At 38.0% G+C, this 480,134-nt stretch overlaps 3 protein-coding genes across 13 annotated transcripts; all 3 read right to left on the minus strand.

Annotated features, from left to right (window-relative positions):
- Window positions 1–15,050: 15,050 nt before the first annotated feature.
- On the minus strand, window positions 15,051–78,327 carry LOC131689062 (uncharacterized). Of its 6 annotated transcripts, none has more exons than XM_058973836.1 (5): window positions 78,237–78,327; window positions 28,299–28,888; window positions 27,588–27,711; window positions 15,895–16,209; window positions 15,051–15,836 (listed from the first exon to the last, which is right to left on the minus strand). In XM_058973836.1, exons 2-5 carry the CDS (start codon window positions 28,757–28,759, stop codon window positions 15,168–15,170), a joined length of 1,569 nt encoding a protein of 522 aa, XP_058829819.1. In that variant the 5' UTR covers window positions 28,760–28,888; window positions 78,237–78,327; the 3' UTR covers window positions 15,051–15,167. The 6 variants fall into 6 exon arrangements, with proteins under 6 accessions (XP_058829819.1, XP_058829822.1, XP_058829823.1 ...); XM_058973839.1 differs by lacking the exon at window positions 78,237–78,327 and adding an exon at window positions 78,080–78,213; XM_058973840.1 differs by lacking the exon at window positions 78,237–78,327 and adding an exon at window positions 78,045–78,213.
- Window positions 78,328–88,512: 10,185 nt separating this feature from the next.
- Window positions 88,513–117,694, minus strand: LOC131690052 (uncharacterized). The gene is made up of 8 exons (XM_058975517.1): window positions 117,447–117,694; window positions 106,785–107,194; window positions 106,539–106,727; window positions 102,648–106,485; window positions 102,378–102,584; window positions 89,494–90,616; window positions 89,052–89,434; window positions 88,513–88,843 (listed from the first exon to the last, which is right to left on the minus strand). The coding sequence occupies exons 1-8, from the start codon at window positions 117,568–117,570 to the stop codon at window positions 88,611–88,613; spliced, it is 6,507 nt and encodes a 2,168-aa protein (XP_058831500.1). The 5' UTR covers window positions 117,571–117,694; the 3' UTR covers window positions 88,513–88,610.
- A 23,127-nt stretch (window positions 117,695–140,821) lies between these two features.
- On the minus strand, window positions 140,822–479,672 carry LOC131688948 (protein GDAP2 homolog). Of its 6 annotated transcripts, none has more exons than XM_058973595.1 (15): window positions 479,298–479,672; window positions 384,456–384,566; window positions 383,936–384,105; window positions 357,437–357,579; window positions 357,229–357,361; window positions 332,507–332,616; window positions 332,195–332,434; window positions 319,746–319,870; window positions 286,903–287,000; window positions 245,066–245,089; window positions 172,189–172,344; window positions 153,502–153,655; window positions 153,282–153,421; window positions 141,578–141,776; window positions 140,822–141,511 (listed from the first exon to the last, which is right to left on the minus strand). In XM_058973595.1, the coding sequence occupies exons 2-15, from the start codon at window positions 384,528–384,530 to the stop codon at window positions 141,455–141,457; spliced, it is 1,824 nt and encodes a 607-aa protein (XP_058829578.1). In that variant the 5' UTR covers window positions 384,531–384,566; window positions 479,298–479,672; the 3' UTR covers window positions 140,822–141,454. The 6 variants fall into 6 exon arrangements, with proteins under 6 accessions (XP_058829578.1, XP_058829579.1, XP_058829580.1 ...); XM_058973596.1 differs by lacking the exon at window positions 479,298–479,672 and adding an exon at window positions 393,003–393,294; XM_058973597.1 differs by lacking the exon at window positions 479,298–479,672 and adding an exon at window positions 384,900–384,918.
- Between the last annotated feature and the right edge of the window lie 462 nt (window positions 479,673–480,134).

The raw sequence follows: 480,134 nt of genomic DNA on the forward strand, positions 1-480,134 counted from the left end.
GACAGGCAAGAGCACAATACTACTGTTTTATTAAAGTTATAGTCTTCTATACAACTATACTAATGAAGATACAGACTATAGTATTATTAGTAGAAGCAAATCCAATAGAACTCAATAGAACTTTACGGAATGTCAAATGAAAATTTGGTGTAGTCAATGTTTATCAAAAATTCTGATAAACATTGACTACACCAAATTTTTAGAAAATGAAATTTTCAGATTTAGTGCAGTTTATATTCGTAAATGTTGAATTTTCAAACCACACTAATTGCCAAAAACTTTGCGGCAAAAAATTAAAAATTCGCATTCAATATGAATTCAGCGCCACAAATTAGCCCAATGTGAAGTTTTCGTGAAATTCGGCCCATTTTTGAGGTTTGAGGTGTGGTATGGATTACTGAACGTCCGTATGGCTTCGCTCTCCCGCTGAATGAAGTCGTGTTGGAACAGTCTACTGTAGTTCGGTCAGTTCTGCTCGTCTGAATAAGCAAGTATTTACAAAATTTCCGTAAACAAAAAGGTCGTAGTGTGCGACGATAGAAAGTTTTTCTCTGCATTTGTTTTGAGGTAATCAACAAAATTGTTTCCAAGGCAGCTGAAAACTTTTTTTGGTAACTATGACACCATCAGTTTTTTCCAAGTTCTTCTAACTTGTCTTATAAGGCCTTGCGGGTTGGAATAAATGCGGAGGCCAACAATTTGTAATCTTCAAACAATCAAAACCGAAGGGTTTGAGTTTTTTAAATTAAAGTGAAACTCAATAGGTTTGGGTAGAAAATTTAAAATATTTAATGTACAGTGTAGACCCGGTTTTATCAGCCCCCGATTTTTATCGGCTTTTTGACCCGATTTTAACAGCTTTTTATGAAAATTGATAGTTGGTAGTTTTATGGGCTCTAGCAGACGAACCAACTTGAATTCGAGTAAATCCTTCCTTGAGCATATTTTTCTTGTCTTAAAGATCCGAAATATGTAAAAATAAAAATTTTAATTTTTTATGAATTTTGCACTGTTAGACCCCCTTAAGGAAAATTTAAACAAAACAATCAGAAAGGGTTATGAAGCTATATCTAGGGACTAAAGAAGAATACTTTAAGAGCTTGGATTTCTTAAAAAGAAAGCAAAATATATGTCCCGATTTCATCAATGGCCCTGTTTTATCAACCTAAAATTCACCAATGGACTGATAAAAACGGGTTTTCACTGTATATACAAAACTTATCGCTCTATTGTGAGGCCGCACCGGCGTACCAGCATCCGAAACCGGTGTTGGATAATACGGTGAACTATGGGCGCCGCATACGATCTTGAACCTGATGAAGGCGGCACTCATGCCCCGAATACTACTGGCTCGATAAATCTATGGGGCGTAAGAGAAATTCGGTGTGCACTTCTCAAATGCCATTTGCCCTTCCCTCCAGCAAATAGAAGCTACCTTTTTAGCGAGCAGCACGCTAAAATTATTCCGATAACTTTCGACCAGAAAGTCACTGTATTGCATTTAGTATTTCACTACCGGGAATATGTCGGAAATGGCCCAACCAACAAAACTGTGGAAAGTGCAACAAAATGTTGCGGAGAAAAAACTGGCAGAAGAAAAAAAACGAACTGTCCTAACCCTAAAAACGAGCTTAAGATTAATAAAATCTATTATAAAAACTGAGGCTTTTTGTAAGTTATGCCTATTTTCCATTATGCCTAACGTATTTATGCCTAACGTATGTGTGCCAAACGTACCTACTTATGTCAAACGTATTTATGCCTAACGTCGCACAGAGGAGTAACTGGGGTCGAATCCTGACCAAAATTATTTATTTCTGCTATTGCTGTTAGTTAGTATGCCTTAATATGAACGAAAAATAGCCAATAACTAGTTTTTGGAACAAGTTGGCATCTATCCACCTACCAGTGCAGAGCTCAATTTTCTGTATCTTCTGAAATACTAATGATTTCGAGATGATCTTTGTGAATGCATTTATTTTTCCAGTACCTATCAAGAACAGATGATCAGTGGAAAAGGGAGAAGGGAAGGGACGACTGTGCACATATTCATAGAGGCACCTTTTGCCAAACATAGTATTTGGCCCTACAGCATATCGGCGTATTTCAAATTAGCAAAAAGACCAATATTTTCAAATCGCTTTGAATTGGTGGATAGGACAATATTGGAAGAATTTAAATATTTTTTTGGATAGCTGTTACAACAGCTTTGGCGGATCACGTCGTATAATGTAACTTTTTTATCATTCAGATTTGAAATAAAATGTTTAGAAAAATGTATTTTTAAAGCAATACCCAGCAACACAACTATTTTAAATTAGTTTCAAACTGAGGTTATACAAATGGTTGTGTTCAACTACATTTGTGTTGTCTTATTTAATTCAGTCATCACCACTAGAAAGAAACATTGTAGGATATATAATGAATAATGATTAAAAACTCCTTAAAGTATCACCATTTTGGATCCATGCAAAAATTCTTCAACAATTTTTTGACATATCCATAATCTTGTCACATTATTCAATAGGCTTTGTTTAAAAAATCGAAAAAAATTGTTTATTAGCCAAGAATTTGTTCTAGGTACTCTCGTGTGCATCGTGTACCCCGAAATTGAACAATGTTAGAGCTTGAAGTCTCATATGAGAAGTACATATACTTTTTTGAATATATTTTATTTAAAAATTTACTTTTTCAAAATATTCGCAAGATTTTGAAATTTATTAAAATTCTAGCATATGAAGGTAAAAAATTTTTTTCTGAAAAATATGAAAGAATTCAAAAACAAATTTGTTTAGAGAAACCCAAATCTTTGTATTTAAAAAGCAATAGTTTCAAAAATTTATTTTTAAAAAATTCGTAAAAAATAATGTTGGCAACGTTGCATCTTGTACTCAAACTTTACTAAGTTTCAACAATTTTCAAACACCTTGAAAAAAGTTGTGGCTTTTCCATTAAAAAATACGGAAATATACATGTATTTCCCATATAAAATTTCAAGCCATAGATATCTGCCTATTTGTTAAGTGTTAGGTTTGAAGTTATATAATCATGAAATTTGCAACCCCCAGTTTGGTTCGTAACTGGAGTTTCCAATGTACACATTAGAAATTAGAGCTCCTGTTACTAATCGCAGAAGGCCGTGATGTCGAAGGCATTTCATGGCGACATTCTTTGTATATTAATCATCAAGTTGGATCACGCCTAGTACTGCCCGTACAGTGATCAGGGTCCCATTAGGAAAATCACGTACCTCTGAAAATGGTGACTGATTGTGTGCAGGAAATACCGTCGCATACCATTGCATTGCGGTCGTTCTGTACTAACAATATGAGCCTATTTTTGCACTGTTACCACCCTACGTTGTTATTCGAGATTTTGTTGCGCTCAAACACAAGCATTTAACCGTTTTCAGGTTGCATATTAGAATATAAGAACGAGCAAAGATGTTGATATCAACTAACACATATTATATCAATGGTAGACTAAGTAATTATTGTAATACTGTATTTACTATACACGGAAAAAAATTCCGTTGGTATTTCAGTATCCCGAGTAGCTAAAACAGGTCCCTAGGTGGAATTAGGCCATACACCATTGTAGAACACAAAAATAGGCATCTTGGCGCATCAAAAATGTGAATCTTAATCTGGTAAAAAGGGTTTATAATTCTAATTATTCAAATAATTTTGTCAGAAACTGGCGACTATGCAACATTTTCCCGCATAGATTTCAATAAACAGTGGTGATCTTGCGTGGCTTAATTTTTGTTGGTTGTCACGTCTACCTTTATCATGACACATGTTAGTGAACTCGGGTGATTCGTAGTTATACTGCCTAAGCTCGACCCTCATTAACAGAAGACAAAGATTAAGCCTGTAAGATATTAAGCCTGTTCTAATGACCCTGCCACTTCTAGTTTTTCCGATCTGTTTACTTCACATCCTTGCTCTCACTTGAGTACTATGGCTTTAGTTTTCATAACTTTCCCTACCCAGTAATCTCTAGCTAATTGAATGTCGTTAAAATGTAAAAAATTAATATTTATTTTATACTCGTGGCATTTCCGAGAGCAACTGTATTTTTTAGCCCTAGAATGTTGCACTGGGGTACAAATGTACCCCACGTCTTCTTTGGAGCCGTGTAAAGACAAGAATTCGGTAATTATCGACCTATGACCCTAACCTTACTTCAATTTAGAGTTCCCAGTAAGCGAAGAAAAAGGTAGAAAAGCCAGTTTGCTTATAGCCTTCCTCGAAGCAGGTGTCAAAGTTGGCGTGGGGTACATTTGTACCCCAGTGTACGGTTGCCCGTTAGCGTTTCTTCAGATTTCGTGCTGTCAGGGCAAATGTGACTCGTTGTAATGCCAGTTTAAATACTGGTTATTTTAATACGTAAGTAACAATTAGTATTATATAATCGTTTTGAATCATTCATTCAATTAATTTTATTTAATTAAATTTAAAGTAGAAAAACCATTCTCATTTTTGCTGTTCTTTTGTTGTTTTATTGTTTATTTTTTATAGTTCGGCAAAACAATTGCTCGCAAGTAGAATTTACGAACAGTAACTGCTGTAACAGTAACGTTGCGTGTTACCAATATATTACTGGTCAGAAGTATCTTTTTGATTTCAATTTCCATCCCATTTCGTGGTATTTTCCAAAAATCGCTTTTTAAACTTTCACTCTTCCAAATAATTGCACTTTTTCAAAAACATCGAAATTTCATTTCAACTTTCAGAATCATTTGATTTTTTTTTCAAATCGGTTGAAAATTCGCAAAGGTATAGTAAAGGGCGAACACGAAATTATTGCGACACCGAAAATGTCATGCCAATTTTCTTATAATGTTTAAAATCAAACCAAAATTTTAAGGTAGTTTTATACATATATTTACTTCAAAAATCAAAAGAAAAGTTAATCGATGGAGCCTTGAGTGTAAAATTGAACGCATTTTCGCTTGATGCTCTCCATCAAAGTCTTTTCAGTGTCATCCGGTATCAGTTTCTCAGTTTTTTTTTCCATTTTCTTAACATGTCCTTCTCGTCTTTGACTGTCTTCTTTCTCTTCCGAAGTTCCTGCTTCATCATTGCCCAATACTGCTCCACCGGACGCAGCTCCGTACAGTTTAGCGGATTCATGTCCTTTGGAACAAAATGGACAGAATTGGCCTCATACCATTCCAGGACACTTTTAGAATAGTGAAAATAGCCAAAATAGCGGAGCTTCGTCGTGCTGCTGCAAGGACGGCAAAAGGCGCTTCTCGGGGCACTCAGATTTGTAGATCTCGCCATTTACTGTGCCCTTTGTCACGAAAGGCTCACTCCTCAGTCCGCAAGAGCAGATGACCTGCCAAATGAGATATTTGGAGGCGAACTTCGACATTTTCTTCTTCTTAAATTTGTCGTCCACATAGAACTTGCTCTTGCCGGTGAAAAACTCCAACCCCGGAATTTTCTTAAAATCGGCTTTTATGTACATTTCGTCGTCCATCACACAGCAGCCATATTTTGTCAGCATCTTCTCGTAGAGCTTCCGTGCCCTAGTTTTAACCGTCGATTGTTGCCGCTCATCGCGGTTTGGGAAGTTCTGTACCTTGTATGTATGTAGTCCAGCTCTCTTCTTTGCATTTTGGACGTAGCTCTGCGACATGCCGATCTTTTTAGCCAAATCACGGCTTGAGACGTTGGGATTTGCTTTAATCATCCGCTTCACCTTTCCCTCCGTCTTTTTGTTCTCCGGTCCCGATTTTCTTCCAGCTCCTTTGCCGTGGTCCAACGTCAACCGCTCCTGGAACCGCTTCAACACTCTGGAGACGGTTGAATGGTGAATGTTCAACATTTTTCCCAACTGCCGGTGTGACAGGTCAGGAAATTCCAGGTGTTTGGAAAGAATGTGTTCTCTCGACTCGCGTTGGTTCACCTCCATTTTTGTTGAATCGAAAAACACGACTTCGAGTTTGACAGCATGTAAACAATACATATCAATGAGAAAGTGTGCAAAATTTGGTTGATGGTAAAATGGTAAAAAAGTTATGCCCTGTTGAATGTGTCGCAATAATTTCGTGTTCGCCCTTTATTTTTGTGAAAAAATACTTTCACTTTTATTAAACCGATTTATGTATCATTGATTCAATAAATTCCGTACTTTCACTTACAGAGCTGTTTTCGCAATTAAGAAACGAAGACAATGATGTATTCTACACATCTTTTGTTTGCATTTGTACGTGCGTAAATTGCGATCAAACGCGTGGGGTACGTTTGTACCCAAGTGCAACGTTCTAGGCTGGAAAACGCAAGTGCAACGTACTAGGGTTAAAACCCAAACTTCTAATGAAAATTTGATTTCGTTTGCAAGATTTAGGTTATACTGGTCATGGTGTCAAAGTTGCAGTATTTATAATAAGGATGTAAGGAATCAAAATATCGTGATTTCGAAAAATCTACATTTTCGAAATTCTACTGCGGCATGCTGACCAGGGTTTTAACTGGCCAATGCATACTCAATTATCACATGGCAACAGCGCGCTGAGTCTTTTTCACGTGATCTTTGTGAATCCGACTAAGAAACCTCATATCATCTAATATGCAACTGTCCACCAGTAGCGATTTCGAGTTTTCGGCCGTCCTTACATAGAAGACACTATTTTGGACGACTGAAACTCAGAGACGTACTAAAGTTTCTTATCCAATGTGGTGAAGCGCTTTAGGCTTTCTTGCAGGCGAGTTGAACTACGTGTGAGGCTGTTTGTTTTTGTTTTTGTGCTGTTATTTTTCCCTCCCTTCCAATTCTACTTCCGCCCTCCTCCTTCGCCTTTTCTTCCGCTCGAGAAATGAGAAAAACACATGACAAGGCACAAATCCCCGACTACATATCGTCGCTGTTGTGCTATCTTATGACAAACGTCATTTTGGGGTAAACTGAGTTAGATATGCCACATTACTCGTCTAACGAATCTCTACAAGATGGCGTTTCCAGAATTTTGGAATTTTGCTTGGTTACTGAAATAAAGCGAGAAAAGTGATAAGAAATTGTGAGTTTTTTGCTTCAAATCATAATATCTTAGGATTGGCTCAAGTTATAATAAAGTTTTAGTTGCTTTTATGTGTAAAAATGTCATCAGAACACAATGGCATAATAAATTTCAAAAGAGAAATGCATGTATTGGGAGAAAAACGCAGTTTTATCTTTAAACTGGAAATATTGCCTATTTGGCAACACTGTAACTAAAAATAACTATTTTTTCTAGATTCCCTGACTTATTTCCTTCAAAATGCATCTAACCGATTGTTTATAGGACAAATGAAGCCAAAGATATGAATAAAAGTTTATAATTGGTGATTTTTTTCTATGGAAAATTTTTCATGCACGATTATGACACGTCATACAAATTTTTTCATCAATACACACCTATGACACGTGTGAGTGCGACTTTTGTTTACATTTTTAGTGAAAACTCGCAACAAAGTCAACCGATTTTCGTAATATTTGAGAGATTAGTACAGAATAGGTACAAGCATCAATTGTCTTCTCTGAATTGTTTCTATTATTTATAAGTTTCATGATATTCAATCTTAAACTTTAAAAATCGTTTTTCTCGAAATGTGCAAAATGGCGCTTGTCATAAGATAGCACAACAGCGACGAAATGGGGAACGTGCCATTTATATTCTGATTGCAGATTCTCCACATATGAAAATGGTATATTCTGTGAAAAAGTGTTATTGTATTCAGGGATGAATTCAAGGGAAAAGTCTTAAGGGTCTCGACCCCCCTCCACCAAAAAAAAAAAAAAAATAAAAAAAAAAAAATTGTTAGCATGTTGAGAAATTTTAAATCAAATCATTAAAAACCTATTTTTTTACAAGTTGTCGTTACATGGACGGGGTTTGGTGCTTAAAAATCTGTATATGAGACGTATAGAGACATCAAGAACAGCTAGCACATCTTGGAGTGGAACGAGGCTGCAAGGATTCGTTTAACGGAGACCTGGTGCTAGAGCACTAGGCGCACGACCAGACAACATGTTTAATATTGCGATAATCGTCACCATAAGCGCAGAGACCGCTCTCCACGATCCCACGGTGATGCTCATCCAACGTATAATGACTAGACTTGACCCAAGATATCATCCGAATGAAGTCGCGAAGCTTATCCATCTCCTTGAACCAAGGTTTGTTTGTGCCTTTCCGATTCCGAAACTTCCATTGTTCCACGAAATTTGCCAATTTTTGAGCGTCTTCTGACAAGAAATACTGAAAAACTCGGTAAAACTACGCGATCTTTCACGAATGTCTCTTTCTAATGCCTAATGCCTTTTCTCATTGCCATTCTAATCTTAGTGTCCACCTTTTCATTGCTCGAAATGGAGCAATGCAAATTAATTCAAGCTAAGGTAATCTGATATGAATTTTCAGATAAAGAACTAAGGAACTCCCATGTTTTCTCTAGATAATGCAAGGAATGCTTTCCATGCTCCATCGAATGGAGAGCATCCTTGGAACTGTAACGATGTGGACATGGTCATTGATGGGTAAATATCAGTTTTGTGGGGATAATGTATGCAGCACAGCCTCTTTTATGATCACCCTCACCATTAAGCATAGAATCAATGTATATCTGTCATCATCTAACGAACGCTACAGTGATATGCAAACTCCAATGCTTACGTTTAAATAAAGTATTATCATTTCATCGCGAAACATCAATTGTTTGAGTGTAAATCTATATGGAATGCTGTTGTCGCCGAAAAAGAATTCTTGGTGCCGTGTATTCCGATCAACAGTTGAATAGAATATACAACGTAGGACCTAGCCACCAGATGAAACATTATTTCTCTCGTTAATCCGTCAACAAACCGGTGCCAATAACTGCGTTTTCAGCGTGCATTAAGTTTTTCATTTGCGTTTCTAACTTGGCGTATATTCGGAAAAAAATTGGTGGATATAACATTCAAAAAGCCCTTATATAACCTTTTCGCGTACAATTCTGAGTGCTCTCTGCCCATCACGAAGTGGGAGACCGTCCACCGCTGTTTGCGCTGCACTTCGTTTCGTTTGACCTTTATTCACAGTGTCGATAATCAAGCCAGTTAAAACCTTGTATGCTTCCACCGGGGGAATTTATTATTTTGATTCGATTGTTTCGGATATAGTGGACGCGTAACTATTCCAATCAATAGGCACACTTACTGAATTGAAATTGTCGCGATGATCATACAGGAAGATAGATCGGTTAACAACGTGAAGATAACCCTATGCCATACCGTGGGAGTTCAAGTCTTCTTGAGCCAGCTGAAGTGCGAAGTGTGGGGGAATAATATCTGCCTTTGATTCGGACTTGACAACCGACAACTTCAACATCTGGTACCGAGGATTAACTCGGCCCTGGCGAATAATGTTAAAATTGTGGAAGATCTACGTCGGAAGTTAACCAAATACATCGTGTTAAACTAAGAAAAATCATGGGAATGAAATATAGGTACACTTGGGGTTTTTGATGACCCATTAAGAAATTTCTGTTAGTTTCTAAGATTTCCGAGACGAAGAACCGCTTACTTCAGTTTTGTAATCGCACCCATCAAAAGACACTCTCAGGCCTTTACTAGGAAGGAAATGATTTACTTTTTTCGAAAATGTATAGGCACAAGAACATGTTCCGTCACGGACTGAAGCAAAGGGTTCTGGAAGGAGCCAACCTCATATTTCGCAATTAAGGCCCCTGTCGGAGACTATACCATCAATCTCTAATTCCCAGGCGGGTACGTAGACAAGATACTTACGGCCGAGTGTTATTTAGTTAGTTTACGCGATATATAGATTATGTTAAATGGGTTATCTTCGGTCTGGAAATAGATGTTCAAGGGGCCTGTTGTATTAGAAGAATATAATTTATATCTAAAAAGAAATTTATCGACATTATTTTGCCATCGACCTCCATTGAGCCAGAGGGGCTGTTCATTGTCGGAGATACCTTCCCATTAGTCAACACTATCATGCGGGCTTCAGTACACCCAAAACAATTTCCCAATGCAAAAAAGGCATTACATCCTTTCGTGCATATTCCGAATTAGAATCATGCCTTTTTCGCATTGTAGACCAAGCATAGCTACGGTATTATACCAACACAGTTTGATTCATGATGACATAAACTGATTGAGAATACACGGTACCATATTATCTGGCCGCATGTCAAAGTATTAGTTGGTTTTGCTTGCTAAGTCTGCCAAAAAGGTGGTGTATTCTATACATGAATACCTCTGTAGTGTTTGTAAGAACTTCTGTCTTCATACACAGCTAAGCTTTTTTGTCTGCGAACAGATCAATTCCAACCACACTAAACGCGTCCACGAGAGTGTGCGATATACGCGTTGTTATTTTCCCATAGCGAATGGTTTTTGCAGTAAAATCATCGCTCTCTCATTCTACGCTTCAGAGAAGAGTGGAAGAAAATGATTAAATCATTTTAAAATTAAAAAAAAAATTGTGCTCAGATTGATTTGTGTCGTTGACCAGGGCGATGTTGTGGGCGAAATGAGTAACTGCCACTGCTGCTCAAAAGTGCAAAACCATGTCATCACTGCCTTTATAGTTTATGATACTTTAAACTTAGATACTTTTACTGCGAAATACTGATATAATATCACCTGAAAGTACTGTTGATATGAGGAATGTCAGAAATGATTGGCGGACGGCTTCTATCAGACAAATATTGAATTAACTTGTTAGCCCAATGTTCCCATATATGGTAAAGTGCCTATTTTTATCATACTAAGCAGAGTACCTTACTAATTCATTAATTTTTCGGCCTACAGTCAATGGAATGCGTAAAAATTGACATCAACAGCTGTGCTTCTTTGTTAAGAACCAATATAATAACACAAATGCGATGAAACAGTGAAAATCTCGTGTTTGAGCGCAACAAAAACATGAATTGAGTGCCCCTTTTGTTGCGCTCAGGGATGCCATTATGCCAGATTTATCTGGCACAGCAAAAGTTTTTTGCAGCTTCCAGACAAAAAGACAAACCTCTCATTCTGCCAGATTTTTAAATCAAAGAAGTGTTTGCACTCACATTTTGGAAATCTGGGGCATATTTTCCAAAATTTATCAAAAATCGGTTGATGACTTTGGGTCGCTTTTAAGTGACAGATTTTGCCAGACATTTTTAGTTGATCTGCCAGACATTCTCTGAAAAATAGTGGCAAATGGCTTCAAATGGTTAGGGCGATAATAGAAATATGGCGAAAATGGGCTCATCACCCTAGGTAACTTTCTCCTGTGTATAGTGCGCTTAAATAATCATTTATCATTATTAACATTTATGAACCGTATATCTCTGGTAAATTTAGGGTTGAGAGAACGCCGAAAGCTCAACATAATATCAACACATAATCATCACCCACACCCCACCAATTTGATGATGCTATAAACTGTTCTCTCCAGTATGCAGCATGTGATCAGTAGAAAAGCGAAATGGAAACAGGTCCTTGAGCGTGTATTAGTATTTTCGGAGCGCACATGTATCCGAGTGGCGATGTCCTTTACATGTGTATTAGTGAGGAGTATTTTAATACTAATACTCCGATATCGTTAAATTCACTAATACATTCCCAACTGTGGGTTTGTGTAAGTTTCTGTGGTGTAATCGCCATTTAATGCATTTTTGTCACGGACCAATATCGCTTTCTATGCATTATACCAGTTACAATGCAAAATTCTCATTAGAATCATGCTTATTCGCATGTAATTCATACGGTTCGCGTTTTGGGTGTACTCGCGCAAAGAACGTTTTATCGGAGGAAACAGAAAAATAATGCAACGAAATTTAAAAGGATAGAATACTTGGTACTTAGCTGTGGAACATTTTTAGTATCAGTAATCAACAAACACCCCTTTCCCTGAGCCGTCGGTCACACAAAGAGTGTTTCCAAATATCCACCTGGTATTATCCGTAAATTTTCACTTTCACTTATACACACCATGTCTGAACTTTCGTCACTACGAGTAGAAGTCACTCCGAACCATAGTAAGTCGGGAAAAAGTGTTTCGCCGTCCCTGTACATGATGTTAGTACTTATCCCGTATTGTACACTGTTCATTTCAAAATCAAAATTTCAGATGACCCCCCCCCCCCCCCCCCCCCCCGCTGTACTAGCTTTTCGGGATTCGTCACTGGTTGTGGTTGGCTGTGTTAGTCGTGCGTTTGATATGGAAGTGGAGTGTATTCTAAAAGAGATTAAGCTACCAGAAGAATACTACTGTATTAGTTCTATTGTAGAAATGAAAGTTCACATTACGCTTCAGGACTTCAGGACTTCAGGACTCCTCTATAATATCCATAGAGGAGTCTTGGAATATTAAACACTTTGTACTAAATGTATAATTGGATCGTGAAGCAACCGAAACTATAGATCTGTAGCACCCGTAGACCAATTTCTAGGTTATGCAATTGTTGATGTTACATATTCAGACAAGTTTATTAAAATTTCACCTGAGCATACACAGATCTTAAAGACAAATTGTTCTTATTATGCTTCGCTTGTAAATTTTGGCTGCAAGCCAAAATTTACAATATGAAATGAGTTTGGGAACACCTTGTGGTAAAATAACTGGTGCTTTTCATAATTACATAAACAGCTGTAAAACTTTCTCCTACAAATTCCGTTTCTCTCTCCGCAACATATTTCATAATTTGATTTGCCAGCGATTCCTAAATCTGGCAAGTTTGTTACTCTACCGGCAATTAATGTAACTTAATTAAAACCACAATTATAGCTACCACACCAATTTGACCTTAAATAAACTGCCGTTTTTTCGGCAGTAATAAAACAACGTCGGCCCTTGTGCAATACTCGTTCCGTTTTGCTCATATTAACTTCGCTGCGTTAGGTTCCTCCGGAAGAAAAAGCAGAACGTCTGGTAGATCTACAACAGCTACAACTTTTGTTCCGGTGCGGTGTCTGATCACATTAAAACTCTTACTAACTTTATGTTTCAACCAATCTGTGTTTGTATCTGTGTCGAACCAACTTACCGGCGTACAGATTTGCGAAAACTATAATAAACCCATTTTTACAATAGAAAATACCGTCGTCTTGGAAAAGCGAATTGTTTAAATACTTTTACTTTTAATTCGTTTCGTTTAGCTTTTTCTTTCGTCGTCCATGTGTCTGTCGGTTTCAATGTTACTTTTTATGAGTCAATCTATTTGTTAGCTACTCAACGACGCACTATGGGGTAACTAGGCCGAAAACCTGGACAAAATTATATTCTGCTGTTCTATATATTATTTTGCAATTATAATTCAAGAGAAGCTTAAATATTTGATCTTGAGAGCACATTTTTCATGAAAAATCCACCTAACAGTGTGAAATTTGATTTCTTCTAATATTTCTTCAAAACCCAATCTAAATGAAACCATTGTGAATGGTGGCTATAGTATCATTCGAAGGACGATTTTCTAACAAATATAATTTTCTAGATTATATTTGTTCATTGGAGACAATACATAAATTACCTTGTTTTATTGATGATCATTCCATTGTTATGTTATTTTTCTCAAAGCAAAAAGTAATATTTTGAAAGGAGACGATATTTAACTGATTACTACAGAAACTACTGCTTTGTATGCATGCATTCAATATTACAGACACAATAATGCTGTTCGTCATTGTGTATGTATGTTTTGTTCAAAGATTGAGGTGTAGATGTAAATGACCGCCCAAAGAAAATATTTGTGTCGACATAGATGAAAAATTACTAGGAGAATCTCATTCTCTTGGTAAATAGTAAATTCAAGAAAAAAAAAACACTTTCAGTTTATCAACTATGAACAAAAGCAATAACAAACTTTTTTCGGAAGTGCTACTGTATACTGAAGAAAAATGTGTAACGTTAACATTCCTCGATCACTCTTTGTTCCTCATCTACAAGTTCTACCGCTGGTTTCAAAAGGTGAGGAGGGAGGGAGGTAAGGGTTTGTCATCGAAAATTTATGACTCTTATAAACGTGAAACAATTCACGAAACTGATAAGAAATCTTAGCAGGCGATTCAGTTAAATAAGACTTATAGTTGCTTATGTTTGATAAAAAGCACAAAAATTATGTAAAAACTACAATTTTCAAATTGCTCTCAAACCAACGGTCGGACGCGGTCGGATGAGTATCCACTTGCGATGGACTGACAATAGCCGATAGTTTCGAATGCTTTCAACCTTTTATCTTAATTTGACTTAATTTGCTAACTTTTTCAATTGCGAAATAGTACTAAAATCACAAAACAAACAATTACCTTTTTTGTCAAAACAAATTAGTTTGACTGTTTTATTTCGATATATCCAGTATTAGAGTAGTTAGAATAGGTCATTAGGAACGTTTCCTGGTATATTAATACTACATTGAATGTATTGTTCAATTTCAGTAGAAAGTGTTTCCTATTGCCTGATTCAGTAGAAAAAAACGTGTTTATTTTTAATAATGTTTGACCGTGTGTCACAAATTTAGACCAAAGTTTTTAGTCATCATTTCAATGGTACACGATGTAGAAAATATTGAAGAATGTTTAAAAAATATAGTTTGATTAAAAAGATAGAAAAAAAAAATTCCCTATTTTGTCCAACTTTTTGTTCTAGCCACCCCATAGTGCGACGTGCAACTAAATCCGCTAATAGGTGGAACATTGCTTTTAAATACATCTCTTTCAACTTAAAGCCACGTGATCTTGGTTCAATCAAGAAGAAATTGTTGTTAATTGATCGGTGAAGTCTGCCTGCCTACGATAGACTCGTTCGATATTAGTTTTTTGTTCAAATTGATACCGCTGTGATTGCCTGCAACGGGTGCAGGTTTATGACGCAATGATTGTCTGTTTGAAAATAGTACCGACTCAATCAGACCTAACAGATTTGCCTGCAAGCCTTTTCGGGAAGTCGGTAATGACTTATGGAATTCCGTTATCTATAAAGCAGAAAAATATTGAGTAATCCCCATACAAACGTACTTCCTAGGAACGTGATATTTCAGTGACGCTCACCACTGTATTGATGTACTTTGTAAATGCATATGTATTTATAAGTAAATTTAATTTAAATTTTAGAGTAGAAACTATATGACACTGATCATTCATTCAAACCTTACCTGTTTAAAGCGTTTCGAACATCATTGGCGCAATTACTCAAAACTGTGCCACACATCAATGGGCGACCCCTTATAGGCAATCATCTTCCGCCATTGATCCTGCTTCACTGAATTAGTACTGGCCGCATTAGGACCCAAAAACAATTGCCCTAGGTAAACCTTCTTACCCATTCGATTTTTCGCAGCCAACACCACCCGAATGGAGATGTGGTTTAAACTGCTCTCGCTGCTTAACGGAATCACTATAGTACAGTCCTCCTGATTCCAACGGGTCGATAGTGTCGGCCGGAACGGTTCCGACTTCCAGGTGGCAGACAGTATCTCATGCTCCAGTACCGTCGTCTTCAGGTAGATCTTCTCGTTGACTGCCTCGAATTCCTCCTTCGCTTTGATACCGCAGCGAATCTTTGACGTGGAAATTTTCAAACAAAGTCCATTTTGATTTTTGTCCTTGTTTTTGACACTTTTCACCATCTTTTTGAAACTGAATCGATTCTTTTGCGAGCTTGGGCTTGGAATGGGAGATCCACAGGACGATTGTTTCATGAACCGTCGTATGGGACTGGTAGAAGGGGAAGGTGAGTACGGACCGTCAATGTTGAACGAGAGGTCCTCGTCGGACGGTTTTCGGTCGAAGTTGACGTCGGTGTAGTCGCAAAGTTGTAACGTTACCTCGACCTGACCTTTGGGGCTTTGGAAGACCTGAGATGAGACGATGTATTGTAATTGTGTGACAATCAAATACATGTTTATAACTTACCGCTACTCTAGATTCAGCCGGTTGAGTGACCGTGTTATCTTTTATGGGTAACCACATTTCTTCGGTCGTAAATAGTCGACCCTTGCACTGCTCTTTGAACTCTCTCGGCTCCAAGAAGTACGTTACCGAGCCGATGTTTCGTTGACTTTCGCTGGTGGTCAGCTTTTTAAGGTTCCGCTTCTGGTCGAAGTCGACATTTTTTGCATCCGGTGGATCCACATCCTTGACTAGTTTTCCGATGACCGGTTTGTCCTTCAATCGCTGGCTACCCTGGCGGATGAAGGTCATCGTTTTGTGCTTGAAGGTGGCGGTGTACTAGACAAAGTAGAGATACGTGTCAATAAGGTTGTAGTTCATAATACAAATTTGATTTTACTACTCATAGCGATTTCAATTTAAGGGTGTAGTTTTCAACACAATGCATCAGAATAACCAACTCAGGTATATTTCTTTTTGATGTCATTTGTGAATGTTCCCAATATATTTTGTAGGATGATGTTCAACAAAAACTATCCCAAATATATAAAATTTTCTGATAGTAATCATTTTTGTTTTTCTTTATATCTTCTTAAACAGCACTATCTTCATGCATAGGAATATTTGGGCCATTAGTTCTACCTCAGCCCGCAGGATGAATAAAAGCTTCCCATAAAAAATTGTAATTCAAACCTTTTACGCAACATGCCGAACTTGTCAGAATGATATTTAAAAATTATATTAATGGATTGGCTTTAAAGGGATCATCCACAATCAACCAGCAATAATGTTGAATATATTAAAGATAAAGACTTTGTCTTCGGCAAAGTTGTTCGCAAAAGCTTGCTCTACCACTTTACCGAAGACAAAATTTTAATATAAGCACTTGTAATAAAGTTGGTAAATATATCTCACTTTCAGGAAGATTAATTATTAAAATAACAACACCATAAGAAAGGGCTAGTAATGTCCACAAATTTCTCCGAAGACGTCAATAACCCAAATTTAACTACAAGGGGAACTGTAGAATTGTAGACGTAGGACTATACTACTTACTGTAAAATATTTATTTTCTTAGTACATTTAGAATAATAAATCAAATTTATTTCTTACCTATAGTTTAAGCACAACCCCAAGCCCAAGATCAGCCTTTAAAAATTGAAAAAAAAATTCGATTCGGACCGGTGAATAAAAATCAAATTTTAGAGAATGTTATCACATTTTATGTATAGATCAAGTTTTCTTAATCATATATCGAAACTATAAATATACAAGACTCCAAAGCAATTTTATATATGGACTTGATGCGTTTTTGCAACAGTTTTTTGAGTGGCAGGGTAAATAGGCTTTGTAGTATGTACCTATTAGCAGAATCAAAATAGGATAGGCTGAGTGGTAATGAATCAATGAATTGATCGAACGTAAATAATAAACTTTCGTTGTGCTTTCCATCGATCCGCGTAAATTTGTTGCTAAGAAAGTGCAGATTTAATTTGTTGCTAAATTTCCGACAAATCTGTGAAAAATTACAATATTTTCGAAAATCTGTGAAATTTTCATCAAAATGCCAGAAGTCTGACATCTGTGAAAAAGAATCTGTGATCAAATATTGTGAAAACAGGGAAAAATTTGAGAATATGGTAATCCTGCTAAAAATTATATATACCTACCTACACATTCGCCTCAAACATTGAACCCAAGCGCACAAAGCAAAATGAGTCAACGCTGATGATGATGGGTAGAGCGAAAGAGACAAATAGTACCACGACACTATGTTAACCGCGTTTGCAAATGGAGCTCGAATGTACACGCGGTTTTGTGTACGAATAATTGTGTTCGAGATTGTATATAAAAGTATGCTGGAAACGAGCGCAACACAAAGGAAATCATAGTGTTTGAACGGACAAACTCAGTCGCGTGTTGGATGGAACTGGGTAGCGTACCTTCATATCCAGTGTAACGGACTTCTAACTCAGCTACACTGGCTGTGAAAACACACAGCGCAGTGATCTGCTCCGCCTTCTGTTCAACAGGCAACTGAGCTTGTCCGGCCAAATCCGTTCTTTAAATAGTCGATGATGACGTCATCCATAGAAGCGTACCACGCTAGGTACACAAATCGGTCGTGCCGGATTTGGGAACCGCTATCTTCTGTGTGAAATGTGCGATATTTTGACTAGGTTGTACATTATTAAAATTTTTAATGCCATGCTATCAAAAATATGTGGGTGTATCTATTGGAATCTGTTCTTAGAAGTATTCCGGGGCGATATGCGCAAAACAGTTGAAAATTTATCGAGAGATGGCTGAATTATTTGCGTTTAAAATGTCCACACTTTTCGTTACATATCATTTTTGTAGAATTTGCAAAGTGCACCCCCATATCGAAAACAAAGGCGTAGTCCTACGTCAAAAACGACTCTGGCCAGGCGGGAACCCCATATCGCAGTATCGATGACGAAAAATTAGCTAGCAGGCGTCTCGTGCTGCTTATCGGACCACCGACGTTTAGCATGATCCTCCCTATTGCGTTGGTTGCCTTCGACGACTTTCCGCAGACATTTTCGACGTGATTATTGAAGCGCAACTGGTCGGTCCCAGTTGCTACCGTGCACGATTCGAGGCAATCACTTTTCCTCCGACGTCGATCTGCATCCGCTGCATTGCTTTGCAGTTGCTAACCAACAACACTTCCGTCTTGTGGTGAGCTATTTGCAGCTTGATCCCGTTACTCTAGCACTCAATCGCGTCTATTGTCTCCGTCACCGACAACGGTGTCTCACCTATCATCGTTAGTGACACGTCATCCGAGAAACCCACTATTTTCACTTTCCTGGGTAGCCGCAGTGTCAAGACCCTTACATCCCGTTCCAAAGAGTTGGACTAGGAATGGAGCCCTGAGGAACGCCCGAAGTGACTCGCATTGACTTCTGCCTTTCGTTCGTCTCGTACAGCAGCACTCTGCTCTGGAAACAGCTCTTTTGGATCTGGCATAGATAGTTGGTGACCCTAGTTCTGTGCAGTGCTGCGGCTCCTGTTAAAAATGAGCCTTTCCGGGAGTTTTCCGAGTGTAAACAGCAGACATACGAGGCCGGATCGCCCGGTGGCTTCCCTGGCTTTGGTAGCAACACCAGCTTCTGTACCTTCCACACTTCGGGGAAGTTGCCATCACCTAGACACTTCTGCAGTGCCAGGATCGCAACTTTCAGCATCACGTTTGGTATTCAATTCGGACCGGGAGCTTTCATTGATTTCAGGCGCTTCCATGCTTCTGCAAGCTCATTGTTAGTCACTTGCCGATCATCCGTGTTTGCTCCTTCTTTTTCGCCATACGGCGTCAGTGGCCAGGTAGTTGAATCGTGCTTCGGGAAGAGACCCTCGAAGATTATCGTCAGCTTATCCGGGCACATTTCGGCTGGCTTTGATGGTCCCTTCACTTTCGCCAGCCATCACGACGCGGTATTCGTCGCCCCAGGGATTGGTGGGTACTGCTCGGCACACTTCTGTGTGGCGATCTGACTTACTAAGTCTGATCTTCCGTTTTGAAGCGACCCTAGCTTCCCGAAACGCTGCCTTGCGCTCTTCTCTATCTGGCCCCAACATTGCTCTTTGAGCCCGCCTTCTGGCTCTGAGAAAAGCAGCGCGTACCTTACTAAGCGTCTAGTTCCACCAGTAAGCTGGACGCCGTTTTGTGCGTGGTTCCAGTTTTCGCGGTATTGTGGCGTCACAAACCGCCACAATCCTTCTTCTTTGGTCAGTCGCATCCACCTTCTCAGTCCCACCGTACACCGAAGTGCCTCAACGAAGAACCTTTCATCTTCCGCATCCGCTCGCCGGTCATCTTTCTCTGGGTTGCAGCTGGGATCTGATGACCGATTCAATAGTGAATTGCCTGGTGGTCGCTATGGGTATACTTCTCGCATACTGTCCAGTCCATGCTCGCCGTCAGTGAAGGTGATGTCGATGAAAGACTCTCTCCTGTCTTTCCGAAATGAGTTAACAGAATCTTCATTGCACAACCTCGTGTTTAAGTGCTTTATCAAAACTGTTCGAGCTGGTTGTGTTAGATCCTATTTTTTTCACTGCAAACACTACATTGCAGATGACCATCCGACTCAGTTTAACTACCATTTCTTCGGCTCGAGCATTTCAAGACACTCTCACATCAAAGATCTCGAAGTCATCATGGATTCGGCACTAACATTCAAACCACACACGTGATACATCGTGGATAAGGCATCACGACAGCTTGGGTTCATCTTCCGAATAGCGAAAAACTTCAGGGACGTATATTGTCTTAAATCACTTTACTGCGCGTTGGTCCGCTCAACGATAGAATATTGTTTAGCTGTTTGGAATCCGTACTACCAGAACGGGATTGACAGAATCGATGCTATCCAACGCAGGTTCATACGCTTCGCCCTTCGTCATCTCCCATGACGAAACAGATTTCAGCTGCCGAGCTATGAAAACCGTTGCCAGTAATACACCTCGATACACTCAGCATTCTGAGGGACTGCTCTCGAGCCCCTCGGACTTACTCTCTGCCAGAGTGGATTGCCCTACAATCCTCGGACGTCTGGATCTTCAAGCCCGCATTCGAGCTCTACGTAATAACTCCCTTCTGCGAGTTCCGTTCAGGAGAACCAACTATGGTTGCCAGAGCGCTGGTACCGGACTCCAACGAATTTTTAACAGTGTGGTGACGGCCTTTGACTTCAACCGGAGGCGGAATGCGATAAAAGCGAAAATGTTGGCAATTTTAAAATGTAATTAGTTTAAGCAACCACCATTGGGGCCAAGGGGCCTGTTGGTGAAGGTAATAAACATAAACAAACATAAACAATCATAACTCTAACTTCGATAGAGCTTCCTGCAGGATACATCCTCTTGTGTTGGTTACTCTATTACCCCCATTCCACAGCCCAGGCGTTAAAGTCACCACCAATGACTACCGGCTTCCGACCGATCAACTGATCGGTTAACTGCTCCAGCATTAGGCTAAACTGTTCCACTGCCCACCTTGGAGGAGCGAAAAAGCTACACACGAAGGCGCCGTTGATTTTGGCGATCACGAAGCTCTCGTATGAGCGTTCAACCACTTCTTGAATGGGAAATCTGGCCATAACTTGTATCGCAGCCGTTCCCGGTCTTTCCGTCACCCAGTTACCGTTTTCAGAGGGACTTGATACGGCTCTGCAATCAAAATGACATCACACATTGTTTTTGTTGTAGACTGCCACAACAGTTGCTGTGCGGCGTCACAGTCATTCAGATATATCTGGGTTATCTCCATTACCGTTGGGCTGCAATCGCCTTCTTATAGGCAGGGCATTTACGGCCACCCGTCTGATGGTCAAGCAAGCACTTCGGCCTCTGCGTGCAGTCTTTGGCAAGATAGCTCGGCTCCCCGCATTTCCAGCACATCCCGGATTTGTCCGGGCCTTTGCAAGCCCCTGCCAAATGTCCAAAGCCCAACTACTTGAAGCATTTCTCTGCTTGTTTATTCACTTGTGGCTCTTAATCGGCATCTCGACCATCCGACCGTAACTTTCCCTATCTTCAGTGCCTTATCGGCAGCGGTTACCGGTACACGAATCATCGCTGTCTGCGTTCCTCCATATCCCTTCTTAAGCCGGATCGTCATGTGCACCTCGCCCCGATTACACTGCTGCTTCAGTGCGCCTTCCGTCGTGACTTCATCAAGGTCCTTGTACGTGATTGTGCCATCTCCGGGTTTGGGGCTTTAACTTCTGCCTTTTCACCTATCGATGTGGTAATAGTCTCCTGCAAGGTCGAGCTACTAGTCGTGGGATTCTTCTTCAACTCGAAGAGCATCTCCAGGTCCTCTCTGACCTTCTTGAGTAGCGCTGAATACGTCGTCGCGTCGTTGGCTTTGGCGGACACGGTTTCTCTCTTCAACGCCTTCTGTCGAGCCCGAGGTTCTACCTTTCTCTTCTGTTCTACATTTTGCTCTTCCTTCTGCTTTTGCTGTTTCCCGTGTTTCGCCTTCTGACCTACAACGGTATTCCAGCTTTTTCCCTGTTGGGTGACGTTCTTTCCGTCGGCAACAACAGCGTCTTCGAATGTCTGCCTCTTGGGCCCACCTGGTCTTCCGTCTCCTGGCGAGGTTCTTGTCCTTTTTGTAGTCGCGGAAACTGGCGTGTTCTCCACACCAATCTGCCCCTCTTTCCCCTGATTCGAGGGTAGGGGGAGGGGGTGATACGAAGATAGTAGACAAATTTCGCGCAAAATCGTATTTAGAGTTGGCAACACCCTCTCAGATTTTAATGAAACTCTGTACGTGAGAACTTTGTCACTAAAAGCCACTTTGCATACTTCGTTTTTTCAAAAATTATATTGACTGTCTTTATAAAAGGGTCAAACTTTTTAACCATTTTTTTCCAAATGGCTATTGTCCAAAAATGACAAATTCTACAAAAAATGCTGTAGAAATGATTCTCACAAAATCAGTTAAATTTTTGAATAAAAATATCGAAAAAATTCTTCTTCGACTCCTACACTTAAAAAAATCGATTTCAAAAATATAAAGTCGATTTACAAAAAAAAACATTTTTGATTTGGACGAAATTTTGTTCTAAGATAGGTAATTATGTTCTTTACCTACCGTCAAAAATTCAAGGTGGGCACTTTTAAGGAAAAAAAAGTTATTGAAAAAAAGTTTTTCCTTGTCCAAACTGATTTTATCTTGTCAGTGTACTTTTATCGAAAACTAAACCAATGAAAGTCATAATCATCTCAGAATCCAATTTCCCAACTGCTAGTTGCCTGATACATGCAAAAAGTATCAGTAACGAATTTGGTATATATTCATAACAAACTTGAGTGAGGGCAAAGATGAGCCACTTGGCCGTGTACGAAGTAGTATCTTGTCTATGTACCCGCCTGGGAAGTAGAGATTGACGCTGTAGTCTCCTTAATTGCGAAGTATGGGGTTCGCTCCTTCAGGAACCCTTTGTTTCAGCCAGTGAAAATTCTGGTTCGCAGGCCTCATGTCGAACCTTTCGCCGAATCTGCTCTTCCAAACTTTCATCTTTTGAGCGGGGCTAGTCTACCTGTTCGCCTTTTTGTGCCGCGAGGCATGAACTTATTGTAGAAACAAGGCACGCTGTGGAAAATGCATATAAATTATGTGGGTACAAAATGAAACATTCTTTTAAGAAACACTCCGATAATGCAACAAGCGCTACGCCACCGACAACGACTAATTTCTACGTTTCCTCGTACACCAAAGAGAGAGAGAGAGAGAGAGAGAGAGAGAAGAGAGAGAGAGAGAGAGAGAGAGAGAGAGAGAGAGAGAGAGAGAGAGAGAGAGAGAGAGAGAGAGAGAGAGAGAGAGAGAGAGAGAGAGAGAGAGAGAGAGAGAGAGAGAGAGAGAGAGAGAGAGAGAGCTGACTATACATCTTCTAATGAGCCTATAAATTTCCGAAAGAGAAAAATCAGTTATCTCCTAAGCTTCCTCGTAAAGGTCGGAGAGTGTCCGTTGAAGGGTGCTGTTACAAAACAGAAGTAAGTGGTTCCTGGCCTCAGTAATCTTAGAAACTAGTAGGAATTTCCACATGGGACATAAAAACCCCAAGTGTCCTTATATTTCAGTCCCTTCATTTTCCCCCAGGTTTTACACAATGCATTTGCATTACGATTAAAGGACAGACGAAATGAGTACACGACGCGAACAACCGTGAACAGTCTCCTACCTCGTGGTGGGTAGAGATTGCTTAGAATTATACGCGAAAGGGACTTTTGAACGTCGATCGCCCGAATTTTTCCCAATGTACGCGACGCTACAAATGCAAATGAAAAACTTGGTGAAAGCTGAAAAACGCGATTACTGGCACCGGTCCGTCGACGGATTAACGGACAGATCGTCATAGAAACAATGGTTCGTGTGGTGGCTACGGCCTACGTTGTGTATTCGATTTATCCTGTGATTATTATGACAGTAGTGGTGGGTGCAATCATAAAAGAGGCTGTGCTGCCAACATTCTTCCCACAAAATTGATGGTTTTATATTTACCTATCAATGACCATGCCCACATCGTTACAGGCTCTCCATTTAATAGAGCATGGAAAGCACTCTTTGTATTCCCTGGGGAAAACATGGCAGTTTTTGAGTACTTTATCTGAAAAATCATTGCAGATTACCTTAGTTTGATTTTTTTCGCAGTGATTCATTCCGGGTAATGAGAAGGCGGACACTTGGATTAGAATGATAATGAGAAGGTGAAATTTGCAAACATTTCTTCTCATGGGACGGAATCTCAAAGGTATCCTTGATCCAAGAGAATAGATGTTGGCAAGGCCCATTTCCGGCATATTGAGGTCGTGAAGAGCGATCTCAGCGCTTGTGGTGGCGGTTATCGCGATATTAAACATGTTGTCTGGTCGTGCACTAAGTGTTCTAGTACCAGATCTCCGTTAAACGAATCCCTTCGGCTTCGTTCAGTCCAGTGCGAGATGCTATACCAAATTTGTTACTGATACTTTTTGCATGTATCAGGTAACTAGCAGTTGGAAAATTGGTTTCTGAGATGAATATGACTTCAATTGGTTTAATTTTCCATAAAAATACACTGAAAAAATAAATTCAGTTTGGACAAGGAAAAGTTTTTTCTCAATAACTTTTTTTCCTTAAAAGTGTACAACTTGACGGTAGGTAGGGAACATAATTACCTATCTTGGAACAAAATTTCATCCAAATCAAATATGTTTTTTTGTAAATCGACTTTAAATTTTTAAAATCGATTTTTTCCGTATAGAAGTCGATGAAGATTTTTTTTTCAATATTGTTGTTCAAAAATTTGACTAATTATGTGGAAATCACTCCTACAACATTTTTTGTAGGATTTGTCATTTTTAGACTAAAGCCATTTGAAAAAAATTGGTGAAAAAAGTTGGACCCTTTTTAAAAGACAGTCTAGATCATTTTTGGAAAAACAAAGTACACGGTTAAATAAAACAACCTGCAGAATAAGTTCTTTTAACTTACTTTTGAGTTGTGCGTCGCATTCGCACTTATTAGTGTTGTCAAAAACAAAAAGAGAGATTCGACTCAGTCAAGGTCTTCCGTGGAGGAAGGTACTTTTGAGTTGTTTGGGGTGAACTCAAAATTAGGTAAATTCAACCTAAATTTGAGTATAAAAAACCTATCAATGAGTTTAATTTTTGCCGTGGTTAAATGGAAACTACCTTCAACACGGTTTACCTAATTTTAAGTTCCCCCACGATACCACGAGATTGAGTCAAAGGAACTCAATTTTAGGTAGTCTTTCGTTTCCGTGTATGCAGAGTTGTTTTATTGTGACAAAGTTTTCATGTACAGAAAGTTTCATTAAAATCCGAGAGGGTGCTGCCAACATTTGTTGTAGGTGGCGCGAAATTCGTCAGTAGCCTTAACCGACGCCAATGCTTGCGCAGCTACTCATTGACCCCCCCCCCCCCCTCTTTCTTACGCATATGTAACAACATGCTTCATACTTCCTCTTTTTACTCTTAAATGTGGGATGTAATCTTTAAATGGCCTTATATAAGAGCATTATAGTCGTTTTTTGAATACATGTCTTCGCATGCAAGAGACAGCATTCGACAAATGGTTATCCCTGGATTTGAAAGCGTTTACTTTATAGATTCGAATGAATACGGCTTTGTCTGTTGAAATTTGCGCATTGAAGAACTATTTCATACCAAATGTTGCTTTTTTGACACTAAAACTTTCGATAACTCAGCAGATATAAGAGATAGAAATAAGCTTGCATAACAAATATAGTGTATTTTCTTATTCCAGATAAAATCTCAGAACATTTTTAAATTCTAAACAATTTCCAGAAAAGTCATTTCGAAAAAAAAATGATATTTAAGGGTGTATCATAGAAAACTTCACAAATGTAGTCTCTTCATCGAAATTGTTTTTATATTACTTTATACAACTTTGCTGGATACAGTTTTTTATTATTTTCATAAAAGACCAAACAAAAACTTGCTTCTCAATTTTTGGGGGGATTAATCACTAAACTAATACTTTCGTAAGATGGGTAATATTTTATAGACAAACTTTGCTGAAGACACTATAGCTCGAAAATCATTTTTTCGTGGTCCAATCAATTTCGATCACGTTTTTGCCTATTTGGAAACACTGTGCGTCGGGATGTTTCTAAAGCAACTTTTATCGCCCATCTGCTTCAATCACGAATCGACTGCCCTGATTTTCAACAGTTATCGAGTTTCGATATCCGTCGTCATAGCTTTCGATCTCATCCATTTTTCCGACTTCATATTGTCAGAAATAATGACATGATATAATGAGCCATTCGTCATATATGTCGTCTATTCAACCGATGTTTCTGACTTTGTCTTTGACTTTCATCATTCCCGTAACGCCACCTAGCGATTGTTTGTTAATTCCTTGTCAAGCTAGTTTTTGTCATACGGTAGCAAAATTATAGTGTTAGTGTTGGTTGTAGAAATGAGTTGTTTAATGCATCATTTGGTTGTTTGTAATCTGTTTGTACAAAAGATGGGGAGGTTTTATGCCCGCTGGAGAGAGAATTTGAATGTCTAGTTCCAGGCGGCTTTTCTCTGCTCTAAAAAATGAATAAATAAAGCAATACTTTTGAATAAATAAAACAATACTTTTGAGGCACTTGGCTTTCAATGGCTGTAACTCAAATTGGACCACTCCAATAGTTTGAGGAAATTTTCATAATAAAATTTGTAATGATTTGGATCACCCCAACGAAACCACGTAGTCCAGTAAAGGGCAAAATCACTTGAAACAAAACATCCACCCATTTAGCCACCCTAATTTATACAAACGTATTTAGTAAAACTATATGCCGGGCGAATGAACATCTGATTAAAGCATCCCAATAAACATTTTTTATCCCTTTGGGGGCAGCTAGGGTGGTGGCTAGTGGATTTCATACATCCTTGATCTGACGGACGAAATTGAACACATTCAACGCAGATCCAAGGCCATCATTGCAAAGAATAATTCTGCGTTTGGGATCCACTTCCCCCGGTTGCCAGACGAACGTGCTAGGTGCTAAAATGTGCACTTAATTACCGGGGTGTTTTAATGTTGGTGAAATTGCAGGCGTGGTTATGTGTAGATGATTGAAATTGTAAGTTCGCGTTTGTGACAAGGTTTGTAATATCGCGAAGGCTAGGGGCGTTTGTGCGTTTTGGATGATAGTTTATAAGTGTATATGAGAGAATATGCAATTGATTGTGTTAGTATGAATCTAGCTAAAGATGTAGTAATAAAAGGAAAAATAACATGCCGAATTAAAAAAAAAAATAAGAAAAAAGATTAAGTAGAAGCGTATAAATTGACTCATATTTTTGGTATACATTAGTAGTGGAAAAGTAACCTAATAGAAGTAAACCCAAAATAGACCAATGAAGTTGAAAAATAAACTATATTCACGCATTAATAATTTCAGGTTTACATTCCGTATTAGAAATAACTTACAATTTATATTAAGAGTGTTAAAGTCGGTATTAACTATGTAGCAAAGTTGGAACCCTCACAATAGAGACCACACATAACCCAATTCTGGTTTTAATTACTCTGGAGATAACAAAAATAAGCAATTTGGCTCTATTTTCTGAACTATCAAATCAATTATATTTTCTTATAAAATTAAGCTTTAAGAAAAAAAAATATTTGTCAAAATTTAAAGTAATTTTGCACTTACGCCAGGCGGTAACTCCAGCAGAGCGAAAACAGTGAAAACAACAAAGTTTCCGTTGAATAGTTTCTCTGGTATAGTCTGTTCTGGTTTTTGATTGGATTCGTTCTTCTTTACTCGAAATGAAGACCTAAAATATCGCAGATGTAGTAAAAAAAATGATTTTGCGCAAAAATTTTTGAAATCAACGTAACTGTAATTGAGTCTTTCTCTTCCACTAATAACCCGGTCGATTTTTGCTTGCACCTTAGTATCACTGAGAACTGACATACAAGTAAAGTTTTCAACTTGTGTAAGAAATTAAACTGTCGCTTTAAAATGACAACAACAAGTAGCAACTTGCCACTGGTCGGCGCTTCGATCGGCCAGCTATCGCTATACGAGACTTGTATGCAAACCTGGATACAATGGTGACTCACGCATGCAAACCTGCATGCGGTGGTGATTTTCAACGTATTTTCATTTAAATGTTTACACAGGTTTTTCGGGAAAGTTTGTTCTAGCTTTTATGTCTGTTCTCTGTGTTAGTACCTTGTTTTAATCAAAATCATCGTCTTTAGAAATGTATTTCAAAATAACAAAATAAATATAATAGCACCGTTATTTTTCAAAGAGAAAGTGAACGAAAAAGACGATCTCATTTGCAGTTCCGTTGTTTTCAAAACTAATGCTAGAATTGTTAACTCATTCAACACTATCAGCTCTTAGTACACTCACTTATGACTAGCCGCCAACGGAAAGTGAAATGTTTCATCGAACATCGGCCACGATGTCGTCTGGATCGACGAATCGAACTTCATCGCGCCGGGAAACAGCTTTACCTTTATCATGTACCCCTCGACACTTTTCAGTCCAAAGCTTCCCGGTAGATGGCGAGCGCCGACTAGTTGTACTTTCAGTTCCGGAACGGTGACATGCGATGATGAGCTTTCATCGTTAGCCGCCGCCGCCACCGCCGCAGCCGTTGATGATTCATTGTTGTTGCTGTTGTTTGAATCAACCACTCTATCGTTACCGTTACTGCTGTGACGACCGCTTGGACCTGGATCGAGTATCAGCTTAAAGCCCACCTCCGGGGCAAGCCGGTCGTTGTTGTTGGCCCGGTTTGCTTTGCGCTGCTTTGAGGTGATGCCACTATCGACTGATGTCGAGTGGAGCAAAGTTTTTATCTTGTTCATCGAGAACGGTTAATCGCTGCACTGGAAGTCACGTGCCGGCAGGTGCTTACCGATGATCGCTGATCTCACGCAATTTGGGATCGAAGGTGAGTCATGTTATTGTGATGGGACTCTCAGGTGTGGTGGGGTCTATAATGAGATCATTTATATGTGAAACTAGTTAGCAGGGTAGGGACTTTTTTCAATACTTGAATGCTGTTTGCTGGTACTTTTTTTAAGTTAAAGAAACACGAGTAAATTTGCAATTATTTCGAGGCGTGTCTTTAATTCTTTAGAGACATCGAACGAAGTAATTGTGCTTTCAAGAAATGAAAATTATTATTCGTGGCCGATTGCTGCACGAAACGAACGTGCAACAACGAATTAATGTAGACACTGACACAATGCAAGCAACAATAATTATTGATTTAGATGTTTGTCCAATATGTGAAAACGTTCTTCTAGATATTTAGTGAACTGAACATTATTGTATGATATTCAATTGAACGATTCTTTTTAGTTTCATTTATAAAACAAAATAATATTGAAATGTGTAACCCCCTAGTTTTAAGAAATTCAAAATGTAAAACAATGAAAAAAATGGCACCTTTAAGCTAACGCATACGTGCCTTATCAAATAAACAAATTGAAAAAAAAATTGAACGATTCGCACGGACTATTGAATGAATATTTATTCTAAACGATACGATTCCCATTAGCTTCATTCCCAGCAGTCCAGATTTTTTAAAATGGTGCTCAAAAGGTGTAATTTTTCGTTCCAGACTTCAATTGGGTCGTTAAGCTATATATAGTTTTCAGTTTCATTCGATAAATTTTAGGTCCAATATACATAACATTATTTAAAAAAAAAAATCGTTGTAATACGTAAACACGATTTTTTTTTGTTTTTTTTTTAAATAAATCTTTGTAAACATGGCAACCATACATAGGAAAACTGCGGTTATTTACATCTCCTATCAGGACAATACCCAAAATGAAAAAAAAACTATATGCAATGGATGGTGTTTATGTCAAATAAAAGTAACTCTCCGGGAAAACCGACAAAACATGCTCTAATTTTTTCTGACAGGGCATCATTTGTCGTGAAAATCGATATGTCAAATCCTTCCTATAGTGTCAAATCCAGACTGTCAACATATTTCTTTATTTTAAATTTTAATATTATTTTCACGTTTCCTGAGTTGGAAAAAAAACATTGTTGCAATCACGAAAATCAGCTTTATCGATGTAAATAATAAAAAACGACTTTTCTCTCATTTAATGACCCAATTTAGACATCGCTAATAATAAAACAAGAGTAGCGACACCTATAACCGCAAAAGTCTCTAGTTGCTATAGTGTGATATTTCATAGCACTACTCGTTGACATTTGGCAATAAGATGACAATTTTTTGTCCGCTCAATCAATTGTATCACTTTGATGTTTTTTCCAGTTGATCAGATTTTAGTACTTAGCTTACTGACTTTTGGCAAATATGATGACAATCACACTCATCCACAGATAATATTGTTACATGTGATCGGATACTAAAATTTAAATTAAAACGCACTAGCCCCAGCTTTAGCTAACAAACTCGCAAAGAATATTGCAGAATCACGCGTCTGCCTGTATACTACAGTGTATAGGCAAATATGATGTCTCAAGAAGAAAAGTTCATCTTGATCACGATCTTAGTGACCAATAATTAATTCAAATTTTATTTGATTGCATTGTCAGTTTATATTACACAACGAATTTGAGTTATTGAATTGTTTACAACAAATTAATGCATTGCCGTACTACTCCTTATAACACTGTCCCTATAAATAATTTACTTCCAGAATTGCCCGATTTTAAGTGTAGGGAAAACATCTAAATTATATATCGATTATTTATCAAAATGTTGTCTTTCAGTGAAATATCCTTGAGTAATTCAGGGCAAATCAAAGTACACACAATTCATACCGTGAAAAGGGAGAACATTGATCACGTTTTCTAAAGTTTTTCGAATAACTCCTTTGAAATCAACTAGATTAAATCGTGTGTATTTCTGAAGCAAGTACTGGTACCTATAGATTAAATTAGTTCCTTTTATTGCATTTTTTGTTTGTTTTGATTATAAAAATAAACCAATTCTAATTTGAATTGTCAATTTTTACTATGGGGGTAATTTTGAACAGCAGTCATTGGATCGTCATAACGTTCGAAAGGTTGTGTAGATTGCATACCTTCAGGCAATTTCAAACCCAATATTAATACGTCGTATAAGAATAAATCACCTGCTTAGGATAGAAAGTGCATTACCGAACTTTTCTGGAAAATTGTCGAAATTAAATAGCGAACAACGAAAATCACACATTTTGGAGTAATCGCATTATGCGGTAGAATTTTGAATAAATCGATTGTTTTTATTGGTCTAAAATGAGGCCTGAAAATGACATAGCAAAAACTGGACGGCGACAAATGTTAAATTTTAATTGCATTTCTCTCGAATCCACATTTTTTAGCTGGCCGGACACGTAACTCGAACAAACCATTGTTTATTGCTTTGAAATTTTCTCAGTGAATTCAAAATTGATTTCTCCAGCGACGTATGTAAAAAACAATTTTTTATTGCTTAATTCTTTTTAATAAACAATTTTGTGTCGATTTTTTGACCCAACGTTTTATTTTCAAGTGTGCCTTTCGTGAAAAATCAAACCATCGACAAAAAACCCTCCGTACGTCACTTGCTATTGTTAACCCTTTATATGGCAGTGGCAACTATAGTTCCACCACAATTATTATTTTATTCTCTTCAATAACTACACGGCAACAATTTATTTTGCCTCCACTGCAATTATATTCTTATTAAAAGGACTTCATAATTTATTGGACCTTAACCAAAATGACGATTTGAGAGCAGTTTGTACCTCTAAAGATGGCAAATATTGACCAATTACAGAATATAAACATAAACTTTATGTAAAACCTACAATTCACCAAATATTTTAAGATAAATATGATTGTTATGATAACTTGCTAGATTATGCAGCTTTTTACATGAATCTATAGAAGAAGAGCCTTTTCGATTGCTTCACAAATATATCAAATATGTTTTTATAGTTCTAAGGCAAACATATTTCCACCAATGTTTTTGGGCCTCGTGGACAGTGGCAACTACATTGCCATCTACAAATTATATTGATTCAGCTTTATTATTTTGCTTATTTTGGTTGACAACAAGCTCATGATCATTGACAACACTTCCTATTTTTTTCTGAACCAATTATTCACACGACACTTCTACGTTAATATTTCCATATTAAATTTGCAAAAGAGCGAATACGACTTGTAAACAAACTTTTATTTTGATGGTTTCTCTTAATTTACTATAATTTCAAAGCAGAAAACAATTGAAATTACTTCTACATAGGGTAAAAATTTACATTAACGCATATTTTTCATGAAATTACACTCTGCAGCAGACTAATGAGCGAAACAAGTTTACAAAAAACACTTTCGCCCTTTTGACGAATTAATATTGATTTGTCACTATGATACAACATCCTTTGACGTTTCCCTGTACTTACCTCTGTGAAAATGAATAACAAAATAAACCATTTCATTAATTTTACTCGACATTTCTTCACATTGAGAAAACAATAGATACTAAATAATTTTGTCATACTGATTACAGTGGCACTTTATGTAATCAATGTTTTCAAAAATCCATGCGAAATATTAAATATCACAAAATCTAATCGATGAGAATGTGCTTAAAAGGGTAAATTTTTGGGTGCCATAATTAATGGACATTCTCTAATCTGTTACGAAGCAATTATGCATAACGATGCACTACTAGCAAAGGCAAAAATAATGTATACAATGTTTGTCTAAGACGGCGGCAACTATATTGCCACTAAGATTTATTATTATTTTCTAAAGAAAAAAATACGTACGTATTGGACCGGCAACAATTTTGAGTTTTTTTTCGGAACACTGTTAAATCAAACGGTAATTAGCTTCACATCCCATTTGTCAAATATGAGCTTTTTCCGATAACTCTAGTTTACTCACAAGAGTTTTCAAGTTTATATGTAATATATGAAAAATTGGCAATAGAAACAATAAATTCAGTAAAAAAACGACAGTATCATCTTGTGCATCCCAAAATCTGTAAAAATATAGCTTAAGGTGTAAGGATCAACATTGCAGAAGACTGCCAATTGATCCTATTTTGCAGTAAAAAGATATTCTCATATAAAGTTATGTGTTGCCTCTCTTTCTCGCACATGCTTAGAATAGAAAATTTAAAAAAATTCCGTTTGTCTTCAAAATTAAATAATTTTGTCGGGGAACCTCCAATCAATATGCATTCTTCAACAAAGCTGTTCGTTATAAAATAAGCTACGCCACTGTAAGTTTTGAGGTATGCAGAATTACTGTGCAATTTTTTATTGGAATTTGATTTTTAATTTCTGATTTTCCATATATTTCACCAAACTTCTAAACTCTTTTGAGTGAACTAGAGCTATAGGAAAAATCTCATATTTGGCAGATGGTTTGTAGAGCTAAATACCAATTGATTTAGGAGTGTTCCGAAAAAAGTTCAAAAAAGTTGCCGGTCTAGTACGTATAGTAAATGATGTAAACGTTGATTCCTATTATTGTGTGTAGTGATTCCTTATTCAATTTTCACGGCCTTATAAAGGTTTATGGCCCAAACAAAATGATAGCGGCATAGTGACAAAACGGTATGCGCAAATTACCAATATATTGAAACACGTATGGTAATCCACAATGATTGCGTTGCGGCAAAAGTGTTCTAAAACGCAATTTTTTTCAAAATTTTGAAAAACGCGACGCGGCAATGCAACCTGTTATTTATGAGTTTTAAGCGGTTTTTTTAATACTTTGCAGTTCTTTGTTTGAAAAATTAGGCTTTCGTCAATAAAGTAGGGAAAATAAAAAAAGCTTGAATTATAATTGGTATTATTTGATAGTTTGTTAAAACCAATAAAATTCTCTTTGTATGAAAATTATGATATGGATAGCAAGATTCTTTGTATCAATTTTTCAAACCGTTTCTATTAATTAGTATTTTTTCTAGAGCTTGTTCCATTGAACATTCGCAAGCTTTTGTGTTATAGTATATAAGTACACGGTGTCTTGTAGAACGTTATTTTCACAAAAAAATTTTTTTACATTTTGACGATCAATTTTAATGATAGTTTTTCAATGAATAGTTCATCATATATGGCACTTTAATATGGATGAATTAGTAAACTTGCTGTATCATACAATCCTCCGAAGACACCACAGACCTTAATTTAGCGGATTTGATAATGAAACGTCTTGAAATTCGCAAAATAAAGCCATATTTCAAATTTTAATTTGGATTTTTCATTTTGCTCGGGGTTATTTTATCGCTGTCAGAACAACACTATCACAAACAAATCAATGTCCCTGAAATACTCACTAAACGGAAGCTTGTTCTTCTTTTAATTAAGAATTTTTTTTAAATGTTCTCTATAGGTCTAAGAACATTTGTATTCTGGATAGATATCTACAGTTAACTCTCTCTATGTCGATATTCTCTATGTCGATATTTTTCTCTATCTCGATTATTTCGTAGGTCCCTTCAGATCGCACGTATAAAAACTCCTCTATGTCGATATTTTCTCTATCTCGATATCTCCCTATATCGATGTATCTAGCTTTATATTTGCCTGCATTATTCTCTTTCTATGTCGATGTGTTTTTTTCTCTCAGGACATCACAAAGCATATACATAATGAAACGAAAATTGGCGATCAGGACGCTAAGTCCTATATCAATATTCTGAATGTAGGGACAGTAAAGACATGATTTGGGATAAAGTGGATATTCAATGTTTTCCTTAGACCTGTGCGCCGCCGCGCCACGCCGCCGCCGCCGGTAAATTTTAACAAACGCCGACGCCGAACGTAAACCGGTGGCGCGCCGCCGACGCATTTTTCTCACGCCGACAAATCGCGAACTCGAAAATCATTGACTCATAATTTTATCTACAAATCTAGGAACATTGTCTATGGTCCAAATATACGACATTAACTGATTCATGATTTATCACATATTGATCTTTATTTGGTATTAGTGGTTGTGAATTAGATCGCAAAATTAACAAATTCTTGATATTTTATCGAAAATCATTACACGACATTCGGAATATAATTCATGGATCCATTCTTGCTTCGCAAACAATTATAAGGAACTCAGACTATTATTCATGGATTATTCGCTCTGCTCTTTGGTTTTGAAATTTCTATGTGAGCTATTGTGCACAATTGCTAGCAACCAGTCTCATAGGCGCGAGCATTAGATACAAGGAAACTACTAGGATCTGTAACCCTGTTATTTTTTTGCTAAGATTCAGTGTAATGTTTGAAATCAAATGAAACTGCACTGAGGAACAAAAATACATTACATTGCCACAATTCATGTCCGTGAAATAATTAAGAAGACTATAAGACACGTGACTCTGTGTAAAAAATCCGGTAAGCTCAAGACTAAAATATCACGATAACACGAAGAGAATTTACGAAAATCGTTGCACATCGTTCAATTCTTGACTTTTTTAGTCAATAAAGTTAATACAAATTAATGTATCATCAAGTTATCATAAACATATTAAACATATTCAGACACAACCACCGACTAAACATTTGAGTATAATGCCATCTTTTTTGCGTGAACTAGTTTTGTGAAAACACAAAAAATATTTTCAATACGAGGTTTATTTATCATTGATTGACTAGTGGCCTATTTTGAATTTTTTTTTCTCGAAGAATAGTTGGGCAGTGATCTTGACTTTTCGCGATGCTGGTGTACTGATGTGGCGATGCAGAGGGTAAGAGGCCCTTAACAAGGCCTTTAAAAGCAGCAAGAGAGCGTGTTTCTTCAACCTGTGTGAGAGTGCCAATGCGAATCCGTGGGGTGACGCCTACAGAATCGTGATGACCAAGACCAAAGGGGGATCTTCACCCCCAGAACGGTCTCCGGACCGGTTGGTGACGATTGTCAAAGCACTCTTCCCGTCTCGAGCCACAAGCCCCTGGCCACCTGCACCAGGAGACAGTGCGAGCGCGGTCGAAATGGTGGCTCCGGTGACGAATGAAGAACTACTCGCAGTTGGTCATTCCCTAGCAATGAACAAAGTTCCAGGGCCGGATGGAGTTCCAAACAGCGCTCTCAAGGCAGCGATCATAGCGAACCTGAACATGTTCAGGCTAGCTATGCTGAGATGCCTTGACGAATACCGCTTCCGCGATAGATGGAAAAGGCAGAAATTGGTGTTGTTGCCGAAGCCCGGGAAGCCGCCAGGCGACCCATCGGCGTACAGACCAATCTGTCTGATCGACACGACTGGCAAACTGCTTGAGAGGATCATCCTCAACAGGCTAACCCCGTACGCGGAAGGTACGGACGGTCTGTCAAGCAACCAGTTTGGCTTTCGGAAGGGTAAGTCCACAGTGGACGCTATCAACTCAGTGATAAAGACTGCCGAGATAGCGATCCAACGAAAAAGGGGAGGCATTCGATACTGTGCGTTAGTGACACTTGACGTGAAAAACGCATTCAACAGCGCAAGAAGGGATACCATCGCGCTCTCGCTACACCGGCTTAACCTACCGGTGGGTCTGTACCGGATCCTGGAAAGCTACTTCCAGAGCCGCGTACTGTTATACTGTTCTGAGACTGAAGTTCCCTCCTGGGGTCAAGATCGTCGGCTTTGCCGAAGACGTAACCTTGGAAGTCTACGGGGAGTCAATCCCTGAGGTAGAACTAACTGCAGAACACGCGATCAACACGGTGGAGGAATGGATGAGCGCAAGAACCCTGGAGCTCGTTCAGCATAAGACGGAGGTAGTTATCGTCAACAACCGCAAGTCGGCACAACATCCATGTTGGAGAAGTCGTGATCACCTCACAGCGGAGTCTGAATTCTCTCCGAGTCATTATAGACGATAAGCTGACCTTCGGCAGCCACGTCGACTATACATGCAAGAAAGCGTCGACTACTGTTGCGGCACTATCGAGGATGATATCCAACAGCTCAAAGGTGTGCGCCAGTAGACGTAGGTTACTGGCAGGCGTTGCCGTATCTATCCGCAGGTACGGCGGCCCGTCATGATGAAGAGCACTGAGGGTAACCAGTTACCTATAGAAACTGGAGAGCACCTACCGCGTGATGTGCCTCAGAGTGATATCTGCTTACCGCACGGTATCACACGATGCATCCTGCGTGATAGCGAGCATGATGCCAGTCGGGCTGGTCATCCGGGAAGATGGGGAGTGCTTCGAACTACGTGAAAATAGAGGAGCCCGCGAGCGCACCAGGGTGACCTTGGTCGTCAGATGGCAGTGTGAGTGGGATAACTCCTCGAAAGGTAGGTGGACCCACCGGCTGATACCTAACATATCGAGCTGGGTGGGCAGACCCCATGGGGAAGTTCACTTCCATCTGACACAATTCCTGTCAGAAAAATAAAAAAAATAGATCTGGTTGCAACAATTACATTTTGTGCAATGTGTTCAACAGATGTCGGTAGTACAGCGTGGGCGATGATTTTTTTTAGAATTTTCTTCAAGTTGTAACGTCTGTTTGTATGTGCTGCGAAGTCTGTTACAAGAGAAACCGACAATTTGGGAAAGGAATTGTACTGCAGGATTTTTTTAGGTACATTGGCGTCAATATTCGCGACGCCGACACACGCCGGCGCGCCGCCGCCGTTAGGGTCCAACGGCGTGACGCCGCCAACGCCGCCGGCCAAATATCTCGCTTACACCGCCGCCGATTAAAAATGCATCGGCGCACACCTCTAGTTTTCCTACGAGACTTTGTAAAATGAATTCATCTTAATCTGCATATATCGAGGTTTTCTAGAAATTATGCACTTTTAGGTTCAAAATTTTAACTTTAGCGTGCTATAAAAAATATTTAAAATGCAGCCATCTGTAGCACGGAAATCATTGTTTCGTGGTCAAAACAATTTTTAAATTAGGCGAACATGGAGAGACTTGACGAAGCGCAGAATTCTATTATTGGCTATGACGTGTTCTATTAGGTTCTTAAAAAAAAATCAAAAATATTTTTATACTAGTTTCGGTCCGTCAAGGTAATTTTAAAAGTTTGGAATGAAAAATGCTTTCCTTATAGAAAAGATTCCCTATTTAATACATTTGCGTTAAATTATGTAATTTTGTATCAAACTTTGTATGGACATATCTACTCGCCTAATAATTACTTCTAAAGTAATCATACATTATTTTATACTTTATGAATTAGTGAAATGATTTTACATAAATCGGAACATTGAAATAGTTATTACTAAAATTTGCACGAGATTGAACGAAATTGTTGTAATGTTGGGGAGACTTGACCAAGATTTTATGGGAGACATGACGAAGTGGCAATAAGCCGAACAAAGATAAAAAATTTCTGATATTTACTATGCTGTCGTACCTATTGTTAGTTAATCACGTCACAAAAAAATCCTACATCAAACATCAGTCTATATCTTTTTGTACTAGTAAACAAAGTTAGTAGTAATATGGCTGATTTCGTGACGTGTTAATATGCAATATAAGCAGTACAGTTAATCCTTAAAAGGAAATGCATTAAACACAGTCGAAATTTATGAAATGCAACCCTTTTATATTTTTTACTGCTACCTAATGACCTCGACAATATGGAAAAAAGATTACAGTATTATTTATGTCATTATTTTTTGTTCTGATTTTTCAAAATTCTCTTGGTCAAGTCTCCCCAGGCCTTGGTCAAGTCTCCCCACAGTGGGGAGACTTTACAAAAAAAAAACGATCTCAGACAGATCTTTTGAAAAAGTAAGTTAAAAACTCCGCAAAAAATTATGAACACGAATAATACCTTTATACATTATATCTCAATGACTTTGAAAGAATTGAAAACTTTTTTAGAGATTTGTGCAGGTTTATCTGAAAACCTGGTAAAGTCTACCCATGTTCCCCTACATGTGGGGTAGAATGATAAACTGAAAATAAGGGATTCCTTCTCAAACAGCAAACTTGATATTTTACAGTGCGAGTGCACTTTACCTCGTCGTCTACTACCCAACTCCCCTCAATACGAACATCTATATTCATTTCCCGGTATGTATTATGATGTCCTGAAGGAAAAGTTGTCTCAAAGAAAATCATTGTGTTCTATATGTCGATCTCTCCCTATGTCGATGGTCCCTTCAATATCGACATAGAGAGAGTTAACTGTAATACTATAACCATGTGGATTAGACTGGTTCAATTTTTGACTTTTAGCTCCACCAGGCTTTTCTGATTCCTTTCATGGTCCTTAGCAATTGTGCAAATTTTGGTACCGATTGGTTGTGTCTACGGACGCTCCGAAAATTTCAAAGTTTATATGGAAGTTTGTATGGAAAATCTGTTAACATTGAAAATAAAATCTTAAAAAATCACTTTATCAATCAATTAATCAGAAAACTATATATTTCTAAAGGTAATCTTCTACTGAACACATTCGTGGAACATTAAAAGTTTATGAAAATTCGCTGAGAAAAGTTATTAACTAAAGAAGCAGCATGACTTCAAAACAAGTGGATTTTATTATTAATCATAGCAACCCTGTTTGAATAGCTGTATCTGTCTTACGCGAGCGGTGGGTGGCAAGTCTAGTTTACTCTGGTATAACGGTGTAGCTATTCAAAGAGGGTTGCTATGGTTACTAATAAAATCCACTTGTTTTGAAGTCAAACTGCTTCTTTTGTTAATAACTTTTTTCAACGAATTTTCATAAACTTGCAATGTTCCCCGAATGTGTTCAGTAGAAGAATACCTTTAGAAATATATAGTGTTCTGATTAATTGAATGATGAGGCGATTTTTTAAGAATTTATTTTCAATGTTAACCGATTTTTCATAAAAACTTCCATATAAACTTGAAAATTTTTGAAGGGTCCGTAGACACAACCAATCGGTACCAAAATTTGCACAATTACTAAGGACCATGAAAGGAATCAGAAAAGCCTGGTGGAGTCAAAACTTGAACCAGTCTAATGTGGATACTTTGTTAGGGGAGGCTGAGGAGACTTGGACTTCTTTTTTATATTTTAATCCAACTCCGTGAAATGATAAAAAAAACTTAGCATTTTTTTAGTTTTATAAAGTTTCTAGCGATGACTGACAATCATAAAAAATACATGGACATATTACACTGGACAAGAACATTGATCATTTCTGGAAACACTTGATTCCCCTTCAAAAATATTTTTAAAAGAGCATTTAGAGTAATGAGCCTATTTTTTACATTTTTCTATTTTTATCCTACCCATGTGAAACCTTTGGTTAAAGCCACGTCTGCTATCTTTGCTGAACGCATTGGCTCAAATGGTAGAGTGATGATGGGGGCAATCGATCTCAGTGTTCGCTGCGTTCAAAAGAAAAAAATCACCATTCTCAAGCCCTTTTTGTTATTATATTGGTTCTTAAGAACAAAGCAAAGACGCTTAATTCATAAAATTAATAATTAATGAAATAGTGTGGTACCCTTCCTAATAGGGTCAAAATAGGTACTTTACCCTATTCAATGTTAAAAATGGGTTGCGGAATTGATTGGCTTTCTGTGATTATATATTGTTATTTTTGTTACTAAATGTTACGCATCTCTCACCTGACTTTTTATACGAATTCCCCAAAAATCAATTATTTGAAAGCTGTCTGTTGTTATGGCTGAGCAACTTCAAATGTGGAATACATTATTACTACTCATACTGTAGTAAACAATTACAGTTAAGTTTCTGTACGATGAAGCGTTTATTTTTGACAAATGACTTTTGTTATTTTCTGGCAACAAATACTTCAATTCTTATGGTGTGAATTTTGTTATGTTTTAACCCTAGAACGTTGCACTGGGGTATAAATGTACCACACGCCTTCTTTAGAACCGTGTGAAGACGAGACTTCGGCATTTCTCGACCTGGGACCCTAACCATAATTTAATTAAGATTTCCTAGTAAGAGTAGGAAAAGGTGGTATAGCAAGTTTGCTTACAGTCTTCGTGGAATCAGGTGTCAAAGTTGGCGTGGGGTACATTTGTACCCCAGTGTACGGTTGCCGTTATCGTTTCGTCAGGTTTCGTGCTGTCAGTGGAAATGTGATTCGTGACAATACCAGTATAAAGACTGGTTGTTTTGCTACGTGAGTAACAATTAGTATTATAAAATCGTTTTTAATTATTTATTCAATTAATTTAATTTAATTTTGAAGTACAAAAAAAATCGTTATCATTTTTGCATATTTTTATTGTTTATTTTTTACAGTTTTTCAAAACAATGGCTCGCAAGTATAATTTGCGCACAGTAACTGCTGTAACAGTAACGTTTCTTTTTACCAATGTATTACTGGTCAGACATATTTTTTCATTTCAATTTCCACCCCATTTCGTGGTATTTTCCAAAACCCGACTTTTAAACTATCACTCTTCGAAATAATTGCACTTTTTAAAAAATATCGAAATTCCATTTTATATCGTTTCTATATACCATTCTTTCAACTTTTAGAATCATTTGATTTTTTTCAAATCGGTTGAAAATTCGTCAGAACAGCGATTTTGTTCACTTTTGTTTTTGTTCAATCCAATTTATGTATTATTGATTCAACAAATTACACTCACACAGCTGCTTTCGCAATTAAAAAGCGAAGAAAATGATGTACTATACATTTCCTTTGCTTGCATTTCTACCTACGAAAATTGCGATCAAACGCGTGCATTTGTACCCCAGTGCAACGTTCTAGGGGGGAAAACGCAAGTGCAACGTTCTAGGGTTAATGGTGAATCATGAGGGATCAAATCTTATATAATTGACATTCCCCTGTAATTCTTTACGTAAAAGTAAGTATAGTATGTCGCGGGTGATTTTTTCTTAATTTGTGAAAATTTGGTTACAAATTATTAATTTCGTTTTTTGCCTTAAAGAAATTTATGTTTAGGTAAAACTGCGCAACTTTCTAGTATATTCGATTCATGTTTTCTGATCCGCCTTTGAGTTACGATGAAGGGATCAAGTCTCCCCGGGGATAAAGTCTATAAAGTCTTCTCAGTCTCCCCTACTAATTTCTACGGAGATCTAGTAAACTAACACGTTTTTTGAAAATTGATGAATAAATGGTAATAGAAAATAGAGGCGGTTTTTCACAAAGTAGCATACAATCTTATCAGAAATCATTTTTATGTGTACCGATTCTAATGATTACAACGTCTGTTGGTGCATACGTTATAAGGACATTGGTTTAATATCAGCTTCCTGGCAAATGAGGTGAAACGGTTTTGTAAATTAAGCTGCTGGAAGTAGTCGAATATTTAATTGTGAGTTTTGTGTTCACAAGGGCAGTTATATCTGCGACCTGCGTATAAGATCTGCGAACTACATGGACTTTTTTTGTACTTTGGAGAGATGCCTGTAGGAAGATCTCCAAAATTCAAGAAAGTTTCAGGGAAATTCTGCAAACTTGACAAAATTTCTGCTATTTCTAGTGAAGTTCTGAGTAGAATTTTGGCAACTTTTAAGAAGCTTTAGGAATTCAGAAGAATTTCTACGAAATTCTAGGAAGCTTCGAGAGGTTCTGTGAGATTCGGGCCAATTTGAAATAACTCTGTAAACCGCACTCTACATTTCAGGGAACTTCTACGAGCTGTATGGGAAATTTTCGAACTATAAGATACTGTTATATTCTTTCGCGAAACACAACACCGGAATTTTCCTTGACACTACATAAAGATTAATTGAGATCTTGTAAAACGGTAATTATAATACTATTTTTTTAAACTTTGATTATAGAAGTTTTAACCCTCATTCGCCTCTTTTCGGATTAGAGAAATCTCTTTTGGAAAAATCTCTAACACTATGTGCAGGGTTGGGAATCGAATCCAGGAGAGCTGCGTACAAGGCAATTGATTTATCAACTACGCTATGCCCGTCCCCTTTATAATACTAATTGTGAAATATTTATTCAACTAATTTCATAAAAAAAATCTGAAAATGACATTAAAATCGGCACTTTTTTAAATGGTCAACACACGGGGGGATGGATGTGGGTCGAGATTTCATACGTGTAATGTCATGGCTTATGTTCAACCACTACACATTGGATACGCATTTGCGGCGTATTGGGCTTGCAGAAAGTAGTCTGTGCGCTTGTGACGAGGGCTATCACGACATCGAGCACGTTGTCTGGGTATGCGCCGGGTATTTGGATGCCAGGTCTCAGTTAAAGAATTCCCTTCGGGCCCGGCAATTCACGATTTCCCCTATATGTCCCTTATTTATACTTTCATAATAACCATAAATATCCCAATTTAGCCCCTCTCTTTTATTTCTCGTTTATAGAAGTTTCCTCCTGCCTTGTGGAACCGATCAGCTCCAGAGTGCCACTATGTAACCGCCGTCGCCCTTACCACTACGGAAACTGAAGCGAGAGCGACTCGAGGTCCGATGACTTTTCAAGGATTACCCGCGGGTCCGAAGAATACCATCCGTCAATCCGACCTACTAGACAGAGGCGCTAATTTGTTTCGCTGATCTCCCGGTTGCCCGAAAGTTGCAAGTTTTGCTCTTCTCACCCGGTCACCATCTACGCCTTCTCCTCCCTGTCCTTGATACAACTGCTGCTACACTGATGTGGAAATAAGCCACCCTCTGAATATCTTGACCAAGCATAAGTCTTCGTTAAAAAAAAATCAAATTTGTATTCTGTATTCCTAGTTTTAAGATAGCTGTAATTTTTACTCTTTGTTAAAACTATTGTCCTCCATCTTGTAAATGGAATTGTATCCGTAGTTTTAAGACATCTGTGAAATTTCTCATAAATATTTGTTCTCCCTTTTGTGTACCAAACTATATTGTTAGTTTTAAGATAACTGTCAAATATTTCGTAAAAAACTATTCTCCCTCTTGTATATCAAACTGAATTCCTTGTTTGAAAATTTTTCATAAAAGAAAATCTTTTGCCCCCTCTCTTGTATATAGAATCTTATTTCTAAACTTAAGATAGCTTTAAAATTTTTATTTATTTATTTATATTGGTCTTCGATTTTCTCGTACAGACAGTTCCTTAATTAATAATAATTCTATGTTTAAAGGTAGTCTTAGTAATGTTAATATCATACTTGTCAGCTACATCATTAAAATTACGACAACATACATTGAACGGATTGTTTTGTGAAAAAAGTGTACGATACATCGGTAACCGAAAGAAATCAGTTCGTCTGGTAGGTCTAGGTGGTACGTTGAATCGGAGCTGGCTCAGCAACTCCGGGCTATCTATATCTCTTTTATAAAAAAAAATATTTCGACTTTGTAACCTCCTAGTTTTAAGATATCCAAAATGTAAAAACAAAAGAATTTGGCACCGCCAAGCTAACGCATGTGTGCCTATCAAATAAACGAAATGAATAAAAAAAATGTCATGCTATTGAATACGAAAACTTCCCTAAGATGAACGAAAGGAATTCGTGCGATTAACGAAATCGTTCGTAATATATACAAACATTTATTAAAATAAACAAATCATTTCGTTTCATTCACGAAAAATAATGTCGTTAACAACGACAACATTCGTGCTATGTACACTAAATATGTGAAATTTACGAAAACTTTCGTTCACAAGCGGCCAATCAGTTCATAAAATGAACGAAACCTACTACAGTAATAACCCATTTTTATAAACCAACCGAAAAATTTTGGTTGATAAAACAGGGAAGTTGATAAAATCGGGAATTTTTTTTAACTTCCTTTTTCCATCCTACATAATTAGAAGCAACTTGAGAATTGTCTCAAGTTGTTAGTTTGCAGAAAAATTAAACCTAATGCCGTATCAGTGCAAAAAATCGTATTCAACCGAACCGCTCGACAGTTATCTAATCCAACTTCCAAGCAAAGGATCGATCTGAAATTAGAATGACAATGCAGTCTGTCAACGAAGTTTAAGAGTTAATCTCCTTAACAATGAGATGCAGAAATTCTTCTTTGATAAATTAGACACAGAGCGTTGGTAGTTTACTGCCATTCTATGCCTATGTTCTAAAACTGATAACTAAGAAAAGCGCGATGGACGATGAAAATTAAATTAGTGATCTGGAGAGAAAACGGTGCACAGTGGCACGACGAGTGACAAAACCCCAAAAATCAATGTCTTGTAATTCTTTTGTAAATATTTATTTTATTTTTCTCTCAGTTTGAATAAAGGTATTTCAAAATTTTACTATAATCGGATGAAAAATGAATTTTTAACATGTCGTTGAAGCAAGTGATGTCGAGGATTTTTGTTCAATTCAATTCATTAGAATTGTCAGTACCTTAGAATTTCACATGGCGATATCTCAAGAACTGCACAACCGATTGGAGCAATTTTACGTTCACTAGAAAGAAGAATGAATATGCTAAATTATGGACGTGAGATTTTGACGTAGGACTACGTCTTTGTTTTCGATATGGGGGTGCACTCTGCAAATTCTACAAAAATGGTATGTAACGAAAAGTGGTCCAATTTTAAACGCATATAATTCAGCCATCTCACGATAAATTTTCAAATTTTTTGCGCAAATCGCCCCGAAATACTTCTAAGAATAGATTCCAGTAGATAAACCCAAAGATTTTTGATATCATAGCATTAAAAAATTAAATAATATACAACCTTGTCAAAATATCGCGTATTAACACACAGAAGATAGCGCTTCCCAAGCCCTGTACGACGGATTGGTGTACCTAGCGCGCAACGCTTCTATGAATGACGACATCATCGACTATTAAAAGAACGGACTTGGCCAGACACGCTCAGTTCCCTGTTGAACGGCTGGCGAAGCAGATCACTGCGCTGTGTTTTCACAGCCAGTGTAGCTGAGCTAGAAGTCCGTTACACTGGCTGTGGAGTGACGCTACCCTGTGTCGTCCAACAGGAGACCGCTCCAACTGCTTCCTAAATGCCGCTGTAATGTTGCCAGTAAATTTTTGGTTTAACTAGCACATGTATTTGCTATTTGCGCTTGAAATTATGTAATGTAGTGGTAGTAATAAGCTTCCCATTTTGGTTTAAACGCAAGGACTGTTTTTAAAACAGGATTTGATTAATTAGTTTAGCTCAGCTAAGCAATTTTATCAATTCTGTAATTTAAAAGGAATTTTACGGAACTTGGTGAATTTGGCCCCACTTGCAACTGGTATAATCAACCTGCACAAAGTGTTGCATAACGCAGGGCTGTTTTTTGGAACAAAATGTGTTATCATTCAGCTCTTCGCTATGCAAAATCACGATATTATGACAGATGGGCTAAGCGCGACCGTTCCTTTCAATCGGGAAAGGCCGCGTGGAATTTTGGTGAAATGCGCTAATAGTGACGTGGTGGTACTAGTTGTCTCTTTCGCTCTACCCATCATCATCAGCGTTGGCTCATTTTGCATTGTACGGTTGGGTTCAATGTTTGGGGCGAATGTAATGTGGCGGTAAAATGAACACGTTAAGCAAAGTCATTATTTTCTAACTAATAAGTGAATGAGATATTACAATCACCTTATGTTTCTTGTTAGACATGTTTTGTACATATCTGGTAAAAATACTTTGTCATAAACACATTTTTTCAAACATGATTCTTGATTTCCAAACATGTCCGTAAATGAGACATGTTTATAGCGAGTGGGTAAAATGAACATGTGGCGGTGGTAAAATGAACAGCTTCTGGTGACCTGCAAAATGTTCTGTATGTATGCAATGCGCAGCGTTGGAAAGTATTTTCCGATCAATGCTAATATCCCAACAAATCATGAGCTTTGCATACACACAGGGCATTTTGCAGGCAAAAACAATTGTCACGGAAGAATTGAATTTTCATGACGTAATATTAACCATTTTATAATCCTGTGGCATCGAAACACATCAAACTTGGGGTTATCCATGGGTGTTTGAACTTTTAGGATCTGTTTGAGAGCAACTAGAAAGCTTGTTCTATACATGAGATGTGATTATATTATCTAAAATTTGATTTTTCTTCACCGGTCCGGGTGTTTATTCCCACACACTAAGTACTAAGAAAATAAATATTTTACATTAAGTAGTATAGTCCTACGTCTACAGTTCGTGCAGTGCAACCCCATAGGGCTGCCCCTTGTAGTTTTTTATGCAAAACTGATTTACGTTTGTTCTACATCGAAAAAACCCCATTGAAAAATTTCATATCATATCAGTGATTTAGCTTTATACGTCTTCCAATTTTTGAGATGGTCTCCCATGGGTCACTTATCATGAATCTGACTCAAAATTTAGTCTAGTTTCAAGATATACAGGGCTCATTTTGTGCATTTTTGCGCCGAAGTTGGTATATCTATGTTTTTGAAAATACCCATATGGAGACGCCCTGTAGCTCATAAATCTACTTACAAATTGGTTGCCTAAACAACATCATATTACTGAAAAATTAGTGATTTTTACTAGTTTTGTCAACCATTTCTGCTATCCGATGTGATTGGCTACTATGATTAATGTTCATATTAACTCTTTAACGACCAACGCATTCAAATGGGTTTACATAAAAGTAGTCAAAAAAAATTAAATATGGAATTTTAAAACTGATAGCAGAAATGGATTCAGCGACCCAAACTTAGTTAAAACCACAAGTTTTAGCCACAAAGACCAATGTTTATAATTTTGTCACAACTTTGTATGACGATGTGCCACTGTGCGGTGGATCAAATGAAGCTTTACAGTCTAAAATTACGCTCATAATCAACGTTTCTAGTGTGATTAGTCCAGTTTTTCATTAGAAAAATTTAATTTTGCGGAAGATTTTACGAAAAATGCTCAGTGGGAAAATCTGACAGAAATCGGATAATTCTGAGCATATTGGTCCATCTACCATCCACACAAATTATGTTTTCTATTCATTTTGTTTACGAAAGTTTGCACTGAGAGCTTTCTTGTTAAGCGACTTCAAGTTTTACTAAAATCGGAAATGGATGAGTTCGCCATGTTTTAAGTTTTTGGAAACGATGACAGAGATGAATAGTTGTACAGGATCGATCTCACTATTGCAGTTTTTAATATCGTACCCATCTCTTGGTTGACACACTTAATATTTACTTTTTTGATTATTTTATTTGTGGGAGCTGCGTAGAATTTCAACAGTGGGAAAAACAGGCTTGTTATGTTTTAAGGGTTTTCATCATCAAACAACATTCCGTAACGGATATCAAAGAATTTGGAACCGGCACGCGTATTTATTATGGAGATAGGCGGTTTGAGCCTAGGTCAGTGGCTTTCGGCTGGCATGTCCCATTCTCGTTGGTTCGGACTGGCTGGTTTGTTCCTATTTACAAGTGAATAGATCAATCCGCTTGGATGACATAAGAGATAACAATAGAAAACATGAACAAGAATCAGCTATTGATTCAATTCGAAGTTTGTTTAGTTATAACTCAAGTGCGCTGGCAGGAGATCGTTTTATATGAGTAGATAAACTAAAGAACAGACATCACAGTCTCTGAGACAAATATGCGCTAAATTGTACCCTCGGGACCGGTGTTTACAGATAGTCCGCAAAAAATAGTCTTTGGTTTAAATTTTGTTTGCAGTTTGTCATGAACTACGACAAATTTAAGATATAATATTGCTAAATATACAATTTTTACTACATACGTTACTACAATTGTTATGTTTCCACGGAGAATATACGAAAGTATGTTATTTTATCATGAAAACACACAGCATTAATATTTTTTGAAAATTCAAGCAAAATGTGATTCTAGTTTTCAATTACCTTAAATAGGACCAAAATTGGGTAAACTACCTTACATTTTGACTGCTACCTAACAATGCAAGACTCATTACCTTAATTGAATACAATTGTAAGATTGTAGGCCTGAATTACTGGCATAAAATAATGAATTAACGGGAGGTTCATAAAATCGGGTACAAAAAGTACATAAAATCGGGGGTGCATAAAAACGGGAGTTTATAAAAACGGGTCGAAACTGTATTTACAATGCACGAAAATACTTCATTGTAGAAAACGACGAATGAACTCGATCAGTGCACGGTTAATTTCATTAAATTACAAATTTACATTTTTAGTGGCAAATATGCATCAAATTTAAAGCAAGTTTGTTGAAATTATTTTCGGATAAGTACCTAGAGAAGAAATGAGTCGTTCCCTTCATTACAATGAGAGTAGAAAACGTCCACACTCACTCGAAATTGCCTGTTGCAATTTTTAAACGAGGGTCTTATATTGAAAGGTTAGATGTGTTCTACATCAAAAGCGGAGTTTTCTTTTATTCCTTGCATCAGTCTATTCATATGATATTATGTTCACATAACAAGAAACACATTCTATACACACATATCGGAACACAACCTTGAAGTAGAATTATGCAGTATGCCAACACATTCAAAACAACCTATTGTTGATAAACTTGAATAACGACCATAACTATATTCACCAAGTGGCTCGAATTGATCTACCAAACATTCACTGATTGCTGTACCACTGACCTCGCGTCAGACCAGAGCCGCCGAACGCAATTTAAATGTTATAATATTAATTGACTGCAATCATTCAACAGCAAGTGATCCGAGCAATTGGTTCGCATGCTCTCGCATAATTGAATACACTTTTACAGATGCTTCTAAACTCTCCCTCGCAGCTGATCCACGTGCTGCCCTATTCAAACGAAACCCCGTCGCGCCGCTTCATTCAACCATTGTCAGATTTGACGGCTCTGGCCGTGTTTCAAGCATTTGCTCGTCTCAACTCATTATTATTGTTTTTATTATGTATTAAACTTTGCTCCCGCGTAAAAGCTTATTGCTCTTCCTCGCCGTACAACCGTCCGGCCATGACTATGTGGCGGAGAAGGCGGATGAGGAAACATTTAGCATATATTTTTCAATTCACTCACTCAACTCACAAGGTAGACTGCCGTAAGATGATATTTAAATTCCTTTCCTTTTATGGGGTAGCCAGTCGTCGTTAAGAATCACTTTTCCGGGGTATGTTAGCAACAGCAAAATTCACCGATTTCCGTGGATGAAAAGGTTCCGAATTATCGTTTATCCATGAACCGGTCAGGTTTTAATGCGCGTACATACGGCCTGAAAATGGCGAGTCCACTGAACTGAGCACTCAGTGTCGATTATCCAATTTGGAGCCTTTTCAGTCGTCGCTGGATCGGGAAGCAGTACTTGTACAGTGGTTGAGACAGCTGATTATATACGTGTGTATCTTCTTATAATTTATACGGGTCGGGGCAATGATTGGCTCACACTCACTAACTGGTAGGCACTTACTAGGCGCGCGCCTTAATTTAAACGTTGATTCGCGTCGAGGGTCGGAAATAAACTGATCCGCACCGGTGTGCGCGATGTTTGTTCTTGGAGTGCTTGTGTGAGGCTGCCAACGGGTTTTTAGGGGTGTGACAAAAAACCTGAATTTCGCGAGCTTCCGGCATGTGTTGGATAAATTGCGATTCACAATAAAACTGAAGAAATCTTCTGAGAAGAGTTTGTGGTTTACCTTGAAACGGATTCTTGTCTGGAAGAGCCATTACTGTTATTATTTATTACTGTTTTATTGTTTACCTATCTATCCATTGAGAAATCTGTCGTTTAAACAACGCACACTGAGATGTCGCATTTTTATACTGCAGTCCAAAGAAATTTAATGAATTTCAGTTCAAGAATTTGAGGAGTTGGAATTTTGTTACTTTTTACATATAAACTATTCCAACTGTGTTGCTATTGAGCCGTTTTGATGTTTGGATTTGGAGGCAAACAAACAGCTTCTGGGATTATAGGAGAAGCCGGTCGCTTACTTCGCTTAATTCAAGCACCAAAAAGGATCAACACCAACACAGCTGGATAAGTCCATATGTAGGAGGTAACAATTTTCCAACTCTTCAATCTCTTGAACTAAGATTCATTTATTTTTTAACGATTTTTTTATAAACGAAATTTAAAAGAAAAGTTTGCCCGCCAACTAGTTCATTCGTTCGATTCCGACCATCCCCAGCTCGTGGGGGAAACATTCCCGTACTGAGCTTTCATTGCTGCGAAAAGGAACACTCGACAACGTATCTGACTCATTGCATCGCGCTGTCGTCTTTTCGGTGTTGGTAGTAAAATCATGATATCAGCCCGGCACGATAACGGCGTGATACGAGTGATAAAAATCGCCGACTGTAACTGGTCAAATTCAGCCAGGACATGACATCGTTTGATGTGCGTCTTTTCTTCACTGTTTCACTGTACACGGAGTTCGGAATCCGTTGATTGGGTGCTAATGAAACCGAGTTTGTTTATTTTTAGATATGCAGTTGGGGCCTTTTTGTTGCGGCTAAAGGTGCATGCCTACTTCGACAGTGCCACGTGAGGTAATTATTTACTGTTGATAAAGCCATCATCGTTTGCTCGCAAGGTTCGATGCTGATGGCACTGAAAACGATTTGTCAGATTTCGAATGAAGTCATTGCTGTGTCAATCAACGTGGTAACTGGTTTTTGTTTTGCAGCACCTCTTTGAAAAGATAATCAATTACTGTCTTATGACGAATATGGAATGGCGAGGGGAATTTTCCTTCATTTGTGAATATATTTCAAAATAAATACTCTGGAAAATGCATCCATAATCAATTATGGACACATAGTCAAGTTAGAGAAAAGGCCAATGGAAAAAGCCTTCGATGGAGGATAAAAATAACCACCAGCACTCTGATGCTGGTCTGTGGTATGGTCCATTGCTGAGCTGGTCGCCATCGCTGTATTCGTAGTTAATTAGAACTTTCATGTTGTTGTCGTCATTGGACATTACCCTTCTCCTACGGATGTTCATCACAAACGCCAGTGTTTAGTGCTGCTTTTTTGCAGATGTAAGTCCTCTTCGATGACCACGTTAGTCTATATATTGTACTAATAGGAGACGGTAATTGGAACAAGTGGTCTGCAAATGAAGCGGATGGGTTTAGAAATATGTGAAAACATGGTAATAGTATCAGTCTCTACTGCAATTCAGGGACGACCTATGTACGTCACATGATACAGTACTGAGTGAAATAAATAGGTCACCAATAATGATAATTTCCATGCTATATTGGCATATTAAACTTAAAAAATTGGTTTTTGAGTTTTTCGGGTTCTTCTCATTGTTGTAACTGAACTAATCGTACTCCGCCGTTGACGACGTTTTCCAAAAACTGGTATTTGAATGGCTCTCCTCTACAACAAAGGCCCGCTCGTCTAATATCGTTGGGAATTTTTCCGCAAGGGTGACTTCTTATCCAAATTATTACAGGAAATTTCTTTCTTCTGTTTAGTCAGACAATCATATTTCAGCTTTACTCATGCAAATTTATTACAAAACGTATATTTGTTTTATCGCACTTTTTTGAAAATTTTCCTAAATACGAAATGAACATTTCAATTCAAATTACCATGAAAATGGTTTTGCGGTACAAATAAGTGGCGGAGGCAATTTTGAGAGCGCTATTCATTGTCTACCGATAGCGTTCGTTCTAGAAACTAACACACTGGATCACCGGCGGCAAATTCTAATGGCTTCTACGACGTTCGAACGTAAACTGTAGATTTTCGCTACAGTTAGTTTTACCCAGGGACGGGACATGCAAAGTGAAAAAAAGTAAATGCCACCGCGAACCGGCAATGGCCTGTCATTGCGAACCGGACCTTTCTTGACAATTTTCGTGAGTCCGTGGTTTCTATTGGTCTCCGGTTGACTCATACTGCCACATCCACAGATAGCGTGCCAGACAGGTGAATTTCGACACCTTCATATTCCGTGGTACCCAAGTCGGATATAATGACTATAGCTACGAGTTTTTCAATTTGTGGGTACTCAGGAATCAGGAAGCAGTAGCGTCTAGCTCAAATGGCACGTTCCCCTTGTTGATCGTAGATTTGTGCCTTGCCATGAATCCCCACCCACGCTTCCTCTCTTCCTTTATATGACAAGCCAACTGTTCAAATTGACGAATTAGTGCCTATAGAAATGGGATTCGGTCCGCAGTCGAAAATCTCGTCTCAATTTGGTATACGCATTTTATCACTTCACTGATCTGTGAGAAGATTTGCATGTATACTTGGTTTAATCCAAACTCTACCTAGATGTTGGTTGAAATTACGCAAACGTCTATTGTGGATTATATTTGCAATTGCATTTTTTTTCGAAAAATCGTACAGAATTTGCATTTTGATTTTAAGTTTATTGCATCATCATTTATTACATGAAGGCATACGAGTTTAGGTGACCATTGGAACGCATACGTATATTATTGGATATTGTTCGGTGTCTCAAAGCACTATAAGAAGATTCTATATTAGCACTTAGAGCAGCTTAGCTTCATAGCATTTGTCTTAAAAGCTTTTTAGCACGATGTCTATGTTCTGTATGTCGATATAGTGCTAGATTTAATGATTTACATTTTAGGTGCATTGAAGCATTAAAAATACTTGTATATGGCTAGTTAGCAATGGAAATGCTAACTTATAGCTTATCTAGAATTTTAAATGAGTGCTTATGGTTACTTGGGTAACGACACTAAACAATTAAAGCAGTTGGCACTTCTAAACGAAATGCAGGTGTTACAATAGCAGGAATAATACTTCCAACTCCCGGAGAAATTTGGAATTTTTATTTTAACAGTGAGCGGATATATTTCGTTCCGCGAAACAAACACTTCTGGTTGATTGATGGCCTGGAACATAACCAGCACGCTATGTCTAACATGGTGAAATTGTAGGGTGAGAACATTGGCCATAGTTATTTGGAACACGACATTTTGCTTCTACTGTGCAGACAAAGCGATACACGGATTGATTTATTTGCTGGTAGCAATGGAGCAGTTTTTAGCTTTGCAAAATGAGAAGGTAGCAGATGTAGTTCGAAATTCTCGTTTAAAATTATTACATCAAAAATATTTTCAATTTATATAAGTTTATCTCATATTGAATCCAAGAAAACCGTTTCTAATCCAGGTTTAAATAATAAACAATGTGATATGGCTAACGTAGGAGCCGATTGTTATATGCTGTGGGAATATGTATGATCCGACAACAATATAGACACAGAAAGAAATAAGAAAACGCAAATTAAACAACTTCGAGTACAGTAGGCAACCGAGTACTGCTGCTGTTGGACGAACTGAACTTAACGTGCTATAAAAATACAAAAATAAAAAAAGCTTATCAATTTTAACCATCTGTTAATTAAGTTCAGTCTACCTTCTCATCTCGCAGAAGTAGAAACTAAAAATCGTTCCGCTATAGATACAATTGTGTTGCAATTGATTTTTGGAAATGTCTTGTAAGACCAGCTACTCGGGAAGTGAAATAATTACTAAATGTGCAAATTGTGCTTGTGCACCATATCAAACATAAAGAAACATTCGCAGAACAACGTGCAGCACACCAACGAAAGCTGCCACATTAACAACATTATCCCCGTATACATAGGCAAGGGCTCTAGAGAGATGTGCTTTCACGAATTATCTCCACGCGCCTCTGACATCGTGAATAACAAATTTATATCAAGATATGGAGAAGTGGCTTCCATAAGAGCTGTAGTTTCGCATATTCGCGGCTACCCCTAACTTTGTTCTTGTGGTGAGAATGCTTCCGTACAAACCAACTTTTTCATACGTAACCATTTTATGCGGATCAACCAAAAATGGGACGTTTCATCAGACAATACTGGCTATGCAACCATGGTAAATTCCTATGCGAGAATTCTACAAAAAGACACTGCACCACGGAAAACTTTATGCAAAAGCAGCTAAGAAAAGTACGCCTATCTTATACCAAACCACAAAGGACCACAAAACCATTATCTACGGATCTGACAGTAACAAATATTCACTCAACAACAATCACGCCCAGTGTCTCCAAGCCAACAACCGGCACCACCAGCAAAAAGCGAACGTAGAAGAGGACGGATGCGTTTTTCCGTACGCTTACATTTCTGTTTGGCGCTCTATTGCTTTCTTCAAAATACTTTAAATTGGCTTCTCAATATTTTTTAGTTTATTCCGTCGATTCAAGCAATAAAACTCGTTTTTAAACTTGTACACAAAGTAGACAACTCCATTAGGAACGTTTGTTTTAAGAAATGTCAACTATCAAATAAAGTTTTCATTTTATACACTTTCATCATATAATAATTTATTAAGGCGAATGATTACAAAGAAATTACTATTGCTATTTTTTGATCTTCTATGAATACCGGACATGTTCGCCAATCGTTCGGGTAAGATCGCGGGCCCTCAAATACGATCCGGGCCCCAGGGCAATTGCCTTGGCTGCCTCCCCCTCTCATCGGGCCTGGTCTCGCGCACAAAATTCTTGCATCTGATATTCTCGATGCATTTCAATTTCATATGTTTATTCAGATACAAATTTATTTGTTTTATAATTCAAATTTCTTGAAAATGTGGGATAATAATCAGGATTTGTTTGAGAAAGCTGTTCATAGCTCTCATCATCTGACAAACGTTACGGTGATATGCGCACTACAATGCTCAGTGTGAGCATCTTTGCTGTCAGATAAATTTGTAGGTATAGGAACAATTCTTACGTTTATATACATTGCTATATGTAATTTCATCGCGAAACGTCTGTCGTTTGAATGTGAATCTGTTGTCACCGATAAAGGATTCTTAGTTCCGTGTATTCCGATCAAAAGTTGAATCGAGTACACAACGTATTATTTCTCTCGTTAATACGTCGACGAAGCGATTCCAATAACCGCGTTTTTCAGCTTTCATCAAGTTTTTAGTTTGCGTTTCTAACGTCGCGTATATTCGGAAAAATTTGGGCGATCCTCATAGGATCTTTTCGCTAACAAATCTGAGCACTCTTTACTCACAACGGAGCGGAAAACCGTCTACGGTTGTTTGCGCCGGGTTTTCGTTTCGTCTGATCTTTAATCGCAGTTTAGAAAATCAAGCCAGTCAAAACGTTGTACAATTCCATCGGAGGAATTTATTATTTTGATTCGATTATTTCGGATATAGTGGAAGCGTAGCTCTTTCAAGCAATGGACACACTAATTGTAATGAGGTTGGGTACAACGATAAATTTAGAATCAGAATCAGAATATATTGGCTTAAATGGCACTTTCTTCGTTTGTAATCGGGGATTTGTGCCTTGCATTCGTGTCATTTTCACTGTTTTCAAGATGGTTATATTGAAATTGTTGCGAATATTATGCAGTAAGATAGATCGGTTATCAGAATGAAGACAACCCCATGGCATACCGTGAGAGTTGAAGTATTCTAGAACCAGCAAAGGTGCGATGTATATGGAAGCAAAAGTTAATCTTTGCCTGTGATTGTGTAAAACCTATGCAAATAATAGTACTGAAATATAGAGACACTTGAAATTTAGTATGTCCCATGTGGCCTTTTCGAGGCCAGGAGCCATTTACTTCGGTTTTGTAATAGTACCCATCAAGGGAAACTGTCAGCCCTTACTAGAAAGCTTAGTAGAGGAAAAGTTTCTCCTCTTTCGAAAACTTATAAGCACATTAGATGGGATTGTCAGAATCTCGCTCTTTAGTGAATAAGCTAGCGTAGAAATTAGTCGTGGCCGGTGGCGTAGCCCTCTTTAATATTTCTCCCCAGCGTTTCTCAGTTTTCCCCATATAATTTGTGTGCGGGATATGTCGACAGTTCATTCGGAGTCTCTCCACAGAAGAAAAAGTTTTCTTGATTCTCTCCGCATTTTCCACACCTTGCCTTGTTTCTACAATGTGTAACTCTATGGCCCCATTGTTTTCAACGGCGGTAGTTCATGCCCCGCGGTACAAAAAGGCGAACAAGTAAACGAGCCCGGTTCAAAAGAACAAATTTTGGAAGAACAAATCCGGCTAAAAACTTAAAACGAGGCTGAAGGAATATATGTTGTTCTCTTACACTCCTCGATTTTTGCTAAACGCAATTGCTTGCATATCAAAATTTTCACTGACTGAAGTAAAGGGATCTGGAAGGAGCTAATCCCATATTTCGCAATTAAGGTCCTTCTCGGGGACTACACCATCAACCTCTACTTTCCGGGCGGGTACGTAGACAAAATACTTCTTCGTACACGGTCGAGTGTTGTTTAGTTAGATCACGCGATATATCGATGATGTTAAATGGCTTGTATATGGTCCGGAAGAAGATCATCGAGGGGCCGGGTGTATTAGATGTAATTTGTATCGAAAGCGAGACTTATCGGCATTCTTTTTCCCATCGGATAAATATTCAAATCGGCCTCCACTAAGCCTTAAAGGATGTCGGTCGTCGGAGATACCTTCCCAGTAGTCAACACTATCATGCGGGCTTCAGTACCAGCGAAAGGAAGGTTTAATCGCATAAATCGGAAAACTAATGCAACGAAATTTCAAAGAAAGGAGTAATTGGTACTTAGCTGTGGAACATTTGTAATAGTGATACTACTTCGACAAATACATTTTCACTGAGCCGTTAGACATACAGCCCTGTTAACAAAAAGTGTTTCCAGATAGCCACCAGCTATGGCCAGCAAAGTGTCATTTTCACTAACACACGCCTTGTCTGAACTTTCGTCAGTACGGGTAGAAACCTTCAAGCCCCCTTCATTGAAAAATCATCTCAAAAACTAAACGTAGGTGTTAGGTATTTTTTACATAGAATGTGTATGCAAAGTTGGAAAGAAATCGGTTAAGTAGTTTTTGAATGGCAGGTAATACCGCAAATCATGTTTTTTCCACAGACGTTCTACAAAAAGCTTCATCACCGAGTCGATGGTCGATATTTTTGCATAGAAAAATTACGGAATGTTATTGAAATGATAAATTATAAGGTACCAAAGTTTTGATCCATTCGCTTCACGCAAAGTTCTAAAAAATTGCAAAAAAAGTGTTTTTTTAATTTCACACTGAAACCTTTACACCCCCCCACCCCCCTTAAATGTTCTTGGATTTGATGGCATTCTAAGGAATCCTCCGGTTGATGCCAATCGAGCTGGCATTTCTTAAGTGTGAGCAAACGAATTTCTTTGTTTGTTTAGTGTTTTCTGACCAACTAGGAAACTAATCCACTGGATATTTAATGCGCGTGGGGAATACGCATGGTGTTGTCTGAATGAATGAAGACTTTTGAATGATGTATGAGTGTTGAGAGTTAACAGTTTGCAAGTGGAATACAAAACCAGTTACCATTTTCGGCAGTCATATCAGCATGAAAAACAAAGGTTTTATTGTAATATTCATTGGTCTACTTCTAGTTCATTAAATCATCAATAAATTATATTAATTTTCTGTTATTGTATTGAGTACTTGCATATGCTTTGGAGTAGTACATGTGCTATATTACTGTCATGTTAACCATATTTCTTCCTTAGTATAAAAATATGGTAGCTTGATTATTGACGCAAAAGATGACAAATCAGTTTCTTTTCGTTCTTATTGTTCTCAATCTTGTTCTAGAAATTGAAGTAGGGAAAACATGTACACATCTCATCGGTTGCATATCCGACATACAAAGTTGGTCGTTTGATGTTTTTCGGTAGGACTTATTTTATATCGTTTGAAATATGCCTCAGATAACATAACAACGCTCGCGAATAATTATAGCATAAGAATCAATGAGCCATTACATAATTATGTTTAATAATAAGACCAACATTCATGCACGATAAATAATGCGTGTATTACGAAACCGCAGGCTTGCTGGAGCATCACTCATGATGCTAAAATGAGGTGAGGTATCAACATTCTGAGGAGGACTTCACACACCTCGCCAATAGCAGAAAAAAAACTCTTCTCCCACTCAACAAGCAAACTCATCATCAGAGGTGATGACTTGTTCAATGATTAGAGGATGTTATGTGCATCACACAGGAAAGGCGAGAGCGCAAAACTGATTGAAGATGGGTTGGAATTCCTCTTCAAAAATGCTGAGAGTGTGGAGCGCGAGAGTGATTGTTTCCCTCTCTTGTTTTAATGGGATTTTGTCTGCTGCGTAGGATGCGGATATAAGTATAATTTTCGTGGTGTAGATCAGTGCTTCGTGGAATACGGATATCATCATGTGGTGGGAATCCAAGAGACTGGAGGACCCAGACTTGACTCTACTGTGCCAAACGACCTTGAGGCTTGAGCACTTCTTGTACACAGATTTCAATTGAGCGAGGATTCAGTGGCCTTGGGAAAATACTAACTAACGATCAGATAAAACTCAGCTCGGAAAATTTAAAATCAATCCTATTCGTCAAACTTATTAACACCATAATAGAAGATAAATCTAGAGAAAATTTAGAATACACAGATAAAAATATTTTGTAATTTTAAGATTATTTTCATGCACATATTTGGAGCATGAATATAAATGTAAAATTAAGCTCCACCACAAATACACACGACTTATCGCGCTTTCTTCAACGAATTTTATTATAATTTTACACGTGGGTTGAAAATTACAGTTTCTTTAAACAGAAAACACATGCACTTCAATGTATTTTTACTCGAATACTGTTGTAAAATGAATGACATGTAATATTACACGAATGAAAGTGCAAAATTGTATGCTGTTTGATGCTCCAATTGATGTTAACGTAATTTTCAATTAAATTTTAGATTCAATTGTTGTATGTTTACATTCGTATTGATTTACATGTCGTTTAAATTTCATTATTTTTTGGTGTGTAGGACGTAAATAACAATGAGAGATTCTCCTTGGGGTCTTTTTCATCTGTTCATTACTCGGCCATTTCAACATTTACTACTCTACTCTTTGCATAATATTCTAGTAAAAACCGTCGGCTTTCGATATGTACTGGAAAATTAATGCAAAGTGTTGTAATGACGTCGTAATAAACGAAAGAGAAAGTAAACAAAGAGAGGCTCTCGATGTTACTTACATCCTTTTGAAAATTTTCTCTAGAAATATTTTAATTTTGATATCTAATACAACTTGACATCGCTTCCAAGTAAAATGGGTGCATAATATTCGATTCTATTCTAGTGTTCTTTCTCAATAAAATTTTTAAAAAATGTTGTTATCAAATAGTTTAGTTTCTATCTCTATTATAGATTGATTTGGCTGGTTAGTTTACAAGATATGGACAATGAAGTTTAAAAAAAAAGTTGTTTGTGTTTATTTGTTACTAAATGTCAAAGTAGAAAGTTTATGCGGATAAATTTCCAATGGGCAATACATTTTTAAAATGAGATAATTATCGACAGCGATATTTAAAATTATACATAGTCGAAAATTGTATACTATCCTGATTATCTACTTTCAACGCTAGGGTAATAAGCCTATTTTCGTCTTGTTTCTATTATCACCCTACTAATTGGTAGCCGTTGGTTAGAGCAGCTTTTCCCATCTTTGATCAACGCGTTGGTTTAAAAGGTAAGGCAATAATTGGAACACTCGAATCGAGTTTTCGTTGCGCTTAAATACGAACATTTTACAGCTTTCATACCAACTCAATCAGAAGCACAAATTTTGTTTGCGAACTCGAAACGCATCTCCATAAATACTTTAGTTATACATAGAAAAAAATATTTTGTAATTTTAAGTTTATTTTCATGCACATATTTGGAGCATGAATATAAATGTAAAATTAAGTCCCACCACAAATACACACGACTTGTCGTGCTTTCTTCAACGAATTTTACTATAATTTTACACGTGGATTGAAAATTACAGTTTCTTTAAACAGAAAACCAATGCACTTCAATGTATTTTTACTCGAATACTGCTGTAAAATGAATGACATGTAGTATTACACGAATGAAAGTGTAAAATTGTATGCTGTTTGATGCTCCAATTGATGTTAGCGTAATTTTCAATCAAATTTTTGATTCAATCGTTGTATGTTTACATTCGTATTGATTTACATGTCGTTTAAACTTCATTATTTTTTGGTGTGTAGGTTTTGTGTCCTTTACGCGCAAAGGTGGTTTCAAACCATTTTCTCGTTAGTGAAGGAAAATAGTTTTTAATTAAAATTTTTCTCCACTACGGATAAATATAGCATAATGCCAATTGTGTTATTATATTGGTTCTTAAGAGCAAAGTAAAGCTACTGATGCCAATGTATACGCATTGTATCAATTGTAGGCCTAGAAATTAGTGGTACACCCACCATAATAGGGTTTATTTTATGTAAGGGGCTTACCTCTTTACCCTATATTCGGAGGAGAACACGAAGCTTCTTATTTTGATACTGATTTCACTAAATAATCCCCTACAAGTAAAATAATTTTTTGAACAGATTGTTTAGCAAATATAATGAAAAGATGAGTTCATGAATTATGTAGGATATACGTTAGCCTTTGCCTATTCAATCAATTCCATTACAAGAATCCAACATTTGTACAATATTTTCTTAAATTTTCATTGCAAAATATTAAAATTTTGTGAGTGACATTAAATTTTCAGGAGGAAAATCGAAAAAATGCGGTGTACACACTAACCTAAAACCTCCTATACTAATCGTTTAGAAATTTCGCAGAGTTCTTTCTCACATCATTGCCCAGGTTCCTACGGGAGCGCTTTACAACATCATTATTATTTTTTAAGTAACATTTTAACCGATTTTTTAACGAATGTATTGGCTTCAACGTGCTATAAAAAATTCGAAAAAATGGAGGCTGCTCTCATTACTCCTTATCATCTTCACTTATAGCAAAAACATTTTCTAGGACCTTTGGCACCAAAACTTTAATTACGTTGTCCAGTCTTAGCGCCGATTTCTAGCAAGTTCTAGAAAGAGAAAAAATACACCTTTCCAAAGGTATGCTGTATTATTCTGTTATGAAAGTAATATTGTGCTAAATTGCGACAATAATAAGAAAATTGTCATTTTTTGCATTTTTTTCATGACAAATATGCAAATGGTTCAACATTCTTCCAAGGGCACGTCATGGTTCTATGTAATAATAATTCGGAAGAGCATTTAATTCTGCTATATTGGGGGCATGCAACATTTTTCAAAACTTTTTGTGTTGCACTATAACCTATGCTAGTTCACTTGAAAAGTTAAAAAAAATCACTATAGCGCCGTGAAAAGAATTATGATGTTATCCGGTTATCCACCTGGACACTGTCCAGTGGACAGTGCGTAACGAATAAACGGTTTGCTTCAATATAAACATGTGTGTCACGTTTTAGCTTAGCTATGGGTGCCAAACGTCAAAAAAGGTCGCAATTTTTGATACCTAACTACTTCTTCCTCAACGAGTATTATATTTTAATAACAGATCGCTTGTCAAATTTTGGCCCTTTAAGGAGGGCACTGGACTATTTTATCACTTACAAGGCCTACAATCGATGAAATTTCTATAAATTGGCACCAATACGTTTGCTTCGTTCCTAAGAACCACTAGTAAAATAATAAATGGCCCGAGAATGGTGGAATACTTCTGTTTGAGTGCAACTAAAACTCAAATCGGGTGCCCAAAATATCGCACTACCATTTAAGTCAAAAGATAGTACAAATATATGGCAGACACAACTCTAACTAATGGTTTCAAATGGGTTAAGTGCTAATTGTAATAAGGTGAAAAGGGGCTCATGACTCTATACATATTTGAAAACTATGTATATATTTAGATAGTTGCATTGCTTCTTGCAACGCTTAACTATACATTCATTTCAAATACATAAGAAATAAACTTTACACACGCATCAAACCCATATAACAAAACCTCATAGCAACTAAACATTACCTCCTCACAAGGCATGTGAGGACATCACAAACTCCTCTTGAATCATCATGAGGTGTAGCACACTCTCCTCCACGGAGCAAATATCCCATGCGTAAGAAAATATTTATCTACATCATTTCGTTGAGCAAGAGAGGAACTCTCTCATTTTTCGGGTTCTCACACACAACGGTAGAGATGCTCCCGTTGCTTCATTCTTTTCTACCTCATCCTGAGGGAGGGATATTAGCCCTCATCGTGTGTTGAAGTGTTTATAACAAGTCTGAGTCGAAACCTTTAATTACATAGATATATCGACAAATGTCTCGAGGCACTAAAAGTAATCGCTTTTCATAATATCGTATTGTTTTTGAAATGCCATGTTTCGAGGGAATGAAGGAGTAAGGAATAAAAAATCGTTCATTTGCCGTTTTAATTCAATCATATGCAACATTCCCAGCTATCGATTGTCCGGAGCTAAAGGTACTTTTGTTACAAACCGAGCATTTCAAAATTAATTCAATTATCGATAAATCTATCATAAATTCTCGGAGCCAGCTGCCCAGAGCAATAAACACATGATAACACTTCTGAGAGCTGCATAGATCGTATCACTTATCAATGTGAATCCAGACTTGTGTAACTCTTCACCCCATTCAATTAACAAAAACTCCTTCCCGTGGCAAACGTGGAACTGCAGAGGTATACACGGTTTCCATAACAACATTTGTTACACTAACATTCCTTTCCTTCCCCGATGACTGTCAGCACGTGGTCGGCGCCGAAACGTGCACGATGAGGATGGATAACTACTCTCAAGCCCCTTTTGTTGGTTCTCTGTGCAATTTCGCTTGTACTGATTAATCACGGAGTACAGGCCATATTCGATTATCCGTAGAAAATGACTCGATTATCCGTTGTCCGAAGAAATTGTTTCAAATATCCGCATATTATGTTTTCTAAACCTACATTACACATCTATGATTGATAGCAACTACAGCTTCTGAAATAATAAATATTGTCTAAAAAATTATGAAAACTTCATAGAAGTGCAGAAATTTTACTTAATTAGCATATAATTTTGAATTCGATGCGATGATTTACATATTTTCGTACACCAATCAATTACAATTGATACTAGCTACAGTTTGTGGAAAACCAGAATTTTATGTTCTCACAAAATATTCACAAAAATACGTGGAAATACAGAAATTTCCGCATTTAAAAAAAACTTTTTTTTCTATCCCAATATTTAACCCTTTCATGCCCAACTTTTTTCTAGTACACCTAGGGTTTCAAAACTATTTTTCCTTGAAAACGGTGGTATCAAGAAACACGAAAAGCCTTTTTTCGTAAAAAAAGGTGCTTCCCTCGCAGTGCTAGAAGCTGCTCAATTTTTACATTCCAATGCTTAATACAATTCTCCTAGAATAATTACAATAGTCCAATTAGGTGGAAAACGTAGCCAAAGACAGTCTAAATTGATAAGTTTTATCAGTTTTCAATAATATTGCAACATAACGAAGATATATGAAAAATTCATTTTCTGACGTCAACGCAAACTGTCCCTGGCAGCACTGCTCCATCGGAATCCAATCAGAATAATTGCAATAACTTCAGTTCTAGAGCTGATCCTTCGACCTGTTAATACTCAAATGAAAGGCAATAGTCACATTTATTGGACTTACTTGTTTTTGTGAGCAAATCTTGCCTCATTCAAAAGTTATAGCAGTTTAAAAACGTTGTTGTCCACAAACAACATGGGCATGAATGGGTTAAATACAAAAATCGATAGAAATTGATATCAGCTACATTTTCTGGAAGCATAAAATTTTAAACTCTTGAAAATTACAATAATTTGGGAAAATAAAGAGATTTTATTTAATCAACAAATATTTCAATTCAATGCGGTGTGCTATAAAATTTGATGCACCTAATCGATTGGCTACAAACTGCATTTTCCTGTAGATGCCTGTGATTTTCTCTGTAATTTTTAGAATGAATACAATGACCGATTTTGTCAGCCTCATTATGTACTTAAGACTGACGAAATATGAACATATTGGTTTCAGATTGTTTGAGACTATCGAAGGTATAAAGTAAACCCCTACAATACTCTTTGGAATCAGTCTATTATCGCATCAGTTTGAACAACGATCGAAACTTTTTAAATACACTAAGAGCATCGACATTTTGAATTCTTTACACACTTACGCAAAGGCTTTCGCTTTAATTCCATCGTGTGACATAGGGGAATTAAATCAGATGACTTTTTCCTAAATGTGCCTGGCAAAATCGGGTCAAAAAGCAGACAAAATCTGTTGTAGGAAAATTCGGCAGCAGACAAACACGGGGACTAATAAAATAGGATCTTCACTGTAGTCGGTACTTTGCACCGCTCTGAAAAGAACAGCGCCATTAATTCTTTACGAAGTAGATGCACTGAACAGCCTTACGCGACTCGGTAGAACACCGAACAATGCGCAGTGGTCCAGGAAGTGAAATTAGCGAGAAACAATTGTTAACGCATTCATCTTTAGGTTTAGAGATTTGGTGTCTTAGAAACATTTATTGTGCGTGACAAACTGCATCTTTTGGCTGAAACGGTTTTAGGGTGGTTCTTAAAATGTCAAAGTTGTAGACATTATTTCAAATTATAGTTCAGAGAGAATGATACTTTCTTCTGCAATATTCTAGAACAATCAATTCTGAGCAACTTTGTTGAAGATACTCACTATTTATCTCAAACCGTTTTAATTTTATAGTGAGTTCCAACTCATAACTATCATAAGCAGTTTTCTCCGTATATTTTTTTTAATATGATTTTTCTCACAAAAGTACCCTTCAGTGTACTTTTAGAGCATGATTAGAGGCAACTTTTGCTGAAGAAAGAAATTTTATCTTGTCTGGTTCAAAAGTTATACTTAATTTTCACTTACCTTTTCAAAAGTCGATATCTCAAAAGGGGCAAACAAAAATTGATAATTTTGATTGCATTTGAAAGGCTGTAGTTTTGTCTACAATATATTGAAAAATTGGAGAACGTTTTTTTTGTCTTTCTCAAATAAATCAAATTTAAGTAAAAGCATTTTTGCGTATAACCCTACAGCGCTCATATTAAAAATATTTGTTTTACGCGGATTCTGTGAATTCTTATCAAGACTTCTCAAGGATCACATACATTTGCAGGCTTTTCATATTGCAAATAGGGTGATGACCCTATTTTGGGCTCACTCGTTAGGGTGGCGCACTCTATCACTCAACCTATGTACAATCGTTGAAATGCATATAGATTTTGATCAATGCGTAGTTTTAAGATAGCTGTAATTTTTACTCTTTGTTAAAACTATTGTCCTCCATGTAAATAGAATTGTATACCTAGTTTTAAGACATCTGTGAAATTTCTCATAAATATTTGTTCCCCCTTTTTTGTACCAAACTATATTGTTAGTTTTAAGATAACTGTAAAATATTTCGTAAAAAACTTATCCCCCTCTTGTATATCAAACTGAATTCCTTGTTTTAAAATTTTCATAGAAAAAATCTTTTGCCCCCTTTCTTGTATATAGAATCTTATACTACGTTCACACTACGAGTTAAAACATGTTTTAACGCTATCTTGATGACATTTTTCTTGATGCTAATTATTATAACGTGTTTTAACTCTGTAGTGTGAACATAGTATTATTTCTAGTCTTAAAATAGCTGTAAAATTTCTCTCCCTTATAAAAAAAATTTCAACATTGTAACCTAGTTTTATGATATCCAAAATATAAAAACAAAAGAATTTGGCACCGCCAAGCTAACAAATTTGTGCCTATCAAATAAACGAAATGAATAAAAAAAATTACATACGACGGTGTGTTTCAAGTTGTTCTGTTAATTGACTAGGTAGAATCAATTTTTGCTTTTTGATTTTTGATAAACTTGATCACTTGGTCTGCTATAGAAGCGGAGCGATTTAAAGCTTCTGAACTTAGCAAGATGAGAAACCGAACTGATGTACCATACTGTTAGGTGAACTAAACCGGGTTTTCGATTTTTCAACTACCTTTAGGTAATTCAATAAATTATTTTGGAAAATCCTTTTAAGATTATAAGTCTCTGCGATTAACAAGTTCTGAAATATTTAGGATTGAAACATAGATGTTGTTGGTACATTTGCAGCGGAGTAAAGCCATGTCAAGTGATCCTCGAATTTTTCGCAAAATCACCGATTTTCATGAGGTATATTTTATTGTATAGGGATTATGGTGAATAGCTTTTGGTATAAATATTTCGTTAAAACTCCCTTTTTTCTTTGAGATATTAACCCTTAAACTTTCTTGTATAATAAAATTGTAAATTTTATATCTCAAAAACTACTGAAGATAATTGAATGAATTTTTGTACACTTATAGAATGATATTAACACTATCTCACAAAAATATATTTATTGTATAATTGAGTAAATAACGGTACTTTGCATCTATTTAAAAATTTCGATTGCATTTTTTCTTGTGTTCTTCACGCTAAAAATTTTCAGGAAGTATATCAAATTACGCAGCAATCCTTCACCTTCAATAATCTGTATTGAGAATTTTTCATTTTTGTTCCTATCGAAAGTTATGGATGATTTTGTAACGGTGTGTTCCTTCAACGCATGGCCCACTTTGATGCAGCCCGCGAACACTTACATATTGGCAACGCCGCACGTCGCCACGTCCTAATGCGCATCGCTTTGGAAAAGTGTATCTCATGTCCAAAATTGCCATCTCTGATATTAGAGTAAAAAGACAAGCTTTCCTTTACGGATTATTGAGGGTAAATGTTTTTCGAGTGATTTGCATACTTTTTAGCGTTATTATATTTTTTGCGAGTTATTGAACAGTGAACATTTTTGAACCTGCATGGACACGATTTTTTGCAAAGTGACATATTTCACCACTTTTTTGTTAGTTGGTTCTGTCAGAGTGGTAACACGGTATGTTTGCTCGCATTGTTGTTTATAATGTCGTTTTCGATTGAGAACCTAGACACTAACCCGGGTTAGTTGCTTCAAACAAACGTTTTTAATGGAACTGAGTTGGGTTCTCGCAAAACAGCGGTGGTGTGAGCGAACCCGAAATATTTTTCAGGTTGGAACCCAACTCGGTTTTCAGTTCAGTGACCATTCATAAATTACGTAACTCAAAAATTGCCCAAAATTGACTCTGCCTCCCCCCATGTAACAAATTGTCACAAATTTCTCCACTCCCCCTCTCCTATTACGCAACAAATTCCTAGAATTTTTTTTCTTCTTCGGTGAAAACATGTTACGTAACGATCTAACTGACTCCCCCCTATGTCACAACATGTCACAACTTGTTGTACCCCCTCCCCCTAAAAGCGTTACGTAATTCATGAATGGTCCCTCAGTGGCGCATAACCTAGGTTCGAAACTGGCATCAAACAAACGCTTTAACAGCAATTAGGTCTGAAACTGAGTTAGTTTGCCTCAAGCAAAAACGACATAAGTAAGATCATTCAGTAAACAAAACATGTGAAGTAAAATACTGTTGTCATAAGTTGTTCCACTTTCCTGTATAATATTGTAGACAAATAATGAATTTGAATAAAACATAGACGTACTTTGACTTACAAAAGTGTCTTTGAAGATAACAATAACATAAACTCATTACATAAGTTAAGTTTCGGTTATTTGCGATACAGTTTAATTGTAACGATAAATTATAATAAGAAAGTATTTATTAAACTACTATGATTTTTGTTGTGCACTTCGGTCAAAAAAATATAAAATGATCTCAAAATATCCGGAAAACATTCATCTTCGTTAATCCCTATAGAAAAGTTTGTTCTTTTGCAGCAATCGAGAGATGTAGCTTCTGTTAGTCATGCGATGCACACTTCCAACGCGATGCGCATTAGAACGTCGCGATGTACGGCGTTGCCAATATGTAAGTGTTCGCGGGTTGCATTAAAGTGGGCCATGCGTTGAAGGAACACACCGTTACTAAATCATCCATAACTTTGGATAGGAACAAAAGTGAAAAATTCTCAATACAGATTATTGAAGGTGAAGGATTGCTGCGTAATTTGACATACTTCCTGAAAATTTTTAGCGTGAAGAACACAAGAAAAAATGCAATTGAAAATTTTAAATAGATGCAAAGTACCGTTATTTACTCAATTATACAATAGATATATTTTTGTGAGATAGTGTTAATATCATTCTATAAGTGTACAAAAATTCATTCAATTATCTTCAGTAGTTTTTGAGATATAAAATTTACAATTTTATTATACAAGAAAGTTTAAGGGTTAATATCTCAAAGAAAAAAGGGAGTTTTAACGAAATATTTATACCAAAAGCTATTCACCATAATCCCTATACAATAAAATATACCTCATGAAAATCGGTGATTTTGCGAAAAATTCGAGGATCACTTGACATGGCTTTACTCAGCGCTGACAGAAACAAATTTTTGTGAATAATTTGGGGTGCGCGACGTTCGGCATAAATACTTTAGGCATAAGTATGTTAGGCATGATGGACGTTAGGCATAATATACGTTAGGCATAATGGACGAATGACATAATGGACGTTAGGCATAATGGACGATAGGCATAATTCAAAAAAAAACATAAAATTAATCGCAAGCCTTTATTTATTGCAGATATTTCAACCTTACCCCCGTTTTTCGGGTTAGAAAAAAATTACACTTTACAATACCATACCATCGTATGACTTTATCGAGACACTTTGATATGAAAAGCACAATGCGAGCTATTTATCCCTTACTAGCGTAGATTTTTTTCTATTTTTTACGTAGATTAGCTGGATGCTTTCCTCATTTAAGTCAACAGTTGTGGTTCAAATGCATTTCAAGTTTATTGGATGTATTAATGTATTAATGGATGTATTAATATAATTGTAATAAAGTATTGAAAAATAAGTCAGAATAATTATCAAAAAATATGCTTTGGAGCTATGGAAACTTGCAGTATTATGGACGCATTAGGCTAAGGTTGTTGCGTTTGTGACGATACTTTTTTTTATTTCGGTGACTTTTCACAGTACACGAAAAAAATCTCTCGTATCAGACAGTTTCTGTAGTTCTACCTTTGATGACCTCATGAATATAATCATTGAACTGTATCCCAGATTATACAGTTCAATGAATATATGAATATGGCTGCTTCCATATTATCTCCCATATTGGATATAAAAACAGCAATATGAATATATTCGTTGAATGAATAATAAAATGCATCATTCTTTCTTTCATGAGCTGTTCTTAAAGGCATATATGAAGTCTTTTTTTCCAATAGATGCAATTTGCAAATGAGAGCCCTTTTTTCGCTTTCTCTTTCGCTTATTACTGCAAAACCATAAAACTTTTTAAACATTTATCGGTATGTTTCGAAAGACCAAGGTTTTTACGCAAATACTTGAAGGGAAATCAGAAAGGTGAAATTCGCGGAAGAGAAAGTAAACAAAGAGAGACTCTCTTTTGTAGATTGAACCTATTGAAAAAAAGTCTTCATATTTTCTTCTTGGAAAATTGCACCATGCATGAATAGGAATTTAAGAATTAATCTAAGTTATTATGCATTATTCATGCCTTAATGCAAATGAGATTGTTTTTAAACCATCTCGTCAGTAACTAGCACCATCTGGGTGTCTAGTTAGACGATGTATCTAAACTAGTACCCAAATTAGCACTAGTTAGACACAAAAAAAATTCCAAACAGTTCACATGACACATGTGAACGTTCAAAGCAACTGACTTGTCCCGATTGATGTCCCGGGAAGCAAGCACAGAGGCTCAGATTTGCTGACGAGAAAGCGAAAACGAACTCTTGTTTTTTGGCTCGGGAGCCAAGCGCCTGGCATTATGCAATCTTAAATTCCCATAAGGGAAAATTGGACTGAACCACTTTGTGCATTAAGGGCACAAAACCTAACTTAAATTAAGTTTTATTTTTTGTGTTTCCAATTCATCTCGTCAGTAACTAACACCATCTGGATGTCTTAATGCACAAAGTGGTTCAGTCCAATTTTCCCTTATGGGAATTTAAGATTGCATTTTTAAACCAGTTTTTTTTAGTCATATGCTGTTAATCGGTTGTATGTCGAGAAATTAATGCAATCTGAGGTAGTTTCAACTTTTAATATACCGCAATATCGCTTTTGCCGCAACGCACTCATTATGGGATGCCAAATGTATTCCCATGCACTGTAAATTTTCACATGCCGCTATGCCGCTGTCATTGTATATGGGCTTTTGAATCTTTGCAATTCTATTTTACTTTTCGTATGCCAAGCATTCGATCTGTTTCCTTTAGTTGAGCAAAGATTTCTTCAAACATATACTGCAGAATAAAATATTGATAAAGTTGCATCAGTTTCCAGAGTATTTCTACAACATAAAAAAAGTTCAAATATTCACGCAACTACCCGAGGCCAACACTTTAAAAAATAAGTTTCTTGAAGTGATACTTCGACTAGATAATTTATGCCTAACGCCCATTATGCCAATCGTCCATTATGTCTAACGTCCATTATGCCTAACGTACGTATGCCAAACGTACTTATGCCTAACGTATTTATGCCTAATGGGGGTAAACTCAATAATTTGAAGCTATGGTATGGTTCTCTCACGCCTGGAATCGGTTACACACCACCTGACAATGGTCACAGCCAACGTTCGGTCTTCAATGACATCGGCGAAATGTCGACCGTCCATCAAGACATGATAGATTTCGCCACTTGGGTGTCTCCAGGCATGGTTCCGAATAGTCTTCCGTGCAAAATATGTGCTACAGAATGCATGCCTCTGACTGAGTGCGGTGAGATTTATCAACCTTATGTTGTTATCGTTAGTGGTTAATTGTAAGCTCTCCAGGTCAATAATCGGACAAAAGTATTCTTCTCTCAAGACCTGTGCATTCTTGTACCCGACAAGGTCGAAAACGTTGAATTCCCAGAGTACGATCCAACGAGATGATCAATAAGACCGCACGGAGAGGTAGAGTGGGTTAACACTGAAGTGACACAAGTCTCTAATAAGAAACTCGGTGAAAGGTTTAAGGGTGCAAAAAGCACCAGGACCAATCAATCAGGCACTTTTGGACATGTTCAGAAAGAAGCTCCAACATATTCTAGATGACGGATGCAAGCTACAGAAATGTGTAATTCCGTCGAAACTAGGTAAACCTGCTAATGATGCTTTGTCGGTTTGGATTCCGGAAAGACAAATTTATGGTGGCCGCTATTCGAAAAGTGATCGAGAGAACAGAGACGGTGTTCAAACAGTCCTGAACATGTTGGATAGCGTAAGCTGAATCGCTGCACAAAATGACCGTCTCACGCTACCGTGTAGAATTTTGAGGAGTTATTGCCAGTATCGAGTTCTGGTCTACGTAACAAATAAAGCAACGGAAATCGATTAGAATCACGGCAAGAGTATCACACGGCTCTACCCTAAGTCGAACGCTCTGGAATGTGATGTACAATGGCACACTGTTGAAATCGACGGGTTTACAGACGGCATAATGGTGAAGATGCAAGCGCAGCTTACCGTTATCCCAATTCATCACATACGAAATGTTTTACTGATAAGAATAACATTCAGGACCTTAGCGATAACAAAATGTTTTGATGGCAACAATACGTAGCACATTGTCTAGCATGATATCATTAGAATCAAGATCTTTGTTTATATGGATAATGATAAAACTGAGGTATGACTGACTACTTACACGATCCATTCCCGCGTACTTTCGATAAGTTTGTGGCAACTTTGTTGTCTACGTACAGAAAGGTAAAATCAGATGAGTTTGAAATCTGGGGAGACCTTTTTCCATGAATTTGCAAGGGCGTTCGTGTTGTAAAAATATGGGCGACCAAACCTGTTCCTTTCTACATGATCCTACAAAAGGAAATAGATGGTAATAACAATTCTCTAACCCCTCTGATATATATGAACGACAGACGTGTATGTTTTAAATTTGTCATAAAACAGCACAGCACAGAATACCCTGTACATAAGTCACAAGAGAAACTGCAATCAAATTCAGCATACTGCAACAACATACAATCGTAGCTTCTACTCGCTCAGTAACAATGGTCGTGTGATTAGAAGCTGTACACAATTTTCCCACCGTCCGTGCTGTATCCACTACTTTCCAATCAATATCACCAACGAAGAAGAGAATGACCACGAAGAAGGATACAAGCTTGCGACCCGCAAATTCAACATGCGATCAAGACAGTACAATCTCCTTTTTCAAGAGATATCGGACTAATTGATCCTTGTAACCCGTCAGGTAACTATTTAGCACTGGATGGAAATATACCCTTTTTTCTGTATATACTCCGTAGAATGTATTTGTTTACTTAAAGTTATGCTCATCGCTGTTCGATACCGTTCACATTGAGTTTGTAATTTTGTTTCACTTTCGCGTTTGTGAACGGTTTGTGCGTACACATAGGTGCAGAAAATTTTGTTTCATATTTCTGAATAAATAACATAGGGCTTAGACAGGCCACCGCTCTCCTACTGCTGAAATAAGTTTACTGGCAGGGATGCCATTATGCCAGATTTATCTGGCACAGCAAGATTTTTAAGTTTTAGAAGCTGCTACATACACATTTTGGAAATTTGGGTAATTATGTCCCAAATTTTACAAAAATCGATTGATGCACATTCTATGAAAACTAAAATGTATGCCAAATTTCGATGACTTTGAGGTCGTTGTCAAGTGCCAGATTTTGCAAGACATTTTTAATTGAACTGCCAGATTTTGTTTGAAAAATAGTGGAAACCCTGTGTACTGGCTATGCTGCGCGTAGGTGATGACAACTATTCGGCGGCAGGGTTACCAAAAATACAGAATAATCTATATTTATACAGATTTTTCAGCCATTTTCAGACCAAGAATCTGTATGTGCAGATATACAGATTTTTGCGTGGATGTACAGATATACAGATTTTTGAGAAAGGATGTTACAAAAACTATTTTTAGAAATATTTTTTACAGTTTCAGTAATACTTCCTCTTTGTCTCTCTTAGCTTAGCCCTCTATATTAGACTGTGCACGCTGACGAAGTCACTTTTACTGTGAGCCGTGTTTACAAACATTGCTTCACACGGCTCACAGTAAGTCATTATTTATGTCTACTTCGTCTGCGTGCACAGCCTAATCAAAATATATCTTCACATTCGAGAGTGGTTGCTCATTCTGAAATGTAAAGGTTTGTAGTACACTCAGGTTAGCACCCAGCAAACGCCTGGCTGAAGCCTACTTCCAGAAACGCTCTGTGACTTTGTTAAGTCTTAATTCTTTGTCCGAAAATATGACAGCTACATTGGTTGACTTAATGTATATAACATTATATATCAACAAAAGTCTTTAAATGAAGAAGAAAATTATTTTTCCATTTTGCACATCGGTAAAGTTCAAGTTTCTGGATGTAAAATATCAGAACGATTTGTAGTGTTTTTTTACGAAAATGTAAACAGGTCCTTGCTTGACTGATTTAAACAACAGGAATTAATATCTTTGATAGATAATCCAGCAAAAGGTTAAACGACTCAACTGATTCGATACAGATATCGACACAGATTTTTCGAAGAGTAATCACAGATGAAAAGATTTTTTAGGAGAAAAATACAGATTTAATTTTGGCAACCCTGTTCGGCGGTACGGTTTTTTGGTGTTGGTGTTTGTTTTCGATCGGTGGAGGTGGAAGGCGGCCATCGAGTTGGATAGTTAGAAAGTGAAGGGCAACGAAAAGACGTCCACAAAATTGTTGTTTTTTTCGGGACAATTTCCCGCCACTTTAACCAGCGTTCAGTGCGCGTGTTCGACGGTAGATTTCCGTCGAAAGTGCCGGCCCGTGGTCCGGATGCTCGTTTGTTTAGTGGTGCTGGATCGCCGTCGGAGAAAGCTAATTACCAAGGAGCTTTCGCTTCCTCGGCTAACTGTAAAGGATCCAGACGCACCAAACCGCCCTCGCTGGGAAGGATAAGCCAAACGAGCGTTGCTTTCCTTCCCAGCTAATAGCCAAGGAGGGCGAAGCAGGATGGACAGCGGCGCCCCCTGGGAAGAACACTGCGGTATCTTCCGAGATTCTTTGCGGGGAGCAAGGAATCCGGTGATTCGTCATCATCGTCGCTAGGGAGGTTCTAACAAATGAGCCATACTCACCTCCCTAGCTAATAGACAAGGACCACTGATGGAGCAACCTAAGATACGACCGAAGGAGAACGCGGCCGTCGTTGACCCGGCTGGTCGGAAGATACCACCCGCATTCCCGCCAACAGTAGCAGCATATCAGCGAGATCCACCAGTGCACAGTACAGCAGAGGAAATAAAAGTCGGTAAATTTGTTAATTTATTTTGTTTGTTTACCTTTTTATGTTTATGTGCGAAATTCTGTAGAGGCACCTAGGCCGCCCTGAAAAGAAGGGTTCGCCGGGCAATCAGAACCCGAGTGGTGGGCAAACCGCTACTTACATCCTCAATCAGCAATGTGCCTGCGAATGCCAATCTGTTATATCCAAATTGCATACAGCGTGAGCCAACAGACTACATCTTTATTTTCAGATCTGCGAACCACGAATACTCTAGTTATCACTAGTACGGGAGCCCGGAACTAGTTGACGGAATCCCCTTTTCTCTGCTTCTATTAGACATATAGTGTAGCTCTCGTAGTGTACTTCAAGTAACATTAGCCAATGTGATTTTGTTGCAAAAAATTTTTGTGGAAATTGTGGGAGATAATGTATTCTTCGACATACTAAGCAAATTTTCTTAATTTTGAACATTTTGTGTTATTTAAGGTGATTTTTAATCTACTTCACCAATGATATTTTTCGATAGTTCGTGAAAAGAGCTTTCAGTATCCGTATGGATATAACCTATCCACAAACAAAAGTTACTTTTTAAAAGTTTTTTTATGAAATATGCGGTTGGGGCAAGTTGGCGATACTATTTACAGTGCAAGAAGAATCATGAAATATTTTTATTTCTGGAATTCACTCCAAAGTAAGAAAATCTTTTTCTTGTGTATCTCGTCAATGCAGGAGACATTTACTTCGGTTAATCGACTGAAGAATTTCTAAAATTTTCTGTTGAATGTACTCCTTGAAGTCAAAAGGACAGGGTATTGCGAATGAAATATAATGGCGAATATCAACATACAGTTTTATTGGAATGAATGTACGTTCCATTAGGGGTACTAAAGTAATCGAATCTTCATTTAGTTGCTTATTTTCTGGCTTGCCCATACATACCGCCAACTTACCCTGGCATCGGGGTAAGTTGGCAGGTTTTTCGTGTCACATGTTTTTGTCTAAAAACAGTGACAATATAACAAACACTTCGATAAAATTCCGGGATGTTGCCAACAGTCCCTTTTATACAATGTGTTCTTTTTTCAAGATTTACCTAAATCAAAGCGGTACAAAATGAAAACGGAATACACCGCCAACTAACCCCGGTTTCCCCTAATTACTAAATCCAACAATTTGGGCCAGCCCCACCAACCAGAAACTAAAATAAAAGTTAATTCACAATCGTAACTCAAAATATGATGAAGAAGCAAAGCAAAACAACCTACTGTAAACGCTAAATACGACTTCTTTTTGTTTGATGATGACAGAACTTGGCAATGATGATTTCATTGACACCTATATAGGCAACCTGTTTTCGTAATATCTGATTAGGTACTTCACACGTATAATAAAATTTGAAAGTAATTGTTATGTGTTAATGTCAATAATGCAAATTTTTCATACCCCTCTCTACTTCTTAGTTATTCAGGTGGTATATGACGCCTAATCGCGAAAGTACGTTATTTCTTAACCCTTAAAGGCGCAAATTAATTTTTATCCGAATTTTGTAAAACTTGCCCCATTAGCTTCAATACTTTACGGTAATAATTTTGAGACGATTTTCGCCTTGTTGTTTTAAAAACACCATTGCGCATTTAAAGGTTAGAAAAAAATCAAAGTCGTGCCGATCAATTTGAGTCACAATTTGTGACTAAACGTTGAGTAATTAAAATTCGTTCCATAAAGTATACAGATTGAAGCCCAAACGAACTACGTGATTAATATCAATAATCTATGCAAATAAACACTTAAACCGCGCTCACGGTACCGACCGTCGCTATCGCATTGACAATCCACCGAAGGTGAAGTGTTAAATCAACCTCCTTGGATTCTATCGCGACCTAAAGAATACTGTCATACTGCATGCGAACAAGAAGCTATCGTAATTGCACATTCCGACTCCTGTTGAGTCGTGCTACGGTCGGTACTATGAATAGCATGGCGATCAACCGCTGTATGTAGTCGAAATGTGTTCACTTGGCACAGACGGCATTAGCGCCTATCCGTCAGAAAATATTGTAAGAATAATAAATGCCATAGCTATCCAACTTCATTCACGTACTACTCATCAAATATTTGAACGGCGTATATTGCGAATTAGTATTAAGAAAACAGGAAATCACAACATAAAACATAACAATTTTTCAGAGCAACCTTGTGTGTGATGTTCACGCACCCAATCAGAAGCTGCTTTGAATTGCTCCAAATGTAGATAATTGTTCAACAAAAGACCTCCTCCGGTCATCCCTTACAAGAGAGGTTCAATTGAGTGAACCATTTTATGTGTACTTCAATAATGCAATTTATTATGCTAGAATGATGAGGAAGTAGGAACAATGCGGTGACGTTTTTTAACTTCAATATTGAAAACAAAATTAAAATTTTTGAAATGTTTTATCCATTTGAGCGAATTTTATATATACGTACACAACATAAAAAGACTAAAAGCATCTGTATTGCCTTACCTTACGACTTCAACAAAAAAAAATCCTGTGATAAAAATCACACAATTCGAAAAACATACAAACACTAGTTTAATTCATTAAATATCGCAAAAAAACATTCCTTCATATAGGCGCTGTACGTGCTTTGAAATGATATTATCTTCATGACGTAAAAGCAACCACCTCAACAGGTGCTAGAATTATACATCTTGCAGTGAGTTTTGTGGAATTTTCATCGTGATCATTTATCAAATATTTTAACAAAAATTTCCCATGGTTTGTTTCAAACGGCCAATATATTAGTTCTCCTGGTGAAGCGATAAACTTGTTTACCAGCCAAAGCTTGTACCCTGTGCTTTTATTTCTTAATGTGTTTGCACTTCTTATCAAATGTGCGTTCATTTCCGATGAATCGCGTTGATAAGGTTTTTTCGAACAAATTGCGGTAATGGATGATAATTAAATGTTGATACGTTCCCATTTTCGTATCAGATTGTTCCTGTGCTATCACTAAATGCATTTTATCATTTTAATGCGTCTGATTTAGACTTCTTCAGGGGTTATTTTTGTTTTGTTATTTCATATTTCAACACTTTGAGTACACTAAAATTTGAACGATTATAATTTAGAATCTTCGAAACAATAATGAAACTATTCTAATTTGCTAACAATGCTAAAAGCGTATCACTTACTGTAGTAATTAGTTAGCAAATTCTGCCGCACATTTTCAGTTGTTACCTATAATCTCGTCCAGCGTCACTTCTGTAACTCACTCAGTTTAGGCAATGTAATAAGTACTTGTGCTCTCTTCGACGCAGTAAACTTTATTCGCTGCACATCTTATCCAATATCGATGTTGATTCACTTGTACACATTTGCCAAAATCAACACCGGCGAAAAACGCGCCGATTGTTAAATATTTGCACTAACCTAAAGCTTCGTTGCACAGATAGATACCCCCTAATACATAGAGTGCAATTTGCGCCGTGCCTACTCCGATGAATGGTAGTGCGAAACAAACTTGGCTCGTCCGGTTGACCGCAGTTGATCGCGAGCTTGCTTATTGCTGTTCTGTTATCGAGCGGATTGACGCCATCAACACATACGCTGACTCCACGCGTGCTGGGACAAATCAAACACCTATACGCGGTTACAATCCGTTCGGGCGATGCTTTTTTTGTGCGCTGCTTTGCCGCTGTTTTATCGGTGTTTGTTATTGTATGACACAGTTGTCGTAGCACCTCAGGTAAAGTCGTTCTTGGTATTAAGGGAGAGTGGGGAGTTATGTAGCTAGCTTCGTTTTCGAGGAATGACTAGTAGGGCATTGCAAAAAATTTTTTTTTTTGAATTCTCAAAGGCCCCCCCTCTCATATTGTGACAAATGTCAAAGTAAGCTCAGATGCCAAATTTCACATCATTTGGACAATTTTAGACCCCCGCCCACTTCGCTTGAAATTTTTTGAAATTGGTACTATGGGAAAATATGGAGGAAAAACACATTAAATGCAATAACTTTGGAAATAGCAATCAGAAGATTACAATTTATACCTCTTTTGAAAGGAAATAATTTTAGTATTTGAGTAAAGACATATTTGTTTCTAGAAAAATACGGGAAAGTGGGGTACTGGGTCATTTTGGCCCCAAAACCCCCTATTTTTAATGATTTTTCTGCTCCGTGATGCAAATCATACATATTTTGTAGTTTTTCTAATGTGAAAAAATCTCAGAAATCGAACGGAACCCTTTTGACCTCAGTCCGAATACGAGAAGTTGGGGTTATAGGGCTTTTTGTCAGTCATATTAAATTTTATCATTTTCTCATGCATATATCTCTACTATTCTTCAATCAATTTTCATAAAATGTAACAGGGATGGGCGACACTGCTCTAACCAACGGTTTCAAATAGATATGGTGATAATAGAAACATGGCTAAAAAGGACTCATTACCCTATAGTTCTAATCCACTTTTAAGGTTGTCTTATGTGTTCTCCGCCTCTTCGAGGTTTTGGCATTTTTTCCTCTTTTGTGTGCGCGCATTAACCGTTAGACGACCAGCAGAGCAGTAGAAGTTTTTAGTTTTTTGTGAGCTGCCTGGATACCATTATCCAAGATAAATACACCGCTATTATATTACATTCTACATTGTTGTCTCTTATACTAACGAGCACTGGACAATAGGCCCGTCAAAAATTGACTTTCCCCGACAATGACTCAAGATGAGAGAAATGTCGAAATAAAATCGATCCCACGACTGAAATTGGACCCATCCTCTTCCACCGGTCCATCCAGGATCTTTTTCCTGTCCAAAGATAAAAAAAATATGTTTGATTCCCTTGCAGATCTCTAGAGCTCTGATGGAGCGATATTCGGCAGGGACAAAAATATCAAAAATATTGCTGGCTCAACGAAGGAGTACTGAGTATAGGTACCGGCAAACCAGGTTGAAATAAATGGTGTCGTTATCAACTCGAGTTTGAATTGCGCGGGTTTGCTGACACAAGGTGATTTGGCTGTTTTAAAGAGCCCATGCTTTAGCCAGTGAAAATACTGGAGTACGAATGCATTCAGTATCAGTAGCAGCGGACGGGAAGGGGACATATGTCAACGTATCGGGTGGCTTTCGTCGGGCCTGCTCTGCCTAAGTTTTCTTGGATATTAAGGGGGTTTTTAATTAAGTTTCTACATCAAAATTCTTTCTGAGAAGTTATGGTCTTTCACCGACATCACTAATGAGCTACATGGGCCTTCCCCAGGACCTATAGGGAGTGATTCAATTTCATTAAGATTATGGAGGTGTTAATAAGAGCTATTTTTATAAGTATTAGTACTGTTGGGCATTTCTTTATGAGATTATATATTGGACAACTAAAACTAGAAAAGAGAGACAGGGGAGAGAAGGTGGACAAAGCTGACAGAGAAAAGAAAGATATTAACTTTCAGTTTCCGGCATCGGAAAATCCACGGTAAGGATTATAGACTCGGACGGTTTGCATCATGTATTGCCAGTACATCGCGAACCAGAACATTGGGTGATCTTTCTCGGCCTGAAGGGCAGAATAATACTAGGCGCATGCCCAGACAATATGTTCGTTGTCGTGGTAGCTGTAGCCACAAGTGTAGATTCCGTAGTAGTGTTTGGACATGAGACGAGACATCACAAGAATGAAATCCCAACCCACATCCAGTCCTCTAAACCAAGGTTGAATGTTGCCACCGTTGCTTCAAGATGTTTACCAACTTTCTAGCGTCCTCTGGCGACAAATACTGAAAAATTCGCTGAAGCGATATATTTCATATATGTCACCTTCTAAAGCTCCTTCCTCCTTCGCTAAAGAGTCCGATTCTTCATTACCTGGGATTGGGATGGATCAATGCGAGAGAACCCAAACTAAGGTAATCTTGTACGATCTTACAGACAAAGCACGCAGGTGTTCCAAGATTTTCTCCAGGAAATACGGAAAGTTCTTTCTAGGTGTCATTGAACGGAGAGCTTCTATTGAACTGAGGCTATCCGAGATAAAAAAAAGTAATGACCGGTGGGCAAGGTATCAATAATCCCAAGGGTATACTGAATAGCAGCAAGTTCTGCGACGTAGACTGAAGCAGAATCATTGAGTTTGAATGAGACGGTAAGGTTTTGATTAAACATACCAAAGCCAGTGGAGCCATCGAGGCTTGACCCGTCGGTGTAAAATATCTTGTTGCAGTCGACTTCTCGAAATTTACTATGAAAGATGCTTGGGATCACTTGCGGACGTATGTGATCCGGGGTTCCAAGAATCTCGTCTTTCATGATGGGTTGAAGAATACAGTAGAATCAGAAGCATGAGGGAGATTGACACGGTTGGGTTAATATGAAGAAGGATTGATATTTTGTGCCATGTAATCGAAGTACAAGGACATCAGAACATGAGAATTGAGTATGACAAGCCTCTCGAGATTTGCAATTACTAACTGATTCAAGATATCGCATTGGATCGTATGAGTCGAGTACATGTAACCCAAGGCAATACACAACAACAATATTGGATTCGCTCTAGTTTGATGAAATGTATGTTAGCAACGGAGCGGAAATAGAAACTCCCGTACTCTATCGCCGACAATATCGTTGTTTGGTACAGCCTGATCAGATCTCCTGGGTGGGCATCCCACATTGTTCCAGTTATTGTACGGAGAAAGTTGATCCTTTGCTGGCACTTCTGTTTCAGATACCAAATGTGACATCCCCAAGTTCCTTTAGAGTCGAACCAGACCCCGAGATATTTGAAAGTTGAAATCTGAGCAATAGTAAAGCTGTAGTTGCGCTGGTTCACGCTTCCTTGAAAATACGACTAGCTCAGTTTTCTCCGTGGAGAACTCGATACCCAGCTGGAGGGCCCAAGCAGACAAATTGTCCAAGGTATCTTGCAATGGTCCTTGCAGATCGACGGCTTTGGAACCTGTAACAGAGACCACATCGTCGTCTGCGAGCTACCTTAGCTTGTAGGAATTGACAAGACATTCGTTAATGTCATTCACGTAAAAGTTGTAGAGAAGGGGGCTTAGACATGAGGCCCATGTAGCTAATTCATGATGTCGATAAATCACCATGCAAAAAATGCATGTGTTTTTCAGACATTAAGTTTAGCAAAAAGTTTTTTTTGTAATCAGTGAAAGACCATAGCTTCTCAGAAAGGATGTTGATGTAGAAACTGAATCAAAAACCCCTTTTGTATCCAAGAAAACTGATCCCATCTGCTCTGTTAGCATTTGAATTTCTGTTGAGAGCAACGCAAGACAATCGTTCGTCCCTTTGACTTTGCGGAAGCCAAATTTTGTATATAAGGGACCATTCATAAATTACGTAACGCAAAAATTGCCCAAAATTGACTCCCCCCTCCCCCCATGTAACAAATTGTCACAAATTTCTTTATCCCCCCCTCCCCTATTACGTAACAAATTCCTTGAAAAAAAAATTTTCCTCGGTGATTACCTGTTACGTAACGATCTAGCTTACTCCCCCTCCCCCCTATGTCACAATATGTAACAACTTGTCGGACCCCCTCCTCCCCCTAAAAGCGTTACGTAATTTATGAATGGTCCCTAACAGTAAGCCAATTACTTCGACCCAATTTTTTCAAACAACTTCCGGATGGAAGACAGCATTACGATCGGTCGATACGAATTGTGGTTGGAGGCTGGTTTGCTAGGTTTTTGGAAGACCTTCATTTGCTTCCAATCTTGAGGGACAATGTTACCCTCAAGAAACTTATTAAACAAATTCAAAAAGCACCTCTTTGCAGAGCCTGGCAGACTATAATAAATTAAATTTGATTATGTCTGGCCCTGGCACTTAATTGTTACATGATAAGAGGGCAAGTCCGAACTCCACCATCGAAAAAGGTGTTTCATTCGCGTTATCGTAAAGGGACGCAGCGCGGTAGATCTTCTGTGCCGGGACGGAATCCGGACAAACCTTCTTGGCGAAAACGAATATCCAACGGTTTGTATATTCCACACTCTCGTTAGTACTGTTTCGGTTGGTTTCGAAAGCGCCGGGCCGTGTCCCAAAGAGTGCTCATCGATGTTTCTCTCGTTAGCCCATCGACGAACTGGCGCCAGTAGCTACGGTTTTTGGCTTTCATCAAACTCTTCATTCGCGTTTCCGCCATCAGTCGATACTGTCGGTAGCTACCTGGTAGCCCGTCGTCCCGGAAGGTCTAGTACGCGGCGGCCTTCTCCGCGTACATGTCTGAGCACTCTTTGTCCCACCATTGACTGGGAGGAGCGAGAGTTTGCATCTGGTATGCGTTTAACGGGTGTTCAATAAAAAATGAGAATTTTTTCAGTCATTTAGTTAAAAAAAAATAAAAAAAAGTTTTCATATCATTAAAAAAAATTAAAAACTATGTTTATTCTTCAAAAAACGTCAATGAATATTGGAGAAGGGGCCCTGGTCAGCCGTAAGACGCAACTTAGTTGCGTTGTTCTCACAAGGGCGCTGGACAGCGCTGACGTCTTCCGGATACAATTCCGGATCCTGGTGGTCAACTGTTTCGTATCCTTGGCCCAATGATTTTTGTACACTAGGGCAATCGAAAAAATCCTAAATGGGACGGGACTTGGGCAAGTTGGTCGGGTTCCTTTATTTCGGTACGTACGGTATCTTTTTTTGTTCAAGATACTCCAGCGTCTTCTTGGCGTAATGGGAAGATGCCTTGTCCGGTCAGAAGAAGTACTTCCCATTCGTATGTTGCTCCTTTAAGAACGGCAGAATTTTTTGCGGCCAACTTGTCGCTGGAATAGTAGCTGTCATCTGGAATGTGGGTCCTCGAGAGCGGAAAGTAACTTTCGTCGTCCAGCACGAACGATGTCCCGCGGTAGTTCGTCGTCATCAACCGGCACTGCGATTTCACGATCGCTATCTGCTCGTCCGCGTACTCGGGAGACTGAGTATTCTTACAACAGATGATGTCCTCCATCTTGAGGGTTCGGTGAATCCAGGTATGGGAGCAGTGATATTTTCTGCCGGCGTCACGCAAACTCGTTCCGTCATTGTAATCTCTTCCAACGCTTTCTTCTTCTTCTTCGTCATTGCCTTCGCCGGACGGCCGCTACCGATCTTCGGCTCCACGCTCAAAGATGCCAGAATAGGGCAAACTGTACTCACGGGCACGTTTTCGTCTCGAAAGTGGTCTACCGTAAACTTTTTTCCACGATGATAATGCATTTCGTAAAACCGTACAACACGCTCGCGGAGTGTTTGCTGTTTCGACGCCACCCTGAGCTAAGTCGCAGTGTCGAGAATCAAGCCAGTCAGTAACCCGTACTCTTCCTCCGGAGGAAGCTCTTGTGTGGACTCAATTTTCCGAATATCGCCGACGCGTAACTATTCCAATCAATATTTCGTGTGAGGTTATACAAAACACTGATTGTATTCGCAATATTAATTACGATTAGCAGATGGTCGCTTCCGTGGGGATCAGAGATTACCTTCCACATGCAATCTAACCGCAGCGATGTTGAGCAGAGGGACAGGTCTAAGGCGCTCGGACGCGCTGGAGGGGCAGGAATCCGTGTCATTTCACATTTTGAAATGGTCATATAGAAGTTGTCGTAAAGCTCATGGAGTGAGGTAGATCGATTATCGTCATGAAGTCAACCCTATGCCGCACCGTGGAAGATTAAATCATCTAAAACTAGCCTCGGTGCGGGAATACTTCTTTCCCGAGTGGGTAATAAGATTCTGAATGATTTCTACCCGTAGTAAAGAAAGTTCAGACATGGCGTGCGTAAGTGAAAATGACAATTCCCGAATAAAAGCTGATGGCTATTTAGAAACAGAATTTGTTAACAGGATGTATGACCGACAGCTCAGCAAACTGATAATACAAATGTTCCACAACTAAGTACCAATTACTCCATTTTTTTAAAATTTCGTTGCATTAATTTTCCATTGTCTCCCATAAAACCTTCTTTTCGCGACTACTGAACCCCGCATGATAGTGTAGGCTAATGGGAAGGTATCTCCGACTACCGACATCCCTTTAAGCTCAATGGAGGTCGTTTGAAATATTTCTCCGATGGCAAAAATAATGACAATAACTCAAATTATATCCATCTAATACAACCGGTCCCTGAAGGGTCTAGTTCCGGACCAAAGATAAGCCATTCAGCATCATGCATGATCTAAGTAAACAACACTTAGCCGTGTACGAAGAAGTATCTTGTCTCCGTGCCAGTACGGCAAGTAAAGACTGATGGTGTAGTCTCCGACGGGAGCCTTAATTACGAAATGTGGGGTTGGCTTCTTTATGAACGCTTTGCTTCAGTCAGTTAAAATTCTCGTTTGCAAGCAAAAATCGAGGAGTATAAGAGAACAACTTATTTTCCATCAGCCTCATTTTGAGCCTCTTGCCGGATCTCTTCCCAATTTTGTTCTTTTGAACGGGGCTCGTTTACCTGTTCGCAATTTTGAGCCTCGGGGCATGAACTGCCGTCGTTGCAAACAGTTGGGCCTACAGCTACCTATATTTCTACTGTGTAGATTCCCCGTGATCTCTCGACTGTAGGAACATGATCTCTCGATATATCCCGCATATAAATTATATGGGGAAAAATTTAAGCATTCTTTTAAAGAACGCTCCGATAAGTAATCCGCCAAGGCTGATGAAGGATCGTTTTTGAGAATCAAAATGTGCTGTTTTTTCAATCGGATTAACCATTGCTCGGTAACAGGTATTGAAGCTGTCGCTTGTCAAGTCCAAATCAAAGTCAAAGGCTTATTGGAATTCTTTCCATATTTATCACACATCAGCTGGTTCCAGAAGACTTCAACTCTCGCGGTATGCCATGGGGCATGATAGAACAGCACAGTTATTGGCACCGGCTCGTTGACGGATTAACGAGAGAAACAATGTTTCTTCGTTAATTCGATCGGAATATACGGAACCAAATCCTTTTTCGGCGACAGCAGCATTCCACATTCCTACAATAGGCGCTAAGCATTATAGTCCGCATATCGCTTCAACTTTCGTCAGATGATGAGAGTTATGCATCGCTTCTATGCTAATTATTATGGCAGTAGTGAGAAGGGCAATTATAAAAGAGGCAGCGCTGCAAACATTCTCCCCACCAAAGTGATTATTTTATATTTATCAATCAACGACCATGCCTACATCGTTACAGTTCCAAGGAGGCTCTCCGTTCGATGGGACATGGAAAGCACTCCTTGTTTTTCTGGAGAAAACATGGGAGTTGCTGAGTACTTTATCTAAAAAATTATACCAGACTACCTCAGTTTGAGTTCTTTCGCGTTGTCTACATTCAAGGTTATGAGAATTATGATTAGAATGGTAATGAGAAGTTGAACACTTAGGCATTGGAAGGTGATATTTATAAAAGTTCGCGTAGCTTCAACGAGTTTTCCAGTATTTCTTGTCAGAGGACGCTCACAAATTGGCGAATTTCGTGGAACAATGGAAGTCCATGGTTCAGGGGATGAATGAAGGTCGTGACTTCCTTATAAAAAGCCTAACAGTGTTTCTCCTCGTTTCTATTGTTAATCAAATAAAAAAAATTACAATTTGTATATCTAATCTTTAAAAATTATTTCTAACTGCATCCTTCAGTCTGAATAAAATAACATTAATATTTTTTTGAATATTGAACTGCATTCCTTGTTTTAATATGTAGATGTGTCAATAGGTATTCATCTTAGTGTTAATATAAAGAATAATTCCAAATTTCAATCAAATTTCATTTATTATCCCATACTTTCATGAATTTTGATTTGTAAAGCAAAGAAAATTGCATCCATACCAAAAAAATGTTGATCATCAAGAATTTCAGACGCATGCAATTTGTGAGCGAGACACAGATGTGGTTAATTTCATGTTTAGGTTTGTTAGAAACTTTCAAGTGGGTAATTTCCCTCTCGGTTATTTTCGAGTGGGTAGTACTAGCTATACTACCCCCGTGATCCGTAGGCCCTGACGCTTGAGGTTTTTGATGTCCTAGGAAGTGCTTGGAACATCTTTTCTGAGCCCAGGTTTCTGAAACCTGGACCTACTTGCTTCGGTTTTGCACCAGTACTTCCTCGAGTAGTTATTTTTGGAGGACCCTGAAGGGACACCTTTTGGCCGTTACCACGAATTACATTACTCTGTTGCTTCTAGGCACAGCAGAAGATGGTCACTCAAGGGGCTCATCACAGTCGCCTTCGTCAGTAGACAATTAAGTAATGATGTTCGGAAAGGCCGGTGGCGTAGCTATCTTTAGCATTTCTTTCAAACACTTTTCAACATCCCTTCCACAGGAATCATCCACATAATTCCCACCCCATTTCCCACAACGAGCCTTATCGCTACGGTGGAAAGCTGTGTGTCCCAGTTGTTTGCAGTTTGTGCAGTTCATGACCCGTGGCACTAAAAGTCGAAGAGGTATACGAACCTTGTCAAAAAGGACCTCTTCCCGTCAGCTGCGACTGATGCTGAATGCAAACGTTTGCACTCCAGTATCTTCACTGGCTGGAAAAAAGGGTCTTTAAAATAATCAACCCCATGTGTCAGCAGATCCGCGCAATGCAAACTAGGATCGGAGACTACCCCGGCACATTCAACCCTATTTGATGGTACATATACCCTATACTCCTTCATAAAAGGCTCATAGTCAGCAATATAATTTTCCTGGTTTAAGCTATTTATCACCACCCAAAGCTTATCAGGGCTTCTTTTTAATATTTCTGTCATGGACGAATATCGCTCTGACGGAACTCGAGAGATCTTCAATAAATTCAAACAAGTGTAGAATTATACTAGTACTTAACTTGTGTATATAACGGTATCCAGAGGGCTTACTAGAAAAAACACTTCTTCATTACTCGCTGGCCGGATAAAGGTAAACACGCAGAAACACAAAAGAAGGGGAAAATAGTTAAACCTCGACGAGGCGTAGAATGCGCAAGATAACCTTAGCAGCGGATTAGTATTATTTTTTTTAACGTTACACTGCACGGACTGAAAAGATCGGCCAATCGGTTCGAGAGTCACAGAACGAGTGTGGTTTTCTAATGACTGCCGCCGGCTGATAATAGGATCGCTTACCCGTCTCTTGGAGGCTAACTTTTGATTTCCGGTCCTATACTAATTATTTTTTTACGTTAACCTTCTGTAGGGACTCGCTCTAAGAAAATCTCATACTGGCAGACATCTTGGCGTGTTGTCTTTCCAAGGGAAGTGGTGTATAAACTGCACTCTTGTTCGGGATCGACCCGAACCGGCTACAACATGCATGTCCATACACATCGCAACCGTGTTGGTGTTCTAAAGATCAAAAATCTCAATTGCCAGTGAAATTTACACCACATAAACAATACACATTGGACTAATTTCGCCCAAAATTCTCAATAGAAAATACATAATGGCAAAAAAGTTAAAGCAATTTGAAAACGATGCAATTTCAATCCGTACACCCTTTAGTCATCCAGTGATTACAGGACGGCATCAATTTGAATTTTTTCCACGCTCAGGTAAAACGAAATATCGTCTGATGCCAGGAAATGCGAATACCAACTGTACAAGCTTTTCGAAACTTCCTTCGAACAAAAAGAATGTCAGAACAGAGTCTGCTAATAATAACTGATGTACCTGGTATTGCTAACGAGAAAACCTGTCTCTAAACAGACAATAGTGTCATCACACGATTCTAAGAAAAAGCGAGACTAAATTAAAATATTTAAAATACGTATTTTGTATCAAATTAAAACAAAAGCTTTCATATAAATATTGCTAACAACTAATAAAAATAAATCAGCCACTTCTAAACTACAACCGCTCATTGTAGATCGAATCATCATCGCCATCACCTCGTTCCGGATGATGCTCAACGACCTCTATCCGTTCGACCAGTTCGTTGAATTTTACGTTCTTCGGCTCCTGCAGCGATGTATCCTCGAGTGTTGCCCTCGAGGAGACGGAACCGTATTCGTCCACCTTTTCGAGCCGTCCGTCTAGTGATCGGGCCAATCGTTCCATCGGAATCCTCGAGTCTTCGGATTCTGAAAGATGAGAGAGATTAAATTTCGGGATTCAAGAAAAACGCAAGAACACTATAATACAGGAAGACAGAAAGGGTTCATAGGAGAGAGGAAATGAACGACTAGATCATTTGGTATGTGGTACACTGCTAAACAAAGTGTAGCGGCATGATCCTAAATGAATCACTTAATAAAACTTCCATCAAATTACATTCAAACTCATCCTCACCTTGATCTGTGATACCGGTGATCTGAATCGATATCTTCCGCTCGTTATCGGACCCCAGGCTTTCTGACTCACTAGCCTTCTTTGCACCCAACATCGGTGGCGATGGCGGAGGCGAAATGTCGAAATCGTTTTCCAACTGCACAATATCCGAGGGATCTGCTGCAGCCTTTCTCAGTGGTCGCACGAAGGTCAGATATAAAAACACTGCCAATCCAGCGCTTATTAGAAACAGAGCCCCCAGCACGGAAGTTGCCGCAATGAGACCTATTCTGGTTGGATCGGAATCGAGCCTTGCGTTGCATTCAGCTTCAGAATCGTAGCAAATAAGGTTCTTGTACGCTTCTGAGGATATGCTTTCGGAAAGTTCCGATGATTGGATGATTCTGAAAGAAAATAGTTTACTTTCCACTACATATGATACACAATTACTTAAATAACGAACCGCTTGATCGTGTCTGAATCCTGCAGGACGTTTGCGCCGTTGAACGCATAAACAATCATGCGCAGAACCGTGTTCTCATCGTTTCTTTGACTGGATGATCTACTGTCATTAGCTTGTTCATTTGAGGGAACTCTAGCTTCCATTAGTGCTTTTAAGGTAATACCGTTTGTGTTTCGATTGATTCGATCAATCACACTTGCACCGTCTATTATGCCCACCGTAGTCATCATAACCAAATTATCTTCCTCCAAACGGTGCACATTCAAAGTCAGCTGAGAACTTCTACCACTGGCAGCTCCATCTTGATCCGTTGCGGTTACCACCAAACTAACCGAAGCGCTCGACTTCATAGCATTCTTCGTCGGATAGATCACTCCTTGTTCTGGATCTATTTCGAAATCGTCGTTGCTGTTCAAACTGTACCGGATCTTTGCATTGAGACCTTCATCCAAATCCTCCGCCAAGACGACGATTAAATGCGGAAGCAGTAGATTGGAAGCGATCGAAGATGCTGGAAATCCTAGCAGGAAGTTTTGACCAGAAGTAGGACTAACAAATCGAGGATCGTTATCGTTCACATCGGTCACGATCACATTAATCATTGTCACGTCACGAGCAAAGTTGATGTCGCTTGTTTCGACCAACGATCGCTTAGCCATTCGACTGGACTGTTGTTGATCTGGACAGATGAGCCGTAATCTTAGTTGGAATTGAGGAATGATCATACCTTCGAAGAGGGATGCGTTTTCACGATCGAATCGTTCGGAAGAAAGCCAGTGACGTGTTGTGTCGATCGAGAAGTAATTATATCCCAGGAACGGTTTTTCGTCTATTAGTTCGTACTCGCACTCGGCTAGCTGAGATGGAAAAATGTTTGAGTGAGTAGATTCTTCAGCAAGTGACTCGATAATCAGTAGCTTCTCCACGGTAGTGGCAACCGGAGCACCGGGATCAGTTGGGCATTCCGCGACCTCGGTGACGTCTAGAGTAACGCTAACACTCGTTTGCTTAGCGGAATTTGGGTTCAGCGCGATCACGTGGAAGGTATGCTTGCTTGGCAGTAGAGGCTCCAGTATTCGAAGGATTCCGTCCGACGTGAGAGTAACTTTCGGTTTCAGGTAAGCTGTCAAAAAAGTGGTTTAGGAGAATGGTAAAATGAATATAATTTCTAAAGTAAAATCATTGTACTGTATGACATAAGCAAGTAAACTATGATTTTTGATGAAGCCTTAAAAATATTTGTTCTCAACAAGCGACCAGCAACGCACAGTGGAGCATTCAATACAACAAATCTGATTAAAATTATATTGAAGGTTTTTGCCTTTCTCATATAGAAAGGTTATGGAATCACCCTGAATATGGGTAACCTAATCCCGGCCCGGAGGGCCGTGTGTCATTTACCATTCGACTCATTTCGTCGAGATCGGAAAATGTCTGTGTGTGTGAATGTATGTTTTTTTATAGTAATGTTTAAAAAGCTTCAAAAGCCTGGCCTGTAGTGCATTGGCACTGTGTGGGACTTACGACTCACGTTCGTGCCTAACCACTAAAACACTCCTTACTCTTTTAGGTTACGCCCGGAAGTACGTCAAGGTATTACTTCGTGGAGGGGCTCGTTGTACTTTCGTCGCAGCTCTTTCTTCTGCTCTATCTCGGAGCCTCGCGTGGTTCATGAAATGGCTCGACCTACGAGCTTTGATTTATCTCTCGACTCTTCTCTTGCTTCTTTTCACTCCATGAGCCGTTTAGGAGCTTATTCTTTGAGACATTTAGCTCCGTGAGTCATTCAGCTCTCGGCCTCATCACGATCTACTTGGATAGTCCCCGACGGTGAACCTACCCTACTCCGACCGATAGTTCCTCGACGGAGCCATTTCTCTCGATACCAATACTCGTTTCCTTGAGCCATTTAGCTCCCAGCTTTATCGAGATCAACTCGGATAATAACCTACCCAGGCTGAGAGTTCCCCAGCAACGGAATTTCTCTCGGCACCGGTGTTTGCTTCGTGAGCCAATTAGCTCCCCTTTTCGTCACGATTCTGTTGGGTAGTCCACGGCGATGTTCATTTTTGTGAGCCATTTAGCTCCCCGCTTCATACCGATCTACTCGATCTAATCCATGGCGGTGGACCTACTGATCGGGCCAGCCGTTAGGTGCTGAGGTCCATCCAGCGATTCCGCGTCGAGCATAACTTCCGGTTCACTGGCTCCCCAGCGATCCGCTGCTAGCTATTCGACGCGGTCTACTCTGTCTAATCCCCGGCGGTGAATTTAGCCTACTTACGAGGTACTTGGTAAGGTGTCGAGGTCGGTCCGGCGATTCCGGTGAAGCCTGACGTCCGGTTCCCTGTCGCCCCGACGACCTGAACCCGGTGCTATGTCGCATACAACTCAACTGGTTTCCGGCGGTGGACCTAGTCTACACCGTCGGAGAGTTCCCCAGCGGTGGAATTTCTCTCGAAACCCGATTTGTGGCTTCACAGCGACTTTCTAGCCAACGACGCTACTTTGTTGGTCCCTTCGCCACTTCATCTGCAGCTCGGAGAGTAACCACTCTTTTGACAGCGTCCCAGGTATGCTCACCGTGGCACATCTCCTCAACGATACTGTCAACTCTCTCACCAAGCATACCCCTACGAACTTCTTCGAACCTAGGGCAATCGAAGATCACGTGTTCCGGTGTCTCTTGCACCTTCGCACATTCCGGGCAAAGAGGCGACGAAGCATGTCCAAACCGATGCAAGTACTTCCGGAAGCAACTGCGTCAAATGGAAGTTCACTTCTCCATGCTTCCTATGCACCCAAGCCGACACATTTGGGATGAGTCGGAAGGTCAACCTTCTTTTCTCCGCGTTCTCCAAATCCTGCTGACACTTATCCAACGAGTCCGCTCGGACCAGTCTCCTTGCATTACGTGAATTTCGCCGCAGGTAGTTTTCCACATCCTTGGCCAGAGTAATTCAGATGGAGATCATACCAGCGATATCGCATACTGCCTCCGACGATATTGTTCTGTAAGCCCTCACAACTCGTACAGCCATCAGCCGGAATGTCCTGTTCAGGTTTTCACTATTCCGCTTGGTTTTTAGCGCAGCACCCCAGGCAGGAACCCCACATCGGAGTATCGATGACGAAACAGTAGATAACGCCGAACTGCTTTGCAGTTGCTGACCAACAACACTTCCGTCTTTTTGTAAGCTATTTGAAGCTTGACCCCAAGCATCTAGCTCTCGATCGCGTCTATTGTCTCCATCACCGACACCTCCACTTCTTCAAGTGTCTCACCCATCACCGTTAGTGACACGTCATCCGCAAAACCCATGATTTTCACTTTCCTGGACAGCCGCAGTTTTAAGACCCCATCGCACATCCCGTTCTAAAGAGTTGGACCGACAATGGAGCCCTGGGGAACGCCCGCTGTGATTCGCATTGACTTCTGCCCTTCGCTCTTCTCGTACAGTAGAATTCTCCTCTGTAAGTACCTCTTCAAGATCTACCGCTGTTAAATGCATTCTGACCACAGCGCAGTATCGATCTCCTCTTCGCTTCTGTTTAGATGCCTTCTCAGCACATGATGACATCAAAGGAATCATTTGCGAAGCAGTAATCGGGCTCGAAACTAAACAACAAGAAATCCCCCTGTGCAACTACTGTAGCCGCCAGTAGTTCCACAGAACGTCCCGAATTAAACAAACTTTCATCAGCACAACGAATCGATCCCTCGACTGCTCATCGAAAAAGACATGCTTCCACTGTCACAAACGACACCACACTCTGTTACACGAAGAAAACATTACAAATCCAGAAGAGATGTCAACTGCTAACCCGAAGAAAGAATAAGTCTCCGAGAACCGCTCGGAACCTCAGCGTGTCACCAATTCTGTTGTGGACTGTTAAAACCGTGATGCTTATGACTTCTGTGGTGCGAATCAAGGATCCTCGATGATGAAGGATACCGTGCCGTGTTCTGTTGGATTGCGGTTCCCAAGTAAATTTCCTCCACAAAACAATGACCGAATGCCAAAGAGAAGCTAGTGGTGAATGTCGAATCTAGACATTCCAATTACTCCACTAGTGTTGAAGATCTAGTAGTTCCAAAGATAACGGAAGCTCTTCTAGCGACCAAAATCGATATTTCGGCGTGGACAATCAATGTCGATTTACCTATAGCAGATCCATACTTCAACATTCCTTCTGACATCGACATACTCATTGGCACAAGAAATCCATTTTGGATAAATAGTTGCAGGGGACATCGAAAACGCATCCACCTTCCAACACTGTGTAGTGGCCATGACAGATCCTATTTCCAGCGTTCTTCACCAATTCAGGAAGTTGGAGTCACCATCGCTGCCTTCCGAGCATGATGAGCGAGAAAAAAAATGTTCCAGTCCAATCATCCTCGAGACGAGACCGGCAGATATGTGGTGAATCTACCATTCCGTGAAACAGTACGAGAACTGAGAGACAATCGAGCGAAGGTTTCGGAAAAACCCGGAGCCGACCCAGCAGGACTGTTATAAATAGACAGCAACGATCAATAAATGAATCACTTTACGGATTTGATAGAATGACAGATTATTATATTGATTCTTCAAGGTTGGCGGAACTGCGCTTACTAATTTACCGTTCAGTCTAAAGCCTTGTTTTCTATTGCTGTATGCAGAAGCCGTCTCCATTCCACTCAGTTCAGCAATTGTCGCCAGCCTGGCAGCTTTCGAAGGGTCCGCTGGTCGTCCTCTGTCTGGTCAATCCAACGTGCTTCTTGTTCCTGTAGGGTCACCCTCAAGAACCATCTTCACCGGGTCGTCGTCCGACGTCGTGTCCAGCCCACCGCAAACGTCCTATTTTTGCGGTATGCGCGATGAATGGTTCTTCTAGCAGCTGATGCAACTCATGGTTCATTCGCCTGCGCCACATTCCGTCTTCCATCTGTCCGCCACCATAGATGGTACTCAACACCTTTCGTTCGAAAACTTCAAGGGTGCATTGGTCCTCCACGAGCATAGTCCAGGTCTCGTGGCCGTAGTGGACCACCGATCTAATCAGCGTCTTGTAGATAATCATCTTCTTAATTTCTCTGCTGGTATCATTGTCGGCGGTTACCAGTGAGCCCAAATACACGAATTCGTTGACCATCTCGGTTTCGTCACCGTCAATCCGAACTCGGGATGGGAGGTTCACATTATCGTTTCCAGAACATCTTCCTCTCATGTATTTTGTCGTCGAAACGTTGATGACAAGTCCAATCCTGCTGGCTTCACCTTTTAGTCTGTAGTACGTTTCCTACATCGCCTCAAAGTTCCGTGCCATTATGTCAATCTAGTCGGCGAAGCCAAACTTCGGACTTCCTGAAGATCGTGCCACTCGTGTTGAATAGCAAGCACGATGGACCATCACCCTGCCGTAACCCTCTTCGATATTCAAAGGGATTCGAGAGTGTCCCTGATACTCGAACAACGCACATCACCCTATCCATCGTCGTTTTGACTAATCGTGTTAGCTTATCTGGAAAACTGCACTCATGCGCCATAGCTGATCTCGATCGATTGTGTCATACGCCGATTTTAAATCAATGAACAAATGATGTGTGGACACGTTGTATTCGCGGCACTTCTGCCGAATCGCGAATATTTGGTCCGTGGTGGCGCGAGAACCCATGAATCCCGCTTGGTAGAGCCCCACGAACTCCCTTGCAAATGGTGACACTCGGCGGCAATGAATTTGGGAAAGGACCTTGTAGGCGGCGCTAAGTTGTGTGATCGGACGGTAGCTGCAACAATCCAACTTGTCACCCTTTTTGTAGATTGGGCAAATGACACACTCCATCCACTCCTCCGGAAGAATCTCCTGCTCCCGAATTTTGGCGATTACCCAGTGCAGCGGTCTAGCTAGTGTTTCACCACCGTATTTTAATAGCTCGCTGTGTTGTTGATCTACACCGGCAGCTTTGTTGTTTTTCAGCTGACCGATCTCTTCCTTGACTTCTTGGAGTTCAGGGGCCGGCAGCCTATCGTCTTCTGCGCGTGCTCCAAGATCCGTTGTCATACCGCCTTCGTCCTCTGCTGCTTCACCGTTGAGCGCAAAGTGGGCTGCCGTCGCCAGACGGTTTTCGGGTCGTTTTGGAAGCACAAGCGGTCATTCAAAAACTGCGTTCTCGTCTATGAAACCTAAGGTACAACGGCAATGATGGAGGATGGATAGAGGTGACCAGTGACGTAAAGTACATCTCCCACACGAAGTTCCCAAGAAAAGCCCTCTTGTGGCTCACAATCAGTAAGAAGCGGATGTCAAATCCGGTTATCTTTTCTTCGCCACTTGCGGTCATCGAGAAGGTGTACAGTGCGAAATTCTTACCGGAAGTTACGGCTTTCATAATCAAACACCATCCGAAGACCGATGTGGTATTCTGAGTGGTTTCGGTCTCAGTACTTTTCGATTCCAGTCGTTCCCAAGAACGCCAACTTCCCACTCGTCCCAGCTACACAAAATTGAAAATTTCAGGGCAAAACTGAAACGAGCAATCAAGTCGAACAATTTCGTGGGGGAAAATCGAAATGGACCTGATCTATATGGTGACCGAAGAGTTGTAGAATATACCAACATCTTTCTTTTTTAAAGTTGACTATCGTGCCCCTGATTTCATCTCAATGCTTCTAAGAGTTCGTCTTACAGTTCCCTAATTCGGCTCAATTAATAAAGGTAAAAAAAGAATACAAACCTCCCTGTCAAACTCAACTGGAATTTGAATTGGATTTTCGAATGACTTTCGTCGAATTTCCAACTCAAATGGAACAACCGATTCCAAGTAGGGATCGGTTGTGTGATTTGAGCAGGGTTTCTGACAGAAACACACACATGTAAAAATCATCAGAATAATTTTCGATAGGGCCTAATACAATATTTAGTTCCGCTCAGTGGATAAATCTTGTAATTTTAGAGATTTAGATCCAAAGTCATTAATAAACCAGACGCTGATTCGTTGCTTTGACATTCTTGACATTCACTTCACATATGAGTCGTGATAGCGTTGTTCTTCGTCAGTCACTAGATCAATAAAAATAACATTCAAAATTAAATTCTCTTCTTCAGGTTTATTCCTTAACAAAATAACCTCAACTCTTTAAAATGATAATTAAGCGAACTGTCCAGCTGCTTCCCGGTCAAGCCATTCGGAATTTGATTCGGAATCCTGAATGGAGTCAGTATGGATTCCAAATCAAATGCAACAACCGATTCTGAGTCAGAATCGGTTCATGCATTTGATTTGGAATCCATAATGACTCCATTCAGAAATCCGAACCGGTTCCAGAATGAGTTTAACTGCCCACTGAGAAGTCCAAAAAATTGTTTCAAAATCGTTCAACGCGGGTCCAACGATGGACGTTCGTTGAACGGTTATTTGGACGATGTCCAAATTGGTCCAACGAACGTCCTTCATTGGACGATTTTGAAACCAACCGTTCTTAGAGGGTGGGTTGGTGAATATATTCTCGTAGAAACAGTACAGATCACATCAGTAGTAGTAAAATTTGTAGAAATTATTTCTCATTTGAAAAATTTGTGCTTGAATGTGATGGTTTGAATAAAGAAAGACCGTTTTAATTCATCGAATGCGATAATAACAAAAGCTATGAATAGAACCCCTGATCCGCAGGAGTAGAGTTAAAAATAATTGACGTCCTTTTTGACGGCTGAAAATGAACCTGATGTGACCCGTGGAGAATAGAAAAAATATTCCTCCAAAAATCCATGTGATTCATTCAGTTTAATATCGTACTATAATATTCATTTCACTAATTATCTAGGTAAATGTTTTCAAGTGTTGGTAAAGCATATAAAGTAATAGTTATCATCGCTTACATTGTGCCAGGGCCAACTATGATGTGTTTGATTCGTTGCTGCACGTTCGCTTCGTGTAATAATCGGAAACGAATGAAAATCTGCATGGATGGTTTGTTCATTTGACGTTTTCAGTTGCGTCACAGAATATTGAAAATGAATGCGGCTGAATATGATCAATTTTCATTCAATGAATTTGAATATTTTTAACTATGATTACGAGTATTGTGACCCTCCGTGCGGTAGAAGTCAAATCAAAACAATCATTATGCACTCGATGTATCTTGCTGTTTCATTCATCTGTTGGTGTCTTCAAGATTAATGGTACAGTACGTACTAGCACAGACCTACCAGACATGACACTCGAGGTCACCAACGTGTTGCAAAAATTTAACGGCCTTTTCAAACGATAGATTATTATATCCATAACTTTTCGTGCTCACCGCACGAGGCGCGCACTTCTGACATGATTGACAAAAATTGCCAAACACACACTATTATGCGTTCGTGTTTTGTTATTGTCGTTATTGTTGTTGTGCCAAACGAACTTTGTTAGCAAAAAGAATAAACCAGGGCTTTTTAATTGATTGTAGTAAACGTTCGTCTTGAAATCAAGGCTTTAAGGTGCTTTTTGTGAGTATGAGAAAAACGAGGGTAAATTTTAGAGGAGCAATGTGTGGAGGAAGCAGTGGCCATAAAAATGAACTGCAAAGACGATGATTTTGGCAGAGTTTACAATGAGAAACAAATCGCATTGTGTGGAAACATTCTCCTCAATTTAAATTCAGTTTAAAAAGCACTGTGGTTTGTGCACTTTCCAATATGTATCTTCAGCAATTAACTTGTGGGAAACAGTACTCATTACAACACGGATCAAATCGTCCTCTTAGCTTATTGTGCTAATGATAATCCTTTCTAGGCAACATGAACGACCCACAGCTCAGTTTGCTCACATAGTGCAGTTGCCCGTAAAGAATCCTCTACCTTTCCGTGAATTCGTTTATTCCCAGTAAAGTTCAACCGGAAATGAACTGGAATTCAAGCTGGTTCCATTTCGTACACGGGCTCCAGTGACACAATCGATTTTAACTAGAATCGGTTGTGTCACTGGAGTCGGAATACGAACTGGAACCAGCCAGATTTCCGGTTCATTTCCGGCTGAGCTTGACTGGGTTTTGGAGCACAAATTTAAAGGTCTAGGCTAACTCTTCCGTTCAATTGATGTCATGTCAAATGGACAAATGTGTCAAGCAGATTATGTAGTTAAAAGAATCGCCACGAGGTGGCGATAGTGTGCAAAGCGAATTTAAATTTGAAATGATGATCACGTTTTATTCAGTGGACTGTTCTCAGTGTCATGTCTGGTAGGTCTGTGGTACTAGATATTGGCAAACCGATTCAGTTTGGCGAGTGAACCGTTTCCGATTCTCTAACTAAAATCGACTCTTATGTTTTATGTTTCTCAAATGCAAAGAATGCTGACGTTGAAGGCAAGTATAGGCGTTTTAGCATAATCTCGAAAAGAGTAGGGTAAACTATTTTTTTCCTTCCATCAAACAGTTGGATCATATGTGAATGTGAGAGAAGGTTCTGTTACTATTTGGCAATCTCCAATGTAACTGCAACCGTTGGATTTGATGAGTCTTCCCACTTAGACGCGATTTTTTTAAAAATCTTTTCAAATGCCAGCTTGCCAATTTGGAAACCATGAGTGGGCTTTGCTTCAATTTGGGTTGATTGAAACACACATTTTACCATTATGTTGGATATAATAGTTTTGTTGATGTTTTATATCGTGAAAACAGTGTACAATGTTTGTCATTCATTTCGTTTCATTCGCTCATAGATACATAATCTTGGGAAACTGTCAAATCGACTCATTCAGTTCTTGTTGGATCTCATTGGGCTCATAATAATTAGTCACTTTTGCAGTTAATCACCGTTTTTTTTAAAAAAGAATCGCGGTTCATTCATTCTTTCTGAAGAGTCGATTTTTTTATCGATTCGTGATTCATTCGCCCATCTCTAGCACGCACATATTTTCTTTCCATATTCCTACATGTATGTGCTAACGCTAAATATGAAAATCGCCGACCAAAATTTGACAAGCGCTCCAAAATATCCAAATAGATCCAGCTATCTTTTTTTGGTTGGAAAACTAGTATTTACTATTTAATCGATTATTAATCTTAGTCGATTATCTTGGTCGATTAATCATATCAATTAATCAAGCTTTCGCCGCACAGACGGCGCCGGTGATTGAGTGGTAAGCGTGACCGCCACTCATTCCAGTTGGCCTGGGTTCAATTCCAGCCGAGGTCGTTGAGATTTTTCTGAGGTGAAAAAATCTGTGGTCACGTCTTCCTTCGGAAGAGAAGTAAAGCCCCGGTCCATGAAATTGGTGGATCGATATCTAGTCCAGGTAGTGGAATCACCTCTCTGGCGTCGGTAAAGAAGAAGTATATCCAACTTCTATATTCTTGCTAACAAAAATATCCTCCTCCCGTGATACTTGTGGATTGCGCAGTAGTATATACGGCCTCTAACAAAAGCAAGTATCGGACTAACAATTCCTTCCCTTTCCTTCCGCAATCTACGTTCGGGCCTGGCCGGCGCCGGTATTGATCAGGAACACTTTAGGATTACCAGGAGTTGTTTCGCTAATCCCAAGCATAATTATCTACTGATTCCCTGTGCAACTTCAGCTAGTCCCGATCGATAACAGAGTAGCAGCCAGGGGTGGTCGCACAAGCTCAAGCTCAATTAATCAAGCTTTCGCCACACAATAATAAAACACGAACTACGAAATTCTCATTTTCATATGGATTATGAGTGTGTGTTTGTGTAATGCGAATGGCAACTATCATACACGGAACAATACCTAATAATAGATGGATTAGAGAAGTCGTTTGTTAGATTAGATTGACACTGGCGGATAATCATTGTTCCTTATTTCATAGTTGTCGTCACTCTCCTTACATACACTCTGTAAATTACATAAACAAAGAAAGCAGCTTGCTCTGACTTGAATCCTAGAAAACAAAACAGCGCACTACCAGTAACCAAATTCCCCTAAACTATCGTTTTCATCTGTTGAAAAGTTTAAAATTGCGACTTGCAATCTAAAACTTTTTATCATAGGCCCTTTCATGAATATCATTGCACGGGGAAACGCCCATATGCCACCCACTGATAAATCGACACAGATCTTTCATTAGGACCTAAGTCGCAATGTACTCAAATGGAGAAAAATCAGTTTCAACATTCAGCGATGCTTTTCTAAATGTAGTTTTTATTGTAGGTATAAATTACTTTATGACCATGTTCTTCCGGGAGCATCTTTGGTTAAACCTTACGACAATATAACAAAGAATTTAATTCCTATGTGCTTTTAGTGGGTAAAAACTAAAAAATGCTTACGCCCAATTTGCATCCCAGTCGTGATTTCGCCATTCAGCAACCACCATTTGCGGAAGGGCTAAACTGGGTACATAATTTTCGGAAGGGCGCGGTAAATGGGCTAAACTGACTCTGTCTTGCTGGGTAGGGCTGGGTAAATGGGCGAGCTTGACAGTATACTTTTTAATAGGGCTCAGCAAATGGACGCATAGAAACCCAATGTAAATGAAAGGGCGCGTGCATCTTTTCTTCGAATTACATAAAAATATCGAAATATTCGAATGTTTATGTGCAACAACTATCGAGTAGACATGATCATAGTAGATATTGCTTATCATTTATATAATAGAATCGCCGTTTAAAGAATAATTTTATGAATAATAACCGTACGCCCGGTTCTGTCAAAAAATGTAAGTTTAGCCTTTATATTCCATATGAGAAGAAGGGCCTAAGTCGAAATCTCGAAGAAAATGCATGTTTCGCCGTTTTGTTTTCTTCAATTATAAATCGAACTAAAAACCATTTTAACTAATTTTCACCTCAATCTTGTAGTATTTTTGTCGCAAAATGTCATAATAGCGAAAACGCAGTTTGTTTATATTTGCGATTTAAGCCCTAATGAAAGATCTATGTCGAAATCGCAAACAAGTGCTTGAAAACCGTCCTACACGGGTCTCATACTGGAACGGTTGACCAACAGAAGACCTTCATCAGACAACAATAAAATAGACTATTATAGAGGGAGAACGTAAACCGGTCAAATCAGTGCGGCCAACCATCACGGAAAATGATCAACATTGTAATAGGTTTTCATTTCATGCAACATTTAATAAATTTGGCTTAATAAGTTAAAGTTACCAATCAAAATTCTCTATGCAATTAGTCGTTATGATTAATTAAAATTGGGATGCATATTACTATGTCAATTATCGGCATGCTGTTTGAAATATTTGTCGGAAATCAACAATCGCATATATCGCTTTGGCAACATTGTTCGTGCTTTATAGTGTGTGTAATTAGTATTTTGAGATGAATTTAGGAAAAATCAAATAAAAAAATTAGAAGAAATTCATCTCATAGTTTTCATATCATAAAGAAACTATTTTAAATTTCTGAAGTGAGTGTTTTATTTGGAATTTAGTGAAGAATCGTTCTGTGGAACAGTAGAAGTGAGTAAAGTTCAAATTGTTGTACAATTAAGTGAAATATGACGGTATGTATTGCGAAGATTTAGCTAGTAGCGATGAAGAAAATTGTCTCATCGCTAATTTTAAGGTAATTTTAAGAAATTGGAAAAAAAATAATTAGTGCTTTATTTTCAAATTATTATAAGTTTGCTGTACCTATTTTAGGAAAGTGATAAATGGTAAAATATAAGTTAAGTTCTAAAGATTTTTTTTTTCGTTATTGAAAAAGTTGATTCTATAAAGTCGTGTTGTATAATAAATGTTTAAAGCTGAGTAATCAGGAAATGAGATGAATACAGGGGCTGAGATGAATAAGGGAAGCGATTATATACTTTCAGGCAATGAAACGAACCAAGACGCTGTCAAGCTGACGCAGTGATCAATATAAGATAAACAGATTAAAGAAATTATTACAAGGTTCGAAAAGACTAGAAATAGATTGTATCAAAAACATACCATCACTGATGTCCGCTGTGTGCACCAGATTGAATGAGGGATCCTTCACAGAAGCTCGCACCGTACCAATGACACCAGTGCTGTCAGTTTTCAAATTGAATCTGTAGTTGCCGTACGGGAAGAATGGCACATCATTCAGGGGCTCTCCGGTGGAACAATTGTAGCAATCCGTACAATCGATAACGGGGGGAGTTTCGGTGCAGGGTTCTGTAAATTTATGACAAAATAATTGTTTACAAAATTTAAGCTTGCGGTAGGACAATCTCTTACCAACAACCTCTTTCGGGAGAGTCACAATGAGAAAGCAGGTACTGACGGCAGCCTGTTCGTTCACAGCTTGGATTGTGGCGTGCAAGTTGTCCAAATCCTTCAAATCTTCCGCTGAAATAGTTTTGGAAAGATGCACCACCGCCTCCCGATCATCCTGAACCACACGTAGCAGATCACTATTTGAGTCGATTATTCGCAGTACCACGTCCGCCGAGTAGGTTCCTTCCGTAATTAAAATCGGTGTTTCCAAACTAAGCGTGAAATCATCTTTAATCGTTCCTTGATAAACGGAATGCTCAAACAAAGGAGTATTAATGGGAGTTGTCTCCCGCTTCAAATCAACAACTACAGCTGCTGTGACCGAGTTGCTACCCGGATTGCTCACTGCCACATTAAACCTTAGATACAGTTTGTTCTCTAAGTCTTGCTCGCTGACAGTAGTTTTCAACGTCACAAGCACTTGGTTACGTACCATGACGTGATCAAACAATAGGTAGTCGTTATCGACAAGCACCGATGAGAACCCTTGAAGTAAACTACTTTCCTCCAACTCGATTGATCCATCCTGGGGGAACTTCACTTCCCGGGAACCCTCTTCCAAGAAGCCTTGGAATGTCGAACTCTTGAATATCGGTGCTTTGATTGGGGTTCGTTGAATGTCCAACTGAACAAAGGCACTTGCGGCAGAACTTCCCGGATTCGTCGCCTGCAGTAGAAAACTTAGGTAATTTCGATCGACTATCTGGTCCCACTTGATCGAGTCATCGCTTTTAACCGCTATGCTAACTTTGGACTCGGAATAGATATAGGTAAACCAATCAGAATCGCCATCGGTCAGACCAATCTCTGTTAGAGCGCTGGATGTTCCCTGTCGGAAGGTGATCTCCGTTGGTATGGCTACTTCCGTGGTTCTCTCGCGAATCGATCCCTTGTAAATCGTTTCCGTAAGGACCGGAGGAATGATATCGTCCACCTGGATGCTGATCAGAACGATGGTAGTGTCCATTGCACCGTACGCATTGCTAGCCTCTATCTGGAAGCTCAACAGATCGCGACCATCGTAGTCCTGCTCGGTAACCGAATCATTCAGTGAAACTTTGAATTTGTTTTCCTCGCGCGTAACCTCAAACAAGTCATAATCGTTCTCAACCACTCTGTAGGTTAAAGTGGCAGTAATTGTGGCCGCTTCCAGTGTAATTACTTCAGGAGCCGAGAAAGCAATCTCGCGGATACCCTTCTGAAGCGTTCCCCGATAGAATGTTTTGGTGAATACGGGAGTTGGAACCGGGAGGTTTTCGATGTTGACGTTTATCGCCGTGGACGATGCTGCAGCTCCTGGATTAGTTGCCTGCAGTGTAAAGCTGAGATAGGGGCGGTAACGAATTTGGTTCCAGTTGACGGTGGATTTGAGGTTGAGCTGAATGACACCTTCCGGTTGTAAGGAAGCTTCGAACAAGCCGGAATCGCCATCAGTCGGTGTGAATGAGGTGTCCTCCTGTAGGGTTCCAGCCAGCAGTTCAATTTTATCTGTTCCGAAGTTGACGATCGTTTGACTTTCCGTTAAAGTTCCAGTAAAAGATGATTTAACGAAAACTGCCTGAACTGGTCGTATAATACGAGCTGTGATACTCGCCGATGCTGGTGAGCTATCCGGTTTGGAAGCTTGAACTACAAAATTGATTTGAGCAAGGTCTTTCAACTGATCTACAGTGACTTCGTTTTTTAGGGAAAATTTCAAGCTAAGATCGGTATTAATTGTGTAGGTAACTAAAGCACTATGTTCACCTAAAAGAGCGTAGCTAACGGTTCCCGCAATGGTTTCAGACTTCAACTCAATTTTTCCTGGAAAATTAATTTCCTTTGCGGTCTCAGCGACCGTTCCGGTGTAAGAGACCGCCGTGAATTCCGGAGCTACTCGAACTATATCAATTAGTATAGTGGCAAACCCGGCTCCAACGTCAGGATTGCTAACTTCCACAACAAACTCAAACGCTTTAAAACCCATCACATCTTCGGGGGTTAAATCTTCTTTCAAGCTTATTGTTACGGTTCTTTGATTGGCTAGTGACGCCACAAACAAGTCGGAGTTGTTCAACCGAATTTCTACGAGCAATCCTTCTGCTGAAGTGTCCTCCACTAGCTGGATCGTCTCGAAAGCAACTAAACGAAGATCCGTTCCTATGCTGGACTTGTACAGTTCCTTCTCGAACTTGGGAACTTTAACCAAGGCTTTGTTGATTTGGATCAACACCGGTACGATAGCTTCCAGATTGTTCTGACCAACGGCATGTACATCGAATCGTAGGCTACTTCGATTGATAAAATCATCCTCGGTTATCGTATCATTGAAAGTGATCAACAACTCATCACTGTCTAATTGGGTATAGTTAAACAAAATGGCGTCGTGATCCGACAGACTAAACAGGATCGTGTCATCGTATGTTCCCGGTTTCAGCTTAACCTTCAACTCCTCCAGCTCATTGGCACTGTTGATTTGGCCTTGGTACAACAGTTGTTCGAATTCGGGAGCCACGGGTGCATTGCGAATCACTTCAATCAGGATCAGACAGCTGACCGTGGGTGATTTAGGATTGGTTGCTTCCAGGATCAAGGTTAAATGGGATTCATTTGGAATTTGGACACCACTCCGTAGACTGATCGTGAACTCATTGACGACTGTTGTAGCTTTAGGTTCAAACAGAGTAGAGTCTTGCAATCGTATGGTAGTATCCGTGGAGAATGTTATCGGGTCTACTACGGCCTTGATGGGAGTCAACACGTTCGTTGCTGCTGTGAGTTGACCCTGGATGAAGCTATTTTCAAATTTAGGTGTAATAACTACCGGTCTAACTACCTTTATGATCACTATCGTTTCGGCTACAACCGCCTGATCGAGAGAAGCTCTGATTCTCACCAGTAGATACGACTTGCCGTTCAATTTCTCTTCGGTAATACCATTCGGAGTAAGCGTGAATTTGTTCCGGTTATTCGTTATCGTAAACAGGCTATTATCTCCTGCGTAGGCAAAGGTTAATCCAGTCACATATGTAGCTTCTATAATCTGAATTTCTGGAACATCAGCGACCCCTGCTTCGGTAACTGTTCCTTCGTAGTATAACTGTTCAAACTTGGGAACGATCACATTCGGCTTGAGAACGTCCAAAACAACGAAAGCAACGCCTTTTCCGACGTTCGCTTTAGTTGCCTCAACGGTGAAGTGAAAATAGTATCTCTGTTTCAGAACTTCATCGGTTAACGTGTCCAACGCCCGCAAGGTTATCGAATTGTCTGAATATACATACGAAAAATACTGGGAATCTTCTCCGGCCAAACCAATTGTCACTCCTTCCGTAGTCGTTGTGGCCACCAAACTCATGCCAGTATTCAGTGTAACCACTTTTGCACTGCTTACACTACCGGCGTAGATCGGCTGCTCGAAGGCCGGCAACAATTTAACTTCCGGTTCGACTTCTACCACGATTGCCGTTCGGCCATCCATCTCAGCACCCGGTCTGGTGGCGGTTACGATTGCACTCATAAATGTTTTCGACTCGGGAATACTCGTTCCCGGTTGCAGCGTGACGACAGCTCCGCTGCGATCAGTTTTTTGAGTGATCGCAAGTAATGCCTTGTCATCGCCACTCAGTTCAAAATTGGTACCACTGTCAAACGTATTCGTCTGCAGATTTGCTTCGATCGTCGGAAAAGTTTCCGTACGTTTGTAGGTGTGTTTGTAGAGTACCTGCTGGAACTGAGGCGGTTGTATGTAGGGTATTAAAGGATCACCTGATATTTTCAGTACCGCAGTTCCTGATCTTGATTCCGGTTGACCTGCGTCCTGAAATAAGTTGGGTTACAATCGAAAACTTCAGTAATTCAAATACCACCTACCGTTCCAGTGATCGTCAAGCTGAGTTCACCGTCAATATGCATGACCATATTAGCTGTTTTCAATCGGGCTACGGACTGCTTAACAGTAGCTCCTGTTTCCGATTCGACCAAAAAGTAAGGATTGTCTTCCAATGTAAATGTTATCTGATTCCCGGACAAATCATAATCAACCGCAACGATTCCTCTTCCCTAAGAAATATATTCAATTGTATACACGCTTAACATATCTAAAACGAGTGAACCTACCTCATCAATGTATTGCGTCAGATCGAAACCTTTCGATAGCGGCAACGGTAGTGTGATCGTATACTCCGGCAAACTAAATGCGGGCGCATACAAGTTTTCATCCATGATGGGCACCTGAAGTCTAATGGTTTTCGTAGAACCAGAATTACAGGTAAAAGCCAGTGTAGCGAAAGTAAACGCAATCGTTTCGGTTTTCAGAAAGTCTTCGAACGCTTGCGTCGTACTGATCACCAGGTGGGTCTCGTTGACAGCTGCACCAATGAACAGTGTGAATCCACCGTTTGCTGATACTACCACTCGCTGGACACCGCTGATTTCGTGTACCGCTATTGGGACGTTTACCATGGTGGCCGATATTGGATCGTTTGTTACAGATTGCTCGTTGAACTTGAACGTTTCCGAGAAGCATTCTGTATGGGAAGAAAATCCGGTACATCAATCGAATGAATCTGATTCTTTTAAAATTTCCATATCTTGTTTTCTTTGGAAATGTAAGCCTATTGATGTCCGTATACAGAATTATCAGCAAAAGTTAAAATAAGGGGTTTGAATAACAGAAGGGTGGGCAAGCAGGGGGGTGCATTAGTTTTTGAGATGTTGAAATTCTGTCAAATGTGAAATCATCCAATCAATCAATTTTGGGCGAAATTTAAGCCAAATTGAACCAAGTGCTCGCTTTTTTTTCAAAAAAATAGACGTATTTTTCATGTTTTCTTGAAAAAATCATGTAGTTTCATTCGAATAAATCCGGCAGTCAATGTGCTGCGCGTAGACTTCTTAGGTAAATCTGGCGTACCCACACCGGGAAAATTATCCTAAAATTGAAAAAGGATCCGAAGTCCAACACCTCTGCTTACAAAGAGCTCACCGAAAAAACCAGGGACGACACGGTGGAAGCTCTGAGAGACTTGTGCCCGGCGGAAACCATCCAGTGCAGAGGACGATTTGTACGAGGATGGGACCTTTCTGCACGTAAGCGACTTCGGTAAGGCTTGAAGTCGAAGCAGCAATAAAAGGAATTAAAAATTGAGAATATAGAAGTAGGCTGATCGATGTGTCAACTGAGTTTCTCTCAGCAACCGGAAGAGTGCTTCAAGTGTCAAGAGTTCGATCATTTTGCTAGAAATTTCAGTGGACTTGACAGGAGCAAATACTTGCTACGGCAATCTGTTTTTTTTTTACAATGACTGTTTACGTACTAACCCAGTACACGTGCTATTGGTAGGTGTCCAAGCTACCACACGGGGTGTATTGGGGGCGAGTCGGGCTCGAATGGTGACGCTGCCATTAATACCGACTAAACTCCACTGGGCTCCGCCATCGTTCCCCCCAGGAACTACCTCTCGGTATTACTTCTGGGGGATGGCTGTACTTGATGTACTCATTCACTCTCGCTCACGCGTTCATACGTCCTGTATGAGGCTTACTTGGGTGCTCTCTCTATCGCACCTTGATTCACTCTCTAACACTCCACATGAGGCAGACTTTTGTGCTCACCTTTTTCATTCCTTGCTAGGCTAACTTTTGTACTAGCCTCTACCATACCATGTGAGGCTGACTTTTATGCTCACCCTTAACATACCGTGTGAGACTGACTTGGATGCTTACCCTTTCACTCCAGTCGCTGCGCCAAACCTGCCTCAGCATGGACAGACCATTCACTCATTTTTTTTGCGCTCGGTCTTTTTCGCTCCAACTAACCAATCACTAGTTAGCCGTGCTCGTCGTCTGTTGCTCGGTTCGCCAAATTACCTGAAGCCTACAGGCAATCTGGGTGGTAGCAGCCGAGACTGTGTTCCACTTCTCCACCGATTGACACATCCGCTGAATAAGGGTATCAGGGGTTGTGTCCCAGCCACAGACGTCAAGCATTGCTCTTCTTTTGACGTCGAACCGAGGACATACGAACAGTATGTGTTCGGCAGTTTCGTCTACATCTGGGCAGTCTGGGCAGGCTGGGACCTCCGCGTGCCTGAACATGTGGAGGTTTTGTCGGAAACAGCCATGACCTGACAGGAATTGTGTCAGATGGAAGTGAGCTTCCCCATGGGGTCTTCCCACCCAGCTCGATATGCTAGGTATCACGCTGCCATATGGCGACCGAGGTCACCCTGGTGCGCTCGCGGGCTCCTCTATTTCCACGTAGCTCGAAGCACTCCTTATCTTCCCGAATGACCAGCCCGACTGGAATCATACTCGCTATCACGCAGGATGCATCGTGTGATATCGTGCGGTAGGCAGATATCACTCTGAGGAACATCACGCGGTAGGTGCTCTCCAGTTTCTGTAGGTAACTGGTTACCTTCAGTGCTCTTGACCATGACGGGCTGCCGTACCTGAGGATAGATATGGCATCGCCTGCCAGGAGCCTACGTCTACTGGCGCACACCTTTGAGCTGTTGGACATCATTCTCGATAGTGCCGCAACAGCAGTCGACGCTCTCTTGCATGTATATTCGATGTGGCTACCTAAGGTGAGCTTGTCGTCTACAATGGCTCTAAGAGACTTCAGACTTCGCTGTGAAGTGATCGCGACTTCTCCCACATGGATTACTGCATGTTGTGCCGAGTTCTACCTCGGGGATTGACTCCCCGTAGACCTCCAAGGTTACGTCGTCGGCAAAGCCGACGAACTTGACCCTAGGAGGGAGCCCTGCGGGACTCCGGCGGTGATAGGAACCCTTTTCTGACCGGCATCGGTCTCGTATAGCAGTGCACGGTTCTGGAAGTAGCTTTCCAGGATCCAGTACAGACCCAACGGTAGGCTAAGCCGATGTAACGAGAGCGCGATGGCATCCCAGCTTGCGCTGTTGAATGCGTTCTTCACGTCCAGTGTCACTAACGCACAGTATCGAATGTCTCGCCTTTTTCGTTGGATCGCTATCTCGGCAGTCTTTATCACTGAGTTGATAGCGTCCACTGTGGACTTACCCTTCCGAAAGCCAAACTGGTTGCTTGACCAGGCCCGACGAGAGGGGGGGTCAGGGGGGGGCAACTACCCTGGGGCCCGGGTGTGTTTTGGGGCCCCGCATTTTTAACTGAATTTAATTTGTTTTAATTTAATTCTTGAAGTTTATTGTTTCTGTTGGCACTGCAAATATACCACAATCAACTACGTTCCAGTCGTTCCAGGTTTTCTGGAGTACGTGAACGTAACCCTATTAGATTCATTTAACAGTGCAATTGAACCATTCTTGTTTCATTTATCGCAAGTGTTTTTAAAAGTGTTCGTAAAAAACGGTTGAATACACACAGTACAGTATGAAGTTGTTTACAATTTAACATATTCTTAGCTAACTGTTACTAATAAAAGTTGGATATTTTCGGAATGGGATTGACGAGTAGATAACGAAAATCAATGTATGGAGCCATTTTGAAAACCAAGATGGCGAAATCCAGTTAAGATATCTGTGTAACCTAAAATATTGACATTTTCGAAATAAGATAATCATAGACTAGATATAGATATAGTGATTTGTGATGCGGATGATATGATTATAGAAAACTTTTCCCAACCAGAAGGCACTATCTTGGCCTCCAAAAGGGCATCGCTCATTTATTCGTCAAACCCACCTAAAAATACCCTCATAGTTTATCCAGAAATAACTCCAAGCTACCATTTCTATCATCTACTCGTCATGCCCGTTTCAAAAATTCCCAAATTGTTAGGGTTATCGAGATTATTGTTCAATCGGAAGTCTCCATCCTGGATTTCAAAAAGGTACCAAATATCCATTTTCATCATGCACTTATCAAACCCGTTTCGGAAATAAAAATATGGGAATTTAACTAGATACTTATTCTTCCCATTAGTTTTCACCAAAAGTTGAAACTCTTTCTCTCACAACTCTTTGTCTCAGTCTTTTTAACAGCAGACTTCTCTGTTGGATCGCAGTCATCGCATTCGTAATGTTTTTTTCTCTGAATGTCATCGCAAATGTAACAACTGATTCCAAAACCGATTTTACCATGTTCAGAAACCGATAAAGAAAATTCGTTCAGGTCATTGTGACAACTGCAATAGCTGCATCCAGTACCTCAAAATCAACAGCATGTACCAACAACAAGAAAAACGGCAGCATCAGTAATGCGAAATTTCACATTTAGTTGCTTATTTCTGATTAATTTGCTGAAAACAGTATTCAGTTTCAACGCTTCTCTCATTCATTCACTGACTGAAATTTTATGAAGTACCTATCGAATGGCTGAGTTCAGAGGAAATATAAATTCATTCACCAACCAAAGCATTTATTTGTTATTATGTGGACAGTTTGAGGGCAGAAGTTCTTTTACATTTTCGAGCATAACTGAACTGCGTAATCTATATCTGGTGCACTTTTGCTTGATAATCCCTCTCAGAGCTAGAATAGAATCGAGATTCAGTTTGCTCCTGAAACCAGGGTTGTTAATGCGATACATTTTTCACGATAATTTATCGGCGTTACTCGTTAACGATAATGTATCGTCATCGGAAACTCCGTTAACGATAATGTATCGTCGCCTTCATCGTCATCGTCGATAATTGTATCGTCGCTTTCATCGTCATCGTCGGTTCATCGGTTATCGCGATACATTTTTCGTTACTTTCCCGTTTATTGGAGTTGAAGTTAATGCGGTTAACTTTTAATTGTTTAGAAATAAATACCTATTGAAGGACATGTTGTTGGCAGTTGAAAATCAATAGTTTTGGACATTTTCTATGCAAAGCGGGGTCTGACGATGCGTCAAAATGAAATTATTTCAACTTTTCTGGAAAATGTATTATGTTGAAGGGAAAGTTGTTGGCAATTGAAAATCAATAATTTTGGACATTTCAATACGCAGAAGGGTCCGACGATATGTCAACATTGAATTTTTTCAACTTTTCGAGTAAGTTGGTGCACAGAAGAGTCCCAGGTGCACAGTGTTTCCAAGCGGCAAAAAGGTGATCAATATTGTTTTGACCATGAAGAAAACAAATTTTGAGCTATTGTGCAATTAGTAATTTTTAGCACGCAAAAACATATATTGAAAAAACTACAAAACCACTATTATTAGGCCATTCACAAATTATACTACACATTTAAGATTTTATGATAATTTTAATTTAAACCAGAAGATTTCGAATTTTGAAAAGGAGAATATACATACATATTTCCAATGTTTGATTTCCTTTTCTAGTTAGGAAGCTTTTAGCCCCCTCCTCCGTTTCTTCTCTTCACTATGTAACAAGATGCTTCATGCTTCTTTCTTTTACCCTTAAATATGTAGTGTAATTTATGTACGGCCTCATAATAGAGTTTTAATCGTTTTTTGAATACAGTGAAGACCCGTTTTTATCAGCCCCTTGGCGAATTATAGGCTGATAAAACGATGACATTGACAAAATCGGCACATATTTTTTCTGGTTCTGAAGAGACGAAGTCGAAACGCAAACATCTGGACTAACATATATTTTTTCTTTGTTTTTAATAAACCGGAGCGGTTAAAATATTCTTCTTTAGTTCCTCAACAAAGCCTATTAACCCGTTCTGATCATTTAGTAAAAAAAATTCCCTTAAGGAGGTCTTACAGTACAGTATTATTTTTGTATATTTTGCATCTCTAAGATAGGAAAAATATGCTAAAGAAGGAATTTACTCGAATTTGACTTGAACGTAAGCTAGAGCCCACGAAACGATTTTGATAGTGTTTATTTTACAGATTCGTATTGGTATTCGTCTGCGGCTTCCGTACCAAAATATCGCTTTTTGGGCACTAAACATTCGATAACTTCTAAGTTGTAAGAGATACAAATAAACTTACATTACAAAAATTCTATATTTTCTTATGCTGAACAACATCTTGGAACATTTAGAAATTCTGCAAAATTACCAGGAAAAGTATTTTGAAAAAAGCAATTTTCAGGGGTATATCAAAAAAATCTTCACAAATGTAAATTAAAATCGACAGATAGACACATAGTCTCTTCAGCGAAGTTAATACTTAAGATATTCTCAACAACTTTGCCAAAGAAAGTTTTTTTTATTTTCATAAACATAAGCAATAACTTTCTTCTCAGCTTTAGAGGGATTAATCACCCAACTAATACTTTTTAAATGCAAAAAAAAATATAAATAAACTTTGCTGAAGACACTATAACTAAAAATGTTTTTCGTGGTTCAAAGAATTTCTTTCACCTTTTTGCCAATTTGGATCCTCGAGTGAATTGAAAATATCCAAAACTATCGATTTTCAACTGCCAACAACCTGCCCTTCAATATAAAAAGTTCGCGAAAAGTTGAAAAAAAATTCTATTTTGATGCACCGACGGTACATTGAAAATGCCCAAAACTATTGATTTTCACTTACCAATAACTTCTTCAATATAACAAACTTTCCTCAAAAGTTGAAAAACTCCATTTTGACACATCGTCGAACCCCCTGTGTATTGAAAATGTCCAAAACTATTGATTTTCAACTGCCAACAACATGTCCTTCAATAGTTATTTATTTCTAAACAATTGAAAGTTAACCGCATTAACTTCAACTCCAATAAACGGGAAAGTAACGAAAAATGTATCGCGATAACCGATGAACCGACGATGACGATGAAAACGACGATACATTATCGTTAACGGAGTTTCCGATGACGTTGACGGGTGGTTAACGTTATCGACGATGACGATTAATTATCGATTAACAACCCTGCCTGAAACCGAACATATGCGAACATGAATGCGTTGTACCGAAAAATCGAAGGACGAGGGAAACAAACCAAACATTCGATTCATTGCAGCGGGCATAAATTGAATTTTGTTTCTCTTTGAAGCTCACGCAGGGATGTTAATTTTTCTAAGCTCTGATTCTGCGCAGCATTAACGTACGTCAAGGGAGCATGAACGATGGCGATATGGACTGTATGGCGACGCCGCAAAAAAGGATTCCAATTGCAATGGCAAGTCGGACATAAGTCATTCTGATGGCCAGGCACAAATATTTCTTTATTAATTTTTATTTTTTCCATCTATTACATGTTTAAAATACTGACGACTCTGTTAAGCCAACGCATTGAATCGTGTCAAATAAACAATTTTCATAAAAAAATAGTTTAATTGAAACGGTTGCATCCGTATAATTTCTCTAATCGATAGTGAAATAAGAAGTCATATATGGTAGGGCCCGTCAGTACTTCAAACTCCAGGGCCCGGCGCGGCTCTCGACGGCCCTGTGCTTGACAGACCGTCCGTACCTTCCGCGTACGGGGTTAGCCTGTTGAGGATGATCCTCTCAAGCAGTTTGCCAGTCGTGTCGATCAGACAGATTGGTCTGTACGCCGATGGGTCGCCTGGCGGCTTCCCGGGCTTCGGCAACAACACCAATTTCTGCCTTTTCCATCTATCGGGGAAACGGCACTCGTCAAGGCATCTCTGCATAGCTAGCCTGAACATGTTCGGGTTCGCTATGATCGCTGCCTTGAGAGCGTTGTTTGGAACTCCATCCGGCCCTGGAGCTTTGTTCATTGCTAGGGATTTAGCCACAACGAGTAGTTCTTCATTCGTCACCGGAGCCACCGTTTCGGCCATGCCCGCACTGTATCGTAGTGTAGGTGGCCAGGGGCTTGTGGCTCGAGACGGGAAGAGTACTTCGATAATCGTTGCCAACCGGTCCGGAGACCGTTCTGGGGGTGAAGAACCCCCTTTGGTCTTGGCCATCACGATCCTGTAGGCGTCACCCCACGGATTCGCGTTGGCACTCTCACACAGGTTGTCGAAATACGCTCTCTTGCTGCTTTTAATGGCCTTGTTAAGGGTCAATTTCGCAGCTCGAAACACTTCACGGCGGTTCTCTCTTGCATCCTAGGTGCGAGCTCTTTGCATCCTACGTCTAGCTCTGAGGCAGGCTGATCGTAGAGCTGCAATCTCGGCACTCCACCAGTATACCGGGCATCTGCCGTTTCTTGGCAGGGTTTTTCTCGGCATAGTGGCGTCGCACGCGCGTGATAGAACAGCTACCAGCGCATCCCCGCTTAGACTGTCGGTGTTGGCCTCCAGTCCCATGGCTGCAGTGAAAGCTTCGCTGTCGAAGTGATTGGACTTCCACCCGCGACCTGACAGGGATCTCCCGCCCTCGGATGCTGCACACCATAGTTGATCCTAAAGCGGATTGCTAAATGATCGCTATGGGTGTAGCCTTCGTCTACCCTCCATTCCATGCCTGAAACCAGACTCGACTAGTTAGATTAGTTTTTTTAGACCCACAGCTAGCTTTCCTACTACTATACCGAAATTGCCACGTTGTGTGGATGGTCAAAAACTAGTAGTGTGTTGACGAAGGGTGCTGTAACCCTACTGAAAGAACTAGTTGGATAGGAGTGTGTGCTGTGCACAAAAAAAAAATCTCTTCCCGAAGTAATGCCGTAAGGTAATGCCGCACAGTGGCCGATCTTCGAATAAAAGTCGGACGAAACCAAAAATGTTGCCCAATCTGGCCAAAAATTACATATTAAGGTAATTTTGAGGGGCTGAGCTCATTTTTAATGTCAAAAGTTACAAAAGATAAAATAATGTTTCCCACACAGTGCTATCGAACCTTTCTTATAAGCATAATATCATTTTTATGATAAATCTTTTTTTACTGATTAGATATAACTGAAACTAGATATAGCAACATAATAATTGGATAAAACTTCTTTCAATCACTACAAAAAGTGTTTGTTTACGTTTTATTTAGTTGTTATTTTGCACTAATCACCACGCTCCTCCATGTCAGCAAATATTTTAAAAAGGCCGATTTTAAACCCCTCCGGGCAACAGAGATAGTAGCGTAGAGATGATTTCCCATAAAATGTATAATAAGTGATCGTTCCGAACTGTTTCACCTGATTGCACAGAATTCATTTGTGAAAAAAGAATTTGCAATCAACCCACTTAAAATATATTTGTAATAATATTACATTGTTAGAATCAAAATGTTGAAAAAATCAACAAAATTCTTTAACCCTTAAAGGCGCAAACCAATATTTCCTCAAATTTTCTGAAAATTGTCTCACAGTTTTAATACGTTATTGGAATAATTTTGAGATGGTTTTCGCAATGTTGTTTTAAAACAACATTGCGCATTTAATGCGCTTTAAAATTAAACCAGTTGTGCTCAAATCGGATTAAAATTGAAAGAGTAACAGGTTTTTGAAGTGAACTTAGATACTGTGATTTAAAAAATGAATTTCATTAGAATTGTCGGACACAGCGATGTTTGAATTGCTATTAAAAATCTAATTCTCATTCAGTTCTCTGGATAATTTGGAGAATATGTCATTCAATACATAGGAAACCCAGGAAAAATAAAAAAACATCAATATTTGAAACATAAGTTTTGTCCGGTCTCCGGCCACTGTGTGCCGGGGAGGAATCAGGTTCCGTGCAAGATTAGTTGTATTAGCGGGTCGGGTTGTTGGTTTTTGTACATTTTTTTCTTGCTCAGAATGTTTTTGAAATTTTTTCATATACATACAAAAAAGATTCATATACCTCCCCCCCCCCCCCTCACCCGAAAATTTTTCTTATTACGCCACTGGTCGCATCCAGTGGTTCCGGAGAAATCAAGACACAAAGAAGGGGTAACTGAAGTAAACCAGTCAGGTTGTACTTAGCCGGGTTTTTTAGTGGATCAAGGTTTCTCTGTGGATCTTTGCCCATCTTCCTCTACACACACATTGTTTCAATTCGTCAAGCTGAATGGGTTGGTATATGAGACTCAGGTAAAGTGTCATAAATTCAACAGAATTCCCTTCCAGATTGTGCAAATACTTGTCGAACGACGTAATTACGACCGACGTATTGTATTGTTATTATGAATGAATACCCTTTTCGACTAGACAATAGACGTATCTCCAGATGATATCATCAGATTGATTGCGACAGCACATATATTGCAGATTGTAAGCTTGGACATAAGGCATGCGTGAATAGCATTATTTACAAGTATGCATGCACGAGGCATTTTACGTCGATTAGTCTAACAGTTTTTATTCAATACACCGAAGACGGATTTAAGTAATTTTCTATCGTAGAACTTTACTCAATGATATAGATGTTTTCCTTCCTGCAGTTCGCGGGATAGATTCATAGTGGTTGTATCTTCATACTTCAGATAGATTTGCAATAGTCTAACCATTCTAGATCATAACACTGCCCATATCATATCTTTAACTAGTTGCGCCATACTTAGAAACCGTGTTGGATTGTAATCGACTGCAGCGAACCAATAAAGGTAATAATGATGGTAAATAAACAAATGTCCGTTTTGCCAGAGATGCTCCTTCGTCGACGCCTAACAGCTTTTATTTCTTCCAACCGTTCTACAATCGAATGCGTAACTGAATAATTGAAAAACATTGTTTGCACTGAAAAATCCCTCCACGAAAATATTTCCTTCAAGTGCATCTCTGATTCCAAAAACAATGTACTGGTGGGCGGCGGCGCCATTGTCTTTTTAACATTCCCCCCGCGAAACCATGAGTAACGACGGCGAGTAATCAAGTAAGTGTTCGACCACTGTTTCCGTCAACGTGATAAGATTTCAATCAAACTAGAGTATAATTGACGTTCCGAATTGACATATTTCATGTCACACGGCTATTGAATCATCACGATGGTGAAATGAGAACACATTCCGGTATCCTTCTGAAGTTCGCAAAATTACCTTGCGCTACCGTTGGTTTAATCCAACACAGGCTCAGAACGATAGCTAAACTTAGAATTTTTCGTCGAACTCGCCAAACTCTGTTTTGTAGTCCACCACCTTCGATATTGGCTTTATGTTCCATGTTGCACTCTCCTTCGTTTGAATATCACCTCGTCAGATCACTTCCGGTTCTGAATGTTAACCCACCAACCGGATCGGTAGTTCGTTCGACTTTCCCACTTGTCCGTTTAGGACCGCTCGTCGATGTGCTTCGCAGTATACTGAGTCTAGCGAGTACTGCATCGACATGCCCACTTGGGAGCAATTCAACTTTCGATTATAGATTCGAAGAGCCATCGATATCGATAGCCGGTTGTATTGCTGATAAGAGATATCTTCCCCGGCGTATGAGATGATAACGAAGCGTTGCTCCAGGTGAAATTTATTACTTTGATCATAATAGCAGCGCTCGGTTGTCTGTGTACAAAGGATCAAATCAAAGACCAATCATCGGTAGCTGAAATGTAAATAATGTGGTAAGGGAAGGTTTTGTACAACGGTTTTGCTAACAGGCACGTTGAATGTCGTTTGATTGGAGTTTTTATTCCACTCAAAAAGACAAGAATTTCGGACGGTTTTTGAATTGTAATATGTCAGAGAACAAATGTTAACTGTCAGTTGTTATATCGCATTAATGGTTGTTTATGTTTTACGATTTCTTATCAAAAATGTTGAATGATAATTCATTTGTTTTTTTTATCGAAAGGACCAGAGAGAAAGCACATTCATTTCGTTAAAAAATCATACGTGATACGTGAGCATACGCTTATCATTGATAAATCTTCCAAATCACATTTTTTTCTTCAGCACATTTTTCAGCCCGTCTTCTGGAATGATCTTGTCTTGTCATTGATGCGAATTTTCATTTTCGGATGACAACTTCCAGTTCAATCCACCCGAACCATGATTCAAATTCAAAGGCTCCCTTAATCATTCACTTTCAAGTTGGCAGGATTTTCATGGCTAAATCATACGTCTTCATTTCAAATTGATGCTTTTTCATTCACCAACTAAAGTTGTCCAATGTTGACATGTTGTGCGTTTTCAAGCTTACATGAACGATAAGGAATATGTTCAGAGTAGTTTTGCATGATAAAACTAGTCAATAGTAGAGAGATTTTTTTTATTCAGTTCGTTTATTTAATAGGCACAAATGCGTTAGTTTGGCGATTTTTTTTTTACATTTTAAATCCTTAAAACTAGGAGGTTACAATGTTCAGATATTTTTATTGTATTGAGAATTGTAGAATTCGCTCAAACTTTCAAGATTTTTTCCGAGGCCCGGAGGGCCGAGTCTTATATACCAATCGACTCAGCTCGACGATTTGGGACAATGTCTGTGTGTGTGTGTGTGTGTGTGTGTGTGTGTGTGTGTGTGTGTGTGTGTGTGTGTGTGTGTGTGTGTGTGTGTGTGTGTGTGTATGTAACGGACAAATTCTCATTCGTGTTTCTCAGCAATGGCTTAACCGATCTTATCCAAACCAATTTTAAATGAAAGAACTAAAAAACAGTATGAACGCTATTGATTTGTTTTTGATTCTGATGTTTATTTTCCAAGATATGAATGTTTGAATGCGTGAAAATGGCATTTTTTACAGTTTTTTTAAATTATCTGCCGAAATTGACAATATAGATTAGCAATTTATATGTTTTTAGATAGCTTTAACGAGCACCTTTCGAACAAGCTATAGATTGTTGAAATCGGACTATTATCAAAAGAGATATTAAACATTAAATACGGACGAAAGATTTTTATCATTTCCCATTGCCAGAAATATGACCAAAAACATGTAATCTATTATTAACGCCAAAACGGCTTATTTTAGGTCAATAGTATCTTCGGAGAATTTAATGAAGGTAATATACCCTTTCTTTTGATATTGTGCTTTTGCTAATTAATCCCCCTATGAGTGAGATATTTTCACAAATTTTCTTGGAAGTGATTATATCGAAATGATACCTTCAGCAAATTTGTAGCTCTTACTTACTGAAGATTTCAAATATCTATTTTGAATACTTTAAAAGTTATGGCTTGTTGTTTGTGGATCGCTCTTTGTCGCCTTTTTTGTTCAATATAGTAATAATCCATTGAAATAAGCCAAACATTATTTCGATAAAACGAATTTTATATTTCATTTTTCTATCTACAACCGCTAGAAATAATCACCGAACACTTCCAAGTTGTCTGGAAGGAACTTGATAACTTATCAGTGCAAAAATGTTTATTTGTGCGAACCTTCTGACTGCAATTTTTCTAACTAATGACCATCGGATCGATCTGAAACATATCGGAAAATGAAAAGCGAAATAAACGGCGTAGCCAAGAGAAAGTTTTGGGGTTTAACACGATACAACACCACCCCCCCCCCACCACACGCAACAAAAAAAAATTGGATTGAAGTTGAAAATTTATTGATGCAGACTGATTTAATTCAATATTACAATAACAATTATCTGATCCGTTACTATGTTTTAATTGCCGCAAGGTTCTACTGTATCGTTTTTGTTGGCTATTTTCGGCAAATTTGAGATTAAGAGAAACGAAAGCAATGAAATTGAAAGACGGATAGGTATTCTAGAGCGAATCAGTTATAAACTTAGAACGGAAAACTAGAACTAGGCAGGCTCATATGGACATGATCGAAAGGAAATGTGAAGAATTTTTTTTTGCCTTCTGCAGAGTAGGAGTTGGGCGTTTCACCCAAGTCTACCGCATGGTCTATGGTAGAACATAACTCATCATCATGTTTTACCGCCGGCGTCGAAAAAAATAATGTTTGACAAAAATTGACTTTTTTGGACTTTGGTACATTTTTGCCTTTTTCATATAGAAAGGTTATGCAATCACTCTAAAAATCGTCAATCATACCGGCCCGGTGGGAGTATGCAGTGAGGGGTTGCTACTTTAAAATTAAAACTAGTTTAAAATTTCTTAACAAGTTGAAAATTTTCGGCAGGACCCGGACCTCCCGGATCTTTCTCCATGATCCGCCGCTGGTTTCAAGCGATGTTTCAGTATCACATAGTATGTCAAGATCGTGGCTGTCGATCCATTGTATGTATGTGCAAATCGTACTGAACATGTAATATTCATTTCCACCATTGTATTGAACATAACCAGCCATGGAATCGTAGTCTGGACAAATGAGAAAAGCACAATTGCACCACTAGGTGGATTAAAACTAGTTTTTATTTTGGGAATGCGTCGAGTTGAGACGAAAACGTAATATGATTAATAACGAGGATAACACTTTCCGAATGTAGAGAGAAATTTATGAAAAATGACGATTTCCATTCGACTCTAGCAGGTCCTGATCGATTTTGATGAGCATTTGATTTTTGTTGTATGACCAATTACATGTATAGGTCAAATATTCAAAAACAGTAATTTAAGGTCAAGATAGCATCATTTTGAAACCGCCAATTTCGGAGGTATAGTATCTTCGATGAGCTTTACAAACGTTAAACAGCGCATCATTTGATAAAATAATTTTGACGGTATATCGTCCAAGAAGTGTTTATGGTGAATTTTCTCAGGTTAATATTCATGACTACAATAAAGTCTCAACAAATTCATTAAAGACACGAACTCTGTTACTATTTTCTGAAAAATTAATTCTGCATAATTTTAAAACTTCAAAAATTTCGGTTTCGGAATTATGCCGTTTGAACAGTATGATCGATTTTCACCAAACCCCCACCAATCCGAATTTCTGGCTACGCCGCTGACTTCAAGTAAGTAGAAACAAAGTCGTTCTACACTCGTTCACAAGAAACTTCTTCGAATGGTGAATATCTATTATAATACATTGAAACCCCGATTTTATCAGCCCAATATGAACAGCAGACGAACAAGACTGAATTCGAGTAAATCCTTTCTTGCGCATGTTTTCCTTATCATGAAGATGGAAATATGCAAAAATAATAAGTTCATCATAATCAGAAATAGTTATCAGACTACATCAAGGGACGGGAAAAATATTTTAACAGCTTCAGTTTATTATAAAGAAAAAAATTGCCCGATTTAGTCAATGTCCCCATTTTGTCAGCCTAAAATACACCATGGGATTGATAAAAATGGGTCTTTACTGTATGTATTATTCACTGTGTTTCACATTAATAGGTACATTTGATTTTTGGGGATTTTTTTATTGCATCGAACTACAACAATTTTTAGGTAGCTTTCAAGGGGTTATTTTATAGACTTCTTCCAAAATTTGGCGAACCTATTCCAATTCGTATACCAATTAATTGGTATACTTAAGGGTTTATATGTTGCAGATAGAGAAAATACTGAAATTTTCAGCTTTTTTCCTAAACAATATTACGAAAGCTTACTAAACAATTTGTGCAAATTATAAAATATTTGAAATTTTTTAGTAGTTTTATTTTTTTATTTAACCTTGATTTTTTAATAAATAGTGACCATCGATTCACAACGTAGTCTATTTTTCATGGCTTGCGATGAGCACGATCTCTCGAATTGCTGAACTGAAAATTATGGAATAGAAATAAATTTTAGTATTCTTTACAGATTTAACTCGCCGCGTAGATAGCTCTGAATTAGACCCGCTGGTGCCCTAAGACGATTTCGCTAGATTTTCAGAGCGCTGTGCACCCAGTGCATTAAGGCAAGTGACGGAAGGTTATCGAAAAGCTTCGTGAAAATAAAAATTCCATTAATGATGATGGTTTTCCCAAACGGTTCGTTTTCATGAGGTTTTATTTGTTCTTTGGCATTAGGATTAGCGATAATAATTCAAAACAAGGATACTACTGGGAAGTCACCTTTAAAAAAAGTCGATGTCGAAGTACAATTTGGAACTATGAAAAGGGCGATACTTACAAATGTAAACATATGGCTTTTTTCATACATGCGAATGAGGGCTTTGAAACGCAACAAATTAACCTAAAAATTTTGATTCTACGATATTGCTTTTTTAATCCACAGCAAAAAATACAACGGGCGAAACTGTAGTTTTGTTTGTTTATTTAAAGTTTCGCCCTCCACGCTCCATGTAAACAAACAGGGCGATACTTTTTTTGCTAGCAGTTTAGAGGCGAAACTGTTTTTTTTCGTATTTTTTTAGGATTATCAAGCTGATACCAGCTGTAAATAGTAACAATGTTCGCTATTGAAAAAACCCGGACGAAATCGATGGTGTAAAACGGTAGTTATTGTAAAAAAACGCAAGATACTTCAATGCTGATAGGTGGGACCGAAAAAGTAAACAATCGCCAAAGGGGCGATACTATCATTTTGTCAATTTCAATAGCAAAAACAAATTTTAATTTAATAATTTCAAATACTTTATAAAGTTTTTGGTTTCGATCACTGAATCATGCAATCTAGGATGTAAAAAACACAATCGTTCTTAAATAGGAAATAAAACCAAGTCTGGAAATATTCACTGTTGATTTTCTTTGAATGGTATCACTGCTAGTATCGCCCTTTTCAAGAAATAGCGTTGATTTCTTAGTTCTCAGTCGCGTTGGAAATTTGAGTAAAGTATAAACTTCAAATCGATTCAAAAAAAAAAATTCGATTTTTTTGGCTCAGTACCCTTTAAGAAAATTCAGCTTTCCCACTACAATGCATTGATTGAGGAATTTAGATATTTTATTAATAGAGCATTAATAATTCGTTTGTATGTCAATTTTATGGGCCATTTTTCACTTTCCCATCGATTTCGTTTAAGATTTCTAGCACTGATGTTGTCCTATGCTGATTTGAGCGATTCTCTGAGTCCTGCCACTATCCCATGTAGTATGTGTTATCAAAAACATCGGGAAGCATCAAGTTCTAAATATTCTCAATCGATATAATATCTGAAGAGAGTGATAAGAGTTATAAGAAATGTCTCATCACACTGTTAGGTGGATTAAAAACGTTTTTAAGACTAGAAATACACTTCTATATACAAGAGTGGGGGCAAAAGATTTTTTTATGAAAAAATTTAAAACAAAGAATCCAGTTTGATATTCAAAGGGAAGAAATAGATTTTTTACGAAATATTTTACAGTTATCTTAAAACTAGGAGAATAGTTTGGTATACAATATATACGCGAACGGAGGTCTTAGTAGAATGTACGTAATGTTTCAAAGGTTTTCTTCCATTTAATTCCACTATGTTTTTATAATTAAATGCACTTGCACTTCACTATTTAACAGATACTGGTATTTCGATTACTGCTTGTAATCTTCTTCAGTGTTTGTATCAGTCTATAGGAAATTACGGGATTGTAAAGTCGTTTTATCTAGGGAAGCGGGTAGGCTGTGGTCGGTGGGTACCTAGATGCATGAAGCTGACCGTTTTTTGCATGTAGGTAAAATTTCGAAGAGCAATGAATATCCGTTACCTTGGTCTCGATTTAATAAGAAAGGAGACGAATGTTGGAATTAAATGGAAGAAAACCTTTGAAAAATTAGTTTGGTATATAAAAGCGGAAACCAATATTTATGAGAAATTTCACAGATATCTTAAAACGAGAGATACAATTCTATTTACAAGATGGGGGACAATAGTTTTAATGAAGAATAAAATTAACAGCTCACGGTGTGTTTTGTAGAACAATTTTATTCGAAAAAAATCGGCATCGCTAAAACTTCAGTATGTGATAGAATGAGCGTTTCCCTTTCATTTGAAAGTACAATTTAAATATTCTGTCGGGGGCTCCAGAACAACTTTTTTTAAAGTTTTTTTAAAGTGAGAATCGGATGGACAATTTCATTGGATACAATTTTGTAGAAAACTACATCGCTATCTAAAATCGCCAGAGCAAGCTTTTAAATTTTTATAAATGTTTCTAGATTTGCACGGGGCCTATTGACTAAGAAGCTTTATTACAAAAACATTTTCATTTGTAAAAAAATGGATTGCCTTATTTTAACAGTGTGCTCAGAAGAACCTGAATGCTAGCAAAGTCCCACCTTTAAACATAAAAAACATAATTTAAGATTCCACCGTTTTATGCGCCTCAATGATATTTTAGAAGCATGGAGATATAGGGAAGAGTAGATAAAATTTGAACGAAATTAAGACTCTTTTGAAAGATGCTGGGCAATGCTGCAAAATGAAACAGTTTTTTTTCTGTCACAGATATATTTGTTTCTTCTTTTTTCTTCACATATTCTGGGCTTTACTTGATGTAATCTTGAATCAACCTTTTTGCTCGTTAGCATCTTGTGGGATATATTTGGCCTAAATTTTACCTTTATATTTGATCAAACTCGATTAGTCATTTGAATTGATTTCGATTGAGAATCCTGATTGACAGTCTCATGAAAGAAAAATAATTCGATGAGATTTATGTTCAAGTTTGTTAACTTTTGGGAATCGCTCGAAGAGCAAAATTGCAATAAAAACCGTCGTTTATTACGATGGCTCGAACTGTTTACTTTAGTTCATTCAAACATAAAGCTTTGAATTTAAGCCAATTGTATTTTGCCATGCAGGATAGGATTAGGAAGAAGGGTCATTCTAGTTTACATAAGCTGTTTCCTAGAGCGAGAAAATAAATGAAAAAGGCATGAAAAAATCCGTCACTACATTAATCAACACCTTGAAAAGGTGTTGAGTGAACGAGAGTGAATGGAGATGCGTGATATAAGTTTATGTGAGTTAATTGTAAATTGCGTTTAATTTATGAATGCTAGCTTTGTAATTTTTTGTGAACAAATTGATGTTAATGTTAATGCTAAATAAATGTTTGTAGGCGTCCGACGATGGCTGAAGAGCAGTAAGCCGAAACGTTACGTGTGGTAATGGGAAAATTTGGAGTTTTCATTTTCACCGAGAAAAGTCAACAAGTCCATGAAATAAATACCTTGAAAAGGTGTAAGATTATCGAATAAATTTGGTCAACACCTTTCCACGCCTCCTTGTTCATAAAGTGTCATTTTTGCCCAAGACCCGGAGGATTCTGAAAATATATTTTTTCTGCCGAAAAAGGGACTTTGTATACATTGAAATTTATCTGAATTTACTGTTCATTTAAACCCAACATTTTTTTGTAAGTCCTTGTTAATCGACTTCTTAATCCATAGGCCCCGTGCACACCTAAAAACTGATGAAATTTTAATAACTTTCTCGGGTGATTTTTCATCGATTTATAGCATTCTATGAAGTTTTAGACAATGAGATTGTTCATTAGAGTCTCACTTTTAGTATTTTTTGATTATCTATGGTACTAATTAGTAGCAAAAATGCAAATTAATTTCATTAAAAAACTTAAGTTTTTAGTCAAAAAACTTTAAAATAAAAAGTTGTTCTAGACTCCTCGGCAGAATATTTTAATTTTACTTTCAAATGAAAGGGAAAAGTTCATTCTTTCATATCCCGAAGATTTAGCGATGCCGAATTTTTTTGAATAAAGTTGTTCGACAAAGACACTGTGAGCTATCCTAAAACTAGGAATACAGAATACAAATTAAATTTTTTTGAAGGAGACTTATGGTTGGTTAAGATATTCAAAAGGGGGCTTATTTTCATCATCGGTGTAGCAGCAGTTGTATCAAAGACAGGGGAGAGAAGGCGTATATGATGACATGGAGAGAACAGCAGAACTTATAACTTTCGGGCAGGGTTGTTAATCGATAATTAATCGTCATCGTCGATAACGTTAACCACCCGTCAACGTCATCGGAAACTCCGTTAACGATAATTTATCGTCGCCTTCATCGTCATCGTCGATAATTGTATCGCCGTTTTCATCGTCATCGTCGGTTCATCGGTTATCGCGATACATTTTGCGTTACTTTCCCGTTTATTGGGGTTGAAGTTGATGCGGTTAACTTTCAATTGTTTAGAAATAAATAGCTATTGAAGGACATGTTGTTGGCAGTTGACAATCAATAGTTTTGGACATTTTCAATACACAGGGGGTTCGACGATGTATCAAAATGGATTTTTTCAACTTTTGAGGAAAGTTTGTTATATTGAAGAAGTTATTGGTAAGTGAAAATCAATAGTTTTGGGCATTTTCAATGTACCGTCGGTGCATCAAAATTGAATTTTTTTCAACTTTTTGCGAACTTTTTATATTGAAGGGCAGGTTGTTGGCAGTTGAAAATCGATAGTTTTGGACATTTTCAATTCACACGAGGATCCAAATTGGCAAAAAGGTGAAAGAAATTATTTGAACCACGAAAGACATTTTTAGTTATAGTGTCTTCAGCAAAGTTTATTTATATTTTTTTGCATTTACAAAGTATTAGTTGGGTGATTAATTCCTCTAAAGCTGAGAAGAAAGTTTTTGCTTATGTTTATGAAAATTAAAAAAAACTTTCTTTGGCAAAGTTGTTGAGAATATCTTAAGTATTAACTTCGCTGAAGAGACTATGTGTCTATCTATCGATTTTAATTTACATTTGTGGAGATTTCTTTGATATACCCCTGAAAATTGCTTTTTTCAAAATACTTTTCCTGGTAATTTTGTAGAATTTCAAAATGTGCCAAGATGTTGTTCAGCATAAGAAAGACAGATTTTTTGTAATGTAAGTTTATTTGTAGGGTAAGGTGGGGCAAATCCGACCTAGTAAATGGTTTTGGCTGCAAAATGCTCATTTTACATCGGATCAAGTCGTTTTATATACCAAATTACAGGTTAGACTTCTGAGCAACTTTCCAAGTAAAGCGTTTCATTCGTATCTTGGGAAAATTTTGAGATTCAAGCGTTGTACGAAAACGTTCATTTTTGCTGTTTTCAAAAATGGTGGGGTAAACCCGACCGCCTATGTTTTTGGTTGATTTAGTACAGGTATTACCCAAATTTTATGGTTTTTCAATGATAAATAAATGATTGTTACGTTATTGAATTGTAAAATGAAGAAAATGGAATTTAATGTCAATCTTGGAATGTCAAAATCACGAGCAGTAGCACGTAAAGATGTTCCCATTTACATCGGAGCCATTGCTCGACGAACACTATATTCATCACGTTTTTGTGTCTTTCGTTTGTAATTATGAACCATTGTGCAAAAAAATATTAAATAATAACAATAAAAATATATTTCAATTTGATAATTAAACATTTGCTTAGAAAAAAAGCGGTCGGATTTACCCCACTATTTAGAGGTCGGATTTGCCCCACCGCGTCATTTTTCATTACGATGCAATTAAAAAAAAGAAAAAAAAAGTTGGCCCAAATTCATCTCTGCACTTTTTAGGGCTTTAATCAAAGAATTTAAATCCACTTACAATTTTTATGCTATCACTATAACAATTTCTAATTGTTATAGTGATAGCATAAAACTATCCTGTAGTCAATGATGCACAAAAATCAAATCAAAAGTTTTAAAAACACACTTTTTGTCGTTTGAGTATCTCAATGTAGACTAATAAAATGCTATCGTACCACCATTATGATAATTTTCGATGCTCTACAAGATAACATTGATATTAGTTCGCGTAGTGCTTCCTATTTTCGATAACAGAGGGGAGTCGGGTTTACCCAACGGTCGGATTTACCCCACCTTACCCTATCTCTTACAACTTAGAAGTTATCGAATGTTTTAGTGCCCAAAAAGCAATATTTTGGTACGGAAGCCGCAAATTTTCGCAGACGAATACCAATACGAATCTGTAAAACAAACACTATCAAAATCGTTTGGTGGGCTCTAGCTTACGTTCAAGTCAAATTCGAGTAAATTCCTCCTTTAGCATATTTTTTTTATCTTAGAGATGCAAAATATACAAAAATAATAATACTGTACTGTAAGACCTCCTTAAGGGAATTTTTTGCTAAATGATCAGAACGGGTTATGAGGCTTTGTCGAAGAACTAAAGAAAAATATTTTAACCGCTCCGGTTTATTAAAAAGAAAGAAAAAAAAAAGTTGGTCCAGGTGTTTGCGTTTCGACTTCGTCTCTTCAGAACCAGAAAAAATATGTGCCGATTTTGTCAATGTCATCGTTTTATCATCCTATAATTCGCCAAGGGGCTGATAAAAACGGGTCTTCACTGTATTCAAAAAACGAATAAAACTATTATGACGCCGTACATAAATTACACTACATATTTAAGGGTAAAAGAAGGAAGCATGAAGCATCTTGTTACATAGTGGAGAGAAGAAACGGAGGAGGGGGCTAAAAGCTTCCTAACTAGAAAAGGAAATCAAACGTTGGAAATATGTATGTATATTCTCCTTTTTAAAATCCGAAATCTTCTGGTTTAAATTAAAATTATAATAAAATCTGTTAATCACCACACGATTTAAATGTGTAGTGTAATTTGTGAATGGCCTAATAATAGTGGTTTAGTAGTTTTTTCAATATATGTTTTTGCGTGCTAAAAATTACTAATTGCACAATAGCTTTTCTTCATGGTCAAAACAATTTTGGTCACCTTTTTGCCGCTTGGAAACACTATGCACCTGGGACTCTTCTGTGCACCAAATTACTCGAAAAGTTGAAAAAATTCAATTTTGACACATCGTCGGACCCTTCTGCGTATTGAAATGTACAAAATTATTGATTTTCAACACCCAACAACATGTCCTTCAATAGGTATTTATTTCTAAACAATTGAAAGTTAACCGCATCAACTTCAACTGCAATAAACGGGAAAGTAACGCAAAATGTATCGCGATAACCGATGAACCGACGATGACGATGAAAACGACGATACAATTATCGACGATGACGATGAAGGCGACGATACATTATCGTTAACGGAGTTTCCGATGACGATACATTATCGTTAACGAGTAACGCCGATAAATTATCGTGAAAAATGTATCGCATTAACAACCCTGCTTTCGGGCAAACGGGAGATCAGCGACACAGTGCCTTGTCAGTAGGTCGTCGAGTACCGGGTTGGCGGGTGGTATTCTTCAGATCCGCGGGGAAGTTATCAGACCATCGAGTCGCACTCGCTTCAGCTTCCTTCTATGCACACTGGCACGGGTTGGGTTTACAAGGAAGGACAACGAACTTCTGGAAACGAGAAATAAGAGAGAGGGGCTAAATTGGGATGTTTATCGTTTATAAAGATGTAAATAAGGGACATATAGCGAAGATCTCGATTTGCCAGCATATCCCGAACTGGGACATTGGGTGGTCTGCCTCGGGACCGAAGGGAATTCTTTAACTGAGACCTGGCGTCACAATACCCGGCGCATACCCAGACAACGTGCTCGATGTCGTGATCGCCCTCGTCACAAGCGCACAGACTACTTTCCGCATTTCAATACGCCGCATATGCGCATCCAAGGTGTAGTGGTTGAACATAAGTCGAGACATTACACGAATAAAATCCCGACCCACATCCATCGCCCTGAACCAAGGCTTCTTTGATACCTTTGATCAAATCCGTGACCTCGTTCGATGAGTTAGCCATCGAAGGATACAATCGCTGAAAGGAGGGGCCATTTAGCAGTCAACTGCTTCAAAAATGTTCTCACCGTAGGGAGAAAAGCTAACATAAGACTTTTAATAGGATCAGTTATATTGAAAGTTTTTATTATCCAGTCCACAATGTCCGAGAGTTTGATAATTCCAGTGCCGCGATTATTCTCGAACTGAAATAGAGGAACACTTGGGATTTTTGATGTTCCTGGAAGTGCTGGGAACTCCTTCTCTGAGCTTAATCCTCCGAGACCAGGAGCTATGTGTTTCGGTTTGGTTGCAACACTTCCAATAGATGTCACTTTTGAAGCCCTGTCAAAGGACACCTTCTGGCCTTAAAAAGGAACTTTAGGAGAGGAAATGTTCCTCCTCTTCCTATAACTTCTAGGCACCCTAGTAGATGTTCCTTCTTGTGGGTCACCAGCCTCACCCTCGTTAGGAGGCAAGTGAGCATAGATGGTGGCGTAGCTTTCTTTACCATTTCTGCGAAAGAATGGTTTGATCTTCCCGCAAGGGAACGTTTCAGTTTATCCCCGCGTAGTTTGTACGCGGGAAATGCCGAGATATCATGCAGACTCTCCGCACAGTAAGGACACTTTTCGGTTTTCTTACTGCACGAATCATCTAGATGATTCTCCCCGCATTTTCCACAGCGGGCCTTATTGCTGCAATGGGTGGCTGTGTGACCCAATTGTTTACACTTTGTGCAATAGACCTTTCTCGTCAAAAAAATTTATATGATAGGATGCTTCCTTTTTTATCCCCAATTCGTTACTGCCGACTGCCGCGATGATTTGCTACCTCTAACTATTGAAAAAATCAAAAATAGTGCAAGCTGCTCATTTAACCCCATATTCTGAATACCTATCTTGCCTTGTTTCCCCGTATTTTTACACCATTTGGATGAATTTGCTGTGGGGAATACTAAAAGGATGCCAGATCTGCATATATATTAGTAAATCTGCAGATTTTGCATTTTCACTGCAGATGTTTTGCAGATTACAAATATTTAGCAGAACAAAGCCTATGCCAGCCAATTTATACACCAGCCTTCAACATTTTTGATCATTTAAATTATATACATACTACATTTCTATGTCAAATTTATTGAAGATTTTTGTAGCAATCTGCAGACTTTTATATTTTCACTGCAGGCTATTGTTTAAATAGACCTGGCATCACTGATGCTGAAATGATTCATTCATATACCTGTCAAAAACATAGAGCATTGCATGAAAATGTATAACCTCACTTTTCTGACAGTTCAGTGTGCTTGTTTACCTAAGACTTGTTTACATGGACTTTTAAAATTTACATTACTTGAATACTTTCGATGCTCTTTGAAAGACTATCAACTCAAGAGGGATGAGGATTGGAACAATGGGAACCTGGTGCCACATTATGCAACCAATTCGAATCGACCTTTTCGCACAAGCTTGAATACAATAAACCTTTCGTTTCGAGATGCGTAATGTCACCCCTGGTTCATACATTGACCAATCGGCGCTGGATGCAAAACCCGGTGGAATATGCTGAATCGTAAGATCAAGCATTGGGCTATAAAACGATTGCTATCTGGATGATGGATAAGGATTTGTACACATTTGTTTGTTTGCTCGTGGGTTAAGTCCTAACAAGATGATCCGATTGATTACTCATTTTTAGGTGGTGAAGTTTACCTGAACTTTATAGGTAACGAATTCGGTCGATGATAAGTTGTTGAAATGATCGTTCAATGCCCACACCGAAAAACGTTTCCATTGGTCAGAATGCCTACCAGCGTGTGATAGCTGCAAACATGAGGACAACATCGCTTTCGAATGGAACAATTATTTATTATTCGTGTACAAGTTCCATTACAGCAAAAGTTTCGTCGATTGACGATTATCGCATTGTCGTTGATTTAGCCGGCAAATGCAAAACAGTGCTCGGCACTGACGATAAGGAGTAAGAAGGATTTGATAGGAGTGATAAGAATGCAGAGCATTATACATTCCGGAAGAATATCAGGGAGGAGATATTATATGTAAATTTATATTATATCCCGAGTTGCCATCATTTTTGCACCACAATAAAGCTTTCTGCAACTGCTGTCTTGTTCAAATTGGCAGGAAATAACTAGGCAGCGAAAGATAAATTGCATAGTCAATTTATTTACTTTTTCGGAAGGATAAGTAATTAGTATGTTGTGAATATATATGTGTCGCCGGTGCCGTGTGTTATGGTGGTACCGGACGGAACCGTTGGTCAGCAGACCGTCCTCGTCGTACTGGTCATAGATGCGACGTTTTTTCTCTTCTGATAGCACTTGACATGTTTCGGAGATCTGTCTTAACGCTCTCTACTTAGTGCAGGATACGCGAAACCGCTGCTAGCTTTCGAAAGAAAATTCCTAGCTGCTGCTACTCTATCAGTCTCTCTCTCTCTCTCTCTCTCTCTCTCTCTCTCGACTGAGGACTACAATTTCGGTTGACTAAATTATGCTTTGAAAATTGTACTTCCTGGAATATCAGCTAACGAGATCAATTCATTGTGAGGAATTTCGCTGCGTTCCAATATTGCTTGCCTCTGTAGGTGATGATGTGTGTGGATTCACTTCGGCAGCCAGGTCTTATGTTTTGGGTAATTTTGCTATCTTATTCTGCTGAATAAATCATCTGGCTAAAGCCTCTACGTTATACTATGGTAACTTTGAAAACGCCCTGCTATTTAATCTTGTAGATATTGGCAAGTCAGTCCTGGCACTGTTCTCGACTAATCCTGGCACTATACCGCTGACGTCGCACTTATTACGGTGATCAAACTTGGCGAGAGCGGCAGTCGTTTCGTCGGAATTGTTCACTCGACAAGCAGGAAGTGCAAGGACTCTGCTACTTATTCCTGAGCCCCTCGTTGAAACCTTCGTCCTGTCGGAGTGTTAGCTTCGTCCGATACCGGAGCGTATTGCTGAACCGAAGCAGTCTGCTACTGGCGCTGCTTCCTTCGAATCGGAATCGCTGAATATTCCCGTTAGCCGAATGTCCAACGTGGCCGAAGGCAAACCGATTGCAGCAACACCACCAACCGTAGCTGAAATTTTGGCCTTTAATCCAAGTCCCTGCCACTGACATAGCGACAAACGAGTGCGGCGCAGGTTGGACCATCGGTTGACTCGGTGCCGGACAGGGTGAAACAGCTGCAACAGGAGCGGACCTAGTATGGGGTGTAAAGGTCATCAATTGCCATAGATCACCAAAATGCTCTGCGACTAACATTGTGAACAAAACAAACCAAACGAAATTGATCGCAACAACGATAAAATAATCTAAATTTTACCCAAACATTTGAAAATGAGAAAAAGGCAAAAGAAGTTTTGGTCGAATTCATTATAATTCTATTTAAAAATTGAATACTGTTTTATTTAGTTTGATTGCGCATATTGTTTACATCAGACAAACCCCTTAATTCATTGAGTACGTATTACACTGCCTTTATAACCCTTTTGATATCAGTTACAATAATCCTTTATAATCATTTTATAATAAGTGTATTGCTAGTTAGGACTTTTATATCAGCCGGGCCCTTTTATAATTTGTTATAAAATCATTATCAAAATTCTTCATAATCCATTGTTGCGTTATGTTTATGTACATGGCCACATAGATAGTTTTTAACTGGGACGGAACGTGTGGATACGAAAAAACCTAATTTCAATTGTAGCCAGGGGGAGCTGTCAAATGCAGCCAAAGGGAACCGCCAAATGCAGTCAGGGGGAACTGTCAAATGTAGCCAGTCCATTTAAAATATGTGTGGAAGAAAGAGTGGCTATGCAAGACAAGAGATAAAATGAACAGAAAAAAGAAAAAGAAAACATCTATCCACAGGTTCTGTCCCAGGATTTTAATAGAGAACATCAAAATTCGATTTGTTTGCATTTGGCAGTAGGCCTTTTTCAAATGTTTGGCTAGAAGTTCCTTGCTTCTTCAATGAATCATGTACAAGAAAAGTAAAAATGTTAAATTTAACGGAACAATGTATGATGTCGACATCAATTAAAAAATCAGCTGAGCGACCTTGTTGGGAAAGTGTTAACATTTGGCAGCGAACCAAACCAAGTTTCTCATACTATGATCGAATCAACAAAAATTCCAAGATCATGTAAACAATCTCTTTGAACTGTCAAAAAAGTGAGGTTAAACATTATCATGCAACGTTCTCCACCGAGAGGTTCACTTTAGTTTGTTTACATAACCAATGAACTTTGTACCGCGACTCACCACTTCATTTGCCGCGTTGCCAGGAAGCCAAGCAAAAATATACAAAACAGTGCTGCCTAAACACATATTTTGAGTCCCACCATTCTTGCAAAGGTGAAAAAATACTCAACATTCTTGCATTTTTCAAATTTAAAAAAATCATTAAAAAATCACGATAGCTCTAAAATGTCTCATTTCAGCGGAAATATTCTTAAAAATGTGTAGTCTTTTGAATAAAAATAAGAAAAAAGGGGGTTAGGTCGGACGAGAAAGGTCTATTCATGACCCGCGGTACAAACAGACGCACAGGCAGATGAATCTTGTGTAAGAGGATGTAGTTCGGCAAAACGGTACCAGCGAAGGTCACCCGATAAGAGTTTGATTGGGGATATGTTTTTGAATCATCCACCGCAACTACTATTGAGTGCAAACGCTTGCACTCAAGTATTTTCACTGGCTGAAGTAAGCGGTCTCTAAAACGACCAACCCCGTACTTCAGCAGATCCTCGCACGTCAATCTCTCATCGGTGACAAAACCTTCAGATAGTACCTTTACAGCTGGAATATACACGTTATAATCCCGTGTAAAGTGCTCACAGCAAGCAATATCGTTTGCCTGCTTTAAGTTGGCTAGCAACACCCTTACCTTGTCCGAGCGGACCTTTGAAATTTCGGTCACAGCCGAGAACCGTTCTGTCAGGTCTTTAGAAATCTGAAGAAGATTCAGTGATTTAGTCTTGGGCCGAAAGAAGACCACAAATGGACCAGTTGAAAGTTCTGGATAGCATTTGGGCCGGGGGGAGCCTTAGAAGTTGAACCCGATTCAACTTCCATTTGACCGTCCGGAGAGGGAACCATTTGTCGTTTTCGATAGAGAACCTAGAAACTAACCCGGGTTAGTTGCTTCAAACGAACGTTTTTATTGGAACTGAGTTGGGTTCTCGCCAAACAGCGGTGGTGTGAGCGAACCCGAAATATATTTTAGGTTAGAACCCAACTCGGTTTTCAGTTCAGTGGCGCACAACCTAGGTTCGAAACAAACGGTTTGACAGCAGTTAGGTTCGAAACCGAGTTATTTTCTGCCTCAAGCGAAAACGTCAACGCACGGGGTCAGCGCCCGCGCAGACGGAAGAAAGCAATAAATGTGTTACGAAGGACAAAAACCACTTAGCTTTAAACTGGTGTGAAACGACGAACCGATCAATATACATATACAGCTGGCTATTGTTTAATCCTCACACGCGAACAAAAGACTGAGGACCGAACCGAGCTGGCAAAATAACCTTGAATGCGGATTAGCACTATTCTTTATCGTTATACACAGCCCGGACTCGAAAAAAATAACATCTGTCTCGATAGAGAGCTCGAAAACGAATGAAAATTCTAGTGTTATGCTACAATACAAAAACAATAAACTTTAAAGTTTTTTTTTACTGAACAGTAAATCGGCCTCGTGCGCGTTAAGGTTTAACGAGGCTAGCGCTTAGGGAAACCATTCGGGTCACAATTTCTGCGAATGCAAAATAACTCGTGCGTCTCGTTCAGCGTAATTTGTCTGCCCCACAAATCGTGATTTTCTCCCATCTCCAATCGACTCCCATCAATTTTTTTCCCTCCAAACCCAATTCTCTCCATACATCCGCTTAGGATCAGTTCAGTGAATTGTTTTACAATCCCCACCCACAGCCAGGGTTGCCACTATTTTTTGAAGAAAATCTGGCAGTTCATCTAAAAATGTCTGGCAAAATCTGTCACTTGACAGCGACCTCAAAGTTTGGTCTTCATAGAACGTGTATTAATCGAATATGACCCAGATTTCCAAAATTTGTGTGTAACAACTTTTCTAATTTAAAAATCTGATAGAATAAAAGATTTGACCTTTTGCTGGTAGCTTAAAACAACTTTAGTGTTCCAGATAAATCTAGCATAATAACCTCGCTGGGGTGTAACGTAGAATTCAAAATATCTGAAAAAATCTGGCAAAATGTCAGGTTTGAACGAATGTCTGTTCAGTTGGGAAAAACGAATGTCTGTTCAGTTGGGAAAATAGGCGGACAGGCAAACGAACCTTGTGCAGAAGGATGTAGTTTTGCAACGCGGACCTAGCGAAAGTTTGATTGAGGGTATGATTTATTACCATCCCCCACGATTAATTTTGAATTCAAACTTTACAGACCAGTATTTTTACCGGCTGAAGTAGCCAGCGCTGTGCTCCAAAAGCTGTTCGCATGTCAAACTATCATCGTGGACGACGCCATCTATTTCCACTCAATTAGCAGGCACATAGACAATATTCCTTTGTAAATAGATCGGAAGAAGCAATCTCATTTGCTTGTTTTGAGCTGGCTACCACTACTCTAAGTTTATCACGACGTACTTTTTTTAATTTCAGTCAAGCCGAGAACTGTTTTGTTAGGTGCTGCGAGATTTCTAATGTGTCCAATGGTCTGACCACGTAAGGACCGTTGGTATTGACGGGATATTCTTTCTTTCGGGTAGATTTTGCAGAGCATACCGGTGTCTTTGGAGGCGAATGTTTTTGACATCCATGTTATTATCAGGAGGAGGGGAATTTTGAGGGATCCATCCCAGCGCGGGTTCAACACCACGCGCAGAGAGAAATAGAATAAGGGATATATAACGATAGAGGAAGATATGGGCAATAGAAATAATTAAAAGGTTCATTTACCTTGTCTCACGGATCCAAAAGCCATTCGGCTCTGTCGGTCACAGCTGAACAAAGAAACATGACCTTGAAGAGGCTAAGTCAAAATAGGTTTTTGTTGTCTCACACGGCACTCACACGGCACTCTATACATTTGAACGCTCCGGGTATCACAGCACGAATGTGGTCTAAGCGTTTTTCTTCATTTACTCGATTAAGTTTCACGTGAAAATACGTTTAGACGGAGAGAGCTTATCGATTTTCTGAAGTCACGACACTTGAGATTTTTGAAATTTCAGGAAGTGCTGGAAACTCCATTTCTGAACTCGAAATTCTGAGACCAGGAGCTATTTGCTTCGGGTTTGCACCAATGTACTTCCTCGGTCTGTCATTTTTGGAGGACCTTGAAGGGATACCTTCTGACCTCTGCAATGATGTTTAGAAGAAAAAATGTTCCTCCTTTTGCTATTGGATCAAGGCACATCAGAAAATGTTCCCTTCTGGGGGGTCATCAGAGTCGCATAAGTCAGTAGATAAGTTAGTATTAATATTCGTAGACACCGGTCACGTAACTATCTTTATCATTTCTGCGAAAGATCGCTTAGAGCGTCCCAGAAGGAAAGGCTTCAGTTTCGGCTAACGCGGTTTGTCCGGGGACATTGCCCAGAAAAATAATGAATTTTTGAAAACTCAATCGGCCCACCCCTGATTCGATTCCTAGTCCCACCAGGAGTGCTTGCACCAAATTTGAAGCAAATCGGACTAGTCTAGCTACCGGACCAACGTGCCTGAAGTTTGCATGGGATTTTTCGACAATTTACACGAAGAAAACCCACTAGCTTGCATTTTTGCTGCTAGGTGGCACTGTATGTATCGTATTATCACTGTAAGTAAAAATAAGAAAGATAATTTAATTGTCTACAACTTTGTCGAAGACTGCTAGTGAATCCGGCTTTGCTAAAAGAAGTTATTAAACTTTTAACGAAGTGATGTCTGAGTCAGTTTTGCATGGGGCCTAGCAGGGCGTGGTTGTGTATCAGTACTCGATTCCCACGAAAAATGCATTTTTGTGAAATAATCGACAGGTTTAGCTCAATAGTATGTTCAGAAGAATTATAACACATAATACGAGTTATGTTTTGGTTAGAAAATGTTAGTTCCAACTGTGACCGCATAGAGGGCGCCAACACTAACTTTTCATAGAAGAGAGATGGATATTTTTTTTAAAATTCGTTTATTTAAGAGAGATAGAATTCTAAGATGTTCGGATGAATTATTGCAAAATACCTGTACTACAACTTTGCGGAAGACACCTGATTTCTACCTCTTTCCGTTGAAAAGTTAGTGTTGGCGCCCTCTATGTGGTAAAATATAGAACTAAACTGTTCTAAGCAAAACATGGCTCGTATTATTTACTACAATTGTTCTGAACGTACCATAGAGCTAAATATTACAGTTATTTCACAAAAATGGTTAGTTTGCACGAATCGAGTACTGATACACAACCATGCACTGCTAGGCCCCATGCAAAACTGACTCAGACATCACTTCGTTAAAAGTTCAACAACTTCTTTTAACAAAGCCAGATTTACTAGCAGTCTTCGACAAAGTTGTAGACAATAAAATTATATTTCTTATTTTCACTTACAGTGATAATACGATACATACAGTGCCACCTAGCAGCAAAAATGCAAGCTAGTGGGTTTTCTTCGTGTAAATTGTCGAAAAATCCCATGCAAACTTCAGGCACGTTCGTCCGGTAGCTAGACTAGTCCGATTTGCTTCAAATTTGGTGCAAGCACTCCTGGTGGGACTAGGAATTGAATCAGGGGTGGGCCGATTGGGGTCATTTTTTCCTGTCACTCTAGAGGACATGTTGGGAGATCATGTAGATTTTCCCCACAGTAGAGACACATTTGGACATCCCTTCCACAGATGTCATCCACATTATTTCCACCGAATTTTCCACAACGAACCTTAGCGTTACAATGGGTAGCTGTGTGTCTCAATTATTTGCAATTAGTGCAGACGAACCTTGTTAAAGAGGAGGTAGTTGGATAGAGTAGATCCAGCGAAGATCATCCGATAAGAGTCTGAGTTCAAATATGTCCTCTTCCCGTCATCTGCGACTGATGCTGAATACAAACTGTTACACGCCCGTATACTTACTGGCTGAGCCCATGTGTCAACAGATCCGCGCAATTAAATCTCGAATTGGAAACGACCCCACAGATTTCCACCCGATTTTCTGGTACATATACTCTGTACTCCTTCGCAAAAAGCCCGTAGCCAGCAATATCATTTGCCTGCTTCAAACTATTTTCCACCACTCGAAGCTTATCAGAGAGAATTTTCGATATTTATGCCACGGTCGAATATTATTCCGTTAGAACACGAGAAATCTGCAATAAATTCGAAATCTTTTTGTCTTTGACCCGGAGAAGATCACCTATGGCTCGGTCGAGGAGGCTGGATATATCTTGAGCCGGGGAGTCGATTTTATTTCGACCTCCATCTTAACTTGAGATGAATCATTGTCAGGAGAAGTCGTTTTTGGTTTGCACATTTTAGATACCAATTCTGGATTATATAAGAGACAAGAATTGGTAATGTAATATAATAGCGGTACTTACACGTCGTACTTTTTTTCTTCGGGTAAAATCAATTCTCAATCAGTCAAAATTATCATCAAATGCCAAATGACGACTTTCGGAACGTCAAATCAAAATACATTTTTTTTCGTTTCAAAAAATTACCAACAATTGTTATGTATTTCTTTCATCGTTACTTTGGTTGATTTTCGCGAAATAAGAACATTTCAAAGTACCGCTAATCTATACTTTTTTTGCATTTACTTTTTTGTCCTCCTTTCCTACTTTCCAATATTTTAAATAATTTTTCAACAATACTTTACAATTTCTTAGATCGGTTTCCATTTCCTTTCTCTCCATATACTCTCGCTTCTCTTGCTTGCTTCACCTTCCCGCACTCTCCTATAATTTTGCCCTGTGGTTGCACTAGTAATATATTGTTGTTTTAGTTGTTTTGGGTGTTTAGTTTCTTAAGTAAATATAATATGTATAAGTGTACTGTATAGCAGTAGCGAGAACATATTTGTGTTAACCTATAATCTCTTAAAATTAAAACAAGTCTCTTTTAGATAAACACACCCACGCGGAATAGACGATACAGAATAGGAGAAAACTTACTACTCGTTCGGGGTCAGCGGAGGCGTCAGCGGCTATCAGTTACCGTAACTTGATTAACGGTATTCAACTAGAATATTCTGAATTAGAATCAACATGTTTTAATACCTTCCTGGACTTGAGCTAGAAACAGTCCGCTTTGTTAGTTTAGTTGATAACATCGGCAAAGAGTAATAGTTCTATGAAAGACGAAACGGCATGTGTTCCCTTAGCTTTTCTTTGTGTGTTGCTCGCGCATACATATTTTTCGAGTCAATTCAGAACAAAGCATAATTTATGTTTCAACAGAAGTAACAGTCCATTTGATTCTATCATTCCTTTTTTGGTTTTCTTGACGAAGTTCGGCGATTCGATTCTTTTATTTTCCGCTAATTGGCACTCGCTTTTCGATTTTCAACTTTTGTTTTTATTTACTTCTATTTCGCTACCATTAACAACAAACTTAATGAACGGCTTCCTAAAAAATGGCCTCTCTCTCTCAAGAAATTGCTTCGTAATTTTGGCGGCTTTCCCATTTTCTTTTGCTACTTTGCTCGTTTGACTTGCATCTCGTAAACAATTTTTTACCATCGGATGGCACTTTTGCTCTAATTTTTTTAGTTGTTGTTGTTGTTGATTAAGTAAGCATGCTTTTGCGCATCCAAAAATCGGTTGCTCTCAGATTTGCCTAGGTTGTTTAATCTCTTAGCTGTGAATGTGTGGTTTTGTGTTACGTGGTTCATAAGCGCCGGGAAATGCTGTTATACTGTGCTGTTTTCGACTATTTCAAGCTTCTTCTAAAAAAGCCGCATAGCAGCATAAAGTTTTCTCTAGTTTCTGGTGCCTTTTTCGGGTATTAGGATGGTTTTCTATATAACGATTTACTCCGCCGGCTAAGGCGGTCCTTATTCCTGTGTTGCTTGATTGATGTTGTTATTCTAGCAATCCTACAACAAAGTTGTTTTGTTTTATTCTGCCTTTTCAATCATTTTTTCCTAGCAACTAGTACTTGTTTTGTTGAATGTTTGTATATATTCTTTAACCATAGTCTCGGTAAAGCATTAAGAATAATATTTCTCATTATTTTGTTAGCTACAGATTTGTTGTATCTTCTTCACCTCTCCATCTCGCTTTAAATATATCGACATTTGTTTGTCGTATTTACTTTTTATTAACAGTTTTTTTTCAACGGTGGAAAGGAAGCAAATAGGTTTCATCTTGTTTCGTTTAGAACAGTTGTTTATTTTTGGTTGATTGAACTACACTCTAGATGATGCAAATATCCGTCCCTTGCGACGGGAAACAATGGGAATGAAAGTCGAAATGTTGATTTGTAGTGATTCGATACAAAGTGGGGGGAACGAGTGAAAAAATGTATTACAACTACGACGAGATAAGATTGATCGATGTTTGTTTTGTCTCCGGTTTGGAAACAAATTTGCTTAAAGAATCAAGGAAATTCGAGGATCCGAGTGAGGAGCTTTCCAGTATTAACGTCCTCAATTTGCTCGTCCCGGGTTGGCTACGTTGAGTTCTTAGGACGCTGGTGATGAAGCATTGGTCACAGGCTGGAAGTAGTGAATGCCGTTCGTCTGAGAAGGGAAAAGGAATTCTGATTAGTATACACTAAACAAGGGGGTTAAAGCTCAGAAACTAACCGCCATATCGTACTCGGTGATGTAGGCGGGTATTTCCAGCTGATCCTTGGCGATGGCGGAGTATAAGTGCTCAACACCCGGTAATGAGTGAACTTTCGCTTTGATGGCCGGGGCCATGAACGTTGTGAACCACCAGGTCATCATTTTCGTCCAGAACGTCGGATGGACGATGTAGAATGCTTTCAGGTTTTTCTTGTATCTGGAAATGGGAGAACATTGTTGAAGGAGTGGATAATTATTTAATTTTTTGAAATAAACATTTAATGAAAAGGGAAAAGGATCCATACATGATAGCAGGGTAGTGAAAAAAGGATGGGAAATGGGAGCCTATTGACTGAATTTTATATAGGGTGATGAGCCTATTTTCACCATACTAAGCAAGGTGCCTCACTAATTCGGTAATTTCTTGCCTTACAATCAATGGAATGCGTGAAAATTGACATCAACCGCTTTGCTTCGTTGTTAAGAACCAATATAATAACACAAATGTGTTGAAAACAGTAAAATTCTCGTGTTTGAGCACAATGAAAACTCGAATCGAGTGCCCCTATTGTTGCGCTACCATTTGACTCAATGCGTTGAACAAAGATGGCAGACACTGCTCTAACCAACGGCTTCAAATGGGTAGGGTGATAATAGAAACATGGCGCAAATAGGCTCATCACCCTAATAGTCTTCTAGGAATACTGGAACAACTGATTCGGACGGTTTTTTTTGGAATATTGTTTCATGCTTTTTCAGTTGCAGGCATTAGAGCATCCCTATTATGTTTTGGTTTAGCATTGGTGACTCTCTAAACAATACTCCACATTGCAAAGGTGAGTGAATTGATATCTGGAGATAAAAGAGACCATATTTCCTTGGTTCAAAACTGATAAAAATTTTGGTGGCACCACGTTTGCACACTTTTTGCCCCATGTGCTTGTGCAGAATCTTGAAAGCTTATTTTCGATCCATGGCAAAACTTTCTGCTTTCTGTAGGTAGACGATTTTCACGCCATTCAGAATCCGAAAAACAGAATATTTTTTACCATTTGAAGCTACTGCAACCCAAATCATAACCGATCGAATCCGGTTTTCGCGTTCTATATATACGAATGTTGCAGGAATTGACAAAGTCAAGATTTTTACCGAGTGCCCACTCATTTTAATGCATTTTAATTTCAGAATATCACTAAATTATCGTTACATTAATTACCCCGTAAGGAAATATATCCGTATACACTTGATTTTGATTTGTCCCCAGCAGTTTTGTAATGGAATTTTAACAGATCAAAACAATGGGATTATTTTACAAAGCACCCTGTACAGCTAATACCCATCGCGCGTTGCTGCGACTTTTAACGAAATAAGAGGAAAACACAATTTGTTCCGAAGCGCCATCTGGCGGGCAGACAATCCCCAACCAATAGCACATAAAGACGCCCCATAACAAATGCCTACTATGTACAAATTTTTACGTCAATCAGTTAAGCCGCTTGGGAGTCTATAAATCATATACATACAATCATTGACTTTTATATATCGTCGCTGTTGTGCTATCTTATGACAAACGCCATTTTGGGGTAAACTGAGCTAGATATGCCACATTACTTGTCTAAAAAATCTCTACAAAGTGGCGTTATCAGAATTTTGACATTCTGCTTGGTTACTGAGATATAGCGAAAAACGTCCTGAGAAATTTTTAATTTTTGCTTCAAAGGATTGGCTCAAGTAATCTTCACGTAAAAGATGTTTTTTTCTACCACACGGTGTGTACTGGGGGTGTGTCGGGCTCGAATGGTGACGCAGCCATTAATACCGACCAAACTCCATTGGGCTCCGCCATTGTTCCCCCAGGAACTACCTCTCGGTATTACTTCTGGGGGAATGGCTATACTTAATGTACTCATTCACTCTCGCTCACGCGTTCATACGTCAGGATACGGCTTACTTGGGTGGTCTCTCTGTCACACCTTGATTCACTGTCTAACACTCACATGAGGCTTACTTTTGTGCTCACCTTTTTCGTTCCTTGCGAGGCTGACTTGTATGCTCACCCTATCACCTGGTTTACTCTCAATCGTACCACTCTATTACACCCCTGTCGCTCCCTCTGGCATCCCATGTGGGACATTTGTCTTAGACCCCCCTCCGGAAATCCATGTGAGGCTTACTTGGGTGCTCACCGTTTTCATACCTTGAGAGGCTGACTTTTGTGCTCACCTCTAACATACCATACGAGGCTGACTTGGATGCTCACCCTTTCGCTCCTCTGCCACGCCACGAGGCATCGATAGCTATGTCCCAACATACTACGCTACGACCCTCCCGTCTTGGCATGAAGCAGTCCACTTATACGCCTATACACTCGCTCTTCTGCCTTGCTTCGGGGTGGCTGGGTTTACCCCTTATGCGGTTGCCAGTCGCTGCACCAAACCTGCCTCAGCATGAACAGACCATTCACTCCCTTTTTTGCACTTGGCCTTTTTCGCTCCAGCTAACCAATCACTAGTTAGCCGCGCCCGTCGTCTGTTGCTCGGATCGCCAGATTACCTGTAGCCTACAGCCAATCTGGGTGGTAGCAGCCGAGACTGCGTTCCAGTTCTCCACCGATTGACACATCCGCTGAATAAGGGTATCAGGGGTTGTGTCCCAGCCACAGACATCAAACATTGCTCTCCTTCCAACGTCGAAGCGAGGACATACGAACAGTATGTGTTCGGCAGTTTCGTCAACACCTGGGCAGTCAGGGCAGACGGGGACCTCCGCGTGCCCGAACCTGTGGAGGTACTGTCGGAAGCAGCCATGGCCTGACAAGAATTGTGTCAGATGGAAGTGAACTTCCCCATGGGGTCTGCCCACCCAGGTCGATATGTTAGGTATCAGCCGGTGGGTCCACCTACCTTTCGGGGAGTTATCCCACTCGCGCTGCCATCTGGCGACCGAGGTCACCCTTGTGCGCTCGCGGGCTCCTCTAGTTCCACGTAGTTCGAAACACTCCTCATCTTCCCGAATGACCAGCCCGACTGGCATCATGCTCGCCATCACGCAGGATGCATCATGTGATACCGTGCGGTAGGCAGATATCACTTGGAGGCACATCACGTGTTAGGTGTTCTCCAGTTTCTGCAGGTAACTGGTTACCCTCAGTGCTCTTAACCATGACGGGCCGCCGTACCTGAGGATAGATACGGCAACGCCTGCAGTAACCTACGTCTACTGGCGCACACCTTTGAGCTGTTGGACATCATTCTCGATAGAGCCGCAACAGCAGTCGACGCTCTCTTGCATGTATAGTCGACGTGGCTGCCGAAGGTCAGCTTGTCGTCTATAATGACTCCGAGAGATTTCAGACTCCGCCGTGAGATGATCACGACTTCTCCCACATGGATAATTGCATGTTGTGCCGACTTGCGGTTGTTGACGATAACTACCTCCGTCTTATGCTGAGCGAGCTCCAGGCCTCTCGCGCTCATCCATTCCTCCATCGTGTTGATCGCGTGTTCTGCGGTTAGTTCTACCTCAGGGATTGACTCCCCAAGGTTACGTAATCGGTAAAGCCGACGATTTTGACCCCAGGAGGGAACTTCAGTCTCAGTACCCCGTCATACATGAGGTTCCATAGCACCAGGCCTAGGATCGAGCCCTGTGGGACTCCGGCGGTAATCGGAACCCTTTTCTGACCGGCATCGGTCTCGTATAGCAGTACGCGGTTCTGGAAGTAGCTTTCCAGGATCAGGTACAGACCCACCGGTAGGCTAAGCCGGTGTAACGAGAGCGCGATGGCATCCCAGCTTGCGCTGTTGAATGCGTTCTTCACGCCAAGTGTCACTAACGCACAGTATCGAATGCCTCGCCTTTTTCGTTGGATTGCTATCTCGGCAGTCTTTATCACTGAGTTGATAGCGTCCACTGTGGACTTACCCTTCCGAAAGCCAAACTGGTTGCTTGACAGGCCGTCCGTACCTTCTGCGTACGGGGTTAGCCTGGTGAGGATGATCCTCTCAAGCAATTTGCCAGTCGATCAGACAGATTGGTCTGTACGCCGAAGGGTCGCCTGGCGGCTTCCGGGGCTTCGGCAACAGCACCAATTTCTGCCTTTTCCATCTAACGGGGAAGCGGCACTCGTCAAGGCATCTCTGCATAGCTTGCCTGAACATGTTCGGGTTCGCTATGATCGCTGCCTTAAGAGCGCAGTTTGGAACTCCATCCGGCCCTCGAGCTTTGTTCGTTGCCAGGGAATTAGCCACTGCGAGTAGTTCTTCGTTCGTCACCTGAGCAACCATTTCGGCCGTGCCCGCACTGTCACGTAGTGCAGGTGGCCAGAGGCTTGTGGCACGAGACGGGAAGAGTGCTTCGATAACCGTCGCCAACCGGTACGGTGACCGTTCTGGGGGTGGAGAGCCCCCTTTGGTCTTGGCCATCACGATTCTGTAGGCGTCACCCCACGGATTCGCGTTTGCACTCTCACACAGGTTGTCGAAACACGCTCTCTTGCTGCTTTTAATGGCCTTGTTAAGGGCTAATTTCGCAGCTCGAAACACTTCACGGCGGTTCTCTCTTGCATCCTTGGTGCGGCCTCTTTGCATCCTACGTCTAACTCTGAGGCAGGCTGATCGTAGAGCTGCAATCTCGGCACTCCACCAGGGCATCTGCCGTTTCTTGGCAGGGTTTTTCTCGGCATAGTGGCGTCGCACGCGCGTGATAGAATTGCTACCAGCGCATCCCGCTTAGACTGTCGGTGTTGGCATCCAGTCCCAGGGCCGCGGTGAAAGCTTCGCTGTCGAAGTGATTGGACTTCCACCCGCGTACCTGTCAGGGATCTCCCGCCCTCGGATGCTGCACACCATAGTTGATCCTAAAGCGGATTGCTAAATGATCGCTATGGGTGTAGCCTTCGTCTACCCTCCATTTCATGCCTGGAATCAGACCCAGGCTGGCAAATGTTACGTCAATCCATGCCTCCACCCCGTTTCTACGGAATGTGCTAGCGGAGCCATTATTAGCTAACACAGTATCGAGTTTCGCAAGCGCCTCCATTAGCGCTTGACCCCTGCTATTTGTACAGCGGCTGCCCCACTCTACTGCCCAAGCGTTAAAGTCTCCCGCTATAACTACCGGTTTCCTGCCCACTAGGTCTGACGAGAGCCGATCATCTGGTTGAACTGTTCTATGGGCCACCTTGGTGGAGCGTAGCAGCTACAATAGAACACACCATTGATCTGGGACAATCGCAACACCCTCGGTGGATAACCCTGAATCACTGTGATACCGCTCAGCAACTGTTGTGGCAGTCTACGACAGAAACTATGTGCGATGTCGCTTTGATCGCAGAGCCTTATCAAGTACCCCCTAATAACGGTAACTGGGTGGCAGATAGATCAGGAACCGCTGTGATATAAGTAATGGGAAGATTCCCCATCCAAGAAGTGGTAGAACGTTCATACGAGTGTTTCGTGAGAGCCAAAATCAACGGCATCTTCGTATGTAGCTGCTACGCTCCCCCAAGGTGGACAGTAGAGCAGTTCAGCCTAATGCTGGAGCAGTTAACCGAGCAATTGATCGATTGGAAGCCGGTAGTCATTGGTGGTGACTTCAACGCCTGGGCTGTGGAATGGGGCAGTAGAGTAACCAACACAAGAGGGTGTATCCTGCATGAAGCTCTAGCGAAGTTAGACGTACGATTGTGCAATGAAGGCTCTGTTAGCACATTTCGGAGAGACGGGAGGGAGTCTATCATCGACGTCACATTCTGTAGTCCCTCATTAACGGCGAACATGTATTGGAGAGTATGCGAAACGTATACGCATAGTGACCACCAGGAGATTCGCTACCGTATCGGTCAACGGAACCCCGCGGCAGTACAGAGAAGGGTGACCGGCGAACGAAAGTGGAAGACGAAAGCCTTCAACAAAGACCTCTTTGTTGAGGCACTTCGAGCGAACAGCGGGACCGAGAACATGGATGCGGCTGACCTAACTGCCGCGAAAACTGGAACCACGCAACAAACGGTGTCCAGCTTACTGGTGGAACGAGACGCTTAGTACGTTACGCGCTGCTTGTCTCAGAGCCAGAAGGCGGGCCCAAAGAGCAAGGTCGGAACCAGATAGAGAAGAGCGTAAGGCAGCGTTTCGGGAAGCTAGGGCCGCTTTAAAACGGGAGATCAGATTTAGCAAGTCAGAGTGCCACAAGGAGCTATGCCGAGAAGTAGACGCCAATCCCTGGGGTGACGCATACCGAGTCGTGATGGCGAAAATGAAGGGTCCAACGACGCCAGCCGAAATGATAATCGTCGAGGGTCCTTTCCCGAAGCACGATCCAACTATGTGGCCACCGACACCGTACGGCGAAGAAGAAGGAACAAGCACGGATCGGCAAGTGACTAACGACGAGCTAGCAGAAGCATCGAAACGCCTAAAATCAAAGAAAGCCCCTGGTCCGGATGGAATACCAAACGTGGTACTGAAAGCTGCGATCCTGGCATATCCGGACATGTTCAGGATAGTGATGCAGAAGTGCCTAAATGAAGGCAACTTCCCCGAAATGTGGAAGGTCCAGAAGCTGGTGTTGCTGCCGAAACCAGGGAAGCCACCTGGCGACCCGACCTCGTACAGGCCCATATGCCTGCTGGATACACTCGGAAAACTCCTGGAAAGGATCATTCTTAACAGGTTGACGAAATCCACGGAAGGTGAGCGCGGACTGTCCAAGATGCAGTTCGGTTTCCGCAAAGGAGCATCGACAGTGGATGCAATTCGGATAGTGCTCGAGAGTGCTGAGAAGTCATCTAAACAGAAGCGAAGAGGAGATCGATACTGCGCTGTGGTCACGATAGTTGTGAAGAACGCGTTCAACAGTGCCAGCTGGGAAGCCATCGCTGCAGCGCTGCATAAAATGAGGGTTCCCGACTATCTATGTCAGATCCTGAAGAGCTACTTTCAGAGCAGAGTGCTGCTGTACGAGACGAGCGAAGGACAGAAGTCATTGCGTGTCACAGCGGGCGTCCCTCAGGGCTCCATTCTCGGTCCAACCCTTTGGAACGGGATGTACGATGGGGTCTTAACGCTGCAGCTGCCTAGGAAAGTGAAAATCGTAGGTTTCGCGGACGACGTGTCACTAACGGTGATGGGTGAGACACTTGAAGAAGTGGAGGTGTCGGTGATGGAGACAATAGACGCGATCGAGAGCTGGATGAACAGGGTCAAGCTGCAAATAGCTCACCACAAGACGGAGGTGTTGTTGGTCAGTAACTGCAGATCGGTTCAACGGATGCAGATCGACGTCGGAGGGCACGTGATTGCATCGAAACGTATATTGAAGCAACTGGGAGTTATAATCGACGACCGGTTGAGCTTCAACAACCACGTTGATTACGCCTGTGAAAAGTCGGCGAAGGCAACGAACGCAATAGCGAGAATCATGCCAAACGTCGGCGGTCCGAAAAGCAGCACGAGACGTCTGCTATCTACTGTTTCATCATCGATACTCCGATATGGGGTTCCTGCCTGGAGTTCTGCGCTGAAAACCAAGCGGAACCGTGAAAAGTTAAACAGGACATTCCGACTGATGGCCGTACGAGTCGCGAGTGCCTACAGAACAATATCGTCGGAGGCAGTATGCGTTATCGCCCGGATGATCCCCATCTGCATTACCCTGGCGGAGGACGTGGAATGCTATCAGCGGAGAAATGCACGTAACGCTAGGAGACTGGTTCGAGCGGACTCGTTGGCTAAATGGCAACAGGAGTGGGACAACGCGGAGAAAGGAAGGTGGACCCACCGACTCATCCCAAATGTATCGGCCTGGGTACATATGAAGCATGGAGAGGTGAATTTCCATTTGACGCAGTTTTTGTCCGGGCACGGATGCTTCCGGAAGTACTTGCATCGGTTTGGACATGCTTCGTCACCCCTTTGCCCGGGTTGTGCGACCGTGCAGGAGACACCGGAACACGTGGTCTTCGAATGCCCTAGATTCGAAGAAGTTCGTAGGGGTATATCTGGTATGACAGTGGACAATATCGTCGAAGAGATGTGCCGTGACGAACATACCTGGGACGCTGTCAACAGAGTGGTCTCGAGCATACTCACCGAGCTGCAGAGGAAGTGGCGAAGAGACCAGCAAGAAGCCGCAAATCGGGTTTCGAGAAAAATTCCGCCGCCGGGGAACTCTCCAACTGTGTAGACTAGGTCCACCGCCGGGGACCAGTTGAGTAGTACGTGACGTAGCACCGAGTTGGGTCGTCGGGGCGCCTGGGAACCGGACGTCAAGCTTTACCGGAATCGCTGAACCGACCTCGACATCCTACCGGGTAGCTCGTGAGTAGGCTAGATCCACCGCCGGGGATTAGACCGAGTAGACCGCGTCGCAGAGCTAGCAGTGGGTCGTTGGGACGCTGGTGAACCGGAAGTTACGCTCCAACCGGAATCGCCGGATACCCGAGCAAATACTCATGGGTTCAAACACCACATAGCCCTTTGAAAAGACCTTAAACATGGTCCATGCCAAAATTCACAACCATCAAAACACCATAAAATGGTCTCAATAACCCATAAATACACCAACACATGGTGTTTTATATGGGATCTACCGGACCATGGTGATGGTGTTTTCATGGGTTGAAACCATCGGTATCGGGAGAGCCTCCTTCGCCGGGGAACTCTCCATCGGCGTAAGCTAGAACCACCGCCGGGGACTAGACTGAGTAGACCGCGACGAAATACCACCAGTCGCAGGTCGTCGGGGCATCAGCGAACCGGACGCCCTGCTCCACCGGAATCGCCGAACTGACCTCGACATCTGGTTGGTTGGCTCGGTTTCGGGAGAACTTCTCTCGCCGGGGAATTCTCCGTCGGAGTAGGCTAGGTCCATCGTCGGGGACTAGACCGAGTAGTTCGCGAACAAGTCTGGTGCTCAATGAGTAAACGGCGCTGAATGATGCGAGAAGGGAGTTGCGGTGCTAACTGGCACAAGGAAGCCGAAGGTCTCGGTGAATTAGACAGTCTGAAGTTTGCCGCCCATACTGTATTCGTAGGGGAGGAGTACTAAGCCTCGAGTCACAGCCAGCTTTCCGACTGCCATGCAGAGCTTGCCAGTCTGTGTGGATGGTAGAGAATTGGTGGTGTGTAGAGGAGTGGGGCTGTCACCCTACGGAAGAAACGAACTAGTAAGTAGTTGAATTAGAGTGTGTGCTATGCACATAAAAACCCCTCCCCGAAGTAATGCCGTAAGATAGTGCCGGGGAGGAATCAGGTTCTGGGCAAGAGAAGTGGTTTTTTAGCGGGTCGGGTGATGGCAGCCCAAACCCGTTCCCTGTGACATTGGGGTTTTTGTGCATTTTCCCTCAGGTATCAGGGTTTTCCTGAATTTTTTTTTACTGCTCTCTAAAAAAAAAGAATACCCTCGGTGGAGGAGTGTATTACCTCTTGAGCCAGGAACCGTCCCGTTGTACAGATTGCCACCCTCCCCGACCAGTCCAGTCCAATTGCCGTTGCCGGCAGGGATGTTGTACGGGTCTGATAGGAGGGCGACATCTGTCCTCGACTCCGAGACCGACTGCCACAACAGCTGTTGGGCTGCTGCACAATGGTTAAGATTTAGCTGTGTAACGTTCACGGCTTCTTCTTATTTGCCTCACCGAAGGGACACGAAGGTCCGCCCATAGCATGATTACGGGCTTGCTTCTTAGCGGTGCAGATAAGGCATTTATGCGCCTTACTGCAGCCCCGCTCCTTATGCCCCTCCTTGCTGCAGCGACGACATAGTTTGCTCCTGTCCGTACCCTTATATTCGTACGACTTATGGCCGGACTCAAGGCACCGTAGGCTACTTGCGTGCCGGAGGGTCCCCCTCTCAAGCGCACAGAGGCCCGCTCTATTGTTACGTCGCATTGTCCCTTGACGGCTGCGACGACATCGTCTGCGGTCATGAACTCGTCCAGTTGTTTACACTGGAGAGTCATTTCCGCCCCTAACGACCTCACCTGGGCGCCTTCACCCAGGACCTCTTGGGCCAAGGCCTTATAAACTGCGCTGGATTGTGCGCCTCGTTTCAGCACCAAAAGCATTTCGCCTGTATTGGTGCGTCTCACGATGCGCACGTCTTGCCCGAGGGCCGAGAGGCTTTCGGCCACCCTCATCGACTTTAGGATGTCGGCGTATTTGTCCTTGTCGGTCTTTAACCACAAGGCCTCGCCTCTGTCCTTGGCCTTCTTCGCGGGCCGCGGTGCATCCGGTGTCGACTTCTTTTTGGTGACCAGCGTCCAGGGGATTACGCCCCCCCTGCCCCGGTTGCGCCGAGTTGCTGGTACCTTCTCTCTGGCCGGCGGGGTCATTTTCGCCCCGGTTTACCTCGACCGAACGGCGTTTGGCCGTGACGGTTACACGCCGTATGGTGTTGGTTTTTGCACCCTCGCCTGGTGACTTCCTAGGGCGCTTCGCGTTCGACGTCTTCTTGCGCTTGCCCTTCGAGGGGAACTCAACCGCCGCTTCGAGCGACTTGGCTGCTCCATAGAAGGGGAAAGCCCCTGTCTGGGTAGTTGCTCTTGTTCACAGTAAGATGTAAAAACCATGTATAGGGGGAAACAGCAGGCAAAAATTAGTTTCGTCTTCACAATTACGCTGCGCATATCCAATTAGATTGAATATTAACAAATAGATAGGGAAATACGAAGACAGATGTGAGTCGTGACATTTTTTATGTACATAAAAAGCGTTGGTGCCGTGACACTATTTTTGTATATTATGCGATGTTTTATTTCCATAAATCCTTGATAGAAATATGCAATTGGTAATTTTTGCGCCATAACCAATATAACCTAAATCTCGCCAAAGAAGTCAAATTCTCACTGGAAGTTTTGGATTCATAAATATAATATGAATATAAATTACATGAGAAATGTATTATCACTACTAGGTGGATTCCTTAGTGATCTGTGTATTCATTTACCATCTAACAAATATCTTACGACTGAACGCAATGCTCAATCTAAGGGTAAATACATCATCTGTGAAAAAAATACACTTTGACGTGAACTTACTCATTGCTTTTTGCGAAAAATTGAATTTTTGTTGAATAAATTCACTTAATGTTTATGCAATCGAATTTCAACTGAATTACGTAGATGTGTTTTCATACCGCGATGTTAAAAATCGGTTTATTTTTGCCCCTAAAACTCCAGTAAAGTAATATTCTTTACGCAGTGGTCTCATTTTTAGTTGTGTGAAAATGCGTGAGAAATAAAAAAAGTTTGATATTCGCGCCGGCGATCTACGGCTTGTTACAAAGGCATTTTCATACACTATCTAATAATATGCACAAAGCGACTAAATCGCTTTATATCAAAGTTCTTTTGCAAAAACTAGATCCATTTTATCACTTAATGGGGGCTCTGAAAGACATTTGGGACTAGTTCTTAGTCGTCATGAGCGCCATCCGACCACTAACGGATCCAAGGAGTGGCACAGGGGCAGGGACACACGTACTAGCCCCATATCCAATCAGAAGGGCTTTTAGCAGAACATGTGTTTGTATGTCCCTTCTGCAATGTTTCCGCCATTTCTTGGAAAATAAGCAAATCTTTTACAATTGATCACCAAGCATAAAATCAGTCCCAAACAAATAACCATCCATGGCGACACTCCGATTTACAATGTATGAATCCGATGATCTCAAAGTACCAACTAAACCAAACCATAGTTAGTGAACAACCAACTGTACTCACTTGTACGGCAGTATGCTGTAGACATCCTTCAGCCACTGCAGCGACGGGTAATTGTTCGAGCTGGTCAGGGTGTGGAAATAGGAAATCACGTAATCACCCTTCACAATCGGATCCAGCAGGTATATCAGATAGAGCAGGGCCTACAAGAAAAATACATACGTTGTTCAAAGTACAATTAGTCAAAACTAATTGCGCCCAGTGAAACACCGGCACCACGCACCTTTTCCAAGTCGATATTATGAGCGGGGAACCATTTGCCGCAGAAGACCACCACTGGTCGGCCAAGCCGATCGACACCACTCTGGTACAGGCAACCGATGCCGGACACTTCCGTCAGGTCCTCCGATTTCGCTCGACGCAGCAATCGTTCGTATCTGAAAGGAGACAAGTAAATTTATGCAATTAAAGTGGAGAACAGGAAGGACAATATTCTACCAGTTTGCATATTTTTAACTGGTTGTAATCTGTACTAATTGGCATACATAATGATCCCCCTTATTTTTATTTCCTGAATTGTACAAAAAGTAGAAGCAGTAAGTTCGTTTCAACTATAGTTATGCGTTTCGTAGTTTTAGCTTCAACCAATAAATGAATGTCAAGTTGAAATATTTTAAATCACTATGTACATAGAAGCAACGAGTTTTAAACAAACGGCACTATTTGATACTAATGTAGGTAATATATTCAAAATAACGAAAAATTACTCATTTTATTACGTCAGTCAACGTAAAAAGACGAAATAATACCAGTGAAGCTAAATTTTTCTTTCGTTCTTCGACCGGTCACTTTCCTCCTGTTCTTCTATCTGTTTTGCATAGTTCCGCTTGTTTCACTATCTACCAGCAGGAAACGAAAGGATTTACCATGCTGCACCTCTCCTCAACTCAACTGCCTCACCGATGCCGCCAGTATTGAGCTGAAGCAGCAGAACACTGGCAAACTACCAACCGATGAAAAACGTGCCTCATCTCGGGTGGTATTTTATCGTACGAAACCCGGTTCCGGAGTTAAAATTTTACCTTTTTCCGGCGAAAAGGATGCTAGGCAGGCTTTGTGTAGTACATGGTTGATTATGGCTAGATTGTATCCAGCCAGTTGTTCATCAGCAAATTGCATCATTAGCACTTCCGGTGACGCAACTTTTGGTGTAACTGTTACACCCACCGACATAGAGTGTAATGCAAAGTAGGTACATGGGTAGCTCCAGGAAAGGGAAATATCGAACCGTGCGTTTCCATTAAATTCAAGTAAGTGTATGTATATACCTTATGTTAGCACAAAGTAGGTGTAAAACCAGATTAAGCTGGCATTGTTCGCATTTAGGCGACATTATCTGGTACGAACCAGCTGAGACGGGGAAATATTCAATTACAATACTATTGTTCGATGGGGACAGTCACGGTACTGCGTTTAAATGAGAGTTAATGTCTCTGCGAACGATTGTATAGTCGGAATTAATATCATAAGTATGTATTAATAATAAGGCGGGTAGAATTATTATTGAATAAAATCTACAATCCTGCCTAATTCCTCGGAAAAAGGTGTGTCATAAGACTAGACGAAGCGCGTAACCAAGCTGAATTATAATGAAGAATGAATATGCATGGCAGATTGTAAGAGTAGTTTATGGTTATAAATAGATTAGTTTCTTTTACCGAGTTCCGGAGAACCTCGGGTTGTTGTTTTGTTGTTGCGTTCAATTTTGATGAACAATTTTAACATTTTCGAAAAGAACTACAGCAGTAGTTTTGGTATCGTGGGTGGTCTCAATCGAAATACGAAACAATGTTTTCAACATTAATCTTCCGTTGTAATGTTTATAATTTGTTACGACAAACAATTACTAAGACAATTTTATTATTCTCTTTTGATCAGGATGGGCAGATGAAATATAACCTAGCACGATTAAAGCAAAAACAAATATAACCTAGCACGATTAAAGCGAAAAAACAACGTAATTAAAACGAGTTGCATGATGCAATGTAAGACAGGAACTAGAAATTTACTGTCGAGTATTCAGAGTTGCATAGTGACACAAAGCAACCAGCTAGGGCCGTTGAAAGTCGCACCGGGCTTCAGGGTAAACGTCAGGTAGAATTTTGAATATTTTATTCGAACTATTTTGAACGTAAAATTATGGTTTACTTAAAATTCAGAACTAAGCAATTAGCTCTTTTACGAGAATAATTTGTCGCAAAAAATTAAAAATTTTAGCGTTTATTCTCGGTCCCTTATTTCACACTTTTATTGATCAGCCGACCCTGAGAACGAGATTGTTGCGGCCCGAAATAGAAGGCTGTTACAAAGTGCACCCTCGCTAGATCCCCGTGTCTTGACCAGGGATCGAGGTCCTTGCACGGTAACTCTTCTGGTCCGGAGAGTAACCGAAATTTAACATCATTTTCATATGCACTTTCATGTTAAAAATCAAACCTAATGATTTTCCTTTAAATTTCACATGAAAATCTATTAAAAAAGCAGGTTGTTTCTAATTCTAATATTTATGCAACTTTCACATGAATGCGATACCAGGTGTTTAAGCTAAATTAAATTAAAAATCAATTGCTTTTTGATGCAAACTTTAAGAATTTTTTGGACAGGTTTTTGACTGAACTGCAAATTTTCTTCGCCATCGGTCGTCAAACGGTGGGATAACAAAATTCTCATAAGTTTCCTATCTCATGCCTCCACGCGAGTCTAAGTCTATTGATGACATTTGGTCCTTAGACCGGCGACGACTGGGTGCTATCAGCCTTCTGCCGATAGTAGCAGAATGAGAGGGTGCGAACAGATCTAATCGAGAAAACATTGCCGTAAAAATGAATAGTTGATCGGAAATTAGCCCCAATACGAATAATCTGACTAGTATCTATGATCACGGGTCAATACGTATTGAAAATTCGCCGCGTCTGTTTTTATGAACCTAATTTCAAGCTCCGTTATTGCTAACAAGCCCGTGCATCAGGTTAACAATCCTTTATATTTCCCTTCAGTGTTCGTTATTATCGCTCGTATACTTGTATTCCCCAAATCTGATATGGAAAATAAGAAATATTTTCCTTGATTTATAACATCTCGCGCTATTTTTGCCTGTATAATGTGTCACTCTAGCTTGTCACTCTAGCCTGTATAATGTGTCACTCGGTAGTTTTCAAGCCAATAAATATATCGTAGAGAAGAAGTAGCGAATTCTGTCCAAATACTGTTGCAATAAATAGTAATCCGGCCCATTACGCAGATAAGATTAGCTTTTCTAGGCAATACTCCCACGGTCGGCCGAGTGGAGTTCAAATTGCTTTTGTTTAGGGAACATAGTATACTCTCGGTAGTCGGCTGCCCAGAGTTTAAAAAAAAACCAAGAACTAAACAATATCTCTTTTTCGAGTGATCGTGCACTCGAAGACTAACTAAACAACTACGTAATAAAATATGCTTTACAGGTCGCATCGCTTGCTTGGAGCGAATCCTAGACCTGATACCCTTCCAAACTACCAACTCCGCGACACCTATGGAAGAGTCTGATGAATCGCCGTCCTTCCGTTAAGTAGGTGGAGCATCAACACTTCCTGTCTACCTTATCCTTTATCCTTCCCCGTGAACGATGGAGATGGGGGCGGCCGGCAATGATGGCTATCATGCTGTTGAGGTTTTAATATGGGTCGGATTGGTATGAATTCCTTCTTACCATTTCCTAAGCAACTCTTATTAGATAATCAGCAGTCAAACATGATGAAGTCAGTGTGCAATCCGCCAAAATCATCGTCACAACGCAACGCAACGCAACGCAACTGCAAATTTTCTTCGCCATCTTTTTGTTGTACACGCTGCTTGTCAACCACAGTGCACAGTGGGACGAGCCCAGACTACAGTCCAAATATGTAGATTAGGTGATATTGTTACTAGAATTTTTCTCATATTAGCTGAGCTATCAGGGACTTATTTTTGAAATTTTAAGGAATTTAGACGAAAAATAAATTTTTGAAAGCTTTTTGAAGGCAATAACTCAAATATGTTTCGCATAATTTGGTCACAGGAGCTTCTCATGGTTATTTTCGTTTTTCGAAAAAACTGTTGTTGCCATATATTACTGCAGTAAAATTTTCAATTTGATTAAATTACATCGTAAAATCATCAAAAACACGTCACTATTTGGTCTAATTATTGTTCTGACAACTCGTTGTCCTGAACTTTCAGAACTCGAACTCCCAATGCAATAACAACAATGACGCCCGCAATCACCCAAGACTCAATTGAAAGCTTATGATTTTCTTTAAGCCTAAGCTAGTGTTGCATAAACTTGCGTTAAGCAGTGAAAAATTAACAAAAAAAATTGTCAATGGAGACGCAACGTTATTACTGCTATTAAATTTGAATAAACAGTTTATAGCTAGAACAATTAAGTGAATACAGGCACAACTTTCAAATAACAGTAAAAGCATGGTCTGCGAGGATTTCACTAGTGAACAAGAGAGAGGAATATACTGGAAAGAGTGATTTCTTATATAGTGAAAGTATTCAAATTGTTTAAAATTCAGTAAATATTTTCAACCTATTTAAATGACATTTAATGACATAACATGTTTCTGGAACTATTTCTTGATAACTTACGCAATAATTATCAAATTGAGTGAACACAATTGAGTTCCCGTCATTTGGTAAAACTGTTTCGATCAGAATTTGTATTGTATTCTTTTTAATGGCAAGCTATATTACTCAATGAAATAAGACCATTTTTGAATAACGCAAAATATGAAAATATGTTCTTTCAGAAATTGTAGCCAAAATCAATTACAATCGTTTGGTGTATGAATTGCATAGGTGATAGCTTTGAATACTTGAAGTTATTTGTCAACTAAATGAAATTACTGTAGTTCTACGTACTTTTGTCTATTTTTTGAGAAAATATAAAAATTGTTCTTCCAGAAATTGTAACCAAAATCAATTATAATCGATTGTTATATAAAAAGGTATAGGCCATCGCTTTGAATTCGACGTTATTTGCCAACTAAATGAAATTTCTGTACTTTACGTACTTTTGACTATTTTTTTGAGAAAATATAAAAATGTGTTTTTTCAGAAATTGTAGCCGCCATAAATTACAACCGATTGGTGTATTAAAATGTATAGGTCATCGCTTCAAATTTAAAGGTATATGACGTATATTTTAAAATTCTGAACTTCTTCGTATTTACTGAATCGTCCTAACACACTCTATTATTTTGTAACTTACATACAATATTGTGTTTCTCCACGTTTGTGCAAACATTTTGGTATAATAATATCCATGTATAATATGTAGAACTATTGAGTAAACAGGTAATTTTCAAACCGTAAAACTAACAAGCCGCAAAGAATTTCAATCAACCGTAAGCCACGTACATTGTAAAAATCCTATCTCCTAAAAACTCGAAAAGTATAGTAATTTTTGAAAATCTACTTTTTATTGCATATATTACAAGTTTAGAAGCTCTATGGATTGCATTGGTGTAAGGAAAATTGAAATTGGTTGACAAACGGTCGAGATACGATTGTTTGAACAGGAAAACTCATTTCGTCTGTACTGACTCTCAATTACTGTTTTTACAATTACTTCGGTTATACAAATTTGTTTTCCATCATTCTTTATTCACTGATTTTATAAAAGATTTACCTATCCAATGGTGAAGAAAGAAATAAAATTGGTGAGCAAACAGCCAAGATATGGCAAGTCAAAGAAGCGTTCCCATTTCTTTCTCACTGACTTTGTTTTCCTCTTTTTACTGTAACTTAAGGTAGACAACTCTATTCTTCTATTTTTTTTAATTCGACGTGTTCATAAAAGGCATACCTTTCTATTGGTGAAAACAGATTTAAAATCGATTATGTAACGGCTGAGATATGACCGATCAAAGTAAGCGTTCCCATTTTTTACCCCTTTGGTATTCCGAGTGTTAAAGATTTCACGAATGAAAATAACAAATTTCCAAATTACTTGAAGAAAACTCACACGATTCAAAATCTTGCCAATAAACGTTGCACCAATAAAAATTGCATAATTCAAATTAAAAATTATCACGTGATAAAATCGAGTGATTCAATGGATTTTAATTGAAAAACTCACGATGGAAATCAGCCTAATAAATATTGCACGATTCAAATCCCCGCCAATCAAAATCGCACAATAAAAAATCGTATTTGAGGAATTCCACGAAGATCCGTCTGAAAATAATTAAAATCTTGACCGACCATCTTAGATTCCTATGAAACTTTACACATTTCATCGGCATGGAAACCTGGACATTTTCCACAATCAGTAAAATTATTTTGACTCAAGAGCAATTTTTTAAAAGGGCTCAAACATTTCTACGTGCATTAATTTCAAAATTTATTTGTTCGATTACTGTATTTTATACAGCAAAACTTTCTGAGAACGAGTTTCAGAGAGTGAATATTTATGTACGAAAAAAATATACACTAAAAAAAATGTTGTGTCATTTTTCACAAAAACAAAAATTTGTGTTAAAAATTTTAATTGCAAAAAAGCCCATTTTTTGTATTTTTTTAACTTATCGGTAAAAAAACATATTCTAACAATAACTTTATACATGTTTTTAAATTTTATACTAATTGTCATACAAAACTGTAATTTTATGGCAGAATATAATTCTTAGTCTCATCTTAAATCAAAATGTATTTAATAAAAATCTTCCAAAATGCGATAGTTTTTGAAATATTTGGAATTTTATTCCAACGAAAACAGTTAATTCGGCTGATTATTAGGGTAGGGCTTTGTTATATGGAAAAACGTAATCATACCACATCAACCGAGCACAGCTCTGTTTTGGTTCCATGTGAGGTCCCAAATAACTGTGCAAAATTTTGGTCGATTGGTTTTGACCCGGCGTAGCGCATTGCGTTTGAAATTTGTATGGAAAGTAGTATGGGAAAACCTACTTTTTTGTATTTTTAATTCTACAGACTACAATTCTTCCTGCAGTATGCCAACAAATATATAGAAGTATAGTCCAGGATATGCTGAACAACTTTGCCGAAGGGAGTATGGTGTTAGAATGTCTCTAAACCAAGTTATAGCTGTTCAAAATTCGATATATCGAATCAAATGCCAAAAATCTGTTTTGCCAACACTGCGGGTGTACCAATGATATTTCATACAACATACCAAAATAACATCATATATTTTAGATTTACCACATTGGTATGTTTGGATGAATTATTCAAAAGCCTTAGCTCAATTTCATGAACGTAGGTAGTTGAGCAAAAGGGCGTAGTGAGGGCTGAGGGTGGGGGTCTTTAATATGTAGAAATTCGAACTGAAATATTGTCGAGTTGGAATGTTCTGATGAATTATTTCAAAACATTTACACATGCCCCACACATAATAGTAACGATGAAATAAAGCATACTGTATCCCTTTGCCTTGACTTTTATCAATAGAAGTTACGTTACAGACAGAATCAACTGATGTCGAGTTGATATGTCAGAGGATTGCATTGATTATATTTCGGTTTTATACGCTCTATGATTTGATGGGATGCTCATTTCGATGCTGTTTCGAAGTGACCAGAATTTTGGAAACCCAGACTTTATTATATACCTACCAAAACTAGGTAAAACATTACGTATATGCTAGTTTAATAAACAGTCGCGCATGCTATTGCAATTTTTCAAGAATTAGTCATACTTTCGGATGCGGATTAAATACGATCCCCGATCAACTCGATTGCAAATACGGAAGCTGTTCAATAGTGGCTGGGATAAGTTTTATATTGGTTTGAAATTCAAGTGAATTCATTTTTGCATGCTCCTATAACGCGTGCAAGCTGTCTAAAATAAAGATAAACGCTTTATGACAGCTCGAGTTAACATTTCAAGATTCACATTGGATTCAGGAATTTTTATGGAATCGATATGTACAGGGCCGTCGAGAGTCGCGGCGGGCCCCAAGGATAGATTTACTGCTGGGCCCTTCTAAACTTATTTATTTGAATTTTAGTTAGAGGAATTGTATACATTCAACTGTTCAAATCAAACTGTTTCTGCTAAACTTGCTATGGTTACGGGTACGCGGATACCCTTTCGGCCTGTTAAAAATGTACACAATGGTTAACAACGTTATTAGAGGTACACGGATCTAACTCGTGTATTAGCACTTCTATTGTGTTATCGCTAGAGGTACTGAATTCTTGTTGCCACATTCAACGATATATTTCGTTTCGCGGAACTAACGCTTCTGCTTGGTTAATAGTCTAAAGAATAATCAATATGCTGTCTAACATGGTGAAATTGTAGGGTGTAGATATTGATCATCTTTAGCTACATTTGTAAACTTGATATTTTTTCTACTTCTCCAACACGTGAATTTTAAGGACATATCTCGAAAAGTAAACAGGAATAGAGTTTGACACACTTTCTACTTTGATCGACACTCATTATTGTTCATGTTCAACATAGTAGGTTGGGGCAGGATATTTTGCTTCTGCGGTTTAGACAAAGCGATACACGGGTAGATTTATCTACTGGTAGCGGTTGATCAGTTTTTAGCTTTTGTTGTAAGCAAGATGAGAAGGTAGCAGATATAGCTCGTCATTCTCGTTTAAAACTATAAAATCGAAAAGATTTTATATTTATATAAGTTTGTCGAGAAAATTTTCTAATCAGAATTTTCATTTTATTTTTTTGGAAAGCAATGGATATGTTAGTGTAAGAGCCGGTTTTGATACACTGTTGGAATATGTAGTAACTGACCAAAATAAAGATACAGAACGCAGTAATAAAGAATCAGACACAAATAAAACAAATGCGAGTATATCGGTCAACCGACTGCTGGTGCTGGTGGCTGAATTGAACTGATTTGATTTCTTTATTTCGCACATAACAATTGGGTTCTTATAGATATCATAAACATCTTTAGCAAGGCCCAAAATTATTGTTCTATCTTAACGCAATGCATTTTAAAAAAATACTTTAAAGTGCTATAAAAACACAAATATACAAAAAATATTCATTTCAATTACCGGTTCATTAAGGTCAGTCTACCTTCTCATCTCACTCATAGTCGAAGCTAAAAATCGTTCCGCTATAGATACACGTCAAAAATTAGCCACACTGTAGCCGAGTTGTACTGCTATTGGTTTCTAGACAAGTTGTATAAGACCAGCTATTCGAGAAATTAAACAACTTGCTTAAAGTGCAGAAGGTGCTCAATCTGGCAGGAGCTAATACACTGTAATTAAATCATATCAAACATTAACCAAGAACAGTCATTCGTTCCGCGAAGCACCCGCCAACGATAACTACAGCATCTCCGGATATATATATATATATATATATATATATATATATATATATATATATATATATATATATATATATATATATATATATATATATATATATATATATATATATATATATATATATATATATATATATATATATATATATATATATATATATATATATATATATATATATATATATATATATATATATATATATATATATATATATATATATATATATATATATACAACGGCTCCAGACAGGTGCGCTTACATGATTTATCTCCGCTCACTCCTGACATGGTGATAAAAAAATATGTCAAGATACGAGGAAGTGGATCACTTAACTTTGAGGAACATTTTCCCGGGTATTACCAACTCATTTCCTGTGGTAAGAATGCTTGTCAACAAACAATTTCCTATTTACATAACTATTCTATGCAGATCAACCGATGTTCCTGATAAGATCCCCGCTAGTGTTCTTAAGAGTAACTGTACCACTTTTGCAAACATCCTAACCAAAGCTTTTAATTTAATAATTCAAACCGGCAGGTACCCAGACTGTTTAAAAATAGCCCGAGTAATTCCAATTTTCAAAGCTGGTGATCCAAACCAACCTTGCAACTATAGACCAATTTCAACATTGTGCGTTTTCAATAAAATTCTTGAGAAATTGCTCATCACTCGACTACTCGAGTTTTTGAACAAACACAACATAATTTACAACTACCAGTATGGGTTCAGACAGGGCTGCAGCACTTTAATTGCAATAACCGAACTAATTGACTCCATCATTAGTCAAATTGATAGCAAAAGAATTGTTGGTGCCCTTTTTCTGGACCTAAAAAAAGCATTCGATACTCTGGATCACTCAATCCTGCTTAAAAAGTTAGAATGCTATGGTATCAGGGGATTAGCAAATCATATTATTCGTAGCTATCTGTCGTATAGGAACCAATTCGTATCTATTGGAGACTCGTGTAGCTCTTATAGACCAATAGAAATAGGAGTGCCCCAAGGCAGTAATATTGGGCCACTGTTATTTTTATTGTATATCAATGACCTAGGTAGACTCGGGTTAAAAGGGACTCCTCGTCTTTTCGCGGATGACACAGCGTTGTTCTACCCTAACAACAACTGCCTGGATATTGTACGCGACATTGAATCGGATTTAAAAACACTAACGACGTATTTCAACGAAAACCTTCTTTCCTTGAACCTATCAAAAACTAAATATATGCTGTTTCGTTCATCTAGAAGAGCTATAGGCGTGCATCCAGACCCAAGAATGGGACAGTCTGTAATTCAGGAAACTAACTGCTTCAAATATTTAGGACTTCACTTAGACCCCACACTCTCCTGGATTGAGCATATAACATCTATAGAGAGAAAAGTTGCATCATTATGTGGGGCTATGCGTAAAGTATGGTCTTTTGTTCCCCAGCATGTACTTCTAAAATTTTATTATGCGCACATCCACTCATTGCTGAACTACCTTGTATCTGTGTGGGGTCGTGCCAGTATCTCGAATCTGAAAAAGCTACAAACGCTTCAAAACAGATGTCTTAAAATTATTTATAAAAAACCATTTATGTTCCCTACTATTTTGTTATACAATAATAATGCCCATAACATTTTACCTTTGCTTGGGTTGACTAACTACCAAACAATAATATACATCCACAATGCTTTGCATAATACTATTGCTCATAATAATCTAGAATTTACAACAGGCATTCGAGCTCACAGCACTAGACAAGCCAATCATTTATTATACTCCAGAGTATCCACGAACCTTGGTCAAAGACACATTTCTTTCATCGGACCTAAGTTATTCAACCAGCTTCCTACTGATTTAAAGCAAATAACATATCGCACTCGTTTCCAAGCAAAATTGAAACTAATTTTAAAAAATAAAATAGGAGAATTTTTAATATAAACTTCGTTCACCACCAATCGAGCTTAGTCCTTTAGCTATAATTGGTTAACAATCGATAAATGCATTTTTTCTAGCAATTAGTAATAAATAAATTTAAATTATTATGAGCTTCCTGCAAAGCTACGATGGGACCCTTAAAAGGATTTTTTTCCGCTGGGTACTCCCGTAGCTTCTTGTCAAATTTTGTGTTTTGTCGGTCTCGTATTGTTTTTTTTTTGTTCTCAGCGTTTCCGCGATTCGTAACTTTGTTTTGTTGTGCTGACCTTTTTTTGTACGCTGAGAACTGATGTGTCCACTACCAGGGGGCTCCGTTTGTGAGCTTTTTGTTGTGGGGTAAGAAGCGGGCTATTAATAAAAAAAATGTAACCTCTCATCAAATTCTGCAAAAAGACACTGCACCACGGAAAACATTGCACAGAAGTAGCTTAGAAAAGTCCGCCCACTATAACCGTAAACAATAGATACTTTACTTGTGGCAACCCACAAAAAGCTTCAAAACCAAGATTTACGGGTCTTACAGGAACAAAAATTCATTCAATAAAAATCGTTCTCAGTATCTCCAAATCAACAACCGGTACCACCAACAAAGAATCGAACGCAGAAGAGGACGGATACGTCCGTGCGCTTGCATTCCTGTTCGGCGCGTATTCCGTTGATTCAAACAATAAAACTCGGCTTTTTTGATCTAGTACATAAAGTAGACAACTCCCTTACGAAAGTTTTTTTTTAAACAAAGTCAAATATCAAATAAAATTCTGGTATCCACAACAGGAGTTCGAATTCTCAAGTTATTAAATTAAAATGTCTTTCGATTTTTTTCCGCTTTCATTATATGACTATTTAATAAAATGAATAATTACAAAGAAATCACCATTTTTATTGCTCTTTTGTGAATACGTTTTCGCCCATCTTCCGGGTAAAACCGCGGGCCCCTAAATACGATCCGGGCCCCGGGGCAATCGCCCCGGCTGACCCCCCTCTCATCGGGCCTGGATATGTACAGATATTTAAATTATTGTATACGCAGATATTTGACATTTACAGTTCTCAGGTAACTGATAATATAATGAATCCCACTGCCATTATCCCACAAAATTTTCCTTCCAATTTGTAACCTTTAACCTAACGAAGTGACCTTTTCTTTATCGTTGCTAGCCTAATTATCTCAAAACGTTCAAGCCCTTCCCACCTGATTACAGCGCCATTCAGTCTCAAATCACACATTTTCTACCCACAACGTAGCTGTGAGCCACTCAAAAGTTCAGAAACGTAACCAGAGAGCTCGACAGGTTGTGCTTTTCCATGAACAATGAAAAATTTCCATTTCCTAACAGGAGCAGCATTGAAATGACCGTACACTCCCCTCACACTGATGATGGGAAAAACGATTGCAGAATTCTCACCGATCACAACAACACAAGCATGGATCGTGCTCTACCTTTTAAATGTATTAAAACGATAGACCTTGACGTTCCTACATACTTTCTCCGGCCACATCGGAACGGAACGGAAACCACTTCGCATTACAAACCACAGCACGTACATAACCTATCCTTATCCTGCTCCGAAATCTACCTCGAATGGTTAATTATTACCGAGGTCAACTCCTATCGTGAAATTGGTAGTGTTTTCGTTATATATCTATCCTCAATCATTCACTGCCCGAATCGGGTGCTCTCCCCCCGGGATTGGGTTTTGAAGTGGCGCGGGTGAAACAAAACCGCCGGAAAGGCGCGGTAAATTCAACGAGGATACTACAAGATGACCTTGGTGAAACAATTCCACAAGTTTTCAGCGCGTCCATTTCCCCGCTTGCATCAGCTGCATATGAGATGTCCGTGCTGAAGAGGCGAAACTCACTGCACTGGAACCGAAACGGGGTATTTTTTCCTTCCCTCCGCACAAGTACCATTGGCGACAATGAGCAGAAGGTCGCCTGCCATCTCGTCACAGTCGTTATATGTACTGCTGTAGTACATACCTATCATAGAATGCGCAAGGAATCGTGTTTCATTTCATTCCGGATGCATCTGCCGCAAGCATCCAACTCGAGAGAGTGGGGCGAGAAAGGGTTGAATGTGTCTCCGATGGATTGTCTGGGTATTAGCTCATGAAAAAAGAATTGTTTTATTTCTGTCAGTGGAATTCGGTTTGTATCGGCTCAATCGAGTTAGACTGTCACGGACCATTGCCTCAGAATGTTTCTCATGGGGCACTGGCCGAATCGTAGCCACAGGAAAGTGATTTTGTTAGTCTTCGGTTGAAGGTATCGATTTTATCGTTTTACCAATCAACGTGAAAACATTCTTCGGTAATGAAGGCTTTAAGCCAAATTTACACCATTACGATCCGTTTCAGTGTGAATGCTCGTATTTGATTTGTATGAAAGAATATTGGTGTCCGTGCACGGAACTGAACCGGCGCTGAAGCGGATTGGATAGGTGTAAATAGTGCTTTAATCGCATACCACGTAAGTGTAGAGACTGCCAGTGTTGTCACACGTACACATGTATTTTGAATTGAACAAATAAAGCCTGTTCGCGACAAAATCTGGACACCTGCTTTTAGGCATATATCTCAACATTTCTTTATTCAACCCGTAAATGGGATCGAACTGAAAGATATTTATATATGTCTGTTCTATCTAAAAATATATAATTGATTGATTCTATCAAGCGCTAGCTTAGTCCTGTCACTAAGTTAGTGTCGAATTCTGTTGAGACGAAGTCGAAATATAAGTTTCATCAATTTAAATTTGATAAACCGAACCACAATTGTTAATATGCAGAACCATTATATCTGTATTTACGATTATTGAACGTCGAAATTATAATATTCTGAGAAACTTGCAATTCGTCGGTTTAAAACAGAATAGCAGGTAAAGCGGCTGTGAAGAAACAGGTTAAGGAAGCTTAATCATGATAGTTTCAATCAACCTTACACGTCCTATTCCAACCAAATTTCTTTATTTTTAATCGAAAACTATACCTGCTGTTTTGCATAAATTATTACATGAATTTTTTAGCTTCTGTTTGCAAATGGGTTGAGCTATAAATAAATAGCATACCCATTCGAAGCTTCAAGCTTTTGTTAGTACCTCTTCGACAGTTTGCACGATGATAACCGCATTACAGTATGACCAAACTGTTGCCTAAGAGTGCCAACCAAGAATGTCTAGCGTATTCTTGACTATCGATAGAGTTAGAATGTTCGTCTCCGATATGGTTTAAAGACTGTTCATTTTATAAAGTAGACACCTGTTTTTTGTTGTTTCTGCTCTACAACTTGGTGACAAATGGTAAATTCATAGTTATTGTATAATTTGGAAACACGTTTAAAAACTGTCAAAAAATTCATTTTGCAAGGATAAACCGAAATAGGGGAACATGGGGAGACTTGACCAGGTTTTCAGTTAAAACTGCATAAATCTTTAAAAAAGCCTTCAATCCCCCAAAAATCATTCAGATATAATGCGCAAAGTTATTGCGCGTCTTCATGATTTTTTGCAGAATTTTTATTTTAATTTTTGAAAAGTTACAAAAGTTTTTCTGTGATCGTTTTTTCTGGTCAAGTCTCCCCATCGCGGGGACACTTGACCAAGACGTGGGGAGACTTGACCAAGAGAATATTGAAAAATCATAACAAAAAATAATGACATAAAACATACTGTAATTATTATTTTTTCCCTATTGTCAAGATCCTTAGGTAGCAGTAAAAAATATAAAAGTTTTGATTTTTTTAAATGCATTTCTTTTTAAGGATTAACTGTACTGCTTGCATTGCATGTTCACACGTCACAAAATCAGTCCTACTATTGCTAACTTTGTTTACAAATATTAAAATATAAAGACTTATGTTTGGGGTGGGATTTTTTTATGGCGTGATCAACATTAACAGTAGATACCAAAGCATAATAAATATTAGGAATTTTGTATCTTTCTTCAGCTGATCGCCACTTGGTCAAGTCTCCCCATGAAATCTTGGTCAAGTCTCCCCAACATTAGTTATTGCATTCAATGTCATGCAAATTCTAGTAATAACTATTCCAATGTTCCAGTTTATGTAAAATCATTTCACTGCTTCACAAGGATTAAGATGGTATATTAGTCCTTTAATAGTAATTAGTAGTCGAGTAGATATGTCCATACAAAGTTTGATAAAAAATTACATCATTTAATGCAAATTTATTAATCACGTAATATTTTCTGCAACGAAAGGATTTTTTACTCCAAACTTTCAAAATTACCTTAAGGGATCGAAACGAGTATAAAAATATTTTTGAAAAAAAATTAAGAATCGAATAGAAGACGCCATAGCCGAAAATAGAATTTTGCGCTTGATCAAGTCTCCCCATGTTCCCCTACTACTACTGATCCGGTTAGTAGTGTAATTCTGCACAAGAGGCGCACTAGAAACTAATCGATCATGAATTGGTCAAAATCACGAAGGGTTCGAAGCAAAAGAGCGCACACTACACGGAAAAAAATCCGTTCATAAATTCGTGAACAAAAGGTCACGATTTTGTGAACTGAATGATTTACGAAAACCGTGACCAAGTTCCTGAAATTATGAATAATAAACCTCGTATTCATGAAACTATTTGTGTTTTCTAAAATAATATGGCGTTACATTAGAATGGTTGGTTGGGTTACTGTTGTTGTTCCCTAGACCTGTTTAGTTTTTGTTGTGATTCTTGTTCATGATTTGGGAATACACAGTCGACAGTCAAACGTTATTCATGATTTCAAGAGCTTATTCGCGATTCTTGTGAATACTCATGACGTTAGCGAGATTAAAGTTCATGATTTCAAGATCTTAGTCGTGATGTTCGTAATTTCCATTCACGTTATCGTGATATTTTAGTCATGAGTAGAGTGCTTCATGTTCACGATTTCAGGATCTTTGTCACAATTTTAAATATTTTCGTCACGAGTTGTGTGATTTAAGTTCATGATTTCAGGATCTTAGTCGCGATTTTTGTAATTTCTGTTCATGTTATCATGATATTTTATTTTAGAGTTTACTTTCAAAGAGTAGTGTAACTAATATTCATGATATCAGCAGTTTTATCATGGTATTCGTAAATGCTCTTAGCCTTATCGTGATCTATTACTTTTTGGTTACTAATGGTTTTTTCACTCGGAATAACGTGACAATATGAACTGGATCATTAAATTTGCGATATCTGGTTCTGTGAACTATATCACGCATACTATTTTGGGTTCTCAGTGCAGTTTTCGTTTTCTGTCCGGACATCACAATGAACCTTATCAAATAAATAACGATGTTCAAAGTTCTTAAAGTTTTTTTATATCCACTGCTCCTACCTATTACCGGTCGCTAGCAGCTGGGTATTTCATAAAAAAAGTGCATGGAACAAAATGATTCCACGAATAATATTCCAACTTTTGTGATATAGTTCACGTAAAAATTTCATTTCCATGTTGCATGAAATTGTAAGTGATTAGGGATATCTTCTAAATATGACAAGCACGCCAATAGATACTAGATAGAGCGTAAATCATGTACTAGGAACCATGAACCAGTTCACGAATACATGAATAATATTTTATGATTTCGTGAACTTTTTCACGAAAACGAATAAGTTGTGACTATTAAACTTGGTATCACGAATCAGTTCACGAATATATGAATAATATTTCATGATTTCGTGAACTATTTCACGAGTACGGATATTGGATCGTAACTAATATACTAGGAATCATGAACCAGTTCACGAATACATGAATAATATTTCACGACCTTGTCAAGCGTGATGATCCACAAGAAAAGGAGTTCTATTAAGCTGAAAAGCATTGGTTTGCTGAACCGAACCATGTTTCGACTTCACGACTTCTCATCAGATTAACCAGAACTGCTTTTCTTGCGGGACATCAGGCGTGACTAGGGAACACAATTTGTGTCCCAGTTTTTGGAGGGTCAATTCGGCGCTAGCTTAGTCCTGGCACTAAGTTAGTGTCGGATTCTGATGAGACGAAGTCGAAGCGTAAATTCCATAACTAATTCGACAAATTATCGCTAAACTTTTGTAACCGATTTATCGTGCGAGATATGAATTGTAATTTAAATCAAAGTAATAATAGTTCCACTTTTGCCATTTCATTATATTTCCAACAAGTTATACGAACTATTCAATCAAATGATATTTTCTTAGTGTTGATGTGAAGAGCTTCGTTCGGTGTATTTTATCAAATGGTTGATTCTGAATGCCTTGTAAAAAAATCAAACTAGGTTCGGTGAAATTTTCGCGAAAAAAAAGTAACCATCTCTAATTATTTCAGTCTAACGTTTCAGGCGCATTTTAAACTCATCGACTCCCGTGTACTGCGCGACGACTGAATGACACTAGACAATGTCATGTCATAGTAACAGTAGTATTGTTGTAAGCGACGACCCTGACGATTCATCTTTCCAGATGAATGTTTCAAGGTTTCAAGCTTGCAACGCATTTTATTTTAGGTGCTCTTGAAATACAACCCCATCACCAAAAAAGTGTGTCGAGTGACACCAATTAGGGGCGCTTTTTTGAGAGTTTTTTGTGAAGAAATATTTGGCATCAATCATGTCAAATCTAGTAGAACTGTGCAAACTGTTCTAAGATGAGAGTTTTTTCTTTTCCTTTCGATTATTTGTGCACCATTATAAAACCTTCCAATCGTGTTCCAGTACATATCGAAAGACTATGATTTGATAACGTTTACTTACGCAATGAGCGAAGGAGTAAACGTAACAGCGACAGAGTTATTAAGGGAAGAGGAAGTAAACTAAGAGAGACGGTTATTTCCACATTTTCTAAATCTACAGGATGATCGATTACTCAGTATACTCACAAATCAAACAAATTAAGCACGCATACATTTTATTTTTTCTGATTCTTATTATATTTATTCTTAAAGTTTGAATAATAAGTATGAAATCCTGATCGATTTGGAAGCTGATTGATTGTCTTTAGATGCGGTTTTAATCGCTCATCGTCTGACTGGATACTTATTTCTATCACAATCAAGACGCTGACAAAGATGACACTTGTAGAATGCGCGGTGATGAAACTATTCGAACGCATGATATCATGGACATCGATCAATCGAAAATATCACTAGGTTTGTTTCAGCACTTACTAGTCGTTACTAATTGTTTAAAACCATCTTTGCGCGTGGGAAGCCCAAAACCTAAAACTAAATTAGTTATGGAATTTCGACTTCGTCTCATCAGAATTCGACACTAACTTAGTAACAGGACTGTCACTAAGTTATTGTCTGATTCTGATGAGACGACATCGAAACGCAATTTCCATACATAACTAATTTATATATTCCAGAATCACGCTTGTATTGAATTTATACCTAAGAACTATGGAAAGTTTGCTGTACTCTGGAAAACCTTTAAACTCCAGAGGCAAAACATAAATCAGTACTACGTCGTAAAAAAATGACAAAACGGAAACGAAACATAGAGTCTAATCGGAACGAAACGTAACAAGAAGTTGTATTGAAACAAGCAGTAAAAATCATTCTAGCACAAAAACAACTACTAGCAACTGGGCACCTGTGTCTGTTTTGTTTTCATTCTCATCAGAACAACACAATAATTTAGTAAACAGCAAAATGGCAAGCAAATAACAAAACAACTACTACTCGGGTCGAAACGGCACCCAACCGATACTAACAGGTTCTCCTTGTGCCAGTCCGGATCGTCGAGCGAGGAGCTGTAGTGCTTCATCAGCTCGACGTAGGTAAAGGACCCGTCCAGGATGCGGGTCCGCTTGCCGATGTGCGTCGCCAGGACATGACCGATCGCGTCCGGGCAGTACGTTTCGGTGGTTCTGGCAAACCGCGCAGGGCGGGAGGTATCCAAACGAGAGAGCGCGCGCGAAATGGAAAGAGAAGGAAGAAGAAGAAAAGAAAAATAACAGTTGATAGAATTGGGACGAGAAACGGCCATCCGGGTTGCTTCACGGATTTATGTGCACTGACGCTCGTCGGCATCAGCAACCGGAACCGGTTGGGATGATTTGTTGGTAGTAAACGGCAGTCAAACGGAAACAGGAACGGAAGTCTGCGGGGTGGATCATGCACGTTGAGAAATGATTTCAAAACTAAAGCCGAATGATGTTTGTTGTACATTGCAGAAAACTTGAAATATTGATGAAAAAATTGAACTAACTTCTAACAATTTATCTATTTTGCTATAGATAAACTTCGTCAGCCAATGCACGAACAGGTTCGAGTAGTAAATGAGTGATCCGCTAGTTGTATATGCACAATACACGAACGTATCTTACAGGAGTGTAAGTTCAAATTTCACATTAATTACAAGATAGATTTAGTGGGAGTAATGATGAAAAAGTAATGGATCAAATTATAGTTTGATTCATACTAAAAAGTATGTAATTTATTGAACATATTGATTTAATTTACTGAAAGATTATTACTTGCACAGGACCTCAAATTGGTGTGGATAAAAGAAATATGAAGTGCACTAGCTCGTTATTGGATAATCGGACGACTGCCAAAAAGTGAAATCGGGCACTTCATATTTCACATTCTTCTGTTCAATTTTGAACAGCTTACCAAAACAGTTTATTTGAAACTGAGCCATTCCCTCATACAGAAGATAAGTGCGAAGAGCCTAAAACTGATGTGTTTCTCTAAGAGTTGTACCGAGAATTTTGCTTTCTGTATGACACAAGTGCAAATCGCTTGCTAAACCAAATATTTTTGAAGGCGTCGAAATTATTTCTCGCATATCTTGTATTTTTTCCCGACAGCTAGCTTCCTTGACTCGCATATTACGCTTTTTTAAGGCGGTCCTGATTGAAAATTTTTCATTTTGTTTGAATGCTTAGGCCAGTCACATAACTTTCTTACTGTAAAGATCACAAAACATAAGTAAAAAATTCTTTTTTGCTATAGGAAAGTTGCAGCGTCACGCAAGGCAAAACTTGTTTTTAAATTTCTGACAAAACATTATATAGAGCATTTTCTGGAATTTTAATAAAATGTGGTTAAATATATGGGGTTTTCAGGCGTTTTTGACTTGTATAATATGATTGCATATCTAAACACTTTCTGTGGAAAATTTAAAATGTTGTATACTTTCTGATTATTTATTGATCATTTTAATGCTGGTTTTTTTTTCGTTTTGGATTGAGCATATTGAGATCGCAACAAAAGGTTAAACGGGCTAGCTCGTAGTTTTTTGCGATTAATCTGACCACGCTTTACATAAAGCCAACGTGGGGTATCTATGAGAATCAGGGAACAAGATGCCATCGACAGATTAATTTCATTTGATTGTAGCTATGATGTGAATACCATGCCTTATCAAAGGTTAAAATTTTTTTAGTTCTCTTTTTATTCGATTGGTTGATTAGAGTTAAGTTGAACTGTTCAATAACAAGAAGAGTGAGAAAATTATGCTCCAAGTAACAATAATAATACCTCAGTTGCTTATGACAATTACACATTTTCTGTGAGCACTTATTCAATTTACGGGTTCCATCGATTAAAAGTTACTCTAGTTTCTAATTGTTAGAACGATAAATTTTGTTTGTAAAAAAATTCAATAATGTTCGTGGTAAACATTCACATAAAATTTTTATTCGACAAAAACAGGGTGCACAGACAAAACAAACTTAAATGTTAACAGCGGAAAGACTACTTAGTTATCAAGTGTGTAGTAGAGTAGTCCAGTGTGCACATACAAGTGGAATGGAAAATTCAAGAGTTTTACAGACTCTTACACAATTCAATCTCAAAGCGGTATATCTTGCAGTCTGATTGGATGATTCTTTTAATACATCGTACTTCTCGAAGTTGGAACATGATTTAATAGAGATCGAAATAAATTACGGGACAAACACGCTATTTGAAATATAATTCGAGGGGTGGACATAGCGTAATTGGTAAATCGTTTGCCTTGCACGCAGCTCACCTGGGTTTGATTCTTAACCCCACAACATAGGGTTACAGATTTTTTTAAAGAGATTTTTCTAATCTGAAAAAAGGCGTCCTCTATAAAAATATAATTCAAATTGTTAATCAATCATTCCACTCTGTGTCTAGTTTCCGCTACCGAGGTCAACGGTTATGATATGGATTCTAAAAAAGAACGATAACAGTTATCTGGGGGATTTTGTATACCTCTTTTCAAAATTTGTATACCTCTTTTCAATTTTTTTTTTTTTTGGTACCTCTTTTTAAACATCCTACGTGTTGATTTATGTCTCAATATTTAGAAGTGGTCTCCGTTAATGGCGACGCAACATTGACGAATTTCTATCCTGGAATCCACTACGAATGCAACCATACTGCTGACCTTTTAAACCACGCTATGCACCTAAACCTCTCCCCAAAGTAATGCCATAAGGTAGTGCCGGGGAGGAATCAGGTTCTGTGCAAGAACAATTGTTTTTGGCGGGTCAGATAACGGCAGCCCAAACCCGGTCCCTGAGTCATTTGGGTTTTTGTACATTTTTTCCCGTCTCAGGGTTTTCTTGAAATTTTTTTAATGCTCTCTAAAAAAACAAAAAAAAATGCACCTATGACAATCAGACTGAACCTTATTAATTTTGTAAACAAACTACACACACACACACTGAAAAACTCTACGAAGAAGCCCTCCAAGAAAGAAAAAAAAGACATCTTCAGCATTCCACTTTTATCCAATCAGTCACTAATGTTAAATCAGCAACGGCTACAGCCAAGACATTGGTTACGATTCACAGTGTGCTTCTGCTTTTGCCCGAAACAGCGCAAAGCAAACGACAAAAACAGTAAACCTGTAAATAAGGCGATCAGAGTTGAATAATAGGCCAACATTTTCTTCTCGACGGCTATGGCTAGAGTTCTGCCCAAGTGCTGTAAGACAACCCGACAGGGTGGGGAGCCATTTTTGTGAAATCATGATATTTACTGGAATGAATGAAAAATTGTTTTGTTTTACTATCTGATATCGTTTATTTTTATTTATCCTCTTTTTAATTCAAGCGTTATATCATTTTTTGTGGTGACACTTATTCCATCTTACCTGACAGTACAGTACAAATAACAATGGAGTACTAGCATCACACAGAGAACTATGTACAAATATCATGGACAAATTAATACATGCCATTTCTGTTAATATACGGCACATTACGAACAACCGTGCTCAGAAATCGCTGAGGAAAGTCCATCTATAGGAATAAATTCCAACACACAATCTCCAATACCATTATCTAAACCACAAACGGTTGCAAAAATTGTGGCTGCTGGTCAAGAAATAATTTTTTTGTGTATTTCGATTATAGAGGTTTTAACCTTAAGGTCGTTTCCCTCTTCGGGTTAGAAAAAATTCTTATGAAAAATTTCCAACCCAATGTGCTGGGTCGGGACTCGAACCCAGGTGTGCTGCGTACAAGGCAATCGATTTACCAACTACGCTACGCCCACCCCCAGAAAATAATGATAACTTCAAAATCTGCGTCAAGTATCTCAAATTCAAAAACTAGCACCATCAGCGAGGAAGCCTGTACCAAGGATGGAGGGTGCACACTGTTGACCCGAAAGGACAAGGAACAGCTAACAATACAGTTTTAATTTAATTTAATTTAACTTCATGACTACATTTACCTAACGCCGTACAATAAACGGATTATAAAAAAAAACCTGCGCAATCGTTGGGACTTGATGAGATTACCTAGAGTAAGAAAATCTTATTTTACAAACCTATTGAGCTTTACAGTTTTACAGAATATTTGACAGCAATAATCTTCAGTTCTGAACAATGCAATATATATTTCCAAGTCGGTTCTCATGGTAAAGAAAAACAAGTGAGACATGTTGATAGATTTGAGCGATTCGTTATAACTCTTCCGAAGCTCAACTCCTACTAGCAGAAGACAAAAGATTTGTCCGCAAGATTTTAAACCTGTTCCCAATGACGCTGCCAATACTAGTTTTTCGATTTGTATATTTCACATCTTCGCTCTCACTTGAGTACTATGCTCTAAATTTTCATAACTTTCCCTACTCAGTAATGTCTATTGGATTGGAAAATGCAACCAGTCGTAACATTTTAGTCGCACTCCGGAATTGCCTATTGATGTTGATTATCTCTCTCATCTCATCGTATATATGCTTCTATGAACATAAATTGTCAATCAGATGGAGTGGGAGAGCGGCTTAAATACTGCTGCTGGTTGCAACGTAAGGTTCGTTGTGTTAACATATTCTAAGAGCGAAAATTGATAGTGATTGATTGATAATATGTTATTTAACAACAATCGGTATTCGATTGAAAGAAACGACAGATTCTCGACAATTTGTACTGTGCGGTTTGATGAACATGCGTTTCAGTAAACCGAATTTTTGATCAGTTTTTAACCTGATTATTTTACACGTATTTTATCCGGTTTTTCTTTTACACGTTTTTACTGTCTGCTGTACGGTTGTTTATTGTACAATTCTTAACAATATCACGTTTTTACAGGATTTTCCTAATGAATGCATCCCTCGTATAAAGATGAAATTAGGTGAAAATTATATTGCGTTAAAATAACGCTAAAACGAAAGCTGCCTTCTCGCAAATTAGAAATATTATTTCTGCAGGAGATAAGTGTGTTGTTTGATGTGATTATTGAGAGCACAAGACTGACTTACAACAGAAATACGAATAATATAAATTGCAAAAAATTGTCGTTTAACTAAAAAGCTTTAATCGGGCCAAAATAAAAAAATCGAATGCGCTCATTAGAATGGCTTATTTAATCCATTCATGCCCATGTTGTTTGTGGACAACAACGTTTTTAAACAGCTATAACCTTTGATTAGAGCAAAATTTCCTCACAAAACAAGTGAGGCTAATAAATGTGACTATTGACTTTCATTTGAGTATTAATAGTTTCAATGACCAGCTCTAGAACTGAAACTATTTCAATTAGTCTGATTGGATTCCGATGGAGCAGTGCTGCCAGGAACAGTTTACGTTGACGACCGAAAATGATTTTTTCATATATCTTCGTTATGTTGCAATATTATTGAAAATTGATAAAACTTATCAATATAGACAGTCTTGGCTACATTTTCCACGCAATGGGACTATTGTAAATATTCTAGGAGAATTGTATTGAGCATTGGAAGGTAAAAATTGAGCAGCTTCTAGCACTGCGAGGGAAGTACCTATCTTTATGAAAAAGGCTTTCCGTGTTTCTTGACCCCACCGTTTTCAAGAAAAAATAGTTTTGAAACCATACTTGCACGAGAAAAAAGTTGGACATGAAAGGGTTAAACTATATTGAGCACCTGATACAACATTAACATCTGTTTGGAATGTTTGCAAACAGAATTCAGGCATTTATTCCTCTGCTTAAACTAGCACAAAAATATCAACCAAGGTACTTGTGAAATTTAACTGTACTCCTAATCCAATATTTACCTAAAATTATGTTGTTTTTGTGTGACGTACAAGCTGGATTTACGTATATATGTTATCAATCTGTTTGGACCACTCAGCACAAGACAAGTTCTTCAAGAGTTTAAAAAAAAAAACAGTATCCCGTGCAACTATTTTCAATGCTTTGAAAGTTTGTCATGATTGTAAAAAGCCAGATAGAAAAAATTAATGAAATTCCAGAACAAAGCAAAATGTGCTACCACGTGCCAAAAACAAGGTTGAAAAATCAACAGGCAAATTGGCAATAGCATTTAAAGCTCAACTGTGCACTGTACTTTGAAGAAAAACAGCTTTCATGAACGTAAACATTCAGCGAAAAAACTAAAAAAAAATAGCAATTTGTTGCCATACACTTCACCGTAAACACTTTGCACAACATTTTTGCACAATAAATAAAGTCGATAGCAATTATACATAACATTGAATCAACACCAAACGATGTTAAATACGCCGTCAAATTGAAATTCTAGCCGAAAGTTACTAAGTAGCAATGTTTGATTCAGCAACTATTTCATGACTAGTTGGCAACAAACGATAGGTGCCGTTGCGACTAACATCTAACTTCCTGTGCGACCCTAAAAAGCACAGTTTTGAGCCGATTTTCCACATAATTATGATTGAGCAGAACAGTTTGCGTTTCGTTGCAATAACGATGCGAGAATAGATAAATGGAACCATATTGTTATCAACATGTAGGTCGCAACAAGATTACAAGATCATACCTTTTTGCCGTTAACCTGAACTGTCAATCGCAACTGAAAAGTAACATATTTTCATATACAAATATGTTAAGATTAGGTTACCAGTGGAAATGAAAATGAAGACCAAGTCCAACAGTACGTTGATAATTTAAATATGAACAGTAGTGTAATTCTTCGTACCAAAAATGACCAATGGAGCATCAAATTTTACTGCGTATCAGAGTCTATTAACCTTCAAACTATCAAGCCCTCTTCGATACACCAAAATCGACGTTCAATTGGCCATAACTTTTTTCTGTTTAATCGATTTTGATGCAGTTTTTTGCCAAAGAACCGGAAATTATTCCAATTTTCGAAAATGCTTTAAAAATTGTATTCGGAGCTACGACCCCGGAGTAAATCCAGATTGCAGTGGGGTACCAACTTTTGGCCATTTTCAGTTTTTCATAAATATTTTCAAAACAACGCTAGAATTCAACATTTTTCGACAAGAATTTGTTAGAAATGACCTTCGTATATAATAATTGCACTTCATATATGAGTAATACGAATTGGCCAGTTCCTGGGAGCGGTTCCCAAAAGTGGCCATTAATGAGCTTACATTGCATATGCTTTATTATAACAGAAACACTAATTCATTTCATCAAATCTTATCAGATCGTCTACTTAGTATAACAAGCAATTAATTCAATAAAGGTTTAATATAGATTTGCCACTTTCTGACCAGTTCCGGGAATTCCGGAACACGGTTCCCAGGATGAAATTTATTTTTTATGATAATCATGGCATGCGGCACATCAAAAAACATCAACTCGATGATCTATGAAGAATGCAATCACATTCGAAGGCATTCGGACACATGGAGACACTTGATGACCAGTTCCGAGAATTCCGGAACACGGTTCCCGTGCCAAAAATTTTTTTAAGATAATCTTGGCATGCGGCACATCAAAAAACATAAACTCGATAAACTATGAAGAATGCAATCATATACGAAGGTATCCGGACACATGTAGACACTTGATGACCAGTTCCGGGAATTCCGGAACATGGTTCCCAGGTCAAATTTTATTTTTATGATAATCATAGCATGCGGCACATCAAAAAACATCAACTTAATGAGCTATGAAGAATGCAATCATATACGAAGGCATCCGTACACATGTGGACCATTGATCACCAATTCCGAGAATTCCGGAACACGGTTCCCGTGCCAAATTTTTTTTTATGATGATCATAGCATGCGGCACATCAAAAAACATCAACTCGATGAGCTATGAAGAATGCAATCATATACGAAGGCATCCGTGCATATGTGGACCATTGATGACCCGTTCCGGGAATTCCGGAATACGGTTCCCAGGTCAAATTTTATTTTTATGATAATCATGGCATGCGGCACATCAAAAACATCAACTCGATGAGCTATGAAGGATGCAATCATATACGAAGGCATCCGTACATATGGGGACAATTGATGACCAGTTTCTGGAATTCCGGAATACGGTTCACAGGACAAATTTTATTTTTATGATAATCGTGGCATGCGGCACATCAAAAAACATCAACTCGATGATCTATGAAGAATGCAATCATGTATGAAGACATCCGTACACATGCGGACCCATGATGTCTGGTTCCGAGAATTCCGGAATACGGTTCCCAGGACGAATTTTGTTTTTTATGATAATTATGGCATGAGGAACAACAAAAAACGTCAAGTCGAAGATCTATGAAGAATGCAATTATATACGAAATTATCCTGACACATACGGCCAGTTCCGGAAATTCCGAAATACGGCACATCAAAAAACATCAACTCGATGATCTATGAAGAATACGAAGGCATCGATACAAGCGGACACTTGATGACCGGTTTCAGGAATTCCGGTACACGGTTCCCGGGTCCAATTTTGTTTTCCAAGATGAACATGATAATATATGAAGGCATCCGGATACAAGATTCTCAGTTCCGAGAATTCCGGAACACAGTTCACAGGATGACATTTTTTATTCGTTTTTTTGTTTGTTTTTGAGTTGAGGTATGTGGTTCATCAAAAAACATCTACTCGATGATCTACGAAGAAAGCAGTCATCCAGACACATACGGACATTTGATGGCCGGTTCCGTGAATTCTGGAACACGCTTTATTTTCCTTTCTTTAAGGAACGATTGCTAATGGTCTGTGAAACCGTAGTACACAAAACAAATACTCTGGACCAGAAAAGCATTTGTTTTGTTGTTCTTAAGCTGTTCGGATTATAGCAAATCGCATGTGAGTGTGTCATCGCTCCAAATTTGGGCTCCTATCACAACATGTCCCGTATAAACTGAATGTCACTTCTGAATACCATGTCTACAAACATGTCTAGTATGAATAAGAAAATCGGAGACAAATAACTTTATTGTGGCGACTTGTGGTTACTTATACTGCGACATTTTACTTATGAGTTTCTCATTTGACTTCCCACAAATTTCAGCATTGATTATGATCGCTGAGAAATATTTTCCTAAAAAGGCAAATCTAATTGGCACTAAAATGGGGTAAAGATGAGGTTGAGAAGCTGGTGATGAACGATAATTTTTTTCACCACACCAACGGGGAAAAATTATCGTTCATCACGCATATGAAGTTTACCATTGTATGGTATTGGTGATGCTATAGTAGAAGGAGTAGAGGGTAAAGCCGGCGCAAAACAAAATGTCAATAATGTGGGTTGAGAGAGGGGTGTGGTGGACACAAAAATACTATCCAATTCTATTTTATCTCTTTGTGGTTCGTTGATATTTGCACTCAATCACTGTGTGCGAATTACTGTAAGTACACGAGGATGACTTTTGGACAAGAGAGCGTTAGCTCAAAATCAAAAAATGCGACCGCGCTATTTTGGGTAAAACTTAAAAAAATAAGTTACGTAACGGAGTGTAGTATCAAGGCTTTGCTTTAAATACATTACAGATCTTACAGAAAAATATTTCGGCCAAGGAACCGTGTTCCGGAATCGACGGAACCACAACATCAATAGACCGCATGTGTCCGGATGTCATCATATATGACTGCTTTCCTCGTAAATCATCGAATTGATTTGTTTGGATAGATCATCGAGGTGATGTTTTTTGATGTGCCACATGCCATGATTATCATAAAAAATAAATTTCGTCCTGGGAACCGTGTTCCGGAATTCCCGGAACTGGTCAGAAAGTGGCAAATCTATATTAAACCTTTATTGAATTAATTGCTTGTTATACTAAGTAGACGATCTGATAAGAGTTGTTGAAATAAATTAGTGTTTCTGTTATAATAAAGCATATGCAATGTAAGCTTATGAATGGCCACTTTTGGGAACCGCTCCCAGGAACTGGCCAATTCGTATTACTCATATATGAAGTGCAATTATTATGTACGAAGGTCATTTCTAACAAATTCTTGTCGAAAAATGTTGAATTCTAGCGTTGTTTTGAAAATATTTATGAAAAACTGAAAATGGCCAAAAGTTGGTACCCCACTGCAATCTGGATTTACTCCGGGGTCGTAGCTCCGAATACAATTTTTAAAGCATTTTCGAAAATTGGAATAATTTCCGGTTCTTTGGCAAAAAACTGCATCAAAATCGATTAAACAGAAAAAAAGTTATGGCCAATTGAACGTCGATTTTGGTGTATCGAAGAGGGCTTGGTAGTTTGAAGGTTAAGCGATATTTTATTCTACCTCTTATTATTTCAATGGTTATTAAAAACAATTTTTCATGAGGAAAACCAAAACATATTAGAAATCCTATATTATTGAATGAAAACACGCATTAATTATAAACCAGTGACACAAATCGCCTTAATGGTACACTTTTCTAAAGGTTTGCAAGTCGGTTGAGATTTTATTTCCAATGCATTAGAAAATGATGCATATAAGCAATATGGCTTTCAAGCCATCCAGGGCCGAATTAAGGGTGTATTTTTTGGGGAATACGACCTGCGTTGCTCAAATTTGTTTCAATGAGCAAAGATTTTGATTCGAAATAACTTTTTTTTTTCGAAAAAACAATTTGTCTCCATTGGTCAATTTTCAGTTCACATGAAAATATACTTCTCCTCAATAGACCCTGTGCTATACTATTCTCGCTGAAAACGTTTTAATTATTGCTTGTGGCACTAAAAACTGGATTCTAACCGCACTGTACACTCACTATTCTTCTATTACATTCGTCTCATAGACTGGTTAGTTCGACTGGTCTGTGTCATACATAAGTACCATCTCTATCGCTTGAAATATATGTGTTTTGACAGCTTGCAGTTTTCAGTAGCTGTTTGATCCACGTATATGGCACCCCTATCCCATTTGTATTGAACTGACATAAGTCAGCATCTCAGCGGGCACACAAATGATGGGCCCCACTGACAGTTCATATTGTTCTGCTCGTTTTGTTCGAAGCTCGATTTTCACTAGTCAGATACCGTACGGCATAACTCAATATTTAAACATTTGTTAAAAAGCGAAAATATTGCACAGCTAATTGAAGAAATGTGTTGTTTTGGATATGTTGGCTTGGAAATCATGGTGGCGTAGCAGATACCTGGTTTGATCACTCGCACTTCGAAAGGGCGGAGTCCAGGTTGGTAGGAAGTGCCCAACACAAAGTTGTATTCTTGTTGTACGTATCAGGCACATACAGGAATGCGAACGGTACCGGTAAACTACATATTTTCCGGTGCATTAACATTTGCACAAGCCGTACAGCCCGCTACCGCGACGCATCACTGCTGCTCCTGCCAGAACGGTAGCCAAACCGAGTACACTTTTCCGTACAGCAGTAAAATACATTTTTGTTTTGCTACTGTACTCCAACTGCTCGGTGAGAGTGTGGCGCAGTAAAGATTGCCCGCTCATTTTGTATACTCTTCCCTACATATTCAAAAGAGAGAGAGAGAGAGAGAGAGAGAGAGAGAGAGAGAGAGAGAGAGAGAGCCACACACGAAAGCGTTGATGCCGGTTGTGGTGTAAATAAACTGCATTCATTGTCGTTGTTTGTGGTTAAAAATATTAAATAGATTAAAAATATTAACAAGTGTAAAATAAGGAAAGAGATGCTGCACCACTCGCGTCTGGTGGCTGTACTAGGGACAGTACTTTTTTGTCATGTTACTACTTTGCCCACGGGCTGCCCTTCAGCGCTGGGCATCCTGCAGTAGCGAACTGCAGCAGCGTCGTAGAAGAATGGAGAATGTACGCAAAAATATTACAGCCGTAGAAATGTAGGCATTTTGCATCCTTGGGCATCATTATGTGGCATTCGCACCACTGAATTGACCAATTCATAACTAAAGTTCAACAAAAACAACAATTAAGTTGTATTTTTGTTTCTATTACGTTGCGAAAATTCACCAAAGACATTTCATACGCTACACTTGATATTATACACGTCATAACTGTACGATAGCGCTAACTATAACATGTTGAGTATATCGGAAAAATGTAAACATGTGATATGTGCAATATCAACGAGAAAGTTTTAAAGAAATTATTTCTTTTACCGCAGTAGTAGCAATAATAGGAATAATTGAACTATTGGGTCATATTTCTATGAAAAGCACAGGGAATATTATTACGAAAAACAAAAATAAATAATTTTCACAAAAATTAGAGCCATTTTAAACCAGCTGTTAATCAAATGTATTTATACTTGCGTATCGTACAATAAATCAATGGATAGGAATAAGAACTCAACAAACACACAGTCACGTTTTAGGATACAATGGAGTTTCTAGGATCTGCTCAGGCCGCTCATCGTATCTACAAAACACAGTTTTGTTTGTTTTTCATACCTATTCACCCAAATATGAGCCTCGTCTGAAAAGCTAAGGTCATATTTATGTAAAATATCGAAATTGAAGACATTATTCAAGTGCATATTTTTTCATAAAGGCTGCAAAAATTACCCTTTATATACCCTTTATATCGCTCAAGAACTTGAAAAATGTAGCAGTGGGACTTTTTGAAAGACTTTTGGATGGGAAAAATCTACTTAAGCCTACGAGTCGCGAGGGGGTCCAAAAATGCCGGAATTTTGTCTACGTGCTTTATAAACGGCCCCTTTTTGGGTGGCGTTGTCAAAATTTTTTTGCATTCTTAGACAAAATGTTACTCAGCATGAGTTATTGGAGAATTTATTTATTTATAATTAATTAATATCAACAGACACAGTGTGGTCCTAATAATAATTTCTTAATCTATTTAAAAAGTCAAATTGTAATCTGCTACGTTCATATTTAAATGTGCATATCACAGATGCAACAAGGAATTTGCTAAATAGGAGTACTCCTAAGATCACATTATAGTTTTTTTCGGAAGGTACTATAAGTAAACGATTTGTCTCAAATTCATACTATTCGTTCCGATCTAACTTCTTGTTCTTAGTTCCGAAATTATTTACAAACTTTTCAATAATATATTCTGTACGGAGGAGATTTAATAATATCGTTAAAATAAGCAATAACATACATGCCTTTTGTTTATATTTTTCCGATATACTGAACATGTTTTAGTTGGCGCCACAACTACAACTTGTTTATCATTTTGCTAAGTACCGTAAACCGGGGTGACTTTGATCATCGGGGTGACTTTGATCACTCGAAACTTTTTTCGTAGATCGCTTATTAAACCAAAATAGTCTACCGAATCATTTTAGTTTGAAATTATTTTTACTCTAAACTTATGAAATACTGGTTTGTTATACTTTTTGAGTATTTTGTTCGGTTTTTGGGTACAAAAACCACAAAAAACCGAAATTTGACTTTACCTTATTTTTACGAAGCTTCATAAAGTGTCTATTTTTTATGAAACAAATAAATCTCAGATTTGAGCAAGAGTAATAAATTACAAGCGAGATTTTATTTTCCTTTACAGTGGGATGTACCAAATTTACTTTTAAGAGTTTGTTTATTTTAAATACAATTTTTTGTGAAACCAGTTGGCAATTATTTCAAATTCTTTTAAGCTAAAACTCGCAACTTTTTTTATTGTTCAATATTCCAACGTGTTAAAATGGATGAAACTTTTTGTATATTGATAAAGCACTGAAATAAAACAATTTTAGCAGTTTTAAAGGTTTTCAGAATCTTTTATTCTAGTTGGACACAAATTATACGAATTTTGGTTATTCGAATTTTACAGTACATTGAATACTTTGTATAATATCAATTAACATCTATTTAACAATGAGTATCTTTCCAGAATTAGTTTAAACAAACATTTGAATGAAAAACATTGACATCAATAGCTTAATGTGGGTTAACATGCAGGTTATCAAAGTCACTCCGGAATATGAAAACGGACATCAACTTGAAATCATTTTTTGGAAAAATAGCTGCAAGCGGACAATTTTAGGTAAAACCATCCAATCTTGTTCTCCTTACATCAGTACATGGTTTAAAACTATTAAACTTGAAAAAAATGTCTTGCGTCTAAAAATATGCAATGATTACTTCGAAAAGTGATCAATGTCACCCCGGTTTACGGTATTAGTTGTGAATTTGTTGATGCAATATTGCGAAAGCATTTCATTATTACACGTGAGTTTGTGCTGAAAGGTGTAATGAATATATGTGCCGGATACATACATATAACACGAATACAACTTTGTAAACTAAAATGTTTTCAGTAAGAATTTCGGTGTTTGACAACTGTGTAATTGTCAAAATATATATGACAAAAACAAAATCGCAACTAAATTTCAACAAACTCTGCAACATCAGCAACCAGTTCGAAACATCGATGAACATGTTCTAACTGCCAACATAAATTACAATTTGGTGATAAAAGATGTTATGAAATAACCTTGATGTAATCTATATTCAACAAGTGCAACAAAAACAATTCATCGAAAAATAAAAAATACGTTCTTCCTCATGAAGAAATCATGTCTTGGGAATATGCTGCGATAGACTTCGTTACTTGATCTCAATGTAAAATTTGATAATTAATTGCAGAGCTATTGCCGCGATCCAACTGCCAACTAAGAATTCAATATTAATTCGTCAAAAGGGCGAAAGTGTTTTTTGTAAACAAACTTGTTTCGCTAATTAGTCTGTTGCAGAGTGGAATTTCATGAAAAATATGCGTTATTGTAAATTTTTACGCTTCGTAGAAGTAATTTCAATTGTTTTCTGCTTTGAAATTATAGTAAATTAAGAGAAACCATCAAAATAAAAGTTTGTTTACAAATCTTATTCGCCCTTTTGCAAATTTAGTATGGAATTCTTTTCGAGACTGGGTGTTTAAGAGAACACCACTTTAAACTCTGAACCGTCAAACCAAGTTGCGGCTTATAAAGTTGTCTATAATTTAATGCAAGACTCTCCCAAAGAAAAACTCAAGTTCAAATTTCCTATTTACACCCGAGACTAACCTCTATCGGGGAGACAGCGCCTACAGAGCAGAGCTGCTGCAGCCAAACCCATCGTAATTCGAGTCACCGCAACGGCAGCACTGCAACTTTTCACCTTCCCGTCTAGTGTATACGTATAACAATATAAACGGACCGGTTAACAAAGCCTGTGCTACAAGGTTACATGAATAGGGGAAGCGCGCGGAAGATGAACACTCTTCGGGTGGTAGTATAAAACGAACTTTTATACAAACTTGGCCAATACAGTTTTGTTACTAACAGTACACAAGCTCTTCTTAACCACATATCACATCCTTGTAATGGTAGGTTATAAAAGATATAACAATAATAAAAAAAAATTGATATAAATGCTCGTGTATCTAATTTTTTTAACTTTTTCCATCTCCACTACCAAAAAGATGGTTGAGTACTAACTTTAGTTTAGATAGAAGAATTTTCATCGAAACTAACTGCAAGTCATATCAGTCAATATCATATTAAATAAAATTAAGATTTTAATTTTTTTTACGTTTTAACGACATTCAATTAGCTAGAGATTACTGGGTAGGGAAAGTTATGAAACTTAGAGCCATAGTACTCAAGTGAGAGCAAGGATGTGAAGTATCTATCTTTACCGTGCCGGTTGTCACGGTAAAGATAGATACGTCTGCCTTTATCAGGACGCATCTAGTTTTCCGATCTGTTTACTTCACATCCTTGCTCTCACTTGAGTACTATGGCTCTAAGTTTCATAACTTTCCCTACCCAGTAATCTCTAGCTAATTGAATGTCGTCAAAACGTAAAAAAATGTGACTAACATAGTCGAAATAAAAAAAGGAAAAAATAAGATTTTAATATTATCAATAAGTGCATGGATGTATCAAACTGAGCTCGAGCGGTGAAATCAATGGAATTGATAGTAACATTTCCAGAAATCTATACGACATTTTTGTTTTAAATGATAATTGAAGAATTTCCCGCATTGTTGACGACATGTAAGTCAAATTTCTATCTCGAAAGTATAAATGCAATCTTTAATTTTTAGAGGAGATTTTTTTAAGAAACCTAAATAGAATTATGAGTACAGTCTAAAATGTTGTATTATATCTGGAAAAAAAAACTTTCTATTTTTTAGGTGTCCATCATAGGCACACTTCCCCTACAGACAACACGGCAAAGACGAGTCACGCTAACAGAATCGATGTCGCATTTTTGCGCGGTATACCTTTCAAAAATTCGTACCTCATTCATCAATGGAAAGGAGTGCGCTGCTTCGGTTCGATTGAGTTGCCTGCAGCGGATGACGATGCGACAAGTACATTGTCGCTTGTGTGCTGTTCTGTTCCAATGAGTCGGTAGTAATTTTTGGCATTTCGATGAAAATATGTAGTAAAATTGTTTTATAGTTATATTTTTTTAACTTCAAGAACTCGGCGATAGACTTTATAAGTAAGTATATTTTGTTTGACATTATAGCCAAACAGATTCACTTTTTGCTGTACCGATTTTGTTGGCTATTTTGGATGCACCTTTTGTAATACAATTAAAATTTTTCCAGTTCTGAACGTGCCATTAAATTGTACTATTTTTAAGTAAATCAGGTTTATTGAATAGTTGAAAAACAAAAATAACAATGATTTACCCTTAGAGTATCAAAAACATTACAACCCGAAGTATAATGTAGATTGATACGAATTCATACCAAATGTTATTACAGTTTGTGGTATAAAACTACTTTGAAAAATAAAAAAAAAGTTATTTTTTGGCATCACAACCCATACCATAGACGTCTCGGCCGCCTCGACAGTAGATGCGCTAAAATTTAACTCGTTTACGATCGAGGCAATCGGGCGTAACGTACCTACTCCAAGGTTTCGAACAGAAACTGGAATACCAATGGCCATAAAAAGAATTCGAGCAAGCTTTAACAAACCTAGTGAGAGTTTGGACTATATTTTTAGAAGAAATAAAATAGTTTTGATGTCGCACAACAACGTCAAATTATTTTATAGTAAGACATAACATAACAACATTTAATAAAAACCAATGAGTGGTAGAATCTGGCTATGAATGTTTTAATGATTGGGGCATTATATAAATATATTTTACCAATATCAACAGGAACCATAATTTCGATAGCTTTCGATTATGATCTTCTGATAGGAGCTATTGGTTCAAGATGGCACCTTAACGGCAAAGTCAATGCAGCGCATTCATTTCGTCCGCGTGATAGATTGCTTTTACGCGAAGCACGAGAAGGACCTGTTTACCAGTAACAAATGATGCAGTGCAGTAAAATATCATCGAAGCGTCCCATGAAAGGGAATGCTTCGGTTTTCCATTTATTTATGAATAACTTACAGTTTAACCGATTGGCAAATGAAAAAGTTGTGCTCATTGGTTTGGATCGTGCTCGTACTCGCATAGACGGGGCGCTTCAAAGGCATCATCATTAGAGTGCGCACTAAACCGAAGTTGGCGGAAGCACTGGCAACAAGCGTGATTTACCGCACTGACTGGATTTAGTTACAGCAATTTTTGCACTGTCTCGTTAGTGCTAATGGGTGACCCATCACCGAGGAAGGCAATAATCAGCTGACTCAAAAGGTGCGGAATAAGCAATGCTAATGATGTGGCTGGTATTACTGCGACATTAAAATTATAGACAATATTTTATATATAAAATATATAAATTAGAAACCGAAATTATGAAAAAATTCCAATTCAGTATGTCAAGTATAATCACAATTTGTCAATGTCAACAAATATGTATCTCGTTTGACAACGCTATTGGTTTGAACATATTAATGAGAAAATGTTGAAGAAGATTGCTATTTCCGACCATGACACTCAATGTGCTTTCTGCTTCTGCCCGAGTCAGCGCGAAGCGAACGACAAAAGCAGTTACTTTTATATTGTGTGCCTTGTCTGACGAATAAAATAATTTCACTTTTATTCATGCCATGGTGATTTTGAGATGAGTGAGTTTCAGAAGCAAGAAGTGGTGCTTCGGTCAAATACGGTGGCTTTTGACTTCCGATCATTTCGCTTACGACCGAGCACGAAAATAAATTCCAATCCATAGTCCCCAATACCAATACCTGAAGCACAAATGGTTGTCTATTTTTTGCAATTGTTCCGGTAATATGTAATACTGCAAAAGCTGCGTCGAGTACCTCAAAATTAACAGCCAGCACCAGCAGTGTGGAAGTCCACACTCGTGACCCGTAAGGGCAAGAAGAAAGGAAGAAATTTCATCGCAAACATACAGGAAAACCACGATGAAACGGAAGTATTTCATAGCGAGATAGAACGACCCTCAAGACGCTATTGGCGAGGAAAAAAATATTTTCCCGCATTGTAAACAGGTCCCTATGCACGGTGGCTAGTCGTTCGTGCGAGATCTACCGGAATACCAAGAAAACTCAATAATCAATATTACATACTAAGTAGAAAATTGGTTTTATACCACGTTGTACATAAAGGGCACAAACCCTTCCCTAGTAACAATTTGAGTTTTATGGTAGTTTTATAGCCATTCATAAAGCTTAGACTGAACTTGTAGCGTGCTATAAAACTTAAATTGTTACTTGAGTTAGTTCATTGGTTTGAGTTTCAACTTCGTTTCTTCAAAACCACTTGACGACTGCACCACGCTAATACTGATAGACTTAATTTAATTTTAATGTTAGAAAAATGTTCCGTACGAAAAACACTGTTTATCGGAAAACCCTGACATTTTTAAAAATTGTGCAATGAACAATAAAAATATTTGAAAAAAATCGTGTAAAAGTTAAGCTGTGGAAAGCTGTGGTGAAACATCGGTTTTACTAGCACGTGATTTTATCCTTTCTTTCAAGCGGATGCGAATTTCTGCTAAATTACACATTAGTCAATAACACATGTAAGTATCTATCGATGTTGGCTTTCACTTTAAGCTCTTAGGTTAAGTTCACACGATGAACTTAGGACTGCAATCAGCAGCAGCATTTTAGTCGCTTTCTATGGTTACCATTTAATGCCCATGTAAGATTGAAAACGACGCGAAGAACACTACATCAATAAGCAATCACGGAGAGCGACTAAAATGTTGCGACTGGTTAAATTTCGATTTCATGTCTTAAGTATGCGACAGTTTGTTTGTCGGATGAAATAAAAAACAGCCAAAAACAGCTATCAGTGAGAAAAGAGAGAAAAAAGAATCAATAAATTGAAATATACTCAAGTGGGCTCCTATACCTTTCTCTATATACTCAACACGAGTTTTTTTTCGAAATTGCGCTCTTATCCTCTCATTTCGGATTTAAAGACTAACGCATCAATTAGGTGCAACAACTTTAATTGAAACTGTTTCTCAAATTATGGCAAAACAAACGTGTAATCAAACAAGCTATACAGAAACCAAACAACTCTTCCAATTTTGATGGGAAATGTAAAAAAAAATCAAGAGCTAATTAATTTTATTCACAAAATAAACCAGATAAAACAAATAGAAGAATGCTCCAGAAATGCACTATTTCAAAGTTTATGAACTTATTTAGCTGTTTGTGATTTATTCATAAAAGTTTTAACTGGAGTTGGATAATGTAAGAAATATAACCACAAGATTGACAAGACCGCTCGATTACTCGTTAGTACGGTGACATAAAAAAGCATAAAATTCATGAAAAATTAGGTTCTGTGCAAGGAACTAAATACATTGAAATTTCCATCTACGAACTCTTTTTTTGCGTCATATTTGATTTAGATAACTTTTTTGCGAACTAAGTTCGAAATAACGAACTCTTTTTTTACAAACCAAGTTCGTAAAAAAAGTTTAAATGCGTGCAGTACAGTATAAAGTTGTGTACAATTTAAGAGATTCTTAGACAACTTTTACTAGTGAAAGTTGGGTATTTTCGGAACAGTGTTGACGAGTGTATGACGGAAATCGATGTCTGGAGCCATTTTGAAATTCATGATAGAGACTTCCGGTTTAGATAAATCCTCTAGAACCTCAAAACTGTGGGTGTTTTTGGAATGGGGTTGACGAGTAGATGACGGAAATCGATGTATGAAGCCATTGTGAAATCCAGGATAGCGAATTTGAGATATCTGTGTAACCTCTAACATATAGGCGTTTTCGTAATGGGGCAATTACAAAATGGATATAGGCATAGTGATTAATGATTCTGATGATAGGTTAAAGAAAATTCTTCTCAACCAGTAGACGATATCTTGGCCCTTAAAATGAGGTCACTCATCGATTTCCGTCATCTACTTGTCAAGCCCATTCAAAAATACGCTTATGACTAGGGTTATACAGAATTTTGCTCAACTGAACATCGCAATCTTCTAAATAGCATCAAACTACAATTTCTATCATCTACTTGTCAAGCACGTTTCAAAAATACCCAAGTTGTTAGGGTTATCGAGAATATTGCTTGACCGGAAGCTACCATCTTGGATTTAAAAATGGCGCCAAATGTCCATTCTCATTGTCTACTTGTGAAGCCCGTTCGAAAACTACCCGTATTGATGGGGTTATCGAAAATATTGTTCAACCGGAAGTCGCCATCTTGGAATTCTAAACGGAACCAAACAACCATTTGTATCACCTACTCGTGAAGCCCGTTCCAAAAGTATTCAAATTGTTCAAGTTATCAAGAATATTTCTTAACCGGAAATCGCCACCGTAAATTTCAGAATTGTGTCATGCATCAATTTCTGTCATCTACTTGTCTAGCCCTTTTCAAATATTACCAAGTTGGGGCTATCGAAAATATTGTGCAACCGAAAGTCGCTATCTCGGATTTCGAAAAGGTTACAAATATCTATTTTCATCATCTACTTGTCAAGCTCGTTCCGAAAATACCCATATTGTTAGAGTTATAGCGAATATTGAATAAGAATGTGAGTAAACTAAATCCCAAAAAAGGATGTCTTTTTTTACAAACCAATTACTAAATAACGAACAATTTTTCTACGAACTTAATTAATTTGCGAACCCTCGGTTCGGTTCGTAAATGCAGGTTCCAGTGTATAATCTCACTTGTATGACAATATTCCCGAATACATAGAGTGAAACAACACAGAGGTTTTCAATGTTCAAGTTTCATTTAAATTGGGGATACCATAAAATACACTAAGCACCAAATTCGCGTGATTTCGCAGAACTGATAATAGTAGTAAGATGTCTGGGTATTGTTTACTGTCCCACGTTTCGGTCACTGGTTTTGGCCTTTTTCATATTGCATATGAAGCAAAATTTATGGACCTTCTCAACGTCGATATCCGACAAATAAACATAGAACGATAACATGTTTCCCTTGAAAAAGGCCATAACCAGTGGCCGAAACGTCGGGCAGTGTACAATACCCGTTCTGATTTGAAAGACCGAAAAGCCGAGGAATAAAAAACAAAATTAATAAACATTATCCGATCGTATTTATCTACTTTAAAAATAAGGGTGGCAAGTTTCTCCACATCTACAAATAGCGTGCCAGATCAGAAATTTTATGGCAAATTTCAACTTTCTCTTATTTCGAATCTTATTTGGTACAGAAAATTTGGGTTTTGCCCTGCTATTGTCCATGGAGTTAGCCTTGACGTAAGGAACCATTCCTAAATTACGTAACACAAAAATTACCTAAAGTTGACTCCCGCCTCACCCTATGTAACAAATTGTTCCAATTTTCTTTATCCCTCCTCCTTCCTCTAGTAAAACAAAAATCGTGACAGCATAAATCACGCATTGTCCGGGCATGTCGCAGACTCAGGTGATTCGCATTTAAAGCCAAATATCCAGACTCCTGCGTGTAGAAGACAAAAGGTTAAATCGCCGGGAAACTCTAAGTTTGCTCATGACTATTCCACGCTTTTCTAAACTTTTTTCCTTCAACTCTTTGCTCTTCTTTGAGTACTAGGCGCTTAATATTGAAACATATTTTACACATTCCAATCCCTTGCTAATTAAATGTCGCTACAACATAAAAAATCATTTCTTCAGTACAAGCCTGCTTTAATCCACCTAGTGATGCGATTGTGCCTTTCTCATTTATCCAAACTATGATTCCATGACTGGTAATATTTAAATGTCTGTAAAATTGTTATTACGGTGGACACCTATACGCAAGCGCTCGACTGCCACGAACCTAATGCGGTACGTGTCGGCGCTGAAACACTTGCAACAAAAAAGTTAAATATTTACTTAGCTTATTCAGCGTTGGTTGAATTTTGCCCTCGCTCTAATTTATTTTAGTATGTGAGGGTGAGGATGTAAGGGTAGGGGTATAAAGGTGAATGTGTGGGGTGACCGGGTGAGGAGGGTAATGCACAGCCTTACTCCCTAGCTTATTTTGGTAAACGGGATGGGTGTGTGAGAGCGGAGGAGATGATGTAAGAGAAGTGTTATGAGAGTATGAGGGGGTGAGCCTAAACTGGACCCCCTGACTACACCCCCTGTTTTAGTACATAAATACATCTTAGTCCAAAAAATATTTAGATTCCTGGGTGAATGATCACCAAGGTTAAAACCCAAAATAAACAAAATTACAAATTTAGATTTAGGGATTAGTTTGGCGACCCGTAACACGGGAAGCGGAACTCCGATTAACATGACCTTCATTAGCAGTCAATAGGGATGCTGTAGCTTTCATATGAGATTGTGAAAATTGAGTCAAACATTTCTAAGAAACAGATGTGGATTCAATTCAGGAACTTTGTCACTTTACCGAAGGTCCAGTTGCACCGAAAATGTCCCAAGTGGTCGACGTGGGTGACCGCACTCTTCAATCCGTAACTCCGGAACCATAATTCGGAATTAAATGAAAATCAATAGCATCCTATAGAAACATTGTAGCTTTCATTTGAGGCTAAGCTTTATAAGATCGATTCGGTCAGCTCTGAATAACTGATGTGAGATTGCTGGTAACATATTATGCAGTGAGTCGAATGATATAAGAGACTCAGCCCTCCGGGTCTTGGAAAAAATTGATTTTCAGAGTGATTGCATAACCTTTCTATGCAGGAAAAGCAAAAAGGTTTATATGGGCAATTCACGTGTGACCGGACTCTTTAACTCATAACAACGGAACAAGTATTTCGATACAAATGAAATTTTGTAAATCGAATCAGACATTTCTAAGTGGCAGATTTGAATACAGTTCAGAAACTTAACCACTTCCCCTAAGCTTCCAGTCCCCAGTGAAGGTGTCCAAAGTGGTCAATGTGGATTTGATGGGGTAACAGGGAGCTGAAGCTAAAAATCCAAGCAGTTTGGAATATATTTAATAAAGCTTTGCATACTTTGGAAAACCCGATTCCGATTTATGGGAATTTCATGTGTGACCACAATCTTCAACCCATAACTCCGGAACCGGAAGTCGGAATTTAATAAAATTTAAAATCAACATATAAGTTGACGAACTGATTTGGGGTTGTCCGTTAATACAGTCTCGATCAGTCGCCCTGATAAGTCATTTACAATATGTTTATAGAATAACAGTGAATTCTTCAAAGTACAACTCCATCTCCAACTTGTAACACGCGAATGTTAACGAGTAGAAGCGTTGAGTATGTCTAGTCTTTATTGTTCTAATTGCACTTTTCCTTGACGAAGGACATAGTAGAATTAGTTGAAAACAAGTTCACGGTCTGTTTTATGACCTTTTTAATCCTGTTAACTGTCGAACCACGATCTAGAAGGTAACTGACGTGTTTATGATCCTTAATGAATTGCACCTACTTTTAGAAAAAGGTTATCGATTTTTTAACGTAAATTAGTGAATAGATTTTTTTTCGTGTAGATAGAGTATGTATCTTAAAATTCCCTGAACACGAAAAACTGGCAAATAAACATGCATTGAAACGATTAAGGTATAAAGGTTCACTTACGACAATTTAGTTACGAAATCTCACTCCAGATAGGAAGAAAACCCAATAAAATGCAACACAAACTCGATAACTATCATAGCTTCCTACCAGAGACCGTGTTTTCCTTGCTATGCTACTGGATCTATACTAAACTTAATAATAATTCCAAGTTTTCCATTGTTTGGTCATTTGCTAAACAAGATGTGACTCAAGAAGAATTCCATTCCAAATGCATTCGTGAAAAGGCCGATATTTGGTTATTTTCCAATCGATTGAAACCTGCTAATTTAGAACAGAAAAAATCCGATATTCTGATGACATAGCAACTCGCACCCCCAAGACAGCACACCCCAACGCGTCGATAATTCCCAACGGTAGCACACCGCTATGTGCTAATCAAATCGTCATTTGTGAATTGGTAAGCCCGTTTGGTAGATTCCGTGCCACCGCAGCATTAACCCAATGAAATGACACTTACGAGGTGGGAAGGGTGGGTCGATGAATTATATAGATTCCGGTAAGGCAAACCCCGTCGCAGTTTACGGCGGACCGGTCTGAAACTAGTTCACGTAGAAACTCTTTGATATTGCCGATGATCAAATTGACAGGAATTGTGTGCATTTCGAATTCCGAACCCCCTTCTTTCGCGTTATCGTACTATGCAAGCTCGGCTGTAACAATACCCACTTGAAATGGGTATAGCTATCGATGGGAACGGTGCAAGTCATCAAAGTTTGATAACAACCATGATTAAATAGTTTCCCTAGCTAAATAAAGTCGGTCAAAGTTGCGAGTGAATAATTTATTGCGAACTGCCAAGAGGCTTTTCCATTCACGAACTGAACTAGGACTAGCCGAGCCTTGGTCGACGAATCCGAGAACAGCCTTGCTGCTGGACACTGCCTTCCCTTCTGACCATGGAGTACGTTGTAAGTCTAATAGCCTTGTCCGTCCGATGGCCGGTATATACATAGTTGGTGAAGGGCGAGGCGGGGTGATGGACACGTTCTAAAATGACACACGATACGTTCTTTCGATCATTCGACGGAAACCAGTCCGTAATGTGAAAGCAAACATCCGCTAGAGGCCCGGATGGGTGATAATTTATGATGTGGCGCTGCCAAATGGATTTTTTCGCTGTTTGCTGCTAATTGAGCGGCGTGGTTTGTTTGTCAGTCAAAAAGGCCATCATGTCTATCAGGGTCCATCCATTTGAACATCTTCGGTTTTCCAATTGTTGGAACATATATAATAAAATTTCCACTCATAGTTAAACAAACGCTAACACGCAATGAAATGTCAAGCATCATTATCTAATTTAAAGTGGCCTTCCCATGTGTATACCCACAAATTGTAAAAACGAACCCAACGGGTAACCTTTGCTACGGTCATCGGGCTTTACCGGGTGTTAGAACAAACAATTGAACTCGGCATCATGCCTATGAAATGGTATTATAATGGCGATAATAACCATGACGATGGAGGCATGAAATAATGACAATACTCAACTTACAAATGAGGCTTTCTTCAAGCGAATGCACGCTAGGGCGGTTCGAAATTCGATGCATCAACTTATTGATCTGAGCAAAAAAACAATTATTGAAATGTTGCATGAAACTGTTCGAAAGAGTTTTCTGCAGCTCGCTCGAAAATGCAAAATCGGATTATGAGCCACCCTTTACATCTTAGAACTCTACTCGAGGTCAGCATGAAAATCTACCTAAGTGGTCACCGGTCCCGCCGGCAATCAGAACAGCAGGTAACTGTTCCAGGGTACACTTAACAAAGTACTCACATGGTACAATGCAATGGTTAATGGTACAGCCGGCTTTGTGAAGCCGATAGCAATTTAATACTACTCGTGATATGTGATGCAGCTATTGATTTACAATATGAGCTATGTACTATAAACCTTGTGTATAAACTGCATTCTTAAAAATACTTTAATTCCGACAATTGGTTAGAGGTTAGAAGAAACTACTAATTTCAAAGATAGTTTAAAAGCCTTTACCACGATGATATAAAAAATGCTACAGTTCGCACAAGCGCGGAAAATCCCTTTAGTACATTTATTTTCAGGGAATACACTGTATCTGAATTATCATTGAAAATCAGTGAGCATTATTGGTTTACTTTTGCCATATGAATTATTAACATCAAAACAGCACAATTTTGACTTAAGATACTACAAAGTATTCAGTAAAGTTCTTCAGTAAAGCTGTAGAAGTTGATATTATTAAAATTCATTTATTCTGGAATATCGGAATTATCGAAAGATAAACAATTTCGTGTGAAGCATTGGGCGACCGGTATGACTTAGCAAATTTGTATAGTAAAATAAAGTCGATTTGGGGGGATTACAATTGCACATCGGTTATTCGCAGATGACCAAACCGATTTTATCAAACATAGTCTCAAATAAAAGGTACAACGTTCTTATAGGCTTACATTGAATTTTATTAAATTCCGACTTTCGGTCCAGGAGTTACAGGTTGAAGAGTGCGGTCACGCATGAAATTCCCATATAAATCGAAATTAAGTTTTCTAAAGGATGCAAAACTTCATTAAATATGTTTTAAATTGCTTATATTTATAGCTTCAGCTTACTGTTGCCCATCAAACCTACATTGACCACTTTGGACACCTTCAGCAAGGCTGGAAGCTAAGGGGAAGTTGTCAAGTTACTGAATAGAATTCACAGTTGCCTCTCAGAAATGCCTGATTCGATTTACCGAATTTCATTTGTATCGAAATACTTGTTCCGGAGTTATAAGTTATGAGAGTCCGATCACACGTGAATTGCCCATATAAAACTTTTTGCTTTTTCTCCTATAGAAAGGTTATGCAATCACTCTTAAAATCAACTTCTTTTTCCGAGGCCCGAGGGGCTGAGTCTCTTATATCATTCGACTCACTTCATCATATGTTACCAGCAATCTCACATCGGTTATTCGGAGCTGACCGAATCGATCTTATAAAGCTTAGCCTCAAATGAAAGCTACAATGTTCCTATAGGATGCTATTGATTTTCATTTAGTTCCGACTTTTGGTTCCGGAGTTACGGGTTGAAGAGTGCGGTCACCCACATTGACCGCTTTCGACACTTTCGGTGCAACTGGACCTTTTGGGAAAGTGACAAAATTCCTAAATTGAATCCACATCTGCTTCTCAGAAATGTCTGACTCAATTTTCACAAATATAGTCTTAAATGAAAGATATAGCATCCCTAGTGACTGTTAATGAACGTTATGGTTATCGGAGTTCTGCTTCCCGTGTTACGGGTCGTCAAACTAATCCCTACATCTAAATATATTTTGGACTAAGATGTATTTTCTGAAACTTAAACTATTCCCAAGTGTCCCTGTAAAAGATTCAATTACCCTCCTAGAGGATTGGTTACAACAACAAAATAGCAACAGTTTATGGAAAAGCAAAGTAAGCTCTTATATCAAACTTACGCGCCTTTGCATGGAAGAAAATTATTTCACATTCCGAGATGACTTCTACAAACAAACCAACGGTGCCCCGATGGGTAACTTACTCTCTCGTTTTCTTTGTGAACTATTTATGTCAAACCTAGAAAAATGTTTGAAAGAGAAAGGCGAGTTACCAAAACGCTGCACAGTGGGACCAATCCAAAAAAGATGGGACAAAACCTATTTGAGGCCTTAGATGTCATTTTAGAGCCAGCATTTCTTTGAAGGATATGTTCAAAATATTATCCTGCAACTTTTTAAAAAGAAATTTTTTTGGTTGGACTAAAGTAGAGTACCCGAGCAAAAAAAATTTTTCAAGAAATTTTTTTAGAGGGTCGATGCCTTCGACAAAGTTGTAGAACATTATGTTTTGAATAACTTCTTCTAAGATACCGCAGACATCAGACCTCATTTTTGAGGCAAAATTGTTGTTTTTTTGTAAATATGACTAAAAATTAGTTTTTTGACTTTTTCATGCTAAAAACTTCAACTGATTGATACTTTCTATAAACTTGCTGGTATCACTAAAATACAACTTTTTGTTGAAGGAACTAATAACGTAAAATCAATTTTTTGGCTTCAAAAACTATTTTTCTTATAAATTTGCTGTATTTTCATCAAAGATTTTTGTTTTTTTTTTGTGCAGCCAAACTTTGGCTATTCCGATACTATATTATTCCTAGATTACATTTAATATTACATGGAAACAGGATATAGTTGGACGCTTTGTTTGGGTTACCATTCATGTACGACGGTTTATAACATAAAATGGATTTATATTATTTTTAATTTATGTACATCATTAGCTATTCCCAAAATCTTATAATTTTCGTAGACGATGGAAAATGATTTTTTCAAATATTTTCGTTATGTTGCAATAACATTGAAAATTAATAAAATTTATCAATTTAGAATATTTTTGGCTACCTTTTCCACGCCATTGGATTATTACAAATAATCTAGGAGAATTGTATTGAGCATTAAAAGGTAAAAATTGAGCAGCTTATAGCACTGCGAGGGAAGCACATGTCCTTATGAAAAATGGGTTTTCGTGTTTCTTGAACCCACCATTTGAGAGGAAAAATATTTTTGAAACCCTACATGCATTAGAAAAAGGTTGCGCATGAAAGGGTTAACAACGAAACAAATCAGGAATCAGAATATATTGGCTTAAATGGCACGTTCCCCGTATGTAGTCGGGGATTTGTGCCTTGCCGTGTATTTTCATCATTTCCTGAGCGGAAGGAAAGGACAAGGAGGTGTGGGGAAGTAGAATTGGAAGGGTGGGGAAAATAACAGCACAAAAACAAAAAACACAACAAAATAAACAACAGGTAAGTTAAACTCACAAGTAGTTCAACTTGCCTGCGAATAAGCCTAAAGCTCTTTACCACATTGGATAAGAAACTTTAGTATGTCTCTGAGTTTCAGTCGTCCAAACATGGTTTCGTCTATATAAGGACGGCTGAAGACTCGAAATCGCAATTGCGCTACCGCTGGACAGTTGCATATCAGATGATATGAGGTTCCGTAGTCGGATTCACAAAGATCACATGAAAAAGACTTAGCGCTCTGAATAGTTGCCATGTGATAATTGAGTTTGCAGTGGCCGGTTAAAGCCCTGGTCAGTATGCCGCAGTGGAGCTTCGAAAAATTGGATGGATGGATGGATTTCTCACACTGATATTTCTCCAATAATTGCGGTGCTTGGAGGAAGCCCAGGACCGTATTTTTTCCCTTATCCAACTTGTCGAAATTGGCAGCGCGGGCTCAGGACCAACGAAGTCAATCGCTGAACCTGCCCTGGCCAATTCGTCAGCCCATTCATTTCCAGTAATACCGCAATGTCCGGGCACCCAGACAAGGTAGATAGTGTTGACAATGCTTAGTTCTTCGATTTGGGTTCGGCACGCGATCACTAGCTTGGACTGGGATTTGTCTGAGCTAAGGGCCTTGATTGCAGCCTGACTATCGGAGCAGAAATTTACAACTCTGCCGGACAAACTCAGTTGAAGGGCCGATTGCACCCCGCACATAATCGCAAAGATATCTGCTTGGAATACAGTACAGTATCTACCTAGTGAGTGAGATTGTTCCAGTCTCATTTCACGACAGTAGACACCAGCACCAGCACGTTGCTCCATCAGAGAACCGTCAGTGTAACAGACCACTTGCGTTTGTTGTTGTCTTTCCATATAGCCAGACAACCACTCCTCTCGAGAGGGAATCTTCACGTGAAATGTCCTGCAAGGAAAACTACAAGTGAGTGTAATAAGGCTGGGAGCAAGAATATCTTCACCCCATGTAATCATTTGTGACCACAATCGTGTATGACTGGTAGCCAGATCAACATGATTACTGTTCCAAAGCCCAGTAACCTGCAGTCTGTATGCACATGATAGTGCTTCTTGTTTGAGGTGTATGTGTAATGGTTTGATATTTAGAAGTGCCTCAAGAGCAGCAGTCGGAGTCGTGGTGAAAGCATCAGTCAACGCCATGAGCTCCATTCTTTGCAGATGGTTTAGCTTTGACTGGGCTGTCACCACCTCTCCAATTTAACTCCAACGTATTTGACTTGATCTGCACACAGTAGCTCAGAATCAAAGAACTGCAAGAGACGAACCCCGGTTGTTATTCGCTTCTTTGTGAAATAAACCATTGAAGTTTTGCTTGGGTTAACTAATAATTTAACTTATCGACACCAATTACCAGTATTTGGTAATCGTCAGCAAACCCGTAGGTTGGAAATCCAAGCTCATTGAGTTTCTTCAACAAGCCGTCAGCTACTAAGTTCCATAACAAAGGTGACAGAACGCCGCCTTGAGGACAACCGCAAATACTCAACTTCCGTATCTCAGCCTGTCGCAGTGACGAGCAAAGCATGCGGTTACTAAGCATTGCGTTTATCCAACCTGAGATACATGCAGGTATCCCATGACCGCGCGTCACTTCCAGAATAGACTGGAAGGACACATTGTCAAAAGCACCCTCAATATCTAGGAATACACCCAAGCTAGATTGCTTGAGCGAGAAGGCTTTCTCAATGTTGTAAACAACATCGTGAAGCAGAGTGATCGTGGATTTCCCACACTGATATGCATGTTGCATTTTGTGCAGTGGATATTCAACTAAACTAACGTTCCTGATGTGATGATCGATTATCCGTTCCAAAGATTTCAGAAGAAAAGAACTTAAGCTGATAGGCCTAAAACTCTTGGCTTCTTCATAGCTTGAGCGCCCCCCTTTGGGAATAAATCTAACAGTTATTTCTCGCCATGCTTTCGGGATATACCCGGTAGCAAGACTGGAAAGCAAAATCTTTTTCAAGACATGTTTAAGAATATCAAATCCCTTTTGCAGTAGCACGGGAAGTATCCCATCTTTTCCGGGTGATTTGTATGGAGCAAAGCTGTCAACTGCCGACTTGACCTATTCAGTGGAAACCAATGTGCGTGCTAACGCCCACTAGTCCGACTCACCAGAATGAGATATGTGAACATTGTTCAACTCCGGATCGATACAACCTGGAAAGTGTGTGTGTCGAAGAGACAATTAAGAACATCTTTTTCGTCCGTCACATAAATACAATCTCTGGTTTTTAAGGAGTTCAACTGAAAATCATTCGATTTGGAGAGAATTTTATTTAACCTGTTAGCCTCGTTCAGACTAGAGACATTAGCGCATAAGCTTTGCCAGCCAACCCGTTCTGCAGATCTAAGACATTTCTTATATGCACTACGAGCTGACCTGAAAGCCCTGGAGTCATCACGCTGACGCCGGTTCCAAGCTCTTCTCATAACTTTCTTCATTCTTTCAAGCTCAGCCCTCCACCAATGGGTTCCCCTAGTCGATTTAACAGTACGAAGTGGACAAGCTTCTTCGTAGGATGCTAATATGAATGAGTTTGTCGTATCCACGACGTCATCTAAGTCGTCTAGTTGACTAATTGTTGGAAAATATCCATGAAATTTAGTCGCCAAGTTTTCCAAAAAGAGGTCCCAGTTTGTAGGTTTAGGATTACGATATGTTACCACATTGAAGGTGACATCAAAATGATCGAAAAATATATATTTATGATCGGATAGAGACGGTTTAGTTTCAGTTGGAACCTGCCAATTTCCCAGCTCATTCAAAATTCTATCAGAACAAAGTGTTATGTCTAACACCTCCTCCCTCCCAGACCTCGCAAAAGTTGGTCGGTTTCCTACATTCAGAATATGGAGATTTGTACTACTTATGTACTCCATCAGTTTAGAGCCTCTCAGATTGATGTCTGAGCTGCCCTAAATGATGTGATGAGCATTCGCATCACTGCCGATAATGAGCGGAAGCCCATTGCTGCTACAATATGATACAACGCTTTTGAAATCATCAGAAGGAGATGACTCGTTATGCGGTAGATATGCTGAATAATATATATATATATATATATATATATATATATATATATATATATATATATATATATATATATATATATATATATATATATATATATATATATATATATATATATATATATATATATATATATATATATATATATATATATATATATATATATATATATATATATATATATATATATATATATATATATATATATATATATATATGTATATTGTCTACGTTTCCGACAGTCAGTGTAACTGTGACAACAAAGATATCGCGAGTTGTGAGAGCTCCGATATGAGACACGTGTCAACAGCCTTATTAGCAAGAATGCAAGCACGAGGCATTTCATGTGGGTTAGTCATGCCTGTCTTGTTGTAAGCAATGAAGGCAGTGTTAAGTAACTTTCCAAAATAGAAGTTTCCTTTATGGAAATACGGTTCTTGAACCAATGCTATGGAAGCTTTACCTTCCTGCATGAGTCGAATTCATAGTTGCTGTACGTTTATGCTGGAGATTGATTTGTGCTATTCTAACCATTGTTGATTAGAGAACTGTACATTTCATTTCCAACATAAATTGCACAACAACTAGAGGACACCAAGCGAGTTGGGATGTTAACGCATTTAGCGAGCCATATCAGGTTTAAATGGGACACGATCATCTGATTCCCACGATTTGCGATGAAAATAATGGTCCACTGTGTCAGAGATTCGCATAACACAGTAAGGGCAAAACCCAAAATGCTCCGTACCCGACTGGCATATTTTAGACCCTCTAGTCATCAAGTCTTCGGCACGGAACTACACCTTGACTTAGGGTCTCTTACTTTCAGTCGCCTCCTACGACATGGGAGCAGGACCCCAGTGGCTCAATTCGTGGCCGGATACCACACGGCCTCTGGGCAGGTTCATTTGCCCACTACTCGGGTTCTTGTTTGCCCGGCGAATCCTTCTTTTCAGGGCGGCCTAGGTGCTTCTACAGAATTTCGAATTTTCGTTTCACAATAAAAAGTGGAACACAAATAAATAAATTTAATTTTACCGTGTTTATTGTCCTCCAACTCTCCACTTCACTGCTGCTGCTAGTGGCTCACTGCTGCGGGCGGAAATGCGGGCGGTTTCCTCCGACCGGCCGGGACAACAACGGCCGCGTTCTCCTTTGGTCGTTGGCTGCTCCGGCAGCGGTCCTTGACAATTAGCTAGGGAGGTGAGCTTGGCTCCTTTGTTGGAACCTCCCTAGCGACGTTGGTGACAAATCACCGGATTCACTTGCTCCCCGCAAGGAACCCCGGAAGACACCCCAGTGTTCTTCCCAGGTGGAGCCGTTGTCCTACCTGCTTCCCTCTCCTTGACTGTTAACTGCAGAGGAGAGCAAGGCTCGCTCGACTTATCCTCTGCAGCGAGAGGGGCGGGTGCGTCGGATCCTTAACTGTTAGCCGGGGAAGCGAAAACTCCTTTACAATTAGCTTCCCCCGACGGCGATCCTGCACCACTAAATTCACTTGTGCCCGAACCACGGGCCGGCACTTTTGACGGATTTAATTTGCCGTCACAGACGCGCACTGGAACGTTTTCTAGTGGCGGAAAACTCCCGAGAAAAAACTTCTAAACGGACGTCTGTCTATCGCCGTGGTTCGTCACTTTCTGCTGGTCAAAAACTCGATGGCCGCCTTCCGCACTCGACTATCACAAACACAATCCGCCTCATTGCATAGCTGTCACCCATGAGCAACATAACCAGCGCACTCGTATTTTTGCAAGAGGAGAGCGGTAGCCTAGCTAAACCCTATGCTACTAATTCACAAACATAAAACAAAATTTTCTACACCTATCTGTACGCACAAAACCGTTCACAAACGCGAAACTATACAAAAATTTACAAGAAAAAGTGAACGGTATCGAAACAACGGTGAGCATAAATTTTCGTAAACAATACACTCTACGGACAGAGTACGCACGAAAGGGTATATTTCCACCCAGTGCTAAATTGTTACTCTGACGGGTTACAACATCGAAATTTGATATTCGAAACTCAACGAAACTTCACTGAACTACCATCAGCCGAGAGTCTCAGCAAACCCCCAGCCAACAAAATTGGGCAAAATTAAGCGGATCATCGGTGAAAAAAATATTCGGTACCTAGAGTGAACGTTCCGCTGCCTAATGCAGCATATTGGGGAGTTCGCCCAACTCTTCCCAGGCTCCGTTCGCCATTAAGAATATTTTAAACCCCCTCAACAATTTTACCCATAGCACGGGTCGCATGGCACTCTGGAATTGGGGTTCCCTATTTGGTGGATTTTTACCACTGGAACAGGTAGTCCGTAGTGTAATTCTTAGCCGGTTAAAACAACCACTACCGACACTACACGGCTTATCTAGGCTGTTCGGTGAAAGAAGCTGACATTGAAGGACAGCTTCCATAGATGGCCGAACAGCCTTCCATCGAAAATATAATTTTTCCAAATTTGGGTGACCCGTTTGAGAAATTTTGACTCAAATGCAAAAGCTGCATCTAATACCTCAAAATCAACAGCCAGTATCATCTATGAGGAAGCTGTTATCAAGGACAAACGGTTCACACACGAAAGCTGTAGAGGCAAAAGGCAAGGAAGAACATATGATCGTGAACATCAAGGCAGTAATTACGATAATGACACGTTAGCAATAGTGAGAGATTACTGGACGACCCCAATGACGCAGATAGTGAGCATTGAGCCACGTCGAATAAAGGAATTAAAAAAAATCATTTGTCATAAGAGAACATTGCTCGGAATGAACAAGACCTACACTGGAAGCGGATAAGTACGGGGCTGTCTCAACACGCATTGCAGGCCCCTGACAATCGACCCATGGAAGCACGCAGACAACAACGTCAAAGCTGCGATGACTCGATGTGTTGCTTTACACGTATCGAAAGCGAATGCTTTGGAAATGGCGCTGTGCTCATCCATATTAATAGATTCGTGTGGTCATAATTGACCCGATTAACAAGATTCACGTAAATAACAAATCAGATATCAGCGATTTGTTGTTTTCAATTAGTGAACAATTATAGCAAATAGTTTAACGGAGATCCAATAGATCCAATTAACAAGTTACGCGTAAATTAAAAATCAGCAATAAGTATGTACAAAGTATACATTGTGCCTTTGTGAAAAGGAATACGTAATAAAATATCACAACATTTCATCTTTAAATGCGTTTATAAACTGAATGAAAAGCTTAATTTTTTTTAAAAGGTATGAAAATAGTTTAGCTCGAATGTTATTGAATCATTAAGATCTTGCTAAGCGAATGGTCGCCATTTTATAAGAGCAATATTTGCAGCTAATTCCAAAAACATCAATGCATCAAAGGGCCTATAAATTCGAACAATTATAAATTATTAGCAAATACCAACAGCAAATTGAATCATTGAAATATGAACATTGTATTGTTCAGAATTCTGAGATAAAGATTACTGTAGTTTAATATCCTGTTCTGACTCGGTCCATATAAATTCCTCTCTGTTACTCTCGAGACCCGAAGTTGAGCTGTTTTTGTGGAATAAATTGCAAAGTATCTACTGAATAGGATCGGAATTTTTATTTTAATGTAGAATGCATTCAAAATTTCTCTATAGGGGGCCTGTTTCACAATATCAACTGGCGCGTCAGTTTTTGAATGCCAATATATTTCGCTGTACTGAACAGAATGATTTGATTTTGCCTCTATGAGATCAAAAGTAGATGCAAGATTCTTGTATGTATTAAGTTTTGATACGTGTACAACTTCCAGGGCATGGATTGTGAACCCTCATTCGAGTGAGCAATGCGAGCACGGAATAACAGCGGTATGTTCACTAATTCATTTAAAAAAATATCGAAATCAAACCAATACTTTTATGAAAAGCCGTACTCGGCAGAAGCTTCATTATCAATGTAATCAATGAAGCTTCAAGGTCGTCAATTTATTTTTTCTGGCCTTCAAAATAAAAATTTAGAAGACGAAACATATAGCTTCAAAATAAAAATAAAAATAAAAATTCGTAATCAATTCAGTGTAATTTATTTTCAGAAAACAGCTTAATGTTAGACCTCGAGAGTAGAGGACCCCCTTAATCAGTTAATCTTACCAAGCCGTAGAGCATAAGTAACGAATAACAGTTCGAAGTTAGTTACAAATCGAATGAATTCGAGCCTGCTATTCAGCAACATAGAAGCACTCGATTTGGTTATCCCACAACAAAAGCTAAAAAAACGTAGTGAGTGATCCCGGAGGCGGGTTTAATCCACTTTCTACATAGAGACTCACATCACACCGAACTGTAGTCGCATTCCCTTCCAGCTCCACCAGGGGCCACACGAAGAAAAATAATCGATCAAATTCGCTTGGCAGGATGTACGACCGAGCCGCTATAAATAGAAACTTAATAATCAATTTGTCTGGTGGCCTATTTACCCTCAGGTTGGATGTGGATTTCAATGTATACTTTACAATAGGAACTGAGTCTGATGCAAATGTTAGTACCAAACAAATGTACTAGGATAACGAAGCACCACTTCCAGTCCTACAACATAATCAACCATCCCGCGAAAAGACGCCTTTCGTTGGTCGTTGTAGAATACTCTCATGAAACTCTAATTGTATGCGGGTAAGCCCTTATTCGGTACCGTGCCGACCGAGTCTGAATTATTGTTAATCATCAGTATTTGAAATTGACAAAGAAATTTCAACTTTCCGAAGCTTTGTTCGATGCTGAATGTAATAACAATTATTAGTACCCGCGTTTAATCGATTTACCATGTTGAGCATACCTGAGCTTCGTAGTTTTCAACTGAACACTGAAAAGGTCGCATCGCGTCAGTGCGACCGACGCGACGGAGGGTATGCGGGGTTCGAAACGTAGCAACCGCAAACACGCGATAATTGAACGACGCGACGCGGGCGGTTAATCCGCCCGTCGTACAAAGAAAAGCTACACGTTTGCGGGAGGGGTAACGGCAACACTAAATATGAGGTATTCGATTTTTTCTTGTCTTAGTACAAAGCGATCTAGAAAATAATTAGAACGACAGTAGCTCCGATGGGGTGGTCGGACGTACAACCGCAACAGTAACGTGTTTCAGAATTGATTTACGACTCGAAAATGGTTAGCTATGGCTATAGCTATAGAAGCGCATTCGTTTGACGTACATTATAGAACCGTGTTGCGTCCATAGCGACGCATAATAGGACCGGATTAGTGGTGAAAAGATTCACGCGCTGTTCGTGGCTTTCAACAACAAATAAATACAAACAGACTGCAGGCGCCAACTGGCTATTGGACGGCTCCGATGGGTGGCCTTCCCACGGTCATTGCAGCTACGCTTCTGATTTTTTTTTGCTTTCTAAAGAATAGAAACGGTCCTTGTTGGAACTAAAATTTTCGGACTGACGATAAACAAGAGAAATTAACTAAAATAATGGTGCAAATAATATTTACAATCACCTTTCTTCTGGCGTTTCGATGTGAATTTGGTCCTCCGGTAGTTCCGGCGGAATTGTCACTGCTGTGTCACTTAGATCAATCGATTCCATCGCTACCATCTGTGTCATTTTGATCACTGGCTATCACAATTCAACAAACTTCAGAAAAGCTTTTTGCGGTTTTTCGATGAACGACACAAATATGCACTTTCAAATTTTCACTTCCGCCGGTTTTCGATTCGCAACGATTATGCACACTGGTATGCACTAGTTCAGATTGTATACGGTTTTGATTTGCACAAAACACCACCAACTGGGGCTGCAAATAATTGATTGTCTGTTGTTCAACTGCTGAAAACGAGCGAATTTAAAACATGAACCACTCTGTTATTAGTGATTTTGTACCAGATTGCTAGTTCGATAAGGAGTTTTTCTTCGCTTTTCACGCCTTTCACTACCGGAGCGCTATGCACACGCAACATGCGATCGCCAGCGCACGATTTTTGGGCTGCTTGGATAGGTATAATTTACGCTTGAGAGACGTGGTCGGTAAATTTGGCAATAGAAGTTGGCTTCAATGATTCCAGTTGGTGGTCAGGTTTTCATTATGGTGGGTTGCCATGCCATTTAGGTTCAAATCTCTGGTTACTTCAAATTCCAAATTCTTATTTGAACACCATAAAATGAGTTGTCATGCCATAACAAATATGCTTATATGATGACTCTTTGCCGCCCTTCAAATAGGTGCTTATTTGCAGAGTTCGAATAAACGTAGCCTACTAGGAAATGTGTCATCCGAACGATTACACTGAGAGACACCAAAATAACACCACTACATTTTTGACAATAATTTTCATTTCTGCAATATTACACATTAATTTTATCATTCGGTATAGTTATAGCCCATATTGTATTCTTGGATAGGCACACTACTAATTTCATGGGCCGTTGACATTTAAGGCGAGCTAGAGCCCCTCAACTTTAATTTTTAGGCAAAAATATAGACTACCGCACATCAAATTTTCTTTGCGTATATTTATGAAAATTGACTTTGAAAAACTATCCCATAAAACTTGTAACTCGGTGACTGTTATGTCGTTTTCGCTTGAGGCCGAAACTGACTCAGCTTCGGACCTAAAGTTTGTCAGAAGCCAGTTTCGAAACTAAGTTACGCGCAACTGAACTGAAAAAAACGGGTTGGGTTCTAACCTGAAATATATTTCAGGTTCGCTGACACCATTGCCGAGTACCTTACTCAGTGCAATCAAACACGTTCGTTCGAAACAACCAGCCTGGGTTCGCTTCTAGTTTCTTAAACGAAAACGACATGAACAAGTTTCTGTCTAGTGGTTACTATACAGGGTGTTTGGTTCATGGTTAAGAACCTTTCGAGGGATGATTGATTGTCATATTTGGAGAAAAAAATCGTTCTACATATACCATCAAATCTCAACCGTTACTAAGTTATTGAACTTTTTGTGTTAAAAACTTAGTTGTCTTAAAACAGCTCTAACTCAAAAAATGTACTTTGTATTTTAAATCTTTCAGTTCCATTGGATAGGTGAGAAAATTTCCCATTGAATGATTTCTTCACATGTTTCAGTTATTTAGGTTGAGTAACCTTTTCACAGTAATTTAATTAAAATTTAACAATTTTGATCGATTTTTCGTTCATTTCGCGAAAATCTTAATCATCACCATTTTAATGAACTTGGCTATTTTTATCTCATTTTCACTAATACTAGCTCTTATTGAAAAAGTATGGCACTTATTGTACCTTTTCTTATTTTTATTCGAAAGCCAAGAAAATTTTGCATGTATTAATATCTTTCAGTTAAGTGAATTTAGTATTCTTTTAGAAGTTAAATAGTTTAAAATTAGTGTTATCATTAGCATTTTCGCTTTTTCTTAAAATAGTAAATAATAAACATCACCCTTATTATCATGAAATTAATGCCTCTGCAGGTTCTACAACTTTTTCTTTGACTCCCTGCAATCATCTCTTTTAGTTTGGAAGCAAAATCATTTTTATCATCTCGTTTCATATGCAAAAACAACGATTTCGGACCCATTACATTTGTACTGTGTTGGCTATTAAATTGCAGCGAAATGAAAAGCGATAGGAATAAAGTGTCAAATAACAAGTTATAGAAAATGTTAAGGGACACCAAATGAACAATAGTAACGATAAATTTAGTTGATTAATAATTAGAATAATTACAAGACTCTAAAAAACGCTAATTTTGCGTTATTTTTCTAGTAAAACTCATTTAATACACATAACTAAAAGATATTTGTACATACATCGAAAGGAAATTTTCTCAGCTTTCCAATGAAGCTTTGGAAATAACGATATAAAGCATATTTTTTAGATTAACGTCTTTTAAGCACTTGTAAGTCGATTACAGGAAAAGTTTAGTAATGCAATTTCAAGAAAACGAGAAGAGATAGGAATATGATGTTGAAGAACAAATTATGAATCATCCTAAAACCCAGCTTTTGGATAATAGATATTTCTATAATCTCAATTCATTATTTTGTGAAAATTAACAATATCTCGTAAAAAACACGAACTTTTAAATACTTTGCAACTAAAAGATAATTAAATCTAATTAACTGAAGGATATAAGAACACCATTCAATGGGAAATTTTCTCACCTTTTCAATGAAACTAAACGATTTAAAATACAACGTATACTTTTTGAGCTAGAAGTATTTTACGATAAATAAGTTTTTTACACTAAAAGTTCAATAACTCTGTAACAGTTGAGATTTGATGATATGTGTAGAACGTTTCATTCCTCGAGAGGTTCTTAATCATGAACACCCTGTATACGCTCATTCAAAACTACGCAAATTACGAGTTCCGAGTTCTCAATTTTATAAATAGAGGTTACCTGCCGTAAATTGAGTTTTGCAATGAGTAAAATTAACTCAATTCGTGCGTAACCCTCCGGCAGTCGCACAAACACGAGCACTCGCGCGTTGTACTTTGTACAACACAAATAGTCGTTAGAATACTTCGTGATCCGTATCATTTAGAGCACTACTTTCTTCTGCAAACTTCGGCAGCAGATTATCCCCTTTTGAATGGGCGAATGGATGAGTCGGAATTCTGCCGCCAGGCGGCGATAGTGATCATTATTTTTTTTTCGATCAGCTGTATGTAGTTTCTGATTTTGCAGCAGATATGTGTCTATTGTTGTTCTGAAGATCAACACCTACGATGTGGTATGCAAAATGGTTCGAGATTCTGCCACTAGGCGGAGCTAGTGGGTATGCTATTTTTGGCCTACTGTATCTCGAGTTCCCGATTTATGAGCAGTACGGTGTTTTCGATATAACTGCACAAGATATACAAACCTACGAAGTGATATACCGAATAGTTTAGAATTCAGTCACTGGGTAGCGCAAGCAAACATGCACGTTTATGATTTCCGAATTTCAAGACTGCGGTTATTTAGAAGTGCAGTTTCAGTCCCAGAGCTGTTGATTCAAGAAGTTTAAAATTCTGGAACTATACGAAACCTGTGACAGGATGTGCGATGCGAAAAAAGTAAATGTCACGACGAACCGGACCATTCCTGACAATTATCGTTAGCTACGCAGCCTTAGTATCCTGACTACATCCAAAATATCTTGTGAAAATATTTTGAACATTTCATTCATATGTATTTAGCAACCAAATAGATAAAAGCCACGGATACATGTAAAATTGTTTTATTCTATTGAATAGTTACAATCTATATTCTACATAGTATGATAGTATAATTAATGTCATTAGTGAGCTTTACGATATTCGAATCAAAGTAGTAAGTGAAACAAATTGAAGAATAATTTTATTTGTTTAGTATTATTCAGTATTTTGGAAGGCTGTGTAATTATTTCTGAGCATGTTGTAAGTAGGCCCTTTTACCGATAACCTTTGTGAGTAATGAGTGGTGTTACACATGTTGACAGAAGTTTGACGGCTTCCAAATCTCAATTTTTCTGTTTTCATATTCCAAAATCAAGAATAAATATAATTTCATGAAATAGTCTAATTGAGCAAGACAGAGGAACGTCATCTGACAATTTAGTTTATTTTTGTAATATCGTCCATTTATTCATTCCCTAAGTTACTGTCACTAACGAAAACAATCAAACGAAAACAGCGACCTTCCAAAGAGTCAGATATTTGAGATACAGTAGGACGAAAAAATTACATGCGCAGGTTCACTAAAACCTCCTAGTGGAAGAATCCCATACTATTTGATATATCACCTTAAAGGTTTTGATCTCGTGAGAAATTTTGCCGAAAGCACTGACCTGTTAAAAAATCAGGAAATTGAGATATATTAAGTCAAACAATTTTTAAAATTGTTAGTTTTATTATTGGAAGGTATAGTAGACAAGCCCTTATTCATCTCATTAGTACTAATTTAATTTACTATTGAACGTTGTCCTCTTATCCTTCAGTTAATTAGTTTATGTGGCGTTTTAGTGGTGAAGTAGTCTGAAGTTAGTGTTTTTGATGAGGTTTTAGACAATTTTCTCAAAACAATGGAGTACGAACATAACATCATGTTCACTATCATATTCCTATCACACTAAGCCAACCAAAAGTTGTTCAGTAATTTCTTTCGACGACTTGCACAGTAAAGTGATAGCTTTACGGAGCTGTCAGCAAATTGTTTAAAAAATTGCGGTAAAGTTTTCATTCTTTAGCGATTTTCAGAAATTTTTCGAATAATTTGCTGAAACCCGCAATATTTTTCACTGAATTTATCAGCACTTCCGTGTTTTGTTGGTACATAAACATTATCCAGTAAAATACTGACTGATTGTTCGGCAAAATTGTACCAACATTACCGAACCTTGTCCAAAATTTACAAAACAGGTACAGCAAATCATCTGTCAAGTCGCCATTTTCAGAGTAAACTGCTGACTGACCAGTATTTTTTGACGCTTGGATAGAACGGATTGCGGAGAGTTGAATTGATTACCGAACGGTTTGCTGTTCAAAACCCCAGTAATTCATATTAAGTATGTATCTCTTCTCGTTTCTTTGTAGTTTCATTATAAAACTTTCTGTACTCGACTTGTAAATTCTTAAAACTTTCTATTCATATACGTTTTAAACGTCAGATGTTGTTTCAAACCGTTCGTAACTCATATTCGACAATTTTCACGACGCCACCCGCGCAACAGCTTGGTAAGGCCACACTGGTGTCGAAGAGGGTCAATTGTGGTTGTTTGAGGTATTCTTGATGCTCAAATCGTTAGCAGTTCAGCTAAAAATCGGCAGGCAGTCTCAATTGATTGTTAGAATAGAATATTCTTAGATAATGAAGAAATTAATCTCATTATCTTTTGAGATAGTAGGATACTGCGAAATATGCGGGAAATTTATACCTTTTTTATTACAGTTCTAAATCAAATCTTTGAGGAATTAAAATCATACAACAACTATAGAGAGCACTCGTAAGAAGAAAAAACATTATAAAAGGAATAATAAAAATGATAAACAATCTGGTAAGATCAAATAACTTCACTAAATACGAACATAAATCATCCCACACACTATTTTCCTTCCATAATAACAAAATCTAATAACCGTAATACCTATGGATATTGGTATGGAGATCTCTATATCTACTTAAATAGATATTCAACTATCATTTTCTTCACCTAATTCGCTCGGAGCAAAACAACAAAAGTTGGTTAAACTTTCCAAGCTGTTTAAATTACGAAATCAGCTAATCGTAGTACTCTGGATTCAGTTCTGGTATAAAATTTTTTAAAAAATGATGACGGACTAACTAAGGTGATCCCAACACACAAATATTTATTTTTTCACTAACATGCTTTGGTGTCCGCGGTGCCATTCGGTTAATCGGTATATTACTCAAAACCTATTAATTGGAGACGTGTTTTTAGACATAAGAAAATACTGAAACACATATATTTATTTTAGTTGGGCATAATTATTTTCCAATTCAACAGTTTCGTACTGTCCAATGAGATCCTAATTTTTCACTGATTCGCTCTTGCCTACCATTAATCTAGTAAAAATCTTTTAGTTATGGTTTCTTCAAATGATTCTTCCTATATCTCTAAGCTTCTTAGCTGCAACAGATTTACATCAAACTTCACAAAATCTCTTTGTGGCTAAGAGGAGTTCTACGAACTTCGAATGGGCCTTGATAGCAACAGAGAAGTCTAGGTAGTATCAGAAATATCTTACTAGTTTTAAGGACGTCTTAAGAATTTAAGGAAAATCTTGAAAACTTCAGAGGATTTTTAAAATTCAGTGAATCCTCAGAGCTTTAGAAAATTTAAGACTTTTTTTGGTGGTATCCAATGGGGAAAACAGATCGGAATGGAGAGGTAAACGAAAAAAAAATGTGAAAAAATTCCTCTCAGTCCCGAGAGTTGCAGGTTCGAATTTTGCCTCTGAGGGGAATTTTATCACTATTTTATCTCTAAAATTTAAAAATATTTTTCGGAGTTTCTGTGATTAAAAGACGATGATAGAATATAGGAAAAAGAAGGAATAATTTGCAGCATCAGGAAAAATTCAGTCATTTTGCATGTTTTTGATGCTACAGAATGTGCTGAAATTTTTGGTTTTCATTATATCTAATACTGTGTTGTTCATTTGCGCAATAATCAATTCAAAAAACAATTGTGGAATTTTACACTTTTTACAATTTTTGTTTCAATGATCTCATCTACCACCGACAACCATCTGTTACTGTCGATTGGGATGATTGGGATGATGACCGATAATTTTGACCTAGAATAGATCGTTTGTGAATCCTCTGCATGCTATTGGTTCAATACTCGGCCGTCACTGTTTGCCGCCCTCAAACAAACAGATGGTGTGAAAATGATCATAAAGTCTTCCGGAGTTTCCCATTATGTACAAAAGTACATTTGAATGATAGTTTTAGTAATTGATTGATTGCAAACTTAGGTGAAAAATAAACGCGAAGTCACATTTTTCTCCCTGGCACTTTTGATCAATATTCGGAAGCATAACAATCCGCTTTAATGCTATTTTTGAGCGGGACAGTTTCATGCTCAATTACATGATCCAAACTTTAGGATCAATTTAGGGGAAAAATCCTTTTAGAGATGCTGTCCAATGGATTCTTGAGGCTTGAAAATATGGATCGCTCTATTTTGCTCAATTACTCAATTGGAATCATGGCATTTCTTTTGCAATTTTTTCTCCCAACAAGGAAAAAAAGAAACAAACCAAATTATGCTTAATCGCATGACGCGTAATTCAGAGAGTTGGATTTTCTAGTTGAATTCGAAAAACAAAAAATCCAACGTTTTTACCCAGTGTGCATTGTAAGAAGCTGGGGCGAGCATAGCTTAGTTAGTAAATCGAATCTGGGTTCAATTCCCAACCCCGCACATAGGGTTAGAGATAGATCAAGATAAACCCTTTTTATTTAAACATGAAATGTTTGCTATTTTTGTTAAGAGTGATACGAAGCGTGAAGTTGAAGTTGTTCACAGTAAATACATTTTGGAATAACTACTGAATATGGAAAACCTATTGTTTAAATTCAGTTATAAACAAAAGTCAAGTCAATTAGGTAGGCCAAATTTCTTCACTCTCTCCTACTGACTTTTGCTAACTGACAAATCAAATATTGCTCGTAATACTGAGCAAAACTGTCAATCCCTCAAGTACATATACTTAAAGATAGTAAAACTATTGATTTGTGCACAACCGGATCTGCTTATCTCTCATATCGTCCACTCCAGTACAATTCTGCTATTGTAACTTATATTTATCATCGAATCTACGTCTGGTCGACTATTATACCAAAGGCAATATTACCATCGTTCCACATATGACTATAATAGCATTTTCGTTTTTACCCGGTGCTACACCGCACAAAGTTGTGACAAAATTATAAAAACTGGTTTATGTGGCTGAAAATTGGGTTTTTAACTAATTTTGGGTCGCTGAATCCGTTTCTGCAATCAGTTTTGAAATTCAATAATTCTTTTTTTCGACAATTTTCATGTAAACCCATTTGAAGGCGTTGGTCGTTAAAGGGTTAATATACATGTTAATAATAGTAGTCAATCACATCAGATAGCAGAAATGGTTGCCAAAACTAGTAAGAATTGCTATTTTTCAGTAATATGATGTTGAGTAGGCAACCAGTTTGTAAGAAGATTCACGAGCTACAAGGCGTCTCCATATAGGGGAATTTCAAAAACATAGATATAACAACTTCGGCGCAAAAATGCGCAAGATGAGGCCTATATAACTTGAAACTACGCTAAATTTGGAGTCAGATTCATGATAAGTGGCCCATGGGAAACCATCTCAAAAATTGGAAGACGTATAACGATAAATTACTGATACAACATTGAATTTTTCAATTGCTTTTTCTTGATACAAAACAAAAGCAAATCATTTCTGATCAAAGACTCGTATCTATAGTTTAGTATATTCATTCTTCTTTCCAAAAATCTTAAAACTACTACTTAAAACTAATCTACGACCTTGTAATTATTGATATATCGCCATTTGAAGTTCAGAGGTGCGAACAATTCTATGGAATCGAATTGAATAGAAATCATCGACATCACTTGCTTCAACGACATGTGAAAAATTCATTTTTCATCCGATTATCATAAAAATTAGAGATACTTTTATTCAAAACAAGTGAAAAATAAAAAAAATATTTTCGAAACAATTACAAGACATTGATTTTTGGGTTTTTGTCACTCGTCGTGCCACTGTGCACCGGTGTAGTGCATAAAAGATATCTATATATTATATACTGATTACAGCAAAATTGAAATGAGTAGCACCGACTACAGCGGTGCAGCGAACTGTCAAAAACTAAAAGGCTATAAGTTTGCGATAATTGGTTAAGTCTGCCTTACTCAATTTATGAAATCTTTTGCGAAATCCCCCTGCGCATTGTTTCGTTTGTTTGTTTTTATGACCTCATCTTCAACACTGACCACTACATCACCGCGAAACATCCAAACTCGTGATGCCCTTTCCGAGCACCCAAACAAGTTACGTCGCGATCCAAGCAGCCGCAGCAGAAACAAGCGACGAACGACTGGCACAGCTGGCGGAAAAGCGTGGAAAAACTCTCACACCAATTGGAAATTATTTTATAAATAGATTTTCACTTCTGCTATACTGAGGCAAAAAGCATTCTTCTCACTTTATTTTGTTTCTCTTCGTTGATTTTTTTTTCCGGAAAACTTCTGTATCACACACAGCACAAAACACTTGCACACGAATGGAGGCGTTGACAAATGTCAGCCAATATCCATTCGCTGGTTATTGTCACCGTTAAAAGCTTTGTCGTCCTGTGGCTGGCTCGCACTGCCGAAAAACCAAAGCCAAAGTGCACCACGTTTTATTATAATCTTCTATCACAACAAATTTCCACCGAATGACGTATGGTATTCTTCTTTTGTCAGGCACTCCGTGAACAACGGGCGGGTGAAGAGAAGGTGAAACAATTTTCTCACTTTTTCCAATAGCCGCCACGATACTCAACAATAACAGCAGCGGCAGCAGCAGAAGCAGCAGCAACGATGGAGATTGGTCCCAAAATGGAAAGCTATGGTTGCGCCACAAGCGGGAAGTTCGACCGAAACCGATGAAAGCGTCGCGACGACTGTGGCCAGTGCCGGAGCAAAACTACAGTGCTGGCTGGATGTATGAGTCGATTCGCAGCGCAGCAACTGACGTGTTGTGTGTATGTCGGTGGGATGCCCGGTTTTGCCATCTGATGGGTGGGAATTTGAGCGAGTTGTCGGTCGTGTCGTTGCTGTGCCTGGTCGCAAATCGTGTGAACAATGCTGAGTGCAATAGTGGAAGTGCTGCGATATGGTGAGATTCGGAGAGCAGAATAGTGGTGATGCAAATTTGAACGAGTTGCTCAAATCTCTCGCGGTGTTTGTGACGCAAATGAATGTAAGCAAAAACAAACCCCGGCAGAGTGGAGAAGCCGGCAAGCGGCGTCGGAAAATGGATAGTTATCTGTTGGTGAATTTTTTCCGTCATAATACTTTCGGAAACTTCGTTACACTGCATTTACGTATGTACAGACGAAAAAATACAGCGATCAATTTTTATTTTAGTGTGGACAATTTTCAAAAAAGCAATTGAAGTTTAGAAGAGCAGAACTGAATTTTATGGACAACCTCAACCCACACTACTTTTTACAGTAAACGGCAATTTACGGCGGGTAGCCTTATTATTTAAAACGAACAGAAAGTGAATAGGTGTAACACGAATTAGAGGTCAATGCTCGCGAGCATTTTGTTGTTGTGCAAAAATAACCTAACATGCTCATTGCTTATCCTAACATGCTCATTGGATATGTTTCTTTATATGTTCCAGTATATCAAGAATTAAGATACTGTCTGAGTGTCTTCAGGAACTGGTTTCTAATTGAAAAAGGTATGATAGTCATCCAATAGAAAATTACAGTAAACAATTTCCAGAAAGGGGTACAAAATTGAGATGAATATTGGAAAAGGGGTACATGGAACGAAAAATGTTGAAAACCACTGATCTAAAATCAGCCGAAGAATTTCTTAAACTCCTATCGCGAGGTAGTTTCTGAGTTAATTTGGTGCATGGCGACCGTTCAGAAATCATTTTCCTCTAATTCTTATTGCTGCAGATCATTAGTTCCACATTTTACCAAATAGAGTGCATCAATACTAACTATTTAAGATTGTTTACGTATTCAGATGAAATACTGCAAAGAAGATATAAGTTTGTGAAATACTCCAAATGTCTTTCTCACTTCGTTTAAAAGTTAGTTCTGGTAAAAGTGGTAAACGATAAAATTATCTTTATGAATCTCTATTCTGGTGATATCTAGTGCCCAGAGCGCCACGTAATGGCGAAAAAGTGATTAACTGGGATTTCTACAAATAAACCATCGAAAAGTACATACAAATTTCAAACACGTTGATCCGAACTTGAGCAAATTAGCTCAAAATTGGACCAAATTCTCCTGGAGGGAATCGAAATTAACTCTAGGGTGGGACGGCAGGGATAATTTTCTCTGTTTATTCTGATATAATAAACAATATCTACAATGCTAACTGAACGAAAAGAATTATCCTTTTATAATTCATCATTAAATTTTGAAATACTTTCCAAAAAACCGATTTAATCCACCTAGCAGTGAGATGAGACATTTCTTACACATATCACTGTTGGATCATTCATTAGTTTGCAGAACTCATGCGAAGTAGTAAATCAAAATTATAAAATACACGAATCAAATTATATTAGCTTAATTAATGAAAATTTAGACTATATTTAGAAATAAGTATAAGATTAATAGAATGAATTGACTCAAACTAACAAATTGAATGAAATAAATAAATGGAATGACTGAACCTGAAATGAATAAATTTAAAGATATGAACAAAATGAATTAAATGAATCAAATGAATCGAATAAATCAAATAAATCAAATGAATCAAACGAATAAAATTAATCAAATTAATCAAATGAATCAAATGAAGCAAATGAATCAAATGAATCAAATGAATCAAATGAATTAAATGAATCAATTTAATTTAAGGGCTCAAATTAATAAAATGAATGGAATGAACAAAGAAAATAAAATGAATAAAAAATAAATTAAATGAATAAATGAAACAAACGAACCAAATCAACAAAATGAAGTGAATTGACAAAATGAATAAAAAGAAGAAAATGCATTGATTGAAATGATGAATTAATCGATGTTGTAAGGTTATACATTAATAGAAAAAATAAATTGTGTCAAAAGAATTATTTGGATGAAATTAATAAAACTGAAAAAATAGTCAGGTTAATAAAATGTTCTTCATTTTAAACAAAATGTATGAACTGGAAAAATGAATAGAATGCATTGAATGAAAACAGTGAATAAAATAAGTGAAATGAATGATATGACTAAAATGCACGAAATGAATAAACTGATCAGAGTGAATCCAAATGATGAAACGAATAAAGTAGATTAAATGAACGCAGATGCACAAAATTTCTAGGGCTTCTATCCTTTTTTGTTTTAGTCTTTTCGTTTTCACGCTTCTTTACTTGACGGCGTCGTTTTAAGATTATTTAGTGTTTCAACATTATTGATAGATCTTAATTAGTTATCCGGAACCTGGAACGTACAATTTGCTTTGGAAATCAATTACTTTTTGGTCATATATTCCCGAAAAAATTTTGTGCAGAATAGAATTTGCTGGTCCAGTAATTTAACGCGCAATTGAATATAGTAAAGTGAGACAAGGTCACATGACACATTCTTTCGTGACGTTTACAACGATTTGACGAATCTTCATTCGACAAATATGTCATAACTTTATCAAATGAACGCCTACATCAAAACTTATTACAGATTCGGAAAGTAGACAAAATCTCACTAAAGCCCTTTGGACAGAGAGCAAAAGATGGAGAATGCGATTTGTAAAAGAGACAAGTATTTCAAAGTTTTCATTTGAGTTAAAATAAATAGTGTGAAGTGTCTAGTCTATGTCGATAGCATAAAAGGCGTGCATTCAGTTGATTATAATGCAGTCTCTTTCCAGTCATCCTTATAGTTTGCATATTGTTTCGTTCGGAATTCTCGTTCAGGAAATATGGATAAATAAGCCCTGGAAAATTCATTACTGTGAAAAAGAAATGGTTCAAACTGTCAGGATGGCAACAATGTAGTCAGATCAACTATCTGTCCAATGCATAAACTCTGATGGTAATCCTCGTTAATTTACTTGTACAATATGGAAAACTCGAACGAAACGCTGTGCTGAATTATCCAATGCCTCACTACTAATTGTGACTTCCATTGAAACATCAATTGAAGTGTACTCAGTATAGAGCAGATATGGACGACGATAAGTTAGAAGACACCTTGTACTTGCATCCCCCATTGAGTGTGGGGACTTTGGGAGACTTCTTTTCCCGGATCTAATTCGTGGATATTTTTGGGCTTTGATCCGTTATTTTTCATGAAAGTTCATACCAATATAATGTATGTGCATTTTCAATAATAACATCACAAAAAGGTGTTTTCACATGACATATTTGAGCATATGTTTTATTCAAAATTCAATAGAGATACGAAGAGTTGAAATATCGCACGTGGAATGTCCCACCTCCCAGTTAAGTCACATATTTTTCTGAGATAGCCATGAATTTCCTTTATTATAGTGTTTATACTAGCTTTGAATAGAACTGAATTAAATTTGAGTTGATGTAGTTCTCGATGGTCACCTGTCTACCCATAGTGCAACGTTTCGAAATACCAATTTCACCTTGTAAATAGTTATAGTTTTCCCATAAGGCAAATATTTTGCAAATTTTCTCGGACTACAAATATTTTATTTGACATGTAGGATGTATTATTAAACTTGTTTCCGCGAGTCTCTTTTACACTAAAATGCAAAGAAAATAATAGGGTAACAGACAAAAAATAGTTTTGTTTTCTCAAACCTTCACAATTACATCGCACACATGAAATCAGCTTGAATATTAATAAAGATTAGCAGAGAATCTTATCACACAACTTAGAAATGGATAGAGAAATAGCAAGATAGATGTGAGTCGTGACAGTTGCCACCAACATGAAGAAAGAGAGAGAGAGAGAGAGAGAGAGAGAGAGAGAGAGAGGGAAAGAGAGAGTGAGATAGAGATGGGGAGGGCATGTGAGGCCATGCCAGACCTTATTTTTATAGGTATATTATGCGATATATTGATTCCTTACATCCTTATTATAAATAATGTAAGTAGTAATTTTTGCGCCATAACCAATATAATCTAAATTTTGCAAAGAGCTAAATTTTTGCTAGAGTTTTGGGATTCAAAAATGCAGTTTCTTTCGGTGATGCCACGAGTATAATTGTATGAGAAGTCTTTTCTCACTACTAGGTGAATTACTTGATGAACTGTATAATTATATACCATCCAATATTTACTTTACGATTGAACGCAACGCCTAATCCAAGGGATAAATACATGAACTCTAGAAAAAAAATCACAATGAACGCATTATTTTGTTTTTGAAGTGAACTTACATATTGATTATTGAGAAATAGTTCAATTATTATATAGGTAATTCACAAAATGCTTTCATAATCGAATAATCCTTGAATCACGTAGATGTGTTTTCATACCCCGATGTTCAAAATCGGTTTAGTTTTGCCCCTAAAACACCAGTAAAGCAATACTCTATATGAAACGGTCTCCTTTTAAATTAGTGAAAATTGGTAAGCGAGGAATAGAAATACAAAATGTTTAATATCTCCGTCGCTCGTGAACGGATTTTGACAATATAAAGCTTGATAGAAAGGTATTTTTACAAGGTCTTAAATATGAATTATATGAAAAAGTTATTATAAATTTCTAGGAGAGTTATATGATGATCTGCGTATTCATATACCATCAAAATTCAAACTCGCGATTCATCGAAATGCGTAGTGCAAAGGAAAAACACCTTAACTTTGGAAATAGTTCGCTCTTTATCGTTGTAGTAAACTTACATATTAATTTTCCAGAAACAGTTAATTTATCGTTGAGTAAATTCACAAAATATTTTCGGAATTGTATTCCTTGACTCACGTAGATGTGTTTTCATACCCTGATATTCAAAATCGGTTTAGTTTTACCCCTAAAACACCAGTAAAGAAATACTCTGTACGTAACGATCTCGTTTTTAATTGGTGAAAATTGATAAGCGAGGAATAAAAACACAAAATGTTTAATATCTCCGCCGCTTGTTAACGGATTTTGACAATCTATAGCTTGTTGGAAAGGTATTTTTATAAGCTTTTCGTTTCTGTTTAGTTTGTGCGATATAAATGCCTTGTTCGAAAGTTATTCGCTTCAAACCAGCCCTGTTTTGACAAAATTACCCATATCTCAGAAAGTAAACAACATATCGAAAAACAAAAATAATAGTGTCAAATGGGAGCGTTAGGCCTTTCATTTGAAGCTAGTTTCATTAAGATCGGTTCAGCCATTCCTGAGATAATTACATGACAATTTATACATACATACATACACACATACACACACACACACACACACACACACATACAGACATTGTCTCAATTTGTCGAGCTGAGTCGATTGGTATATGAAACTCGGCCCTCCGGGCCTCGGAAAAAGTTTTCAAAGTTTGAGCGAATCCTATACATTTCTTTTGTAAGAAATGTAAAACAGTGAAAATCTTAAAAAAGAAATTTGAAAAATTAAAAAAAAACTATTGTGGGAAACTTTTTGCTTCCAAGAGCGGAATAAGTATTATTCAATTCAATTTATGACATATATTGGGGTTTGCTATAAGTTTTATGCTTCAATCTGAAGTTAAAAATATGACAGTTGTCTGGGTTTTGGTATAACACGATGGAATATCTCGTTCAAACGATCATTTGACACATGTCACAATGTCGCATTTCGCTATTTCACGTCCCACATCAAATCGCACCACGGAAAAAAAAACGCAGTAGAAAACAACCCATTGTGTATTTTCTCTTGAAAATTTGGATAGAAGTAGTTTAGAGTGTACTATTTACACTCTAGTGGAGTGTACTATTTACATTTATTTTTATCGCTGTCAGTTTTTCGAAAATGGGAAAAAATGGCGGCACCCGAAAAGCAACGTCGCGGATTGATTTTGTACAAGTACCTGGAAACCCTCTAAGCTATCTCATCGGGAAATCGGAAAACAACTTGGAATCGTGCAATCAATGGTGAGTCGTGTGATTAAACGTTACTACTAAACTCTGAGCATCGAACTGAAGGAGAAATGCTACGGTCAGTGATGAGGCCAAAAAGTTGAATCCGTCCAAGACGTTCGTTCAGAGAGCCAAGGACCGGGAGGGACTTCATACGTGCAAAGTGCAGAAGGCTCCAAATCGTAACGAACGGCAAAATGCGGTGGGAAAATCACGGGTCCGGAAACAGTACACCAAGATGCTGCCAAAGCGTCATTGTCTCATCATGGATGATGAGACTTACGTCAAGGCGGATTTCCGGGGCTACTGTTCTTCACCGATCAGCATAAGTTTGATGTTCCGGAGAAAGTAAGGAAGCAGAAACAGTTAAAGTTTACCAATACATACATGATTTGGCAAGCGATCCGTTTATGTGGCAAACGGAGTGCGCTGTTCGTGACTACCGGGACTGTAAACGGGAAGATCTACCTCAAGGAGTGTCTGCAGAAGCGTCTGCTTCCTCTGTTGAAGCAACACGAGGGCCCTACGATCTTCTGGCCGAATCTAGCTTCGTGCCACTATTCAAATGTCCCTGAAGTAGTACGAAGCCAAAGGGCTCACTTTCGTACCCAATGACATGAACCTCCCCAACGCACCAGAACTTAGCCTCATCGAAAAATACTGGGCAATTATGAAACAGTCACTACGGAAGCATCCCCAGGAGGTCAAATCTGAGTTATACCTATATGAAGAAAAAGTTCAGTACAGAAGAAGCTGCAGCCAGATGTTGTAGAGAACGAAATGAGTGGAGGTAAGCGTAAGATGCGAATGTACGGTTATGGCATTGAACTTGATTGAAATAAATATGCCAAATGCTTACTAATAGGTTATATTTTATCGTCTGAAAGTTTGAAAAGGATCGGTTCCCTAGGTAATTTTCTAGTTCTTGTGTCACTGACCAAGACCAATTGGAGCACCCGTAGAATATTCCCTTCAGCAAACCAAATAACTCTTATCAACGCAATCAAACCACTCAGAAGAAATTAAATTTGAAAATTTACACTCATCATGTCAGAATCACATTCATAAACAACAGATGAACTAGAACATAATGGACAGAAGTCAGCAGTATCCAACAATTTTCGAATGCTGCGATTCACTCATCAACACCAACGCCGTAATCAATGCTTCATTTCATGAACACCAAAATTAGCCAAAAGAATAATTCTAACATTTCCCATACAAACCTGATGCCATTCAATATCATATAGAATAGATTTGAATTTTTAACCCGACGTGTAGTCACGACACTCCGGTTATATCACTGACATTACCCATTCATCTTTTAGTCGCTTCATTCGACGTGGGATCAGCAAAAATTGGATCAATTCTTGGGGTCTGTCTGGTAATAGTGATATCAACCGCCTTGACACCTCTAGGATTATTGGATGTCCATAAACGATAAATGATTATCCAAGTATTTATTTCTATTTTGGGACAATGATCAAAATAGAATTGTTTGATGAAAACCCAATCCAAACCACGAGTCATTCGAGAAGAGCCATCCGCGCTATGAAGGGATAGAACAAAAAACAATTGATTTGCTTCTTCATTTTTTATTGCAACTTTTGGTCGAGTGCGTTCGCAGCGCCAAGCTTTTTTTTGCTTTATTTCCAATGTAAGCAAGATTTTATTTACTTTATTTTGTTTTATTTTGGGAGCAGGGAAAACCTCCTGGAGCTGAGTTTCATTCAAACTCGCTCTCCAGAAGGCATAAAACCTCCTCATCTTTTTTGCTAGTAGATGACAAATGATCTGCGTTAAGCCAAAGCGAACTGAGCGCCATAATTTTTTCCGGGTATTTTTAATGAAAAAAATAATTTTTCGTTTATTTACCATTATCATAGAAAGTTTAAGGGTACTTATTTGCTATCGATTACTATTTGAGTTCTCAGAAATAAATTGATGTAGGTGTTAATAGTGGTACATTAGCTGCGATAGCGATTTTTAGGAAGGTACCTCCAAATGGTGCTTGGTCCTCTTTGGCTTAACACAGGCCAAATATGTATCCAAATGATACATTTCATTAAATATAACTAAACAAATTATCATTAACATAAACATAATAAATCACTAGAAACTAATGTTTAAACTAATGCTACTAATACAAGGATTGTTGAATCAATCGTTTTAAGAAATCGCGAAACAGGTGGTAATCGAAAACATTGGAACAACGATTAAATAGACGACACATACTGGTGAATGGTTCAATGTAGGCGTAATTGGTTCTGGCACGAGGGATTCGCAAAAATTGATGAGACCTAAGTCTACGACGGCGGATGTCAAAATGCACAAGCTGAAGGAGAGCTGGGCTATTAATTCTTGATCAAATTAGATCAGCAAAGAAAACTGAATTTGAAATAACTCAACGAACTGACAGTAGATCGGGGTCGATAAGTAGACAGCGGTCCTGATAGCTTGGGAGGTTTAGCGGGCCCTCCAAGGTAAATTTACGCTGAATAGCTGCTATGCTCTGGATGTCAATTTGGTAGTGAGGAAACCAAACAACAGCAGCATATTCGAAAGTAGAGCGAACTAAGGCACAATACAGAGCCTTTCAGCAATGGACATCGAAGAAATGTTTAGCAACGCGAAAAATGAATACTAAAAGCTTTGAGGCCTTGGAAATAACATATTCTATATGATCCTTAAAGCTGGATCTAAAATAACTCCTAAGTCCTCCACAGAAGTTTCTCGCTTGAGAACAGTTTGCGGGTAAAAGAGATGACTGAGCACTTTGAAGCTTCATATGTGAAGAAAGCATTCTTGTGAATGGGGATCAACCATTTCGTGGCGCGATTTTTTTCCATGCTCGCGAGTAAGGTATTTGTTCCGTTCATTCTCGAGAGAGCATGAGAAGACAGCACTGGTTTATTCTAAGTGAACTATGAGTTGATTAAAAAGAAGAGCTCGCGTGACTTTTGGAAATCAAAAATTTCATTTGGATGCCAAATGCCTTCAAAGTGCATGGAAGGTTCAAATCGAATATCAAAGTAAAAATACATGTTTTGAAAAATGTTACCTTGACTGTGATAAATAAAAAAATTGAAAAACTAGATTTTCTTGAGAACAATTTAAAAAAAAAATTAAGGGTTGTGTACAAGACACGACCACGATGACATTAAAAATGCAGCCAGTTTTATGAGCAAGCAATATTATCCGTGGCCAAATTAAAATCTTAATGCCATCGACTGTTTCAGAACTACACACAGGCATGCTTTTCTTCACTAGAGATAATTGTTGAATTTTTAAATTAAAATTGATAATCTGTAGTTTGATAAATTCAAGTTTTAAAAAAGTTTTATTCAAATGCCCGAAATGTGAACATAAATGCTCACAAACAAAACCTTACATCTATCTTTAAATACCTGCTATCAAATTAAATGTTTGCAAGCACGATAGAAAAATAACTGGTCATAAATCAAATTATTCGTAAACGAAGAAAGTTTAACATATGCATCTTTGTATATTCGGTGGTTTAATTAACATTAACTCTGAAATGTTCTATATGTGGGGTCCATTGATGGAATCCTGAAAAGGACTATTTGTGGGATCCACAAACACGCGTGCTATGGAATGAAAAGTACTAAACTAACTAAGGGCATTTGGTTTAACAAAAATAACATGCAGAATGGAACAATTAGTCAGCTGCAAAAAAGGTTTGCCATCTTTTCTAGCCGCACGCTTACATCAGATAAATATTTCGAAATGAAAAGAAATGAAAAGAAACAACCTTTCTCTTCAGCATCTAATATGAAATCTCGAGTACTTTTTCAAATGGACGTAAGTAACAATGAGAGATTCTCTTTGAGGTCTTTCTCTTCTGTTCATTACTCGGCCATTTCAACATTTACTACTCTACTCTTTGCATAATATTGTAGTAAAAACCGTCGGCTTTCGATATGTACTGGAAAATTAGTACAAAGTGTTGTAATGACGTCGTAATAAACGAAAGAGAAAGTAAACAAAGAGAGGCTCTCAATGTTACTTACGTCCATTTGAAAAAGTACTCGAGAAATACTGATAGCTTGAAACGTGACATCGGCTTTTATCATTTTCGCATTGTTGATAGAAGGACTGCCTTCATGCAGAATAACGAAAAAAATATTTGCGGATTCTTTTTAGTATGGCTTTCGCTAGTTAGCAGTGTTGCCACATCCTCCAATTATCTGAAACATTGCAGAATTTTGGATTATGTTTCCGAAAGATTATATTTAATAAATCACAGGTTTTCATAAATTTCAGCCTGGAAATGTACTTTAAGTAGCTTAAATTTAATTTAAACAAATGACAGATTGTTGAAAATTTCAGATTGCCGATATACGCGCAAGCCACAAATAACTTATATAAACTGCGCAATTGGATTATCGCTGTCATTGATTGGAAATATTCCAATTTGTTCTTTATTGTTATAGCCTTTAAAAGGTCTTTTAACAATAATAACATGCAGAATGGAACAATTATTCAGCTTTAACTGAGGTTTGCCAACTCTTCCAGCCGCGCGCTATTTACATCGGATCACTCCCAGCGGCAGCAGTGATCAAATGCAGCACTCATCGCAGCGCATTGTCAACATGCATGACTGCTACTGCTGTTCTTTACGGCCCGACGTTCGAAGGGAGAATGAAGTCGCTCAAGGAATGATATTCTTTAAATAGTCGAGGATGACGTCATTCATAGAAGCGTAGTGTGCTGGGTGCTTCAATCTGTCGTACGAGTCGCTATAGGCACGATGTTACTTGTCTGGCAAAACAGCAACAACTGATTCAAACAGGCACGCGGCACATTTATTTATAACTTTTCGTGCTCGTTTGAATCACCAAGCTGCTCCCTATCGACGGCGCTGCCGGGGATAGTTTGACTGATGTATGGGAATTTTCACGTTTTCGAGATCTGTTCATTTTTGCTTGTTTTTCAATAGCGTGCTATTGAAATACAAAAACACTATAGCAATAAAACATAATTTCAGTTAATTCCGAATTGTTTGGTGATAACCAGACGGAAATCCGTTCATAAATAAGAAAGTTATTAGCGTTCAAAATAGTGACGCAAAAACGTGACATCGTTTGATTTTAGATTTTAGAATGACACCCTGCCCCAGATAGTGCAGTAAGACATTTTCAATGTCAAAATATCTTCCTCTGGACGTCGAACATTTTTTTGATTACCGAATTTTCACACGAACTGAGCTGCACAACATAACAAAACCAAAAATTATCAGGAGTTTAGAGTTTACATGTCCACACTAACTTTAGTTACTAACTGTAAAGCCATCTCCTAACCTCATTTTAATAACTTTACGGGTTTTAGTAGCCCCAAACATTAAGTAGTTCCCATATTTACTCAGCGTCTATTATTTTTAATTTGTCTAAGGGGGAAGCGGTGCTGGACCCTTCGGGTTCTGTGGCTGGCTACTTCTGTTGGCCGATCTTCCAACTCAAATAAAGAGCTTTGGGAAAAGATGAAAGACAGCGTAACCAAAACTCGTGATCTTTATGAAGAATGCGATAATACTAGTAACTAAATGAACACGGCATTTCTTGATTCCACTTCCTAATACAGCAATTCCATGAAAAAAAGTTATACGATCTCTCAGAATTCTGTAATATTTGGTAGAATCGTTCCTTTCCGAAAAATATAAAATACGTATTTTTTATTTCGTCATTAGGGTGAAACTTTCCACGTTAGACTGGTCCAAAAAATCGTGATTTTTTAAAAGTTGAATTTCTTTAAAAATTCATAACTTTTGAACCGCTGCACCGCTTTTTATCGGTTATAGGTCAAATGAAAGGAAACAAACCCAAAATACAGGTAAAAATTCTCTACCTACCCAAAAATTATCTATTTGTCATTAGTCATACCAAACATGTCCTTTGTCTCAGCAAATAGGTTGAAAACTCTTTTTTTTTTTTTCAAATCAGAGCAACAATCCCATTAATATGCTATAGTCTAACTAAAGTGGACACTCGGTAAAAATATTTTGAACTCGAGGGGAGGGCAGGATTTACAATATCTGAATTTTTTTTACGTTGTTAATGGACAGCCCCCAGGTTGAAACGAATGTTGCACCCAGTTTATCATCATAGATTTCTTTATTCACAGCTGCTGTGACTCGCTGGAGGTGTATGGTGAACTACCATGCGGTTTCATCGTTTCCATGCAAGTGGGGTGAATAGATTTTTAGATAGAAAGATTTAGACATAGATAGATAGACATAGATTTTTTATTTTCAAAAAATTTATATCTCCAAAATCTCTAGATCTGACTCAAAAATATGTTTAGAGATGTTATGTAGAATTTCATGATGTTCAAATAAAAACATAAAAGTATGGAGTAGTTAAGAACCCTCGCAGTGAAAATCAAGAAAAACCAATTAATATGTAATTTGTTTATACCAAACCCAATATTTTTCAAAGTTTACCCTTTTTTCTTGAAACCACACCTTTAATTTGACCTACAAACGATAAAAATTGGTGCAGCGGTTCAAAAGTTATGAATTTTTAAAAAATTCAACTTTTAAAAAATCTCGATTTTTGGACCAGTCTAACCTGGAAAGGGACAGTCTAATGACGAAATAAAAAAATGCACATCTAATATTTTTCGGTAAGGAACGATTCTACCAAATATTACAGAATTCTGAGAGATCGTATAACTTTTCTTCATGGAAATGCAGAATATGTACGGAATTAAATTCTCTGAAATGTCATTGCAAATAATTCTATAAAGTTAAATGTTGTTGGGCCTCTTAAGTTTATATGCTATATTTTCAACTTGATTATAACTATTCCAACATGTCAAAAAGCTTGGAATGCAGCGAAGGTAATCTCAGTGAGGAAACCCATGCAACATATTTTGTTATGTAAAACCTTTTTTTAATTTTAATTTTTAATTTAATGATGCAATTGTCCTTTCTCATTTATCTGAACTACGTTTCCAAGGCTAGTCATGTTTAATATAATGATGGGAATGTCTATTACATATTCAGTATGATTTGCACATACATACAATGGATCGACAGCCACGAACTTGAGATGCTATGCGTCGACGTTGAAACACTTGAAACCAGCGGCGAAACCAGAAGGAGGGTTCGAGATGTTCGGACCCCACCAAAAATTTTCGACTGGTTAAGAAATTTTAAATTAGTTTCAATGTTTAAGTAGTTTTAAACTGAAAATCATTTCAAACCAAATTTTTCACTGGTTGTTTAGACCAACTAGGAAAGATTATTCTGGAGGAACTAGGAAATTTTATTCGTGGGGGCGGGGGGAATTGATGAGGGAAGGTGAGGTTTTGGGAAGGGTGGTGGGTGAGATGGGAGGGGGGTGGAGGTTTGTGGTAACCCCACACCGCATATCCGTAACTACGCCCCTGTTAAAATACAGAAATCCTATATTAGTCAAAAAAAATGGACGGGATTAGGTTGACGATGCTAAGAGTGATTGTATAACCTTTCTATATGAGAAAGGCAAAAACATTTGCAACTATTAATAATACCAAATCGCATGTAATAAACCAGTAGCGGTGAACGTTAGAGTGGTCTAAAAAGAAGTTTTTCGTGCGATAAAGCCCAAACCGGATTTTGGAAATATAAGCAAAAACAATAAATTAACGCCGTTACTTTCCTTAAAACCTGTGCCACTGGCACAAGTCACTTGAAAATATTGCCATTTTCACTGTTTCATTTAATTAATGAAGTTTAATTTCGATAAAACAAAAAAGTTGTATTTTTTGTTTTATTTATTTTGGGCCGATTTCTTCACTCTCGCTTTACTCTTAAACCATGTTCACCAGTACGTTTAAACCTGGCTTAAGGGGTTACACCCCCGTAAAATTAAAAAAAATCGATTTTTTTTGGATTTTAGTAGTCTAAAATGTGCTTTAGGATGTTAAACATAAATGTTCAAATTTTCATGCACAGTATATTCAAACTAGCTTTCTCCAGTAACGTACGTAGGATTTTTCTTTTTATTGCTTATTTTTTGATTAACAATTTTATGACATTTTCGGCGTTTTTTGTTCAAAAGTGCGCCATTTTGCGAGAAATCTAAATACGTACCTCGCTTGCTATTGTCATAAAGAATCAGAAAAACTTATGTTTTTGACTCTAAGTCAAAAATTACGGGAGATAGTTTTCCGGCCGTAGATCCCTTCCAAAACAAACGTGCATGGGAGAAAATGCTACACAGTTCATTATGTTCATTACTAAGGTTACAAATTCCATTTAAAAAGATCTCTATTGATGTCTTTATTGCGTCAAGAAAAATTCCCGAGATATGCCTATTTTTTAGTGTTCTACAGTCATAACCCTGTAAGCGTTAAGCGAGGGTGTAGAAATCGGCCATTAAACTTTTTCATGCTAACATAGATTATACCAATCAGTACAATGGTCAAAAAGTGTCAAAAATAGCCATTTGACGGTATTTTTGAGTTCTTATCACAAAAAAAATATTCAAAAATGAAACTATACGCGGGAATACATGTATAATGTCATTGTTGCTGGTGTTTATCTGCTACCTGCTGTTTGTGGGAAGGAAGGAAGATATCTACTAATAATCGAGCTCTCCAAGTAATATCGTTGACTGCTTCTACAGTGGTATTTAGAGAGATATGCATTGCATCTTTATTGGAATCTTTCTAGTGATTGTGGCGGTTATATGTGTTCGCTCGATTTATCCTCCACAGCGAGTATGGCTGGTGCTTTGGAATTCTTTGTGGAAACACAGGAGAAGCGATATTATACACCTTACTAAATCGTCAATACCGTTCACAAACGTGAAAATAAATCAAATGTAAAGTTTAACGGCACAGAACAGCGGAGAGCATTGTACGTTGCTGAAACATTGTACTCTGCATTGAATGGGAGTCCAACCAGTGTTAAATATTTACCCTGAAGGGTTACAGAAGGAATGAAAGAGAACACCATACTTGTGTTTGTTGAACTCATTAGGTAATAAGAAGTACTGAAAGCGATGTAAAATTTGATCGACTTCGCTCTGTTTTAAAATTCTGTCTGGTTTCTCTTGAAGTTTGTTTTCAGACAGTAAAAATCTCAACCTCACAAATGTGAGAAGTTTAGCGCAATTACAATATATTGTCTAACGAGAGTTCGTACTTTAAACTTTCGTACATAATCTCGTTCGATTGGCATGCGTTGGTCAATGCAATACGAAAAAAAAAATTATTTTGGCAAATCGTAAATGTTCAAATTTTCTTTATGAATTGCTTAATATTTAGACGATATCAGATTTAATTAACTTATACTAACCGTACGTAAATAATGCAAAGCTCTTCAAAACCCTCTTCAAAGTTACTTTAAATTCATTTAAACATGAAACCAACAGCCAAATTCCGGATATTGATAAACGCGATGATGCAACACTCTTTCACAGCAAAAAACTTCCGCTCGAGTTACACCAGCTCCCAGCCGATCTCGGAAAATTTGCCCAATGCTCACTTTCACCCTCGCGTTTTCCGAAGTAACAAAAAACATGAAAGCCCAAAAGTTTTCTCTTTCATTCACAAGTTTGAGCAAGAGAAGTAGAAGCGCTCAATTTGCTGCTTGTCTTCGTGCTACACTTTCACATCAGTTGTTGCTTCTCTCACAGCGAACGCATAAATTATGAGCCCCCACAAATCGGTCGACGACGGTCGTACATATTTACCATTTCTCAGCCATTAGTGATACTGGCCATTGACTACAATCAGCGATCTGAGTGATGCCTAGAATGGATAACCTTTTTCGATACATGCCATTCAGTCATTAAATAAATTACGGAACTGTAACATTAACGCTCATTTAGAAAATAAAATCTAAAAAAAAAAACAATAATGTTCTTTGACAGAGTGCGGGGGTATCCTGAGCGCGATCAGAAAATTACTGAGAGCGACAGAAAAAGAGAGTAAAAAGTTTTATATTCTGGCTGGGCATGGGTGCTGATGACGTCATCCGACCGGGTGGCGCGTATATTGTTTGTTGGTACGCCTCGGCCAGGGTGACCGGGCCCTCGGTTGCTACTATCAACTTCTAGCCGGTGAAAAGCAGTTTTATTTGGTGGGAGTTTTCCATTGTCGCTGAAAGGCTGGTTTTATGACGGGGAAATGGGTACATGACGTCATAAGGAATGGTATTTTTGTTCGGAGGTTTTCTATTGGTATATGTTGGTTGAATCACGCAAATATTCATTTTGCTGTGATAGGGAAATATGTTGTAAGTACTGTCAAATGTCCAATTTAGTTTAGCACTTGTTGCATTTACAGGTGTTTTTTTGTATTTCTGTGTATATCCTCCCGAATAAAGTTTTTATTCATTTGAGTTTGCGCACGGAAAACCCCGCAATCACAAAAAATAAATATTGCATTTGTTGATTTTTGTTTTTACTGTTTCAACTAAAATTTGCTAGTACAACTAACTGTATTGTTGATTTTCGCATCACCAGTTTGTTGAAAAAAATTGTTGTTTTTGAAGGCTGTCAGTTAGCTTAAAAGAAACAGCAAAAAGGAAAACAAAAATTTGTAACGCCAATTTAACCATTGCTTTGGTTGAAAAGGATGCGTTGATAAGTTTGCTTCTAAAATTTTGAAGTTAACATAAAAGTTTGTTAGTTTCGAAGAAAGATCTACAAATCAGTTGCAAAAACTTGAAGTGAGTAGCCAAACATTACTATTAAAACTCATTGATGTATATTTGCGTTTAATTCATTTTTATCAAGCAGTGAAAGCAAAATATTTTTTTCGATAACTTTAGCAGATACTCAAACACGTATTAAGTCAAAGAGTGTTATTTGTAAATGTAAATGTGTTTGTTAAACAACCGTATCCTAAATCAATCGATCGCAGTTGCTGGGAAATAAACCCTGTAAAACAGAAGAAGTTTCAGAAAATCGTTGTTTGGCAGTAAATGATAGATCGCTTTCATTTCCATTCACAATAATCGGTTTTAGTACGCAGTAGGCAGTTGGATTGCAATCCGTTTGATTATCCTAAGAAAGAATGTTTCGTGTTCTACAAAACAGGTAACAATGTTGATTTTTAAACAAAAAAATATCCACGTATACCCTATCTTTACTTGTATATCATCATTATAGAAATTCGCGAGGATGAGAAAAACCACGGAGTTCATATAAAATACAATCCGAGATAAAACAAGAAAACGCCAATGTTTAAAAAATTCCTTATATATGATAGATAGCACCAGATACTTGCTATTATCGTGTCACCTGGGCTGTACTCATGCTATAGCGGATAGTCGATATTAGTAGTAACCTTTTGAGTTTCATCAATATTACTTCTAGTTAGTTTACAACAATGGGTCCAAAGATTACAAGGTAATGTACTACCCATGATCGCATAGTTGTCCCGTTTTCTATGGGATTTCCTCTTTATGGGACTGATATGCGATCATATGCAGTGTACCTAATATAAAAAGCATATATTACGAACATTAGAATGACAGAACATCCCCTGGAGGCTAAACAGATTTGCTGTGTCCATACGCGCCTAAAACTATCAGCTACTTGTTTCTTAATTGCGTCAATCTAATAGACGACTGCGACTAACTAGTTTAAACTAATTTTGGCTAAGCAGCCGTGAAAACGGATTTCGTATCAAATTTATAGCACCAATGCTACGAATACGATGTCGATGGGATGGTTCGACACACATTGCAAAAGCAAAGTATTTCAAAAAATGAGTAACCCTTCATCAATGCACGCAGAATCTACGCTTTCAAAAACAAAATACTTTCCTTGATGAACATGTGACGGCGGCGCATAGTATCTATTTCTATTTGAATGCATTTATTCCAACGCGATTTTCTTGGAATTGTGAAGCTAAATACCTTTATCTATCTGCTGATAATTTTCACCTTTCGGACATATGGTACAAAGGGTGTTTGATGAAAGTTGCAAAGAAATAAATAAAACTCAAAACGCTATGTACCTTTTTCACATATCCGTCTTCAATCAAATCTCAGTTTTCAAAGTTTTTTTAATGCCTCGCATACCAATGGTAAAATTTCTACGAAATATCTAAGCAAATAAAATGTAGAGAATGAAAACAATTTTCGCAAGTGCACCAACTTTTTAACAGCTAAATATTCCGTGATATTAAATTTATTTAAACGTTAAACTTCGGATTTGCAATAAAATTTATTATTTTTAAATTAAAGATACTTACAGGGGGAGGTTTGTAAAAGAACAAATTAGAGCTGGCTCTGGAACAAGAGATAAATCAAGGAAGACTACAAACATATTTTCAGCATATACTATGCTAAAAAGCAGCGATGCCAGATGTGAAGACATGTCTTCATTTTGGAGACATTTGAAAGGTCGTGAACAATTTTTCATTTAGAAGGCCTTTTTTTTCGGATGGATGACCGATTTCTGGCAGAATTCTGGATCAAAATCAAAAACCGATTCAGAATTCTAGTAGGAAGAAGACAAATAAAGACATTTTTCATGAAATGTGCAGACATTTAAAAAATATTTCTGGCATCCCTGCTAAGAAGACAAGATGTACGGTCGAGAATTGTCAATAATGCAAAAGGCCTCGAAAGGGCCTGCTTAGTAGAGCGCTCTAGTTAGAGTGTGGCCAAGAGTAGAGCACTCTAGTTAGAGTGTGGCCAAGAGGCCATGACGTATCCAAACGAACATGAAATTTGACGTATCTCTATTGTGTATTCGTCAAATTCCATGTTCGTTTGGATACGTCATGGCCTCTTGGCCACACTCTAACTAGAGCGCTCTAGCCAAGAGGCCATGACGTATCCAAACGAACATGGAATTTGACGTATACACAATAGAGATACGTCAAATTTCATGTTCGTTTGGATACGTCATGGCCTCTTGGCCACACTCTAACTCCCAGTTAAACTCATTCTGGAACCGGTTCGGATTTCTGAATGGAGTCATTATGGATTCCAAATCAAATGCAACAACCGATTCCGACTCAGAATCGGTTGTTGCATTTGATTTGGAATCCATAATGACTCCATTCAGGATTCCAAATCAAATTCCGAATGGTTTGACCGGGCTAGAGTGCTCTACTGCTTAGCAGTAGTAAACCCATGCAACATATTTGCGCAGCTTAATCATCAAGATGGAGAGGTGGCCACATAATTCTTTGCGTGTTTACGCTACGTATTTCTTTAAGCTGTTCATAAGAGGCCCTTATACGTTCAATATTTTTTGTCAATACTGTCTAGCATAATGGCCGTTATAGAGTAAGCAACAAGACACACGCCACATAAAATATGCACTATGGATTTTGTTCTACTTATTCAGTAGATACAGAACACTAGAATAGGATTGTCGCAGGTGTTCCCATTGCTTTCGCCTCGGAACATGTTTGTTTTGCTTCCGGTATATATCTGTCAAAGTATCGAAAGTCTCTCTAGTACAAGTCTTTGGTCCGCACTTTTGGTACACGCAGAAAAATATGGCCTGCTTGTAACCACAAACCGTTTAGTTGAACTTCAAATTAGTAAAATGCAGAGTTTGACCATTTTTTATTTCAGTCTCGTTTATTCTACTGTGATTTTTATTAATTCAAACCGAAATCGTCCAATGCATAAAATTTGCAGCAGAATAAACGAGAGGCAAACAGAAAAATGATGTGATATTTGCCATGAAACAAATTTCTATGTGGCATACTATTATAATTTCATTAATTTTCACATGATATCTATGCGTGACAGGTAATTTTTATGTGCTACTTCAAATTACAAAAAAATATGTGTGAAATCAATATATTCAATATAACGAATTTTCTCGGTGTAAATTTTCAACTGTTATTGTTATAAAAAGAAAGAGTTTGTATATACCGCACAAGGAAATGAAATTTTATCAAAATTTAGTACAAGTTTAGACAATTTGTGCATTCTAATTAGTGAAAATACATTAGCCAAGAATGGCCATTGTTTTGCTGGCTAAAAGAAACAAAAATGATTAGTCGCTATGAAACGACGATAGAGGATTTTTTTGCTATTTTTTTATTTGACCCTTTCGACAGGTATATCCCGGAATCGAAACAATGATGTTCCTACCACTGATGCCAGCGACAATCCTAATCTAGTGTTCTGTATCTACTACTTATTCGCACGCTACGAATATAGAACGAAACCCACAGTGATTTTTGTTTGTGGCGCGGGTTCTGTCGCCTATAATCTGAATGCCAAAACGAAAAACAAATTATGTTGTTCGGTTCACACAACTTATTTGAATTTATTCTGAAGTACCACGTTTTTCATCGATTTTAACCACTTGCAGCTAATGGTTGGTTAATCTAAACTAAAGTTTACCGTCAACTTTTTTCTCCAACACTACATAAGATTGTTGAGCCCGAAAATACTTATGTGAAACCTATGTGTGTAATTTTAACCCTTAAATGAAATAATTCAATTTTTCTTTCGTATTACAGTATGCATTTCAGGGTTAAAAAGATACATCATACCAAATGGCTTTAAAACTACATTAATACTAAACATTTCGTATTTTTTAGTATTCTTTACCTAATTAACATAGACTATATTGGCATAATTATTCTATCAAAACACATACCTTTTGGATAAGTACTCTTGATATAAAATAACATAACCCAGGAAAGTTCAGTTGGAAATGAGTCGGAATTCTGACTAGCTACAAACTAGAACCAGCCAGCATTCCGGCTCATTTTCGAGTTGAACTTAACTGGGAAATAAACATACACAAAATAAACAAACAAAGCGACATCTGTGAGTGGAGAGCATTGGAGCAATGCGCTGCTGCATGGGTTTTTTAAAAGCCTTTTCATGAAATGTCAAAATCATAATTGGTTCGTTCCAGACGTTCCAGCAGAGATGCCAGATTTGCAGACAAGTCTGCAAATTCGCAGACTTTTAATTTAAGCTGTAGATTTTTTCGATGATGCAGATATTTGCAGATTTTTTAGTTTTGTTGCAGATATTTACAGATTTTTGAATTTAAAGGCTTTTGGTTACACTAGCTTTCCTGACATTTTTTGTTCTTCCCAGACTTTTAAAATTATTTTTGCAGACATTAGAAAAAAATACCTGGCATCTCTGCGTTCCAGAGTCCAGTACATGCTCTTGCTCATGATATTCATATTGGCGATTCCCATTTTTTGCTGTATTCAAGTTTTTTTTATTCTAATTTTTAAAGTTCTGGTTAGTAAAATCATTGTTTTATAATAATACTATATCTAAAGATATATAACTTTCATTTTCAGAAATATCAATTGTTGAAATATTGAAGGTATCACCCGATTGCAAATGCCGAATAATGTTCCTTCGGAAGCAGCATCACCCCACAGCTAAATAAATAATAAAGCTAAAATATAGTCGAGAAATTAGCGAAGAAGATATCTGGCCTCGTCGCGGTAGCGGAGAAAACTGTACCTTTGGAAATCTGATGATAGATGGGACCATTTGGGATTTCGAACCATTTAAGCTACTTCTATGGAAGCTTTCTGCTTCTAGTTCATAGGTGCAGACCGGATTCTATAGAATCCAGTGACAACCATCCAATTCATCTGCTTCTTAGTGCTATCGAGTGCAACCATCTACAGAAGCAAGCTACCTTAAGTGACATAGCAAATGTTTCGCCGTGAGCAAATCTTGGAGAGTGCAGAAGATTCTACTGCCAATTGTTACAGAATTTCTACACCTTTGTTTAGAGCAAATGACGTCCATTGTTCAACGCTCAACGGAGTCAACGCTTGCTTTCAGAGGGTATAACAGTCCGTTCGCTTAATTTGGCACAACCATCAGTAGCGGATCGTCGCAGGTACCGAACAAAGGTATTAGGTCATTGGTATCCTTGACTTTATCAGGTTAAACATGGCAATTGAGAGAGCCGGTACAGACAGACTATACCATTACGAGGAAATTCCTTCATTAAGCATCACAATACTCTTTTTGCCCCAAAACACATACTCCCCCTCGTACACAGTCCAAAATACTCATTTGCCTCACTTTCTCTTCCATTAATAACTACGCGCCGCTTTTTCGTTTGCTCCTTATCTCTTAGCATATGAGGCTAGAATCTTTCGATATTTATCGAAACAATGTTGAAAAGTTCCATGGTGACGCCATAATAATGTAAAGAGAAAGTGAGCACAACTCTCATTTGGGTTATGCCCTTTTCACATGGTTATCTAGAAATATCTGGTTGTATTATTGCACCTACGGATTGAAGTTAACATTAGTTTTTTAGTAGGAAAATAGTTTTTTACGAGCCCACCGCTCGAGGGACAGATAACTTGTGATACAATTTTTAAAATCAACAAAATTAAACGAATCTCTCCATTAAAATTTAAATTTCAGTGCATTTTACCTTGCGTGTAAGACGCCAGAGCTCTGCAAGAAACTAGCTCTACATCCAATTAAACATCAAACGCAAAAAAAAATCAAGTGTTTTTTTCGCAAAAAATTGAACAAAAAACAGTCCCAAAGACCGTCAAACGATCCGACGCATGCAGAAAAGTAATTAAACAAAAAATCGGTTTGTGTTCTTACGATTGATAAAATATTTAATTACAATCAGTGGCGCCAGCAACGCATATGTGACACATGATCAAAGAAAATATATTTCAATTGATCGTGGAACTTGGCGAGAAATTCTGTTCGAGCGTTATGTTCGTTTGTCTGTGGTACCAGTAGCGATATACACTGAGCAACCTATGATTTTTTCAGTTTCACATTTTGTACCCAAATAATTTTTCTGAGATTGAAAACTATTTTTCAGTGATGGAAACGCGATATATATTTTGGCAAATACTCTTTCACGGATGCAAATTGCTAAATTCCTTCTAAAGCCTTCCCTATATGTCGTTTTGCAATTATGATTCTTTATACAATTTGCAGCTATACTGGTTCCGTCTTTCAGAAGCCCAATGTCAACGTCGGTGTTACAGACAGCACAGGGGTGTTTAAATTTTCCCAGCGAATCCATATTGAATACAAATTCAGAATAAACCATGCTGGTGGAATAAAGCTACACTGGACAACTTCGAGTGAAACTGTTTTGCCGAAAACGAAATTATACTTCTCGATGTTCGGTTGATTGAAACTGGATAATCTTATAATTTATGCTATTAGATATTAAAAAATGCTTATTTTTAAGAGATATTCGTCTGCATTAAATTGATTTTGCCTCCAGATTACAAATATTATTAATTCCTAATCACAAATCCAAACCGGAAACAAAAAATTAATTGATTAGAACAACCAAATCTCTTTATTTCCAACAAATACGTTAGCTGTTACAATTGGTTGGGAATTATTAAATTAACAAAACCATTGATTGAAACAACTAACTTAGTCTTAATTTTCAACTCTTAATAATCTTAAAATCAACAACAACATTAGTAGATACAACTCATTTGATGAGCTAATCCGGATGATGTGTGTCTTTGCTAACTGACAGCATCGCATTTTCAACTAGATTTTATAGTTGTTTCAACCACTATTGTGTTGACACAAAAACAAAAATGACAGTTTAGAAAAATCAACAATCGTTTAGCTGTACCAAATTTTAACCAATCGATTTCAGAAATTTGACTAATAATTTAGTTGCTATGCGATCGAGAGCGTTTCCGTGCGGTGCATGCTTGGTCCCGATTTGAAGCTATTTAAATGGAAGATAGCACTCAAATTAGAGTAAGGGTTGGAATAAGGAAGTGTAGGAAAGCGTGTAATAGGGTCGTATAAGCAAGTTTGAAATGTATCTACGTCCTAATCCTTTGTCTTCTATCATAGGGATGTCTTTGCATTATTTATCAGAATTTGAGTTTAATTTAATGCAAATTGCTCAATTATGTCAGATGTCCGAAAAGCTTAAAATAACTTAGTAACTTATGCTATCGGAGCCTACAAAAGTCAAGAAGGACTTCTGCTGTTTGCGAATCTGAAACTCTTGAATGAGCTTTTTTCGTCGATCAATTTACATATGATAAAAAGGCCAAAATATTCCGACTGTTACGATAGACGACAAACATTTAAGTCTTCGAGAAACTTCTAACTAATTCATATGCCCCTTAGGGTGGGACAAAAATTAGATTCCTGCACCGAGCAACTTTTTAGGTGCCATTTGGGTGCTAGAACAACTGTGCAGATTCTGAGATCGATCCCTGAAACTATATTTTTGCGCCCACTCTTTAAAGTATACATGGGATTTTGCATGGGAAGATTAATTTTCACAAAATAATTCCTTCAGGAGTCGCCCATTACTTCCTAAAAATAAATCGTTATGTGGCTCTTATAGGAAATTTAACAAAGAAACAAAGTCTCGAAAACCACGAAACGATCTGACGCTTGAGAAAAAAGTTATTAAACAGAAACCGATTGATGCTCTGACGATTGATAAAATATTAATTTTTTCTAGCACCACTGCTGTTGGTTGTCCAATTATACGCAATTTTGTTCTAATCTTCTCTTAATGTGTCTAAATCATTTATCTATACTGTTTGGCCACTTCGCAAGAGTTTTGAGGGATAAATTGAGTCTTCTTTTGTACATAATAAGAGAAAGTTAAAATTTTTGTATATAATTCGACTGTCAGAAGCAGTGATGCTATAAAAAGTGAAATTTTCATCAATCTTCAGGGCATCAATCGGTTTTTGCTTAACAACTTTTTGCACAAGCGTCGGATCGTTTCGTAGCCTTCTAGACTTTGTTTCCTTGACAAATTTCCTATAAAAATCAGACGTCAGACGGGTGACTCCTGAGAGAATTTTTTTGCAAAAGCTGATTTTTCCATACAAAATCCCATGTAAACTCTAAACCGTGGGCGCAAAAATATAGTTTCACCGATCTACCATAAAATTTGCAGAGTCGTTCTGGTACCTAAATGGGACCCAAAAAGTTACTCGGAGCGAAATTTTATTTTTTTCATATAACCGTGTCCCACTCTAATGACCGTATTCCACGCTGCCCTATGCTTTCTTCTTCCAACCATTGCCCTACCTAAAATACAATGACCCTATATGCAATTTTAATATCTTCCAATCTCCTTCAAATTTAATGTCGTTAGAGGGGCGGGCATAGCGTAGTTAGCAAATGGACTGCCTTGCACGCTGCTCACCTTGGATCTATTCCCAGCCCCACATATAGGCTTAGGGATTTTTCTGCAGAAATTTTTCTAACCCGAAAAACAGGTGAATGACACTAAGGTTGAAACCTTCTATAATCAAAATAAAATAAAAAAATGTCGTTTGAGCATGCAAAAAGATTTTTTTCGTGAAGTGAAATTGCTTCGAAAATTCCTTCAAACGGACTGATATTTCCATAAATCTCAACACAATAGTTAATTGATAAACAAGCACAATCTTTCTACTACAAACTCATTGGTGATATATGTTTCAATTTGACATGCAATTAAATTAATTGAAATAGCATAGAGAAAGTTTCTTTGTCATCAGGAATTCCGAAATGGAAAAATTCTTCAAAAAACTAAAAAGAGCCAGCACAAACTACGAGCATACTTCCAACGCCGTTCGAGAACGGATGTGGGATTTATGTTTGTTAAGTATTGCTTCTGTATCTCAATGAAATCCGATCAGCGTCGGATATAGGTACCATTTACCGTGCCCGTGTTTGCCATAGTTGTGTGCAATGTTGTGTCGTGTTTCAACGTACATCGAACAAACAATGACCAACCAATTCAATAAGAATGGGCGTAGAGCTGGAACCACTTAGATGAATTAAAGAAACAGATACGGTATTTTTATTATAAACGTTATACACCTAGATGTAATTTTCTCAGATATATTACTTAAAGACATGCGAACTGAAAAAATTGAAAAATAAGACTACATCCGTTCAACAAATTGTAATAAATTCCATTCCCGGTACAGATTCAGCAAGGTACCGCTTGAAAAAAAATTGAACGAAAAACTAACTAAATCAACAATTCAAATTCATTCTAACTACGAGCGTAAAGTGAAATTGTTTAAAGTGAGGATTATGTAGTAGAGATACTAAAAGCCAATCAATGGATGAGGAAATGTTTCAATCTACATATCATAGACTTTTCTCGAAGAAATATAGATCAAAATAAAAGAAAACATGTTCGGTTCCGGTACTCACTCGCAATCCACCAGTAATGGTGAACTAAACGGGGTAAAAATCGGGAAAATTGGATTAGTATTTTGAGAAAATTCAATTACGGACTAAACTACTGAACGAAATAAAAAAATCTTAACGGTACAGGTATTTAGCGAAAACGAGCAATTGACTATTACGGGGCTACATTCTATGCGCAATACGTAAATTACTGTCAAAATGAACAAGCACTAATCTTTATATGTTGGTCCGGTGACTTTGCTCCCGCTTAATCAGTGTTCAAACAAAACCCGGTGATGTTTTATTTTATCGTTTTACCGCACTGCCGAGATGAAGGCTCTGATAGCGGACGCGTTCGGCTTGATTGAGTAGGTTTACGATGATGCACTGCAGGTACAATTTGAAGGATCGTGTTTCCTTCTGATAATACCTCTCTCGCTAATGATGGGTGACTATTTACAGCTACCACTATCGCCGGGGTGACGTTCTGTTTGTGCTAGATTTCTACGCGAAATTTAATGATGTTATTGTCATCGAGGTAACAAGCTTTAATTACGCGAAATACACGAAACTTTCTGGTATTTATAATCTAAACGTTCAAAAACCTTTTCTGCGAACTTCAGGGCTTAGTTGACCCCAAGCTGCCGAAATTTTAGTTTTACTAAAAAAGTTATTGTAGGTTATGCAAAAATTCTCAAGCATTGAACATTTTTTGGGCCAAACCATTTTTCTTTGTTTACGAGAACCCAATGCCTAACTGAAAGTTTGATTTGTTAGTGGTTCCGATTCTCCTCGCCAGTAACTAACACCAACTTAATGCTAGTTAGAAAAGTCCAAACAAACACCAAATTGGTGCTACTTAGACACAAAAACCCAAATAGTCACAGGTCTTGTGTGAATGTCTAAACAGCTGACTAGTACCAAGTGATGTCTCGATAGTAAGTCGTCGCTGTTCTGCTATCTTATGACAAACGCCATTTTGGGGTAAACTGAGCTAAATATGCCACATTACTTGACTGAAAAATCTCTACAAAATGGCTTTTTCAGAATTTTGACATTCTGCTTGGTTACTGAGATATACCGAGAAACGTGCTGAGAAATTTTTAAACTTTTGGTTTTTTTTATATATTATTTTCTATTTGATTATATTGTTTTATTTGAATTACATTTCTTATTTAGTATATGGGGTGTTCAGCCACAAGTGGTGACTTTTCATCCCTATTGTTTACATGATTCAGTTAATTATTATTAAGTTATAATATGCTTTCGAATTTAAGTATTTTTTTCAGTCGGATGTTTTAAACCTACTTGTCTTCTGAATAAGAAGTTTAACAAATTTTATGAACTAACTTATAAACTATAAAGAGAGCTAATCGTTGCAATTGAAATAAAAATACAAAGGTGACTGTAATCTGTCAAAACCAAATCAATTGTTGATGGATTCCTTACAGACGAATAGCATGTAGGACCATTCGGGAACAAAATTGAATAATAACCAGCAGAGCAATCATTAAAAAGTAGTTTACCGTTGGAATTGCTTTGAGCATTATTCCAGACTCGGTGTTTGGCGTTAAAATCACCGATTATGAAGAATTTCGACCGATTTCTTGTTTTTGTAAGTCTCCTTTCAAGAAATTAATTTGCTCGCCAGTGCACTGAAAAGGCAAATAGGCTGCAGCAATAAAAATGATACCAAGATCAGTTTCAACTTCGATACCCAAACTCTCAATCACCTTGGTGTCAAAAGACGGCGTAACGGAATGTTTGATCCTGCGATTAACCGCTATTGCTATTCCTCCGCCGAATCCAACAATTCGATCAAATCGATGAATAACAAAATTAGAGTTACTCTTCAATTTGATATTTGGTTTTAAAAAAGTTTCGGTCACAACGGCTATATGCACATTATGTATCCTCAAGAAGTTGAAAAATTCGTCTTCGCACGTTTTTAATGAACGAGCATTCCAATTTAATAAATTTAAATGATTATTTAAAGTCATTGTTAAACTTTAATTTCATTACAATTTTGTTAGCAAATTCCCAACCCGCTTGAAAAGCTTCAAACATGGAGGTAGAATTTAACATGGCAATCATCATAGGTAACATTGACTCCTGCAGGTATTTTAATTTTTCTTCCGTTACGCTACCTAGATCCATTGGACTAAAGGAAGCGTTGGGTGCAAACGAGATTGAGGGCGTGGTAGTTGTAGCCGTTATTTTGGCATTGTGACGGAGGTAGAGGTGTTAATCTATTTTGAATCGGATTAACACGTTTGGGCGTGTTTTCTTGAAGTGTACCTGAAGAAGTAGGTACATCTTTTATTTGTTGTTTTTGTTGTCTAGAACGAGAATTTATAATTTTTCTCGAACAGGACAACCCCAGAAATTCGATTTATGATTTTCGCTACAATTAGCGCATTTGAAACTTTTTGTGGTTTTTTTCACCGGACAAGTATCTTTCGTGTGCGATTTATCACCACAAATCATACATTTGGAATCCAAATGACAATTTTTTGTGCCGTGCCCAAAGCCTTGGCATCTACGACACTGGGTAAGATTTTGAATTCTGCCCCCATATCGTCTATAATGTTCCCACTTTTACTCGCACGTGGAACATAAAACGTGCTTTTTCACATACTTTCAAATTATTAACCTCATTACGGTTAAAATGAATTAAATATAGCTCCTGGATAATTCCAGAGCGTACTGGCGTGTCATCGCCGGTAGCCTTTCTCTTCATAAGAATAACTTGTGAAGGAGAAAAGCCATGGATATTTCATCCAAACATTGACCTTGAGGTAGCCCTTTCAAGACAGCCTTGAATGGTCTATCTGTCTTGAGATCATATGAATAAAATTTATATAACTTCTCCGTAAGATACTGGAGTAGTCGTTTGTGGCCAATCAATTCCTCCGCTGTAACTCGACATTCTCCTCTTCGGCCAATCTGAAAAGAGACTTTTACGTCCGGAAGGAACGTCGAAAGCTCAGTTCGAAAGGCTTTGAAGTCGGAGATCATCACTGTTATAGGTGGAGGTGATTGCGTTTTCTTCTCATTGGCATTATGCGCAATGCGAGGAAATTTAGAAATTTCATCAGCTTCACATTCGGATAAAACATCGAACGAGTTGCTGCAGTCAATTGAATTTTCGGGTGGAGAAGATACCCTTTTTCGTTTAGTTTTAATTTTTGGCACACGGCCTTTCTGGGAGAACCCAGGCATGTTGGAAGAATTAAATATTTCTTTAGGCTGAATTGTTCTTGAAAAATGTTTTAGTCTTGAAAAAGACTGATTGAGTAGAAAAAGTAGGTAGTCTTGAAAAAGACTAATTGTCGAAAAAATATAGGTAGTCTTGAGAAAGACAGATCGAGCGAAAATATAGGTAGCCTTGAGAAAGACTGTTGCTGTTGAAAAACTCTAGGTAAACCAGGAGCTATCAAGATTTGTAACCGGTTCGAACGAAGGTTCAAGCCGGTATGACTTAGATTGCCCTTGCAGCGTGCATAAAACGTCAATTGTTACTTGGGATATATTGTTATCGTTTTCGGAGCAAGCGTCAATCGGGTGGTAACTTAGTCCTGTCGCTAAATTAATGTCGAATTCTGATGAGACGAAGTCGTAACGCAAATTCCATGACTAATTTAGTTGCTCAGCTTTTAAATTCGCATAAAATTGTCACAAAACGCCTGGAATATGCTCAAAATTACGGGTTTAATCGTGAACAATTCGACGAAAATGTAATTTTTACTGCCAAGAGAAAATGTATTATTTTTGAATCTGATGGTGCAGTCGTTTCATGAAGACAGCCCATCGCCAATTTGGAATTGCAAAATTTAATATGGACTGTCCAGGGTTGGCATGGTCTCGCGGTTTTCGCTGATTTTGCGATTTTCGTGGATTTGGTGCGTTTAATGTTCCTAGTTCAACGCACCGCTCGAATTTGGCACGAGTTCAATTTTCATAGTTTTATTTTATCAGAATCTCTCCTAACATGTTCATTTATCATGTTGATCAAAATGTATACTATTAACGTTCACTCCAATCGCTGGGAATACTAATCCCTCAAAGAAACGGTTATGAAAACTAATCTGATGATATTTTAAGATGAAGTGGATTCCATTGTCGTATCATCACATCTTTGCTGTGATGGCAGCTGGCTAAGTCTGTCCAAAACGTAACGGTCCATGATGGGACTTAATGAAGAGTACCATCCGTTTGTTGAGAAAGTTCCTTTAATTCCGAGTCGATGGTTTTCTTGCCACAAGAACAGATTCCCTGCCAAATCATATTTTTTCGCGATCTTCTCCGCGAAGAAATTTAACTGCGGGATTTGTTTGGAATCGGGCATCAAAATATATTTCAACCATAGGGTCCGATGATTAAATTATATAGTTGAATCATATATTGGTTGTTTTGATGTAGCTTTCGAATGGTTTACAATATCGCCTTGCTGTCAAAGGGAAAGTCAAGTGCTGTTTCGGGACAGTCATATATTTTTCATATAGGAAGACTATTCTGTGTAAAACGGCACTGTTATGCTGTTATGCTAATCATGCGCACTAATTTGGACGTGCTTTAGGCATTAGAAAACGTAGTTTTCAAACGAAGAAAAATTTGCCCAGGACAGAATTCTGGCAATATTATCCAGTGAAAATTCATTATGTCATTAAATTATTCCTTTAATATCAGTCGTCAGTTTTCATTACGTTGTCTTGGGAAATTGATTTATCGCATAGTGGATTGTATTGATTAAATAAATAGACAGGGAATGTTTTCTTATGCCGTTTTCATTGAACACCCCCGGAGCAATAAGTTGCACTTTGCATCACGCACAGGAAATTTTAAGGGTCCTATTGTTGTTGAAGGAGAAACGTGTATAACTTATGAAAAGGTCGTAATAAAACAAAATAATTGTGCTGTTGAAACAAAGTTCAAAATATCTTGACAACTACTACATTTCAGAAAATTTTCGTTATGAGCATTTTGATTTGAGATGGCATTCTAAATGCCAATATTTAAAACGAAAATTGTATTGTATTGTACTCTACTCTAAATAGTATGAATTATAAAAATATGTAAAGTTCTTGTTAGGAAAATATTTTTATTGAAAGCTTCTTCTTGATCCAAATACTCTGAAAAAAGATTTTTACGTCTTCAATACGATAAACATTAAATTGTTGACATTTTATGATGGGATAACGCGAATAACTTTAAAAAAGGGCATAATTACATGAATCTATTGTTTTTGTTGGAGCAGAATTCCAAATATCTCGACAACTACCGTATTTTGGAAGATTTTTGTTAAATGCATTTTGATTTAAAATGATACCTAGAATTATATCTCGTAATAAAATTTTTGTATGTTAATTAGTATGAAATTCAAAAAAGTATACAGTTATTGTTAGAAAAACTTTTATACCGATAAGTTCTCCATCATGCAATTACATTCAAAATGTTTCTTTTCGCTTTAAGTTTTCGCTGACAAAATATAAAAAGTTTAAAAAAAAAATGGTTTTTTTGCCATTTAAATTTTTAACATAAATTTTTGTTTTTTTTAATGACGCAACATTTTTTTCGGTGTATATTGTTTTCGTGCAGAAGTACTCATTCCCTATAACTCATTTAACCCTATTTCTCAGATAATTTTGTTGTATAAAATAGGTAAGTGAACTTTTTTCCTTCAAAAATGCTACATGTAAAAACTTTTACGCCCTTTTAAAAAAAAAATTAGTCTTTCATGTCAGTGAAACGTGTAAAGTTTCATCGAAATCGAAGATGGTCGGTCTCGATTTTAACGATTTTTGGACGGAGCTTCGTGGAATTCCTCAGTTTAAGCCAAACTGGTGTTCTGTGTCGAACAAATTGGACGAGGCCGTTGTACAGAATCTGATTGCTGGTAAAAAATGACTGAAATGATCGAATTATCACTATAATCAAACATTCTAGTTAAAATTTGAATTTTTTGTCGAAACACCCGGATAATCGAATCATTTTCCCCGGATAATCGAATCACAGATAATCGAATCCCCGGATAGTCGAATCCCCGGATAATCGAGTCCGACCTGATTTGGCAGGCCATATGCACTTGTGACACACGTAATGAACCATTTGTGACCAGAGGTACCATGAACGATGAAATTTATAATACTGAGTGCCTCCAAAAAACGGCTTTTTGTCGTCTATGAGACCGCACGATAAAAGACCATAATTATAATTTTTCAAATGATTGATTTTGAAATGCGGAGAAGTGGAATCTTTTACGAAAGACACCTGGAGAAACGACTGCACCGGTATTCCCAATGTTCGTGTTATGAGAAACAATGTTAGTCAGATACCCTGGCAGACTCCTACATGTCAACTTTGTAGCAAGGCAGGGAAAAATTCACCGAAGCAGCTAGTCAAAGCATAGTACTACACTCAATATCAACAAGCGGCACCTGCTGCTAAAACCCAATCAAATGACCAACCCATAACTGATGCACTTTGTATCTCCAAATCTACATCCAGCACTACCAGTGAAGAAGTAAATGCCGATGATGATGGAATTACAACAGCGACCCTGCGTCAGCCAAGACATGCAACTAGCTGATAATTATAATAGATCTGAATCACATCAGAGACATCTATTAGCATGCTATAAACTTTATTGCTTTATAGATTGTGTTCATGTCATATGAAGATTCACTAGTTTTGTTGTCATATTATAACACAACTCGTTCACAAATTTGGTTTTTGAAATTATTGTGTTTCACAATTTAGGCAATGTGGCTCTTAGATACATGAGGAATTCCACGAAGGTCCGTCCGAAAATCTCCAAAATCGTGACCGACCATTTTATATTCCGATGAAATTTTACAGGTTTCATCGGAATGGAAGACTAAACATTTTCCACAGTCATTTTGACTATTTTGACTTAAGCGAAATTTTTTAAAAGGGCGTAGACGTTTCTAAGCGCATTAATTTCAAATTTTTTTTGTTCGGTTACTCTATTTTAGGCCAGTAAAACAATCTGAGAACAAGTTACAGGGAATTACTACTTACGAAAAAAATATACACTGAAAAAAATATTATGACATTTTAAACAAACAACATTAAAAATTTAAATTGCGAAATAATCCATTTTTTTATTTTTTATATTTTGTCAACAAAAACTTAAAGAGAAAAGAAACCTTTTGAATGTGATTACATGAAAACTTATTGGAAATTTTTTTTCTAACGATTACTTTATACATGTTTTTAAATTTTATGCTAATTGACATACAAAACTGTAATTTCATTACAGAATATAAGTCTAAGTATTATTTTAAATTAAAATGCATTAAACAAAAATCTTCTAAAATGCGATAGTTTTCGAGATATTTGGTATTTTGCTTTTATGTCAAGTTATTCGCGTTACCCCAAAATAAAATTACAAAAATCTAATATTTATCGTTTGAAGAATGTAGAAGAAACTTTTTCAGTTAATTTGGATCAAGGAGAAACTTTCAATGAAAAAGTTTTCCTAACAACAAATTTTGACATATTTTTTATAAATCATACTATTTGCAGTCAAAATAACAAATTTATTTTTGAATATGATTCTAAAGGCAATTTCAAATCGAAATGCTCATAACAAAAATCTTCTGAAATGTGGTAGTTCTCGAGATATTTTAAATTTTGTTGTAATGGCACAATTATTTTGTTTTATTATGACCTTTTCATAAGTTATTCGCGTTTGTAACTCGTTGCGTCTGTAACTCATTCTCAGAAAGTTTTGCTGTATAACATAGAGTACTCAACTTAAAATATTTGGAAATTAATGCACATAGAAACGTCCAAGCCCTTTTGAAAAAATGCTCATTTATCAAAATATTTCAATTGTCAGAAAAAATCATGGAGATTCATAAACCGAACACAACTGCAAAGTTTCGTTCGAATCGACGATGGTCATATTTTGCGGTCGCTCGATTTCTCATGGAATCCCTCACAAACTATTCGCGTTGAATACATGGACGGAATAATTGCAAAACTTAGCTTAGCTTAGGTAGACTGCCCGTAGTTGCACTTCGTGATTGACCGAATGAGTAAAAATGCACAATCAACCAACAGAATATTCATTGGGAGAAATAAAGCATTCTCACTGTGCATGATTACTGATTCAATACTTTAATAAGCTGATCAATAACGACGCCGGTCAGGACCATGGCTGTTCCACCGAGGAAGGAAAGGAATATTAGTTCGACACTCGCTGTGGCCAGAGACCGAAACTACCTCTGCATCTCTACGAGAATCACGAGAAAAGAATTGTGTTAATAGTTAAGGAAAAGGATCAGAATATGTCTTGGTAGACAATATGATCTGACCATCAGCTTTCTGGGATTTGCATGATTTAAGTATTATTAAAACGTACACCTAATATTTTAGTATTTTCGCATATGTGCATTGAAAAAGTTTCAAATAGTGCGTGGGAATATATAGACGGAATAATTGCAAAGGTTCCAAAATCAAAATCGATCTTAATCAATTTACGCTTGATAATTCCCGAATAAAATGCGATGAGACGAAAATTGCAACCTTTTGTCGTATTGATAATTTCCATGACGTGCTTAGATCTTCCATTCCGGGGATTTATTTCCCGCAAATCCCGGGAATGCTGTATTTCCCGGGATTCCTGATTCCCGGGAAATTGTGTTTTCTCAAATCCCGGCAATTTTTTTAAAATTTATTCCAAAAGGCTTAGGTTCTGAGAAAGAAATTCTGTCGGAAATATCTTAACCGCAAAGCATTTAAAGTGAGTAGTGATTGCAGATTTTTCTTTTCCAACTGATTTGCAAATCACTGGACTATAAATCTTTAGGGTCGCTGATATTTTACGTGAACTTTTTTTTTAGATATATAGTCCAAGCCTTATTCAAGACACTGCTAAAGAATGTTCATATTTTCATATAAAAATGGATAAATTTGCCGGCCGTTGTACCGAAGCATTTTCTTACAGTAGCGATAGTGATGCGCACGATATCTCTGCACTCGATCAGCCGATTGATCAGATTTTTAACAGTTCTTTTAATAGTTAATTTTAATAGTTGGATCTTGAATGAAATGGCTTGTAAACAAATTACTAATGAAAATGGCGGCTCTTTCTAAAAATATATGAGCGTTTGTTTCAAAACTTGGGATGGTTTGTAGAGATATCATGCATAACGCAAACGCTATTTAAAATATGGAATGTTTCTAGAACGTCTGCAGGCTATGGTCGGTTCATCGAATGCCCATTTAATCTAATTTGTTATACCGGAACTGAAATATTTGTTTTATCGTGAATTTTGCGTACAATTTTGCATGCCTGGATATTTAAATTTTTAGATGTATGAAAAGAAATACATAACGCTGTATCTGTCCAATATCATGCGCATCCAAGATTTTTGAAGGGATATGATCAAGCAATCCAGATACTTGCCCGTAACTGGAAATCGATGGTAGATCTCATTCATCGCAGCACAGTTCGTCCATTATCTGCTTGATTTTGATTCACACTTAATTCGGAATGATGCTGATCCTACTGTGGCGGAAATGGATTCCATATATCACATTTTTCATTTAATTGGAAATAACTGCACACTACCCTGAAGCAGCACAGTCTTTTCATTTAAGATTACAAAAGAAAGTGATTTGCATTAAATTGATCACATTTCATCGAAATGTTCTGATACCAATTCCAATTGTGGACAGTAACTTCAGCAGCTGCGTTTAGTATATCGACCCAATCGTAATCATAATTACCAAAATTTAGGTTATATATAGCCAAGAAAAATCATCAAAATAAGTTGATGTTGAGTAAACTGAATGATGAGATATCAAATGATTGAATGATGTGTGGGCCACTAAATCGATATTTTCTGACAACTGATTCTAGGACAGATATACATGCAATCAAACGGGTTTGAAAACTTCAATTTAGTTTTTGGTTTTCAAGAAAGTCATTCATCTTTTTATTTTTCTTCTCTATTCCCGGGATTTCTCGGGAAATTTATTATTTATTTCCCGAATCCCGGGAAGCTGAAAGCCGTCGGGAAATGGATGCTCTAGACGTGCTGCCATTATATACAGTTGGCTAAGTCGACCCAGAACCTTTGTTTGACTGAATGAATAACAAATAGCGTCCCAGTTATAAAAACCTTGTTAACCGTTCACAACTGCAAGTGTCTTGCCACATCATAAACTTGTTAATGAATTTATCGGCAAAGACAAATTTGCACTTACCCGCTACATTTCTCTTATGATTTGCTAGGAAAATACAATACCGGGATTTGTCCTCCGTCCAAGTACGGTTTTGACATTACTTTCAACCACGTTTCTTAAGTTATTCTATATAACGAGACGTTATTCCACGAATAACGTGTTGAATCATATCAGTACTGAATGGCGTAGGTGATGGAACTGGATAAAGGCGACTACAGTAAGCCTAAGCTCCAATTGCACGTTCAAAAAATATTTCACCCGATAAAGACTTAGTCGAATGACACAAAATTTAAAGCCAACAATCAAGGTAATGCGTTAGAGTGGTGGTTTTTCGTCAACTTTATTCATCACGGCAAGAATATAGACAATGATTCCTTTGTTATTAAGACACTTGTCGAGAAGCTGTTGGTTGTCGTTCACTTTGCTTGCTTGAAGCTCTGATTCGGGCAGTAGTAGAAAGATAAATAATATAATAATAATATACTACAACTACTAATAAGATCATCACGGGAAACGCTTTCATTAAACTTTTTTCAAATCATATAATAATAAGGAAAATTCCAAAAGTACAAGTTTTCAAACATTCAGATTGATTCTTTGGTGTATTGATAAATGTTATTCACAATATATTTTACGTTGGCGCGATTAAATTATTTTTAATATGCAGCATATACAACTCTGATCAGTGATCACGTCGTGGACAATAATAAATTTTCTTCCACCAATGTAGCTACCGTTTTCCAGCGTTCCCAAAATAAAAGTTCCAATCAACCATCATAAACTTGAAGGAAAAAGCTTAATTTTCATTCATTTTTTTCTTCTTCAGAACAACTTTACTGTTTTTGCTCCTCCATTCATCAGATTGCTTCTTCTGGTCCGTGGAAGGCAAGCTGCACTAGTTATGCGTATGCACAAAACCAACCCGCTCTTTTCTCTGCGAACAAACAAACTTCAAAACCGGTATTAAGGACAATTATGTTCCCATCTGAGCGGCACTTAAACTTTTCAAGTGCACTCGGTCAGTAACGTCGCATAAGCGTACGCTTGCAACCTGATCCCGTCCAACTTTTTTTTTCGTATTATTTATTATCTCTCCACTGCACACAGTAGTACGTATAGTCGGTATACGGTGCGGAGCCGCACATAATTCATCTCACTAGCACTCCAATGCGTGCGCGGTGAAGCAGAATGATTTTACGAGTTGATTTATTACTGCACCGGGTACTGTCTTACTTGCTACCACTGACTCCGGTGCCGAAGTTATGGAAAATATTGACGTAAATTTATTAAGTTTTTTCATTACTTCTTATGAAAACATCATAAACCACACACCAAAAAATAATGAAATTTAAACGACATGTAAATCAATACGAATGTAAACATACAACGATTGATCCAAAAATTTGATTGAAAATTACGTTAAAATCAATTGTAGCATCAAACAGCATACAATTTTACACTTTCATTCGTGTAATATTACACGCCATTCATTTTACAGCAGTTTTCGAGTAAAAATACATTGAAGTGCATTGGTTTTCCGTTTAAAGAAACAGTAATTTTCAATCCACGTGTAAAATTCCAATAAAATTCGTTGAAGACACGTGGTGTGTATTTGTGGTGGAACTTAATTTTACATTTATATTCATGCTCCAAAAATGTGCATGAAAATAAACTTAAAATTACAAAATATTTTTTTCTGTGCATGTCGTATAATTACGTTGGAAATTTGAAATTATATAAAATTACTAATTTTGATGTGATTAACTGCATCGCCACAAATTGATTTGAATAAACCTAGATCTGTTACTAGATCGGACGATAAATTAAAAATTACATGAGCTTTAAAATTACACCTGACAGGCTAAGTCAACCTAACTGTAGGAAAATACTCGGACATCCCTCGATAGATCGACTACGGCACTGGTTGCCGTCGCTTCATTTTGGACATGTCGTATAAAAGTAAACCGGCGACACACAATGGTCCAGAATTGTTAAAATCTGGCCAAATGTAATAATTTCACTGAAATTGCATTTCAACCATGTGGTATGTTAGGAACAGCCTCCGGACAAGATTAACCCATGGATTATTTGATGCATCTAGTATTAAGAAGTAAAATATTTCAAGAAATTAAAATTCAAAAATAAAATGAGATACCCTGAGAAATTTGACCAAACACACAAGGTGCCCTTTTTTTTTGCTTTTTTGTAAAACTTCTAAAATAAGTGTTTACCTTTATATTATATTTCGATGATGTCTGCTGGCTCGAAATGGTGACAAAATCAATTGTAAACAAAATTTTAATCTGAATTATGGTATGTCACGGTATATTTTCTGGCAATGAGAGGGGAAATGGTTTAAGAGACTATAAATCTTGAACACTGCTATAAAAACCACTGCACTCATTTGAATCATAAGACAGACAAAAAAAATGAATTCGTTTTGGTCAGCTGTTAGGGATTTAGAAACAAATAAATCCCAGCCGGATAAATTGGTAGATAATGAATGCCTTTAGAAAGGTTGCGCCAAATAAATTACGATTTAAAAAAATGTCCATTAAAGTTAAATTTACAATAATGGGCGATCCACCTTTAGAAAAATTAATAGCTATCTCAAAAGAAGGACAATATAAATTGGTAGAACTATCCTGAAAACATCTAATCTCTAAAATAAAAGCAAAAGCTAGAAACCATTTATGACCGTCTTTTTCCCAATTCGGGACCACTGTGCGGCGTCTTCCTCTATCATTATCGTCGTTGTTAAGATTTTTTCTGCTCGCCATAAAAAAAAGTTACCAAGGTCACGTTGAAGGTGATAAGGGAAATGTCAGTTGCAAAATACACGCTAATGAAGGACAAATAAGCTTTCAACCCCTGTGTATCCTTCCAACTTGTAGGTGGCGCAACCGTAAATTGCATGGCGTTGAAAATGTTCCTCCAGAATCGATAACCCCATTACTACATCAAAGGCGAGTTTACAACATCATTCGATCAGACCTTCATTACTAGTATGTAATAGTAAAAGCTATTTTCTACTTTAACTCAAATATGCCGGCATTAGGGCCGGTTTTATTGAATGAACTCCAGGCACGCGATCCGAACCAGAACCAGAAAGAGTGCTTTGACGCTGCCAGCGCAGAAACCAATTTCGGAGGTGGGCAAAAGAAGTGTAAGGTTTTACTCGTTGATTGGTGGACTATTTTCGGCTACCTTCCGGCTTTACTATCAGTCGGAACATCGGTTTTGCTCGAACTTCTGACGTATTTCGATGATTGACAGGATCGGTGTATTTTACAACTGTTTGACTAATGGTGGACACGCAAACTGTCGCAGCTGCCCTGCTGGTGGATTTCGAATTCTCACGATAGATGATTGATTTATTGTTTGACGTCATCGAAAGTAGAGCACCATTGCTGGTGACGAATTCTAGTTTAATTTAGGGTTAAGAGAACTACAACCAAACTACGTCCCGGATTGCCTTATTTGGTTTTTTATTAGTTTTTTTTTGACGTAGGACTACGTCTTTGTTTTCTATATGGGGATGCACTTTGCAAATTCTACAAAAATGGTATGTAACGAAAAGACGCATATAATTTGGCCATCTTACGATAAATTTTCAATTTTTTTTGCGCATATCGCCCCGAAGTACTTCTAAGAATAGATTATAATAGATAAACTCAAAGGTTTTTGATATCATAGCATTAAAAATTTAAATAATGTACAACTTAGTCAAAATATCGATCATTTACACACAGAAGATAGCGCTTCCCAAGTCCAGCACGACTGGTTTATGCACCTAGCGCGCTACGCTTCTATGAATGACATCATCATCGACTATTTAAAGAACGGATTTGGCCGGACAAGCTCAGTTGCCTGTTAAACAGCAGGCGGATCAGATCACTGCGCTGTGTGGTTTCACAGCCAGTGTAGCTGAATTATATGTCCGTTACACTGGCTGTGGAGGTACGCTACCCAGTGCCGTTTAATACGGGACTGAGCTTGTCCTTTCAAACACTGTGCTTTTTTTGTGTTGTGCTCGTTTCCAGCGCACTTTTATGTACAATCTCGTAGGGGAACATGGGGAGATTTGACCAAGCGCAAAATTCTATTTTCGGCTATGGCGTCTTCTATTCGATTCTTAATTTTTTTTCAAAAATATTTTTATACTTGTTGCGATCCCTTAAGGTAATTTTGAAAGTTTGGAGTAAAAAATCCTTTCCTTGCAGAAAATATTACGTGATTAATAAATTTGCATTGAATGATGTAATTTTTTATCAAACTTTGTATGGACATATCTACTCAACTACTAATTACTATTAAAGGACTAATATACCATCTTAATCCTTGTGAAGCAGTGAAATGATTTTACATAAACTGGAACATTGGAATAGTTATTACTAGAATTTGCATGACATTAAACGCAATAACTACTGTTGGGGAGACTTGACCAAGATTTTTGGGGGAGACTTGACCAAGTGGCAATTAGCTGAAGAAAGATACAAAATTCCTGATATTTATTATGCTTTGGTATCTACTGTTAATGTTAATCACGCCATAAAAAAATCCCACCTCAAACAAAAGTCTTGATATTTTAGTATTAGTATACAAAGTTAGCAATAGTAGGACTGATTTTGTGACGTGTGAACACGCAATGCAAGCAGTGCAGCTAATCCTTAAAAAGAAATGCATTAAAAAAAATAGAAATTTATCAAATGCAACCCTTTTATATTTTTTACTGCTACCTAAGGATCTCGACAATACGGAAAAAAATAATTACAGTATGTTTTATGTCATTATTTTTTGTTGTGATTTTTTCAAAATTCTCTTGGTCAAGTCTCCCCACGCCTTGATCTAATCTTCCCGCAATGGGGAGACTTGACCAGAAAAAAACGATCACAGAAAAACTTTTGTAACTTTTCAAAAATTAAATTAAAAATTCTGCAAAAAATCATGAAGACGCGCAATAATTTTGCGCATTATATCTAAATGATTTTTGGGGCATTGAAGGCTTTTTTAGAGATTTATGCAGTTTTAACTGAAAACCTGGTCAAGTCTCCCCATGTTACCCTACACAAAATCGCTTGTACATTTGAGCTCCATTTGCAAACACGGTTATTTATTTATTTATTTATTTATTTCGTCAATCGATGTAGACTGGTATAGTTACAGTAATGTTTACATTTTTCTTATTTACTAAAATATATATATACGTAATTTTATTATAAATAAAACAATTTCAGCTTTTACAGAATCATTTTCTTATGCGTTAGAATTTCTTTTATGTATAAAATATTGTGTGAGTTTTAGTTTGGACATTGTAAAATCAATTGATTCGCAATAGCGGTTATAAACAGCCATCATTCGATTTATAGGGCCATATTTTGCATAATTTGTGCGATATGGAGTTATTGAGAATATGCTTCGGTTTCGTAGCTGTCGAGAAGGTGCATAAAAGTTCAATTTGGATAAAATTTCGGCTGAATCAATACGATGCGAGACGATATTATTAATGAACGAAAGCATTGCAAATTCACGACGTTCCTTCAATGTTTGTATATTGATAAGCATGCAGCGTGCTTCATAAGATGGCAAAGGAAATGCTATCCAACCTAGTTTACGAAGGGCAAATAATATGAATTGTTTTTGTACAGATTCTATTCTTTCTTCATGTGTGCTTGAAAAAGGGCACCAAACGATGCTGCAATATTCCAATATCGACCTAACATAAGCAATATATAATGTTTTGATTGTATACGGATCTACAAAATGATAACTAAAGCGTTTTATAAAACTGAGCATGTTGTTAGCTTTGTGAATAATTGTGTTATAATGATCAATAAAATTTAACTTGGAATCTAATATAACGCCTAAATCCCTAATTCTTTCACATTTTGCTACAGTCTGTCTTCCTAAGGTAATCACAACATTCGATGTTTGTCGTTTTCGACTAAAAGTGATTGAATTGCATTTTTTCACGTTTAGCTGTAGGAGGCTTTTTTGACACCACGTGTGGAAAACTAGAATTTCGTTTTGGAATGTATCAATATCCTCGGCATTTCTTATCTCCAAGTAAAGTTTCATGTCATCGGCATAGATTAGTACTTTCAGTTTTTTGAGAAGGAAGGAAATATCGTTCACATATAAAACAAACAATAGAGGTCCTAAATGAGAGCCTTGTGGAACTCCTGAGGTGACTTCAATTGGATTAGATTGCTTTCCTTTGAATTTGATTATTTGCTGGCGGTTGGATAGATATGATTCTAACCACGTACGCAGCTCAGGCTCAATTCCCATCTTTTTTAATTTATAAAGTAACATTGGGATGTCGATTCGATCAAATGCTTTACTAAAGTCTGTGTAAAGTGCTTCCACGTAGTTTCCATTGTCCATTGCAATCAGTGAATAGTTAATAAATTCTAGTAAATTTGTTGAGGTCGAACGACCTTTGAAGAAGCCATGTTGGAGGTTAGTAATTCTGTTTTTTATTTGAAGAAATATTTTTTCGTTAATGATTGATTCAAAAAGTTTCGGAATGCTGGAGATTATGGCTATTCCACGATAATTGCGAACGTCAGATTTTTTCCCAGATTTATATATAGGTACTAAGAAAGAACTCTTCCATGTTTTGGGAAACTCTCCAGATTGTAAAGACATATTAAAGAGCCAGAACAATGGAGTTGTAAGCTCGGTTGCTAGGTTTTTCATAAATAATGGTGGAATTCCATCAGGGCCAGCACCTTTTGATGAATCCAAATGGTTTAGAGCATTGAAAATGTCCTCCACTATGACATGACTGACGCCAATATCCATAGGAAAATCTGGAAGAAAAGCAAAATAATCGCGATCGCGGTCTTGTTCAGAAAAAGTTGTATATATTTCTTGGAAGAATGTTGCAAATAGGTTGCAGATTTCTTTCGGGCTATTATGTACGTTGTCATCCAAGTGCATTGTTGATGGGAAATTATCTGATTTTAATTTAGTTTTGACGTAGTTAAAAAAATTCTTTGGACTGGATTTAATCTGCTGTTCAGTTTTGGAGTTGTAATCCGCAAGTGCAGAATCTATGGCAATATTTAGTTTATCGCAAATGTCGAGATATTGTTCCAAGTGCTCGTTATTTTGATTTTTCTTGTATAGCTTGTGGGCTTTTTGTTTCCTATTTTTCAGATTTTTAATTTGCCTATTGTACCAAATAGGATGCTTCGAGCTACCGTGTCGTCTTTTCTTCTTAATGGGCACCTCTTCATGAATAATTTCGAAAATTATTTTGTAAAATACGTCCAGGGCGGTTTCAATATTCGCTTCATTCCTAAGAGTATTTTGCCAGTCGACATTACCTACCTTCCGCCTGATAATGTCATAATTAGCTTTATGGTATTCAAAGACTTCCTCAAAGTCATAGACGTTGGGTTCTTGATTTTTATGGATGAACAAAGAAAATTCAATAGCAGTATGAAAAGCTTCATTTTTCCACAAAGGAGCCAAAGATTCAGATACACAGAAATCATCCTGAGTGTTTGTAAATAAAAGGTCAAGATAGCAATTCTGTTGATTTTTTACATGATTTATTTGATTTAATCCTATGCTAGCAGTTTTGTCAAAGATGAAATTCAATGTTTCGTTTTCTCCTACGACTGGGATTAGAATATTTTCATTTTCAGAATCCGGAATAAAATCGGCATTGCGCTGGTTAAAGTCTCCGTAAATGTGAACTTTGACCTCGACCGGAAGTTCAAATAAAATTTGTTCAGCAATTTTGAAAAAGGCTTCATACGATGATATATTAGCATGCTCTGGTGGGAAATATACAGAGGCAAAAACATGTATTTCACCTGAAATGTTCGCTTTAACCCACACATGTTCAAATTCTTTAAACTTCACTGTGGGAAGAATTTCAGAATTAAATTGAGCCGAAACGCCTATAAGAACTCCTCCACCAGACTTCTTTTGAGATACTAAAAGATTTCGGTCGTCTCTGAATACGTTAAAGCCACTACCAAAAATTTCCTCACTTTTTATGCTATCGTTCCAACTTGTTTCAGTGCCTAAAATAACAGAATAAGAGGAGCTCAATACATTACTATAGATTTTGCTCATTTTAGATGCGCTCTGCATACGATTAAAATTTTGACAATATATCAAAATTTCTGAAAGCGTTTCTGATAAAGTTAATGGCAATTTGTCATACTTAGAAATATCATGCAAAACTATTGATCCGTTTTCATCCGTAACCGGTTCGTCATGGTCTGCCTCTGAAGAGTGCGTTAGATTGGACGAAAACACGAATGCTCACAGGAACAAGCTGAACAGCGCTGAGAAAAGGAATTCGTCAGGACAGGGGTTACAAACCTATCTGGTGCGAAAGTTGAGTTAAATTGATGTACAACCGGGTATGGATTCAGTGTTTCACCACGTTGAAACCTGATACCACGCTGATTTTCAAACGGAGGCCTAGAGAATTGCACCCTTGCCGCCGCAAGTAGATCCTTATCCCGGGGAAGAGAGTTGCCAGCTGTTGGACGACCGCATTGCGTATTGTTGTTGTTGTTGCGATTATTGCTGCTATTGTTGTTTCGATTGTTGTTACGATTATTATTGCTATTGTTGTTGCTATTATTGTTGTCATTGAGGTTATAGTTATAATAACTGCTTCTGGATATCTGATGTTTATTTGTCTCATTAGTATTACGGCTACGTTGGTGTCTGTTTTTATTGCGATCATTTATTACCCGATGCAACTGCTTTTTATTAGCTTTTCTTCGTGCCATCGCCCTATCTTTCATCTTTTGCTGTTGAATTCTATGCTGATTACGTGTGTCGTACTCCGTCCAGTCAGAGCGCCACACTTTCTTCGAACCCAAAAAGCGCCACCCTTCAGTGGCTTCGGCAGTGGAACGGTGACCTGAGTCACCCGATTTTGTTGATTGGGCATTTAATTCGTCCATCAAGCTGGGGCCCGCTGGTGGCAAACAAGCATCGCGTATACTGCTATCCAAAGTGTTAATTGAGCCGGCAAGAGATTGTACTTCTTTGAGAATGTCACTGCCAACTGAATTTGTTATAATTTTCACTTCGTCTAAAACTTCACGTGTAGGACGCGATTCACTCAGGTAGTGTTCATTACAATGAGCTGCCATATCTATGGTAAGGGTGCTCAAGTTCTGAACTTCGCTGCAGATTTTTTTCAATTCTCTGGTCAAATCGGCAGTGAGATCATTTACATACTCTTCAATGTGTTTTTTTGTGGATCCCATAGATATGTTGAATAGTGATGTGATATGGTTTTTCAGCGTGACCAGCTCATCGGCCTTATTAAAAGAATTACTGTCAATGGCCTGCGATAGTGCCGATACAGCATTTGCCACTTGCGACGATGTGTTTATGTTCACATTCGCCACTGATTCTTTAAGCTGCAGCTCAACATTTTCGAATAAGTCAACAATTGAATTGAACTTTTTTATGTCGGCTGCTATTTGTAAGTTGCAGTCCGTTTGCGTAGTTATAGATTCAAATAATTTTTCCTGTTGGTACAGCACTTTTCGTGTGTCTATGCCTATCTTTAGATTATGCTGGCAATCTGCACACAGGGGAATCATGAAGTGCGAGATAAATTCTTCTTGATTTCGCTGGACTCCTACACAAGCTGCGTGATAACATTTTCTGCAGAATTCACACTGCCACAAGAAACGATCGTCGCTGATATTACAAGATGTCACACTGCAGCTCATTATGATAACCGTTGTTTAATAGGATTGAACACACGCGCGACGGTAGAAAGATAAATAAATAACAATTAACTGCGGACCGTAAAAACACGTCTATACACAAAGGCGTTCGATTATCGATATTACCATAGTATCGTGGTTAACATAGTATCGTGGTACTAGTTGTCTCTTTCGCTCTACCCATCATCATCAGCGTTGACTCATTTTGCTTTGTGCGCTTGGGTTCAATGTTTGAGATGAATGTGTAGGTAGGTATATCTAATTTGGTTATCTAATTTACGCAGAGTTATCATATTCACAGATTTTTCAGTAATGTCACAGATTTTTTTCACAAATTTTGGTAGATTTTTGGAATTTTGATGAAAATTTCACAGATTTTTGGAAATATTGTGATTTTCACAGATTGTTCGGAAATTTATCGAAGATGTTCAAAGTTTTTTTCCTGTTTCAGTTATCACAGATGGTAAAAAGATATTTTTGACCGAAACACAGATTTCAATGTGGCATCCCTGTTTGTTAGCGGTTGCATGCGTAACCTGCATGATAGCAATCTGTGCTTTCGTTGCGCAAAGACGAAAATTTTTTTGGCAACAAATTTACGCGGATCTATGAAAAACACAACACCAGTGTATTATTTACGTTCGATCAATTCATTGATTCATTTCCACTTCACGTGATTCATTTCCACTCAGCCTATCCTATTTTGATTCCTACATACTACAGCAGTTAAAAAAATAAAAATTCATAAAGGAATAATGTGAATTTCGCACATCGCGGGTCATCACACTGTAATGCCGAAGGTTTGCTTTTTTAAGGAAAAATCGAGTCGAAGAAAATACGATATTTTTTTACGAGCTGAACAATACTAGGCCAAACAGCTTGTCTTGTTTAATTCTGTAGATTACCAAGTTTCCATCTAGAACTCAGTAATTCCACTGTTGAAAATGGAGCTGACAACTAGCACGGTTGCTTCTTATCGAAAAATTTTATACCACACAAACATTTTTTTTTCTAAAATCGTAAATAACATACCGTGAAGTCTGAAACAATCCCATTTTACATTATGAAAACAGAATCGTGAACAAAAATCTGTGCTAATTTTTTCTTCAATAATTCCTGCAAAATACATTTATTTGTGAAGATATTTGTTTTTGTGAACTTCAGTCATGGTTTCAGAATAGTTGATATCTTTTTCGTACCCGCGAATAGATGCGCAATTTCAAGAGCATTATTCGCGCAACGTACATCAATTAGTAATTTCAATCATAGATTTATGATCATTGCTTATGATCTTACTATATGACATCTTGATGATGGTCTATTTCGCAAAATTGAGGATTATTATTCAAGTATAATAACCTGCCTTGCTGATTCAAAGTATGTCCATCACGATGCACCACGCGAAATATCTCACAATGCTATGGAATATGATGATGATTGTTTCTAATATTTTCACGTGAAACATCATTCAGACCATTCGAAATACTATTTGTGAATAAACTTTTGCTTCGTGAACTGGTTCTTGATATTTGGAAAGCTTTTACGATTTTTACGCCTGTAATTCTTTTTTTCGATGTCGATTTTTTCCCGTGAATTTCAATGGAAAACAGTTTGTTTTTGTGTTTGATACCGTCGTTTTGTAAGTGAATCGTCAGTGAACCGTTAGATTAAGCGTTGATGGAACGAGTTTGTCCAGGTGTGTGCCAACAAGGAATTAACGTAATCTTCTCTGCAATTGCACTGCTCGCTAAGGAAGGAAGGTCAACAGGAAAATTTAACTCAAAGGGTAGAGTTGCTGTAATTAATTTTCCTGTTTTGGAGTTGAAATGTGGACGGTACATTCGACCGGTGTGCGAATACCGGTAAGCGATGAACGCTATGGAAGTCGCTTGTATCGGTTATCATGAAACGAGTATTTAATGTTAAATTTTAGGTGCCTAGCAGGGCATCGCAATTTTTTTTAATCTCGGGGCCTTTTTTTCATATTGTGATAAATGTCCAAGTAAACTCAGATGCCAAATTTCACATCATTTGGACAATTGTAGACCCCCGCCCAGTTCGCTTAAACTTTTTGACAATGGCACTATGGGAAAATATGAGGAAAAAATATATTAAATGCTATAACTTTTGAAGTAGCACTTCAAAAACTATAATTTCCACCATTTTTTAAAAGGTTTTTACCTTTGCATTTTAATGAAAGTATCTTCGTTTCCCAGAAAATAGTAGAAGCTCGAGTTTTGAGTTTTTTTGATTTTCGTGGCCGTGTGGTATCCGGCGGGCTGAAATCTCTCGAAGTATTTCAGCCGAGAATTGACACACTGGTTCCCATGTCGCAAGAGACGAATAACAACAGATGTGGCTGTGGTCCACTAGGAGGTTGATAACAGTCTATTATCTTTCTCCTGATTAAATTAGCCTATAGGCCGTGTGGCATCCAGCGGGCTGAAGTATCTCAGCATCCACTGGGTTCCAGATCCCATGTCGTAAGAGGCGACTGAAAACAGAAGTCCTCGAGTCGAAGTGTTTCTCCATGCTGAGCACTGAATGACTGGCATGATTAAAATGAGCCAGGCGCGCACGGAGTGTCGTGGATATTGTCCTTGTTGTTTTAAGCCAATCTCTTACACAGTTGACGTTTATTTCTTCGCGAATCGTGAGATTCAAATGATGGTCATGTCACTAATGCCCACATCGGGGTTCGCTGTAAACGATTATAAGCCAACGTGTTTGGTATCTTCCAGTAGCTGTACAATAAGTGCCGGTGATAAAATGTACAATGCACTGATGGTTCGAGTAGCCCAAATTAATCTCCAGCATAGACGAACAGCAACTATGATTCGATCCCAGCTTTTGCAGGAAGCAAAAGCTTCATATGCTCAAGAACCGCATTTCTATGATGGAAACTTCTATATTGGAAAGCTACTTAACACTGTCTTCGTATCTTACAACAAAATGGCATGAAAAATCCACGCTGAATGCCTCGTGCATGTAAACTTCTGAATAGTGCTATCGACGCATATCTTTTATCCGACCTCAAACTACACAGAAAAAAATATTTTGTGATTTTAAGTTTATTTTCATGCACATATTTGGAGCATGAATATAAATGTAAAATGAAGTTCCACCACAAATACACACGACTTGTCGTGCTTTCTTCAACGAATTTTATTATAATTTTACACGTGGATTGAAAATTACAATTTTTCTTTAAACGGAAAACCAATGCACTTCAATGTATTTTTACTCGAATACTGCTGTAAAATGAATGACATGTAATATTACACGAATGAGAGTGTAAAATTGTGTGCTGTGTGATGTTCCAATTGATTTCAACGCAATTTTCAATCAAATTTTTAATTCAATCGTTGTATGTTTACATTCGTATTGATTTACATGTTTAAATTTCATTATTTTTTTGTGTGTAGTGATATTTGTGCTGTCACAGTCAATGTAACTATTGATAACATAAACAGAAAATACGTCTATTGTTCGGCATATACACCGCTTAATGAATCATCATCTTCTGATGATTTCAAAAGGGTTGTATCATACTGTGGCAGAAATGGGTTTCCACTCATAATCGGCAGTGATGCAAATGCCCACCACATAATTTGAGGCAGCTCAGATATCAATTTGAGAGGTTATCTGATCATAAGTACATCGTCTTTGATCATTTGAACGCCTAGATGTATTGTTTGATTCTCTTCGGATAACAAGCATTGCTGTACCTGGCTGAAATAGAAATTGGAAGAGATAAGTGGGAAGGCAGGGGACTTCCGTTTTATTTTCGAACCATAGAGCCTTGACAGTTTCATAATCCTGGTTCGTGAGCAGTTTGCTGTCCAAGTCGCTTACAGAGAAAATACAGCAGTACTTTTGCAGTATCCGTTCTTTGGAATTTCTGGCGAATAAGGGTTAGAAATTTAACTGCGGCTTCCAAAAAGTCACAGCGACAGTTTATAACCCTGAATCGTTTAAGCCGAATTTGAATGACAGTATCTCTTCGGGGGTGTTGTCGTTCTGTTATCTCAATATCCCCTCGGGGGTGTTGATATATCCGCTCATCGAGAAGTGTCTTTATTCCCTTGGGAGTGAACAGTACTTCCGTATTGTCTATGTTCTCTGTGTTATTTTCCTTATCCCTAACATTACCTCGTCCCCAATCCTGTCCATCAGGGAAATGACGAAGGGATAAATCATGGCAAGACACAAATCTTCGATCAACATGGGGAACGTGCCATTTGAGCCAGTCGCTACTGATTTCTGATTTCTGATTAAGAGGATCTCAAATACAAATAACAACTTGCCGATAGGGGAACTGTGGGTAAGACGGACACATGGTTATTTTAGACATATAACATATAAATTGAATTATATGAGTACTCTCTCTTCATGGATATCCTTGAATTATGAAGCACTCAGTAGGCCTTGAATATTGTTAAAAGCGAAAAATGTAAGTAAACATTGATAATCAGTAGTGCATCTTCGTGCGGATGTAATTTTTACGTCTCTGATTTTAAGGTTTATCGAGGAAAAAATCAATTTTTTAGCGGATTTTTTCTTTTATTTTGATAATGTAACTCTTAAATGACATCTTTGTGGAAAATAACAGGTAAGTTCTTATACGAGTAAATAAGTGCAAGCATTTAAAAAATATGTGTACTGGTGGGGCAAGACGGCCAGTCTTGATTAATTCTATTGATTCATCCTTATATGAATGTCTCGCGTGTTGAAACGAAATTCTAGCAGTCAAACGTGGAGAACCATCCAGTTAGCTGAAGTCTCACATGTAGTAGACCGCAAGATGTACGTTAATGTGACCGAGGCTGAATACGGAATTCCTAGGACTTGGAAAAGGTAGAAGACTTTGTGCAGGTCCCATATTCTGGCTATGTGTAATCGAGGAACTGATGTTACCAATTGCGTATTTAATATGTAACTTTCCAGTTTTGTATAAATGATTTGTCTGATCATTGGAAGTGATTGGAAAAACGATATTAGAAAATACATCATTTGCATCAACTTTAAATTGAACCCCAAAACGTTATTTTTCACCTCGAATTGAACATATATATCAAGAAGAACCACAAACTATTACATCCGTTAGAAACAGTAAATTTTAATATTTTGTATTGTGATCATTCTTTCGGCGACATGTCCGTCTTACCCCCACCAGTCACCCGCAGTCTGGAAAAAGTTCAGATATTTCTTTGTTTTCTATTTCTTTCAAAAAAGATACTTGTTGATTTTTGTAACATAATCCCTCTGGGCACTCGAAAGCCAACATATGGAGCTACAACATAGAGTATTTCATGTTGACAAAAACATGCTTTTACTATGTTTTATTTGAGTATAACCTTAACATGTCCGTCTTACCCCCAGTTCCCCTACTAAACTTAACCAAGCAGTTCTGGGTCTCCGGAGGTTTAGATCCTGGGGCATCTAAAAACGCAAGTACCCTGATGTTTCGGTCAGAGAATCCAAGAAAGGACTTCTCCGAAATCGTGGACTGGATTTTCACAACTTTTAATATTACTAATCCTCTAAAGTCTTCCTTTAACTTTTATCCCTGCCGCGGGAACATTTTGGAAGCAACTGACTATTAAATGGCTTCTCCTCGCTTGCGATTATATCCTTCGATGACTAATTCAACTGACGAGGTCACGGATTTGTTTATTGTTCTGCAGTAGATTTTTTTATTTCTATTATAGAAGTTTTAACTTTAGAGTCCTTCACCTCTTTGTTTGGGTTAGAAAAATTTCTGTTAGAAAAATTTCTAACCCTATGTGTGGTGTTGGAAATCGATGTGTGGGGTAGGGATGAAACCTTAATAAACATTTTGCAGAATAGCGTACTTGTCTAAAACATTTTACTTCTACAAAAAAAAAAAATTCAAACATTGAGTACTTTTTCCACAATTATATAAGAGGACCCCTTTAAATCATGAATATGAGTCACGTTATTTCATGTGAAAATTTGATGGTAGCCTCAAGTCTACAATATCCTGATCACGCACAAAGGAATAACGAAAAGCTAATCTAACATTCCAAAATTAGTTATCTTGGTGGATATACCCTATACGAAATAGTGTATCTTTATGAAATTTAACCATAATAAATAAAACATGATCAGAAAAGTGTTCTTGATGTATAATTAAGTTCGTAGTAGAGGAGAAGCAAAGATGGCTACCATCCAATCTAAAAGTTTGAAATGTAGCGCCGTATATTTTTCGGACGTGAACTAGTATTGTAGAAACACAAATACTTTCATGAATACGAGATGATTTATTGGAATTTTTTCACGAATGTTTCACCATGGTTTTATATATTTTAAACATAGAAATCTCTTCTCACCTCCATTCATCCATTTTTTTTTTCAAGTAAAAATGTGTCGTCGATGATGAGTATAAGTTACTGACCGGCTTGATTCTGGTCACTGTAACTCCAGATCAAACGCAGCGACCTCCCAGAAATTTGTAACCCCTTAATAGAAAATTGGATGGCTATTCGGGCATCTATGGAAGCTGTCCTTCAATGTCAGCTGCTTTCTCCGAACAGCCTTGATAAGCCGTATAGGGTTGGTAGTGGTTGTTTCAACCGGTTAAGTATTACACTACGTACCACCTATTCCTGTGGTAAAAACTCTCTAAACAGGTGAGCCCAATTCGACAGTGCGGAACGTTCGCTCTACCTGCCGAAATTTTTTCGCCGATGATCGACATTATTTTGCAGGATTTTTGTTGGTTGGGGATTTGCCAAAACTTTCGGCTCAGTTCGGATGATAGTTCGGTGAAGTTTTGCTGGGTTTTGATTATCAAATTTCGATGTGTACAGACGAATTTGTCCAGAGGCCGTGTGGCATCCGGTCAAGAATTGAGCCACTGGGTTCCTGCACAATTATCTGGTTATAGGGAGAGAAAACAACAAGCGCAAGTGGCCTGCTCGACTTCCTGACGGTGGAAGGTGCTGGTGTTGGTGTCTACAGCCGCCATTTTGAAAACTTTTAATACGTTCAAAATAAAAAAAGTACAATTCAGACATGAACCTTAATGAACACAAATGACTTTGCTGTCGCATTGTTGTCCTGTTGAAAATGACTTTCTTTCGAGTCTTTAAAAAGAGTGCTCCATTCAATGAACAAAATTTCACGTTGCTGAGATATCAATTTTTATGATTACGCAGTTATGCGAAAATCCGAATTAAGTGTGTAGCTACGCGGATAAAATAGGAATGTATTATCATCACCTTGTTTTATTTTTTTATTCCGATTATAGAGATTTTAACTAGAGTCTGTGTATTATAGAGTCCCATACAGAGAAATGCGCAACACTGCATCAAATGATGACTATTTCCTTGTTTCTGGCAACCACGGTTTTTGCTGTAACTGTGAGTGACTTTAACCGAGTTACACAGTAAAGTCATACGGAAGTGAATTGAAAACTTACTGTTTTGTGGCTCACATCCTTTTATATTTTATACTTTTCCATGTGATTTATTGTACATTGATACGAAAGAGTATAATAAAATGAATAAAGTATCTTGTTTAGTCGATTGAAATATTTTGCCATAATATTATTTCTATCAGCACTAATACTTTTCTTGTGTGTTCTCCTAAAGATGAATATTTGTTTACTTTGAACGATAGGTAGCCACTGACATGTTCGATAGGTAGATTTGGCGTCATTGGCGGTGAACCTTTAAACATAAACAACGCCATTGGTTTTAACGTTATGATCATTCGCCTCCTAGAAAAAATTCATAACCGTTTGTGTGGGGTATAGGAACTAAACCCAACCTAAACCCGGTGTGTTTGCTAGAACAACTTTATTCGAAAAAATCGGCATATCGAAAACTTTAGGGTATAAAAGAATGGACTATTGCCTTTCATTTGTAACTAAAAGCAAAATAATCGGTCGGGGGTTCCAAAACAACCTTTTATTTTAAAGGTTTTTGTTTGAAAACGTGGGTTTACAATGAAGATGGTTCACATTTTTGCCACTAGGTGGTTCTATAGACATTCAAATATCTCTAAACACAAGAATCAGATGCACAATTTCATTATCAATAACAATGTAAAGAACGACAAATCGATCTAAAATCGCCCGAGAAAGATATTAAAATTTTATCAAAGTTCTTATGTTAACACGGAGCCCACTGGTTAAGAAGTCGATTTCCTAATTCCTTTTTCATTTGTAAAAAAAATGGTTTGCTTTAATTGAATAGTGTGTTCAGAAGATTTCGAATGCTGACAACCTAGCGGAAAAAAAACATAATTTCAGATTCCACCGGTATTTGAGCAGCAGTGACATTTTATGAACAATAAGCTATATAAATAAGTAGGTAAAAAATGTATGAAATACCGGTTGTCGCGGTAAAGATAGATACGTCTACCTTTATAAGGGCACATGTTAGTGAACTCGGGTGATTCGTAGTTATTCTGCCTAAGCTCGACCCTCATTAACAGAAGGCAAAGATTAAGTCCGTACGATATTAAACCTGCTCTAATGACCCTGCCACTTCTAGTTTTCCGATCTGTTTACTTCACATCCTTGCTCTCACTTGAGTACTATGGCTCTAAGTTTCATAACTTTCCCTACCCAGTAATCTCTAGCTAATTGAATGTCGTTAAAACGTAAAAAAGAAAATGTGACTAACATAGTCGAAATAAAAAAAGGAAAAAAATGAAATTAGTACTATCCAAGGTGATGCGTAATATAATAAAAAGGATACGTTTTTTCTGTCACTAATATATTCTTTTCTTCATTTCCATTTCTTCGCTTATTTTGGAGGATGGCTCATGTAATCTTGAATCAACCTCTTTTTCCATGGTTTGGTGTAAATTAAAATTAAATATTTGAACAAACTCGAATAGATATTTAATCATTTCGCTAGGTTTAGATTGAAAATCGCGATTGAATATGATTGATTCAAAATAATATAAATATGCTGGATATAGAAGGAATTCTATGAGGGTCAAGTTCGTTAACTGTTGGGATAGATTGGGAACTTCTGCTCATCGAGCGGTATAGAGGAATTCCACGAAGGTCCGTCCGAAAATATTTAAAATCGTGACCGACCATTTTAGATTCGCACGAAATTTTACACGTTTCGCCGGCATAGAAGACTAAACATTTTCCACAATCAGTAAGAATATTTTGACTCAAGAGCAATTTTTCACAATGGCGTAGACATTTCTACGTGCAATTATTTCAAAATTGTTTTGATCGATTTCTGTATTTAGAATGTGATTGTATGATGGCGAACTTATAGGTAAAAAAGTTTTTCTAACAATAACTTTAAACATGTTTTTAAATCCCATACTGAATGGCATACAAAACTGTAATTTTATTACAGAATTGTGTTGTTAAAACAAAATTTAAAATATCTCGAGAGCTACTACATTTTTGAAAATTGTTGTTATTAGCATTTTGATTTAAAATGGCGCTTAGAATCTTATTCAAAAAGAAAATTGTACTTTTTCTGCAAATAGGGTAGACGTACCCTTATTCATCTCATTAGTCAGTATGTCACATTATTTAATTGATAACTCGACTTATAGTGACTGGATTGCGCTTAAATAGGTATCATCATCTTTGCTACGTACCTAAGAAGAAGTACAGTTAAAAATTTTGCCTGTACAATGTAAAATGCTCCCGTTTGAGCGAAGCGAAAAGTCGAGTACAACGTACCCTTATTCATCCCACCATTTGAGTTAATGCGTTGAATAGAGATAGCAGATACTGTTCTAACTAACGTGTTCAAATGGGTGAGATGAATAGAGGAGCTAAGATGAATTAGGGAGCAGTAACCCTATAAATAATAAAAATATGTCAAAAGTTGTTAGGAAACCTTTTTGCCTTTCACCTATAGAAAGGTTATGCAATCACTCCGAACATCCTTAACCTAATCCCGGCCCCGGGGGCCGTCTGTCATATATCATTTGACTCAGTTCCAGGCCCGTAGCCAGGATTTTGTTTCGGGAGGGGCTTGAAAATTATTGCATAAATGTATAAATTCTGATGACTTGAGATAGTTACAGTAAACTGAATGTAATTATGAAATGTTCTTAGTGAAAACAATTCCATAACTAAGACAATAGATACTAAAAAACCCTAAAAATATGTTATCTGTTACAAGAAAAGCTATAGTGCATCGACGAATTAAATTTGATTATTATTAGTTTATAAGTTAGAAATTTCTCTCAACATTCTTCAAGAGATCAAAGTATTTAGGGCTGATTGAAAATGCTACGCATTCTAGACTACTCGTTTACAAGGTGTAGAAGACGCTAAATTGGAATGAGTACAAAAATATCCAAAAACCCGCCTAACAAAACTTTACACGCATTTGCTAAACAGGAGAACGAAACCAACGTCAAGGTTGTCTCCATGGATAGGAATATATCAGTGTGAAATCCAAGTTTATCGTTGCCAAGAATGTCCGAACAAAGTGAACTTCAACTCCTATTTTAATGATCATTACTATTACTAGTTCTGTGACTTCATCCGAAATATGCGTTAACTCAACTTTATGAAATTTTCTGTTTAAATGGTCATGTCGTAATTATAACAATCCTGAGAAAAACACATGTTTTTTTCATTTGACTCTCGTGGGGGAATGGGTTAAACACTATCTTCGACAATATTATCAGGTAACTGAGAATAACTATCTATTTATTTATTTAAGTAGATTCTTTTTAGAAACTTTTATATCATTGGACTTACGAATTAAAAATATCGTAGACTGATTTTCCTAGATCCCTGAAACTATAGTAAAAGTCAAAATGTAAAGTGAGTGCAAAAAACTACTGATTCCACTACAATGCAAGAATAAGATCATTAGCTCATTGACGTTCAGAATTTTGCAAAACCGTTGGAACTTGAGAAGATTACCTAGATTAAGTAAATATTATATTTGAACATTTGAAGGTATTATTTCGGATTTCATGGGTTTTTGGACAATGTAAAATATATATTTCAATGATTTAATCTACTAATGAAAACTACCCATAATTTAATCTACTGCTCAGAACTTGTTCACTAATCAAAAGAAAATTAGTTTTTTTTACGCGGTTTTTTTTTTGCGCGGTATTTTTTTACGCGGTTTTTTTACGCAGATTTTGAAATTTACGCGGTTTTCATTTACGCGGATTTTGAAATTTACGCGGTTTTCATTTACGCGGTTTTCATTTACGCGTAAAAAAACCTGAGTGTATATCATTGACACCACCAAAATAACTAGAAACTATAAACACAGCTGAGCTTAATAATTTCAGAATCACTTGCTTTCGACACATGGAAGAGAACACATCGCACTTACATCTAATTTGCAAAAGAGGCTTTCTTTTAGAGTTGTATGTTTTCAAATCACAGCAAATTATCCGTTTCCTGTGAAACTTTTGCAAAATTTTATGTCAATTCGTCAATTTTGCCTTTATGTTTGCGAATATCTGATTTCTTCCTTGCTTCTCGCTCCCAATAATTACCCGTCCAGGAGAAAATAGCTGACTAATAACCCGAGCATACTATTTTCTGGTATCATACCAAAACCTGGTATTAGTTGATTATTAATACCTCATTCAGGTAATAGGTAGGTATTGCAGAAACATTTTTCAATACCTGCTTAATACCTCAATAAGGTATAATACTTTATTTTCGTATTTTCATGTACTCCAGTAATTTTTACAAATACCAAATCAATACCTTATTGAATACCTCCATACAGTGAATTTTGTTATTGGAAAGTTGAAAAGATTTTGTTTTAATTCAGGTATTATAATAACTCGTTTCATTATCAACTAATTATTCGTAGTACATGTCTCAGTTATTATTTCAGGTATTTTACCTCATATGCCAGGCTTCTTAATGCCTTATTGAGGTGTTCAAATATTGGGTACAATATGCCTAAATTTGCTATTCTGAAGTTATTTTCTTCTGCTCGGGTATCCTTCCGAATGGATTCCATTTCTCCCAAATGTGACATTAATCTGCGAGTAAGCGGTATCCGATCTTGTAGCGGAACATTGATGTTCTCATCGTCCATATATAGAAGGATCTTAATTATAGCATTGTCACACTCAACCATGTGTTTTAAGTTGTTCGAAATGAATGGCTTCATCTGGGCTAATTTGTTGAGCGCTAAATGCCTGACATGGTAGAACTCGCTTCCGAAAGTCCAACCTCCATTTACACCTTCAGGAAATGTTCCACATTATGAATACTCAGTCCTAAGCGAATCATCAATAATTTTATAATCACCGTATTTGGCTGGAGCACCACTTCTTGCTTCTCGACAGATTACTACAGCAACAATTATAGTAACAGTTTCTTTTATTCTTTAGGCAAGACACACAATATAAAAGTTACTATTTTTGTCGTTCGCGTCGCACTGGCTCGAGCAAAAGCATAAAGTGACTGAATTTCGTGACCATTGCCTTTGGTGGTTAGAAATAGCCTTTCTTCAACTTTTTCTCAAAGATTTGTTCAAACCAACTCAAAGATTTGAGCAACAAATTTTGTTAAAAGTCGCCGGTTTTTTAAATTCATTTTTAAAAAATTTCGGGAGGGGCTTTAGCCCCCTAGCCCCCCTCTGGCTACGTGCCTGCTCAGTTCGTCGAATTCGGCAAATGTCTGTGCATATGGATGTGTGTATGTATGTATGTGACCAAAAATAAGCACATCGATTACTCGGAGATGGCTGTACCGATTTCATCAAACTTAGTCTCGAATGAAAGGTACAACGTTCCCACAGGCTGCTATTAATTTTCAATAAATTCCGAGTTCCGATTCCGGAGTTTAAGAGTGCGGACACACAGCAAATTCACATTTTGCCTTTCTGCTATAGAAAGGTTATGCAATCACTCTGAACATCGTCAACCTAATCCCGGCCAATTTTTTTTTGACTTGCGTGGGTTTTCTGTATTTTTACAGGGTCGTAGTTAGGGGGATACGGTGAGGGGCACCCCCCCATATCACTCACCACCCTTCCCTAAACCGCCCTTCCCTCAGCAAGTACCCCACCGCGCGAATAAAATTTTCTAATTCCTCTAGAATAAACTTTCCTAGTGGGTCTGAAAAACCAGTGAAAATGTTGGTTTGAAATGATTTTGAGTTGAGAGACTAATTTAAAATTTCTTAACAAGTTGAAATTTTTTGGCGGGGTCCAAACTTTCGAACCGTCCTCCTGGATCCACCGCTGGTTTCAAGTGTTTCAGCGTCGACACATAGCAACTCAAGTTCGTAGCTGTCGATTCATCGTACGTATGTGTAAATCGCACTGAATATCTAATAGACAGTTCCACCATTATATTAAACATAATCAGCACTGGAATCGTAGTTTGGATAAATGAGAAAGGCACAATTGCACCACTAGGTGGATAAAAACGGGTTGTTATTAAAAGCTTCTCCATGATCCAATTAAGCTGGAAAAGTATCTTTTACATTTTTAAAACGAAAAGCATTAGATTTTTGACATTTTATGATGGGGTAACGCGAATAACTTTTAAAAATGGCTTAATCAAACGAATTAACTATTTTGGTGAAATTTTTTTTCAAATATCTCGAAAACTATCGCATTTTGGAAGATTTTTGTTAAAAGCATTTTAATTAAATACGATGCTTAGAAATATATTCTGTAATAAAATTACAGTTTTGTATGTCATTCAGTATGGAATTTAAAAACATGTATTAAGTTAATGTTAAAAAACTTTTTACCGATAAGTTCTCCATCATAAAATCACATTTAAAATATTCCTTTTCTCTGTAGGTTTACTTTTGGCAAATTATAAAAAACTAGAAAAAATAAGTTATTTTGCAATTTTAATTTTTAACAAAAAATTTTGTTTTTGTGAAAAATTATGCAACATTTTTTTCAGTGTTTATGTTTTTCATACAGAAATATTCATTCCCTGTAATTCGTTCTATAAAATAAAGAAATTGATCAAATTTTTTTTGAAATTAATGCACGTATAAATGTCTACGCCCTTTTGAAAAATTGCTCTTGTAACAACTTCAAAGTTTTGTTCGAATCGATGATGGTCAAATTTTGTGGTCGGCCGGTTTCTCATGGAATCCCTCTATAGCTGCAAGTATTTTGTTGTACTCAAATCACTTTTTGGCTTTAAAGGGATAAATTTCATCTAATCTAGGAGACAAGCGTCAAAGCCTACTGTCACAATTCTCTTTGAGAAGAAGTTCTGGAATTGCTATATGCTGAACAGAAATCGCAATGGTAATGTTTTGTCTATTGTACGAAAATAGGAAGCTTAATATAATAGTAGAAATAGTAAATGTATCACCTTTTCCCGAAAGAGGTTTTTATTTTACTGCCTGAAGTTTCTGTACAGAGTTGCCAAACTTCTTGATATGCGGCCTTCGCTCTTATTCTACATTATGCGACAAATCTTCAATAGACAGACAGGTCCCCTCGACCGATTATTTTTCTTCTGCAAATGAATAGGGAACAGCATATTCTTTCATGTTCTGAAATTTCACTGATGCCGATTTGGAATAAAGTTGTTCGACACAGACACCGTGCTAAGTAAGCTGTATACAAGACACTAACTAACTATGCAATACTCTCTCCTAGATTTTATTATTCCATGATTGTGTTTGTTCTGTTTATGAACGTTCTCACTAGATGACACCCATGTCATCATTATATAATTTAAATCATCGATCAGTCTTCTGTATATTTTTTGCCTTTCTCATATAGAAAGGTTATGCAATCACTCTGAAAAACGTCAACCTAATCCCGGCCCGGAGGGCCGAGTGTCATATCCCATTCGACTCAGTTCGTCGAGATCGGAAAAAGTCTGTATGTGTGTGTGTATGTGTGTATGTATGTGTGTGTGTATGTGTGTGTGTGTGTATGTATGTGCGTATGTGTCAAATAATGTCACTCATTTTTCTCAGAGATGGCTGGACCGATTTGCCCAAACTTAGTCTCAAATGAAAGGTGCAACCTTCCCATCGGCTGCTATTGAATTTTGGATCGATCGGAATTCTCATTCCGGAATTACGGGTTTCAGAGTGCGGCCACACAGAAATTTCTCATAAAAACTATAGGAAAAATTAAAAATAGAATTTTTATTTTTGATGCTAAATGTATTCAAGGTGCATAAAACGTCGAGATTTGATGCAAACACGAAAAAAAATTGACGAAGATTCACTTTTTTGGATTTTGCACATTTTTGCCTTTCTCATATAGAAAGGTTATGCAATCACTCTGAAAAACGTCAACCTAATCCCGGCCAAATTTTTTTTTCGACTCGCATAAGGTTTCTGAATTTTAACAGGGGCGTAGTTGATGGTTTACGGAGAGGGGTTACACCCCCCTCTACTGTTCACTCCCCTCCTTTAAAAATCTCCTTAAATCACCCCTCAGACCACCACCTCATACCCCTCCCTTTCAACCCCATTATCTTTAAACCACCACTATATTACAAAGCATACCAATTTAAGCTGGGGAGTCGTTCGTTCATGGGACTTTCGCCCTCCTCACATACCCATCCCCGCATGACAAAATGAGTTAGCAAGCAGATAACATTGATCTAATGCTGATTAGGCTAATGGAGTATGATATTTTTTTGTTTCAAGTGTTTCACCGTCGACACGTAGCTCATCAAGTTCGTGGCTGGCATGCCATTGTGTATAAGTGCAAAGTGTACTAAGAATGTAATGGACATTTCCACAATTATGTTGAACATAAAAAGCCTCCGTGCCATAGTTTAGAGAAATGAGAAAGGCACAATTGCACCGCTAGGTGGATTAAAACAGGTTTATATATTAAGCATCATTTTTGTTTATTTTCTAATTCTGATTGAATTTTCTAAATCTAAATCTTAAGCATTGTCATAATTTGAATTACTTACTTTCGTAACCTTCGGTACTATAGGTGTCCAAACTGGCAAGTTTCAAGGTGACACAACTTCCGATTTAAAACTTTGCATTTTTTTTAAATATTCGCACGCCGATCCACGTCACCGTCATCGGGGAGCTGCGTACAAGGCACTCGATTTACCAACAACGCTATGCTCTTTCCCTGCCCACCTGAAATTCTGAACGTTCTATACTTCTTGGTAACTATCAGTTTACTTCACTATCGCGATGAAATAGTGCTAGAGCCATTCCTGGTCGAGCGTATATGCACACCACGCTTTTATGAAAAACATGGTAACCACATGAAAGGTAAGCATGCGGTGCCCGCTTTAAAAGTAGAAACGGAACATAGCTGCACCAAACGATCATGTTTCAAATCCATTTCGATAAAGATTTGTCATTTTATATTACAAATACTGTAATTCTTAAGCATGTTTGATAAGAGAAACATGTTATAGCTGACAAGATTTTTCTACCCATTTTAAATAAAATAAAGTGTCGGAATTTGTCTGAGAGTAATACTCATTAATGTAGAAATTGGCTAGACCTTGAAACTGTTTCATTAATCATCATCACCCACTATTACCGCGCTCACACCGTTCGTAAAGCATGTTCGACATCATTTGCCCTTGCATCTTGCACTCGAAAATGAACCCATTAACAGTTAATAGACTCCGACTACATTTTAAACTTGTTACAAAAATTGTTTTTCATTGAAGGGAGTGCTGCACTGTATTCAAGCATACGTGGCAATTAAGCATAAACTGCGGTGTGCTCTCTTCTACTCGAAAGTACAATCTGCTTCCCGGGTGTTACTCAATGAAAAACAACAAAAATATTGTTCGAGGTTATGTACTGTACTAACTGAGCAATGATGAGGTCAATTTCAGCACGCAAACTTTTGGACACGTAAAGATTGATCGTAATATTTCTAAAGTAATTATTCGACGCATTAATTGATTTCTGTGGTAAATAGCAGATCTGCATCAGCTGATAGCGGCAAGAAGAGCCGCACTAGGAAAAAAATAGCAAAACGTTTATACCTTTGTGCTGTGGGAGCACTACATCAGACTCAATTCTCACTATTATTCAAACCACCGCAATATGAAATCATTCTCTAGATCTTTGGAGAGATTGTTGAATGAACAGTGAAAAGTGCCTAATGAGACTTTGTTCCCGGAGCAGATAACCATAGCCTGCTGGGCTGAAGGGGATGGTCTGTTTTAGATGACAAAAAAGAAACTATTTTAGCGATTTCATTTTTTTGACCTTGTATTCGAAGTTGCTTCTGATACCTTTTTCAACCAATTTACTGAAGACACCAAATCTCTACATAAAGATGCACTGCAATATATTATGAAACCCCTCAGAAGATGGTGAACGTACAAAGTTGATGGATTCGTTGTTGACCGTTGATTTTAAATATTTATTTTAGTATTGTAGACTTTAAATGTGCATACATTAAGAACGCAATCTTGGCTACAAATTCTAATTACGCCATTCAACTCAGCCCTCAAATGTATTTCAAAAATAGTAGCGAACCTCACCTTTTTTATTTTCTTGAAAAACTTTTGGTCCCTCTACAAAAATTTTCATAAAAATCGATCTTGACGTACTAGAGACAAACGACAAACGTCATTTTCATCATTTTCCTCCTAGATTCCAAAAAACAATGTACAGTCACAGCACATTCAAATTGATTATTTTTACATTTCTTACAAAAGAAATGTATAGGATTCGCTCAAACTTTGACAACTTTTTCCGAGGCCCGGAGGGCCGAGTCTCATATACCAATCGACTCAGCTCGACAAATTGAGACAATGTCTGTATGTGTGTGTGTGTGTATGTGTGTATGTATGTATGTACAAAATGTCATGTAATTATCTCAGCAATGGCTGAGCCGATCTTAATGAAATTAGTTTCAAATGAAAGGCCTAACGTTGCCATTTGACACTATTATTTTTGATTTTCGATATGTTGTTTACTTTCTGAGAAATGGGCGATTTTGTCAAAACACGGCAGGTTTTTTGCAAATAACTTTCGAACAATACAATATTGTCCCACAAACTGCACATAATTAGAATGCTTGTAAAAATACCTTTCTAACAAGCTATAGATTGTTTAAATCCGTGCACGAGCGGCGGAGATATTAGACATTTTGTCTTTTTAGTCCTCGCTTACCAATTTCCACTAATTAAAAATGAGATTGTTTCATACAGAGCATTGCTTTACTGGTGTTTTATGGGCAAAACTAAACCGATTTTGAATATCGGGGTATGAAAACACATCTACGTGATTCAAGGAATTCGATGTTGAGAACATTTTGTGAATTACCTTTATAATAAATGAACTTTTTTTTTCAAAAATCAATATATAAGTTCACTTCAAAGACAAAATAATGTGTTGATATAGAAACAGTGAGTTCTAGTATTTATTCCTTGGATTAGGCATTGCGTTCAATCATGAGGTAAATGTTGGATGGTATATCAATACACAGATCAACAAGTAATTCACCTAGTAGTGATATAAAAGATTTCTAATATAATTATACTTGTGGCGTCACCGAAAGCAACTGTATGTTTGAAGCCCAAAAATCTAGCGAAAATTTAGGTCTTTTGCAAGATTTAGGTTATACTAGTTATGGCGCAAAAATTACTACTTACATTATTTATGATAAGAATGTAAGAATCAATATATCATAATAATATACCTATAAAAATAATGTCACTGCATTAACCATCATTTGCCATTCCTCACACGCCCCCCCCCCCCGCCACCCCATCACTCTCTCTCACTCTCTCTCTCTCTCTCTCTCTCTCTCTCTCTCTCTCTCTCTCTCTCTCTCTCTCTCTCTCTTTCTCTCTCTGTTTCTCTTCTATCGCATCTATCTAGCTATTTCTGTATGCATTCTAAGTTGTGTGATAAGATCTTCTGCCAATCTGAAATATTTATTAATTGTAATTGCGAAGGTTTGAGAAAACAAAACTATTTTTTGTCTGCTGCTACATCAACTCAACTTTAATTCAATTGTATTCAAAGCCTGTATCTACACTATAATTAAGGAAATTCATGGCTATATCAGAAAAATATTTGGCTTAACTGGGTAATATGAAAGTTTGACGATAGAAATTTTCAAAAGAGACATTCCACGTGCGATATTTAAACTATTCGTATCTATATTGAATTTTGAATGAAATATATGCTCAAAAACTGAAAGCTGAAGCCAGAAGGATTGGAATTGCCATCAACGTTTCGAAGACAAAATACATGAGAGGAAGAGGTTCTAGAGACGACAATGTGAACCTCCCACCCGAGTTCGGATTGACGGTGACGAAATCGAGATGGTCGACGAATTCATGTATTTGGGCTCACTGGTAACCGACGACAATGATAACAGCAGAGAAATTCAGAGACGGATCTTAGTGGGAAATCGTGCCTACTTTGGACTCTAGAGGACACTCCGGTCGAACAAAATTCGCCGCCGCACGAAGTTGATTATCTTCAAGACGGTGGTCCTCTACGTCCACGAGACCTGGACTATGCTCGTGGAGGACCAAAGCGCCCTTGGAGTTTTCGAACGAAAGGTGTTGCGTACCATCTACGGTGGCGTGCAGATGGAAGACGGAACGTTGCGCAGGCGAATGAACCATGAGTTGTATCAGCTGCACATTCGTTGTATTGATACGAACTTTCATGAAAAATAACGGATCAAAGACCAAAAATATCCACAAATTAGATCCAGGAAAAGAAGTCTCCCAAAGCACCCACTCTCGATGGGGGATGCAACTACAATGTTACAACTTATCGTCGTCCATATTTGGATATACTGAGTAGTTTGATTCATTTGATTCATTTGATTCATTTGATTCATTTGATTCATTTGATTCATTTGATTCATTTGATTGATTTGATTGATTTGATTGATTTGATTGATTTGATTGATTTGATTGATTTGATTGATTTGATTGATTTGATTGATTTGATTGATTTGATTGATTTGATTGATTTGATTGATTTGATTGATTTGATTGATTTGATTGATTTGATTGATTTGATTGATTTGATTGATTTGATTGATTTGATTGATTTGATTGATTTGATTGATTTGATTGATTTGATTGATTTGATTGATTTGATTGATTTGATTGATTTGATTGATTTGATTGATTTGATTGATTTGATTGATTTGATTGATTTGATTGATTTGATTGATTTGATTGATTTGATTGATTTGATTGATTTGATTGATTTGATTGATTTGATTGATTTGATTGATTTGATTGATTTGATTGATTTGATTGATTTGATTGATTTGATTGATTTGATTGATTTGATTGATTTGATTGATTTGATTCATCTGATTCATTTGATTAATTTGATTAATTTGATTAATTTGATTCATTTGATTCATTTGATTCATTTGATTCATTTAATTCATTTGATTCATTTGATTCATTTGATTCATTTGATCCATTTGATTCATTTGATTCATTTGATTCATTTGATTCATTTGATTCATTTGATTCATTTGATTCATTTGATTAATTTGATTAATTTGATTAATTTGATTCATTTGATTCATTTTATTCATTTGATTCATTTCATTCATTTGATTCATTTGATTCATTTAATTCATTTGATTCATTTGATTTATCTGATTCATTTTATTCCTATCTTTAATTTTATGCATTTCATGTTCAGTCATTCGTTTTATTTCATTCAATTTGTTAGTATGAGTCAATTTATTCTATTAATCTTACAACTATTTCTAAATATAATCTTAATTTTTATGTGCCTACTTCTCGTGAGTTCTGCAAACTAATCCAATAGTGAAATGTGTAAGAAATGTCTCATCTCACTGCTAGGTGGATTAAATCGGTTTTTTGTTGAACAATGCAATTTTGCTTCTGTGGACTTTGATATTCTCTGTGCATCTTGAAAGTGTTATATCTGTTATTTGTTAATTGACAAAAAATAATTTAGGAACTATACCCAAATAACCTTCTGTGATAACGACAATATCAATTCATAAGAAAAGATAATAAACGCGTATCTACATGCGTACTTCATTCATGACGCACTCAGCTTCATATGAGCGTGTTAAATATTAACTAACAACCCTAAAACTGTCAGCTGTCCAATTTTCATCACAACAACAAAGACCTCCATCACAGAGTTGAATTTACCAAAACCGCATGCTTTTCCCCCCCGTAATGTACTCGATCATTAGCCAACAATCGGCCTACCTCGTGGCGTGATTGCCACTGGTATTGATTTTTCCCATTTTCGGTTACATCAGCGATCAACTGGTTCTACCGGGACTGTCCCGATAAATGCCCTATTTTGCGGTCACCAAACATGGTGCTGCGCAACTTAAATGGGTTTTTGAACTTGGACGCGTAATGGTTTCGTGTATGTAAACACCATATTTTATTTCCAAAATCTCACAAGCGGAGTCAAGCGTGGCAATAAAACATTTCAACGGTTGAAAAATCATAATAAAATCAGTAAACAGTCGCAAGTGTCTCCGTTGACACTACGCTACTCTCAGGCCGTATCACCAACGATTGCGTGGCTGGGGGCTGGCCAGAGATGAGTAATGGATCGGTTGACATTGTAATTAGCGAAGATTTAAGATTAAAGCTACTTATTTGCCTACTCTTGAGTAGATTTAATGTTATATTCGGAATGAATGTTGATTCAACTTGCGATAATTGATACTAAACGGTGAATATATGCTAAAAACAACATTTAAAACTAGCTTTAGGCGCGAGCGGCTAAAATGCGTGACTGATGTGTCACTCTTGGGGAAAAAGCCATGAACGAAGACCGGTACTTCACGGAATTACGGTTTATTTGAGTTTCTTCGGAAAGGTTTTTCTCTTTTTCAGAGATTTACCAACGAGAGCGGATGAAAATATGATTGTGAACTATTCAGCGACAGGCAGCGCCCCGTTCAACTAGCTAATGCTAGCGTGGTCTACGATTATTGGGTTTAACCAAAAGTGGTTTAAAGATCATATAGAGTAGCGAATTTCACCTACCTTTCTTGGTGTTCTATTCCTTCCAAGCCATCGTCCAGCACGCTTTCGTACACCATCCGAGGACGATCGCCTAGAAGTCGCTCACGGTCGAGATCACCCTGGAAAAGTAGAAGCGAATAAACAAGGAATAGTTAATTGCATTGTTTTGATTGCTTTGTTAAGGTCTTGAAAATGATGCAACAAAAAACCGCTGGCGACAATAATTGCTAAATGTTCTAATTTTCATTTCTGCTGCAACGCCTCTTATGGAAACCCCGAGCGCGCTGAAAACTTCAACAGCGTTCGAAATCACATTTTTGGAGCTGGCCGGAAACGCAACTCGAACAAATGACTTGGGTGTGATAGTCGATGGTCGGTTAAATCAAAACAGCCATGTGGACTATGTATGTAAGAAGGCTGCGAAAACAACTAACGTATTAGCAAGGATCATGCCGAATAATTGAGGAGCAAGAGGCAGCACGAGACGTCTCCTGGCGGGTATGTCATCGTCAATACTGAGGTATAGCGTACCGGCCTGGGCTGCTTCGCTGAACTCAAAACGGAACTGGACGAAGTTGACAAGAACATTTCGCCTAATGGATGTTCGTGTGGCGAGCACGTACAGAACGCTATCGACAGAGGCGGTATGCTATCATTGGCAGGATGATATCTATCTGCATTATCCTGACCGAGGACGTGGAATGCTAGCAGCGAAGGAATGCACGAAATGCAAGGAGGCTGGTCAGAACGGACTCGTTGACTAAGTGGCAGCAAAAGCGGGACAACACAGAGAAAGGAAGGTTGATCCACCGACTCATCTCAAATGTGTCGGTGTGGGTGCATGGGAAGCATGGTGAGGTGAACTTCCATTTTGGGCAGTTTTTGTCTGGGCACGGATGCTTCCGGAAGTACCCGCATCGGTTCGGACATGCTTCGTCACCCCTTCGCCCGGAGTGTGAGAACGTGCGAGAGACAACAGACGCCGTGGTCTTCGTATGTCCTAGGTTCGAAGAAGTTCTAAGGGCTATGCCTGGTGTGACAGTTGACAATATCGTCGAAGAGATGCCACTATGATCATATCTAAGATACGATCTACACAATAATGACGAGTATACTCTCGGAGCTGCAGAGGAAGTGGCGAAGGGACCAACAAAGCAGCGCCACCGACTCGAAAGCTGCCGTGAAACAGTAGTACGCAGCACAGCATTAGTTTTTAGTCATTGGGGCACCAGCGAACCGGACGCCAGAATCTATCGGAATTGCCGAACCGACCTCGACACCAGGCCGGGTAGCTCGTCAGTAGGCTAGATCCGCCGCCTGGGATAAGATCGAGTAGACCGCGTCGAACAGCCAGCAGCGGGCTCTGGAGGTGCCAGTGAACCGGAAGCTACGCTCCTCCCGGAATCGCTTACAGACCTCGATACCTACTGTTATGTCCGATGAGTAGGCTAGGTACACCGCTGGGGACTAGATCGAGTAGATCGGGACGAAGCGGGGAGGTAAATAGCTCACGAAAACAAGCATCAGGATCGGGATAAATCCGCCATTGAGGAATACTCAGTAGGGTGGATTCTAATTTAGCTGGGAGCTAATCGGCTCACGAAACAGGCATCGGTACCGAGAGAAATTCCGCCGTCGGGGAACTCTCAGTCAGAGTAGGGTAGTTTCACCGCCGGATAATATTCGAGTAGATCTCGATAATGTTGGAAGCTAAACGGCTTAAAAAAGCGGGTATCGGTGTCTAGAGATATTCCTCCGTCGGGGAAAATCTCAGTCGGAGTAGGGTGAATTCACCGCCGGGGATTATCCGAGTAGATCGTAATAAGGCTGGGAACTACGTGACTCACGGCAATACGAGCTAAATAGCTCATGGAATAAGCGGCTAAACAATTCACTAAGACTAAATGGCTAAAGCTAAATAGCCACATAATAGATGGAACTGAAATGCAAGAAAAGAGTTATTTCATGGATCAAGTGAGACAGCTACGAAAAACTCGTGAGCAAGAGAAAGAGGTGCACCGAAAGCACGAAGTAATACCTTGATTTAGTTCCGTGGGAACGAAGGGCGACAAAAGTGTAAGGAGTGTTTTTAGTGGTTAGGCACGAAAGTGAGTCGTGAGTCCCACACAATGCCAATACACTACAGGCCAGCCTTTCGAAGCTTTTCAAACCAAATACCACGCTGGCGCTGAAAAAACCACCAATGGATCAAACCCATCGACCAACACAACTCCTGGTGATGGGGAGGTCGGCCATGGCAAAGGAACAAGAAAACCAACTCAAGTGGATCACCCTGAATCTCAACCAAAAAGCAATTTTGTAATTCAATGGGTAAATATAACATTAATCTTAGTAATTATATCTAACTAATACACTAAAAGGCGAATGACCACAAGATTAAGCCACAAATAATTAACAACGACAAGGGGACTTGTCTTTATTGTTTTGTTTTGTATATGTTTTAGTGACGGAGGAAGAGTGAAAAGTTAGTGAAAGTGGAATGTCATTCATTGATTAGATATGAGAATCTTAGGCCCTGGATAATCGATGACAATGTGCTTCCATGAAAAACTAGTTCAGGCCCGGCTCCATCCAAATTTCAATAACTGATTTTTAGTCGCAGGATTTATCAATTCGATGTATTCATCATTGATTGTATCTTGAATGCCATCTAGTGGAAACAATCAAAAGCATGCTGATTTATCTGATTGCTAGACTTGACTTATTTGGATCTAATGTTCCTATTACAGATATGTAGAGCCCCCTGCATTCCGCCGGATTTTTAGACCACGCTGATTGCTATGATACTTTTTAGTCTTCATCACGGTCTTATGTCAATTTCAAAAAAATATGCTTCTGTACAATTTTTAAAACAAAACTTTCTGAGCGGAATGTCAAAATTATGAGGGTTAAATAAGTTTTTGCACTAAACGTTATCTAAGAATTGAATTAATCAGTTTGTCTGTGAGCTTCGCGTATGTACTTGCCATTCCAGAAGCATCATGTTAAACATATTGTTAGACAGTCATTGTTAAATTATGTTCACCCAGTCATCCTGATACGCAGCCTAACATCATACACCTACACTCATACTACTATCCATCTGAGCCCCGTTGACGAGTCCCTTCACCGATAGGCATTAAACTGGACAGTGGCAATCTGCTCCGTGGCAGAAATATTGTTTGTATTCTTTTAATAGTTAGGTTTTTTGTAAACGAACAAGTTTGTGTCGATTTTTATGACATTTTCAGCGTTTTTACATTTCTTATAAAAGAAATGTATAGAATTCGCTCAAACTTTCAAGATTTTTTCCGAGGCCCGGAGGGCCGAGTCTTATGTACCAATCGACTCAGCTCGACGTTTTGGGACAATGTCTGTGTGTGTGTGTGTGTCTGTGTGTGTGTGTGTGTATGTAACGGACAAATTCTCATTCGTGTTTCTCAGCAATGGCTGAACCGATCTTATCTAAACCAATTTTAAATGAAAGAACTAAAAAACAGTATGAACGCTATTAATTTGTTTTTGATTCTGATGTTTAGTTTTCAAGATATGAATGTTTGAATGCTTAAAAATGGCGTTTTTCGCAGTTTTTTTAAATTATCTGCCGAAATTGACAATATAGATTAACAATTTATATGTTTTTAGACAGCTTTAACGAATACCTTTCGAACAAGCTATAGATTGTTGAAATCGGATTATTATCAAAAGAGATATTTAACATTAAATGCGGACGAAAGATTTTTATCATTTCGCATTGCCAGAAATATGACCAAACACATGAAATCTATCATTAACGCCAAAACGGATTATTTAAGGTCAATAGTATCTTCGGAGAATTTAATGGAGGCAATATGCCCTTTCTATTGGTATTGTGCTTTTGCTGATTAATCACCCTATGAGTGAGATATTTTCACAAATTTTCCTGGAAGTGATTATATCGAAATGATGTCTTCAGCAAATTTGTAGCTCTTACTTTTGCGAATAACTTTACTGAAGACTTCAAATATCTATTTTGAATACTTTAAAAGTTATGGCTTGTTGTTTGTTGATTACTCTTTGTCGCCTATTTATTGTTCAATATAGTAATAATCCATTTAAATAAGCCAAACATTATTTCGATAAAACGAATTTTGTATTTCATTTTTCTCTCTACAACCGCTAGAAATAATCACCGAACACTTCCAAGTTGTCTAGAAGGAACTTGATAACTTATCAGTACAAAAATGTTCATTTGTACGAACCTTCTGACTCCAATTTTTCTAACTTATCACCATCGGATCGATCTGAAACATATCGGAAAATGAAAGCAAAGTAAATAACTCCAAGCAACGGCGTAGCCAAGAGAAGGTTTTGGGGTTTAACACCATACAACCCCCCCCCCCACCACACCCAAAAAAAATTGGATTGAAGGTGAAAATTTATTGATGCTGACTGATTTAATTAAATATTGCAATACTAATTATCTGATCCGTGCATTGATAACCTGTTGTTGTAAACATCGTGAGGACTTTTGATAAATTGTCGGAATGGGTATGTAATTGACCTATTGGTCTTGATTTCACAGTTGTATAATAGCATCAATACCAAATTCCTGCCTGAAAACATTCCAATAGAAAATTCCAGAGTTCTGTAACCAATCATAATCCTCAGATTTCTTTTCAAATTGAGCTCGCTTTTGTAGAGATGTACTGTAATAAAGGTCTTTATTTAATAGAAAGCGAAGTTAAAATTGATTTAATGTCTATGAAAAATAGAACTGCTCACCAAAAAATGCATAACTTTCAACATTTGCTAAAAATGTTTTTGCCTTTCTCATTCACTCTAAAATTCGTCAATCTAATCCCGACCGGGACGGCCGAGTGTCATATGCCAATCGACTCAGTTCGTCGAGATCGGAAAATGTCTGTGTGTGTATGTATGTGTGTGTATGTGTGTATGTGTGTATGTGGAAAAAAATGTTACCTCTGTTAATCAGAGATGGCTGGACCGATTTGCACAAAGTTAGTCTCACATGAAAGGTACAACCTTCTCATCGGCTGCAATTGATTTTTTTATTGATTGGACTTCCGGTTCCGGAGTTACGAGTTGAAGAATGCAATCACACAGCAAATTCCCATATAAACTGAAATGAAAAATTTTCAACAGCACATTTGTATTTTTGATGCCAAATAACTTTATAATGCATGAAACATTGCGATTTGATGTAAACTCGAGAAAAATAATGTTTGACAAAAATTGATTTTTTTGGACTTTGGTACATTTTTGCCTTTCTCATATAGAAAGGTTATGCAATCACTCTAAAAATCGTCAATCATACCGGCCCGGAGGGAGTATGCAGTGAGGGGTTGCTACTTTAAAACTAAAACTAGTTTGAAATTTCCTAACAAGTTGAAAATTTTCGGCAGGACCAGGACCTCCCGGATCTTTCTTCATGATCCGCCGCTGATTTCAAGCGATGTTTCAGTATCACATAGTATCTCAAGATCGTGGCTGTTGATCCATTGAATGTATGTGCAAATCGTACTGAACATGTAATATTCATTTCCACCATTGTATTGAACATAACCAGCCATGGAATCGTAGTCTGGACAAATGAGACAAGCACAATTGCACCACTAGGTGGATTAAAACAGGTTTTTATTTTGGGAATGTGTCGAGTTGAGACGAAAACGTAATATGATTAATAACGAGGATAACACTTTCCGAATGTAGAGAGAAATTTATGAAAAATGACGATTTCCATTCGATTCTAGCTGGTCCTGTTCGATTTTGATGAGCATTTGATTTTTGTTGTATGACCAATTATATGTATAGGTCAAATGTTTAAAAACAGTAATTTAAGGTCAAGATACCCGATCAGAAAGAAGTAACAAAATTATTGCAGACTGTGTTACTTTGTTATGATAACAAGTTGTGTTATAACTCTGGTCTCGTTAGTTGGTAAAATAACAGAAAACATAACAGAAATTCTTCTAGTATATATCAAAAATATGACAACCTGTGATAGGCTTCTATCAGAATTATAACAAATTTTGTTAGGTTCTCCCACGGCCAATATAGCTTTTATTACCTATTGTATAGTATCAACGAATTTAGCGTGCAGGTCTAAAAATAGAATAAAATAGAAAAATATAGCATACATTAAGGCGCTTTTCGGTTGGAAGCAAAAAGCTTCATGTAGCAAAAAAGCTTTCTATAGTTTTGTCAAATGATTGCATACATGCTGGCTGATTGTTATTATGAATATATGGCACGCTGATTGTTATTAGTGGATATAGCGATTTGAACCTGGGTATTCTGAGTTTTATGGGGATGTTTCCTGCATGAACCAACGACGTTGCTTTCGTTTGATGTTTAATGTTAGCATAATATTCCTCACATCCGTCAAGGGCAAAACGATTATAGATGCATCTTGTTTCCAGAACGCACACATTGAACTTTGCCAAAGCATAAGGACTGTTTGTTTTCCTTGTGTCATACGCTTTGTTTTCATGCAGTTTTACTCACTACTACTGCTGCCTATATTACGATAGACTGAATAGCTTTATAGTATCTTTGCAGATTAGGAAAGTGGGCTATTTTTAGATTCTGAAGGGTGCACTTCGGTGCTTCTCTTGTACGCTAATATGTTTTACACGATTTCTAGTAATAATGTCGATGCGATATGGTAACATTGAGCGGATAATTTACCTACATTATTTAACGGAGAATACGACAAATGTTATTTATGATTCCAAATAGATTCAAAGAAACAAATACCATAGTTTTGAAGTTTGCTTTTTGAAATTTCAAGATGTTTTGTTATTAGCACTTTTAATATGGGGAAGATTAAGCAAACCAGTTCAATTATCTCAACCTAATAAATTTCTAGAAATACAAATTTTTTACGGTAGTGCAATCTATCAATTGCGAATATTATAACAGATAATCAGAAAATTCGAGATATTGTTGTGGATTCTTCGGTGTGCGAATTCTAGAATATTTCATATTTTTCTAAAATACATTATCCATTCTAAATTTTATTTTATTTTAAGGGGAAATATTCAATATTTTTACATTAAAGTTATTAGCTATTTCAAGCATTATTTAAAACACATTTAAATATGTATATAAGCAGAGATTTCCAGGCCATTTTGAAATATTAATAGCTTTATGCAGCATACTCACAAATATTATTCTTTCAACAATTTGAACAGGTCGCTTTATTTTGTTTTAACTTTCTACAATATGAATCAAGTATCTTGATTATTACGAAAATTTGTTAGCTCGATGAATTTTTAAGAGGAACGAAACAGCGGAAACATTAGAACATTGCGCATTCAAAGCAATTGTCAGTTCAACCGTAAAATTATCTTACGTGGAATGAAAAGATACAACAATCAAGTAAACTCAAACATTTTTATGCGAAGTTTAAAAAAAATTGCAATGCTTTGGTAGTTCGGAGAACGCACAAACTGGCCAATTTTAATTGTTTATGAAAACCCCGCAAAAATTGGAGAAATCGGACTGAACATCCTCGAAGATCCTCAAAATACATAACGATATTGTAGAAATCAATATACATCAGAAAGTTTTTAAGCTTTGAAAATTCGTTTTCGCAATATGCTCAATCGATTAAAAGAAAATTAATTATATAACCATTTGACTAAATCATAACAAATAGTTTAAAAATGCTTTTTTTTCAATTAGCGTTTTATTATTTCATCTGGAGTGCTTGATACTTCCTGCATCTTTTTCAAAAAAAGTTTTATATGAAAATTATAATCTTTAGAATATCTTGTTGACAACTTTACGATATTCCAAAAATTTCGAAATTGTGTGTCAGACGAGTGTCTCAGAAAATAAATAATCTCTTAATCAAAATGCAACCAAGTAAGTCAAACACCTTACTGACAAGTTTTCCGACCACTTACATCTAAAACTTCGAAAATTTGCTTTAAAAAGTTGAATAACGACGCATGAAAAGCGACTTCAGCGTATTAGTAAATGGACGGTCATTTGTGTAATGTAACAATCATTCACAGCTGATTGTTTGATTTGTTTATTGGGGCTTTAACCATATGGTCATTTGCCCGCTTTACAATTTACCGTTAGCGTTCAAAAATAATTGTGAAAGAACATATGTATAACTTATTATAACATCATCGTTATATGCGTACATTAATATCATATTAGCAGTCCAATGATATCACCAGAAGATATAATCTTGATATAAGTTTGCTTGCCTTGCTGATTGGGATATCACAAAAATAACACAGTGAGTAATAAATATCAACATGAGATATAAATTTGATAGCTTTCTGTTATGTCGTTCTGATCGGGTAGCATCATTTTGAATTAAGTTTTGCTTTTTTGTGTTTCGAATTCATCTCGTCAGTAACTAGCACCATCTGGGTGTCTAGTTAGACGATGTATCTAAAACTAGTACCCAAATTAGCACTAATTAGACACAAAAAATTCCAAACAGTTCACACGACATATGTGAACGCCTAAAGCCACATGTCCCGAGTGATGTCCCGGGAAGCAAATATAGCTCTGGTTTGCTGACGAGAAAGCGAAGACGAACTCTTGTCTTTTGGTTTAAGAACCAAACGCCTGGTAGTATACAATAAATTCCCAAAAGGGAAAAATTGGACTAAACCGCTTTGTGCGTTAAGGACATTGTCATTTTGAAACCGCCAATTTCGGAGGTTTAGTATCTTCAATGAGTTTTACAAACGTTAAACAGCGCTTCATTTGATAAAATAATTTTGACGGTATATCGTCCAAGAAGTATTTATGGTAAATTTTCTCAGGTTAATATTCATGACTACAATAAAGTCTCAACAAATTCGCTAAAGACACGAACTCTGTTACTATTTTCTGAAAAATTAATTCTGCATAATTTTAAAACTTCAAAAATTACGGTTTCGGAATTATGCCGTTTGGACAGTATGATCGATTTTCACCAAACCCCCACCAAACTGAATTTCTGGCTACGCCGCTGACTTCAAGTAAGTAGAAACAAAGTCGTTCTGCACTCGTTCACAAGAAACTTCTTCGAATGCTGAATATCTATTATAATACATTGAAACCCCGATTTTATCAGCCAAATATGAACATATGTTTAACGGGCTCTAGCAGACGAACAAGAATGAATTCGAGTAAATCCTTTCTTGAGCATGTTTTCCTTATCATGAAGATGGAAATATGCAAAAATGAAAAGTTCATCATAATCAGAAATAGTTATCAGACTACATCAAGAGACGGGAAGAATATTTTAACAGCTTCAGTTTATTCTAAAGAAAAAAATTGCCCGATTTAGTCAATGTCACCATTTTGTCAGCCTAAAACACACCATGAGACTGATAAAAATGGGTCTTTATTGTGTGTATTATTCACTGTGTTTCACATTAATAGGTACATTTCATTTTTGGGGATTTATTTATTGCATCGATCTACAACAATTTTTAGGTAGTTTTCAAGGAGTTTTTTATAGACTTCTTCCAAAATTTGGCGAACCTATTCCAATTCGTATGCCAATTAATTGGTATACTTAAGGGTTAATATGTTGCAGATAGAGAAAATACTGAAATTTTCAGCTTTTTCCTACACAATATTACGAAAGCTTATTAAACAATTTTTCCTAATAAGTTTGTGAAAATTATAAACTATTTGAAATTTTTTAATAGTTTTATTTTTTATTTAACCGTGATTTTTAATAAATAGTGACCATCGCTTCACAACGTAGTCTATTTTTCATGGCTTGCGGTGAGCACGATCTCTCGAATTGCTGAACTGAAAATTATGGAATAGAAATTAATTTTTAGTATTCTTTACAGATTTAACTCGCCGCGCAGATAGCTCTGAATTAGACCCGCTGGTGCCCTAAGACGATTTCGCTAGATTTTCAGAGCACTGTGCACCCAGTGCATTAACGCAAGTGACGGAAGGTTATCGAAAAGATTCGTGGAAATGAAAATTTCAGTACTGATGATGATTTTCCCAAACGGTTCGTTTTCGAGAGGTTTTTATTTGTTCTTTGGCATTAGGATTAGCGACAATAATTCAAATCAAGGATACTACTGGGAAGTCACCTTTAGAAAAAGTCGATGTTGAAGTAAAATTTGAAACTATGGACGCATGCACTTCAGAGATAGCTTGATATCAGGAGCTGCGATTTCATTTCAACGCTTTTTGTGAAAAGGGCGATATTACAAATGTACACATAAGGCTTTTTTCATACATGCGAATGAGGGCTTTGAAACGCAACAAATTAACCTAAAAATTTGGATTCTACGATATTGCTTTCTTAAACTACAGCAAAAAATACAACGGACGAAACTGTATTTGTTTAATGTTTCGCCCTCCACGCTCCATGCAAACAAACAGGGCGATACTTTTTTTGCTAGCAGTTTAGAGGCGAAACTGTTATTTTCGTATTTTTTTTAGGATTATCAAGCTGATACCAGCTGTAAATAGTAACAATGATCGCTATTGAAAAAACCCGGACAAAATCGGTGGTGTAAAACGGTAGTTATTGTAAAAAACGTAAGGGCGATACTTCAATGCTGATAGGTGGGACCGAAAAAGTAAACAATCGCCAAAGGGGCGATACTATCATTTTGTCAATTTCAATAGCAAAAACATTTAATTTAATAATTTCAAATACTTTATGAAGTTTTGGGTTTCGATCACTGAATCATGCAATCTAGGATGTAAAAAACACAATAGTTCTTAAATAGGAAATAAAACCAAGTCTGGAAATATTCACTGTTGATTTTCTTTGAATGGTATCACTGCTAGTATCGCCCTTTTCAAGAAAAAGCGTTGATTTTTCTTAGTTCTCAGTCGCGTTGGAAATTTGAGTAAAGTATAAACTTAAAATCGATTAAAAAAAAATTCGATTTTTTGGCTCAGTACAATATACATAACCCCTTTAGGAAAATTCAGTTTTCCCACCACAATTTAGATATTTTATTAACAGAGCATTAACAATAATTCGATGGTATGTCTATTTTATGGGCCATTTTTTCGCTTTCCCATTGATTTGGTTTGAGATTTCTAGCACTGATGTTGTCCTATGCTGATTTGAGCGATTCTCTGAGTCCTGCCACTATCCCATGTAGTATGTGTAATCAAAAACATCGCGAAGCATCAAGTTCTAAATGTTCTCAAACGATATAATATCCGAAGAGAGTGATAAGAGTTATAAGAAATGTCTCATCACACTGTTAGGTGGATTAAAAGCGTTTTTTTATTAAAATGAGCGCCATTTCGCGAAAAATCTAAATATCGAAAAAAATCCTTAGTACGTCGCTTGCGGTTGACGAATTTCGCGCCAAATCGTATCTCAGATTCTAATGAAACTTGCTGCACATGAAGACTTTGTCACAAAAAGCCACTTTGCATATTGTGTGTTTCGAAAAATGATCTAGACTGTCTTTTGAAAAGGGCCAAACTTTTTCTCCCATTTTTTTTCAAATTGCTATAGTCTAAAAATGACAAAAAAATGTTGTATGTGTGGTTTTCACAAAATTAGTCAAATTTTCGAATAAAAATATTGAAAAAATTCTTCATTGACTTCTACACTGAAAAAAATCGATTTTAAAAATTTAAAGTCGATTTACAAAAAACTCCATTTTTGATTTGGATGAAATTTTGTTCCAAGATAGATAAATATGTCTGTCAAAAATTCAAGGCACTTTTGAGGAAAAAAAGTTATTTGAAAGAAACTTTTCCTTGTCCAAGCTGATTTTTTTTTCTTCAGTGTATATCGAAAATTAAACCAATGAAAGTCACAATCATCTCAGAATCCAATAAAACTCAGTTTGTGAGAAGATATTGTCTAATTTAGCAACTGAGCATATTTTTATTAAGGGGTTAACTACTTTTTCATTTTTCATGAAATCGATTTTTTTTAACTTTATCTCAAAGTACAACTCCTTGCGAATGGTTTCCTAAATTTTTATAAAGAAATAAATCGAAAGTTACAGCGCTTCGTCAATCAAGAGCAGTTGTAATTTGAAATTTTAAACTCGATTTTCTCGAAATGTAGTTTTACTAAAAATGGGCTTTCCGTGATAACGATTGCCGAAAAACTACTCAATCAATTTTCTTAATTTTTTCAATTGATCGTAATTAATTCCTCTTTATTCATAAATTTTTGTTTCATGGATAAGTATTTTTAAATACAATTTTTAGAGCTAAAAACAGCGATTTGTTACTAAAAACGTTCTCGAATGTAGGAAAAAAATATTATTTTTTCAACTAATCGTTAAGGTACGAGGAATACTCATATACTAATAAATTGTTTTGAGTTTTGGGTTTGTAGATGATCCAATTTAAAAGAGTTTATGTTGTTAAACAAATATTCCATTATTACTTTTTTATTTTCTTGTTTAGTGCTGAGTAAGAATTAAAGAAAGAAATAACCACCACAACATTATGTATTGAATTTTACATAATCATTTATTTATTTTTATATTTTACATTTGTTTTAAAACTATCTTCATGCATGCTATTTTGTATTATTTTTATACAAAGAAAATATTTTTGGTTCATCTTCTGAATTAGAATACCTTTTATTCTCTACTTTGCCCCCAGGAATAGGCACAAAACTGTGGAATTTTTGATTTCCAGATATTATACAGCTCTTAGAGTTCTTCTGAAATTTTGTTGTGCTGTTCAGTGAATATGTAGCAGAAAATTAGTTTTGTGATATGTTTATCAGTTTGTTCAGCTGCCCACTTAAATAACTCTCGGAGACATGTTATGGTATTCCCATAGTCGCGAGCAACACTGACTCTTTTTGCTATTCGATTGAGAGTGGCACCAATAGCATCACAGGGTCCTTTTCCATGGGATGCTGCAACAAAATGCCCTTCTGCGATTAAGGTTGGAGAGAGAATCGGCAAAAATCAAAAGCGAAAAAAGCAGTTTTTTTCCACACCGAGTGTTAGATCTTCATAAAAATCAATCAGCAGTACTGTAATAATATTTTACATAAGCTGGATGATTTTTATGAAGATCTAACACTCGGTGTGAAAAAAAACTGCTTTTTCGTTTTCGATTTTAGCCCATCCTCTCTCCAACCTTAGCTCATACTTTGACTGGAATCTCCACAAGCTTGCAAAGATTTTTTTATTTTTGTATTGTGCTGCTGCTTCATCAGACATAAAATAAATTTTAGAAAAGTTTGTCAATTGTTTCATAAAATTTATCAGTTTTGAGAGGAATAAATGAACTGCAGTCTTCAAGTCTTTCAGTCTTCGTTCAAGTTTGTTATGAATATTTACAGTAAATTCGTTACTGACACTTTTTGCATGTATCAGGCAACTAGCAGCTGGGAAAATGGATTCTGAGAGGATCATGACTTTCATTGGTTTAGTTTTCGATAAAAATACACTGAAGAAAAAAAAATCAGTTTGGACAAGGTAAAGTTTTTTTCAAATAACTTTTTTTCCTCAAAAGTGCCCTTGAATTGAATTTTTGGCGGTAGGTAGGGAACATGAACAAAATTTCATCCAAATAAAAAATGGGTTTTTTTTGTAAATCGACTTTAAATTTTTAAAATCGATTTTTTCAGTGTAGAAGTCAATGAAGAATTTTTTCAATATTTTTATTCGAAAATTTGACTAATTTTGTGAAAACCACTCATACAACATTTTTTTTGTCACTTTTAGAGCATAGCAATTTGAAAAAAAAATGGGAAAAAAATGTTTGGCCCTTTTCAAAAGACAGTCTAGATCATTTTTCGAAAAACGAAATATGCAAAGTGGCTTTTTGTGACAAAGTCTTCATGTACAGAAAGTTTCATAAAAATTAGAGAGGGTGCTGCCAACATATGTTCGAGTTGGCGCGAAATTCATCTGTAGGAGAAAGGCAAAAATGTGAATTTGCTGTGTGTCCGCACTCTTCAACCCGTAACTCCAAAACCGGTAGTCGGACTTCAATGAAATTCAATAGCAGCCTATGGGAACGTTGTACCTTTCATTTGAGACTAAGTTTGAAAAAATCGGTTCAGCAATTCCAGAGTAACCGATGTGCTTATTTTTGGTCACATACATACATACATACACTCGCACACACACATACGCGCACACGAACAGACATTGGCCGAATTCGACGAACTGAATCGAATGGTATATGACAGACGGACCTCCGGGCCAGGATTAAGTTGACGATGTTCAGAGTGATTGCATAACCTTTCTATAGGAGAAAGGCAAAAACCTGGTTTAAATCACCTAGTGGTGCAATTGTGCCTTTCTCATTTGTCCAAACTACAATTCCATGGCTAGTTATGTTCAATACAATGATGGAAATGTATATTACATATTCAGTACGACTTGCACATACATACAATAGATCGATAGCCAAGATCTTGAGATACTGTGTGTCGACACTGAAACATCGCTTGAAACCAGCGGCGGAGGAAGATCCGGGGGTTCCGTACCCTGCCGAAAATTTTCAACTTGTGAACAAGTTTTAAACTAGTTTTAATTTTAAAGTAGCAAACCCCTTATTGCATACTGTTACCTGAGCCTTTATAGGTCAAATTAGGTTGACGATTTTTAGAGCGATTGCATAACCTTTCTATATGAGAAAGGCAAAAACGATGATCGAAAGAGAAAAAAACTCGTTGAGTTTTGGGTCCAGGTTTGTTTTTATTTTGGGGTAGATTCAATCCATCACAATGTATAGATGAAGAGTATTGCTTGCACCCAAATAGCATTTCATTTACAAAAGACACACACGAAATATAGTCTTGAGAAGAAGGATTATAACTAATTTCCATAATTTTCCTTAAAAAGAAGTCGATACTCGCTGCAAACAGATCGCAAGAGTAAACAAGTAATTTAAATCTGTCCATTGAAGATTTCTCTCATAATATTGGATAAGAGCGAAGACAACACCAGGGTTAAAATATTCACAGATTTTTCTGTAACGTTTAAGTTTTTTCACGGTTTTTGATGATGACAGATGGCATTTCGATGAAAATTTCACATAGTTCCAGAGACTTTTGTAAATATTGTGATTTTTCACATATTTTTTGAAAATTTAGCGCAGATTTTTTTCTGTTTTGGTCATCACAGATGTTAAAATGATTTTTTGACCGAAATACAGATATCAATGTTGCAACCATGGACCACATATCAAGAAGATAGAGTTGCTAGTTCAGTCCAGAATCTGGAGACAGTAATAGTAACACTCTAACACAGTCTTTCGGGTAAAGGTGTTACTTTCTATGTCTACTTCTATATTGAGCTCCATTACTTTTACAATAGACAAAACCATTATTTTTCATTTACTATTGCGATTTCTGCGATTTACGCTAAGTAAAGCGATTACGGAATTTCTCCTTAAAGAGAATTATAGCGGTAGATTTTCATGCCTTTTTCCTTAGTTTAGTAAAATTTATTCCTTTTGAAAACAAAGTGTTATTTGAGTACAAGAAAAAGCTTGCAGCTATATCGTTCGATGAATAGAAAAGCCCGAATTTATCCCAAAAGTTAACAAACTTTAACCTAAACCTCATCGAACTATTGTTCTATCCATCATCTGTATATTGATTTTGAAACGGTCAATAAAGTATCTCAATTGAAATCAAGTATAATGACTAAATATCTAATCAAGTTTAATCAAATATAAAAGTTTAATTTTAAGCCAAATGTATCTATGTATCTATGAAATCGTCCCGTGCGAATCTAGAAATATTGATAAGATTTTAATCGCTTTCTCGGCCGATTTTAGGTCGACTTATAGTTTTCTACAAAGTTGTAGGCAATGGAATTGTTCATCAGATTCTCACTTTTGGTAATATTTGAATGCCTATAGTACCACATAACGGCAAAAATGTGAACATGTTTCATTGTAAAACTAAAGTTTTCAAACAAAAAAAACCTTAAAATAAAAAGTTGTTCTGGATACCCCGACAGAATATTTTACATTTGGTTGTAAATGAAAGGGCAAAGTCAATTCTATCACATACTGAAGTTTTACAGATGCCGATTTTTTTCGAATAAAATTGTTCTACCAAACACACCGTGTATTATGCCTAGGACAATATTTCATTTATCTCAGTTCGAATTTCGATATATTAAAGCCACCCCTTTCCCTTAACTACGCCCTATTGTTAAGTTACCTACGCCCATAAAATTCAGCTATGGCTTTTGAATAATTTATCCAAACTTACCAATGTGATAAATCTAAAATTTATGAAGTTATTCCGGTATGCTATATGAAATATCAATGGTACACCGGCAGTGTTGGCAAAAAATGATTTTTGGTATTTAATTCAAACTATCGAACTTTGAACAGCTATAACTTATTCTAGAGACATTCTAACACCATACATCCTTCGGCAAAGTTGTTCAACATATCCTGTAGTATACTTCTATCTAATTAGTTGCATACCGCAGGAAGAATTGTAGTCTGTAGAATCGAAAATGCAAAAATGTAGATTTGCCCATAGGGTAAGGTGGGGCAAATCCGACCGTTGGGTAAACCCGACCCCCCTCTACCCGACCCCCGAAATTCGGAAACACTTCGGGAATTGTTGCCATTGTGGTCGTGTAGAGCATCGAAAATAATCATAATGGTGGTATGACAGCATTTTATTAGTCTACATTGAGATGCTCAAACGACAATAAGTGTATTTTTACAACTTTTGATTTCATTTTTGTGCATCATTGACTACAATAAATTTCTGATTGTCAAAGTGATTGTGTAAAAAATTTAATTGTATTGGAATTCTTTTTTTTTTTTTTTTTTTCATTTCGTTTATTTGATATGCACAAATGCGTTAGCTTGGCGGTGCCAAATTCTTTTGTTTTTACATTTTGTATATTTTAAAACTAGGAGGTTACAATGTTGAAATATTTTTTTAAAAAAGAAAAATTTTACAGCTATCTTAAGACTAGAAATAAGATTCTATATACAAGAGAGGGGGCGAAAGATTTTTTTTATGAAAAAATTTTAAAACAAGGAATTCAATAGTAATAATTTTTAGGAAATATTTACACTTATCTTAAAACTAACAATATAGTTTGGTACACAAAAGGGGGAACAAATATTTATGAGAAAATTCGCATGTGTTTTAAGACTAGGGATACAATTCTATTTACAAGATGGGGGACAATAGTTTTAACAAAGAGGTAAAATTACAACTATCTTAAAACTAGGAATACAGAATACAAATTTGAACTTTTTTAGCGGAGACTTATGCTTGGTCAAGATATTCAGAGGGGGGCTGTAGAAGCAGTTGTATCAAGGACAGGGGAGAGAAAGCGTAGATGGTGACCGGGAGAGAAGAGCAAAACTTGCAACTTTCGCTCAAACGGGAGATCAGCGAAAGATTACCGCCTCAGTCTAGTAGGTCGGATTGGCGGATGGTATTCTTCGGACCCGCGGGGAATCCTTCAAAAGTCATCGGACCTTGAGTCGCTCTCGCTTCAGTTTCCGTAGTGGTAAGTGCGACGGCGGTTACATAGTTGCAGTCTGGAGCTGATCGGTCCCACAAGGCAAGAGAAAGCTTCTAAAACGAGAAATAAAAAGAGAGGGGCTAAATTGGGATATTTGTCGTTTTTATGAAAGTATAAATAAGGGACATATAGGGGAAATCACGATTTGCCAGTATATCTCGGACTGGGACATTGGGTGGTCTACCTCGGGCCCGAAGGGAATCCTTTAACTGAGACCTGGCGTCCAAGTACCCGGCGCATACCCAGACAACGTGCTCGATGTCGTGATAGCCCTCGTCACAAGCGCACAGACTACTCTCCGCAAGCCCAATACGCCGCAGATGCGCATCCAAGGTGTAGTGGTTGGACATAAGTCGGGACATTACACGAATAAAATCCCGACCCACATCCATCCCCCTGAACCAAGGCTTCGTTGATACCTTTGGGATAATGGAATGTAGCCATCGTCCAAGTTCACCATTGCTCCACGAGGTTTGCCAACTGTTGAGTGTCCTCTGACGACAAATACTAAAAAAATCGTTGAAGCAGATTGGTCTTTCGTATATGTCACCATTTAATGCGCCCACCTTTGCTAATGAGTCGGCCTTTTCATTGCCCGGGATAGAGCAATGAGAGGGGACCCAAACAAAGGTAATTTGATAAGATTTTTCAGATAACGTACACAAGGACTCCCGTATCTTCCCCAGGAAATATGGGAATTGCTTTTTGGGCTTCATCGCACGAAGAGCCTCGATGGAGCTGAGGCTGTCCGAAATGATGAAGTAGTGATCTGTGGGCAGAGTGTCGATGATCCCAAGGGTGTACTGAATTGCAGCTAACTCTGCGACGTAAACTGAAGCGGGATCATTGAGCTTGAATGAAGCGGTGATAGTATTGTTGAAGATACCGAAGCCAGTGGACCCATCGAGATTTGATCCGTCAGTGTAGAACATTTTGTCACAGTCGACTTCTCGGAATTTATTATAAAATATATTGGGGATCACTTGAGGGCGTATATGGTCCGGGATTCCACGAATCTCTTCCTTCATGGATGTGTCGAAGAATACAGTAGAATCAGAAGTATCTAGGAAACGAACACGGCTGGGAGTATATGAAGAAGGATTAATGCTCTGTGCCATGTAGTCGAAGTACAAGGCCATAAATCGGGTTTGAGAATTAAGCTCGACGAGCCTCTCGAAGTTTTCAATCACCAACGGGTTCAGAATGTCACATCGGATGAGCAATCGATATGAGAGTTCCCAAAATCGATTTTTTAGCGGAAGAACGCCCGCCAGCACTTCGAGACTCATCGTATGGGTCGAGTGCATGTAACCCAAGGCAACGCGCAAGCAACGATACTGGATTCTCTCCAGTTTGATGAAGTGTATGTTCGCAGCGGAGCGGAAACAGAAACACCCGTACTCCATCACCGACAATATCGTTGTTTGGTATAACCTGATCAGGTCTCCTGGGTGAGCACCCCACCATGTTCCAGTTATTGTTCGGAGAAAATTGATCCTTTGTTGGCATTTCTGTTTCAGATACCTAATGTGACATCCCCAGGTACCTTTAGAGTCGAACCAGACCCCGAGATATTTAAATGTGAAAACCTGGTTGATCGTTGCACCCATTAATAGAAGCTGGAGTTGCGCCGGCTCACGCTTCCTAGAAAAAACAACCAACTCAGTTTTCTCCGTGGAGAACTCAATACCCAGCTGAAGAGCCCAAGCAGACAAATTGTCCAAGGTATTTTGTAATGGTCCTTGCAAGTCGGCAGCTTTGGGCCCTGTAACAGAGACCACGCCGTCGTCTGCAAGTTGCCTTAGCGTGCATGAATTGGCAAGACAATCGTCAATGTCATTCACGTAGAAATTGTAGAGCAGGGGACTTAGACATGAGCCCTGGGGAAGACCCATGTAGCTAAATCGCGTTGTTGTTAAATCGCCATGCGAAAAGTGCATGTGCTTTTCAGACAACAGGTTTAGCAAAAAGTTATTTAAAATTGGCGAAAGACCATGCTGGTGCAGCTTCTCTGACAGAATGTTGATAGAAACTGAGTCAAAAGCCCCCTTAATATCCAAGAAGACTGATGCCATCTGCTCTTTGTTAGCATAGGCCATTTGGATTTCTGTAGAAAGCAACGCAAGGCAATCGTTCGTCCCTTTGCCTTTGCGGAAGCCAAATTGTGTATCTGACAGTAAGCCATTTGCTTCAACCCAATTGTCGAGGCGAAACAAGATCATTTTCTCGAACAACTTCCGAATACAGGACAGCATTGCAATCGGCCGATATGAGTTGTGGTCGGAGGCTGGTTTTCCTGGTTTTTGGATGGCGATGACCTTCACTTGCCTCCAGTCATGAGGGACAATGTTACCCTCAAGAAACTTGTTAAATAAATTCAACAAGCGCCTTTTTGCAGTGTCAGGTAGATTCTTCAGCAAGTTGAATTTGATTCTGTCTAACCCTGGGGCGTTATTGTTGCATGATAAGAGAGCAAGTGAAAACTCCACCATCGAAAACGGTGTTTCGTTCGCGGTATCGTGAGGAGACGCGGCGCGGTACGTTTTCTGTACCGGGACAGAGTCCGGACAGATCTTCTTGGCGAAAGCAAATATCCAACGGTTTGAATATTCCACGTTCTCGTTGGTACTATTACGGTTACGCATACGTCGAGCCGTACCCCAAAGAGTGCTCATCGCTGTTTCTCTCGTTAACCCGTCGACGAACCGGCGCCAATAACTACGTTTTTTGGCTTTCATTAGACTCTTCATTCGCCTTTCTAACGACGCGTACTGTAGATAGCTAGCGGGTAACCCGTCTTCCCGGAAGGCCTTATATGCAGTGGACTTTTCCGCGTACAGCTCTGAGCACTCTTTATCCCACCACAGGGTGGGAGACCGTCCATGGGTATTCGCGCTGGGTACTGGTTTAGTCTGAGCTTGATTCGCACTGTCGAGAATCAAGCCAGCCAAAAACCTGTACTCTTCCTCCGGAGGAAGTTCTTGAGTGGATTCGATTTTAACGGATATCGCGGTCGCGTAACTCTTCCAATCAATGTTCCGTGTGAGGTCATACGATACATTGATTGTTTCCGATGGTCTTGAACCGTTAGCAATTGAAATCACGATAGGCAAATGGTCGCTACCGTGGGGATCAGGGATCACCTTCCACATGCAATCTAACTGTAGCGAAGTCGAGCATAGAGATAAATCCAACGCGCTTGCGCGTGCTGGTGGTGTAGGAATCCGCGTCATTTCTCCCGTGTTTAAGATGGTCATGTTGAAATTATCGCAAAGATCTTGGATTAATGTTGATCTATTATCATCATGAAGGCAGCCCCATACCGTACCGTGCGAGTTAAAGTCTCCCAGAACTAGCCGCGGTGCCGGTAAGGATTCCGTGATATTACAAAGCGTTCGGTGCCCTACCGAGGCTCTAGGAGGAATGTAGATGGAAGCAATGCAAAGGTCTTTACCTTTGATTAAAACTTGACAAGCGACAATTTCAATGCCTGGTGTCGAAGGGAGGTTAATTCGGTTGAAAGAATAGCACTTTTTGATCCCCAAAAGTACTCCTCCTTTTCTCGATCCAGACGAATTATATTAAAGTCGTGGAAGTTGAGATTTATATCGGAAGTTAACCAAGTTTCACATAATGCGAAAGCATCACATTTTAAACTATTTAGTAAAAATTTAAAGGAATCGATTTTCGGGAGGATACTTCTGCTGTTCCACTGTAGAACAGTGATCGAATCGGTGACCTCGCTCGATGACTTAGCCATCGAAGGATACGATCGCTGCAAGGAGGGGCCATTTAGTAGTCAACTGCTTCAAAAATGTTTGCACTATAGGGAGAAAACGTATCAGAAGGCTTTTAAGAGGATCAGTAACATTGAAAGCTGTGAAAATTAAGTCCACTATGTCAGAAAATTTCATTAGTCCGCTACTGGACTGAGTATCTGTTTGAAAAAAGGGGACACTTGGGGTTTTTGGTGTCCCTGGAAGTGGTGGGTACTCCTTGTTAGAATTAATATTTCCAAGTCCTGGAGCAAATTGCTTCGGCTTTTGTGCATCACTTCCGTTGGATTTATTGATTGCGGTTGGCGCACTCTGAGTAGACGACACCTTGGCACCCTTACGAGGAAATGTAGGGGAGGCTAGATTTCTCCTCTTCCTGGATTCCCCTGGGTTAACCAATGATGTTCCCTCTTGTGGGTCGTCAGATTCTTGCTCAACGCCAGCCAAAAGAGCAAAGGAATTTTCGGAAGGGACAGATGGCGAAGCATTCTTTAGCATTTCTGCATAAGAGTGCCTCGAGCGATCCTTAAGGGAGCGCTTAATTTTATCCCCGCGCTGCTTGTACGCCGGGCATGACTTAAGAGCATGCGGAGGGCCCCCGCAGTAAATACACTTCTAAGTTTCTCCACCGCAAGCGTCATCCTCATGCTCTCCCTCGCATTTGCCGCACCGTTTTTTATTGCCACAATAAGTGGCTGTGTGGCCCAGTTGCTTGCAATTGCTGCAGTTCATTACCCGCGGTACAAATAGGCGAACAGGTAGGCGAACCTTATCCAGGAGGACATAGTTGGGAAGAGCAGATCCGGAGAAAGTCACCCGAATCGAGTCTGACGGAGAATAAGTTGTCTTATCATCTTCAGTTTTTGCGGAATACAATTGCTTGCATTCCAGAATTTTCACCTTTTGAAGTGAAGGGTCCTTAAAGCAGCCAACCCCGTACTTCAACAGGTCTTCGCACTTTAGACCCGGTTCGGCGACGACCCCATCGATCTCCACAACTCTACAAGGCACATACACTTTGAATTGCTTCGTAAAACGCTCGCTGCGAGCAATCTGGTTTGCCTGGTCGAGGTCATTTACTATAACGCGTATCTTATTAGCTCGAACACGTGTTATCTGAGCCACGGACGGGTAGTTGGCAGTCAGCTCCCGTGAGATTTCTAGAATATTGGGCGATTTCGTGTTGGGCCGGAAATACACCACCCAGGGTCCAGTCGAACTGGCTGGGTATGTTTTAATACGGGGAGGACTGGGGGAATCAGGGGAGGGAGTAATTTCGGGTTTATCCGGTATATCCATGGGAATATCATTCCCATCCAATGTTACTTCGCCCTCGGCCATTTAGGCACGAGGATAACACGTGGTGTAAACGAGAGATGAAACTTATATTCAGGGGAAAGGGCAGAAGTAGAGACCGATCGGGGAAAGGGAAATGAAAGAAAAAAAAATACTTAGCTTATATAGCGGCGATTCCGGCTATTCTGGTATTCACTTCACCAGCCTGGGCACCGGCGAACAAAGACTGCCTCGAACAATGGTTGACCTTCACTGACAATTTATTCTTGTTCACTTTATGCACAGCACCAGAAAACGAACTGCTTCGATCGAGAGCTCGGAGAGTTATGTTTTGGAATTCTTTGATTAAAGTCCTAAAAAGTGCATAAATGAATTTAGTCCAACTTTTCTCATATTTTTTTTAAATGCATCGTAATGAAAAATTGACGTGGTGGGGCAAATCCGACCTCTAAACAGTGGGGTAAATCAGACCACTTTTTTGGTATGAAACTGTTCATTTATCAAATTGAAATATTTTTTTATTGTGATTATTTATGTGATTTTTTGCACAATGGTTCATAATTAAAAACGAAAGACACAAAAATGTAATGAATATAGTATTTATTTATTTATACTGGTCTTCGATTTTCTCGTACAGACAGTTCCTTAATTAATAATAATTCTATGTTTAAAGGTAGTCTTAGTAATGTTAAAATTATACTTGTAAGCTACATCATTAAAATTACGACAGCATACATTGAACGGATTGTTTTGTGAAAAAAGAGTACGATACATCGGTAACCGAAAGAAATCAGTTCGTCTGGTGGGTCTAGGTGGTACGTTGAATCGGAGCTGGTTCAGCAACTCCGGGCTATCTATATTGTTTTCCAGAAGATCGAACACGAAGAGCCGTTGCAGCATTATCCTCCGACTTGCAAGAGTTGCAAGGTAGACGAATAGGATCAGTCCAAGGTAGTAACCGCAGAGCGTAACGAACAAAGTGACGCTGAATTCGTTCGATGCGATTAATTTGAACAGCATGGTATGACAACAGCCCACACAAGCACGCCGTACTCCAGGATGCTACGCACGAGTGCACAAAATAGCGTTTTTAGGCAATAAATATCGCTGAATTGCTGCGAGTTTCGTTTAATGAACCCCAGCACGGCATAGGCCTTGGCTGTAGTCATTGCAATGTGCTGCGCGAAATTTAGTTTGTTATCGATGAGAATGCCTAGGTCCTTTATCGTATTAACTCGGTTGATACTGCTTTCTGCCATTCTATAATCAAATGTCAGGACGTGCCTGTTTCGACAGAACGATATCACATTGCACTTTTGCACATTTACTTCCATCCCGTTATGAGTACACCAATTTAGCAGCATATCAATATCAGCTTGAATAGCACAGCAATCGACTGCCGACGGAATTACACGGAAAAATTTCAGATCATCAGCAAACATATACTTAGGAGACTGTATAGCGGAGCACAAATCGTTTACGAATAAAATAAACAGTAGCGGGCCTAAATGACTACCCTGAGGCACACCCGACTCTATCACAAACGGAGATGATCTCGTTTCATCTATGCGTCGAGCAATTGCTCCGATAAAATGGGAATATCTTTACATGTTACGTGATCGTGATTTTGACATTCCAAGATTGACATTGAATTCCACTTTCTTCATGTTACAATTCAATAACATAACATTCATTGATTTATCATTGAAAACCCATAAAATTTGGGTAATATCTGTACTAAATAAACCAAAAGCATAGGGGATCGGGTTTACCTCACCATTTTTGAAAACAGCAAAAATAAACGTTTTCGTAGAACGCTTGCGTCTTGAAATTTTCCCAAGGTACGAATAAAATGCTATATACAGAAGTCTAACCTTTAATTTGGTATATAAAACGACTTGATCCGATGTAAAATGAGCATTTTACAGCCAAAACCATTTACTAGATCGGATTTGCCCCACCTTACCCTACTAATTTCCACACAAATTTCATACGCAATGCGCTACGCCGGGTCAAAAACAATCGACCCTAAATTTTACACAATTGCTTGGGACCAAAAAAGTTCGGTGCTGATAAAACGACCATTTTGCCCCACCCTAATGCATATAACTTGATGGTACATCTCAAATTCAAAGTATAAAGTCTAATCCGAGACAAATCAAAATGTCAAAATCCATCTTGTATGCAATATTTCATTCTAAATCAAATAGATTTTCAAATACTTTGCATTTACCAAATGCTAAATATACACACGATGTCTTTTTTTAACAACTTTATGAAAAAAAATTCAGCATCTCTGAAACTTCAGGATATGTAAGAATGGGCTTTCCCCTTTCATTTGAAACCAAACTCAAAATAATCCGTCGTGGGGTCTAGAGCAACTTTTTTTTTAAGTTTTTTTTCGTGAAAACATAGATTTTACAATAGAACTAGTTCATATTTCTGTCCCTAGATGGTGCTTTAGACATTCGAACAACACTAAAAGTGAGAATCTGATAGATATTTGTCTACAACTTTGTTAACAACTAAAAACCGAATTGAAATTATCCGGAAAAGTAGTTTAATATTTTAACGAAGTCTAAGTTTAAGTTAGTTTCACAGAAACCCTAGTGGTTTGTAAGTCAATTCACACGCACTTTTTCATTTGCCAAATACCTCTGTTTAGTTGAACAGTGCATTCAGCGGAATTTGAGAGCTTGGAAAGTCTCATCTTTTAGCTGAAAATTATAATTCCAGATACCACCTGATATAGGGCACCATTAATATTTTTGGGATGAAAAGTCTTAGATAAGTGTTGACCAAACTAGTATGATATTAATATTCTTTTCCAAGATGGTGAGTGATTCCTCCCGCAGAAACAGCTTTTCCAATGATGTATGCCTTCTTTTTCATTTTTTCGATTGTTCTCGGGGATGACTGATAACTATTCTTGCATGAACCTCCTACTTTGTTAGCAACTTCGTATAAAATTCACTTGTCCTGAACTTCATCCTGTATATTTGAACAAACTCAATGAAACACCATTGCAATATTTCGCGAATTTCATTGCAATGCTTGGTTAAAAACGCTGATTATCTTTTTAAAATTAAATCAATGTGACAAACAGTGAACAAAACACTTTGAGTTTTTGGATTAAGATAATTTTTTTGGGATATATTCGTGGATTTGTATGTATATAAGGTTTTTCTTGTACTCAAATCATATTTTGTTTGCAAAAGTAATACATTTCGCATAATCTAGGATCAATTTTTTAACGATTTCTCGCATAATTGATGGGAAATGGCCGTAAAATCCAACTGCCACAATATACTTTGCGGAAAAAATTTAAATAAATCGTTTCACGTAAACCACTAATTTGGACAGTTACTTCTGTGGTTTGCGTTCAATTATAAACTGTGTGTCCCAACATATAATAGCTGACTCAAACGATCATAACCTAAATTATGCGACGTATGGTCCTTTCTAAAACATAAATGTAAGCAAACCCTTGTAACCAAGCAATACCTTCCGATGAATGGTAGTTCCTTCGCACCTATATAACTTATAACCACCACCATATAACTTCCATATAACTTCGTTAAAATCTTAAACAACTTTCCCGGGTGATTTCAGATCAATTTTTAGTTGTCAACAAACTTGTAGACAATTGAAATTTCTATCAGATTCTCACATTTAGTGTTTTTCGAATGTCTAAAGCACCATCTAGGGACAGAAATATGAACTAACTCGAGTAGTAAAACCAATATTGTTACGAAAAAAACTTCAAAAAAAAGTTGCTGTGGACCCCCCGACGGATCATTTTGATCTTAGTTTCAAATGAAAGGGGAAAGTACATTCTTTCATATTCCGAAGTTTCAGAGATGCTGATTTTTTTTGCATAAAGTTGTTCTAATAAATACATCGTGTACAAAGTTTTAAGGTTACGCATCTCTTGTTTTCCACGTTTTAAGGTCTGCAATGCATACTTTGATTTCCTCGAAAATATTTCAGTCGGAGAATGGCTTATATTTGTTTAATACTTTTAAGTATTAAATATTGATTGTCTTGTTCAACAATACTCACTTACTTTTAAGCTGTCCACACACGAGACGACAGGACCCACGCCACAAAAAATATTCACGATGGAGCTTGTTCTACCTATTCGCACGATGCGTCAGCAACAGGGTGTGAATAGGTAGAACAAAATACATAATAAAATTGTTTTGTAGCGTGTGTCCTATCTCCTCGTGTGAGGACAGTTTTGAGGAGGATGTGTACTAGGGTGTCCCAAAATGGCATCATGTTAAAAAAAAGTCATCGCGCTCACTTTTAAATGAAAGGTTAGGGTATTAGGACCACTTTCTTCTTCGGAGTGAATTTGCTAAAACGCTTCCTACTGGTGGCGAATTTTGATTTTTTGAAAAATTGGCCGATTTTGGGTAAAATTTCAAATTCAACCCTGTTGAAGTGCTCCTGAACTGTTTTAGATTTTTTTCAGTATTTTTTTATTTTTATTGAAATCCAAGAAGAGAAGTTTGGTGAGTTAGTTTGTACAAATTTGGTATTATAAGAGCGACTAACGCCATTAAAACTTAGTAAATGCAATTTTTACGTTTTTCATTAGCCTTTCTTCAAAACTGGGTATCTACAAAATTTTAGAACTGTAGAAAACAGTTCAAATAGTTGAGTTAAATACAGTGGCGTAATTTTATTGAAGAAAGTGTATAAGTACGGCGAAAGGGGTATGAGTTATTTAAGTTTTTGTTACATAAGCTTTAACATTTTTAGCATTTCATCAAAAATAATAATGATCCAAAAAATTAAACAATTCAAATTTGCTTAGACCACATATTGTTTTACGGAAAATAGAAGAAAATTGATGAAAAATTTCGTTTTCCGTTTGTCTTTAGTACGTCAAGATCGGGTCTCTAATTATTTTATGACTAATTCCCCATAATTACTTCTAGGAGGCTTATTCATCAAAATTATTGAATTAGAAAATGCGCTGTATTCTGTTGTCAAACTTTTTCGAAAATATGTAGCCCTAAAAATTGACTATTTCAGAATTGTGTGATCTAAACCGTAAACATCAGTTTTTCAACATTCACCTCACTCTTCTGCATTTCTCTTCAATCTAATGTACCTAACATGGAAATGAGACTTTGTATACAAAATCCAAATACGCCAATCTATTCAGCACTCAAATATACGCCATACTTGCCACTAACTCAACATATTTGTTAAATTTTCGTGATTTTCAACCGCCAGGTAGTTATTAATATACTAAATAATTAAAAAAAAATTCGTCAAATGCTCATAAAAACCGATTCCGATGTACCAGAGACAATAAAAAACGCCATTTTTCATCATTTTTCTTCTATTTTTTCGAAAAAAATATAATGCGGACTAAGTACACTGAAATGGTTTCATTTTGTAGAACAGTGTTATTTTTGATGAATAGCAAAAAATGTCAAAGGGTTATCTAACAAAAACCTCAATAACTCATATCCCATTAGCCGTAGCTATACACTTTCTTCAGTAAAATTACGCCCCTATATTCGGCTCAACTATTTGAAGCATTCCCTATACTTTTAAAATTTTGTAGATACCCAATATTGAAGAAAAATTAATGAAAAGCGCCAAAAAATACACTTTTCACGAAATTTGTCCAAATTAACTCACCAAACTTCTCTATTTGTATTTTTTTTACGTTTTAACGACATTCAATTAGCTAGAGATTACTGGGTAGGGAAAGTTATGAAACTTAGAGCCATAGTACTCAAGTGAGAGCAAGGATGTGAAGTAAACAGATCGGAAAACTAGAAGTGGCAGGGTCATTAGAATAGGCTTAATTTCGTGCGGGCTTAATTTTTGCCTTTTGATAATGAGGGTCGAGCTTAGGCAGAATAACTACGAATTCTCTATTTGGATCTCAAGAAAAATAAAAAATTAAAGGGTTGTGTACAGGACACGACCACAGTGACATTAAAAATGTAGCTTTTTCAAGAGCGTGCAAATGAATTTTATCTATCACACATATCGACTCACGTTCTTGTTCACTCGCCTATTTTCATATGTTACAATTTGCTATATACCCTCCCCATTAAGACATAATTTATTGAAGGTCATTCAACGGTAATCTATTATTACAATTAATCAAGTATCTCACTAGGTGATTGGCATTATTTGGCTGATCCATCTAGTAAAAATAGGCTGGTCTGTCCAGAAAATATATTCAAAAGAAAAGTTCCATATTGAGAACTGTGATGAGGAAGCCCACGCCCGCCAACGGAAATATACAGATTCTCCATGAAATATGAAATTTCATTTGCCATTTAAATTTTCAATAATGTACTAATGAACTTAAGTAAACAATCTTAAGGTTAAGTATTTCTTGATCGATTAGTGGTTGAACAAATGAAATTATTTGATAAATTACATTGTTTTACAACGTTCGCACTACCGGTTAAAACGGGGTTTTATGCTATCTTGGTGAAATTTTTCTTGTTGCTAATTATTATAACGTGTTATAACTCTGTAGTGTAAACATTGTATTATTAAACCAATTCTGTAGCGTTTTATGTTATATAGGTGTTTTATGTGGTAATAGGACTGACATAATTATATCTTCAGTACAGCGGTTTGTTTTGTAATTTAAAACAGATTTATTTTAAAATTTAAATTGATATACCCAACCGTTCTATTTGTTGTATACTTTAAAACGCGATTAGAACTGTTTTAAATACATAGGGCAAGACAGATACTCTGACTGCATAAACTGGGAAAACAATTTTAAGTCCAGCAACGCTTAAGACATGGCTTGAATTTTAAACGAAAAAGAACACCCGCTTAAACTGCTGCTGGGACGGTAAGTTCTGTTTTAAAATTTTCCGTTTTGTACATTACGAAACAAAAGTGTTTGAAATTAGAAAACAAAAAGTTCTGCTGGGAATGTGATTGTTTCCGATGGAATTACAGGTTTTTTACGCGGGGGATACAGGCCGCGTAAATGAAAACCGCGTAAATTTCAAAAAAACGCGTAAATGAAAACCGCGTAAATTTCAAAATCCGCGTAAAAAATACCGCGCAAAAATCCGCGTAAAAAAACCTGAGTGTACTCTCCTATATAAAATACTACGCTGCTGAACAGTGCAATAACTACAGAAGCACGTTGTCAGATGCCTTGCTGATAAAAAAAAAACATATAACCGAAATATGAAACATATGAAAGCCAATAGGCTCTTTACCCTACACAGGTACAAAGCGCCGTAAACATTCATTAACAAGTTGTAACGCACACGCATGCATAAAAATAAATATTTTTTTCAACGCAACACTCTCAAGCACCACACATAAGTCGCATCCTGCCGTATTGAATTAAATCCAAACCACCCCACCCACCCACTTTGCAAATCATTCTGCGACACCGTGCTGGTACCCGAAAAATCCGCACACGGCCACCGCTGCCGAAAATGCATAGCGTCTACCGCTTATTGTAGTGCCCAGACGCTGCAGTCATAATCTTATCCGTTCGACATAAGAACAAAAACTGATTCAAACGGGTATGCGTCACCTCTATTTATAAACTAACCGTATATGGTTTAGTCACTTAGGTGCGAGTGTGTGCAAATGCCAACGTTGCCGAAAATCGATAGCGCTTATTGCATCGCCCGGAGACGATGTTGCTCGTATGGGACAAAGAGAATAGGGAAAGAGACGAAGAGTGAAAATTAGTCAAAACGGCAACACTCCCTTTATGATGATTTCAACACTAGAATTTGAGCAACCGCTTCCACAAGCAGCACTTTAAATGACTTCTATTAAATTTTGAAAACAAACCGTATGTCGATCGTTGGATTTGTTTATCAAACGATGCGCATTTCGAAACAAAGAGATGAAATAATTCTATAGCTTGTTTTTACTCATGCATATACTGTAGAATGCACCTCACAATCACGATTGAACCAAATTCTGACGAAAATTGAAATTTATTTTTTAATAAATGTACAATACTTATCTCCTCCAACTCAGGCATGAGTAATGTTTATTTACATTGCACGATTGGTCTGCTCAATAAGGTATTTTTGGCTTCACACTATTCGTCTCTTTCCCTATTCTCTTTGGTATGGGATATTAGCAACAACTGATTTAAACGGACATGCGTCGCTTCTATTTATGACTTTTCGTGTTTGATTGAGCGACTAAGGTGCCCTCTAATGACGGCTGTGTCTCAGAAATCTGCCTCACGAATGGTAATTTTCCCGTTTTTTGTGAACTTTTTAATTTTACCAATTTCCAAAAGTCTACTTTTATTGGTGAGATATTAAATTATTACCAATATTTAAGTTAGGTGTTTCTGAATCGGTTGGTGTATGAATGGATAAAATCCATCTAGTAATATCGGAGTTATAAGCGTGCAAACCTTACATAGTTTCGTTACATGGGAGATAGTTTAGATTTTAGAATAACACCTAGCCCCAGATAGTGGAGTAAGACATTTTTAATGTCAAAATACTGAAAAAATCTAAGACATTTCAAGAGCACTTCAACAGGCATGAATTTGAAATTTTACCCAAAATCAGCCCATTTTTCAAAAAATCCAAATTCGCCACCAGTAGGGAACGTTTTGGAAAATTCACTCCGAAGAAGAAAGTGGTCCTGGTACCCTAACCTTTCGTTTAAGAAGTGAGCCCGATGACTTCTTTAACAAGACAACCGTCTGATTATTTACATCTAAGCAAGCGCTTGCAGGTTTCAGACGATCTCACAAAAAATTCTAAACGATGCGTACTCAGTGCACTACGCAACTTCCGGAGAGTTAGGAATGTAAGCCATGATAAGTTTTTTTTAATAACAGGATGATAGAATTCAAAGTTATTTTCATACTTTAAAACTTTTAGATGTACCGTAAACCGGGGTGACATTGATCACTTTTCGAAGTAATCATTGCATATTTTCAGACACAACACATTTTTTTCAAGTTTAATATTTTTAAACCATGTACTGATGTAAGGAGAACAAGATTGGATGGTTTTACCTAAAATTCTCCGCTTACAGCTATTTTCCCAAAAATGATTTCAAGTTGATGTCCGTTTTCGTATTCCGGGGTGACTTTGATAACCTGCATATTCACCCACATTAAGTTATTAAGTTTTCACTAATTCTGGAAAGATGCTCATTGTTAAATAGATTTTAATTGGTATTATACAAAGTATTCAAAGTACAGTAAAATTCGAGTAACCAAAATTCTTAAAATTTGTGTCCAACTAGAATAAAAGATTCTGAAAACCTTTAAAACTGCTAAAATTGTTTTATTTCAGTGCTTTATCAATGTACAAAATGTTTCATCCATTTTAACACGTTGGAGTATTGAACAATAAAAAAATGTTGCGAGTTTTAGCTTAAAAAAATTTGAAATAATTGCCAACTAGTTTCACAAAAAAATTGTATTTAAAATAAACTCCTAAAAGTAAATTTGGTACATCCCACTCTAAAGAAAAATAAAATCTCGCTTGTAATTTATTACTCTTGCTCAAATCTGAGATTTATTTGTTTCATAAAAAATAGACACTTTATGAAGCTTCGTAAAAATAAGGTAAAGTCAAATTTCGGTTTTTTGTAGTTTTTGTACCCAAAAACCGAACAAAATACTCAAAAAGTATAACAAACCAGTATTTCATAAGTTTAGAGTAAAAATCATTTCAAACTAAAATGATTCGGTAGACTATTCTGGTTTAATAAGCGATCTACGAGTGATCAAAGTCACCCCGATGATCAAAGTCACCCCGGTTTACGGTAGCTAAGGACCCTTAGATTGTATTTTTACTTAAAAAATTGGAGCATTTTGTTTAATAGTTTGCTGAAGATCCCTAAATTTGGATCAATACCATTGCTTCCTAAACTAATTTACTAGTTTCGCCACTTTTAAAATAGGGTCCACCCTATGGTTCAGCAAATTTGAAGAAATTCGTCCCAAAGGCAATATAGGAAATCCCAAATCATGATGCCCTGAACCATGTTAGGGTAATCTTATGGATTCTTCGAACTGATGAAAAGTGTCTACTGAATCATTCTGTTGTAAGTATTACTTAGTGGCAACGATTCAATGCGCGTGAAAATTTCTTTGTTTCTCTGAACCGATTAAATCGCTTCAGTCCCATCGACAAATTCCTAGTCGAATATAAGATTATTGCGTCTCAAGATTTCACCATTTTTAAATATAATACATCGCAGATTTTTGCGACTTAGTACCTACATATTAGATAGCTTCAAATTGATTAATTCCTTCACCTAAAATTACATAATCTTAGTTTCTATAGCGGTGAAAATTTTGCCATTTTCAAAAACTCACCTGCATATGCGTAAACGAGTGCTGCCCACCGCCCATTTGGGCGGACAGGCTTAGATTGATGTTGTTGTACTCGACATCGGAACCCATCTCCAAATCGTGTGGACTGATGTCGGAATCGTCGTCAGCTAAAAGTAAATAAAAACGAATAATGTTAGAATAGTTTTATTAAAACTAAGACGAAACTCGATATCCTACACGAAAACTCAAACGAATCGTTTATCATATTCTGCTAAATGTGCCCGCTTTCCAGTCACAGAGTCCGGATAATAATTCAAATCTCTGCTTCAGTCGTTCGCTTCGCTATCAAATCCACCCTCGCCTCGCGGGCACCCTTTTTTCCGAGCCGTGCCGATTCTAGGCGTTGACTTTAAATGCAAACATAATTTTGTGTTGGTTTTGGTTTTGTGATTTTTTTGATAAGAAAATTGCACGTCTGTCTATCTTTCCCTGATGGTGACGGGTTCAGCATCCGACACTAGCTGATACTGTAGTGAATCGTGCAACGAAAGCATTTAACAACAAGAGTAACGAGCATCGCAGCAGCTGATCTCGACGACAGACAATAACAAACTACGCTGGCTGGATCATGATCGAGAATTCACACCCGAACGGGTGGCAAGGCAACTAGGCTTACGGGTGGCAACTGATAACGTGAGAGCGAGTATCCCCCATCGCTTCGGAGAGTTGAGCTAGGGAGATCAGTGCTCAGTGAGAAGCGCGCGCGCTTTGGTTTCATCAGAATGCAAACCGCAGATAACGATCGGGCAGAGAATGCGGTAGACATCGCCGCACGCGATCGGATTCGTTTTGATTAAATCGAAATTAAGCTTGAAAACATTCGTATAGAGGTAAACAACCTCCTATTGCGTGTCATCTAGGCAAATACAAGCACTCGTGATAAGACTTTTAATTGTTCCAAAATATGGCAATTTAGTGCGGCATGTGGAATGGTTTCAACGCAGTTCAAGATCAGCACCGGCCATCTATCAGAGGCTGATGTGTCACGTACTGGGCGGAAGCTAATTATATATGACAAAGTTAGTCTACTGATAGGCGTATTATTTTGTGTTATGTAGCTCCCTCCTTCAACGGAGAAAAAATGTAGCGTCGCGGGACTTATTGTATACTAGCAAGATGGTGTAGGTGTCCGTTTGATTTTTGGGCCAGGCCCGAGGAACATCTATTGAAGTATAAAATCAACCAATCGAGATGAAGCGTGAAAAGTTAAGTATGGCGACCGGGATCGCGAAAATATATATGTACATCATTTACTAATCGTTATCTGTTTTTGTTTAATTCTGTATCTCGTAGTTCTGGAAAATGTGACAGTCTCATTCGAAGCTTGTACTTATGCTTATCCGTTCCACTGATTTGTGAATTCCATTCTTGGTAACTAGAACCGATTTTCGACATAAGATCAAGTTTTTCATAATGATTTCACTGGTCATATTGATGTTTTCCGATTTTGATGAAAAATTTATCTGTGCATATATGGAATGGACAACGGTCAAATTTTAGATTTCTACTTTGGAGACTATTGCTCTGAAGAAATAGGTCGGAATTTTAAAATCTCTAACTGTGGTTTAATTTGACAAAATTTTATTCTGTTTAGTTTTATCTGAAACGGTTTTGGGAGATTTCGAAAATAAAATATACCTTTTCGGTTTGTAATCGATACATTGAAAAATATTCTCATTTTTTGCCTTGAAAAAATACCAATTTTAAAAATATGGCTACTGGCAACAACTTAATTGGTTGGGATAGTTTGTATGGATGAATTTTAGAATAAGCTTATAATTTTTTGGGGTATTTAGAAATTCGCGAAATATTATATTTTTTGAGAAACTTAATATTTTAAAAATGTATTTTTACTCGGGGTTCCTTTTCAATCAGTTTTTCAGACAATTGTACCCCAATTTTATGTACTATAATCATATATTTTGTGAACGATCGAAAGATTTCCTTTTGAACATCGCATCAGAGCACATGGTGCAGAGCGACTTTGATTCAAGAAATTATCTTTTTCACAAAATTTGTTCATTCCATGAAAAAATAGGTTATAGATTGAATATTGCTCTTGACCACGTACCACGTCGATCAAGTCGTTCTCTTGCAATTCGGGCTGCCAACTGAAAAACATGTCGACTTTGCGCGTTAATTTCTCCAAAATGAGCGAATAGATATTAACGACAATTTCTTTTACATGTTTATAATAAAGTCTTCATAATAAAAAAAAGTTTTGACAAAGAAAACTTTAACAAAGAAACTTTTTATTTGAACCACGTATTTCAGCATGATTTTGACCGTTTATGTGACTTTCTGTCCCTTCCTTCGTATTCAATAATTTTTTTCGATTTGCGCTAGACTCCACTAAACTGTCCTGGAAGACGTAGCTGATGGTAAAATGAAAGTCTGACAAGCAGAGTCGTAGCGTGGTCTTCTTCTGCCCTTGGCAGAGTCTCAGTTTTGCGCCACTTTGGTGTTTACTTTGGCCCACTTTCACCATAAATAATTCATGTTTGATTATCGTTCATTTCATGTAAATTCCAGCCACAAATCTTTTACTGTATATTTTGAAATGTTTGAAGGCGACGAAGAGAACATCTATTCAGACGGCTGTATATTAAAGTGCCAATGGCATGTATGGAAAACAGGTGATCGTCGAATTTAGTAACCGGACGCACATCAACAAATAAAAGTTTGGCTCAATCGGGCGCGATTAAGGGGTTGCGCAAAACGGCCAAAGTGCAAATATTTTAGCCCGTGAAAAAACACAAAAGGGCCCTTAAAATATTCAAAAATTTAATCCGATTTTTATGCTAAATGGCTTAGTATGTAATGAAGCGTCGAGATCTACTGACATCCTGAATTATGTTTCAAGATAACCTTTATGAAACTTGGACAATTCTGGATTTGAGTAGAAACTGGGGTTTGAAAAAACTGCTTTTAATTTATTTTCTATGCCTACTGTCTTAGAACGGCATAAAACAACGGATCTTGTATCTTCTCAAAAAAATTTCATTGACAAAAGTTTCCGCTCTGATACTTTTAATTTTCAAACTTCAAGTAAAATTAAAAAAAAAACTGTTTTTTCGAGTTGACATCAGATTTTGACATACAAAAAAACTGCATATCAAAACTCAAGTCCTAACTCAATTCAAATATATTCCTTGTACCACAAAGACATTTTTTTCACTTTACATCTCGACGTTTCATGACATTGTTTTTACTGTATCGATTTTGTTGGTTATTTTCGGCAAATTTGAGGCTAAGAGAAACGAAAGCAATGAAATTGAAAGACGGATAGGTCTTCTAGAGCGAATTAGGTATAAACTTAGAACGGAAAACTAGGACATTGTTTTTCAATTGCGCTCAAATTTTGCATGGGGTCTTTTTGAGGTACTAATACTTTAGAGGTGTGTCCGATTTGAAATTTCAGAAAGACAATGAATATCGGCACTCTACCGTACATTAAATATACTCCTCAATTGGCCCAAATGATCCTAAAATGGATACCGAACAAGATTCGTCGCCAAATATGTGAGCTTATATTTAAAACCAAATATATTGAATTGCGTTCGACCGTCTCAGATCTTCTGTCGGATCAAAGATAGTCCGCGAAGTACTCTAATATTCCGCAGAAATATTCAGCTGTGCCGGACATTTCGAAAGTTCGCCTGGATAAGCTAAGGATTGTGATATTTTGTTTAAAGCAAACAAATGAATTTTACTGGCGACAAGACTTCCATGAGAAACTAACGCATTTACATGCCCGCTCACGAAGTTGAGATCGATGGTGTAGTTATCGATTCGAGCTAGGCATGCGTGGATCTACTGAAGGACGGGATTGTCTGTTTCAATGACCCCTTGCTCCAGTGAGTGACGATTTTGAGCGAAAATCGCACCGGACCTTCTAACTAGTGTTGGGTGACCTTTTGCCGAGACTGCTTTGCGTCTTCTTCGACAAGGATCGTCTGCATGATCGGTTGTTTGTTGGTCCCGCGCATCATGCATGCAGTATTGCACTAATTACAAACAAATGAGTCTTCGTAGCAATATTTTCTCTCTCTAAATATACCGGCAAGAAAAAACTCTGCCACAAACCCGAAGCAAACAGCAACTGGTCAGTTCAGAAGAAACAAAGAGTTTTCAATGCTTCCAGGAACACCACAAACCATGTGACATTTCAACCAGAGATTCAACATAGTGCAATATTGGTTATTTCTAGGTTGGGAACCTGCAACTTTGTGATATTACGGAACTCCTCCCTGAGCCTTTTTGCTGTCTGCTTTGACTTTCTTTTTCAGTTCGACTTTCAAGCAAAAAATTTGTGTGTACCTGAGAATGATACTCATATCCTGACTAATTTCATGACTTAACCTCACTTATTTTGAAAAGCAGATCGAGATTTCAGCGCCCCCCAAGGTTGGCGCCCTTGGCGGGGGCCAACCTGGCCAACCGCACGCTACGGCTCGGCTAACAAAATAAACTTCATGATAAAAATCATACACATTGAACTCGGTCGGGCCGTATGTAATCTTCTTTCGGATCAAAAATAATTCACTAAGTATTCTAAAGATTTCGAAAAAGCTTACACAGAAATAGTCAGCTAGTAAATTCACCCAGGTAAGCTTAGAATGGTGATATTCTGCCTAAAACAAGCAGATTACGTTACTGGCGAAAATCCTTTCATGAAGGACTACCGCGTTCACATGCCCGCAAACTAAATTGAGATCGACGGTGTAGTGTTCCAAAAAACTATTGCTCCGGTGAGCAAAAAGTGCGAATGACAATCTGAAATGGTGTGTCTTTTCCAAATCGTGTCGGGTAACATTTGCTAAGAAAGCCAACATTACCATGCTCCGCGTGAGAACAGCGTCCGAGGAGTGTTCCCTTTAAAACGCTCTCAGTAGGTACTCTTTAGCAGAAATACTAAAAAAGAGCGATTCACTACAAACCATTATGCTTTCTTCGCTCCGGAGTGGGGATCTGCTTATCTCCATGTGGGAACATTTTTCGCTGCTCCCAAAAAACTATAGGCAGACAAGAGTCCTTGATGAAGCGTGACTAAAATACTAGGAATCAAAATCCATTTCACGAACCCATAAATGTTTTATGGTTTTGTAAACCTGGACCTGGACCTGGACCTGGACCTGGACCTGGACCTGAACCTGAACCTGAACCTGAACCTGAACCTGAACCTGAACCTGAACCTGAACCTGAACCTGAACCTGAACCTGAACCTGAACCTGAACCTGAACCTGAACCTGAACCTGAACCTGAACCTGAACCTGAACCTGAACCTGAACCTGAACCTGAACCTGAACCTGAACCTGAACCTGAACCTGAACCTGAACCTGAACCTGAACCTGAACCTGAACCTGAACCTGAACCTGAACCTGAACCTGAACCTGAACCTGAACCTGAACCTGAACCTGAACCTGAACCTGGACCTGGACCTGGACCTGGACCTGGACCTGGACCTGGACCTGGACCTGGACTGAGATCTCTTAGACCTGGACCGAAACCTTTTGGACCCTTATTTCGATTATAGAGGTTTCAACCTTTAAGGTCATTCGCTTCTTCGGGTTTGAAAAACCTCTTATGAGAATTTTTTAACCCTACGTGTGGGGTCGGGACTCGAACCCAGGTGCGCTGCGTACAAGGCAATCGATTTACCAACTACGCTACGCTCACCCCTGACCAAGACCTCTCGGACATGGACCGAGACCACTTCGACCTGGACCGAGACTTTTTGGACCTGGACCGAGACTTTTTGGACCTGGACCGAGACTTTTTGGACCTGGGCCGAGACCTCGTAGACCTGGACCGAGACCTCTTGGATCTGAAACGAGACCCCTTTGACCTGGCCCGAGACCTCTTGGACGTGGGCCGAGACCACTTGGACCTAGACTGAGACCTCTTGGACCTGGACCGAGACTTCTTGGACCTGGACTGAGACTTCTTGGACCTGCACCGAGACCGAGACCTCTTAGACCTGCACCGAGACCGAGACCTCTTGGACCTGGACCGAGACCTCTTGGACCTGGACCGAGACCTCTTAGACCTGCACCGAGACCGAGACCTCTTGGACCTGGATCGAGACCTCTTGGACCAGGACCGAGACCTCTTGGACCTGGACCGAGACCTCTTGGACTTGGACCGAGACCGAGACCTCTTGGACCTGGACCGAGACCTCTTAGACCTGGACCGAGACCTCTTGGAGCTGGACCGATACCTCTTGGATCTGGACCGAGACCTGTTGGACATGGACCGAGGCCACTTGGACCTGGACCGAGACTTCTTGGACCTGCACTGAGACCGAGACTGAGACCTCTTGGACCTGGACCGAGACCTCTTGGACCTGGACCGAGACTTCTTGGACCTGCACTGAGACCGAGACTGAGACCTCTTGGACCTGGACCGAGACCTCTTGGAGCTGGACCGAGACCCCTTGGATATGGACCGAGACCACTTGGACCTAGACTGAGACCTCTTGGACCTGGACCGAGACTTCTTGGACTTGGACTGAGACCTCTTGGACCTGCATCGAGACTTTTTCGACCTGGACCGAGATCGAAACCGAGACCTCTTGGACCTGGACCGAGACCTCTTGGACCTGGACTGGGACTTCTTGGACCTGGACCGAGACCGAGACCTCTTGGACCTGTACCGAGACCTCTTAGACCTGGACCGAGACCTCTTGGACCTGGACCGAGACCTCTTGGAGCTGGAGCGAGACCTCTTGGACATGGTGGACTGAGACCACTTGGACCTAGACTGAGACCTCTTGGACCTGGACCGAGACTTCTTGGACCTGGACTGAGACCTCTTGGACCTGGATCGAGACTTCTTGGACCTGCACCGAGATCGAGACCGAGACCTCTTGGACCTGGACCGAGACCTCTTAGACCTGCACCGAGACCGAGACCTCTTGGACCTGGATCGAGACCTCTTGGACCAGGACCGAGACCTCTTGGACCTGGACCGAGACCTCTTGGACTTGGACCGAGACCGAGACCTCTTGGACCTGGACCGAGACCTCTTAGACCTGGACCGAGACCTCTTGGAGCTGGACCGATACCTCTTGGATCTGGACCGAGACCTGTTGGACATGGACCGAGGCCACTTGGACCTGGACCGAGACTTCTTGGACCTGCACTGAGACCGAGACTGAGACCTCTTGGACCTGGACCGAGACCTCTTGGACCTGGACCGAGACTTCTTGGACCTGCACTGAGACCGAGACTGAGACCTCTTGGACCTGGACCGAGACCTCTTGGAGCTGGACCGAGACCCCTTGGATATGGACCGAGACCACTTGGACCTAGACTGAGACCTCTTGGACCTGGACCGAGACTTCTTGGACTTGGACTGAGACCTCTTGGACCTGCATCGAGACTTTTTCGACCTGGACCGAGATCGAAACCGAGACCTCTTGGACCTGGACCGAGACCTCTTGGACCTGGACTGGGACTTCTTGGACCTGGACCGAGACCGAGACCTCTTGGACCTGTACCGAGACCTCTTAGACCTGGACCGAGACCTCTTGGAGCTGGACCGATACCTCTTGGATCTGGACCGAGACCTGTTGGACATGGACCGAGGCCACTTGGACCTGGACCGAGACTTCTTGGACCTGCACTGAGACCGAGACTGAGACCTCTTGGACCTGGACCGAGACCTCTTGGACCTGGACCGAGACTTCTTGGACCTGCACTGAGACCGAGACTGAGACCTCTTGGACCTGGACCGAGACCTCTTGGAGCTGGACCGAGACCCCTTGGATATGGACCGAGACCACTTGGACCTAGACTGAGACCTCTTGGACCTGGACCGAGACTTCTTGGACTTGGACTGAGACCTCTTGGACCTGCATCGAGACTTTTTCGACCTGGACCGAGATCGAAACCGAGACCTCTTGGACCTGGACCGAGACCTCTTGGACCTGGACTGGGACTTCTTGGACCTGGACCGAGACCGAGACCTCTTGGACCTGTACCGAGACCTCTTAGACCTGGACCGAGACCTCTTGGACCTGGACCGAGACCTCTTGGAGCTGGAGCGAGACCTCTTGGACATGGTGGACTGAGACCACTTGGACCTAGACTGAGACCTCTTGGACCTGGACCGAGACTTCTTGGACCTGGACTGAGACCTCTTGGACCTGGATCGAGACTTCTTGGACCTGCACCGAGATCGAGACCGAGACCTCTTGGACCTGGACCGAGACCTCTTGGACCTGGACCGAGACTTCTTGGACCTGGACCGAGACCGAGACCTCTTGGACCTGAACCGAGACCTCTTAGACCTGGACCGAGACCTCTTGGAGCTGGACCGAGACCTCTTGGATCTGGACCGAGACCTTTTGGACATGGACCGAGACCACTTGGACCTGGACCGAGACCTTTTGGACCTGGACCGAGACCTCTTGGACCTGGACCGAGACTTCTTGGACCTGCATTGAGACCGAGACTGAGACCTCTTGGACCTGGACCGAGACCTCTTGGACCTGTACCGAGACCTCTTAGACCTGGACCGAGACCTCTTAGACCTGGACCGAGACCTCTTGGACCTGGACCGAGACCTCTTGGAGCTGGAGCGAGATCCCTTGGACATGGACCGAGACCACTTGGACCTAGACTGAGACCTCTTGGACCTGGACCGAGACTTCTTGGACCTGGACCGAGATCGAGACCGAGACCTCTTGGACCTGGACCGAGACCTCTTGGACCTGGACCGAGACCTCTTGGACCTGGACCGAGACTTCTTGGACCTGCACTGAGACCGAGACTGAGACCTCTTGGACCTGGACCGAGACCTCTTGGACCTGTACCGAGACCTCTTAGACCTGGACCGAGACCTCTTGGACCTGGACCGAGACCTCTTGGAGCTGGAGCGAGACCCCTTGGACATGGACTGAGACCACTTGGACCTAGACTGAGACCTCTTGGACCTGGACCGAGACTTCTTGGACCTGGACTGAGACCTCTTGGACCTGGATCGAGACTTCTTGGACCTGCACCGAGATCGAGACCGAGACCTCTTGGACCTGGTCCGAGACCTCTTGGACCTGGACCGAGACTTCTTGGACCTGGACCGAGACCGAGACCTCTTGGACCTGGACCAAGACCTCTTAGACCTGGACCGAGACCTCTTGGAGCTGGACCGAGACCTCTTGGATCTGGACCGAGACCTCTTAGACATGGACCGAGACCACTTGGACCTAGACTGAAACCTCTTGAACCTGGACCGAGACCTCTTGGACCTGTACCGAGACCTCTTAGACCTGGACCGAGACCTCTTGGACCTGGACCGAGACCTCTTGGAGCTGGAGCGAGACCCCTTGGACATGGACTGAGACCACTTGGACCTAGACTGAGACCTCTTGGATCTGGACCGAGACTTCTTGGACCTGGACTGAGACCTCTTGGACCTGGATCGAGATTTCTTGGACCTGCACCGAGCTCGAGACCTCTTGGACTTGGACCGAGACTTCTTGGACCTGGACTGAGACTTCTTGGACCTGGACCGAGACCGAGACCTCTTGGACCTGGACCGAGACCTCTTAGACCTGGACCGAGACCTCTTGGAGCTGGACCGAGACCTCTTGGATCTGGACCGAGACCACTTGGACATGGACCGAGACCACTTGGACCTAGACTGAAACCTCTTGAACCTGGACCGAGACCTCTTGGACCTGGACCGAGACCTCTTAGAGCTGGACCGAGACCTCTTGGAGCTGGACCGAGACCTCGTGGACCTGGACCGAGACCTCTTAGACCTGAACCGAGACCTGTTGGAGCTGGAGCGAGACCCCTTGGACATGGACCTAGACCACTTGGACCTAGACTGAGACCTATTGGACCTGGACCGAGACTTCTTGGACCTGGATCGAGACTTCTTGGACCTGCACCGAGACCGAGACCTCTTGGACATGGACCGAGACCTCTTGGAGCTGGAACGAGACCTCTTGGACCTGGACCTAGACCTCTTGGACTGACGCAGAAGCTTCTTATTTACTTACACGCTTGTTATTTATATATTCACAAATGTGCACAGAAAACGAACTGTACCGGTGCAAAATTATGTAGCACTGTGCAGTGAAATACGCATGTGTAAGCCAGACAGAACAAAGTACAGAGGGATTACACAAACGAAAAAAGCCTTGCTTCGCATAAAAAGTGCGGCGAGTGTTTTTATTCTTCTCTTCACTCGCTCTGAAGTGCATGCCATCCCTGATCTGGAGCTGAACTTTCTGAATTCTGACGTGTACCTACTAAACTATGATCTCATCCTCCTGAAAAAAATGGTTGTGTTTGATATCAAAGGAAAATCAATACTGTTCTTGCTCAACGTTTTGTTCGATATCCATGAATTGCATGGATGTACTGGTATGCATAAATTCGTCGAAGATATAAAGGTGTAGTGTGAAACTTCTACCACTTTTTCACAGTTATTTGCTTCAACGTCATTATCCATTTACTGTTTAAATTTTTTTCTGCGTGTTTATAGGACACGTTTCCAACGTAACATTTGAGTTTTATAGCAAACTACAAGTCTTACAATGCACTTTAAGGACTTCAAGAGGGCCTTGAAACTAGAATTGTTACTAGAGCTTTGTCATATTCATATAAACAGATCATCGTAAATCGTGAACTAGATTAAATCTCGAGTCAACACAACTCTGAAAAAACACAATTGCTTACTTCTTTTCCCGCTAACTTTCGGCTCCATGTGTCACTTCTGCAGTAATGGACTCCAACGTAAACAAACTCTGGCGTGTTATTACCTAGTTTCTTTAAAGAACTGCAGAACTGAATTCCTTCAACCTGGCACAAACTTAGATCCGTACTGATGCACGAAAGAGTTGCCGCAATTTACCGACGACGAATCGCGACTCGCGGCCGATATGGGCGGCAATTTACCCTTCGTCATTCGATTGAAAGATAAGAGTACCGCCCGATGGCAGATGTGTGTGTGTATGTATGTGCCGTAAGAACTAGCTATTTTGGTATGCCTGCATGCGCTTACTCACATGTTGATTACCGCCGCCGTATAATTCCACAATGCTTAACCGTGCAAAAGGGGTGAATGTTTGAATGCCGCTCTGCCTAGGTTAGACCAGGTGAGCGTTCTGAACGAAAAACAAGCGATTTGGGGTATAGTACAACCCTGATCCCGTAACGCATTGACCGCCGTTTCTTTATCTATTGAACTGGAAATTTATCTTATCATTAACGTGATACATAAACAAACGTGCAGTGCGTGATGATGATGATGATCATTAGGTAGGGTAAATTTCACTTTGTAGACTTTTACTTTGAGTAACGCTGCAGTCGAACGAGTTTTCAGGTTCAGTTAGAACTGGTTAACTGGTGATTGAACCACCTCGTCGAATAAATAATTTAGATTTCTTTCTAATCAAAACAGACATTTACTGAATGTTGTAATTGTCCCGAAAGTAAATAATTTATCAACTGATGACAATAGTGTACGCGTTTGAATAGAAAAATCCGCAGTGGAATTAATCATGTCGCAGTCTTTGTGATACACTGTTATGTACCCCTCCTCAATGCTATATGATATCTATAAGCTCCGGGATTGGTTTTCATATCGTCGAGGTTTTTAACTTTTTACCTATATGCTAAACAGTGTTTTCTAATTTAACATTTCTTCCAACGATCAGTCATGGTTCGTTTTAGGTTTAGACAACACACGGTCCTGCGAGCAGATCTGTCAGCGAAAAACAAGTCATTCCAAAAATGTCTACACTTCTCGATACCTACATCGACTACACCTACTGAAATGAAGCCGGAACTTGACCCAATTTGTTAAAACTCACTTCTCAAGCAAATGCCATAAAACTTCGCACTTTGTTTGTCCCACGAAATTCCAGACATTTTTATCTTCACTCAACTCTGAGCACACATCCGGGTGCTGTTCGAAACAATCTGCATCTCATCGTTTGTACAACCCTCACTAGACTGAAAACAGATACCGGGTGCCGGATTTGGGCCTGAACAACCAGAACTGTGAGAACCGTGCTAGTGAAAATAAACAGCAGTGAGCAAAATCGATTGCCATATCATGTCATAACAAGTTTGCATGTCGCAGTTTTCGGTGTTCCTCAGTTCGGTACAAAGTTCGCTCTCGGAAACTACACACGCTATAACCAAAATCGATTTCCGCCCTTTCCACGAGCCAAGGTCTCCGGGAAGCAACAGTGACACCCGATGTAAACGGGGAAACAACCCCTCTACCCGGAACAGCCTTGTCTCGAGGTCAATTTTTAGGCTCGTGCATAACAATATCCTAAATTTGAATCGCGTGCATCGACACCAGAAACTCCACCTCGAACCTGGTGTACTTGTTTACTGATAAACAATCGAATAAACGATTCGCCTTGATTTTGATTCGATTGCGCGGTTTGTAACGTGAGAAATTACCTTCGATCATGACGGAATGCTGCGGATTGCGAATGATGCGGATCTGGCGATCGGCTAGCTGCGGTTCACCATACGTGCCGCCGACGTCCTTCGGCAGCTGCCACAGGGCACTTCGTTCCTCGAGCAGGTCGCGGGGAAAGTAGAGCGGCGCTAGTACCTCGTAGATGCCGCGCTCATTCGGGTCAAGGCAAACTATCACAATCTCGGCACGGTATTGCTCCAGGAAACGACGGATGGTTCCTGAGGTGAAGAACGAAAAACGGTGTTAACTAAGAACTTCCAAAACGAGAGATTTACGGGTGGCATACTCACTTAGGGCTATGTGTGCAGCAGTGTCTGGTGGGAAGTTTCTCTGCACTGAGCTAATATCACATAAAGCAACGGTCCTTAAGCCTAGCTCTTTCGCTTTGTACAAAACGTTTCTGGAAATATAATTAAATGATCTAAATTAGTATGAAACATTATTGAAGACGTTGGTGTCTTGATTTTACAATCTAGTTTCATACATTATTCCAAAGTAACCTCGAATGATATTGAAATGAAATGATATTGAAATGAAACACTAGAATGTACAAAAGTTTTGAGCAATTCGCTTAACCCAAAATTTCTAAAAAAAATCACAAAAAAAACGTTTTTTCATGCTGAAACCCTTAATCCTTCCTTAAAACAAATTAATTCAATATTATAGTGATGATAAATTTCTGCTGCAAGAACGGGGAGCAGAACAAAACAAATGGGGAAAGTTTGGGGTCCCAGGAAACGAATCTATGACAATAGGTCGAAAGACAAAAGGTAAAAGAGACAAAAGGTCGGAAGACAAATGGTCGAAAATACAAAAGGTCGAAAGGACAAAAAGTCGAAAGACGAAAGGTCGGATAAATTTAAAGTCGAAACCAATTTTTTTTAAGTGCCATTTCAGGAACTAAAAATCAAATATCATAGCCAATATATTCATAGATAAAACTTTAAAGGTTTGGCAATGTTCTGTAGCAATTGCGTGTATCAGAGGTCAAATAGCTTCCAATTCAGAAACTCCAGTTCCCTGTTGTAAATATAGGCTGTTCACTTCTTCCATCTCCCAAGATGAAGTATGAATACCGGGCGGCTAGAACAAATGTTCTGCTTGCGTACAAGCCAAACGACGTTTTATGTTTGCTATAGCGCGGATTGTGGACTCACAGGCGATACGAAGTGCGGATAAAGACGCACCGCAACGTGCTTAAGGCGGCACCGCTAAACGCCGTCAGCCGGATCGTTGCATCCGTATTTTGTTTCTGGTACGCTCTGCGGAGATCCGACACTACCAGCAGTTACCGAACTCCAAGCTAGGACCTCAACAACACTTTCGCGCAAGGCAGCGCAAAACAGCCACGTCGTCGTCCAATAGCTTTCATCAAATTTGGTGCAAGCAGCGCGGTACCATCAGTCGTCAACGTTTTAAAGGTGTGAAGTGAACAGCCACTCTGGTTTCGGAAGCTGACTTATTATTGGTAGTTATTGGGGACTCTGCCTGTGATGATAACCAGTAGTTTAGTCGCGATCTTTTGATTATTACTTGGTGTCATTCGTTTTCCCCAAAATTTAGCAATACTTACCCGCGTTGGGTTTGGGTTTCTGGTCGGGTAACCTTGAACGTGACAAGTGGTCCTCGTAAGAGGTGGCGCTTAAACCGCTTCTTCAGTGAACTGGAAAACGTTAAAGCAGATAGATCCGTAGCTATATCTTGCAGGCTACAGTTCAAACAACGTGAATTTGTAATATCATTTATTCTTAGGAAAGCAGGTTATATTATATTTAGAATCATAGGTTTCTATGTATATTATAGCGAAACAAAAATCGTTTAGCAATATTATATATAGAATAAAAATGTGACATACCATTCATAGTTAGTTCATCATTTTTAGAGCAGAAGAGTAAAATTAATAAATATGGTTGAGTAAGCCGGGCAAACAAGTTGATCACAGGTTTGCTTGCGAGGGGCCGCCGCTTCCGACGGCCACCTCGTCCAGCGGATCCTCAGCGGCTTTGTGCCGCTTCGGTTCCTTGGCCGCGGTTATGCGGTTACACCGCATTACGCTGGCTATGCAATCAACTTTAAAGCTGTTCCGTTTTAGCTTCATCGAACATATTTTGTGCCTGGCACTATTGAATATTTCAGTACTATAATTGATTGTGACAGGCGATCAAAATACGATGTGTTGAACCCCAAATCGCAAATCATCACTGATAAAGGAATATAATTGGCAGATCAATCATCATATAAAGAACAGCTCATGTTATAAAGAAGGAAAACACCAAATTCAAATTATTGGATTTCATGATTTAAAATTTTTTTATAGTAAAATTCATGTTCATGGTAGAATTCATTATTTGTTTAACATTAACATATAAGTTAAAATCGATTTTCAGTAGTTTCAAAAATATAGCTTTATTCAGATTATTTTTAAATTTAAAAACTGCCAAGACCGGCGCAAGTTTCAAAGTTGAGGAGATACTGCTTGAAAAGAGTATGGCTGCGTATGAAACGGCTGATGAATGATAGATAACAGACGGCAACGAAGCAGTTATCACAGATTTGCGAACTAATTCAAAGGCCCCAAATCCCCTTGAAAACAGAACAATACACAGTCAACAGTAGTCAAAGAAGGCAAAAGTAAAAAGGAATGGTCTACTCTATTTAAACACAAGACAGTAACGAACTAAGCAAATAGAAATACATGGTTAATAATGAAATGCAATTGAATAGTAACAGACAGTAAAAAACAGTAATTGATCGTCTTGGTTGGTTACATTCAGTTATGATTCTAATTAAAACACTATGTTAAGAAATACTGCGATGAAATAAGAAACCGCGTGAAAAGGTCTCTTACGTTTAATGCCTTTCAATATTGCATCTTTTCGATGTTTTGTCCATTTCGACGTTTTGTCCCTTTCGACCTTTTGTCCCTTTCGACCTTTTGTCCATTTCGTCCTTTTGTCCATTTCGACCATTTGTCTTTTCCGACCTTTTGGCCTTTCGACTTTTATCTTTCGACCATTTGTCATCCGACCTTTTGTCTTTCGACATTTTGTCCCAAAACCCCAGGAAACCCCTGCACAGTGTTTTTTTTCGCCAAAATCATGTGATTTATTAATTACGCCTAAATCGTTAGATTTGGGTCAATGATGTCTTCGGAGGAATTTGTGAATATTATAATCCGTTTTTTTTTAATCTAAAGATTTATTTGAAACGGATCAATACGTTAGCACAACTGAGCCGTGGGCTTTTTATTTTTTTACAATAAGTAAAAAATTTAAAAAAAAATGCTAACAATATCAACAATCTGCAGATCTTGTCGACGCAGTTTGCTGTTGCGTGTTGAGATCCTTTTCTTTGGCGATGAAGCCGCTTGGGGGTCGTTAAGTCTGCCTTCTCTCGCGTTATAGTTCTCGTCCATGTCATCATCGGTACTGCTTTCTTGCTGTTCACAATCAGAGGTTCTTATTTGTTTCTTGTTCTTACGGGTCGCTGTTGTAAATCCGTCTACATCGGTATTTGCTTCTTTATTGGCGATGCTAGTTGTTGGTTTGGGGGCGGTTGTCGTGGTCATTGTACCTGCATTATTGGTAAATTGGATCGTTGTTTTTGGTTTATCTGAAGGTGTTGGTGGCTGCTTGGCTGTAGTCGATGAGTTTTGATTAGTTGCTTCGGCGCATGTTTTTCTGTAGTGGGCTGTATGGTTACAGAATTGGCATTTTGGGGTCTGCCCGAGATATGTGATTAGCGTTGTTTGCTTATAGGTCACGCCATTCTTCGGTGATTTGCATTCGATAGTCATGTAAGAAGGTATTGGTTTAGTCACTCGCATTCTTACAATACGAACGCCGTTGGGAATGCCGGTGAAAAAATTTCTCCGGGTGTCATTCGTAATAGATTCTACTTCTCCATATTGCGACATGATTCGTTTAATGTAATCTTCCTTGGTGCGCGGGGCCAAATCATGGATACGTACGTCCACCATGTCGTTTTCCATATGCACAGGGATCTTGATTTTGGTGTTATTAAATTCGACCTCGTGTTTCATGTTGTTCTTTGCATTGAAGTTTTCGGCCTGTGCAATGTTTCTAAACGTGATCAAAACACAGTTTTTTACGTGATGTAGCTGAATGTACGTAACTTCAGCGAGATTAAGCTCCAATTTCACTTTAACTAATTGTTCCACTTCCTGAACTGTGGGTCTAACACGAGTTTTATTAAAGTTTATCGAAATGGTGTTATCCCGTAGCATGGGCACTTTTGTTTCATTTGGCAAACTCATTTCACTCCGCAGCCGGGGGCAACGATACAATTTGTATGTGCACTGATATAGAACAATAGCCATCTTGATTCACTGGCGGCTATAGTCTGCTATAGCGTAGCGATTTTTTTTTTGCTTCTGCTTTGTGCGATGTCAGAAGATAGACTGATTATAATCCCTTTCATATGGTTTTGTTATTTTGATGATTAATTTCCCAAAAAGTGAGATATATATACCAACTCTCTTGCAAGTACATAGGGTGATGAGCCTATTTGCACCATGTTTCTATTATCACCCTACCCATTTGAAGCCGTTGGTTAGAGCAGTGTCTGCCATCTTTGTTCAACGCATTGAGTCAAATGGTAGCGCAACAATAGGGGCACTCGATTCGAGTTTTCATTGTGCTCAAACACGAGAATTTTACTGTTTTCAACGCATTTGTGTTATTATATTGGTTTTTAACAACGAAGCAAAGCGGTTCATGTCAATTTTTACGCATTCCATTGATTGTAAGGCAAGAAATTACCGAATTAGTGAGGCACCTTGCTTAGTATGGTGAAAATAGGCTCATCACCCTATATTAAAATTATGTCTTTGGAAAAGTTGTAGATCAAGCTTTTGCCACAACTTTGCTGAAGACACAAAGTCTTTATCTTTAATATCTTCAACATTATTGCTGGTTTTTTGTGGATGATCCCATTAAAGCCAATTCATTACTATAACTTTCAAATATCATTCTGACAAGTGCGGTATGTTCCGTAATAACTGCTTATATCGTTTGTTTTCTAAATTATTTAGCATTTTCAAAAATAATGTATTTCAAATGGTGATTGATTGTTAACGTGGAAACGGCTCAGTTTTCGTCGGTAGTGTTTTTAGATTACTTATCAAAAATTGAAAGGTCTGTCATTTGCTGCAATGATTTTTAAGATTAATCCTCCTATAAGTGAGACTTTTAACTAAATTCTTTTTCTGCTGAAAGAATTGAGTAATGTCTTTGGAAAAGTTATGGAGATTGCTTTCATGAATATTTTTCTGAATACATGAAGTCTCTTGTTGTAATGCTTAAGAAGTTATAGCTCGTTATATTTGGATGACCCTAGAAATATTTTTTACAATATCTTTTCAATTATCATTACTACCGATTTCATATATTCTACGAAGTTATTCCAATCATCAATATACACAATTTTCATCATCGCATAATTTATCATATCTCGAGTATTTTCGAAGATATTGGACATTTCTTTAAAAACAATAATTTTTTCTTATCATCTATAACTCTCCTAGAGACAACGAGAGACAAGTGAATTCTTTTAAGTTTTATAGTGTTGATGCAGACTTTTTAATCGCAACTAGAGTTGGCTACCCGTCTTGCCCGTTTTTGGAAATTTTACCAAAAATTACCTAATAACTTCTAAGTTGCAAGATATAGGCCGATGATCTCTTCGGGACAAGACAAACAACTTTCTGGAACATGTTGAAGCTTTATCTACGATATTTAAGAAGTTATTTTGAAAAAGTGTTTAAGGGGTCATTCACAAACAACGGTCAATAACTTCGAGTGTACTATAAATAGAAATTTTTGGTCTTCAGTAAAGATGTTCGCAAAAACAAGTTGTTTAGCCCCGTTAATGCCTACGTTGTTTGTGGACAACGTTTTTAAACAGCTATAACTTTTGTTTGAGGCAAGATTTGCTCACAAAAACAAGTAAGACCAATAAATGTGACTATTGTCCTTCATTTGAGTATTAACAGTTACAAGGATCAGCTCTAGAACTAAAGTTACTGCAATTAGTCTGATTGGATTCCGATGAAGCAGTGCTGCCAGGGACAGTTTAGGTTGACGACCGAGAATGATGTTTTCATACAGGGTGTGTAAGAATCTCTCAAGGGGTGATTTACTGTCATATTTGGAGCAAAAAATCGTTCTACACATACTATCAAATCTCAACCGTTACAGAGTTATTGAACTTTTTGTGAAAAAACTTGTATATCTTAAAACACCTCTAACTCAAAAAGTATACCTCGAATTTTAAATCTTTTAGTGCCATTGGAAAGGTGAGAAAATTTTCTATTGAATAATGATCTCATATCTTTCAGATAATTAGTTTTAATTACCTTTTCGTTGTAAAGTAGTTAAAAGTTAGTGTTTTGATGAGGCTTTTGTTAATTTTCTCAAAATAATGAATTACGATTATAGCAATATCTATTAGACAAAAGTTGGGTTTGAGGACGATTCATAATTTGTTCTTCAACATAATATTCCTATCTCTTCTCGTTTCATTGTAATTTGACTTCTAAACTTTTCCTGTAATTGACTTGCAAGTTCTTAAAAGACTCTATTCTAAAAAATATGCTTTATATCGCTATTATCAGGGCTTCATTGGAAAGCTGAGAAAATTTCTTTCCTTTCGATGTATGTACAGATATCTTTTAGTTAAGTGTACTAAATGACTTTTTACTAGTAAAATAACTCAAAATTTGCGTTTTTCGTGATTTTTGTAATTATTCTAATTATTATTCAACTAAATTTATCGTCACTATTGTTCATTTAGTGCCCCTTAATATTCTCTACAACTTGTTATTTGACACTTTATCCCTATCGCTTTTCATTTCGCTGCAATTTAATAGTTAACGCAGGATGGCCTCATCACAAATGCAGTGGGTTCGAAATGGTGGTTTTTGCATATAAAACGAGAAGATAAAAATTATTTTGCTTCGAAACTAAAAGAGATAATTGAATGGAGTCAAAGGAGGAATTGTAGAACTTGCTGAGATGATTAATTCCATGATAATAATGGTGATGTTTATTATTTACTATTTTAAGAAAATAACGCAAATGCTAATAATAACACTAACTTTAAACTAATCAACTTCTAAAAGAATACTAAATTCACTTAACTGAAAGGTATTACTATATTTTTTTCTGCAAAGTTTTCCTGGCTATCAAATAAAAATAAGAAAAGGTACAATAAGTGCCATACTTTTTCAATAAGAGCTAGTATTAGTGAATATGAGATAAAAATATCCAAGTTCAATAACCCAAACACATAAAAACAAGACAAGATAAGTGTATCATGTCAAAGAACAAATTATACAACTTTTCAAGACTAAAAATTTGAATTATTAAAATAGTGATGTTAACTATTAAGATTTTCGCGAAGTGAACGAAAAATCGATCAAAATTGTTAAATTTTAAATAAATTACTATGAAAAGATTATTTAACCTCATTAGTTGAAACATTTGAGGACATTTTTCAGTGGAAAATTTTCTCACCTATCTAATGGATCTGAAAGATTTGAAATACAAAGTATATTTTTTGAGTTAGAGCTATTTTAAGACAACTAAGTTTTTAACACAAAAAGTTTAATAACTTAGTAACGGTTGAGATTTCATGATATGTATAGAACGATTTTTTTCTCTAAATAGGATAGTCAATCATCCCTCAAGAGGTTCTCAACCATGAACCAAACACCCTGTATATCATAAACTAATAAAACATCAATTTAGTCCGTCTTTGGATACGTTTTCCGCGCAATTGAACTATTGTAAATAATCTAGGAGAATTGTATTGAGCATTGGAAGGTAAAAATGGAGTACCTTCTAGCACTGCGAAGGAATCCTCTATCTTTACGAAAAAAGGCTTATTTATTCAGTAATATCATTATCTCATTTTTGATGTTTTGCGACTTAGTCCGGTCTGACTTAACGCCGACCATATGAAGGTCTTGGACCTTCATAAAACATTCTAGAAGACACCATTGCTGTACGCTTTACCGTTTTCACGTAAATAATTTTACGCACGTTTTTGGCGAAAAAAAACCACTGCGCCCTGGTGAAAAATTTTTTGAAAAAAAATCTAAACGGGGCCTCACAGTTTAAAACCAAAGTTTATATGGAGAGCTAGGAGTATTCAATAGGGAACACATCAATGAAAATGATCATCTTAAATTTTCGCATAAATTATTATTACATTTCGCTTACCACCGCAACACTGACTGGCAAACCGACAGGTAGATCGATGAATTCTACTTTGTGTGTGAACATGAACATTTTGGACCTTCGAATTTTCCCAACGAACTGGGTGTAGGGTTCCAACTAAATCATTGCGATGATTTTTTTTAAATTGGAACGGAACTTCACAGTTTAAAACTAAAGATTTGTGAACTGCATAGATTCCTTTTTCGATGTAATACGCATTTTCTGCAAGACGGAAATTTTAGATGATCATTTTCATTGATTGATTGAAATTTGGTTTAAAACTGTGAAACCACGTTCCATTTTTTTTCTTCACCAGATGTTTTCTGGCTCCCAAACTTTCTCCATTTTTTTTCGTTCGTATCATTTCAATAACATTCTGTAATGATGTAATGATCTGTTTTAATAAACCAACCGAATTTTATTTCGATAATACGAAAAGGGATGATATCAGCACATATTTTGTATTTCATTTATCTATCTAAGTACCACCGCTAGAAATAACCACCGAACAATTTCAAATGTTTATTGTTGATCACTTATAACGTTCATTTGTTAGAACCTTCTGAAAGCTAATTTTCTATCTTATGATCCCATATCATATCAATATCTCCATGAAAAAACTCCAATAGAAACTCATCCCGGAGTTCTGAAAGTAATCATAATCCTAGAATTGCTAACCATATTCAGCTCACTTTTGAAAGGGTGTAGAGAAAGGTTAAATTTTTCGAATGGAAAGTTAAGTTGGAATAGGTTGAATGCATATGAAACATAGAACTACTCATCGAAACATTGCATACGTTTTAACATTTGCTGTAGATATTTTTGTTTTGGGAATGCGTACAAGTAGGGCGTTAATTCAATATGATTAATAACGAGAACAACACTTTCCGAAAGTAGAAAGAAATTTATGAAAAGTGGCGTTTGCCGTTCGAGCCTGGCAGGTCCTGATCGATTTTTGTTGGCATTTGATTTTTGTTGTATCACCAATTATATGAATAAGTAAAATAAAAGTTCGAAAACAGTAATTTAAGGTCAAGATCACATAATTTCGAAATCGCCAATTTCGGAGGGAGTTCGATGAATTTTACAAACGTTAAACAGCACATTAACTGATAAAATAATTTTGGCGTTATATCCTTCAAAAAGTATTTATGGAGAATTTACTTTTCAAACAAATTTAGTTCGAGATTTAATATCTTCAGCAAGATTTTCGGGAGTGCTATTACAAACCATTTAGGTGAAGACGTGAATACTCAATATGTTCAGGGTATCAAAATATTTTAGGCTATTTCTGACACAGAAAACCTTTAAAATAAGGCAATATAATATTACCATTTATGATCAATCTCTTCTACTGTTCATAAACAATAAAATTCACATTTTATCTAGAGTTTGAGTTTGTGAAGCCCATAATGAAAAGTTATTTTGAGAATAAAAAACTGCATTTTAGAACATTTCGTAAATATCATTTTATAGCTCTATCTACTCCTTATACGTAGTATTCCTACCTTCAACCAAAGTTGCTCTAAATGACAGTCTCATCAAATTTGCTAAAGACACGAAGTATGTTACTATTTGTTTTTGAAGAATCAATTCTCCATAAATCTTTCTATGAGAATTATTTAGTCAAATTATTTTATCAGAAGATGCGCTGTTTTCTGTTGGGAAACTTCTTCGAAGTTCTGAAACTTCAAAGAAAACGGTTTTTGAATAATGTCATTTTGACAGTAAGTTCGACTTTCATCAAACCGAATTTCTGGGAACGCCGCTGACACCAAGTAAGTAGCAACAAAGTCGTTTTACACTCGTTCACAAGAAACTTCTTCGAATACTGCCAATCTATTATAATACAGTGAAGGTCAATTTGATCATCCCACGATTATGGCTACTCCCGATTTTGTCAGCCTCATATGAAAACAGACGAAGAAAGCTGAATTCGAGTAAATCCTTTCTTGAGCATATTTTCCTTATGTTAAAGATGCAGAAATAGAGAATTCAATCTTTTTTGAATTTTACACTTGAAAACCCCTTCAAGGGAAATTTGTATTAAATAATCAAACATGGTTATGAGTTTTCGTCAAGGGACTAAAAAAAATTTAAACAGCTTCGTTTTATTATAAAGAAAGAAAAATATGTCCCAATTTAGTCAATATCTCCATTTCGTCAACCTAAAGCAGTGGTTTTCAACCTTTTCCGTTCCAAGTATCCCTTTCCGAATATTGATCCCCACAAAGTACCCCTTTCTGAAAATTGTTTACCATCATTATCCTGTCAGACTAGTCGACTAATTGATTTTGAATTGGATGAAAACCATAATTTTACAATCAGAGACCTGTTCCTGAGCACTCTTATGTAGTTTTTGCTTGAAGCAAAACTGAGTCAGTTTTAACCCCAAATGCTGTCAAAATGTATGAACCGACAGTGGTTGGGGTTAGAACCTAACTCAGTTTCGGGGTCAAGAAAAAACGCTATTAGTAAGCATCTCAATTCTTGACACACTGAAACAACATATTAAGACAAATATCCGACGGGAATGTTAGGATAATAAGTTAAAATTTGTCCCGTATAATTCACCCCCTACAATCGTCTAATTTACCCCTGGGGGTGAATTCACCCCCGGTTGAAAGCCACTGACCTAAAGTACACTCTGAGGCTGATAAAAATGGGTGTTCACTATATTTACTATTCACTGTGTTCCACATTAAAATTTGGCGAACCTACTCTCATTAGTACGTTTGCTACGATAGTTTATGTTCAAAGGGTCTCCTAAATTATTTGGTGCACTTAAGAGTTTGTATATGTTGCGGTTCGAGAAAACACAGAAATTTTCATCATTTTCTATATTCAATATTACAAAAACCCATTAAACAAACTTTCCCTAATAAGGTTGTGAATACTATAAAGTATTTGTAAATTTGTATTATTTTTAATGAACGGAGTAGTGACCTTCGCTTCACAATGCAGTTTATTTTTCATGACTTGTGGTGAACGACTCGCGAATCGCTGAACTCGTCGCTGTTGTGCTATCTTATGACAAACGCCATTTTGGGGTAAACTGAGTTAGATATGCCACATCACGTGTCTAAAAAATCTCTACAAAGTGGCGTTTTCAGTATTTTGATATTCTGCTTGGTTACTGAGATATAGCAAAAAACATGATGAGAAATTTTGAATTTTTTGCTTCAAATGACTGTGTCTGGGGATTAACTCAAGGTATCTTGATATATAAGATGTTTTTATGTGTAAAACTCTCTTAATAACACAATGGCATAATAATTTTCAAAACAAATTACACGAATTGTGAGAAAAATGTAGTTTTAGTTTTAAACTGGAAATATAGCATATTTGGCAACACTGTAACCAAAAATAACTATTTTTGCTAGATTCTCTGACTCATTTCCTTTAAAATTCATCTCACCGATTGTTTAGAGGCCAAACTTAACCAAAGATATGAATAAAAGTTAATAATTGATGATTTTTATCTATGGAAAATTTTCCATGCACGGTTATGACACGCCATACAAATTTTGTCATCTATACACACCTATGACACGTGTGAGTGCGACTTTTGTTTACATTTATAGTCAAAACTCGCAACATAGTCAACCGATCCTCATAAGATTTGAGATATTTATAAAGAATAGATAGAAGCATCAATTGTCTTCATTGAATTGTTTATACCATTTATAATTTTCAAGATATTCAATCTCAAACTTTAAAAATCGTTTTTCTCGAAATGTGCTAAATGGCGCTTGTCATAAGATAGCACAACAGCGACGAACTGGAAATTATAAAATTGACGTTAGTTTTTAGCATTCTTTACTGATTTAGTCTTGCGGAAGTCGCGCAAATGGCTCTGAACGAGAACCGTTGGTGCTCTAAAACGCTTACGCTAGATCTGTAGAGCAGCGTGCTCCCGATGAATTACCACGAGTAACGGAGGTTACCCGATCAGAATGAAATAACAAGATTTTAACAGAATGCAATTTTCGTAGTAAGCTGTGCTATAAATCTGGTCTCGTTAGTAGTTAAAATAACAGAAAATTATAACAAATAACAGTGCGAGATATAGTTTTAAAATGTTTCTGTTATGTGTTTCTGATCGGGTATCGAAGAGTTTAACGAAAAAAAGTTGTTTCCAGTAATGATGGTGATTTTCTCTAACGGGTTTTGGTAGTATTTCAATTTGTTCTTTGGCCTTTGGATTAGTAGGGTGGATATACCAATAGCCGCATACTTAAGGAAAGCTTTTGCTGAAAAATCGATGAATAGACCTATGGGCAATGTTAATACATTAAACGAAAACTTTCAAACCCTACTTCATAGGAAAAATATAAAGTTTGTTAAATAATCAATTTATGTATTCAAAACCGCTTGTACCACTATAGGAACACATGTACCAATAGTGATGCAATCGCTAATTTCGGTTCCTATTGTTGCAAATCCCCTTTGATATCTTATGGGACTTGCAACTATAGGTACACTATATCAACTATAGGTGCAAGGGGGCTCAAAATTCAAAGAAAATCAATTTTTTTAATAGTTATTTGAACAAATTTTAAGGATAACAGCTTCATTGTCGCATAATTTTAGTGCGATGAATCGATAAAAAAATATTTGTTGATGGTTGGTACCTTAGCTAGGCGGAGTCTCCTGGTCAAACCCGGACGGGTGGCAACCCTAAAAACGTTTCCCCGACGGCGATAGGAACAATAGTTTTATATGAGAAATTTGACAGCTATCTTAAAACTAGAAAAACAATTCCCTATACATATAGGACTGAGATCTTATTGGATTGATCAATTAAAACTAGAAAACTTCACTCAAATTGGAGTTTTGTAATGGAGTCTTATGATTAGCCAAGATTTTCAGAGGAGGGGGGGGGGGTATTTTCCAACCACGGTATAGCACCGGACGTATCAGGTACAGGAGAGTGGAGGCGAACACGACGACAGAAAAAGAAGAACAAGACTTCGGGCAAATAAAAGATTGGCGATATCCATTAGAGCTTCAGACGAAGGCATCAAGAACCGGGTTGACGAGTACTACTCGTTGGACGTCATCCTTTTAAAGTGTTTAGAACATCAGGTCGCTCTCGCTACAAATTCTTAACCAGTCGTTGTGGTGAGTATGAAGGACGTCTTATAATGGCACTTTAGTACTGGTCGGCGCCAAAAGGCAATACAGGGGACTTCTCAAAACGAGGAATGAAAAGAGATATTGAAATATTTATCGGTTTTATAAAAATGTAAATAAGGTACATATAGGAAAGATCGCAAAATCCGGGGCACCCTGAACTAGAAAATAGGATGGTCTACCTCATCCTTTAACTATATCTTGCCATCACAATACCCGGCGCATACCAGACAACGTACTCGATGTCGTGATAATCTACGTCACAAGAGCACAGACTACTCTTTGCAAGCCCAATGCGTCGCAAATGTGCATCCAACGTACTTGATGTAGGTCAGGGATGTGTCGAAAAATACAGCTGAATCAGAAGCATCTTAGAAACGAGCACGATTGGGAATATATGATGGAACTTCTTCATCGAAGTACAAAATATAAATCGTGTTTGAGAATTAAGCTCGATGAATCTCACGAAATTTTGAATCGCCAACGTGTTCAAGATATCGCATCGAATGAGCAATCGATACGAGAGGTCCCAAAACCGGGTTTTCAGCAGCACTTCTATACTCATCGTATGGGTCGTGTGGATGCAACCCAAAGCGATACGCAAACAACAATACTGGATTCGTTCCTGTTCGATGAAATGTAAGTTCGCAGCGGAGCGAAAACAGAAACGCCAATACTCCATCACCGACAATATCGTTGTCTGGTATAGCCTGTGCCTGTGTTCCGGTTATTGTACGGAGAAAGTTGATCCTGTGTTGGACCTTCTGTTTCAGATACCTAATGTGACATCCACAGGTACCTTTAGAGTCGAACCAAACCCCGAGATATTTGAATGTTTAAACCAGAGCAGTAGATTGAAACATTAATTGAAGCTGTAGTTGCGCTGGCTCACGCTTCCTTGAAAATACGATTAGCTCAGTTTTAACCATGGAGAAGTCGATACCCAGCTGGAGGGCCCAAGCTGACAAATTATCCAAGATATCTTGCAATGGTCCTTGCAGATCGACAGCTTTGGGACCTGTAATAAAGACCACACCGCCATCTGAAAACTGCCTTAGCGTGCAGGCGTTGACAAGACATTCGTCGATGTCTTTCACGTAAAAATTGTAGAGAACGGGGCTTAGACATGAGCTCTGTCGATGTCGATAAATATCCATGCGCAAAATACAAGTGTTTTTCAGACAATAAGTTTAGTAAAAAGATGTTTAGAGTCGGGGAAAGACCAAGCTGGTGTAGCTTCTCAGAAAGAATTTTGATAGAAACGGAATAAAAAGCCCCGTTTATATCTAGGAAAACTGACGCCATCTGCTCTTTGCTAGCATAGGCCATTTGAATTTCTGTAGAGAGCAACGCAAGACAATCATTTGTCGCTTTGCCTTTACAAATGCCAAATTGTGTATCTGACAGTAAGCCATTTGCCGCGACTCAATTGTCGAGGCAAAAAAAAATCATTTTCTCGAACAACTTTCAGGTATTGGACAGCATTGCCATCGGTCAATACGAGTTGTGGTCGGAGGCTGGTTTTCCTTATTTTTGGATGGCGATGACCTTCACTTGCCTCTAGTCATGAGGGACAATGTTACTGTCAAGAAACTTATTAAATAAATTCAACAAGCGTCTCCTGACAGAGCCTGGCAGATTCTTTAACAAATTGTATTTGATTCTGTCTGGCCCTGGGGCTTTATTGTTACATGATAAGAGAGCGAGCGAGAACTCCACCATCGAAAGAGGGGTTTCGTTCGCGCTATCGTGAGGGGACGCAGCGAGGTAGAACTTCTGTTCAAACCTTCTTAGCGAATATTAAACGGTTTGAATATTCCACGCTCTCGTTAGTTCTGCCCCAAAGAGTGCACATCGATGTTTCTCTCGTTAGTCTGTCAACGAACCAATGCCAGTAACTACGTTTCTTGGCTTTTATCAAACTCGTAGGTCGCATTTCTAACATCGTGTATTGTCGATAGCTAGCGGGTAACCCGTTGTCCCGGAAGGTTTTATACGCGGCGGCCTTCTCTGTGTACACGTCTAAGCACTCTTTGTCCCACCATGGGTTGGGAGGACGCTCGCGATGGTTCGCGTTTAGTCTAAGCTAGAATCGCGGTGTCCAGAATCAAACCAGGAACCCGTACTCTTCCTCCAGAGGAAGCTTTTGTGTGGCCTCGATTTAGTCGGATATCGCGGACGCGTAGCTCTTCCAATCAATATTTCGTGTGAGGTCATACGAAACTTTGATTGTATTCGGTGGCCCTGAACCGTTAGCAATATTAATTAAGATTGGCAGGTGGTCGCTGCCGTGGTGATCAGAGACTACCTTCCACATGCAATCTAAGCGCAGCAATGTCGAGCAGAGGAACAGGTCTAATGCGCTCGGACGCGCTGGAGGGGCAGGAATCCGTATCATTTCACCCGTGTTCAAAATGGTTATATTGAAGTTGTCGTAAAGTTCATGGAGTGAGGTAGATCGATTATCGTCATGAAGACAATCCCATGCCGTACCGTGGGAGTTTAAATCACCTAAAACTAGCCTCGGTGTGGGGAGAAGTTCCGCAATATCGCCAAGCCGTCGATGGCCAACTGAGGCTCTAGGGGGGATGTAGGTAGAAGCAATGCAAAGGTTTTTGCCTTTAATTCTGGTGTCGATGGGAGGTCAATTTAATTGTAAGAATAGCACTTTTTGATCCCCAAAAGTATTCCTCCGTAAGAGATTTCTCGATCCAAGCGAATAATATTGAAATGGTGCTTGGCATAATTTTAAAGAGTCGATTTTCGGGATAATGCTTCTGCAATTCCATTATAGAACAGTGATCAGATCCATGACCTCGTTCGATGAATTAGCCATCGAAAAATACAATCGCTGAGCGAAGGGACAATTTCGCAATGAACTCAATCAAAATTGTTTTTACTGCGGGTAGAAAGCTTATGAAGATGCTTTTAAGAGGGTCAGAAATATTTAATGCTGCAAAATACGCTCCACAATGGCAGAGAAATTTATTAAGCCAGCGTTAGTTTCTTTATCTGGCTGAGATATGGAAAAACTTGTGGTTTTTTATGTCCTTGAAAGTGCTGGGAACTCCTTTTCTGGAGCTCAGATTTCTGACACACCAGTACTTCCTCGAGTAGTTATTTTCGGACGACCTTGAAGGGACACATTCTGGCCAACGAAACTTCGGAGAGGAAATGTTTCTCCTTTTTCTATTGAGTCTAGGCAAAGCAGAAGGTGTTCCTCACAGTCGCCTTCGTCAGTAGACAAGTTTGCATAGATGTTCGTAGAGGCCGGTGAGCTATCTTTAGCATTTCCACAAAAGATCGCTTAGAGCGTTCCTGAAGGGGACGCTTAAGTTTCTCCTGGCGCTATTTGTACGCCGGACATGTCGGAAGATCATGTGGGTAGAGACACTTTTCGACATCCCTCCCACAAGAACCATCCACATGATCCTCACCGCATTTCCCAGGAGTCTGAGTTGACATATTTTCTATTTCCGTCAGCTGCGACTGCTGAATGCAAACGTTTGCAGTTCCGTAACTTCACTGGATGAAGAATGGGGACTTTCAAACAGCCAACCCCATATGTTAGCACATCCGTGCAATTCAAACTCGAATTGGAGACAACTCCAGTGATTTCGACCCAATAGCTAGTATATATACTAGACCTCTCCACATTTTGAAAAAGTTTTGAAATATGCATGGGTCAGCTCAAATTTTTGTTATAGGTGTGAATTTAAGAACTTTCGCCAAAAATGGCTTAATTTGGACATGATTTAGAGGTGTCTCCAATCAAAAATCGTGTTTTTGCTATGTTTCCATAGGAAGCACTTACATTCTGATTTAATAGACCCTACATGCCCACATATCATCAAAGATTGTTCCTTAGACATATCTTAACATGTTTTAATAGGTGAACATAGCTCTAATCACAATAGAAAATTTGTCAACTATATACTCTGTACTACTTCGTAAAGGGCCAGTAGCCGACAATGTCATTCGCCTGCTTCAAACTATTTACCATCACCCGAAGCTTCTTAGGACTAATTTTCGATAGTTCTGCCAAGGCCGAATATCGCTCCTTCTAAACTCGAGAAATCTGCAATAAATTCAACACTATGTCTTTGGCCCAGAAAAAGATCACATAAGGCCCGGTGCACTGTTGGTCGTATAACTGTTAACGCGTACACACAAAAGAAGAAAAAGAAACGATCCGAAACCTCTAAGAAGCGAAGAAGGCTCAGGATAACCTTGAAAGCGGATCAGCAAACTTTGTTTTACTGCGCTACACCGCACGAACGGAAAAAAACGTCAACACACTCTGAGAGTCACTGTGCGAATGTCAAGACTTTTTTTTTTTTTTTCAATTCGTTTATTTGATAAGGCAGGTTTGCGTTAGCTTAAAGGTGCCAATTTTTTTTTGTTTTACATTTTAAATTACTTAAAACTAGGGGCTTACATATTGAGTTTTGAAATTAAACTAAGGCTAATTTATAGCTATACATATACACAAGGGGGTAGTATAATTTTCGTAAGATTAGAGGGGTCATTTAGTTTTTATGGCAATATGGTTTGACATTTTTAGCAATGAGATTATTGGAGCAAATAATGTTTAACTAAGGGGGACAATTTTTACGACTATCTTGAAAGTAGAAATAATTAGAGGGCGTGATTAAATTTTGTAAAGATTCGGAGACATTAATTAGAGTTATTTTATGTGGTAGTAGAGTTGGGCATTTTCAACGAGATCATATAATATAATAGTTAAAACTAGAAAAGGCAAGAAGAGCTAAATGCTTCATGAAGATATTTGGGGGGGGGGGGGAAGGGGTGTTACTTCTGTGTATAAGAGTCAGGGGAAGTAGGGTGGACAAACATGGCAGGGGGAGAACAATATTTCAGTTTCAGACTTCGGGAGATCAACGGATGGATTACAGAATCAGGGTGGTCTTCATCAGGAAGAATCATGTACTGGGACGCCGGGTGGTCGTTCTCGAGATGGCAGGGGTTTTTCCAGACGATTTCGTAGTGCGGCTCAGATGTTGATCGGCTACATTTCGAGTTGTGCGTGTGATGTTCGTGCTTTAGGTCCCGTGTTTGTTGGCTCATTCGACAGGGATGTTTTGTGTCGCCTTGGAGTCGCATCAAACCATCGTGGGTGTATGGTACAGGTGGAAGAGAGCGCTTCTGAGAATGATAAGGAAAAGGGGCAGTTAAAGTTGGATATTGATGGTTTTTATGAAGGTGTATATAAGGGACATATAGAGGACATCGCGGCTTGCCAACACATCTCGAACCGGGACGTTGGGTGGTCTTCCTCGGGCCCGGAGGGTGTCCATAAGCCGAGACCTGGCGGAACTGTACTCGGTGCACGCCCAGACTATGTGCTCTATATCGTGATAACCGTCGCCACAAGCGCAGATACCACTCTCCACGAGCCCAATACGTCGGAGATGTGCATCCAGCGTGTAATGGTTTGCCATGAGTCGGGACATCACACGAATGAAGTCACGACCCACATCCATCCCCTTGAACCAAGGTTTCGTCGATACCTTAGGGACTATCGAATGTAGCCACCTTCCTAGCTCCCCATTGCTCCACGAGGTTTGCCAACTTTCGAGGGTTCTCTGATGAGTAATACTGAAAAATTCGTGGAAGCAAATTGGTCTTTCAAAAACGTCACCTTCAATGGCACCCACCTTAGCTAAGGAGTCCGCCTTCTCATTGCCCGGAATGGAGCAATGAGAAGGGACCCACACCAAGGTAATCTGGAAAGATTTGTCAGATAAAGCACTCAGTAGCTCCCGTATTTTCCCCAAAAAATACGAGGAATGCTTTCCATGTTTCATCGAGCGAATAGCGTCAATAGAACTCAGACTATCCGAGACGATGAAGTAATGGTCTGCGGGTAATGTGTCAATGACTCCAAGGGTATACTGAATAGCAGCTAGTTCTGCGGCGTAAACTGAAGCAGGGTCACTGAGTTTGTAGGAGGCGGTGAACTTTTGATTGAAAATACCGAAGCCAGTGGACCCTTCGAGGTTTGATCCGTCAGTATAAAACATCTTAGAACAGTCGACTTCTCGGAATTTATTATAAAAAATATTTGGAACCACTTGTGGGCGTATATGGTCCGGAATTCCAATAATCTCATCTTTCATGGATGTGTCGAAGAAAACAGTAGATTCAGAAGTATTTATGAAATGCACACGGTTGGGATTGTAAGAAGAAGGATTAATATTTTGCGCCATGTAGTCAAAGTACAGGGACATAAAACGGGTCTGAGAATTGAGCTCAACAAGCCTTTCGAAATTTTCAATCACCAACGGGTTCAAGATATCGCATCGAATGAGCAATCGATATGAGAGTTCCCAAAATCGATTTTTCAGCGGGAGAACGCCCGACAGGACTTCGAGACTCATCGTATGGGTCGACTGCATGCACCCTAAGGCGATACGCAAACAACGATACTGAATTCTTTCGAGTTTGATGAAATGTATGTTCGCGGCGGATCGAAAGCAGAAGCATCCGTATTCCAGTACCGACAGTATCGTTGTTTGATACAACCTAATTAGGTCTCCTGGGTGGGCACCCCACCACGTTCCGGTTATTGTACGAAGAAAGTTGATCCTTTGCTGGCATTTCTGTTTCAGATACCGAATATGGCATCCCCAAGTACCTTTCGAGTCGAACCAGACCCCTAGATATTTTACTGTGAAGACCTGAGCGATAGTTTGACCCATTAATAGAAGCTGTAGTTGTGCTGGTTCACGCTTTCTTGAAAATACGACTAGCTCAGTTTTCTCCGTGGAGAACTCGATACCCAGCTTAATAGCCCAAGCAGACAAATTGTCCAAGGTATTCTGTAATGGTCCTTGTAGATCGACAGCTTTGGGTCCCGTAACAGACACCACGCCATCGTCTGCAAGTTGCCTTAACGTGCAGGAATTGTCAAGACATTCATCAATGTCGTTGACATAGAAATTGTATAACAGGGGGCTTAGACATGAGCCCTGGGGAAGGCCCATGTAGCTAAATCGTGATGTCGATAAGTCACCATGCGAAAAATGCATGTGCTTTTCAGACAACAAGTTTAGTAAAAAGTTGTTTAAAGTCGCTGAAAGACCATGCTGGTGCAGCTTCTCTGAAAGAATGTTGATAGAAACTGAATCAAAAGCCCCCTTTATATCTAGGAACACTGATGCCATCTGCTCTTTACTAGCATAGGCCATTTGAATTTCGGTTGAGAGCAACGCAAGACAATCATTCGTCCCTTTGCCTTTGCGAAAGCCAAATTGTGTATCTGACAGTAAGCCGTTTGCTTCGACCCAATTATCGAGGCGGGATAGGATCATTTTCTCGAACAACTTCCGGATACAAGATAGCATTGCGATCGGTCGATACGAATTGTGGTCGGAGGCTGGTTTTCCTGGTTTTTGGATGGCGATGACCTTCACTTGTCTCCAATCGTGTGGGACAATGTTAGCCTCAAGAAACTTATTAAATAAGTTCAACAAGCGTCTCTTGGCAGAGTCTGGCAGATTCTTCAACAAGTTGAATTTGATTCTGTCTGGCCCTGGAGCTTTATTGTTACACGACAAGAGAGCAAGTGAGAACTCCACCATCGAAAAAGGTGTTTCGTTCGCGTTATCGTGACGGGACGCGGCGCGGTAGATCTTCTGTGCCGGGGCGGAATCCGGACAAACCTTCTTGGCGAAATCGAATATCCAACGGTTTGAATATTCCACGCTCTCATTAGTACTGTTTCGATTTCGCATACGTCGGGCTGTTCCCCAAAGAGTGCTCATCGATGTTTCTCTCGTTAATCCGTCAACGAACCGGCGCCAATAACCGCGTTTTTTGGCTTTCATCAAACTCTTCATTCGCTTGTCTAACGTCGCGTACTGTCGAAAACTAGCGGGTAACCCGTCGTTCCGGAAGGTCTTAAACGCGGCGGCCTTCTCTGCGTACACGTCTGAGCACTCTTTATCCCACCAGGGATTGGGAGAACGTTTTTGTATGTTCGCGCCGGGTACTGGCTTAGTCTGAGCTTGATTCGCGCTGTCGAGAATCAAGCCAGCCAAAAAGCTGTACTCTTCCTCCGGAGGAAGTTCTTGAGTAGATTCGATGTTGTCGGATATCGCGGCAGCATAGCTCTTCCAATCGATATTTCGTGTGAGGTCATACGAAATATTGATTGTTTCCAATGGCCTTGAGCCGTTATTGATTGAGACTACGATCGGCAGATGGTCGCTACCGTGGGGATCAGGGATTACCTTCCACGCGCATTCTAACTTTAGCGAGGTCGAGCAAAGGGATAAATCTAATGCGCTTGGGCGCGCTGGTGGGGGAGGAATCCGTGTCATTTCACCTGTGTTCAGAATTGTCATGTTGAAGTTGTCGCAAATATTGTGAATTAAAGAGGAACGGTTATCATCATAAAGGCAACCCCATTCCGCACCGTGAGAGTTAAAGTCGCCTAAAACTAGTCGCGGTGCAGGCAGGGATTCTATGATGTCATGTAGCCGGCGATGCCCAATCGCGGTGTTGGGGGGAATATATATGGAAGCTATGCAAAGATCTTTGCCTTTGATTGTTACTTGACAAGCGACAACTTCAATACCTGTTATCGAGGGAAGGTTAATTCTGTAGAAGGAATAGCGCTTTTTGATCCCCAAAAGCACTCCTCCATAGGGGGTGTCTCGATCCAGGCGAATTATATTAAAGTCGTGGAAGTTGAGATCTATGTCGGAAGTTAACCAAGTTTCACATAATGCAAATGCATCGCAACTCAAATTATTTATTAAAATTTTGAAGGAATCGATTTTCGGGATGATACTTCTGCAATTCCACTGTAGAACAGTGATCAAATCCGTGACCTCGTTCGATGAGTTAGCCATCGAAGGATACAATCGCTGAAAGGAGGGGCCATTTAGCAGTCAACTGCTTCAAAAATGTTCTTACTGTAGGGAGAAAAGCTAACAACAGACTTTTAATAGGATCAGTTATATTGAAAGTTTTTATTATCCAGTCCACAATGTCCGAGAGTTTGATAATTCCAGTGCCGCGATTATTCTCGAACTGAAACAGAGGAACACTTGGGATTTTTGATGTTCCGGGAAGTGCTGGGAACTCCTTCTCTGAGTTTAATCCTCCGAGACCAGGAGCTAATTGCTTCGGTTTGGTTGCAACACTTCCAATAGATGTGACTTTCTGAGTCCCGTCAAGAGATACCTTCTGGCCTTTACAACGAACTTTAGGAGAGGAAATGTTCCTCCTCTTCCTATAACTTCTAGGCGCCCTAGTAGATGTTCCCTCTTGTGGGTCATCAGCCTCGCCCTCGTTAGGAGGCAAGTGAGCATAGATGTTTGTTGAGGTTGGTGGTGTAGCTTTCTTTAGCATTTCTGCAAAAGAACGTTCGGATCGTCCAGCAAGGGAACGTTTTAGTTTATCCCCGCGTAGTTTGTACGCGGGACATGCCGAGATATCATGCAGATTCTCTGCACAGTAAGGACACTTCTCAGCATTCTTACTGCACGAATCATCTAGATGATTCTCCCCGCATTTTCCACAGCGGGCCTTATTGCTACAATGGGTGGCTGTGTGACCCAATTGTTTACACTTTGTGCAATTCATGACCCGCGGCACAAACAGACGCACAGGCAGACGAACCTTGTGCAAGAGGACGTAATTTGGCAAAGCGGTACCAGCGAAGGTCAACCGATAAGAGTTTGATTGGGGGTACGTTTTTGAACCATCCCCCGCAACTACTACTGAGTGCAAACGCTTGCACTCGAGTATTTTCACTGGCTGAAGTAAGCGGTCTCTGAAACGGCCAACCCCGTACTGCAGCAGATCCTCGCATGTCAAACTGTCATCGGTGACAACGCCTTCAGACTGTACTTTCACAGCTGGAATATACACGTGATAGTCCTTCGTAAAGTGCTCGCAGCAAGCAATATCGTTTGCCTGCTTTGAGTTAGTCAGCACGACCCTCAGCCTGTCTGAGCGGACCTTTTTTATTTCGATCACAGCCGAGAACCGTTCCGTCAGGTCTTTTGAAATCTGTAATAGATTCAGCGATTTTGTTTTGGGCCGAAAGAAGACCACAAAGGGACCGGTCGAGAGCTCTGGATATTGTTTGGGTCGGGGGAGAGCCTTAGGAGTCGACTCGATCTCCATTTGGCCATCCGGGGAGGAAGCCATCGACACCGTCAACGCACGGGGTCAGCACCCGCGCAGACGGGAAAAAGCCGTAAATGTATCAAAAAGGTAGATTTCACTTATCTGTATACTCGTTTCCCACGACGCACCAGTCCAGCTTAAATAGCTGGTTATTGTTCAATCCTCGCTTTACGAACAAAAGGTTGAGGAATGTGGCCTAACGGTTAACACACGCACAAAAGAAAATAAAAGTCCAAACCTCGAAGAGGCAGAGAATGGCAAAATAACCTTGAACGCGGATTACTGCACTGTTCTTTTTCCAACAGACCGAAAACAAAACACTTCTATCTCGATCGAGCGATGCGTAGAGACTGAATGTCAAGACTTAATTATTTTTCTTCTACCGCAGGATGATGTATGATGTAGTATTTTTATCAATGCGAATCACCTGAGTCTGCGGCATGCTCGGACAAGCGAACTGACTTAGTACCTTGTGCTGTCGGAACCGAAAAAATGTTAAGTCACGAAAAACTTCCACATTAAGCATTTTTGAGAAGTTGATTCTATTGAATGATCTAGTTTTTTTTTAATTTTTTTAATTTCGATTATAGAGGTTTTAACCTTAAAGTCTTTCGGGTTAGAAAAATCTCTTGTGAAAAATTTCTAACCCTATGTGTGGGGTCGGGAATCGAACCCATGTGCGCTACGTACAAGGCAATTGATTTACCAACTACGCTACGCCCACCCCTCCTGAATGACCTAGTTTTCATCCCTCACATATTGCCTGTTGGAGTGTTTTATAAGTTCAACTATAGTGTTCGCCGCAGCATCCTGCATGTGTTGATTGAACAAGTCATCAGTAGCCATAACTCATTGGCTACTGATGGATCCCCATTATGGTACATTCTTCTTATCTTTTTTGTTAACGACTATATTTAAGTCAAATTTTTTTTGTAACAAACAAAAATAAAAATATTTATGTTCCCTTATATAAACCGGAATTATAGACTCTGTCAAAAGCAAAAAATATTAATTTAAAAGCGATTATTAATACCGGCAATGCTATATGCAGTACATATCTGGTATAGTTGTAATGCTTCCAGAAAAAACGCTTCAAATTCTAAGCAAAATTCTGAAAATAAGTTTGAAGCGTCCTCCATGGTTTAGCAAAAAACAAGTTGCGAAGACTCGCAAACATAGAAACATTATAAATTATGATGAACAGTATAATTAGCAAATTTCCGACTAAAATCGATGCATTTAATAATTGCAACGATTAGATCTTTCAATAGATTGTTTCAGATAGATTCCAAAAATTCCTACATGAAAAATCACTTAATTGCCAAATTATATTGCATCCCTATAGTAAATAATCAATTTAAATGTAAATAATAGCAATGAAAAGCCACTACTATGTATTGAATTAGAAATGTTTGGTAAACTAAAAATATAAGCAAATAAAATTATTATACATATATACATAAACAACTCACCGATAACAAGAATGCAAGGTGCTCTCGGACGCGGTCCGATATTTCTCACTGTAGATGGGTCCAACGGTGTGGATGATGTGCTTCGCAGGCAGAAAAAATCCCGGTGTTACGCAAACTTCACCGGTTTTGCATCCTAAAAACATAAACGACCGATAACAGGCTGCGAATTGCATTCTACAAAAAAAAAAACAAAACTATCTGTACTCACTTCCAACGTCATGCACCACGGCGGATGTTAGGGCAGCACCAGCACGGCCGAAAATCTTCTTCGAAATGCGATTCTTCTCGGTCAGCGTTTCATCGGTGGTATTGGTAATTGCATCGACTGCCAGCAGCGAAATGTCACCTTCCCTGCAATAGGATATATTGTGAATGAATGAACGCAGGATTAGAGCTATCGGCGGCTGGTGGACGGGCAGAACTGATAGTCGCTGCACTGCGAAGGCTTCTCTGGTTTGGCTTTCGAAAAGGGGGAAGCAAAAAAAGGCAGTCAATATGGGTAAATAAATAAATTCAACCCATTGATGACTGTCTCTGTAATAGGTTTGAATAGTAAACGAACGGCGGTGTACAGAATGGTTGGCCGTTTCTGGGTGGTTGGTATGGGGAAAATGCAGCACGAGACTGACTGGCAAGTTTGTTGTTAACTGTCACAAATGTGGGAAACTGGAATATGCGGTATAGGTAGGAGTTGATAAAAACAAGAATGCAAGGAACGCTCACTTCACTGACGCAAATGTTGTACCTATGCTAATGGTATGCGGAATTTGCGTCACTCGGTAGCGTTAGGATTGAACGAGTTGAATACCGATTTAAACAAGATAACCCGGTTAAATAAAGTGGTAGGCAGAAATGTGGAGACGCATAGTGGTTTACTAAATTTGTGGAGCCAAGTTTTTTAGTCGACTTAATCTGCAAACTGCTGAAAAGGTGTGATTTAATGACGCAATTCACCATCCACCCTACTAACTGAAAAGTAAAGGCTCAAATTGAATACTCCGCTACAGACACAGTCTGGTGTAACATGATTTTTATATCGCGCTATGGCCATCATAAGAACGTACGTACTGCGACAGTATCACAGAAAAAGACCGTTGATTTTTTTTCGAAAAAGTTTCAAAGCTTATGAAGAGATATAGAATATATCTTCACCAAAACAGATTTAGATAGATCCCGTACCTACTCATATAAAATCTGTTTCCAATTAGAGGTGCAATTGCCCCATTCTCATTCATACTTAGAATTGCAGTGAGTAGATCGTGAGAAAACTTTAAACAAACGATAAATTATAATATTTAATTGGCTTAATCGGCATAGGTTAAATTGTTTCTAACTAATTTACGGGGTTCCCCTCCACCTCTCCGCCTAGTTTAACTATCGACTTTCAAAAAACTGCCGGAGAAAGGTTATCGATTTACACAACCTTTATTTGAGAAAGGCAAAAATGATTTAACCACATTCACCTATGGCTACCTATTTAGTTCCGAGTATTGGGATGCACTTTGCGAACACAACAAAAATGATAGGTAATGAAAAGTGGTTTGGTTTTGAGCTCTTGTAACACAGCCATTTTGCGATAATTTTTTCAAATTTTCGCACACATCGATCAGAAGTATTCCTAAAAAATTCCAATGAAGAACATCACGGTGGCGCATCCCAAACCCGTTACAACAGAACTAGATTCCAGCACGTGATAAATGCTCGTGACCAGTGTTGCGATCTATTGTGGTAGATCCCCTGTTTAATATATGCTTAAGTCAGCTAGTTACTATTTGTTTGAGTAACCGCTATTAAGGGGCCATACACTAATTACGTAAGGGCATATGGGGGGAGGGAGAGTTTCAAAATATCTTACAAATTCTTATCTGAGGGAGAGGGAGGGTTTGTCCTTTCTTACGTAATATCATAAAGCAAGTTTAAAAAATTAAATCCATAAGGAAAATTTTCTTTTTAATAAGAAAAGGGAACTATTTTCATTTGTACCATATAATCCTTGTATATCAAACAATATGAGTAATTTTTTGGCTCTTGGTTGTACATTGTTCTGTTCGGGAACTGGAGTAACAATATGCCTTACAAGTTAAGAAGTGTTGATACCCTTCGTGTTGTTAGACCGACTTTGTTCTTTTCAAACGTTCGATTCAAACCCGCAAGATATCTGGAAAATTTTCCAACATGCGATTGTTAAAGATCTTGAATGTCGAATATTTCCAGAGTGTGAACTGTATTTTAATTCAAGAAAATTCGAAGATGGTTAACTCGGAGCTATGCGTACGAAAAGCGTCACAGCTGGAACTCAGAATAAATTCATGCCAGAAGAGGTTATAAACTCTTTTAAATTCTACATCTCAAGAAAATAGATTCAAAGGAAGTGGAATATAACAAAGTAGATCATGTGGACCAAATTGGAGTTACTGAATATCTTACAACAGTTATTCTTTCTACTGGGCGAGATTGGCATGCACATTGCTTTTGTGAAAGTGAATATGGTAACTTGTGTGAAAGAGTGCGTAAACATCAATCGGTTAAATCGTGTGAAATACTTTACTTTTCGTTGAAAACTTTGCGGGCGCCTATTGCTAATCGAAATATCATTCAGATAGGTATAGTGTGTAGTCATACAGACTATTATTGTTCTGTGATTTTCAGATTTCATTTCGCTGCGGCTGGCTTTATAAGCTTGCCCGCAGTGGAAGACGCAGTGTTATATTGTTCTTTGGTATTGTCCCGCTTCTCCAGCTGTAGTTTAATTTGCCTATAATGAGCGGCCTGTGTGCAAAGTGTACGAGCACGGTCAGTCTCGCCGAAGGCCTGGTTGTATGTCTTTTTTGCGGTGATAAATATCATCAAAAATGTTCCGGGCTAACAAAGGCCATGGTAAATTGGGTGGCAGATAATGCAAGTCTTTGCTACAAGTGTGCGAAGTGTTTATCAGATCAGTCTTCTGGTGTGCAGGATGTTAGTTCGATATCCATTGAGTTGAATAAGAAGATGGAACAATTCGCTTCCATTTTTGAGTCTCTCACTGATGCCCGAAAAAACATCGATGCACAGATAAACATCGCAGTAGAAAACGGAATAGAAAAACTGATCAGGTCTTTCAACAACTCTCTCGAGAGTAAATTGGCTAGCTTGGAAAACAGTGTTGCCAAAAAGTTGGAAGATTTGAAAAGTTGTTTAAATGAAAATGTTAAGCGTGAAATTGAATTAGTTGGAATGAACAGAAAGAGGAATTTCAGTAATAGGAAGGTTCATTCTGAATCTGACGGGAATCCCAGTAGAAAACGAAAAATTTTGACGAATAAAGAAGATGAACCGATGTTAATTGAAATAGACGATGATGGAAATAATGACGAGGTTTTTGATAAAAATAGTAGAATTACTTACGCGAATGTTTTGTCGGGAGCTACTGGGACGAATAAAATTAGAACTAGAAGTCAAACGAAACGTAAGGCTCGCCCGGTCATTGTGATTAAACCAGTCGAGCCGTTGCAATCGAGTGACGACACGAGGAATGAATTAAAAAATAAATTAGATCCAAAGGTGCACAAAATTAGCAACTTTAAAAACGGTAAAGATGGCTCGATTATTGTGGAGTGTGCAACTCGGGATAATATTGAATCGGTGAAAGAAAACATTGTAAGCAATCTGGGTGAAAAGTATAATGCTGTTATACCGATACCCGGTAAACCGAAGTTGAAAATAATGGGGATGAGTGATCGATACTCTGAGGAAGTTTTCGTTGACTTATTAAAGAATCAGAATGAGGGCATTCCGGTCGATTATGTTAAAGTTGTTGCCAATTTTGAAAATCCACGCTTCAAGTATAACAAATACAATGTTATAATTGAAGTTGATAAGAACACTTATAGCGGCCTGATGTCAGCCCGTACGGTGAACATTGGTTGGGATAGGTGTTCTGTTTTAGAGGCCTTTAACGTGCTGCGTTGCTTCAACTGTGGAGAATTTGGTCATAAGAGTACGGGATGCGTTAATAAAGAAACATGCTCCAGATGTAATGGAGCACATAGAACATCTGAATGCTCGTCAACTGATTTTAAATGTGTAAATTGTATAAAAAAGAATAGTGAACGCAAAATGAATTTGGACGTAAACCATGCGGCATTTAGTAAGCAGTGTTCAGTATATCGGAGACTGCTAGAATCGAAAAAAAGCAACGTTTTGTTGAGTGAATAGCAACTAACAAACGGGAGGCTGTCTGAAATATTATGCTTAAATATAGCTGGGTTATCTACAAACTTTGTTGCAATGCGACATCTTGTAGAAAACAAACGTCCATTGTTGGTTTTTGTATCAGAAACACATATTGTTAATGCTGATGCATTTGATCAGTATAGCATTCCGGGTTATAAAGTTGCTTTTTGCCTATCTCATTCCAGACATACCGGTGGAGTTGCTATTTACGCCAAAGAATCGATTAAATTCAACGTTCGGTTAAACGAAGCAGTTGATAATAATTGGTTCTTGGGTATATCAGTTGAAAGAGGCATGCAGATGGGAAACTTTGCAGTAGTATACCATTCTCCTAGTTCTAGCGATCGACGATTTTTAGAAATTTTAGAAAACTGGTGGGAGAATTTCGTTGATTTAAGCAAACTTAATGTAATTTCGGGCGATTTCAATATTGATTGGCTCAACGATCAAAATTCGAATCAGTTGAAGCAGTTGGCTGAGTTTTTCAATTTCAAGCAAACGGTTAGTGAGTTTACAAGAATTTCCAGACACAGTAGAACATTGATAGATCACGTGTATTCCAATTTTGATGGGGTTCATTCGTATGTAGAGGCCGATTGTAAAATTTCAGATCATGAGACAATTTCAATTTTGCTGGAGAGTGAACCAAACCGTGAGGAGGATAAAGTTAAAATTAAGTGCTGGAAAAGATATTCGAAACAAGCCATGTCTCAACTGGTTTCGAGAAGCCTGGATTTTACGGAATTGAATGGAAATTTGGATAACAAGGCAGCTGTTCTAACTAATGTGTTAAAAGAGTGTACAAATAGTTTAGTTTCTCAAAAGTATATTAATTTAAATAACTCGAACAGCTGGTACTCTTTAGATCTTTTGCGCCTGAAACGTAAAAGGGATAAAAAGTACAAGAAATTTTGCAGAACTAATAGTGAACGTCTTTGGAATGGGTACACACACGCGCGAAATATTTATTCACGAGCTTTGAAAAAGACCAAATGTGAGTACATTCAAAGGAAGATCGATCAACATCAAAACAACAGCAAAGAGTTATGGAAAATCCTAAAGAATTTAATTAAACCTAAACCTAGTTCCTCGCAGTCCATAACTTTTAACGGGGTAGAAGAACAATCTGAGCAAATAATAGCTGAAAAATTGAACAGTTATTTCGTTAACAGTGTGCAACTGATCAATCAAAGTATTGAGCTGGTCAGTGAACCTGCGGAAATAACACAGCCGATTAATATTAACTGTAGATTTGATGGATTTCACCCAATCACTTTTGAACAATTGAAAGATATTTGTTTTTCTTTGGGAAAATCGGCTGGTATCGATAATGTCAATGCAAAAGTGATACAGGATTGCTTTCATGTCATCGGACACGATCTGCTGGACCTTGTAAATGAATCGCTACAAACGGGGCACGTGCCGACAGTTTGGAAGGAATCACTTGTGATTCCTATTCCCAAAGTTACTGGGACGGATAAAGCCGAAGAGTACCGCCCCATTAACATGTTGCACACATTAGAGAAAATTTTAGAACTTGTTGTTAAGGGCCAGCTGATGAGTTATTTGAATAATAATAATTTGCTAATTCCGGAGCAATCGGGATACCGAGAGGGACACTCTTACGAAACCGCTTTGAATCTAGTGTTAGCAAAATGGAAAGAGAAAATCGAGGTTAAAGAGACTATTTTTGCAGTATTTTTGGATCTGAAACGCGCTTTTGAGACAATTTCGAGACCATTACTTTTGAAAACTTTAGAGCGATTTGGTATCGGAGGGATAGCGCATAAGTGGTTTGAAAACTATTTATGTGATAGAACTCAGAAAACTAGTTTCAACGATTTTGTATCTAGTCCTCTCGGCAATCCTCTTGGAGTGCCGCAAGGTAGTGTCTTAGGTCCTATTTTATTTATTATGTATATAAATGACATGAGGCGAGTTTTACGATTTTGTGACTTAAATTTGTTTGCTGACGACACTGTTCTGTTCATTGCAGCTAAGGATATAGATGAAGCCGTGGCGCATTTGAACGAAGATTTGCATTCCCTTGCTCGTTGGTTAAAATTTAAACAATTAAAGTTAAATGTTGCTAAAACTAAATATATGATCATCTCTTCGGCTAATACTAGGCCTGACGTTAATGTTGAAATAAATGGTGAGACTATTGATCGCGTTAGTGAATTAAAATATCTTGGAATAATCATTGATGACAAGTTAACCTTTAAGTCTCACATCGACAATGTCATCAAAAAGATTGCTAAAAAGTATGGTATATTGTGTCGTCTGAAAAATGATTTAACAATTAGTAGTAAAATTTTATTATATAAATCTATTGTTTCACCACATATTGACTTCTGCCCATCCATTTTGTTTCTTGCCAATCAAACACAAATATTGAGGTTACAGCGATTGCAAAATAGAATCATGCGATTAATTTTAAAATGTAACAGATACACTTCCTCTAGTTTCATGCTAAGCGCATTACAATGGCTCTCTGTGAAGCAAAGAATTTATTACTTAACAATGGTGTTCATTTTTAAAATTATTAATGGAATGCTGCCTCGATATTTGTGTGATCGAATTGAAAGAGGAAGTGATGTGCATAGATACAACACTAGAAACGCGTCGGATCCAAGAACACCAAACTTTTTATTTAGTAGATCACAGAACTCCTTGTTGTACAAAGGAATAAGCTTTTTCAATTCGATGCCTAGGCATATTAAACGTGCAGCAACATTAGCGGAGTTCAAAACACTATGTATTTCACACGTAAAATCTGCTTTGTAGACAGATTTTTTGAATTTTTATATTTTGGAGTTATTTGAATAACTATGTAATACCACGAAGATTGTATTTTTTTTCTCTTCTATTATTTGCATTTAGTCACACTAAGTTATTATATTCGCTATGATGATGATGGATTTTTGTTACTTGTTTATTAAAGCTATTAAAAAATAATGAGATGTCTACAAAAGTCTGAGCCACGCGCGCGCTAAGCAGATAGAGACTAACTTGAAATCGAACATGGTGACCAGCACTAAAAGCTCATCGGGTTGAATCGAAGCTTTTAGACTTTTGTTGTGATCAGGGTCTGATTTGATGATGGAGTTGTGTTGACTTTGCTCGACAATAGAGTTAAGTTCGGTTATTGCTGCGATAGTGGTAATAACGGAGTTAGCTCGTTGAGTATGGGGCTTGATGACTCCTTCTGATAACTACTAGATATCGGGTTCAATTCCTGATCAATCAAGGATGTTCTCGGATAGGAGTATCCCTTGATTGCCTTGGGTTAATGGTAGGAAACTTTCAATAAAGGGGTCTGATGTGGATGATATAACTCGACCGGACTCTGCACTGCCACTAGGCTCGTCACTGCTCACCTTAGCAGGTGGTAGTACCGATGTCTTGGTCAGGCGGGAGGAGTCTTACAGAGAATTATCGGAAATGGAAACTATTGGGTTCAATTCCCGATTCTATCAAGTATCTTCCCGGAATGGAAATTTTCTTGATGGACCCTGGTTGTTGGCGGAATATTCGAAATGTATCTGGTTACGTTCTTTTGAAGGAAAGCTATGTCTGCAAATTGAACCAGTCCGTTTCTTTTTGTTAACTGGTTTTGTTATGGATCAAAATATTAATTATCTTTTAGATAAATCGTTCAGCTCACACCTTTGTGGGGGTATGAGGTGGGACCATCATCATCATCAATTAAAATTCTGCAGATGATTACAGTTAAATTTTGTCATGAGTTTTCTTGTAATAATTCTATACATATCGTTTTCGCTATCTTATTATTTGATGAATTAACAATTTGATTTTTTTAATTACGATAATCATGATAAGATCTTATGTAGGGGGAGGGGGAGTTCACCAAAATCTTACGAACTCTTATCTGGGGGGGAGGGGGAGGTTGAAAAGCTCCAAAAAAGCCTTACGTAATTAGTGTACGGCCCCTTACTGGATTCTTGGCATTTCCCTAATAAAGTACTATATATCGTACGAAATTGACTGCCTTTTTAGGAGAAAATTACTAGATTCTTAATTTTACAATAATTCCCATTCCGATATTTTTTTTCCTATTACTGAACAGTAAAGGACAATTCGGACAAAGGTCAAAAAGGTTCCGTTCGATTTCTGAGATTTTTTCACATTAGAAAAACTGCAAAATGTGTATGATTTGCATCACGGAGCAAAAAAATTATTGAATATAGGGGATTTTGTACACCACTTTTCCGCATTTTTCTAGAAAAAATATCTCCATTCAAATAATAAGATTAGTTAATTTAAACAGAGATAAAAATTGTAATTTTCTGATTGCTACTTCAAAAGTTACAGCATTTAATATATTTGTCCTCCATATTTTCCCATAGTTCCAATTTAAAAAATTTCAAGCGAAGTGGGCGGGAGCCTAGAATTGTCCAAATGATGTGAAATTTGGCATCTGAGCTGAGACATAAAGTACATCGAGCAGGTAAAATACACAATATCTCGTACCCTACTTTAAGTCGTTACGTCAGAAACTTGAAAAGGACGAGAAACGTAATTGGAAGCTGATTTTGGATAACAAGAGACATCTTTTTCATTGTTTAGAAATAAGATTCGGATTGAGCAGTGTAGAAACACATTTCAGAGGCTACGAATCAAATCAGTCTGAGATCTGACTGAATATACCTAAAATGTTCCATCGGCAGGCAGAGAGTATAGGTTTCTACTAGGTTAATCAACAGAAACTGGCGCGGATTCCCAAAGACTCAACCACGTGAGTCTAGAAATTAGGAAAGAAGACGAGGAAGAAGTAGCATCGCTATCGACTCGCCAAAAATGAAATTGATCAAAGAAAAACACGATGGGAGAAAGGAAAGAACACAAAAATACTAAAAACAAAAACAAATAATTTGTGATATGGATTTTATACTACAAACATACAAATGAAATAGTTTTGTGGAAACAAAGACAGAATGAACGAACATTTTTCATATGGATCTACGTGTTTTTATGATGGTCTGTATAATGGTTCCATCATCCCCATGGAGTGGTTCAAGTATCCCCAGCCGTGGGGATACTTGAACCACAGACAAACAGACATAACACTCTAAAACTCACCATCGCTCATGTTGAAAACAGTTATTTTACAAACATGTTAGTGTGCAGGAACGCCGCACTCAATATGATGGCGCCACTACTTATCTTTAGAAGCTTTTACATAGTAGCCTGGTAAATAACTAAATTGGTTGAAGGCACGAGTCTGTGTTATGTCAAAACAAAGAAAGTTCGACAATATGAAAATCATTCGGTTTCCACGCGGAAAATCGTGGATTCCAGATCATTGTATCTTGTCAATAAGATGAAAAATGCAACAGTGATTTCGAGCAGCGTATTGTATTGCATAAGGTTTCAAGTACCTCACTGTGTGCAAACAAATATTCGAGAGGTTTCATTGTCTAAGCCGACAGAATGTGAAAACAAGGTTAAAACAATTAATTTCGGCCAGTCTGAGTCTTACATCTGGCAGCATTGAAACGTTTTATTGCTTGATGTCATTTTTTACACTCCAATACGATAATTATTAGGCGAAGGGAATTTTATCGAAAAGGAAAAGAATAATCAACGCTTTTTGTATTTACTTGCTTGAATAAGGTTTGCTGAAAATTAGTTCTACATTTTGTGATTCGATTACTGTTGCTTTGTAAACAGCAAAGTGGGTTGTACTGAGGATAGGTGTTGGAGAACTCCATAATCATTCCAATAACTACCATATTATGGGCGAAATTACGGTTTCCGGCAACCCAATTTCTAATTTATCCATTGTGAATAAAACTTCAATATCTTGCGCTAGTTTGAGCATTAAACAAATAAGATTGAATAACACGTGCAATATTGGCTTCAGACAGGAATGCAACGCGACAATGAAGAACTCCAGCGATGAGAATAATAATCACTTATTCGTTGAATTAAATCGATCCGATATCATATTGTTACTGCACTATGATCAGATCGTCTATCTAGTTTATTCTGGGAAGTAGATGTGGTATACGTAACGTTGTCGTTATGATGGCTAACACACGTACCTGTATCTTTTTCCATTACGAATCTTTTATCTGTCAATGGTAACCAGCGCAGCGTCGCTTTCTTTGATGAGGTGAATAGAACATTGAGCAGGAATGACGATAGGTAGCGCTAGTGGCAAGCAAGAATGATCGTATAAATGTGATCGATAGAAATTTTGAATAATTGTTCAAAGAGTTATGTCTGTTTGTCTGTGCTTGAACCATTTGACATACGACGAATTTCGCGCCAATTCGAACAAATATTTGCAGCACCCTTTCAGATTTTAATGAAACTTTCTGTAGACTTTGACACAAAAAGCCGCTTTGCATACTCTGTTTTTCCAAAAATGATCTAGTCTGTCTTTTGAAAAGGGCCAAACTTTTTTTATCAATTTTTTTCAAATGGCTCTAGTCTAAATGACAAGTCCTACAAAAAATGTTGTAGGAGTGATTTCCACAAAGTTAGTCAAATTTTCGAATAAAAATATTGAAAAAATTCTTCATTGATGCCTACACTGAAAAAAATCGATTTTAAAAATTTAAAGTCGAATTACAAAAAAACATTTTTTGTTTAAATGAAATGTTGTTCCAAGATAGGTAATTATGTTCCCTATCTACCGTCAAAAATTCAAGTTGGGCACTTGCAAAGAAAAAAGTTATTTGAAAAAAAAACTTTACCTTGTCCAAACTGATTTTTACAGTGTATTTTTATCGAAAATTAAAACAATGAAAGTCATAATCATCTCAGGATCCATTTTCCCAGCTGCTAGTAGCCTGATACTTATCAGTAACTTATTTGGTATATATTCATAACAAACTCGAATGAAGACTGGAAGATTAGAAGACTTGAATACTGCAGTTCATTTGTTCCTCTCAATACTGATAGATTTTATGAAACAATTGACAAACTAAAATTTATTTTATGTCTGATGGAGCAGCAGCACAATTCAAAAATAAGCAAAACATCGCAAGCTTGTGTAGATTCCAGTCAAAGTTTGAGTTAAGCGCAGGATGGCATTTTGTTGCAGCATCCCATGGAAAAGGACCCTGTGACACTCTCAAGTTAATGGCAAAAAGAGCCAGTCCTGCTCGCGACTATGGAAATACCATAACAATTCCCCGAGACTTATATAACTGGGCAGTTGAACAAACTGATAAAAATATCGCAAAATTAATTTTCTGCTAAATATTCACTGAACAGTACAACAAAATGTCAGAAGAAGAGCTCGAAGAGCTGTATAATAACGCAAAAACAATATCTGAAACTCAAACATTCTACAGTTTTGTGCCTATTCTTGGTGGCAAAGTAGAGTCGAAAAGGTAATTCAGAAGATGAACCAAAAATATTTTCCTTGTGTAGAAATAATACAAAATAGCATGCAAGAAGATACACGCCTAGAAAAAATCGTGCAAATTTACGTCTCCTGACCATGACATATACGAGCTTCAAAAATGACATAGTTTTACGTTTGGTTTTGATTTTACATGTCGTTGAATTTCGCGAGTCACGTAATTTTACTTCACACATGGCGTTTGTTTAAAATGTCGAAGAGTGTAATTTTATGGCACTGCGCATGGAAAGTACATCGTCCATGTAAAATTAAACAGAAAACTGTTATATTTCGCCATTTCGTCAATTACGGTTTGGTTAGGTTGTGGCAAGTTTGGAATAATGTCAACGATTAAATTCAGATTTTTTTGGCGTGTAGCTTTAAGACAAATGTTATACATGAAAATAAATAAATAATTATGTAAAAATCTAATGAATGAAATGTCAGGAAAGTTTGAATTTAAGCAAAGGAATAAAGCAATGATTTCATTACATCAAACTTATGATATTTTGGTAGTACATTTTTTAGTGAAATAAACAAGCATAAGTTTATAAAAATAAATTGATAATTGGCGGTGTTATGGCTTTTTCCCCGAAACCCTTATTATTTAAGAGGTTTGCGGTGATCACGATTGAAGACCAATAGATGATCTAAAATCCCAAAATTCAAAAAATCCCATTAACATGAGTATTCCTCGTACCTTAACGATTAGTTGAATAAATAATATTTTTTCCTGCAGCTCTGAAAATTCTATTAAAAATTCTTATCCATGAAGCAAAAATTTGTGAATAAATAAGGAATCGTTAAAGTTCGAAAAAAATTAATTACGATCAATTGAAAAAAAAAATTAAGAAAATGTATTGAGTAGTTTTTCGGCAATCGTGATCACGAAAAAACCAAGACGACATTTCGAGATAATCGAGTTTAAAATTTCAAATTACTACTGCTCTTGGTAGACTAAGCGCACTTGGAAGCGCTGTAACTTTCGATCTATTTCTCGGATCTGTGTAAAAATTTAAAATCCATAAAAACTTTTTTTCCTCGAAAGTGCCCAACTTGAAATTTTGACGGTAGGTAGGGAACATAATTATCTATCTTCGAACAAAATTTCATCCAAATCAAAAGTGTTTTTTTGGTAAATCGACTTTAAATTTTTAAAATCGATTTTTTCCAGTATAGTAGTCAATGAAGAATTTTTTCAATATTTTTATTCGAATATTTGACTAATTTTCTGAAAACCACTCCTACAACATTTTTTATAAGATTTGTCATTTTTAGACTATAGCTATTTGAAAAAAAAATAGTAAAAAAAGTTTGGCCCTTTTCAAAAGACAGTCTAGATCATTTTTGGAAAATCAAAGTATGCAAAGTGGCTTTTTGTGACAAAGTCTTCATGTACAGAAAGTTTCATTAAAATCTGAGAGGGTGCTGCCAACTCGGAATACGATTTGGCGCGAAATTCGTCATACTTAACAAAATGCATATAATTTTGATTACAAGTAATTTTTGTTTACAAATGGTATTGCATATAGTAAAGCAATGTTTGTTCTATCATATTCATGCATATACAATATTTCATCGCGAAAGGTCTAACTTTTTTTGTTAGTTGTTATATGTAATAACAACTAACAAAAAAAGTTGTTCATCTATCCCCACTCTCCCCTTTACATAGTGGAATCATATTTTGGTTGTTTTCATGTAGTTTTCAAATGGTTTACAATCGCCTTGATGTCAAAGTGAAAGTTACAAGAAATATTATATGCCCTTTGAAAAGCCTATTGTTGATGATGGAGAAACGCGAATAACTTATGAAAAGGTCATAATAAAACAAAATAATTGAGTTGTTAAAAAAAATATTTAAAATATTTCGAGAACCACCACATTTAAAAAAAATTGTTATGAGTATTTTGATTTAAAATTGCGTTTAGAATCATCTTCAAAAATAAAATTGTATTTTTGACTGCAAATAGTTTGAATTATAAAAACATGTCAAAAGTTGTAGTTAGGAAATTTTTTTTATTGAAATCTTTTCAATGATCCAAATACACTGAAAATGTTTCTTTTACGTCTTTAAAGCGATAAACATTAGATTGATGAAATTTAAAGATGGGGCAACGCGAATAACTTTTAAAAAGGACCTAATTACACGAATTAATTGTTTTTGTTGGAGCAAAACTATCGAATTTTGGAAGATTTTTGTTAAATGCATTCTGATTACTTTGATTGAATCTTAGAAATATATTCTGTAATAAAATTACAGTTTTCTTTTTCAATTAGTAAGAAATTTGTAAACATGTATAAAGTTTTTGTTAGAAAAATTTTTTACCGATAAGTTTTCCATCATGTAATTTCATTCCAAATGTTTCTTTTCTCTTTAGGTTTTTGTTGACAAAACAAAAAAAATAAGAATGTGTTTTTTGGATTTTAAATTTTTAACGCAAATTTTGGTTTTTGTGAAAAATGACACAACATTTTTTTCATGGTATGTTTTTTTCGTGAAGAAGTATTCCTTCCCTGTAACTCGTTCGCAGATAGTTTTGCTGTATAAAATAGAGTAACCGAACAAAAAAAATGAAATTATTGCACGTAGAAACGTCATTGAACTTTAAAAAAATTGCGCTTGGGTCAAAATAATATTATTTATTGTGGAAAGTGTTAAGTCTTCCATGCCTGTGAAACCTGGAAAGTTTCATCGGAACATACAATAAGTATTGTTTTTTGTTTTAGTGTTTCGGATTCTCCTCGTCAGTAACTAGCACCAACTGGGGAATATACTATGGTCGGTCACGATTTTGAAGATTTTCGGACGGATCTTCGTTGAATTTCTCAACACTAACTTTAAACTGATTAACTTATAAAAGAATACTACATTCACTTTACTGAAAGGTATTAATAACGGGTGTTCAATAAAAAATGAGATTTTTTCAGTCATGTAGCTAAAAATGCAAAAAAAAATTTCAACGAATTCAGTATTTTTTATGAAAAACATTTATTCTTCAAAAAAAAACGGTAATAAATATTGGAGAAGGGGCCCTGGTCAGCCGAACGACGCAACTTAGTCGCGATGCTCTCACTGACGTCCATCTTCCGGATACAATTCTGGATCCTGGTGGTCAACTGCTTCGTAACATTGGCCCGCCAATTAATTTTTGTACACTAGGGCACTGAGGGAGCCGAAAAGAGTGTATGAAAATAAGCGCAAAGCGAGTTCTGTACTTTGTGGTGTTGACGTAAAGGATGCCCCACATCAAATTGCATCACGGAAGTTATTTTTCCGTAGAAAATAAAACACTAGGTATTTTTTCTTAAAATTTTTGCTAGAAGTAGTTTAAAGTGTATGAGTTGAGATCCGGCAGCACTTTCGTTTAGAAGTGATTTTGTGTTCGTCCGATAGTCCGAAAATTTTGCAATGACATATAGGGTAGACGAGCCCTTATTCATCTCATTAGTCAGGATATCACACTATTTCGTTGATAACTCGACTTAGAGTTATTGGATTGCGCTTAAATAGGTATCATCATCTTTGCTTCGTTCCTAAGAAGCAGTACAGTTAAAAAAATTTCCTGGGAAATGTAAAATACTCGCGTTTGAGCGAAGCGAAAAGTCGAGCACAACGTACCCTTATTCATCCTACCATTTGAGCTAATGCGTTGAATAGAGATAGCAGATACTGCTCTAACTAATGTGTTCAAATGGGTGAGATGAATAGAGGTGCTAAGATGAATTAGGGAGCAGTTACCCTAGTATATTTAACAGGAAATCGAAGTTAATCGTTTAGTAGGTCGTTTCTCCTGTTGTGTTATGTGTTAGTAGGAAACAATATCGCGAGAATAGTGTAAATTGACGTAGCGATTTTATCGTCACATCCAAATTATTTTGCTATGTACGTGCGCGAATCAAGCCACCAAAAATGCACCCACTTAGCATCCACAGCGCCATCTGAACTTGACTAGTTGATGCAACGATTTTACTGATTCTAGATGGAGGAGAATTCTTTACATAAATGCCATCAATTAAGAGAATTCAGAGCAACACGCAGGTGAGATCGTTTTGTGTTGTTCATTAATCATAAATTTTACCTTATTTTAAATACGTGCCAGAGACAAAAATATTATTTTTCAATCTGGAAGTGCACATATTCAATTGATACGTGGATGTATTCGTGAGGGACTTATTGCACATGAAGAGCTATCGCCTTTCATCTCCGGGGCTAAACATGCGTATATCTATGGATAATACACAATTTATCAATAAATAGATGCAGTCAAGTTGTCAAGAGATGGATTGTAAAAACACATACACACTAGGGCACTGAGGAAGCCGAAAATATCCTTAATGGAACGGCACATGAGCAAGTTGGCCGGGTTCTTTTCTTCCGACACGTACGGAATCTTTTTCTGCTCAATATACTTCAATGTCTTCTTGGCGTAATGGGAAGATACCTTGCCTGGCCAAAGGACGTACTTCCCATTCGCATGATGCACCTTTAAGAACGGCAGAATAATTCTCTCAAGGCGCTCCTCCTGGTACACTTGTTGATTGATGGCCAGACCGCTCGACTTGAACCACGGCTTTGAAATCCCTCTGTCCGATATGGTGATGTACAGTATAACTTTTTTTTAATTTATGGTAAAGCTTATATTTTACTTCAGGGGGTGCGGCTAACAAGTCGCTGGAATAGTAGCTGTCATTTCCTGGAATGTGGGTTTTCGAGAGCGGAAAGTAACTTTCGTCGTCCAGCGGGAACGACGTCCCGCGATAGTTGTTCGTCATCCACCGGCACTGCGATTTCACGATCGCTATCTGCTCGTCCGTGTACTCGAGGGACCGAGTCTTCTTTCAACAAATGATGTCCTCCATCTTGAAGGTTCGGTGAATCAAAGTATGGGACTAAACTATACTCACAGGCACGTTTTCGTCTCGAAAGTGGTCTACCGTAAACTTTTTTCCATAGTGACCATTCGTTTCGTAAAACCGTACAACATGCTCGAGGAGTGCTTGCTGTTTCGACGCCATCTTCGATTGAACTGACATCACTCGAGCGAAAAGAAACATGCCACCCATTTTTATGGAGTCCAGAGAACAATTCTCTTGAAGAGAAAAAAAAATACGCTCTTTACTTTAATTACAGAAAGGCATTGAAGTCATTCTCATTGTTTATTGAACACCCGTTAAAGGAAATTTCGCACCTATTTTAAAAAGATTTGCATCATTTTGATAACATGGTGGTACCAGTTTATATGGGAAGTTGCTGTGTGCGGCACTCTTCAACCCGTAACTCTGGAACCGGAAGTGCAATCAATAAAAAAAAATCAATAGCAGTCGATAGGATGGACCTTTCATTTGAGAATAAGTTTATTCAAATAGGTTCAGCCATCTCTGAGAAACACAGGTGACATTTTTTCCACATACACACATACATACAAAGACATTTTCCAATCTCGACGCACTGAGTCGGATGGTATATAACACTCGGTCCTCTGGGCTGGGATTAGGTTGAGAAAAACAAAAATGAATGGTTGATCGCAGGGCCGCCGAGAGGGGGGGAGGGACCGGGGTATTTCCCCCCGGGCCCGGAGTTTTGAAGGGGGCCCGGATTTTTAACAGAAACTAAAATTTTGACAAATACTTTTTCGACAAAAATTTATTTGAGGATATAATTAAAAATTCAATATCTTGTGTATGAGGTAACTGGAATAGCGAAAATTCTAAACTACTGCATATTTGATATAAACTATGTTTATACCAACCTAATTCTCGCATCGAAAGAAGATCAGACTCGAGCGGGCTAGAGTGGGACATGGTTACATGAAAAAAAAAATTCGCTCCGAGTAACTTTTTGGGTCCCATTTAGCTCCCAGAACAACTCTGCAAATTTTTAGTTCGATCGGTGAAATTATATTTTTGCGCCCACGGTTAAAGTTTACATGGGATTTCGTGTGAGGAAAATGTCTTTTGGGAATTAATTCTTCCAAGAGTCCCCCGTTACCTCCTAAAAATAAATAGATGTCTGAATTTTATAAAAAATTTGTCAAGGAAACAAAATCTAGAAGACTGATGTTTGTGGAAAAAATATTAAGCAAAAACCGATTGATGCCCTGAAGATTGATGAAAATTTCACTTTTCATAGCATCACTGCTGCTGACGGTCGAATTATATACAAATATTTTAACTTTATCTTATTATGTACAAAAGAAGCCTTAATTTATCCCTCAAAACTCTTGCGAAGTGGCCAAACAGCATAGATAAATGATTTAGACACATTAAGAGAAGATTAAAACGAAATTGCGTATAATTGGTCAGTCTACAACAGTGGTGCTAGAAAAAATGAATATTTTATCAATTGTCAGAGCATCAAACGGTTTCTGCTTAATAACTTTTTTCTCAAGCGTCAGATCGTTTCAAAGTTTTCGAGACTTTGTTTCTTTTTTAAATTTCCTACAAAAGCCACATAACGGTTTATTTTTAGGAAGCAATGAGCGACTCATGGAGGAATTATTTCCAATCTTCGAAAGCGCTGGATTAGTATCGAAAGTAATCAGTGAAAGAAAAAACCCTGCTTAGGGTTGCAACACCGGTTTTGAGGGCGAATTCCGTGTCTTCGTTCAGGTAAATCCGAATTCGCCCGGAAGAATCCATTGGATTATTTTGCAATTTTGCGTTGCACTTTTTTACCAGGAATCGCCCAGCATCCAGTCCTCATAAACATCATTCTCGGGTTGCAGGCCCTAATTGTTATGGAGGGCCCCTCTTGGCGTTGACAAATATTATTTTAAATGTGCCATTTGGGTTAACTTCACCCTATTGAACCTTCGCTTCAATGGATTAATGTTCTTCACAAAGGTTCTCGAAAGTAACAGAAGTGTGATTTCACACCCCGTGTTTGTTTACTGAGGAGCAGAGCAAAGCTCGCTCGGGTTATCCTTCACAGCGAGAGTGGTTGGTGCTTTTGGATGCTTTGTGAATATCCGAGAAAGCAACATCAGTTACAACATCCAACTAAACCAACAAAACTGTTAACAAATGCAAAAATATACAAAGTAAATGTGAACGGCACAGAAGGTGCAGTGCTTTACCAAAACATTACACTCTGCGGTGAATGTGAAGAAAATAAGATATTTTTTCTCCTAGTGCTACGAGCTACATAAGAAATTAAACAGTGCATATTTATTTGTTTTTAAGCGTATATAATAAAAAGCAATGGAAGCGCTCCAAAATTCTGTCGAGTCGAGATCACTTTAATTCGAAATTCTATTTTATTTCAACGCATGCCCATGTGTCTCTTGAAGTCTATCCCCTGCTCAGTAAAATTCTGCTAGTCAAAGTAACACTAGAGGCGGTAACCCTACCTCTATTTGAAGGCTCAATTGGTCAAAAGAATTCAAAATTAATTCAAAAATTTAAATTTGAAATTTAATATATTTGGTTTGCCGTTCATTGATACAAAATTTATAAAAAATCATATTCAGATACGACATGATACATAAAAATATTTTTGTAGAGGGGTCATACTCAAATGACGTAGCTTTTTTCGGCGATTTTCGACGACCAATTCCCCCTAGCAAAGAGGCCAGGGATGGAAAAAATAAATACGTTTTACAATTCTTTCAAATACGGCCTTTTATCAACATTTTCATTAGAACAGCAAATTGCGTACACTACAAGCCCCTTTCCTAACGAGTATAGTGTTAATAGTTTTCTTTTGAATTTTATATGTCATGGAGCATGAAGAGAAGATCTCTCAGTTCACAATCCTGCAGCTGCCAATGATTCTAAGAAGCATACGTTCAACTAAATTACTAAATTGTGTTCGATTGATTTCGAAGAGAAAATTTAACTCTGCTACCAAACTAAATCAACTAGTTAACAAGATTAGCTAACTAATGTAGCAAGTTAAATCCGCATACAAAATCTTTTCGTTTTGGAGGAGTGAGCGTGAGATTTTGAACGTCGCTTCCTGAACGTAACGATTTTATTTTTATTTTTGAACTTTTTTCTAGAAATCAGTTACAACATTCTTGTAAAATATTTTAAGGTATGCCAACACACCAATACAAATAAAAGAATAATTCATGTTTTTATAGAATTATGAATGTTTTCGAATCCAGCATAGCGTAAAATCTAACCAAAATCCTTATTTTAAATTTGATCCATGTTTCTCATTTTTTTATTCTTACATGGATTTTTTTTAATTTTGTTAAAATTTCACTGATCTATTTTTTCAAGTTGTGGGTTGTATTTGTATTTCTACAATTGTAAGATTCTGCCTTTTTATCTATTTGCATACTTTTACTTTATCCATCTCTTTACGTTCCTTACTTTTGCTTTTTTCTATTGCTATCACTATCCTTTACTTTAATTTATAGTTTTTTTTCTCTGTTATTGAATTTTATTCGCAATTTTTTGAGAAAATTCTGCTTTCTTTATTTTTTTTTTCTTATTGTTTCATATTTTAATACCCTGCTTTTTTAATTGTTTCTTTTGTCATTCCATCTAGTTTTTAGAATTTGTCTATTTACTACATTTATTTTTTCCACAGCCTTTTTCTATTTCCTTTTTTTATTTTTTGCATTTCGAAAAGCAATTTTACTTATTCAAATTCATTCCAATTTGTCTTATTGTTTATTTTATTAACTTTCTCCTATTTTCTTCTTCATTTTCTAGTTTTTAGCTTTCCGTTTATCGCATTTTTATTTTTTCCCATTGTTCATTTAATATAATTTTATTTATTTTTTATACCTTTTTCTTAAGATTTAATTCGTTATTGTTATTTCTTCATGTTTTGCATTTAACCTATTTTGAAAGTACTTTTTCTGTTGACCATTTTCCTATACGTTTGATTTTTTTTATTTTCCTAAAACGTTTCCTATACGTTTGATTTTTTTTATTTTCCTAAAAATATACGTTTGATTTTTTTTATTTTCCTAAAAAAACATTTGATTTATCTTTTCTTGATACTATGCGCACTTTTACGTAATTTTACATTTAGTTCGTTTCATTGCCATTCTTTATATAATATCCATTTTATTCATTTTTTTCGTGCTGATATCATCATTTTTGTGTTTCTATAATATTGGCTTTTTTCTACTATTTTTTGTTTTGTATTTTGTCTGTTTGCTCCGTTTTTGCTCAATACTTCCAATTTTCTTTACTTTTTCGTCTTTTCATCATTTCAATTTTCCAGTTTTTCAAAATTTTCTGATTTGTCCATTTTTTTAATTTTTCTATGGTTATTTTATTATTGTCTTTTATATATACTCCTCTAGTTTTATGCATTCTTAATGTTTTATTTATTTTTTATATTGCTTTAAATATGTCTTGTTTTTAATGTTAAATAAATTTTATTATACTTGATTCATCGAGTTTTTCAGTTTTATGCATTTTTGCCTTTCTCATATAGAAAGGTTATGCAATCACTCTGAAAAACGTCAACCAAATCCCGGCCCGGAGGGCCGAGTGTCATATCCCATTCGACTCAGTTCGTCGAGATCGGAAAAAGTCTGTATGTGTGTGTGTATGTATGTATGTGTGTGTGTATGTGTGTGTATGTGTGTGTATGTGTGTGTGTGTATGTATGTGCGTATGTGTCAAATAATGTCACTCATTTTTCTCAGAGATGGCTGGACCGATTTGCCCAAACTTAGTCTCAAATGAAAGGTGCAACCTTCCCATCGGCTGCTATTGAATTTTGGATCGGAATTCTGGTTCCGGAATTACGGGTTTCAGAGTACGGCCACACAGAAATTTCTCATATAAACTATAGGAAAAATTAAAAATAGAATTTTTATTTTTGATGCTAAATGTGTTCAAGGTGCATGAAACGTCGAGATTTGATGCAAACTCGAAAAAAAAATTTGACTACGATTCACTTTTTTGGATTTTGGCACATTTTTGCCTTTCTCATATAGAAAGGTTATGCAATCACTCTGAAAAACGTCAACCTAATCCCGGCCAAATTTTTTTTTCGACTCGTTTAGAGTTTCTGGATTTTAACAGAGGCGTAGTTGATGGTTTACGGAGAGGGGTTACACCCCCCCCCTCTACTGTTCGCGCCCCTCCTTTAAAAATCTCCTTAAATCACCCCTCAGACCACCACCCCATCCAGCCCTCATACCCCTCCCTTTCAACCCCGTCATCTTTAAACCACCACTGTATCACAAAGCATAATAATTTAAGCTGGGGAGTCGTTCGTTCATGGGACTTTCGCCCTCTTCACATACCCAGCCCCGCATGACAAAATGAGTTAGCAAGCAGATAACATTGATCTAATGCTGATTAGGCTAATGGAGTATGATATTTTTTTGTTTCAAGTGTTTCACCGTCGACACGTAGCTCATCAAGTTCGTGGCTGGCATGCCATTGTGTATAAGTGCAAAGTGTACTAAGAATGTAATGGACATTTCCACAATTATGTTGAACATAAAAAGCCTCCGTGCCATAGTTTAGAGAAATGAGAAAGGCACAATTGCACCGCTAGGTGGATTAAAACAGGTTTTCTATTGCTATCACTATCCTTTACTTTAATTTATAGTTTTTTCTCTGTTATTGAATTTTATTCGCAATTTTTTGAGAAAATTCTGCTTTCTTTATTTTTTTTTCTTATTGTTTCATATTTTAATACCCTGCTTTTTTAATTGTTTCTTTTGTCATTCCATCTAGTTTTTAGAATTTGTCTATTTACTACATTTATTTTTTCCACAGCCTTTTTCTATTTCCTTTTTTTTATTTTTTGCATTTCGAAAAGCAATTTTACTTATTCAAATTCATTCCAATTTGTCTTATTGTTTATTTTATTAACTTTCTCCTATTTTCTTCTTCATTTTCTAGTTTTTAGCTTTCCGTTTATCGCATTTTTATTTTTTCCCATTGTTCATTTAATATAATTTTATTTATTTTTTATACCTTTTTCTTAAGATTTAATTCGTTATTGTTATTTCTTCATGTTTTGCATTTAACCTATTTTGAAAGTACTTTTTCTGTTGACCATTTTCCTATACGTTTGATTTTTTTTATTTTCCTAAAAATATACGTTTGATTTTTTTATTTTCCTAAAAAAACATTTGATTTATCTTTTCTTGATACTATGCGCACTTTTACGTAATTTTACATTTAGTTCGTTTCATTGCCATTCTTTATATAATATCCATTTTATTCATTTTTTTCGTGCTGATATCATCATTTTTGTGTTTCTATAATGTTGGCTTTTTTCTACTATTTTTTGTTTTGTATTTTGTCTGTTTGCTCCGTTTTTGCTCAATACTTCCAATTTTCTTTACTTTTTCGCCTTTTCATCATTTCAATTTTCCAGCTTTTCAAAATTTTCTGATTCGTCCATTTTTTTAATTTTTCTATGGATATTTTATTATTGTCTTTTATATATACTCCTCTAGTTTTATGCATTCTTAATGTTTTATTTATTTTTTATATTGCTTTAAATATGTCTTGTTTTTAATGTTAAATAAATTTTATTATACTTGATTCATCGAGTTTTTCAGTTTTATGCATTTTTTATATTAATGTTTGTATTCTTTTTAGTATTTTTTTTTATTTTCATTGATTCTAAAAAATTTTCCTACTTTCCTATCGATTTTTATTATTTTCACCATTTGCTCAATAATGTTTGACTTTTTTAATCTTCGCAATATGCTTTTCTAGTTTCCTGTTTGCCTTTATCAATTTTTTTAGGTTTTGTTTTGGTTTTTCTCGATTAAACATTTTTTGACAATTGACATTAATTTGTTTACTTGGTTGATTTTGTTGTTTTTAGCTCTTTTGTACATTCTTTTAATATTTAATTTTCCTATTGCTTTTTTTAATCTTTTGCCGATGATTGCCGTTCAGATATTTTTGTAATTACTACATTTTTAATCTTGCCATTTCCTTACTTTCATAAATACTATTAACAAAAATAGCGCTTTTCAAAGTCACCAAAACTGTCGAAGAGGTATTAAAAACTCCCAAAGTATAAAAAACTATACGTTTTTTCTTTCATTGGCACTACAAACAACTAGAGCAAAAAAAGGTACATAAACATAAAATTTCAGTGTGCTATACATAATATCTGTGAACTCCAATGGACTTCAAACATTGACTTTGTTGTACTCAGGCAATACACAGTGGTGGGGGCCCATACGTTGGACCCCCCGGGCCCGTATTTTCTCTCTGCGGCCCTGGTTGATCGTAGATCAATCTCAAAACGACTAAAATCTAACTAGTGGCTATGATCACGGGTCAATAGGAAAATGAAGATTCACCGTGTTTGCATTTTTTATTCTGATTTCAAGTTCCATTATTGCTATCAAGCCCGTGCATCAGGCTATCAATTCCTTGTATTTCCCTTCGATGGTCGTTATTATCGCTCATCTTCGCATATTCTACAAACAATTCTCTATGAAAAAAACAGAAATAAATACTTCATACAATGCTTGAATAACTATTTGTTTATATTACGTGTTATCGGCACGGGCAATGGAAAATTCAAATCTAGATTTTTTTAAATATAACCATTCATAAATTAATAAAGTTTAAATTGGTAACAACATTACCGATGGCCGACTGTTCGGAATTCAAGCTGGTTCTGACGGAATTTACTCTCGATAATTTAGTTTTCCTGAGTCTAAATATTTTACATAGAACTGTATATATTTAATCTAATGAATCAGTAAACTGTTCAGAAATAAATAGATACAAAAATTCTACAACACAAAATTATATTGCCAGTCGCATCGATTACTTGAAGCGAATTTTGACTAAATATCTACCCAATACCCAATTCATGGTACTTATGGAAATGTCATTGAGTCGGGGCCTTCCGTTAAGTAAATAACACAGCAACACTTCCTTTCTAATATCGCAAGTAATCGTAAAGATGGTCGTAGCCCGCAATAATGGATCTCGCTTGAACAGGGACAATTGTTATTCCCAATAATTATTCCTCAAGTAGTTTGTGTAGAAATGAGAATCATCAGTCTGCAATCTACCTAGTATACCGTGGTTACGCAACGCAACGACATCCGGGAACGATGGGATGGTACAGTAAAGAATTACAACAAGCTACGTCACTGTTTCGTCGTGCATCACCACTCTGACGACATAATCGATGAAAAAGCAATTCCACCTGGGGACTAATTTCATGCGGGGACTTTTTTTTTCTCAACCACTGCTGGCAATAGGGTTATTTTTAATTTAGGGTCACTCCATAAATAGAACATAGTAATCGGTTCATTGAGTGGGATGAAATAATTTAATTCATGTTCGTTGCATAAATTGAAAGCGAACGACGAGGTCAATGCTGTTCATTGCATAGAGGCTATGTTTGATGTGAAATAATTGAAAATGATCAACGATGGTTTCATCAAAGCAATTATTTTTCCTGCGGGTTAAATGTTGAAAACCATTAACATGTATTTCCGGTGAGGTTTCTATTAATATCCATAGGCAATTCGTACGAATACAAAATATTTTTTATTTCCATTCATTGAGTTTGGGTATGTTATTGAATCGTATTATCAAGCAATGTACTGATATATGTAAATATAATAATATTTATTCAATACTGGATTGACCAGAAAAAATCTTAAAATCGATGGATTTTAAAGCGGATTTTACGGATTACAGTTATTAAATACATTTCAACAAAGTGCTAATGGAATATCGTCTAATTTGCTATTTACGGTGGAAATTATGTTGGTAGTGGAGGAACTGGGGGAGATTTTGTACGTAAATATCGATACAATTATACAGATAGCGAAATAGTACCACATTTCTCTACCCTAAACAAACAAATCCCTCTTAAACTCCAAGTTCGGTTGGAAACATTCCATTCTACCATCCCCTATCCGGGCCCGACCTGCTCGACGACTCTCTGGCTCCAACGCCATTCGAAAATAAATTCCTCTGCACTCAACTGAACAGATGAGTATGGTAATCGCATAAATTTTCCGTGTTTCAGATGTACCAGCAGCGCACGTTTATCGATTTAACACGTGCTGTTCGTGAGACTGACTGGTTTTATCAGTGTACAGAATCTACCGTCTCAAATCCACAGCCTACTTCGAAGCACGATTTGGTGACGTTGTTCGTTGCACGTGAGGAAAACAGCTAGCTTCACACGACACGAGAGCGAATTTAGGGTACATTATTATAATTTGTGGATTGGTTATATTTCTACGATGGTAATGTACAACTTTAGTATACACTAGAAAAATTAGTATTACAATTATCGTAAATAATATCGAATCGTATTTTTTATTTGGCAGTAAAATTTTAGATGTGCAACCGGTCAAATAATGTTCCGGTAACTTCTCGGTTGGTTTGTAATAGCAATAACGCTCCGGTGAAGTCAATATAGGTATCCAATTTTACGAACAAGAAACTGTGTGTAAAGACCATTTAGAAAAGATGTACTCAGTGAACAAATAATTGCCGGTTCAAGTCTAGATTATTTAAATATTATAAATTATATCGTCATAATTTTCATATCAGACATAACATTCCGCTATATTTTTGAATGAGTTTTTTATAAGCTAATCCAATTGAAATTTAGAGATTGCCTTTCACCTGAAAAATTGTAAAATTTTTGCATTTATTTTTCTTCATCGAAACTTTTAAATATGCAAATTTCATAGATTCCCAAAATCTACGTTTTTACCTGCACTGTAAAGCAAAACGTTACCCGTCTACTTTACGCTTTTTACCCTACATAACCTACACGGAAAAATAAAACAACCCGCAGAATAAGTTCTTTTAACTTAAATTTAGGTACTTTTGAGCCTTGCGTCGCTTCCAAACTTATTAGTGTTGTCAAAAACAAAGAGAGAGATTCGACTCAGCCGAGGCCTTCCATGGATTAAGGTACTTTTGAGTTGTTTGAGGTATACTTAAAATTAGGTAGATTCAACTTAAATTTAGGCATATTTTACTCAAGGTTGAGTATAAAAAACCTGCCAATGAGTTGTGGTTTTTGCCGTGGTTAAAGGGAAACTACCTTCTACACGGTTTACCTAATTTTACCTTATTCCACGATACCCCCAGATTGAGTCAAAAGTGCACAACTTTTGGTAGTTTTTCGTATCCGTGTACCCAAATGAAAAAATAAAACAAAAATAAACTTACCAAATTACAAACCGCTGGTTGATCTGATCATCACACGCGAACGGACTCGACTCGTACCGGGGACCGTCCACAAACTGGAACTGACTGTAGTCGGCTGGTCGGGGGCGGTTGCTGCTACAATCTCGGGTGCCCCAGGGTGTCAGACTATCCACGGCAACGTAGGACTGCGGCTGGAGTTTGGTGGACAAGTAGAGAAGAAAAAAACACAACAAAACACTATTAAAATGCATGCATTCCTTCTCTTGGCCTACTCGCTGCTCTGCAGAGAGCGGCCGCCGCTTGCTGCTTAACGTTTGTGCTGTGGTTGGTTTTTATGAGGTAATTAAATTGTCCAGTGTCGTCGGGGTCCGTTGGGTGTTGTTGTTGTTTAGTTTGTCTCTGTTTGATTGTCTGTGTGCCGCCATTCGTTCAGAAGTCTGCTGTCAGTTCGGTTGTCTGTGCGATCATGTGCGGTCTCTTGAAGAGGTAATTTATGTTATTATTTGTTTTAAGGTGGTTTACTTTTTAACCGGATATTTACGTGTGTTAGTGGCTTTGTGATTCCTCCTAGTGATGGTTCGATACTCTCGTTGTAGAAGTCAGACACTAGTCTCATCGCTCTGGCGCGGAGTTAGTGGGAGGATTTTTCGAGCTGTTTCGCATTAGTTTGTTGTTTTTGGAGATTTTGTTTTACCATTGCGCAAAAAATGTTCGATGAAACAAGCGATAAGAGTAAAAGAGAGAAGAAAATATTTACATTGTTAAAGACGTCATTTTCAACAAACAAGAAACTGATTGTCAATTAGTTTAGTCTCAAACATCGTTCGCATGCAATCGTGCCTAAATCAGTGTTTCTGAGACACGAACAATATATTTGAAATATGTCAGATATGAAAATGAATATAGATGGGACTACTTGTCCAACTAAAACACTGTGAGACAGGATGGTATGCGAACGACAATTTGCACCTGTTTACAGAACAACCTGATAGTTGTGATAATTGTAAGACAATCAGCTTTCGATTTCTCTTGCAGAAAAGTGGTGTTGCGATGCAAGAATTAATATTGATGAATTAAGGGTAATTAGCCTTCTAGAAAGCAAGAAGAAATTCGATTCCTTTTTTAAATCTTTAGCCGGTCCATTCTAACCGAACCTCTGTACTTAATTTTAAGCGCTGAATTCCAAAGACTTAAGATCATTTTCTAGGAGAGCAAAAGCCAAAATGGTTATTCAGCTTCCTTCTTCCCCTTGTTAGCTTATCGGTCTTCCTTAATATTATCAATACTATAGGAAGGATATTTTTCTGATGTAGTGAATAAGAAGTGAATGAAGGTGATGAATCTTGTTTTAGCATTACAGCACTGTATACTAGAATATCATCTGGAGCGAATATACCTTTCCACTACTTGCGTGGCACAGTGCACAGTGGAAGAAATCCGACAAAAAAGGCAATTAATTGGAAGCCGCTGAAAAAGTATGACAATATATACACCAAAAGTTGAAGATTTTTTTAAGAAATAAAACGCAATCAAATTTGTTCACCGCACGCACTTGCAAACGGAGATATGGAGCATTGAAAATTCGTAACATTACCGGTATTCATCAAATTTGAGGCCTAATTCAGAAGCCGCTGAAAAAGTTCAAAGAATTATACCCTCAAAGTTGCGGAAAGCTCTAGCGATCAAGATGCAATCAAATTTATTCACTGCACGCACTTGTGACCGGAGATATGGGGCTTTGAAGATCCGGAACTTTACCGGTATTCAAATCTGAGGCCTAATTCAGAAGCCGCTAAAAAGTTCAAAAACTACAAATTGGACAAATTTGATTGCATCTTGATCGCTAGAGCTTTCCGCAACTTTAAGGGTATAATTTTTTATACATAGAGTCATAGAGCTTCATCAACTTGTCGGGAGTGCCTCAAGGGAGCAATCTAGGACCGTTGCTTTTTTCGTTGTTCTTCAATGACGTTTGCTATGTTATACCTCCAGGGAGTAAACTTATATACGCTGATGAACTCAAACTATTTCTCACTGTGCGGTCAATAGAAGATTGCGTGACACTACAGCGACACTTAGATGCTTTTTGTAATTGGTGTAGTCGCAACTTGCTGGCTCTCATCGCGGCCAAATGTTCCATAATATCTTTACTCTGGAGCTACACCATCTCAGGGGAATCGCTAGAGAGAATGACAGTTATCAGAGACCTCGGAATACTCCTGGACTCACAACTGACATTCAGAAATCATTACTTTCATGTTATAGCACAGGCAAATAGAAATCTCGGCTTCATTATAAGAATCGCCAAAGAATTCGCTGATCCATATTGTTTACGGCCACTCTATTTTTCACTATTGCGATCTGTCCCGGAAGCTTCAGCACCCATTTGGTGTCCTTATATGAGCATTTGGATCAACCGAATAGAAGCAGTGCAGGCAAGATTCCTCCGTTTTGCTCTTAGAACTCTCCCATGGCGTAACCCAGCAGATCTACCACCGTAAATCGATCGCTGTCGTCTGCTCGACATGAAAACCCTAGCGAAAAGGCGAAACACATTTGGAGCAGTATTTGGTGGGAAGATATTAACTGGTCAAATAGATGCTCCAGATATTCTCTCACAAATAAAAATCAATGTTCCCCCGAGAAATCTCAGATCGCATAACTTCTTAAGACTGGAATTTCAGCGCACAGAGTCCGGTCAGAACGAACCAATTAGAACGATGTGTAATGTTTTTAATAGTGTGTATGACCATTTTGACTTTTCTGTATCTTGTGATGTTTTCAACAATAGTCTAAAAAGGTTGACTTAGATTTTAAGATTTCATTTTTGTAATATTTGTAATTTTTGTTCCCGCAATACTGTGTACTATGTGATCATGTTTATTTGTAGTTTAAAACCATTGTAATAAGGTGTGAAAAAAATGATAAGATGATGGGTTTTTACGCCCATTTGAGGATTGCTTATGAAGTATACCCTGAAATGGGCTTTTCCCATTCTAGAAACACTTCATGTAGACCAAAACAGGTCAGGTGAAAAATAAGAATAAATAAATAAATAAATATACAGATCGGAGAGCTAGAGATGGCAGGGTCATTAGAAACAGGCTTAAAATCTTACGGACTAACTTTTGTCTTCTGCTGGTAGGAGTCGAGCTTAGGCAGCAACACTACTACGCTACTACGCTGATGAAAGTTTGAATCATAGTAGCTAAGAGGTTTGATAACGATGTTCAGTATTACACACACTATCAACCATCTTGAAAAGTGGCGATTATTATGGATTTTATATCATCAAGCTTAACTCCCCACCACAAAAAGAAGACGCGAAATCTAATCTAACTGATATTACTGATAGCGATTCTGAATGGATATATTTTTGTTTACAGGTTCAATAAAAACTGTAAAATCACAAATATCATTGCAGAGTCAAAGATCCTTTCACAGGATTAGAGAAATATTTGAAGCATTGCCCAATACGATTGATTGCTTCCTTTATGACTTTTGTTTGGTACAATTCGAAGGTCCACTTATATTCTTTGTATGTTGAGAGTATACGCGAGATGATAATATTGAGTATTAGTTTTATATGTTAATTTTTGCGATTAAGAAAGTCGCTTAAGTTGTTAACCTGAAAATATTGGAAAATTGACCATAACTTTTATTCTTCAAGAGATCGATTCATCGTCTTCATCAAAAATGTGTAGTTCATTGCCCTGAACAACCTTGTAGAAGACCATTTTAATATAAAAAATAATCATAAAAAGTTATATTAGTAAAACTGTTGTTAAGGGGTCTATCGCAAGTAACAATACATATCTCGCTACTGTTTCTATGTAGTTTTAGTATCTTCAGCAAAGTTCTTTACAATAATATTTTCTGGAACTTTGCTGAAGACCGCGAGTTTCTAGCTTAATTATTTGGGGAAATAAATTTTCTATCTAACTTTGAGGGTAATATCACTGAATTCCTTATAGAGTGATGAGCCCATTGCCGCCATGTTTCTATTATCACCCTACCTATTTGAAGCCGTTGTTTAGAGCAGTGTCTGCCATCTTTGTTCAACGCATTGAGTCAAATGATAGCGCAACAATAGGGGCACTTGATTCGAATTTTCGTTACACTCAAACACGAGAATTTCGCTGTTTCATCGCATTTGTGTTATTATATTGGTTCTTAACAACGAAGCAAAGCTCTTCATGTCAATTTTTACGCATTCCATTGGTTGTAGGCCGAGAAATTAATGAATTAGTGCGGCACCCTCCTTAGTATGGTGAAAATAGGCACTTTACCCTACCTATGTTTCACCATTTTCCGGCATTGTTTATTACACTGGTTATCAGGAGAAAAAAAATATCATTCCTGATTTATATGTATTCCAACAATTGTAAGTCGAGTTATTGATGGTATACCGGCACGAATTGGCCCAAAATAGGGTCATTACACTATCTGCAATATAAAAACTCTGTAATTGTATGTGAACCTTGAAAAATCGTAGCAAGACTTTACAGAATCTACACCCAAAACAGACCCTGTAAGAATCGCTTACATTAATGTAATAAATACGAGCGAAAATTGCGGTAATGTGCAAAAATTGCAAGAAGCTTCCTTGCATGTAATGCAAGAAACAGAAAAAAAACGAATTTTGCCTATGTATTAGCGATGTATGTGTATTGATGACCAATATTAGATTAGTTAGATAAAAAAGACAGCTAGCGTTGAAAAACAAGTCCCATACGGACAGATCACTAACCAATATCATGCTATCAGATGATTATTAGTGGATAAAAGTCGTATATAACTCTATCTGTGCACATGCGGACAGAGCGTTAAGGCTCGAACAATCAGCACATCCGCAATTTGATGCTATCTCGTGTGTAATGAATATGCCACAAAACGGCGTTTGATAATGTTGGTAAGGAATGAATAAAAAGTAGACGGAAAATAAAAACTCGCTGTGCGTTTCTATAAGACCCAGCATAGACACGTGAATGTGGTGATAATCCTTTGACAGTGTGTTGAAAAAACGTATGTACGTATAGCGAGAGATGAAGTGATTTTATATGCTTGCAATGATTGCAAGCGTCTTTCACTGCAAAATTGCAAGCGATACTAACATTATTTGCAAGTGATTGTCGCTTGCACCTATTGCAAGAGATTTTTGTTTTGGGTGTATTATAATTATTTTATTCGTTTTTTTATTTACACTATAAGATTCTATTCAGAATTGTTTTTTGTTCAAATTTGATTTATTTGAGAAAGACAGAAAAATGTTCTCCATTTTTAAATAAATTGTAGACAAAAGCACTACCTATCAAATATAATTGAAATTATCTATTTCCGTTTTCATCTTTTTGAGATATTAACATTTGAAAAGGGCGTGTTTTTGAGTGTATAGCTTTTGATTCCGATAAGCTAAAAAACTACCTTCTTTCAGCAAAAATTACACCTAACTTTGCTCTTGAAGTGCTCAGACACCACTCTTATGAGAAAAATCGCATTAAAAAGTGTACGAAAAAACTGTCTTTTAAAAGACACCCAAAGTTATGCTATAAAAATCACCCTAAAATTCAAACGGCTTGAGCTACAATGTAGCCTTCTTCAACAAAGCTTTTAAGAATTGATTTCTCTAGGAAATTGCAGAAGCAGGTATCGTTCTATCTCAACTAGAATTTGAAATAATTTTTGTAACTTCGATTTCTTAGAACCACCCCAAAACCGCTTCAGCTAAAAGAAACAGTTGGTCGATGTTTAATAAATGTTTCTAAGACATTAAATCTCTAAATCCAAAGATGAAAGCGTAATTAATTGTTTCCTGCACCCAAAATTAATCTTTGGGAGCGCAAATGCATCCGTTTTTCTCGCTCTCGAACTGTGAGCGAAAAGCTCCTAAATGATTCGTTTATGGTCAACCAGCCTTATAGTTGTGCACTACAATACCGTACCCCATAGTTACACGTTGTTGGCTACACAATACAGAGATAACCTGAATTACACATACCAACGTCACCATGCTGTCCCACTTGTGACGCTGCTGCAAAGATGAGAAGTTTATATAGCTTATTCGAACGGCTACTCATCATGTGTTGTTATGGCCTAGGGTGTAAGCTGGCGTTTTTACGAGTAGATGTTTGACGGTCTAGTCCTGATGCTACCCGTTAATTTTTTTTCTAGTAAGGCTTAATTATCAACACATACATACAAATGGAATCTTAATACCAGCGAAAAAATGGCACAAAACAAAGTCCGCTAATGACGATGCGGAAATACCGATGGCGGGGAGCCAAACAATATTATAACAGTCATCATCAGTGTGATGCTTATATATGCTATTTTACTACTCAACGAGTGGATGTCGTCATGGCACCAGTAGTAAAGAGGTGTTTTTAGCGTATAGATGCTTGTCGGCTCTAATCTAGGAATCTGATGGCTAGGTATTTTACAAGAAGTTTCAGGTTATGGGTTATTTATAGCAGTGGAGAAAAGAAGAACAAAACGTTCTCGAACTGTGCGCGAACAGCTCAATGTTCAAAAAGGATTGCTTTTGGGAATGAGATTTTGAGGGCAGAACCAGAAAATCTGAGCGCGCCGTTTTAGGTGTGCTAATTTTGCTTTCTGGACCATGGCCGAACACTCTACAGTGATGTGTGTAAGAAATGTCTCATATCACTGAATTGAATCGGTTTTTCAATTTCCGACCACTGTGTGCAGTAACATCGATTGCGCCTAGTACCTCCAACCCAACAACCAGCATCACCAGTTAAGAAGCAAACACCGATGAAGGTAAATATACAATATTGATTCGTATGAACATCGACAAATACGTAGCAATGCCTACCGGTTTCCCCCAACTACTGTGAACTGTTTGTGTTTGCTTATATATGATCTCAAATCCAAACTATGAGAAAACTATTTGTTTCCCGCACTGAATAATTCATGACCCGTTTCGATTTTATTAAACCTTTTCATTAACCCAATTGCACTGGAAAGTTCGCTCTAATATACGTCGTGTCAAAACCCAACAAAATCTGAGACATATTCATTACTGTACTAAATAATCCATATCCAAAATCTTTTGACAAACACCACCAGAAGCAGTGAAAATACATCCGCTCAGACTGAAGCTCGCCAGCATCGATGATTCATAAGTCTCTAAATTAATACATAAAAAGAAAACAAAGAGCACATGGAAGTATGGATTGCACAAAGAGAACCACGCCATCATGCAGAAACATTCCACGGTGTTTGTTTAGTTTCTCGCGCTTTCAACCTTTACCTAGATGTGCTGATTATTACGAAACATCAAATTACAGAACACCGCATTGTTTTCCACACTGAATTGATATGGTTCACGATAGCATATGCCATGCTAGCATATCATTTAATAACAGTTTTTCGTTTTGGTATGATTTGGGCTCCTGTTTTTTTTTTTAATTTGAAGTTCTTAATGGGCCAAACGACTTTGAGAATGTACTTTTTGATTTGCGTTTCAATTTTGTGACGGTTTTCTTCAGTGAACGAGTGCACAAAACTATGCAACACACGTCAGCGTACCGCCTAGCATAAAGTTCAGCTGAACGAACAACAGGTCGACACTCATCTCTACCGGTGATGAACCTCCACTGCGAGGTTGTGGGAAGCTGAGAGGGGCCACACCTTTGCACTCCGCACGTCACAGTTACGCTAATAATTCTGGTTGAACAGCTAATCGCAATTATAGTTGCCATATTCATAGTCAGGCGGAAATGATGACGGTAGCCAATTTGACTGGAACTAATCGAGCCTGTCGTCACGGAACGTTTTGTTTCTGTTTTAATTAAAAGACGGTATTGTGATTGTGGAAGTAATTATGCCTTGCAGATTATCTGGCTCTAAATTTCTTGAAACGATTTGTAGTTTGGAGTGTGATAATTTCATTAGACTCAGAACTGCTCACGCATATTTTCATACAACTTTTTCAGATCTTTGAGCTCGTCGGCAACGATAACGCTAGTGGTCCGGAAGAGTTTGAACATGTTTCATTCGCCTAACTATGAGCAAAGCAACTATAATCGCAGTTGCCCTTTCCGTTTATCAGTTCGCTAGATGGCGTACTGTCGCTGCACAGGGAAGCACAATTTTCAACGCGGTGCACCGCTAATGTGGCATTGATCAATACTGCTTACTTATTCATCGCAACAGAAATATGCGTCCTCGAATTGCTAGAACCAAAGCAAATCACGAAATTGGTGACTGCTCGCCCACTGCATTGACGATCGACGTCCATCCATCCATCCATCGAACGGGTGGAGAAAGATTGCCCCTCTTCTTATATTCATGAGCTGCATCAGCGGTAAATAATCTGTTGTCACCGGTTGTTTGTTTTTGATTTGTTTTATCGGCCCGAGCCCGCGATGAAATATTTAGAACATTACGTGAACCTTTCAATCTGCCCGTTAGATAATTTTCAATTCGAAATTCTATTGTGAAGATGGGGAAAAGTGGAAAAGGGACGACACAATGACATTTTTAAGCAATAATAAAACAGTTCTAAATGCAAATCATTGTTTCAGGTTACAATAAAGCACCTGGAACTGGTCTCATTCAAAACTATTTATAGGCAGACAAACAAATTTACGACAGTCTTTCGTTTCACAGTCGTCTCTATTCCATACATTAGCAGCGTTTGGAGCCGAAATGTCGCAATGATTGGTAATCAGAACACGGTCACAACAATGCGGTTTGTCGTATGTAGCAGAAAATAACAAATCGAAGAGCCATTCATATTTCAAGGAATGCATCAATCGCTGAAACGCCAAACAAACGGTCGCCCTTAGTTCAGCAGTTCTTGAGATAACGAATCACTGATTTCTTGCGAGTGGATATTGATGGCAGTTCACTTCACTGTTATCCATTTCCATCCAGTCCCACAACTGCTTGTGACAGCTTGCAGTAATAGATATACGCATGTACCTATAGTACACCGAAATCAAACAAAAACAAACCAACGCCGACGATGGATCGCATTCACTAGGAGAGAACCACACACTTATCACATCAATTATTGCTGAACCCTTGAAATTAATTACTTTTTTTTGTCGCCCCGTCTCACCTCGCCTACCGGAACAGACACCCAGTCGGATCACACTTAGTTCTGATGTGTAGGCGGACTGTCGAAAGAACACAATCAAACCTATAGGAACTATACAGTATTAGCACCGCACTGAGCAGTTGGAGAAAAAAAACACGCGGGGTTAATCAACTAAACGCACTACCGAACACGGGAAACCTGGAATCTGCGAAACTCGGAAGCGAGACACACTATGCCGTCATCCAGCGCAAAGCAAAAGTAAACCCCACACACAACTCACGGTTCCAGCCGCGTACCGACGACGTCAACGCTAAACTGATGGGCTTTTTTGCTGCTGCTGCTGGTCCGAGCGCCCGCACAGGGTGTGTGGGTTGTACGCGGCGGGCCTACTGTGCATGTGTGCAGACTGTGCAGTCAGCGACGACACTCGGCAATGTTGGTGAGCGCGATCACTTGGTTCGTTCGTAAGTTGGTTTGAATGGATCACTATCAGCCAGTGTTGGGGTGATCAGTTGATTGGAGTCGCTGATGACATTTTTTGTTTACATCTAGTAGGGCAATTTGAAAATGTTTGATCATATAGCGTAGCCTCACGAACAAATCGCGACAAACATATAATTACGGCGTAAAAGCCAACTATCAAACCTCACTTTAAGTGGAAATTTTAGACAAATCGTTATTCGCCAATCCCAGATGTTGCTACTAAACAAAAGAGCAAAGTTTTCTCTTTCATTAACTACTGTAAACTGTGTCCAATAACGGTTTGTCCAGAATCACTTCTCAAAAAAAAATTTGACGGTTGGCTTTTATGCCTCAATCATATGTTTGTCGAGAAAGAGTTTGACGAATCTTCGATTCATTTGGCTACTTTTTTGAAGACTCAAGATTCATCAATGTAGAATGAGAGGGCGCCGGTGGATGAGTGGTAAGCGTGATCGCCACCCATCCCAGTTGGTCTGGGTTCAACCCCAGGCGAGGTCGTTGAGATGTTTCTGAGGTGAAAAAAAATCTGTCCTTCGGAAGAGAAATAAAGCCGTTGATCTACGGTCCATCTTCTCTGGCGTCGGTGTTTGGCCTCGTAGCGGAAATAGGCCGACGGAAAGTAACTAGAACTAGAGGAAGAATCAAAAATTGGTCGATTTTTTATCGTATTTTTTAAATCGTTCATTTAAAAGACTCAAGCTTTCCTCATTTTGTAAGTTGCGCATACGGAATTTTTCCTCTATTTAGTTTTTACTATTTTAAATTTAGTTGTGAAATGGCGTTGGAAACGAATTTCGCGCCAACTCGAACAAATGTTGGCAGCACCCTCTCAGATTTTATCGCAACTTTCTGTATATGAGAACTTTGTCACAAAAAGCCACTTTGCATACTTTGTTTTTCCAAAAATGATCTAGAGTGTCTTTTGAAAAAAATTACCTTTTTTTCAAAAGACTTTTTTTACCAATTGTTTTCAAATGGCTATAGTCTAAAAATGACAAATCCTACAAAAAAAAATGTTGTAGGAGTGATTTTCACAAAATTAGTCAAATTTTTGAATAAAAATATTGAAAAAATTCTTCATCGACTCCTACACTGAAGAAAATCGCTTTAAAAAATTTAAAGTCGATTTACAAAAAAACCATTCTTTGATTTGGATGAAATTTTGTTCCAAGATAGTTATTATGTTCCCTACCTACCATCAAAAAATTAAAGTTGGGCACTTTTAAGGAAAAAAAAGTTATTTGAAAAAAACTTTTCCTTGCCTAACTTAATTTTTTTTCAGCGTATTTTTATCTTAAACTGAACTAATTAAAGTCATAATGATCTCAGAATCCAATTTTCCAACTGATAGTTGCCTGATACATGCAAAAAGTATCAGTAACGAATTTGGTGTAGACCGGACTGGAACGAGGCCGAAGGGATTGGTTTAAAGGAGATCTGGTACTAGAATACTTAGCGCACGACCAGACAACATGTTTTATATCGCGATAATCACAAGTGCAGAGACCGCTCTCCACGATCTCAATACGCCGGAGATGGGCCTTCTACGTATAATGATTGTACATGACCCGAGATATCACCCGAGCGAAGTCATGACCCTCATCCATTCTCTTGGACTAAAGTTTTATGATACCTTTGGGATTCCTGAACTTCCATCGCTCCACGAAATTTGCCAAAATTCGAGTGTCCTCTGAGAAGAAATATTTAAAAGCTCGTTGAAGCTACGCGATCTTTCATAAATATCACCTTCTAATGCCTAAATGTCCACGTTCTCATTATCATTCTAATCCAAGTGTCCGCCTTCTCATTACCCGGAATGGAGCACTGCGAAAGAATTCAAACTAAGGTAATCTGCTATGATTTTTCAGATAAAGTACTCGAAAACTTCCATGTTTTCCCTATGAAATACAGAGTGCTTTTCATGCTGCATCAAATGGAGAGCCTCCTGAAACTATAACGATGGGGGCATGGTCGTTGATAGGTAAATATAAAACCATCAATTTTGTGGGGAGAATGTTGGCAGCACAGCCTCTTTTATGATTGCACCCACCACTACTGTCATAATAATTAGTATAAAAGCGATGCATAGCTGTCATCATATGACGAACGTTCCGTGTATTCCAATCACAGGATAAATTGAATAAACAACGTAGGCCCTAGCCACCAGACGAAACATTGTTTCTCTGAAGATCAATACGTTAATCCGTTAACGGACTGGTGCCAATAATCGCGTTTTTCAGCTATCATCAAGTTCTTCATGTGCATTTGTAGCGGCGCGTGTATTGAGAAAAATTCGGGCGAACCGACGTTCAAAAGTCCTTTTCGCGTAAAATTCTAAGCAATCTCTGCCCACCACAAAGTAGGAGACTGTTCACGGTTGTTCGCGTCGGGCACTCGTTTCGTCTGACCTTTAATCGTAGTGCAAATGCATTGTGTAAAACCTGGGGGAAAATGTAGGGAATGAAACATATGGACTCTTGGGGTTTTTGATGTACCATGTAGAAATTCCTGCGAGTTTCTATGATTACTGAGACCAGGAACCACTTACTTCGGTTTTATAATAGCACCCTTCAAAGGACACTCTCAGGCATTTACGAGAAAGATTAGCAGAGAAAACTGATTTTCGTCTTTCGGAAATGTATAGGATGGCAAACCAGACTTTTCACTGGCCGACGCAAAGGGTTCTTGAAGGAGCGAACCCCATACTTCGCAATTAAGGCCCCTACACCATCAATCTCTACTTCTTATTTCATTATTTCATTCAAATCAAAGGTGGGTTTTTTGTTGTAAATCGACTTTCAGTGTTTAAAATCGATTTTTTTTAGTGTAGAAGTCGATGAAGATTTTTTTCGATATTTTTATTCAAAAACTTAACTAATTTTGTGCAGATCACTCCTACAACACTTTTTTGTAGGATTTATCATTTTTAGACTATAGCCGTTTGAATTAAATTGGTTTAAAAAGTTTGACCCTTTTCAAAACACATTCTAGATCATTCTTGAAAAAAAAAACAAAGTATACAAAGTGGCTTTTTGTGACAAAGCTCTCATGTACAGAAAGTTTCATTAAAATCTGAGAGGGTGCAGCCAACTCTGAACACGATTTAGCGCGACATTCGTCTGAAGCAAGAAGAGCAGCGTATCAAACTTTGTTCGCACATAAGAAAAATCCATGCGGAATTGGTGAAATCGCTGAAAAATACCAAATCGACTATGACAAACGTTATTAAAGTGCTTGAGAAACGTCTGACGACCGATAAGAAACCAGCCGAAATCAGAATTCTAATAACGTCTGACCAACACTTTCAAAAGTAATCCTAACTTTTCCATTAGAGATATCAAAATGGAGATATCACACACAACAGTGCAAAAAGCCAAGAAACGAATCAATGTACAAGGTTCCATTGAATCGCACTCGAGACGACAAGCAAAACAACAACGGCTAAAGCAAAAGTGTGTAAGTTGTTCGAAATATTGTTGAATGCGCCGTAATGCACGATGAAACATACGCCTCAGCGGATTCGAGCAACTGTTAGGTCAAGAGATTTACACGGCAACGGAAAAGGAATAGTTCAACATCAGTTTAAGCAGGAAAACATGTCAAAGTTTTCGATAAAAAAAAGCATTTAGTTTGGTCGACGATTTGCACATGTGGGCTGAAAAGTGGAATTTTCATGAAAGCCGCCACAATCCATAAAGATATTTAAGCTAAGAAATCTTCGCGAAAGTGCTTGTTGTATTTTTTGAAGAAGAAGAATAGTTCATTGATGTTTAGCCAGACCTAACTTCCTGTTGGGAAAATGGATTAGAGCAACGTGCGAGTCGAATCCAAAACTCAGAAAATAGTTAAAAATAAGAATGAATTCAATGGGGACTATGGGGACATCGGAAGCCTAATCACATTTTTTGGTGTTTTGTAGCCATTAAACTCCAAAAATAAGTATAGTTTGTCCATTTATATAAGAAAAAATCCGTCCATAAATTCACGGAAAGAGATCACGATTACGTGAACTAAACGAGTCACGAAAACCGTGATCAAGGTATGAAGGTATGAATCATAAACCTCGTATTAATGAAACACAAAAACTAGTTTACCCCGAATATATACACAGCGTTATATTCGAATGTTTCATTGAGTTACTGTGATGGTTCACTGGACATGTTTAGTTTTTGCTATGATTCTGGTTTAAATTTTGGGAATACACAACCGACAGTTAAAGGATGTTCATGATGTGAGGAACTTATTCGCGATTTTAGTAATTTCTCATCTCGTTACCGTGCTGAGTTTATTGTCGGAATTTACTGACAGAATAGTGTAATTTATGTTTTTATTTCGGAATATTGGTCGCGATTTTCGTAATTTCTTTTCACGTCATCGTGATGTTATAGTCATGAGTAGAGTCAATCATATTTTTAATGATTTAATTATTAATAGTGTGATTTATCTTCATGATTTCACGATTTTTGTGATTTCTATTCATGTTATCATGAAATTTTGCACAAGTAGTGTGCTTTATGTTCATGATTTCAGGATCATGGCCACAATTTTAGTAATTCACAAGCACTTTATCGTGATATTTTATTCTTGAGTGTTCACGATTTCGGAGGATACGGGGAGATTGAATCGTCCGTTTAGCAGTCTTCCCTGTAGACAGCTTTTAAGCTGGAATTTGTTATTAGTTCATTATTATATATAAAGAATTCACAAATTAATTTCACTCACGTTCAGTTTATCTCTTATTGAAGCCGCAATGGAACACTATTCGGAAGGTACTCGCGGTAGCAAATTGTGTTCCAATGAATCACCTAAACACCCGATCTATTACGCGTTGTCGCAGTGACCGGTCTTTTGTTGATCGAGGCTGTGGACACACTCGCGTTCTGTCTCGGTACGGTTCTATTAAAAAACAGATGCAGATGGTGTAAGTTGGTTTCACTTCGTCAATCTCTTCTCCGGCACTCAACATTCTACATTCTACAGCACTCCGCTCAGGCCCGTAGCCAGGAGTTTATTTCGGGAGGGGCTTAAAAATTATTGTATAAAGCTTTTTTATTTCGATTATACAGGTTTTAACCTTATGGTTATTCGTCTCTTTTTGGGTTAGAAAATTTCTTTAGAAAAATTTCTAACCCTACATGTGCGGGATTGATGAACGAACCGTGATGAGCTGCGTAAAAGGTAATCAATTTACCAACTACGCTTTACCCGCCCCTGCATAAAGCTTTTAGTTCTAATTACTTCATATTGTCACTAGAAACTAAACGAAATTTTGAAAAGTTCTTAATGAAAACAAAGCCAAATCTAAGACAATCCATGTTCTTTGTCACAAGAAAGGCTATAGTACATCAACGAATTATTGATGTTTAATTTGATTTTTATTATTTATTTTTATTTACAAGTTACAATTTACTCTCGTTGCAACAATGGATATTCTAGAGTTCTCAGTATTTATGCGCTAACCGAATATGACAATCCTTGACGGTGCTGGAAAACGCAAGGTGTTCTAAGCTACATGTTTAAAAGGTGTAGATGACGCTAAATCGAAATGAGTAGAAAAATATCCATAAAATGTTCGATCGAAGAGAATGTCGAAATTTGCACAAAATCTTCTGATTTAGCAAACGAATTGTAGATGGTTCAACTTCTATTTTCTTGATCTGGCGTCCTGTAACTATTACCAGTTCTAATGCATCATGCTAACATAATTTTTTGGCATACCCCAGTTAGGAAGGAGGATCTTTGGTGATCAATAGGATCAAAATATATGGGTCATTCCACGTCTGATTTACAATCAAAATTTGAATTCCTTCCAATTTTTTTTCTTGCATTCATTAGTAAAAGTAATTGACACGTATTTTTTATTTTGGCTGAATATGATTTTTTTTCAAGTTATTAGTTTTTGAACTTTTGAAGTTTATAACATTACATTTTTCAATCACTTATAACTTATATGGAAAAAATATTAAATAAAAAAGTTGTGTACTCAATGAGCTTACTGAAAAAATAGCAATTTCTTTTTGTTATATAACTTATGAAATTTGCAATTGTTTGAAACAAATTGAATTTTTTAAAGTTGGACCAATTTTTTACTTATTATTTTCTTTAAATATTAAAAATCATGTTAAAATAATTGTGCAAAAATTTGGGAGTGGATATCAAAATACTTTGCGAGATATTACAATTATAAACTTAAAACAAGGCAATTTTACACCAAACGCCTAGTGATAGGCCTATTGTAATTGAAATATCTCATAAAATACTTCGAATTTCTTTCTAAATTTTTACACAATCTTCTCGATATAATTATAAATTATTTGAAAAAGCTAAAAAGATTTTTTTGGCTCCACCCTGAAAAAAAATTTGTTACTAATATTTGTATAATACATAAATTATTTAACAAAAACAAATATTACAAAAAAATCCGCCGAGATCTTCCGAAAACGCAGCTTTTATTATTTAATGCTTTTTTCCAGAAATCTAATAGTTTCTCAGTTATGAGGGAATGAAAAATGTCCAATTCTATTAAATTTATAAAACTTTAAAAAATCACTATATTATTAAAAGTCGATATTTGTATGTATGTGATTTATGGACTCCCAAACGGCTTAACCAATTGCCGTAAAAATTTATGCATGGTAGGAATTTGTTATGGAGCGTGTTTGTGTGCTATTGGTGGGGATTATCTGCCTACAAGAAGGCGCTTCGGAACAAATTATGGTTTCCTCCTATTTCGTTGAAAGTCGCATCAACGTGCGATGGGTATTAGCTAGTACTTTATAAAGTTCAAAAACTCATAACTTGAAAAAAAAAGTCAAATTCAGCCAAAGTAAAAAAATCGTGTCTATAATTTTCAGCTAAAGAGTGCAAAAAAATTGAAGGGAACTAAAATTATAGTTGTAAATCGTGGAATGACTCGCATTCTGCAAATTTAAGACTTTTTTGGGGGTATTCTCATGTTAAAAGCAAATATTTTCTAAAGTCCCCCGAAATCAAAATTATTTTGATTACATAACTATATTAAGAAGATTATGTGAAAAATTCAGAATGGAACTCGAAGTGTTACGAGACATTTCAGTTATAACAGGCCTTTCGCTGGGCGTTTAGTGTAAAATTGCCATGTTTTATGTTTATAATTGTAATATCTCGCAAAGAATTCCACTGCCAAATTTTTACACAATCTTTTTAACACGATTTAAATACTTAAAGAAAATAATAAATAAAAAATTTGGTCCAGCCTTAAAAAAATTCAATTTGTTTCAAGTAATTGCAAATTTCATAAGTTATATAACAAAAAAATTGTGATTTTTTTTTTTTGGTAAGCTTATTTGAAAACGCAAATTTTTTATTTAATATTTTTTTCCATATATCGAGTCGTTTCCGAGTTATCAGTGATTGAAAAATGTTCAATTTTATAGACTTCAAAAGTTCAAAAGCGAATAACTTGAAAAAAATATAATATTTAGCCAAACCAAAAAATACGTGTCAATTATTTTTAGCTAAAGAATGTAAGAAAACAGTTTGGAAGATGCTTGACGTTTATATTAAGCGCACATTGCTCTAATCTATTACAGAAATTCAATTTGCGTATGATTTAACTAACTTTCTTTATTCAGGCCAATATCTAGCATAAAATGAGTTTTGTTAGATACCATTACTAGCGATAAATGTTAATTTTGGGACAGTTTTTGTACTCAGTTTTCTATGAAACTTCTAATTTTTTATTATACAATTCGTTTACTTGAGTCGGTTCAATGCATTAGCTAAATGAAGCCTTGAGTCTTTAATATATTTCCACGATGTAAACAATGAAAATGATAAAACGCTAATGGTTGTCCAACAGATCTCGTGCGATTGACCTGTTTACTGATTGAGAAATATTTTTCATAACCAACCGCGTCTTGGTGGTCGTTCATATCTATCTTGTACACTTCCGTATTATTATCGTGGTAACTGCCATGGACATGGCAGTTCGCGAATATCTGATTTCATGTTTGTTTTGTCCCCTTACGGGCCACCAGTGTCGACTTCCTCAATGATGATGCTGACTGTTAATTTTGAGATACTAGACGCAGTTTTTGCCGTCAATACTATATGAACAGCAGCCACAAATTTTGCAATTGTTTGTTTTTCAGGTAATCGTATTGGAGACTATGGATGTGCAAAGATGTAACGTGTATGATGATATTATCGCATTGCGTTTTGTGCGTGCAGGGTCAGCTAGGACGAAATCCTAGCTGACCCTACCCGTCTAATTCCTAGATGTGTCCTTTATAATAAATTACATTTTTTCCAAATGTGACAGGAATCTTTTAATGGCCACGGTTCAAAGAAGTTAAGTTTGTTTATTGGGGCTTTAACCTCCTGGTCGTTCGCCCGCGGTTCAAGTAAGAGGTATCAGATCTTGTAGCCGAACATTGATTTTCTCATCATCCATATATATGAGAATCAACCACGTGTTACAAGTTGCAAAATGGCTGGTTTCGCCTAGGCTAATTTGTTGAATAACATAAGTACTGAATGCCTGACAAGGTAGAACTCGTTAAAGGCGATGTTCGTAAGCATAACCTCTATTTTCACCTTCAGCAAATATTTGTTGAAACCAAACAAGATACAATTTTTTTACGAGTTACCGAAAAACATGTTGCTTCTTAAATTTATTTTTGAAAAGTTTCGGGGGGGGGTTTTAGCCCCCTAGCCCCCCCTCTGGCTACGTGCCTGACTCCGCTATCAGGAATCAGAATATATTGGCTCAAATGGCACTCAAATGTCATATTTCCCGCGCGCCTTTAGGGTCTACTTAGTGATGTACTCGAGCAGATTCTATGCCGAAAGAGGTTCACTTCGAATTATCTTCACCACGTTCTACCGTTCCTTTTTTCGAGTTTGTTTTGATTTTTACCGATGACAGTTGCCGCCGCAGTCAGAGTGCAATTGAGTTCTACAAGATGACGACACGAATGAACTCATGATGAATGAAGTTCATGTTTGACAATTCTCGGTGGTTTGTTTACCTTGTCATTTGCGTGGGTGCGAGTGCAACGGGTGCTCATCTGTTATATTCGAACTCACGTAACTTCCATGTAAACAAACCACCGAGAATTGTCAAACGAAGTTCATTCGGCTCATTTTGTGGGGTTATGTCGGTTGGTGTAAAACCTAATCGGAACTGCACTATCGTTTACAGTGTTGGCATATTGGCAGTTTTCAACACTTGAGCTTACTTTCGAATTTGACACGTGGAGTGATGTAACTCATGTTTATCATATCAACATTTTTATCATGATATTCGTAATTTCACTTCGTGTCAGTAGCGTAGCCCCCCTCCCCCCCAACCAAAATTAGATGGGTTGAAAAAAAAACAAATTCATTTAAGCCGACAAATTTAATTAAATGTTGAACAATAGCAATTTTGAAAGTATACTGTCTGATTACTTCATTGAGAACCTATTGGGGACTATTATGAGGACTTTTGAAAAATTGTGGGAATTGGATCTCGTAACTGATCTCTCAGCCGAGGTCTTTTTAAGAGATGTTCCGAAATATGTATTAGATACAATCCTTTAAATGGAAAACAAAGTTTGATTAGATTGTCTATAAACATAAACTTGCTCACAGCAAATTTATACACAATATTTGCTAAAAATGTTTTTTTACATTTCTTATAAAAGAAATGTATAGAATTCGCTCAAACTTTCAAGATTTTTTCCGAGGCCCGGAGGGCCGAGTCTTATATACCAATCGACTCAGCTCGACGATTTGGGACAATGTCTGTGTGTGTGTGTGTGTCTGTGTGTGTGTATGTAACGGACAAATTCTCATTCGTGTTTCTCAGCAATGGCTGAACCGATCTTATCCAAACCAATTTTAAATGAAAGAACTAAAAAACAGTATGAACGCTATTAATTTGTTTTTGATTCTGATGTTTAGTTTCCAAGATATGAATGTTTGAATGTGTAAAAATGGCGTTTTTTGCAGTTTCTTGGAATTATTTGCCGAAGTTGACAATATAGATTAACAATTTATATGTTTTTAGATAGCATTAACGAATACCTTTCGAACAAGCTATAGATTGTTGAAATCGGACTATTATCGAAAGAGATATTTAACATTAAATGCGGACGAAAGATTTTTATCATTTCCCATTGCCAGAAATATAACCAAAAACATGTAATCTATTTTTAACGCCAAAACGGCTTATTTTAGGTCAATAGTATCTTCGGAGAATTTAATGGAGGCAATATGCCCTTTCTTTTGGTACTGTGCTTTTGCTGATTAATCCCCCTATGAGTGAGATATTTTCACAAATTTTCATGGAAGTGATTATATCGAAATGATGCCTTCAGCAAATTTGTAGCTCTTACTTTTGCGAATAACTTTACTGAAGACTTCAAATATTTATTTTGAATACTTTAAAAGTTATGGCTTGTTGTTTGTGGATTACTCTTTGTCGCCTATTTATTGTTCAATATAGTAATAATCCATTGAAATAAGCCAAACATTATTTCGATAAAACGAATTTTGTATTTCATTTTTCTATCTACAACCGCTAGAAATAATCACCGAACACTTCCAAGTTGTCTGGAAGGAACTTGATAACTTATCAGTGCAAAAATGTTCATTTGTGCGAACCTTCTGACTGCAATTTTTCTAACTCATGACCATCGTATCGATCTGAAACATATCGGAAAATGAAAAGCGAAATAAATAACTCCAAGCAATGGCGTTGCCAAGAGAAGGTTTTGGGGTTTAACACCATACAACGCCCCCCCCCCCCCACCACACCCAAAAAAAATTGGATTGAAGTTGAAAATTTATTGATGCTGACTGATTCAATTCAATATTACAATAACAATTATCTGATCCGTACATTGATATCCTGTTGTTGTAAACATCATGAGGACTTTTGATAAATTGTCGAAATGGGGTCCTGATATGTAACTGATCTATTGGTCTTGATTTCACAGTTGTCTAATTGCATCAATATCAAAATCCTGCCTGAAAACATTCCAATAGAAAATTCCAGAGTTCTGTAATCAATCATAATCCTCAGATTTCTTTTCAAATTGAGCTCGTTTTTGTAGAGATGTACTGTAATTAGGGTCTTTATTTAATAGGAAGCGAAGTTAAAATTGATTTAATGTCTATGAAACATAGAACAGCTCACCAAAAAAATGTATAACTTTCAACATTTGCTAAAATGTTTTTGCCTTTCTCATTCACTCTAAAATTCGTCAATCTAATCCCGACCGGGAGGGCCGAGTGTCATATGCCAATCGACTCAGTTCGTCGAGATCGGAAAATGTCTGTGTGTGTATGTATGTGTGTGTGTATGTATGTGTGTGTATGTGTGTATGTGGAAAAAAATGTGACCTCTGTTAATCAGAGATGGCTGGATCGATTTGCACAAAGTTTGTCTCAAATGAAAGGTACAACCTTCCCATCGGCTGCAATTGATTTTTTTATTGATTGGACTTCCGGTTCCGGAGTTACGAGTTGAAGAGTGCAATCACACAGCAAATTCCCATATAAACTGAAATGAAAAATTTTCAAAATCAAATTTGTATTTTTGATGCCAAATGACTTTATAATGCATGAAACATCGAGATTTGATGTAAACTCGAAAAAAATAATGTTTGACAAAAATTGATTTTTTTGGGACATTTTCGCCTTTCTCATATAGAAAGGTTATCCAATCACTCTAAAAATCGTCAATCATACCGGCCCGGAGGGAGTATGCAGTAAGTGGTTGCTACTTTAAAATTAAAACTAGTTTAAAATTTCTTAACAAGTTGAAAATTTTCGGCAGGACCCGAACCTCCCGGATCTTACTATGTGATACTGAAACATCGCTTGAAACCAGCGGCGGTCAGTATCTCAAGATCGTGGCTGTCGATCCATTGTACGTATGTGCAAATCGAACTGAGCATGTAATATTTAATTCCACCATTGTATTGAACATAACCAGCCATGGAATCGTAGTCTGGACAAATGAGAAAAGCACAATTGCACCACTAGGTGGATTAAAACAGGTTTTCATTTTGGGAATGCGTCGAGTTGAGACGAAAACGTAATATGATTAATATCGAGGATAACACTTTCCGAATGTAGAGAGAAATTTATGAAAAATTACGATTTCCATTCGACTCTAGCAGGTTCTGATCGATTTTGATGAGAATTTGATTTTTGTTGTATGACCAATTATGTATAGGTCAAATGTTCAAAAACAGTAATTTATGGTCAAGATAACATCATTTTGAAACCGCCAATTTCGGAGGGTTAGTATCTTCGATGAGTTTTACAAACGTTAAACAGCGCATCATTTGATAAAATAATTTTGACGGTATATCGTCCAAGAAGTATTTATGGTGAATTTTCTCAGGTTAATATTCATGACTACAATAAAGTCTCAACAAATTCGCTAAAAACACGAACTCTGTTACTATTTTTTGAAAAATTAATTCTGCATAATTTTAAAACTTCAAAAATTATGGTTTCGGAATTATGCCGTTTGGACAGTAAGATCGATTTTCACCAATCAGGAATCAGAATATATTGGCTCAAATGGCACGATTTTCACCAAACCCCCACCAATTGTAAAATTGGTATTGTAAACAAAATGTAAGGGTGATACTTCAATGCTGATAGGTGGGACCGAAAAAGTAAACAATCGTCAAAGGGGCGATACTATCATTTTGTCAATTTCAATAGCAAACACAAATTTTAATTTAATAATTTCAAATACTTCATGAAGTTTTGGGTTTCGATCACTGAATCATGCAATCTAGGATGTAAAAAACACAATATTTCTTAAATAGGAAATAAAACCAAGTCTGGAAATATTCACTGTTGATTTTCTTTGAATGGTGTCACTGCTAGTATCTCTTTTTTCCAGAAATTCAAAAAAAAATCGATTTTTTGGCTCAGTACAATATACATAACCCCTTTAGGAAAATTCAGTTTTCCCACCACAATGCATTGATTGAGGAATTTAGATATTTTATTAACAGAGCATTAGCAATAATTCGTTTGTATGTCTATTTTATGGGCCATTTTTTCGCCCTCCCATTGATTTGGTTTGAGATTTCTAGCACTGATGTTGTCCTATGCTGATTTGAGCGATTCTCTGTGTCCTGCCACAATCCCATGTAGTATGTGTTATCAAAAACATCGCGAAGCATCAAGTTCTAAATGTTCTCAAACGATATAATATCCGAAGAGAGTGATAAGAGTTATAAGAAATGTCTCATCACACTGTTAGGTGGATTAAAAGCGTTTTTGGAAATGCGTAGAGTTGCGACAAAAACTCAATATGATTAACAACGACAATAATATCTTGTAAAGTATAAGGAAAATTATGAAAAAATGACATTTTCCGTTTATCTCTAGCAGGATTAGTTTTTATGAGCATTTGATTTTCGTTGTACTATCAAATGTATAAATAGCGTCTAAGCAGGGTTGGAAATAAAAAAATCAATATATTTAATTTTAGTTGCTATTAATAGTGTTTATTTGGGTGTTGAATTGAATAGTGTAATGACATTTTGTGTACAAGGACTGTTTCTGGAGTAATGAGTTTTAGTAGTGAAGAAAATCAAAATTAATACTCTAAAACAATTTTTACGGGCATGATCACATTATTTAGAAAGTGTCAACTTTGGATGTTTAGTATCATTGAAGAATAGGCAAAACACAACATCATACTTATCGATATTCATAGACACTCAAAGACAAAGAACGAACCATTTTGTAAGTACAAAAACATGTAAAATTAGAAGCATTAGACTAATAACGACATTAAAATCAGTTTTCCCTGAAGAACATGTCAACCAGCATTGAAACGTCGGGCAAAAATTAAAATACGTTCTACTCATTATTTAAAGACTGACAAAGCCGTTAAAACAAATTAAATGTTATAGTAAACCATCACAGTCGAACTCTTAATAAAAATTTTAAGAATATTACAACGTAAAGCAGCACCTCTTCTAATAAAGTAATTTTAGAGGTTAATCCTCCTAGAAGTTATTATAAAGAATTTACTCTCCAAACAAATTTAGTTCGAGATTTAATGTCTTCAGCAAAGTTTTCGAAAATGCTATTACCGAACAACTTTGTTGAATGAAGCGGGTGTAGCGTAGTTGGTCAGTCGATGGCCTTGTGCGCAGATCACCAGCGTTCGATAACTCTCCCCCGTGCTAGAAATTTGTCTAACCTAAAAAAGAGCCGAAATACCCTAAGACCTCTATAAACAAAATTAAAAAAACTAAAACTATAATCAAAATGGAAAAAAATGCTGAAGACATTCCATAACTAATTTTGTTGAAGACTCGAATACTCCATGTATTCAGAATATCTCAATATATTAGACTATGTGTGAAAGAAAACCTTTAAAACAATTTCTTCTAATATTACTGCAATTGATAAATCTCTTCTGCTGTGTATAAACAATATAATTCATATTCTATTCTAGGTAGCCTTTGAAGCTTACAATAAAAAGTGATAAGAGAGAAAAACTGGCTTTAAGAAAATTTCTTAAATATAGTATTATATACTGCATTCATATAGCTTAAATATTTTCAACAAAGATGTTTAAAATGACATTATCAACAACTTTGCTGAAGACACCAAATCTCTTACTATTTTTAAAGAGTTACTTCTCCATAATTTCTTCCAAGAGATTTATTCATCAAAATCATTGTATCAAAAGATGCGTATTTTATGTTGGACAGCTTCTTCGAGGTTGATAAACCTCTAAAGTTGATGATTTTTAAATTATGCGATCTTGACCGTTAGAAAAGATGATTCTTTGAAAATTTATTCCACTTTAAAAGTGCACTTTATATTTGCATTCTTTGACTTCATTTATGTATTATAACAGAAATTATAAAAGTAATCTGTTAGACTAATTTTGTTTCTGAACTTTACTTTAATAATTTACATTAAAACTTACATTAAATTTAAGCATTTTTGAAAAATCTATTTTCATCGAACAATCCCCCCCCCCCAAGCCACTGCTTCGTGTTATCACGATATGTTAGCTTTTAATTACTATCGGATTTTTTATTTGGAGTAACGTGACAATATTAATTGGCTCATAAAAATGTGACTGATTCGCGGTATCTTGTTCTGTGAACTATATCACGAACACGATTTGTAACTGTATAATGTATTTTGGTACACAGCGAAGTTATCACTTTCTGTCCAGACTCCGCACTGTGAACCTTGTCAAATGAATATCGATGTTTGAAGTCCTAAGAGTTTTCTTATTCTTATCTACTGCTCGTTTTTATTGCTGGTCGCTAGCAGCTAGACATATACGTCATTTCGTGAAGCAGTGCATGAAACAAAATTTATTATTTTGTAAAATAGTTCTCGTGAAAATGACCATGTTTTATGAGATTGAAGATGTTTATGGTTATGCAACAAACCGCGGCCATTACATGTTGCAAGCGTTGCTTGGGATGGCAAAAACCGTGACTGATTTTTACAAAACAAAAAACAAAATGTTCCACTAATAAAAATTGAGCATAATTATAAAACAGAAGGTTTTTGTTCATGGTCCAGTTTTTGTATCGTATAAACGGAATTGTTCCAGAATGTATGGCACTTTATTCACGATTTTGGGAACATCTTTTTTCAGTATAGGTGATTCATCAGCAGTGCTACCTTTGAAAATGAACCTTTTTGGCTATGCAACTAATTTTTCCTGATCGTATTCTAGTAAAATAAGCAGTAGTTTGATTATTTTCAAAATTGCACATATTATGTCGAAAATAATTTTAAATGTTCGTTGATTTGGTGGCATTGGAAGGGAACACGTATACGTCAGCTGACATCTCTTAGGACTGAGCAAATTATGTTCTTTGTTTATTTAGTGTTTATTTGACCAGCTAGGGAACTAATCCACAGGACATTTAATGTGCGTGGGACATACGCATGGTATTATCTGAGTGAAATGTTGACTGTTGAATCATGTATGAGGGTTGAAAATTGACAAAAGATTAGAAAAGTCGAAAACCATAGGTGAGTAAGTATTTGCGGCTGTCATATCCGCAATAAGAACAAATGTTTTAAATTCATGTTCATTAGTTATAGTCCAACAAATCATATTATTTATACATATGTATCTCATTGTATTGAGCACTTTCAGATACAGGTACACGTAAAATTAATTATCGTGAAGAAAGTGACATAAATTGTGGAACAATCACATTTTTACGCTACCAAAACCACGAACAAAAAGAGCGTGTTTTATAATTATGTTCAGTTTCCCTTACGTAACAACTACAGCACGCTTTTATTAGTGGAGACATTTGTTTTTGTTTTGTGAACTTCAATCAAATCGATTTTCTGTACGTCAACTAATTCAAACTTTATGAACATTATCCATAAAACGAAAGGTTGACTTATCATTTCATTCATTGATTTAGAAACATTATTCAGAGTTTGTATTTAGTAGTGTAGTCCTACGTCAACGGACTGCCCAGGAAATAATCAAGTCTATCTATTATATGGGTTTTTCCGACAATCTACATGGAGAAAACCCATCAGCTCACATTTTAGCCGCTAGATGGCACAGTATGCATCGTATTAATTTAATTGTCTACAACTTTGACGAAAACTGCTAGTCAATCCGACTTTATTAAAAGAAGTTATTAAACTTTTAACGAAGTGATGTCTGAGTCAGTTTTACATGGGACCTAGCAGCGGACAGAGGAGTAACCAGAACAAATTCTTGGCCAATAACAAAAAAATCGGTTTTTGTTCCGTTATATTTTTATATACCTAGAAGGCTACTGTGTAACGTGGTAAGATTAGAAGTATGTCAAAAATTATCAAAGAATTTTTGCATGGATGCAAAATGATGATATCTTAAGGGTTTTTTAATCATTTTCGTTAAATATCCAGCAATATCGCTTTCTAGTGATGATGAATGAATTAAATAAGACGGTATTATTACAAACGTAGTTGAACACAACCATTTGTATAACTTCAGCCTAAAACAAACTGCAGGGTGGCGATTCCTGGAAAAAAACCTGGAAAATCAGGGAATTTCAGGGAATTCTATTTGACCTGGAAAAACCTGGAATTTTCAGGGAATTTGTAATCAAATCAGGGAAAAATTTCGACCTGGTGTTAATATTTTTTTATAAATGCGACTGGAAAGTATTGGCTCAAATATTCAGTTGAACGCACTTACTTCCCTCAACACATTTTATGCTAGGGAGAATATTTGATCCATCTCATAATTACAACTTCTCACAACAATGGTTGTATGGGTCAGATTTACAACCAAAATTTGAATTCCTTCGATTTTTTTTCTTGCATTCTTTAGCTAAAAATGATTGACACCTATTTTTTGTTTTGGCTGAATATGATACTTTTTTTAAGTTATTAGATTTTTAACTTTTGAAGTTTATAAAATGGAACATATTTTAATCACTGATAACTCGGAAAGTATTTGATGCATGGAAAAAAAATTATTTACAAAAAGTTGTTTTTGCATGAGCTTACCTAAAAAAAACATAAAAAATATTTTTTGTTATATAACTTATGAAATCTGCAATTATTGTAAACAAATTGATTTTTTTAAAGTTGGGCCGATTTTAAATATTAAGAATCATGTTTAATTCTTTTTTTGTGAAAAAATCTGGAGTTGATATCAGAATACTATGCGAGATATTACAGTATAAACTGTAAACAAGCCAATTTTACACTAAACGACCGGTGACAGACCTGTTATAATTGTATTATCTCGTGAAGTACTTGGAGATCCATTCCGAAATTTCTACCGAATCTTCGCAATATAATTATAAATGATTTAAAAAAATAATAAGAAAATGTTTTTGGCTCAACTTAAAAAAAAATTGCTTCTAGTATTTGCAGAATACATAAGTTACATAGCAAAAACAAATATGCATTGCAAAAACAATTTCGGTGAGCTCATGCGAAAAGGCAACTTTTATTATTTAACATTTTTTATGTAGGTGTAATTGCCTACGGGTCCGCTACCCCCCTTTTGGCCTTTCATAACAGTGGTATGCTGAATGCAGAATTGTAACGAAATTTGAGCGTACTGTTAAGTGGAGCCGCATGCAGAGCAAGACTCGAGCTAGGATCGTGGCTACCAACATACATACATACAAATTGAATAGTTTCTGAGTTATCAGTGATTGAAAAATGTTCAATTCAATAAAATTCGAAATTTTGCAAACTCATAAATTGAAAAAAAGAATCGTATTCATCAAAAACAAAACTTAGTGCGAACAATTTTCAGCTAATGATCGCAAAAAAAAAATTTGGTTGTAAATCTGACGTGGACTGACTCATAATATTTAATAAGGATGCCAAATTGATTTATCGACGGCCTTGTTGTGATTCTTCTGACTCTGTAAGGTAAATACATATAAGTACGCTTGGTGTGCACAGGCCGTTTACTTTGACACGGCTCAATGCATTAGCTTGGCCGAACCGTGGGTATTTTTTTATGTTTAAAAATTGTAGACGAAAAAGATGGGTCAATAATGTTAGAGATACAGAGTGGTAGAGTAATTATGCCTATTAAATCGAACATATTGTTGATAATCTAGTTTCATTTCCAAAATAATAAAGCAATACATTCTTTAAAAAAATTGCCGATTCTTGAAATAAGTCTTCATGACCGAATAACAGTATATCGCATTGTAGCTGATCTCTTGTTTTGCGGCAGCTTATTTTTTGCTTATATGACCAATTTTGGGGTTTGTAATCAACTAATTCTCAACGGTGTAAACTTGTTTTATTCAAGTTCATTCAAATACTAGCCATCGAGTTAATTCTAAGCGCAACCCAAGTAACCATAAGCATTAAGCCATTGCACGATATTTGCTATACATTTGCACTAATGTTGCATTGAAACTCCATTACAGCATTAACAACGCAATAAAGCTCTTTATTAGCATCAATAATGCATAACTGCACAGCCGACATATAGCATTATAGCTTGCTCTATATGCGTATATAAAGCTGATATTACGCGTACATGCTTCAAGGATCTTTAAAGCATGTAAGCTTTACAAGTGCATTTAATGCCATTATAGAGCATATAAAAAGCTGATATAATGCTATTGTAATGCTGTGGGTTTATTTGTTATGCAACTCTTCTTGAAGATTATATTCGGCATATTTCATTTCAATCGAACATATGCAATATAGTCCAGGAAGCAAACGCAGCGCACTTACCGTGAAGGACGAGGCAAGGTTCCTCAGTTCGAGACTTACTAAAGGTAATTTTCGTAAACATTCATATCATGTGAGAACGAAAACCCATTCAGGATATTCATTACAATGCATTAGAACAGAGTCACGGTAACGCACAGCTTTCATACTGTTTTTTGTCTGCAGCTGAAGTCATTTGTCTGCTCCGCTCACTGACAGACAGAGTTATTAAGCAACTAAATAAAGTTGCGAAGACCGCTCCGGGGTCAAATTATCAGATAGTCCCATGACGATTGTTAACAATCTCTGTGGCAAACCCAAGAATTTTGACATCAATATTGCTAGGATTCTTTGAAATTTACAAATAGTATTTCAAAGCTGGGACACACCTCCAGGACCGGTTGTCCGGAAACAAGATCTCATACGATTCCTTATAGCAGGTTTAAACAAGTAGATGACTTCCTGATTCCAAACCATCTACAAATATTTGAATAAGTTTAAAATTATAATAGTAATGACCATTACCCCCTCAGGCCCATTTACTACATCTTCAATTTTATCTCACTAAAATTTATGCCTAGTGATATACTATGATGTCACCAAGTCTCAGGTTCTAGTTATGGAAAGCAAATTGTAATTTTAAATGAAATCTGGAAAGGTACTCGCGTACTATGTCGTTACCTAACGGTTAAACACTCAACTCCGCTTAAAAATTCAACGTTTTCGATATGGGTTTCTGTATTTAATAGAACTGTATGAAGATGACTTTCGCAAGCTCCAGTTTCAATATCACCTTCCTCTAACAGACGGGCGGATACTACAATATTTAAAATCAATAAATAGTGTATTTAACCGAAGTTCGCCTCCCTTTTGCTGCGAAGCTTCACTCATCTCACAACGTGCTGCTATTGCCAGATTGCATTAAAAATCGCTTTATTTATTTATTTGTTTGTATTTATTATATTCCAAGATGGAATTTCCAACTGACCTTTTCACTGCCGTTCAACGCATAATTGTCTTATGTATAGAGGGAATCTCATAGAACATGGGACGAATACGATCTCAACGGAAGTTTAGAAGGTGCTTAATTTCTGAAATGACGAATTGGTGGGAAATGGCAGGCAAATGAGAGACTAAAAAACTGTTTGTCTCAAATCACAAGTAAACTTATCAAAAACCGGTTTCTATAATTTGTTTTTGTGATTATTCGACATTTTCTTGAATTATGCCCCTATTTTAAAGTTGTGAAAAAGTGCTGGATGATTTTGTATCAACAACGCAATCATTATTAACCCTCCAGAAGTTGCGCAAATGGCCCACTGAACGAGCAGCCGCTGGTGCGCTCAGACGATTTCGCTAGATTTTCAGAGCAGCGTGCACTCAGTGCACTAGCATGATTTCCGGAAGGTTAAAAAGAAGAATCCAAATCTAACCAGAACATAAAAAGCGGATTATTACTGCACAGAAGTGATTAAACCGTTTCTGTAAACAATCTTCTTAGTACATATTCTGCGATACCTTCCTGTTGGTATGAAGCTTTTACTGGTTCACCCACTGTTGCAGAAGACCTGCTTAACCAATTATTTCTTGAGAAACTTAGACTCTCTATCGTTCAGAATTACTTTAATACTTCATTTCGTTACATGCCATGAAGCTTGGTTGAAGTCTTCTACGTCCAAGTTTTGTAATCCATTGCCACACAGGAAACATTGGTAGAATATCCACCTTACAATTTTCGAAGAAGTGTGTAGCCCTCATATTCTGCCTATCACTGTAATTCGAAATAATCAATACCTTCAATGACTTCGTTCCTTGATGATGCTTCGAATTATGCACAAACACATTTGACGTTTTTATTTTATTATTATTTTATTAGTGTACGAACAGAATGTTTGTCTCACTATCAAATCCATTTGGTCGTTTCTTAAGATTGTATTTTGCATTTCTTTTATATGTAGCTGATGGAAATCGAGTATTAGACGTTTTGGAAACAGTGTGAACAGAGCTTGCAGATTAGCCAAGCTTTTTAGAACTATTCCAATGAGGTATCTTTTGATTTCCGTTTATAACCGCACATATTATTTCTAATACGCATTTCTTTCTACCCATTTTTGAAAGCGCATTTAACATGTCAACGAATTATGTATTTTTAGATAAAAAAGACATACGTCCATATTTGTGAAAAATATTTCATTTTTGGTTGAATACATCAAGAGATCTATGTGTTTTAGGTTACCTTCAATAGTATTTGGAATATGATAGAGCATGTTAAAACGGTGCCGCGCATATGGCCCACTGAATGAGCAGCCGCAGTTGCCCAAAGACAATTTGCTAGTTTTTCAAAGCAGCGTGCACTCAGTGCACCAGCGCGACTGCCAGAAGGTTAACGGAAGATCCCAGACTCATCACCATTTCCACACAGACTAAAATACATAACACTATGAGGAAATTCATCCCTAAAATGTCAATCCACTAATTTTTCCAGAACACTAGCTCCTCCTTTTATACACGGTCCCATACACTCATTTGCTTGTCGGTCATCCCTCGGGCCTGGTAACAATTTTTCACTAGTGGTCTATCCTCAGCTTACTTGTGCATATGCCAGAGGCGGCCTTATCGCAAGTACGACCACAGCCCCAACCAAAACTATATTTAAAATAACCGTTATGACGATGATGGTCCCACCTCATACCCCCACAAAGGTGTGAGCTGAACGATTTATCTAAAAGATAATTAATATTCTGATCCATAACAAAACCAGTTAACAAAAAGAAACGGACTGGTTCAATTTGCAGACATAGCCTTTCCTTCAAAAGAACGTAACCAGATACATTTCGAATATTCCGCCAACAACCAGGGTCCATCAAGAAAATTTCCATTCCGGGAAGATACTTGATAGAATCGGGAATTGAACCCAATAGCTTCCATTTCCGATAATTCTCTGTAAGACTCCTCCCGCCTGACCAAGACATCCGTACTACCACCTGCTAAGGTGAGCAGTGACGAGCCTAGTGGCAGTGCAGAGTCCGGTCGAGTTATATCATCCACATCAGACCCCTTTATTGAAAGTTTCCTACCATTAACCCAAGGCAATTAAGGGATACTCCTATCCGAGAACATCCTTGATTGATCAGGAATTGAACCCGATATCTAGTAGTTATCAGAAGGAGTCATCAAGCCCCATACTCAACGAGCTAACTCCGTTATTACCACTATCGCAGCAATAACCGAAATTAACTCTATTGTCGAGCAAACAACTCCATCATCAAATCAGACCCTGATCACAACAAAAGTCTAAAAGCTTCGATTCAACCCGATGAGCTTTTAGTGCTGGTCACCATGTTCGATTTCAAGTTAGTCTCTATCTGCTTAGCGCGCGCGTGGCTCAGACTTTTGTAGACATCTCATTATTTTTTAATAGCTTTAATAAACAAGTAACAAAAATCCATCATCATCATAGCGAATATAATAACTTAGTGTGACTAAATGCAAATAATAGAAGAGAAAAAAAAATACAATCTTCGTGGTATTACATAGTTATTCAAATAACTCCAAAATATAAAAATTCAAAAATCTGTCTACAAAGCAGATTTTACGTGTGAAATACATAGTGTTTTGAACTCCGCTAATGTTGCTGCACGTTTAATATGCCTAGGCATCGAATTGAAAAAACTTATTCCTTTGTACAACAAGGAGTTCTGTGATCTACTAAATAAAAAGTTTGGTGTTCTTGGATCCGACGCGTTTCTAGTGTTGTACCTATGCACATCACTTCCTCTTTCAATTCGATCACACAAATATCGAGGCAGCATTCCATTAATAATTTTAAAAATGAACACCATTGTTAAGTAATAAATTCTTTGCTTCACAGAGAGCCATTGTAATGCGCTTAGCATGAAACTAGAGGAAGTGTATCTGTTACATTTTAAAATTAATCGCATGATTCTATTTTGCAATCGCTGTAACCTCAATATTTGTGTTTGATTGGCAAGAAACAAAATGGATGGGCAGAAGTCTATGTGTGGTGAAACAATAGATTTATATAATAAAATTTACTAATTGTTAAATCATTTTTCAGACGACACAATATACCATACTTTTTAGCAATCTTTTTGATGACATTGTCGATGTGAGACTTAAAGGTTAACTTGTCATCAATGATTATTCCAAGATATTTTAATTCACTAACGCGATCAATAGTCTCACCATTTATTTCAACGTTAACGTCAGGCCTAGTATTAGTCCAAGAGATGATCATATATTTAGTTTTAGCAACATTTAACTTTAATTGTTTAAATTTTAACCAACGAGCAAGGGAATGCAAATCTTCGTTCAAATGCGCCACGGCTTCATCTATATCCTTAGCTGCAATGAACAGAACAGTGTCGTCAGCAAACAAATTTAAATCACAAAATCGTAAAACTCGTCTCATGTCATTTATATACATAATAAATAAAATAGGACCTAAGACACTACCTTGCGGCACTCCAAGAGGATTGCCGAGAGAACTAGATACAAAATCGTTGAAACTAGTTTTCTGAGTTCTATCACATAAATAATTTTCAAACCACTTATGTGCTATCCCTCCGATGCCAAATCGCTCTTAAGTTTTTAAAAGTAACGGTCTCGAAATTGTCTCAAAAGCGCGTTTCAGATCCAAAAACACAGCAAAAATAGTCTCTTTAACCTCGATTTTCTCTTTCCATTTTGCTAACACTAGATTCAAAGCGGTTTCGCAAGAGTGTCCCTCTCGGTATCCCGATTGCTCCGGAATTAGCAAATTATTATTATTCAAATAACTCATCAGCTGGCCCTTAACAACAAGTTCTAAAATTTTCTCTAATGTGTGCAACATGTTAATGGGGCGGTACTCTTCGGCTTTATCCGTCCCAGTAACTTTGGGAATAGGAATCACAAGTGATTCCTTCCAAACTGTCGGCACGTGCCCCGTTTGTAGCGATTCATTTACAAGGTCCAGCAGATCGTGTCCGATGACATGAAAGCAATCCTGTATCACTTTTGCATTGACATTATCGATACCAGCCGATTTTCCCAAAGAAAAACAAATATCTTTCAATTGTTCAAAAGTGATTGGGTGAAATCCATCAAATCTACAGTTAATATTAATCGGCTGTGTTATTTCCGCAGGTTCACTGACCAGCTCAATACTTTGATTGATCAGTTGCACACTGTTAACGAAATAACTGTTCAATTTTTCAGCTATTATTTGCTCAGATTGTTCTTCTACCCCGTTAAAAGTTATGGACTGCGAGGAACTAGGTTTAGGTTTAATTAAATTCTTTAGGATTTTCCATAACTCTTTGCTGTTGTTTTGATGTTGATCGATCTTCTTTTGAATGTACTCACATTTGGTCTTTTTCAAAGCTCGTGAATAAATATTTCGCGCGTGTGTGTACCCATTCCAAAGACGTTCACTATTAGTTCTGCAAAATTTCTTGTACTTTTTATCTCTTTTACGTTTCAGGCGCAAAAGATCTAAAGAGTACCAGCTGTTCGAGTTATTTAAATTAATATACTTTTGAGAAACTAAACTATTTGTACACTCTTTTAACACATTAGTTAGAACAGCTGCCTTGTTATCCAAATTTCCATTCAATTCCGTAAAATCCAGGCTTCTCGAAACCAGTTGAGACATGGCTTGTTTCGAATATCTTTTCCAGCACTTAATTTTAACTTTATCCTGGAATGCTATACTGATCAAATGCATCAGCATCAACAATATGTGTTTCTGATAGAAAACCCAACAATGGACGTTTGTTTTCTACAAGATGTCTCATTGCAACAAAGTTTGTAGACAACCCAGCTATATTTAAACATAATATTTCAGACAGCCTCCCGTTTGTTAGTTGCTATTCACTCAACAAAACGTTGCTTTTTTTAGATTCTAGCAGTCTCCGATATACTGAACACTGCTTACTAAATGCCGCATGGTTTACGTCCAAATTCATTTTGCGTTCACTATTCTTTTTTATACAATTTACACATTTAAAATCAGTTGACGAGCATTCAGATGTTCTATGTGCTCCATTACATCTGGAGCATGTTTCTTTATTAACGCATCCCGTACTCTTATGACCAAATTCTCCACAGTTGAAGCCGCGCAGCACGTTAAAGGCCTCTAAAACAGAACACCTATCCCAACCAATGTTCACCGTACGGGCTGACATCAGGCCGCTATAAGTGTTCTTATCAACTTCAATTATAACATTGTATTTGTTATATTTGAAGCGTGGATTTTCAAAATTGGCAACAACTTTAACAAAATCGACCGGAATGCCCTCATTCTGATTCGTTAATAAGTCAACGAAAACTTCCTCAGAGTATTGATCACTCATCCCCATTATTTTCAACTTCGGTTTACCGGGTATCGGTATAACAGCATTATACTTTTCACCCAGATTGCTTACAATGTTTTCTTTCACCGATTCAATATTATCCCGAGTTGCACACTCCACAATAATCGAGCCATCTTTACCGTTTTTAAAGTTGCTAATTTTGTGCACCTTTGGATCTAATTTATTTTTTAATTCATTCCTCGTGTCGTCACTCGATTGCAACGGCTCGACTGGTTTAATTACAATGACCGGGCGAGCCTTACGTTTCGTTTGACTTCTAGTGCTAATTTTATTCGTTATATTAGGCGAAGCATTGTTTTCGAGTGTTAAGTCTGTTGGTCTGTGATTCCCATAAGCACCACGATGAGTATGCAATCCATTGATCCAAGATTCGTCACAATCAGGCCTCTAGAAAAAAATTTTATATTTAAAATTTTAGAGGATGAAACTTGTTTAGATTTGGAAATATTTAAATTACATGGCAGTTAAAAGACCAAAAGTGGTTTAATTGAAATGGAAGATTTAAAAAAGGTTTAAAACTAACTAAAAATGCAAAAATGGTGTAAGCTCAAACGATAGACATTGAAAAATGTGAATTTAATTTGATTTGTTTGAGCACTCTGGAATTTTTTTTAAAAAGGTCTGGAAAAACCTGGAAAATCAGGGAATTTCATTTTCAGAAATGAGTCGACACCCTGAAACTGAAAATAGTAGCGTTGCTGTGTATTGCACCAACTTTAACAAATACGTTTTTGAAACATTTTATTCCAAACTTGAATGATAAAAACGTTATATTAAGCGGTGAGATTCGGCAAAGTTGCTAAAGCAGTATTACAAAGCAAGATTTCAACTATCCGAAGAACATTTGAACTCTTCCGTTCTTGTCCGATCCACAAATTCCAAGCGATTTGAAAATGTAGAATTTTTTACTGATTTGAGGTGCATAGAAATGCTGTAGGGCTGAATACTATGTTTGTAAAAATGTATCTCTATGAATACGTGCACAGGCGTCCCTTCCCCTCTCTCTTTTCCGCTGAGAATCTGTTTATACAATTAGTAGTATTCGAAAGAATATAGAAAATTGACCTCTGCACTTGTAGGTGGATGTTCCAAAAACTAGTTATTGTCTATTTTTAGTTCATTTTAAGACATAATAACCCAAGTAACAATTGAAGTTTTTTTTAGCACACTACAAGTGTAATCTAGACTTTAAGAATGCCTTCAGGGGTGTCATAAAACTACAATTGTTACTAGGGAACAGCATTAGCAGCAGTAAATAATTTTGGCCAGGATTCGACCCCAATTACTCCTCTGAGCAGCGCATGGTTGTGTATCAGTACTCGATTCCCACGTAGTATACATTTTTGTGAAAAAATGTTGATCGCATAGAGGGCGCCAACACTAACTTTTCATAGATGAGAGATAGAATATCGACATTTTCGGAAGAATTACTGCAAAATGCCTGTTTTACAATTTTGTAGAAGACACCTAATTTCTATCTCTCTTCGTTGAAAAGTCAGTGTCCATTATAATATTTAATTGACTCTTTCAGCAAGTAGTGAAACGAACAAAATAAAATATACGGATAGAGATAGCGAGCGAGAGAAGGAGAGACAGATAGTGCCCTTTTTTAATAAATGATTTCCACCCGAGTAATTTCGCAAAATTCTTTGGTTAGTGCACATCTTTGTAAATGCAAATTAAAACATTGTGACCAGTTCCTCAAAAAACGAATGTATTCAAGAAACGACCAGGCCAGGAACGGATCCAGAAAAAAATTTCGGAGGTGGTTCGAAATTTCGATTTTGAAATGTTTATTTTACAATACGTGATACGTAATAACCTTATTTAATAAAAAATCATTTTTGATGGTCGAATCTGGTTTGGAATAATTTTGAGTTTAGAACGAAATAAACTAGAAACTATTTTAAATTTTCTCAACAAGTTAAAAAATTTCGGGAGGGCTCCGGATCCCCAAGACCGTTCCCGAGGATCCGCCACCAGATCAGTTTGATAATGCATATTGATCATCCCTAATCGAACCTACGATCGACGTTCGACTAATGCTGATAAATTTTGCTCAGCTTAGTCACCACACTATGCTGCAGAAAAAAGCTCTCGACACTTCGTTGGTATTGGTTTCCCCGCGGAAGATCTATCTTTGCTGTGCTGTGTGTGAGTTATTCACCAGCTGATACGAGCAAGAGAAATGAATAAAGCACCAACAACAAACTGACTTATTTTGCACACAGCCGATCACGGCAACGAAGTTCAGCTATAGATTCGATCGCACGCTGCATCGACGTGCGGTTGGAATTAGCACGCACGCAAAGCACAGATAACGAAACAGATGAAGATGCTTGCCTTTGTTGTAAATAAAATATGGAGTATAGAATGATTAAAAGTGTTGCAATTGGTTACGTCTGGTTTGAGAAGTAATTTGGAGGTACTTGCGTGAAAGTTATTTGACACTAGTGGGTTTTTAATTGGTAACTTCCTTCCACAGCTCTTTTGTGGTATATAAAGTGGTTTTCATACTCTTCGCCACTCATTGCAACTAACTAATTAGTCAACGATGAGTACCATTTGTTAGATTAATCAATATGATGTCTGGTTAAAGTGGGTTATATCTCCCCTACTATTAGGTACAGCAGATCAAATATTCACCGAAAATTAAGGTAAATGCACAGTAACCAAAAGTATTGAGTTAATCGATTGGCTAGATTCGAAATCTATTCAACGATCTAAGAAAGAAAGTTATGTTAATCTATGTAGATTGTCGACCTACCATGTAGTTCATTGTATTAAAATAATAAAAAAACAAATCAGCAGTTGAAATTAAAATATACATTATTTGAGTGACTGGCTAACCATTTGGGCCAACAAATAACAACAAAAAAGGTGATACAAATTTGTTTATAAATCAATTAGTACCATAGTCATAAATGATACTTCAAATTTCTGCTTACTAATTATAGATAGCTGCGTAGACCTCGGACCAACTAAGCTCAATCAAGCTGTCCGGCTTAAAACTAACTAATGATGCGCGGAAGAAGCACATGCATACTAAACCGGTTCTGTTGCTCTACTCTCAAACAAACCGTGTCTTTTTCAGCAACTTTCTAGTTTCTTGTTCGACGGTATGACTTGCTAGGAAGGCGAAACAGTGACAGCAATATTTATGGTCCTGTAAATTACTTTTTTTCCAACAAATAAAAAGTAGCGTTGCAACTCTAGCATACTTGTTACAAGTTTTAAATCATTGACGCATATCCGGTGTTTATCCGATAGGGGAGTTATGTTGCAATAGTATGTTTTTAAGAAGTTTAAAAATGTTGGAGAGTAGTATTTCGTTAACTAGTCGGCTTTTTACCTATGAAATTTTGGTAACTAAAAGACCTGGAAATTGCGAAAGAGGTTGACAAAGTTGTAGTATTGTGCAACATTGGGCCACACTATTTGGTCATTCACCTCTGATACTGACCTCCTATCCCTTACGCGTGGAGTTAACAAGCGGGATACGAGCCATTTCATGCCGCTTTTGCTTTAATCCAGGGCTGAGTCAGGTTCTAGCACCAACCACTGTCACTTCATTCATTTTGATGGCGGTATGGGTTGGAGCCTGACTCAGTTTCGCTTCGAGCGGAAACGACATCAGTGAAGATCGGGTGTAATCTGTGTGCTGGCAGGGAAAAAGAACAATCATATACAGTAAAGCTCAAAATAACTACACATTTCCTTCACGAATCAAACCGAAAGTTTTTTCAGTTGATTCAGTTTATTCACTACCCTTGATTAATGTTTTCGAGACTATGTTATTGCTAGTTTTCCTTCTGCAAAGAATATTTCAGAAAAATCAATTAGGGTGGATGTACCAATAGTCGCATACTTAAGGAAAACTTTTGCTAAAAAATCGATAGACCTATGGGCAATGTTAATACATCAAATGAAAGCACGTGCAATCCCTACTTCATAGGATAAATATAAAGATTGTTCAATAACCAATTTATGTAATCAAAACCGCTTGTACCACTATAGGAACACATGTTCCAATAGTGGTGCAATCGCTAATTTCGGGTCCTATTGTTGCAAATCCCATTGATTTCTTATGGGACTTGCAACTATAGGTACACTATATCAACTATAGGTGCAAGGGAGCTCAAAATTCAAAGAACATCATTTTTTCAATAGTTATTTGAGCAAATTTCAAGGAGTTTAATTGTCGTATTATTTTAGTACGATGAATCGATAAAAAAAATATTTGTTGATGATTGGTTCCTTAGTTAGGCGTATAACCCACTACTGCAACTATTGGTAAACCTCAACTATAGGAGCACCCACCCTAAGTATATTTCTGGAGCTTTAGTCTCTATTTACAGCGATGATATTCGCTTTTTAGCGTTTAATGAGTCTCGATCTATGTTCGGGCCAGGCCGGCGTTAATGAAAGACGTGGAATTACCAGGACAAAAATTAAATTCATGCTCCGAGCAACTTTTTAAATACCATTTGGGTCGTAGAACAACTGTGCAAATTCTTAGCTCAATTGAGAAAACCATATTTTGCAACCACAGTTCAAAGTTTACATGGACAGCCAACAGTAATGATGCTAGAAAAAATGAATATTTTAACATCCAATCCATTTGTTTGATAACTTTTTTCCACAAATCGTCAAATTGTTTCGCAGTCGAGACTTTGTTTCCGTTGATAAATTTCCAATGAAAATCATATATTTTTAGGAATCCATGCGTGACTCTTGGAAGGATTCGTTTGTAAAAGTCGATTTTTTCACACGAAACCGCAAACCATAAACCGTGGGCGAAAAAATATAGTGCCACAGATCGAGCTTAGAATTGGCACAATTGTTCTAGGACCCAAATGGCACCCAGAAAGTTGCTCGGAGCAAAATTTTGAATTTTTTCATGTAACTATGTCCCACTCTAATGGGCACTAGACTTATGCCATTTTTCAGCATAGCACTTTTTGAGTTTCTCTTATTTGCGAAAGTAATGTTGCGGATTGGAGAAATAATGTCGTTTGAAAAGCATGGCAAATTCACGGCGTTCTTTGAGTGTTTGTATGTTAATGAGCATGCAACGTGCATTGTACGATGGAAGCGGGAATGTCGTTCAGATTAGTTTACCAAGTGCATACAAAACAAATTTTTTTAGACTGATTCTATGCGTTCTTCGCACAGTTTATGGGATGCGAAAATATTCCAAAATTTAATAAAGCCCAGTATAATATTTGCTTTATTTATTATTGAATTGCAATTTCTCACAAATGTGAGCTTGGAATTGCCTAGATCTCGTACAATTTTAAACTAAAATTTTCTAACTAAAGCATGACTCGTATTATGTACTACAATTCTTCTGAAAACACTATTGAGCTAAATCTTACGGTTATTTCACAAAAATGTTTAGTTCGTGCGAATCGACTTCTTATACACAACCATGCACTGCTAGGCCCCATGCAAAACTGACTCAGACATTACTTAACCAAAAGTTTAATAACTTATTTTAACAAAGCCGAATTCACTAGCAGTCTTCGGTAAAGTTATAGACAATTAAATTATCTTTCTTATTTTCACTTACAGTGATAATACGATGCATACAGTGACACCTAGCGGCAAAAATGCGAGCTAGTGGGTTTTCTCCATGTAAATTGTCGAAAAATCCCATACAAACTTCAGGCACGTTTTCCTGTCACTCTAATATACATGCTGCAATCATTCAAGAAAAGATAATATCTACAAAACTTGCCCAAATTGACAAATTTAGCACTAGATGAGTAGTTTTTACTGTTGAAAATCGGAGCCCATTCACATCTTAAGATAGATCACAAAACCAAGAAATTTTCACTATTTCCCATACGTCATCGTTTCACAGTTACCCGATGGGTCTATTTTTGGAAAATTATCAAAATACACAGAACCTTTACAAGTTACTCAAAAACTTTGTTCCCGGGAAATGTGGAGCATAAAATTTGTTATAAATTACAATAGGCTAAACATTTATTCGATGAACGGAATAAAGTTTTTCATTGGCTGTTACAAAACAAATAAATAACCACTAAAAGAGATAGAGTCATCACAAGTTTTCCAAAATATAGCAACGCGCGTAAAGAATTAGACATCGTGAAATATGAGAGAATGAGACGATTCTATTCATGCATTATGCTTTTATTGTTTCATAGTTCCTGCTGTTCCACGGTTACCCTGTCTCCCCTACATATGAAACTAGGAATACAATATACAAGCAAGGCCTTCGAGAGCTCCGTCGGGCCTCAAGGCTTGTATTACTGCCGGGGCCTTTTAAACCTAAGTCTATTAGACTCCGATTGACTTATATTGCCACATCTACAGATAGCGTGCCAGACAGGCGAATTTCGACAGCTTCTTATTCCGCGGTATCCAAATAGGGTAAAATTGCCATAGTTACAAGTTTTAAAATTTGTGGGTATTCAGGAATCAGTAGCGTCTGGCTCAAATGGCACACTACCCATGTAGATCGGAGATCTGTGCCTTGCCATGAATCGTTTTTTTTATTATTTCCCCGATGAGAAGGATTGGGGAAGTGGTAAGGTTAGGGGTAAGGAAAATAGGATCTGCACGTGCTACAATAGCAGAAATAATACTTTCGACCCACGGAGAGATGTAGAATTTGTATTTTAACAGTGAGCGGATATATTTCGTTTCGCGAAACAAACGCTTCTGTTCCATTGATAGTCTGGAACATAATCAGTACGCTATGTCTAACATGGTGAAATTGTAAACATTGGCCATCTTTAGCTCCATTTGTACCTTTAACAATAGAACTTAAGGAACGTCTCGAAAAGTAAATAGGAATATATTTTGACCGCATTAGGCCACTTTCTGCTTGTAATCGTCACTCGTTTTTTTCGACACATTAGCTTGGAACATAATATTTTGCTTCTACTGTACAGACAAAGCGACACATGAATTGATTTATTTGCTGGTAGCGGTGGAGCAGTTTTTGGCTTTTGTTGCAAGCAAAATGAGAAGGTAGCAGACGCAACTCAAAATTCTCGTTTAAAATTATCAAACCATTTTTTTCTATTTACATAAGTAAGCTATGAGACGCGACAATAATATAGACACAGAACACAGTAATCAGACGCATCATCTACCTTCTAATCTCGCCCATAGTAGAAACTAAAAATCGTTCCGCTATAGATACACGGTAAAAACGACTGCGGAAGAATTGTGTTTCTATTGATTTTTTGAAATGTCCTGTAAGATCAGCTACTCGGGAAGTGAAACAATTACTAAACGTGCAGATTGTGAACAACGTGCAGAACACCAACGAAAGCTGCCACGTTAACAACATCATCCCCGTATATATAGGCAAGGGCTCTAGAGAAATACGCTTACATGAATTATCTCCACACACCCCTGACATCGTAATTAACAAATTTATGTTAAGATACGGAGACGTGGTTTTCATAACAGCTGAAACTTCGCATTTTCCCGGATGTCCCTAACGATATTCTCATGGTGAGAATGCTTCATTACAAACCAACTCCTTCATACATAACCATTTTATGCGGATCAACCGAAAATGGGACCTTTCATCAGACAACACTGATTAATGATTATGCACCCACGGAAGATTCCTATGCACGAATTCTGTAAAGAGACACTGAACCACGGAAAACTTTGTGCAAAAGAACAAAAAGCCCACCTGCTATAACCGTAAACAGCACACCGTTATCTTGTGCCAAACCACAAACGGCTACAAAATCAATCTCTACGGCTCTGACAGAAACAAATATTCACTCAACCACAATCACGCCCAGTATCTCCACGCCAACAACCAGCACAACCAGCAAAGAAGCGAACGTAGAAGAGGACAGATGCGTTTGTCCGTGCGCTAGCATTCCTGTTTGACGCTCTATTGCTTTCTTCGAACATACTTTGAATTGGCTTTTCAATATTTCGTATTGTATTCCGTCGATTCAAGTAATAAAACTCGTTTTTTTTTAACTTGTACGCAAAGTAGACAATTCCCTGAAGAACGTTGTTTTCATTTTTTACGCTTCCATCCTATAACAATTTAATAAGACGAATGATTACAAAGAAATTAAGATTGATAATTTTATTGATCTTCTATGAATACCGGATGTGTTCGCCAAACTACCGGGTAAAAACGCGAGCCCCCAAATACGAGCCGGGCCCCAGGGCAATTTCCCTGGCTGACCCCTCTCTCATCGGGCCTGTATACAAGAGGGGAAACAATTATTGTAATAAAGAATATTACAGCTACACTCTTAGAAAAAATGAAAATTTCTTTTTTGATGTTTATCTTAAAGCTAGGAATACAGCTAACGCTAACAGCTAACATGAGAGGGACGATTGATTTTTATTAATTAATTCAGTTTTTTTAAGTAGATATATTATCGATCTGAACAATTAACTATAGAAAAGTAGCAAGATATTCAAAAGTGCGGAGAGAGAGCAGATACGACGACAGGGAAAGAAGAGAAAAACTTGCAAGCGGAAGATCAGTAACGTCGACTAGAACCTCAGGCTACCCTAACGTAAAAACCGGGTCGACGGATGGTATCCTTCAGACGCAGGTGGTCGTCCGCCAGTTCGCTTTCGCTTCAAATTTCTTTTGTGTGGGCGTAGTGGTGAGGGCGAAGGCGGTCACTGGCACTCTGCTGATTGATTGATCAGCTTCACAAAGCGAGACATTTCCAAAATCGAAAAATAAACAAAGTGGGATTAAATTGGGATATTTACCGTTTTTATAAAGTTATAAATAAGGGTCACATAGGGAAGATCGCGAGTTGCCATGATATCCCAAACTGGGACATTGGGCGGTCTACCTCAGGCCTGAAGGGGATCCTTTAGCTGAGACCAGGCGTCACCATTCCTGGCGTACACCCAGACAACGTGCTCGATGTCGTGATAGACATCGTCACAAGCGCCCTCTTTGCAAACTCAATACGTCGCAAATGCACATCCAATGTGTAGTGGTTGGGCATAAGTCGGGATACCATACGAATGAAATGCCGACTCACATCCAAGCCCCTGAACCATGGCTTCGTTCATTTCCAAGAGACAAGAGAATGTAGACATCGCCCAAAATCTCCATTGCTCCACGAGTTTTGCCATCTGCTGAGTGTCCTCTGATGACATTTCGTCGCTGTTGTGCTCTCTATGACAAATGCCATTTTGGGGTAAACTGAGTTAGATATGTCCCATCACATGTCTAAAAAATCTCAACAAAGTGGCGATTGTTTATAGACCAAATGAAACCAATGATATTAATAAAAGTTAATAATTGATGATTTTTTTCTGCGGAAATTTTTCGATGCACGATTATGATACGTCATAAAAATTTTGTTATCATTACACACCTATGACACGTCTGAGTGCGACTTCTGTTTACATTTATAGTAAAAACTCGCAACATAGTTAACCGATCTTCGTAATATTTGAGAGATTAATACAGAATAGATAGAAGCATCAATTGTCTTCTTTGAATTGTTTATACCATTTATAAATATTCTATCTCAAACTTTAAAAATCGTTTTTCTCGAAATGTGCTAAATGGCGCTTGTCATAAGACAGTACGACAGCGACAAAATACTAAAAAAATTATTGAATCAAATTGGTCTTTCATAGATATAACCTTCTAAAGCGCCCGCCTTTGCTGAAGAGTCGGCCTTTTCAATACCCGGGATGGAGTAGTGAGAAAGGACCGAAACAAAAGTAATCTGATAAAAAAAATTCAGATAACGTATGCAAAGACTCCCGTATCTTCCCTAGAAAATACAGGAATTGGTTTTTGGGCTTTATTGCACGAAGAGCCTCGATAGAGCTGAGGCTGTCCGAAACGATGAAGTTGTTATCGGTGGGCAATGCGTCGGTGATCGAAAAGGTGTACTGAATAGCAGCTAATTCTGCGACGTAAACTAAAGCAGAGTCATTGGGCTTCAATAATGCGGTAATATTACCTTTGAAGATACCGAAGCCAGTGGACCTATCGAGATTCCATCAGTGTAAAGCATTTTGTCAAAATAGACTTCTCGGAATTTATCATAAAATAAATTGGGGATCACTTTTGGACGCACAGGATCCGATATTCCACGAATCGCTTTCTTCACGGATGCATCTGCAAAATTCGAAAAATCATATTGGATTCTCTTCAGTTTCTACAACTTGATCAGGTCTGTATCGGTGGGCACCTCACCAAGGCCCACCTATCCACCAAATTAATCATTTGTTGGCATTTCTGTTTCAAATACCTAATGCGACATACCCCGGTACCTTTAGAGTCGAACCAGGCCTTAAATGTAATGACCTGATTGATCGTTACACCCGTTAAAAGAAGCTGTAGTTGCACTGGCTCACGCTTCCTAGAAAAGACGACCAGTTCCGTTTTCGACGTGGAGAACTCGATAACCAGTTAATGAGCCGAAGCAGACAAATTGTCCAAGGTATCTTACAATGGTCCTTGCAAATCGCCAGCTTTGGGACCTGTATTAGAGACAACCCCATCGTTTGTAAGTTTCCTTAGCGAGCATGAATTGGCAAGACAATCGTTAATGTCATTCACTTAAAAAATTTTAAATAGGGGACTTAGGCATGGGAAGCTAAATCTCGATATTGTTAAATCACCCAGCGAAAAATGCATGTGCTTTTCAGACAACAGGTTTAGCAAAAAGTAATTTAAAACCGGCGAAGGAACATGCTGGTGCAACATCTCGTACAGTACATTGATAGAAAGTGAGTCAAAAGCCCCCTAATGTCCAAAGAAAGGGATACCATATGCTTCAACTCAATTGACGAGGCGAAACAAGATAATTTTCTCGAACAACTTACGGTTCATGTAGGTATCGCACCGGTATGAGTTGTGGTCGGAGGCTGGTTTTCCTGGTTTTTGAAATGGCGATGACCTTCACTCGCCTCCTGTCATAAGGGATAATGTTGCCCTCAAGGAACTTATTAAATAAATTCAACAGCCTTTTCGCAGTGTCAGGCAGATTCTTCAGCATGTTGAATTTAATTCTATCTATCTATAAATTTCTGCGATCAGTTATAGCCTTCTATCTGAAGAGCATAATAACATTTTTACAAAAAAAAATCGTAGCAAATTATAGTTTTCGACAAAGTTATTAACCACATAAAAGACAAACCTTTTGTAGTAACGTTGACGTAGGACTACGTCTTTGTTTTCGATATAGGGGTGCACGTTGAAAATTCTACAAAAATGGTATGTAACGAAAGGTGGTCCAATTTTAAACGCATATAATTCAGCCATCTCTCGATAAATTTTCAATTTTTTTGCGCTCATCGCCCCGAAATACTTCTAAGAATACATTCCAATAGATAAACCCAAAGGTTTTTTGATATCATGGCATTAAAAATTTAAATAATGAACAACCTAGTCAAAATATCGGGCATTTACACACAGAAGATAGCGCTTCCCTAGTCCAGCACGACAGGTTTGTGTACCTAGCGCGCTACGCTTCAATTAATGACGTCATCATCGACTATTTAAACGGACAGATTTCGCCGGACCAGCTCAGTTACCTGTTGAACGGCAGACGACGCAGATCACTGCGCTGTGTGTTTTCACAGCCAGTGTAGCTGAGTTATAAGTCCGTTACACTGCCTATGGAGGTATCTTTTGTGTTGTGCTCGTTTCCAGCACACTTTTATGTATAATTATTCGTACACAAAATAGTTTGTACATGCGAGCTCTATTTGCAAACACGGTTAACATAGTGTCGTGGTTTTAGTTGTCTCTTTCGCTCTACCCATCATCAGCGTTGATTCATGTTGCTTTGTGCGCTTGGGTTTAATGTTTGAGGCGAATGCGTAGGTAGGTAGATCTAATTTGTTACTAAATTGCACAACGAAAGTTTATTATTTACGTTCGATCAATTCATTGATTCATTTCCCCTTCACGTGATTCTTTTCCATTCAGCCTATAGTATTTTGATTCTACTAATAGGTACATACTACAAAGCCTATTTATGAATGAATACACTGCCACTTGAAAAACCGTTGCAACAACACATCTTGTCCATATATAAAATTGTTTTCGATTCTTGTATATTTATAGTTTTAATATATGATTAAGACCACTGCATTCGCTATATTTGTATGCGTACTTTAGAAAAGTTACAATAATGGCAAAATATAACTAGAATGCTTGGTCTATACATGAAATGATATTTATATTGTCTAAAACTTGATTTTTCTTCACTGGTCCGGGTTTTTTACCACACACAATCGAAAAGTTTTTACAAGCTAATCTTATGCTATAAGGGAAGATGGGATAAAACGCACCCCGGGGCAAAATGCACCCATTGCTTATATCGAAAACATATGAAAAATTCGAGAAAAATATAACACCAGTCGGAAGTCCGCCATAGTTAACATACACTGGCAAAGTTTGATAACCGTGCATCAATAGCAGCTTGAGAAATAAACAAAAAACAATTACGTGCTCTTCTCATGAAATTATTATTGCTCGCGCAACAAAAATTTTCAGCTCCTATGAATGCTGTTGAGTAAAGCCATGTCAAGTGATCCTCGAATTTTTCGCAAAATCACCGATCTTCATGAGGTATATTTTATTGGATAGGGAATGTGGTGAATAGCTTTTGGTATAAATATTTCGTTAAAACACCTTTTATTCCTTAAGATATTAACCCTTAAACTTTATTGCACGATAAAATTGTAAATTTTATATCTCAAAAACTACTGAATATAATTCAATGATTTTTTGCACACTTATGGAATGATATTTGCACTATCTCATAAAAATATTTTTACTGTATAATTATGTGAATAACGGTACTTTGCATCGATTTAAAAATTTCAATTGAATTTTTTCTTGCGTTCTTCACGCTAAAAATTTTCAAAACGTATGTCAAATTATGCGGCAATCTTTCACCTTCAATAATCTGTATTGATTATTTTTTCATTTTTGTTCCTATCGAGAGTTATAGAGGATTTTATAACAGTGCGCTCTTTCAACGCACGTCCCACTTTGACGCAGCCCGCGAGAACGTACATATTGGCAACGTCGCACGTCGCAACGTCAGAATGCGCATCGCGTTGGAAGTGCGCATCGCATGACTAAAAGAAACCACATCTCGATTAGTGCAAAAGGGTAAACTTTTCTATACGGATTATCGAAGATGATTTTTTTCCGGATATTTTGAGATGCTTTAAAAATTTTTAACCGAGGTAAACAACAAAAATTATAGTTGCTTGATATTTTTTCGTCGAGTTCTTGCTATATGGGAAACACTCGAGTGCGATCGAAACAAAAACAAACGTCAAAACGTTTTTTTCACTCGCACTGATGCTAATTAAATGGGCGCGTAATTTAACGCAAGGCCCGATGGCTCTATCCCATTTGGCATAATGTCATTTGGCGTAATGCCCTTTGGCATAATGCTATTTGGCATAATGACCATTTAGCATAATGGTCATTTGGCATAATGCCATTTGGCATAATGGTCATTTGGGATAATGCCATTTGGCATAATGCCATTTGGCATAATGTCATTTGGCATAATGCCATTTGGCATAAGGGTGGTTTGGCATAACCAATTAGCACCCCGCATATACCGAATGCGCGCAAATAAGGAGAATGCCTATGCGTTATGAGTGCAGGGAGAATGGTGATTGACGGTCCAGGAAAGATCAACCTGGTCTACAATACATTTGACTAGTTTATTTCGTCTGTGTTTTACTATCGAGGGGAGCACTGCACCTTCCCTTTGGTGTTTGCTCCGATGACAAGCAAATCAGAATCTCTCTATAGAGCAGTGTTGTCTAAGCTTATCGAAATTGCTGATGAGGTCGACGTTTAATTGCATCCAGAAGTGATTTTAACAGATTTGGAAAGGATCTTATCAATGCGTTTGCCGAAAAGTTCCCTGGTTCAAGGCATGATGGATGTTTTTTTTTTCATTTAAGCATGAACTGGTCGAAATATATCCAACAAAATCGTTTGTTGCAGATTTTCAACAAAAATGAGAACTATAAGAACTGTTTTAACCCACCTAGCGGTTCAATTGTGCCTTTCTCATTTCTATAAACTACGGCTCGGCGGCAGGTTATTTTCAACATAATTGTGGAAATGTCCATTACTTTCTGAGTACACTTTGCACTTATACACAATAGCTTGCCAGCCACGAACTTGATGAGATACGTGTCGACGGTGAAACACTTGAAACAAAAAAAAATATCATACTTAATTAGCCTAATCAGCATTAGTTCAATGTTATCTGCTTGCTAACTAATTTTGTCACGCGGGAGTGGGTGTGTGAGGAGGGCGAAAATACCACGAACAAACGACTCCCCAGCTTAATTTGGTATGCTTTGTGATATGGTAGTGGTTTAAAGATGATGGGGTTGGGAGCTGGGTGGGGTGTTGGTCTGAGGGTGATTTAAGGGGATTTTAAAGGGAGGGAAGTGAACAGCAGAGGGCGGGGGGGGGTAACCCCTCTCCGTATACCCTCAACTACGCCCCTGTTAAAATCCAAAAACCTTATGCCAGCCAAAAAAAATTATTAGGATTAGGTTGACGGTTTTGAAAGTGATTTCATAACCTTTCTATATGAGAAAGGCAAAAATGTGCCAAAATCGAAAAAAGTAGATTTTTGTCAAATTTTTTTTTTTGATTTTGCATCAAATCTCGACGGCAAGTCATGCTCCTTACAAACATCTGGCATCAAAAATAAAAATTCTAATTTTAATGATAATGGTCATTGGAGTCGTCTGATGGGTCGCAGTGCTGGTCTGGTGCATATCACCGAAGAACTGAAACTAGAGGAAAAATTTATCGCTTCACAAATCTTGGCGCATATGTCACCAACCTCCGAGAAGAAGCGTCGTACCAAAGATCAGATAATTGATGCGAAACTGTGCAAAAATGTTACGAACTTACAAAATTTTGATACTATTGATTATCTTCAAGCAATAGCAGCAAATCTGGGCTCGCAATAAAGATGATTTTTTAAATTAAATTTTCTAATCCCTATGACGGTTACTACGAATAAAATCATTGAATATAATTTATTTTGTACTAATTTGCACATAAACATAAAGAAACAGAGCCAGAACAAATGCTTAGTTTACTGAATTTATTTACACAAGGATTTTAAAAGTACAATTTGCTTTGAGTAAGATATCATAAATTGTGGAAATATGAAATTAGGTATTTGCAAACTTTCGCATTAAAGAACAGCTCATAATTGAAAGAAGGATGAATTTTCAGTAAAGTATGTCATTTATCTATCAATAATTAGGATAAGTACAGACTAGATAGTTCGGTATAAATCATTGATGATTTTCCCTTCTTTTAAACATGAGATGTTCTTAAATAGAAAGATTGCCAAAATTTCTATTTAAAATTCACATAAGTAGAATGAAATCCTTAGATGCTAACTTGTCGTTAATCCAATTTTCACTTTGCCAAATAAAAAAATATACCAAATAGAATTATGCCAAATGGCGTTATGCCAAATGGTGTTATGCCAAATGGCGTTATGCCAAATGGTCTTTATGCCAAATGGTCATTATGCCAAATTGCCATTATGCCAAGTCACCTTTATGCCAACTAACTATTATGCCAAATAACCATTATGCCAAATGGTCATTATGCCATATGACATTATGCCAAATGGCATTATCCCATATCACATTATGCCAAATGGGGTAGAGCCAGGCCCGATGGCGCATGGCTGAAAAGTTGTAATGTTAGATTTAAGAAAAGATTCGCAATATACCGTGCTACCTTTTAGACAATTGAAATGATAATAAAATGTGGTGAAAAATGTCAATTTGCAAAAAATATGTCAACGCAAGTTAAAACATGCTTACTGCTCAACTTTGCTCATCGGCGCGCTTGTCCGAGGTATTGAGTGACAGAAAATTAAATAACTCCTGAACAAAACATTCACCTTCAATAATCCATAAAGAAAAGCTTGACTTTTTGCTTTAATCTCAGAGATGCCAATTTTGCACATGAGATACGCTCCTTCAAAGCGATGCGCATTCTGACGTTGCAACGTGCGACGTTGCCAATATGTACGTTCTCGCGGGCTGCATCAAAGTGGGCCGTGCGTTGAAAGAGCGCACTGTTATAAAATCCTCTATAACTCTCGATAGGAACAAAAATGAAAAATGATCAATACAGATTATTGAAGGTGGAAGATTGCCGCATAATTTGATATACGTTGTGAAAATTTTTAGCGTGAAGAACGCAAGAAAAAATTCAATTGAAATTTTTAAATAGATGCAAAGTACCGTTATTCACATAATTATACAGTAAAAATATTTTTATGAGATAGTGCAAATATCATTCCATAAGTGTGCAAAAAATCATTGAATTATATTTAGTAGTTTTTGAGATATAAAATTTACAATTTTGTCATGCAATAAAGTTTAAGGGTTAATATCTTGAAAAATAAAAGGTGTTTTAACGAAATATTTATACCAAAAGCTATTCACCATAATCCCTATCTAATAAAATATACCTCATGAAGATCGGTGATTTTGCGAAAAATTCGAGGATCAGTTGACATGGCTTTACTCTGTTTTACAATTGTATCAGAACATTCCAGTTCTATTTATACCGTTGTTCATTATTCTGTCGCACTACATATGAAAAATCTAGTAAATAATTCACTTTTTGCCAAATTTATATCTCTGCTCCATCGGGGGCAAAATGCCCTCTTCTTTGATTTTGCTGGTTTTTTAATCGAAAACATAAAAATCGTTTTGAAAACCTACTAATTGCATAACCTAGAGCTAATTAATAGCACACTTTCGTGAAATCTCTTCAGAAAACGAACCTACTTGCTTGTTCGCCGAGCATTCTACCCCGTTGTTGTAGTGCATTTTGACCCCGCACAGGAGCGTTTTACCCCGCTTATTTTTTAAAAGGTGATTTTTAATGATTTTGAAGAATTGAATTATTTTCATGTTTTGGAATATTTTGCAAAGCGGTATGAGTTGGCTAAACAATATCATTAATTTAATTCTCCAAATTGATGTTCTATAGCTAAGTTATGATCATATTTCCTTAGGGTGTGCGTTTTACACCATCTTCCCCTAAAGATTTAGTTCCAGATATTAGTTCTGTCACAGTTTTCTGTCTTCTTTCTTCAGGTCTTCTTAAATAAGTTTAATCGGATTCGATCACCTACTACAAATGAAATGACCTGATAACCAAGAAGGTTTGGTTCAATATGTAATATTCGATGTTGATTGGTTGTGATTAAACCATACGTAAGAAATATATTTGATTTATTATTACTATAAATGAAATAAAAGAAAATAAATATTTTACATTAAGTAGTAAAGTCATACGTCTACAGCTCGTGCTGCTAGGGCTGCCCCTTGTAGTTTTTTTTAAAACTTGAGTGAATTAACGATCTGTATGTGCGAAGAAGCAAAAAGCAGTGTTATTCATATTAATTTTCATACAAACTTTAAGCGCAAAGTGCAATTTCGCGGAGCAACCAATAGACTCCAAAATTTACAGTTATTTGGAACCAAAGGACGAACGCAAAAAGTGTGTGTCCAATCTCAAACATACCCAAGTCGTTTCCTGCCACCCAGAATAAAAGGCTTTTGCAATAACTCGATTCGCAAACTTTATCCTAGTCAAAACCTCTCTCCAATATTCATTCCTTTTCATGATTAGTGTCTAAAGCTGTCATAAATAATTCGCCATGAGAGAAATGTATTCGCATCAAATAGCTACGCGGCTCATCACATCAAGCAATCGAAGCAATAAGTACCATTAGCAAACCTCAACCCACGTCCGAAAAGCCTCAATAAAAATAAACTCCAAATGTTTTGCCTTGTCGCAGCGAACGCACCTCCCCCACCCCCCTCCTTCCCCAGTGATGAACAACTTTACTTCCCTAAAGAACGACGCGTCAAGCGCTAATCAGCCTACCCACACGACGCAGCGTATGACGCCATCCTCATCACAATTGTAAACATCAACTGCACAGGACAGGACGAACGAGAGCCGAAAAAAAATCCTCACATCATCGCGCCCGGCCTGAATGGCGCCAAACTAAAGCAGCCCCCCCCCCACCAAATCGAAAATGGGTTTACAGAAGAGTCTACACGCGTTGTACTGCCCGTCGTATTCGAAACCTCATTCCAAAAGTGAGAAAGGTTCCGAATACAAAGACAGGACCTGCCGCCCGTTTTTCTCACCAAAAGGGCGAAGACACGTATGCTGAAGTGGTTCAGAATTCGGGTAATGAAGAAATTGGATGTTTTCGAACCGAAATAGAAATTTGTACTGATTTAACGGATAGTTGAAATTAATGTTTTTATCCAAAACGAAATTAGAAAAATGCTTCAAAATCATTATGTAGCTATAATGCTCTTAAAGCACAACGGGACTCTTCATCGATCCATCTTCCATCCCGGTACAGACAGATATGTGGGTTGACAATCAATCTTCACTGGGTTTCCCCTAGAGTTCCTCACCAAGGCTGATGATAGACTGCTGCGGTGCGGTTGAGCAGGTTATGTAACAATGTGGTGTATTTAGGACAAAAGATGTTACATCGAGTGCTATTGTGGTAAAAATTGGGAGCGTCGAGAGTGGCACTACATTTTACGGATCAATAGATATTGAACATTTTGTTTCTCATAGTCATTTTCAGTGATGCCTGATAACCACTTAATCGTGTCACAAAGTCAAGCCAAAATAAGTGGATGGCGAAACTGATTTTGTAAGTAGTTTAAAGATAAATTGTTGTGGGTCTTCGGGAGCCTTATGAGTGGTAATCTATTGTTCCATAGTCTTAAATTGCTCGGCCCGTATTCAGAACGTTGCTTCAGGAGGGCGTGATTTGTGATCTCCGATTTCTTCAAAACTGCATGAATTTTCGGCAAATTCTTAGTAAAAATGAAATACTAAAAAAATTCAAAGAGCCCACGCGAAAACCAAACAAGCTAATCCTTAATGATATTAGTAAAGTACAGATTTCTGATTACCTCAGAGAAATTTTCTCGATTTCATGTTTACAATGTACAGAAACTCCAAACTTTACACGCAGTTGCTCACGAAATCGTACTGCACCGCAACTTGCATCAAGTTCCACTACCGCCAACTATCTGGATAGAAAACTAAAGGTTGGTGTTCCAGATCAGGTTAAAAAATCGTAATTTGTTAATGAAATTCTTATATGGCAAGCGATTTGTGGATGTGGCGTAATTAATGTCGTTATAGTACACTAAGGTTTTTTTACACGGTTTTTTTGCACGGTTTTTTTTACACGGTTTTCGCAATTAGCACGGTTTTTTTGCACGGTTTTCGCAATTAACACGGTTTTTCGCAAAAAGTCCTTTTAAAGGCAAAAGACTTAGAAGATTTTTCATCAAGTTTTTTTTGCACGGATTTTGCAATTAACACGGTTATTCGCAGTCCTATTGAAGGCAAATGACTTAGACGATTTTTAATCAAGTTTTTAGAGCGGATTTTGCTTTTATTCAAAGACTAAAGATAGAGCATGAGCATGAGCAAGAGGACCGTACAATTCGTAGTTGCTACTCCGTGATTGACCAGAACAAGCGAAATTGCACAGAGAATCAACGAATGGGGCCTGGGAGTAGCTATCCATCCTCAATGTGCACGTTTCGAGAGTTCTATACTTTGAAATGCCAATAACGGCGCCGGCCACGTCCTTACAGTCATCGGGGATGGGAAGGAATGTTAGTGTAACAAACGTTGTTATGGAGACCGTGTATACCTGCATCTCCACGTTTGCCACGGGAAGGTGTTTTTGTTAGTAGGGTGGGGTATGGAGTTAGACAAAATCTGGATTCACCTTGATAAGTGATACGATCTGTCATTCTCAGAACTGTTATCATGTGATTATTGATCTGGGCAGCCGGCTGCCGAGAATTCATGGTAGATTTATCGTTTATTGAATTTATTTGGAAATGCTTGGTTTGTAAAGAATGCAACTTAAACTCCGGACAGCCGACTGTCGGGAGTGTTGCTTATGTTTAATTGAATCAACCGCCAACGATTTTATTATGCTTTGTTTCTGTAATCCGGCGAAACGCGACATTCCAAGAACAATACGATGTAACGAAAAGCGATTACCTTTACTGCCTCGAAACATTTATCGAAAAATGCTAATAACTTGAAGAGTTCGTAAGACAAGCAATATTAATCGCGTGTAAACTTTGGTGTTTGTTATTATAAGAAATGAAATGATAGTTACGTATTAGTTTCATTCTCCATAACTAATTTGATATGATGTGAACTCATATGTTATCATTATTTGCGCGCGTTGTTATGTTAACTGCATTTTGAGCGGTACAAAAACAGTACTATGTACCTAAGTACCTGAAACGACCGACTTTTATATGTAGAACTACAACCGATGACGCGCGCGTGTTTTTATACTAACTACTAAAATCTTAACTAGAACAAGATTATTAGAACGAAAAGAAACCAATCAACCAATTTAAAAACACAATATGCAAAAATCAGAAAAGGTGCAAGAAATGAAATTTGGTTCTCTTTGGCGTCAATACTCGAGCTTCAACATTATTATGCTTATGACGAAATATGATTAACATGTCAATCAGCAATATACCGCCTGCACCACTCAAAAGCACATGAAACCCCATCAATATGGGTATTTTTGGAACGGGATTGAAGAGTGGACGTCAGATATCGATGTCTGTGGCCATTTTGAAAACCAAGTAGGTAACTTTCGCTTTGGTGGAATTCTTTAAAACTCAATCAATATGGTTAATTCCGGAATGGTTTTCATGAGTAGGTGCTAGAGATCGATGTTTGGCGCCGTTTTGAAATCCGAGATGGCGACATCCGATTCAGTGAAATTCTCAATAACCAAATCAATGCACGAAAAAACGCCAAAAATGAAAACGTAGGCTTCAGAATAAATCCGTAAGCTTATGGTCGGGCTTAATTTTAGCAATATTTTTAAAAGAGAATGCCGAAAAAGCAGCAAATGACCCTAAGGTGTGTGTATGCGACCAAAAAGAAAACTTTGAATTCCAAAACAAATTGAACGTTCCAGGTTGATCAATGAAGTAGAATCACCAGATAATCTTAAACGACGCCGTCAAGAAAAGAAGAACGAAAACGAAAAGATGAAAACAAAAAAGAATGGAAACCCTAGAAAGTCCATTTTATATTATTTAGCCATTTTTCAGATAATGGGATTTTCAAAAACAATTCATAACTTTCTGATACAATGGTTCTCAAATTCGTACAATTCTCTTTATTCTTTTACTTCATTCAAAATGATTTTTAATTTCATTCTAAATAGTCAATTTTTTCAGTTTCTTCATTTCATGGAAGTCATTCGTATTGTTTATTTTATTCATTTTGAATATTTGTATAATTTAAGTGTATGATCATTGCGTGTTAATTATTTATTTCATTCAGCATTGTTATTAATTTTGTTCATTTGGGTTCATGTTAACTATTTTATTCGTTTCATTATTTGGATTCTTTCTGATCAGTTTATTTTGTTCGTGCATTTTATTTATGTCATTCATTTAACTTATTTTATTCACTGTTTTCATTCTATGCATTCTATTCGTTTTTATTCCAATTCAACATGTACGTTTCAGTTTCTTCATTTTAATAATCTGACTATTTTTCAGTTTTATTGATTTCATCGAAATTATTTATTTCACACAATTTATTTTTTTCTGTAAATTTAACTTTTTAACATCGCTTAATTTTATTTAATTCATTTTGTCCTGCATTTTACCAATTCTATTCGTTTTGTTTATTTGATTCCTTTGTTTTTATCTTATTCAATTCATTAATTTTTTGTTTTATTAATTTTATTCAATTCATTCATTCCAATCATTATATTCATTTTATCCATTTCATTTGTTTGATTCAATGTATTCACTGGATCCATTAAATTCAATCGATCCACTTGATTCATTTGATTTATTTGATTAATTTGATTCAATTGATTCATTTGATTCATTTGATTCATTTGATTCATTTGATTCATTTGATTCATTTGATTCATTCGATTCATTCGATTCATTCGATTCATTCGATTCATTCGATTCATTCGATTCATTCGATTCATTCGATTCATTCGATTCATTCGATTCATTCGATTCATTCGATTCATTCGATTCATTCGATTCATTCGATTCATTCGATTCATTCGATTCATTCGATTCATTCGATTCATTCGATTCATTCGATTCATTCGATTCATTCGATTCATTCGATTCATTCGATTCATTCGATTCATTCGATTCATTCGATTCATTCGATTCATTCGATTCATTCGATTCATTCGATTCATTTGATTCATTTGATTCATTTGATTCATTTGATTCATTTGATTCATTTGATTCATTTGATTCATTTGATTCATTTGATTCATTTGATTCATTTGATTCATTTGATTCATTTGATTCATTTAATTCAATTGATTCATTTGATTCATTTGATTCATTTGATTCAATTGATTCAATTGATTCATTTGATTCATTTGATTTATTTGATTCATATGATTCATTTGATTCCTTTGATTCATTTGATTCAATTGATTCATTTGATTCATTTGATTCATTAGATTCATTTGATTCATTTGATTCATTTGATTCATTTGATTCATTTGATTCATTTGATCCATTTGATTCATTTGATTCATTTGATTCATTTGATTCATTTGATTCATTTGATTCATTTGATTCATTTGATTCAATTGATTCATTTGATTCATTTGATTCATTTCATTCATTTGATTCGTTTGATTCATTCGATTCATTTCATGATAATTTATTTTATTCAATTTGTTAGTTTGAGTCAATTTAATTTATTCTATTAGTTTATAACTAATTTTAAATATTGCCTAATTTTCCATTTAATGAACTAATCTAATTTGAGTTATGTATTTCATTTATTTTATTTATATTAATCTCTTTATTCATTTTATGAATTTTAAAGCCTTTTTTTCGTTTTTCGCTCCTTTTTTTATTTTGTTCGTTTTATTGATTTTTGATAGTTTATTCAGTTTATTCGAGGTTTTATTCGTGCAGACAAGAAACTGTTGTATGCCTACTTCGCGTAAATTCTGCAAACTAATAAATGGGTAATTGTCTAGTTTAGAGACTTTATGTTTAGAGGTCCATTTTTAATGCGGTTTTTTGCTAAAATGGTGTATTTTAACCTCAATAAACCGAATCCGAGAGCGGAAATGTAAAATTTATTACCAAAGTTTGATAAATTGAAAAAATAAGTGCGTGTAGCGAGTGCCAAGTTACTGCAGATAAACTATTTGTAATGGGCAAAGACGAGATAATGAAATTTTTGTACGAACATGGTACATTTGTCTCAAATAACAAAAAGGTTGACGAATGTGGTTACGCCACATCGCTTTTTGGCGCACTGTCCGACTTCGCTACCGCTCAGTCGGCTTTAAACTAGCTATAGCCCCTATGTTTGAGTAAACCGGGCAAACAAAGGGATCACAGGTTTGCTTACTATTCCGCCGGAGTTAGTCATCGTCTCGTTCGGCGGATCCAAAGCCGCATCACTCCAGCTCCGCTCCATAAGCTTACTTGCTATGGCAGTATGTCAGTATGTCATTGTTATGAGCGTTATTAAGCACAACTTATTTTTTCAATTTATCAAACTTTGGTAATAAATTTTACATTTCCGCTCTCGGATTCTGTTTATTGAGGTTAAAATACACCATTTTAGCAAAAAACCGCATTAAAAATGGACCTCTAAACATAAAGTCTCTAAACTAGACAATTACCAATAAATGCTCGAACAGTGATATGTGTAAGAAATGTCTCATCTCACTGCTAGGTGGATTAAGTTGGCTTTTCTTTTCTAAGCGCTGTTGGAACGGTTCCAGTGGTGGTGGTTTTCGTAATAACTTTCGCCATTTTCAAATATTTGTTACGTTTTGCTTGAATTTCTTTAGTGTTTATGCATAAAAGTAAGATTTCAGTCATAATTTTGACCCAAGAATTTGACTTAATCAGACCGGGCTAAATCCAATCCATTATAATTGCTACAATAATTATTATTTGGTTTAAAAAACAATGGTTTATGGGCCAGACATCGCCCTAATCCCATTTCGAAAATTCTCATAGGTTTTTTTTATTATTATCCACAAAATCGGAAATCGTCATCTTTGGTTTCAAAATGCCATCTGACTTCGATCTCTGGCATCTAAGTACCAATCCCGTTCCGAAAGCATTAATATTGACTGAATTATTGAGAATTCCGCTGAACCTAAAGTCGCCATCTTGATTTTCAAAAGGAATCTCCAAGACCAGTCGTTATCCCTCATTCTGTAATTTTCTAAGTTTTTGCTTTCAAAAGAATATAGATTGTTTCCGCCAAAACCGTGCTTATTGCGCATTTTGTAGTTGCATTAACACTGTTTTTTTACACGGAGTTCGCAATTATCGCGGTGATTTGCACTTTTAATACGGTATGTATCACCCGTGTAAAAAAAACCTAGTGTATATGTATTTTCGGTAAGTTGAAATCTTGGATCTTAAAATGGCTTCAGATGTAGACATCTGGAAACTGCTTAGTCATCCGGTTCCACCACATTCCATATTGTCTGAGCTATATAAAATTTTCCTATGCCGGAAGTAGTCATCATGTATTACAAAATATCTTCGGGCATTGATCTCTATTATACACTCATCAAGCCCGTTCCGACAATATGTACCCATATTGATTGGGTTTTAGAGAATTTCACTTAACCGAAAGGTGCCATCTTAGTTTTCAAAATGATGTCAGGCATCGACATTTGGCGTCTAGGCGTTAATCCTGTTCTGAAAACACCCATATCCTTGAAGTGCCGACTTCAATCTTCAAGATTCGTCTACATTGTCAAAAATCTTCTAAGTTTTTTGTGCATATTTAAACAGACTTAGAATGAATGCAGAAACCGTGGTATGTAATTGCGAAATCTGTGCAAACAAAATTCAAAAATCGTTCAGTCTTTTGCATTCAATGTAACGCATTATTTTTTTTTTACACGGTTTTTGAAATTAACGCTTTTTTTTGCACGGATTCCGGAATTACCGCGGTTTTTTTACACGGTTTTCGGAATTAGCACGGTTTTTTTACACGGATTTCGCAATTAACGCGGTTTTTTACACGGTTTTTTTTACACGGCACGTATCCCCGGTGTAAAAAAAAACCTTATCAAAACATACATACATGTCACACTCTTAGTCAGTATAAAGAAACAAAAACAAAATGTTCGCTAAGAATTTTCAGGTTCTTGCCCCTTTTTGGTTGAGACCAGTGCAACAATTGCTTAGAGAACGATATAATGATGTCCGTCCACTGTTCCACAAAGGAATCTTTTCAGCTAAATCCACACAAATACCTACCACCTTTCCTCGTGTGTTTAAAACTGCACGACATCACTCACCATGTTCCGTCGAAAGAAAAATGGGACACTTGAAAGAACATACAAACCTTTTTTTTCATTTCGGCAGCATCTCACCCAAAATCCCAACAGTGGGCTAGACAAGCATTTGGAAGCACGAGTTCTGGTTCCAAGCAGTCTGTCGTCAGCTGCAGCGTAACTGATTTGAGCCCGATTCTGTTCGGCCTTGGCGTCATCGTCGTTGTCGTCGTCGTCCGACACCGAAAGAGTGGATGCTGAGTGGTGCGGTAGGAGCAGCGCAGCTTTCTAGAATCGACAAACATACTTCGGAGGAGCACATGTACACGGATGGTTGTATACTCTGTAATCATGTATGAATTTTAAATCAACTCGTGTACAGTGCGACGGGCAATAATAATCTGCTACTGAGCACTGGTCACATCTCGTATTCCCCGAGAGTGTGCTTTACAATCTGGGTCCTTCTGGCATTTTCCCCTATCTTCGTCCTGGTTGCATTTTCCAAACGTGGGCGCTGATCGCGCGGGGGATTGCAGGAATGCAGTTGCTATATCAGAAAGTTTTTTTTTCGGCGATGATCAAACGTGACCTATTTTTTACATTGTCCATTCTCATTGGTATCCTAGTGGAGTTAGTGCCAGATATCGACTGCACTATGACACCAGAGAGAATTACAATTGATTGTATTATTATCATTCTAATCGAAGGCAAAAAAAACTAGAAATATGCCACAATGTATCGGATGAACGAATTTTAATGATTTTTCCAATGACTGAATATTCAGTAAGGTGAATGATCCCCTTTTCATAACAAATTTAGCGTACAAAATATGAAATCTTTGTGGTCCAATTGGGAGCCCCCCAAATATTTCGTCTTACTCTAGCCAATGCCTTGAACCGCCCTAGCAAAATTCAAATGGATGCACATGGGGACTGAGATGAATAAGAGCTCTTCAACTCTAGTTCTCTTTCTTGCTGGACAGCTCATTAACGCCTAACATAGCATAGGGGGAATACATCTCATGATGGAGGAGTATGCGATTGTGAAGGCAATTAATTGCGTTTTATTTCCAGATCGGTGCTAGTTCTAAAACATTCATAGTTGTTGAAGCATTTATGAACTAGAATTGTGTTATATAATAGGCACGGATCTTCGAAGCTCTTAACTCATTTGTACACGAGACATATTCAAGTTGTTTTGCCAATTAATGTTGCTTCACATGAAATAAAAACTGAAATGCAAAATTTATTTCCTAAAAAGCAAAAATTTATTGAACCAAATATGCAAAATGGCACACCATCTAACTTAGAAATTTTGGGTTTATAGTTTCGAATTCATCTCGTCAGTAACTGGCACCAAATTGAGGCTAGTTAAACGATAAAGAACGTCAGTTCTTGTATCCCGAAACATCATTCAACCAGTTGCTTTAGGTGTGCACATAATTTGCACACCTGCATAATTTGCAGGTGTGCACATAATAATTAACATAATTTGTGTGTTGATTAAAGTCATATGGTAGTAGTTTGGATTTAGCATTTATCTGGCCCCACGTTAGTACTAGTTATTGACGGGATAAATTAGAAACACCACATCCAACTATTCTAAAAATTGGACTGTCCTTTTGCACCTCGGATATTTACCACTCAAATATGAAAGATTTTTTTTCACAAGTCATGGAATACTGAAGCCTCTTTCCAAATCTTATTCAACGATCGACTCAGCTCGACAAATTGGGGCAATGTCTGTATTATCGAGAGGGAACCCGAGCGAAGTCGAACTTCAAAATTATAACAAGTAGAATTCATATTTTCTCAATAGCATCAAATTGAAATCTTATTTTGCTATCAGTTTTAAATTTTTCAAATATGGCATCAAGTTTTGATCTCTTTTTGCTATCTTTGTTTCTTAGAAGAATTTACTTTGTTTAAGTAAGTGTGAATACATATTTTGTAATCAAAAAAAAATTCAACATCTCAATAAACTTTCAATTTACTCTCACTGATAGCAGAATTAGTTTTCTGTTTGATGTCATAGGACAATTTTGCTGCTCTCCATTTCGATCTTTTAACCGTTAAAACGACTAAAACGACAACAACCTGAGTAATCATTTGCCGAACATCACAACATCAAGTTTAGTTTTCAATTTGTTGTCAGACTGCTCGCGAAGCTTTTAAAGACACCACTGCTTGATCGCTCATGGTAGTGTCGGATTTTCACTGTGGTACTTTGCAGTAAGCCTATAGGTATACCACCTAAACCTAAACCTCTTATTTCTTCATATCTTTATCCTTCCGGGACTATCTTTAGGTAATTAATCGTAATTGTTGCTACTTCTTGCTCGCAGTCGAACCTTCCCGTTATAACTGACCGGCTCAAATCTACTGCAAATATGGTCACTTGTCGAGACGTAAACTGATCCGAATATTCTGAATACCCTGACTCACAGTCACCCTCGCAGGTTTTCTTCTCTGATTTAGAGGTATTGCTAGCTCGTTGTCATATCTTCTCTGCGATACCAACATGAGTATTTTCGGAATGGTCTTGAAGAGAAATTAATTTTTAACGCCATTTTGAAATCAAAGATGCTAGAAATTGATTTTTGACGCCATTTTAAAAGCCAAGATGGCGACTTCCGGCTTAGCGAGATTCTCTGCAACCCAATCAATATGAGTATTTTCAGAATGGTTTTGACGAGTAGAAGACAAACGTTGATGTTTGGCATCGTTTTAAAGTTCTCAACGGCGACTTCCAGTTCACCGAAATTCCCGCATGAAAAATCTGGGCAATCATCCAAAACATCCTCTAATATAAGATCTAATCATAACCCAGCAAAATGCAAAATATTTTTATGTGTTCATCCAAAAGAATGGAAGAGAGAGAAGAAAGAGACGTATGTGGTGTGAATTGGGGGTTTGAATTGATTCAAATTTAACACATCGCTTAAATTCAAGTAAATTCAACCGTTTAATCAAAACTATTTGTACTACAACTTCAACTTCCAAAAATACCCATATTGATTGGGTTATAACGAATTTCGTTGAATCGGAAATCGCCATCGTGGATTTCAAAATGCCGTCAAAAATCTATTTTTAGAACATACTCCTTAACCCTTTCAGTGCTAGAAGCTGCTCGCAATGCTAGAAGCTGCTCAATTTTTATCTTCCAATGCTCAATAGAATTCTCCTAGAATATTTACAATAGTCCAATTGCGTGGAAAATGTAGCCAAACACAGTCTAAATTGATAAGTTTTATCAATTTTCAATAATATTGCAACATAACGAAGATATATGAAAAAATCATTTTCCGTCGTCAACGTAAACTGTTCCTGGCAGCACTGCTCCATCGGAATCCAATCAGACTAATTGCAATAGCTTCAGTTCTAGAGCTGGTCATTGAAACTATTAATACTCAAATGAAAGTCAATAGTCACATTTATTACATACTATGTTGCGTTTCGGCTTCGCCTCATCAGAAACCGACACTAACACATTGTCGGAATAGATTAGCGCCGGCTTGACGCAAATCCCTTAAAACTAAAACACACTATGTGTTTCAATCAAACGACTGATCAAACGTGATGTCCCGTTCGAGCAGAAGTTCTGTTTATGCCGATGAGACACAAGTGAAGCCGAAACTTGTCTTGGCTTAGCAGGCCTATGCGAAAGCACTATGCTATATGAGAAATTTTGGTTTTTACCAAATTTTCCTCCTTAGGGTGAAATATAGCATAGCACATTTATTAGCCTTACTTGTGTTTATGAGGAAATTTTGCTCTAATCAAAAGTTATAGCTATTTAAAAACGTTGTTGTCCACAAACAATATGGGCATGAATGGGTTAAGATCATTCTGAAAACACTCATATTGACTGTGTTATAGTGATTGTGGCTAACCCAGAAGTTCCCATCTTGGAATTCAAATTGGCGTCAAGCATCGACCTTTGTCTCCTACTCGTCAAGACCATTCCGAAAATACCCATATTGTTGGGGTGCGGGCCATAAGGAGTCTTCCAGACCCGTCTCTTCCATCTATCTGAAAATCTTTTGGGTCTTTAGCAGTCAAAAGGACTTAGAATATTTTTTGCAAAAATCGTGCCATTTGTGAAATCCGCGCAAAATAAAAACGGCAGCCCTAAGTTTGCGCCGCGATTTTCAGTTTTTTTTATGGAACATGGACCCCTTTTTTATGGATCGTTTTTCAATTCTTTATGGATTATTTTAAATATTTTATATGCAAAAGTATATTTTCCCGTTTCATTTCAATAGTTTCAGCCTCTGCGGTGTTACGATTGTACCGATTTATATGGGAAATTCCAGTGTAACCTTACTAACCAACCTGTAACTCCGGAACCAAGAATCAAAACCGAATGAAATTCAGCAGCAGTCAATGGCATTAGGGTCACCAACCTAATTTGGACCCCTACATATTTTGGGCCCTGTTGATATATTTGCCTCCTAAACTGCCAAGTTTCTCTGCATTTGTTTGGTTTGATGCAGCAATTACATTCCTTGTGTTGTCTATTAAGTATCAATATCATCAGTTCATCTCTAATTGTTTAACCCTCAGTTTTCAAAAATATCACCGAAAACGTTTCATGTTTCAACGATAGCCAAGAGGAACCGGTGGAAATGATACATTTTCAAACTGGATTTAAATGTGCAATTATAATATTTTTTATCGGTTTAATTAGTTTGTCTGATTTGGTATTATGGAGGTTACGTGTTTGAAAAGGTTTCTTCGTAATGTTTTATCTAAAAAATCTTAATAAATGGTGTCCACAATATGTCTTAAAAAATGATATCAACTTATTTTGGACACCGGTGACCGGTTCGAACGAAGGTTCAAGCCGGTATGACGCTCTAATTCTAATTATAAATTAACGAAGGTCTACAAAATGTATAAGCCATTTATATGATTCAGCTTTTGTCAGATAAGTCAAGTTACCAGTAGAGTAAAAATGTCCAACAACATCGCGCTAATGACGTAGACACCATTGAGGAAGAAATGAACCCCGAAGATACTGAAAAAATTGCACGTATCTAATTAAAATTTCGAATTTGCATTCGAGAGGAATAAAAATCACAAAATCAATATTATGTCTTTAAACTGCATCAAATACGTAACATTATCTTTAAATAACATTCTATTCTAAGCCAGACAGATGCTATTTGTTATAGATGATCTATTCTATAACAGGATCGTATGCTTGATATACGTATGGGAACCAGCCTCTGGCAATCTCAGCACCCCTGTCCCAATAACGAACCAATTTCTATTCGTCGAATCAATCGCTTTTTTCCACATACATCTAAGTAAAATCAAACTGTTGAATCACACAAATTGCATTCATCTTTACTATTAATACGTTCATTGAAATCTTCATACATCAAACGAACTCATGTTTCTGTGGAAAGCCATAAATCTATTCAGTCTTCTTGTTTCCCGATAGAGACACAACTGGCAATCATCCTTGCCGGCAGGACTATCTCACCCCACCACCACTACTGACATAAGAAATAATTATTCAAATTAGAGCACCGATGTCGCCGCCATTGCACAGAGGAGTAACTTGAACAAATTGCTGGCCAAAACGCAGAATTTTTTGTCAATTTTTTTAGGTATATTATTTACATACCTACATGCATACTGACTAATGTGGCAAAATTAGAAGGATATCCAAATTTGTTAAAAAATATTGCATGAATGTAAAAATAGGGCTTTTAATATTTTTTATTATAGTTGAACACAACAAATTGTATAACCTCAGCTTAAAACTAACAGAAAGTTGTATTGTACATACTTTAAAAATACCCTATTCTAACATTTTCTTTCATATTTGAGTGGTAAAAAAGTTACGTTATGCGACAAGAACCGGTAAAGTTACTACAACAGTATTACAAACCGAAATTCCAGCTATCTAAATAACATTCAAACTTGTCCGATCTTGTCCGATACACGTATTCCAAACGATTATATTTACTGCAATTTTTGCCAGTTTGAAGCACATCGAAATGCTGTAGGGCCAAATACTATGTATGAATAAATAACTCTCTAGGAATAGATGCACACGCGTTCCTTCCTTTCGCTTTTTTTCTACTGATGATCTGTTTGCGTCACAGGATAAACAAATGTTTTTACACAGATCACGTCGAAATTACCAGCATTCGAAAGGATATAGAAAATTGACCTCTGCACTGTTCGGTACATAGATGCCAAATTGTTCTAAGAATGATTTGTAGTGTATGTATAACATTAGTAAATCATTTTGACCATGAGTCGACTCCAGTTACTCCTCTGTGCATCGTACAAATGAAGCAGGAAAGGTGTAACGTTCACGGTTAGCACCCTTCAAAGTCACTTTCCGGATGATACCGCCAACCAACCAACCAATGAAAGTTAGTTTTTCTGTTGCATCTTGGCTTTGGTGTTGACTCTACTGTCGCCATGAGCTGCCAGGTTGACATTTTTATCATTACTTTGTGCAAATCCCTGGCATGGCCCCGAGAAAGTCGTTAACGGTGGTTGCATATTTGAAGTAGGCTTCGCTTATCATATTTTTGCATTCATTATCACATGGCCCTACCGAAGAAGGCACGTTATGGAGCGACAAAAAAAAAGTGTCGAGCGTCGCAATTTTTAGTGTGTTTTAGTTTTCTTCCCTGCCGCAATGTCATGCAGTTATCTGTAACCGGAGGTACAGACGGTGGAAACATGCTGGGCCATTACCGTTAGGGCCACCAGCGAAAAAAAAAGCTTTGATAGACTAACGAGCGATGCTTGGAACCGGGAGTACCATTCAAGGGAGCTCTTAATTATTATGCATTCCGTTCTGATCTTCTGAAAAATCGCCAAGTTGGGGTGCAATTGTGTCTGACGTGACTTAGAGTGTGCCAAAATCTCGCTGCACCAATCGTGGCCGTGGTTGGTCAAAGAAGAACGAACGAAACTAGAAACGGACATATGACCGACACGTGTTTCAAGGCCAAACTACAGCAACAGGCCGTTACGAAACAAACACCTACACGCCGAGGCGGTGACGAAAAAACGGGAATTTATTTGCCGGCAGTGTCAGCGGAACTCATTAGTCTCCCGTGACAGGAAGCCTGAGGCCGATTGTGACAAACTCATTCGAATGGTAGGCGGCCTTGTGGAAAAACTAAGTTCGAGAACGAAACAGGCGAATGGAACGCGAGAAACGGTAATTATTGTCATTACCCAGGGAGTACCTTAGCGGAAAGGGTGATGCACAGCAGGGTATTGCAAAAAAAAATTCTCAGGATCCACCTATTGTTACAAATGTCAAAGTAAGCTCTAATATCGAGTTTCACATTAAGTCTTGTAGAGTTCCATGCGTTCTCATTTTATTTCATTTAAAGGAAACAGATTAGAAAATAGTCAATCACGTACGAAACGAAAGATAAGGAACTGGTAAAACTTTTAATTAAAAAAGAGACAAGGTTCACTAAATCTGGAGAAAATTTAGAATAGGACGTAAGCAACAACTTTCTTTGTTTACTTTCTCTTTCAATTACTGCGACGTCACTATAACACTGCACTAATTTTCCGCTGGTTTTTACTAGAATATTATGCAAAGAATTGAGTACTAAATGTCGAAACGACCGATATAACAATAACGTCTCTAAAAATACCGATTCATTTTTCATACCAATTTTTTATATAATTAAACTTCTTAGTATGACATATGATTGATAAGTTGTTAGTTAGAGTGTATCTTTTTGAAAAGTGCCATAATGTTCCATCATTTGCTTAGAACTCGGTCTACTTTCTGTCAAAATACTGGCTCAAACAACCGATTACGACTAAACCCAAAAATTTCGAATATGCATATTCAAAAATAATGTAACTCTGGTTAGTATAGTATAAAGTTCATACCGATAAATACTGATTTTTTATTCAAAGTTATACAGTAAGATTCCGTTTTTGGCATGCTCCCATTTTGGCACACTCCGTTTTTCGCAACATTCTTGTTGTACATAATAAGTCTTTTAAAAATGTTCAACAGATATTTTTTTGAATCAATTGACATCACATTTGACTTTATTTCCAAACATGGGAGCCATATCAACCCTCAAAGGGTAAATCATTTTTGCCTTTTTCATATAGAAAGGTTATGCAATCACTCTGAAAAACGTCAACCTAATCCCGGCCCGGAGGGCCGAGTGTCATATCTCATTCGACTCAGTTAGTCGAGATCGGAAAAAGTCTGTATGTGTATGTATGTGTGTGTATGTGTGTGTATGTGTGTGTATGTGTGTGTATGTGTATGTGTGTGTATGTATGTGTGTATGTGTCAAATAATGTCACTCATTTTTCTCAGAGATGGCTGGACCGATTTGCCCAAACTTAATCTCAAATGAAAGGTACAACCTTCCCATCGGCTGCTATTGAATTTTGGATCGATCGGAATTCTGGTTCCGGAATTACGGGTTTCAGAGTGCGGCCACACAGAAATTTCTCATATAAACTATAGGAAAAATTAAAAATAGAATTTTTATTTTTGATGCTAAATGTGTTCAAGGTGCATGAAACGTCGAGATTTGATGCAAACTCGAAAAAAAAATTTGACGACGGTTCACTTTTTTGGATTTTGGCACATTTTTGCCTTTCTCATATAGAAAGGTTATGCAATCACTCTGAAAAACATCAACCTAATCCCTAATTTTTTCGACTCGCATAAGGTTTCTGGATTTTAATAGGGGCATAGTTGATGGTTTAGGGAGAGGGGTTACACCCCCCCCCCTCTACTGTTCACTCCCCTCCCTTAAAAATCTCTGTAAATCACCCCTCAGACCACCACCTCATCCAGCCCTCATACCCCTCCCTTTCAACCCCATCATCTTTAAACCACCACTATATCACAAAGCATACCAATTTAAGCTGGGGAGTCGTTCGTTCATGGAACTTTCGCCCTCCTCACATACCCACCCCCGCATGACAAAATGAGTTAGCAAGCAGATAACATTGAACTAATGCTGATTAGGCTAATGGAGTATGATATTTTTTGTTTCAAGTGTTTCACCGTCGACACGTAGCTCATCAAGTTCGTGGCTGGCATGCCATTGTGTATAAGTGCAAAATGTACTAAGAATGTAATGGACATTTGCACAATTATGTTGAACATAAAAAGCCTCCGTGCCATAGTTTAGAGAAATGAGAAAGGCACAATTGCACCGCTAGGTGGATTAAAACAGGTTTTTTTCTTCAAATTTTGTTAAAATTGTCTCACAGTTTCAATACATTACTATGATAATTTTGAGATGTTTTTCGCAATGTTGTTTTAAAATAGTGTTATGTATTTAAGGGTTAACTGTATTTTACACTACACGTGTTGTGTTTAATGATCATTATGTTATGATCATTATGATCATTATGTATTATGTATTAAATGTATTATTTATGTATAGTATAACTGGTAACAGTGTAACAAGTGTCTGACAGAATCAATTTTTATAGTAAGACACAGAGCCTGTGCATTTTAAGAGTCAAGTACAGATCAATGCGCTACACTGCATAATAAGACTAGTTCTGGAGAAAATTTTCAATAGAACCTTAGTAACATTGCGAGCCTCTTTCTCTTTGGATTATTACGACGTCAATTCAAAACTTGGCACTAAATTTTCAGTACATATCGAAAGCTGACCACGGTGCGTCCCAAAGCCGTATTTAGAAATACCAAACTGATGGCCCCCAAATAGTTTGGCAAATTTGTTAGTTTTTTTTTGGCGATTTTTTCAAATAAATGGAATTAGGGTGGTCCTTGTGGTTGAGGTGTTCAAAGTATCGACTGTTTAGATGTGTGAAGTTTACCTGCGCAATGCCCTACAATATAATAACACAAATGAATTGAAGCAAGTTTGCTGAATAAACAAGGCTAACTATAATGGTTAATTTGTTATGATTTTTTTTAAAGATTTAAAGTAGGGTGGCTCTTGAAATATAGGGTTTGCTTATATTATCTTTTGATGTGTTAATTTCTCGCAAATGCATTGTTCTAGAGATTTTTGGAACATTTATTGGAGCACATTTACACTGCAGCACTGATGTTTCAATCCCTTTTGAAAGTTGCATGTGATTTATACAGGTTTTCAATCTATCAATTTCATCTGGAAAATCGACGATTGGTTAGTTATTATTATAAAATTCAGTTATTTTTTAAAAGAGCAATGTTTTTGAACAAAATTGTTCATTAATATTCACGACAGAAAGGATAATAATCCCAGGAGCGAATGTCATGATAGCATTTATCACACTTTGAAGCTTTTTTCTTTTGTTGTATATTTTCGAAGATTTAGGAATAAAACATTTATTTCTAGATATATTTTTCATAAAAAAATGTTAAAATTCATTTTCTTGAGTATTTCTTTTAGTTTACCCATGATGCAATCATTGTTGTCCCGTTTTCTATGGGATTTCCTATGTTTATGGGACTGTTATGCGATCATGGGCAGTGTAGCGCCATCTACATAAGTTATAAAGTATAAATGTCTTCAGTACATGTGTTGAAAATATCAAACAAACAACTTTGCCGAAGAATGTTTTTTTGATAGAACACCTCCGTCAAAAGATAGAACTGATCTAGATCAGTTTCTACTTATCTAGATCAACACCAAAGTTGTCAAAATAATTATCATTTTCATCTAAGATACTTTGCTAAAGACACTAATCCTCCAGTATATATACCCAAGGCGATAGAGGTTTTGAGCGCCGAAAGTAGCATTGTACCCCACCGCACAGTGGCACGACTTAGAACAAAAGATGGACTAAACTCCAAACTTTGCCGTATCGGTTCAAATAGGGCGGTATATGTAATTCTGGTACGCTGTATTCGTTTTTAATATTAAAACATTTAAATAGTAAACATTTACTATACATTAGGGTGTCTCAAAAATATTTTTTCTTTCGAAATCGTTCTTAAAATATGTGTATATTAATTTTCGTGTACTAAGTCGTTTTTGATATTAACACTTGTTACAAAAATTTCAATTTACATTAGGGTGGCTCAAAACTAATTATTGTGTTGTGAAGGTTCATTTTTTTTAAAGAAATTATTGTACGCTGAATTTCCTTTTTGGTTAAAAAGATAGAAATTAACATTACTACTTATTAGAGTGGCTCAAAAGTAAGCTTTTTGTGTTTCATAATGATTTTGTTCTGTAGTAATTTTGGAATTTATTTTCCATATTGAAACGAATTGAACGACATTTCATTATGGGGCTTCAGAAATTACTATTTTGTTTTTATGAACCAAATAAGATGTGTTCGACTAATTTTGGAACGTTTAATTCATTAATGGGTTACTTGTTATGAAACACATTTTCTTTCATTTTGAAAACAAATATTTTGAGCGTCCTAGTGAAATGTTTAATTACATTCACTAATCAACAAGATGGTTAGCGATATTTTTTCGCGTATGTGGTTAAAAATGGTCATATTTTATTTGGATAATATCGCATACCCTTAAGTTATATCAGAGCTATTCAAATTTTGATCAAAATAGTCTCACCAAATGACTAGAACTTAACTGTGTTCACTCAATTTCACAGTTATTGCATAAGTTAGCAAGAAATAGTTCCTGAAACATCTTATAACATATTTCAGTTGCTTGAAAATATTTACCGATTTGTAAACATTCTTAATATCTTTACCATCTAAAAAGTCATACTTCTCACTCGGCTCCGTACTCTTGATCATTGGTAAAACCCTTGTAGATCATGCGCTCAATGCAATTTGAAAGTTGTGCATGTATACGTGTCATTATTCTAGTTAAAATGTGATTATACAAATTAAATATCAGTAATAACCATGCGTCTCCATTCAGAGTTTTTTTTTAATTTTGACTGCTTTTCGCAAGTTTTCGCAAAATTAGCATGGACTAATTCTAAAGAGAAAATTAAAAGCTTTCGAATGAGTATAGTGTGACCGCGGGCATTCACGGGCTTCGTTGTTGTTATCTCATTAGAAAATTCGAATTCAAAAAAAAAATCATGACAATCAGTTATGTAAACACTAACTAAACCAACCAGTGACTTATTTTTGGCGATTTTACGATGTAATTTTATCACACGGATAATTTTGGTGAAGTAATGCTATGCATAAAATCAACCATGTCTTTGAAAAATGAAAATAACCGTATGTAGTTCCTATGGTCAAATTATACAAAAAACACTTGAATTATGCCCTTAAAAAAGCTGCCAAAAATTCACTTTACGTTCTAATCATTTAAAATCTCGCAAAAATGTCTCTTATGGCTCAGCTGATACGAGAAAAATACTAGTGAGAATGTCGCATAACCTTCATATATGAACTTGAGTCCGGATTCGTGCCACTGTGCACCGTACGACGTCTGAATTTGATAAAAATGTGAATAATATTGAATTTGCTTATTTTTTTCTTTCATCTCATTCCATTTCACATATGATGAAAAATCCTTGAAACGGGTTCCATTTTTGGCACGGTTCCGGTTTTGGCAACTGAAAAAAATAAAATTGTTGCCAAAAACGGAATCCTACTGTACCGATATTATATGAAGCCATCTGAAAACGCTGGTTGGTAAATTTGTTTGTTTGTTTTATTTATTTGTTTGTTTTATTTGGGAGCAGGGAAAAGCCGGCTGGAGCTGAAATCCTTTCAATCTCGTTCTCCAGCAGGCATAAAACCTCCTCATCTTTTGTACCAACAGATTACAAACATCCAAATGATACATATAAACGATTCACTATAACTAATACTACGAGTACAATATTTACGCTTACAAACTAACACTGAGATTATTATCGATATGACAGGGTATTATGGAACAATCGCTTTACAACATCTCGGGACAAGTGAAAATCAAAGACATTAGAACAACGATTGAATAGACGACACATACTAGCAAATGGCTCATTATACCCGTAATTGGTCCTGGCATAAGGTATTCTTAAAAAGGGATGAAATCGAAGACTACGAGGTTGAATATTGAAATCCACATATTGTAGGAGATTAGAGCAATCAATTCGTGATTGTAGCAGATCAGCAATGAAAACAGCTTTAGAGACATCTCGTCGAACGGACAGCAGGTCGAGATTAATAAGTTGACAGCGGTCCTGGTAACTCGGGAGGTTTAGTGGATCTCTCCATGGAAGTCGACGAAGAGCGAAACGAATAAATTTGCGTTGAATAGCTTCTATGCGCTGGATATCGATTTGGTAATATGGTGCCCAAATAACAGCACCATATTCAAGCGTTGAACGAACCAGAGCACAGTAAAGTGCCTTTAAGCAGTATATATCGTCGAAGTTCTTCGAAACACGAAAAATAAACCCCAGTAACTTAGAGGCCTTGGAAATTGTATATTCTATGTGATCCTTAAAATTCATTTTAGAGTCTAGTAGAATCCCCAAGTCTTTTACGGATGACTCTCGCTTGAGAATGGTTTGCGAAATCTTGCGTTTACGGGAGAAAGAGATAACGGAACATTTTGAAGGATTCAATACCATCCTATTTACGCTGCACCAATTTGAAAAAATATCCAGCTGTGTCTGCAGAAAATCGGTATCTTCAGAATCTTTGATTAGATGAAATAGTTTGAAGTCGTCGGCGAATGACAACTTAAAGCATTTCAATGAAAAGTTTAAATCATTTAGATAGAGTAAAAATATGAAGGGTCCAAGATGACTTCCCTGTGGGACCCCAGAGGTCACTTCGAATGGCATGGTTGAGCAGTCTCCAATTTTCACAGTCATGTCACGACCAGTCAGATATGACTGGATCCAAGCCAGAAAGGAACCATTGAACCCAAGCCTATCGAACTTGGCCATTGCTATCTGGTGATTTATCTTATCGAAAGCAGCAGAGAAATCGGTATATATGCTGTCAACCTGAAGTCGTGCTTGTAAGGACTTGATGATGAAAGATGTATAGCAAACAAGGTTTGTTGAAGTTGATCTAGATATGTATCTAGAGCAGTTGTGAGTGATGAATTGGAGCACAATAATTTCAAATAGCTTAGATACTGCACATAAGGCAGCTATCCCGCGATAGTTTGATATAAGGCATTTGGCAATGACTGGGCAATGTGTGATATAGACCCTGTGGTTCGCCACAGCCTCTTGTCCAGTAACTCCTATCCCTACCTCCCCGTGATCCCAGCTGGGGTACGAGTAACCATAGGAAAGATCGGGTAACCAACCCCGGTGGAACCCTGGTCGTATGCTGACAGGGAAGGGGGGTTCCTCTTTTCATTCGAGCGTCTGTTCCCCATATTATGGGTGGCTCAAAACAGTGTCTGTTCTCCAAGTTAGAGGCGGCTGATGTATCGTCCTCGTGTCAGCATGGGACTCTAAACAGAGCTGACACGATGGTCCTCCGGCGAGACAGAGGTTTGGGGAAGGCCAAACAAGCCGCCCTGGAAAACTAACCGTTACGAACAATGCGGAAGAAAATACGAATCGGAACAATCGGCAAAGACCTACGCGACGAAATAAGGACTACGATTGGAAACTCGGAGCATGGAACTGCAGGTCACTCTGCTTTCCAGCTTTCGACAGGATAATCTACGACGAACTCCAATCGCTAAACTTTGAAATCGTAGCACTGCAGGAGCTTTGCTTGACAGGACAAAAGGTATGGAAAAGCGAGGATCGGGCGGCTACGTTCTACCAGAGCTGTGGCACCACCAACGAGCTGGGAACCAGCTTAGTAGTGCTGGGTAGGATGCGTGATTGGATGGACTCCGATCAACGCAAGTATGCGTAAGTTGAGGATCAAAGGCTGTTTCTTCAACTAGAGCATCATCAACGTACACTACCCACACGATGGGTGACCCGACAACCAGAAGGAAACGTTCTATGTGAAGCTGGACGAGGTGTACGACGGCTGTTCGCAACGGGACGTGAAAATCGTCATCAGTGATATGAACGCTCAGGCAGGACGGGAGGTAATGCTAATACCGGTAATCGGGCCAAACAGCTTGCACACCGTATCGAATGACAGCGTCCAACGATGCGTGAACTTTGCCACCTCCCGTGGCATGGTAGTCCGAAATACCCTTCCAAAGCCACCTGGAGATCACCTGACCAACGCACCGAAAACCAAATCGATCACGTTCTAATCAACGGTTGCAGTATGCATGCGCTCAAAACTCTCGACGGTTTACAACACTCGTCGTAGTCGGACGCCAAGGCCCAACATCGCGCAACTTCAGGACGCCGCCGGGTTGCGCCTAAGACTACGCACAGCGGCTGGAAGCAGCACTACCCACGGAAGAACAGCTTGGCGCAGCTACTCTTGATGATGGCTGGAAGGAGATCCGTTCGCCATAGGAAGTACTGCTATAGCGGCACTAGGTACAGCGAATCCGAATCGAGGAAACGACTGGTTCGATGACGAATGTAAGCAGTTAATAGAGGAGAAGAATGCAGCACGGGCGAGGATGTTGCAGCACGGTACGAGACAGAGTGTGGAGCGATACAAACAAGCACGGAACAGGCAAACCTCGGTCGGAGAAAGAAGCGCCAACAGGAGGAACGAGATCGCAAAGCGATGGAACAACTGTACCGCGTAAACGACACACGGAAACTGAACAGTTCGCACAAAGGCTACGTTCCACAAGCCGATATGTGCAGGGACTTAGACGGCAACCTTCTTACTTACGATAGGCTGCTGGCCCCCGATCTGCAAGAAGACAAGAAGAGATCGGTCGACTGAAAAACAACAAAGCTGCCGGTGTAGCTCAACTACCCATCGAGCTATTAAAATACGGTGGTGAAACACTGGCTAGAGCGCTGCACTGGGTAATCGCCAAAATTTGGGAGGAGCAAACTCTTCCGGAGGAGTGGATGGAGGGTGTCGTTTGCCCAATCTACAAAAACGGTGACAAGTTAGATTGCTGCAACCGCCTACAAGGTCCTCTCCCAAATTCTTTGCCGTAGATTGTCACCATTTGCAAGGGTGTTCGTGGGGCACTGTCAAGCAGGATTCATGGGTTCCCGCACCTCCACGGACCAAATATTCTTGATTCGATAGGTTCTGCAGAAGTGCCGCGAATACAACGTTCCCACATATGACACAATCGATCGAGATCAGCTATGGCAGATAATGCACGAGTACGGTTTTCCAGATAAGCTAACACGATTAGTCAAAGCGACGATTGATCGGGTGATGTGCGTTGTTCGAGTATCAGGGACACTCCTCGAGTCACTTTGAATCTCGAAGAGGGTTACGGCAAGGTAATGGTCTATCGTACCTGCTGTTCAAAGTTTCGTTAGAAGGTGTAACTAGGAGAGCGGGGATAGACACGAGTGGCACGATCTTCAGGAAGTCCGTCCGTCTTCTTGGCTTCGCTGACGATATTGACATAATGGCACGAAACTTTGAGGCGATGTCGGAAACGTACATCAGACTGAAAGCTGAAGCCAGCAGGATTGGACTTGCCTTCAACGTTTCGAAGACAAAATACACGAGAGGAAGAGCTTCTAGAGACAACAATGTGAACCTCCCATTCCGAGTTCGGATTGACAGTGACGAAATTGATATGGTCGACGAATTCGTGAGGTCGCTAGTAACCGCCGACAATGATACCAGCAGAGAAATTCAGAGACGGATCTTGGCGGGAAATCGTGCCTACTTTGGACTCCAGAGGACGCTCCGGTCGAACAAAATTCGACGCCGCACGAAGTTGATTATCTACAAGACGCTGATTAGACCGGTGGTCCTCTACGGCCACGAGACCTGGACTATGCTCGTGGAGGACCAACGCGCCCTTTGAGTTTGCGAACGTAAGGTATTGTGTACCATCTACGGTGGCGTGCAGATGGAAGACGGAACGTGGTGCAGGCGAATGAACCATGATTTGCATCAGCTGCTGGAAGAACCATCCATCGCGCATACCGCAAAAATAGAACGTTTGCGGCGGGCTGGACACGTTGTAAGAATGTCGGACGACGATCCGGTGAATACGGTTCTTGAGGGCGACCCTACAGAAACAAGAAGACGGGGCGCACAGCGAGCACGGTGGATCGACCAGATAGAGGACGACCTGCGGACCCTTCGAAGACTGCGAGGCTGGCGACAAGCAGAAATGGACCGAGTGGAGTGGAGACGGCTTCTGCATACAGCAAGAGACAACAAGGCTCTAGCCTGAACGGAAAGGTAAGTAAGGTCGAGCTACTAGTCGTGGAATCTTTCTTCAACTCGAAGAGTATCTCTGTTTTTTTGGGCACGCCTGATTCATACCACGTTTTCCCCCAAATCCTTCAGCTCCGGGTCCTCTCTGACCTTCTTGAGCAGCGCTGCATACGTCATCGCGTCATTGGCTTTTACGAGCACGGATTCTCTCGTTGGCGCCTTCTGCTCCGCTTTTCGCTCTTCCGTTTTACTTTTACTGTTTCCCGTGTTTCTTCTTCCGGCTTATAACGGTACTCCAGCTTTCTCCCTGTTGGGTGACGCCCTTTCCGTTGGCTACAACAGCGTCCCGAGCGTCTACTTGCTGAACCCACCTGATCGAGTTATTGTCTTCTTTGGAGTCGTGGAAACTGGCGTATTCTCCATTCCAATCGGCTTCTTCTTCCCCTGCCTTGGGGGGGAAGGGGGGGGGGGGGGGTTGGTGGAAGATAGTAGCCTTAGCCGATGTCAATGCTCGCTTAGCTACATCAGCCCTCCGCGTTGCCCTGTCATGCTCATTCACGACAGACACTAACGCTTTTCGGATTATGAGAGCCATCTCCTTAATGTTCTTATGGACATTGTTTCTCGCATCCACGAAATTGTGGAGCTCCTGCATCAAATACTTCGCTGCCACTACTTTTGGATTCTGTGCAGTGTAATTCATCCCGATATGCTCTAGCTGTTATTGTTGCTGTTGCTTCTTCTTATCCTGCTCTTGCTGAATGACTTCAGTTGCTGGTGGTGGTGGTGACCTCACCAACCCACCTCTAGCGAATTGATTTGCCACGCCTGTTTCATATGTCTCAGTTTCAATGTTTTTCTCCCTTTTCCCACTGTCTCCACTCGTTGTACATACTCGCCTCAGAGTTCATTAGGGTTGACACTATCTTTAATGGGTAGTAGTGTTTTGAACCGGAAATGCGTAAAATCGGGAATGCTCCAGCCGAGCCTAGTACCACCAACTAAATGGTGACGAGTTTTGAACGTACCCGGAGACCTGCCAGGGTTCGGTCGGGACGGAGGCAGCCGTGCTGTTAGCCCATTCACCATTACAAGTCGGTGTCATCTTTCCTTACTCAGGGAGTAGAACAGGGCACCTGTCAGCCCAAATCGTGATCCGTGTCCTGTCTGTTGACGTTCGCCATGGCCAGTATGCCATAATTAGGATGTTACTGGCTTCAATCCTGATGTACCGGTTGGGCTAAAGTGCTCTTATTGCTAAGATCTTAGATTACTGGAATCTTAGGAAGCGGCACAGACTTGCTTCGTTGGAGCTGCTTTCGGAGTTATGGCTTTATAGAGGTTTAGCAGAGCCCAATTCAAACCCCACCATATCCTAGCAAGGCTCCCCAACTCGCAGTAGAACCGTGTGGAGGGGGGGGGGGGGGGTCGTTAAGCCCCTAGACTCCTGTCCTTCCTGTCCCTGCTGCCCCCTGTGTATGTATGTGTGTGTTATTAAAACTCGCACAATTTTCTCAGTGATGGCTTAACCGATTTACACAAACTTAACTTCAAATGAAAGGTATAACGCTCCCATAAGCTGCCGTTGATTTTTTTTATTGATCCGACTTCCTGTTCCGGAGTTACGGGTTAAAGAGTGCGGTCACACAGCGAATTCCATTAGAAACCGGTAACACCATGGCGTCCGAATGATGTAATACATATTCAAATTGGTTCAACATTACTTAAATTTGCGAGTCTTGCTTACTAATGACCAATCAAAATAGCTTTGACCACATTGGCCACCTATCATGGTTTGGAGAAATGAGAGAGTCACAATTGAACAATTAGGTGCATTAAAAAAGGTTTTTCTTCGATGGATTTAGTCAAAATTCTGTCCAACAGCCGTAAGGCCGCCCAACAGAAAGTAGGGACATTTTCGTGAAATCTTAAATTAATACAAGAATCAATGAAAATTTGTTCTTTTATATCTATTATAATTTTCCCATCCATTCAAAAATTGCCAAAAAAAAATCTCCAATAATAGACACATTCCACATTTTAAATCCAATCCTGTAACGAACATAAAAGTCTTAATTATAGATTTTAAATTTAATAATCACCAAAAGGAACCAGGTCAACCCCGCAGAACTGCACCCTTCTGGCTGGAAAGGGTTCCAAACTCATAAAAATTTAAGCGTCCTACCACCCGCTGAAGTGCACATCTTCCGGCGATGTTGATTAATAGTCGAAACTTGCTGAAGCCGATATTGATAGGAATTAAATTTGGCATCCTTCCATCCCGGTGCTTTGAATGCTGGATCATCCTCATTCCCTTATGTATCATGGCTAAATGGCGCGAGGATCAAATTCAGTCCAAAATTAATTGCCTCCTGCAGTGTATGGCCCCCGGCCCGGATGTTGGAGCATCTGTCATTTGCTTTCGTTCGCCAATTTTGCGAAAATCGATTCGGTAAGTAGTGTTGTAGCCGGGCTTCAGTACGAATACACGGTTCGTTAGTTGTTGAACGTTCGATGTTTACGAAGAATGATTAGCTTAAACTATGAGGACTGGAGGACATTGACATTGGAGGGACTAAATGAAAATCGCTCGATAAAGTACCGCAACATACAAGTATATCATAGTTCAAAGCGAAGGTGTGTCTCCAAACGGATGCATTTTCCATTCCCCTCAACATTCAGAATAAATTACCTACAGCCTCGTTCTTGGCCAACAATTTTACATACATAGGTACTGCCATCGGGGCCACGCAAGTCAGCCGTTCCGTGCGTGTGTCCTTTGCAGCGTTGCGCTAATTGATAAAAGTGAATGCCGCTGTTGCAATATACACTGAAACATAATCGATTGCCTACTCGTCTGATAAAAATAACAACAGCATGGTAGACGCCTACCTGCCCGGCGCCCGATAGCCTTCGCGTGCTGGGATGCCGGCTGGTGGACGAACGAGAGGTTATCAGAAAAAAGTCCTACTTCTATCGCAAATTACAAATGGACACGCACTTGTTTAGGGAAGTTGTAGAATTCTTTACGCAGGCCGGAACTGTTCCATGCTGTTTGGGGAAAGAACTGACCCGGTTACAGGTCAAACAGGAATTGGCAAAATGATGACCTGTTGATATGAAAATTTGGTCGGTACAACATTTATATTTTAATTGTTGTTATTTTTGTACAGGGAGGGTAATATTATCCTTAAAATTGTTTCGAATAAAATTTTTCTAATATATATTTAATTAATGAATGGCTTTCATCAAATTATTGAAAATTCGAAAAGATTGGTCGATGTGACTTAGTGCATTCAACCGATTTGCAAAAACACTGCAGGGTAAATAACTTGCCAACTGCAATAGAAAAGCCTCCATCCAACTAAATACTTGTCCAAAGGGCAGCATGAATTTGTTTTATGCTTCATATAGCGTTGTTCCACCAGTTTAGCTAGCAGCTACCTACCTTATGCTATCTGCTCTGCACCCCAGACGGAAAATCGATAGAAAGGTCACGCGAATCCTTTGACACTGCTACTTTGAAGCATTGGCATCGACTGAATGTGAATAACGAAAACAACATCCAATAGACACACACACACATAAACCTTATCGAATATCAATCATCAACTTTAAACTATAATGGAATATTGCGAGGCGAAATTCAAAGCCATACTATGACAAATGGTGCATAAGGGATTCTAGTTATTCAATATACTTAGGAACTACTAAAAAGTGTTCCGAACCTGCTTATTTTTTATTTATAATTCGTTATTTTATACTCTGTGAAGTAATTTAAGTACCTTTCAAAGTGGTATAAAATCAATAGTTAAAATTAAATTCCGATGTAAAATTATTATAGAAGAAGTGTATAGACTCTTCGATCAAAAATGGCGATTTCAGTAACAACGGATGCTCTTTTTCCTCTGTGCAAATAAAAGAGACTAGAACAACCTTGCTCCTAGTTCAACCTAGACCTGTGCGCCGCCGCGCCACGCCACCTCCTCCAGTAAATTTTAACAAGCGCCGACGCCGAAAGGTAGACCGGCGGCGCGCCGCCGACGCCTTTTTCGTACGCCGACAATTCGCGAACTCGAAAATCGTTGACTCATAATTTTATCCACAAATCTAGGAACATTGTCTATGGTCCGAATATACGACATTAACTCATTCATGATTTATCACATATTGATCTTTATTTTGTATTAGTGGTTGTGAATTAGATCACAAAATTAACAAAGTCTTGATATTTTCTCGAAAATCATTACACGACACTCGGAATATAATTCATAGATCCATTCTTGCTTCGTCAACTGGTTATAGTTGCAAGCATATAAGTTACAATTCACCATTCGTGCGCGTGAAATGGTCCACAAATTCAAAAAAACACTTCCACTTTCAAGATATAGTTAATGAAATTTACGATTATGTGCCTGATCTTAATCTTTGCACGTAATCAATTTCACTGGAACGTAGTTTATTATTAATCGATTTTTTAACCGATTAATGACAGTCGAGCTCATGAAACTGTTCATGATATAGTTCATGAAGAAATTAATTTTCCACATAATCTTATTATACTTACTTTGGATTTGATATTTCTATGCGAGCTATTGTGTACAACTGCTAGCAACCAGTCTCATAGGTAGGGTTCGTCGCGGTTGCGGTAATTACCGCAACCGCGCGGTATTTTCCGCACCCGCACCGCAAAAACTGCGGTGCGGTGAGACACTTTTTCTCGCGGATGCGGTGCGGGAAATGTGCATTTACCGCGCGGTATTACCGCAACCGCACTTAAAAAAATAATTGATAAAGTCTGCAGTCTGCATTAAAAAGTGAATTAAAACTTTGATTTTTACCATTTAAGAACGACGCAACTTATTACTTTACAATAGGGAAACATAATAAACATTTAATTGCTCTAATTTCCATGGACTTGACAATGATTTGAATTTTACTAAAAAATAAAATCTATAAGCTGTGTCCAATATAATTTGGCATCATTATTTTTACAACATATTTTGAACACTTTGAAAAATTTACGAACCTTTTCAAATATATAAAATGCATAATCCAATCATTGGAAAACAATTGAATTGTACTGTCAAATCCAATTTATGGAATTATGAATCGTTTACGATGACATTTTCTCAACTGTGAATTTTGATTAATTTGGAGAACTTAAATATGAACTTAAAAAAGTCTTAAGACTTAAAAACAACCCAAAGAATGTAATTATCACCATCAAACCAAACGAATTTGGAGGAATCAGCAGTAAGGGAGACAAATGTTTGAAAAGCGTCCAAAATAAAGAGGGGTCCAAATTAGGCTGATAACCTTATCATTCGTTCTTCAACATCGTATTTTTATCTCTTTTGATGTCTGTGTAAACTGGGAATATTTTCTACCAAATTAACAACTAATATTTTTTTTCAGTTAGGAGTATTTTGTAACGTTTTAAAATCAAAGCTTTCGAAGTTAGTGAGGGTATTTCGATTTTTTTGTGTTTCTCAAAGCCTCCCTTAATATTGTGAAAAGTGTCAAAGTTATCCCATGCCAAGTTTTGCACAGTTTGGACAATTTTTTACCCCTACCAACTTCAATTGAAGTTTTTGCCATTGGCATTATGGAAAAATATTAGAAAAAATACATAAAAAGGTTGAACTTTCGAACTAGCTATTAGAAAATTACAACTCATACAATTTTAAGGGAGCAATATTAGTATTTGAATAAGAATACATCCATTTCTTGAAAAATACGAATTAAGTGTTTTGAGGTATTTTGTTCCTAAAATCCTCTATTCGTAATAACATTTCTGCTGTATGCTGTAAATCATAAATCTTTTGCAGTTTTTCAAATGTCCTTCAACAACTCTGTACCGGTTGAGATGGGTTGGATTCTTGTTATGTTATGTGTAGAATGATTTCTGATAATTAAATTAAAAGTTTTCCTATTAATTGCAGAAAAAGAACGTTTTTGTATGTAAAATGATGAAATACAACTATATTTCATAGGACTTCAGTGCTATGCTAATATTTACCTTGTTTCGAATGTATTTATCTCAAAATGTACGGCATTTTATTAATAAAACTTGCAAAGTTGATTTTTTTTTAATAAATGTTACATTCTGAGGAGTCCGTCAAAGTTAATTTTCGTGTAAATAAGAATAATATTTTATTATATATTGTTATACAAAATAATGAATAATTTTTCAACACACTTTTCAAAAATACAGAATTTTACCGCATTTACCGCATTACCGCGCGGTGCGGTGCGGTAAATGCAGTGCGGTTGCGGTAAGCGGTGCGGTTTTATTATTTTTTTGCGGTTGCGGTGCGGACTATCCATTTACCGCCCACATCCGCACCGCGACGAACCCTACTCATAGGTGCGAGCCTTAGATACTTTTAGGACCTGTAACCCTGTTATTCTTTTGTTAAGATTCAGTGTAATGTTCGGAAGTAAATGAAACTGCGCGGAGCACCAAAAATACATTACCTAGCCACAATTCATGTCCGTGAAATAATTAAGAAAACTATAAGACACGTGACTCTGGGTAAATAATCCGACGGTAAGCGCAAGACTAAAATATCACGATAACACGACGAGAATTTACGAAAATCATTGCACATCGTTCAATTCTTGACTTTTTAGTCAATAAAGTTAATACAAATCAATGTAAGCCGTGTGGTGTCCGGCGGGCTGAAATCTTTTTGCACTATTTCAGCCAAGAATAGAACCTCTGGGGACTGCTCCCATGTCGTAAGAGGCGACTAACAACATGCTAGGAGTTCCTAGGTCGAGGTATTGCTCCGTACCGAAGACTTAACCTGGACGGACCTTAAGGTTTTACATCATAACCATTATCCATTCTGTATTTAGTAAATCACTGATATATAGTCAGCTTTTCTGATTCGCTATTTTCGATTGTGTACCAACGTTTTAAGTTTCTTCTGGCGGTTGTATAATAGCCGTAAAGGGCAAAATCTAATTCTACACTTAGTAATAGCATATACTAATATACCGGCTCTTCCACGCCAAGGTTTAACTTCCAGCTTTGGTTTAAAACCCGTTTTTTAACAAAAGTAATTTTTCATGTAGGAAATTTATTGAATTGGCCTAAGATGGAGCTGTCAAATTACACAAAAAGTTTTTTATGTTGCAAGCGATCTGTAGATGTGTTAAATTAGTTTTTTTTAATTAAATCTGGAACCGTCTACCGACAAATCTACATTAACGAATACCTCCAAGAGTGACTTCTTGAGGTCTCATGAAGGCCTGACACTAGCTTAATGTAACTTTTGCTTTCCTAAACAGTGATAAAAATCTCAACATTCCTGAACTTCACTTTGTCAAAAAATGTAGGGCCATCGGAAGCTAAAAACACCGGCTACACCGGTGTAGTGCACTGTCAGGGGCGAAAGCGACATGGGAGAGGTGCGAGTCGAGATTTTTGATGGCTTGCGAGTCATCTGGTCTGGTGTTCCGCGGGTGAAAGTAGACATAAACGTTGTACGAAATTCTTGGATTTAGTGATGTCCGATTTTGACAAATTGTTATCTGCTGGTCGAGTGATTTTCGAGAGCCCGATTGGTGTATTCGATTAGTAGACCGTAACAACCGATTATTGCGTACAGGTATGAGTGGCTTGGTGTTTTTGAAGAGACTTCCCGTTTTGTTCCGCGATTTTCAAACTTGGGTGGTGGCCTCTTTGTGGTATTTTGTGGTGCTTAACGGATATCAGTTGGTTGAGTTACTGGATATTCGGAAAACTGACAGCCGATTATTGATTTTTTTGATTGTTATAATGATTAATCGATTATCTGCGTGAATCGTGTAAAAAATCCATTACTACATGTATTACCTATGTATTTTCTTGTTAACGGTTTTCTGCGGATATGATTTTCTATAGACTCTTTGCGCCCGGTCTTGCGAGGTGTCGGGGATTACGTCCAGAAGACTGTCAAAACGTTTTTTCCTTTTTGGTTGCGTTTTGTACGATTCGCGGGTCTGTATAAAGAGTCCAAAATTTTGTATGTCGATGGGATGTAGTTTGCTTCCATTGAGAGTAACGTTGGAAATATTGGATTGAGAAGGGATTCTCTGCATCGGTGTATATCAGCGGTTCTGAAGCATTTTCGTGCTACGGGCCCCTTAGAAATCACCCTGCGATGTTAAACATTGCTGTCAATAAACACGGTTAAACATTGCTGTCAATATATCATTTTCAGTCTGTTGGGAAGCAAGACTTCATTTTTTATATCCACTCGGAGGGGATATTTTGCTTCGCGGACCCCCAGCGGCGACTTCTCGGTCCCCTTTCAAGGTACCTTTCAATACTTAAAATTAGGGTTTTTCATTTGGGATGAACCATGAAAAATAAAAACCAAACATTACCATACCCCAGCGCGAATTCGTCGTGAGATAGCATAACATCGCACGTGAATAATAGTTACAAAAGCCGGCTTGTTCCTCATGACTCTATAAAAAAAGTATATATGCTTATATCGCGATTTAACCTCGATAATTATACTAAGATAGTAAGATAGTAATATTCAGTCAAGTAACAACTTTTCCATTACGACAGGTATCTCCGGAGAGTTAAGACAATCGTATCATATTCTATGTTATTGTTCTAAGATTTTCGATCTTCGTCGGAGTAAAGAAACTTGAAAGTTCCCTTGTCTTATAAAAATATTTGTTCAATCAAAGAAAAGCAATACTCCCGATGGCCGGCTGTCCGGAGTTTAAGTTGCATATCTTTAAGCCTAGAATTCCCAAATTAATACAACAAACGATAAATCTTCTTGAAATTCTCGGCAGCCGGCTGCCCAGAGCAATTATTAACTTATAACGCTTCTGAGAGTCGCATAGATTGTACCACATACCAAGGTGAATCCAGATTTATGTAACTATGTATCCCATCCCACTAACAAAACCTCCTTTCCGTGGTAACCGTGGAGATGCAGAGGTATACACGGTCTCCATAACAACGGTTATCACACTAACATTCCCTTCCTTCCCCGATGACTGTAAGGACGTGGCCGGCGCCGTTATTGACACTTCAAAATTTGAAACACTCGAAACGTGCACGCTGAGGATGGGAAGCTACTCCCAGGCTCCATTCGTTGGTTCTTTGTGCAATTTCGCTTGTTCTGGTCAATCACGGAGTAGCAACTACGAATTGTACGGTCATCATGCTCATGCTCATGCTCAATAAAGTTAATACAAATCAATGTATCATCAAGTTATGAACTAGAATCATTAAAATATTAAACATTTTCAGACACAACCACCTACTAAACATTTGGGTATAGTGCCATCTTTTTTTGCGTGAACTAGTTTTGTGAAAACACAAAAAATATTTTCAATACGAGCATTATTTATCATTGAATGACTAGTGACCTATTTTGAAATAGTTGGGCAGAGTGATCTTTACTTTTCTTGACTAACTTCGCTAGCGAATGACGGATCTCAATAGTAGCATGTCTGTACTATTAAGATCCGTAATACGTACTTGGAACTATTAAGATCCAGAGCTACAGGTCAAAAGCCCTGGTAAAGGAGGATGGTTGTGATGATCTGGGCCGCGGTCACCACGTAAAGCAAAATAGGTCATAACCCCAAGTCCAAGGCGTGAAGCGACCCGTGCCGAGGGATGAGTGATCGAGGGGGTGAAAAAGATGCTCGATCGTTAACGGTTAAAAAAAGAGGTGGTTTGACGAGGTCTCCCCCCAGTGGGGAGAGTAGTGGAGCGACGAGTGCTGTATCCGACAGCACCAGTGACCCCCCCAGTAGTGGTAGAAAATAGCCCTACCAATGCGCTGGACGGGCAACTATCCGCGATGCGCAAAGTGGTGGAGCAGCTCGATGCAATAGTAGAGTTCACTAACGCGAAACAAAATATCAGCAAGGAGCTGAAACAGAGCCTGCTGATGCTCCGGAAGGCTGTTCGTGTCGCAAGACAGGAACAGCAGGCTTACGCCAACAGGGTGGAATGTCGGGAGAAGTCCGACAGAGGAACCTAGACAGCGGACACCAAGAGGGAGGGAAGAGAAAAGGCCGACATAGGTACCCAGACACGGGCCTTCCACTTCTATGGAGCAGCCATGTCGCTCGAAGCGGCGGCTGAATTCCCCTCGAAGGGCAAGGGCAAGCGCAAGACGGCGTCGAACGCGGAGCCCTAGGAAGTCACCAGGCGAGGGTGCAAAAACCAACACCACACGGCGTGCAACCGTCAAGACCAAACGCCGTTTAGTCGAAGTAAACGGGGGCGAGAATGACCCCGCTGAGCAGAATGAAGGTACCAGCAACTCGGCGCAACCGGGACAGGGGGGCGTAAACTCCTGGACGCTGGTTACCAAGAAGAAGCCGGCACCGACACCGGATGTACCGCGGCCCGCGAAGAAGGCCAAGGACAGAGGCGAGGCCTTGTGGTTAAAAACCCACAAGGATAAATATGCCGACGTCCTAAAGTCGATGAGGACGGCCGAAAGCCTCTCGGGCAAGACGTGCGCAGCGTGAGACGCACCAACACAGGCGAAATGCTTCTGGTGCTGAAGCGAAGTGCACAATCTAGTGCAGTGTATAAGGCCTTGGCCCAAGAGGTCCTAGGTGAAGGCGCCCAGGTCAGGTCGTTAGGGGTGGAAATGACTCTCCAGTGCATGCATCTGGACGAGTTCACGACCGCAGACGATGTCGTCGCAGCCGTCAAGGAGCAATGCGACGTGACAATCGAGCGGGCCTCTGTGCGTTTGAGAGGGTGACCCTCCAGCACCCAAGTAGCCTACCTCAGGCTACCGAAGCCAGATGCCAAAAAGGTTACCGTGAAAGGTAAACTGAAGATCGGCTGGTCAGTATGCCCAATTAGCATACCCCAGCCGCCTTCAGTGGATAGGTGCTATCGGTGCCTTGAGTCCGGCCATAAATCTTACGAATGTAAGGGCACAGACAGGAGAAAACTATGTCGTCGCTGCGGCGAGGAGGGGCATAAGGAGCGGGGCTGCACTAAGGCGCACAAATGCCTTATCTGCACCGCTAAGAAGCAAGCCCGTAATCATGCTATGGGCGGACCTTCGTGTCCCTTCGGTGAGGCAAATAAGAAGAAGCCGTGAACGTCACACAGCTAAATCTTAACCATTGTGCAGCAGCCCAACATCTGCTGTGGCAGTCGGTCTCGGAGTCGAGGACAGATGTCGCTCTCCTATCAGACCCGTACAACATCCCTGCCGGCAACGGCAATTGGGTGTCGGACGGGTCTGGGATGGTGGCAATCTGCACAACGGGAAGATTCCCGGTTCAAGAGGTACTACACTACTCCGCTGAGGGTGTTGCGATTGCCAAGATCAATGATGTGTTCTATTGTAGCTGCTACGCTCCACCAAGGTGGCCCATAGTACAGTTCAACCAGATAATCGACAGGCTCTCGGCAGACCTAGTGGGACGGAAACCGGTAGTTATAGCGGGAAACTTTAACGCTTGAGCAGTGGAGTGGGGCAGCCGCTGTACAAATAGCAGGGGCCAAGCGCTACTGGAGGCGCTTGCGAAACTCGATACTGTGCTAGCTAATAATGGCTCCGCTAGTACATTCCGTAGAAACGGAGTGGAGGCGTGGATTGACGTAACATTTGCCAGCCCGAGTCTGGCTCCAGGCATGGAATGGAGGGTAGACGAAGGCTACACCCATAGCGATCATTTAGCAATCCGCTTTAAGATCAACTATGGTGTGCAGCATCCGAGGATGGGAGATCCCTGTCAGGTACGCAGGTGGAAATCCAATCAATTCGACAGCGAAGCTTTCACCGCGGCCCTGGGACTGGAGGCCAACACCGACAATCTAAGCGGGGGTGCGCTGGTAGCCATTCTATCACGCGCGTGCGATTCCACTATGCCGAGAAAAACCCTGCCAAGAAACGGCAGATGCCCGGTATACTGGTGGAGTGCCGAGATTGCAGCTCTACGATCAGCCTGCCTCAGAGCTAGACGAAGGATGCAAAGAGCCCGCACCGAGGATGCAAGAGAGAACCGCCGTGAAGTGTTTCGAGCTGCGAAATTGGCTCTTAACAAGGCCATTAAAAGCAGCAAGAGAACGTGTTTCGACAACCTGTGTGAGAGTGCCAACGCGAATTTGTGGGGTGATACCTACAGAATCGTGATGACCAAGACCAAGGGGGGCTCTTCACCCCCAGAACGATCTCCGGGCCGGTTGGCTACGATTATCGAAGTACTCTTCCTGTCTCGAGCCACCTGCACTACGAGACAGTGCGGGCACGGCCGAAATGGTGGCTCCGGTGACGAATGAAGAACTACTTGCAGTGGCTAATTCCCTAGCAATGAACAAAGCTCCAGGGCCGGATGGGAACAGCTCTCTCAAGGCAGCGATCATAGCGAACCCGAACATGTTCAGGCTAGCTATGCAGAGGTGCCTTGACGAGTGCCGTTTCCCCGATAGATGGAAAAGGCAGAAATTGGTGTTGTTGCCGAAGCCCGGGAAGCCGCCAGGCGACCCATCGGCGTACAGACCAATCTGCCTGATCGACACGACTGGCAAATTGCTGGAGAGGATCATCCTCAACAGGCTAACCCCATACGCAGAAGGTACGGACGGCTTGTCAAGCAACCAGTTTGGCTTTCGGAAGGGTAAGTCCACAGTGGACGCTATCAACTCAGTGATAAAGACTGCCGAGATAGCGATCCAACGAAAAAGGCGAGGCATTCGATACTGTGCGTTAGTGACACTTGACGTGAAGAACGCATTCAACAGCGCAAGCTGGGATGCTATCGCGCTCTCGTTACACCGGCTTAGCCTACCGGTGGGTCTGTACCGGATCCTGGAAAGTTACTTCCAGAACCGCGTACTGCTATACGATACCGATGCCGGTCAGAAAAGGGTTCCGATTACCGCCGGAGTCCCACAGGGCTCGATCCTAGGCCCGGTGCTATGGAACCTCATGTATGACGAGGTTCTGAGACTGAAGTTCCCTCCTGGGGTCAAGATCGTCGGCTTTACCGACGACGTAACTTTGGAGGTTTATGGGGAGTCAATCTCTGAGGTAGAACTAACTGCAGAACACGCGATGAACACGGTGGAAGAATGGATGAGCGCAAGAGGCCTGGAGCTCGCTCAGCATAAGACGGAGGTAGTTATCGTTAACAACCGCAAGTCGGCACAACATGCAGTCATCCATGTGGGAGAAGTCGCGATCACCTCACAGCGGAGTCTGAAGTCTCTCGGAGTCATTATAGACGACAAGCTGACCTTCGGCAGTCACGTCGACTATACATGCAAGAGAGCGTCGACTGCTATTGCGGCACTATCGAGGATGATGTCCAACAGATCAAAGGTGTGCGCCAGTAAACGTAGGTTACTGGCAGGCGTTGCCGTATGTATCCTCAGGTACGGCGGCCCGTCATGGGCAAGAGCACTGAGAGTAACCAGTTACCTACGGAAATTGGAGAGCACCTACCGCGTGATGTGCCTCAGAGTGATATCTGCCTACCGCATGGTATCACACGATGCATCCTGCGTGATAGCGAGCATGATGCCAGTCGGGCTGGTCATTCGGGAAGATGAGGAGTGTTTCGAGCTACGTGGAAATAGAGGAACCCGCGAGCGCACCAGGGTGACCTCGGTCGCTAGATGGCAGCGTGAGTGGGATAACTCCTCGAAAGGTAGGTTGACCCACCGGCTGATACCTAACATATCGAGCTGGGTGGGCAGACTCCATGGGGAAGTTCACTTCCACCTGACACAATTCCTGTCAGGCCATGGCTGCTTCCGACGGTACCTCCATAGGTTCGGGCACGCGGAGGTCCCAGGCTGCCCTGACTGCCCAGGTGTAGACGAAACTGCCGAACACATACTGTTCGTATGTTCTCGTTTCGACATCGAAAGAAAAGCAATGCTTGAAGTCTGTGGCTGGGACACAACCCCTGATACCCTTATTCAGCGGATGTGTCAATCGGTGGAGAAGTGGAACGCAGTCTCGGCTGCTACCATCCAGATTGCCTGTAGGCTACAGGTAATCTGGCGAACCGAGCAACAGAAGATGGGCACGGCTAACTAGTGATTGGTTAGCTGGAGCGAAAAAGGCCAAGCGCAAAAAAGGGAGTGAATGGTCTGTTCATGCCGAGGCAGGTTTGGCGCAGCGACTGGCAACCGCGTAAGGGGTAAACCCAGCCACCCCGAAGCAAGACAGAAGAGTGAGTGTATAGGCGTATAAGTGGACTGCCTCATGCCAAGACGGGAGGGTCGTAGCGTAGTATGTTGGGACTTAGCTATCGATGCCTCATGGCGTGGCAGAGGAGTGAAAGGGTGAGCATCCAAGTCAGTCTCACACGGCATGTTAAGGGTGAGCACAAAAGTCAGCCTCACATGGTATGGTAGAGGCTAGCACAAAAGTAAGCCTAGCAAGGAATGAAAAAGGCTAGCACACAAGTCAGCCTCGCAAGGAACGAAAAAGGTGAGCACAAAAGTAAGGCTCATGTGGAGTGTTAGAGAGTGAATCAAGGTGTGACAGAGAGAGCACCCAAGCAAGCGTCATACAGGACGTATGAATACGCGAGCGAGAGTGAATGAGTAAATCAAGTATAGCCATCCCCCCAGAAGTAATACCGAGAGGTAGTCGCTGGGGGGAACAATGGCGGAACCCTATAGAGTTTAGTCGGTATTAAGGGCTGCGTCACCATTAGAGACTGACACACCCCCAGTATACCCCGTGTGGTAGCTTGGCATCTACTAATAGCACGTGTACTGGGCTAGTACGTAAATGTATTCTCCATTGAAAAAAATGCTGTTGATAGATAGTGAGACTCCCGGAAGGTCTTACACGCGGCAGCCTTTTTCGCGTACATGTCTGAGTACTCTTTGTCCCACCATGAGTTGGGAAATGGTCCGCGATAGTTCGCGTCTGGTACGAGTTTAGTCTGAGCTTGAATCGCGGTATCGAGAATCAAGTCAGCCAGCAACCCGTACTCTTCCTCCGGAGAAAACTCTTGTGTGGACTCGATTTTGCCGGATATACTTTCAATCGATATTTCGTGTGCGATGTTCAGAATGGTCATATTTAAGCTGTCGCAAAGCTCGTGGAGCGAGGCTGATCGATTATCAATATGAAGACAAGCCCATACCGTACCGTGGGAGTTAAATCACCTTCAACTAGCATCAGTGCGTTCCACAACGTCGCAAAATCGTAGGTGGCGAACTGTCAGGGGAAGACATTTTTGCACGGGCCTTTTGCCCAATGCACGTTAATAGGAGAACCATGAAAGGGGAACGTTGAATAACAGCGCTATTTATCTTGGATAACGCTATCTAAGTAGCTCACGAAGAAAACACTGCTACTACTCTGCTGGTCGACTAATGGTTAACACACATACAAAAGAAGTAAAAAGTCTTGAACTTGAAGGGACGGAGAATGCACAACATAACATTGAACACGGATTAGCACTATTCTTTGTCGCTATTCACTGCGTGGACTGAAAAGAATAAACTAAACAAGAAACTTTTGTCTCACCCAAGCGTTCGAAAACGAATGAGTGTGCAACTTTTGTCGAGATTTGAAAGTCACTCACTTGACGAATTCATTTTTCGCCGAGATCTCAGTAAAAGCTACAATATTCCTGAGGGGATGAAACTGGACATTGTCGACATTCATCTTTGAAAAAATCGGAATAGAAATCACGACTCTTTGAAATATTTTCTCTTTTCGTATGAATGAATTGCTAGAGTAGGTTTTTTTTTATTTTGTCCTCAAAAACACATGCTACTAAGCCATTAATCACTACTTGCTTTGTTTGGCGCACATCATGAAATCATTGGAATTTTTAAAGCATTATTTTAAAAAATCCGTCCAGCTCTCAAATTATATTATACGATACTCAAGTTATTACACTCCTACATGCTTAGAAAATTAATTTTAAATTTTCGTCTGTTTTCCATAATACTGTTTCAAATCAATAGATTGTAATGTGTTCGCATGTGCCGTATCTTGAGTTGGATGTTGATTATAAAATAGAAATAAAATTTCTAGTTTTTAACTAAACAAATTTAATTGGCTTTTAGAACTTTGGAATACTTGCCTAAGGTATGCTTGAGTTTTTTTATTTATTATCGTTGCATAACTTCTCTTCATATAAAGTTCGAAATGAAAGTTTATTTGTACCGTGAAACAAAAAGTCTACGGCCAACTTTCAACACAAATCGTTATCAACGAACGTGAGATAAAACTGGCGTCAGCGAGATTAGCGACGGTGCACTGTATCAATTCCAACTATAACCTAAAAGGCTTACAACTAACTTTTATCTGTGACGCATCCATCGCATTCATCATATCCGCTGAAAACATATTCAACCGTAATTGCCCAGTGTAATGTAAATATAAACTTTGACATTTTTTTTCTCATCCCAGCAGCCTTGAAGTGGATTGGCAAAGCGTAAAAATTGCTAGTAAAAGACGGTACATACTAATTAATGTTACAGAAAGTAGGCATCGGCCACAAAAACAAGCAAAGCTTTCACCCACGTCAGTTTTCCGTGCAGTTTTTTTCCGCCTTGCAATTGATATTATCACAGTCCTCTACTAGCGTGAGCAGACTCTCGCACCAACACCAGCGAACCACGTGCTTTCTGGATGCTAGAAGCGTTGCCATCTGATCGACTCATCTAGAAATGTTCACATGCCTCCTAACAAAAAGGTTATTAATAAAACACAAATTGTAACACAAACCCCGGTCTTCAGTAAAGAGCGGTTCAAAAAAATTGTCGTAAGGAGCAGGGATGGGTGCATTTTCCACAATTTTTGCAGAAAATACTGATTGTGCACCTGTAAAGGGTAAAGTAATAGAACAAGGATAATAAATTACGATAGTTTTGAGGTAATCCTCAACTGACAGGTTTCATCGAATATTTTCTTACTAAACTACCATATTTCACTTGAAAAGCATACTGGTAACCCTGGACGCCAGCGAGAGCAGCAGTGACTCGCTCTCCAACTAAGGGGACCACATGGTCCTCGCTCTGTTGGTATTGCTGATAGCTACTCATGCTGCTACTTTCGTGCGCTGGTTGGCCTTCTGTGCACGCGGGTAGTGGTTGTGAGAGGAAAAATTCAATAGATTTCCACGAGAAAAAAAAAGTAACATCCTGAAGGCATTCTCTTTCTTACAGGGCTACATCGCTTTTTTGTGTGTACATATCTCCTTCTCATAAAAGGATGCCAGCCTCACTATGAAGTTACGTTACATGAAAAATTAATTAGAGATGTAATTCCAGGCCATAAAAGTTGCAATCAGCCATCTAAAGGCATTGTTTTTGTGCTTTTCGTTTCAACAGCGAAGGTATCCTGTTTCATTCGATTTCCTGTCTGCTTTGTTGATTAAAACACACTCACATTATCCATTATGTATTGTGTGTTGCACTTCAAGCTGGTTCGATCAGTCGACCAATTGATTTTCCACCTTCCACTTTGTTCGCATTTGGCACTGATTTCGTAACATGATCACCTTATTCACATTTTCTCCAACCAGCGCCGTGATTCTGCAAAATCCTTGAAAATCTTCGACCGTGGATTTTGCCAATTTTTTTTTTTGCATGCCAAACCAACACGCTCTCACCTTTCGCGATTAGATAATTGGATTAGGGAAATTTGCTTGAGGGAAACTATTACATCTTACAATTTGCAACACCACTTTCAAAGCAAATAAAACTCCTTTTCCGATAGTAAAATAAACAGATTTTCTTACTTTCACGAACAGGAATTTCCGGAAACTGCGTACACAAAGAGCACACAACACACTAAACTCCGACGGTTGCTTGCGCCTGGCACGGATTCGTTCCTCCTTTTTTTCCAGACACTAAAAAGCTGAGCACTACGTGATGGCACCGAAAGTTTAACGACTTTTACGACGACGCCACGGCGGTTGCGAAAAACTTCCTGCCAGTCACACTAAACGCATAAAAAGAATGATAAGGAAAAACGATCAACTTTTCTTCCCACAAACAGCTCTTTTCTTTTTATTTCTCTCTTCAGCGTAATCACTTCAGCTCTGCCGTCCGTTCCACACTGCTGTCACTCACTCACTGGTGAGTTTTCCATGTTTTCCACTCGTTATCTGAATGTACCAATCGCCCATCAAGGAGCGGAAACGGGAGAAGATTCTTTCGCTGGCATGCTGCTGCTGCTGCTGCTGTGCTGTGCTGTCGTGGATAGCAAAATTTACACAAAACCAAGCAGGCACTGGTGTGTACTCAGCCAGAGTGTTCTCTTTTGCTCTCTGAACGGACCGATGGACGGACGGACAAACGAGTGCGGAGATCGTCGCCATGCTGCAGCTAGGGGTGGATTCTCCTTGCGCTACTTGATAGCAGCAGTCGGCCGGTACAGATAGTATTTGCACGATATGGTGCGAAATCGGTAGCTTTTTAACCTAGTATTATATGTGTCAATAAAAGGATAAATGAAATCGATAAAATTGGGATGAATTAAATTTTCATTATCGATATTCAATTTCCACAGAGATTGAATTTTTCACAATGATAAAAAATTAGAAAATCTACTACTATTACATCAGGTCAGATTA

Source organism: Topomyia yanbarensis, chromosome 3 (assembly GCF_030247195.1).
Source record: "Topomyia yanbarensis strain Yona2022 chromosome 3, ASM3024719v1, whole genome shotgun sequence".
Classification (NCBI taxonomy): Eukaryota; Metazoa; Arthropoda; class Insecta; order Diptera; family Culicidae; genus Topomyia; species Topomyia yanbarensis.

Bases quoted from the DNA above. Each gene is read 5' to 3' on its own strand.
- LOC131689062 (XM_058973836.1), bottom strand. From the start codon at position 28,759: ATGAACAAGATAAAAACTTTGCTCCACTCGACATCAGTCGATAGTGGC. The intron at 16,210-27,587 runs GTAAGTGCAAAA...TACTTTGTCTAG, and splicing joins TGCTGGAGTTACCGCCTGGC to TACACCGCCACCTTCAAGCA. The intron at 15,837-15,894 runs GTAAGTTATAAA...GTCTCATCTCAG, and splicing joins CGGCTGAATCTAGAGTAGCG to GTCTTCCAAAGCCCCAAAGG.
- LOC131690052 (XM_058975517.1), bottom strand. From the start codon at position 117,570: ATGGAACATAAAGCCAATATCGAAGGTGGTGGACTACAAAACAGAGTT. The intron at 106,486-106,538 runs GTAGGTGGTATT...AACTTATTTCAG, and splicing joins GCTTGACGATCACTGGAACG to GACGCAGGTCAACCGGAATC. The intron at 88,844-89,051 runs GTGAGGATGAGT...CTCATCTTTCAG, and splicing joins CACCGGTATCACAGATCAAG to AATCCGAAGACTCGAGGATT.
- LOC131688948 (XM_058973595.1), bottom strand. From the start codon at position 384,530: ATGAGACTAGTGTCTGACTTCTACAACGAGAGTATCGAACCATCACTA. The intron at 357,580-383,935 runs GTAAGTTTATTT...ATCCTATTGCAG, and splicing joins AACCAGCGGTTTGTAATTTG to GGAAGGTGACATTTCGCTGC. The intron at 153,656-172,188 runs GTTAGTATCGGT...GTCTCCTTTCAG, and splicing joins GACTGGCACAAGGAGAACCT to ATACGAACGATTGCTGCGTC.